This window comes from Lissotriton helveticus, chromosome 7 (assembly GCF_964261635.1).
Source record: "Lissotriton helveticus chromosome 7, aLisHel1.1, whole genome shotgun sequence".
NCBI lineage: Eukaryota > Metazoa > Chordata > Amphibia > Caudata > Salamandridae > Lissotriton > Lissotriton helveticus.
The window spans coordinates 1,847,721,846-1,848,298,561 of NC_136068.1; the positions used below are offsets into that span (position 1 = coordinate 1,847,721,846).

At 44.7% G+C, this 576,716-nt stretch overlaps 1 protein-coding gene across 1 annotated transcript; it reads left to right on the plus strand.

Moving 5' to 3' along the window:
- The first annotated feature begins 175,856 nt into the window (after nucleotides 1-175,856).
- LOC144767765 (uncharacterized) lies at nucleotides 175,857-428,875 on the plus strand. Its single transcript, XM_078651148.1, has 5 exons — nucleotides 175,857-176,737; nucleotides 182,069-182,174; nucleotides 226,633-226,852; nucleotides 261,489-261,595; nucleotides 428,211-428,875. Exons 1-3 carry the CDS (start codon nucleotides 175,999-176,001, stop codon nucleotides 226,643-226,645), a joined length of 858 nt encoding a protein of 285 aa, XP_078507274.1. The 5' UTR covers nucleotides 175,857-175,998; the 3' UTR covers nucleotides 226,646-226,852; nucleotides 261,489-261,595; nucleotides 428,211-428,875.
- Nucleotides 428,876-576,716: the final 147,841 nt, after the last annotated feature.

The following is a 576,716-nucleotide window of genomic DNA, read 5'->3' on the forward strand; positions in this document are numbered from 1 at the left end:
TCTTTCTGTGGGGTGTCTTGAATTTAAACATCATTGAGGGCATGGATGGCATTGGATTGTGGTGATTTTTGTGTGTTTTTTGACTTTTTGGGTGTTGTTGGGGCCTGACCATGTGGGTGGGGGCCATTTTGAGGCCTGGTCCAGGCAGGGCCTGGCCATGTGGTGGGGGTCAAGGGGCCATTTTGAAGCCAGGCAGTGTGCTCAGGCCTGCATCCAGTTTGCCTTGCTTTCAACCATTATGCCCAGGGGTACTCAGTGGTCCATGGACCTAGTCTTTCTGTGGGGTGTCTTGAATTTAAACATCATTGAGGGCATGGATGGCATTGGATTGTGGTGATTTTTGTGTATTTTTGTTACTTTTTGCGATGGTGTTGGGGCCTGCCCATGTGGGTGGGGGCCATTTTGAGGCCAGGTCCAGGCAGGGCAGGCTATGTGGGTGGGGGTTAAGGGGCCATTTTCAAGCCAGGCAGTGTGCTCAGGCCTGCAACCAGTTTGCCTAGCTTTCAACCATTATGCCCAGGAGTAGTGTGTGGTGCATGTACCTAGCCTTTATGTGGGGTGTCTTGAATTTAAACATCTTTGAGAGCATGAATGGCATTGGATTGTGGTAATGTTTGTGTGTTTTCGACTTTTTGGGGTAGTGTTGGGGCCTGGCCATGTGGGTGGGAGCCATTTTGAGGCCTGGTCCAGGCAGGGCCTGGCCATGTGGTGGGGGGCAAGGGGCTATTTTGAAGCCAGGCAGTGTGCTCAGGCCTGCTCCCAGTTTGCCTTGCTTTCATTTATTATGCCCAGGGGTACTCAGTGGTCCATGGACCTAGTCTTTCTGTGGGGTGTCTTGAATTTAAACATCATTGAGGGCATGGATGGCATTGGATTGTGGTGTTTTTGTGTGTTATTTGACTTTTTGGGGTGGTGTTGGGGCCCGCCCATGTGGGTTGGGGCCATTTTGAGGCCTGGTCCAGGCAGGGCCAGGCCATGTGGGTGGCGGTCAAGGGGCCATTTTGAAGCCAGGCAGTGTGCTCAGGCCTGCACCCAGTTTGTCTTGCTTTCAACTATTATGCCCTGGGGTAGTGAGTGGTGCATGTACCAAGTCTTTCTGTGGGGTGTCTTGAATTTAATCATCATTGAGGGCATGGATGGCATTGGATTCTGGTGATTTTTGTGTGTTTTTCGACTTTTTGGGGTGGTGTTGGGGCCTGGCCATGTGGGTGGGGGCCATTTTGAGGCCTGGTCCAGGCAGGGCCTGGTCATGTGGTGGGGGTCAAGGGGCCATTTTGAATCCAGGCAGTGTGCTCAGGCCTGCACCCAGTTTGCCTTGCTTTCATCCATTATGCCTAGGGGTACTCAGTGGTCCATGGACCTAGTCTTTCTGTGGGGTGTCTTGAATTTAAACAACATTGAGGGCATGGATGGCATTGGATTGTGGTGATTTCTGTGTGTTTTGTGAGTTTTTGGGGTGGTGTTGGGGCCTGCCATGTGGGTGGGGGCCATTTTGAGGCCTGGTCCAGGCAGGGCCTGGCCATGTGGGTGGGGGTCAAGGAGCCATTTTGAAGCCAGGCAGTGTGCTCAGGCCTGCACGCAGTTTGCCTTGCTTTCATCCATTATGCCCAGGGGTACTCAGTCGTCCATAGACCTAGTCTTTCTGTGGGGTGTCTTGAATTTAAACATAATTGAGGGCATGGATGGCATTGGATTGTGGTGATTTGTGTGTGTTTTCCGACTTTTTTGGGTGTTTAACTGATGTTCCTCTGGCTTCCTTTGCTTTTAGGTGCACAAGAGAACCACCAGTGCCAGGAAGAAGTCCTGCAGCGGTGTGTGCAGCACAACATCACGTCACGTCACGTGTGGCCACAGACAACACTGCAACTCGTGCAACTGCGGCCTGCTGTTCTTACATCTGAAGAAGATGGGCCCAAAGAAAGGTGGCCGTAGCGCCTCTACGAAAAAAGTTGCCAGTGCCACAGCCAGTAAGAAGGAGCAGAAGAAGCGAGTGGCACCACCTACAAAGGAGACTGGTGTGCCCACAGACACCTTTTTTGGGAAAAAAAACTACGCCTGCAGCAGCAGCGGTGTCCGCTGGGGACCAAGCAGGGAGCAGCACCTTCGCTTCATTGGGCTCAGTACCACCACGCCGAGTTAGGTCCAAGCACATGAATGTTGCAGAGGCAGCCACTTTAATTGTTCAATCACCATCGACCAGTGATGTTGGCTCATCACAAGAAAGTAGCATCCAATCAACGCCGGGTGTAACTCAGCTGACAAGTGTTCAACAACCACAGCCGCAACGACAACCACTGGTGCAACTAGTACAAGCGCAAGTACATGGGCAAGGAGAGGCGCAAGTACATGCGCAAGGAGAGGCGCAAGTACATGCGAAAGGAGAGGCGCAAGTACATGGGCAAGTAGAGGCGCAAGTAGAGGCGCAAGTAGAGGCGCAAGGAGAGGCGCATGGAGAGGCGCATGGAGAGGCGCATGGAGAGGCGCATCAAGAGGTGCAACTAGAGGCGCATGGAGCGGCACAACTGCCAACAATGCTTGTTCCATTGTCTTCCAGATCCCCAGCAGGAAAAAGGTCAAGGAGGGCTACTACAAGTTCTTCTTCAAGCCCCCTTCCTTCTGATGATCTTGATGTTGATTGGAACCCACCAATGCAGTCTGAGACTGAGGCACGCCATGAGCCGACTAAGAAAGCTAAGCCTAAAAGGAAGGTAGCCACAAGGATTCGACTTATGGGTGATGACGATGAACAAGAAGTGTTGTATTCTGCTGCTGATGAACAGTCTGACGACCAGTCATCACAGTCATCACTCCAGCCCCAGCGGGCATGCAGCAAGACATTTTGACCCTATCCCGAAACGCTGCTGAGTGGGATGTGGGTGGCGTGGCACTGGTACCACCACCAATGCAGCTAACTACTACACCAACACGACCTACAGCTACCATATTTTCTCGTCAGAAGGTCCGGCAGGGACCTACATCCAGCTCGACCTCCAGTACCTCAAGTAGTGATGCTGTAAGTGCACAACAGAGTCAAATTCAGCCACGCCCATCCTCCACTTAATCTGGCATTGAAAGTAGCACCTCCACCACCAGCAGACATCTCCAGCCCCCAGTTAGGGATATTTTTAATGTTAGCAAAAAGGCGGAAAACATGGTCGTTTGTTCGATTTGTAAAGCTGTAGTTAGTCGGGGTAAATTTGGTACCAACTATGGTACCGGAGGCCAGAGAGGTCATCTCCAAAAACACCACACTATCATTTGGGAGGCGCACATGAGCAAGATCCGTGAAACCACACGTACAACAAATCCAAATATATCCATTCATATTGCATCTGATGATGACGAGGTGCTGATCTTGTAGGGGGGAAGTGAAGAAGCAACAGACATTTTTTCTGGTTCACCCAGTACCCCTGCCAGAAGCACTGCAGTGGTAGCTCCCACACCCTCTACCCCAGCAACATCTATGAGACACACTAAGAGTCTGGGAGAGACACCAATGCGAAAAAGTACATCAATGAGCCTAACTGGTTTGAAGAAGTCTGCATCATCATCATCACGTACAACGGTCCAGCCCACCATTAGAAGCATGTTTTGGTCGGATGCGCCATTTGAACGCAACCACCCAACGGCACGTCTGTATAGCGCAAAGCTGGCCAAAATGCTAGCGCTGGACCTTCTCCCTTTTTCTTTTGTGGAAGGGGTGGGGTTTCTAGAATTTGTGGCAACAGTCTGCTCTAAATGGAAGGTTCCTAGCCGGTCCTATTTTGCCAGAGTTGCTGTTTGTAGGAAGGTAGAGCCCTGACTATGGTTGCCCCCAACTTTTTGCCTGGTGTTTTGCTGGTTTTCTGACTTAGTTGACCTGAGGCCCTGCTATTCAGGACCTCAGGCCCACTGCTCTCTCTGTAAAATGGATTCCATGTACCTTAGGTACATATCTAAATTGGATACTGAGCCACCTTATCAGTCCCTGTACAGTGTACCTTAGGTACCCAGGGCATAGGTGTACCCAGGGCCTACCAGGGGCTGCAGCATGTATTATGCCACCCCTGGCTGGCCATCCAAATCTGACACAACTGGCTGCTTGACAGCTGGGGCAAGGTGGTGTAATCACCCTTTGCTTTAGATATAGTATACCTATATCTAACCCTAAAATGGACACACAGATCTCCTATCAGTCACTCCTATGGCAGGCCTTAACAATCCTGAAGGCAGAGTGCTTGGAATCGTGTGAGATGGTGCTCTGGCATGAGCTGAGCCTGTCTGCGGCTTTCGGGATCCATCCCTTAGCCGTTTCCATGATATCGCATACCATATACTCTTAAGTGCATTATAATCCTCGCGGTTAAATGCCAACTCTGGTATCGCTTTATCAAAACATGTCGAGTAAGGTGTCATACGAATTGGAATACTAACCCCTCGCAAATTCTGGCGACGGGGTTAGCATTCCACCCTTTTAGAGGGACACGACATGTATGTAACCCCTAACCCCGGTTAAAGTCAGACAGAGCCTTAGCATCCACAAAATGGATACTGCCACCGAGACACGAGTCTGCCCTCCTGCTGCTGGGAGTCCTCCCAGAGCAGGAGATAAGGACAAAGGGTTTCCTGCCAGGGGCGGTGCCAGCACCGTCCCAGACAGGGTTTTGTGTATTGTAGGTAGGCAGGGCTTTAGAGGAAGGTGACTGCAAGTGGCACCCCGGTGCTCACTGTGCATAGGCCGGCTGAAACCAGTTCCAGGGGCACTCCAGCCCCTGGCCTGGGGAAAGCCCGCCAAGGAAGTGGGTGTAACCACCCCCCTCCTGGTCCCACCCATAGGGCAGGACCTAGTCGCGTGCCAGCCCCCTTTTACAGGATAAAGGTAGGAACTGGCCCCCTTCCAAATCAGATCATCTTTGAATCCTGAAACTACTTTCTGCGAAAGGAACTCAAGACTTCTTCCTAAGATTTCTCCCTTGTGACTAAGGAGTAGTCACTCTGCATCCGCAGGCACCATCTAAGAACACTGCGGTCTGCTGCAAGTCCTTCCTCCGGAATCCGACTGCCCAGCTCGACGAGAACCGGCTTCCCTGGCACCTCTGACCTCTACCTGCATCATCAGTCACGCTGAGATTCGTGGGTGTGACGAGACCTCGAGGGACCGGCCATCTTCAAGACTGCACGACTTCTTTCCAGCAAGCCCGCCGGGTGAATTCCTGGTGAGTGCTTTGGGGTCCGAGAAGCCCCCACCCTGAGCAGCTCCAGCACCGAAGAGCAGCCCCCCAGCATCTCCACGATCTGCGTGGGGCCCTTCTGCTTTTTACTGTTCACCGCGTTGTTTGGCTACTAGCCCGCTGGCCTGTGGCCTTCCTGACGACGCCCGACGACATTTCTGCTGCTGGTCTGGTTGCTCCAGACTGGCCCTTGCTTCCCTCCATCGGAGAAGTACCCTGGACCCTCCTGGTCCGCCCAAGACGCCATTTTAGGTCCACCGCGTGGGCCTTGCATTTGCCAAGACTTGTTGCCCAATCCTGGGTCCAGCGACGTCGACAGCAAGAACCTTCGTGGGACAGCTCGCACCTCCATCCTGGTCACCGACAACGCCTCCTGGTCCGAGAGACTGCAGAGCCCAGCAGCGCCCACTCACCTGACTGCGGTGACTTCGCCCGGTGCCATCCTGGTGCCCACTTAATCACTGGCTAGTGATTCAAGAACTTGGTCCCCTCTGCTTTCAGGTTTCCTTCTTCCTTGATCCAGGCTTGGATCCATCGAACTTTTCTTCACTGGTCGCCTGCCAGCAACTTCTTCCTTCCAGGCTCCTGGTCCGGCAACGAGATCCCCGACGTCTTTTCAGACCTATGCAGCTGCAGCCCCTGGGCTAGGTAACTTCGGCACTTCGGTGTCCCAGCATAGCCTCACTATCCTAGGGTCAGGATCCACTGTCGTTTTCTTCCTACCAGGTCGGGTTCGCCCGTGAACACTAACTTTGCCTTTACTAGCCTCCATAGACTTTGTCCCGCATCCCGCGTGAGAGTGCACACTCTGCACCCGAGTCCCCTAGGTCTCCTAGTAGTAATCTAACGATTCCCTAGTCAAGTCCTAGCGATTCCAAAGCCTATTAGAACTGTTACTTACCTGCTAGTAATTCGCATTCCACTTTTAAAGTATATGGTTTTTCGTGCCCCTCGGGCATTTGTGTATAACGTGCTAACTTAAGTATTTTCGTAAGAGTTTTGTTGTGTGCCTAGCACCCTGTCCTCATAAAGAGTACAGGGTTGTTGTGATTCTAATAAATACACTGTTTATTTTCATAACACTTGTGTGGTGTCCTTTCACTGGGTGTTCAAGGGGTAATGTGATGGTAAAACAGCTGGCTTAACACGCCCTCTAGAGTCTTAGCCTTAGACTGCTCGTATCCATGCTACTAGGATAGCTGGTCTATAAGGTTGACTTACAACCAATCATCAATAAGGGTTGTTTGGACTGATATATAGTGATCACTAGAATAGTGAGCACTGCACATCAGGCCAACTTCTCACATTGGTGAGCAGCGGTTGGGATTTGAGCTTGCTGTTGTTTTACCACACATATCCTAAGAATATCTTGTGAAAGATCACATAAGTACTAAAGGTACATATAACTTAGCTTAGAATACTCTGAGTTCTACTGAACCAGCTGTTGTAGCTCCTAGGGCTTAGCACACCCTAAACTACAACTCTAGCAAGGGATCAGTAGGCAAACATATAGTGTAGGTAAGTGCACCACTTACACCTCACTAGAAAAGCATGTCGACTCAGGGGGACTCTACTGAGACTCCCCTGGTCAGTGTTGACCCTCCACAGGTCACTTCAAGATATGCAGCTCTCAGTTTCCAGGAGATGAGACAGATCTGTACCTCCAGGAAACTGAAGCAGGGGTCTAACCCCACCATTCCATTTCTGATAGGTCTCTTAGAGACATATGATGCCAGAAAGATTTCTCAGTTACATGAGAACATGCCAGCCTTAGAGGGAACCTCTGGTGATCCAGACCTCCCGAACACTGCTACAGCAGTTGAGGAGGAGGATCAAGAGGAACTCTCTGGGGATGAGGTAGACAAAGGTCTTGAGGTAGTCAGAAGGCTAACCAGGGCCAACTTAGACTTGCTTGGGCTAGGATCTGGGGGACCCCCAGTACTGACCCTAAGTAGGCCTAACCTTGGAGTTAGGAGAGATAGATCTCTTTCTAGGGACTCCATTAGATCTCTGCACTCTAATGCCTCTTCTCAGGGGAGAAGGAACTCTCCCCAGAGGAGATTGACTTCCCCTCAGAGAAGAGAGCATGAAGCAAGGATGAGACAAGCTAAACTGAGGATTGAAAGGGAAGAACTTGCCCTGGCCAAAGAGAAGCTTGCCTTTGCTAGAGAGCAGCAGATGTGTGGGTTAGCTCCCACTGGTGGCAGCAATCTCCCAAGAGATAGAGAGAAGGGTTTAGATACTAAACACCTGACTAAGATAGTGCCCCCCTTTAAGCAAGGGGATGACATCCAGAAATGGATGGCTGCTCTGGAGAGGGCCTGCACTGTGCAGTGCATTCCCCAGAGTCAGTGGGCAGCTATACTGTGGCTCTCCTTTGATGGTAAAGGTAGAGTTAAGCTCCTCACTACAAGAGTGGAGGATGCTAACAATTACCAGGTCCTGAAAAAGGCACTGGTTGATGGGTTTGGTTTAACCACTGAGCAGTACAGGTTGCTGTTCAGAGACACCCAGAAAACTCAGTCTCAGGACTGGTCAGACTTTGTTGATTGTGCCACTAAGGCTTTGGAAGGCTGGCTACTGGGTAGTAAGGTTACTGATTTCAAGGGATTGTATAATCTAATTATGAGAGAGCAAGTCTTAAATAATTGTCAGAACCAGTTATTACACCAGCACCTGGTAGACTCTGATCTGACCTCTCCACAAGAATTGGGTAAGAGGGCAGACAAATGGGTCAGAACCAGGATTAGGCCCAAGAACCAAGGTGGTGACCAGAAAAAGGAATCAACCAAGCCTCAAGAGAAGGGTGGGAATAAATCTACAGATCAAACCACATCAGGGCCCCAAAAATCCTCTGAGGGGGGTGGGTCCCAGAATCCTTCCAACAACCAGAAGAAACCTTATTGTTATCCCTGTAAACAGGTGGGTCATTTAAAAACTGACAGCAGTTGCCCAAAGAATAACAATAAGGAAAACATACCCCCAAGTAACATTCCCAAACCTCCTGTTACTACTAGTAGTAATCCCCCAGGTGGTGGGAGTGCCCCCAAGAATTTGGGTGCATTTACTTTGGGAGTTCCTGGGGACCCTGGCCTAACCAGGTCCCCAAACTTAGATACTCTTGTCTGTGAGACTGGCATGGGGTTTGCCAATTTCACAACTTGTCCCAACACTTTGGGCAAGTACAGACAGGAGCCCCTCATCAATGGTATAAAAGTTGAGGCCTATAGAGATACAGGGGCTAGCATCACTATGGTGACTGAGAGTCTAGTCCCCTCAAGGCAACTTTTACCTGGTGCCACATACCAGGTGGTAAACATTGATGGAGTGAAGAAAACTCATCCCATGGCAGTAGTAAATCTCAGCTGGGGAAGTGTCACTGGCCCCAAGAGAGTGGCAGTGACATCCAACTTGCCTGTAGATTGCCTACTGGGGAATGATTTAGAGACCTCAGCCTGGGCTGAGGTAGAGCAAGAAACCCATTCTAGAATGGTAAACCCCCATGGTAAGGTTAGTGGGGCAGTGTTAGCCACAGCCCCCGTCCAAGATATCCTCCCTGAACAGGTCAGGAGGGTTGTGCCAGTCACAACCCAATCTCAGACAACTTCCTTCCCAGAACAGGTTGTCAAGGCTGTGATGGTCACAGCCCACACCCAAACTGAGCCCCCTCCTGAAAAGGTTGGGAGAGTTGTGATGGCCACAGCTCAAACTCAGACAGATGACAGTGTTGTGAAGCCTGAAACTATGGATCACTCCACTCAGACAGAGAGTATTGAGGAGGAAGAGAAATCTCCCTCCCACCAGACTTTAGGAAAGGATCAGCCTCCTCAGGGAACTGATCTGACCCCTTGTGAAGAAACTGCCACAGAGGTAGTCAGGCCTAGCCTGGCAGAACCCCTGATGTCAGTGGACCCTTCCAAGGTGGGACCCAGTCTGGAGCAGGTAACCTGCCCCTCTCTACCCTGCCTCAGTCAGCCCAGGGCTGTAGAGGTCAGGGAGGCCAGTGTTGGACCCCAAAGGGCCCCCTGTCCAAAAGAATTCCCCAATCAGCAGATTAAGGGCACTGAAGCTAGTAGTCCTAGCCAAGTGAAAATAAGACACACTCCTGAGGGATCCCCCTTAAAATTAGTTAGGGACCTCCCACAGATGGACACTGTTGGGCACAGCCAAACTTGGGACCTGAGGACCCCAGACCTGACCTGTCCCTCCAGTAAGCCAAACAGAGGGACCCAACCTCCAGCTGTAGGTAGCCAGAGGTTGACCCTGAGAGCCCAAAACAACTCAGTCTTGGAAAGAAAGGCCTCTTTGGTGGATGATGATTGGAGGAAGCTGAGCCCAAAATTAGTGGAGCCTCACTTCAGTACTCCATCTCAGCACCAGCCTTTTTCTTTGACAAAACACCCCACAGGTAGAGATTCCCTATGGTGGAGACCCTCAGACACCCTTAGGGTGAGGGATTGCTTAGTGGACCATGAGATAGGGGGTAACCATGCCAGTGCTGGTACTTCCTTATATGGCCACTCAGGCAATATAGGCTTACCTGGCAAGGCTAGCCTTATCTCCTTTCGTTTGGGGGGGGGGTTATGTAGGAAGGTAGAGCCCTGACTATGGTTGCCCCCAACTTTTTGCCTGGTGTTTTGCTGGTTTTCTGACTTAGTTGACCTGAGGCCCTGCTATTCAGGACCTCAGGCCCACTGCTCTCTCTGTAAAATGGATTCCATGTACCTTAGGTACATATCTAAATTGGATACTGAGCCACCTTATCAGTCCCTGTACAGTGTACCTTAGGTACCCAGGGCATAGGTGTACCCAGGGCCTACCAGGGGCTGCAGCATGTATTATGCCACCCCTGGCTGGCCATCCAAATCTGACACAACTGGCTGCTTCACAGCTGGGGCAAGGTGGTGTAATCACCCTTTGCTTTAGATATAGTATACCTATATCTAACCCTAAAATGGACACACAGATCTCCTATCAGTCACTCCTATGGCAGGCCTTAACAATCCTGAAGGCAGAGTGCTTGGAATCGTGTGAGATGGTGCTCTGGCATGAGCTGAGCCTGTCTGCGGCTTTCGGGATCCATCCCTTAGCCGTTTCCATGATATCGCATACCATATACTCTTAAGTGCATTATAATCCTCGCGGTTAAATGCCAACTCTGGTATCGCTTTATCAAAACATGTCGAGTAAGGTGTCATACGAATTGGAATACTAACCCCTCGCCAATTCTGGCGACGGGGTTAGCATTCCACCCTTTTAGAGGGACACGACATGTATGTAACCCCTAACCCCGGTTAAAGTCAGACAGAGCCTTAGCATCCACAAAATGGATGCTGCCACCGAGACACGAGTCTGCCCTCCTGCTGCTGGGAGTCCTCCCAGAGCAGGAGATAAGGACAAAGGGTTTCCTGCCAGGGGCGGTGCCAGCACCGTCCCAGACAGGGTTTTGTGTATTGTAGGTAGGCAGGGCTTTAGAGGAAGGTGACTGCAAGTGGCACCCCGGTGCTCACTGTGCATAGGCCGGCTGAAACCAGTTCCAGGGGCACTCCAGCCCCTGGCCTGGGGAAAGCCCGCCAAGGAAGTGGGTGTAACCACCCCCCTCCTGGTCCCACCCATAGGGCAGGACCTAGTCGCGTGCCAGCCCCCTTTTACAGGATAAAGGTAGGAACTGGCCCCCTTCCAAATCAGATCATCTTTGAATCCTGAAACTACTTTCTGCGAAAGGAACTCAAGACTTCTTCCTAAGATTTCTCCCTTGTGACTAAGGAGTAGTCACCCTGCATCCGCAGGCACCATCTAAGAACACTGCGGTCTGCTGCAAGTCCTTCCTCCGGAATCCGACTGCCCAGCTCGACGAGAACCGGCTTCCCTGGCACCTCTGACCTCTACCTGCATCATCAGTCACGCTGAGATTCGTGGGTGTGACGAGACCTCGAGGGACCGGCCATCTTCAAGACTGCACGACTTCTTTCCAGCAAGCCCGCCGGGTGAATTCCTGGTGAGTGCTTTGGGGTCCGAGAAGCCCCCACCCTGAGCAGCTCCAGCACCGAAGAGCAGCCCCCCAGCATCTCCACGATCTGCGTGGGGCCCTTCTGCTTTTTACTGTTCACCGCGTTGTTTGGCTACTAGCCCGCTGGCCTGTGGCCTTCCTGACGACGCCCGACGACATTTCTGCTGCTGGTCTGGTTGCTCCAGACTGGCCCTTGCTTCCCTCCATCGGAGAAGTACCCTGGACCCTCCTGGTCCGCCCAAGACGCCATTTTAGGTCCACCGCGTGGGCCTTGCATTTGCCAAGACTTGTTGCCCAATCCTGGGTCCAGCGACGTCGACAGCAAGAACCTTCGTGGGACAGCTCGCACCTCCATCCTGGTCGCCGACAACGCCTCCTGGTCCGAGAGACTGCAGAGCCCAGCAGCGCCCACTCACCTGACTGCGGTGACTTCGCCCGGTGCCATCCTGGTGCCCACTTAATCACTGGCTAGTGATTCAAGAACTTGGTCCCCTCTGCTTTCAGGTTTCCTTCTTCCTTGATCCAGGCTTGGATCCATCGAACTTTTCTTCACTGGTCGCCTGCCAGCAACTTCTTCCTTCCAGGCTCCTGGTCCGGCAACGAGATCCCCGACGTCTTTTCAGACCTATGCAGCTGCAGCCCCTGGGCTAGGTAACTTCGGCACTTCGGAGTCCCAGCATAGCCTCACTATCCTAGGGTCAGGATCCACTGTCGTTTTCTTCCTACCAGGTCGGGTTCGCCCGTGAACACTAACTTTGCCTTTACTAGCCTCCATAGACTTTGTCCCGCATCCCACGTGAGAGTGCACACTCTGCACCCGAGTCCCCTAGGTCTCCTAGTAGTAATCTAACGATTCCCTAGTCAAGTCCTAGCGATTCCAAAGCCTATTAGAACTGTTACTTACCTGCTAGTAATTCGCATTCCACTTTTAAAGTATATGGTTTTTCGTGCCCCTCGGGCATTTGTGTATAACGTGCTAACTTAAGTATTTTCGTAAGAGTTTTGTTGTGTGCCTAGCACCCTGTCCTCATAAAGAGTACAGGGTTGTTGTGATTCTAATAAATACACTGTTTATTTTCATAACACTTGTGTGGTGTCCTTTCACTGGGTGTTCAAGGGGTAATGTGATGGTAAAACAGCTGGCTTAACACGCCCTCTAGAGTCTTAGCCTTAGACTGCTCGTATCCATGCTACTAGGATAGCTGGTCTATAAGGTTGACTTACAACCAATCATCAATAAGGGTTGTTTGGACTGATATATAGTGATCACTAGAATAGTGAGCACTGCACATCAGGCCAACTTCTCACACTGTTCCAGCACTGCATCAAGATGTGCTGGAGGTGATTGGCGCAGCTATTCAGAAGAGTGCTGGTCACACTATCCACCTGACAACAGACATGTGGACCAGTTGCCAAGCCCTTGATTACATGTGCATCACTGCACAATGGGTCCCTTTTGCAGGGGTTAAAGACAAGTTAAAAGCAGGTGTTGACATGGACACAGTTTTTGAAGCTACTCGGAAACATGCAACAGTAGCCATGTTTGCCATGGAGAAATCTCATACTGTACCTAACCTTTTGGAGGAGTTTGACAGGAAGGTCTATGAATGGCTGCATCCATGAAATCCCATGATTGGTTATGTTTCCACGGATAATGGCAGTAATATAGTTAAGGCCATGCAGCAAGGTGGCTATTTCAAAGTGCCGTGTTTGGCGCACAGTATTAACATTGTTGTGCAAGATTTCTTGAAAAAAAGAAATCACAGTCAGCAAGATACTGACCACCTGCCGAAGAATCTGCAAACATTTCAGCCATTCTTTTAAGGCCCGGAAGTAGCTGAGGAGCATGCAACATGAACGTAGACTGGGAGTCAAAGGACTCATCCAGGAGGTGGTAACACGTTGGAACTCAATCTTCTACATGCTTGAGCGTCTGTCTGAGCAGTGGGGGGTAATCAATGAGTATGTCTATGAACTGGGTTCTACTATGAAAGACATAAGGCTTGATTTGGAGGAATGGAAGCTAGTTGCAAGCTTGACATACATGTTTTGTCCTTTTAAGGTCTTCACGCGTGAAGTCAGCAGGGAGGACTGTTCTTTGGCCAAAGCTATCCCATTGTTGCGCATGCTAGAGCACCAACTGAAGGCAGTGTCTTCAACATTCCGAGATGACCTAGCTCTGGGACACCCCCGCGCCGCACGGCCACCAGCTGCTGCGTGCGTGTTTCCCTGCCTTCTGCCTCGCTGCCGAGCTCCGCCGCGTCACCACGCCCCCTGCCTTCTAGCGGCGTGGTCCGCGACCAGCCCCCGTCTTTATTGCTGTTTTCCTCACTGTATTTCTGTATATAGTACTTGTTGCCTGTCTCACTGTACTTGCCGTGTTCTGCCTTCTGTTTTGCCAGCAGCGTTAACCCCCTCGTCCCCCCTCCCCGCCCGACCTGCCCCTGTTGTATTTGTAGGTTTAGAAGTGTGTTCAAGTCTCTGTATTGCCTGGTTCTGTTGTCTGTTTATTTCTTCTGTATTTCCTGTATTCTAGCCCCCTTCGTCATCCCTCCCCGCTCCCCGCTTCCCGCCACCGCCGCTAAACCCCGCCCCTTTCTTCCTTCTGTACCCTCCCCGCTCCCGCCTCCCAGCTGCTCCGCCCCCCCGCGCACTTGGCCATATATGGCGACCGTGCGACGCAGGTGAGTGTGACCTAGCTCTGGGACACCCCCGCGCCGCACGGCCACCAGCTGCTGCGTGCGTGTTTCCCTGCCTTCTGCCTCGCTGCCGAGCTCCGCCGTGTCACCACGCCCCCTGCCTTCTAGCGGCGTGGTCCGCGACCAGCCCCCGTCTTTATTGCTGTTTTCCTAACTGTATTTCTGTATATAGTACTTGTTGCCTGTCTCACTGTACTTGCCGTGTTCTGCCTTCTGTTTTCCCAGCAGCGTTAACCCCCTCGTCCCCCCCTCCCCGCCCGACCTGCCCATGTTGTATTTGTAGGTTTAGAAGTGTGTTCAAGTCTCTGTATTGCCTGGTTCTGTTGTCTGTTTATTTCTTCTGTATTTCCTGTATTCTAGCCCCCTTCGTCATCCCTCCCCGCTCCCCGCTTCCCGCCACCGCCGCTAAACCCCGCCCCTTTCTTCCTTCTGTACCCTCCCCGCTCCCGCCTCCCAGCTGCTCCGCCCCCCCCGCGCACTTCGCCATATATGGCGACCGTGCGAACGCGCAGCGTTGACGCGCAGCGGGCGCGCCGATTGTGCGCCGAAGGCGCGCCAAAGGTAAGCCCGTCTGCGCCCGTCCGCGCCTGGACCGCGCCCAGTGCCAGGACCCCTGGCCCCCACCGACGGAAGCCGACCCGACGAACCTACAACGCAGCCGAACTCATCGCACTCAACACCGGCGCCGTCCCGGGATGTCACCAAGCCACCCCGAAGCACACCTACGGACCCTTCAGCTGCCACGCCTGCAAGTTCACCTGCATCCGGACCTACCCTGCACCAGCCAAGCCGAACACCAGCAGCAACCACCTCAAGTGCATCCTGCTCAACACCCGCTCCGTCCACAGACACGCAATCGAACTCTGGAACCTCCTCGACACCACAGCCCCTGACATCGCCTTCCTCACGGAGACCGGGATGAACGCCTCTTCAGCGCCCGACATCGCCATCGCCATCCCAGAGGGCTACAAGATCACCCGGAGGGACCGCACCACCAACCAGATGGGAGGAGGCATCGCCATCATCCACAGAGACACCATCCGCATCACGACCAACACCGACGACACCCTAACCACCGCCGAACACCTGCACTTCCAGATCCACACCGACCCGAAGACCACCCTCAGAGGCACCCTAATCTACCGACCCCCGGGACCACGCACACGATTCAGCGAGGACATCGCCGACTTCATCAGCCCGCATGCCCTCCCCTCCGCCGACTACATCCTCCTGGGGGACCTCAACTTCCACCTGGAGAACAACAGCGACCGCAACACCATCACCCTGCTCGACAACCTCGCCAACCTCGGACTCGAGCAGCTGGTGTCCACCCCCACCCACCTCGCCGGACACACACTCGACGCCGTCTTCTCATCCAGCAAAGACATCGCCTTCAGCCACGCAACAGGACTCCACTGGACGGACCACAGCTGCGTCCACTTCACCTTCAAAAGAACGACAATCCACCACCACCAGCAACAGGTTGCCCGAAGAAGCTGGTACAAGATCACAGCCGACCAGCTCACCGCCTCCCTGAGCCAGCACCCTCCTGCCGGCTCAGCGAACCCCAGCCAGGCCGCCGACAACCTCACGAAGTGGATCAGCAACTGCGCGGACGAACTCGCCCCTCTGAGGACCCCGCCCAGCAGACCCGGCAGCAGAAAAACCCCATGGTTCACCGACGAACTCAAGAGCTCCAAGAAGAACTGCCGAGCCCTCGAGAAAGTATGGAGAAGGGAACCAACAACGGACAACATGACCACCCTCAAGCTCGCCACCCGGAAACACCACCAACTGATCCGCGCCACCAAGAAAAATACATACAAGGACCGGCTGGACAACAACGCACACAACTGCAAGGAACTCTTCAACATCGTGAAAGAGCTCTCCAACCCCAACGCCGGAAACAACGACATCACCCCGTCGCAAGACCTCTGCAACTCCCTCGCGTCCTACTTCCACAACAAGATCGCGGACATACACAACAGCTTCAGCACCCAACCAACGCACGCCACAACCGCAGCAACGCCACCCACCACCACCCTCCGCGCCTGGACTCCGATCAGCACCGAAGACACCACCCGCACAATGAACTCCGTCCACTCCGGATCTCCGACTGACCCCTGCCCTCACCACATCTTCAACAAGGCCGACGCGGTCATCGCACCCCACCTGCGGGACATTATCAACACCTCCTTCGACACCGCCACCTTCCCGGAGAGCTGGAAGCACGCAGAACTCAGCGCTCTTCTCAAGAAACCTACAGCGGACCCCACCGAACTCAAGAATTACCGTCCCATCTCGCTCCTCCCGTTCCCGGCCAAAGTCATCGAAAAGACCGTCAACAAACAGCTGGCCGCCTTCCTCGAGACGAATGGATCCCTCGACCCCTCACAGTCTGGCTTCCGAGCCAACCACAGCACCGAGACCGCCCTCATCGCTGCCACCGATGACATCCGAACCCTGATGGACAACGGAGAAACAGCGGCCCTCATCCTCCTGGACCTCTCCGCGGCTTTCGACACTGTCTGCCACCGCACCCTAGTGCAGCGCCTCGGCAACATCGGAATCCAGGAGAAGGCACTAGAATGGATCACCTCCTTCCTCGACGGAAGAACACAGAGAGTCCGCCTACCACCGTACAAGTCAGAGGCCACCGAAGTCATCTGCGGCGTCCCTCAAGGATCCTCGCTGAGTCCCACCCTCTTCAACGTCTACATGAGCCCCCTCGCGGCCATCGCACGCCAACACAACCTCAACATAATCTCCTACGCCGACGACACCCAGCTGATCCTCTCCCTGACCAACGACCCCGTCGCCGCCAGAGCCAACCTGCACGAAGGGATGAGAGATGTAGCCGAGTGGATGACGACCAGCCGCCTGAAACTGAACTCAGACAAGACGGAGGTCCTCATCCTGGGCTCCTCGCCCTCCGCCTGGGACGACTCCTGGTGGCCCCCCGCCCTGGGCACCGCACCCAAACCGACGGACCACGCACGCAACCTGGGCTTCATCCTGGACTCCTCCCTCTCCATGACCAGACAAGTCAACGCCGTCTCCTCATCATGCTTCAACATCCTACGCATGCTACGGAAGATCTTCTGGTGGATCCCCACCGAGACCAGGAAGACTGTCACCCAGGCCCTCGTCACTAGCCGACTGGACTACGGCATCGCCCTCTACGCCGGAACCACCGCCAAGCTCCAGAAGAGACTCCAGCGGATCCAGAACGCCTCAGCCAGACTCATCCTCGACATCCCACGAAACAGCCACATCTCCGGACATCTGAGAGACCTGCACTGGCTCCCCGTCAACAAAAGAATCACCTTCCGTCTCCTCACCCACGCACACAAAGCCCTACACGACCAAGGCCCGAGCTACCTCAACAACCGTATCAACTTCTACACTCCCAAGCGCCACCTCAGATCAACCAGCCACGCCCTCGCCGCCGTCCCCCGCATCCGAAGAGCGACAACAGGAGGAAGATCCTACTCCTACCTGGCCGCCAAGACCTGGAACTCCCTCCCGACAGACCTGCGCCTGACCCAAGACCACCTCTCCTTCAGGAAGAAGCTCAAGACCTGGCTGTTCGAGCAGTAACGGCACCCCCCCCTCCTAGCGCCTTGAGACCCTACGGGTGAGTAGTGCGCTCTATAAATGTCTTGATTGATTGATTGATTGATGCTGAAAATCAAGACGCATATCAGTTGGTGGAGAGGTTATTAAGCCGCCTAGTTGCCAATGAAAGGCTTAACCTGTTCAGTGCTAATGACAAGGTGAACTCTTCATGAATAATGGGATACAGCAAATGTTAGCATTGAAGGTGTTAAAAACATACATACAGAACAACATTACATTTGTGCCACTATTCTCCATCCACGGTACAAAAAGGCGGTGGCCAGCAAAGCATTCATTCCTTTTGATGAAGCAGATGTTTCAAAGTACAAACATTGGCTAGCTCTGTCAGCCACTCGGTTCGAAAAAGAGCGGCAGAAAATTGAAGGAGCCGGCCGAAGTACTACTGAATCAGCAGGCCATCCGGCGTCAAGTTCCACTTCTGAATCTGTGGCCGAAGGGAGTCACTTTCCCTCACAGCCGTTAACGACACCAGCAACCGTATCATCATCCTCACCTGCACCCAGCCCAGCTATAATATTGTCGGAAGCGGAGTGGCTTCACTCAGAGGTGTCTGCCTTGACCGTCTGCATGGCCCTGCCGCAAGCATGGGCCAAAAATCTGTTCCGCTCTTGAAATTTGCTGTTTTTCGGCGGCAAATTCGCAATCCGTGAATCTTGCGAAATTGCCGAAAATACGCAAATTCTTGAGCGTAACGGATTTTTGGGTTTAATTTGGTAGGGTTCCCGTGGAGTCTAGGGCTCAGGGCCTGATGCAGGCTCGTTCATAATAATATTGGCAAGGTTTTAGGGGGGTTTGGCATTTTTTGGTCCAGAATTGGCCGAATTTTGGCCTTTTTTGGTGTTTTGCGGGCGTGTGTGTTTGGGTGAAAACTAGTCATACACCTTCCAGTGGATCGATTTTGTTATGCCTTGCTGAGATTCTTGGGAATCGCTGGAACAAGTGTCCTGGTAAGTTTCAAGAGAATCGAAGTAGTGGACGTGCTGAAAACAGCAATTTTTTGTCAAGGCGCGATTTGCCATGTTTTGGGGATAGTAGTATTGCATGTTTTTGGGGGGCTGTTTGGGGGTGTTCTACATTTTTGGGGGTGGGTTGAGGGGTCTGGGAGCACTGCTGGGAAGGTCTAATTTTGATTGCAAGCGGTTTGAAGAAAATCCATGGTGGAAAAGGGGGGTTTGGGCCTAGTTGCAGAGAGCGTTTTGGCACGATTTAAACTTAGGCCTAGCAGTATTCCATGTTTTTGGGGGGCTGCCTGGGGGTGTTCTACATTATTGGGGGTGGGTTAAGGGGTCTGGGTGCACTGCTGGGAAGGTCTAATTTTGATTGCAAGTGGTTTGAAGAAAATCCATGGTGGAAAAGGGGGGGTTTGGGCCAAGTTGCAGGCATCACTTTGGCACAATTTAAACTGAGGCCTTGCAGTATTGCATGTTTTTGGGGGGCTGCTTGGGGGTGTTCTAGATTTTTCTGGGGGGTGGGTTGAGGGGTCTGGGAGCACTGCTGGGAAGGTCTAATTTTGATTGCAAGTGGTTTGAAGAAAATCGATGGTGAAAAAGGTTTTTTTTTTAGCAGTATTGCATGTTTTTGGGGGGCTGCTTGGGGGTGTTCTAGATTATTGGGGGTGAGTTGAGGGGTCTGGGAGCACTGCTAGGAAGGTCGAATTTTGATTGCAAGTGGTTTGAAGAAAATCCATGGTGGAAAAGGGGGGTTTGGGCCTAGTTGCAGAGAGCATTTTGGCACGATTTAAACTTAGGCCTAGTAGTATTGCATGTTTTTGGGGGGCTGCTTGGGGGTGTTCTACATTTTTGGGGGTGGGTTGAGGGGTCTGGGAGCACTGCTGGAAATGTATAATTTTGATTGCAAGTGTTTTGAAGAAAATCCATGGTGGAAAAGGGGGGTTTGGGCCTAGTTGCAGAGAGCGTTTTGGCACGATTTAAACTTAGGCCTAGCAGTATTCCATGTTTTTGGGGGGCTGCTTGGGGGTATTCTACATTATTGGGGGTGGGTTGAGAGGTCTGGGAGCCCTGCTGGGAAGATCTAATTTTGATTGCAAGTGGTTTGAAGAAAATCCATGGTGGAAAAGGGGGGTTTGGGCCTAGTTGTATAGAGCGTTTTGGCATGATTTTAAGTTAGGCCTAGTAGTATTGCATGTTTTTGGGGGGCTGCTTGAGGATGTTCAACATTTTTGGGGGTGGGTTAAGGGGTCTGAGAGCACTGCTGGGAAGGTCTAATTTTGATTGCAAGTGGTTTGAAGAAAGTCCATGGTGGAAAAGGGGGGTTTGGCCTAGTTGCAGAGAGCGTTTTGGCACGATTTAAACTTAGGCCTAGCAGTATTCCATGTTTTTGGGGGGCTGCTTGGGGGTATTCTACATTATTGGGGGTGGGTTGAGGGGTCTGAGAGCACTGCTGGGAAGGTCTAATTTTGATTGCAAGTGGTTTGAAGAAAGTCCATGGTGGAAAAGGGGGGTTTGGGCCTAGTTGCAGAGAGCGTTTTGGCATGATTTTAAGTTAGGCCTAGTAGTATTGCATGTTTTTGGGGGGCTGCTTGAGGATGTTCAACATTTTTGGGGGTGGGTTGAGGGGTCTGAGAGCACTGCTGGGAAGGTCTAATTTTGATTGCAAGTGGTTTGAAGAAAATCCATGGTGGGAAAGGGGGTTTGGGCCTAGTTGCAGACAGCGTTTTGGCACGATTTAAACTGAGGCCTAGCAGTATTGCATGTCTTTGGGGGGCTGCTTGGGGGTGTTCTAGATTTTTGGGGGTGGGGTGAGGGGTCTGAGAGCACTGCTGGGAAGGTCTAATTTTGATTGCAAGTGGTTTGAAGAAAATCCATGGTGGAAAAGGGGGGTTTGGGCCAAGTTGCAGGCATCGCTTTGACACGATTTAAACTGAGGCCTTGCAGTATTGCATGTTTTTGGGGGGCTGCTTGGGGGTGTTCTAGACTTTTTGGGGTGGGTTGAGGGGTCTGTGAGCACTGCTGGGAAGGTCTAATTTTGATTGCAAGTGGTTTGAAGAAAATCCATGGTGGAAAAGTTTTTTTTAGCAGTATTGCATGTTTTTGGGGGGCTGCTTGGGGGTGTTCTAGATTTTTCCGGGGGGGTGGGTTGAGGGGTCTGGGAGCACTGCTGGGAAGGTCTAATTTTGATTGCAAGTGGTTTGAAGAAAATCGATGGTGGAAAAGTTTTTTTTTTTAGCAGTATTGCATGTTTTTGGGGGGCTGCTTGGGAGTGTTCTAGATTTTTGGGGGTGAGTTGAGGGGTCTGGGAGCATTGCTAGGAAGGTCGAATTTTGATTGTAAGTGGTTTGAAGAAAATCCATGGTGGAAAAGGGGGGTTCGGGCCTAGTTGCAGAGAGCGTTTTGGCACGATTTAAACTTAGGCCTAGTAGTATTGCATGTTTTTGGGGGGCTGCTTGGGGGTGTTCTACATTTTTGGGGGTGGGTTGAGGGGTCTGGGGGCACTGCTGGGAAGGTCTAATTTTGATTGCAAGTGGTTTGAAGAAAATCCATGGTGGAAAAGTTTTTTTTTTTTTAGCAGTATTGCATGTTTTTGGGGGGGCTGCTTGGGGTTGTTCTAGATTTTTGGGGGTGGGTTGAGGGGTCTGGGAGCACTGCTGGGAAGATCTAATTTTGATTGCAAGTGGTTTGAAGAAAATCCATGGTGGAAAAGGGGGGGTTTGGGCCTAGTTGCAGAGAGCGTTTTGGCATGATTTTAAGTTAGGCCTAGCAGTATTGCATGTTTTGGGGGGCTGTTTGGGGGGGGGTTCTAGATGTTTAGGAGTGGGTTTTTGTGTCTGGGAGCACTGCCGGAAAGGTCAAATTTTGATTGCATTTGCTTTGAAGAAAATCCATGGTGGAAAAGGGGGGTTTGGGCCTAGTTGCTGAGAGCGTTTTGGCACAATTTAAATTTAGGCCTAGTAGTATTGCATGTTTTTGGGGGACTGCTTGGGGGTGTTCTACATTTTTGGGGGTGGGTTGAGGGGTCTGAGAGCACTGCTGGGAAGGTCTAATTGTGATTGCAAGTGGTTTGAAGAAAGTCCATGGTGGGAAAGGGGGGTTTGGGCCCAGTTGCAGAGAGCATTTTGGCACGATCCGCAAAAATCGCCCATAGTTACTAATTACTACCCTTGAAACGGAGACTCAGAGTACGCACTATCGAAATGATGATTATATGTAATACTGTCACCTCTGAAACTGAAAGTGTTATTTTTGCACTACACAGCGTACCTTATATTTTTTTCACCGTGGTGTTTTAATATCACTTCCTGTTTTTCCATCAACAATTACAGGCCGGCTTTTACCCTGTGCCATGGAACAAACGATTAACTCAGGCTTACCATTAGCGATCCGCAATTCCGCATCCGGCAGGCAGTGGACAGTGTGTCTGGTCACCAAGATTGATCAACGGAGCGTCAGATGGAATGGAGGAGTACCGCGAATAAGAGGAATAGCTGGATGCATGCAACTTCACAAATTCAACAGGACAACTACAACATAGTTACAGTATCCTGTTAACTTCTCCTTATCTTTTAAATGTTATTGGTGTGAACTTGAACTTCTACGAGTGTGACTCTGTGCGTTTTTTTGCTCTCTGCTTCAAATTCATCCCTCCAGCTATTTGATAAGTTTCTTTGCTATTTTTAAAACTAATTTAATGTACTAATAACTATAAGTGTTTATTCTCTCTGAGGGCAGAGAGGTAAGTGAAATTCCGTAATTATAATTATTATTGCAGCCCTGTACTGTCAAATTTTTTCTTCATAGTTACTAGTAAGTTGTAGTAAGTACTACTTTTCAGTAACCTAACCATCCATTTAGCAAACAACTTCATGCATGCAATAGTGCACTTCCTTTATGTCCCTTAAAAGATTTATGGATATCTTCAAATCCAAAGATTTGTTTTTCATCATTTGTTGTTTTTCCATGCTGTGTTTTTTTTTCCTCTCTCCACAAAACTTTCCCAGAAACCCCCATTCCCATCCAATTTTCGAACCCTAACCCTCTTCCCCCGGGCTGTGTGGTTTTTCATTGAGGTGTGACTAAATGACAACAATAAATTCCACACACTTGCTGGGGAGGATAAGGTCAAAGCAACAGAAAAATCAATCTAATCAGAATTTCATGTGCGCCATCGTGGATTGATCATCAACAACATCCTCCTCCTACACGTGACGAATCGAATGCTTAATGCTTACGTTGCTTTGTCCTTTGCCTTAATACTATTTCTTACAGTAGCCATACTCCACGTAACTAGTACTTAGTTATCTTTTGAATACTTTAGCACTGCTTAGGCTACAATTTATGGCACTGTTCTCTACCGTACTATCTATCGTACTGTTTCTAATGCTACGCTCAGGCCACTCAATGTTTAATTTCCTTATTTTTCATATGCTGCTACTGCCAGTGTGTACCACTACTACTACCAGCACAGCGATGAAATTTCAACAATCCAGGATTCAAGTCAACACCCAACCTTAATCGCCATTTGCCATGCAGCCAGCCCTGTGCCCAGCCCTATTCTCAAACACGAATCATAGGTAAGATAAGCATTTTGGGGAGGTAGAATAATGGGCTAGGACTCGGAGGAGAGGAGAGACTGACAGTGTCCCAGTAGTGCTAGTAAAGTACTAGTAGGGCATGTTAGTGGCACTTTTGTACATGTTTGGACATTTATATAATTTGTGCAGGTAAGTTTGAAGAAAACAACCTTGCAGTAACCCCCGCCCACCAACACACACAATAATATCAACGCGTATACTATGTTTCAAGTATGTAAAATAAATGAATATATTTCCCCGAACAAAAATAAACTAACCCAATTCACCCCACTCCCCAACCCCAACCAATGTCCAAATGTCCTTCAAGTAGCTTTCCCCAACGCCCAATTCCCACCCCCAACAGTCTTTAAAAAAGGGGCAAGGAAAAGTCACTTCCTCCGGCGGTGTCCTCCTGTGGACAGGTCCCGCACCTCTTTGCGGAGGTCCCGGAGCTGGCGCTGTTGCTTCTCTGCCAATCGCTCCAGGTAGTCCACTCGCTTTCGGAGGCGGCGCAGACGTGCCATCCAGGCTCTGGGGGGGGGCAGCTGTTGTTTTTGCTGCTGTGCGGCGGCGGTGGGAGGCTGTCGGGCCACAGTGCTGTTCCGCTGAAGGCTGCTGGCTGGTGGACCCGGGGGCACTGGAGGAGGATGCAGTAGTTGCCATCTCCTCCTGCTCCCGAGCCCACAGCCGCTGATATTCGGGGCAAATGGCGTCCAGCTTACGTGCCCTGGCCCGGACAGCCATCTCCTTACGGGTGAGCTTTTTGGAACATCTATATGAAGAAAGAATGAAAAATACTGTAGCCAATAGTCTTTAACATTAAGTCAAAATAATTCAACAGAAAGTTGTCTCACAGTAACACTAGCAACTTGCAAGCACAGTATAAAATTTTGGCATGTATCTTTCTGCAGTCTTTGTAGGCCTGTGACATTAGTGTGACATTAGTGGGAGTTTCAGGAATTCTACTAGCAGCACTATGGACTCACTACTACATAGTCAGAGAGTCAGAGACTACACCAGTCTTCTTCTTTTTTTCTCTTGTTTTACAAAAGAAATTACTTGTACGTGAACTTGTGGTACCCGGCATACTGCCAGCTCACTCAGCTTGCACCCAAGAAAAACAAGCCATGATGACGCAGACTCGCATTACTTTAAGCAGTATATGCTGGTGGGGATAGGAAGCTCTTACTTTTCTACCGGAGTGGCACTGGCCATACTCGGTTACATCAAGGGCTACTGCTCAATGTAATTTATATTTCGCACTGCCCCCCCGGGCCTTGACTACTACAAAAGGAAAATCAAGATTATTCATTTCTGATCATATATCCTGCCGATCACATGATCTTTGCTTATATGATGGATGACTTTAGGTGCTTTGTTTTGATAGATTGAGTGAACAACAGCAATAGTCCACCCTTGACACAGCTGAAAGAAAATTATTAACATAGGGAGTGAGTGTGGTACCCATAATTGCCAGAGGAAGGGACTTGACTTGATATAATGTCAACTATACAATATATACACAATATATGCTGTGCTTGCAAAGTAAACTACTGTACTGTTAGTCAAGGGAGTATTTAAATTTTCTGAACAATCACAACTTCTAGTATTTGGATTTCCTCAGCTTTGCTACTCTTGCACGGACATGCTGTTCAAAGTAAAACTGTTCATCTGCTGAGCGTCTGCTCTGCTACATACACCTCTGCTATCTATGAGGAAGAAGAAGATACCATCCAGGCTTCCAAAGTAAACGTCTATCATTCTTCTTAATGTCTCAACTTGTACCAAGTTTACTTTTTCTCAACAACCAACTAACACCCTTTTCATTTTATTTGGTAAACCACCGTCTTGACTTGCATTGAGTTTGACCCAAATGATATATTGCAATGCACACCACACATGCATTTTCTGATTCACCCACACAGGCAGTCATCTTTTCTTTCTCCTCCAACCATCCTTGCTTCAAGCAGCAATGCATCTGATTCCTTCCTATCAGCCACCTCTGCCTGCATTCAAAAGCATGTATCATTTTTTACAGTCATAAATGTTACGACACGCTCGTCCTTCCTTTCACCCTTCTTTCCCTTTTCGTTCTTCACATCCCTCAAGATCATCTGATATGACTTGCCTTCACGATAAAAGTTTCCCAGCTGAGTTGAAGTCAAATAGAGGGGGCCATTGCTTATCCGAGAACTACCGCCGCTAATGCTATAACTAAGTCAAGGTTGACTGTCTTCTCCGTGATTAGCAAAAATGTAGTTCTAAATTAGTAACTGTGTACTTGTACTAGTGTACTGTCTACTGTACAGTACATCATACACTCCTTTGCGAGCCTACTCTAAAATGTCAATAAGTAAGGAGTATAATAACTTACCACTGTCTGCCGCTGCTGAGCCATTCCCCTCAGCTCCTCCTGGTGGCACTTGTGGCGCCGCCGCATCTGCCCCTGGAGTGGACCCTCCACGCTGCTGGCCCCAGCACTGGTGGTGGGAAGTGCCGCATCCGATGTTGTGACGCCTAGAAAAAGTATGTAATATTTTTGGATGCCATACACCACCCCCTATTTCGTCTTGTGATGGAAGAGAAAATGTTAATACATATGCCATTTTTAATTATTGGGACTGAAGAAAAGTCACGGTTTTGGGGAGGGTGTTAACTTATATGCTTATGCGTGTAACAAGAGGGAGAGAGAGGACTAGATAGCTAGTCTGTGTCCCCGAGGGTTTATATGTGATTAATCAAAGAGGACTAGCTTAAGTTGACCAAAGTGTTGCAGTACTCTAATTAGTTCTGTCACGGGCACCTTGTTGGTGTATTCATGAAGCCCTCACCCACCAACCTAGTTGGTGGCATGCTTCATCATCTGACCCACCCAGTGACACCTAGTATGTCCCGGGTGTGCTACGACGCCTGTGGTGAAATAAAACAGACTTAGTGTGTGTACCTGTTGTCCTACCGGAGGACGACGGCGGGACAACAGGTACAAGGCAGGCACTGACCAGAAAGACTGGTCATCCCCTTACCGCTTCCCTCCAGGAAGCCTTGGCTAATAACCCAAAGCGTATGCATGAGAAGGGAATCCCCCCCTCTCACATATAGAAAAACGCCTTAGTGAGTGTATCACATAGTCTGTACCACAACACTAAGTCTGTTTTATTTCACCACGCCTTTTAAAAAACGGTCCTGAGGAAAGCCAGAATACTCTAAGGCACTGGCTGAAACATGTCGACCATCTGAAGGACGCAGGGGGCAGTAACTCGCCACCCTCACGCGTCCTGTAGCCTTACTTTTAACCGCTGGTGACGGCCCAGTTATTAAAATTTAATTTACCCTTGGGTACTGGGACCACCACCAAGCCGTTTTAAATCACAACTCACTCAACCTCACTCACTGCACTCTCAGCAATATACCAGCTCCGCTGTAATCAGGCGTCGTAGCACACCCGGGACATACTAGGTGTCACTGGGTGGGCCCGATGATGAAGCATGCCACCAACTAGGTTGGTGGGTGAGGGCTTCATGAATACACCAACAAGGTGCCCATGACAGAACTAATTAGAGTACTGCAACACTGGACACTTTGGTCAACTTAAGCTAGTCCTCCTTGATTAATCACATAACTTATATGCTTAGCCATAACATGCAACACTTTTTGGCACAACTGATGAATGCTTGCTTTTTAACGTGCAACATTTTTCTAATTCCAGACAGAACCAACTACTCCTCATCACCACCAGGAGGACTTGAAGTTCCAACAAGGTGAGGGCTCCTGAGTCCCGCACAGTTATTTCTGACTAAGGTATGTGGAAATTCGAACTGCACCTATCATCAACAATGTCCTATTTCTCTTGTCCATACTTCTGTATGTGCAGAATAGTCCCTGAAACACTAGCGGTATGGTATGTGCTACTATCAAATCAAAAAGCCAACTACTAGCTTATTCTTGGTTGACATTGAAATTTTGTTTTGGGAAATTGTCAAAACACTAACATTAAGAAGACTGGAATACACAGCAAGGGCAACCCAGAGGACTGCACTCAGTGCCTCTAGAGCTATTGCTGGATCAGAGTTTTATTTTACACCGTTTGCCGACTGGGCAAGCTTAGCTACCTACACTGACCGACTCATAATATTAGTAAATAGTAGTAGCACAGAGAGTGATGGTAGAGAGGCAGGATAAGAATGCAGAAACAGTCTACAAGACGATCAAAGATTACTATTTTGTAAAAAATCGAATTAGGAAACAGTTTGGAATGAATAGGAGCTGTAAAAGATAGGGAAGTATAATTATATTAACAACAGAACAACTTACTGGGGCCACCAGAAGAGCCTGCAGAGGACCGTTCCTGCCCACTTTCTTCCGCCGGAGTCTGGGGTGTACTCTTCTTCCCCCTGGGAGGTCCTGAATGTGAACATGAAATAAACACAAACATGGATGATTGTTTTTTTGAAATATTTGATTTCTTTGACCACAATCTAAAATTATCTTGGGGAAATAAATTACCAACAATTGCACTACATGTATTGACCTATCTGATCTGGTCAACTAGGAGTACAGTATTGCTGGATTCGCAGACCGTCTACTTGGAAAGTTATGTAAATCACTAACTAAACCAACAACAAAAAGGTTCTACTACGACTGCCAGCACTCAGCAGCACGCGACGTGACAGACACAGTCCGTTATCATGATTGCAGACCACTAAGAAATGTCCTACTACTAATAACAAGTCATAATATACTCAACCTATCAATCCACCACTATCTCTTCTTCTTAGTGGCAGCAGGAGTACAAAGGAAGGACTAGACTGGAGTCTCTAGTCTCTCTAGCATTACTCAGTTCTGTAAAGTACTACACTCATACATATTTAGGTCAAATGAGCACAAAGTTACAAACAAGTAAGCATAGTAGCAACGCCACTGAGGAGAGGAGCACCTGCAATCGCAGAAGCTATTTAAACATTATTTTACCTGCAATGTAATCGAATCGGCAGCATTCTTGCTGTTCAGGAAAAACATATATTAGCAATATAACACAGAGCAGAAGAAAACAAAGTAGTTATTAAATAGCTACTCACCACGGCCAGGGATCTCCACGCCTAGCAGGTGGAGCAGGTCCTACTCCAGGTTGAGGAGGTCAGCCCACCGGTGCGTCGCTTGGTCATAGGTGCGCCGGACCCCCGACTCCCTACGCATGGCCCGGCACACCCTATCCCACAGCTGGCGACGCTCCGGAGGCCATACCCTTGACCGGGCCTGCCCCCTGCTGCCACGGTCTTCGGGAGGTGGTGCTGAACATAAAATATAAGTGCGGCCACCTCCACCGCGCTGAAAACCTCCCTGGCCACTACATCCTCCCCCTTCAATCACCCGCAAGGGAGCAGGGTACGGGGTGCGGGACCCTTCCACTTGCTCCTCCCGGCTCCCTTTGCCATGGTCCTGGACAGCTGGATAAAATAATAGGAAAGAATAGGGAAAAAGTAAAGAACAGAAAAGAGTTTAAAAAAGTAGCTTTAAAGTACCAAAAGTAGAAAAAAAAACACAAAATATAGATGTAGAAAAAGATTGGGATAGATAATGAGTAAAAAAGATCCCAAAAAAGTTCAAAGAAACAAAGGATTGCAAAGATTAGGGGAGGATTGAAAAAGCATGCCCAGAACCATAGCAATGAATGAAAAACAAGATGGCTGCGCCCATTGAGGACCGGGAGGGTAAGTTTGCGCTATATTTCCCCCGCGAGCACGTAAAAACGCATGCAAACACGTAATCGCGTCCCGCGCACAACACGAGCTTGCAAATAGCGCCCGGAAATGGAAATACGCAACGCGGACAAGATGGCTGCGCCCATGTACGTCCGCAAGGGTAACTTCACGGTCGATGCACTGCAAGCGGCCTGAGAACACGCAAAAAGGCCTGCGAACACGCAAAAAAAAAGAAAATTCGCACAAATTTGCGGATTATGCAAAATGCGAATTCGCTTTCGCGCGAATTCGACTATCGCGAATTCGCGCATTTCACCCATACTTATTCATCAGGTCAAACTCTACTGAGGCCCACTGTAGGAAGGTGGCTCTGAATATACTACGCCAAAGTGAGGTATAGTGTGCACAGAGTCCAGTGGAACCCCAAAGGTAGGCATAGGTAAAGTTAGATAGCACCTCACTCTCTATGTGTGATCGAGCAGTAAGGCTGTACACACTCAGTCAGCAAATGAATTCACACACTCAAAGACTGAACTTCAGACCAATTGTTTTTGTATAAAAATATTCTTTTAGTTATTGTATTTTCTAGAACCAAGCAAGCCTGGCACAGGTAAGTTGATAAATACTTTGCAGTAAATATACAGTTTGAAATGCAATTGTAAATGTACTTTGAAATCGTTACAGTTTGAATTACTGGTAATGCAATACTGTGAAATGCTGTACATATACTTTGTATCGATCTTGCAATGAAAATTACAGGTATGTTACTTTTGAGATTACTTTTGAGATAACTTTTTCTACTTAGTGTGATATGCCTAGATATTACACTGGGACATTTCCTAGAGAAAATGTAAGTAAAATCAGTTTTGCACAATTGTTATTTTTCAGGTTTCCATACAAACCAACTCCACACTTAAAACATTTTTCAGAGAAAAACAGTCAATGGATTCCTATGGAGAGAGATGAAGTTAACGGTTACCACGTAAGTAATCAGTCATTGGAATTGAGCTTCTGGAGTTAGAACCAGGGATTCCCTAGGGTCAAGGATGCACTCTCCTTACACCCTCAGCGGCACTAGGGCGGCTGGGTGTAGAGTGCTCAGGCCCAATGTTATCCAATGGAGGATAGGGGGCCTCTGGTTGGTGGCTGCTGGATAGCAGGCCACTCAGCTGTGGGAGCAAAGCTCCTGGACTTTAGCTCGGGGCAAATGGGGAAACAAAGTAGCACCAAAGGTGCACCCTCAGCGGCACTAGGGCGGCCGGGTGCAGGGTGCCGTTTTGACGTCGGGCGCCCTTTTGGTTTCAATGGGGAACCTCTGGTTTGCAAAGGCACTGCAGGCTTGGGGACGAAGGTCTTCTGGGTAGGACCACCACTTCGAGAGGTAAGTTGGTAAGTTAGGGGTTGGCTAGGCACCGTCGGTTTGGGCATAGAAGCCCGCGGGGGATAGGGTGCAGGGGTGCCTTTGGGGGTCAGATCTTCTTACCAGCTCCTGGTCACGGTTAGGGGGACCTTCTGGATTTAGCCTGCAGGCTTCAACTGGAGGCTTGAGGCATGTCAGGGGTCACTGGATCTTGGGTCAGGATCACCAGGGTGACCTCGTGGTGTTTGCCCACTCAAGCTCAGTCGGTGGATGGTGGGTGCAGAGTGGGGCGGATATGCGGTGTCCGGCGGGAGCCATAGTTTGCAGATGAACAAATCTAGTGTTCACGGGAAACAAAGTCTTCGTGCTTGTAGGCAGGAAGGTCCTCCGGCGTTTTCAAGGTTGCTGGCTGCAGGACACACCATGATTTCACATGAGCAGGTTCGAAGGGGAGACAGGCCAGTAGGGCTGAGACCAAGTCAGTCGGTGTCTTCCTCTTGTTAGCTCTGTATGCTATCAACCCTCTAGAGGCAGGAAGTCAAGCGGAGGACTTCTGGTAGTGGACGGGGCTTCCAAAGAAAGGGCAGAGCCCCGCTTGTTGCCTGAGCCTGTTGATGGGCAGGGCCGGCAGCGAGAACGAGTCGGAGCCTCACGGGCTCCTTGTTCAGTCAAGACGAAGGTCTGCTAGCCAGCAAGAGACCGAGGATACCCAGGGGAGGAGTCCTGTAGCAGTTTCCCGCATTTCCAATGTCAGGGGTGGCTGCCTGCTATGCATGTGTAAGAAGGGTTGCGGACAGAGGTCACCCCGCCAGAGTGGATAGTGTGTGTCCTCCCCGCCTTCAGGTACCTGTGCAGCCCGCATTTTTGTTGGCAGTCCCCCGCATGCCTGCGGTACTGATGGGGCAATTTCTTCTGAAAAGGGGCCAAGCAAGGACTCCCTCCAGCCCCAGAAGCAATTGCATGCAGAGAATACGGCCTTGCTTGGTTAGGGGCACAGCCTGCCCGATTGGCCTAAGCCCTCACTTTTGAAAAGGGCAGTGCGGGGCGAGCCCAGGATGGGGGCCCTAGTGTATTATCGATTTCCCAAAGGGTGGGGAGTGGAGACTCCTGAACTCCACATTGAGTGGAGAGTTACTGCCTCCTAAGGTTATGTGGCCCACTGGCCAATTATAAGCGCTATGCCCTGAGGTGATTATGATTTAGGCAATACATTGCCAGGGTCCTGGCACCCTATGTACTGTGTCATGATTGTATTGCCCTGATGCAAAGGTATAAGGGGTGTTCTTTTACCAATGGTGATAGTGGAAGGATATATTTCTAAGATGTGCACACTGGAAGTGTTTCCTAGGGTGCACTGCTAATTATGTAGGCATAATGTGTTCTGCTAAGTGCAGTCCTTGCCAGTAGTTACTAGTTATCCGTACTGTAATGTATTTTTACAGTGGCCCGATTGGCCAAGGAATTTGTGTAATCTGTAAAGTCATGACAAGTGCCTAGTGGCACAGTGTATATATGTGATTATGTTCTAATGTGTTCTTATGGATAAAACAAAGGCTATTTTTATATAACCTTGTGTGGATTTTTGTTTGTGGTGTGCCTAGTGTGTCGCTACTGTGTGAGTGTGTTGTGCAAATGCTTTACACATTGCCTCTGGGATAAACCTGCCTGCTCTTCCAAGCTACTAAGGGTGTGAGCAGGGTTGTCATCAGCTTGTAACTCCTTTGCCCTGACTAGAGTGGTGGGTTCTGCCTGGCTTGGGTGCATGCCCTAACCAACCAGAAATCCAATTTCTAACACACACACACATCAAACTAAGTTTGCAAACTTCACAGTATCTCTGCTTCATGCACAAGCACTTTTAACATGTGCTGCCTGCTTTGGGGTCATTGGAATTATGCAGAAATGGAGGACAAAATGATGCTGCAGTGCTGACTAAATTGTGCAGGAAAAAAGGCTGCAGCGTATTGCGGTAAAGTTTCTGATACTTTATTATTTTAACATTTTTACACATACTAACAGTCTCTGCAAAGATTTTGCCTTATTAGTACCAGTGTAACATACAGATGCAGCAGTGAGAAAGGTGACCAGTCAACCTTTGCAAAGGGCCTCTACTTCGCAGCAACTCAAGTCACATTTATTTGTAACATTTGATCCGTTTGAGCTACAAACAATTTATTAGTTAAAATTGTCAGATTATACAGCAGATGATGTATTCTGTGGCAAATATGGCAGAGCCATAATTATGTGGAAAACATTTACAAACTAAGATATTTTGGCATTCATGTTTGAACTGCTTTTGTGGAAGAAGGGAGAAGTGCTGATGACAGAAACTCCATGACTCTGAGACAAATGGCCAGTGTTCCCACTTTTAAGCATATTTGGAACATTCAGTGATTGGAAACGTATACCACTTTGTGAATGTCATTTAATGTCAATAACTCATATTAAACCTTAAATTAACATGTGTATCCATTGGTTGAATTAAATATCGCAATAAACTGTAACTGGTCAGTGAAATGCCAAACAAATACAAAAAATTTGATATTTTGCTTATTCTTGCCACACCTCTGACTCCGCCCTCTAACCCAATCCTCAGGTTATTCCTGCCCTCTGTTTCTCCGTCCATGGTACCCTTACTTTATTCCCCCCACTTCAACCACTGTCTGGAGCTGGAGGGGGTCTTGATAGGAGGCTGGGGTGCAGGGCCAGGAATGGATGTTTTACGTCTAGGGACAGACCCGTGTAAACCGGGAGACCTCGCAGTGATGACGGAAGAGACAGGCCTGAGCTTCAGCTGTTGCGTTTGCCCGGCTGAAGGCTCCGCTGTTTGTGCCAACAATTGGGCTTAGCCTTCAGAGGCCATGAGCCATATTAATCCTTGCCCGACCCCCCAAAATGACCAAGGAAGCTGGAATAGCATTTATTGAATTATTAGATTTTTATACAATGTAATCAAAATAGCCACAGTGGAGAAGGTGAATGAACCATAAAAGCGCTTTTACATTTTGTTTTCATCTTGTCCTGTAAGCTCTCAGCCTTGAGCAGCTCTGCAGGTCCCTTTGTGATATTTGTTATGATTATAGCCTACCTAGCTGGTTACTGTATGGCTTGTTTAATCAGAAATTGTATGTATAGTTCTGGGCCTGAGGTGGCATACCTGGAGGGAGAGAGAAGTGTATAGAACTGCTGGGATGGGCATTGTTACTATCATGCTATATCTGAGTGTCATTGTGAGATGTAAAGAACCGCGCTTAATATACAGATATTTGGGACCTGCAGTAGTGCACTGTATTAAAGACCTTCGTTTTACCAGCAGTGCACAACGGATTTCTTCAGATATTCCATGTCTCTTCATTTGGTGATGGCTGGTTTATCACCAGCACTGCGCAGTACTGGCGATGGACAACCCTTGTAGCAGATATGTCTTTTGTGAATGTAAGAGGTGTAAGTTACAATTCGCTGATGACCAATGAGTGTTATTGGGTTAGTATTGGTCCAGGCCAGTAATGCTATATATGAAATTACATAGCTACATAATGCCCAGCGAACTATGGTCCAGCCATTCCTAGCTTACTTGCATATTGAAAGTTGTTTGCTGGCAGCATTGTTTCCAAGATTGAGCTTGAGGGTGCAACTGTGTTTTCAGGTACCGTTGTTGTGATGTGGGGTGGTGTAATTGTCTTGGAGTAGTCAAGTTCTCAACTGTCTTCTGAGGTGTTTATGTTCTTGGATGCTTTGAATGCTGGCTGGTCGTGAGTTCCAGAGCTTTGCTGCTTGTACTGAGAAAGTAGTGCCCCCTATGAATCACCTATGGTAAAGTGGTAAGCGTAGTGCATTCTGGAGAGTGGTGTCCGGTTTTGTTGTATTGCTTGAAGTTAACTTATAGGTATAGCTGGTCTTTTCCTTGGGAGGATCTGCGGACAAAGTAAAATGCCTTGAACATTTCTCTTCTAGCTATAAGCAGCAAATGGAGTGATTGCAAGACTGGAATCATGTGTTCTCCTGGTCGGAGGCCGAGAAGAAGTCTTGGGCAACATTTTGAATGAGTTATATTTTGTGTATGATGAAGCAGGTGCTCCAAGGTAAATGCTGTTGACATATTCAAGCTTGGATATTATGAGTGTGAGGATGGCGTGCAGCTTTTGTTGGTATCCAAGGTATAGGAGCATGCAATGTGGTGATTTCATTGTGTAGAAGGCAATCTCTGGAACATCATTAACGTGTGGTTTTCAGTATAAGTATAAATCCATGCTTACCCCAAGGTTTCTGAATCCTCTTAATATTGTTGGAGGGGCCTCATGTTCTGGGACCACATGGAGGTAGGCTGGTATTTTTGCACATGTCCGTGAGCCATAGTCTGTCTTTGCAGTATTAAGCTTTGGATGATTATTCATCATCCATGTGTTTGTGGCCTAAAGGCAGCCATCAACGTTTAAATTGTAGAGGTCTTTCAAGCCATCCATTTTTAAAATGGTTTAGGTGTCATCTGCATAGTTGTAATATTTGAGGGTGAATGATTTATTCAGGTTTGGTAAGTGGGTTTGGTTGATGTTGAATAATATTCAATGTATTATTAACTATCATTAAAATCATTACTGTAAAATATATACAACTATGTGTCCACCCCCCCTCCCCCCGCTCCCCACTTCAATCGTGCTCAGAAGGTCGTGTGAATTGTACTTACAGGGATAGAAATCAACAAATGAAGATGCCTGTTCTTTGTTAACATGGGTGTAAACTCCTGTGCAGTTATTTAAAATTCCAGATCTGTTTACAACTAAATGCCAATTGGGTCCCTTGCTATACGCACCTAAGTGAGGCATAATAAAACCAATAAATAGCTAAAGTCTGAAAACATGTGAAATCGTTTAAAACAGGTAATTCAGCGAGGCCCTTGCTATGCACACCTTCTAGAGGGGAAAATGAGATACTATACTATAACATAGTAGGGATAAGGTGCTGAATGCAAATTTAAAATGTGTTGTGCCAGCCTATCAAGGTCTGGAGTTATTCTATGGCGACTCAACAATTGCACGCCTAATACAATTCTTAAACTTCCCCGGTCTGGCTAGGTTGTAGGCCGTATTTACTCTGAAGCATAAATGGTGAATAATAGAGAGGATATGATGAGCCGACGTATCAGGAAGGACAAATCTGAAACAGGAACAGAATTGTCATAATTTTCAACAATGTTATTAATTCATTCATGTTGACTTTTAATATTAAGCTAAATGATCAACATCCTACCAGCTTTCTTCTATCTGCCATTTTAGTCTAATTGGTAGTAAAACTTTTACTACCACTATATACTGGTATTTTATTCAGTTAGATTTTGGATTTACTAAATCAGGTAGCATGTATAACAAACTATTTGATTAATAACAAACTTTCTTTTTCCTTACTTTGACTCGTGCTAACTGCACATATCCGAATTCTAAGTATTGTAAAACAAATCGAATCCCCTGGGTAAAAATTAGCAGGTCAAACCTATCAATGTTAGAGATGAAATATGCAATTTAAAACCGTGGACATTGGATTCTGGTGTGGTAAGCATGAACATGGCAGTGTTATTCCCCATCATCAAGGAAAAACTTGTAATTGGGTGGAATTTATCACACCTGCTAAAGTCCGACCCAGAGGAGTTGGATATTTTCTGTGAACTATATATTCCACAGTTTACCAGCCAACTCGTAATGAAGGCTATAGTGTGTTGGAAAAGAGACCCTTCCACTGGTAGCCAGTACTGCGACTGCAGTTTAGAAGTAGTGGACCCAACATGAAGAGCTCCCACCACTAAACTGGCTGCATGATTTTTAAACGATTGTAGGATTTGTATTAGAGGTTTTCAAGTTCAGGTACAGACTGTTGCAAGAAGACGTATGTGGACTCAGTAGTGGCCATGATACAGAGCCGTTTGCTTTCTGGGTGCAGAAATGGAAGAATGGGGCATAAACGTTCTATGGCTGGAGTGAATCTACTGAAGTTACACTCAACAGTTGAAGTTTGGAGTAAATTGTTACACTTAGACTGGACAACGCGGTATACGATTTTCAGTTTTCTCTGTGGAGTTTAAGCCAGTGTAGGTCCACCTGGTTGTGGACGCTGTAAAACACCCTTGCAGTGGAGGTCATCGTGGGATTTGCACTCATTTTGAAAATAACTTGCGCATCAAATGCAAGATTTAGGCCAATTGATTGAACAATGTCCATTAGAGGAGTAGTATAGATATTAAGAGGCAGATTTACAAGCCCCTTGCACCACTTTTACGTCACTTTTAACATGGGAAAATTGACGCAAAAGTGGCGCAAGGGGCTTGTAAATCTGCCCCTAAATGTTTATGGCCAGTGTAAATCCATCTAGCTGGGAAAGGCTGTCAGCCACCCCTGCTGTGTAGGGCATCCTTGAGATTATTGCTCAGTTTGGAAAGACTTGGGATCATATTCATAAGTAGAAAGATTTATGCCAAATGATTGAACAATGTCTTCTAGTGGAGTAATGTAAATATTAAATAGGTTTGAGGATAACGCAGAAACCTCTTGAACACCACAGGCTGCATTGCTAGGTGGTGACTTCACATAGGAAATAATAAAGACTCTGAGAAAAGCTTTAAACTCATCCCAGTTATTAAGTAGTGCAGCAGCATTGTGTTTATGGTAAATAGTGCATCGGTATATGAAGTAATGTATTTAACTCATTTGTCATCAGGTGATACTTGAATATTGTATCTCCAGTTGCCATACACTTTGGTGAGGGTAGTTCAGTATAAGTAGAAATCACAATAGAGTCATTTGAAATAAATATTGATCCCTGCCTAATTCTGTACAATACCTGCTGAAAAAATATAATCTATTGTCAATAGTGTACCATGAGGAGGAGAAACAAATGTTCTTTAGTATCTGGGTTCCATAAACTCCAAGAATCAGTTGGTATATTGTACCGGAAGCTGCTTTTAATGCATTAGGTTGTAAAGGATAAAGTTGCATTTTGTTTCTATTGTACATGGATTAAAGATGTAGGGGCACATGCATCAAAATAGGCAATTGCGATTCTATAATTGAGTTTTCAAGGAATCGCAATTGCCTATGCATGTAGGAATCGCAAAATAATTTGCAATTCCTGCACATTCCTTAATTGCGACCCGCAAATTGTGAGTCGCAATTGAAGAATGGCTTCCCATTCATTCCTATGGGCCTATAGGCCCATAGGTGTGAATGGGAATTGCATACACAATTTGCGAGTACCCAATATGTAATCGCAAATTGCGCGTGCAATTTCAAGGGTGCCAAAAGCACACCCTTTTGCACCCCGGAAATTGCCATTTTACTACATGTTATGCACACACGTGCCCTAGGGCATGTGTGTGTGTAACACGGGACTTAGAAAAATGCACCTCATGAAGTCATACACCACATTCCAGGTATGACCTGTCTATGGTCCAGTACTATGTAAGACTAAGTAACGTCGAATTCTCTTCAAGCGGTCAAAATTTCATCCATCATAAGTCAATTCAACATCTCATATAATCATTGTGGTTCAAACAAAGAGAATATATATATATTTCTAGGAGAGTACTCGAGTAGTCGTCTGCTGAGCTTGTTAGATAGTACAAGCTCAGCAGACGACTTATTAAAGTTATTAAAGTTTATCCTGTTTATAGGTCTCCATGAAGGCTGATTTGATATTCAACTTTATAATGTTTTATGTGTGACCCATGTGGGAACTAAGGGACTTGTAGTTTTTTTATTTTACAGATATGGTTTCTGTATTTGTTTATAAGGCAGTAACGTTGAATAAACCATAGAGAAGAAAGCATAATCTTCACCTCCGTGCCCTTAATTGAAAGTTCTTGTTCATGAATAACTCAAAATTCTTTCATGAACTCTTGTTCACAAATACTATTAAGTTTTGAATTCTGTTAGAAAAATACATTTATCGGGGAGGCCTCAGAGTGAAAGAAAGGAAGGGTAATTTCTATAAAGCATTAAAGAAAAAGTGTGGAATGCTTGTAGGGGGCGTGTCCAAGATGGCGACCGTGTGAGACGCACTTCACGGTTGCTTCGGCCCGCCGCAATCATCAGCACTACCACCCCCTTCCATTCATAAGTTGCAGTGGATGGAGGACACCCACGCTGTTTCCCTGATATCTGGCGGCGACCCTTGGAGGATCTGAAGACTGCCGCGGATGCCGAATACCGCCACGTGGATCGCTGAGGCCTGGCTGCAGCTGGTTGGGGCCCGACCCGGGAGCTTCCCTCTCCCTTCTCTGCCTGTTGGGGCTGCCGGCGCTGTCCCGAGGTTGCCCGCTGCTGGGGTCAGGGAGGGACATTGAGGAGCTGGACTTGGACCGCTGCGGCCCCGCTGCTGTGACGCGGCCTAAAGACTGACGCTGGGCCCTTCCGCGGCCTGCAGGGCCATGCCTGACACCGGTTTGTCGGCCTGACACAGCATCAACACCGTACGGGGCGGGCCTGCGTGACCACGGCGTCCCTGGCGGGCACTAAGTGAGGTGTGGGAGAGTCCGGTCCCCGAGCATGGTGGGCGGGCCTCTAACCAGCCTCCTCAGCACAGCGTATGGTGCCTGCACACCACCACCCGCCCGGGGGGCCTCAGGTACAGCTCACCGTTTTCCGCCCCGAAGTCTGCTGGTGCTTTCCCCCTCCCTCAGTTCTTCTCCTGTTGAGGTGCGCAACGGGAGCAGTGCGGGGGCCCTCAATGTTCCTGCTCTCACCCCCACCTTGTCATCGATGAGGAGGATCCTGGGGGCCACCATCCTACCCATTCTAGGTGCACATGCCGCGCCCTGTAACCTGCTTGAAGTGCCTCGTCCACAGCAGCCTTATCCTTCATCCCCTGGAAGCTGCAAGTTGCCTCTGGGCCTGTGGGGGCCTGAACTCTACCCCGAGGGTGAGCCGCACCATCCCTCCCTGTAGACTGCGCTATGCCATGGTGTAGTGACATCCACCTTCTGGAGGTTGCCGGGGGCGGTTTGGCTGGAGGTGGGGTGGACAGCGCAGAGGAGGACTTGGTGCTGCCCCCCTTGTTTCTAATTGTCACGCAACGCTTGTCGTCCGCCCCGGTGCTCTCGCTCCTGTGGGACCCTGCCTGCCCTGGGTTGTGACACCGCCCTCTCCTCCAGGGGACTTCCTTAGCCGCTACTACCTGTATCCACACCGCCGTGCCTCTTTCCGGGCTGCCTGGCCCCACCGTTGGCATACTAGCTCCCCATATAAGCCAGGCCCAGTGCCTCACCGGCCGACCCTCCACGCATCTATACCTCCAGGCATTGCTCAAAGGCGGCAGTCCATAGCAGGGTTTCTAATGGAAACTGGGCCACCTCATGGCATCAGGGCACCCTAGAAAGGACCGTTCAGTCAAGGACATGCTCCAAATCAAGATCACAAGCCTGCGCCCGGAGGCGGTGGCGGATACGGTGGGTGGAGAGGATGCTCCGGCCACTCAGGTCTTTATGACATCCCTTTTCTCTGCCCTTAAAGAGGACCTCCAAGAGCTCAAAGACCAACTGGCGGTCGACCTACCGGAAGTCCGCCGCAATGTCTAGGATATTGGGACCGGGTCGCAACACTGGAAGAACATGAACATGGTTGTGATGAAGAACTTGAGATGCTGCAGCAGGAGGTTCTCCTACTCAAAGAACAACATATTGAGCTCCAAGGGCAGGCGGAGGATCTCGAGAACCGCTCACTCCGCAACAATGTGGGAATCCGGGGAGTGAAACAAGGAGCAGAGGAAGACGACATAGAGGGCTTTGTGCATACCCTGTCAGGCATATCCTGGTCCCGGACCACCCTACGGAGATACAAATTATTAGAGTTCATCGAGTAGGCATTCCCCGCCGTTGCAACGCACCTCCACCGGACATCCTGGTGTGTGTCCACAACGTTCAACTTAAGGACCGTATTTTCGCAGGGCCAGAGATTCTCACCCCCTACAATTTCGAGGTCTCACACCAACACTTTACCAAGACCTTTCAGCTGTCACGCTGCTCAAGCGACGAGAATTCTGGCCCGTCACCCAGTGCCTGAGGAAGAAGGGGATCCCCTACGCGTGGGGGCACCCTTTCCGCATCATCTTCAAATATGACGGAAAACTACATCAACTACGTTCATTGACCGAGGCTTCCGACCTTCTTGGACTCCCACCTCAGGCGCCATTGCGCCCGCGGGGATCGCCCGCGCCCCGCAGCACACGACAAGATCGCTGGCACACAGTGGGCAAGCCCTCCTCACCACCCCTTGGCCCAGATGCCTCTGCCCGTGCAAGAGAGCGGGAGAATGTCCTGGCATCTCTGGCTGGACACCGGGTCCCCCCAGGTGACCCTCTTGTGGTCTGGAGTATGTGTAGAAGAGTTTTGTTGCTTCCGGCATATAGGGTGTTGGCGTAGTCTAGTCTGCTGGCTATGAGTGTGTGGGTGATGGTCTTTAGCAATTGGGGGGATCCATTTGAAGGTCTTACGGAGGATGCGGAGGCAGTTGAAACTTGTGGATGCAATGGCGTTTATCTGGCGATTGATGGAGAGGGAAGATACGAGGATTATGCCGAGGTTCGGAGTGTGGTCGGTCTGGGTGGGTGGGCTCCCGAGGGCGGAGAGCCACCAGATGCTGTCCCAGACTGAGTTGCAGGGTCCGAGGATGAGGACCTCAGTCTTCTCAGAGTTGAGCTTTAGGCAGGTACCCTTCATCCAGGCTGCTATGTTTCTTATTCCTTCCTGGAAGCAGAGTCTGATGTCTTCTGGGTTCTTGGTGAGGGAGAGGATGAGCTGGGTGTCGTCGGCGTAGGATACGATGCTAAGCCCGTGCTGTCTGACGATGCCGGTGATGGGGGCCATGTAGATTTTGAAGAGCGTCGGGCTTAGTGTTGATCCTTGGGGTACTCCGCAGAGGATGTCAGTTCGATCGGAGTGGAAGGGTAGGAGTCTGAACCTCTAGGTTCTGCCAGAGAGGAAGGATTGGATCCAATCAAGGGCGGATCCCTGTATTCCTGAGTTGTGGAGTCTGGCGGCTAGCATGTGATGTGAGATGGTGTCGAAGGCTGCGGAGAGGTCTAGGAGGATGAGGGTTGTGGTGTGTCCCTGGTCTAGCAACATGTGAATGTCGTCGGTGGCGGTGAGGAGGGTGGTTTCTATGCTGTCGTTGCTGCGGAAGCCAGACTGGGATGCATCTAGGATGGAGTTCTCATTGATGAAGGCGGTCAGCTGGGCGTTCACAAGTCTTTGGGTTAGTTTGGCTGCGAAGGGGAAGAGAGAGATGGGCCGGTAGTTCTTTAGGCCAGTTGGGTCGGCTGTAGGTTTCTTGAGGAGGGGTTTTACCTCTGCACGCTTTTGGGAAGATGCCGGATATGAGGGAGGAGTTGATTGTCTGTCCTAGTTTGGGTGCGATGACAGCGGCAGCCCCGTGGAAGATGTGAGGGGGCAGGGGTCCATTGGGGCTCCTGAGTGCATCATCATGGTTGAGTTGATGAGCTCAATGGATCCAGGGGCCGGGAGGTGATGGTTGGCTTCTTGGTGGTGGTGGGTGGTGTGGTGCTGTCTTCTGCTGGCTCTCTGAAGTTGTCGTAGAGGGCCTTGATCTTCAGGTGGAAGTAGGAGCTGAGTTTGTCGCAGAGTTCCTGGGAGGGTGTGATGTCCATGGCTTCGCAGGTGGGTTTTGCGAACTGCTAAATGACATTGAATAGTTCCTTGATGTTGGATGCGTTGGTCTTGACTTTGTCTCTGATGATAACGAGCCGACTCTCATTGTTTTAAAACATGGCATCATTGAACATTCTAAAGGTCCCATGCCATGGGTTTACCCTTAGTAGTAGTGCCAAAATAGGACAGTAGCAAGTCACTGTGCATCAGCAATGATATGCACCAAGCAAACAAAGCCATTAAGAGAGAAAGACCCCATAGTCCTCGCATATAGGATATGATCATGCAATTGAACAACGCAAAGGTGTTTTCCGGTCTTGACCTGAATAAACGATCAACCCAAACTGAAGGTTAAGTGCATGTACATTATTACCTTTTCAACTTGATTAAAAAAACTTTATTTGGCACATGGCCTTAATAGCAAAAATGTCATACTTGCAAGTTGTTAAATTGAATAGAACATTACAGTGGAATCTCAAGCCATTCACAATATCGTTATCAATTTCCATCAACAATATAGAGTGAATACTCTTTTCAAATCACGTTGATTCATTCAGATATAGGAGACTGAGTTTTGTAGTATCTTCAGCTGCTGAAATATTTAGGATGATATTCACAGAGTAATTCAACCTTTTCACATGCTTTTAATTATAGTGATGACATACTAGTTTGTGAGAAAACACAAGAACATGACAAAGTTCTCAACCGAGTGTGACAGTTACTTACTGATGAAGCTCTCACTTTAAATGCTTTAAATTGCGAGTGTCACAAAACCAAACTCAAATTTTGTGGGCACATATTCTGAGATGGAGGAATGACTCCAGACCCAGTCAAGGTGAAAGCACAATTTTCAGAAACCCGAATGCCACGATGCCTCCTCGCATTGTGAGGTGGGGGTTGAAAATGTAAGAATATGACTATGAGATTGTGCACTAACCGGGAATAGATCAAAACCGAGCCAGTTACTTTTCACGAGTGCCGCTACATCGTCACAGCAACTCTGCCAGTAGAAATAATCATAGCTGCCACCCACACTGATAAAGACATGATCGTCATCAAAGAAATTAATACTACTCAATGATGGAGAGTAAGTAAATGGGCTCTTGCAGATGATGTTGAATTTCAAAAATTTACAAGCTGAGCTATCAGTCACCCAAGAAGGCATGATCCTAAAAGGCTTGAGAATTGTCATACCTGAAAGCCTAAAACAGCAGGGCATCAAGCTCACACATGAAGGACACCATGGTATTGTAGCCACCAAAAGGGCCCTACAAGATCGAGTGTGGTTCCCTCGGCTAGATGAGTGAGTCGAGATGGAACTCAAGGTGTGCCACATTTGCAATTGTTTATCTCCTAAGGCTACACAGCACCCAGTGACAAAGTCTGACCTTCCTGCTCTTGCTTGGAGGAGGACTGATCTTGGCTTCTTTGGGCCTTTAGGAAATGGACACCATCTCATGGTAGTCATTAACAAATTTGCCTTCTCCTTTGGTGGAGGACTTATCTGCAACAACTCATGACAATCTCATAGCATGACTTGATGACATCTTTGCAACATGGGACATCCCCGATATTCTCAAATCTGACAACGGCATGGCCCAACATCAAACACCAAATGAGTACACCCCTCTGGCCCCAAGCCAATGGTGTAGTTGAACGATTCATGAGCACCCTCACGAGAGTCATTCAACGAGCGCCAATAGAAGGAATTAACTTAACCCAAGCCTTGTGTCAGGACACGTATGATTCATTTGAAAAATATTGCAGTATTAGTACTCCTAACAATCTGCACATCTTTCTCTTTCCACTGCCCCTTGAGCCCTCCTTTATGTCCTGCTTCTTATATAATCTGTTTTAACAAGATGTCCTAACCTGATTGTTGGGTAATGTGAAGCTTACACCCTCCAATCATACGGACCAAGCTACGCCCTTGTAGGGGAGAGCCATCAAAACAAAGCTAACTAAATGGACCTCGGATCGATCAGTGAGCACTGACCAGGTTCGAGACACTGACACTACTCAGAAAAAGAAAATGACAACCTAAGCAGAGCAGCGTCACCATGCCCAGGAAACCGTCTTTGATGAAGGAGACTGGGCACTAGTTAAACAGAGATGAAAACGGAAAACAGACACTCCTTTTGCTGCTGACCCTGTACAGGTCGTGGCATGTAAAGGACATATGGTGACAGCCCATCGTCCAGGACAGACTATAACTCGGGACACATCACATGTAAAACACCTACTGTGACATTTGTCAAGTTGTGAAACCATGTGTGAGGTGGGTCCGCCAGCAGGTCTGGCTCAAGCGCCTGAGCCTAAGTCGCTGTTGTCCTGTCAGGGTAGACCTCGATCGCCTTGGATCACCTGAGTTGGCATTTAAGGGCAAGCACATCCCGCCTAATTGAAGAGATGTGATTTTCAATGCTGCTTTTCAGTTTTTTATTTAACAACGAGGGAGATATAGAATGTTGAGACTCTATGCTCTAGGACCTTCATGGTTCTGGGGCGCACTCAAGACCGAAACTGCTTATTAGGTGGGGGGGTGGCAGTGTGTTGCCTATAATGTGTTGTTATTGTTAAGTTATTGTTAAGTTGGATTTATATTGCGCCAATCACCTGCAGGTCTCTAGGCGCGCGGAAATCGATGGAATTCATACAATAACTACATATAGCACAAAGAGGTAGTGCAGCAGCCAACCTACATTGCACCCAGGATCTTTCCAAACAGCAATGTCTTTAGAGCCTTTCTAAACTGCAGGAGATTCACCTCTCTGCGTAGCCCCTCAGGCAGCTTATTCCATAGCTGAGAGACCAACACAGAGAAGGCTCTCCCTCCCTTGGTTACCAGTTTGTACCGAGGGCAGATCAGCAACTGAGAATCAGAAGATCTGAGTGTTCTTTTTGGGCTATACACTTCAAGACGGTCTATGATATAGACAGGTGCATTGCCATAAATTGCCTTATGAGCCGCGCATAAACTCTTGAACTCTACCCTCTCTCTTATGGGGAGCCAATGTAAGCTCTGTAATAAGGGAGAAGCCTTAGTTCTTCTGGGGAGTCTAAAAATCAGTCGCGCCGCATCGTTCATCACAACCAGCAATCTGTTAGTCAAAGTTTTAGGGAGGCCTAGATAAAGGGCATTCCCATAATCTATTCTTGAGATGATGGTCGCCGCAACAATTGTTCGCAACATGTCCTGAGAAAGAACGGGGGCTAGCTTACGTAACTGCCTGATGATATTCGTGCAGCTCCCAACAACAGAGGAGATTTGGTTACCCATTGACAAATCACAGTCCAGCTTAATCCCCAAGCTCTTTACATTTGCGCTCGGCTTCGGAGTTGGCCCTAACTCCTGTGGCCAGTAAAGATCGCTCCAAGGTGAGGTAGTAGATGGAATTACCAATAACTCAGTCTTATCCGGGTTGATCTTCAGTAAGTTTCCCGTCATCCACCCGACCGTGTACCTCAAGATATTCTGCGCTTGGGACTGCGCGGCCTTAGTGTTATCGATACTCAGTACAAGCTGAGTATCATCAGCGTAATTAAAAAATCTGCAGCCCATACTGGCCAGAGATGCAATCAGAGGTTGAAGGTAGAAATTAAACAGTAGTGGGGACAATGCGGAGCCCTGAGGCACCCCACACTCTAAAGTCCCCACATCTGATATCAAATCCCCCAGTTGTACCCTCTGTGTCCTTCCCAAAAGAAAGGATTTCAGCCAATTGAAAGCCACGCCTTTAACCCCAAAGTTGTCCAGTCTTTCCAGGAGCAGGGCATGGCTGACGGTATCGAACGCCGCTGACAGATCTAGAAGAATCAGGGCGCTCGGTTTCTTAATGTCAGCCATGCCTCTTAATTCATCCAGCACTGAGAGCATCACCAGCTCGGTGCTGTGATGTGCTCGAAATCCTGCCTGTCGCTCGTGGAGTAGACAGTGAGACTCCATGTGAAGGGATAGAAACTTCAGGACGTGCTGTTCTAGAATCTTAGAAAGAAAGGGCAGCTGGGAGATTGGTCTATACTTCTTCAGGACCGCAGGATCCGCGCCGGGTTTCTTCAATAGGGGCCTAACTCGCGCTTCCTTAAATTCAGCAGGTAGATACCCCGTTTCTAATGATCTATTAAGAAGAGAAATAATACGCTCCTCCAAAATGGGACGTGCCACGCAAAATACACTAGGGGGGCACGGGTCAGCTGGGGAGCCAGATTTAGTTCTACCCATCAATTGCTCCGAACTCAACACATCTATCTCTGGGAACTCCACGATAGTACAATCCGTGGAATTATGGGGGTCAAGGTGTAGGACAAGTCCATTCACCGTGTTACTTTTTATTTACGAGATGATGTTCTCCACTTTTTGTAGGAAATATATCCCTGAAAGGTATTACAATCTATAGTAATTTCTGAGCTTTCCGTTTTCTTGCTCAGCTCAGCTAAGATTTTAAAAGTCTCTTTCTGGATATTCCCAGCCTTGTTTAGGCGAGACTCATAATTCTCCGCCTTTGCTTGCAATATAAGTTTTTTATACATATGAAGGGAGGCTTTATACTGATCCTGAAGTGTGTGATGTAATGTGCAGTGCGTGAGTGTGGGCTAAGGAATAATAAGCTTTTGCAATGCAAAAGGTTTCGCATTACTGTAAGTTTGAGCTATTGCCGTTCAAAATGATAATTATTATTATTTTTTAAAATATCCCAGCAGTAGCAAAAGTAATAAAATCCATGAAGCAAGAAAGGGGTACAGTACTACAGGCTGACTCTAGGTGTCCTTGTGGAGTTGTAAAGGGACCTCTATTAACCGCATAAGGTACTGCACCCTTACTTATGTTGCTGAGATATTGTTTATCAAAAAACTCATTCACATTCTACATAATATAGGAGAGGTATCCAGGAGCTAGGTGAATTAGATAGAGGTTCGATCCGGTTTTTTCCCAACAGTGTCCAAGCAAAATATCTGAGTTATGAAAAGAGTCACCAGATGTATGCAGACACGTTTAATAAAGCCCCTCCAGATGTTTATCAAATAAGAAGTTAAACACTGGGCGGTTGATTCCGATGTTGTTTAGAAGGGCTCCGAATCAGAATCCGATCCAGAGCCCTTGTTTCCAACCGACTTGTTCCCAGTTCCGAACGACAAAGTACGATGCCTGGAAACCATTAGAGCTGACTAAATTAGTTCCCAAAGGCATCCAGACAGGATGAGCCTTTCCGGAGCTGATTCGTACAACTCTATGGACTTGGTTTCCGAACGAGCGAGTACGATGACCGATCCGGACAGCCTTTCTGGTTCGATTTGTCCGGAATGAAAGAACTGCTGGAATCAGACTATGGAGTCCTGTAGCGGGCCCCCTTCACATAGGGCCCTCTGAATCGGGCCCGGGGGGTACCCATGGGTCCCCCCTTCCCAACCATGCGCTGAGTGGCAGCACCATGGTGAAAGGTGTTCCCCAACCACCCCTTTCTTCATTGTGAGCCAGTGTTCACGTTCAGAACACAAGCACCCATTGGGAGTCCGACCGAATCGGATCTGGATGCATAGGGATGCATCATACTGGTTCGATCTGTCTTCCCTGATCCGAGTCGTACAGAAAGCTTTCCGGACCCGATTCGGTCGGCATGCTTTCCAAACGAGATTGGAATCGGGCCCTGAGTGTTAAATTGAATTCAACATAAACGAAAATATGCCTTTTCTTAACCACCAAGAGACCGCTCTCATGATTTCAAGTGGCAATATCATGGAGCAGAGGAATATCCAATGTCTGTGAAAATAAATATGACAAAGGCAATAGATTGGATTTCGGCAAGGAAGTAATTTTTATTCTATTTGCAAGTATGAGCATTAAAAATTAACACATTAAAAAAAGTTGTCATCTATGGCATATGTTTGCAAAGAAAAATAAGTAAAACGTTAAAAAAGAACTACTTCAGATGGAAGTCAACTTAGAATGGTATTCTGAAGCCTTTATTATAGGTTTAAAATTCCAGGATGCCTGCCACATTTAAAAGCACTCAGTTGGCCATCTTGGAATGATAAAACAATCATTAAGTATGTAGAATACCATTCAAAGATGGTTGCCTGATTATGACGCAGTGGCTGCTCTGGGCATGGAGCACAGCAAGTGAGCAGGCCAAGAAGCACAATGTGGGAGGCTGTCAGGCAATAAAAAAAAAGCAAAAACACAAAATAAGGGACTAACAGCCAGATTCATAATTGAAAATTGCGCTCGCAAAGGGCCAGATTCTGAGAATCTGGCCCTTTGCGAGCGCAATTTTTGCATTTGGGATTCATCATCCCAAATGCAAAAATCGCTAATAGCAAAATCGCAAAATTGCGAGGAATTGCATTTAAGGAATCTCTATTTGAGATTCCTTAAATGCAATTCATTAACCATTTTTAAATTGCGAATTCGCAATTTTTGGCAGCTATTTACCGTGAAGTCTGACTTCGTGGTAAATAGCGAAAACTTAGAAAAATGCACTTTAGTGCATTTTTCTAAGTTGGATGTTACACACACACATGTCCTTTGGACATGTGTGTGCGCAACATCAGTCTACATTTTCATTTCAGGGGTGCTACAGGGTGTCTTTTGGACACCCCTGGCACCCTTGAAATCACATCCTTATTTGCGATTAGCAAATTGCTAATCGCAAATAAGGAATAACTCCCCATTCATTCCTATGGATCGCTATTAAGGACTCGCAAAACGGGACAATGATGAATCTGGGGGTTTATAATTCAAGAAAAAAACGAACAAAAATAAAGTACTCATCCACCGACCCATGTACTCAAGCTGCTGCACTGAATTATATTTGATTGTAAATTGCCATCACTCATAGTGCAATACAGCCAATGGCTAAAGTGGGCTGAGGGTCTATTGCATCATGAGCTAAGGACGCCAAAATCTAAATGTAAAACTCACTTTAACAGACCTCTAGCTAGCACAACGACCCTCTATCTATGTATATATTTATTTATTATGTCCTTCATTACATGAAACTTCTGCAGCTAAAACTGTCTCTGAGCCAGACCTAAAACATAGAACCATATTGTGTCTATAATTTAGCCAGAGCCGGTAACTGATTTCCACGACTACAGAGAGGAGATACTGCCCTTGAGGAAATTAAATTTTGCTTCGGTGCTGAAAGATTTTAAGGCCGAACCGTCGAGTGTGTAAAGGCTAGGCAGTGATAAGAAAATCTGTCTTCCGCCTCATAAAATTAGACATTACCTTAATAGGGGTGGTTACAGGACTGGGGTACTGTAGGGCATTTAGTTTAGCAAACAGTCGCTAGCATACATTTGAATGCCGGTCTCCATAGAAGAGCCAGGGAACATCATAATGAATTTAATGTGCATGTGAAGAAATAGAAGTGTGATGGTTTCCATTTTACATGAGTTAAATCGGGTATGCACCTTGCTGAAACTGAAGGGACATAATGCAGAATGCTTTGACTTTGAGCATCTGCTGATAGTACAGCTCTTGACTGCACAATACCACGGCCAAAAGAACAGATCCAAATCTTAGCTGGTACAGACTCTATTTACAACAGGAGCGCAACACGAATTAGAAAACTGCCCTGCAAATATTATGCCAAATGTACTCTTTCTTTTTGAAAGTGCCTTTTTGCTTTATCAGTTATTAATAGCCAGAGCTTAGGCAGCTTGGCGTCTTCTCTAAGTTAGCATGAGCACACTGCAGATTGCTTTGCACACATTAGTACAATACTCTATTTTTGGAACTGTCTCTATTGCAGTTTTCACATGAGAACCTATCACTGTGTTCACACTCTGCAGGTTTCTGTCTGAACATTCTAAGCAAGGTCAATCAACAATGCCCTTTTTAGGTCGAAGCACGACCTGCTTCAATGCGTAAGCATTGATAGCAGAGTCTGCTTCGACAACTATTGTGATCCGTTTTTGGGAATGTGGACAGGAAGGGTGCACGAGCGCAGAGTAGCTCAGTTTTCACCTCGTGAGCGCGCACGGCGCCGTGCCCCTCTCCTGTCCACATTCCCTTGCGCAAACACTCTACACTCACGCATGCGCACATACACAGGCATAATACACAGGCACACACACACTGCATACACACACGCAGACCCACGCGCACATACACACACACGCTGCATACACACACGCACACCCACGCGCACACACACTGCATAAACACACGCCCCCCCCCCTTACCTCACCAGGCTCTTTTCTTGCGGGCTCCTTCTGCCTGGCTCCCAGTGGATGGACGGGTGCGATGCGGCCAGGGGCTCGAGTGCTGCTACGGCGGGCGGGGGCGACGCGGCAAGGAACGGCCAGGGACTCCAGTGCCGTCCATTACCTCTTGTACGTCATTAGCAGGCGGAGCCGGAGACGCGGCCAAGAACACTCTGCGCCTGCGCAGAAGTGCGTGCGCCCGCCTGACGTCACTTGTCGGAGCCGGAGACGCGGCCAAGAACACTCTGCGCCTGCGCAGTGTTTTGGGCACTTTCCCGCACGAAACCGCGAGCGAGCTTCTAACTGCTGCATTGCCAAGTTAAAGGTACAGGGCTGGCTTTAGGGGTGTGCCTGCACTGATTTTGGTGTGGGCGCTGTCTTTAATAAACATTTTCCTGACAAGTGCCCGCATTACCTGTGGTGTGGTTTGCCCAGCCGAGCAGACAGAAAATAAATATATAGGAAAGGAGTAAGCGCTCGTATTGCAGGGGCTTTGTTTTCGGGTGTAAACGTCAGCAGCGCCGGCGTCTGCAGGCTGACGCAGCTTCGGCCAGAGTAGTGTAACCCTCAGAACCGGGCTCCTGTTCCCAAGAGGAGAGTGCGTCATCCCTGTCTGGAGAGCGGGACCTGGCGAGGGAACACCGCTCTGGGGAATCCACTTTCTTTCAGTTTTGCTGCCTCAAACCCCTGTCTCCATCACGTGAGTTGCAGCTGTTATTCTAGTAGTGGAGGGAGAAGGTTTGGTTCTTTATTTTGTTGGTGATGGGTATCGGCCCATAGGCCCCATGCAATATGATGAGACGCCTGTGGCATCATCCGTGTTTTCCATTCAGAGCCATGTAATTGCCCTTCCACTTGAGGTTAAAACTCCCAGCATTAAACATGCTGTTTGTTAATAGACCTTGATTGCCTGAATGTCCAAGAACTAAGGCCACCATAACAACCATGGTATTGGTTTTTGGCCCTAATAGATTATGGAGCACAGGTGTATTATCCTTTCCCTGCTTCTCCTTCTCACGTGTCACTTTCTTCCTGGATTGCTGCAGGGCCAGTACATGCTGACATATGTTTAGCCTTGCTGTCATACCGTGCTTTCTTTGTTTATTTCATATTGTCTTTAAAGGAGATAAAGCCCATCTTATTAATTAAAGCATCACATCACATGCGCTTTAAAGAAAATAAAGATGAGAGGCGCTTAGGCAAGACGAGGGTAGGAATTCTGCAGTTTTACTCAGGATTACACACGGATGGCACCCCTTTAGTCGGGCACTAGCACACGTGGTACGACAATGTGAGATGGGGAAGTCCCGCCCCTTTACCCAACTGGCGCCAACAACTGACCTCGGTGCAGGACGCAGAGCATGTGTGTGCACTAAGGTCACCCCTCCTGTTTAAGGATCAGCCCTCGTAGTGATAGGAGACTCAAAGGTCGTCCAAGAGATGCAGAGTCACAAACAAGCCTTTATCTTCAGACTTTTGCAAACCACAACACGGTGGTGATGCGTGTACATTTAGCCCGGCCATTAGAGCTGGAGGCCTTCAGCTGTGATCCCAGAGGCCTTGCCATCAGGCTTGAAATGATGTCAACTGGCAGGATGCATTCCTAGCAGGATTAAGCATAGGAATCTCCAATTTGGCAGAAGGGAGAGGCTTTTAATAAGGTAATTTACTTAACATTTCAATTCTCTGTTGGTTTGCTGAGGGTAGCAGCTCAAAACGTTCACGTTTCTTTAACCCCAGAGATAGATTCAAGGTATGCAAGTAGCACATTTGAGGCAACACCTTGGTGGGAAAGCATGTGTAAATATTTATGTAACTTAAAGCTGACTGCAGCTAATGGGGCTGAGTCCAGGGAGATAACCCTCGCACTGCACATCTGAGTCGCCACACTGCACATCTCAGGACCATCACACTCTGCACAGGTCACACGTTTGTTTCAGCAGGTGCATTAACCGAATGAGATATGTTGCTGACATTGAAAAGTATGTCCTGCAGGTCACACACTGTTTCGGCAGGGGGTGCATTATTTACTTTGTTGGTGCACAAACATCTGTCCTCTGGCAGGATACACCCCTCGGGGGAGGGGGAGGGGCAGGGAATGGCCGTCGTCACGATTGCCCGCTAGCGGTTCTACTCTACACACCAGCTTTCATACAGGGCAGCGCGACACTATAACCTCTACCGCGTCTCCTCTATAAATAGTCCAGTGACACTGCTGACCTCTAACCTCTTGCTTTTCCTTTCGAATGTGTGTGGGAGGGAGGGGGGCGGGTCTTTAGCGTATTACGATGTGACAGTATCATCTAGAAACAAATACATTACCATTCTTTGATACATGTGGCTTGAGAGGTGCATTCATTTTTCATCACTGAATTCATGTGCTTGGCTATTTGCTTTTTACTTTCCAAAGCGGGACTGCAAGTTCCAGAATGTGCAACTGGCAGCTGACTCAGGGTTAAATATGAGCATTGGCAGCTCGGTGGTCTGCTTCTCTTCCCTCCCCCCCCCTAAAACCATTAACGGGTACCTCGGCTAGTTCAGACTTTGCTATGCATTCTGGGATTTGTAGACTTCTTGATCCGATGACCCATGGTCAAAGACAAAGGAAACCTGGACTGGGTGAGGTTCTCGCACATGTAGATGGGAGACGCGAGAGCTGTGCATGGTCTCTGGGTTCGAACTTGCAACTTCAGCCTAAGGATGTCGTCAGCTTCCTGGCCGAGCCCTCCAATGACTTGCCTGCGAGTGACTGTCTGCAATGCACGCATGGTTGCAATGCGAGTGAAACAGCCACTATCATCGCCGCAGTCTAGCTGTGGAAGCACCGCTAGTCGACACTAAAGTTTACAGTCTTACTCAATAAATATTTTCTTTGTCCCAAGGAAATTACACCACCGCTTGTTTTCTGAATTTGCCACTTGAGTGCTGATGGATGATAATCTGTAACAATTGGGACTCTGCCACTATCACTTGTGCGGCTCTTCTGAATAAGTGCTTCCCTTGGTAAGTGTATTCTCTCACTGCATTATCTGCAGAGTCTCAATGCTGTAGTATACTAAGGAACTCCTCTGTACATGCAAGGGTCCTTACTGCTGCAGGTGCCTGTGATGAAGAGTGTCCTATTTTGAGGGTGTCCTCGCGTCAATTTTAGATTTCAAACAGACGAGCATCTTTTTGCTTATTCCCGGGATCTTGCACCTTTCTTTTCACCAGCACAGACTTGCACGTCCCTAATTAGTTCCTTATTTTGTACTAATGGAGGTGAATCTGACGGTAGGGGGGAAATGTACGCATCCATGGGAACACCTCTGGTCCGTGCTCATCGCATCATTTCATGCACTCTAGAGGGACTCGTCGCTGATGATGCTTTCTGAAAAAAATACACTGAACATAATCTTCACAAACGTTATTTACAAAAGTTTAAGCTATTGCCAATATAAATTACAATCACTTTTATTTAAGTATTAATTATTTTAAAAAATTAAAAGCCGTTGCTATTTGTAATATCAATACATCTAAGTCACGTAAATACAAAACATGTTGCATTACAAATGCTATAGTCGTCACATGTGCGAAACTTATAACTATTGGCATTGAAAATGACAAAGCTATTAATTTAGCTATTTTCAAAATCAACACATAAATAAAAAAATTGTCATTTACAAGACCAATAGCTCAAACTTTCATAATGCGAGACCTATTGCATTGCAAATGCTTGTTAATTTTGTTCTGGGCAGGCCTTAGCACCTAGACAAAACATACTGATGCAGCTGTTGTTTGGGACAATGTACTTTGGTCTTATTGGAATACATGAATAGGTAGCAAACACTTGGAGAGCGATCTTTCCAGATAGAAGAATGAGATAGCACCTTGGATGTAGATCTACCATCCACAGGCTAAGGTATAGGGTCTGCAGACAAAGCCAAGAGAAGTTCTAATATATTATAATACTGCTTCTAGGCAAGGGGAGGGAGGTTAGGCTATACTTTCTTTCCATAATGAAAAGCTCCTTTCATGATTTATGGACTAACTGCTATGCTTACCGTATTTGTATATGCATTTTCCTGTTTGTTGTGGCATGTATACGGCATATTAGAGTACGTTAGTTAAAACAAATATTTTAAACTTGTTCATGTCTCTGTCAGATCTTATTGTGGACAATAACAAGAGTGCGAGCAAATGGGTGTGTCTTGCAACCACGATTCCTGAGAGATTTGGGAGTGTTGTGTTCTGGGGTGTCTAATCACTTGTTTCTCTGTGAGTGAGTAGGAGAGCAAGTGAGACACTATAGCTAGTTGGTCCTGGCTCATGGGTACTAAGGTGGTAGGATGGCTCAGTCCCTATGCACCAAGCACCCATAATCCTACGCATAGTTCTGTTTTTGGGCAGAATCCCTGCAACAAGGCGCCGCCAACGTTTGGTCTGGAACTTATACACGAGACCCCTGAGTAGCGCTTGTGCTTGTCCACGATACCCTCTCACGGTTTTTTGTGACATCCGTGGTGGGCGCTTTGCCTCCTATATTTGTAGGGTAACCTTATTTCTATAGGTTTGTCAAGCTTGAAGTTTAAAAGGTATTTTGACCCTGTTTTGCGGTACCATTTCACTTGTTATTTTTACTTTAAACATGGCACAAATAGTCGCTATTGCGGCACAAAGCCGAGTGGTGGTTACAGCCTACTTGACTCAACACGGCATCCCCAATATGGGGGCTATCTTTATTTTCATAGTTGAGGCGGATTCAGCATACCGCTTTGAGGTATTTTATTCTTGGGTTACATTTCCTGCGGTATATGCGAATGATAATTTGTTTCACGCTTCCACGGCCGCTGCTCCCCCAGCAGCATATCATCCTTATGCATTGATTGAAGTTCCGTTGATGTCCTAGGACCATACAATTTGGTTTAATGGCACCCTTCCTCACCCTTTCTCTTTGGTTATTATCTGCCCCTTGTCTATTGATGGGGATACTTGTCCTGTTTTGGCTGGTTTTACATCGGATCCAAATTATCTCAATGTTGCTATCGTAGAGCTACGTCTATTATCCACACCGTTGGTTCAACTTCATCGACAAGTCATACAGTTTATGTCTTGTGCCCTTCAGGCAGCTCTGGCTGGAGCTGCTGCTACGGAACCTGGTCAGGGCGGAGGACTTGTGATTAGTCCCGTCATGATTAACCTGGTGATGGTAAAACGTCCGCTGAATCGTGAGGACTTACCATTTTGGATCCCACAAAAATTTGAGCAGCTTGAGGCTGTATTTACACATAAGTCTCCTGTTGTGAAACACAGGTTCCTTACCTTGAGTTTGCCGAGTGGTCTGATTCCTCTATTAGCGGACTGCACCACCTTGGGGACGGTGTTTGCTTCAGTGTATATACTGTGCTTTGGCACCCCCACCATGAGCGTTCTTCCAAGCATTGTGAAAAAGGTACAGGATGAACACGGGGCGGGTCCAGCCCTGGATTTGCGGATGAAGTTAGTGGGCATGTACACTATTGTCTCTGATATAATTCTGGCCAACATTAAAGGTGAGGCAGTTTGCTTGCAAGTGCGCCAACGCCTGGTGGTGGAAGTGGATCGGGAGTGACAATTGCTGAATATTATTGCGGATGTGTACACATCCTTGGGCCGCAAATAGCCTAGGATTCAACAATTTACACAGGCACAGAGTAAACCCCCTCCTGTGAAGGAAGGTCGTCTAGTCTTTCCTAAAAAGGTTTGGAATAAATATGTGTAGCAGCAACAACAGAAGCCTGGTTCTCATGCAGGTTTGCCTCCACCGGACGACTTCTGAACGTAGATACGATTTGTTTGACCGATCTAAAATTGAGACACCCAAGAGGGTTCAGGTTCTTGATCCTTGTTCTCCTCGTTCCTTTCAGGAATTGTTAGATCAACAATTCCACAGAGGAGGGTGGCAGGATCGCAGACAAGGCGAGTCCATGCGGACGAGATGTGACCCGCAGCACCAGTTTGATGTAAAAGTCAAGCAGGAGGAACCACCGCAATATCGAGCCCAATTTCAGAAGAAAAAAGTTGTCGCTTTGACTGCAAAGTATGCGTCAGACGTTGACAACCTCCTTGTTAACAGGAGTTGGGCGGTAATCCTCCTCGATAGCGCGACAGAGGTCACTATAGTGCAACAGACACTCCACCAGAGTCTGGAGGCGAAAGCAACTGACATTTTTATTACAGTTGAAACAGCCGACACCCATGTTGGTCCTCCTGATAGGCTTTTTGAAGTGAGCCTCCAAATTGAAGGTGATATTAAATGCTCTGTTAAGGCAGTCCTTTCAGACAATCTCACATCTTCGTAATATATTTTGTTGGTGGAGGCTGATTGGAGGATGTTATTCTACCAAGTTTTTTGTAATATGTACCAGAAGAGGCTAAAATTGTTTATGCTTCAAAGTGGGCATTAGTCCTGGCTCCTGCATTATATCGCAATCAGGCGGGCTGTGATGAAAATTAACCAGTACATGTGATTCCTTTGTGCTCTACACCACAGACCCAAGCACAATATCCAATTAAACGAGATTCTAAAGCTTCCGTAAGACATTTTGACTCAATCGGAATATCAGGGTGTGGGTTAGCCCTGTGTTTCCTCGATGAATACCACTCTTTCTGATATTGTAACAGGAGGGTTCATATATTATAGTTTTAGACTATAAACATTTGAAAAGTCATGTTCGTACATTTGCTGTTCAAAACACACATAGCTCTGCGTTAGTAAACAACCTTATTCGGAAAAAGTATAAGACTACTTTGGATATTTCCAATGGATTTTTCAGCCAATCTTTGGCTCCTGTAAGCCGTGATTTCAACACATTCAATGCTCTAGGCAATCAGAGATGCTATGCAAGATTGCCTATGGGATACAACAATAGCCTAGGCCTGTTTAGAGCCCGCATTTATTCGATTTTACATGATGACATTTATTTGATGGATGATTAAATTAATGAAGAAAAATCAAAGGGGATGATGGACGGAGCGTTGAAAATACAAACACTCACCCCCAGTCAACTGATCTGGGTTTAATCTATCACCGTTCTTTAGCTCACTCCGCCACCCCAGTTCAGACATGGCCATATGCAAATCAGTCTGACCCTGTGCCTCATGGGAACAGTCCAGCCCGAACTGCCAAGCCATGTCTTCCCTGGACTGGAATCAAGCTTCCCAGGACCGGTTTCTGGCATTACAGCCGTCTTCAGCCGGGCTTGCTTGAATCCAGTGGCAAAGTGAGCAAGGGACTCACGTCTGAGCATACCCTGCCAACTTAGGGCGAACAATGAAAAACCAAAGGGGATGATGGAAGGAGCGTTGACAATACAAACACTCACCCCCAGTCAACTGATCTGGGTTTAATCCATCACCGTTCTTTAGCTCACTCCGCCACCCCAGTTCAGACATGGTCATATGCAAATCAGTCTGACCCTGTGCCTCACGGGAACAGTCCAGCCCGAACTGCCAAGCCATGTCTTCTCTGGACCGGAATCAAGCTTCCCAGGACCGGTTTCTGGCATTACAGCCGTCTTCAGCCGGGCTTGCTTGAATCCAGTGGCAAAGTGAGCAAGGGACTCATGTCTGAGCATATCCTGCCAACTTAGGGCGAACAAAGAAAAACCAAAGGGGATGATGGACGGAGCGTTGACAATACAAACACTCACCCCCAGTCAACTGATCTGGGTTTAATCCATCACCGTTCTTTAGCTCACTCCGCCACCCCAGTTCAGACATGGCCATATGCAAATCAGTCTGACCCTGTGCCTCATGGGAACAGTCCAGCCCGAACTGCCAAGCCATGTCTTCCCTGGACCGTAATCAAGCTTCCCAGGACCGGTTTCTGGCATAACAGCCATCTTCAGCCGGGCTTGCTTGAATCCAGTGGCAAAGTGAGCAAGGGACTCACGTCTGAGCATACCCTGCCAACTTAGGGCAAACAAAGAAAAAACACTTTGCCACTGGAGTCAAGCAAGCCCGGCTGAAGACGGCTGTAATGCCAGAAACCGGTCCTGGGAAGCTTGATTCCAGCCCAGGGAAGACATGGCTTGGCAGTTCGGGCTGGACTGTTCCCATGAGGCACAGGGTCAGACTGATTTGCATATGGCCATGTCTGAACTGGGGTGGCGGAGTGAGCTAAAGAACGGTTATGGATTAAACCCAGATCAGTTGACTGGGGGTGAGTGTTTGTATTGTCAACGCTCCGTCCATCACCACCTTTGGTTTTTCATTGGTTTTTCTTGATTAAATTAATATGCATCTTATGTGCGTGGACCGCATCGTCACACTTTTTGCGAAGTTAGGCTACAAATTCAATTTTGCAAAATCACATATTGCCTTTTTGGCAGTACTTTTCCTTGGTTATGAACTCAATGATGGAGGTAGGGCGTTGGCCCCCCACTTTTAGGAGAAATGTGGTCAATTGCAGCCTCCTTCCACACTTAATAAATTGCACCCATTACTGGGATTTTTACATTTTGGCAGACGTACGTTACTAAATATTCCCAGTGTATCAAATCGCTCTACACATTGATGCAACCCTCTTTGTCCTCATCCCGTTGGATTGCGGAACATACCACATTACATAGGTCTTTGCAGTCAGATCTGCTTGCGATGCAATTCTTGTTAACGAGAGACAATACAACAAATTTGGTCATATGGATTGTACCAGGAGCTTTAGGATTTACTTACATGACTTTTAATGAAGGGGGCGTGGTTCCCATTGCTTATAAATCGCATTTGTATACTCAAGCTGAGATGCGTTTTTCTGCCACAGAAAAGATTTTAACACCAGTTTAGATGGCGATTCTGAAAGAACATTCTCTAGCTCATGGTAAATGCATTATCATGGTTTTGCCAGGGCCTGCTTTCGAAACAGTCACGAAGGCTAGTGTAACAAATTTAAAAGCCTTGCATCCACCTTGGAAACAATGAGCTAGTTCATTGACGATGGCTGATGTCAACTTTATCTTTGATCCTAGTTTGCAAACAGAGGAGTTTTTACAATATGAAAATGTTCATCCTCCTCCTTTATCTTTGCTCTCTCTTGATCAGTACAAAAGCATTATTTACACTGATGGGTCTGCACATCCAGCTATTGGTTCTAAGAATGCTTATTTGGCAGCCAGTGCAATTTTGGCTGGCACAATAGTAAATGGTGATTTCAAATCCTCCTTGGTGCACACACAATCCCTTGGGGCAATGCACTGCACAATTGGTCGAGTTACGTGCTTTGGTTTTGCTTCTTGAGTTAACGGATCCTAAAATCCCTAACTTGCAGCGTGCGATTCTTTTAACTGTGTACAATCCTTCAATGACAACTTGTTTTTCAGGAATCAAAATGATTTTCATGTTTCTAAAGGTAGCACACTCACATGTTATCCATATATTGGGCCATCAGCGTGTGGGAGCAAACGCTGTTGGTAATTCGCTGGCTGATGAGGCAGCCAAATCAGCAGCAGCCACATGCTCAGTATTAGCCATTTCTAGGTCTATGACTAAAATTGATAATGACATTCTGGCGGCTATTGCTGCTACAAAGGATTGATCACAGTTTCCCCAAGGGATCCCTTCTCGTTACACCTATCATTTAACTCCTGATCAAATTCCATTTGGAACTATACTGTGGGTTGGTGATCAGCAGATTCCCAATGAAGACCGGAGACTTTTTTGGATTGTGGCTGCGTATGCAACTATTTCGCTTTTACAGCAATGTTTTTGGTGGCATGGCTTATATCAGCAAATATGTTCTTTCCTGTGACATCTGTCAACAAATTAAACCTTCTACTGCTAAACTTTCACTGCATACTCAACTCTACGTTTCAAATTAACCGGTTGCTTGCATTTATCTTGATCACTGCGGTCCTTTAACATCTGATAATGCTTTTAAATATGTCTTGGTTGCAGTGGATTCATGCACTCGATTCCTTTGGGTTTGGCTGCAATGTGGTGCTAACGCTCAAACTGTTATAAAAGATTTGCGTGTCTTTGTAGAGACATTCACCTGTGGCACTTTCCATTAAGATCAAGGTCCGGCTTTTGCCTCTAAGGCCTACCAGGATGCAATAATCTCTGCGATAGTCTCTGGGGGTGCAGGTGCAATTCTCGTCTCCATATTGGCCTGAGGGCAATTCTGTTGTGGAGGGGATGAACCATGACTTGAAGCAATCATTGACAGCTGGGGTATTAGGTACTGGTAGGGTCTGGCTAGCTCATCTTGATGGAGTTCAACATGCACTTAATAATACAATTATTCTCCAGCCTTGTTTGCATTTAAGAGGAGTCCAAATCTAAGAGACAGCCTTGTTCACATGTGTCCTAAGAAACAAATCTTGCCTCGTTCCATTGGAGAGACCATGTGGAATTTGCCTCCAGTGCAAGAGCACTTCCCATGCTGGTCCTGCTTGGCCTGCCCACAAACAAAGCATACAACCACCATCGACATTGGGACGGCAAGACCATGGTCCCAAATGATACATACTAATTGTAATAGTGATAATCTCATCTACCTAGTCACTTGTACATGCTAACTCCGATATGTGGGTATGATCACTCGTAAGGTTAAACTCCTCAATTCAGAACACAAAAGTACGATAAGGTGCCATAAACAGGCCACTAAGCTTACCAATCATTTTCTAGCACATGAACATACAGTAGATGACCTTCGCTGGACGGTGCTAGAACAACCACACATTCCCTTGCATCTAACAGATGTATCGAAATTCCTGTTCATCAAGGAACAATGCTGGATTTTCAAATTGCAAAGTGACAAAAAAGGTCTTAACGATGAGATCCCTTGGACCCTACTCTAATTGATACTGATTTATTCTCGATAGCCGTCAGTGAACTTTCATTGCTTGGCTCCTCATGAGTTGGAGTACCAATAAGTGTCGCTACTCAAAACAGGACTTCTCTACCACAATTAATTGAATGTGCTACAAGTCGCTGATATACAAACACCCAAGAAGCTGGCCTATAGACAAAGTAATTTCACACTAAGAAATTCAGAGCATTTCAAAATGTATTAATAAAGAATTCACACTTCAGAGATATAGTCAAAAAAAGCATATCGCATCCCACACCACACTCACTCACACATTCAAACCAACAAACTCATACCCACACATGCTTGTAAGTCCTGAAAATCAGGAGTCCAGTGTTACTCAAAGCAACAATGACAAAGATTAGAACAAATGGACCAAAATAGCAGTGACATTGATGATAATATTCTGTAGGTACATAAATCCTTATTTTTACAAATGGCATCAAATATGTCAACGGCTTAGATAATTCAGTTTAAGTTATAATGATGACCAAAAGCATTAGTCATGAGTTTATTAAGGTCCATAAGAGGGTAATAACGCTGACGCGCATTTCAGTATTTGACCCAATGTGGGTCTCTCCTTCCTCAGGTCACGTAGGTCTGAGGAAGTGGCTGCAGGACGTGCCTGTGCTCGAGGCCAGGCTAAACAACCTCGGTTGAACAGAATGACAAAGTTGTGGTTAGAAGGTAACCTGAGAAGAAAACCGAAGTAAAAAGTAATATTCAGGGCAATGAGAAAGCCTCAGTAGCGTGATACTAAGGTGCTGGTAATAAGGTGAGGATAGGAATCCTACAAAGCAATTTCTCAGGTGCCTGACTCCTCCTGCTTGAGAACATAGAAGAACGGTAGGGTAGGGTCCTGTCAGGGTGCAGAAATAATCACGCTACAAGAGTTTATGCAGGATCTTTGGATCAGTGGATAATCAAGTTAAGCTCCTTCGTCAGGGATGGGGAAGAAGGAACAACGATAAATGTAGGACACCACAGAGGTGGGTGCTGGTCCAAAAACATCCGGTCGATAGCCGCTAAACAGGCCACTAATCTTACCAATCATTTTCTAGCACATGAACATACAGCAGATGACCTTCGCTGGACGGTGCTAGAACACCCACATATTCCCTTGCATATAACAGATGTATCAAATTCCTGTTCATCAAGGAACAACGCTGGATTTTCAAATTGCAAAATGACAAAAAAGGTCTTAACAATGAGATCCCATGGACCCTACTCTAAGTGATACTGATTTATTCCTGATAGCCGTCATTGAACTTGCATTGCTTGGCTTCTCACAAGTTAGAGTACCAATAAGTGTCACCAATTTCTAGACTGTTGCCTACATGTAGAACGTTGATCAATCATTTTGGTTCCCTGTGTGAAGTGAATTATTGCGTTTAATTTTAAAAATAGGAGCAGGGAAAGAAACCCCTAAAGTACTCATGGGAACACCCGCAACTGCTCCTCAGGCAGTCTCTATGCGGCTGGGTAGGCAAAAAAGCCATTAAGAAGCGGGCTGGCCCCTCCTCAAAACCGCTGAGATCTGCTGTTGAGGCACTCCCTTCATATGAAGGGGTAAACAACAGGAACACCACTGAAGTGTTCCAATGAGTACTTAAAATCACGCAGAGCCTTAATAAAGGTACCATAGGATTATAGGGGTTTCTTTCCCTGCTCCTCTTTTTAATATTTTAATGCACTAATTCACTTCACAAGGTCCTGACAAAGCGCACCGGGATCCATTAGGGAACCCTTGTCTAGCGCGAAACATGTTGACCCGGCTTCACTTTCACAAACACACACGGGTACTGAGAGCAGCGGCACTGGTGGAGTCTTATGGGGCCCAGATCGTATCCTATGCTGACAATACTCAGCTCCTTTTTACGTGCAGGAAAGGAGAAGAGTTTGATGGAGAGAGTATCCGTGAGTGCCTTGGGGCTGTCTTTGAATGGTTCCAGCTGAACAGCCTCAAATGCAACTCAGATAAATCTGAGGTACTCTTCTTCGGTTGCCCACATGATCCAGACTGGCAGGAATGGTGGCCGGTTAACATGTTTCCTCCAGCACATTCGTCCCAGGTGGCTAAGAATCTGGGAATTAAGATGGATAACGGCCTGGCGTTAAGGTCTCAGATTCTTGGTCTGCTTAGGATGCTGCGTAAGTTCTTCCCTTTACTATCAGTAGATCACAGGAAGTTGACAGTGCAGGCCTTAATCGGCTCAAGACTGGACTACTCCAATGTCCTGTATCTTGGCCTGCCGGACTATCTTTTGCAGCGGCTCCAGGTGGTCCAGAACTCGGCTGCACTGGCCATTTTTGGCCTTCACAGGTGCACTAGAGTTTCGGGACTCCTGCAGTCGCTCCACTGGCTGCCTGTCCGGAAACGGTTAGTGTTTAAGGCTTTGACTTTGGCCCATAAGGCTCTACATGCCTCGGGGGCAAAATATCTCCAGAAGAGGCTGGTCTTTTACCATCCGACCCGATCTTTGAGGTCTGAATCCCTGTTTCTGGCGGTGGTCCCTCGGGTAAAAAAGGCCCGCATTGGGGGCCGCTCTTTCGGGCTGGTGGCACCACAGATGTGGAACATGCTGCCTCTGTCACTTCGCAGTACTGCTAATCTGCTGAGTTTCAGGAAGGGCCTTAAAACCTGGCTTTTTGCCCAGTAGTTTGCTTCTGTTCCCTGTCTCTCCCTGCTTCAATATGTTGTGTTACTCTGTGATGGTTGTATTAAAAGCGCTGGGACACTCCATGGAGTAGCCGTGCACTAGAAAAGACAAAAGTTAACATAACATAACATAACAGTAATACCTTGGCCTCTATCATATTTGTTAAAAAGAGGTACCCTATTTCCCGAAAACTTGTCTTTTACACTTACCCCACAGACCTACGAATAAACTAATCTCAAGGTACCAGTAGGGTAATTTTAACACACTTGCACAACACCCCTCTTTTTGGCCCATACACCCACATGCACAACTGCGGCGTCTCCTAAAAGATCTCCGATAAAGAGCCCTCTCGCTGGGCCCGTGGAGGAAAGCAGCCCCACCCCCATGAGGAGCAACGCCCGATGATGAAGCATGACACTCGCAAGAGTGTGTGAGGGCACTATTTACTAAAGGAGAAATTCCCCCATCTTCAACAGTCTAGGAACACATATATAGCCTATTTCCTTACATTTATTTCATGTAACCAAGTAGGTTGCAGCTCGTTTCTTTGCAGTCCTGTTTCAACTATCCTCTGAATGTAACAGTTTACTGTCTGCTGCATTATTTCTTGGTAAATCTGCATTATCTCTCTAACTGATGCTGTACCATCTGTCTGCACTCGTTCTTGTGTATTTGTAGAGGCGTGTTATGTTATGGTTGTTGGTGTGTTTTATAAAGTCCTAGCATGATAAATCTTTTCCCTGTCTCTCTGTAGTTTCGCAGTCTTTGGATGTACTGTTTTCTCCCTGTCTTCTCTATTTGCGTCTCTGTGTGTTTAATGTAGCCTCTGGATGTAACATTTCAGTGTCTGTTTCTAGCATTTTTTGTCTGTTGTACCATTTTATTATTTGTGTGTACAATGTGTGAGTCTGCTTGCACTATCTGTGTCTGAGCTTATACCATCTCACCGTCTCTACTGGTAAAAAACAGAACATATACATGTAAGCAAGAAAAAACATTCCTATTTGGTTTCAACAGTACACCCTGGATCTTGATTGCACAGCATAGACACTTTTTGGTAACAAAGAGGCCTATCAAACATGCTGCTTAAGATTCTCTAATAGTACATATCCTGAAAAGTAATTGTCTTCCAAACATGATTTAAAAACATATGAACTAAGCAAAATATTCATCCACATTAATTTAAAATCAAACTTAACTTAGAGTGTGATGTTAGACAGATGAGCAGTATGTTACATGCAATCTACCATGTGTATGTCTGCCTGTACTATGTGTCTCTCTGGGCATATCATGTCACTGTGTTTCTACATCTTCTCTTTTAATAACTGCTCCATCTGTTCTTTAACTTGCAGCAGTGCATTATCTATTCTCTGACTGTAACAGTTTACTATCTACCTGTGTTATTTTATTTTTTAATGGCCACCATCTCTCTATATCTGTGCCTGTACCATCTGTCTGCACACTTTTATATGTATTTTCAGAGGTTTTATTAGGATATGGTTGCTCATGCTTAGCATGACATTTTGTACATGCTCTGCAATTTAGATGCTGAGTGTGCTGTCGAAAGGCAAAAGCAACTGTCTGTGTGGCAAGTAGTAATCTGTTTAGTGAATTTTCATTTGTACATTGAGAGTACCACCTTCAGTCTGTATACAGTTTGAATACCAGTTTATTGTGCTAAATTCAGAAAATCCATGCATAGAAATAAATTATAAAGTCTTTTAACAGTTCTATAGTCTAGAAAACAGATAAATACAACTCACAGTAAGATCCTCTTTGAGTGCAGTAATTTTTAAAATTTAATTGCAAGTGATAGTTTTATGTAATTAGGATCACAGTGTGAGTCTGTTTTGAAAGAAGAGGAAGGTGGTATAATAATTTGTGTAGTTAATGTATTTAAAAGTATGGTAATGTATGTAGTTATAAAATTGGTAAAGGTAGTTTTTTGTTATCTATTCATGAAAAAGATATCATTTAGTCTTTATATATTTTTTGGAAGGATCAGCAAGAAAATCTGTTTCATAAAATGAAAAGCCAGCAAGAAAATGTTGATTTACATTTTGAAATTGCAACTGATTTAATAGAGGAACTGATTGATGGAGGTATTGAAGAGGAAACTGAAAGTGGAAATGGCGATTTCTTGGATGAAACTTTGGACAGTGCATTTTTAGAAATGATTGAAGAATTTGAAGGGGAAGATGAGAATTTTGAATTTGATGCAAATGAAGTATCTGATGAAATTATGTTGCAAGTCTTAATAGAATATGAATTGTTAAATGAATACATTTATAGTTTATAATACAAAATTTTTCGAGTCAGTCTTCTTGTAGTATTGATCGTTGATCTACTTAATGAAAATGAGAATAAATGTTTTGATGAAGTATGTTAGAGATTATGGTCAAAAATATTAATTGCACTATGATCACCTACAACGCCTGAAAATCAGTGTACTGTTCTTAAGCCTGAAAAAGTATTGTCAGCAAGTACATCTATAATGTTGACACAGCTATGCAGTGTCATAAAGTCAGAAACAGCACTCACTACATGATTTCCTACTCTGTTCACAGACTGTTGCTTTGTCTTTATTTTACTTATAAAGTAAACCAGTAGTTATCATTTCTATGATATATGTTAGTAGAGGTCTACAAAAATGTTTTCTCTTTTTCCAACAGATTGTAATTTTGAATAGAAAGAAAAATCAGAATGCCGACCAAAAATGAAAAAATAAAGCAGTATAAACGGACATAACATTCCAAGAGAAAACAATTGGAAGAATTACATAATCAACAAAGGACGGATAAAAACAAGAGTGCTCCTGGTAAGACAAGCAAGGATTTTTTAAAGAAGATATGTCAAAGGAATTTTTTTGGGGATAATGTTGAAAAGGAAAAACAGTTGTCAGTATCTACAAGGAGAAATCAGAGAAAAAAGAAAAATGTTTCTGAACTCTGCGGTGAGGAAAATGTGTATAGTAAAAGACGTACTAATCAGTTTGCGGAAATCAGGAAGCGTATGTTTTATAATAGAGTAGTTTCGAATTTATTAAAAAAGGAAAAAATTTCTAAAAGGAAATCAGCTTTTTATAAGAAAAAAATATATATTGAGGATGTTGTTGAACGCGCATTTGAGACAAAAAAGAAATTGTTTATTTTAGTAATTAATAGAATAAATACACTGAATAAGGCAATCAAAGTTTTAAAAGCTAAGAGTAAATGGAAAACACACATAAATAGAAGTAATTTTTGTAAAAAAAATTCTGGAAAATGGATGCATACTTCAAGTTTTGAGCCATTTTTTAATGAAGAGAGTTACTTTCAAAGTAACGATTTGTTGCATGCAGTTGACACCAGTTGTCGAGCATATGAGGTGAAGGACGGTTGTCCTATTGAAAAAGAGAAAATTGTACTTAGAAATGCAGAAGGTGATAGCTGATGAAGTTTTAGAGAGATGTCCTAAGGTTCCTGTGTACAGTTGGAATTGTAATAGTATTTGCAGTGTACGACAGGATTCAATTGATTTCTTTCGCAATTTCTTACGTAAGTATACTAAGGAAAGTCTTAAAAAAAAATTGTAATGTTGCAAGAATTAGACCGTTGCAGAGTGAGAGAAAAACAGGTCTGCAAGGGCATTCTCTGACTTGTCTTTCTAAAAAAAGTATGCCAGAGTGTTTTTCATCATTTCAGGATGTTAGCAGTGCATCATACCAAAATGAGGAAACTAGTGAGAAAGTTGTATTACGCAAAAAGTCTAGCACTTAAACTTAAACAGTTAAATACTGCTCTTTTGCATGGATCTGAATTAGATGTGAAGAAGATTTGTGAAGAAATTGATGTTAGTTACTTTGGTCCAGTTTAAGGTCATTGCAGGTGAGAAACCAAATTTTCCTTGTGTGTGTTGTCGACGCACTCATTACAAGAATCAAACTAGGTTAGTTGATTTATATTTAAAAAGTGAAGAGGAAAATAATAGTGAGTGGAAACTTATTTGTTGGTACACTGTTTTAATTTGGGTTTTGATCAACGTATTTGTAAATATTTTTATAATAAATTAAATGAAAATAGAATGCCTGCTAGAGCTGCGCATAATAATCTTGAGTTGATAAATATTCCATCTGAACTGAAGGATTTAAATACCTATGAGACTATTCTAATTCAATGTGTGCATCCATTTCAGGCTATTGTTCGTATGGAGCCTAAGACAGGGAAATTAAATCCTTCAGATTTACAAAAAGGATTAAAGGGTAGAGTTGTATATTTGCCTCTTGATTTAAAGAAAAACATTGAGACAATTGGTGTTGAAAATGTAGAAGAGGAACCTCTAGTTAGTCTAGTTAATGGTGTGCCTACAAAGAGTAAGAAAATCTGGCAAGATTTAGTGGATGTTAGAAAAGTCAAAAAGGCAACGTTGTATTTGGTTAAAAACAATAAATACTATAAAAATGTATACGTAGGAGAAGAGGAAATAAATGAAGAAGAGGATAATGATTTGTCTGGTGGACAAATTGAAAAAGTGGATGTGTCTAGAAGTGAAGAAATTTATGAACATTACAGTGTTCATCCACTGCATTCCAAAGAATCAATGGGTAATGCTATTGAATTATTTCAGATGAAAAAAGCAAAAGGAAGTCCCATTAGTGTCTGGGAAGAAAGCTTGGAAGCTCGTTGTTTTCCTCAGTTATTTCCAACAGGTCAAGGTACACAGTATGAAGACCGACGTATGCAGATTCCTGCCTCTGAATACCGGACAACAAGATTATATGCAGAAGATCCGAGATTTCGTCAGTGTATTCCATATTTGTTTCATCTTCTGTTTGATAGTGACTTATCTGGACTTTCTTATGCAGTGAACCATATCCTAAAAAGTGGAGTACATCTGCAAAATGTTTCAGCAAAGGAATTTATGGATAAAGTGCAACAGAAAGACACTGTTTTGGATTCTCACCTAATTAATCTAATGGCATGTCAGCGTGTTACAAATGAGTATTGGTACCGTCGTCATGGAGATTTGAAATGCATGCTAAGAAACTTAGGAGCACCTACATGGTTTTTAACTCTAAGCTGTGCTGAGTATGCTAAGGAATATTTACTTGACTTTCTTCGGGAGGCAAATGCAAACATAGAAAATATAGAGTACAAGACACCTGGAGAACTGTGCTCTTTGGATCCAGTTCATGTTTGCAGGTATTTTAATCATAGATTTGAAGCTATGATGTCTTTTATTACAAACAAAAAGAAACCTCCTCTTGGCAAAGTTCTGGATTTCTTTTGGAGAAAAGAGTATCAAGCGAGAGGTGCTCCTCATATTCATATGCTATTATGGATCAAAGATGCTCCCAAATTTGGAACAGACTCAGATGAGACTGTACTGTCTTTTATTGAAGAATATGCAACATGTGATATACCTAAAAGTACAACTGATAAGGACTTAAGAGGAAAAGTATTACGATTTCAAAGCCATCGTTGCGGCAAATATTGTCGGCGAAAATTCAAATCAAAGGATAAATTCTATACCAAATGTCGTTTTGGTTTTCCACGGCCAGTACTTTCAAAAGGAAGAGTGAACAATTTTATGTCATCTTTGCGACATACTATCACAAGAAGATCACCCAAAAATACTTACAATTCAAGAAGGAGTGAAGAGTCCAAATACATAAATGACTATAACCCAGTCATTTTGTCCATGTGGAATGCTAACATGGATATTCAATATGTTGTAGACAACTCTATTGCTGTGGCTCGATATGTAACGTCTTACATCACCAAATCTGAGAAGACGGAACTGAAAGATATGTGGGAAGACATTTCTCATGAAAAAAGCCTCAGTAAGAAATTGTACACCTACAGTTTGAAGATGTTATCTCATCGAGAAATTGGAGCATATGAATGTTGTGATCGATTATCATCAGCAAGTCTTTATGCGAAATCTAGGACAATCCTGTGGGTGAGTTTAGGTCTTGCAGGAACACGAAACCGAGTTTTGAAACCTGTTCAAGAAATTGAATATTTAGCAGAGATAGAACCAAACAGTACAGACATTCTGAAGACAAACATGTTGGATACATACTATCCAAATAGAAGTAATCTGCTTCAAAAGAGTTGTCTGTATGACATACTACAAAACTACACTTTTAAAAGGAATATTACAGAGAATATCGATAAAGGTGTATATGCTGTGATTGGATATGAAGGATGTCTAGTGAAACAAAGAAAAGGACATTTGATTAATCACCGAAAACTGAGTTTCGACACTCCTGACAAAAGAGAATTTTACTATTTAGCTCTTTTGCAACTGTTTAAACCATGGCGTACAGAAGAGGAACTACTTGGTAACTTTGACAGTTATGAAGATTCATTCAACGCATCTAAAAATAATATAGAATGTCCTGTTTTTAGTAGTTATCTCCAAATGTTGAACGACGAAATAGAGCAAGAAGCAACAATTGCAGCGGAGATTGCTAGAGACAGTTCTCAAGATAGTCAAAGTTCTGCTTCCTTGAGTCAAGATCCACTAGGACAACCAATTATTCAAAATGAAGCAGCCAATGCCATGGATGAGGTGGAAAGAGCAATGGAACAAGCTCAAGAGGATGCAATAAACTTAGAAGAATTGGAAAAACAACTTAATCTTGAGCAAAAACAAATATATGATGAAGTGACAGAGCAGATTGAGCATGGTTTTCGTCATGAGATTAAAGAATTCTCATGTATGTCATTTGAACCTGTATGACTATATGTGAGTGGAGAAGCTGGAACTGGCAAAAGTTTTCTAATTAAAGGAATTGCCACATATCTACAGCAAAAAACCGAGTCATCACTCTCTTGTGTTGTCACTGCTCCAACTGGGCAGGCAGCACACAACATTAAAGGAATTACTTTACATTGTTTATTGATGCTGCCAGTTGAACATGAAAATAAATTACGATACCACAAGCTATCTGGAGAAGCTTGTTGTGAAGTTTCTAAAGTCCTTAAAAAAATGAAACTTCTCATTATTGATGAGGTAAGCATGGTATAAAATTTAATGCTTGCTTTTGTGCATTTAAGAATGCAACAGATTCTTAAAACAGAGTATGATGTGTTATTTGGAGGCAAACATGTCATAGTTTTTGGAGATCTACTGCAGCTGACTCCTGTAAAAGGACAACCTGTATTTAAAACTGTTACACAAGAAGACACCAGAAAGTGCCTGGGAAGTATTGGAAATGTTAATATATGGTCGAATTTCAAATATACTGAACTCATTCAAAATATGCGACAGGCAAAGGATGCTAAATATGGAAATATTCTTCAAGATATAAGAATTGGAAAACTAAGTGATCATGCGAAAGAAACTTTACAAACACGATTACTTTCCAATTTGTTTCCAAATGAAAATAATGTGGCAGAGAAAATATATACTAAAGAGGCAGAAGACAAGTCAGTTATATGCTTGATGCCAACTTTACAAGAATGTGCAATTTTCAATGAAAAAATGTTGAAGTTAGAAAATCAAGAAACTGGAAGCTAAAGATAGAGTAAAGCATGAAGGAAGTACTAATATTTTGTCAGAAAGGTTGAAGTTAAAATTGGATTCTCTGCAGAAATCTATATCTAAAACTGCTGGCTTCAAAAAGAATCTGTTTGTATGTTTAAATTGTCGGATTATTTTACGAAGAAATTTACATCTGGAAAGAGGTTTGGTGAATGGAGCAATGGGTAATGTTGTTGGTTTTGTGAATTACCCAAATAGAGATGAGATTGAATTTTTAAGAATCAAATTTGATGGAATTGAGGAAGTTCAACAATTCAGTCGTTGTTCGACTCGATTTTTGCTTGTGAAAGACTTATATGTCCGTCGAAAACAATTTCCTATTTGTTTGGCATATGCAGTAACTATTCATAAATCTCAAGGTTTAAGTGTAGATAGTGCTTTGGTAAATATTGGAAGTAGTGTGCTTTATCTCGAGTTAGAACTTTATCTGGACTATATCTAATTGATTTTGATGAGACAACGATTTGTGCAGATCTAAATTGTGTGAAGGACTATAACAGGTTAAGAAGAGAATATGCTCCAAATTTACCTCAATATCCTTTAATTGAAAAGTGTGTGGTAGGTCGAAAAAGGAGATGTGAGGAAAAATGTAGTGAAGTAGTGCAGAAACGAAAAAAAATAGATGAGCCTGTGATTGGTAGCAAAAAGAAAAAGATTACTACTGAAGAGATTGTTGGATTTAAATTTGAAAACAGTTCTGGTGTCAACTGCTATGCAAATGTAGTAGTTAATGTTGTTTTTTTTCTAAAAACTTTACAGCAACAGATTGTAGAAAATCGGGACCAAATATTTTGTTCTTCATTAAATTCTGTGTTTGAAAAATGTAGCAGTGATAATAGTGAAATAGCAAGTGTTTCAGAACTTTCGAAATGTTTTAGACATATGTGCTGAAATAAATCAATTTTCTCAGAATATTCAGCAAGATTGTCAGGAATTTATTATGTATATGCTTACAGTTTTAGAAGATGAAGGTGTAGATATTGATAGTCTTTTTGGCCTTTCTTATAAATGGCAACATAACTGCGACTATTGTTCATTTTCAAGTAGTACTGACATACACACTGAAAGATTTATATATTTAACTTTACCAGACTGTAAAGCAGTGTCTTTCAATAGTCTAGTTACAGATGCACATCAAAACATGGTCTGTTCTCAATGTAACTCAGAAATGTTATCAACATTATTTATGCATAGATATGGACAGTATGTAATTTTAATGTTCCAACGATGCAGAGCTGATGGTACAAAATTGACAACTTCAATTAAAAATTTTGTGGCTTCTCAAATATCAATTTCTAGAAGAACATTTGTAACTGTAGCAATTATCTTTAATGATGGTCCTTCAACAACATCAGGACATTACACAGATTTTTTGAAATCTCCTACAGGCTGGACACAGTGCAATGATAGTCAATTGACTTTTAAGAAACGTTTGCCTTTTGACTTAGCAAATTCTTATCTGGTGTTTTTGCAACCCAAATTTTAGTAAAATTACTTGGTGTAGGAAGATTACTGCTGTTAAGAAAAGATACTCTGCTCTTCAGAAGTATCGTGTGAGTCGGGGTGACCAAATTTAAAAATGAAACTTGTATTTGCAATAGTGATAGTATCGGGTACAGGTTTAAGTAATGTTTGATGGTACAGAACACGTTGGAATGTTTGATTCTAAAGCTCGGGAAAAGAATGGTTAAGAGTACAATTAAATAATTTAGGAAATAAGAACTATACTCATACTATTTGGCCATGCGGAAAAGTATGAGAGAACAAAATGAGTACTTGAGAAAAATGTTGTTAGAACATGCTTGTACGGAAGTTTGGGTTTAAGTAATGTTTGATGGTACAGAACACGTTGGAACTTTTGATTCTAAAGCTCGGGAAAAGAATGGTTAAGAGTACAATTAAGTAATTAGGGAAATAAGGACTTTACTCATACTATTTGGCCACGTGGAAAAGTATGAGAGAAGAAAATGAGTACTTGAGAAAAATGTTGTTAGAACATGCTTGTACGGAAGTTTATTGAGAGGTATTTAAAAGAAAGTGAAAATGTTTTATTACTTTGAGATTGTTGAAGATGTATTGTGCTTACACAAGAAATTGCGAATTAGAGAAAAACATTTAAGACATGTTTTTTTAAAAATATTTACATTATGTATTCAAGTTTGGTATGGGTTTTTTAAACACAATCATTTTGATTGTGTTTTTTTTTGCCCGCTGTCATATGATGAGTAGTATTGAACTCACTGCTTATAGTGAAAATCAATATATTCTGAGGCAAGCAAAAATAAACCATATAACATATTGTACAAGTTATTTTGTTAGATTGTATTCAGAAATATTTATTATAACTGATTTGTTTATTCTCTTCCACAGATATTACATTTATAAGGTAAGTACGACTAATAAAAAAATGTTTTCATTACTTTTTTATTTCTCTTTCTCCCTATGCTTCCCTCTCTCTCTCTGTCTCTCTCTGACCCTTACTCCTTTCATCGCATTTCTTTGTCATTGCCTTTCTCTTATCCTCACTCCCTTTAAGTCATCCACATTTCGTCATTTACTTTTCTTTGCTCCTTCCCTGAGTCCTTTTCTATCAGTATTTCCTTCACTGCCTTTATCTCTTCACTTTTTTACTCCCATTGTCTCATGCTCACTCATGTTTATCCACCTTCTATCACCTCTGTTTCCTCAACCTTAATGCCCTTCTCTTATCCTACTTTAATCCTTGTTCCCTTACTTTCATCACTTATCCTCATTTCCCATAGTTTAATGCATACTTCACTCCCCTTACCCTAGTTTATTTCTGTTTATCCATTCGTTACCATCCTTCCCTGTTTCTGCCCTGTTCACCTTCTGTCACTTTACTCTTCCTCACTCTGTTTTTCTTAGTGTTCTTTCCTTATTTTATCATCTCCTTAACTCATTCCCCTACCTTTAGTGTCTTTGTTTTAGACACTGTTTCTTTCGCCTTCCATCACTCATCATAGTCTCCTTTCCTCCCTCACCATACTTTTTTTAAGACAGTCATTCCTTTAGTGCTATTCTCTATTTCACTCAATTATCTTAGTCATTGATTTATACACTACACATTTTGTCTCTCTGTCTCACTTCCTTACTCTTCCTTTCTTTCAGTTTCTGTTTCTTGCATTCCTATTTTGTTTTGTTTTATGAAATGTAGATTATAACTCTATTTTTTCTTTTCGTCAACAGATAGTATGTTTTTAAAAGAAATGTATTATTACATTGTTACTATTTGTAAGGTAAGTATTAGAAACAAAAATACTTTTTCATCACTCTTTTACTTCTCTTTCTCTGTTGGTCATTGTTCAATCTATCTGTTATTGACCTTCCTTAAGTCTTTTTACTTTGCTTTAGTTTCCTTTACTTATTACCATTATTTTCCTTCTACTTTTTCACAGTCTTTTAATCATTATTAATACTATTTTTTCAGGCTCACTCAGCTTGTTTAACTACCTTTTTTTCTCTTAGTCCCTTACTTACTTTAATTCCTCTGGGGCAGATTTAGAAGTGCATTGCATCTCTTTTATACTGCCTGTGTATCAGTTTTCTTACGTAGTTGCAGCGGAAAAGAAGCGACATAGTGCAGGGAAATACATTACGTTTTAAAATCATGCAGCACATGAAACCAGTGTCAGGTTTTATGTGCGCATTTCCACTCAGGAGTGGCTGTTCTGTCACAAGAATTCCCTTGAAAAGTGATTCAGTGAAATCTACAAAATTTTACTGAGTCACTTCACTAACGCTGATGTGTCAAAACATTGCACCTATTGAAGCAGCTGTAAAGGTTGACGTATCACGTTACAGATAGAGCAAGTTTGAAAAGTGCTGGAGTTGCTTCGTGCATGGAACACAATTTCAACATTATGCCAACTTCCAGCCGTAGATGTGATACCCATCTGTTTATTCCTGCACCATGGTGCACCGCTTTCCAAATGCGGTGCATCATGACTGGTGCAAGGATTCACTTGTGTGTGGCATCTTTCCTGGCTATCTCTGCTATTTTGTAAAGATGTTTCGGGTAATATAAATGTGTGTCTCTGTTGCATTCCCTCTCTACGCTTTCCTAAGACCCTTCATTCCCTTACTCAATTTTTAAATCACTTATTTCTCACTTTTCACTTTCACTTACCTCCTTTTTATCATCCTCAAATCCTCTTCCTTCATCATCTTTCCATTTGTTTTACTTTCACTCCCCTAACTCTACTCTATATATTTCTCTTTCAACCTTATTCTCCTTCTATATGTCCATCCTCAGTACCCTTTTGTGACTCCTTCGCTTTTACTTTGTTTTCCATACTGCTCTTCTCATAATTTTTAATTTTCCTTAATTGACTACCCTATGTTTAGACATCTTGGGGCAGATTTACAAGCCCTTTACGCCTCTTTAGCACCGTCATTGTCTCACTTTTGTGATGCAGCAGTGGTGCAAAAGATGCGCCATGCTGTGGACTATTTACAACGTGATGCATCTGTGTGATGTGTCTCGTTGTACAGCCCTGCACCTTAAGCACGGGTTCCGGTGCAGGGGGGGACATTCCTGTGCAGTGGGTGACTGATATGTAAATGTAAATGTAAATGTAAATGTAGGTGTACTTATATAGCGCAAACCTGTCACCCAAAGGGCATCCTGGCTGTGGTAAATAAATAAATAATACCTCTCTTTTTGGATGTGTAAATGAATAACAGACAGCTCAATAAATAAGAGTCAAGATTTGAGGTAGTAGGAGTTTTGCAGGTTTAATACAGCATAAGGACAGGAACAGGACAACCTGCATAGGAATAGGATGGCAGGGCCCAGCAGCTGCTGGGGCTGGATCTGGAATGAGCGCGCTAGGAAGGATAACCTTTTAATAACAGTACATGAGCATATATACATAACGCAAACACATAGCATTACATCGCAATAGGCGTAGCAGTGGGAGGAGCAATAGGCGTGACGCGTAGCAGTCGCGAAAGATAAGGGTGAAAAGAGGTGTAACAGAGGCGTATACATAGACATGTGATGCAAACGTAACAGAATATGTCATGAATGGGGCGGAAACATGGAGGGGGCTACCTAAGGAGCCGGGACCTCTGACCTGATGGTGCGCGCAAACTGGCAATGACGTGTTACTAGGAGAAGCTGGGGGCTATGAACTCTGTGCTAGGAGCAGAGACTGAAGTATGGAGAGTCAGGGCGACATGTACCTAAGCAGTATCTAGTATCTGATGTTTAGAGAACATGTTTGATACAAACTAGAAGTTATCGGGGTAAAGGCGAACAGACTCTAAGACTGGAGCATGCATTATTCTACATGTAGTGCGTGATGAAGAATATTAAATGACCATTAATACAGTATTTCTCTAACGTGGAGACGTGAAGGCTAGACAATGACGGAAACTATTGATGCGATTCAGTGGCTTTAGGAATGCAGAGAAGGAGGGCTGGACTGATAGCTAGAATCATAACATACTCTTGGCAGACTCAGAGGCAGAGCCAAGCTGAGCCGGGCACTGCGAGGCAGGAAGTAAGTGAAGGGTCGAGGACACAGGTGGGGGCTGTATCGCTCCTCAGCGAGGCTTCAGGAGACAGGAGCTGAAATCTGGTGTCCGGGCCCGTTTGAGGCCTAGAAACGGGGACTTTACAATGGAATAACGTGCACACTGAGAAACGTGGCAACGTAACTTTACATAGGCCTGATATTCGTAGTATTCACGAGAACTGGAAACTGACATACTTAGAGGTGGACACAACTATAATTGCGTCTTTAATCGAACATGGGGAATAACATATGCATATTAATCATGCACAGACAACATATGATGGATGACACGTAGGGACACAGAACATGGCAAAATTTACTTTTCCACATTCCCTCCTTGTCACTACGTTTCCATCAGGAAACATCAATATTCATGATACCATCTATCATTTCATACAGTATCATTTGCTCGTCTCGAATTTTCTGGGAACGTGTTTTAGAACGGGGCTTGGGACTAGGAATACAAGATGTAGCACAAATGCCGCAAATCGCAGGGCCACATTGTATACAGAGGCAGCAGCTAAATATGATCGCTACTGCAATACCTAGAAAGGACAAGACTTTCCATCCCCAAGCGGAAATTATATCCCAGAACCAACCGGACCATGTCCAGGTGCCTGGATTTTGGTGTAACAGATGGGCAATTTTATGGAGTCTGGTTATAGCTGAATAAACAGACGGCGCGTTATTTGGAATGAAAATGCAGCAACTAGATCCGATGACTCTACAGGCCCCGCCCCTATCAGCCAATATGACGTCAAGGACGAGACGATTCTGTAAAACGACAAATCTCATAGCAGATTGCTCTTCAGTTAAGTTACCTAGAGCAGAGGCAGTCTCATTGATTACTACTTCAAGGGTTCTTGTTAACCTACGGATTAGCTTACTATTCTGGATAGGTCCTATAAAGAAGAAGAAACCTCTGTTGAAATCTGTATACTGTTCTAGAGCAGTTTCAGTATAATCGACAATGGGGGACTCGATCTCCCTTCTATGTCTAATGTGTACTAGATGTGTGTTTCTATGATAATCAGGTGGGGTTAGGAAAACTGGTGGCAGTAGGAAGGCTATGTAACAGGTTCCCTCCCAATCGAGGGGCAGACGAACATATGCGGTCTGACCACAAATAAAATAAGAATGACGTGAAGCTTTGAAAATAGATTTCCCACTGTCACTATACTTGACAATAGTAGTACAATCACTATGTCCTACATGTACGGAACCATTATTTCGGACACATAATTCGCCTTTGACTGGTAGTACTGAAATAGCAGGTAAATCTGGAGTGGAATCAGACTGAACATTCAGGACCATGAAATTCGAAGAATAGTTACCTAAATTGTACACTTCATTTTCTAGATCTAACCCGGTTCTGTGGGGGAGACCTTGCTTGTCTGGAAAACATGTACTGTTAAGAAAAGACATATCTGTTGAGGATGACGTTAACGTGGACCATGCTCCACACGAACCATTATGTGAAAATGGATAAGGAAAAAGTGGCAGAACTCCCTTCGGTGTCTGGAAAGGGGGGAGTCGACCACACACCCAACAATTAGTGGCATTGCTGGTCTGGTGTGAATAATGTAGCATGCGGATGAAAGAATTATTTCGCATAGCGAGGCGATAAGAGAGTTCATGAGGAGGCAGATCACTAAACGTATGCTCTACTGTAGCATTAGCAGACTTATTTACATGAAGAACTGGGAAATACAGGTAAAATGCATAACTGGTGCAGGAAATCATAATGCTGAGAAATAATATGAAACATAGAAAAACGATACATCGGATTGAGTTTTGACTAACTCTCTCACTATGGGGGTCTATTTTATACATGTCAGAAACAGTCTAACCGTTTCACCTAGGGGAGGACTTAGACAATCAAACTGGCTGACTTATTTTACTAGACCGGAGTTTCAACTTATACTCCTGTTGCGGAGTTTTCTCTAACAGGGGAGGGTTTGTAGCAATGTCTTTTGCGGGACAGTCCTTAAGAATAGTACTTTGGTAATCCTTCAAATCCTGGGAAATGTTCTTTGAGACGGGTTTCAGTCCATAAAACTTCTTTATATGTGAAAGGTGCACCCAGCCTTTGCGACCCTCCAACTTCACGGCTGTACGGGTGGCAAGGAGGACCTGTCGGGGCTCCTTCCAGCGTGGCTCCAGCGGACTTGAGCGGTCAAAATTCCGGACAAGAACCATGGATCCTGGAACGATTTCATGCGGTGCCACCTCGGTGTTGTCTGGAAATGCGGCGGCAACCTGTGAACGACAAGAGTTGAGGGCAGACATCAAGGAAGCTAGGTAATCTGTCAGCATATTACTTGAAACATCGGTAATACTTCGGGGTCTAGGAGTACCCCACATGTTAGGGGGGCGGCCGAAAACGACCTCATACGGGGACAGACCTGATCTGGAATGTGCGACCATGCGCATATAGAATAAAGAGACTGGCAGAGCTACTAGCCAGTCCACACCTTTCTCTTTACAAATTTTGGCGATGCGGATTTTCAGGGTCTGGTTATGTCTTTCTACGAGACCTACTGCTTCAGGATGGCGTACACAATGGAACTTCCACTGGTATCCTAACAAAAGGGAAACATGATTCATTAACTCTGAGGAGAATGGCTGGCCGTTATCAGAATATACGACCCTAGGGAGTCCATAACGGGGGAAGAACTCACGAACCAACTGCTTGGCAGTGGTCGCGGCTGTGTAATCTGGGACTGGATATGCTTCTGTCCACCTGGACAAAGCGCATACAACTACAAGGACATACTTGAAACCTCGACATCGCTCCATCTGAATGTAATCCATCTGGAGGACTTCAAAAGGGTGGTCAGGGGGCTGGAATCCACCTTGTTCCACCGGGACACTTTTACCTGGATTGAACTGACAACATATCATACAGGTACGGACTTTCTGCTTGGCTGCAGCTCGTAAATGCTTGTTGAACCAAATGTTCTGGATACTGTCTAACATAGCTTTTTCTCCTAAATGTGCTGGACTATGTGCAGTATTAATAATGACTTGAACCATAGAGTCGGGGAGAAACCAAGTGGTTTTTCCTTTCGTTACCCATCCCTGATCTGTCTGGACCCCTCCTTGTTCGGACCATTTCTTGATTTCTTCGGGAGTAGCATGTAACTGGATATCTATGACATCTTGAGTAGGGTCCTTAACTGTCATACATGTAGTCGGATCTGGAGTGTGTGTCATGTTAACTGGGATGTCTGGAGTCTGTGCTGTAAGCTTGGCTGTGCGATCTGCTAGATCGTTTCCCTGGGAAATAATGTCAGTAACTTTCGTGTGTGCTTTGCATTTCATGATAGCAATGGATGTCGGTAAATGTATTGCATCTAACAGAGCTTGAATAAGGAGACCATGCTGAATCTTGGTTCCATGAGAAGTCATGAAACCTCTCTCTTGCCATAGCACTCCAAAGTCGTGTACGACTCCAAATGCGTAGCGCGAATCTGTGTAAACATTAACTTTCAGGTTCTTGGCGTGTATGCAGGCTTGTGTCAGAGCAACTAGCTCTGCTGCTTGAGCGGACAGGATGTCAATACGGTGTGTTTCAATAACTTCGGTGTCGGTAGTCACTGCATACGCGGCGACTAGTTCTCCTGTACTTGTTCTCATGCATGAACCATCCACATAAAGTGTCAGGTCGGGATCTGGTAATGGAATATCTGTCAGATCTTGTCTTGGCTTTGTCGTAATATTAACTACTTCCACACAGTCGTGTGTGTCTGGACTTAAAATAACTGATGGTAACAGTGTAGCAGGGTTCAGGATGTTGCAGCGTCTGATTTCTATGTGTGGCTGAAACAGTGTCAATTCATAACCTGTTAAACGTGCAATTGTCAAGTGCTGAGTTTGTGTTCGGTTTAAAAGAACTTCCACGGAATGTGGAACTTGTACTGTCAGGGAGTGTCCTAACACTATGGAATCACTTTGTCTGATAGCTAGGGCTGTGGCTGCAACTGACTTGAGGCACGCAGGCAGAGCCTGGGCTACAGGATCTAATGTGCTCGAAAAATAAGCACAAGGCTTGTATTGTCCTGCTTGATCTTGTGTGAGAACAGATAATGCGGTACCTTCGCGTTCAGTGACGAAAAGTGTAAAAGGCTTACTGTAGTTTGGTGTAGCTAGAACTGGAGCTTGACATAGGGCTTTCTTTAACTCATTGAAACTGTGTGTATGTTCAGATGACCAAGGGAGGACAGTCGATACGGCTGCCTCCTGTGTCGTTAACTGTATCAGTGGCTTGGCTAGAAATGCATACTGAGGAATCCATTGTCGGCAGTAAGAAGTGAGGCCGATAAAGGCACGTACCTCCTTCTGGGTCTTGGGCTGAGGAAGACTCGCTATTAACTGGATACGGTCTGGTGTCAACTGCCTACCCCTCTTGGACAGTAAGTGTCCTAAGTAGACCACTTGCTGGACACAGAATTGAAGCTTCGAAGGGGACACCTTGTGCCCCATCTCGGCTAGGAAATACAGAACTGTGAGTGATGCTCGCTCGCAAGCACGTTCAGAACGGGCTGTGATCAGGAGGTCATCGACATACTGGAGCAGGGCAGTGTCAGTTGGCATGTGAATGTTGTCTAGTTGTCTCTTAAGTGCTTGACTATAAATACTAGGACTTTCTGTGAAACCTTGAGGAGCTCGTGTGAACATATAGCTCCTTCCATTTAAACAAAATCCGAAAAGGAACTGGCTGTCTGGATGAATGGGGACACTGAAAAATGCGTTCTTGAGGTCTATGACTGTAAAAAATGAGGCTTCTGAATCAATGGCTGTCAATAGGGAAGAGATATCTGGTACAACTGGGTACTGGGGAATAATACATTTATTAAGCTCTCGTAGGTCAATCACTAATCGATATACTGGGGGTGCATTTGGATCACTACGTTTCATGACTGGAATGATCGGAGAATTGCATACATTGGAGTCAGTTTCTACAACCACTCCTTGAGCGATGAGCTCGTCAATAATTTTGGATAAGGCTGCTACAGCCTCAGGTGGCAATCTGTACTGTCTGATTCGTGGTAACACTACACCTGGCTTGAGAGTCACACGATGGGGTGTGATTTGCATATAACCAACATCAGTTGGACCTTGCGCCCATAGATGCTGTGGAACATTAGACAATCTAGGATCAAAATCTCGTAATACATAGTGACCCTTGAAGTCACGTAGGAACAATCGTATTCCCTCTGGGGAACAGCATATAACAGCACCTAATTCTTTCAGTGTTTTGATGCCTAACAGATTTTCTGGACATGACTTAGTAAGTAACAGGTCAGTAGTACGGGACAATGGACCTACTTCTAGAGTAACTGGCTTTGATATTTCATTTACGATAGGTTTTCCTGAAAATCCAAGGGAAACATTTCTTGAGCCTGAGAGCGGAGCCCCTGGAACTTCGGCATGACTTATAGTGGTCCTACTTGCCCCTGTATCAATCAAAAACTTTCTATCTTTCCCTAGTACTTGACTGTGAACATAGGGACCTTCTTGATCTACAGGTATCTCGATGAGAGGCAAGCCTACCTCCCTCTCTAGGCTGTTTCATGAATATGGCTGATACTCTGGATACTCAGACTGTGCATACTGGTACATCTGCTGTGTAACATGCTGTGTTGCAGCGATAGGCTGCGGTGCTGTAACTGTCTGTGGTGCATTCTGTGGCTGAGGAATCTGTGAAACTTGTTCTTGTCTAGGCGGACGTGGTCTTTCTTTAGTCTTACCAGTAGCTATGTTGTGTTTCAGAACTGCACACTCGTTTATAAAATGACCTGGCTGTTTACAATAATTGCAGTTTCCTTTAACGGGAGCTGCGGGATGACTGGCTTGATTTGGACCCCTCTTCTGACTGTCTTGAGGAACAGATTGTGCAACTAGTACTTTCATTTTCGTGTCTTTCATACGCTTTCTCTCGTGTTCTTGCTCTTCTCTGATTCTATTCTGGTGGTATTGGAGCATCTGTAACATCTGGGACGGGGTATTAGCTTGCCAGGTACTTTCGACTTTCAAAACTCGATTCTTAATTTGTGGACTTGAATTCTCGACTAATTTAGTAACAAAAAGGTGAGGGTATGACTCACTACTTGTCTTGAGGCCACTGTTGATGCTAAAACATTTCTCAAATCTAGAATAAAAATCACTAATGTCTTCGTCTTGTTTCTGTTTACAGGCTGAGATTGCATCCCAGTCTTCTTTTCTAGTTGTCAATAATCTGGGTAAAACTTGAATCAATAATTCAGGTAATTCTTTACATTTCGCTCCAAGACCGGTACCTGGTACTCGTGCCTTGTCTTCAGCTTCTAGAACTGCCCAATCGATCTTTTTCTCTCCCACCTCCCATTCTTTTTCCTTGAGCTTGTCATACACCCCTGCGGGCAGCAGAACCTTTAACATTTTAATTATATCTGGATACGTGTATTCTCCCATACGGAGCATGTCTTTTAATTCTCGATGGAACCCTGCTGGATCTTTATCATGACAGGGGATTAATTTTTTCATCTCTAAGAGTTCCATCTTTGTAATCGGAGTGTAAACAAACACTCGTTCTAGTTCGCCACCCGTTCCTCTAACTGGGTGGACTTCTCGTAACGGATTCTGTCTCTCCATGTAAAATGGTTTACTTTCTGGGGGTGAGACATGAACAAAATGCGGGTTCAAAAACGTTCTATATTTGTGACGCTGTTCTAGAATGACACTAATTAAATCGGTACCTAGACCTTTCCATCTATACTGGAGTAACTCGTTCAGGATATCATGTAACGGGCCTGGATCAGAATGTTGACCCTCATACAATGTAATGAGGTGCTGAATCATATACATACCCGCCAGTCGTTGCTCGGCTGGGGGCATTTTCAGAAACATTTGTGCCACTATTTCGTCTGGAAAAGTGGTAGAATCAGTAGTCCATCGGACTGCTGATCGGGCTAGTCCTTGTTCATGCATAGTACTTAACTCACTGTAACCGATTCGTGATTTCAGAATGTGATCGGTAGCTTGAAACACTTGTTCTAGAGAACCTTGTTCTGGTGCTGGATGATGGAAAGTAGACTTGTGTTCTAGGCGTAAATGGCGATCTGGAAATCTAGATTTTCCTACATACGCTATTCTGTCGGGATTCTCGTCCTCAACCTCTTCTGTAGAAGAGTCATTTTCTTTCTCGCTTACTTGTGCTGCTTTACGTTGATCGTGTAACCTTATTATTTCTTTACGAATCTTCTTATACATACTCTCTATAGCACCGATAGTCTTGTGCTTACCCTCGGCTATATTATCACTCCACTTTGTCAGGGTTCTCATTTCGGCTTGATCTTTGGACGGGTAATCTTGTTCTCTTATTAGACAATTAATCAGAAACTTTAATATCATGAGCTGGGTCTCAGCTTTCCTTTGAGACATGGCCTCGCCAATGCTTTCTGGATCATCCCCGGTACGGATGAAACGATATATTCTGTCTAGATCTTCTTTCATATTCGGTAGGGTGACTAGATACTCGGTCACCTTTCTTACGCGTAATGAATATAAAACCATATTATCCTCGCCTGGGACTGGATCATAGCCGCATTCATTAAGGGCTTTTCTTATTTCTGCTACAGACTGATGTCTGGGCGTACGCTGTGAAGCTTGCATATGTAATTTGGCTGTCGTTAAACGCTTATGTGGCGGCGGGGTTTGAGGAGGACCTCCCCCTGCGGCCCCTAAACTAGAGTCGTCTACTGATGCTCTTCGTCCTGGCAGAGTGGGAAATGGAAATGTAGGCTGGACTTGTATGGCGGACTGGACCGGGGGTACCGTAACAGGTACTCCGGTGTCTGGAGGAGCGGGAAGTGCCTGATTTACAGGGACTGGCGGAGCGCGAACAGGATTTGCATATTCTGGGACTGTGTCGTCCAAATAGGACGAAATAAAAATATCAGCTGCGGTCTGTTTGTGACGTAGCTTGGTCGGAACTAATGGTGGCGGAAAGTTACTGGATGCCTCCGGGGTCGCTTTTGGCAAGCCCTCGGCAAGAAGAGGATACATACCCTTAATAAGGGCATGCCTCTGTCTATCTGACTGTTCGGTTTTAACTCGTTCACCAATCTCGATTAATTCCCTTTCTTGGGCTCGTTCCAAGGATTCTCTACTTAATTCTGACTTTCTGATTTCTTTTTCGGTTCTTTTATGAGATTCTTTGCGCCATAACTCGATGGCATCTTTCTGTGACTGTCTGGCTTTCCTTTTCCATAATGCTTCTTCTACTCTCATGATGCACTCGGCATCCCATGTGCCTGATACGGGCCATCTATACTTTTCTTCTAACTGTTTGGTATACTCTACCCATAAATCTAGATATAGTATGGCACTTATGCCATGCTTCTGATACATGAAATGACCTGGACTGTCCCTAGGCGGAACAGGAACTGCTGCTTCCAGAAGACCCTTTCTAGTTTTTAACTGACGTAACTTAGAAAACAAGGGCATGACTGGACTGTAATCTAGACACAATACAATACACAATGAACACGATACTTATTCCCCATTCATACCACGACATTAAAATACATGAAGAACATTTAAAATAACAGTTCGAACAGAATACTACCTGGAATACGGAAAACAGAATACATGAATTTTCTCGAGAACAGAACTGACTAGAACAGAAACTAGATGCACTGCTGAAACAGTACGAAACTTACCGGTCTCATACAGAGACACGTCAGGACCCACATCCACCGAAGTGGACACTTCGTTTGTGGGACTGTGTACCACCAACCCACGGACCAGAGTCAATTAGATTGACCCTGTCTAGATACTACCCCAGTAACGGTACTCACCGGGCAGTAAGAACGGAAGGCCTCAGACTGGACGGGACTGCTTGGACGCCGGACGGACGAACTTCGGACTTCTGTTACGGGTGGGCCTCCGGATACCTCGGACCTTGGACTCTTGGCTTGGGCTCTGGTCGGGACTCGCCGCGTTCCTCCACCGTCTCGTCTGGATGCTGGACCGCCTCCTCCGTCTCCTCCGTGGGCCTGAGGGATACTTGAAGCAGAAATATCTGCCGGTGCGCAGAGGAGTTCCGTCACGACTGCAGAGGGTCAGGGGGTCGGCGTGGCTTCACCGACGCGCGGGGAAAGGGCAAGTTCCTGTTCGGGCGCCATTATGTGGTAAATAAATAAATAATACCTCTCTTTTTGGATGTGTAAATGAATAACAGACAGCTCAATAAATAAGAGTCAAGATTCGAGGTAGTAGGAGTTTTGCAGGTTTAATACAGCATAAGGACAGGAACAGGACAACCTGCATAGGAATAGGATGGCAGGGCCCAGCAGCTGCTGGGGCTGGATCTGGAATGAGCGCGCTAGGAAGGATAACCTTTTAATAACAGTACATGAGCATATATACATAACGCAAACACATAGCATTACATCGCAATAGGCGTAGCAGTGGGAGGAGCAATAGGCGTGACGCGTAGCAGTCGCGAAAGATAAGGGTGAAAAGAGGTGTAACAGAGGCGTATACATAGACATGTGATGCAAACGTAACAGAATATGTCATGAATGGGGCGGAAACATGGAGGGGGCTACCTAAGGAGCCGGGACCTCTGACCTGATGGTGCGCGCAAACTGGCAATGACGTGTTACTAGGAGAAGCTGGGGGCTATGAACTCTGTGCTAGGAGCAGAGACTGAAGTCTGGATAGTCAGGGCGACATGTACCTAAGCAGTATCTAGTATCTGATGTTTAGAGAACATGTTTGATACAAACTAGAAGTTATCGGGGTAAAGGCGAACAGACTCTAAGACTGGAGCATGCATTATTCTACATGTAGTGCGTGATGAAGAATATTAAATGACCATTAATACAGTATTTCTCTAACGTGGAGACGTGAAGGCTAGACAATGACGGAAACTATTGATGCGATTCAGTGGCTTTAGGAATGCAGAGAAGGAGGGCTGGACTGATAGCTAGAATCATAACATACTCTTGGCAGACTCAGAGGCAGAGCCAAGCTGAGCCGGGCACTGCGAGGCAGGAAGTAAGTGAAGGGTCGAGGACACAGGTGGGGGCTGTATCGCTCCTCAGCGAGGCTTCAGGAGACAGGAGCTGAAATCTGGTGTCCGGGCCCGTTTGAGGCCTAGAAACGGGGACTTTACAATGGAATAACGTGCACACTGAGAAACGTGGCAACGTAACTTTACATAGGCCTGATATTCGTAGTATTCACGAGAACTGGAAACTGACATACTTAGAGGTGGACACAACTATAATTGCGTCTTTAATCGAACATGGGGAATAACATATGCATATTAATCATGCACAGACAACATATGATGGATGACATGTAGGGACACAGAACATGGCAAAATTTACTTTTCCACATGGCGCTTGCTTAGGGAACCCGTCCTGGTATTCCCCTGTGAGAAACCCCGGCAGGGTGTCCACAGGATGAAAGCCAGGCATCCCGCCACGAGGGGCCGTAGTGGAGATTAAGCAAGCTATTGCCCAGAGTCGCAGAGTGTGACCCCGTGAGTCGAGTAGGCACCGGAGCGAGAATTGTCGAGACCGTGGAATTTATGAGCCCGAGACCCGCCGAGGCGGGGAATCGAACCCTGGTCCACGGACGATCTCAGCTTCCGGGTCTGCCGCCTCTAACCACTGAGCCACACTTCTCCACTAGCAAGAACAAATTTAGGGTATACCTGGTTCAACGACCGATTGAATCTTTGCATTCCGAGTAATATATTATTCAAACCACCTACAAGATTTTACTCAATCACTTTTAGGCGAATGCTATGTCAAAAGCCTGCGCTTGTTTCAAGCAGGTGTAAGGCTTGTAGCAGCATTGTTTGAATGGGCCCACTAGGAACACTGCTGGAGCTATATCGCTTATGCGATGGAACTCTAACAATGCGACACCTTTATGGCATAGATGCATCACGCATATGTGCTGTTTTTGCCCCATGGTGTGCCACATTGTAAATGTGACACATCAATGGTGGTGCATGGGTGTTTTTTCTTGTCGTAGTTTACTTGGCGTATCTTTGATGATTTGCAGAGATATGCCATGTAACGTACATTAGCACCCTTGTTTCAGTGACTCTTTTACATCACTTTGTTCAGTCACTATACTTCCTTTATCTCACTCATTTCCTCAGTTCCTTACTACATTTTTGTCATAAATTTAATTTACTCATTTATACACTACATATTCATTGAAAAGAATGATGATATTAAGAAACTGAAGTATCGTTGCTTTTTCGGCACAATTAGCCGATAAAGCGGCGATACTTACAGCGCCTTATTAAAAAGGGCAGTGCAAAGCCTGCCGGAAGCCTACTTTGCATGTCAGCCAGAAAGGTCGCTAATGACATGCAAAGTGGACGGGGCATATTATCAAGGGGGTTTATTTACCCTTTTTTCAGTTTAAAAGCTAAGAAAGCAGAGATAACATTATCTCTCTATTAGCTAGCTGTCGCTAACACCAGTTAGCAACAGCTAGTAGGAGATAGCGACCATCCTGGGTCCCGCTTTGCATGTCAGTGAAATTTATCACTAATGACATGCAAAGTGGGCGTGCCAAGATGTTAGCGACTGCAAACAGTCGCTAACATCGCTATCTCCTATTACCAACTTTTGGAGAAATTTGCGCTAAGCAGGAATATCTTCAAAAGCTAACACCTGCCCCTGAGCAATTCTTAGCCATGTTATCCAATGGTAGCTTGATAACATGGGTAAGAGCATTAGCTCGGTAATGCATGAATATCGCTGACTTTTCAGCAATATTCATGCATTTCGGCTGATTTTTAACGCTTAGGAGATAAAGCTTGATAATAGCAGGGGGCATATTATGAAGGAGAGGCGATACATTATCGTAGCTTTTATTGGCAGGAAACTGCCGATAAAGCGGCGATAATGGCCTTCATAATATGGTCTATGAATTCCAATGGAAGCCCATGTTAGATGTGTTGACATCTAACATGGGCTTCGAATGGAATTCATAGAGCATATTATCAAGGCCATTATCGTCGCTTTTCGGCAGTTTCCTGCCAATAAAAGCGGCGATAATGTATTGCCTGTCCTTGATAATATGCCCTAAGGTTCCTAAGCGACAACAATAGACGCAGCACAGCGATAAAAATATTGCCGTTAAGTCAGCATAGCGATAATTATCGCTAGTTGTTGGTAATATGCCCCAACGTGCCCACGTCCAAATACATGCAAAATGTGGTTGGAGGTGAGAACACCCTATCAGCAAGACAAGCGTTGGGAGGAAAAGACCTGGGATAAACTTGTTTATCGCAGGTTTCCCAACGCCTGCTGTGACCAGGCGTTAAGCATTGTTAACATGGGGGTGTGGATCATAAAGCTGAATCCACCCCCATATTAACAAGGCACACATTAGCGTGTGAAAACAACGGTTCTTTCAACGCGCTAATGTTCACTATCGCCGGCTATCATAGGATTCACTATCGCCTATGTGTTCCGCGTTCATAATAACGCGCTAACACGGCGAAAAAATCAAGCAATAGCTGGCGATAGTTAAATATGCGATGTGCGTTTTTTAACGCATATCTTGTTAATATGCCCCAGAGCTCTTTTTGGAAAAATGAGTTAGTTCTGAAAAGAACTCTGTTTTTTTGTTTTGTTGTTTTACTTTTTTTTATTTTGTAAAAGTTTTATATTTGTTTTGTTTTTTGAAACAGGGACAGAAATCTTCAACCACAAAACTGTTCAACAGGAACAAAGTAATTTTAAACTTTGGAAAAATTCATCTTGTCTCGAAGCATTGATGTTCTTTAATTCTCCGCTCAATCAGAGTGAGGCTCTGTTCGCCATACACAATAATTTTAAAACATTTGTTGCATCTCATGTGCACTTTTGACAAGAATGGTCTTAACTCCATCGCTGCAGTGGATGGTGATGCAGGTCGTCCTCCAGATGATGTGCTAGCCACAGCTGGTGGTATTTCTGTGGCCAGAGCTCTTGTAGATGCCTGTGCAAATTCCACATGGTGCACTTGTCTGACATGCCTCATCATGGTATGTATTGAAAATGAGTACTTTTTCAATGGATTTCCTCTTGATAGAACTGTGGCACATATCGTTCAAGTGACTTTCTGCGCATTCACTTTTTTTAGTTCTTCAGGATAAGTCAAAAATTTCCATATGAAAGATTCCTTCCTTTTTCTTTCAGGCAGCCGATAATCTTCTTCAGAATTGGAAGATGAATCCTGTCTTGCAGCCATTTTGAGAAAATTCTCCGGAAAGTTGTAAACGCTCTTTCTCCCGTGAGAGTAAAACAGATAGTGAGGGAGTGGGTGGCGTCTCTGAAAATTCTAGATCAGAAACTACTATGAACCAATAAAAAGTGTTGTTTTCCAGTCACATGACTTGACCTGCGCGCACTGGTACGTGTACGCGGTGCGAGCACCCGGTCACACACGTCGCTTCAATCAAAATGGCGTTTTCAACAATTTACATAAAAGTTTCAAGACGTGAAAAGAAGGCAAAGTAGACAGTCCCTGCCCCCGTAGAGTTTCTTAGAGGCTCCTAGAAGAATTTCGACGGGGCCCAAAAACTTTTTTATATTGTTGAAAAAATATCGGGGTGCACGCACCCGGTTGCGCACAACGGTTTAAAATGGCGTTTTGCTCCATTAACATAAAAGTTTCAAAACGTGAAAAATGAAGCAAGGTAGGCACTCCCTGACCCCTTACAGTTTCTCAAGGGGTTCCAGAAGAATCTCCACGGGCAAAAAAATACCGGGGCGCACACCCGTTCACGCACGACGGTTTAAAATGGCGTTTTGCTCCATTTACATAAAAGTTTCAAAACGTGAAAAGGAGGCAAGGTAAACAATCCCTAGAGCTTATGAGGGGCACCCTAAACAACTCCGATGGCCAAAAAAACCTTTTGTTTAGGTGGAAAAAATTTGCTGGGTGCGCAGATCCACTCGCGCACCTCGCAAATTTCTGGGCCATTCGGGTTTCTTTAGGGATACCTTGAGAAGGTCTAGGGGGTCAGGGAGTGTCTACCTTGGCTTCTTTTCATGTTTTGAAACTTTTCATTAAAACGGGTAACAAGCTATTTTCACGCGATCTGCACGTGCGGAATATGCATATGCGATGCAACACATGTTTTGATGGTATTGTTTTTAGTGAAGAGAGCCTGAATCTAATTGAATGCAGCATTGAGAATCATAACTGCTCTGAAAGGAGATAATGGAATAGAGAATGGAGGAAAAAAACTACATTCAATGTTTTAATGTTGTATTGATATTCATTAAAAAAAACAAAGATTTAGACATATATTTTATTTAGAGGTTAGGATTTAAAAAACCTTGCAAATTCACAAGAAAAACCATAGGTTTATCACATGTATAGTTAGGAATTAGCATTTTAAAAAACTTTGAAATTCACTGAAAAAACCATAGGTTTTACACACGTAATAGTTAGGGAGTAGCATTTACAAAACCTTTGAAATTCACTGAAAAAACCATAGGTTTGACATATGTTATAGTTAGCTGGACATTTCACTCATATAAAACCATTGAAATTCCCCCCGTTATAGTTACTTCAGCTAACTATAACTCGCGCGCCCGCAATAGACTGCTGATGACGTCACATATTACATCACTCATGACATGGTCAGTGACATCACTGATGACATCACTGATGACCTATCAAATGACATCACTGATGACATCACTGATGACATCATCCTTGTGGAAGAGTAGCAGACCTTCATATATACTCAGAAATACACTATTAAAACAGGTATTCATTCACTTACACAGCCATATATACACTCAACTACTCATACAGAAAAAAACAATATAATAACCTATATAGCTACTAACCACAAACACTCATTCACCCATTCAGTCCTCCACATATGCAACCTTCAAGACATAGAAGCAGTAAGTCACACATTCATGCATCTGTGCACTACGTAAGACCTCTGAACGAAGCATACACACACTCAGATACTCAGACACTCCTACTAATAATGAAACAAACAATAACCTATATAGACATTATATATCACTGATATAGCTACTCACCAACACATGCAGCCACTTATACAGAAAGTGAGACACTGATACAGAACTGTATATATTTAAACATTAATCTCTAACCCATGTATTCATTAAGATATACTTAATCACTCAGTTATACCATCTATTTTTCACCAAAAAAGCAGCCATTTATACACTTATATACCCATTTCTTCTTCCATCAACCTTCAGATATACATATATAAAACATATTTAATTTCAAGAAAAAAAAACATTCACTGGATGATGTCATCAGTGATGTCACTGACCATGTCATGAGTGATGTAATATGTGACGTCATCAGCAGTCTATTGCGGGCGCGCGAGTTATAGTTAGCTGAAGTAACTATAACGGGGGAATTTCAATGGTTTTATATGAGTGAAATGTCCAGCTAACTATAACATATGTCAAACCTATGGTTTTTTCAGTGAATTTCAAAGGTTTTGTAAATGTGACTTCCTAACTATAACGTGTGTAAAACCTATGGTTTTTTCAGTGAATTTCAAAGGTTTTGTAAATGCTACTTCCTAACTATAACGTGTGTAAAACCTATGGTTTTTTCAGTGAATATATATATATATATATATATATATATATATATATATATATATATATATATATATATATATACCTATATATATATATATATATATATTCACGGGGAAAAAATAGGTTTTACAGACATTATAGTTAGGAATTAGCATTTAAAAAACCTTTGAAATTCACTAAAAAACCATAGGTTTCAGGGATGTTATAGTTAGTTGGACATTTGACTCATATAAAACCAGAGATATTCACCCATTATAATTAGTTGAGCTAACTACAACTCACGCGCCTGCAATGCACTGCTGATGGCGTCACATATTACATCACTCATGACATGGTCAGTGACATCACTGATGACATCTCAAATGACATCACTGATGACATCACTGATGACATCATCCAGTGAATGTGTGTTTCTGTAAAGTTTAAATATTTTTCATATACATCTATGCCAGGTGTATTGAAGAATGAGTGGATTAACAAGTGCCTGAAGGGATTATTTAGAAGGTGCGTTACTGACTGTATAAGTGAGTGATTGAACGTGTCTTACTGAATGCATGGGTTAATGACTAAACTGTGTGAAAGTTTGTATTAGTCTCTCAGTTGGTGTGTAAGCAACTGCATGGTTTGGTGAATAGCTACATGAGTGTTTATATGGGTTATTGATTTGTTGTCTGAGTATCTGTATGGGTGCCTGAGTGTCTGTGTGGGTGGGTGGGGCATGTGTGACTCTGTGCATAGATGTCTGAGTGGGTGATTCACTGGCTGTATGGATTCAAAAGTGCATCTGGGAAGGGCTGTATGGGTGAGTTTGTATGTGTATGGGTGTGTTGGTGAGTGAATGAATGTCTCAGTGATATATGTGTGACTAACTACATATGTTTTAAGGCAGTATATGTGAGTGTTGGAGTATATAAATGACTATACGTGAGAGTAAGTTATTTGAAGAGTGGGTGTATAAATGAGTGTCTGCTTATATCAGTGATTGTATAAGACAGTAAGTATGTGTTAGTATCTACATAAATGAGTGATGTGGTGTATGTATAAATAACGAAGTTGGTGTGTGTACTTGTATACATGAGTAAACGGGTATGTGATTGATTCTTTGCATGACTAACTAGGTGTGTGAGTAACTCTATGGATGAGTGGCGGAGAGTGACTGTACGTATAGGTGTATGACTGCATATTATAGTACTGTATTGATGAGTAACTGCATGTATAAGTGACTGGATGTGTGTGTAGACCTAGGAAATAGTGGGTGGTATGTAGTATCTGGCATTGTTGTGTGTATGGTTTCAAAAATAGTAGTCTGTATTTTAGAGTGGGTGTATCGAAGTTTATATTAGGGCATCAGTATGTGCATCAGATTATCATGTGGATGATGTCATCAGTGATCTCATCACTGATGTCATTTGATATGTCATCAGTGATGTCATCATTGATGTCACTGACCATGTCATGAGTGATGTAATATGTGATGTCATCAGCAGTGCATTGCGGGTGCGCGAGTTATAGTTAGCTGAACTAATTAAAACGGGCGAATTTCTCTGGTTTTATATGAGTCTAATGTCCAACTAGCTATAACGTCCCTGAAACCTATGCTAATTCCTAACTACAACGTCTGTAAAACCTATGTTTTTTTGAGTGAATTTCGAAGGATTTTTAAATGTTAATTTCATATTTTCGTTTTTATAAAACCTATATTTTTTCTATTTTTTTTAAATATTTTGGAACTCTATTATCCTTTTTTTACTTTAAAAATGATATAATGTTTTATATCTTCAAAAAAAGATATGTTTATCTTTTTTCTTTTCTTTTTAAAACTGGAGTCCCTTATAATAATAATAATATTAAAGCCATTTCTAAAATGCCTGGCTGCACTAAAGATAGTGTGTCCCTGCGCTAGAATTGTTGCTATATCTCAAAAGGCAGAAAGTTTAAGAGAGAACGAGGTTGAAGTCAGGGAGATAAGAAGAAATTAGATGGCTGGAAACAGGTGAGTTTTAAGTTTAGCACAAAATCTGATTTCTGAAGGTTCCATTCGGAGGTCGAGCGGTAATTCATTCCAGTGCCTAGGGGCCAGGTGCCTGAAAGAACAACCTCCCATCCTGGCTCTGTGAGTGCGAGGATTTTAAACAGCATCGCTCCGGACGACCTCAAATTCCGGGTGGGGCGGTGAATAGTGAGGAGCTTTTGCAAGTAGCTTGGGCCTTTGCCCTGGGCGATGCGATGCGTAAAGCATAGAGCTTTGAATTTGATGCGTTTCTTGACCGGTAGCCAGTGAAGTTTCGTTAGAGCATTCTTCCCAGATGCTCTACGAGGCAGGTTAAGTACCAGGCGGGCAGCAGCGTTTTGTACGCACTGCAGTTGGTGCAGGCCTTTTTTACTTAAACCTAGGAGCAGGACATTGCCGTAGTCAAGGTGGGGTGTGACTAAGGCATGGACAAGTGTCTTACTGGCGTTGATGGGAAGCAGGTCAAGGACTTTGCGGAGGGTTTTTAGTGTGCTAAAACACCTACCCGTAACTTTGCTAACCTGGGACCTGAAAGAGAGATCTGAGTCGAGCATCACTCCAAGGTTTCTGACAGAGTCGACGGGAGTGGGAAAGTTGCCCAGTTCTGCGGTACACCACATGTGTGACCAGGCAGTCGGGGATTTACCGACAAATAGAAGTTCAGTTTTTTCGCCATTCAGGCGCAGACAGTTGTTGTTCATCCATGTTGCCACTGATGACAGGCAATTGGAGAAGTTAGTGGCATCTTCCGTGTGGTCAAGCATAAGCTTGATCATCAGTTAGGTATCGTCGGCGTAGGTGACAATATCCACCCCGAAAGCTTCAACTATATGAGCCAGGGGTTCGATATAGAGATTGAATAAGGTAGGGCTCAAACTGGAGCCCTGTGGAACCCCATGGCTCAGCTTACGGGGGGAGGATTTGAAAGGGGGGCAGTGCATCTGGAAACTTCTGTTATCTAGGAAAGATTTTATCCAGGCAAGGGCGGATCCCTCCACTCCCATGTCGGAAAGGCGAGACAGCAGCGTTGTGTGCAGCACGGTGTCAAAAGCTGCACTCAGGTCTAATAAAACTAACGCTGCTGTCTGTCCTTCGTCCACCATCTGTCTGAGGCACTCAGTGGAATAGAGGACGGCTGACTCCGTCGAGTAGCCGGCTCTGAATCCCGATTGAGTGGGGTGGAGGAGGGATTCCTCCTCCAGATATTTCATGAGTTGCCCGTTGACCACTTTTTCCACTATTTTCGAACAGAAGGGAAGAAGGGATATAGGGCGAAGATTTTGAAGTTGGGAGATGTGAGTGTTGTTTTTTTTTTTCAAAGGGATGACCTGGGCTGTTTTCCATGCATCAAGCACATGGCATTCTTGGAAGGAGAGAGTGACGATATGAGTAATCTGGTCGATCATGCTCTCAAAGACTCCCTTACAGCGATTAGGGGGACACACGTCGCAGGGGAAACCAGACTGTATGCTGTTAGCAATATTCAGTAGTTCCTGTCTCTCAGGTACTTTAAAACATGTCAGACAGGGTTTAACGGTGGAGTTGTCTCTAACTTCCACATATTTGCTGGAGGGATCAGTGTTGTCTGTGAAAGTGGCATGAATTTTGTCGCTCTTGCCGACAAAATGATCAGCTATGGAGTCACATAGCTCGCTGGAGAAGGTGTCTTGCGCTTCGAGTCTGGTCGGGACCATTAACTCTTTGTAAATGGCAAAGAGTTCTCTAGTGGGCTTATCGGCGGATTCTATTCTACCCTTAAAGTGGGCGCCTTTCACTGCTCTTACAAGTTTATGATATTTGTTTAGTTCTGTTATTGGTAGTGTACCAAGCTCCATCAGCACGCGAATCCTATCTGCCATATTGCTAAACTCGTAAATGATGCTCATTTCATATCCAATGGGTTCGTGGCACCGTGTCCCATGTAACATCATATACGTATGAGCTCATGCCAGCTGCTACTTTGGTATGCGATGAGTACGCAGTACGCATTACGTCATGTACTTTTGGTGTTGCGCCCGTTGAGCTTTGCGTATGCGACGAGTGCACGCTGCTAGGCCCTGTGCTACATCACACCCATATGATGTGGTGCTGGGTACGCCATTCCCTCATTTTTTATGTCTCAAAACTATATCTAAATAAGTTTATTTAAAGTGTATATGAGAGGAGCGATAATCTGAAATATTTTAAACATTTATATATTTCTAACTGTAATGAACTTATATTATGGTAAATATATTTTCTCAAAATCGCGTCGGGTGCGTCCTCCTTGCGCTCTGATTGGTTCATAACATTTCCCATTGTAACAGTTGGAGGACCCCACCCATTTTAGTCATTCTCTCTACAATGTAGATGTTGGAATTACTGAATAGGTTGTTGTAACTGGTATTGGTATCTCCATTTTTTTGAAAATTTTTGTTTCTATTTTTGAATGTGTGTATCAAAGGTTATATTACGGTGAGAGGAGGTCTGCCACTCTTTCACAAGGATGATGTCATCAGTGATGTCATCAGTGATGTAATTTGAGATGTCATCAGTGATGTCACTGACCATGTCATGAGTGAAGTAATATGTGATGTCATCAGCAGTGCATTGCGGGCGCGCAAGTTATAGTTAGCTGAACTAACTATAACGGGGGAATTTCAATGGTTTTGTATGAGTGAAATGTCCAGCTAAATATAAAATGTGCGAAACCTATGTTTTTTCAGTGTATTTCTAAGGTTTTGTAAATGATCATTTTTAAATGTATTAATTGTTATATTTTTTATATATTGATTTACTACATTGTTTTAAAGTATTTATTTTTTAGATATTTTATTTTTAAATTACATTACATATTTTTAATATAAATTGATTTATTTTATTTTATTTGTTTTATTTATATATATTTTATATAGCAGGCAATGATATCCTATGGAAGGAATTTCAAGTTACTGGTAAGTACGGTTAAAATTACTTTTCAGGATCAGCACTGGGCTGAAAGAAGCAGCACTGAGGTCTCTCTTGATAACAGGTGAGGGAAAATCGGAATTTGTAGTTCGGCTGATTTTAGAGGAATATTTTAAAGTTCCAAAACTCCACACTTAGAAGAATTTCCAAGTGAAACCAGTCAATGTTAGCCTACGGAAGGAAATTCAAGTTGCTGTAAGTATGGTTAAAATTACTTTTCAGGATCAATAGTGGGTTGAAAGATGCAGCACTGAGGTCTTTCCTGATAACAGATGAGTAAATCGGAATTCGTAGTTCGGCTGATTTTAGATGAATTTTTTTAAGTTCCAAAACCCCACACTTAGAAGTATTTCCAAGTGAAACCAGTCAATGTTAGCCTATGGAAGGAATTTAAAGTTACTGTAAGTATGGTTAGAATTACTTTGCAGGATCAGTAGTGGGCTGAAAGATGCAGCACTGAGGTCTCTCCTGATAACAGGTGAGTAAATCGGAATTCGTAGTTCGGCTGATTTTAGAGGAATTTTTTAAAGTTGCAAAACTTCACACTTATAAGTATTTCCAAGTGAAACCAGTCAATGTTAGCCTATAGAAGGAAATTCAAGTTACTGTAAGTATGGTTAGAATTAGTTTTCAGGATCAGAAGTGGGCTGAAAGATGCAGCACTGAGGTCTCTCCTGATAACAGATGAGTAAATCGGAATTCGTAGTTCGGCTGATTTTAGATTAATTTTTTTAAGTTCCAAAACTCCACACTTAGAAGTATTTCCAAGTGAAACCAGTCAATGTTAGCCTATGGAAGGAAATTCAAGTTACTGTAAGTATGGTTAGAATTACTTTGCAGGATCAGTAGTGGGCTGAAAGATGCAGCACTGAGGTCTCTCCTGATAACAGGTGAGTAAATCGGAATTCGTAGTTCGGCTGATTTTAGAGGAATTTTTTAAAGTTGCAAAACTCCACACTTATAAGTATTTCCAAGTGAAACCAGTCAATGTTAGCCTATAGAAGGAAATTCAAGTTACTGTAAGTATGGTTAGAATTAGTTTTCAGGATCAGAAGTGGGCTGAAAGATGCAGCACTGAGGTCTCTCCTGATAACAGATGAGTAAATCGGAATTCGTAGTTCGGCTGATTTTAGATAAATTTTTTTAAGTTCCAAAACTCCACACTTAGAAGTATTTCCAAGTGAAACCAGTCAATGTTAGCCTATGGAAGGAAATTGAAGTTACTGTAAGTATGGTTAGAATTACTTTACAGGATCAGTAGTGGGCTGAAAGATGCAGCACTGAGGTCTCTCCTGATAACAGGTGAGTAAATCGGAATTCGTAGTTCGGCTGATTTTAGAGGAATTTTTTAAAGTTGCAAAACTCCACACTTAGAAGTATTTCCAAGTGAAACCAGTCAATGTTAGCCTATAGAAGGAAATTCAAATTACTGTAAGTATGGTTAGAATTACTTTTCAGGATCATTAGTGGGCTGAAAGATGCAGCACTGAGGTCTCTCCTGATAACAGGTGAGTAAATCGGAATTCGTAGTTCGGCTTATTTTAGAGGTATTTTTTAAAGTTCCAAAACTCCACAATTAGAAGTATTTCCAAGTGAAACCAGTCAATGTTAGCCTATGGAAGGAAATTCAAGTTACTGTAAGTACGGTTAGAATTACTTTTCAAGATCAGTAGTGGGCTAAAAGATGCAGCAGTGAGGTCTCTCCTGATAACAGGTCAGTAAATCGGAATTTGTAGTTCGGCTGATTTTAGAGGAATATTTTGCTCAATAGTGAAGGAAGGGAGAGGGCCCTGAGGTGACATGTGTGCAAACATGCCCTGTGGCCTGTTTTAAGTTGGGGAATTAATTCCTCTTCAATCCTGAGGTCCCCTGTGGGCCAACTAGCCCACCAAGTACCTCCAGTATGCTCCAGTATGCGCCAGGGAGCTGCGTTGCAGAGAGGTGTTCAGAGGCCATGCCCCTTTTTTACAACACTCTGCAACGCAGCTCTGTAGTGCGTTCTAAGTTGGGGGATTAAGTCCCCTTGCATACTGGGGGTCCCTGGAGGCCAACTAGCCCACCAGGAACCTCCAGTATGAGCCAAGGGGCTGCGTTGCAGAGAGGAATAAAAAGGGGTGTGGCCTCATTAAACCTCTCTGCAACGCAGCCCCCTGGTGCATACTGGAGGTTCCTGTGGGCTAGTTGGTCCACAGGGACCCCCAGTATTGAAGGAGAATTATTTCCCCCTCTGCAAACGTTCCATGGGGCGCGTTTGCAGAGAGGTGCAATGAGGGGCGTGGCCTCCTACCCGATCCTGTTTTTTTGTATTTACTTTTAAGAAGGGGGGCTGTGTAGCCCCCATTCTTTTTCTTTTATTTTTGGCCTTGGGGACCCCATCCTCCAGGGCCCGCCCCCAAATTTGTACATTTTTTAAAAAACAAATGGGAAGTGGCACTGAGGCCCCCCTCCTGAGGGCTTTTTCGGCCCTGGGGACTCAATCCCCCGGGGCATGGCCTTTTTAAGAAAAAATATCTTTTGGAGAGGGGCTGTCCTACCCCCCTCCTGTGTCCTCTTATGGCCCAGGGACCCCATCCCCCGGGGCCGTTTTTAATTAATTTATTTTTTAATGGGGGAGGGGGGCTGCGAGGCCCTCCTCTCGGGCCACTTCTAGCCCCGGGGAACCCATCCCCCGGGGCTGGCCCTCTTCATTGGGGACCAGGGGGGGTCCCCAATCCCCCCACGTTCCCTGCCAGCTCCCCGCGTCCTGCGGGAGCCGGCATTGCTTTTCTACATGGGGAGCAGCTAACATGCTGCTCCCCATGTAGAAAAGCAATAGTCATTGGTTTTTGGAAGAGAGACCAGGTTTCCTCCCAACATTTAAAAGCCCCAAGGGTGGTGGTCCCCGGGGCTGGGAGGTCCATTTTGAATATTAGAGCCCCGGGGAGGTGGCGGTCCCCGGGGCATGTGGGGGGGCTTGAGCCCCCCCACACAGGTATTTTCCATTTTATTTTTAAAAAAGAAAGCCCCGGGGGTTGGCGGTCCCTGGGGCTGCGGGGGGGCCGTGAGCCCCCCTGCATATGTAATGTGAAAGCTCCGGGGGTGGTGGTCCCTGGGGCTGGGGGGCCCCTCTGGGCCCCCCATTTTAATTAAACACATTGCCCCCAGGACTTGGCCTCCCCGGGGGCTAATTACAAATTAGTCAGGCTTCGTTTTTTTTTTGTTGCAGGATACGCGTATCCTACGCGTATCCCACAATTTAAAAAAAATCAAAAATTGGGGGGTCCTTGAGCAGGCCTGGAGGGTCAGGGTGTTTCTACCCTGCCCACTTTGCGTCTTTTGCACACTTGTTTTTCAGTTTTCTTGACACAAGATGACTGCCAACACTTCCTGGTTTGGGGTGTTGACAGACAGTTGACAAGCAATTAGCATGCAGCTCGTACTCATAAGCGTACGCATATGATCCACGGAGGATACGCGTACCCTACTTCGTCTATAGATATATCTATGATTTTACTTTTGATTTTCTCAGGAACATGCTGCACGGATTTACACCCTTTAACAAAAAGCATGATCTGCGAACCAAACTCTAACTTTTTGAAAAATATTGTGACATTCTGTTCAGCAGTTCGGACTGTAGCCTCACTTCAAGGTTCCTATGGAAAATTGCATGGAGCGGAGTGGAGCGGCCCATCTTCTTGGAGAATTTCGCGTAGATTCGTCAACCGGCGCCAAAGTTATTCCAAATAGAATGTTGCGGATTTCCTATGGAAACTAGGTCCTAACTATAACTACCTACCAGTAGGTAAGATATATATATATATATGTTTTGACTGTGAGCAAGGGCATCCGCCCGAAACGCGTCAGTTTTGCTGCTCAGTTTGCCTTAATAAAATACTACATCTTGCCTTATTGAGGATTCGTTTGGTCATCTGTTCTGGTTCTTTGAGACAGTTTGCAGTTCTGGCTTACTCTCCGCGGCTCGTTTCAGGGGGAACCGCCCGTAGTCTGGTGGCGCGTCGTACTGGCAGAGCCCCGCCAGATATTAAAGTTTCAATAATCTCCAAAGTTATAACGCACTCTCAGAAGCCAGGATTGTACACAGTGTGATTTTATTGCTGTTACGCGTTTCGAAAGCCCTTGCTCCCTTGCTCACACAACAATACCTCTGCTCTCAACCAGTTACATACACAGTTCGTGCTGGCTATAGAAACAGGACTGCACATTTCATTATGGCTGACATCTTGAAGTATGTCCATTTCACATAATTTATTTTCTCACGATGTCTTACTTTTCTTACAAGAAAATCTTAATCCTTCTCTAAGTTAAGTACAGTTTATCATTTATCGTTCTAATTCCTTCGCCACAGTGGCTGAATGTGCTATTCTGTTTCATTTTACCCCTATTCTTTCTCCAAGTGGCTTTATAAGGGTCCAATGTCTCTGGGGAGTGCTGATAAAAACATTAAGTGAAAAAAACTTGAACTATAGTGAGTAAATCATTACATTACTAGGTGACGTGATCTCATATTCTATCTTGTTATGAGTTCTTCCAAGTGACAGGTTCAATTGCTCGTGAAGTGCACGTGATATCTAATCTGAGCTCCTTGATTCTACCTGTTAGAATAAAACAAACGGATAATTACAATTGCGCTCCCATCACAGTTAAAAACATATGTACAGTTTCAAGCATTTCTTGTTACCATTAGATGAGAAACTCTTAAACATGATAGCCCTAAGTTATTGCAAATACCGATGAGTCAATATTTATAGTACTTTTCAATTGATACAGTATTTCCCTTTGAAAAACTATTACTATTCTCAACTTCAAGAATCATACAGGTGTACTGCTAACTCTTCATGGTCATTATGCCCATTAGGCTGTCTCGTTTCTAATTCAAGGATCCATTTGGATTCCTTTTTTCTCAGCTCTAGCTCTCTGTTTCCCCCTCTCGGGTTCAGGTTCACCTGTTCTATTGCAAAATATGTTAATAAGTTGAAATTGGATTTATGATATTGGGCAAAATGTCTCGCGACAGGGTATTGTGGGTCCCTGTTCGTGATTGCCCTCAGGTGCTGCATAACTCTGTTTTTCACCGTAACTGTTGTGCTGCCCACATACCTCTTTTGACACGGACACTCAAGTACGTATACCACATGTGTTGAGCTACATGTCAAAAATTGACCAATAGTCTTTCTCTTGTTCGTTCCATGAGGGATCTCAAACTCCTTTCGCATCGAGCTATGTCTGCAGGCTCTGCAGTGCCCGCACGGGAAGAATCCCACAAGGTTATGTTGGTTCCGATCCTTGTATTCTGTGATATCTCCCTTCGTGATTAAGTCCCTCAAGCTCCGACTTTTTCTGTATGTGATTGCTGGTCTTGCACTCAGTTTAGGGCCAACAATCGGGTCACTTTTCAAAATGTTCCAATTCCTTGAAATTATTTTCTTCACATTTTGAGACCCCCTGTTGTAAGTGAGGATTACTCTGGTGGTGTCATTCTCCTTATCCTCACATTCCTTTGGTGTCAGAGTGTTTTCTCTTGTTATGCTTTCCATTTTAGATAAGGCCCTATTGAGGACCCATTTAGGGTAGCCCCTTTCCCTGAATCTCTGTATCATGTTGTTACTCTCTTGTTTGTACTCTTCGGTATTAGAGCAGTTTCTCCTTGCTCTTAGAAGCTCCCCATAGGGAATACTCCATTTTATGGTATCAGGGTGGCTACTAAGAGCATGGAGGACACTGTTGCCCGCAGTTTCCTTCCTGAACAATTTAGTTGTCAATCGGTCTCCTTCCGCCCTGACCTCAACATCTAAATATTCAACCTTATGTCTGTCCTTATAGTGAGTCAACTTTATGTTATAGTTATTAACATTAAGTTGTTCCACAAGTTTTCAGCTTCCACATCACTCCCACTCCATACTACAAACAGGTCATCTATGTATCTAAGCCATACTTTGACTTTTTTAAATGCCTGCATATATTGGGGGTCTGTTTGGATTTCCTCTTCCCATTTCCCTAGGAACAAGTTCGCGAAACTCGGCGTGAAGCTCGTACCCATACAAGTACCAGTAGTCTGTTTGTATAGCTCACCATTGAACATAAACACATTGTTCTCTAGGCATGTTCTTATCATGTCACCTATCATTCTCGTGTGCTCCAGGTACATTATATTACGTTCATTTAAATAGTACATGCATGCATCAATGCCGTGTTTGTGTTCAATTATGGTGTACAATGCATTAACATCCATTGTCATCAATAAATATTCTGGTTTCCAGTCTATGTTGTTAACTTTTTTCAGGAAGTCTTGAGTGTCCTTTACATATGACGGGAGCTTTCCTACATATTCCTGCAAAAAATGTTCGACGTAATTGGAGACATTTTCGTAGACACTTCCTATAGATGACACTATAGGTCTGCCTGGCGGTGCTAGTGGGTTCTTGTGGATCTTTGGGAGAAAATAGATTATCTGCAGTTTTGGGTAATCTTTCTTTAGGAACACATATTCCTCCCATGATAAGAGGCCCTCCTCCTGCCATTTGGCTAGCTTTGACCACATTGTCAGGATGTTATCTCTATAAACTCCACCATTACTCTTACAGTAGAATGTTTCATTTTCCAACTGCCTCATGGCCTCTTCAATGTACATATCTCTGCTTGTATGACCACATCTCCCCCTTTATCTGCTGGTCGTATTATAATAGAGGAATCAGTCGCTAGGGATTCAATCGCTTTTCTTTGTTTAAAGTTCAAATTAAAACCTCCTTCCTTTTCTCTAGAGTAGTGTTTGTATTTCAATAATGACTTAGTTGTAACGTCATGAAAAGTGTCTACATTGTCATGAGGGAGATTCGGATAAAACACAGATTTAGGTTTAAAACCCGTCAGGGCAGCTCTATCTGTAGTTATATTCCATGTCTCCATATCCTCATTATGGCTAGATATATTAATACTCTCTCCTTCCCTCAGTAGACTATGTGCTACTTGAATAGCGTTGGCATCGCCTACTTCTAAAAAGGGCTGACTAGGAGCTGTAGGTTCTTGTGCAATAAGAGTTTGAGTATCTGATCTTAGTGCATGCCATTTCTTCAGTTTTAACTTTCTTATAAAGCGAAAAATGTCTATTCTAGTCTCACTATAGTTGAATATTTCTGTTGGGCAGAACGAGAGTCCGAGGCTTAAGGTATTCTTTTCTATGTTAGTTAGCTTCTACTTGATAAATTCACTATTGTTTTATTTACCATATCATTGTCCTCCATTATTGATTGTGCTTCTTGTAGCCCCCAAATCTGGTTCCCACTGGCTCGCGTTCCACTCCTTTTCCTTTTCCTTTGTTTCCTCCTTTTTCTCCGCTGCGTGCTTCGTCCGTCCCTCTTCCTGCTCCTCTTGCTTTTCCCCGTGGTCTCCCCCTGGTGCCTCTTCCTCTCTGTGCTGGAGGGGGTGAGAATCTTCCCGACTGCTGCCCCCTCTTCAGCGCTCGGAATTCGTCTAAATACGTCGGTTTAGATGTTATTATTTCCATTTCAGCAATTGTGCTGGTACTCTGTATGGAGCCATCCATGTCTGACCCTTCTATGGTTTCTGTATCAGGTACATATGGTCATACTTTCTGCTATATGTGAGGATGCGACCGGAATCATAGTCATTGCAATCTCTATGCAGTTTCCTTGTTGTCAGTCTGGCTTTCATGTCATCCTTGTATTTTTTTATGCTCGTTTGATCAGTCTCATTCTTAAGTTCCTCTTCAATGTCCATTATTTCTTTCAATATTCTCTTGATCTTGAGTGCCGGCGCCCTCTTATGAGACTCCTGAATACTTCCTTAAGTGAGTCTCGTGTGCCGCAAGACTGGAAGCATGCGATGGTGATCCCACTCCTAAAAAAGGCTGGTGCGGATACTTCTAACCTCTCCAATTTCAGACCTATTTCTTTATTGCCCATCTTCTCAAAGATACTGGAGAGGCATGTCAACACGCAGCTTACTGTGTTTACTGAAAATCAGGGCTTTTTACATCCATCCCAGTCCGGTTTTCGGGCCAACTATTCAACTGAGACCGCATTACTAGGGGTGAAGGAGAGACTTCGGCACGGTATCGATCGCGGTGAAACTTCTGCTCTCATCCTTCTGGATCTGAGCGCAGCGTTCGATACCGTGTCCCATTCCATCTTATTAAACTCTCTCCGCTCCCTTGGAATAGCTGGCCCTGCACTTGCTTGGTTTGCCTCCTTTTTAAGCGAGCGCACATTCCAAGTTTTTTCTCAGAATGCTGAATCTACGATTTGTTCTTCGGCGTATGGTGTCCCCCAGGGGTCCATTCTCAGCCCGTTGCTTTTTAATATCTACATCAAACCTCTTGCTACCATCGCAGAGGAAGCCGGGCTGAGTATTTTTTCGTACGCCGATGATACTCAAATCGTTTTTTCCCTCTCCAGTGCCGAAGATGGCAATGTGTCTGGTCTGAAAACTGATTTGTCACTTGTGGCTGAGTGGATGCAGAAGCATCTCCTCAAACTTAACGGTGATAAAACCGAGATTATCATCTTGGGGAAGCAGAAGGATCTCTGGGGCCCTCAACATTGGCCTAGTTCCAAGGGTCCTACTCCTCTTCCAGTCCAGGTGGTACGTAACCTGGGTTTTCTTATCGATGACAGACTTTCCATGAGGCAACAAGCCACCAAGGAAACCGTCGGAGTGAAAGCCGAGATCGCGGGGGAGCCGACGGGTGTCCTGGGCGTGTAAGAGGGAGCATTGGACCTCGGGGCGAGAAGTCACCTATATGGTGAGAGACAGTGGATAAGCCCAGGAGGGGCGCATTTAAAGAGAACATTTAAATGCGGGAAACTCGGCGGAAAAAGCAAATAATAATTTACGAGGGCGTCTGGAACTCCTATCTAAGGAGGGAAGCAGGAACGTGCACAGGGCATATAAAGAAAACGAAAATCTGACTGCGAAACGTGAACACACAATCAAGGCGCTATTGTGATGTAACCTTAACACTCGGCAAAACTATTTCAAGCTCCGTAGGAGAAACTTACTGATAAGCCCCAAAAAATAAATAATACGAACACTATTAAAGAAAAATGGAAGAGGACACACAACGCAGACTTGCTGCTCAGTCATTGTTGGCAAGAGCACCCGGTAAAGGACATCAGACTGGGACCCAGAAGCAAGTGGAAACCACATTAATTGGAAAATTGAGAAAATATGAAAAATTGAAAAAGAATGAAACCTCCAAATGGTGGGAGGCAGTATCCCTACAAGACTATGTGGACAAAAATATGGTCCCTAGAGGATTGAGAATATATATCACGCCCTCACATGAATCTCCTAATCCACGCATGCTTGAGGAGTGGTTTGAGAATTCAACAAATAGCTCTAGAACTATGCTCTGCATACTGGTGAAATATGCCTGGGAGGATAGAGAGAGAATATTGAAAGAAATAATGGACATTGAAGAGGAACTTAAGAATGAGACTGATCAAACGAGCATAAAAAAATACAAGTATGACATGAAAGCCAGACTGACCCAGCATGAGGATGACATAAAAATAAGGAAACAAAGGAAACTGCATAGAGATTGCAATGACTATGATTCCGGTCGCATCCTCACATATAGCAGAAAGTAGGACCATATGTACGACATAAAACAATCTACTCCAGTGAGCCGAACCCCTCAAACTCAAGGGAAAGAACCTGATACAGAAACCATAGAAGGGTCAGACACGGATGGCTCCATACAGAGTACCAGCACAATTGCTGAAATGGAAATAATAACATCTAAACCGACGTATTTAGACGAATTCCGAGCGCTGAAGAGGGGGCAGCAGTCGGGAAGATTCTCACCCCCTCCAGCACAGAGAGGAAGAGGCACCAGGGGGAGACCACGGGGAAAAGCAAGAGGAGCAGGAAGAGGGACGGACGAAGCAAGCAGCGGAGAAAAAGGAGGAAACAAAGGAAAAGGAGTGGAACGCGAGCCAGTGGGAACCAGATTTGGGGGCTACAAGAAGCACAATCAATAATGGAGGACAATGATATGGTAAATAAAACAATAGTGAATTTATCAAGTAGAGAGCTAACTAACATAGAAAAGAATACCTTAAGCCTAGGACTCTCGTTCTGCCCAACAGAAATATTCAACTATAGTGAGACTAGAATAGACATTTTTCGCTTTATAAGAAAGTTAAAACTGAAGAAATGGCATGCACTAAGATCAGATACTCAAACTCTTATTGCACAAGAACCTACAGCTCCTAGTCAGCCCTTTTTAGAAGTAGGCAATGCCAACGCTATTCAAGTAGCACATAGTCTACTGAGGGAAGGAGAGAGTATTAATATATCTAGCCATAATGAGGGTATGGAGACATGGAATATAACTACAGATAGAGCTGCCCTGACGGGTTTTAAACCTAAATCTGTGTTTTATCCGAATCTCCCTCATGACAATGTAGACACTTTTCATGACGTTACAACTAAGTCATTATTGAAATACAAACACTACTCTAGAGAAAAGGAAGGAGGTTTTAATTTGAACTTTAAACAAAGAAAAGCGATTGAATCCCTAGCGACTGATTCCTCTATTATAATACGACCAGCAGATAAAGGGGGAAATGTGGTCATACAAGACAGAGATATGTACATTGAAGAGGCCATGAGGCAGTTGGAAAATGAAACATTCTACTGTAAGAGTAATGGTGGAGTGTATAGAGATAACATCCTGACAATGTGGTCAAAGCTAGCCAAATGGCAGGAGGAGGGCCTCTTATCATGGGAGGAATATGTGTTCCTAAAGAAAGATTACCCAAAACTGCCGATAATCTATTTTCTCCCAAAGATCCACAAGAACCCACTAGCACCACCAGGGAGACCTATAGTGTCATCTATAGGAAGTGTCTACGAAAATGTCTCCAAATACGTCGAACATTTTTTGCAGGAATATGTAGGAAAGCTCCCGTCATATGTAAAGGACACTCAAGACTTCCTGGAAAAAGTTAACAACATAGACTGGAAACCAGAATATTTATTGATGACAATGGATGTTAATGCATTGTACACCATAATTGAACACAAACACGGCATTAATGCATGCATGTACTATTTAAATGAACGTAATATAATGTACCTGGAGCACACGAGAATGATAGGTGACATGATAATAACATGCCTAGAGAACAATGTGTTTATGTTCAATGGTGAGCTATACAAACAGACTACTGGTACTTGTATGGGTACGAGCTTCGCGCCGAGTTTCGCGAACTTGTTCCTAGGGAAATGGGAAGAAGAAATCCAAACAGACCCCCAATATATGCAGGCATTTAAAAAAGTCAAAGTATGGCTTAGATACATAGATGACCTGTTTGTAGTATGGAGTGGGAGTGATGTGGAAGCTGAAAACTTTGTGGAACAACTTAATGTTAATAACTATAACATAAAGTTGACTCACTGTAAGGACAGACATAAGGTTGAATATTAAGATGTTGAGGTCAGGGCGGAAGGAGACTAAATTGTTCAGGAAGGAAACTGGGGGCAACAGTGTCCTCCATGCTCTTAGTAGCCACCCTGATACCCTAAAATGGAGTATTCCTATGGGAGCTTCTAAGAGCAAGGAGAAACTGCTCTAATACCGAAGAGTACAAACAAGAGAGTAACAACATGATACAGAGATTCAGGGAAAGGGGCTACCCTAAATGGGTCCTCAATAGGGCCTTATCTAAAATGGCAAGCATAACAAGAGAAAACACTCTGACACCAAAGGAATGTGAGGATAAGGAGAATGACACCACCAGAGTAATCCTCACTTACAACAGGGGGTCTCAAAATGTGAAGAAAATAATTTCAAGGAATTGGAACATTTTGAAAAGTGACCCGATTGTTGGCCCTAAACTGAGTGCAAGACCAGCAATCACATACAGAAAAAGTCGGAGCTTGAGGGACTTAATCACGAAGGGAGATATCACAGAATACAAGGATAGGAACCAACATAACCTTGTGGGATTCTTCCCGTGCGGGCACTGCAGAGCCTGCAGACATAGCTCGATGCAAAAGGAGTTTGAGATCCCTCATGGAACGAACAAGAGAACGACTATTGGTCAATTTTTGACATGTAGCTCAACACATGTGGTATAAGTACTTGAGTGTCCGTGTCAAAAGAGGTATGTGGGCAGCACAACAGTTATGGTGAAAAACAGAGTTATGCAGCACCTGAGGGCAATCACGAACAGGGACCCACAATACCCTGTCGCGAGACATTTTGCCCAATATCATAAATCCAATTGCAACTTATTAACATATTTTGCAATAGAACAGGTGAACCTGAACCCGAGAGGGGGAAACAGAGAGCTACAGCTGAGAAAAAAGGAATCCAAATGGATCCTTGAATTAGAAACGAGACAGCCTAATGGGCATAATGACCATGAAGAGTTAGCAGTACACCTGTATGATTCTTGAAGTTGAGAATAGTAATAGTTTTTCAAAGGGAAATACTGTATCAATTGAAAAGTACTATAAATATTGACTCATCGGTATTTGCAATAACTTAGGGCTATCATGTTTAAGAGTTTCTCATCTAATGGTAACAAGAAATGCTTGAAACTGTACATATGTTTTTAACTGTGATGGGAGCGCAATTGTAATTATACGTTTGTTTTACTCTAACAGGTAGAATCAAGGAGCTCAGATTAGATATCACGTGCACTTCACGAGCAATTGAACCTGTCACCTGGAAGAACTCATAACAAGATAGAATATGAGATCACGTCACCTAGTAATGTAATGATTTACTCACTATAGTTCACGTTTTTTTCACTTAATGTTTTTATCAGCACTCCCCAGAGACATTGTACCCTTATAAAGCCACTTCGCGAAAGAATAGGGGTAATGAAACAGAATAGCACATTCAGCCACTGTGGCGAAGGAATTAGAACGATAAATGATAAAGTGTACTTAACTTAGAGAAGGATTAAGATTTTCTTGTAAGAAAAGTAAGACATCGTGAGAAAAGAAATTATGTGAAATGGACATACTTCAAGAAGTCAGCCATAATGAAATGTGCAGTCCTGTTTCTATAGCCAGCACGAACTGTGTATGTAACTGGTTGAGAGCAGAGGAATTGTTGTGTGAGCAAGGGAGCAAGGGCTTCCGAAACGCGTAACAGCAATAAAATCACACTGTGTACAATCCTGGCTTCTGAGAGTGCGTTATAACTTTGGAGATTATTGAAAAAAAAAAAAAAATATCTATCTATATATATATATATATATATATATATATATATATATATATATATATATATATATATATATGTATATATATATATATATATTACCTACTGGCGGTCGCCAGTAGGTATATATAGTTAGGATTTTTTCTCTATGGGATTTTTGAAAATTCTATGTCTAATAACTTTGGCGTTTGTGGACGGAATTGGCTGAAATTTTCAGGAAAATGGCACATTTTGTTTCTGAGTAGCCCTTGAAAATTTGGGGGGGGTTCGTCAAGGGGGGGCCGAGAAAAAGGGGGGTCCCAAAACGTGTTTTTAACATTGAGTTTTCCATAGGGCGGTTGGCCTCACTTTGAGCCAGAACGGCTGAATGGATTTGCACGAAACTTGGCAAAATTGTAGGGACTGGTAGCCCGATGTGCCTTTTGTAGGTCTCAATATATGTGCTCCAGTGGATTTTGCGAAATTAACGTTTAAAAAAAGATATATATCTGTAAGCGCGCTCTGGGCAGCGCTCCAGGACGCGTACTTTTCGCGCAACGGAGCTTTGTGAAGCGAAGCTGATTGGTTCTCCGGCGTCTGTCAACATTCCAAACAGTCCGTAGCGGCCGCCATCTTGTCTCTCGGTAGGATCGAGAGACAAGAGGAGGCCAAAGCGAAGGGGCAAATGACCATAAAGGGGAATAGTAGATCCTCGCTGACCCCCTAGGTTTGATGTGGAGGTTTTAAAAGGGCCCCGCGGGGCAAAAAAAAAAAATAATAATAATAATCGAACGGCTGAATGGATTTTCACGAAACTTGGTAAAATATTAGGGACTGGTAGCCCGATGTGCCTTTGCTAGGTCTCAATATATGTGCTCTAGTGAATTTTGAGAAATTAACGTTAAAAAAAAGATATATATCTGTAACAGCGAACCGCTTCGCGTACTTTTCGCGTTACGGAGCTTTGCGAAGCGAAGCTGATTGGCTCTCCGGTGTCTGTAAACATTCCAAACAGTCCGTAGCGGCCGCCATCTTGTCTCTCGGTAGGATCGAACAGCTGAATGGATTTGCACGAAACTTGGCAAAATTGTAGGGACTGGTAGCCCGATGTGCCTTTGCTAGGTCTCAATATATGTGCTTCAGTGCATTTTGAGAAATTAACGTTCAAAAACAAGATATATATCTGTAACAGCGCTCCGCTTCGCGGAGATAAAATTATATGTGTATTACCTAGCTGTTGCTAACACCAGTTAGCGACGGCTAGTAGAAGATAGCGACCATCTTGGGCCCCACTTTGCATGTGAGTGGTATTTATCACTAATGACATGCAAAGTGGGTATGCCAAGATGTTAGCGACTGGAAACAGTCGCTAACATCGCTATCTCCTATTATCAACTTTTGGAAATATTCGAGATAAGCGCGAATATCTCCAAAAGCTACCACCTGCCCTGAGCAGTTCTTAGCCATGTTATCCAATGGGAGGTGGATAACATGGCTAAGAGCATTAGCTCGGTAATGCATGAATATCGCTGAGTTTTCAGCGATATTAATGCATTGCGGTAGTTTTTTATCGTATTTGCGATAAACCTTGATAATAGCAAGGTTTATCTGCGATAATTTCTGACGGTAAAAAAATCGTTGCTAAGCATCGTTAGGGATAAATATCGCTTAACTTTGGTAATATGCCCCAACGTCTGTTAACGTTCGATTCGAAGGAAATCAGGAAGTGTTGAAAAACATTGTCTGCGCCATTTTGTCTTTTTTCAAATGCCACACTTTTGTCGTGCACGGCAGCCATTTTAGATGCCTTGACCAGACCCACTCTGTGCACGCTGTCGATCCTTAGCATGGCTCCCCACCCTCGCAAGCATCTCCCCCAGGCAGTGGTCACCCCCGCTCTCTGTCTTATGCATGGGTAATAAACCTCCCCCCATCTGCGCTGCTCTTCCCTGAGAATCACACCCTGTGCCCGCCTGACACCTCCCTTTCGCCCTATTCACTACCGCACCTTCTGACACTCCTTTTCCTCTGTGTCCGATTGTCCAGGCTGGTCCTAGGGTATCAGCTAGCCCTGCAGATGTAGTTTATGGCCACAGCTGTAAAGAATCACCCCTCTTCAAAGGAGTTATAGTAGATCAAGGCCCACACTCGATGAGATCCGTCACAGCAGAAGCGTTGCTATTATCTGAAAACCATCCTGTATTGTGATTGGGGAGGGGACCGAGCCTGAAGCGGAAGATTCCAGGGATGACTCTTTGTACATCAAAGTTTTTACAATTATGTGTCACATTAAAAATATATAGCACTCCGACAAAGTAGTAAGATTATAAAACTTTAATAATTTATAAATATATACAAGAAAACAAAAATAGTAATAACATATAAACATTTTTAGGGAAAAACAACGAAGTAGCGGTCGGCTGTGCGAATAGTCCCAACGCAGCACAACGTCCAGATTTCCGGCGTGGAGCGTCGCGGGGGGTGGGTCATCAGTAGCAAACTATTGTGCGAATAGTTCCAAGGCAGCAGAACGCGCTGAAATCTAGATGACACGAAAGTGATGTCTAGTAAGTTGCCACCCAGCAAATAACGGCGTGGTGCGTCGCGGGGGGTGGGTCATCAGTAGCAAACTGTTGTGCGAATAGTTCCAAGGCAGCAGAACGATGGCACCAAGGTGATGTCCAGTAAGTTGCCGCACTGGTTTTGGTATCCTACAATGCTGCTCCGAATAACGGCGTGGGGCGCCCCGGGGAGGCGGCGTGAACGGGCCTCTCCAGGTGGAGTGTCATCTGTTGTAGTGGGGCGCCCCTTTACCGTTTCAGTTGCCATTCCGTCCGTTTTTGGTCCACTGTGTCAAAAGCCGCAAATCAGCTGAGTTGCGCCCACTCTTGCGGTGCAGCGATAGGCGGCTGTCACAGGACTCTCAAAATGGCGGCAGGCTGTTTCCTTTTTGGGCCTGGTCCACTGAAATGGCCCTGGGACACCTTGGAAATCGGACGCTTGTCTGCTAGGTCTTGGACCCCATTCTCGAAAGCGTCCCCTCCGCCTTGAGAATTCATCAAAAGTTTTGGGGGCCCCGACTCCTGCAGGGTTCTGGTGGGGAGCGGCTGCCATGATTGCTCGCGGAATGACCACGACTGAGCTACGAGATGGTGGTGCTCTCATGCTGACGCCAGCTTCAGTCTGAAACATCCAGAAACAAGGTGGGGCTTTCATCGTTTGGGAAAAAAATAAAGTTTTCATCCAATGAAAAGTGTTGTTTTTAGGTCATATGATCAAGCCTTCCATCATTAGGAAACCAAAAGTAAAATGAACCAATGAAAAGTTTTATAAACAAGTCACATGACCTGTTATGCGGCATAGGGTATAAAATGCGGAGAAAATACGTTGGCACGTGAGGCGGCGTCAGTAGCGGACCGATGTGCGAATAGGCCGAAGGCAATACAACGCGCCAAGATCCGGATGGCACCGAGGTGGTGTCATAGTTGAGAGTTCTGAGCAGCGGTTGTAACACTGTCTGAAGCTTATTTGCAGCTGCTGCAGCTTCACTACGCGCCAAGATCCGGATGGCACCGAGGTGGTGTCTAGTAAGTTGCCGCACTGGTGTGGCCATCCAACAATGCTGAAAGTCGGCGTGGGGCGCCCCGTTGGCCTGTGAGTTTGCGTCAGTAGCGGACCGATGTGCGAATAGGCCGAAGGCAGCACAACGCGCCAAGATCCGGATGGCACCGAGGTGGTGTCTAGTAAGTTGCCGCACTGGTGTGGCCATCCTACAATGCTGAAAGTCGGCGTGGGGCGCCCCGTTGGCCTGTGAGATGGCGTCAGTAGCGGACCGATGTGTGAATGGGGCCGAAGGCAGCGCAACAATATTTTCGGAATAGAAGACACCACTAGGCGCTGAGATGCCAAGATCCGGATGGCACCGAGGTGGTGTGTAGCAAGTTGCCGCACTGGTGTGGCCATCCTACAATGCTGAAAGTCGGCGTGGGGCGCCCCGTTGGCCTGTGAGTTTGCGTCAGTAGCGGACCGATGTGCGAATAGGCCGAAGGAAGCACAACGCGCCAAGATCCGGATGGCACCGAGGTGGTGTCTAGTAAGTTGTCGCACTTCTGTGGCCATCCTACAATGTTGAAAGTCGGCGTGGGGCGCCCCGTTGGCCTGTGAGATGGCGTCAGTAGAGGACCGATGTGCGAATGGGGCCAAAGGCAGCGCAACAATATTTTCTGATTTGAAGACACCACAAGGCGCTGAGATGCCAAGATCCGGATGGCACCGAGGTGGTGTCTAGCAAGTTGTGGCACTGGTGTGGCCATCCTACAATGGTAAAAGTCGGCGTGGGGCGCCCTGTTGGCCTGTGAGATGGTGTCAGTAGCGGACTGATGTGCGAATGGGGCCAAAGGCAGCGCAACAATATTTTCTACAATATTTTCGGAGTAGAAGACACCACAAGGCGCTGAGATGCCAAGATCCGGATGGCACCGAGGTGATGTCTAAGTTGCGGACCGATGTGCGAATGGGGCCAAAGGCAGCGCAACAATATTTTCTGAAGAGAATACACCACAAGACGCTGAGATGCCAAGATCCGGATGGCACCGAGGTGATGTCTAAGTTGCGGACCGATGTGCGAATGGGGCCAAAGGCAGCGTAACAATATTTTCTGTATGGAAGATACCAGTAGGCGTTGAGATGCCAAGATTCGGATGGCACCGAGGTGATGTCTAGCAAGTTGCTGTACTGGTGTGGTCATCCTACAATGCTGAAACTCGGCGTGGGTCGCCCCATTAGCCTGTGAGATGGCGTCAGTAGCGGACCGATGTGCGAATAGGCCGAAGGCAGCACAACGCGCCAAGATCCGGATGTCACCGTGGTGGTTTCATAGTTGAGAGGCACTTCATCTGCAGTGGGGCGCCGAGATCCGGATGGCACCGAGGTGATGTCTAGCAAGTTGCTGTACTGGTGTGGCTATCCTACACTGCTGATAGTCGGCGTGGGGCGCCCCGTTGGCCTGTGAGATGGCGTCAGTAGCGGACCGATGTGCGAATGGGGCCAAAGGCAGCGCAACAATATATTCTGAATTGAAGACACCACAAGGCGCTGAGATGCCAAGTTCCAGATGGCACCGAGGTGGTGTCTAGCAAGTTGTGGCACTGGTGTGGCCATCCTACAATGGTAAAAGTCGGCGTGGGGCGCCCTGTTGGCCTGTGAGATGGTGTCAGTAGCGGACTGATGTGCGAATGGGGCCAAAGGCAGCGCAACAATATTTTCTGACTGACACCACAAGGCGCTGAGATGCCAAGATCCGGATGGCACCGAGGTGATGTCTAAGTTGCGGACCGATGTGCGAATGGGGCCAAAGGCAGCGCAACAATATTTTCTGAAGAGAAGACACCAAAAGGCGCTGACATTCCAAGATCCGGATGGCACCGAGGTGGTGTCTAGCAAGCTATGCAGTTGAGTTGTGTGCGCACTTGCGGCGAATAGGTCGAAGGCAGCATAACAATGTTTTCTGAATAGAAGACACCACAAGGCGTTGAGATTCGGTTACCACCGGGGTGATGTCTAGCAAGTTGCCGCACTGGTGTGGCCATCCTACAATACTGCTCCGAATAACGGCGTGGGGTGCCCGAAGGGGGGGGGGGAGCCGGCGTGAATGGGCCTTCCTAGGTGGAGGCTCGTCTGCTGTAGTGGGGCGCCCCTTTACCGTTTCAGTTGCCATTCAGCTGAGTTTCGGCTGCTGTTGATGCTACAGCGACAGGCGGCTGCAAGAGGACTCTCAAAATGGCGGCCTGTTCTTTGGATTTGGGCCTGGTCCACTAAAATGGCCCTGGGACACCTTAGAACTCGGACGCTCAATTTTTTTTTCCTTTCCTGTACATGCAAAAAAAGGTAAATGCCCGGTACGTTACACGCTTCATCTGCCACGATGAACTCTCCAGAGGAACCGAAAAAAATATAGTTGTGGTAACTATACCATGCATCGTCATATGGAGAGGTGGCACCAATTAATTATAGTGCTGCATAAAAGAGAGATTTGGAGGAGAACCCCTGACCTGCTAGTACATTCATCAAAGAAGTGGCACTGAGAGCTTCAGAGGCAAGGGAAACGGTCGCAAATATTTAGAAGAACTTTGGAAAGATTAAAATGACATGTTTAGATTGTGGTAAATTAATTTCATGTGGACAGATGAGTGTTACTCTAATAAATACAGCATATGAACATCATCATAGTCGATGGTTGGTAGAGACATTTTGACTATATCCTGGACCTGCCCGTCCTCGCCCAAAATGGCGCCGGAATAAATGGGACTCGTAACTCCTTGTTGTGTACTGGTTGCAGAACCTTGAAATCACGAGATACGTATGCAGTTTTGAAGCACATGGTGGGCGGGGACGAGAATTGATTGAATATTTCGACATCCCTATTGATATTAAGTTCTGATGTGTTATTGATTACTGTACTGTTGAAAGTTCGAATTAACGTCACCCATGGTACTTGCCCGCAAATGTATATCTAGATAATTTTATTGTAACTGGCCCTGTCGTATTTTAATTATAAAATGTACGTCCACCGATTCCGTAACTGTTAGACACCTTAGTTCTTGCAACCTAATGGCCCGCCCGTTACGTTCCTCTACAGTGTAAATGTCTATTCATCATATACGATTACAGTTTGCTCCGTGGCAGGCCCACGTGGTTATAGGCTCGTATTTGTATAATGAAATTTTCACAATAAAGGTTTTTAAAAGAAAACATGGTAGTAGTATATACATTGGTAAAGTTTTTAATAATAGTCACTGTTTTAGAATCATTAAAAGGCAAGTGAAATAAAGCAGACCAATTACATGAAGGGTAAAAGGTATAATACGAAGGAACGCAGTAAAGATAAATGGTCAAGGGCTGTTGTGTTTTCTATTCCTGCAACATAAAGTGATTGATAAGAATCTCATATTCAGGCGTATCGGCGACTAAGACAGCAGGTCGACCCTCTTTTGCTCAACGGCTCCGTCATGGGAAGAAGAAACGCTCTTTTTCTCGAAAAAAGAATATATTTTACTTGCAGGACAGTTGTAAAATTTCCGGGAAAGTACATTAGCCTGGAACATTATAACATATATTTAAGAAAAAATAATGTTCGGAAGTAATGAAAAGCGTAATTTTTAGGTGATATGACCAAGCCTTTCATCATTACAATAAGAAAAGTAAAATGAACCAATGAAAAGTTTTATTAACAAGTCACATGACTTGTTATGCTTACGTTACGCGCTGCACGCCCCGGATGACTTCCGGATGCGCTAACGCGGCGCGTCATATGACGCACTACGCGACAACGCAGGTCCAGAATATAGTCAAAATGTCTCCACCAACCAGCGGTCGGAACACAACCCCTTTCAGCAGGCTAAATAGTTCTGTTAAATGACAACAGAAGGGACAGGCAACAAGAACCATCAGTCAAAGAGGGGAGGGCTAGTTCTTCTCTACCGGGTTACATTGGGGCGCTACCGGAACTGATCGAATTGGTAGTCTACAGTGTTTCTGGATGTTTCAGACTGAAGCTGGGGTTAGCATGAGAGCAGCACCATTTCGTAGCTCCGTTGTGGCCATTCCGCAACCAATCATGGCAGCCGCTCTTTATCGTTATTTTGGGCGGGGTGGGTGGCGGAGCCGAGCTGTTTTGCAGCCATCATTGTGTGGAGTTCAGTTCATCTCACTAGTTTTGTATTTGTCATGAGGGGTTGTTCCTAATGTTTCTATTTTAGCGAGGTCAAAAAGAGATCCCATTAGTAGGCCTACTGATTTTACTCGATTCCTTTTCTTTTTTTTTACACGATTTTTCGTTATCTGCAAAGACTAAACAGAGTATTGCGACTCTATGTTTGTTTGTAAATAGAGAATGAACCAAAGAGAACTAATTCTAAAACAGTAAATACTTGGATAACAATCAATCAAATGGAGAGAGAAGCAGGCACGACGGATTACAACGGGGGCAAAGGCCTGCGTTAACTACCTTTCACTATCTGCAAAGAGAGAGTACTCCTAATAGAAATGAGGGGGGGGGCACCATTCAAAGCAGATCAGTGTGCATAAACACGAAAATGTTTTCACTTACCACGTACTTGACATTCGACAGCTTATGATATTTGCTATTAAAAAACCATTGAAATTCACTGAAAAAACCATAGGTTATAGACCATATATAGTTAGGAATTAGCATTTACAAAACCTTGAAAATTCACTGAAAAAACCATAGGTTATAGACCATATATAGTTAGGAATTAGCATTTAAAAAACCTTATTTTACTCACACAAAACCATTGAAATTCCATATATAGTTAGTTGCACTAACTATATATCGCGCACCCGCAATCCACTGCTGATCATGTCACATATTACATCATTCATGACATGGTCAGTGACATCACTGATGACATCACTGATGACATCTCAAATGACATCACTGATGACATTACTGAGCACATCACTGATGACATTATTCATGTGATAATACGATGAACCTCTTCAGACTCCAATATAACCTTAGATAAACTCAGTGTAAACAGACACTCACAGACTGTCACTCATCCATGGAGTTACTCACACACCTACTCAGTCATGCAAAGAATCAATCACACCTCCATTTTCTCAACTATACAGTTATACACACCTTACTTATTCAAACATATACTAACACATATTAACTCTCTTATACAATCCCTGATACAAGTTCACAATGATCCATACAGCCACTCACACATTCACTAGCTCTTATGCACAGTTATTTATATATGTCAACTCTCACATGTACTGTGTTTTACATATGTACTTACTTTGACATGTAGCACTGAGATATCCATTCACTCACCAATACACTCATGCACACAGTCAACCGCCCATACAGCTGTTTCCACATGCACTTTTGAACCCATACATCTAGTGAATCAACTGCTCACACATCTATGCACAGAGTCATACACCTCCCAGCCACCCACACACACACTCAGTCTCCCATACAAATACTTGGGCAACCAATCAATAACCCATATAGTTACTCATATAGCTACTGATCAACACATACAGCAGTTTACAGAACAACAGACATAATGATGCACAAATTAAGACACTTTAGTCACTAACCCATGCACTCAGTGAGACACATTTAATCACTCACTCATACAGTCAGTCATGCACCTACTAAATCCTTCATCCAGACACTTATACATCCACTCATTCTTCAATATGTAAGACATATTTTAACTTTACAGAAATACACAGTCACTGGATGTTGTCATCAGTGATGTAATCAGTGATGTCATTTGAGATGTCATCAGTGATGTCATCAGTGATGTCATTTGAGATGTCATTAGTGATGTCATCAGTGATGTCACTGACCATGTCATGAATGATGTAATATGTGACATGATCAGCAGTGGATTGCGGGTGCGCGATATATAGTTAGTGCAACTAACTATATATGGAATTTCAATGGTTTTGTGTGAGTAAAATAAGGTTTTTTAAATGCTAATTCCTAACTATATATGGTCTATAACCTATGGTTTTTTCAGTGAATTTTCAAGGTTTTGTAAATGCTAATTCCTAACTATATATGGTCTATAACCTATGGTTTTTTCAGTGAATATATATATATATATATATATATATATATAGTATATGTATATATATTCACTGAAAAAACCATAGGTTTCACACATGTTATAGTTAGCTGGACATTTCACTCATACAAAACTTTTAAATACCCCCGTTATAGTTAGTTCAGCTAACTATAACTTGCGCGCACGCAATGCACTGCTGATGACGTCAAATATTACATCACTCATGACATGGTCAGTGACATCACTCATGACATCACTGATGACATCTCAAATGACATCACTCATGACATCACTGATGACATCATCCTTGTGACAGAGTGGTAGACCTGCTCTCAGCGTAATATAACCTTTGATACACACATTCAAAAAATAGAAACTAAAATCTTCAAAAAATGGAGATACCAACACCACTTACAACAACCTAAGCAGTAATTCCACCATCTACATACACATCCACTCATTCATCAACAGTTCTATAAAGTCACTTATATATGTACTCACTCATCATATGTACTCATACACATATACATCCTGTTACACCCTGACACTCATCCATAGAATTACTCACACACATACTCACACACACATGCAAATAAACTATCAAACATCCATTCATTTACATATACAGCTATACACACACCACTACACTTACTTATACAGAAACGTACACATACTTACTCTCTTAAACAATCACTTATAGAAACACATACTTATTTATATAGGAACTCTTCCAATCTGTTACTCACAAATATACTCACTTATATACTTCAATACTCACATATACTAGTTTAAAACATATGTAGTTACTCATAAAGACACTATTGAGACAGTCATTCACTCACTAACACACCCATACACACACTCATCCACCCATACAGTACTGCACACATGCTGCCTTCAAAACGCGTACAAACAGTGAGTCACTCATTCATGCATCTATGTGCTAAGTAATACCCCCACCGAACCATACAGACACTCATATTAATACTCAAATAAACCAAATAATAACCCATATAGACACTCATGTAGCTAGTCACCAACCCATGCAGCCACTTATAGACAAAGTGAGACACTGATACAGATATTTACATATTTAAACATTACTGGCTAATACATGTATTCCCTAAAATACACTTAATAAGTCAGGTATACAATCAATTTACACACTTTTTTACCCATTTATTTTTCCGTCGACCTTTAGATATACATATATAAAAAATATGTATTTTTCAGAAGACACACATTTACTGGATGATGTCATCCGTGATGTCATGAGTGATGTCATTTGAGATGTCATCAGTGATGTCATGAGTGATGTCACTGACAATGGCATGAGTGATGTAATATGTGACGTCATTAGCAGTGCATTGCGGGCGCACGAGTTATAGTTATCTCAACTAACTATAACGGGGGAATTTTAAAGGTTTTGTATGAGTGAAATGTCCAGCTAACTATAACATGTGTGAAACCTATGTTTTTTTCAGTGAATTTCCAAGGTTTTTTAAATGCTAATTACTAACTCTAAAGTGTGTGAAACCTATGTTTTTTCAGTGAATTTCAAAGGTTTTTTAAATGATAATTTGTAAATAAATTAATTATTATATTTCTTTCTTTTTATAGTAATTTCCTACATTTTTATTATAAATATTTATTTTATTTTTTAAGTAATATTTCAAATACTTAGGCCCCCATTAGGATGGCGGGCGGACTTTGTCCGCCCGCCATACCATCGGTAAAAGGGACCGCCCGCCTGAAGGGCGGGGTCCCGATGTATGCATTAGGATGCGCCCGCCACAGTGGCGGGCGCATACCTCATTTTTAACATTGTGGCGGGCGGTGCTCACTGCACCGCCCGCCACAATGTAAAAAATGTATGCATGCATTTGCATACACGAAGCGGCTGGCAACCCGCGGTGCCTGCTGCTTTGTGTATGCAACTGCTGGGGGGTACCACAGATACCCCCCGTGTCCACCCCCCACCCCTCTTTCACTCTGGGGGCCCGCAGGGGGCACCCAGTGTGAAGACTGCATGCCTTTACGTGGTGGCATCGCTGCTGCGGAAAGGCATCTCTTTTGGCCCATACTAATATGGCTGGCGTTGTCTATTAGACACCGCTGCCATATTAATCTTTTTCTGCCCCGGCCAAAAGGCGACCGGGGCGGAAAAGCAGTGGACGGTCTTTCCGTCCGCCGCGGTCCCCCCGCCATACTAATATGGCTGGGGGAAATTCAGTTGCGGATGTCAGGCGAATTGCCCCCACCAGGCCGGTTGTGGCTACCGCCCGACATCCTAATGGGCCCCTTAATGTAAAATAACAATAAAAAAACTAAATTCCAATTTTTTTTAACATTATTTATTTTGTATCAATATATTAAAATTAAATTCTTTATTATTCCATTTTCTTTGATAATCGCAAAGTACGCGTACCGTGAACGCACCTTTTTCAATATGTTAAAATTTATTTCGATATAATTCATTTTTCATTGGTTTTTTTTTATAATTGAATCGTATTCGTATCATAAACACACCATACTTTTATAGTAAATTGTTTTATGCGCGTACCCGCACACATTACGAATTCGCTTTGATGTTACGCATCGCATCTACACTTGCGTATTACGTCATATACGTCGCTCCATGCACGCACCCAGCGAACGTTTCTAACTCTTCAAAATCATATATTTATGTATTTAATGTACATATAAAGAGAAGACATTATCTGGGATAATCATAGCAATAATTTTTAAAACTTTTAATAAACGTATATTACTTTTAAAAGCAATTACACACATCGTGACGGTACGTCATACGTAAACGCATCATTAGAACACCGTAAGCGCAGCGTAAGACTACGCAAAGCCTTGTGACTTTAAAAGAAGAGATTTCATTGGTTCATAATATTTCCTTTTCCAACTGTTGAAAGACCCCTCCCATTGTGATCATTCTATTTGGACTTTCTTTGGAGCACCATCTATCATGAGGAGTTCTAGTCCTTTAGAACAAAACTGAAAAATGGCTGGTCATCCTGAGAGTCTTTCAGAACATTCTTCAGAGGAAGAATTTATAGCTGAGCCCCCTCTGAAAAAAAAGAAGGAAGCATTTATTTGGAAATTTTTTACATTTCCAGAGGGGCAGAAGAAAGTAAATGCTTCTAAGGTAACATGAATATGCAATGTTAAACTTTCAAGGGGAGACCCCTCAAAACAATATTCTTTTGGAACTGCTAGCATTGATCGCCATGTGAAGAACTTGCATCCTGCAAACTATGCAAGGATAGCCACATAAAGCTTGCAAGAGAGTCAACCACCTGCAGTGGCTTCTACTTCAACTGCACCACCACCACCACCTCCTCCAAGAAGTGGATATCGAATATTGTCCCTCAGTTTGCCAACCTGACTTTTCGTTGCAAGTTCTGCAAAGAACTTCTTTGTTATGGCGAGCAGTCAGTTGACCTTATTGTAGAGGGAAAAGGAGAACTTTTTTCACTTTTTTGTTGCAGTTCCACAGTTTTTTTGGGTTCTAGTTCTATTTTTTTGCTTTAAAAAAAACCCTCAAAAAACAAAAAACTTGTTAAAAAATTACAAAATAAACAAAAAACTAAAAAGACAAAAAAAACAGTTCTTATCAGAACTACCTTCACTGGTCAAAGAAAGAACTATGGGCCAGATGTAGGTATCCAAATTCCGGTCAGTAACGGCCGAAAATACCGATTTTTGGCCGTTACCGACCGGTATTTGGATACTGAGATGTAGGGCATTAAAAAACACAGACTCCGTAAATTTACCGATTAGGTAATTTTACCGAATCAGTAAATTTACCGATTCGGTAAAATTACCGAATCTGTGTTTTGAGATGTAGGTAGCACTGTAAACAGTGCTACAGGGCTTTAAGGATTTGTTATTTACCACCAACTATTAGTTGGTGGTAAATAACGAATTCCTATGTAAATGCAAATATGTGCATTTACACCTGTGCCATGTGGCACACACACATGCCCTAAGGGCATGTATGTGTGCCACATGGCCAAATGGCACACAAGCACTAATCAGGGGTGCAACAGGGTGTCAAAGTGCCACCCTGCCACCCTTGAATTTTTCGGTATTTACCGAATCAGTAATTACCGATTCGGTAATTGACATTCATTCCTATGAGCCTCCAGACCCATAGGAATCAATGGCAAATACCGAATCGGTAAATACCGATTCAGTTATTACTGAATCTTACTGATTCGGTAAAAAATACTGAATTATTACCTACATCTGATTTACCGATTCTAAAATACCGAATCGGTAAAATTCGGTATTTTAGAATTGGTAAAAAAGATTTACCTACATCTAGCCCTATATTTCTGTTATGAATGAATAGATTAGTATTGTATGATGAATATGAAATTGCAGAACTATAAGGAAGTGCTACAGCATTAATCTATAAGGTGTTTACCTATAATATACTGTTGTACCTCCGAAGCACTTGAATGTAACATATGCACATAAATATGTTACAAGTTTATGCTTCAATTTGCACTACTGGTGAAACTGCCTGGATGAATGTTTTAAGGGTGGATTTACAACCCCCTTGTGCCACTTTTACACAGCTGTTGCGTCACTTTTGTGACACAGCAGTGTTGCAAAAGATGTGTCATGGTAAGTGGTATTTACAATGTGACGCATTTGGAAGGTGCATCATATTGCAAAGTCCTGCGCTAGAAGGAGACATTCCTGCACAGGGAGAGGATGTTCTGGTGCAGGAACGCTTCCTAAAAGTAACTAGGTGAAATCCATAACATTTCATTCTGACACTTTTGGGCCTATGCTGCATCAAAACCCTGCACCTCCTTGAAGCAGGTGTAAGGATTGACACTGCATTATCAGCATAGGTCCCCAACAGCATTGCTGGATCTGTAGTGGAGTAGTGTGGCTCACTGGTTAGAGGCAGCAGGTCTGAGAGCAGAAGTCAGCCCAGGACCAGGGTTCAATTCCCGACGCGGCAGGGTCGTGGACCTTGGTCAGCGGACTCGATAATTCTTGCTTCGGTGCTTACTCTAATCAGGGGTTCCACTCGGCAACTCTGGGCATTAGCTTGCCTAATCTCCACAACGGCCCCACCAATTCCGGGGATGCCTGGCTCCACCTTGGGGACTCCCAGCAAGGGACCATCCCACAGGGAAAGCCAGGACGGGTTCCCCAGAGTTATACAGCGCCGGGACGCCCCGTTGCTGGGGCAGCTGTGCGCTTTACAAGTATACTACATTTACATTTACATTTATTGCACTTGCAACACAAGTCAAGCAATGTGCCACCTTCACAGCAAAGATACTTCACATATCTGTACCGTTTTTGCTCCATAGTGCAACACATTGTAAATACGGTGCATGCATGTTGTTCAAGTTACACTGCACAATAACTGGCATATCTATGGGGATCTACTACTTATTGTCCATCTATTGATTAGGGTTTTAATGTACTGAATACCTTACTACACAATGATCAATGAGTCACTATAAAAGTATACGAAGATTGACAGAGTGTTTGGTGGAAATGTAAGGATAGAAACTGTAGAATTCAACATATAAAGGCAAATTTGCAGGTGCATGGAACAGTGTGTACATAGTCTATAGGGGTTTGAAGTACTCTTCGCTCTGAGGCCCATTTTGCACTATGAATAATTGGCTACTGACATAACGCCTCATTTATGAGATTGTGCCGTAGGGAAGCACAGCAGGCCTTCCTGCTGCACTTCCCTACGTCAAATGTAAAGAGAAGAATGTGACGTATCTGAAACAGTAGAGTGAGAGTGATGGCTGAAAGTCTAATGATACAGACTGGAGAATTCAATGTATAAACGACTAGGTTGTAGGTACATAGAAGGTACATAGAAGATTGCATACATAGTCTATACAGTTTAAAGCAGTCCATGGCCTAAGGCAGAGATTTCCAAACTATGTGTCCCAACACAGTACTGTGTTATCTACAAATAGTGGTTGTGTCGCAGGCACTTAGCACATAACGGCTGCTAATTAAGAGGCATTCCTTGACACTCTCCTCTATGGTCTTTGAAACACCTGTGAAGTGCAGCTTTTCGGACAGCTCTCATCTCCAGGCTAGAGGAAGTGAAATGCTGCCTGCCTATCAGCTACAAAAAAAGTTCAGTAAAAGCTTTCAGTGTAAATTGGGGCTCTACAATTCCTTTTGTGGAAATTCCTCAGTGTCTCAAACTTGCAAAACAAAACGTTAACCTAGGCCTCAACTACCTGCGCTCAGCAAAGTCAGGGAAGCCTCTTGCAGACAAGCTGGATGTACAGTATGCATGCCAAGTTAAAAATGCATTCATAGTTTATCTTCACTTTTAGTGCATACCGGAGCTATTCTAACAGTTTGAGACATGTTCTATGGTTGCTCTCTGAAAATTCAAGACACGGTCTCTCTGCTTGCTCTCTTATTTATTGATGGTAGAATATTCATGATGTGTTGTAAGTTAAAACTGTGCACAATTTAGCAAGAGTAAACCCTATTGAAGAAATGCTCTGCATATGGATCAAGGCTTGGCTTTTCTTGTGTTAGTGGTCTCTACACGGCAGATATCTGCTCTTGCAAAGGGTCTAGTAAACCCCTTTCAAGGTAGAAATCAGTTTAGAACTCAACTTCACTTGGGTTTAAGGGAGGGTTTCTTGCTGGTAAAAAATTGCAAAACATACTGGGTTCCCTCTCTGCGACCTTGTAGCAGCAGAAAGAAAGGGAGGCAGAGAGACTGAGTGACACAGACGGAAAGAGAGTAAGAGAGAGTTAGAGAGCAAGCAAGAGAAAGGTAAACAGAGAGAAAGACGAAGGGAGACAGAAATAGACAGAGAGAGAGGGAGATAGACAAACAGAGAGAAGGAAGGTGAAGGTGATAAAAACAGAGACAGACAGATACGAATAGATAGAGACACAGAGAGATAGAGACAGAGACAGACAGAGATAGAGATACAGAGAGGGAGACAGAGGGAGGAAGACATGGACAGATAGAGATGAACATAGAGGGTGACAGACAGAAGGAGGGAAACAGATAGAGGAAGGGAGACAGAGAAAGAAGAAAACTATGAGAGACAAACAGAAAGGTAGAATGAGGGAGACAGAGAGAGGGAGACCTGGTAATAAAACCTATAAAACACAACTTTGCTACTGCATAGAAGAGTGCATACATAATCAATAGAAATTTGAAGCAGTACATGTCCTAAGGTTCACTTTCCACCATGAGTACTTAGATACTACCTGAATGATTACAATTCTACAAGAAGAGTCTCTCAAACCATTTTTAATTTAAAATCATAAATTTATTCCTGTAACATTTCATAATTTATTAGAGCTTCTAACATCATTTCGTCTGAAATTTCATTTTCTGGATGATCAATTTCAAAAGTCATTTCATGAAACTCGATGTCGTCTAATGCTTGAGTAAAATTTTCATCCAATGTTTTGTCTAAAATATCACAGGTGACATCTCCAGCAGCAATACCTTCATCTTCATTCTCGCTGCCCATGAAAGGTATATTTAGCTCTTCAATCAAAGTGTTACTAATTTGAAAACTAATTTCCGTATTGATCTGTTCTTCTTCCATAGTACATTTTTTAATGTTGTTATTCCTTGTAGAAAAAAATAAACACTTCATTTTATCATTTATCCTAATACAAAACTAGGTTTATCAACTATTTTCTCATTTGAAAAATGTTATACAAAAACCATTCTCAACTACGTTATATGATTATATCAATGAAATTGCTTATATGAATTTTTGTTAAAATTTTTTCTTACATTTTCAAACCAGTCACTTTTTATCACTATAGAAAAAAACTACGGCTATTATAATAAAATGCAGTACTAAAAAAAGTACAAAATATCTATTCACCTTACCAATTTCAAAGTAGTTAATGTGTTGCAGTTAAATGCAAAGAATACAGGTACACTCTCTATATAATTTTCGTAATTTCTTGAAAAATGCTTAAAAGACACAAACCGTCTTTACAAACTTATGTATACCATGGACGTTCTCTTACTTCAACTCTGTAGAAGTACATCCCATCGATCATTTTTAACACTTAGTTATACTTAACTTCAAAATAATAAATTAAAAAAATATATATTATAAATTTAGCATCTGTAAAAGACAAAAAAAATACAATTACAATTTATCTTTTAACACAATCATGTGTAAAGCATTTCAGATGCCTTTTTTGCTGTTCTCAGAGTATATTGAAATTCACTAGAAACAGTGAGTTCAATAGTACTCATCACATAACAGCGGGCCAAAAAAATGACAATCAATAAGAATATCTTTAAAAAAAAACATTCAACATTCTCAATAACAATCTAAAAAATAGAAATAAAACATATCTTAAGAGCAATTTCTGACGTAAATATGACACATCTCAAACAATCATAACAGAACAAAACATTATGATTAATTTTCATACACTGTAAATAATATTACTTACAAATATATGCTGACAAAATATATAACAGCAAGTCCTTTATGGTTTCACGTACTATTCCACATGGCCAAATAGTATGCGTCAAATTCTTAGTTTGGTAATTGTTCAATAGTAACCCTGAGCGTCTGCCTCTAAGCCTTCTGATCCAAAACCACCGACACCATTTGCTCTGTCTCCCAGTGCTCATCCCTCAGCCCGACGCTATTCAACAACTACATGGCCAGCCTCACACAAATGACCCACCAACTGAACCACAACTTTATCTCCTACATCGACGACACCCAGCTCATCCTCTTCCTTACCAAGGACCACATACCACCAAAAACAACTTCCATGACACAATTAAGCACATCACCAAATAGATAAGGAGCAGCTCTTTAAACATGAATTCACACAACATGAAGATACTCTTATTCAAACTCACCCCTTACCTTCAGATACCTCCTGCTGATCAACTACACTGTGAACAATACCAACATCTACTGACCATGTACACAACCTATGATTCATATTGAAGTCCTCCCTCTGCAAGTGTAAACAAGTCTACAGCATTTCCTCATACTGCTATAACACCCTCAACATTCTCCACAACATTTACAAGTACATCCTAAAGAAAACAATAGGAAATAGACTACACTGTGGCAACACACTCTACACAAGAATTACAGCCAAACACCTATAATGACTACAACCAATCCAAACCACCTCCTCTAATTCATCTACAATGTCCCCTGTTACAGCCACATTACCCACGACATGATACACTTAATCTGCCTCAACATCAATAAGAGGATTACCTTCAAGCTCCTCACCCTCACTTACAAAATACTGTACAACTCAAGACGAATCTACCTTAACAACAGTAATCCTGAAAGGCCAAATTTTGATCTTAAAATTTTGGCTGTAAAAATATTAGGTAAGAATTTGGTAACTCTTTAGGCAAACGTTGCTTAAAAACTAATTGAGTATCAAGTGAGGTAGTGTGGCTCACTGGTTAGAGGCGGCAGACCCGAGAGCAGAGGACGGCCCGGGACCAGGGTTCGATTCCCGGCGCGGCAGGTTTCTGGACCAGGGTCAGCGGACTCGATAATTCTCTCGCCTCGGTGCCCACTCTGATCAGCGATCACACTCGGCAACTCTGGGCATTAGCTTGCCTCATCTTCACTAACGGCCCCACCAGACCGCCGGTGATGCCTGGTCTCACCCTGGAGATACCCATTAAGGGACCATCTCTCAGGGAAGCCAGGAAGGGTTTCGCAGCGGTCGAAGCGCCTTGGGACCCTCTGGGTAAGTAGTGCGCTATATAAATGCCTATACATTTACATTTACATTTACATTTACATTACAATGTATCCAACCTTTCAGACATTTTAAATAAATAGTGTAATGTCCAGATGATGTAGAAGGTCCATCATGAAAAATAATTGAAACAGCTACAAAAGTTCTTCCTGATATTGAAACTTGACCAGCTACAAAAAATTTAATTAAAGTTTCCAATTTTTTTCCATCACTTCTACAATGTTGCAGCATTAAAATAACATACTGTCCATATCTTTGTATAAATAATGTTGATGACATTTCTGATTTACATTGACTACACTCCATGTTTTGACTTGCTCCTCTAACTAGATTGTTAAAGGACACTGATTCACAGTCTGGTAAAGTCAGTTCAGTTCAAAAGCTTTATTCGATTTGTAAAAAACAAACCATACAAGCAGAACACAAACATAAATGGCATATAAACTTACACAACAAAGTGACAAAACTAGAAAACGCCTGTCTTATAAAGGTAAAAAGGCATCAAGGACACGACAATTAAAAATGATCGAGAGGAAGTCATAGCATACATGGTGATCGGGAGGAAGTCATAGCATACATAGTGGGATGGGAATTCTTAAAAGGCATGGGTTGACCAATATGAGAATTCAGCAATACAAAGCTATAAATTAAAAGGCCAAGTTCATTTATACTACATGATAAATGCTTAAAACATACGATGTATGGCACAAAAGCTAGTAAATAAACTAGCTAAACTAAACTAATGCACAGGCAGGAAACCAAAGTACGGGGAACGAAACGCAAACCAGGGTGACATAACTAAGGTTATCCTGGCAGCTGTGCATGAATAAAATGTACAGACAGGAAGCCACGGTAAAAACGGAACACTATCTTAATTATCAAAAAACCATGGCTCTCCTGGCAGCTGTACATTTTAATATAAATGTAGCGACGAAGAAGCAGATATTCATATCTTCTAGGGAACTAAGTAGCCGTAAGGCGTTCCTCGTTGAACGAACCTTATGATTTAAAAAGATGGGCTTCAAATATGTTACCCTGAAGAAATGATAAAATTTACAAAACAGTAGGAAATGACAGCAGCTTTGGCGGCAAACATTGTCACAAGGGCATGCTATATCCGATCTGTGGTTCATCATAGGAAATGCAACAAGATGATGAACGATACCCAATCGTAATCGTGTTAGGACAAACCGGCGGGAATTACGGGTGACACGCAAGAGATAAGGTTGAAAACCAGTAAAAAGATTAAAGTCCCGGTAAGTCATCACGGTTTGCAGCTTTCCTGACACCTTTGCTCGGCCTTCTTTCTTGTAATTCAAAAACCTTTGTTTAATGTCTTTTTTTGGAATCGAAACCACAGAGCTAGGGTCAAGAAAAATATCAAACTGAAACAGAAGATAAAACCAATAGTGTATATACTTAAGCCAGGTGATACGTGTGGAGTAATCCAACCTGAGACAGTCAAGAATAATCTCCTGGGTGAATTGAGTTTCGGACTTGGACCAAATTGAGCGCCAAAGTAGCAAGGGGCGCAGTGCAGCTAGATCCGAAATGAAATAGATGCCCACTTCTTCATGAATCAAGTCCACAGATGCAGAGAATTTTCTGAGGAACTTATTTTCATCTTTCTGCACATTAGGACCAACGCAGTGTCCCCAGACTCCCGCTCCATACAGTATTGAGGGCACACATTTTACATTATAGATATTCATCATGTCTTTAATACTCCTCACCCCGAGTTTAGATGAAAATCTAAAGATACTATTAGTTGATCTCTTCGTTTTTAAACTGATATTATCAAACTCGGAGTGCCATAACCCACTATTGGCAAAAGTGATGCCTAAGTAGCAAAAGGTTTTTAATTGTACCATCTTGACTTTGTCTGGAGTGGATTTTCTTGGCTTTCCTCCCACAGGACATTACAAAGGTTTTGGTTTTATTTACTAATAGCTTCCTACTTGCAATAAACATCATAAAACTGTCAATGAGGCGTTGTAGGCCAATCTGTGTGCGGGACAATAACACAGCGTCATCCGCATATAATAAGATGGGCACAGGTTTACCTCCAAACAAAGGTGCATCAGCTGGGGTCTGACTCAGTATAGAATCAATTTGATTAATAAAAAGGGAAAATAAAAGGGGGGCCAGAACACAACCCTGGCGGATGCCTCGTGAGACCTTGAAAAAGGAGGTACATTCGCCAAGGGAACCGTAACGCACCTTACATGACAGTCTCTCATATAACCTTGCCAGGAAGTGTACAATTTCTTTTGGGGCTCCTGACTCTAATAGGACCTGCCATAATATACTGTGGTCGACCAGATCGAACGCGCTACTCAGGTCCGCGAAACATTAAAACAGATTCCCCTCTTTGACTTCCGTATATTTATTAATTAATAGGTCCAAATTTACACACTGTTCTAGTGTCCCCATACCTTTTCTAAAGCTGTATTGAACCTTCGTTAAAATATCGTTATCATTTGCCCAGGTTTCTAGCCTCAGTAACATAATTCGGCTCATTACCTTAACAGAGGCGTCCAGTAAGGAAATGGGGCGGTAATTACCTGCCTCTGATTTACTGCCCTTTTTAAATATAGGAATTATGACTGATTGGCCCCAAGATGGTGGTGGGCTACCCTCTGCTGCAGCATTGAAAACCCTCACTAAGATAGGTGCCCACAAATTCATTTCAGCTTTAAGAAGGTCTATAGGTACCCCATCGGGACCAGGGGCCTTTCCTCCTTTGCTGTCAGACAATCCTACATAGACCTCCTCCAAAGTAATTCCTAATGGTAGGGGCAACCAGACTGAAACCTCTTGGGCGGGAATTTCTAATGACTTCCCTTCCGGGTTAAAAATATTAGAAAAATGTTTAATCCATGTGTGACAGGCTACATAAGAAGTGAGTTCTGGGGTCCCCTCAGTGTTTAAAAAAGGGCTGTTTATGGTCTCCCAATAGAGTTTACTATTATGGGTTTCCGCAGCTTGCTTAAGGTTATCCCATGCTTCTTCCTGTAGGGCCATTTTCCTGTTATTGAGGGCCTCCTTGTATTTGACATGCAGGGATTTGATATAATTATAATTGCGTGGTTTAAGGCGTAGGGCCTTTTTGAGTTCGCGTAAGGACAAAGTACAGGGTTTGTCAAACCATCCCCGCCTAACTGCCCTGGTTTTGGGTTGTTTCTTCGTAAAAGCAGCTTCTATGGGAGTATTAAACCTTATGTAACTAGACACCATGGTTGTCGAGTTGATCTCTTCACCTAAACAATAAAAGATCTAATTCTGGCAGTTGTCTATAACCTCCTTAAGTTTTTTTGCAGGATCAGTTCCGGCCCACTTGATTCTGGGGCCATTTGGTCTCGTGGGAGCTATATCAATAGAACAACAATCATTATTAATAGACTTAGGACCCCAGCCCAGAAGAGTTAAAAAGATACTATTATGATCACTGAGTGATTCTTCGCTTACCCATAAATTGGTGAATTCACTAGTATTTGAAAGCAAAACATGGTCAATATTGGTATTAGCGTGTCTGCCTGTAAAAGTAGGGCAGGGATAGTTAAACTTGTTTCTATTACAACTAAGCAGATCTAGATCAAATTTGGCTATCATATTGTTTAAAAGATTACCATAAGTACAGTGAGGGAAGTGAAGAGAATCCTCTTTGTCTGTCACCCCATAATTACCTAGCTCACTCCTAAAACCACATGGGTTGCCTGGTGCTAAGAGGCAGGGCTGAAGATTAAAATCGCCAGCCCACAGGACTACTGCCACTCTCCGGGAGGATGCCAGTACACTTTTAAGTTCGGTTTCCAGGGGAAGTAAGATATTACCCCTAGAAGCATCAAAGGTGTTATTATAAAAATTAACGAGAATTAAGTCTCTATATTTGTTGGCCTCTAACCGTAGTACCTGACTATGGGGTTCGATGAAAGAGTAACTTTTAATGTTGAAATCAGTCATCTTGTTGGAGATTAGCGCCCGAAGGGGAATTAGATGCATAGAGGCAGTATGACGAATAGCCCTCTACGTAAATTGGTTCATGGCACCAAGTTTCTTGGAGGAGGATGATGTCGTGACCGACCCCTATAAATTCCTCCCAAAAAGCGTGTTCAATTTACCTGAAATCACTGCTACATTCCAGGTAACAAAGTTAAGCCCCGCCTGTTTGGCTGCTGTATAAGTAGCCCTAACTCGTAGTGGGGCGGGCGTGGTATCAGGGGCAGACTGCTTGTCACCTAAAAGATCTAAGGGTGACTCCTGAGGGGCCGCAGGAACTGCTACTTCAATGTTAGAGATCCTGCAAGGGGTATGGGGGCCTACTATGTTTCTAAAGGAATTTTGGTCATGAAGTGGGTCTGGAGGTAAATGGGTTTCTTGGAACGCGCCCATGGTGCTATCTATCGTCTCATCTATCCCCTGATCCCCCTGGATAGAGTCGTCCCTGGGTGGGATGGCCGAAGGTCAATCGACCATTTCCAGGCAATCGAACCTGTTACTAACAGGGATACCCCTCCACCCCCCTGCAGTAGGATGGTCATTGTTATGGCGCCAAGGCCGCTGGCCCCACTCTCTACTTTTATTCTTCTGTGTGTGCCAGGAATCTATATTATTCCACGGACGTACGGGTGGTTGTGCCCAGTTAGGGCCTGACAGAAATTGACGCTCAGATGGTAGCACCCAATTGGGAGCCAACATGGGCTGACACTCAGGAGGTTGTCCCCAGGTTGGAACACACGGGTACTGACGCTCAGAGGCTTGTACCCAGTTTGGTACTGTTGGCTGCTGCAACTCTGGTGGTTGCACCCAATTTGGGGCTAGCGGATATTTCTGCTCAGGTGGTTGTGCCCATTTTGGAACTATCGGGGGCGGGCGCACAGACGGTTGCGCCCAGGTAGGAGCTTTTAATTGATGGCTCTCGGGTGGATATACCCAATTATGTGCTGCCACATTCTGTTGGCTACGTGCATAGGGGTAGAAGGTGGAGAGTCGATGGGCATCAATCTCCCCTTCTTGGCCAGGGCGGGCCAGGAACAAATATAGTCCACCAAGTCAGGATCATCGCAGGTCACTATGATACAGTCTCCCTGGATATTTTTGGGTTCATCCCCAATCCATGGCACTCTACGAACTGACGAAATTCGGCTGTTTTGGGGAGATTGGAGAGACCTGTTCATAGTGAGCCACTGTGAGACCTTATTCCAGAGGGACCAAGATGGCTCCTCCTTATTTATAGGTAGCTCAGGGACCCCAGTAAGAATGATAGTATAGGGGGACACATCTGGGGATAAGTGAAAGGGACGCCTAGCCCTGGAACCCTTTTTTACCTCTTCGGGTCAAGTCGTCATGGGGTGCTGTGGTAGAAGTGGGGTAATGGGCCTTTAATTTGATAATTGAGACAGACCCTTATTGGACACAGGCTGAGTGGGCTGTGTAGACTGGGTATGGGTGGGCTGACCCGAAAGGGTGACCGTGTTGTCGGCCATACGCACACTCCTTGAGGGGGTTGAAGAGGATGTGTCCGGCTTTTTGTGCTTATTTAAATTATGCAAAGTTATTGGTGTTGGGGGACAATTAACTACGCTATCTAACTGGGCCCCTTGTACTCCTGTTTTACTTGAGCCAGACTAAGCTGGGTCGAAGGCTTCTGGGTAAGAGTGGCAAGTTGTTTTTCAATTGACATAATGCTAAGTTCTAGAGGTTTCAAAGCATGATGTAAAAGCTCCCTAATGTTATCTAAAAGCTGGGAGTTAACATCCCCCATGAAACGGGCATTCCCATCTTTAACTGTAGGCGCTAGATGTAAGGTAGGTTCTAATGTAGAAGAAGATGGCAGATTGGAACCCTTCAGAGCGCCCTGCATTGGATTGGTGATTAGCCCTTTCTTAGTAGAAGTATCAGGTTGAGGGATCATGGAATTGCTATTCTTTAGGTCTTTGACTTGTTTTGGAACAGCGCCCCCCCCCTAGCCCCCGTTGGCTGGGTCTCAGGGCAATGGACTTGAGATAGCAATGACTGGAGGTCAGGGGAATTCTCTAGATTCTCCGTGGAGTCAAGATCAGAAATAATGTTAGTGGCTGACAAGTCAACCGTGTTCGGGATGGAATGAACCTCGGCTGTAGTGTTGGGTAGTAATAACACCGGAATAGATGTAGATAAATGAGGTGGTGATTGGGCTGAAGCTAGGAGGCCCAGAGAGGACCGTCTGGCAATCTCCAAGTCCTGTGACACCCTCCGCTCCAGCAGGGAAATACTCAGGTTAATGGCCTCATTAGTTCTAGTAAGAAATTGGTCAAGTGGGCCAGTAAGCAAGGCAGATTTCATGGCCGTTTTGCTTCTTGTTCCCCTTGTCATGGTAAGGGACGATGGGGAACATTTGGTAGGGGGTAATAACAATGCTAAAGAGCGACAAAAGTACCTTGATGTAGAGACGTGTTAAACAGATCACGGAGCCAAAGGGGGTAGCCCGGCCCGGCCTCGCTCGGTCTCGAACAGGCTAAAACGGGCCCGCCCTTGGCCCGGGCTTCGCCCGCGCTTCCGTCCGCGCGCGTCCCGCGTTCGCGTCAGGGGGCTGGTCTAAATAGGAGGAAGGAACGGAAAGAGGCACCAGGTGCACGCGGTCTCCTGGCGCAAGCACCTCTGGTCCTCGCAGTCCCGCTCCCGGCGTCAGCAGCGCGGCACTCCCAACGATGTCGCCCAGAGGATCTAGTAGCCGAGCACACGGGCTCCCAGGCTATTACTGGCAAGTCAAGGCTCCTGAAGGAAATGGCAAGGTAGGAACGACTGGCGAGCGGCTCCCGCGAAGCGGGGGCCGCGAGTCGTTAAGAGGCATTTAGGGAGGAAGGGGCGGGAAGAGGCACCAGGTGCGCGCGGTCTCCTGGCGCAAGCACCTCTGGTCCTCGCAGTCCCGCTCCCGGCGTCAGCAGCGCGGCACTCCCAACGATGTCGCCCAGAGGATCTAGTAGCCGAGCACACGGGCTCCCAGGCTATTACTGGCAAGTCAAGGCTCCTGAAGGAAATGGCAAGGTAGGATTGACTGGCGAGCGGCTCCCGCGAAGCGGGGGCCGCGAGTCGTTAAGAGGCACTCAGGGAGGAAGGGGCGGGAAGAGGCACCAGGTGCGCGCGGTCTCCTGGCGCAAGCACCTCTGGTCCTCGCAGTCCCGCTCCCGGCGTCAGCAGCGCGGCACTCCCAACGATGTCGCCCAGAGGATCTAGTAGCCGAGCACACGGGCTCCCAGGCTATTACTGGCAAGTCAAGGGTCCTGAAGGAAATGGCAAGGTAGGAACGACTGGCGAGCGGCTCCCGCGAAGCGGGGGCCGCAAGTCGTTAAGAGGCTCTCAGGGAGGAAGGGGCGGGAAGAGGCACCAGGTGCGCGCGGTCTCCTGGCGCAAGCACCTCTGGTCCTCGCAGTCCCGCTCCCGGCGTCAGCAGCGCGGCACTCCCAACGATGTCGCCCAGAGGATCTAGTAGCTGAGCACACGGGCTCCCAGGCTATTACTGGCAAGTCAAGGCTCCTGAAGGAAATGGCAAGGTAGGAACGACTGGCGAGCCAAATATATGAATCTTTCACTGTCTATGTTAGTGTTACATGTAAACAAACTATTTTGACACTCATGTTGCCATTTATAAGGAAGGCCAAAAAGATTTTCAATATCTATACCTTCATCTTCCAGTACACCAAGCATAAACATTAAAAATTCCTGACAATCTTGTTGAAAAGTCTGCGTAAATTGAGAAGAACCAGAACACATGTCCAAAACCTTTTGAATAGCAGAAACACTTTGTATTTTACTTTTATCGCTACTACATTTCTCATAAATAGAATACAACAATGAGCAGAATCTTTCGTCCTAATTTTCAAAAATTTGCTGTTGCAAACTTTCAAGAAATAAAACAACATTAACTACTACATTAGCATAACAGTTGACACCATAACTATTTTCAAACCGATAGCCAACATTCTCTTCAACACTTTCCTTTTTCTTTTTGCCTGCAGGCGCAACGTCATCTTGTTTTTTTTCTTTCTCTACAGTTTCACTACAGATATTCTCAAATCTTCTTTTTCTACCTACCACACGCTTTTCAAATACTGGATATTGACCTAAATTGGGAGCATATTTTCTTCTTAACCTATTATACTCTTTCACACAATTTGCATCTGTACTAACCTTTGTCTCATCAAAATCAATCAAGTACAATCCAGATAAAGTTCTGACTCGGGACAAAGCAACAAATGCCATACCGTTTTTAAACACGGTACTTCCAATATTCACTAAAGCACTATCTACACTTATAATTATTATTATTATTATTATCTTGAAGCTTGTAAAGCGTGCGGCTACCCCCAACGGGGGTGTCCCGGCGATGCAGACAGCAGGCTAAACAGTAGGGAGGTGGCAGCTAAGGGCTGGCGAACAGCCAGGTTTTCAATTTGCTCCGGAACAGCGACTCCAAGGAAGTAAACCTTAGGTCTAAGGGGAGGCTGTTCCAGAGTTTAGCGGTCCCAACCGCGAAAGCTCAGCCCCCCATTCTGGACCGGCGAAAGCGCGGGGTAACAAAGAGGCGAAGATTGTTGGACCTAAGAGCTCTGGTCGAATGGACAAGTTTGAGCCTTTTTCTCAGGTAGCCTGGGCCCAGTCCATTGAGGGCCCTAAATGCAAAGACCAGTGCTTTAAACTGAATGCGTCGGGTCACTGGAAACCAATGTAGCTTCCTCAAGTATGCAGTGACCGAGTGGCGGTAGGGGATATTGCCAATCAGTCTGGCAGCCGCATTTTGCACGATCTGCAGATGATCGATTAGGTAGCCTGGGGCGCCAACATATAAGCTGTTTGAGTAATTAAGATGTGAGGTAATCAGGGCATGTATAATGGACCTGTGAGAGTCCAGGGGAAGATAAGGAAAAATGTTCCTAATCGTACGCAGCTTGCAGAAGCAAGCTGCTGAAACTTTGTTGATATGGGTTTTGCAAGATAGGGAGTTGTCAAATTGGAACCCCAAATTGCGAGCTGCTTGAACTGGTACCGGAGGAGGATTGAGCTCTGGTGGCCACCACATTATGGCTGAAAGGGTGATCCCTGGAAGCAGACCCTATAAATTCTCACACCCTTCTCTCATTCTTTCATACCGAACTCTTATCGAGCCAACTTCTATTCCCAATGTATTTTCAGACTAGAATGTAGCGCTTAGAGAATTTTTATTATTATAAAACGTTACAGACATTTAAAATTGCAGAAACATTCCCGAAAAACAATACATCAAATGCAATGTAATTATAATATTTTTTTTAAAACAGTTTGATCATTTCATTTCATATCACCAAAGAATATACTGCATATACAATTCAGAAAAAAAATATCATAGCATGAAATCGTAGACCACTGTAGTTATCCCTTTTCTCTAAGCAGATCTAATGTTCTTATTAAACCTTAATTAGATCCAATAGCCCTATATATTTGGTGTGGGACACTCAATACAGGAATTCCCTTGTATCTTCAAGTTCCCAGGCTTTATTTGGATTCTTTGTTTGGCATAGGCGTCAACGCGTTTCGGTGGTTTAAACCATTAGATGTGGTGCCACCTTCTTCTGGACAGTGTTTCTTATGGGGTTACTGCAGAAATTATAGAAAAAGGAGCAAGTGTAAATCTTTAATTTACACAGACACTCAGTGTCATTTTAGACAAAAAATGTTAAACGATACATTTCACCAAAACACATTTACCACACTAAAAAATTTTAGCAACTAAACACATTCCATGTATATGACCACTACATTTCAGTAAACAATCCTGACTCATTTTGCAAATACATTTCCAATTTGCACCATTATTTTTTTGAGCCACATTACTTCGAAAAATTAAACACAATAGAACAAGAAAGAGGCCCAAGGGCCTTGTAAATCTGCCCAACAGTGTATGCAGCAGTCTATGTATACTGAGTTAAAATTATTAAGAGAGAGATATGATGAGAGAGGAAGAAATAGGAGGTCAGAGGATACACTATAAAAGGCCCAAGGGGCTTGTATATCTGCTCAACAGTGAATGCAACAGTCTATGTATACTGAGTGAAAATGATTAAGAGAGAGATATGATGAGAGAGGGAGGATTAAGAGGTCAAAGAAAAGACTATAAAAAGAAGGGACAGTATTAGGAGACAGAAAGACACAATATGGACAGAGGGGGACTACAGGGACAGGAGGGAGTATGAAAAGAAATGGCACTGTGAAGAAAGACAAATTAAAATAAATAAATAAAGTAACATATCAGAACAGACTGAACACTATAAGCAGAAAGGGATATACTGTGAGAGAAACAGCAGAGATTATAGAAAAAAGAGCAAGTGTAAATCTTTAATTTTCACAGACACTCAGTGTGATTTTAGACAAACATATGTAAACCGTACATTTCAACAAAACACATTTACCAAACTAAAACATTTTAGTGACTAAACAAATTCCATGTATATGACCACTACATTTCAGTAGACAATCCTGACTCATTTTGCAAATACATTTCCAATTTGCACTATTATTTTTTTACCAACATTACATCCATAAATGAGACACAATAAAACAAGAAAGAGACCCAAGGGGCTTGTAAATCTGCCCAAGAGTATATACAGCAGTCTATGTATACTGACTACAAAATTGTACATTTAGAACACAAGCCTAATTCTAAACAAGCAACACTATTAAGTATTCTACAACTAAAAAAGTGACTGCAAACATTCTACATTTTTTAGTACTGCACTTTATTGAACAAAGATGACAAACTAAACACATTAACTTACCAAATGATTTTATCACAATAGTTTTCCAAATGCAGACAAACTCAGAATATAATTCTACAAACTTGACAGGAATAAACACATTACTATTACAAAAAATAAAGTGCAACACATACAGTCCTTTAAATATTCAACTCACCTTTCAAACTTATTGGAAGATTAAGAAGAATGCCACACACACAGCAGATAGTCTCAGACAGAATCTCTCTGCTTCAGTGCGTGCAGCAGAACCAAACAAATGGCACATTTTCCCTCTCAATTTATACATATATACACATTAATAACAAATCAAATTCCTTCAAACAATAATTCAAAACCAAAGACACATTTTCATTGGTTCAACATTTCAAACCTTTCCAACTGACATAACTTTCCACCCTCCCCCTAGCAGATCATGCAAAAGTTAACTGTCAACAGAGGTCAAAAGTTCAGCACTCTATAAAACACTGCTACTCAACAAGTTTAGACTATGCATAAGTACTTACATATAAGTACCAATACATAGAAAAGGTATAATTAGAACCAACCAACACATAAACTTGATAGATATTTGTAAAATATATTTTTGTATTGAGTTTTTCATGCTGAGGTGCGCTCATGGAAAGTTTTACAGACTTTGCACAGTACATCGTGCGTGCGAGCATGGTACACGTACGGTGAATCAATCGTAAAAAAAGAAAATAGCCTCTATTACTAATTTTTTATATTCCCCGGGGACCCCTTCCCTCGGGGCTAAAATATAACATTGGGGACCGTGGGGGGAGCCCCACGGTCACAGTCGGCTCCCCCCGTCCTCCGGGAGCCGGCATTGCTTTTCGTTAGAGAGAGCAGCTAACATGCTGCTCTCTCTGACGAAAAGCAGTTTGCTATAGTAGGGCAGGAGCTGCGAGGCTCCAGCCCTACCATAGCAAACAGCAGTGTCCCGAGGGTAGGCACCCAGGGACACTGCAGGAGCCGGCCCTGGGGAGGTGGCGGTCCCCAGGGCCACACAAGGCTCCAGAAGAGGGGCCGCGTGGCCCCCCTCCCAACATCTACAAAGCCCCAGGGGCTGGTGGTCCCCGGGGCTGGGGGGTCTGTCACGGACTCCCCTATTTTACATATTAGTTCCCCGGGGAGGTGGCGGATCCCCGGGGCAGGTGGGGGGGTTAAGCCCCCACACAGTTTTTTTTTTCCTTTTAAAAAAAAAAGCCCTGGGGGTTGGCGATGCCCAGTGCTGCGGGGGGGCCGTGAGCCTTCGGGAGCCGGCATTGCTTTTCATCAGAGAGAGCAGCTAACATGCTGCTCTCTCTGACAAAAAGCAGTTTGCTATGGTAAGGCTCCAGCCCTACCATAGCAAACAGCACCCCGGGACACTGCAGGAGCCGGCCCTGGCGAGGTGGTGGTCCCCAGGGCCATACAAGGTTCCCAACATCAACAAAGTGCCGGGGGTGGTGGTCCCTGGCGCTGGGGGGTCCGTCACAGACCCCCCTACTTTGCATATTAGTGCCCCGGGGAGGTGGCGGTCCCCGGGGTGTGTGGGGGGGATTAAGCCCCCAACAGGTTTAATAAAAAAAAAGCCCGGGGGTGGTGGTCCCTCGAGCAGTGTGGGGGGATTAGGGCCCCCACACTTTTTTTAAAATGTGCTCCCGGGATTTGGTCCCCCCGGGGGCTAATTTTTAAAAAAGCAGTCTGTTTTTTTTTTCTTTTTCGTGGAGTTCGTGTACATACGTGGACTTCGCGAAAACATTTGGCCTTGGGGGTCCCTGAGCAGGCCTAGGGGGTCAGGATGTGTCCACCCTACCCCCTTTATATGTTTTGCGCATTTGTATTCTGCTTTCTTGTGCCTCGGTTCTACAGATGCACAAAATGGCTGCCAACACTTCCTGGTTTGGAGATTTGACAAACAGTTGAAATCCAACCAGCATACAGCTCGTGCTCGGGAAGGTACACGTACTGTACAGAGTACTGTACAGAGTACAGTAAGCTCCTCTAGATATACTTATGATTTTACTTATGATTTTCTCATGAACTACTGAACGGATTTACACCATTCAACAAAAAGGGTCATCTGCGAACCGAACTCTACCTTTTTGCCAAATTTGGTGTGATTCCGTTCAGCCGTTTGGGCTGTAGCCCTGGCTAAAGGTCCTATGGAAAATTGCATGGGGAAAACACGTTTTGGGACCCCCTTTTTTTTCAGCCCCCGCTTGACGGATCAACCCCAATCTTTCAGGGAAGGAGCGGAGCAGGCCATTTTCTTGAAGGATTTCGCGAATATTCGTCCACCGATGCCAAAGTTATTCCAAATAGAATGTTGCTGATTTCCTATGGAAACTAGGTCCTAACTATAACTACCTACTGGCGACCGCCAGTAGGTAATATATATATATATACCAGCGAGCAAGGCGACCGGGATCGCCGAAACGCGTTTGGTAGTGGACAAAGTATAGCACTATAAAAATATGAAAAAATAAAATTACCAGCGGCTGCTGTAGTAATCAAGAGTCCGTCTCTCTCGTCTTCTTTTAGCGCGGCGATCACTGCGCAGAGAGTGGAAACTGGATATATATATATATATATATATAGATATATATATATATATATATATCCATCGTAAAATGGTTGCCCCAGTTGCCCCAAAGGAAAGAGCCTCGAGCAGGTATGTTTAGCAATCTTTTAATGTGCACAACATGCACACGAGCAGCAGCAAAGAAACAACATCAGCTAACGTTCAAGGCCAGACGCGTTTCGGGGACGGAGTCCCCTTCTTCAATGGCTTTTGATTCTTGAAAAACAAAGACAGCTTTTCCCCTTAAACTTTTAAATTCAGAGACCACGCCCATGTGGGCGTTACCAACCTCGTGGAATTCTGGTTCTCGTAGTGTAGGAGATTATTACTCAAGTGAGTCCGTCTAGAATTCAAAAATAAATGCAAAGTGTTCTCCATGTGGGTTGATGCGCGCTTTGTTTAACTGTTCGATCCGCTTTTCAGTTGTCACATGTTGCTTGCTGCCTCCCCAAAAGCGCTGGCACCTTCCAGGCGACAGCTGGGCCCATTTATCTAGCTAGAGCTTCTTTCCGCGGCTGGACAAAGCCGCAAATATCCATCGTAAAAAGGTTGCCCCAAAGGAAAGAGCCTCGAGCAGGTATGTTTAGCAATCTTTTAATGTGCACAACTTGCATACGAGCAGTAGCAAAGAAACAGCATCAGCTAACGTTCAAGGCCAGATGCGTTTCGGGGACGGAGTCACCTTTTTCAATGGTTTTTGATGGTTGAAAAACAAAGACAGCTTTTCCCCTTACACTTTTAAATTCAGAGACCACGCCCATGTGGGCGTTACCAACCTCGTGGAATTCTGGTTCTCGTAGTGTAGGTGATATTACTCAAGTGAGTACGTCTAGAATTCAAAAATAAATGCAAAGTGTTCTCCATGTGGGTTGATGCGCACTTTGTTTAACTGTTCGATCCGCTTTTCAGTTGTCACATGTTGCATGCGTATAAGTATACATAACATTAGCTATGCCAAGGCCCTGAGGACCCAAGGCCCTCCATCCCCCCTCTGTCTCTGTGTCTCCCCATCTGCTGCAGCATTACTTAAGGAGAGCATACCTTTCAATTCTCCTTTTAGGATAACTTGACCTTGTTCAAAAAACAGGGTCAAAAGTTTAAAATTAAGGAAATCGTGAGGAGACTGGGACGCTCCTTTGAAAACCAGGACTGGATGGGGAATTCCGGGACGTCTGGTCACCCTATACCAGGGGTCTTCAAGCTGTGGGGCGCACAGAGGGGGACGCACATTACCAGTCACACTTCTGCCCAGGCCCAAGGGTTTCAGCCCCCTTCCTTCCCCGTTGTGTGTCTCAGCCCAGGCTGCCGCAGTGTAACTTGAGCTGCTGGGGGATCTGCTGGGCAGTGTCTGGAGTCTTATCTCCAGCAAGCCCAAGTTTTTCACAGGTCTTTAAAGACCATTTGCATAGTTACATGCCTTTGTAAAGTGGTTACAGAGGGTCCATTTTTTCCTTGTTCCAGTACCCCCTGGGCCGCCCTTCCTGCCTATTCCTTACATTTGTATTTTACATTATGTGCTGTAGTGTGAGAATACATTTCATGAAAAGGAATATAAAGTAGGGTTGCCAAAAGAAAAATGTCTGCTGTGTGTTTTTTAAAGAGCCTGCAAAGACCTCTTCTTGATACTAAGGGGTCGATTAGGATGGCGGACGGATTGCCCCCGCCTGGCTGGCAGTAGCCACTGCCCGCCCGGCGGGGGGCAATCCACCCGCCATCCTCACAGGAAGACCCACCACCACATTAGGATGGCTGGGGGGCCCGCGGCGGACGGCAAGACCGTCTGCCGCTTTTCCGCCGGTCACCTTCGCGACCGGCGGAAAAAGTGCTGACACATGGTGGCGGTGTCTGCAAACATCGCCAACCATATTACAATGCCGGCGGTCCTATGCCTTTCCACGCCGTGTGAAGGCATATGGTCTTTGCTTTGGGGGCCCGTTGCGGGAGGGTGAAGTGGCGTTGGGGGGTGCACATGGGGGGTATCGATGATACCCCCCTGCGTTTCAAAGTACAACATGGCAGGTGCCTGTCATGTTGTGCTTTGAAACACACAACATGCATTTTTAGCATTATAACGGGCGGTGCTTTCAGCACCGCCCGTCGCAATGTTAAAAATGCGGGATGCACCCGCCACTGTGGCGGGTGCATCCTAATTCCATGCACGGGACCTCCACCCCTGTGGCGGATGGTCCCTTCCTACAACAGGATGGCGGACGGACTTTGTCCATCCGCCATCCTAATCGACCCCTAAATCAGGTTATAAATAAAAGAGTATGTATTAATTTGTAATGTGACTTTTCTTTCTTTGTTTTCTTTAATTATCAGTCATGGATCATTGAGGCAGCCCTAGAACACAATTAAAAATGCTTTCTATTTATATTTTCTGTTCGAAGCGTGCACAGATAAGTGCTGAAAATACAGCTTTAGGTGACTGCTTATTTTTGTACCAACTGGGCCATCAAAATAATGAGCTGGCAACCCTAACCATCGGACTGGAAGTTTGTTGCAGGATCAGTACATTATTTATTTCCTCCACCCTCGATCCCCGATTAATGCCATAATAGCAATAGTTTAACTTAGATCTTAAACCCTACATCGCCGTCAATAACATGCTGAGTTACTTCAAATGTCTGAGAGTGCACCCTGCATTCAGACAACTCGCTCCTCCTTCTCACCTTTCACTTTCACGCTCACCCTGCACTCACAACGATACAATGCACTCACATTGATCACCATGCACTCACACCATTCCCCGCTCACCCTGAACTCACAGTGATCACTCTGCACTCACAATGCACTTGTGCTGTTCCCCCTATACCTCACCCTGCAGTCACATGAGCACACTACTCACCCTGCACTCATGTGACACTACACTCACCTGTCCCCCTCACTGCTCGATCTGCAACTCACTCAAACAAGCCCATCACTAATCATACATTGATTTGTACCATTCAGAGCTGACATCTGCACCCAAATTCATATGGCCACCTCACTCACCCTGCAGTCACTCCTCTTACCCTACTCTCACACTGTTGCATCGCTCACCGTGCACTCACATGGGCACTCTTGTCACCCACACAGTGCAGAGGTTTAATGTGCCTGCTACAAAGAATGTGTACCATGCTGATCACAGAAATGAGTGTGAGTAAACTTTGAGTAGTGCTATAAAAAAAATTAAATGTTGACTCGTGCAAGCGTGCAAATTCAAGATGGCCGCCGCGGACTGAGCTCCTTTGTTTTTCAGGCTGGTTTTCACCAAAAACGATGATTTCTAGTCAGAAAATCGGCACAAATGAGGTTGCTGTACTGTTTATGGGAACACTTCCCAGCTGAGGAGGTTTCATGCTTTTTGGTCGACGGAGGTGCTGTTTTGGGCTCCCTGGTTCCTGCTCCCAGCTCTCCACAGAGGTACTGCCTGGATTCTATGTCAAGGGGGGCGGAGTATACTTCAGGAAAGGGCCTGGCTTGGGCCTAGCCACACCTACAGTCCTGTTTAGCTGCTGCAGCAGTCTTTTTGAGGATTACTTCATATATTTTCCTTTATTTACTCTGACATTAATCATTTGCTCATTTCAATTCCAATTCAGTTACATTTTTTCCTCAAAAATGGAAAATAAAATTCCTGCTAATAATAAAAGGAGACAGCAGGTTTCACCTCCTCCACCAAAATCGAAAGTGGTCGAGTCATCTGAACCTTCATTGTCTTTAATTTTAGAAGAAATTCAAGCACTTCGTGCTAATACTGAGACTATTGCGACTGAAGTTGAAAATGTGCGGAAAGAAATGGCCAGTTTGTCTATGAAAATCTCTGATAATTCAATCAAAATACAAGATAATAAAGCCAAAGTGGATGCTTTTACCCCACTGGTGGCAAAAATATCTCCTATGTGTTTACATCTTTTGGATATGGAAAATCGTAATAGACAATACAAACTTAGCATATTTAATTTACCAGAAGAAGTTGAGGTATCTAATGGCGATTATATATTTGGAAAATCTGATTCCTGTTCTTTTAAATATCAAATTTCCAGAAAAATTTGTAGTTGACAAAGCACAGAATCCCTTCTCATCGCAACCCTCAACATACGTAACCTAGACAAATGATATTTAAAGTTTTTCGTCATCATCATTTGATTCTGATTAGAAAAGCAGCAAGAGAAATTCCCTCACTGATGGTCAATTGCAATAAAATCTTCATTCATCAAGACTTTGCTAAAGAAACTGTTGCAATACGCAAGGAATTTACTGACCTTCGCCCATGCTTAAGAAGTCTTTGATTCAAATACAGCCTTTTTGATCCTTCTACAATGCGAATATGGAAAGACAACTTCTCAAAATCCTTTCACCGACCAGAAGAACTGCAACATTTTCTTGACCAACAATTACATCATTCAATGGACACTTATGACCCTACTACTTGAGTATGATTTTTGCTGACAAATTTATGAGTAATTCTTCAGTTTTTGGGCTCCAACGGTCTCAGCCATGCTTGTAGAATGTGTGTGCATTTCACTGTTCATATTTATGTATTTTGTTTGTTCTTTTTTCTATGTTCTACCTTCCCCTTTACCTTTTATATTCTCTAGAGCTACTCACTTCTTCTTATATGTGCTTTTTCTCACTATCCTCTTCTTATCTTTTTCTTTCTTCTTCTTCCATTATGGCTAATATTAAAGTAATTCATTAAATGTTAAAGGTTTGCGCCATCCAGTTAAGCGTACTAACATTTTAGATTATTTAGGCAGTTCCAAAGCTGATTTTTGTTTTTTTACAGGAAACTCATGTTGATGATAACATCTTAGATTATATGAAAAGAAAATGGGTTGACAATATTGTTTCTTCTCCTGCTAATGGCAAAAATGGCGTAGCTATACTATTTGCAAAGAAATCTCATTGCCAAATTTTGAGTAAATTTACAGATATGGATGGGAGATATTTAATTGTTAAAGTTAAAGTTCATGACTCTATTATATTTGTATTAAATGTTTATGGGCCCACTGCAGATGATCCTGTTTTCTGGACCAATCTTGCAACGGAGGTGTTAAAAATTGGGAATACCCCTTTAATTATTGCTGGTGACTTTAATGTCATCTCTGATCCTTTACTAGATAGATTATCTCATACGAAATTTCATCCCCCTAAGGTTTTTTTTGCTTTTAAAACGTTTCTTCAAACTACTAAGTTAGTTGATATTTGGCGTCTCCATTTTCCTACAGAGAAAAAATTACTTTCTTTTCAAGCCCACACAATTCCCACTCTAGAATTGACTATATATTAGTCACAAGACACCTTATTAATTCTATCAAAACCCTTATGATTGGAAATATTGATGTCTCTGATCATGTTATGATTTCTTGTATTTTAAATCTAAATTCAACCTTTACTACACATTTAAGATGGAGAATGAATCCTGGCATAGCTCTCAATGGACATAATAAACCAAAACTTTTATCCGCCATTAATGATTACTTTCAACTGAATCCTGAAGGCTCTACCTCTATGGTTAATAGATGGGATGCTTTTAAAGCTTATATTAGAGGTGCTACTATTTCTATTATTGGATATCAAACTAAGGGGAGAAATTGGTTTGAGGAAATCAGAGGCCAGAATCTAATATCAAATATACCAACAGCAGTTTTGCCCCTGACACCATCGATCACAAAATATTTTTCGATCACAGATGTCCCTTTTATTGACTCTGTGGTTTCGCATTAAGTATTTTTAACTTCATCAAAAAAACGTTTTACCGTTTAAATTTCCCTTCACCTAGTACATTGAAAAAACTCATCTATATTTCCAAGTGGGCAATCAAAACTGCAGAACGCCTCAGTCTCAAAGAACTTGAACTCATCAAAGAATTAGAAGAAGCTCTTTTGAACAACTCAGCCATTGAAAAGCTCAAGCATTACTTGCAAAAATTGAAAAAGACAATGAAACGTCCAAGAAAAACACTGAAGACACAAAGAGGTCCAAATTACAAAAGGACATCACAGGCTTTTCGGAAAAAAGAACTTATCCGTACCTGGACAAAGAATACTATAAACAACCGCAGAACACCAGAGCATTACGAACCTACGGCGGGCAAAGCAGACGACAGTTCCTTACATTCTTTGACCCGTCATCTCTTTCTGATAGCTCAAGTGACGCAGAACCATCAACAAGCACAAGAAATAATCCCCCTAGGCAATTTTTTCAGCCGGCTCCTTTTTAAGACAGAGGAAACAGGCGGCCGAGGGGTTGAGCAAGACCAAACAGATGGTATAACCCGCAGTCCAACCAGTTCCAAGGGGAGATAACCACGAGGTGGAACGTCTACTGATGGTAGAAGAAGATAACAGTCCATTCTATAACCTCTCTGATCATACTCTGTCGAGGGACGAAATGAATGTACTGCAGAAGGGGCTCTCCTTTATACCAACAGTCAAACCAGACCCAGGACAAACAAAATTAGAGATAATACGGCTATTTCGCAAATTGCCCCTTAAAATCTTCTTCCAAGATAATCTGGACCAAACACCCAGGAATTATTCTGGCTTAAAAAATCCATCAACATTTTTTCCGAACACAACCAACATGCCCATAGAACTATTAACCATTGAAAAAAATGTCCTAAGGGATCTAGGCAAACTGGAAAATAAGAGAACGTATACCCGATGGAATCTCCCTAAGAATGAGAAACAGGCACTGGACCAATTGATGAAAAACGACCAACTCATAATCTAGCCCGCAGATAAAGGCGATTCTGCAACGCGACAAGTATGAAGCAGAAGTAACACGACAATTATCGGATGACCGATATTACAGAAAAAGTGATCAGAATTGGAACAACATGATTAAATCAAAACTAGAGGCTTTAATCGCCATTGGAGAAGAAGAGGGATGGCTCTCCAAGAAAGAAGCACAATACCTCCTAAGCGATAACCCTAGGACACCGCTAATGTATGTCTTGCCAAAGATACACAAAGACCAAGAAAATCCTCCGGGAAGACCTATAATCTCTGGTGTAAATTCATTGTTAAACGGTCCAGCAAAATACTTCAACACTTTTCTGAAAACTCTTGTAATCAATACGACAAGCTACATTAGGGATACTATGCAAGCGATTGTCCTCCTGGAAGATCAACCTTTTGAAGAAGAGCATGAAATTCTAGTTACATTAGATATTGTGAGTTTGTACTCCAATATTCCTCAGGAGTCAGGACTGGAGGCATTAAATATTTTTCTAGACAAAAGGGATCGCCCACATAATGTTCCCACTGAACTGAATTCCTCCTACGTCTAGCCAAGATATGCCTGAAATATAACTTCTGCTCGTTTAATGACCAACAATTTTTACAGATAAAGGGCACCGCGATGGGGTGCCCTTTTGCACCAGAAATGACTATAATGTTTATGGCATTATTCGAAGAAAAGTGGGTATACAACAACAACCCCTTTGATGGACATATCAAATCATGGCATCGCTATATAGACGATGTTTTTATGCTCTGGAGAGGAAACGAAGAACAGCTTCAAATATTTGCAGAGTTGCTTAACAACCGAAATCCGGACATCCAATTCACCCTTAACGCCAGCAAAAAAGAGATGAACTTCTTAGATTTGATAATCAGTCACTATCAAGGACACTTATACACCTCCCTGTACACCAAAAAAACTGATAGGAATTGTTAGAACTGGGATTTCTGGTTGGCTAAGACTTACGCCAAAGCCAGGCAGAAATCACCATTCTAGTCAGGGCAAGGGAGTCACACGCCAAGATAACCCCTGCTCACCCCCTTGGTAGCTTGGCACGAGCAGACAGGCTTATCCCGGAGGCAATGTGTAAAGCATTTGCGCACGCACACAACAGCAAGAACATCCTAGGCACACCACAAAAGGAACTCCACACAAGAAGTTATAAAAATAACTTTTGTATTGTCAAAACACATCAGATAGTAATCACACAATATACATTGTGCCAACTGGCACGGGCAATATTCACAAGGGATTATTTACACCAGGACAGGGCCACGTGGGCCACTGTCAGAATCAACCCTTAGCAGAAATAGCACTTCTAGAACTTAGAATAAGTGTAGCACAAAATAACAATTATAGGTCACAACCAGTAACCACTGGTATAAGGTAGGTACACATTACGCAATACTAATAACCATGGGCCTAGATCACGCATGGACACATACCCTCTCTAGTATAAACTAGAACAACCACCTAAGAATAAAATATATTTAGGGGTATAGGTCAGAAGCATTACACATGATGCATAGAAACATTCAGAGGTGTAGATAAGACACATAATGCATAAAACACATTCAGAGGTGTCACAGGCATAATGGCATAGCACATTACGCATAACTCACATTTGGGCTTAACCGGTAAAAATACAGTAGGCAATCTCCTCACTAGTCTAAACACTTTAGACTCTGCCTCCTAGGAATAAATCATATTTAGGGGTGTAACTCACAGAGTGAAAACATCTCACTAGCATAAACCTACATAGGTAAAATAACCTCATAATCACATTGCGCAAACATCACCTTAGGCAATTACTATCATAAACATAGTGAAATCACATTGCGCATAAATCACATTAGGGCCTTGCGCCCTACCCACATACCAGCCCCCTGGCCAACTGGCCATCCAACAAGGGGACTCAACTAGCCCTGTGTCCAGAATGTCAGGGCGTGCTGCCAATGCAGCGCCAGTCAGGGGTGCGCCACCGGCGCAAACCTAAATGTTGCAGCTGCCCACTAATTGCTGGGCAGCTGAGAACAATGCCAAGGGCCTAAATGTTGCAGCTGGCACTAAGTGCTGCTCAGCTGTAGCAGACCTGGCACCACTGTGCCATCTCTGTCCCACACAAGGACTCTCAAATTGCGCCTAAACGGTGCAGCTGCTCACTAATTGCTGGGCAGCTGGGAGACAACATAACTGCGGCAGGGCCCTCACTGGCCCTCAGAACTGAACTGCGCCATCTGTTGGAGCTATCTGGCTCTGAAAATAAACAGGTCCCCTCAAACACTGGGGACAGGACACAGGCCCTCAACATCACATCTGCGCCATGGTACACAAGAACGGGCGCATGAACTGGGGTGTCACAGACCCCTGAGGACCCCACTGGGCTCTTTAAGTCATGAGCCACAACTGTAGGGAACACGGGCCTTCTGGACCCCCACTGGGGCCTTTTAACAAAAATAGGGCACGTAGGAGCCTTCGCGGCTCGAAAACAAACATGCCCCCAGGGAGCCTCGTGGGCTCTAGAATCACTGTGGGCCTTGTTGGAGCCCGCAAGCTCTGAAAGCAACATGCCCATTGTTGGAGCGGCCCACTGGGCATACGGGGCAGCTCGGATTCGGTGCCTGCACTGGCACCAACAAAATCCATCTGCTCTCTCGTGGAGCAGAAACAGAAATGCCCCCATGTCCCCCGGCCCAGCACTATCTCACCGGGCTGCTCTACCGTGGGTAACGGCGTGGCTCCAATCTCTGCTGCGGGACCGGTCTCACTCTTCCCGGTCTCGCAGCGCTTCACTCGGCGTTGGCAGCGGGCGGGGCTCTCTCACTCCTGAGAGCCTGGCGGAGAGCTGCTGCACCGCGCTTCACTGGGAGCGCATCCAGACGCTGCAGGGCTCCCTCCGCTCACGGGAGCCCTGCCGACCAGCCTCCTCTTCACCCGGGCCCCCTCTCGGGACCTGGGGCTTTATTGTGCACCAGCAGGGCTCTCTCAGCACACGGGAGCCCTGCTGGAACCGGCACCATATTTTCCTTCCTCCCTACGCCGCACAGCTTCCGGTCATGCAGCGGCCCCGCCCCCGTCACAGGCCGACTCGCCTGACCTCCGGGGCAGCCGCGGCCAGGCTGCAGCGGCAATCCTAGGCCACAACGAGGGGTGGGCACCCTTGCAGCATCACATTAAGAATAAAGGGCAAATATGCGGCGTGGGCAGCCGCCTGGGAGGAATAAAAGCGCTGCCAAGTGCTTAGGGGCCAAAATAAAGCGCTCCCAAGTGCTAGAGGACCAACAAGGTCCATATAGAAATAAAGCGCTCCCCAGCGCTAGAAACACACCAGTCCAGGACAAAGGTCAGGCCCCCAAAGGTTTCAGGGACATCCATCAGACATCCAGGGGCTGGGCAGGGCCCAGGGAGGCAAGCCTTCCCCTGGGCCCAAGCAGCACGCCCCTGGCAGGATTCAAGTCAGAAACAAGAACATTTTGTAAGGGGACACAGCCCCTTTTTATACAGATAAATCCTTTGTCTAAAGGTGTAGGGTGGGGGAAAAACAGGCGCAGCTGGTTTGGGAGCACCCTTGATGAGCTCAGCCACCCCTCCCATTCACTAGTCAGGCTAGGGTCATCAGTCGCACCACAGGGGGCAGAGCCAGCATTGTGTGGGGAAAACCCAGCCCTATTCAGGACCCAGGTGCACTCCTCCCCAGCCATCAGCATGCTAATCTCAACACTCACCACTGGGCAGACCCACCCAGACTCTTGGAGCCAGGCTCACCAGCCAGCTCCAGCCAATCACGTGCCAGCACACTCACTATACACGCACACCCATGTCTAGAAGTGGCATTTCCACACTAGACACATCCATACCACATACATCATTGCGCAGCATTCAATCTCACGAGTTCGCACATACCAAAGTCAACCCTGCACTCTCCACACATCAGGAACTACCATGGTCACACATATTCCCCATGCATTCCTATGGGAGGGCAGGTCACTCTCACCAGACACACAGAGAGCGCACGCACTTTACACTGGACCACAGTGAAAAAGTGCACAGCGACCTAAAATCACCAACACCAGGTTACAGAAACAGGCTAGGCAAAAGCAAAAAGTTTTGGGGTGAACCTGCTAAAAAGGGCCAGTTCCAACACAAATACATTCCTTCATTTTGGAAGTTTTCACCAGCGAAATCTACGGGAAAATTTACCACTAAGCCAGTTTCTCAGAATTCGGCGCAATTGCACCAAAAAAGAAGATTATTTCGAGAATGCTGCAGCCCTTTTAAACAGAATACAAACAAGGAATTACCCAAAAAAGTTGTTAAAAAAGGCGATGAAAAGGGCCTGGTATGCTCCATGTGACTCTCTTTTGACACCAAGATCCAAGAAATAGAGCAAACCCCTGGTCTGTGCAACAACCTTTTCAGGAATCACTAATGAGGTACAAAAGATTATTAGAAAAAATTGGAACACAATTAAAGATCTGGAACCATTCAGACAGATTCCCATTTTTGCATTTAAAAAAACAGCAGCATTTGAGACAAATGTGCACGCCAACACAAAAACAAAGAAACGGGAACCCTCACTAAAAACCATGTTATCATTTCCACCTATTACAGGACAAAAGAGATGCGGAAACTGTGCTTCCTGTGACAGCACGATTGAAGGCAATAGATTTATCTATGGAGAGAAGTTCATCAAACATGATGAATTTACAACCTGCAATACCCACAATGTGGTTTATTGCGTCATATGCCCCTGTGCCAAGGTGTATATCGGGAAAACAAGCCAACCAATTCGAAAACAGATCACACAACATTGAGCTAGAATTAAATGTAAGACACCAAATGCTCCAATGGTAGCAACTGTATCACTAAGGGTCACAGCCCCAACGAGTTGAAGTGGACAGTGCTTAGGCGCATAACGCAAAAACAACAGTTGATGGACAGAATGCAGAACAATGTCATACATTCACCCCACTACAGAGATCTGGGCCTAAATCCATCATTTTTTTGCACTCCACACCACCCCAGTTCAGACATGGCCATATGAAAATCAGCCTTGACCCTGTGCCTCATGAGAACAGTCCAGCCCGAACTACCAAGCCATGTCTTTCCTGGACCGGAATCAAGCATCCTAGGACTGGTTTCTGGCTATCAGCCATCTTCAGCCAGGATAGCTTGACTCCAGTGGTGTGGAGAGCATGGGACTTACGTCTGAGCATACCCATCCCACTCGGGGTGACAAATGCAAAGACAACAGTTGATGGACAGAATGCAGAACAATGTCATACATTCACCCCAGTACAGAGATCTGGGCCTAAATCCATCTTTTTTTTGCACCCCACACCACCCCAGTTCAGACATGGCCATATGCAAATCTGCCTTGATCCTGTACCTCATGGGAACAGTTCAGCCCAAACTGCCAAGCCAAGTCTTTCCTGGACTGGAATCAAGCATCCTAGGACCGGTTTCTGGCTGTCAGCCGTCTTTAGCCAGGATAGCTTGACTCCAGTGGTGTGGAGAGCATGGGGCTCACGTCTGAGCATACCCATCCCACTCGGAATGACAAATGCAAAAACAACAGTTGATGGACAGAATGCAGAACAATGTCACACATTCACCCCAGTACATGTCTTAACTAGGGTGGCAGAGTGGGCTAAAGAACGGTGATGGATTGAACCCAGATCTCTTGACTGGATGTGACTGTTTGAATGGTTCAGATGCTCCGTCCATCACCACACACTTTTGTACCGCTTTGTTTGCCATGAGTTGGCCGGGTATGCTCAGACGTGAGTCCCTTGTTCACTTTGCCACTGGATTCAAGCAAGCCTGGCTGAAGACGGCTGTAATGCCAGAAACCGGTCCTAGGAAGCTGAAATCCGGTCCAGGGAAGGCATGGCTTGGCAGTTCGGGCTGAACTGTTCCCATGAGGCACAGGGTCAGACTGATTTGCATATGGCCATGTCTGAACTGGGGTGGCAGAGTGGGCCAAAAATTGGTGGTGGATTAAACCCAGATCTCCTGACTGGGTGTGAGTGTTTGATTGTTTCAGATGCTCCGTCCATCAGCACCCCCTTTTGTAGGCGCATAACGGGCAGTAATTCAGAGAATTTGATATCTAAAACAGAAGCTAAGATGATCTTATTTTTGGCACAACTGAAAATGTTTTGAACTAAATGTCGGAACTCATTCACTGTGGATAATCTTTCAATGTCATGCAAGCTCTTTCTTTCAGTATAACCAGTATTATTGTACATATAACCTCGGTTCTAAGAAATGAGTGTTTAATCCACCACTTTTGAATGTCAAGAGACTGGTTACCTACTGATTTTTCAAATATTCAGAATTTGTTATTCAACTAATTGCAATACTCTGAGATTAACAACACAGCCAGAGTCGATATATACAAAATTCTTCAGGTGCAGACATACCTTGTATTTGAATGCTACCCTCATTGCTCACTCACTTAAGGTATTATTATCATGGTTTCATGAACAGATTTTCATAATAACAGCAACATCTGATTAGGAAATGACATAGAATCATGTTTGCCCGTACAATATTATCGCATACACCGAGATACTTCTGGGCAACACACACATACGTTAAAGCACTGTGTTTAACTAACCTTCCCACCGTACTGTGACACATATGTCTTTAGATGCATCACACTTACGCCCGCTAGAGTACCTATGCCTGCACATTCTTAAACCAGCATTCACTCAAGATACACAGACAAAAACTACAAACTCAAATTCTGCTGAGCACATGTGCGAGATGCGGAGAGTGCCACGCACACAACTAAGGCGTTGGCACGGAAACGCGGCGATCACTAGAGACGTCACACGCCCAATTCTATGGAGTGTACGAGTGAAAGAGAAACACTTCTGACGAACTCTCAAACCTGAAGGGAACACCATTGAAGTCTGGAGTTCGCTGCAAAAGACAGGTATCTACCCCATGAGGAACCGTCCCTCTTACGGCGACACCGGTTCTTTTAGATTACACTTACAGGCACCTCTATTATATCATTAACACCGGCACCCGCATTAGATCAACACAGGGTACACTGAGCATGCCGAATGACAACGCATGCAATACAGTACAGGCAGCTGCTTAGAGCTAAGCGCGATAGCGGGACCAGTCAAAATAATCCTGTGTTGATGCCGTTTAAAGTGACGCCAGTAAAGTCTCCTTATAGACTCTCTGAAACATGCAAACCGGACCTGTCACAGAGCTGCACTAACCACACATGCATGCTACCCGGTTCGACTTCTACACAGTTTTATGCACCCTGACTAGAATGTCAATGTAAAGAGCCAAATATAGAGCTTTTACTGGATATTGCCCTCTTCTGAGCCAGGCAACAATTAAGCGCAAACGGTGTCCAAATTTATTAGCGCTGCATGGCAAGATCACAATAATATGGATTTCAGTGTTGCCCAAAAAGAGGCAGTTACAGTCTCCTTTCTGTAGATTTGATATCTCTACCAAATAATGAGATAACACATTACCCCATATTGTTTCCACCAGCTGCACGAGTATCCAATTAGCCCTGGTACGCCATTGAAGATAACACAGATAACTGGTTGTAACACACACCAGTGCCACAGGTATGTCTCTGACAATGATAAACACGCATAATTCGGACACTTGAACTTTAACAATTAGACAATTTATTTTCCGTTTGAATTTTATTTTTTGAAGCAGGTAGAAATTCAACTTCTACAATACCCAAAAACAGCCATTGGTGCGTAAGGTGCGAATGATTCAAGCCGCACATATTGATATTTCAAAATTCATTCGATATTAAAATTAGGTACATCTTTATTCCCATCACAAATCCAATGATGTCCTACCACAATTCCACCCAGCCCTGAAGAGGACTTTTTACATAGTAATGGTCCCACTTTTCTAAGGTCGAAACGCGTTGGCATTTCTTATTGGTCCAGAGTAAACGAAGACACTAAGGGACGCTGTTTGACTCAGCTAGTAGAGCCGGATTGATCGGACTCACAGAGCTAAAGTGCTAAATAGCCTTTGGCCCCTACCAGGACCAGAATTATAGATATGTGCCTAGAACAGAGCAGGATCTAGTTCTGGCACGGTTAAAAGTAGGACACTTACCGATAATCGCAACTATGATATTTGGGAAAATGTATTCACAATCGATCTGTTTGTGTATTAATGTTCTTATGATATTTTTTCACTGTTTAGTATGTATGAACGTTTTTAATAATGTCTATCACTGTATAGTAAATGTATGCCATGTATATATGTACTATGTATGATGCCCACTTGAAAATATAGATGCGTTTTTTCAATGTACTAGGTGAAGCGAAACTTAAAGGGTAAAATGTTTTTGTTGGACGAAGTTAAAAATACTTAATGTGAAACCACAGAGTTAATAAAAGGGACATCTGTGATCAAAAAATATGTTGTGATTTATGGTGTCAGAGGCAACACTGCTGTTGATATACTATTTCTATTATGGCCCACGAAAATAAGGCCTTTAATGCAAATATTAAACGTTTAGAAAAACAAATAGCAAAATATGAATGAGTCTTTATTACATCTAATGATCCACAATACAGGGATAAGTTACAAAAGCTCTGCTGTGATTTTAATACAATTCTTAGTAAAAGAGCTGTCATTCAGATCTCTAAGGCCAAAGCTAAATTTAGTTTCAATGCAAACAAATCTGGAAGATTTTTAGCAAATTACCTCCGTATTAAAAAAGATAAAACTCAAATTACTTCTATTCATGGCTCCAATGGTAAAATTGCCTTATCTCATAAAGATATTGTTTATGAATTTTCTGACTTTTACTCTAACATGATTTTATTGATGACTCTTTGGTAGATTCTTTCCTATCCTTCTGTGATCTACATAAGATTTCTCAATCTGATAAACTTGGACTGGAATTACCCTTTACTAAGGACGAAATTTTATCTGCTATAAAATCTCTCAAACAAAATAAATATCCGGGTCCTGATGGTTTACCTGCAGTTTTATTAAGAATTTCAATCCCAACTCTCACCTTTATTACTTCAACTTTATACATCATTTGGCTCTTCAGGAATTACCTAAAAAAATGAGATAATTCCCTTGAGACATATACTACATCAAGCTAGGATCTAGCTATAAAACATCCATTGATAGAATCACAGACTCATACAATTCTACACTCAAGGTACATATACATTTATTAGAATAACAGAAATAAAACCGATTTACAATTGTACATCATACATTTCATAAAAAACAATTAAAATTTGTAGACTAATAAGACAGTTAGACAATTTCTTGTGACCTGCACAATATGACGGACAGACAAAAGTTGCAAAACATAAAAATTGAAAAATACAAGGTGTACATTCAAAACTGCAATTTGATCACTCCATGGTCTTGTAAACTGAGATTTGTATATCAACAAGGGAGGAAGGGGTTTGAATTGTACTGGGTTTAGGCGTCGACGCGTTGCGGTGGTTTTGACGTATTGATGTTCCACCTTTGTCAAGACTAAAAATTCGGTGTCTGTCTTGTTTCTGGGTCTCTGCAATTATCCTATAATAGATGTACATACAATTACTTTTCAGTTTACATCGTTATATGAGTACAGATACATTGTTTACGAATACATTCCTAGTAGATGGTCCTGAGTTTCCACATTATTTCTACTGTACGAAGACTTTAATATATCACATGGTACATTCATTCGCTCCTATGTAATTTTCTTATTATTCAATCTGCACTTCAACCCTTAGTTAGTACACTAGCAACTAGTCTAGGCTAGCTTCCTAGGAGTCTAGCAGAACTAAATTTCAACCCTGTTAACACTACGGGTACAATAGAAAAACACTGGTATCCTTATAGATAACTGTTTGCTATAATTATTTTGCCCTTGTTAAGTTCTGTGGAGGTACTAAAGTGGGAACTAATGGCAGGGTAAGGACAGGTACCTGTAATTACAGATAGTTGGTATTAAAGGTATTTAGTGTGAAAACATCTATTTGTAAGTAACCATAACATTGTTGTTGGATTAAAGGTTGAGTTGGAGTATGAAAACCTAGGTTGTGGCTTACACTTTATTATTGGGCAAAAGGACAAAAAAAACCTTTAAGCTATACAATGGTTTAGAGCTTGATGGATTTCTTAACCCGTTATGATGGAGGGTATAACAATTTGTAGTAGTTATACCTGTGTTCAGGAACGTCGTCGTGGATATTATTAAAAACAAAGTACCAAAGTACCAACGACGGTAGACAGTTGAAGTGATTCTCAGAGCTGTCGATAGTGTTCCATCTGCTCAAAGAAACATGAAACCACTAAGTTACAAATTAGACCTGATATATTTACCATGTTGTTGTCTTTATATAATTTAGTTAAATCACGTACCTTCTAAATTGGATGGTGTCGTTTAATATATGAAGATTTACAATTAGGCTGAAAAGCGAGGAACTACTGGTCCTTCTTATCGCTATCAGGTTGGAATTGTTATATGAGATGGAGCGTCTGGGCAATTTCCTCGAGTGGAGAAGTATTCTCTCCTGGTAAAGTTTAAAAAGATTTTTGTTGTTAGAACAGCAGTCTCTTGCATGGGAGACCTTTGTTCATTTTCTCTAACTCGTTACATGAAAGTCTGGGCCAAAAACGGGCTTACCTGCTCAAGCGGATCAATCGCGCTACTTCGGGGTTTCAGATACGAATGGAGTCCAAACGCGCAGTGGGTCGTGTTTAAATATCGAGCAATGTGCTCTGATTGGTTAGAAGCGCGTTTGATTGACATCCAATCGTTCCCGCTTATCTGAAGGTTGTGTATTTTGCATAATGCGCTTGTTATGTGTGAAACCCTATTGGTCCTTGGATTCTCCAATGGGAGTATCTGTTCGGTGTGTTAACATGGGCTCCACTATGGTCCTCGCTATACGAATTTGTAAGTGCCCTCCCTAAACGTAAAACTACTTCAGGAATTACGTCTGGTTCCTTTACTGAGGCTCTAATTATTGTTCTAATCTAATCTTGTTTCTAATTATCGCCCTATTTCTTTAATAAATCAGTATTGTAAATTATATTCTAAAATATTGGCCACACATTTATCCCCTATATTAGACTCTATCATGCATCCTGATCAATCTGGGTTTATGAAAAATATCCAGCTAATAATACAAGAACTTTGTTGCATGTCATTAAACAAGGTGATACGTTAACTAGCCCTTCAGGAGTCATGGCTTTGGATGCTGAAAAAGCCTTTGACAAACTACATTGGCAATTTTTATTCCATACTTTATCGTCTTTTAGTTTTGGTGACACTTTTACGGCCGTGCGGCAGTGTGTAGCGCGTGCTGTGGATTTTTGTGGGGGAATCTGTTTTATAGGGCTGATTGTTTTTAAACCTTTGCTCATTTGCACATTCAGGAAAGTCTCTACTACCTGACATCGCCTCCCCGGTCCGTCACGGCTTTTGTGTGCCGCTTGCACGGAGGGACGCGCCTCCTCCCACCACTACCCCACTTCCTGATTAGAGGACTATAAACATAGATGGAGGTTCGGACGTGCAGCGGAAGTGCGCAGCGGGCGCGCTGCCGGCGCGCCAAAGGCAAGCCCGTCCACGCCTGGACGGGTCCAGGGGCCACAACCCCTGCCCCTTGTGATGCTCAGCTGAAACAGTAGAGCTCTGAAAAATGACACTCTCTCGCTGGTCCGATAGCGAGACTAAAGTAAAGTAAAGTCCACATTTGTAAAGCGCACAATCACCCGTAAGGGTCTCTAGGCGCTGGGGGCTGTCGGGAAGATTAAGCGAGCTATTGCCCAGAGTCACATGGTGCTGGGCTAACCTGCCGCCGGAGCCGGGGATCGAACCGTGGTCCCCAGATTCCAGCGTCAGTCGCCCTGGCCGCGGCGCCACACCTCTTCCCATTATGCTATGCAAGCACACCATCCTACCCTTGAGCGATGATCATACTTGTTCATTTTGTAGCTTCCATCTTATAAGAGATCCTCAATCTGCTTCTATTAACATACCAAAATATAAAATACTGGTTTTAAATTGTAGATCATTGCCGAAATATACAGCCGAAATTTCCATCATCCTCGAAGAGGAATTGCCGGAGGTACTGTTTCTCACTGAAACATGGCTTACTCCCAGCTCCGAACCCGATATCGTTCAGGCCTTACCAAGCTGCTATTCCATCTCAAGGCTCGACCGACTATTGGGGAAGGGGGGTGGGATAGATATTATTTATAAACAGGGCCTAACGTGCTGTCTGACTGGTAGTCCAGCTTCAGACTGCGAAAATACAGTCTTTTCTATTGAGTTCTCGCCAGTCCTTACCTTCTCCGGTATAATGATATACTGAACCCCTGGTCCTTCAGCGAATTTCTGCAATACATTACCAGAACTGGCAGCAGATCTGGTCAGCTCACTCCCTAACTTCACCCTATTGGGTGATTTTAATCTCCATTTTGACGATCCTTTGCAGACTTCGGCTAATGAACTCACTAAGGACTTATCAGCTTTTCACCTCACCCAAAAAATCACTGAACCTACTCATACAAAAGGTCACCACCTAGATCCTGTTTTCTCGAACCTAAAGGATCTATCTGGAGGAAAGCCTATCCCTGTTCCATGGTCAGACCACTTCCTTGTCCCTCTCATCTAGTCCCCACCATACTCAGCCCCCGCACCTACCTAACATACTCCAAGAACCGTCCCTGGTCCAAACTATCAATCGAACAATGGATGCCAGTACTGGAAGAAACTCTACCTGAGCCGTCATCAGATGTGGTTATCGCCAATGATAACTTCAATCATTGGGTGCAGAACTCCCTAGACTCCCTGGTCCCAGAAAAAAATATTAGAAATAAAAGGGCTACCACTCACAAACAATGGTATTCCACCTCCCTACGGGGTCTGAAACAAAATTGTAAAAAACTTGAGAGAGCTTGGAGAAGATGCTTCTCCCCAGATAAGAAAAAACTATATAGAGAAAGCATCCACCACTATAAAGCTGAAATGAAAACTGCACAGGCAGATTATTATGGAAAGAAAATATTAGCGGCCTCCTGCTCTCCTCATGAGATTTTCAACATAGTTAAAACTCTCTCAAAAGTCCCCCCCTCCCCCCTCTGGTCGCATTGGATCCATCAGGAGCTCAATGTGACAAGCTAGCGGAGTTTTTCTCCAATAAAATTGAAATTATCTATTCCTCATTCCTTGCATGAAAACGGATCTCCTTGCCACTCCAGCTCCAGGCGCTGTGGTCCCCCTGGATAAAATACCGGCATTGGACATGCATGTCCTGAAAAGCCTTTTTTCTAAAGTGAAGAGGGGCTCACCTAGAGACCCAGCCCCTCTTAGGAAACTTAAGTTGGTAGCAGATGTGGTCCTTCCGGTAATTCTAGATCTTATTAATACCTCTCTCTCCTCGGGGATTGTTCCCCCATGTGGAAGGAAGCGATGGTAAAGGCTTTGTTAAAGAAACCAAGCCTTGATCCTTTAGAGTTGGGAAATTACCGACCCATCTCGCTGCTTCCCTGAATGAGTAAAATCACTGAGAAATACATTAATCAACTTCTGTCATCCCATCTGGAGATTAACAATCTTCTCCATTTGACTCAGACCGGTTTCCGACCACAACAGGGAACAGAGACGGCCCTACTCTCAGTAGTAGAAGAATCTAGAAAAATAGTAGACGCTGGTGGTACTGCGGTGGTCCTGCTCCTAACCTCAGTGCGGCTTTTGATACCGTAAATCACCAAATCCTGATTCACAGGCTTAGCAATCTAGGTATCTCTGGAACAGCCCTGGACTGGTTAAACTCCTTTTGGATAATAGATCCTTTCAGGTATTTGACAATCAAGCCATCTCCAAACGAACACCCCTTCGTTGTGGAGTACCGCAGGGATCATCCTTAAGTCCCACCTTGTTTAATGTTTACACCTGTACCCTAGCCGAGGTTGTTCTACCCTTTGGAGTCCACATAGTCACCTATGCGGATGAAACGCAATTGGTATTTTGGGCTCAACAAAGTGGAAAGTTCCCCTTTTCGTCTTCACCTCTGCTTGGAGGAAGTCTCAAGGTGGATGAGCGACTCCTTCTTAAAACTGAATGGGGAAAAGACTGAAATGATGATCCTGGGCAATCAGTCTCCTCGCGATATAATGGAAAGATGGCCTACTTCCATGGGTCTTCCACCCATGCCCAAAAACCAGTTAAAGAGTCTGGGCATTTGGATGGATCGTGAATTAACGTTTAAAACTCAGGCCCGGAAGACAGCAACCTCGTGCTACGGGATCCTAAAAATGATTCCCTTTTCAGGCCAGAAAATTAACAGTCCAAGCCGAGGTGCTTTCCAGGCTGGATTACGTCAATGCCCTTTATCTAGGCGCTCCTGCTGCCACCTTTTCCAAACTCCAAACCACTCAAAACTGGGCGGCCAGACTTTTACTGGGTATTCCTAAACACCAGTCAGCCAGAGCAGCCCTAATATGTCTTCACTGGCTGCCAGTTGATGAGCGAGTAAAGTTCAAAAGCTTATGCATTGTCCACAAGTCTCTGTTTAATTTTGGTCCCCCCATTATTCAAGACAATATTCAGGCTTACGAGCCCAAAAGATCCCTTCGCTCTGAAAATAAGAACCTGGCAATTATTCCTAGGATTCGCTAGGGTAGAAGCGGAGGCTGCTCATTGTCAGCCAATGCCTCCAGACTCTGGAATTCTCTTCCTTTCTCTTTACGATCAGAACCCAACCACCTATCTTTTCGAAGAGCTCTGAAAACCTTCCTCTTCCCAAACTGAGTGACACTATCCCGCTATTACTGCAAGCGCTGGGATGCCTCCGGTAGCCATGCGCTATATAAATGTAAAAAAAAATAATAAAAAATAATAATAATAAATAATTTTATCCGTATGGTTTCAGCTTTATATTTTGCTCCTACTGCTCGTTTAGTTATTAATGGAGAAGTTTCAAATCAATTCTCCCTTTTCAGAGGCACATGTCAAGGGTGTTCCCTTTCCCGACTATTGTTTTTGATAGGTATTGAACCCTTTCTTGCCACTATAAGAAAATGTGATACTATTAAAGGAATCAAGGTTAAAGATGTTATTATTAAAACCTTAGCGTATGCTGATGATGTGCTTTTATTTATCAGTGATCCATTATCCTCATTTCCTTCATAATAGAAATAATAACAAAATATTCTTTGGTGTCTGGGTACAAATTGAATACTAATAAAACTGATTTTTTTCCTTTAAATGTTTACTGTACTCCTGATACGATTTCCATGAATTAAATTATTTGGCAAAAGAAGAAATTAAAATATCTAGGTATTTTATTCTCTTCTTCTATAAAATCATTAATAACTCTAAACAGTAATTTTGTGTTAGATTATATTAAAGATAAAAAGTCTAAATGGTCTTCATCGCATCTTTCATGGTGGGGTAGATTGGCATCTATTTAAATGAATATTGCTCCTAAAATCTTTTATACCCCTGCCATTACCCCCATTCAATTTCCATTAAAATTTTATAAAGATGTTGATAAACTTCTTTCCAAATTTCTTTGGAATAACAAAGCACAATATATTAGTTATAAAAAATTAAAAAGTTCTAAATGTAATGCTGGTTTTGGTATCCTAGATTTTCTTCTTTATCATAAAGCGTTTATTTTAAAACAAAGTGCTATTTGGTTTAATCAATCCTTTTTACATAATCCACCTACGTGGCTCCATATTGAGAAATCCATTGTGAAACCCTTTCAACTTCCCACTCTGTTAACAATGTCTAACAAATCTTCATTTTTTCATAAACCAATTATCCTCAAATCCACTAAAATGATTTTCAATGATATAGATTACATTTTTCAATATCCCATGTGTAATACTGATGAATTATCTGTATGGTATAGAAATGTTATAAAATTGAATAGAAATATTAGTTTTTGGTTTTCATGGATTAAAGCTGGTATTTTTTATTTTAAAGATGTTTATTCTAATAACACTTTTATACCGTTTGACAATTTACAAACAAAGTTTGGTTTAGCTAATTCTGATCTTATAAAATATGAATATTTAATTAATTTGATTTTAGATTCTTTTTCACAAGCTATTCCATCTAATGTTCAAGCTGATTTATCCATCTATATCCAAACTATTTCAACAAATACTCATGGTGTTTCTATTTTATATAAAAAATTGTCCAACAGTCTAGGTAGTAACATAAATATGGTTACATTGTTCTGGAATAATGAATTATCGCTTTCCTTATCTACTGATACATGGGAAAATATATATGGCTTAGTAATATATCTGGATGGTTACTGGTTTCACTTTTCCAATCTAATTCTTATATTTTATTTAATTGCTTATGGACTCCATTACGTTTATTTCAAGCTAAACTTCTTCAATCTGAGACATGTTGGCATTGTAATTCTCACTCTTGCTCACTACAACATATGCTTTTTACTTGTCCTTTAATCTCCAAATTCTGGACAGAATTTGGGATATTATTAAAAAGATTCTCAATATTCATGATGACATATCATATAAAATGTTAATATGCAAATCAGTTACTTTATCGCAGGATTTAAGTGATCTTGAATGTAAACTTTTTTAATTTCTTAATTTCAGCCGTGTTAAAATCAATTACCTTCTTTTGGAAAGATGTTTCAAAGTTATCAGTTCATGCTTGGTGGTCTTGGGTTATTTTTACAAGAAGAGGTGCACAGTTATCTTTGTCTGGGGTTTGTCAGAATTCTATTTCTTATCACTTATTTTGGACTCCTGTTGATATTTATTTATCAAATTAATGGTATATTTATTGCTTGTTCCTTTTTACTGTTCTTTCATTGTATTAATTGATATTGCATAGTAGCACTCTTTATAATTTAAAACTAATTTGCTATTTCATGTTTCCCTCCTCCTACTCTCCCTTTTCAGTTTTTCTATGAACACGTTTATCCTTATTTCTTTTTTTAATGAATACGACAATATTGTGTTATTCATATCATATTAGATCTTTCGAATTGTTATTCTTTTCTGTATGTCTTTGCTTATTGTTTATTTTGAAGAATGTCAATAAAATATTTTTAACATTAAAAAAATGAAAGGTGTGTCAGAAAGGTGCTATAGAGAGATGAGGTGCTTTGTTGGTGAGTGGTAGTGAGGGAATTCATGGAGAAGGAGGAAACGGGGGTGGGACACCAAAAAAGACTGTTGCACCGTGTGCGACCAGAGCTAGGGCCTGCCTGGCTGGGAGTGTTAGCCCCCCAGACTCTCCGAAGTTCTGGTCTAGTGGCTCCCCTGCTTCTGCCTATTATTATTATTTACATTTGTAGTGCGATACTGTTACCAAAAGATGCCCTGGGGCTTATAACCATCTGCTGCCTGAAGGGAAATGAGAAACACACAGAAGGAGAAGGAGAACCAGCCAAATGGGGTAACCTACAGAGCATAGAGAAAGGTTTTTATATCTTCCTAAAGGATAATAGATTCTTAGTGGAGCGAACCAAAGGAGGGTGCAAGTTCCATAACTACGAGGTCTGCACCAAAACGGCGAGACAGACAACTCATGCCTTCTTGAATTAGGGAACAATAAGTAGAGTGGCAAAGGCAAAGAGGAGCATACGGGTCAGACCCGTATGCTGGATGAGGAGAAATGAGAGGATGAGAGAGGACAGGAAGGGAGTGAGAGAATTCGATTGAAGAGGTCAGGGATGAGGAGAAATGTGAAGTCCCGAAGAGAAGTGTAGACACTCAAGAGGTGAGTGTGAACCACAGGTGTAGGCTTCTGTTAGAAGAATGGGGATATTTGAAAGATGAATGAGGGGACTGGAGAGGTGGAAGATAGAAATAGACAAAAATTTGAATGGAGAGACTAGAGGTGAATGAGAAGTGCTGAGGGGCACAGGAGGCGACCGGGCCAGAGAGGCCATGAGATAAATGCAAGAGACTGAATGGGGGCTGTAAAAAGACAAAATGGCAAGAGGTGATTAAAGGTGAAGTGAGAGGTTGAATGGGGAGAGTTCAGAAGTTGTAAAAAGAGGTGAAATAAAATGGCTTGCAAAGTGAGAGAGGGGTCCAGGGTTGGGAGAGGAGAGGAGAGAGGGTTGGAAGGGAGGGGGTGAGAGGAAAGTGGCATGGGTAAACTGCTTAACTCTGCACAAGACCGCCAGGGTCTGAAGGGACCCTTGCTGCTCCCGGCCAGGGCCAGGTGAGCTTCAAATGTGGCAGCGCATATTCCAGCGGAGTGGAAGGCCCTTCACAAAGGTTGATTAGACATCTTTTTGATTTAAATTACTGTATTTTGGTTATAAACTGGTACTGATGGGGTGAAATCTTTCCTCAGTGTTACTGAGTGTAAAAAATTAAGCAATGCTATCCCAAAAAACGCGGCATCACATAACATTATTTATATAATTCTTGCCATACTTAGTCAACACTGTCGCGTAATTTGGTCCTCACCTGCCTCATAATTCAAGTAGCCCTGCCTACATGTTTAGGGCTAGGGCGGGGCTAGGACGGAGACGGAGCCTGCTTCGGCTCCCGGTCCGCGCGCTGTCCGGCGGGCGATTGTGGCGGCCCTACTTGCAGCACCGACTCCACGGAGCAGCCTAGTGCGGCGGAGCTCCCAGGGCACCAGCGGCCGGTACCTTTGGCTTCCCGGGGGTCCGGGGGGGCTCCCACGAGTGGACTTTGCGGCCGGTCAGCGAGGACAAGATGGCGGCCGGCGAGCTCCGGTGAGCCTCGGCGAGGAGCTGCTGCCGGGCGGTCGCGGCGGTGCTACCGAGATCAGAAGGGGGCACTGGGACGACGAGGATACAAGCGGTAAGCCCCGGAGTGAGAGTGGAGGTTCGGTGCCCGGTAGCAGTGTCGAGGTGACAGACTCCCTCTGCCTGACCTTAAGATGGCGGCCGCGGTGATTCCGCGAAACGCTGTGGCGACCTGAGGGCCTCTCCTTGCTTCTCCCCTACCGGCGCTGGAGTCATTGGGTGCCCTGGGGGAGGCCCTCGAGTGAGGTCGGATGAGCGATGCCCCGGTGAGCACTCCCACGTGAAACGAAGTTCTGCAGGGTGCTAAGGGCCTCCCCCCGTCCCCTCCCCCCATTGCTGGCTTTGGATGCATAAGTTTAAGTAGCAAGAGTAGAGGCGAGAACAGAGGGGTGCGGTGAGCGAGCCCGATAACTGCTGTAGCACTACAGGAGGGCGGGAAGACTCTCTCTTTCTTCAGCGCAGCAAGTCCTCTGCTGATACACCATTTTGTCTCTGTCTGATCTTTCATGGACACAAGCTTGCCCTTCAACACGGGGGAGAGCTGGGAGCAGACCTGGGAGCAGGTGAGCGCCTCGTCTCCACGCACAGCGCGCACTGTCTTCCAGATTACTTATTCCCTACTACTGAGCTGTATTAAGTGAGCTAGCAGTCTGTCTTCCAGATGTGTCCTCTTCACAGCCAATGCTTCCTGCAACAACCGGACAGCTCTGCGGGCTTCTGCGAGAAATGCATTCTTCCATCATAATCGCCATCCGCTTAACTCTTCAACTGTGTGGTTCTTAGTTTTAACACTTGTACAGCTGCGCAGCAATTAGTGCCAGCTGCACCGTTTAGGCCTTTTACAGCTGCGCAGCAAGTAGTGCCAGCTGCACCGTTTAGGCCTCTTACAGCTGCGTAGCAAGTAGTGCCAGCTGCATCGTTTAGGCCTTTTTCTACAGCTGCGCAGCAAGTAGTGCCAGCTGTACCGTTTCGGCATTTTACAGTTACACAGCAAGCAGTGCCAGCTGCATCGCTTAGGCTCTTTTTACAGCTGCGCAGCAAGTAGTGCCAGCTGCACCGTTTAGGCATGTTACAGTTGCGCAGCAAGTAGCGCCAGCTGCATCGCTTAGGCCCCTTCTTTACAGCTACGCAGCAAGTAGTGCACACATTAGATGCACAGCAAATAATACCAGCTGCATTGTTTAGACCTTTTCACAGGTGCACATCTAGTAGTGCCTGCTGCACCTATTAAGTAACTTTCTCCGTTTGATCAGTTCAAATTGAGTCATGACTCCTGCGGCATCAGAGGTGGTCTGAAGATGACGAGGTTGCTGTGCATTTTCTAGACATTGTTAATCAACTTGTGATCCACCTTATGCTCTTTGCCCTAACGTTAGTGTCTCATAGGAGCTTCTGGTCATATAGTAGTCTGGTGAGAACTTGGGCTTACATGGCGGCTGGTACTGAATTTGGTTCTAGCAGCAGGCTGGGACTAAGTTCAGTGTACTCAAACGATCTCTGGGTGGTCATTTTTATTCTGTTCTACTTTGTCTGTATCTGCTCTGTGATGGGTCCCTACTATCTGCAATTATGTCCCCTGTAACTTTTATCTAGTGCCAGGTGGCACCTCATACTCCTAGATGAAGGGCCCAACAATTTCCCACCTCACTTCCCTGACTGTACATTAATTCGGTTTTCTCACCATAAACGCCTGGATTATGCGCCCCCGTTTTGCCCTTTTATTTCTCCTCACCACCGCTTTCCCAATAACATCCCTCCCCCACCCTTCCTCGCCTCATCCACACAACATGGCCACCTCTCGAGTTAAGTCTGGAGCCAATTGCTACAAATTCATTTTTCCTACCAATCAATCTAAAGCTACAATAAAACGACTGAAGCATAACACTATTGAACGTTTCCCGGACTCCCTTTTTGTTGATCAATTTTACAATGGTTGTCTTGGGAGGCTCAAAAACGATCTCATTTTCTTCACTCGCGACACCCTCTCTTGGTCCAACAGTTTTTACAATTCCCTCAACGACACCTCCTCCTCCTCTATCCCCTATGGGAAACAACTAAAAATCTCCCCCTCTGAGTGCTTCAATGGCTACCTCACTATCTCACTCTATAACAACGGTACTGTCATGATCCAAGGCAAAGACACCTGCCTCTCGCTCTTTGACCACCTCTTCCCCTCCTTACTCCCCTCCTCTGCAATCGGGTTTCCCCCTGTCTCTCCTTCCAGCTCCACCCATTTCTCCCTTTCTCCCCCGCCGACCCCACCCCACTCCAACTGGCTGCACTCTCGAGTAGCACAGGTTGGTACTCTTCCCTCCCCGCCCCAACTTTGCTCATCTCCTATTCCTCCCCCCTCACAGCATGTCCCCTCCCACATTACTTCAGCCTTACCATTAGCTAATACGCTCCTCGTCCCATCCGCACTATCGCAATACTCAAATCTCTTCTCCTCCCCCATACTTCTCCCTATCACCCCCTTCTTAGTTCACCTCTCCTCCAACCCTCTCCCCCGATTAATTTTCCCTATGCTTCCCTTATCCCTCCTTCCATCCCTCCTCTCCACCCCTTCATCCCCTCGCCTTTCATCCCGTTTTTGCCACATTCCCACTGCTTCTCTCCCCTCCCTCCTACTCCTCCAGTACTGCTGCACTACCCCCTTTCCTCTCCCAGTAACCCCTCCCATCTCCCTCCCTCGGGCCCAGCAGGACTTTTTCCCTTCCACAACTTCCCTCTCTTTCAATCCCCCTCACTCTGCCAGATGACCGTTCCCTCACCGCCACCTCTCCTAACTGTCAGGACCTCCACAACTACTGCACCTCGCTTCCTCCCTAACCTCCTACATACCCATAACGCTACTCAGGCCTCCCCCCTCATACTCCCCTACCGCCGTGTTCAGCACCTTTCTCCCTCTAAACTTGTCCTTAACTCCTCTCCCTCTTGCGACACCAACAATGACAACTCTCCTTTAACGCCCAATGCACTTACTCCACCTATGAAACCCACACCCCAACTTACCTCCTGTCCCCCCACCTCTCCCCAACTTACCTCCTGTCCCCCCACCTCTCCCCAACTTACCTCCTGTCCCCCCACCTCTTCCTGCCTTCCACCACCAATACCACCACCCCATGTCTCAATCGAGCCACCCAACCTTCCGTGCTCTGCCTCATTCTCACTGGAAAATACGCTAGGCTCTCTGATCACCTCCATCTCCCAGCTTACAGCTGCCATTTCACTTTTATGCTCTAATATCTCCACCCATCCATGCACCTCTACTCCCTCTCAACCTCCCATGAGATGCACCTCGCCCCTTCACCCCAATACAGCCACGCCCAACCTCTCGTCCGCAAACGTCTTGAATTCACACAAGCCATTGAACGCCACCCTCCTTCAACAGACATACCCTAGCAACCCCACTATCTACACTATTCCGACCATCACCTCTGTCAGAACAAAGCATCCACCTAAACCTTCCCGAGCACCCCCACATAAGTACAATATCCCAATCACCCTTCAGAGCCCAAGTGCCCCCGTCACCAAAACAGTCTTGACAGAGCTGCGCTGTATGCTTCACAACTGCAGATCTGCAGTAAAACACAAACTTGAAATCTCCGATACCATCACCCTTCACAAACTTGACATGCTCTTCCTCACTGAGACCTGGTTCAATGATACCTCTCAGTCTATTTTTGATCTCCTATTACCCACAGGTTACTCCATATTTAGGAATGACAGAACTGACAACACGGGGGGAGGTGTTGCAGTCATATTTATAAAACGCCCTCCAACTTAAGGCTTCTCCAAGCAGTTCCTCCCTCACCTTTGAATGCCTTTCTCTTGAGCTTCAATTGAAATACCGTCCATCACTCAGATTCCATATCATTTACCGCCCGCCTCATAGTGGCCCTTCGTTTATAGAGGATCTCACTGACTTCATCAGCGACCAATATACACAAAGTGACAATCAGACCTTCGTGGGTCACTTTAATCTCCACTGGGGCGTATCGCAAGACTCCTCTGAGAACTCTCTGGCCACCTTCCTCTCAACAAATGATCTTATCCAACACTGCATTGAACCAACCCACTCTAAGGGCGCAATCCTGGACCTTGTTATTTCTAAAGCAGGCATGCTTTCTACCTCTTCCCCATTCCATGTAGATTGGTCTGACCACCACCTCATCCCATTCTCTCTTCAACTTTCACATTCTATAACTCTTGGCCAACCCAAGAGGGCCATCTCCTGGTTCCGTGATGCCAAAAATATTGATGTCGGTCCCCTCTGTGAATCAGCCTTGCTATCACTTCCAAGGCTAGATCCAAACATAGCTGTTGACGATCTCACCTCCCAATGCCTCACAGTTCTTGCAGCTGAAATTAATAACGTCGCTCCACTCAAAAGCAAAAGGATAAGGCCCACTCCCTCAGCACCTTGGTTCAACAAATCCCTTTATGAGGAAAGAAAGCAGCTAAGATTCCTGGAGAAGCAATGGAGGCAAGTGCCCTCCACAGACAATTTAGCCATGCTTCGCACAGCAAGATCCAGGTACCACAAGCATATCTTCCTTGAGAAAGCGGCGCACTTCAAAATCCTCCTTGACTCCGCCAAAAATAGACCTAAAAAACTATTCAAGCTCGTCAAGTCTTCGAGCTGCTCTCCCCCTTCTTCCGAGGTGGAGGATCCTACTAAGAGAGCAGCGGATTTCGCTATTTTCTTTGATGAAAAAGTGAAATCACTTGTGGATCAGGTCGCTCATCCTACACCTCCAGAGGAGCGCAAATCCTTAGCCATCTGGCAGAGCTTTGACCCCATATCTGAAGATGCCCTTCTCAAGTGCATACGCGAAACAAAGCCCTCCAACCATTCTCTTGACCCTATCCCCAGTGCCATTGCCTTGGACTTCTATACCCATTCCCTTTCCTATTGGGCCACTCTGATCAACCTCTCTCTCTGGCAAGGCTCCCTTCCTGTCCCCTTCAAAACTGGGCAGGTCACCCCTCTGCTTAAAAAGCCCACTGCTGATGCGAAGGACCTCAACAACTTCCGCCCCATCACTAACATTCCCTTCCTTGCGAAGATCACAGAAAGATGTGTAGCAAAACAACTCTCTCGTCATATCAAGGACAATAATCTTCTTGACAATTGTCAGTCTGGCTTCATGCAAAACTGCAGCACTGAAACAGCCCTACTGCAAGTGGTTGATGACGCGCTGAGGATACTCGATTCGGGGGGGTCCTGTCTTCTAATTCTCCTGGACCTTTCTGAAGCCTTTGACACTGTCAATCACAACACCCTCCTCAATATCCTTCAACAGAGAATGGGCATGGAGGGCACTGTGCTTAAATGGTTTGCATCCTTCCTCTCTGACAGATCCCAAATGATCAAAATTGCGAACAGTCTTTCTTCTCCTGTGGCGGTAGGTCAGGGTGTTCCTCAAGGCTCTATACTTGCACCCACATTGTTCAATCTCTACTTAGAACCACTGGGAAACCTCCTAAGAAAATCCGGGATTCACTACCATCTCTATGCAGACGACACTCAACTCTACCTCAAGGTTGCCTCCACCCATGATCTCTCCTTCCTAAGCTCTACTCTGGACTCCATCCAAAACTGGATGTCAACTCATCAACTGATTCTGAATCCTTCCAAAACTGAATTCCTCCTCTTCTCCTACTCACTCTCTCCCCCCCCGGTTCAATCATGGATGGATCAGCTGAATCTACTCAACACTAAACCCATCATTTTCGACAGCGCAAAATCCCTTGGAGTTATTCTAGACAAAAAACTCAATCTAACCCCCCACATCAATTCTATTGCAAAATCTGCTCGTTACCAACTGCGCCTTCTTTGGGGAATCAGACGCTTCTTCCCGGAACAGGACCTTATAACCCTGGTGCAATCGCTGGTCCTCTCCAGATTAGACTACTGCAATTCTCTTCTTACTGGCCTCACTTAAGTCTGTTTTCCATTCAGCAGCTCGCTTCATTTATGGGGCCAAAAGAAGAGATCATATCACACCGTTGTTATCCACCCTTCGCTGGCTCCCCTTCGAGGCTAGAGCTATCTACAAGACCGCTTGTATCACCCACAAAGCCTTGCACTCCTCCTCTCCTCGCTACCTGGCGAATAAACTGAAACTCTCTGGAGGCTCTAGACCCTCACGCAATGCGGAGAATCTTCTACTTGAACCTCCCACTTTCAAGAAGGAGAGAACAATGGCCCAATCCTTTTCAGGCAACGCAGAGAGAATCTGGAACTCACTCCCGCCTCAGCTCCGGACCACCGCCTCCTCCCAGGCCTTCAAAAGGGACCTCAAAGTTCTCCTCCTCCAGAGACACCTCCAAAAGTAATTCACGTCCTCTTGTTATTTGGAGGAAGACTTCCCACTACTGATATTTTCCATGCCCATGGAAGTGCCTTCCCAGGGTATTCCTGGGGTTGGAGTGTCTGCCTCTTTGGAGTATTTTCCATGTACTTGTGTTTGGTGCCCTTGTGTAACATGCACACACCACTTTGCCCTTGTAACACACGGTTTGCCACCTCTCACATGTTTTTATCTTTGATACTTGCACAAGTGCCACCTTGCCTACATAACGTTTGTTCGTGTGCCTGAGTGTCTAGCACCTTTTGCAGTATTATACCTCAAATGATACTTTGTTCTCTCTTGTAACTGCACACTTGTCACTTTTTCCTCCTGTGCATTTTTTACTACCTCATGTATTTTTGGTTGCTCACAATTTTCACTACCTCATGTATTCTGTTTGCTCACAATTGTCACTATTACCTTTACTACCTCATGTATTTTTGGTTGCTCACAATTTTTAATACCTCATGTATATTGTTTGATCACAAATGTCACTATTACTTTATGTAACGTAACGTATGCTTTTGTAATGTTTCTCATTATGTTCCATTTCTGTTCCTTTTGTGAAGCGCTCTGACACCTTCGGGTAAAGTCCGCGCTATATAAAAATGCATAAATAAATAAATAAATAAAATATAACTTTTTGTCAGAAGGGGATCCATAAGCCTCAAAATGTTGACAGGGGGGTCTCGGCATCCAAAAGTTTGAAGACCTCTGCCCTATTCTGTGGTATACATCATCTGCATGGTTCGGGGCTGAGGAAAAAGCCACCTCCACCAGCACTATTTGTAGAGGCATAAAACAGAATGTCAGAAATCTGTGCCAAGCTGTGGTTGTGCCACAAGAGAGGATTGGAACAGACTCTGTGCACGGGGTCCAACGGGGAGAAGGGAGGGTGTGCGTGAAGCGGGCCGGATTTTTTAGCAGCAACCGATGGGAGGCAGCCGGCTGCCTGCCAATGCAAACTTCCGCACTCAAGGCACCGAAGGGGTGGTGTAAGCAGCGCTAGGAGGAGCCGTGTTCGCCGTTAGGCGCAGCGTTAAGAGCCGTAGTAGAGTACGGAAGAAGCCCTCGCGCCCCCTTACCGTGTGACCGTGGTGCGGGGAGGAGGCACCGAGAAGGGAAAGGACATGGCCGGGTCCGGCGGGCGCCTTTTGAGGCTCCTTGAAGCCTTCCTGGCTGAGATGAAGGAGTCTGTGCAGAGAGCTCAGCGCCGCTCCATACACCCGGAGGTGCTCTCGGGCTCGGAGAGAGAAGCAGCCCCTCTCCTGGGGCAGGGCGGGGGCGACGCGTCCGTCGCCCTGCAGAGTCTCTTCAGAGTCCTTGCAAAGACCCTGAACGAGGCGCTAAAATGTGTCGAGGAATCTCGCCGCGCACTCTTTGAGCAGAGAAAGGGCCCCTTGCACCGGGAGGAGGCGTGTGGAGCCGTCGGGGACCTTCTGAGAGACCTGTCCGAGCGCTCGCAGGATGCAAGGGAAGCCTTCGGGGAGTACCACGAAACCCTGAGGCAGGAAGAAGAGACCGCGGGGCAGAGAGGCGACCCCGCGGGCCAGGATGACGCCTCTGAGACCGTCCGTCAGCTCTTGGCAGAGGTTGAAGCGCTCTTGAGGGCAGCGTTTTATCTCCAGACACAGGTCCCTGCGGGGCAGGGAGACGAGTCTGAGGCCTCCGGGTTCCTCTGCACACAACTGAGGTCGCTCCTGAGGAAAGCACAAGAAGGACTCCCGACATCTCGCAACCAAACTTTGGATCGGAGACACATCCCGAGGGCCGCCCGCGATTTCCTGGACGCCCTTGCGAAGCACCTGGAGCGGGCGGCGTCTCTCCTGACATCTTACGGTGGAAACAAGGGGCAGGGCACGAGCAACAGTAAGTGCCCGCTCCCCCCTCAGAATCTACCCCGCCCCAGCTGAGTGCGCCCCGGGTGGGTTGTAGTGATCGCCTACTGTTGTTGGGGGGGGGGGGGGCGGGGGGGTGAATCGTACGGAGCTGTCGGTACGTGAGGCTGGGGCCCCTTCAGTGACACAGGGCAGTCAGTTACAGGTAGCTCAGCACAAGTGCACAGGCAGTCAGTGAGTGTGGTCAGCAGTCACTGTGAGTTACAGTTGGCTCAGCACATGTGCACAGCCAGGCAGTGAGTGTGGCCAGCCGTCACTGGGAGTTACAGGTGGCTCAGCACAAGTGCACAGGCAGTGAGTGTGGTCAGCAGTCACTGGGAGATACAGGTGGCTCAGCACAAGTGCACAGGCAGTGAGTGTGGTCAGCAGTCACTGGGAGATACAGGTGGCTCAGCACAAGTGCACAGGCAGTGAGTGTGGTCAGCAGTCACTGGGAGATACAGGTGGCTCAGCACATGTGCACAGGCAGTGAGTGTGGTCAGCAGTCACTGGGAGATACAGGTGGCTCAGCACATGTGCACAGGCAGTGAGTGTGGTCAGCAGTCACTGGGAGATACAGGTGGCTCAGCACAAGTGCACAGGCAGTGAGTGTGGTCAGCAGTCCCTGGGAGATACAGGTGGCTCAGCACAAGTGCACAGGCAGTGAGTGTGGTCAGCAGTCACTGGGAGATACAGGTGGCTCAGCACATGTGCACAGGCAGTGAGTGTGGTCAGCAGTCACTGGGAGATACAGGTGGCTCAGCACAAGTGCACAGGCAGTGAGTGTGGTCAGCAGTCACTGGGAGATACAGGTGGCTCAGCACAAGTGCACAGGCAGTGAGTGTGGTCAGCAGTCACTGGGAGATACAGGTGGCTCAGCACAAGTGCACAGGCAGTGAGTGTGGTCAGCAGTCACTGGGAGATACAGGTGGCTCAGCACATGTGCACAGGCAGTGAGTGTGGTCAGCAGTCACTGGGAGATACAGGTGGCTCAGCACAAGTGCACAGGCAGTGAGTGTGGTCAGCAGTCACTGGGAGATACAGGTGGCTCAGCACATGTGCACAGGCAGTGAGTGTGGTCAGCAGTCACTGGGAGTTACAGATGCTCAGCACAAGTGCACAGGCAGTGAGTGTGGTCAGCAGTCACTGGGAGTTACAGATGCTCAGCACAAGTGCACAGGCAGTGAGTGTGGCCAGCAGTCACTGGGAGTTACAGGTGGCTCAGCACATGTGCACAGGCAGTGAGTGTGGTCAGCAGTCACTTGGAGTTACAGGTGGCTCAGCACAAGTGCACAGGCAGTGAGTGTGGCCAGAAGTCACTGGGAGTTACAGATGCTCAGCACAAGTGCACAGGCAGTGAGTGTGGTCAGCAGTCACTGGGAGTTACAGGTGGCTCAGCACAAGTGCACAGGCAGTGAGTGTGGTCAGCAGTCACTTGGAGTTACAGGTGGCTCAGCACAAGTGCACAGGCAGTGAGTGTGGCCAGCAGTCACTGGGAGTTACAGATGCTCAGCACAAGTGCACAGGCAGTGAGTGTGGTCAGCAGTCACTGGGAGTTACAGGTGGCTCAGCACATGTGCACAGCCAGTCAGTGAGTGTGGTCAGCAGTCACTGGGAGTTACAGGTGGCTCAGCACAAGTGCACAGGCAGTGAGTGTGGTCAGCAGTCACTGGGAGTTACAGATGCTCAGCACAAGTGCACAGGCAGTGAGTGTGGTCAGCAGTCACTGGGATTTACAGGTGGCTCAGCACATGTGCACAGCCAATCAGTGAGTGTGGTCAGCAGTCACTGTGAGTTACAGGTGGCTCAGCACAAGTGCACTGGCAGTGAGTGTGGTCAGCAGTCACTGGGAGTTACAGGTGGCTCAGCACAAGTGCACAGGCAGTGAGTGTGGCCAGCAGTCACTGGGAGTTACAGGTGGCTCAGCACATGTGCACAGCCAGTCAGTGAGTGTGGTCAGCAGTCACTGGGAGTTACAGATGCTCAGCACAAGTGCACAGGCAATGAGTGTGGTCATCAGTCACTGGGAGTTACAGGTGGCTCAGCACATGTGCACAGCCAGTCAGTGAGTGTGGTCAGCAGTCACTGGGAGTTACAGGTGTCTCAGCACATGTGCACAGGCAGTCAGTGAGTGTGGTCAGTAGTCACTGGGAGTTACAGGTGGCTAAGCACATTTGCACAGCCAGTCAGTGAGTGCTGTCAGCAGTCACTGGGAGTTACAGGTAGCTCAGCACAAGTGCACATGGAGTCAGTGAGTGTGGTCAGCAGTCACTGGGAGTTACAGGTGGCTCAGCACAAGTGCACAGGCAGTGAGTGTGGTCAGCAGTCACTGGGAGTTACAGGTGTCTCAGCACATGTGCACAGCCAGTCAGTTAGGGTGGTCAGCAGTCACTGGGAGTTATAGGTGGCTCAGCACAAGTGCACAGGCAGTCAGTGAGTGTGGTCAGCAGTCACTGGGAGTTACAGGTGGCTAAGCACATTTGCACAGCCAGTCAGTGAGTGCTGTCAGCAGTCACTGGAAGTTACAGGTAGCTCAGCACAAGTGCACAGGGAGTCAGTGAGTGTGGTCAGCAGTCACTGGGAGTTACAGGTGGCTCAGCACAAGTGCACAGGCAGTGAGTGTGGTCAGCAGTCACTGGGAGTTACAGGTGTCTCAGCACATGTGCACAGCCAGTCAGTTAGGGTGGTCAGCAGTCACTGGGAGTTACAGGTGGCTCAGCACAAGTGCACAGGCAGTCAGTGAGTGTGGTCAGCAGTCACTGGGAGTTACAGGTGGCTAAGCACATTTGCACAGCCAGTCAGTGAGTGCAGTCAGCAGTCACTGGGAGTTACAGGTAGCTCAGCACAAGTGCACAGGGAGTCAGTTAGTGTGGTCAGCAGTCACTGGGAGTTACAGGTGGCTCAGCACATGTGCACAGGGCAGTCAGTAGGTGCAATCACCGAGTGAGGGCAGAGCAAGTCTGACCTTCTCCAGCAGTATTTTACTCTTCCACATGTAGCCCAAGACACTATTTTAGAAGTGTTATTTTATCAAAAACAGACTTTTCGTTGCATTTAGGATGAAAATATTTGAACAGTGGTAATCTGATTATCAATTAATCAGCATTTGTATAGCGCAGCACAGTCACATCTAAAGGTATTTGGGGCTGAGGGTGCAGTGTCTCTGTCGATGCCAGGTCTTGAGTTTCTTTTTGTAGTCCGCAGCGCGGGTTATGTTCAGAGGCGGAGAGGCAGGTCGTTTCATGTCTTGGCAGTGATGTAGGAGAAGGAGCGGCATCCAGGGACGGGTTGGTAACGCTGGCACTCGGGAAATGACCGAAGGGCTGGTACCCGAGTTCCAGCTGTGGGCTGCTTTTTTGGGCAGCCCGGGGGCTGTCTGTGCTGTTACGATGCCAGCAGTGGCCCAGTGAGTGGCCTTTCTAGAGGCAGATGGGCAGAGGTGTCACTCCCTTTCTCTCGCTGGGCCCGCCCATTAATGTATGCTGATTGAGCAGGGCAAGGGCCTGAGCGGAAGTGGTCTCACTTGCATTCATGTGTGGCTCAGCAGTGTAAACTAGTCTGTGCAATTTTAAAAATCTAACCTAAGTTAATAAAACATGCTCCTCACCCCTCTTCTTTTCATAAAACTTAGCTGAAGCAGTGTTTTACGGAAAGGCAATAGGCAAATTTAGGCTACTTTTTTTGGGTGTGCCCGGACCTATTTTTGATCCCAATCCAACCCTGGTGGTTTCCGCTGCGACGGATACGGGGTGTGCGCGCACAGCCTAGTGTGAACGAGCGCAGGTGTCTTGCAGATTGATGGAAGTTAAGTCAGTGGTTGATGTAGGCCCTTCCTTAATCATGTAGAGCTTTGTAGGCGTGCATGAGGATCTTGAACTGGCATCGCTTCAGGATGGGGAGCCAGTGGAGGTTTATGAGGTGGGGAGTCATGTGGGTCAGTTTGGGGAGCTCCAGGATGAGTCTGGCTGTAGAGTTCTGTATGGTCTGGAGTCTTCTAAGGAGCTGGGTGAAGATGCGGGCGTAGACGACATTGCCATATTCGAGGTGGCTGGTGACGAGGGCCTGGGTGACTATCTTTCTGGTGTTGACTGGGATCCATCTGATGATTCTGCAGAGCATGGAAAGGGCGTAGAAGCAGGAGGAGACAACTGTGTTAACTTGTCATTTGATGGTCAGTAAGCTGTCAAGGATGATGCCGAGATTGTGTGCCTGGTCTCTTGGCGCATGTGTAGGTCTGAGGTCTGCTGGCCACCAGCTGTGGTCCCATATGGCTGTGCTTTTCCCGAAGAGCAGTACTTCTGTCTTGTTGGAGTTGAGTTTAAGATAATTGGCTCCCATCTAGTTGGCTACATTGGTAGTGGTGTGGTCTTAAGGCGAACAAGAGGATCACTTGAGTGTCATCTGTGTAGGACATTATGTTGAAGCCTTGGGATATGACGATGTCTGTGGGGTGGGGGGGGGTCATGTAGGTGTTAAACAATGTAGGGCTGTGGGATGATCTTGGGGTACCCTGCAAATTATGTTCTAGGGTTCAGAGGTAATGGGAGGCAGCTGGGTGCTTTGTGTGCATCCTGTAAGGAAGGAGGTGATCCACTTGAGGGCCTTTTGCTTTAGGCCGATGTTGTAGAGTCTGTTGATGAGTTTGTGGTGGGACACAGTGTCGAAAGCGGCAGAAAGGTCGAGGAGGATCATGGCTGCAGTCTCCCTGTGGTCGAGGAGGGTTCTGATGGCATCTGTGGCATCAGTCCGTGTGGTATCCGTGCTATGGTTGGCTCGGAATCCTGATTGGGAGGCGTCAAGCAGGTATTTTTGTTCCGGGTATTCAGTGAGCAGTTGGTTGATGTATGTTAAACAACTGTAGTGAAAAGAATAAAGCATATAACCAAGTGAACATCTAAAATATATGAAGTAATATGTGTTATAACTTTAAACAGCTGAGGTCATCGAATGTGATACTCGCACATTATAATTAAGTTAATTGACAATTTACACATTATTAGCGGCAACCCTGCGTACTTATAAGGCCCGCAAACTTTAGCCTGAAGAATAGACAAGAGTGTACAGAGCTAAAAGCTGCCCCGCCCTCGCACGATAGAATTATACAGAAATGCTCCATGCACGTTTTACAAGTATTGTCGTTTTCAGTGTGCTTCAAAAACATCAAGACAACTTTTGATGGCTTTGGTTTCTGGTATGGAGGATCAACTCTGGACAATAAAATGTAGGTCTTTACAATACAACGAGAAAACCCCCTACTTATTGGCTAAAATATTCAGACTTTTCCTTTCCATTACCTGGACGCACATCTTTGTTTCTTTTGTAGATCACGGGCGGACTGAATGTCTGAAAAGTGTGTGGAAAAGAAGGACCAAATACCCAGTGATTGCAGCTGTTTTTTTTTTTAGCAGGTCTCCTGGTGGGCATCGGAGGTGAGTTGCTGAATCTTTATTTCACGTGTTTCGCCTGTGGTTGGCCCCGTCTTTGTTGGAGGAAGTGCGACACCTAGTGGCGATAGCTGCTCTTTCTATTTATGAAATGCAACCGTTAAATAAACATCCACCTGCCTGATACTTATAAATACGTAAATGAAACCAATTTGGATATAATTTGTTGAATATGGCCTTTAAATTACAGTAAAGCACACCCTTTTGCCACCTACCTACGACTACCGCGGACGTAGTCCCGTCGATAAGATATATCCGGTGTCTGACCGGAATGTAAAACATACATAGTGCCAGGGGGTGGGTAGGTGTCTCTCAAAGGTTCGTAGCCGATCTAATTAAGGGCGTGGCTTAAAAACATGTATTCTTAAAATCTGTACTTTGCATAGTGTGCTTCTCCACTGGTATTATGCTGCTCCTCTCACTCCATCCAGAAATGATACAAGTAACATTCCATATACAACACGCCAGGACTATTGGCTTTGTCGGTGGCAGCCGCGGTCGGTTGGGGAGTACCTGCCGAGGCGGTGACGTGGGAAGGGGAATGGGGAGTGGCAGGGTGGGGGGTAGTTATGTATGGATAATGGATGTTTGCAGGTAAGTAAACATAAATAAATCAAACGAATTTCGTTGTGTGCACTGCATTGCATTTGGGGATGCAGCGCACGCAACGAAATTTGTTTTATTTATTTATATGTTTACTTACCTGCAAATATCCATTATCCATACATTACTACCCCCCAACCTGTCACTCCCCCTCCCCTTCCCCACGTCACCGCCCCGGCAGGTACTCCCCTTCTGACCGCGGCTGGTCATTGGTTGTTAGTTGCATAAGATAAATAAGCAACAAATATGGTTTCGTTTTCTATAATGCAAAAAATGCTTCAGTTTTGAAATAAGACTGTGAAAGAACTATAGCGAGCAGGGCTCGAGTCGGGGGTACACAAAGGTACACAGCGTCCCTCCACTCTTTTTACAGGGTGGACGCCGTCCCCCCTGCCAAGAAGTTGGGCCCCACAGAAATATGATGAACTTTTCCCTGTATTATTTTCAGACACCGGGACTTGTTCAGCAGCACCTGCATGTTGCCTGCTTTCCAATCGATACAAAAGGGGATGATGGACGGAGCGTTTGAGCAAATCAAACACTCACCCCCAGTCAACTGATCTGGGTTTAATCCATCACCATTCTTTAGCTCACTCAGCCACCCCAGTTCAGACATGGCCATATGCAAATCAGTCTGACCCTGTGCCTCATGGGAACAGTCCAGCCCGAACTGCCAAGCCATGTCTTCCCTGGACCGGAAACAAGCATTTTGGGACCGGTTTTGGATTCATAATCCTCATCAGCCAGGCTATCTTGAATCCAGTGGCCAAGTGAGCAAGGGACTCACGTCTGAGCATACCCTGCCACACTTAGGGCGAACAAAGCGATACAAAAGGGGATGATGGACGGAGCGTTTGAGCAAATCAAACACTCACCCCCAGTCAACTGATCTGGGTTTAATCCATCACCATTCTTTAGTTCACTCAGCCACCCCATTTCAGACATGGTTATATGCAAATCAGTCTGACCCTGTGCCTTATGGGAACAGTCCAGCCCGAACTGCCAAGCCATGTCTTCCCTGGACCGGCAACAAGCATCCTGGGACCGGTTTCGGATTCATAATCCTCATCAGCCAGGCTATCTTGAATCCAGTGGCCAAGTGAGCAAGGCCGAGCGCCAGGTCCTCTCTCACTCAGGGTAGTTTGTATTCACCAGGTGGGCACCTCTACACAGGGCACAAGTTCTAAAAAAAGAAGTAGGGGGACTAACCTAGTTAGGCAGTATGCAAGTGACATCATGGTGCATGACATCACGGCACACAACATCATGTTAAAAAGTCAGCCCATATCGCACCCGATGCCCAGGCTGCTGGTGCAGGGCGACTCTTAGTTTCCATCTAGAATAATTACCAAATAAAGAGACGGGCACTGGAAGCAGGAAAACAAGGAAAAAGGTTTATTACTCATTAGGAGAGCCTGTCATTTGGGACACTCGCATAGTGTCTTCGGGAGGTGCTCTAACAAGTTTCTCTGAGGCTTCGTCTTTTATACACAGGTTTATGGCACACACACATCCTTCATTACAATCAAGACATTGTATAGTACGAAGATGTTCCAACACGTGGCTAGAGTAGGGGCCCTTATCCTCCATGCAATAGGAGGGGGCTGTCACGCAGCTGAGTGTTCTGCTGATTCCATTGGAATGTGTGCTCCTGATCGAATCTCAGGGGGTGGGGTGGTCATGATCAATAGTGGCTCCTTTCAAGAGAGACGAGTGCATACAGTAGTGGACAATGAACTGTATCCTCAGGCTAAGGGATGACCAGCGGTCCGTGCAGACATTCAGGCTCAGAGGAAGAGGTCATCAAAGGAGGGGTATTCATGGAGGGACAGGAGGCGTTGGTCAGGCGCGGGGTGCGATTCTTAAGGACAGAGTCATGCGGGAGGGGTGGGCTCATGACTTGTGCATGTGAGAGCGGGGGCAGTCAGGGTGCATGGGGGAGGCTTGCAGGGTCAGGGAAGGGGCGCTGGTGATCGACCGCAAACTGAGAGACCATGGTGCCTAAAATGGCTGTCGTGTACGTGTGTGCATGGGTCTATGCTAGTGGGATAACACAGTCAGTGTTTTAGCGATATCCGTTCTGCTTACGACGAGGGGTACAGTGAACACAAATGAACGCCGCTCATGTGTATATACAATGCCAATTTCCACAGTCGCCGCTTTTAAACATAGCTGGTACATTTGTGTTCACCCCAACTGATGGAGTGTACACATAGTCAGGTGTAGCCAATGAAATAATGTTCGTCGAATGCTTAGCAAATTGCGTGTAGCCATATGCAGTCGATACAATTGACGGAAGACGGTACATATGAATTTACATTCGCTGCGTTATTCATAGATCGGCATAACACTTAGTCGGGGTCAACCAAGGAATCATGTTCTGACTTGTTCTCTGATGACATCAACATACAGTAAAAGGTGCTATATTAGACTTTTGGACTTGAGTGACCGAAAACATTTTTGAAAGCAACCAGAATTGAGGGAGAAAGTTCAGGAAGGGGTCTTAGTAAAAATGTCTTTTTCGACGACGAGCCACCACTGGTAGACTCTGTTAGTCCGTTTTTCTTTTCGTTGGCGCTTTTGAGCACCGGCGGTGGAGCTATAAGTCCAGCTCGGAATCATCCTTACGCGTTGCAGGGTGCGATCAGTCCTCTGCTGTTAGATCACAGTCCTGTTTCCTAACTCATTTTCTTAGGGGTGCCTCATGCTGGGCACCTGCGTGTCTTTCTTTTTCCGTGGCAAAATCCCAGTCCATTGTCAAAGTTTATATGAAAGAGTTTGTTGAATAATCGAGGGAGGAGAGGACGGAGTGGGGCCAGATCTTCGAACACACCAAGGGACCAAGGGAGCAAAGGACAATGAGCAGGCAGGCCCATCAGTCGGACTCAAAAGGGGACGGGGACTTCAGGCACGAGTGGGTCAGCAAGTCGAGGGCTTCAAGGCAGCCCTTCATTTCTTCATCAGCTGGGTTTGAAAGTTGTGCCTCGTCCCGCGTCTCGTTGTTCTGCGGCTCCACCTTTGGTCGTCACACGTGCTCCATGATCTGTGGCCAGGCTGTGCGTCACGTCCCGCTCCTCTCCTCCGGTGATTATATCTTTGAATGGGTAGAAAACAAGTTTTAGAAAAACTGGCAGGAGAAGACATTTATGCATCTTAGTTCCGTCCCCAATCCTATGTGGGTGGGGAAAAGGTTCATCGATCACAGTCAGAGGTCGTCACTTATGGAGTCTGTAGGAGGGCATTGCTATTTGAATTCACAGACTTGTTTAGCGTTCATTCGCGGCATATGATGAGAGAAGTTGGATTTTTATACACAGTGTTATTACGTCAAAATTCAAAATCGAGTCCTTATGTGGAGACTCGTCCTTCCCTTTAACCCAAGTATCGATAATCTTACATCTCCCTTCGGGGTCGGCTAACTCTTGCAAGCAGGGGCGTTATCGTCATGAAGAAGGGGGAAGGGGCAGATGTTAAACGTGGCTTTCCTGGGGAATGACCGTTAATCAAGGTCATCAATTACGTTTCGTGGGTAGCTGACATGAGGCTAGGATTGATCGGGGGCGCGCGTGGGTGCTTTGGACAGGGAGCTGGGGTCGATCGGGAGAAGCGGGGTACTCTGGACATCCGCACTTAGGTGCAAGGGGGTGGGGCAATCGGGGCATTGGGGATCGCATTTCTAACGAACTGAGAAACAGAAGACCATTGACGTTATAGTTCCCTTATAAAAGGCCAGATTAGGGGACATCCGTCGTCTTACCTGTCCTTTCCTTCATTACCAACTTGGGTTCTATCGATTGAAGAAAGGAGAGGTAGTAATATGGCAAGTCACAATCGTTTTGATTTTGGTCAATTTTGCTGAACACCTTTGCGTTCGAGGAAACCCAATTATGTTTTGTGCCGGAGGGGCACAACGTCACCATACAAGGAAAAGAGGAAACAGGGGCTTTTGGAGAGAAGAGAGAGAGAGAGAGAGAGAGAGAGAGAGAGAGAGAGAGAGAGAGAGAGAGAGAGAGAGAAAGAGAGAGAGAGAGAGAGAGAGAGAGACTCGCACTCTAAACGAACCATTCGGTACACGTATGTCGTGGGGAGAGAGAGAGAGAGAGAGAGAAACGCGTACAATAATGGTCCATTCAGTTCGCACACAACATAGAACAGCAGGGGTTAAGTAATGCGTAAACGCACGCGGAGGGACGACGTAGATTCATACATCACGTACACACAAACTCAGACGGGGGAGACAGTACATGTATTACATACAAAGATCCAAGACAAAACATAAAACAGTTATTGGCCAAAATTATCGTTTTCTGTATGCTGCGCATCCTCATCATCCTAAGCTCTTTTTACCCTTTTCTTTTCTTTTATTCGTTGGCTGCCTTTTACTGGTGGCTTTGATTGTACACACTTACGCCTTTGGCAATTGGTCATGAACTAACCTGGTCGGGCTAAGGCTCACGGTGGTATTTTCGAGTCTTTTTAGCAAATGTGTTTCCAGGCTGAGACAACAGTTGGTGTCAATTGGAGAACAATGGGGCAGCTTGGAGTTACATGTCTAGGAGGGTGCGAAGAAGGATGCAGTAGATTTTAAATGTACCTCACCTCGAAATATTCCTTAACTTTCCAGATTTAATTAATTGTAGGATGCTCATTCATTAGCGCACGTCATTTTAGTTGTACTATTCGGGGTGCCAAGCGAAGTTATATTTTGTGGTTTCCCCCTCAGGCTGCCCTCTCAGGCGCTAAGTTCAGAGAGAGAGAGATAGTCATGGTTTGTATGTTGCGGTTAGGTACCATAATCAAACCCTCTTTCCCGTTTCTTCGTCCGCTAGATCACCGTTTTCATACATTGATCGATATTCCGATGTGACCTGCAGAGAGAGGGAAAAAGAAGGGGGGGCTACATTGATAGACACATCAGCTTGCATAAACCCAGAAAGGCTTTTACTTACTGCATACTCGGCCTATCTCCACGGGATGCAGTCCCTGCCAACTGGGCGTTTAAGCCCCGGTGGACCGTTAGTGTGACTCTTTTTATACAGGTAACACATAAAGTATAGGCTAAACACCAGAATCTTTAGTGGTTGCTTTTTGGCTGTACAAAAGGAAAAACGCACACAGCGAAAACTTGGACCTTTCATTTTTGCAATATTTCTACGTACTATACTTTTTAATCCTTTAAACAGTGGCCATTTATTCGGAAATTTCCAATTCACACGTGACAACTACGTTTGCTTTTTCCAAAAATCTTTAATAAGAATGTCGATGCATAAATATGGGCCTACAACCCCGTGGGCCGGCCACGGAGCAGGCTGGAAATGTAGATGTGGGGATACTTTATTAGTAAAAACTTAATGGAGTCGGTGGTCATTTATTTCATACTAAAAGTGCGAAAAGCGCAATAAAATCTTGTCGAGACTTCAGTGTGAGCGAGTGTCATAAGTGTTGGGCTTCCAACTTTCAATAATCATGGTGTGCAAGACTTAAACAACAATTTATTGTCCGAATGTTCAATCAATACCCATCTGATGTCAATTTACTGTCTGAACACATTAATCAGTACCCATCCAATATCAATTCATTGTCCGAACATGCAACCAGTACCCATCCCATATCAATTAATTTTCCCGAACTGACAGTATACATCCTGAATCAATTTAATTGTCCGGACTCATAATCAGTACACATCCTATATCAATCTATATGTTTAAAAACTTCATACATATCCTATGACACCAAGGCTGAGCAATCGGGGCACAATAAGGAGTTGAAAGTTTCATTTGCATCGGCGCCATTTTGGGTGCAGTCAGGCAGAACCAGGCATAGTCTAAGTCTCTACTAACTCGGGGTTGGCCCAGAGCTTCTTTTGGCAGTCCAAAGTTCCGTTAAAGGGCAAAAGAAGGGATCGGTGGTTTGAACCATCAGTCAAAAAGGGGAGGGGTTGCAACAATTTTCCTACCGGGTCATACTGTGCTTTCACCGGAACTGATCCGAACTGTAGTCTGCAGGATTCTAGTCATTCAAACTGAGGCTGGCGCCAGCATGGGAGCGCCGATGTCCCGCGGCTACAGTTTCGTTGTTCCACGGGCGATCATGGCAGTCATTCCCCATCGGGGTTATTTGCGGGAGTCGGGGACTCCCGCGGCTCCTCTAGAATCTTCAAGGTTGTGGAGAACTACGGTGGTGGAGTCAACTGGTGACCGGGCCATTCCTTCATGCTGGGCCCGCTCTTGCCAGGTCGATCGCCATTTTTAGAGTTCGGCAGCTACCGGCGATCGCGGGGTCAAATGAGCGGACGGGCTCCCACCTGCCGGGTGAGGTGTTGCAGCATCGCCATAGTGGATGAACCCTTTTCCGGGTGCATGGAGCGTCACTGCACCATAAGAGTGGACGAACCCTTTGCCGGGTGCGAGGTGCGTTGAGGGCGCAGCTGGGGAGCCTCCACCTGAGGAGGTGGGAGAGGCTCGTTCGCGCCGCCTCTCCCTCCCGGCGCACCCCACGGCGCCTCGCTTGACATTTGTTATGGCCGGACCAGGCGATGAGGACGGGAGGGGGGTCGGAGGCATGTGCAAGACATCCCCCCCACCCCCCCAGCGCCGCTGCAGCCATCATGGAAGAAAAAAGAAATGTTCCGTCCGTCTTTGGGCCGGGCCTCTGGTGGATGGTGGCCGGACGCCCTTTGCTCTGGCCCCATGAACGGGTTCCTTGGCTCATCCGGCGGGGCAGGCCTTGGCGTGTGGTGCCTCTCCTGGGCCTTTCGTGCAGTGGCCTCTCCCCTCCCAGGCCCTCCATGGATGCTGGCCCAGACTGGGAGAGAGAGAGGGTCGTACCTGCAACTCTCCAGGGTTACCGCCACTGCGGCCGGATCCCGTCGGCCTCGGCCTCCGGTTGTCGGTGGCCGGACTGGGAGAGAGAGGGTGAGGGAAAACATGCAACTCTCCAGGGTTGTCGCAGGAGTCCCTCTGGCCGGGTCCCGTTGGCCTCGGCCTCTCCTCCGGCTACACCCTACGTGATGATCTCCTGGCCGACTGTTGGCAGCAGGACCCGCCCTATATGTACTGTTTCCGGCTGGGCGTAGCCGCAACCCTGTTGTACTTTGGAAGTTTCCAGAATGGGGGCGGATGTTCTGCTGACTTGTATCTTTCCCAGTTTACCGTTATTTGGGCGTGGCAGGCGGTGGGACAGACACGTTTGGGGCAGCGAGGGGTGATGAAGCCTCGTTGCCTCGTGGCCGTTGCAAGGTCACGCTTGGTTTCTCTTACTGTTCTCAGGTTTCTTATTATGGGCTTATTTCTAACGTTTCTTGTTTCTAGGACAATAATAGGTTTTATCATTAAGTATTGTTATCGTTTCCTTGTTCGTTATTTAATAAAAGTTCATCAGTGGCCTACTGATTTCGTTTTCTTATTCCTTTCTTTCCAGGTCGTTTCATGTTAAAGTTTCTGTTAACAGGATACAGTGATCACTTTATTATTGCATATGTCCTTTTCACTAGGGGTGCTCTCTGGTCGGGCCAGATGACCTCCCTCTAGTAAATGGTCCGGGTGAAACTGGCGTATCAATCAGTGGGGAGTAGATAGGCATGGCAGATTACAACGGGGGACAAAGGTCCGCATTACCTACCCTTCACTACTTGCAAAGACTAGAGTATGGCGACTCTGTGCTCGTTGGAAAATAGAGAATACCTCCAAAAAGAACCAATTCCCAAACAGTCAATGTTCGGGCAAACAATCAATCAATGAGGAACGAAATAGGCACGACGTGTTAAAGGTTTGCGTTACCTACCCTTCACTATCGGCAAAGGGAGAGAGAATATTCCTATTCTTCCCCGTTTGCAGGCAGAGAAGATCCTTAAGAGAACCAACTTCGAACAATTCAATGCTCGATTCAATCAATCAATCAATGGGGAGAAAAATAGGCACGACGTGTTAAAGGTTTGCGTTGCCTACCCTTCACTATCTGCAAAGACTAAACAGAGTATGGCGATTCTGTGCTTGTTTGCAAATAGAGAATTTCTCAGAAACAATCAATAAGTAATACTAGTATTTTTAAACAATCAATCAATTTCGCAATTTGTCGTGTGTCACGACCTTACCCGGACCGGACCATGTGGACAGTTCCTCGCCTTCCTTTTTCCAGCGCCCGATCGTTCTCTTTCTCCATGTTTTTCCGCAGCATTCCTGTGGGATTCCAGTCAGGACAATAGGTCACTTGTGAGAGAGGTCCGTTCAGAATCGGTGAAGTTCATTCAATCGGCAGCCGGACGAGGGCCCTCTCAAGGCAGGTATACTCCAATAATTTAGATGTTCACCCCATCGTCTGAACCTCTCTTACCGGACCCTATGTCGCTGATGGACCCCGCGTTGGGACGCCAATTGTTAAAAAGGCAGCCCATATCGCACCCGATGCCCAGGCTGCTGGTGCAGGGCGACTCTTAGTTTCCATCTAGAATAATTACCAAATAAAGAGACGGGCACTGGAAGCAGGAAAACAAGGAAAAAGGTTTATTACTCATGAGGAGAGCCTGTCATTTGGGACACTCGCATAGTGTCTTCGGGAGGTGCTCTAACAAGTTTCTCTGAGGCTTCGTCTTTTATACACAGGTTTATGGCACACACACATCCTTCATTACAATCAAGACATTGTATAGTACGAAGATGTTCCAACACATGGCTATAGTAGGGGCCCTTATCCTCCATGCAATAGGAGGGGGCTGTCACGCAGCTGAGTGTTCTGCTGATTCCATTGGAATGTGTGCTCCTGATCGAATCTCAGGGGGTGGGGTGGTCATGATCAATAGTGGCTCCTTTCAAGAGAGACGAGTGCATACAGTAGTGGACAATGAACTGTATCCTCAGGCTAAGGGATGACCAGCGGTCCGTGCAGACATTCAGGCTCAGAGGAAGAGGTCATCAAAGGAGGGGTATTCATGGAGGGACAGGAGGCGTTGGTCAGGCGCGGGGTGCGATTCTTAAGGACAGAGTCATGCGGGAGGGGTGGGCTCATGACTTGTGCATGTGAGAGCGGGGGCAGTCAGGGTGCATGGGGGAGGCTTGCAGGGTCAGGGAAGGGGCGCTGGTGATCGACCGCAAACTGAGAGACCATGGTGCCTAAAATGGCTGTCGTGTACGTGTGTGCATGGGTCTATGCTAGTGGGATAACACAGTCAGTGTTTTAGCGATATCCGTTCTGCTTACGACGAGGGGTACAGTGAACACAAATGAGCGCCGCTTATGTGTATATACAATGCCAATTTCCACAGTCATGGCGCATGACATCACACATGCCATCACAGGACTTGACATCATAGAAAGTAGCATCACGAGCCACGACTTTACAGGCAGTGACACCACAAGAAGTGACATCAGATCTAAAGTCCTTGCATATATGTTTAGCAGGTCTATCATGTGTACATTTGTGCGCATTGTGAAGCTAATATCACTATGAACTATGGAAGATGATATGTAACTTCTACACCTTGCAGTTCCCCAGTTTTTTGTAGCACATCCTGTACATTCATTTACAAACGTATATCATTTATTGTACATGTAATATGCATGTGTTAATGTAAAGCACTCTGACACCCTGCTAGGACTATACAAGATAAAATAGAGGTACTTCAATTATGTCAATGTCTCCTCAGGTGTAGTAAGCTCTATATAAATGCAATTTGCTTTGTGCAAATACTGGGAAAGACCAATACACCTGACATTCTTACAGTGCATGGATGGCTCCTAAAAAGGGACTGACCAAAGTGAAAAGCTGCATCTCTTAAGTATGTGTAATGTGCTAACAAGGTGTGAGTGTTTGTTTCCCCTCCGCTTCATTTGCATCAGGTGCGAGGCTCCTGACTGTTCTCAGCCAAGAGACTCGAACAAAAGGAGGCCTGATGAACCCTCAAATTTGGCCTTTGTTATGGGTCCAGCAGGAGTCTCAAATAAGAAAGCTCCGTCCCCACCTGCAAGTTGTTGCTTGTTGAAGATAGAAAGCAGACAACGTGCAGACGCTGCCGAAAGGGTCCTGGTGTTTGGAAATTACACCGGGACGAGTTCAGCCCATTATTCAGTGAGGCCCAAATTCTTGGCAGGGTGGACGGCGTACACCCTGTGAAAATAGTGCGTGGACACCATCAACCCACGAGTACCCCTACTTGTGCCCAGCCTACACACCGAGGAATACCAAAAGGTCTGGGTCACTGTTTATTTATTTATTTATACGTTTTATATAGTGCTAGCTAGACCTGGGGGTATCAGAGCGCTTTACATACCTAAGGTAACACAAGTTGCAATACATAGGAGGATATTTAGATGCGTAAAGATATAAACTAAAACATAATATTTAGGCATACGTTACATAGCAGGATGCAAGTGTGCAAGAGAATAGATAGAGCAACACATTATGATTGGGCATACAGTGAAGGGTAGGGAGGGAGCTCGAGAGATTGAAAACAGTCCTGTAACCATCTATCCTTGCTGTCAAGTGAGCTGGGAGTCAGCTAGGTTACTGAACTCTAGGTTAGTTGACATTGGCCGGTGAAGTATTTCTTGAGTGGAAGGAGTTTCAGTTCCCTTTTGAGGCAGGGGAAGGAGGAGTTGCAGGTCAATCATTCTAAAACTCTCCTGAACACACCTTTATTCCGCACAGCAGTTCCCAAACTTGAACCCAGGGCCAAAGTCTTCTCCAACGACCAGAGCAGACAGCATCCATGGTGCTCCTGTCATGGTTTGGGCCTGCAAGTGAATGCACTCGAGAGCAGTCAGAGAAACTGGATGGTTTTTGTGCCTCACTCTGAAAGACAGGATCAAGTAATGGATAAAAAAGTTTGATGTCATTTAAAAGACTCTTTTCATTGTTCTTTGGTTCGACGTTTTGTGGGGGGCCAAGTTTTGCAGTTCCAGAAGGTGCATCTCTGCTTCATCTAAGTAGCGTAGTGAGCGTAGTGGAGCTACACGGAGGTCCACAGAGTTGCGAACAAACTCCATGCAACTCCCCCCTCTCCATTATGCCACCCGCCTCCACCCCCCTATATTAACGAGTAAATATACATTACCTACTAGTAAATTAAAACCACTTACCTGGCAGGTGGCGTCCCCGGGCTGCCCTCCTCCTCTTCCTCGCCGTACTGGTAATCCTTGAAAAAACTGTGCGGGCGCCCGCACATGCTCATTTCTTGTGTAGTGCACCCACAGGACATGCAGCATTGGAGTACAGCCAATCCACAGAGTACAGATGCAGATGCAGACTTCCGCATCTTGTGAACTGCTCCGAGGCTAGAGAGCAGAGAGCTAGCAGAGAAGCCAGCAGCGGAGCCAGCAGCGGAGCCAGCAGCGCAGCGGAGCCACAGCCACAGCGAGCCGCAGCCGCAGCCGCTAAGAGCCGGACTAGTGCGAGAGCCACAGTAAAGCTGCAGCCGCTGAGAGCCGCGGAGCGCCGCTGAGAGGTGCCATACGTGAAAGGTGAGCGGCCGAGAAGCCGGCAGGAGCCCGTGCCCGAGCAGGGGGAGTAAGAGTGAAATAGTCGAAGCGGTCTACTCTGGCTCCACTCCGGCTCCAGGACCCAGCGTGGCGGCAATCACCAATCACCAGCTGCTATTACTGGCAGAGGAGTGGTACGGTGAGCAGCGGCGAGAGGTGAAGGCCGAGGCGGGCGGGAGAGGAGAGAGCGCAAGCCCACGGCCCGCCTTGCCTCGCCACCCCAGTACCGTCTCGCCCCATATCGCCTCATATCGCTCTGCATCTCAGCAGACGGTCCCAGCCCACTCCATACTAGCCGGCCGCCGGTCTGCTTTGTCGGTCACCTAAGCCAGGACGTAGGAGTTTGCAAGGCGTGTGGATGGCCGAGTGCGTGAAAAACGCCCCAAACCCCCCCCAAAAAACCCCAAAACCCGAAAACACCACAGAAAAGCCCGAGAGTGTGCAGGGGTCAGGACAGGGGTCGGGAAAGGGCCGTCTCGGTTATCTGGCCCTCCATCTACCACTCCCTTAAACAGTCAGATGGAGGTGAGGCAATCTGACTGTCACTGGGCGCACTAGTCGCCGTAAAGGTTATATTGAGCAGCAAGCAGTAAGTGCCCACGTGCCCACATGCCCAAGCCAAGCCGGAGCTCGAGTAGGGGCTGAGGCTTGAATTTGAGTAGAGGCCGGGGGCAATCAGAGTGGAGCGTGGAAAGCAGCCAGCAGTGGGCGGAAACGACCGACGCAAGCGATACAGGCAACACACAGGCAACACCAAATCCCACGAAGGAGCAGGGAAGGAGTAGCAGCTCCAGCTCCCCTGTCTAGCAACACTAGGCACCACCAAAGAGAGTGTGAACTAAAAGTTACCGCGCACAGGAATAAGCGCAAATGCCCTAAAGGACGACAACAGGACTAGATATCAGGCCAGTGGAAGTGATGAGGTCTGGGAGAACTCAAAGGATTCCCCCACAAATCGCGAAAAGAAAATCCAAGACCAAAATTCCTATCCATTCCTCCGAGGATAGTACAGCCAATCTTCCAACCACCACATTAAAACCTCCAATCTATTCCATCTTTGGCACAATGAACCCTACTGGTAAATTTTCTTTTTTGAAGGACCATGTATCTGCAATTTATACATTGCCAGTAACACCAAATGGACTTCAAAAACCAATGTCTCCGAGTAAAGTATGCACCCAGTCAATACTCACACAGGCCCCCTCGCCCTGTCTCAACACCAATTTAGGAAAGAGCACCGAAACAGAACAAACAAGCAAGTGCATGAAAGCAACTCAGTGGAACAATAAATGTACGATACAAACTCAATCTCAAGTACACATGGAAACCAGAAGTCACGACTCAGTGCAAGAACAAGTGAAATCTTCAACACCATCACTTGACACTAATAGAATTATGGAGAGCCCCAGGGAAGAGTCATAAAAAAAACCACGTCATACAAAAACCCCAAAAAAACCTCAAGGATATCTATATCGTCAGTTCCATCAATAAGTGACACAAATCTAGATCATTCAATGCAGGGCCGGACTGGTCAGTCCGGCCACCGGGCAATCCCCCGGTAGGCTGGACGGGGTGGGGGCCGGTTTTGAGACAGGGGGCCGGTTCTGTTGTTGGGGCTGATTTGGACCGATCACGGTCGGTCCAAATCGGCCCCAACAACAGAACACAGACAGTGCTTAGTATATTAAGCACATCACACTGCGGTGCCGCGCCGATTTAAAATAAATTATTTCAACACACTATGTCACTCACTAGTGCCACCTGACCTCACCACCGCCTCCTCGGCGCCGCTATTTCTTTAGGGCAGGGACTTCAGGGATGCTCATGAGCAATGGGAAGTGCGCGTGACTGAGGCGAGGTCGAGGAAGGATGCAGGTATTCAGAGAGGGAGACAGCAGGATAGGCCAGCCAGGAAAGAAATCCAGATTCCGCACCCCGTAATTTAATCTAATCTCCCGTCTGCCGCCCGCAGCTCAGGTGAGTGCTATTTGTTTGCAAGCCAGTGGTGGCCAGCACAGATCTGATTTATGGGTGGTGGGCGGCACAGCACTATGTTGTAAGTTGATGCGAACAGATGACAGATACTTTATGTTGGTTACATATAGATTTAATGTAGGACACAGCCGAGCACAAGCCTCGCCAGCTGACCAGACCACCAACTGACACTAGTGGAATTCTCCAGGTAGAAGTCAGAACATACATAGGCATTGTGGTAGAGAGAGAACAAGAAAACACTAAGAAAGGACTAAGACAAAAGACAACCATATTACATTAAGAATCAATGTACAACACATCTCCCTCCTTTATAGAAAAGAAAAGAAATAAAGGAAACAAAGATTACAATACAAAGACTGCAACGACGACCACAAAGACAAAAGAGTATTCAGAGACACAAAACGAAACGAAACTCTCAGATGAAACAAAAACACTCAATCAACACCTACCCCATGTTGTACAATAACATCATAAATCCGAAATATCAATACACTCCATCCCCCTCCCTTAGAGATTGGGAGAAACACAACATATCCCAAGCAAGTTAAAAACCCAAAAGTTCCCTTTTTACGGACACACAGACAGTGTAAACATGACCCTTAAAAATAAGGAACAACATAAGGAACCAAGCCTGGTAAATAACACAACTTTCCTTAAACAGGGTACACCTCAGGATAGACAACCAGGGAACTGACATGGGCAATGACCAATAAGAGCAGCACTAACCCTACAGCCCATTTCAGAAAAACTAAACCAGACAACTGGAGAACTAATATAAGTATTGAATACTCACCAACTCTTCACCCTCCAACGTAGGCTACACCACACGACAGCACAGGATGGCAAACCTGGAGATTGACTAACTTCCAACACTATTTCTCCAAAGAAGGGTACACCATAGAGTACAAACCCTGAAACTAAACCTACAGCATGCCATGGGTACCAACAGGCCCCACACTCTCCCCAAAGAAGAGTACACCAATGGGTAAAACACCACCATAGGAAAGTACATCAACAACAACTCACACAGGTTGCACAGGGTTCACACCCTGGAACTTATATACCAACATGCCCTACATAGGGTATACCATGGGTACTAACCGGGCCCACACCCTCCCCATAGAAGGGTACACCATTGGTTAAAAGACACCGCCATAGGAAAGTAGAGCCACAACAACTCTCAAAACACTTTCCACACTGACTCCCAAAACACTAAAAAGGTTAAACACACCAGGAAAAACACATAATTCCTCCTAGATAGTGTACATCGGAGGAAATGGCCCTTCAGACTAGAATGAGACACCAAATGTCAGTGCAACCTCATAATAAAGAATACGAAAGGAGAAGAGACCCATGAAACCGTCATCACACACCTGGTGTTGACCTCTCACAATAATGCAACATTTACTAACAAACTCGGTGACCTAACCACCAACAACACAACAAAACAGGGTGACAACAAACGTTGCACAAGGTTCACACCTTGGAATATATACTCTAACACGTCCTACATAGAGTACACCATGGGTACCGACTGGCCCCACACCCTCCCCAAAGAAGGGTACACCATTGGGTAAAAGACACCGCCATGGGAAAGAACAGCCACACACTTTTGACCCCCAAAACACAAGCTACAACAAATGTTGCACAAGGTTCACACCTTGGAATTTATACTTCAACACACCCTACATAGAGTATATCATGGGTACCAACTGGCCCCACACCCTCCCCAAAGAAGGGTATACCATTGGGTAAAAGACACCGCCATGGGAAAGAACAGCCACATACTTTCCACATTGACCCCCAAAATACAAGCTACAACAAACGTTGCACAAGGTTCACACCTTGGAATTTATACTCCAACACGCCCTACATAGAGTATACCATGGGTACCGACTGGCCCCACCCCTTCCCCAAAGAAGGGTACACCATTGGGTAAAAGACACCGCCACGGGAAAGTACAGCCACACACTTTCCACATTGACCCCCAAAATATAAGCTAATGAGCTGCCTAACAACAAGACATAACAGCTCGTATTCCTGGTTCCTCTCAGAACCTCTCTGTAACAACTCGCTGTCACGAATCCTTAGACCTGGAACATCTTGAAACCCTTCAGTCTCAAATTTACCTCTTGGAACAGGGACTTTAACTTTCTTCTTTAATCAACTTGAAACATCTCTGTCAACATCGTTCCGGCACAGAATCTTCACCTTGCTTCATTGACATGCTTCCGGACTCATAGTCCCAATTCAGATTTTACCAAGTTTTGGAGTCACCATCAGTACAATCTCAGTCCCGGCCACTTGACGGTAAACTTTGTCCTCTCCCAGTTTGACACTGGAATCCATGTCTCTTTCCGGTCCCGAGACACACATCGACCTTTCTCTGTAACTATCCTGGATTCTTCATCAACGTTGTGGACCTACAGTCCAGAGACTCACTTACAACTTGCCGACCAGAGTCTCTTCTTCGTCAACATTGTGGACCTACAGTCCAGAGACTCACTTACAACTTGCTGACCAGAGTCTCTCACTTGGGATCTTTGTCCCCCGTTATGGACTTACTAACCAGAGACTCACTTGAGACTTACTATCCCGAGTCTCCCCAGGAACCTTTCCCCGTTGTGGACTTACTGTCCAGAGACTCACCAGGAACTTTCTGTCCAGAGACTGAGTTGGGACCATTATCCCCTGTTGAAGTCCCACCATGCAGAGACTCTCCTTTGACTTACAGACCAGAGTCCTTTGTCTCCGCTGTGGACCTACCGTCCAGAGTCCCGCCTGGGACCTTCGTCCCCCTTTTAGTTTTTACATCCATACCCTCACCAAGGTACAGGGACAATCCGCACCAACTTCCTGGACAACCTTGCCTCCTTGCGACATCATTGCCCATATTTAGCTTAGGTACGGCCTTTGTCCAATCCAGCATTACTTCTGTCCTCTCGCACGCTTTTCCCCTGCCCTTCGGCTATCAGAAGATTCCAAGCTCCAAAAGTTAGTGGCTATTTGACAATAAGTTCTTTGACTTCTAGATCCAAATATCCTGCTTCTCGACCCAGTTAAGAATCAAATTCGACTTTCTGAGGACTCTGTGCATCGTTAGTAATTGATGATTTATCCATAGATTCTCCTTTTAAATATGAGCTCCTTGTGCACAAATCAGGTCTGAAATGTCATGAATGAGATAACCAACAATGCCCATAAGATGGCAGACTTGCCAAACATTTCACAGAGTAAATTACATTAAATACACTTGTGAGTGCACACAATAACCACAATGTAGTCGACGAGTATAAGACTCAATGACTATGCGACGAAGCTTATGAATCCAACACGTCCATTTTTTTTTTTATCTCCCAGATACAAAACACTTCATTTCAGCAGAGCTTGCATTTTTTTTTTCCATGCTTATTTTCGAGAATAGAGTCAGTTAAAATTATGCACACGCTTACCAATATCGTCCACATTGTGCTTCCGTGTAACGGTTGCTAAGTGAACTACAGATCGAGATGAAAACAAAATGGGCGCTAATGTTACGCAATGACGCTTAAGACGTCACTAAGGCCACGCATTTAACCTTACGCGCAAAGGGAGCGCTTCAGCCTGTCACTTGGCAACCAGCTTGCGACATCCTTTATCCAGTCACAAACGTTGTTTAGCCTGTTACTCAGGCAGCCAGCTTCACACGTCACTGCCCAGCAACCACCTGTAGAAGTCTTTGTTTATGCTGCACACGCTGAAACCAGCTGTTCGCGTCACAGCTCACGTCATTGTTTCTCACCTTCCTCGAGATGACGTACTCAAGCAGGGAGTAACTTCTCAATTCCTCGGTGACACTGAACACTCCATGTCGCTAATGACGCTGCCCCTCCGCTGAGACTAACTCCAATACCACCACGTCATCATTTTCAAAAATGCCTTGATGAGGAGCAGATCAACACGGAGGCATATGACACTCACCAGCAGTTGGAAACTTCATAACAGACTCACGGTAGAAGCACATTGAACATAGTTTCTTCTTCTCCTCTTACACTTCGTAACAGACTCACGGTAGAAGAATATTATTCACTCGTTATTTCCAGCATGTGTCCGTTTTCTTATTTGTTTCTCTCATTAATTTTCTCTTGGTTAGCATTCAAAGTACTTCTGATTAAATTCGTGCCGTTTCTCGTGTCTAGCACTTTATTTTAAACAAACATGAAGCAGAGATGAAGTTCCTTGAACCAATTTCCTGCAGTTTGCTATGTGTTTCCTTGCATTTCTCAGCTACTTTTGCTCGTGGTTTAAACTGCAGCCATTTCAGACGTAGTTCAGTTCAATTGTAATCGCCACTTTAGACAGGATTCTTTTCGCTATAATTTCTGGTTGTTTTCACCAATTCTCACTGCGCTGCGGCTGTTTTCTTCTATTCTTACTGCTCTGCGCTTTTATTTTCTTACAGCTTACTACTTGTCACAGTTAAAATTGCGCCGTACTGCCAGAAATGAGTAATGTACTCACAGTTCTTTTGTTGCTTTAAATTCCTTTGAGTTTTTCTTCAATCATCAAGCTTCCTCTGACAATGTTACTGGCAGTAGATAAGTTGACCGTTGTGGGTTCTTTTAGCGAGGTGTAGCTCAGGCTGTGTTGTGTTTGATGGTTTCTTCCCTGGTCTGGTCAGCAGAAAACGTCGCCAAAATGTTGTATCCCATCCTCGTCGCCAAAATGTTGTAAGTTGATGCGAACAGATGACAGATACTTTATGTTGGTTACATATAGATTTAATGTAGGACACAGCCGAGCACAAGCCTCGCCAGCTGACCAGACCACCAACTGACACTAGTGGAATTCTCCAGGTAGAAGTCAGAACATACATAGGCATTGTGGTAGAGAGAGAACAAGAAAACACTAAGAAAGGACTAAGACAAAAGACAACCATATTACATTAAGAATCAATGTACAACACACTACTGTGCTAAAAATACATTTTTCATTGGCTGTACGCACCTCCTGGCAGGCTGAATAGGAAAGCATGTGGGGGGAAATGGCGGGGCAAGAGCGGCAAGGATCGGGGCCCACTGCAAGGAAGTGGTGGGGGTAGAAGGCTAGCTATCTGTCGACTGCGGAACCAATAGATCCGATTTCTAATCACTAGCTACCCTGTAGCTGCACTGTGTCATCCTGAACATATCTCACAGAGCTCTCAAAGTGTAGGCTGGTAGCGTTTTTCTTTAGCAAAAAACAATGTGTCTGAAAAATGACAAAACGGTCAAGATGCCACCTCTCTGAAGCTGCTGTAACACAGAAGCAGAGAAGTGATTAAATACAAGTTCCACAAACACCTCAGTGGACAAATGCACCTGCTGCTGTGCATGGAATGTATCCTGTTTCCAGATTCGTCAGTGCCGACTCACCCTTCCATGCTCTTTGGTTAAAATGAGTGCTATTAAATTGCTTTAAAACAATACCTACTCCCAATCATCAGCATCGCGAGATAATTGAGGTTGCATTTAAATATTCGGCATGTGGATGATGGGCTATTAGTAAATACTGTGACGCACATTTTTTTCCATTTCATGATACAACTTGAACTCAGTGTAAAACTTACACTGAGTTCAAGTTGTATCATGAAATGAAAAAAAATGTGCGTCACAGTACTTAAAATTGCATTCAGCGGCTGCCTGGTTTCCAGCCTTTTATACCAAGGACACGTCACAATAGAGACTTTTCAACGTCACCATACATCATCACTGGTTCATGGGTGATTGTGTCTTGCAGTGTAAGGGGGAGGGAGCAGGCGAGACACTGTTTTAATTGAATAGGTTTTTGCTTTTTTTCTGGAAATTCAGTCACAAAAATGATCCTGTGATGAATCTCAAAGACGATCGCATTCTACTCGACATTCTTTCCCATCAGTGGCCCCTTCTTGTCTCTGCTGCGGCAAAGGCCTCCCCTCTGCACTTAGTGGGGCCCACATGACATCACATTGGAGAACCTGGCCTGTCACAAGTGATCCATTCACAGGATTCTGCAGCTGGTGCCAGCACGGACCTCGTGACATCACATTGGAGGGCCTGGCCTGTCACGGGTGATCTATTCACAGGATTCTGCAGCTGGTGCCAGCGCAGACCTCGTGACATCACATTGGAGAAACTGGCCTGTCACAGGTGATCCATTCACAGAATTCTGCAGCTGGTGCTAGCGCGAACCTTGTGACATCCATTGGCGTGCCTTGCACGTCACAGGTGTTTCATTCACAGGATTCTGCTGCTGGTTCTGCTGGGAAGGCGGCGACCTAAGGCTGATTCTCACAACTTGCTTGCACATACTTTCAATGCTGCACAGCGCTGCCCGTTTTTTTGTTAATCTGGCCTGGGCCTCTGTTTCACATCTTAATCTTTAATTCTTCCCTCCAGTTTGCTTTAGGTTGTTGCTATGCTATCTATTGTGCATGTTGTTTCATTCTGATAGTTGTTTATTTAGTGAAGCCATTTTCTACAGTGATAACATGTATGCCAGCAGCTACTTCAGAGAACTTGGTTGAGATGAGCAATGCAAAGGCCGGATCTAGAGGTCAGAGAAAATAAATCATTCAAAGTGTTTTTGGGAAACAGGGGTTTCAGGTTCTGACACAGGCATGGTTTCTAACCAAACGAATGTGGGTCGAATGTATCTCTGGAGGGGAAGGGTTTCCAATCTTACCAGAATAGACAGCAGTGTCCTTATTGCCTATCAAAAGGTCAGGACCATTCTAGAGGTCTGGGCCAGGGCACTTTGTGGTTCTTACTTCATGTCTTTTTCTTTTTGATGTGGTTGGGACAAGGAGTGCTGATTTGAACGATCTTCGGTTCATTGTGAGAAGGTTACCACAGCACTGCACTTTCTGGGCCAGGGGCCGGGTCAGCGTCAGTCTTGGGAATGGGAGGCCTAGACCAGCTAACCGGAAGCAGCCTGAGGGCACATGAACCAAAGTTCTAAAGAAAGCTGTGCTTTAAATGGGCAGGTATAGTCAGGTGCCTTACCTAGTACCCGCACTACTTTAATTTAAAGTGAGACCAAGGGCTCTCCTCGCAGGGGTGTAAGAAAATGCATTTAATGGGAGAGTACAGTACAGATACTTCTCAGGCGCATGCAGATACACTGGGTCAGGGTATCCCATTTCATGCGTTGCTATTATGTGTGACGTGACGTGACACCAAGACTAAGGAGAGGGAGCAGCGAGAATTAGGAAAGACTCTGACAATTCATCGAGAAGTCCTTGTTCTGATTACCCCCCATTTTCAGGAGATGGAGTAGGTGCCTGTGCGCAGCATGCAGAATGATGCACTGTCTCCTCCTCCACCGCGTCTGCGCGCCTTAGGGTGCGGCTGATGTCATAATGCTGCATGCGTATTGGGCCTCGCGTAATTAAATGTGCGCGTGACTGGCTGCCTGCCGCATCACGAATGGAGTGAGACAACACGCAATACATCAATGTGCTTATAAATTAGCAGGAGACAGAAAAGTTAATGCCGCCACCAAGGCTCCACAATCCCTCAAAACAAACCAGAAATAAAGCTTTCTATTTTCTAAATGTGTCTCTTCCGCAGGTTGCTTTTTACATTCCTGAATTGTTTTTAAAAGTGTTGGATCTCGGGTTGCATTTTACATTTATGAATTGCCTCTCTGATGCTAGAATCATTTTAGTGTAAAATATGTAAGACCATTGGCATATATAACGACAGAGCAACAGAACAGTGGTTGGATTAATTTCTTTTACACCTAATTCAGGCGTTTTCCCAATGTGCACGTTTTCAAGCCCATAGAAAATTACCTAGGTTCTATGATGGAAGCGGAGAGGGACAGATAAATACCCCCACTGTCAAATCAGGAGCAGGGAATACCAATTATGTGACTGTAATTACCCACTTGGTTTAAATTAGATTTTCTCCAGTCACTCTATCAGATAATGGCTGGCTCATTGCTCCGGCAGCTTACAGAGCCCGGGCCCGGCAGTACTGTATCTGTATTGCAGTTCTCCAAAACATGCATTGTAAAATGCATCTGCTAGACTGCTAAGCATTAACATCTCTGCCTTCAAAAACTATTACTCTATGTTTTATGCATGGTCTCCCCTCACATTCTGTCTTTTTGTCTTAGTGCCTACCAATTTAAAAGAAGCAACGTTCTCCTTTTTGATTTTGTGCATGTCATATAGTCTATTTAAATCACTGTATTGTTCTCATAGCAAGAGTTACTGAATCACTCTACAGATTAGAGGCAGAGTTCAGAATCCTCAAAGACCTTGAGTTTGATGCGTAAAGTAAAGTTTATTTGTTGATTAATTAAAACCATTACAAACAGCAAAGAGCAAATTCAGTTTACAACCTGATTTAAAAAAAGCAATATAAACACAGACCCAGATTATCCAGCACTCATATACATACTTAGTTCAGCTGTAGTAGGATGATCAATAAACAGTTTAGCAGCAAAAGTGAAATAAAGTGCAACGAGTTGTTAATGAACGAATTAGCAGCAAGAGTTAAATAAAGTGCAATGTGCGCTCTGGATCCACAACAAATACTTTAGATGCTAATCAAAGAATTCTGATAAAACCGTATTAGTGTTAGAATAATAATTAATATACTATCTCCCCAACTGATTGATATACTTTAAGGCAACGAATTAGAAAATCATATACTTACAGCAAATATCTATAAAATGAAATAATACTTTTATAACAATTACATTTAAAAATTTCTATAAAATTTCATCATGATCCCTAAAAACATTTACTATTATAGAGTCATTGACATTTTAGATAGCATTCATTACATGGATTTCATCGATTGCAGTGTCTTCCTTACATAATTTTGTTTCCACTATGAGGATATATTTAACAAACTGATGAACTAATCTAGGAGTTTGATGCATTCTTTTAAGGTCTGCAGTGGAGGAGAGTCCCCAGGTCACAATGGGCTTTTTTAAAATATATATACACATGAGGGGGGCAAGTTGCCACAGGGCATTAGACTTTTTCTTTTTTTTTTTATTGTTTTGCTGGTGGGGTTTTAAGACACGTATCAGAGACATAGTGGAATGCTAATATGTTTGTAGCAAGATTCTTTCCAAAAGTATGACATTCCTGCAAGTATTATCTCAAAGAGATAGATATCTTCAATGTGTCTCAGCCTCTATTATAGGCATATAGACTCATTCCTTTGGCTGTACAGTGGTGGGTGGCACAGTAACTTGGCACTGGGCGGGCGTCCAGTGCCTCGCGCAGTGGTGGTGGTGGTGGACAGTGCCGGACTCGTCACTTCCCCTAGTAGTGGTTGCTCACTGCGCTTGCTCGCTACACACCATGTGGGTGCTGGTCTCACTTTTACTTTGTTCTCTCTGATTCACTACCTGTGTCTAATTTTGTTGCTCTCTGAAAGAATGTCTATGGGTACATATGACTGGGTGGGTAACCTGATGTTCTTTAAGGTCATCATCTACTATTTACTGTGCTTTGAAAGTTGTTACAATTTGAATATGTAATGAAAAATGTGCTGTAAAATTCACCATTTTAGACTGTCATTTTCTAAAATTTTCTTGGGGGGGAAAAGCCCCCCAATCCTCCCTAGTAGCGGTCAGGCTCGCTTGCTGCTCTCGCTCGCTACGCGCCGGGCGGGGGCTGGTCTGGAAAAATTTGCCAGGGCTGCTTGCAGTTCCCAGTCCGGCCCTGATTCAATGGCTGGAAGCTCACAGGTCATAGGCAATAATGATGGACGTCATAACACCAGTAGTCAAGACACAGCCTATAAAGAACATCCAAACAGCCATTCAACCCCAAGGCTGGAGTCACGCTTAAATCAAGTATTGATAAAATCCAATAAAAAGAGCGATGTGTGTAACTACTGGTTGGAGCCTCAAACCCTCCCAGACAATAAAGGAAGCACAACAATACATAAAGACAAGCCAGACAACATAACAGGTGTAAGCGATTCCAAGCAAATAAAATCACACAACAAGTCATCAACCATCACAACTGAGGTACTACAAAAAACACTAAATGGACGGCAACCAAATAACTCATTGATCCTGGAGTTATTAAATAAAAACCTAATTGAGATATCTAGTGGGTCGAATCAGGATGCAGAAGCCCACGTGCATACAGATTTATCCAATGGCCTCTATGTTGATTGCCGCAAGGCTCCATCAATAATAGAAATCTCAAGTGCATTGGCCTTGTTCAATTCAGCAATGGCAAAAAGCCCTGAAAACACAAATAAGAAAAATGTGGACCAGCGAACTGCTATGACACCCAAAGAACACTCACACCTGAAACCCACCATAAATAATAGCAAACCAAACCACCGCCAGCAAGCAGGAAAGCATGTTCTCAACGAAAACTTGGAATCTATAATCACTCTACATAGCGCACTGGGCAGCATATCTTGAAACTTCAATTAAAACCCTAAACATGCAGTCTGATAAACTTGACATTCAAATACATCTTATGAGTACAATAGCCGAACATATATCCAGTATAAACAGAAAATTGGACACAATGGTCAACACATTTGACATTTTTCAGGACCAGATCCGCCCTAGGGTACCGCCCCTGACATGTAGCTGTAGCCCCATACTGGAAAAACTGAAGGACTTGCCATTAATACTCAAGGACATCCTACAGGAATGCAAGCACGCTAACCAGGGCACCAGCAGTATATTAAATGGAAGTTACCTTATTACCTTAGCACATTGCAAAAACACACCAAAAAAAGAAACAGCTAAATTCGAAAAGACGAAGGAAGATCACGCAGCAGTAGTAGTACAACAATCAATAGACCAAAAAATGAAGCAAAATAAACCAACAAAAATAAGAACTGATAAATTAATAGAAGAACTGAATTTAATTGGGGTCAAACTCTCTGTTAGGCATAACAGCCACTAATCATCAGGAAAAGAACAACCTGAACAGGACGGGGAAAAAAAATCCAAGCAACCAGCAAGGTCTAACCAAACGGCAGAAAAAACATGCGAGAAAAAACAGAAATCAAGTGGCAAACTGCTTACCAGCTAACAAGCCGGCTCTGACCAACTTTCCAATATTTAACTATTCAAAAATTCAACCAAAAGCCAAAACTGATACCAAAGAGGGGCCACACCACCTACCCGCAATGACAAAGCTCCAAAACAAAATTCGGAAGACCAGCTCCAAAGACAAAGGACAAAAGCCCACTACCATAGTACCAAACGACTTCACTCACATGTTAAGTTCAAAAAGATCTACACCAATAGAGGGGATTGTCCACTCAACAATCTCAGGAACTGAGGACTCAACAAATGTCGATAACGCAACTCTATCCACTGTCTCAAGTAGCGCAGACTGGAGTCTGGAAATAGCAGATCGTGACTTCGCACAATCAAAAAGAATCCTAGGGAATCTAAAGTGCGAACCACAAAACACGGGGAACAAGCCTCGACAAAAAGTATGTACTCCTCAGCAAGATAGTAAACATGGCACCAAGGAGCAGGAACACAGTAAGCATGAGGCAAAAAAGCAGGGATGCCCAAGGGAGGTCATCAAAGGCACTGATAACAAACATAAAATATCTTTCATCCCGCACCTAATCCCAAGCGCTAATTTTACATCAGAGAACAGGGATAAAACAAAATGCCAGACAAGTCGTAGCAAAAGCCGACAAGAGCACTTATGACCAATTACAAGTAAAGAAAATCACAGATCAGAATGCTCAGCAACAAAGCGTAGGACCAATAATTACAACAAGAATAGGACCTCGCCCTGTGATCTCCACCAGTGAACATGCTCACAACACAGAACTGTGTGGTCATAAAGGAGCTTGTCTGAAAACAAAGGCTAAGGCAAGCATGTTAATTGAACAACTACAGAACGATGCCCATAGCCAAATAACAAAATACTCATGTGATGATGTAAAGGATCCTGAAAGCCTCCAAGTTCAAGTTCAAGTTCGGGTATTTGTATAGCGCACTGCTCACCCAGAGGGTCTCAAGGCGCTTGGGTAAGGGGTTCATTATTTGTCGAATAGCCAGGTTTTAAGTTCTTTTCTGAAGGAGATGTGGTTTTGAGTAAGGCGGAGGTGAGTGGGGAGTGAGTTCCAGGTCTTGGCAGCAAGGAAGGAGAAGGATCTGCCACCCATGGTGGATTTTTGGATGCGCGGGACAGCGACGAGGGCTTGATTGGACAATCTTAGTTGGCGGGTGGGTTTGTAGAAGGACAGTCGAGTGTTGAGGCATTCGGGTCCTAGATTGTAGAGGGCCTTGTGTGCGTGGGTGAGAAGGCGGAATGTAATTCTTTTGTTGACGGGAAGCCAGTGGAGGTCTTTTAGGTGTCCTGTGATGTGATCTTGGCGAGGGATGTCTAATATGAGTCTCGCTGATGCGTTTTGGATGCGTTGGAGTTTTTTCTGTAATTTTGCTGTGATTCCGGCGTATAGTGTTACCATAATCCAGTCGACTCGTGACCAGTGCGTGGGTGACAGTCTTTCTTGTCTCGAGGGGGATCTAACTGAAGATCTTTTTGAGAATGCGAAGTACGTTGAAGCAGGAGGATGAGACCGCGTTGACTTGTCTGGACATCGAGAGAGAGGAGTCTAGGATGAAGCCAAGGTTACGTGCATGGTCTGTGGGTGTGGGTGCTGTGCCCAGAGCGGAAGGCCACCAAGAGTCGTCCCAGGCAGAGAAGAAAGATCCTAGGATGAGCACCTCCGTTTTGTCTGAGTTGAGTTTTAGGCGGCTATGTTTCATCCATTCGGCTACTTCTTTCATGCCTTCGTGAAGATTGGTTTTGGCGGTGTTAGGGTCTTTGGTGAGGGAAAGGATTAGCTGGGTGTCGTCGGCGTAAGAGATGATGTTAAGGTTGTGTTGACGCGCGATGGAGGCGAGTGGACTCATGTAAATGTTGAAGAGGGTGGGACTGATTGACGATCCTTGTGGTACGCCACAGATGACTTCAGTGGCCTCAGAGTTGAATGGGGGAAGTCGGACTCTTTGAGTTCTTCCAGCGAGGAATGAGGTGACCCAGTCCAAGGCTTTTCCTTGTATTCCGATGTTGCTGAGGCGTTGCATAAGGGTGCTGTGGCAGACTGTGTCGAAAGCTGCGGAGAGGTCGAGTAGAATGAGGGCCACTGTTTCACCGTTGTCCAGTAGTGTTCGGATGTCGTCAGTCGCTGCAATGAGGGCGGTTTCGGTGCTGTGTTTGCCTCGGAACCCGGATTTAGATGGATCGAGGGAGTTGTTGGATTCAAGGAAGGCGGCAAGCTGGTTGTTGACGGCTTTCTCGATGACTTTCGCCGGGAATGGGAGGAGGGATATGGGTCGGTAGTTTTTAAGTTCAGAGGGGTCTGCTGTGGGTTTCTTCAGAAGGGCACTGAGTTCGGCGTGTTTCCAGCTTTCTGGAAAGGTGGCAGAGTTGAACGAGCAGTTGATGACATCACGGAGATGGGGCGCGATGATGGAGTCTGCTTTGTTGAAGATGTGGTGGGGGCAGGGGTCAGTAGGCGAGCCAGAGTGGATGGAGTTCATTAGGCGGATGGTGTCTTCAGTGGTGATTGGGTTCCAGGTGGTAAGGTTGTTAGTTGGCAGAGTAGGATCTGAGGGGCGTGGGGAGGGTTGAGCGCCGGGAGTATTCTCGAAGCTGTTGTGGATGTCGGCAATTTTGTTGTAGAAGAAGGAGGATAACGCATCGCAGAGGTCTTGGGAGGGAGTGATGTTGTTGGATGCTGCGGTGGGGTTGGTAAATTCTTTGACGATGTTGAAAAGTTCCTTGCTGTTGTGAGTGTTGTTGTCGAGACGATCCTTGAATGCTGATTTCTTGGCGGATCGAATCAGTTGGTGGTGTTTGCGGGTGGCTGCCTTGAGGGTGGACATGTTGTCGGTGGTTGGGTGTTTTCTCCATGTTTTCTCCAGGGTGCGGCATAGCTTCTTGGATTTTTTAAGGTCATCATTGAACCAGGGAGCCTTTTTGCTGGCTGATTTGATCTGGTGTTTTTTCAGGGGTGCTAATTCGTCAGCACTGTGGGTGATCCATTGCTTGAGATTGGTGGCCGCTTGGTTTGGGTCCAATGAGAGGGTGGGAGGGTTTTGGTTGAGTGATGTGCGCAGTTGGTTGGAGGTGATTTTGTTCCAGTTTCTCCGAGGAATAGGTTGTGGGCGGTTGTGGGTCAGGGTGGTTTTGTAGCTGAAGTGAACACAGCTGTGGTCCGTCCAGTGGAGAGCTGTGGTGCGATCGAAGGAGATGTGCTTGCAGGAGGTGAAGATAGTGTGTCAACAAGTTGTTTGAGTCCGACATTGGCCAGGTTGTCCAGAAGGGTGGTGGTGTTGCTGTCGTGCTTGTTTTCAAGGTGGTAGTTGAAGTCTCCTAAAAGAATGTAGTTCTCGGAGGCGAGGGCATGTGGGCTGACGAAGTCGGTGATGTCATCGCTGAATTGACTGCGGGTACCTGGAGGCCTGTAGATGAGGGTGCCTCTAAGTGTGGTCCTAGGGTCGGTGTGGATCTGAAAGTGGAGATGTTCAGCGGTTGCAAGATTGTCATCGGAGCTGGTCGTGATTTTGATGGTGTTCTTATGGATGATGGCGATGACTCCTCCTGTTTGATTGGTGCGGTCTTTATGGGTAATCTTGTAAGCGTCCGGTATGGCTATGGCGATGTCGGGTGCTGATGATGTGTTCATCCATGTTTCTGTAAGGAGAACTGAGGAGAATTCGGACAAATGACCACATACAGTTCACCAGTGAGCAATCGTATGATACTAAAATAGCAACAGTGGGAAGATTACTCTTCATCCCCAGCTATAAAACGCAAGGCACACAAGACTATTTAAACCGAGGAAATATCCTCCATTTGACATCTGCAATTCCAAGCCTTAACCACATAACATCAATCGACCTACTAACAATAGAATTTATTTCCATCAGCAATAACGCAGCTAAGGAAGGTACCCTCGCAACCTGGAGGAATGCGGGAATTGCCAAGAAAATTCTTACTGAAACCGCCAAATTCGAAGAGTGGGGAATTACTCTCAAAGAAGGGGTAACATCAGGTTATCCGTCTCCTCTACTAAGGAAGCGTGCCCATGGGCAAGTCGACCTACATATTTGGTATTGCAAGGTGCTAGGGGTACGGAATCCGCTAACTACGAACATCTGAGCAGGCAAAATCTGGGTACAAAAGAAGTCTGAACCTACAGCCGGATGGCAAAAACCAAGCGAAAATCCATGAAACTCCTTTCTTGGAACATCGCTGGTGCAAAAGAAATCTTAAACGACAACAGAAAAACTGATACTTGGGATACCTATGACATCATAGCCCTACAGGAAACGTGGTTAATGGAGCCAATCGACGTACCAGGCAGATTATGCTTTCACGTCAGTGCAACTCGCACCCAGCATTAAACATCAAGGCCTCCCAATTGGCAGCACCCACGGCTGACATGCAAATCATTAAACTTGAAAAGGTATCACAGTCAAAAACTGGAACCATTATCTTAATCAACATATATGCTCACCCGAAAAACACAGTTAAAAAAGCGCATTTTGAATGCATCAATACCGTTGTATCTGCCTTCCGCCTTGAACAACCAGCATGGGACATAATTCTTACAGGTGATTTTAACGCTAATCTCCTGCATCGCCCGGAAGATGAGGATAACATCATCACTGCTAATGAACTCTGGGGCGTTGATACCCAGGAGATTCCACCAGCAAAGAAGACAGACAAAGTTGGCAGGCAGTTGATGTGGGACCTCAAGCACCTAGGGCTGCGGGTGCTAAATGGAAGAACAGACCAGGACAAACCACCTTCTACTACCTACATTGGCCATAGCACAAGTACAATCCTGGATTATACCATAGTCTCGCTTTCCCTATTAAGACTTATCAAAAAGTTCAAAATAATATGCACTTTAGATAGCGACCATTCAATGCAGCATATTGAAATAAAATTGGCATTGTTGAAACATTCACAAGCACCTACGATAGCAGGCGAAACCTCAACAATTAACTTGAAGCGGTTAAGGTGGACGAGTAATTCATTACCACAAATAGCGCGGGACGCTAAGAAGCGACTCCAAACGCTGACTCAAGAAAAAGTACAAGGAGGAGGGGGTCCCAGTGTGGACAGAGAGCAATTTACACAATTCAATGAATTAATCAAAAAACAACCGTTAGAACCACAGAGTTGTATTCACTGGGGGATCAAATGTAATGAATACACATAGCAAACAATCAACTGTATTCAAGGTTATACAGTGCCCCAGGAAGGGAGGAAGGAAGTGATAAAAGTGAGGATAAGGTAGTGGTGGGATTATGTGACAGTAAAAATCAAACATTTGAAAATACGTTTGGCTCTAATTCATATAGCAGCAACGGCCATAATAATAATGGCGACCATTATTTAGAGAGGCATACTCCACAAGGTATAATTAGTCTACACAATTCTGGCGTGAAGTTGCCACAAAAAGAACAACAGTCGACGTTTCGACCCTCTTATCAGTGCAGGAAATGATAATATCCTTGCTGGGGGGTCTTCATCAGGACCAAAGGATTGGGGCAAGTAACCTAATGCAAATGAGTAGAATAAGCTAGAGTTAGAGGGGTGCAATTCCTGCCTCTTAAGTTATCACATCGGTAGTGTTATAATGCTATTAATGAGCAACGTATTTAAGACTAATAATAGGATAAAGTCTATAAACATGGGAGTATTAGCTAATAATTAGATAAAGTCTCTAAGCATGGGAGTATTAGACAATTTATATTCCGTAAATTACAATAGTGTAAAACACGTCTATAAAAGGAAGGACAGTAGTACTGAGTATCTAAAACTGTTTTAAGGAGGGACTCGAGCGTCGAGATCCAAAACATGGCACGAATGTTGGCGGTAAAGCAGTGCACACGAGAGACGTGTTGAATTACCTGAGATAAATTAGCGTTGGGCATATGGACGTTACTGACGTTCGGTCCCGAATGCCCTAGGAGAGCCTAAGACATAGTAAATAAGGCAAGTACATACTATTCCAAAAGTCATATCATGATGGTGAATAAAATAGGAGGAAACATACCACAGGGTTAGAAGTCCTCCATGGGGTCAGTGATTAATTATGGCGTCATCAAAGGTCAGGCAGCACCTAAACAATAATGAACGTGAACTCAATAAAGATCTATACGAAGGAAAGCTAATAAAGTGCGATACGGTAATATTCATGTCAAACCACAAGAATGAGGCTTACCGATCGCTGTACAAAGCACTCACTCGGTGCTAGACAATTTTAGGGCATCATGGGAGGTGAATCCGCTGTTAGTCTGGTGGGTCAAATAAGGGAGGGGGAATGAAACGTGGTTAAAGCGTAAGGCATTAAACGCATAATGAATGGTGACAGACCGGGAAGGAGTGATACTCGCTATGGTCGATTTAATCGGAGCGCTCCGTAATGGGGTATGTAACGCGAGCTCAGCTTCCTGGATATTGAAGTAACCATGGTGACGTTGTCACGTGGTAAACCGGCGAGCAATGGAGCCCGAAAACAGACTGTGTTTTGGAAAACCATCATAATCGCAATGGTAGTAAAATTTGCTAACAAAATTACAAAAAGCAGTTAAATGGTTGATTTTAAGAGCGTAGTTAGTATTATAATGCTCTAGAGTCACAGAATCAGAGGAACAGTCTATCACATAGCAAGAAGGGGGTTTGTGCATGGCGTACCTCTCTGACATGAGGGTAAAGCACATTGCGCATACCAATAACATTTTTTTTTACCAGATAGCATGTCATTAAATAATCAATCGTAGTGTACTTCATAGCCAAGAGGGTAAGGTCATACAGCTGATGCTTGAACATTGATAATGAGATACAAATAGATTGAATTATGATATATTGATAATCGTGCCAACCCCCCAGGATCAAACTATTAAAAGATTGAAAATTAGGCATAGTGTGATGGAGATATACTCCTTCATGGAAGAGTAGCTAATTGGGAAAATGAGCTGTCATGTTCATTGAGGCCAGTAGCAATTGAGTCAAAGAAATAGATCCATTTAAGTTCACGGGTGTTCAGAATGTCAGAAATATTTCCACTTCGTGGTCCCAATGTTGCCTTTTCAATGACAGCCCATCGTAGACTTTCAGGGAGATGGGAATTCAACTTGAAATGGTCCACCAGTGGTGCACCAAGGACCTCACAACGGATCCGGCTCATATGTTGTAAAATACGAGCTTTTACTTTTTGTTGAGTTTGGTCGATGTAGATTTTTTGACATGGGCAAACGATGGCATAAATAATGTTGTTCGAATTACAGTTGCTGAAAGATTTGAGCTTAACTGTGAGATGGTGATGTTGGAATTCCTTGGTCTGAATTACAGAGTCACAGACTTTACAGTTGCCACATTTGAAATGGCCAGTGACGGGTGGCAAATTCCACAAGGAAGTGATAGTGGGTTGACTATCAGAAGATAGAAAGGAGCATACCACATAGTCCTTAATGCTCTTGGCCTTCTTGAACGCATGTAGTGGTGTCTCAGGTTGTTGGATATCGTCAGACACCAAATGCCAATGCTGGTTGATGATCCGTTTGATCCTGTTACTTTTGGTATTGAAAGTGGTGACACAAACAATACGGTTTTCTTGCTGGTTGGTTTTGTCTTGGGGTGATAGTAATTCTTCACGAGGATAGAACCAAGCACGTTTGCGTGCTTTCTTTATCAGACGTCTCGGGTATCCCCGGCTTAGCAGTCGACTGGAGAGATCCTCTGCTTCTGAGAAATAATGATCTTTGCTGGAACAGTTTCTACGTATTCTCAGAAACTGCCCGAAGGGCAGATTATCGCGGAGGGCTCGCGGATGGTGACTGTTGTAAGCCAATAAAGAGTTTCTTTCCGCCGGTTTGCGATACAGTTTAGTACATAGTGACCCAGCTTGGTGATAAATAGTGACATCGAGGAAATCAATGGTGTCACTGTGAGACTGGATCGTAAACTTGACATATTGAGATTGTTGATTCAGCCAAGTAAAGAAGCAACTTAAATTGTCCTGGTTGCCATTCCAGATTAGTAAAATATCATCAATATACCTCATCCAGAGACCGATGTGGTCTCTGAATGGGTTCAATTGATTTAAGACTGAATCATCCTCAAAGGCTGCCATGTAGAGTATTTGCTCCGGATGTAGCCATACTCTACATGGCAGCCTTTGAGGATGATTCAGTCTTAAATCAATTGAACCCATTCAGAGACCACATCGCTCTCTGGATGAGGTATATTGATGATATTTTACTAATCTGGAATGGCAACCAGGACAATTTAAGTTGCTTCTTTACTTGGCTGAATCAACAATCTCAATATGTCAAGTTTACGATGCAGTCTCACAGTGACACCATTGATTTCCTCGATGTCACTATTTATCACCAAGCTGGGTCACTATGTACTAAACTGTATCGCAAACCAGCGGAAAGAAACTCTTTATTGGCTTACAACAGTCACCATCCGCGAGCCCTCCGCGATAATCTGCCCTTCGGGCAGTTTCTGAGAATACGTAGAAACTGTTCCAGCGAAGCTCATTATTTCTCAGAAGCAGAGGATCTCTCCAGTGGACTGCTAAGCCGGGGATACCCGAGACGTCTGATAAAGAAAGCACGCAAACGTGCTTGGTTCTATCCTCGTGAAGAATTACTATCACCCCAAGACAAAACCAACCAGCAAGAAAACCGTATTGTTTGTGTCACCACTTTCAATACCAAAAGTAACAGGATCAAACGGATCATCAAGCAGCATTGGCATTTGGTGTCTGACGATATCCAACAACCTGAGACACCACTACATGCGTTCAAGAAGGCCAAGAGCATTAAGGACTATGTGGTATGCTCCTTTCTATCTTCTGATAGTCAACCCACTATCACTTCCTTGTGGAATTTGCCACCCATCACTGGCCATTTCAAATGTGGCAACTGTAAAGCCTGTGACTCTGTAATTCAGACCAAGGAATTCCAACATCACCATCTCACAGTTAAGCTCAAATCTTTCAGCAACTGTAATTCGAACAACATTATTTATGCCATCGTTTGCCCATGTCAAAAAATCTACATCGGCCAAACTCAACAAAAAGTAAAAGCTCGTATTTTTCAACATATGAGCCGGATCCGTTGTGAGGTCCTTGGTGCACCACTGGTGGACCATTTCAAGTTGAATTCCCATCTCCCTGAAAGTCTACGATGGGTTGTCTTTGAAAAGGCAACATTGGGACCACGAGGTGGAAATATTTCTGACATTCTGAACACCCGTGAACTTAAATGGATCTATTTCTTTGACTCAATTGCTACTGGCCTCAATGAACATGACAGCTAATTTTCCCAATTAGCTACTCTTCCATGAAGGAGTATATCTCCATCACACTATGCCTAATTTTCAATCTTTTAATAGTTTGATCCTGGGGGGTTGGCACGATTATCAATATATCATAATTCAATCTATTTGTATCTCATTATCAATGTTCAAGCATCAGCTGTATGACCTTACCCTCTTGGCTATGAAGTACACTACGATTGATAATTTAATGACATGCTATCTGGTAAAAAAAAAAATTATTGGTACGTGCAATGTGCTTTACCCTCATGTCAGAGAGGTACGCCATGCACAAACCCCCTTCTTGCTATGTGATAGACTGTTCCTCTGATTCTGTGACTCTAGAGCATTATAATACTAACTACGCTCTTAAAATCAACCATTTAACTGCTTTTTGTAATTTTGTTAGCAAATGTTACTACCATTGCGATTATGATGGTTTTCCAAAACACAGTCTGTTTTCGGGCTCCATTGCTCGCCGGTTTACCACGTGACAACGTCACCATGGTTACTTCAATATCCAGGAAACTGAGCTCGCGTTACATACCCCATTACGGAGCGCTCCGATTAAATCGACCATAGTGAGTATCACTCCTTCCCGGTCTATCACCATTCATTATGCGTTTAATGCCTTACGCTTTAACCACGTTTCATTCCCCCTCCCTTATTTGACCCACCAGACTAACAGCGGATTCACCTCCCATGATGCCCTAAAATTGTCTAGCACCGAGTGAGTGCTTTGTACAGCGATCGGTAAGCCTCATTCTTGTGGTTTGACATGAATATTACCGTATCGCACTTTATTAGCTTTCCTTCGTATAGATCTTTATTGAGTTCACGTTCATTATTGTTTAGGTGCTGCCCGACCTTTGATGACGCCATAATTAATCACTGACCCCATGGAGGACTTCTAACCCTGTGGTATGTTTCCTCCTATTTTATTCACCATCATGATATGACTTTTGGAATAGTATGTACTTGCCTTATATACTATGTCTTAGGCTCTCCTAGGGCATTCGGGACTGAACGTCAGTAACGTCCATATGCCCAACGCTAATTTATCTCAGGTAATTCAACACGTCTCTCGTGTGCACTGCTTTACCGCCAACATTCGTGCCATGTTTTGGATCTCGACGCTTGAGTCCCTCCTTTAAACAGTTTTAGATACTCAGTACTACTGTTCATCATTTTATAGACGTGTTTTACACTATTGTAATTTACGGAATATAAATTGTCTAATACTCCCATGCTTAGAGACTTTATCTAATTATTAGCTAATACTCCCATGTTTATAGACTTTATCCTATTATTAGTCTTAAATACGTTGCTCATCAATAGCATTATAACACTACCGATGTGATAACCTAAGAGGCAGGAATTGCACCCCTCTAACTCTAGCTTATTCTACTCATTTGCATTAGGTTACTTGCCCCAATCCTTTGGTCCTGATGAAGACCCCCCAGCAAGGATATTATCATTTCCTGCACTGATAAGAGGGTCGAAACGTCGACTGTTCTTTTTGTGTCAACTTCACGCCAGAATTGTGTAGACTAATTATACCTTGTGGAGTATGCCTCTCTAAATAATGGTCGCCATTATTATTATGGCCGTTGCTGCTATATGAATTACAGCCAAACGTATTTTCAAATGTTTGATTTTTACTGTCACATAATCCCACCACTACCTTATCCTCACTTTTATCACTTCCTTCCTCCCTTCCTGGGGCACTGTATAACCTTGAATACAGTTGATTGTTTGCTATGTGTATTCATTACATTTGATCCCTCAGTGAATAAAACTCTGTGGTTCTAACGGTTGTTTTTTGATTAATTCATTGAATTGTGTAAATTGCTCTCTGTCCACACTGGGACCCCCTCCTCCTTGTACATATTCAACCCAGGTCCCAGTGACTATGTTTGGGTAACCCACTTATATATAAACGACTCAAGAAAAAGAACTGTGCGCAGAAACCTGGTCTGCCTTCTTAAATAAACTACCCAAGACTGGTGTCAGCCATAAAAAGAAGGCCATTCCAATGAACAACGTCAATTTCACAAAGTCCACACTTTCCTTAAGAAGACGTCTGCGGAAGCTCACAAGGCAAGCTCAGGGTCACAATGTAAATTCAAACGTCTGGCAAGTAGTCCGATCAACAAGGAAACAATATAAGAAACTAATCTGGACTGAAGAAAAAAAAACGAGTCACCGACTTTTGGACCAAAATACTACATAACATAAAAAAATTGATTCCAGAGCATTCTGGTTGCAAGTAAATTCACTGAAAAGACCAGCACAAACAATAAGCATGACCTGCATCACTGAAAAGGTATGGGTCCAGTACCTAGTTGACACCTTTTCAATAAAATCATCAATGCCTCTGATAGCAACTAAAGCACATAAAACATCAAATATAGCGGCCACGAAGAGCACCGCCTGCGTTCAGTCAAACATCCCGGGTAACAAACAGGAAGGTTCAGACCAAACATCATGGACAGATGATGAACTTCAAATACTACAAATAATAAAAAGAAGTAGGCAAGACAGTGCCCCAGGACCGAACGGCGTCCCCCAGGCAATTTACAAGGAGGACCCCCACTACTGGGCCCGTAATTTTAACCTCTTGTTCAGGTCAATAAATAACACAAGTGGGCTCCCAGAAAGCTGGAGAGGGGCTGTCATTAATCCCATCTATAAAGGCGGAGATGGTAAAAATGCAGCTAACTACCGCCTGATAGCACTCACTGATGCCGAGTTAATAATAAAATCCCGATAAACCAGACAGGGTTTTGCCGCGGCACGGGCACTATGGCAAATGTAATGGCGATAAGCTTAATAGCCAAAAAAAAGTCTACAAAATCATCAAGCACTGTATGCCTGCTTTATAGACTTTAAGGTGGCATGTGACCGTATCAGCAGGCAACTACTCTGGTCTAAACTGAAGCAGGAGGGCCTGCTGGACTCCATATTAAACCCACAATTGGAACTGTACACCAACACCTGGATGCAGGTAAAGATCGACAATGGTCAGCGGCTAACTCGGAAGATCTGTACCTTTTGATGGCCTAAATCAAGGCTGCATTTTGGCCCCCCATCTTTTCAACTTGTTCATGGCCGACCTGACATCAAGGATAGACAGGATCAATGCTGATCCACCGCGGCTAGGAAACCTTTGTTTAACACATCTTTCCTATGCCGACGATGTGGTCCTCCTCAGTCAAACGAAGATAGGCCTGCAGCGTCTCTTGCAAGCACTGACCGGATATACAAAACAGAACCTTCTTGAAATAAATAGCAAGAAATCAAAGATTATGATTATAACTCGACACCGCAATGTATCACCAACCTTTGCAATAGACAACAATAAACTGGAAGTAGTAGAAAGCTATAAGTATCTGGGGATACAACTGGACAAGCACCTTAATTTCTCCTTGCATTTCAACTCCAATCAAAAAGAAGGGAACAGCTTTGTTAAAAGCATTTAGCAGTTTATCAAACCAACTCAAAGGCCCTTTGTACAACCCCCTGCTAACCATCATGAAAGCCAAGCTACTTCCAACAATAGCTTATGGGAGTGTATTAGATCACGGAAGGAGCGCTGAGCTTATAGACAAAATCCAAACGAAAGTCTACAAGCGCGTATTCGGCTTACCACACAACGCATCACCCGCGCAGGTGCGACTCGAGTTCGGCCTGCAGTCTCAAGTATTACTGAAAAAATACGAGACGGTTAAATTCTGGTACAGCGTCTGGATCAATCAGGAAATTGAGGTCAACCGTGCCATGTGGGAAACAATGCATAACAGTCTGAACTCCCAGTACGCCAAATTCTTACAACACTCACTTGAAACCATTGAACTAGTAGCACTGTGGGAAACTACGCTACCTGTACCAACGTTCAACCAGGGATTCATTGATCAATGACAAGAAAGTCCTGAGCCATCGCTCACATGCCTGGATGACAATACAATCATATAAAAAGTCCACGCCGGCTGCCTATCTAGGACTTGCATTTTCATTACATGTTAAACTCATGTACCTCAGCCAAAGGATGGGCAACCTGCCAACAAATGCCGATCAACCCAAATGGAGGACTCAAGACTCCAAGGAGTGTGACTTATGTGGTGTCGCGAAACAAGACTTCATTCATCTGATTTGCATCTGTCCCGCACTGGACCAGGAACGCCAGAACAGGTTAAAAGCGAAGTTCAAGGAATACGGAATTCGCACTTGTCGTTCCGCGATCATACAAGTCCTGTGCTCGGTGGACCCCCAACTCCTATGTAGGGCAGTTAAATTCATCATCAACTTCGAGGAAAAAAAGAGGACTATTGCCAAGATCTAACCCACACCCAGAATTTGTATCTCCTGTGTGACTGTTTCCCCTGTAACTGACCCTGCTTTTCTAAGCTCGAAGGATATTTTCATCCAAGGTTTTCATTCTTTATTATGTATATATCTCTTGATTAGTTTTTTAAACATTACTGCATTTTAATTTTTTGTAATGGTTTTTATTAACTATACAATAAAATAATTTACTTTACTGTTCCAGAGATGACCGCACTCATGAAAAGAGACAGTGAAAGAGGCAGGGTGGCGTACAAAGGCGACCGCTCGAGGACGCATTCCTGACTTAACAAACAAGCATTGAAAATGCAATAGGTCTCGTCGTTGATTAAGTTAAAGCCATTTGCTTTGCTAATGGTATTGTATAGCAAAGCAAATGGCTTTAACTTAATAAAAGGCAAGACCTATTGCATTTTTAATGCTTGTTCTTTCTGCTAGCTGAAAGGCTTCAATGTCCAGTCATGTTTGATATGAGGTAGTAGATGACAACTTTTACGTATGGCCTAGATGTTTGTGCCCAGTAACGAAAAACTGCAGTCCAACATATTTGTGCAAGATGTAATCTACTGTTCAAGCAAACATAAATAAATTTTACCTTTAAATTGAGATACACTTTGGAATTGGTAGAACTTACGGAACTGCCATGGTAAGTCTTTTCCACTGAGAGCCTCCTGCAACTCCCTTGAGTATGGGGGATTGATTTAAAAATTCTGTAACAGGAAAATGAAATAATACCGGAAAAATATAGATTTTTAGTAATTCTGTTTATGTAATATAACAGTATTTACTGATAAATCGTAGTTTATCAATTCCCTGTCTTGTTGTGCCCTTCTGATTGAAAATGTGCTGTTATCTAGCCCAACCTAAGTTGCATTATTGAAATCATGATTACTCTTTAGGCTCTAAATGTCCTCTGCCGTGTTAGTCCGATATCCAAATTTGCTATAATTTGCCTTTCATACTCATAAAAATGTGGGCCACTCGGGAGAAATGCAGATTTTTGCACTTTTTTTTTTAAAAACAGCTTTTAAAAAACGTTGCACAGCGTTTGAAACAAAATATTTGTGCATTTGTTTTGAAAGGGCAAAATTGCTGCAACCTGGAGATTCTGATGAGGGAACACATAAAGCAGTGCCTTGTGATATCTGTGACACACTAGAGACTTGTCTGAAAGCCATAATTTCATTTTGAAGTATTCGGATGAAATAATAGCATTTTATGAAGTGTATAAAGTTGCTAACAGGATACTTGTTCTTGTACCACGATGTGCAATTGACTTGAAAGCCTAAGACAACATGCATTTGCAGGGCAATAGGTCTCGCAGTTATGTGAGTTTGAGCTATTGGCATTATAAATGGCAATGCCTTTTATTTTGGTTTATAAAACACAAATAAAAGATTGTAATTTACAATGGCAATAGCTTAAACTCGCATAAATGCGAGACCTATTGCATTGCAAATGCTTGTATTATAAGCTGGCGAATTATCTTCCGGTGTATGACCGGCATGAGAGCATGGATGGAGAGTGGGTTAAGTATGTACCCCCTATAGATATCATGGGCACAATTAGTGGCTGAGAAATGCCAAATAATGTAACAAGATTGTGTCCTTCCTTTATTGTGGTGATATTTATTCGCTGTGCGAAAGTAGCACCGCAAACTTCGTCATGATCGAGAAGTGTTCATTTACTTCATTACATATTGTTATTCATTTAAATTAAAACCCTGGGAGGCGGGGCACAACAGCATACGGGAGCAATTTTGATTTTCAATTCCGGTTTTTATGCCCCCACTTAGCTCGTGTAACTTAACTGCCTTCCTGGCCTCCTTTAGCAACCACCCGGTGCTGCTGCTATGTAGCTAAACATGGCGTGATTCATGCTCTCCGCCCACCTTTGAAAGGGAGGCTATGTTGTGTGCAATGCATGCATGTTTGTTTTGTGAACACAAATGTAACTGTTCGGTTCCAGACTTGGAGCCTTCTGGTAGCAGTTGAATGATCAATGATGATGTAATCGAGGGAGGATAAAAAGCCAATGAACAGAGGGAGTTGAGCATACAACACTATGTTTAACTGTTATTGCTGGCTTGTCCCCACCATGATGCCCTCCCTGATTCCAAATTATCCGATGGCCACCACCCTGCCCCACCACCTACTGAGACTCCGACAGTCCAGTCGTCCTGCCACCACCAACGACCCACTCCAGCCTACTATGCTCAGACAAAGAGTACTCACCTGACCTGAGGGCTGGGGCTGGGCCTGGCCTGCAGGCAGCTTCAGAGGTAGGCGCAAGGCAACCCAGGCAGGCAGCAGAAGGCAGGGGCTAGCCAGGCATGGGCAGGGGGCTAATAATAAATTAAAATTATTTCAGATTACGGCCGGTGACTGACTTCGGACAGTCCTGCGTAGGAGCGTGGCTGGGTCCTGGGATGCCACACCTAAGTCTCACGCCCACTTTTAATTACATGCGCTCAATGCACATGTCATGAGATATTCAATCAGGGCATTGGTCATTAGCCCTGCCCCACCCTGAAGAACACGCAGACGTGGTGCGGAAACTACTGCGCATGCGCGTACCCACTCTGACCCACCATTTGATTTTAAAAGCATCAGGGGCCCGCACCATTTAATTTATTAGGAGGCCAGGCGTGCCATGCGCACCGCACACCATTCAATTCATGGTGAAGTGAGGGGGCCTCAGGTGCCATTGTTATGCCCCTGGTCACTGCTTTCTTTTCCCCCCTCCCACCAGCACGGACAAGGGCTCTACTCCTCACCTCGTCTTTCCATTGGCACTGAATCCCTCTCTGAGCATGCTTTGTGTATACCTCGGCCAGAGACAAACAGGCAGCTCTCTTAATAGCAGTGCTTTGACCTTCATTCCCTCATGCACATTGTCATTCGCTGTGGTGTGCCAATGGAGAGAACACGCTGCCAGAGAGACTGTCCCAGACATATGGTCAATCATTATGTGACTTCAGAATAAAGCCCTATAGTGACTGGCCATGTTCTGCAATTCTCCTGCCCATGCGCTACCTTGTGTGCAGGATGTGAGAAGTTGGCCTGATATATGATGTTTCCAATTCTGGAACCACCTTGTATCAGTCCAAATAACCCCTTATGGTGTCTGGTTGTAAGTCAACCTTATAGACAAGCTATCTTAAGGGTAGCATAGACTAAGCAGCCTTAAAGGCTCAACTCAAGAGGTCGTGTTAAGCGAGCTGTTTTACCAATCACAGTCCTGTAATATCAAATGAAAGGACACCACACAAGTATATATTATAAAAATATATGTATTTATTACTAAAAATAATCCCCAGTACACTTTATGAATTTATTTATTTTATTTTATTTTATTAAAGGCTTTTATAGCGCGCTCTATTACTAAAAAAATAGTATCCTGGCGCGTTGAAGATAGAACAGTTTGAGAGGGAGCAAATACCTGCAAACACTGGATGGGGAAAGTTTAAACTATAGTTTTGAAGAGGTGAGTTTTTAGACCTTTCTTAAACGTACTAAGAGTAGATGCAGTTTTCAAATGAAGGGGTAGGGTATTCCAAGATTTAGCTGCTCTCACTGAGATTGATTGGCCGCCAAGTCTACAGTATTTAAATTTTGGGATGGACATTTGGCACAGGTTGGCCGATCGCAGTGGGCGATTAGGGACATACAAGCAAAACCTTTTCCTCAGGTAAACAGGACCAGTTTGATGAATAGCTCGATAGGCAAGCACTAAGATTTTAAACAGAATCCTATGAGCAACTGGGAGCCAGTGAAGAGCATGGAGAAGAGGGCGAGCACTGGAACGCCTGGGGACATTAAACAAAAGTCTAGCGGCGGCATTCTGAATAACCTGAAGGCGGTGAATCAGATATGCCGGCAATCCGCAGAACAGTCCATTCGCGTAGTCTAGCCTAGAGAGTACTAAGGCACGAATAACAGTCTCTTTTGCTTCTTTCGGGAGGAAGGGAAAAAACCTGCGTAAAGTTTTTAGGGTAGAAAAACAAACGCCAGTGAGTTTCTTAAGATGGTCCTCAAACTTAAGGTTCTTACCGAACCAAACCCCTAAGTTTTTCACCGGGCCAGATGTGGCTTTTGGTGGGGGTAGGTCCGCAGGCCAGAGACGTTCACTAAAATCCTCGGGAAAAGAGCCATACAACAAAATCTCAGATTTACTTTCGTTGCATTTTAGCTGGGCGCCTGCTAGCCATTGAAAAACAGAGGACAGACAGAGTTGGGCCGCCGACGTATCTAAATTATCTTTGGGCCAGGTAAACAAAAGTTGTGTATCGTCGGCGTACGCCATAATTTTAGCCCCCAACTGTTCTGCGAGGTAAATCAAAGGGGTGAGATAAATGTTAAAAAGCAGAGGGCTTAAAGTAGACCCCTGCGGAACACCAGTAGAAAGTAATTTGGGGGTGGAGGCAAAAGGAGGCATGAATAAAGGGACACAAGCGTTAAATCAAAAGTACAGTATAACATACAAAGTTGCACAATTATGGATGAGGGCGGGGGGCCACTAAGACCATATACTAAACAAGTGGTATAAGAGATACCAATCGAACAGTGGTTAGGCCTTGTATCCGAAGTGTGACCCAGGAGCAGCCTGCCTTGTGTCCGGAGTGTGACCCAGGAGAAGCCTGCCCTTGTGTCCCCAGTGCGATCCGGGAGCAGCCTGCCCTTGTGTCTGGAGAGTGACCAGGGAGCAGCCTGCCCTTGTGTCCTGAGAGATACCCGAGGGTATATTTACAAGCGCATTACCCCGCCTGTCAGATTGACAGATTTATAAGGTTCTGTCAATCTGAGGTAGCGCCAAAAACCAACGTCACTGAAAAGCAGGCTTTAGATTGGTGCAACAAGGAGAAATACTTTTATTTTTCCTAGTTTTTTTTCTCTTTTTATGTGTGCTGCTGTAGTAATGACACTACACAAGGTAGGGAGCCTTTAATAACGACCAGACGCACAGCAGGACCGTCAGCTGCCAACACCAACTGTCAACTGCCGGTCCTGTCCACACTCAAGGTCTCCAAGGAGACAGGCAATTATTCCGTACAGTACATTCTAAACACAGCATTCTACTACTATAGGCCAACGGGTTGAACGTAAGCCAAAACGGCTACACTACAGCTACCTTCTGCAGTACACAAAGAAGAAGCAAACCGCCTTTAATGATTGTGTATGCGTAGGAAGGTGTCCCTTTGCACATAAATAATCATCCCTGCAACACAGACACCCATGCAGCATGGCAACTTTTTTTTTTTCGTGCCAGTGCAAAGTAAAACACAGTGGTGCATCATATTCTTGTGAATACGGTGCATCCCTGCATTTTTGGCAAGACGCAACGCAGTGCTGCTACATTGCTTGCAGCGCCGCTCTACGACATTTCTTCGCGAATATGCCAGCTTGTTGTCCCTTTGATTTCGGAGAGAAACCTGCTGGCTTATTTACAAGCCGCTTGCGCCGCCGGTACCTCACTTTTTCCTAGATTACAAGTGACGCACTGGTGGCACAAGGGGCTTGTAAATAAGCCCCCTGGTTTCTGCGGTGGCACACAGTAGCAGCCTGTTCTCTCCCAGGTGTAAGACTCGTCTCCTTCCAGACAGTCCAAAAAGCTATAATGATACACGTAACATGCTTTTTAGCAGTGCTCTTAGTAGTGTGTGGATCATATCACTAATTATTCTAGTTTTATGTCATGATTTCTGCATAAGTAGTTCTGAAGAGTGACCATCGCACTGAGCGGCAGATGCAGAACAAAAGTTTACAAAGCAGTGCAACAGAAACTGGAAAGGATGGTGAAGTGCTGCCCCCTTGTGGCGACGGCTGGATCTGGTACCGGAACAAGTGTTTCTATTTCTCTGAAGCTGAAGGAAACTGGACGGCGGCCGAGGACTCCTGCTCGGCACTGGACTCCTTGATACACAGGAGGAACTGGTAAGAGCTTTGAAACTCCAGCATTCAGTGTGTTTCATAAAGTCCACTGTGTTTGTTAACCCTGAATTGTCTGCTCACCCCTGTTTCTTCACATCCCGCGCATCACACTGTGAAACCCTCCACTCCCAGAGCTCCTCTGTAGCTTTTATTGTAGGTGGGTGCTCACGACCTGTGTAATAAATGATCACCTTTCATTAATGTACTCAATAGCGAAGTGTTATAAAAGGATTCATGGGTCATTTTTTATGTGATTTGAAACCGCCCAATAAGTTATAAAGATATCTTTGTAATAGTGACTCAGGGCGGCCCTGTAAGCCACCTGGCTGCGCTGCACTGAGCGACTTTCAAAGCACAGAGATGCCTCATATTTACAATACTGTCTCATCCCTGTGCTTCCCCCTGCGATGGCGCACAATTGGCTGCCAGGCGCCAACGCAGTCACCCTTGCACCATAGTGCAAAGGTGCTTACGTTGGAGGGGGAGCGTTTCTGTGTAGAAAGGGTGGCCTTCCTGCACAAAAACAATCACCAGAGGTGATTTCCTCTCTCTATGCATGCTGCAGAATGCAGCATGCATAGAGGAAAAAAAAAGAGTAGAAATTAAAACATTTCCCTTCATTGCGCCTCCCCTGGGGAGGCATAGGTTTCTGGCACATGTCCAGGTTTACGAAAGGTTGTAATCTGGGAATGCAGCAGAATCCAAGGGTGTTGCGTGGGAACACCCACAGCAATATCCATAGAATGCCCTATCATGCAAAGTGCTGCTAGAAAAGGGGCCGTATTTACAAGGACACGAAACGCCACGCAGGGTGGCTTTACGTGTCCTTGTTAATATGGGGCAGCAATACCGGCGGCACATGGGACTTGTAAATAAGACCCTTTGTTCACAAGAAACCCTTGGTGGGACGCTCTGGTGCTCCATTCTAGGCTCTGGCTAAACACTCTAGAGCTTATTTACAAGCCCCTTGTGCCACCGGTGCGTCACTTTCAATATGGGAAAAAAGTGACTCACTGGCGGCACACAGGCCTTGTAAATAAGCCCCTATTGCTCATATTTATGGGAAAGTGGCACAGTGCAGTGCAACAAGTCACCTTGCTGCCCTGCGTAAGGACAGGAATGCCCCTTATTTAAGGCAATAATGCACATTCCTGATCTTTTTCCCTGCTCTGGTGCTCTTTCGGCTGCCTAGTGCCAACACAGTCAGCTTTACACCCTGGTGCAAGGGTTCCTTTGTTGTAGGCTGGATTGTTTTGTGCAGGAAGGAACACCTTCCTGCACAAAAACAATCCTGTGGGCCTCATTTACAATGTTTTGACTTGGGGCAGCGCCACAAGCCTTCCTGCTGTGCTGCCCTAGAGCAAAAGAAATGGGCAGGAATGCACCATAGCTTTAGGAAATGGCACATTCCTGTCCTTTTCCCCCTGCACTGGCGCACAAATGACAATCGAGGTGATTTCCTCTTTCCACATGTGCTGAAGATTGCAGCACACATAGGAAGATGAAAAAACAAAGAGAAATAATGTTATTTCTCCTCATTGTGTCTCCCCTACGTTACCCCTGGAGAGGCGTAGGCTTTTGACACATTCCCAGGTTAATGAAATCTTGTAAATCTGGGAATATGTCAAATGCCATGCGTGTTACGTGGGAACACCTACCTTAAAGCCCATGGCACGCCTCCCTATTACAGGATGAGGCAACACAGTGACTTGTGCTGCATTGCCTCAGTCCATATCTACAAAGTCTTTTAAGGTGTGTTTGTGTTTCATTTTTTTGATATGATTTGAAAAGACCCCAGTTTAAAATATACACACACTTCAAACACTTTATACCAATATTATTCCATTTGTATTACAAAATGTGCACCCCTGGACACAGAGGGGCATATACATGAGAGATTTGCATCATGCTTGCACCACACTACGTGGTACATCTGTGACACAAACCCCTAATTCAGATTTATGAAGACAAGCAAAGCCACTTTATGTGGCTTTAAACAGCTTCATAGACATGGAGTAATGCAACACAGCACAACTCGCTGCACTGCATTACTCTGCACCAGGAATGGTTCCATGGGCGTTACATGCAACTTCCATGATTGTTGGCACATTTCCCTGGAAATGCACCAAAAAGATATGCTTCCTCGGGTGAGGTGTATCGAGGAGAAATTTATTTATTTATTCTAATTTGTTCATCTTTCTATGTGTGCTGCATTGTCTAGCACACATGGAAAGAAGAAAAAGACTCTCAGGGGCTCATTTACAAGCCCCCTGCACCACTAACATGACTTTTAGTGACTTGTCAGGGGCACACTCTGCAGGGCCATATCTACAAAGCCACATAAAGCCACCCGTAGTTTTTAACCTCAAAATCATCCAACTCCTCTATATGTGCAAAATAATTAAGTTCATGATAATACCACAGAAATTAAAATATAAACATTAATGATACATTTAAAAAGTTAGTTCACACCATCGCAAAATTCTAATTATACTACATAATCAAACAGATGAACTGCACTCTCCACAGAAATGTATTGTTATCCATCTTGTGTCAATGTAAATATACTCTCTAACCTCATTGCAGGATTCTAAAATGTATTTCATTAATCTGTCTGTATAGACTATCTTAATGGCATATTCCTATCTAATCATATCAAAATCTCTTCATTCCCAAAATATATGGTGATTATGTAGAAGATGACCTATTGTATGGTTACAGGAACACAACAAACTACATGAGACTGTCTCTGGACATATTAATGACAATTGGGCCTCTTACACTAAATCAACTAACTGCAGGGCCCTTCAGCTGATTTCTCAAGACAAATTATGGCAACATTCTCATTATATCAGGCCTCTGATATCCTTTCTTGTTTATGGCTGCACTCCTATGGCAGGGTTTGGAGTCTAGTAATGTTCCTGTAGGGCCACCTTTTCCCAAATCTACATAGTAGAGCTGGAAGTAACATAACGTGGTAGCTCAAGTTTAAAATGTCCTGAGTTTGCGCTCACCTACAAACTTGCATGTTTTAAGAATTTCACCAACTCTTGTTTAATCTGTTCCCACTTTGGGAAAGGTTGGAAATTTAACTCGACATGGGCAGAAGTAAAACTTTTTCCTGGGTGCATGAGCAGACACACACATGCATATTTGTTCATGCTAAAATGCAGATTTACAATAGTTAATATATGTACAGTATACCAATACAATGTATTAATCATCCAATGCATAAATATGACATCTTGGTAGGAATGTCATGTTGTAGGTGCTTCACTTAAAAAACGGTGCTGTGCAAAGTGACACGTGCTTGTTTACAATATATACGGTCTAGGGGCTGACGTTAAGCAAGGTTTCAGATCCAAGACTCAAAATAAGAGTTCATTGTGTAAAAAAGTATATTCAACATCAGTCCACTAGTGAAAGTTGATGTTATGACCTCACACATAATTATAACAGGGTGATGATCATCAGGACGAAGTTGGTATCAGCCAATGCAGCATAATGGCTAAATTAATTAATTTATTTTTCTATAGCGCATACATGAACCTCGCGGGCATCGAAGCGCAAAATTGACATCGATTTCTTCGAAAATGTAGGAATCATTCCCCCTTAATGGCAACTACGTGCAAACATAGGTGATACGGCCCCAAATAATTAAAAAGGCGTGACCGAAACAATCAGCAAATCCTTCCTGATTGTGTCGGTATACTGTACCGATCTTAACTATTGTACAGTTCTCATTGGCCTAGGTAGGATAGGCTTTATCCTCTCTCGAAGGGGATCACTGTGTTGCATAATTGATTTGTTACTCCGATCCCCAGTACTAGCGAGTTTTCCACTGTTTGATACATGCTAAAATGTAGAACACAAACCTTTCTTAGGAGTAAAATCTTCAGGCCTTCTGCTGTAAATTTATGTAAGTCACGAATCGCATGAATACAAGGACATATGCCAATAGTGCCTTTTTGTTTTTATTAAAACTATACACATCTATATTGTATGTGTTGTATAGTTATGTATAAAATTTCATACATGTCTAACTCCACTGTAAGTGTCAGCATTCGGCTGTATCACAAAATAAAAAAGTAAGAATCCAAAGGTAAATCTTATCTGGTCGACCTACTAGTTTAGCAGCCCTCAACTTATGCCTGCATCCTGGTCACCCACATCCATTGGCACTGTGCTATTTCTTGATACTTTTTCACTTTCAAAGTTGGGAAATTCATATCCCTGGTGCCTCTGATTTGAAGTTGACCATTTGTTTTGTGTGATTTCGCTTATTAAAAGGTTGACAATTTTTCTAAGTTGATGGTAGGTTTTTAATTGTATTGTATCTTGACTTTGTAACTGTTTTGGAACTTATAAATACCTAGCACACTTTTTTCTGAAGTTTGGACTGGCTTATCTTTGTCAAAGCTGCCAAGGATTGAGCCTGAATGTCCTTATTAAAACTTTATTTAACATAAAACTTATTACTTGTGATGTATGTTATATTTGACACACTCTTGTCTCTGGTATCATTGTTAAATGAAGAAACCGTTTACCAAGAAACCATTGCCACAATTTGTTTTTCTGTTGCCCTCAATTTGTTAGGGTTGGTTCCCTGTACACTTCTCCGCAATTGCCTATAAGTCACAGCTGGCCAACCGCTCCTGCACAAAAACGTTATTATGATTTGAAGGATTTTCTTTTCAAGATAATGGGTTTATTGTCTATGGAGTACATGTTTTCACCAATTAGTAGGTATATGAGAGCACTTTAGTGTTCTTGGCAAGTGCTTCTACAGTTGTGTAAGGGCTGGCTGTGTCCCTTACACGTGAACTGTGATTGATCGTGAACCAGCACAACAGGGAATGAAGAGGAGTGCTACCAGAGACTAATACATAATCTAAATATCCTAGGTATTCCACGACTCCATAGCACCCATCAAGGCTCCCTACAAAAATGCTTGGTACCTTGTTCCTTGCCAATTTACATTCCGCCATGCTCCGGGCTCCCTCAACACTGTTTCAGTTGGTCTACTGATGATCCCATCTCTGACAATAATCAGGAGGGATTAGTAGGACAGCAACTCTAAGAATAAGAGTTTAGCATCTGTGCTCTGGATGATTCATCACCTCATGGTGAGTAGGAAGCAATATGAGTCCTCAAGGCAGTGGTTCACTATGACTGCTGTTGCATCCACACAACCCCCACTTCTCTCCTCTTAGTAATGTGAATTAGGGATCTGGATTACTGTGCAAGGGCAACTCCTTACAGATGCCTCACTGGTGCTGATTTACCACCACCGCCTCGGATCCTAGCGATCCAGGTTCGAGAAGGAGAACAGACGTAAATACTTTGCATGAAGAATGCACACTGTGCAGCAAGAATTAAACTCTGCCTCGAGACCCTCAGGTTCAGAAAGAAGGAAACTCTCCCAGCCCATTTCCAATTGCACCACCGGAGTCCACATCCCTCCCCCTAAGCCCCGCCCCACCTCAAGCCAGCGTCAGGTGTCCATGTCTACATCTTTCAAGAAGAAGTCTCTTCTAATCAAACAACACTTTCAAGTAGCCCTGAGCATGCTTCTCTTAGGAAACCTTACAAGATAACTGGTGTGAACTTGACCTGTGTATATTACATGCATTTCATAGAACTACTGCATGTTGGAACCTGACTGCAGAAGAAAAACATTGCACTGAAAACATTTTCTGTTAAAAACTGTAAAAGCTGTATATGTTGTACCACTCTTCTGCATATAGCATTTTGAATACTGTTTTCCTTTATCAGAAGTATCCCAAGTGTAGTGTTGAGATGCCCGTGTTTGGCATCCTCTGCAATATAAAAAACCTGCATAAATAGATATATGATGGTGCTTCTTATGGGCTAAATGGCTGTGTATGCACTTGAAGACAGCGAAGTGGAAAGTGAATGCCATAGAGAATTTCCTCTAACTCTTTGACTGAGGATGCACTTGTCTCCTAGCATAACTACTTAAACACAACTTCCTTGTTGGTCATGCACCACCACTTCTCCACAGAGGCCAACCCATAGCGAACGTGTTGTACAAAACGTCAAGATAAATATAGATCAACAATGTCTTTATTTGGTAAAAAATATTTTATTAAACTTCATATAAGCACATCACTTGCACAATATATCAACATTGAAATCAATGGGCAGTCCACATCCATTCCGTAAGAGTAGTAATGGCGAGCATAGTAGGAATTTTAAAGTGAGTGATAGAGTATCAGTGTAGTCCATTTGTAAGCAATCAGAAGAGGTAGTTCATGGTCCTGGTGGCCGAGGCCAGGTCAGACCTCGGAATTTGGGAAGACGGCCAGAGGATAAATAAGTAAGAGTTTAGGGGGGAGGATGTTAGATTCAGATAATGCACCCTCCTCCCTCAGCATTCCTATCAGGTTTTCACACGACCTAGCGAAGCCCAGTGACAATTTGCCCTTTTTAGCGTCTCTAAGGAGAGTGCCACCCTCACAGTCCGTTCACGCAGGACATTAGCCATCCACCGCCATACCTAGGATCCCGTGAACGTGTTTCATTGTATCATTCTGCGCCTTCTAACCAAAATAGGGACCAGATCAAAACATCTAGCCTCTTCTTGGTCGGGCAAGGACAGAGCCCTGGTATACATGTTACAGGGGCTAAATATATATTGTGATCTGTGACTTCAATAAGGAATAGTAGCTCCTTAGACCAATAGGAATTTGGCAGCTATCACCTGCACATCAAATCTAACATCTCCACTCCCTCCAGGCAGTATCTAGAGAATATGCGGAAAACAAGTATTAAGTCTCCCGGGCGTGAGATATGCACATCGAGCAATGTAATAATTGATCAATGTGAACTAGGCAATTCGGGATACATTCTGAACTGCCTTTAGGATTTTGGTCCAATCCGAATCTGAGATGGACACCCCCAAGTCTGTTTCCTATTTGTCTTTGAGAGGGGTACGTGGGAAAAGTGTGCTCTCTGCTCTCGGTGCTTGATATATCTCTGATACTACATTGTGTATTTGCTGTTGAACAGAGGAACTGACTGTGGAAGCGGATTATAGAAAACCCACTGGTGCAGAGTCACCCTTCGTCCACAGGTTCTAAACAAGTAAGGAGGAATCGACACTGGAGTGAAGTACAAACCAAAGCTCATTTATTAGCATTCATGAATGGGGCCTCATCCGATAAGCACCAAAGAGATACTCAAGGAGGAAGCGCCCCGAAAAATGGTTACACAGGTTTTTATAGCAAAGGATCACAAACAAGGGACGCCAAGTGGTAAATAGAGCTTTGGGAATAACACACAAATGAGGTAACTGTAAGAATCAACAGCCTTGGTGTCTTGTGTAATCGTCGCATCCTAAGCCTGCACAACAAGATATGCTTTCTGGGTAAACTTTTTTTGAGGCTTTACCATTGTCTGAAAACCCTGAGCAGACGCCAGCTGTTCTTTTGCGCTGACTCCATATGTATACACAGCCTACAATACCTCAGTCTAGATTCTTTACCCATGTTTATGCAGGTGCGGTGTGAAGGATAGAGCCAGGGCTGGAAGTAGGGCAGGGTTGAAAAATGGATGATGCATAGCTCAATCAAAAAACGAGAGAATCGGATTTTATATTTCAACAGTCCTTCCTTTTCAGCCTATGCTGAATCCATTATAAAAACACATGTATTAATCTCATATACAAATATTCATATGTTCGTAAATTTCAGTTTGCATCATCATTTCTCGATTCAATTCATGCACATTAATCGGGGGAGGTTTAACACTATTACAAGTGGCTATACAAGCTGAACATATCGTAGGTGCACATAGAATGCAGCAACAGCTAGTGAGAAAGACGATTCCCCTAATTGCTATTCCTATCAACACTTTCCAACCCCAAGCAGAAACAATTCCCCATAACCACTCAAACCAAGTCCATGTTCCTTGGTCTTGATAGATTTCCTCAGCTATTTTATGCAATTTGGAAATGGCGTCATAAACAGATGAAGCGTGGTCAGGAATAAATAGGCAAACCACTCCCGATAATGCGACATGCTCCACCACAATCAGCTAATATTACATCTAATGCCATTCTATTTTGCAAAGATATATTCCTTGTAATTTGGAGCTCTTCTGTAATTTTTCCAAGAGCCATCGCTGTTTGATTAGTTACTGCTTCTACCACTCGGGTTAGGCGTCTTATTTTCCAACTATTCAGAGCTGCACCAACAAAAAAAAAGAATCTCAAATTAAAGTCAACATATTGCTGTCATGCAGTATCAGTTTGATCTACTTCATCATTATTTATAGTCCTTCTGTCGGAAAAATACAATCATGCAAATCATGAGATTGTTAGGCTGGTAAAGGTAACAATGTAGCTGGGTTCAGTGTCAAACATCTCTTAAGTGTGATATGGAGTGCCAAGAGCGTACGTTTTTATCCTGTGAGTCTAGCATTAGTTAAGTGTTGTGTCTGATTAAGGAGTGCATCTATGGAAGGTTGTACCTTAACCATAAGCTTGTTACTAAACCCTATCCCCTCAGATTGTTGTATCGAGATGGCCGTGACGGCAACCGCCCTAAGACAGCCCGGAATTCTCCTGGCCACTGGATCCAATACAGCCAAAAAATAAGCACATGGACGATGTTTACTGCCATGTGGTTATGTCAAAACCAATAATGCACAACCTTCATTCTCATGTACATATATTATTAAAGGCTTGGTGTGGTCTGGAGTGCCTAACACTGGAGCAGAAAAAAGGGATGCGCAAAGCTGCTGAAATGCATTTTGACATTCAAATGACCATGGTGGAGGAAAGGGGGTGTTTTTAGTAATAAGGGACAAAAAAGGTTTGATGATCAGCAAAATGGTGGGAATCCACTGTCTGCAATAGACCCTAACCCTGACTTCTTTTTGAGTACTTGGAATAGGAATATTTAGAATAGTTTAAATCCTGTCTTTAGTGAGAGTGCAACCTTCCTTAGACAAGAGGAGACCCAATAAGGTGACCTCAGACTGACAATTCTGCAACTTATTTTTAGATACCTTATGTCCCTTAACAGCAAGATGATGCAATAAAGAGAGAGTGGCGTTTTTACAAGGCTCAACTGTGTCTGCTGCCAGCAAAATGTAATTGACATATTGCACAAGTGTAATTCCTGGTGAGAGAAGAAGTTTATCCAACTGTTGTTTAAGTGCCTGACTGTAAATGTAAGGACTTTCCACATAGCTTTGTGGAGCCCTACAAAATCTAAATGAGTGGCCTGTAGTGAGAATCCAAACAAATTTCTACTATCCTCTGTATAGGAATAGAGAAAAAAGCGTTCTTGAGATCGATAACAGAAAATACAGTGGCTGTAGGTTGGATTAATGTCAACAAGGTAGTAATATCAGAGACAACAGGATATTGAGGAACCACTATTTTATTTACTTTTCTTAAGTCAATCACAAATCGGTAAACCTTGTCCCGTGTTCCATCGCCCCTTTTTAGGATGGGAAGAATAGGGTTATTACATACATTAGAGGAAACTTCCTCAATGACTTCTGTACGTATCACATCATTAATGATATATATTAGCGCATCCTCACCTTCTTTACATATTTTATATTGTGGGACCCGTGGTAAGAAAGCACCCTCCCGAACCTGTATAGCAAAAGATCACAAACAAGGGACGCCCAGGGGTAAATAGAGCTTTGGGAAGAACACACAAATGAGATAACGGTAAGAATCAACAGCCTTGGTGTATTGTGAAATCGTCGCGTCCTAAGGCTGCACAACAAGATATGCTATCTGGGTAAACTTTACTTGAGGCTTTACCATTGTTTGAAAAACCCTGAGCAGATGCCAGCTGTTCTTTTTACAATATCTCAATCTAGATTCTTTACCCATGTTTATGCAGGTGCAGTGTCAAGGATAGAGCCATGGCTGGAAGTAGGGCAGGGGTAAAAAATGGATGATGCATAGCTCAATCAAAAAATTAAAAATCGAGAGAATCGTTTTTTATATTTCAACATGACTGCCTTGGTGTGTCAGGGTTTCTGCACCGCCTGCTCCCCTAGTGCATCCCGATAGCTGCTATCATTATGCCTTGTAATAGAAATCGCCCTGGCAGGATATTGTACTCCTCCCTCATCTCTGAAAAGGATAGTGATTTGGTGTTATGGAACAGGGTACCAACAATTTTGTCCTCCTCGCCCATATGGGAGTGCAGGTAAATTTAGAAGGGGGCATGTCTGTGAATACGGAGGCATTTTGTGTGTCTTTGTTAGAGACCTATTGCAGTAATGCCTAATTGCCTTCAGGTTGCCACGGTTATGCACACTGGTCCACTTCGGGTCTAGGAGGAGGGTCATCAGAAGGTCTGAAGCCGGGTGCTGTGCTGGGTGAAGCAACAGTCATTGCAGCCAGCACAACCTGCAGCTGTTGCAGTTACCTTTGCAGCTGGGCCCCCAAACAGTATGCTTTGAAGTCTAATGCCTTCATCCCGTACAAAGTAATTTAGAAAATGCCACCAGTTGCTTGCCCTACCCCAATCCCCATATCATCTAGACTAGAGTCCAGTTCCCAAAACGTGCTTCAAGAGACAACCAATGGCAGCTTGCAAAGTAGTACAATAGGCGTGGTAGGGCTACCAATTTTGCAATCGCTATCTGACAGATAGCCAAGATTGGGAGTATTTTCCAAAAGACCATGTTGGCCTGTAAGGCTGTGATGGTTCCACCAATATTCCCCTTTAGAATCTCAGGGTAGTCTCTAAAAATGCAAACCCTAAGGTATTTTATTGATGGTGATTCCTAGATCATTTTGAGTGTCTTAGGGATATCATCAGGGGAGGCCCTGAACGGGAACATGCTAGTTTTGAGCCAGATTGTGCGCAACCCTGAGACCTCTCTTAGGGCACTTAGCGGTTGCACCGCCTTCTCAGGGTCCGTTCCCTTATTGGTAAGGATAGTACCATACCATCAGCGTACAGAGAGATGCAATGTGTGATGCCTCAGGGATGAATCCCCATGAAGTGGGATCCCAGACGAGGTTTGCATGCCAACAGTTCAGCCGCTATGGTGAACGAGGACAGGGGACAACACTGCCTGATACCTCTCTCCACTGGGTACTGTTCAGCGATCACTTGACCCATTCGGACTCCTGCAGGGCGTGTGGAGTATAACAGTCACATCCACCCAATGAATCCCGGTCCCAGTCTTATTTGGGAATCACGATATGGAGAAAGTCTCAGCCTAGACTATCAAAAGCCAATTTGAGGGGGGACGTGGCCCACTGCAGAAGGGAATGGCCGCACGGTAGACGAGCTCTGCTGCGCCACTCCCAAAATATCCATCTGAATTCATCCGCCCCGGCCAAATCTTCTTCCTAAGGGGTCCAATGAAGCTGGCTGCTGTTATCCGAGCAGCGGCCAAAGTTTGAGCCGGATCAGAAGAGGTCGGGCGAGATTGTTACCGTCGCATGCTCTGCCTACTGAGACTGCACCGGAGGAGATTAACACTCCCCGGCAGGCGGGTTTCACGCAACGCCACGGCTGCGGCCTGGGCCGCGACCGGACTTGAAAGTGGGAGCTGGCGGCGCTGATATCCCTGGCGGCCACGCACGCAGAGGACATCTAGCGCAGTGTCCCAGCCTGAAGATGGACGCCGGGAGGTTAGTAGAGCTCCAGGGCTGATCGAGGCCGACCCCCCGCTCTGAAACCAGAGCCTTAATCGCGACAGGGGCTCCTGAACTGAGGTGCACTTCACCAAGCCCATTGATCCAGTAGCGGTCCCTCCCTTGCCTTCCCCTCAAGTTTAACGGGCGGACCTGAGGGCCAATGTGATGACCGATCACCTACCTGCATGCGTGTGTGGCCCCCAGGGAAGTGAGTGGTGCCGAATGGGACGCGGGGGAGACGCCGCGGCACACTGAGGTATTGAGGAAGCTGCGGTGTCCTGATTGCTGCCCAGGCCAATTTACCCGCCACTGCATGTGGTGGGCCATGGGACCCAGGGGAACTCTGGGCCCTTTTCGTCCGACGAATGGGGTTGGCATGCCGCCATAACTAACCTACGTTGGGAGGGACCCGATAGGTACTCTGATGTGTGATCTGCCCTGGAGCAGGCCTCAATAATGACTTGTTGGGATGCCGGGGCCTCCTACTGCTACGTCTCGAATTGCCACCCCAACCGGTGACCGAACCAGGGATCATACCGCACAGAAGCTCCCCCCGGATCTGATAATGTGCGAGTCCATCTGCCCTGGGCACATAGCTCTGTACAAAGTTCCTTGAAACTGCATTGTGGTGAGTGTCTTGGGCCTCTGTGGAGGAAGAATGGAGGCAGCATTGATTCTGGAGTTAGGGTGCCACCTGCCAAAACCGACAGGTGGGGTGGAGCATTCTGACGGAGAAGATATGGCGACGGGCCGCAGTGAATGAAAAGCAACGCAGGCAAAACTAGAGAAATTTGCATGGCAGAAACAACAGGAAGATGACAGGGGAGTGGCCACGGTCCAAAGCGAGACAGCCGAGCCAACAAACAGAGAACTCCTTGCAGCGATAACCACAGTATGTACCTCTCGCGAAACCCGGATCGATACAGTTGCCACGGAGGTGGCCCTGATTAGGGAGGACATGAGGAAGATGGCGGATCGTGTGAGTACAGTTGAGAACACTACTATAGAATATGTGACTGACACCACCCTCCTTAAGAAACAGGTTACCGAACTGCGCACCTCTCACAAAGCAATGGCTCTACAACTGGATGAATACGAAGACGGGATGAGATGAAATAACATTCATATTCTTGGCATTCTAGAGCGGGCGGAGGGGCAAGCAGCTGACCTATTCGTTGCTGGGCTAATTTTAAAACCTCTTCCGCCGCGAGGTCTATCTAAAAGTTTTTCCATTGAACGAACTCATCGTGTACCTAGGGGTAGTCCGAAGCCAGGTGCTCCCCCTGACCGCTCCTGGACCGCAATGTGATCCGCCAGATTGCGTGAGCGGCTCCCCCGTTGACATTTGAAAACAGCCGGGTCACATTCTTTCCGGATTTGACCTTAAGGGTCCAGAACCAACGTCGTAGTCTCCTGGAAGTGAAAAGGGCCCTCAGAGACCAGGAGATCAAATATGCCATGTTGTTCCCAGCAAACCTCTAAGTAGAAACAGATGGCAAACTGTGGTTCTTCACAAGGCCTGAGGACGCCTGGGACTGGCTCGATGGCTGGCGTACGGTTGGCAAGAAACCGCTCAAATCTCCATCTGTGGCAGATGGACATGGCGACTGGCCCCAACAGAGACACTCCCCTCCACTCTCTGATTCAGTCTCTCAAGGTCCCACACGGTGACTATGAACACTGCTCTACGATAATGGCTGATTAGTAACCCTTTGGTCTCTCATGCTCACCTGGGTATCATTCTGATTTCAGTTGCAATATTTTTCACTCGTGCTTTGCATAAGACCCTTGATGTTCCCGTGATTTTTATCTGAACGTATCAGAGTATACTTATGATTCTTGCTTTACATTTGCTAAGTGTGCCCCTAAAATACTCAATTATTTATGTTGTGCCCTATGGGCCTAATGGCTGTGGCGGGCTCTGGGAATTGCGCATTGTGGTCCAAGGGAGTGGGGTTGCTCACGTTCCCGAAGTTGATAAGGGTGGGTGACCGGCACTCTGCAAGTTGGGGGTGGTGGGCGGTTTCAGACTCGCTGTGCAGGGAGGCAAGGTGGGGGGGCACCCAGTTGGGGTGGGGGGGTTTGTTAAACATGTTTTTTACCTTTTTTGCAGAGGTGCGTAGCAACACTTGGTATTCTAGTAACACGCATGGTCCTAAACTCTTCTGTACATGTGGATTATATCTGAGCTGTCTCTGGCAAATTACTGACCCGTGTTTTGCCATGTGGGGGGACTCGTGGTACCCTTCATGGATGGGCCTGTCTGACTATATGTTTTCTCTACCGAGAGGGTCTGATGGCGTGTGGTATAGGACTTAGAGTGTCCACTTGGAATGACAATAGTCTGGGGGACAGGATCAAGAGGGGTATTTTCCTAAACTATGTAAAATGGCATGAACATGATCTTGTAATGCTTCAAGAGATGTATTTGGTTGGAAACTCATGCATGGCCCTAAACAGAAAGGGATATTGCGTGGTAGTGCACTCAGGATTCACATCGAGCTCCAGGGGGGTGGGGGCTCTCCTCCGCAAAGGTTACCCCTATATTATTCATAACACCTGGACAGACACTCTCGGCAGGTACTCAGCTGTAACGGGCAACTGGGAGGGACGTATCCTCAATATTGTTTGTTTATGCCCCCCCAGGGTTACAGCAACTGACACTATGAGACGTAGGGACTTTGTTATGGAACTACCCGTGGGGGCATTGATACTGGGGGGCAACTTTAATTTAAGGATGGATGGTTCTCTGGACCGACTTCCACCCCGAGAAGACCCACCACGGGGCTCGCAACTCCAAGAATTCGCTAATGCCTTGGGTGTGGTTGACATATGGAGGTGGCTGAACTCTTTACATACATACTACACATTTCAATCGGGAGCATATGGAAGTCAATCTCGAATTGACCCCGTGTTTACTCCTACTCAAGATATACGAGCTTTCTCAGACTCCCAATGTCTGGCACGAGGAATATCCGATCATTCCCCTCTTTTAATGACTTTTGGCATACAACGTGCCAGGCGCCCTGGCTCAATAATGATACAGCTGGGGGTGCTAAAAAGACCTCCCATTAAAGAGTCTCTCCTGCAGGACACCGAATACTATTTTGCGGAAAACGTGGGGTCGGTAGCCTCGGCGGCGACACTTTGGGGGCATTTGGTGCGATTTATAAAGGGCAGGGCACTGTCATTAAAGGTGGGGCATAGGACCGAGCGCTCTCAGAGGGCGGTCGAAATGGAAACGGACATATTGGCCATGGAGGCGACCATCTCACAAGCCCCTGATCCCACCGTTCAGCACAATCTTAAATTTAATTGACAGGACTATAGACCACTCCTTTTGGAGGAGGCCACGATGTGTTCCCTATCTACCCAACATCGAATTTATGAACAGGGTGAGCGTACAAGCAAGCTTCTGGCATGGCTGGAAAGTAAGGAGCAGGCAGCAGGCAGCGTTATGGGTACATGCGATAACTGGCCCCGATGGTACACTCCTTACTGATCCTCAGGAAATTGCAGATACCTTTGCATCTTATTTTGAAGAGGTCTATAAGATCCCGGAGACTTCTCAAGCCCCACTGTCTGCTGATCTCCTTGCCACCGTTAACTTGGTAAGCATTTCCCCACATGATATGGACGCCTTAGAGGCAGACATTACTGGGACGGAGATTCAAAAAGCCATACTAGGGTCTGCTCCGGCAAAGCGATGGTTCGAAATGGACTTCCCATCGAGCTTTTCAAGCCCTTGTCAGCTAAATTACCTCTGTATTTGTTGGGCCTGTATAGGGAGTGCTATCAGTCGAGACTCCTCCCCGCCGATATCCGAAATGCAGCTATAGTAGTCATTCACAAGTCTAACAGGCCTGCAGAAGAATGCAAATCGTACCGCCCCATCTCCCTTCTCACAGTTGAAGCTAAAATCCTCACTAAGCTCCTGGCCAATCGACTCCTTCCTTTCATCACCAATCTAATTCACCCAGACCAGTCGGGCTTTATGCCGGGAAGAAATACAGGCAGAAATCTGTGATTGGTACATTGGGCCCTGGGTAGACTTAGTACCATCGAGGAGGAAGCAATCCTGCTGTCCCTAGATGCCACCATGCCATTTGATACCATCGAGTGGGACTTTCTCTTGGCTATGTAGAGTCGCATGGGGTTTGGACCCAAGCTGATTGGTTGGATTAGGCTACTATACACACAACCCACAGCATACGTCACCGTAAATAATCATCGCTCCGCCACTTTTCCCCTTTGACGGGGCACGGGACAGGGTTGCCCGTTGTCTCCGTTCCTTTTTACCCTGGTATTAGAGCCACTGACCGTTTGGAACAGGAGGGATCCAGGTATACAGGGACTCAAATGGACGAATGACCATGAGTCATCGCATTTCGCTATACGTGGCCGATATTCTTCTTTATCTGGCTGCTCCATATATTTCCCATATTTGGTGCACACTCGGAATAACGTATAAACTGGTCCAAATCCCAGATGTATGTATTGTGGGGCGAGCCCCCATCCAACCCACGGGCTACGAGATACTGGTTGCAACCCAAGTCTTTCGATATCTGGGCGTTTTTGTCACCATGGATGTTAATACTTTCTTTGAGCAGAACCTGCTGGAGCCACTCCGATGTCTAAAATCTGACGCCCAACACTGGCAATCTCTCCCTCCCACCCTCCTGGGACGTGCGTCCCTGTTTAAGATGCTCGCGCACCTGCGCTTCCTTTATGTGCTCCAAAATGCTCCTTACACAATCCCAGACTCATAATTTACCCTAATTGACAGCGTGGTACAGAGATTACTATGGGAAGACCGCCCGCCACGCATTGCTATGAACAAATTCACCATGGGATGGTACTACGGGGGTACAGGGTTGCCACACATACAACTCTACTACCAAGCTTCCCAACTGACGGCAGTTAATAGTTGGGTGTTCGGTTCATACGACGATCCCAATTTCTGCACTGATCGCTGGCTCATGGGACAGGGTGGCTATAATAGGGCGTTGTATCCCAATCCTCGTAAACATAACTTGACAGGCCCCACAGCCTGTACGGTTGAAGTGTGGCATGGAGTCATGAGAAAGCTGGGATGGCAGAACCATCTAACTAAAGCAACTCCTCTCTGGGAACCTGATATATTGGGTCGACTTAGCAAATGTCCCGGTTTTGATAAATGGGACACTATCGGGATTGCTACAGTGGGGGACATGTGGGTGAAAGGGAAACTGGCCACATTTGCTGACCTCCAGATTAAGTATCACCTTGCGCCTTCGTAGACCTTTCGATATGTCCAAATCAGCAATGCTATCTCCACTGCCCTACCAAAGGGAACCCCTCTCCCTGACTCTTCCCTATTAGGGGATCGGCTGTTATTAGATCCAATGGACCACAAGGCTATCTCCCTCTCCTATAAAAAACTGGTAAATAATCATGTTGATCTGATGCAGAAATTACGCATGAGCTGGGAGGCTGACCTGGATAACATGGGCGATGAAGACTGCAGAGACGCCCTGGCCTCTCCCAGAGAAGTAGCAGTCCCCATGTGCCTCCGCCTCATCCAGATTAAAATCCTTCACCGGGTTTACTTTGATGCTAAGCTATTGTTTCGACTGAATAGGCAACCAGATCCGCTCTGACTCTGACACTGCAAGCAAATTGGCACCTTTACACACATACTTTAGGAATGCCCACACATACAGAGCTATTGGGAAAAGATAACTCGCCAAATTGCCAGGACATGTGACAAACCCCTGAGACCCTCTCCCAAACTACACATCCTCAACATATGGGAGGCTACTGACCTCTCCCAGGCGGAGCATGCATGGCCCGCAACGGGTTGGGTTATTGTAAAGTGCAACATAGCACAGAAATGGGGTGTGGCCGTGAGCCCACTGGTACAAGATTCGGTAAATGACATGGATTGCGCAATGATAACTGAGAAAATGGTATTCAAGGGATAGGGATGTCCCAGGATATGGGATCATAAATAGGGAAAGTGGAACAAATACAGGGGAGCCATCTGCATCTCCCCTTCTGTGGAATTAAGGCATGAGAGACAAACACTGATGGCCCTCCTCACAGATGAAGTTAGGCCCCCCCCCACCAGTGATCTAGCACAACAGTGTTTGTGTGGCCCTATCATTGCATTTTATCATTGTACGTATTGTCCTGGATTAGGGATGTATTGCATAGATATACAGGGGCCTTCCAGAGGCAGCGAACTGATGTACTTCTTGTTCAATGTATGGAATGTGATGATGCCAGTGTTTTGTTTCTCTTTTTAATGGACATACCAATACGGTTGTACAATGCTATGCACCAATGCACCTTTCTTGCCAATTAAAACAGTAAAAAAAAATGCCAATTCGATGTCTACTGACAGAAACAAAGTCTCCGGTTTGATGGTTGGATCATCCATCCTGAAAACAGTCTCTATTCATTGCAGTAGTATGTCCTGGGATAAACCCAGACTAAACCGAGTGAATGAGTTTCTGCATATGTCTTTGGGCAGTTTCCTGTTTTTAAGTAGGGGGGACTATCAATACTTCTTTCACTGAGTGTGGGAGCGAATTAACTTCTTGCACCTTTCACGAAAGAGTGACAAGCTATGGGGCAAGAGTTCCAATATATGCCTCTAGAACGCGACCTGGAGACCATCAGTTCTCGGCACTTTACCACCCGCCACCTTCTTAACAACAACCCTAACCTCTCCCACCATAATATCATCCCCTCAATCAACCGCTTTGTCAGGTGCGTGGTGGTGTAGAGGCAACTCCCTCAGTAAAAGCTGTGAAGGGCCCACTGAATCTCTGCTTGCGCTAGAATACAGCTTAGTTTAATACCTTATGAAGGTTTATTTATCTCTTATTGATACAACCTGCCACCCTGGTCTCTTTCAATTTCCAAGACTTGCAAGCCTCTTTTTCTAGGATTAGCCATCCAGGCCAACAGTATTCCAGCCTTGTCCTACTCTGCATGTGCATTGGTCATGTGCGCCTTATAATCACAACAGCCTAAGACTTTAGCATGTTCCGCCAATTTTTCTTTTGCTTTCCTTTTGCAGCTCGGTTTCCCTTGGCCTTTCATGTTCAGTGCTTCTAAGAGTCTCCTCTTGTATGTGAATTTATTTCATTAACGTCCCACGGACCCCCTCTGATTCTAATTTGCAACGCATTACCATATTGAACATCTCCTACTCGGATAATACAGAGGAAGCGGTACCAGCATCAGTAACTTAATTTGCCGCTCGCATAGAGGTCTCTGTATTTGTTCAGGACTTTGGCCACAACTCGCTACAGGAGTAGCCTATCATCACAAAATCTGTTTACCTGCCCAAGGAGGAAGGAGTTTCACCAGCGCGGCCGCAGAGGAGGCGCGAGGCGCGGCCCCGGGACTGCGAGGTACAGCGTAAGCACCATCAGCTGTTTCCTCTTCCCGCGTGGGCCGCGCCCCCTCCCAGTGCCCCGCCCTCATCTAAGGTCTACATAACCTCTCGCGGCCCCCGCTTCGCGGGAGCCGCTCGCATAGAGGTCTCTGTATTTGTTCAGGACTTTGGCCACAACTCGCTACAGGAGTAGCCTATCATCACAAAATCTGTTTACCTGCCCAAGGAGGAAGGAGTTTCACCAGCGCGGCCGCAGAGGAGGCGCGAGGCGCGGCCCCGGGACTGCGAGGTACAGCATAAGCACCATCAGCTGTTTCCTCTTCCCGCGTGGGCCGCGCCCCCTCCCAGTGCCCCGCCCTCATCTAAGGTCTACATAACCTCTCGCGGCCCCCGCTTCGCGGGAGCCGCTCGCATAGAGGTCTCTGTATTTGTTCAGGACTTTGGCCACAACTCGCTACAGGAGTAGCCTATCATCACAAAATCTGTTTACCTGCCCAAGGAGGAAGGAGTTTCACCAGCGCGGCCGCAGAGGAGGCGCGAGGCGCGGCCCCGGGACTGCGAGGTACAGCGTAAGCACCATCAGCTGTTTCCTCTTCCCGCGTGGGCCGCGCCCCCTCCCAGTGCCCCGCCCTCATCTAAGGTCTACATAACCTCTCGCGGCCCCCGCTTCGCGGGAGCCGCTCGCATAGAGGTCTCTGTATTTGTTCAGGACTTTGGCCACAACTCGCTACAGGAGTAGCCTATCATCACAAAATCTGTTTACCTGCCCAAGGAGGAAGGAGTTTCACCAGCGCGGCCGCAGAGGAGGCGCGAGGCGCGGCCCCGGGACTGCGAGGTACAGCGTAAGCACCATCAGCTGTTTCCTCTTCCCGCGTGGGCCGCGCCCCCTCCCAGTGTCCCGCCCTCATCTAAGGTCTACATAACCTCTCGCGGCCCCCGCTTCGCGGGTGCCGCTCGCATAGAGGTCTCTGTATTTGTTCAGGACTTTGGCCACAACTCGCTACAGGAGTAGCCTATCATCACAAAATCTGTTTACCTGCCCAAGGAGGAAGGAGTTTCACCAGCGCGGCCGCAGAGGAGGCGCGAGGCGCGGCCCCGGGACTGCGAGGTACAGCGTAAGCACCATCAGCTGTTTCCTCTTCCCGCGTGGGCCGCGCCCCCTCCCAGTGCCCCGCCCCCTTTCACCATTTACTGTCTTAAGCAAGGCTGCCAACGCGCATCGCGGGACGCGCGCGGGTCGACGCCCGGGCGAAGCCCGGGCCAAGGGCGGGCCCGTTTAAGCCTGGGCAAGTCTGGTCTGGGTCATTCCACTGACATTCCCATTTATTCATCGTTTTCCATCTTGTAGCTTGCCCCCGGTAAGATTATAATAACTATAATTACACCTGCCACTATGACAACTAGGGCAATGAGGAATAAAACAGCACAAGAAGCGGGTCCCATAATCGGGCCGATCGACCAATTCATCAGTAAAGCTAACGATGCGATTAATCAGGGGATAGTGCTCCTAGAGAGACGCGTCTCCCAGGACCTCGCAGCAGCACGTAGATCCTCAATGGGCCTTTTGGCCCTAGCTAAAACACCCACCCACCAGGAAATAAATGCCCCATTATTGCGCGAAACCCGTGCTGAATCTCACACCATTCCAACAAGCGTCGACCTATCTGTCACCCACCTATCACTTGGAGAAGATACCTTGGATGACCTTGAAAAAACACCAACTTTGGGGATTAGTCCCACCCAAATAACCCAAAGTCACCCACCAACTGCGAGTGGGTCACAATCCTTAACCCAGTCCTCACTCCTAATAGTACCTCCTCCAATAACAATCGATAAGGAGATAAGGGAGGGTCCTTTCCCCAATGAAGATAGTACAAGACCAGTAGTCAAGAACAAGATCAATCAAAAAAATACACCAAGGCGCCGGAGGCCCAATAAGACGACCCGTAATAACAACCGAAATAACACAAGCTACTCATCATCGGGAAACGCGGACGACTCCGCAGTTGTAACTATACCGTCTGAGGATCACAGGGGGCATGGCGCTACCAACCCTAATTATCTTGAACTTAACTCGCAAGTACTAGATGTAATTAAGGACCTTATAAAAACTCAATTAACACCAATAGAGCGAACCTTAAATAATATTGAAAAACAGATGGCAAGACTAATCAGCAACACTAGTCACCTTACGCCACCTACTACCACCTTAGCTCCTCTGGCTCCCACGACTGCCACCCATTCTAAGTCAGTCACAGTCAAAAAACCCATACCGACACCAATAACCCTTCCGAAACAAAATTCCCATAGCAATAGTACAACTGCCGCAAGCAAATCTTCCATGCCCAATATTACACCACTTACCAATAACATAAACACCCAAACAGTCAACTTACAACCGGCAAGCACCCCTACTTCATCCCAGAAAGGTTCGCAGAAACCAACACAGAAACCTACACAACTCAATCAGCTTAACGCAAAATTTCAGCAACCAAAGATGCCATACGAACAACCATATAAGTCCAGACAGATACCGGCACGCATTACCCTCCCACCTGAATGCGGAGCCTATGTCCTTGTATTGGTAAACGTCCCAACACTTAAGCAAGAGCAGAGTGAAACAACAGCATCCCTGAAAAACAAGATACTTCATTGGTTAGGCTTGAATTGTAACTTCCCAATAGAATGTGTAGGGGAAATTTCCCATACGCAAAGAGTAGGTTGGATAGGCCCCTTACGTAAAAAATTCGAGGGGGATTGTGTAGTTATCACCTTCAGAAACCCCCAGTGGGCTGAAAAGACACTTGCCAAAGCACCATCACCCTCTACATGGGAATTCAACACAACCCTTCTCCCATTAGGGTATTTTTACAGGCATTTACTAAATATAACCACCAACATTCCGCCTGCCCCTATTAATCCTTTCTCAGAAAGATCTCATCCTACTACCTCTTACCCTTTCAACCCTCACCAGAAGTTCCTATACCCAACAGGCTCGGTACAGTGGCATCAAAGCCAAACGCCCATACCCCCTCCCATCCATCCTTATCTCTCCGATACTCCCCATCAAGAGAATGGAGATAATCGATGGAGACAACCAGTTCCCCCGCTAGCTACTTCTTTTAACATTCCAATATATAACAGATTTAATGCCTTTTCGGGCTTAGATTTTAATGATTGACTTTCCAACTCCTACAACATCGGGGAATTCGCGCAATCACCCAAAACGAACCCAACCCCATCACCTAACTCATATCCCATCTTAGCAACAATTCCAACGCAATTGCCTCTTCCTCTTATTAAATCTGAGCGCTTAAAAATCATACATGAAGACATCATAACTGCAACACCAACCCAAACTAACCAGGAAATCATCGAACGAGGGGCTAATACAGGTAATCCAGTTGACTTCATCTCTGACATTATGCAGACACATTTTACCTTCTGGAATATCGCAGGTCTTTCCGCAAAGAAGACTGACCCCGAATTCCTAAGCCAGATCAACTTGAGCGGTTGTATCTGTCTTCAGGAGACGTGGGCCATAAGGCCTATACATATATTAGGCTTTAAAACTTTTTGGTCACCTGCGACAAAATCAACCTCTGGCAGAAATAGCGGAGGCTTAGTTACTTACATCAAAAATACCCTTCCCGTGGATGAGATAATCCCCATAAGTTTAGATACAAATTTTCAGATCATAGCGGTTAAGGTCACCAAACAAAGACTTTACTTTATCATAAACTTTTATAATAACCTCTCCAACTCCGCTATGAATACGCTACTCCCAGAGATCTCCGTAATAATACAAAAGCAACGAACTAATTACATCAAAAAGACATGCACAACAATCTGGGGAGGAGATTTCAACTTACATCTATGCAGTAATAGTGACAACAATAAATGCGGTATTAGTGATGAGACCGACACAAACCTCACGCATTTTACACATTCTAATGGGGGGGAAATAATGAATGAACTCATGGCTGAACTCGAACTAAACTTTGTTAACGAAATAAAGAATCCACCTGTTCAATTTCAGCCCACATTCAACGGAAGAGGTCTAACAAGTATAATTGACTTCATTCTGATCTCATCACCCATAGGATTTATCGTAGAAGATTTCAAGGTTTTTAACAACCCTTTAAGTGACCACTTCCCCATTACCATGGTCCTTGTTGAAAGAACAAAGAATAAACCATATGACATTCTGACCGCTCTAAATCAAAGCGATCTAGAACTAGGCTCTCTGAATGGTTTTACATTGAAGTGGGGTAATATTGATAAAGAAGCAACAACAAAAAAAATAGTCACAAATAACCAAACGGATATTATTAACTGCTTGGACCCCACCACCCACCCTAGTGAAATTATAGAAAGCTTTCTATCAATTACAACAACTATACAAAAAGAATTAACTAAAAAGCACAGACAAAGGCCCCAATCGAAGAAAGGACGGTTTGATTCAGCATGTACCAAAGCATCTACCCGCCTAAAGGAAGCTCTGAATAGTAAGCACAAGGACAGAGTCGAAATCATCAGACTCAGAAAAGAGTATACAGCCGCTCTAAAAAACAGGAAAAAGGAAGTGAAAGCTGAACTATGGTCAAAACTGATCCAAAGCTCGGAACTAAATAACAGCGCCTCGTTCTGGCAGATAGTTTGTTCCCCATTTCTAACAGAGAAATCCAATCTTCCATCAATTGATGTAGCTATAAGCCAACACGAATGGGTGAGCTATTTTACTAAAGTCTTTGCCAAAGACCCGATTGAAGACTTAGACCAGCCTGAACTTCTGCCACACATTGTCTATCCGTTAAATCTTCATCTTTCCCACGAAGAGGTCCAAAAAGCTTTAAAATCTTCAAAAGCAGCCAAAGCACCAGGCCCGGATGGCGTTCCGGTTGATATTTTTAAACACCTCCCAGACCTCTGGACCCCGCTATTAACTAACGTCCTGAATGCTACCACTGAAGTAGGTATTTTGGAATCCTGGAAAACATCAACCCTGGTACCTATTCTCAAGAAAGGAGATCGAAATAGTCCAACATGCTATAGACCGATCTCCCTCTTGGACTCACTAGGCAAAATGGCAGGACGAATATTACTTGACCGCCTCCAGGAGTGGGCCACCGATCACAAAATTATATCAGATCTACAATATGGTTTCCGGGAGGGACTAGGAACAGTAGATCAGGCCCTAAACCTGTCCCTATTGGCGAGCAAATACCTGGATGCCAAAGGGTCCTCATTCCACATGGCCTATGTCGATCTTTCCGCAGCATTTGATTGCGTGGCACATTCAATGCTGTGGATTACAATCTCGAAAATGGGCGTTCCCACGCCAATTGTGGATTTCCTACGAGAATTATACACAGGTACCACAGGCAGGGTAAGATTTGGGACAAAGGGTGAGCTCACCAACTCCTTTAGAGTGGAAAAGGGGGTCAGGCAGGGGTGCGTATTGGCCCCCTTCCTATTCACCCTCTATACGAATGGCCTAGAGGCTGCCATGCTACAAGGCAGCAAGGACCTCCCGTTAACAGCTCGTCGGCAGATACCAGCACTTCTATATGCCGACGATGCTGTTATCCTAGCAAGAACATCTAACGAATTACAAATGGCCCTGAACAGATACTGTGATTTTATGGCAAGTTTAAACCTGAAACTAAACGCAAAAAAAACGTACACAATGCATGCAGGGGAGAAAAGAAAAGTAAGACATAGGAAGCTAATGGCGCAGGGCGAACACCTGGATAGGACTAAAACCTACCCCTACTTAGGGATTGTCATTGACGATAAATTCAAATGGACCCCAGCCATTAATACAAGAAAAGTGATTTTCCTCCGAGAGACATCCTCGCTAAAAACCTTCTCGCAGAGATTGGGGCAGAGACCAATTAAAGAACTAGGGCAAATATATAATGCAAAATGTGTAAGCACTGCAATATATGGGGCGGGGATTTGGGGTTTTAAAAATGTGGACTCAATACAAACAATAGAGAACTCTTTCCTTAGATATTTGCTGGCGGTGCCCAAAACCTGCTCCACCTATGCCTGCCACACCGAGCTGGGCATTGACTACATCACTGACGTCATAAAACTACAACCAATAATGCTGTGGCGCAGAATATGGGTTACCGAGCAATGCCACCTGACCAGGTCGATTATTCAAGACATTTTAACGCTAGACCACGCTAAAAAAATCAAATGGCTGTCATACGTCAAAGCGTTATTGACAGATCTTGGATATAGGAAATACTTTGACCACCCATCGCTGATAGAGGAAATCCCAAAAAAGACCTTAAAAAGGGAGTGTTTAACTCATCTTCGTCAGATACGTTTACTATCCGAGGTCCACAAGCCATCAGTCCAACATTCTCTGCTAGTCCAGACTGCGTTCTCTGCTGAACCTTACCTAAATTTTAAAATAACACAGTTTGAAAGAATGCTGCTTACCCGCTTTAGACTTGATCTGTTCCATCTATTAGTTGCATTTCCTGAGCAAAATGTCAGGACACCTACTGCCTCTATGTGCCCTTGTGATTTGGTATCGCCACAAACAACGATACACACAATGCTATTCTGCAAATTCTATAGCGAGCCCCGGAAGCGCTGGATACTCCCTATTCTGAAGTTCTGGGGTCTTCGTCAATGTCGCCCAGCGTATCTGGCACTACAATTCCTGGAAAATGAAAACTATGCTAAAGCGATTGTATCTTACCTTAAATTCTGTATACGCCATCGCACAAATTTATAACCTCGAGCAACATCGCTTATCTATGAAGGGACTGAGACAATAGAAAAACTATACGTCCTTGTGCGTGTGGTAAAAATACGCCCAAATGAAATTGAGATCCACCTGTTACTTTTATGTATTTTTTTAAACAAAATGTATATTGAATAGTCTTTTTAACTTTTTGCTTATACAATTGTAACTGTGTTTTTATTCTATCTGAACTTTTATGGTGTTTTTACAAAACTACCGAATAAAGTTGATATTGAATTGAATTGAATTGAACTTAATTTCAGACCCCCCTCCTCTATGGTCATACGAAAGACCCAGTTGTCCAAGCTGTGTCTTTTCAATTTCCCACTCAAGATTAGCATCAACCACTTGTCCCATGACACTGTTGAAAGTATGAGGTTGTGGTCAGATATAGTCCTCACTAGGTGTTTCATGTTTAGCATGGATCCCAATCTGACAGGTTTGAATAAGACTGTCTAGTTGAACAGGCAGTTCATGTAAGGCAGAGAAGTATGAATAGGCTTGCTCTCTTAGGTTGGTCAACCTTCAAAGATCCATGAACCCCCAGTGGTCTTGCTAATCATGAACATTTTCTTGCTGGGCGAGTGGCCAGAGAGTCTCTCTAGCAGTCTAGCACAGTGTTATCTACACAGTTAAATTCTCCGCCAGTGTGACTGATCGGGGCCTAAAGGGTGCTATTGTTTTAAGAGATTGTGTTCAGGAAGGTAACCTGGTTGGTGTTAGGTGCACATATGTTTACTATCCTAAAATTTCTGCCTGCCAGACAGCCACGAAGGATGATAGATCGTAAGTGAGAAGGGCGACACAAGGGGGTGCCCTTGTGCCGCCCTTCTCACTTAGGCTCTTGAAAGACAATCCCAGTGGCACCCAGATGGGTGCTATTGACCAGTGTTTTGGAAAGGTACCCCATCTCACCTGTTTAGGTGGGTTTCTTGCAATAGGGCCTCCTCTGTTTCAGATGAGCCTGGACCTTGCAGAATTTGTTCATGTTATGTAACCCCCTGACATTCTAGGACATAATCTATTACATAGAGCATCTGTCTGCCATCTAGATGATGTATCAGCCCAGTCTTTCTCCGATCCTGGCCACAGGCCAGTATAAACACTCATTCTCCACCAACCCAATACAGTGCAAGGAGCTTTGACAACCACAATAAATAAAACCAAGAAACCTAAATCCCCCCTCCCCGGGACAGAAGGACAGCATACCCCCCGCCCCATTATAAGGTTACAAAATAAAGCAAGCAGTCAGTTGGGCGATAGATCCCAAACAACAAAGGGGAGGATATACTCAAGGAGTCCGGAAACTTTCTAGCAGTACCACTTACCATTCAGCCATGTCAACATACTTAGGTAGTCCATCACTTATCTGCAACTATATTAGGGCCAGAAAGGATAGCCACGTACTTACACAACAGGATCACATCCCCCCCACTCGCATCACATGTCCCCATCCAGCCAGAAAGGAGGAATCTCAGACAAGTTTATTTGTCATCCGTGGGGTGCTGTGTGGTAAAAAATTGCTCCACCCAGCGGAGTTGGGGCCAGTTCAGTATCTGAAGCGGCTAGGTTAGCTGCTGCCTCCACTGCACTCTTCCCATCGTGTTGGGAATGGGCTGTTGACAGAAAGCCTCCTCAGTTGTGCTTGTTACGAGAGCCAGGTCACCCAGCATAATGAGATTGTGAGCAAGTACTTTGTGGTCGCTCAGTTTATGGTTGCATCCCAATCCAATCCTACACTTCTTGTCTATCCGAGAAGAATTTGGTGGCTTGGTCCGCGATCACATGTAGTTTTGCATTACACCATCACATATTTTACACCCACAGCCAATGTGAAATCGGGGAAAATTATTACTCAGCAGTTCTCAACGTGGAAGTCGCCATGTTTCAGGGCTCATCACAGTATGCGGTCTCAGTCTCGAAAGTGAAGTTGCCTTACTACCAATGGCACAGGAACCTATGAGCCGGTTCTAGAGAAAAGAAGGGAGACAATCCCTCTTGGCCTACGGTCTTTCTGAGGCAGGCCTCCAGGCAGGCCACCATATCATTGCCCTCCACTCTCTCCGGCAGGCCCACCACTCAAATATTGTTTCTACAGGCCCTCCCTTCTGCATGCTCTGCCCTGTGTTCTAGCACCTTGACACAATCCATCCTGTCGCCTGTCACGGGAGCAAGTTCTGCCAGCAACTGTTTGTTCTTTGTTACTCCTCTGCTAGTTTGTGCTGTCCATCATGGAGGATACTGATGTTTGCCACCACCACATCAATCTTCAGTTTGAAAGATTCTCTGCTGTCTTTGATGGCCAGTAGAATAGACTCTAATTTGGCTGTTGGTATAGAGGGCCTCTCCTGCTACGGCTGATTGCAACAACTTGGACAGAGGCTATCAAGCCCCATCCCCCCTTGGTCTCCAGGGGCCATGTCCTTCTAAGGAAGAAAGTACCCACCCCAGTCAGACACTCCATGAGTCCCCATGTTTTCAGGATTCAGGACCACAGAGAACCCCCCTAAGGCCTCCGATAGCAAGCGGGGAAAATGGGCGCCAAAGCCCCCAGCTAGTGCCAAGGAGCCCATTCCCCCGAGCACTGCTGCCTTTAGCCCAGATTGCACATGTTTGATAAGGCCTCCGGGGTGGGGTAGGCTGGCAATCGAGGCAGCCTCCACTCATGGCCAAGCAAGGCGTCAAGTTATGGGCAAGGGCCCATCTCAGCGCTCCGTTCCTCCTCGGGCACTTGAGCCACCATCTTAGATGTGCTGTATGGAGGTCAGGCGTAGGGGTGTGAAATTTAATACAAATATCTACTTGTCCATGGGACAGATTGCTCCATAAATCTACTTGTCCTGTAACAAAATCCACTCATCCCCTTGGTGCCTTGTAGTGCATGGAAGCAATCTCATTATATAGGAGCTCTGATATGGCCTCTCTGATTATGCCAGGGCTCATACCATAGTAGTGCTTGAATACTTACAATCCCCGTGGCTCAATTCCCTGTATGAGTTGGGAGAGCATAAATAAAGGAGTATAGATATCCTGGGATACAGGGGTGATATGGACCTGTTGGTGATGTAAATACATTAAGTAGGAATGACTGAGTTGTCCGAAGCCAATTTCAGTACAGTGAGTGTGTCATCTCGTGGCAAGCTGGTGTAGAGGCTCTCCACATCCAGGCTGACTAGGAAGGACGTTTCTGGGTTGTATTTCAGATTCTCGATTAGACTAAGGAGGTCTTCGGTGTCCTTCAAGTAGGTGTTGGCACACTGTACTATGGGCTGTAGGAAGAAGTTGCAGTAACGGGAGAGGGGTTCCAACAGTGACCCTATACCAGAGACGATGGGATGTCCCAGATGTGGTATTTTGTTCTTGTGTATTTTGGGGACTGTGTAGAAATACGGAACTCTCCCTTCAGTGGTGATGAGGAATTGGGCTTCTTGTCTGGTTATTTGTCCAGTGTTTTCCGCTTCATTCACCAAGTCATGGATTTTGTGAGTCTCAGGTAGTATTTGGTATCATTAAGAAGGCGTTTGCACTCATTGCGGAAATCTTCTTTATTGAGGATGACCATGCCTCCGCCTTTATCAGCTGAATAAAGAAGATTATCGCAATGAGTGCAAATGCCTTCTTATGTTTATATGTTTTGCCACTCGACCACTTTTTGCACATGGTCCTGACGATAGCCCTATCCAATTTCTTTTTGGGCTGAAACATGTAGACCTATTACAGACAACTACTAGTCAAACCACTCTACTAGTTGCGCTCTTGGATTTCAACATATCCTGGGCCGCCACGAATAAACACATTCGACAAGGATTCCCAGAGATATTTGTAACCTGCACTTTATGACATCACATCTATACACCACATCAGCGCCTTTGTAATCAGGCATTGAAGCACAACTGGGTGGCATTCGGCCACCCGGTTGGGACCCCAATGATGAAGCATGACACCAACCAGGTGGGGTCGTTTATAATAACCTAATGGTTTTTTGGCACTGCTAGTTCCTACAGTGAGTCAGAAATGTCTTTCTTCAACTTGTGGATACGTCCACATTGTTTATACATTCAGCATTATACATAACCTCATATTGCTAAACTTTGAAAACATGTGTACACATTTTTATTTTTATACTAGAACCACTGTCAGAAGTGGAGTCAGGACTTACAACATTTACTTAGAGCGCTCACCCTAATAATAAAAGCTTTCAATTAATGAACATAAATACAAGTTTGAACAGCATTAACATATGGACAAAATTATTTCCTTAACTGTAGGCAGTGCCCATCCCTGATCCATAATGTGGTACTGCAAACTGGCAGCCAAAGTGTTTGTGCTGCAGGGGTTGTCCCTACTTGTCCCAAGGACAAAATACATGTGAAAACTTGTTGCCCTTGACCCCAAACAATATGTCCTGGGGGTCGAGCTATAGGAATTCCACAACCCTGAGGTAGCGTGGGTTATCTCTATGGGCGGCCTTGGGGGGCAGCAAAAGAGGCCGTTAAGTGCATGCATCTAATGGCCACTCTATCCTGTAAAGTTTTAGAGGTGTGAGGGCATTCAGCGAATCTAGAAGGGAGAGGTGTGGCACCACGGCTAGGGCGACTGACTCCGGAATCTGCGGATCACGGTTCGATCCCCGGCACCGGCGGCAGATTAGCCCAGCACCATGTGACTCTGGGCAATAGCTTGCTGAATCTTCCCGATGGCCCCCTTACGGGTGATTGTGCGCTTTACAAATGTGGATTATTATTATTATTAGATGTTGCTGGGAGACAGCGCCCTGCTAGGAGCTCGTCAAATGCTGCCTACTCCATCGGCTTCATGCTACAACAAACACTCCGTGACCCCTGAGTGCATTTATTAGGACATGGGTGAACATCCTCAACTTTATTTACAATGAACATCAACTTTGTAGCTAAGGCACATCACATGTCCACTCACATATCACACCAACTTTTGATCCCCAAACGTCATATCTCGTTTCATCCTTCAAGCTACCGCCCCCAGCTTTTTCTCCTGCGCACTACTCTTCTCCCCGAGGGGGTGTAAAAGCCCGCATGTGACTCTCTAGCCCCCAAGACTTCCGCCCCACCTGTTAGCCCTGCAGCAAGTCCTCTGCTCCTTGACCACTTCAAACTGTAGGGTGAGCAGCCAAACTTTGAAAACTCCCCAGACGAAAAATCCTACGCGGTGATGCACAGAGTCTGGAAGATGCAAGTCACACTTCACCAGACTCTTATATGCTAAATAATTGACCAGCCCCTCCTACTTTCTCCCCCCCTCCCGAACTACCTATCCCCACCCATGTCCTGGTTGGGCCACAAATTCCCCATAGAAAAGATTAGTCTGCGGCTTTCTTTTCCTCAGAGCCCATCATGACAACAGATATTTTCTCTAATTTAGTAATATCGTCCAAGAATCTAATTGCCCAAATAAATCCCTTAACAAAGAAATTTAAAAATGATCATATTACAACTTTTTCATCATCATCAAATCCGCTTTATTCGGTACGTTAACCTTGACCATAAAAGCATTGTAACCATAATATACAGTCATAAAAAAGGGGTACATTCCAAACAGAGTGATTTATATACAGGTGTACAATTCAATTTTAGTTAGTAGTTTGAAATATTAAGTCTGTCAAGATTTGGATTTAATAAATATCTTCTAAAAACCATACGAAATGACCTATTTCATTATTTGCGCCAGGGTAAATATCAGTGAAATAAAGTGCAGAAAAAATGTCTTAGCCTAATCATCTTCTATATAAAATAAGCTCCTAAAGTGCATGCAGTACAATTTAAATACATCAAGGTCATAAAAATCAGATTTGAGGTTCATTTAATACATATATCTTTTGCGTCACCATAATCAGTCATATTATCACTCATAGACTTAAGCCTCTAAAAAGGAGAGATCCTTGTGTCTCCTAATGGACATCTGAATGAAACTGATAACAGCATTCATAGTTTTGTCATTCTCCAAAGTACAGATGAAGTTAAAAGCTTTTCTATAATAATAAAATGTGTTTGCTAAAAAGAGTGGTTTCAGTGCGGGTTTTCTAATATCTCTATAAAATTGACAAACTAATACAAAGTGCAATGTGGACTGGGGAGACTTCCAATCGCATGGGCAATTCGGGACTTTAGGATACCACTCTCCCATTTTTGGGAAAGTAATTATATAATGTAGTGTGCCAAACCTGAGCCTCATTAGAAAAAACCTTTGCTGCGTGTTTCTCATCGTAATAAGATATGGTTGAGTACCCATAAAGAATGGATACTCACAATAGGTATTCACACTTTGCATTTGGCCAATTGGCACCTCTCTCTCCATATCGTTTGAGATGATATACTTTGACTTCAACTCTTTTTTGCTATACTCCTGTATAAGCGAAGGATCTTTTCGGTCTAAGTGTATCTTACAGCCATTTAGAAGTGAGTGAATATACTATAGCCAAGGGAATTTCCTACAATTTTCTAGGGCCAGGCAATCCATAATTATATTTTTGGTAAACATTGTCTCCCATGCCATAGGGCGATTCCTGCCAAGCCTATAAGATCTCTTATAAATGGAACATTTAATTAGCTGTGCACGATATAATTGGATGTTGCACTAGGGACTGCCAGCAGTCTTTTTAGAAACATGTTCTCCTGATTTTGTAAAGAAGCAGTGTTGGACCTTCCCCATATAGCTACCCCATAACACGCGGTCGTATTCGGTTTGCTCCCGTATAGAGTAAGAATTTCCCTTGCAGGTTTGTTACCTATCTTAGTGGCAAATCTAAAAATACCCTCCATTGTATGTAGGAATCTTAAATTGGTTGCTTCAATGTGTCCTCCCCAAGAACCATTCTAGTTGAGTGTATGGCCCAAGTAAGTAAAGCTTGAGACTCTGAGATTTTTACACCTCCCACATGGTGCTGTTTAATCCTAGATCTGTTTTTCCCACACGTCATGACAAATGTTTTTGTGGGATTCAGCTGTAAATCTTTTCCTGTCATGAATTGGGTAAATTTTTCTAAGAGACATTGCAATCCATTCGCTGTCCTTGAAATTAGGACAGCGTTGTCCGTGTATAAAAGCACTGGGGCTGGACGGATGCCTACTCTTGGGACATCTATCTCTAGATTTTGTAAAAAGAGGTCGACTTTATTTATGTACAATGAAAATAAAAGGTGGGCTAAGACAGATCCCTGACGTATACCTCTTGTTACTCTAAAATCTCGGGTACATTCACCCTTTATACCAACCCGAACTCTTGATGTTAAAAAAATATATATCTGTGAGATGTAGATTACTATGTCAGTGGGTGCACCTAATACAATGTGTGTTTCCCAGAGTTTAACACATTTTACCACGTCAAACGCACTGGTGAGGTCCACAAAACACAAATGTAGAACCCCTTCTTTAGCTAAGGTATATTTTCCAACCAATAATTCCAGTTTAACACATTGCTGTACCATCCCAATACCCCTACTAAAGCGGTACTGGTCCTCACTTAAGATGTTATTTTCAGAGACCCAGCTTTCTAATCTTCCTAACAATACCCTTCCCATCAATTTTGAGGTAGAGTCAAGAAGGGATATGGGATGGTAACACTTGGCCTTCGTTCTCTCCCCTTTTTTAAAAATGGGAACTATTATGCTTTCCACCCAGGATGCTGGTAGCATTCCCCCTAATGTGATATTAAAAACATTTAATAATATTGGTGACCAGAAATCAATATCATGTTTAAAAACGTCGATAGGAACCCCGTCCTGCTGCTTTAATCTCTTCCAGGGTTAATGCAGGCAGTCTAATGCGTTCAACACTAATACGATTACTGTTAAAGGCAGATGCATCAATATTGCATTTTGCGATTCCTTAATTGCGAAAAATAAGGAATCGCAAATAAGGAATTGCAAAATGCAATGCATCAAGAAATCGCCAAATAAATTGCGATTTCTTAATATTCCTTAATTGTGACTCGCAAATTGCGAGTCGCAATTAAGGAATACCTCCCCATTCATTCCTATTCCTATGGGCCTAGAGGCCCATAGGAATGAATGGGAAGACATTCTCAATTTGCGATTAGCAATTTGCGCTTCGCAAATTGAGAATGCGATTCCAAGTGTGCAGGGGTGTCCAAAGGACACCCTGTTGCACCCCTGAAATCAATCTGTGCACATATGTTGTGCACACACATGCCCTAAGGGCATGTGTGTGCACAACATGAAACTTTGAAAAATGCACAAAAGTGCATTTTTTCAAAGTTTTCGCAAATTACCATGAGGTTTAACCTCATGGTAATTTGCTCCCCTTATTTGCGAATTCGCAAATTTTAAAAGTTTGATGCATTGTATTTAAGGAATCTCAATTTGAGATTCCTTAAATGCAATCACAATTTAAGAAATCACAAATTTGCGATTTCTTAAATTGCGAGATTACAAAAATGTACATGCATCCCAAATATCGGAATTGCATTCGCAAACGGCCGAATTTTGCGATTCGCACCATTTGCGATTGCAATTTCCTTTGCTGCATGTGCCTGTTAGTCCCTATATACTTGTTGGGACCAAACTGGGATTAAAGATATTTTGAAAGTGCGCTATCCATTCTTCTGGCAGAACTAAAACATCTATTTTTGCTGCTGAACCATCTTTAAAAAAAAGAATGATCTATATAGTTTTCCAGAAAAGGATCTTACAACTTATTTCACCAGCCTACGTCGCCACTGTCCTTAGAAGTATTCTTAATTCATTTTGTAAAGCTCTTTGCATGGTATGTGCACTGATTCCATTGAACCATGACACTAAGACCTATGAGCACGTTTCTTGGATCCTTTTTTTCCATCTTATTTACAGAATTTCACTCTGCGTCACAAAGGGGATTATAATCACTGGATTGGCTTGAGGAGGGATAATGAGTAGCAGCCGTGGACGTGGGTCAATGGCACCAAATCCAACAACTGGTAAGTCCTCGTTTGTTAGCTTATTTCACTGCCAGACATTTTCAGTCACTAATCCTGTAGTGAAGCTAATCACACTGCCATCTTTGTTGAAAAAAAACAAAGACACAGCTGTTCTGTCCACAACACCACATCTTTTGAGATTCCTCTCCTGTGAAGGGTTCTGTATAAAGCTTTCCACTGCTACAATGTCAAATAATGTAAAATAAAAAAAAGCCCAGCGTTGGAAAAGCTAGTAGGTGTGGCATTCGCTACCTATGTTTATGGCATAATGTTTTTTTAACAAGAATATACAAGATAAATTAAAAGAATATAAGTAATAAATGCTGCCACATAGATGTAGACGTCATGTGCTTGCAATGAAGAAAGGAGTTACAAGTTTAAGTAAGCAGCTGGTGGTCATCTTGGAAATGGATTGTGCGTTTTTGTTTTACTGCTTCAATAAGGCCAAGCACTTTAATACAGACAGCTAAATACTACACATGAAATTACAAACCTGTACAAAATTACAGTTGGCAAAACAATATGCAGCCCATTTTAGATGGCCTAACAAGGATTATAGCACTGCAAATTTGCTGCCTTCAGCGTATATCAAGGAAACCACCAAAACCCTGGCCAATGATGGAAAACTGAGGGAATTCATATAATAAAAACAGCTTACATGCTTTAACTGTATTAACATTTCACCCTTCTGTTGGTATTGCCTTTAGCAAATGCTTTTCACAATAAATAAGTCAGACCAATGTAGTACATTTTCAGAATTAAACTGATCTATTCGGGGCAGTTTGCCCTTTTCTTAAGCTTGATAGCAGAGAGAGCAGGCATATAGCTTTGGGAAACACTTCAACCACAAGGCGAACATGCTGCACTCAGTGTTTGTCATCCACTTTTACTAAGGTACATATCAGGTACATAGGCAAATATTTAAAACAAAATGGATCTGAAGGACCCCATGCTTGAAGCACATGTTTTCAGGCCAATGTGCGCATATGAATAAGAGAAATGCTATTAGGGGTCAATTCATTTTAATGCCTGAAGTGTTACTTTTGTGGGTGGAAGCAAAATGTGAATGGCATTCGAACAGACTAGTGTTTGAAGATGGCTTGAAGATGAGCTAATGTATGTGTGTATTTTATTTATGGCGTTAATTATTACGATAGCTTGCCAGATGCCAAACCTGTCCAGTGCAACAAAAAACATGGTAACTCACCCACCCCTATCCATGCCAAAAGCAACAGAAGACCAAGGCGAACAAGGCTGCCACACAACAATATTAACCCCTTCAGGCTACAGTGAGGGTTAGTGGTGGGTGAATTGAGTGATTGAGAAATACGGTTGTTGTTTCTTGGAGCAGAGAGGTTCAGATACTGTGACTCGTCAATCAGAATAGGAGTTCAGTGACAGCCTTTTCCAGGAGGCAAGGCGAAGTGCAGAAATAAGAGTGTTATGGAAACCTGGGAAGACTGTCAACAGGTTTTGCCAGCACTCCCAAATTTAAGGCGCTGCTTTCTACTGAAGAAGGACAAATATCCTGAAACAAATGTCTAGTGGTACCCAGCATTGGCAGTACCAACAATGGTGAATACTAAAAACTTTTGGCACAAGTTTTTATCAGGAACTCCATTTACCACAATGAATCTGGGTGATTTGTGCGTTAGTGTGCCAGGCACTGTGCTAGCACACCCGTTTCAAAATAAATCATGGGTGAACTCAAACATGCATGAAACAAAAACAAATTATCTGACTAGTGAAGGGAAACTTAAAACATGAGTCATAGTAAAGGCAAACTAAAAATTTTAATCTCCCAACATTCTTTAAAGAAACACAAATACTGTAGGTGCAGTGCTTATGTCTGTTTCTCATGCCACAATAGCTGATACCCACCTTACTTTTAGTCATGTAAGTATTTTGGGCCTAGGGACACAGATTCTTCTTTCTAGCATACTTTGGACTGTTTTCCACCATTAGATAAGCCGTTGAGCTGCATTGTGCCTGCAAGACGATGCAGTTTACACAGGCCCCCACATTCTGCTTAATGACTCTGTTGCTTACCAGTAATCTTTATGTCTCCAAGTCCAGTTCTTCCTCGTCACAGTCCTTACAAAGGAGTTCATCTCCCAGGTTTGCAGGTGGATAGAGTGAAGTAGACACAGACTCACATATCAAAATGCATGCAGCAGCGGCATTAATTCATTGTCCAGCCAAATACTCACATTTATAGAAAAAGAGAAGTATTTTATTTCTACTGCTAACAACAAAAAATGAAAAATACTACCTGCACATACACACACACAGTCCCCTGAGGTTGGGGCTTTAGTGTGTTGTTAGGCAGACCCCCCCTTCTACCACCTTAAAGGTCCCTCTCACTCCTAGCTATAGTGGTTATTCCCCATTCATCACCCATCCAGGGTAAACCCCTCTTGTAGTCTGAGTCTCAGGTGTTCACTTTGACTGTACCCAAAAGTTAATAGTGCTCCAGTGCTGCAACTCTAACTAGCTGCAAGTTTCCCAGTGACCCACAGGGCCAAAATAAGTCGTACCTACACCGGCAGACATGACGCATCTGGAGCTCCTGAGTATACCCCAACAGCCGGCGCTTGGGATCGTTAGCAGCTGAGTTTGGGTGAGTTCACCGCATGTGGCTAAGGTGGGCTGCACTCATCGGATATTTCTCATACATGTTGTGATGATCCTGATGTGAGTCCTTCGTCTTGGTAGTGGTGCTCAGGGACTCTAAAGGCAGCCTCACTTTTCCAGCGGAAGGGGGGGGGGGCGGCGGATTTCAGATCACACTTTTTGATGCCTTCAGGGGCCCCATCAGGCATTTGGGGCCACCATATGCTTACAGTACTCAGGTTCCTGCCTGATTGGCACAATGAGGTCCTTGGCGGCTGCCCCTCCTGGCATATGGGGTGGCCACCTCTGCACTACGCTGGGCCCTGGCCCGGTCGGTGCAGCACTATACATGGCTTACTTCATGGCTAGCTGCACTCATCGAGCTCAGAGTTCTTCATGTATTTGCACTCCTGAAGCGACCAAAGACTGTTTGTGGCTCATCCTATGGGGTGAGTATCCATTCTGTCTCCCAGTGGGTGGTTGTTGCGTTGATCTTGATATGTGCCCCTCACCTTGATGATGGTGCACAGGTGTTCCCACAGGGGCCTCACTCGTCCGACGAGGAGTTAGAGATCAGGTCACACTTCTTGATACTCCCCGTGCCCCCTCTGGCATTTAGGGTCACCATTTCCTCACAGTACACAGGCTTCAGCCTGTTCGGCACAGTGAAGTCCTTGTTGGCAACCACTCCTGGTAAACAGGGTCGCCAACTCGGCACTACACAAAGGCTCTGGCCTGATCAGCAACGCACTACATACTGCTTAATTCACAACAGCCCTCTCCTGGCATACTGGGGTTGCCGTCTTTGTCTTGCACATGGGCAATGACCCTATCAGTGCAGTTGTCTCCTCACACCACGTAAAGGGAGTCCACTCGACAGTGCGCCCCACTCAACCTCGCTTCCTCCAATGCTCCCCTCTTCCTCACAGGGCACACTGGTCTTGAATTCCCTAAGTGATGTTCCTTCACTCAGCAGAGAGATTAGCAGGTGTTGGCCCCCAGTCCTGGTCATATGCAGAAGCCTTGCAGAGCTTCCCCTCCTCACGCAGCCTGTCTGGCTGCTTGGTAGATGACAATAAGTGGTGTCTCAAACTACCCTTCATATACTCCATTTTCAGGCACTAAATGTGATTTACACACTCCTCTGTGCTCTCTTCTATAAAAATCAGTCTTTCAAAGCAGGAGCAACTCCAATAGCATCACAACACAGGCCATGGGAGTTCCTAGAGTTCACACCTGTATCCCAGCCCCAGTGATATGTGTATGAAAAGCTTAAGTTCGAGGCATGTGGGCTGCTAAATTCATATCTATTGCATAGATCGCCGCCTAGTGTTGGGTCCGGATGATTGCACATTGTTGTCCTTGAAGAGTCTTCGAAGTATCACGAGATAGGTGGCTCCTCCCCTGGGCTACAGTGCGCATGGGCATCGGCTCCATCCCCAGATTGTTTTTTTCCGCCATTGGGTTCGGATGTGATATCGACGTCTCCTTGTCGGAATCGAAAAACTTACTTCCTTAAGGCCAAAAGGCCTTCTCTATTGGCGTCAATATTGTTTGCGATCGGTCCCGAGCATCGTCCGACTCTTCGTGTCGGAATTCTGCGGAGTACTTTACTCTTCGGACATCGAGGCCCTGTACTCGCAGCAAGACCCCGACGACCTGATCATGGAACGGACTCCGTTCAAGTGCTGCCCCGCCTGTGGATCCAAATATCCACACATAGACGTGCACCCGGTCTGTAATAAATGCCTCTCGCCGGACCACGACGAGGACAACTGCATGGCCTGCTCAAAATTCAGGTCCAAGAAAACACTCCAGCATCGGCGCGCGGCGCGCCTCGAGGCCCAGCGAGCGGCTCCGGCACCCGATGACATATTCGACGACCCCGCAGAGGAAGGCAGAAGCCATCATCTTGAAATTTCACCGCCGTCGACGGAGGTCAAGCCCGATCCAGAAGAATACATCGAAGGACAGGGCCAAGACCTTGAATACGTCGAGGAGGTAGGGGACGACGAAGAAGTCTATGGGGCCGCGGAAGATAGCTCAGAGGAAGAGCTATGCCCCGAAAATTACATGGCTCAGGTCACGGGATCGCCACTCGGCCTTACCCACGACCCTGCACCGCTATCCCGAGCCCCGCCTTCTGGCCCGGCCACGGATACACCGGAAGAGCCGCCATTGCGCGTATCGAAAACAAAACCGCAACCGTTGCAGGCGACATCGTCAAAGATGGCCGACGTCCCACCTAAAACGAAACCGAAACCATCGGTCTCGACAACACCTAAAATGGCCGACGTCCCGGCGAAACTGAAACCTACGGCTTCGACTACATCTAAAATGGCCGATGTCCCAGCCAAATTAACAAAGCCTGCTCCATCTTCGACTCCGTCGCCCTCAGGCCCTCCGAAGTCGAAGAAGGCTGTCGAGTCACCAGCGCCACAGACGGTGGCCAAGGACACGTCCTCCAAGAAGGTAGTCCATCACGTCTCGACGGCTGTAGCGTCGACCACCAAACGCACGGTCGAAGCAAAGTCCACTAAGGCCCACGACCCAAAGGCCGGAGGCACTGCGCATCGGCACAAGGATCTGCATCAACGGCTTCGGCGCCTCAGTCTACCACAGGGCCGCGAACCGTAGGAGTCGAGGATTCATCGGTGGCCCCTTCAGCCACGCCGAAGTCCTCCGAAGCGGACGAGCATGAAGCATCGGCTGCCAAACCCTCGGCTTCCTTCACAAAACAGGTCACCGACTCCCTCAAACGTATTCGGGAGAAATCTCTGCCATCGGCGTCTACCGCGCCATCGGATCCGAGACCGGTGGACACACCTGCAAAGACGTCCTCCAAGCTACTCTACACTCTACCACCGAAGGTGGCGCCGAAGGCGTTTGCACCCAGACCGGTGCCGAAAAACACAGAAACGTCTGAATATTCGACGCCCAGTGGACATTTGGCTCGACAACCAGCGTCAGAGGACCAATCAGAGTATTACATCGATGCCCACACAGGGAAATTGACACTTTACAAAAGAAAGATCACTTCCCAGCCATTGGAGTCATATGTTATTCCACTAAAGAAGAAAAGTCCACCACAGGACATACCTGCCCCTGCTGTACCTCTTCAGCCACCTCCGAGGAGGAGTCCATCACCTTCCCCCAACCAATCAGGGGGTGAGGATGATGACCAAGATGACCAATACAACTTTCCTGCTGGCAATGACCCTGATGTACAACAGGACCCATATGACGAGGCTGGGGACCAGGGAAGTCATCAAGTGATACGGGACCCACAGGGTTTTGGGACACGTACATCACCTACTGAGGATTCGGCAGCATTCAATGCTTTGATAGAGCGAGCAGCTGCAAATCATAATGTAGACATGCATGCTGACCCGGTGGAGGAAGATTTCCTGTTTGACACTTTCTCTGTCTCCGAAAGAACAGTTAAAACACTTCCTATGTTAAAAGGGGTCCTTAAACATGCACCAGAGATCTTTAAAGAACCTACAAGGGCAAGAGTGGTAAACCCACGTATTGAGAAAAAATACAGGCCAGCACCTGGGGACCCTGCCTATATTCGGGGACAGTTGCCTCTAGATTCCTTGGTGGTCGCAAATGCCCGCAAGAGGGCCAACTCCCAAACAACGGGTGAAGCTCCTCCCCCAGACAAGGAGTCGAAAGTGCTTGAGGCATCCGGCAAGAGGGTGGCTGCGCAGGCTGCCAATGTCTGGCGTATAGCAAACACACAGGCACTATTGGCACGTTACGATAGGGCGCATTACGACACCCTAGAACAGCTCCTTCAACACCTACCTGATCAGTTTAAGGAAGCGGCCGAAATGCTCATACAAGAGGGAAAACTCATCTCAAACGCAGCAATAAAGTGTGCGCTTGATGTGGCTGATACAGCGGCTAGGGGTATTAACACCAGTGTCATGCTGAGAAGACCGGCTTGGCTTCGCATATCTGGATTTAAGCCCGATATTCAGACAACAATACTCAATCAGCCCGTCAATCCTGACAGACTGTTTGGTCCAGATGTTGACACCACCCTAGAAAAAATTAAAAAGGACAATGAGACTGCTAAATCGATGGGGGCACTTCAGTCTCAACAATTCAGAGGAAACACTTTTCGTCGCTCAGGAGCGCGTGGTGTTACCAGAGGACAATTGGGTCAACAAACACAATTCACAAAAGGTGGTGCACGATCCTCGTACCCCAAGCAAGGTAGAGGGGGTTACCGAGGTAACAGTGCCAAAGGCAGGGGCAGAGGGAACAACAACTCCCGTTCCTCTGCCGCAAACAAACAGTGACTCCCTGTCACTGCCCCCCGACCATCCAACACCTGTCGGGGGGAGACTCCAGCAGTTCCTGCCAGTCTGGACGTCCATCACCACAGACAGGTGGGTGAGAAAACTAATCCAGTACGGTTATTGTTTGGAGTTAACATTCACTCCTCCTAACATTCCCCCAAGACACCGTCCTATGTCGGCAGAGCACTTGCACTTATTGCAGCAGGAAGTGCTAGTAATGCTGCAAAAAGGAGCAATCAAACTCGTGCCAGTGGAGGAGGAAGGAAGAGGGGTCTATTCCCTGTACTTCCTCATCCCAAAAAAGGACGGATCCCTCAGACCCATTCTGGATCTACGCCCTCTCAACATGTATATACTGTCAGAACACTTTCACATGCTGACACTGCAACAGATCCTTCCCCTTCTAAACCAAGGGGACTTCCTGGCAACCTTAGACCTCAAGGATGCTTACTTCCACATCCCACTCCACCCGTCCCACAGAAAATACCTCAGATTCACCATTCACAACAAGCACTATCAGTTCAAAGTCCTACCCTTCGGGGTGACTACTGCCCCCAGAGTGTTTACAAAGTGTCTGGCGACAGTGGCGGCGCACCTCAGGAGACAAAACATACATGTCTACCCGTACCTCAACGACTGGCTCGTTCAAGCAAAGTCGGAAAGACAGTGGGCCTCACACATGTCCCACACTATTCAACTCCTTCACAGCCTGGGGTTCTCGCTAAACTACCCAAAGTCGCACCTTCAACCAGCCCATGTGCGGCAGTATCTGGGCGCGACAATAAACACCCTGACTGCTATGGCTCAGCCAAACACAGTCAGAATCAACAGCATTCAGTCGCTGATCCAAAGGTTCAGACCGCAACACTCCCTGCCAGCGAGAGTGTTCATGCAGTTGATAGGCATGATGGCCTCCTGCATCTTCATAGTCCCGCACGCAAGGTTGCACATGCGTCCCCTCCAAGCATGCTTGGCAAATCAATGGACACAGGCTCAGGGACAACTGACAGACCTAGTGTTGGTGACCGGTCGGGCATACAACTCTCTGCATTGGTGGAATCCACACAACCTTTGCAAGGGACGACCGTTCCAAAAGCCTGTGCCACAGATTGTCCTAACAACGGACGCATCTCTCCAAGGGTGGGGAGCGCATGTGCTCCACTACACGGTGCAGGGACTGTGGTCAACCCAACAACAACGATTGCACATCAACTACCTGGAATTGATGGCAATCTTCATGGCGCTCAAGTCCTTCAAAGTACATCTGTGCAACAAGGTCGTGTTGATCCGGACGGACAACATGACAGCCATGTACTACATCCAAAAGCAGGGCGGTACTCACTCACCACAGCTGTCTCATCTGGCTCAGAGCATGTGGAAATGGGCCATTCAGAGGAACATCTTCCTCATGGCAGAACACCTCCCGGGCAAGGACAATCAGATGGCGGATCTGCTCAGCAGATACAGCCATCAAATGCACGAGTGGGAGATACATCCATCAGTACTCCACCCGTACTTCCAGCAGTGGGGTCATCCAGAGACAGACCTATTTGCCACAAGGGAAAACGCAAAATGCCAAAGCTTTGCCGCCTGGTTCCCTCACCCGGAATCGCAAGGGAATGCGATACTGATGAACTGGTCAGGCAAATTTGCGTACGCTTTTCCCCCAGCGCCTCTCATTCCGCTGGTGGCAAGAAAGCTAAAGCAACACTCGATGACTCTCATCCTGGTTGCTCCAACATGGGCACGCCAACCATGGTACACCACGTTTCTAGAACTTTCCGTGGTACCGCATCAAAGGCTGCATCTCACATCCAGGCTCTTGACGCAGAACCATGGCGACATTCAGCATCCAGATCCGCAACAGCTCAATCTGGCGATCTGGCTCCTGAGGTCTTAGAATTTGGCTACCTCAACCTGCCTCCAGAATGCATGGACATCATCCGGGAGGCAAGAAAGCCCACGACCAGAGCTTGCTATGCAGCGAAATGGAAGCGGTTTGTCATTTACTGTACTGACAACAATATCAACCCGCTAGATGCATCCATTCCTAACATCATCTGCTATTTGTTACATCTTTACAAATGCAATCTAGCGTACGCTTCCATTCGGATACATTTATCCGCCATAGCGGCTTATCTCCAGAATAGGCAGCACCTCTCTGTTTTCAGGGTGCCTGCCATTAAAGCCTTCCTGGAGGGACTGAAGCGAGTCATTCCTCCAAGAACACCACCAGCTCCAGTGTGGAACCTCAATGTAGTCCTCACTAGGCTGATGGGCCCACCTTTCGAGCCACTGCACTCCTGCGAAATTCAATTTCTGACATGGAAAGTGGCTTTTTTCATTGCTATCACATCGCTCAGACGTGTTAGCGAGCTGCAAGCGCTCACAATCCAAGAGCCGTTCATCCAAATACATTCTAACAGGGTAGTGCTCCGCACTAACCCCAAATTCCTTCCAAAAGTGGTGTCACAGTTTCATATCAACCAAACTATTGACCTGCCTGCATTCTTCCAAAACCCACAAACGGTAGCAGAAAGAATGCTTCATACATTAGACGTTAGGAGGGCGCTAATGTACTACATTGACAGAACTCAACACTTTAGAAAGACACAACAACTTTTTGTTGCCTTCTCACCACAGCACAAAGGCAACCCCATTTCCAAAGCAGGAATAGCCAGATGGATCGTTAAGTGCATTCAAATCTGTTATCAAAAGGCTAAACGCACTTTAACAATACCCCCAAGGGCGCACTCCACACGCAAATTGGGGGCCTCCATGGCTTTCCTGGGGAACATTCCCTTGGAAGACATTTGTAGAGCAGCCACTTGGGCTACACCACACACGTTTACCAAACATTACTGTGTAGATGTGCATTCCAAACAGCAAGCAGCTGTAGGACAGGCTGTTCTCAAAACACTTTTTCAAGCTTCTGCAGCTGGCACGGGCAACCGCTCTTAATGGAGGGACTGCTGTGTATTCTATGCAATAGATATGAATTTAGCAGCCCACATGCCTCGAACTGAATATGCTACTTACCAGTATGCATCTGTTCTTGGCATGTAGGGCTGCTAACATTCATATCGCCCGCCCTCCTCCCCGGTGCCCGTAGCGGCTGCAGACACTCTCTTGCATTCATCATTAGCATGGACATCATTTACACTATTCCACTCCATCTCTGCCACAATGTCTAAAAGCAATCTGGGGATGGAGCCGATGCCCATGCGCACTGTAGTCCAGGGGAGGAGCCACCTATCTCGTGATACTTCGAAGACTCTTCAAGGACAACAATGTGCAATCATCCGGACCCAACACTAGGCGGCGATCTATGCAATAGATATGAATGTTAGCAGCCCTACATGCCAAGAACAGATGCGTACTGGTAAGTAGCATATTAATTCAGGGCCTCTGCCATACTCTTTATGATTCTCTTATCAACCCCACTTCCTTCCTGGGATGAACCCAGGCCTCTTCCTGGTGAGTTCTCACTGAATCAAAGAGCTCCCCTTGAAGTGTATGGTTGAAGCCTCACTCTCCCCTCACAAGTGTGTGTCCCACCCAGTTTACAGGAATGCAGAAGTACACTTATCTGTCTGGGGGATTCTCCTACTCCCTCTGCTCATGTATCCCAAGTACCTGGGTCTCCCAAAATAGAACACAGGGCCCTATATGCATTGTACCATTCATAGATGCACTAGTGCATTTATACAGCACTGTATACTCACTGTACCGTACTACTCACGTATACCCCAGCACATACATTTACCATGCACACACTGCACAGTACTACATATATCATGTATTGTACCACTTGCACACACACACACCCAGCACATGCATCTAACATGTATGCCCTGCAAAGCACTACTTCCTTCATATATCGTACCACTTGCATGCACACATACACCCAGCACATGCACCTAACATGCACACACTGCACAGTACTGCATTGTGCTTGTACTGTATTATTTCTAGGAAATTACACCCAGTGAAAATACACCACTTATGCTCTGCACAGCAGTACACACCAAACCGATGTAGGCCAAGACGTAAAGCACACTGCTGCGGAACTTTAAAACGAGTGAACCTATAGGCCTCTTCCTAATGACATAAGTTAAAATTAACATATTTACTCCTACTGATTTCTACCGCCACACTTGTGCTGCTTAACTACTGGTGAAGGAAGTAGCCTTTCATCACTATGAGAGCAACGCGTGGGCAGCCCCTCCCTTTTCAACAACACTGCTATCTGTAAGACAGATCTATCTCATGGTGCCTAAATATGATTAGTGTTTGCCTGTGACTTGCCTGTGACTTCAGAAATCAGCATTAGGGATCCAGAAATCAGTACAGCTGGGCACTCAGGGCAGAGGTGCATGTCCATTACCAAACAGAAGACTTTTCCGTCCCAACATTTCCTCTTGGCACTTCCTGTAATAATAAAGATAGGAAAGAAATATCCAGATGTCCAGGCTGTTTACTAAGCGGATGTCTAATGGAAGTTTGTTCCAGTTGAGTGGCCCCAAGTAGGAAAAGGATCTCCTGCCTATTCAAAGGCGGTTGATGTGGGGCACTCTTGCAAGCCGCGCAGCGGAAGCGTGGAGGGTGCGTGCTAGAGTGTATTTGCTGACCCTCTCTCTGAGATATACTGCACCCATATCATGCAAGGCCTTATGCATTAGTACCATAGCCTTAAAGAACACCCTCTTATTTATAGGGAGCCAGTGTAGGGCCCTCAAATGAGAGGACAGGTAAGACCTAGGTGGAAGTCTGAGTAGCAGTCTAGCTGCATAGTTCTGCACCACCTGCCGTCTATTGAGAAGATAGTCAGGGAGACCGAGGTAAAGAGCATTCCCATAGTCGAGTCTCATAGTTATCAGGTTATGCACCAACTTTCTACCAGTAGACTCAGATAGGGGAGGTAGAATATGTTTTAGCATGCAGTGCATGCTGAAGCAGGAGCCACCAAGGGCTTGAATCTGAGGTTGGAAGGAGAGGGAGCTGTCCATTTTAATCTCTAAGTTCTTCCCAAAGTTTTGGGGGAGCAAGGTTGCGGCATATCAATCAGCCAGTAGGTTTCGACCAAATTGTGAGGGACATCTCCGAAAATCACGATCTCTGTTTTATCCGGATTGCACATCAAATCATGCAGGTCCAGCCAATAAAACACCCTGGCAAGACACCACGAGATCAGCTTCCCATCTAAATCTCTTCCCTTCTCACAAGCAAAAAGGAGCTGCGTGTCATCCGCATAAGAGATTTGCACCTAGGGACTCAGCTAGAGTAGCTGAGATATATATTAAACAGGGTCGGGCTAAGAGCCGAGCCCTGTGGTATGCCCACAGTCAGGGTTCAGGCTTGTGAGGTGTGAGGAGGCAGCCGTACTTGCTGATTACGCTTATCCAGAAATGATGATTGCCAATTTAATGCCGAGTGTCTGATACCTATCTCTTGAAGGTGCTCACGCAGCTTAGAGTGGGGCACAGTATTGAAAGCTGCCGTGAGGTCCAGGAGTATCGGAATGGCTGTGCCTCCCTTGTCTAGAGTGTTCCTTATGTGTTCGAAGACTTTAAGAAGTGCGGTCTCCATGCTGAAATGAGGTTGAAAGCCAGACTGTATGGGGTGTAATATTTTTTTGTCTTATAAGTAATGGGAAAGTTGGCAGTTGACTTCCTTTTCCAGAATCTTCAAGAGGACAGGAAGAAGGGAGATGGGCCTATAATTGGGATCAGCTGTCAGTTTTTTTTAGTAGCGGGATCACTTTCACCTTTTTCCAGGCCAGAGCAACCACACTTGTTGCCAACGAGGTGTTAAAGGTTGTTCACTGTAGAATTGATAGATTGGGCAGCCATGGTTAGCATGGTAGTCAGGCAGGGGTCAAAGGAGAACTGGACTTCAGGCCCTTTAATGCTGAGAGTGACTGATCAAGAGAAAGGGGAGTGAATTTGTCTAGAGAGGGGGATGTGAAGAGAAAAGCAGACGCCTTTCGCGCAGGGTCTGTGCTTGGAAAATGTGAGCACTATTCTGGAAGCTGTTCTGAATGGTCTTGATTTTCTCATAGAAAAAAGTGTCTTGGTATTTGAGGGAGTGTTAAGGACTGTGACAAAGAAGACCTAGATTTTGAGCAATGAAGATTACTGGTAAGTAACTGTGTCACTACCCTCTCGTCAGTCTCCTTTGTACAGTCATTACAAGCAAGAAAATACCAAATCGGAAATTGAGTGATTGACGTGTCAGAGAAAAACAAACTACATCAGTTAATACAATACATGACTTTATTGAGATTTTACAAAAAATACATTTAAGAGGAATGTACAATGACCAGTACATATGAACCAATATCTGCAGAAACACCCCCACCAAGCTGCAGCCGATAATGTAAAATGAATTTCTGAGGGGTGACCATTGTGCTGCGCAGCAGATATCCTTCATGAGTGCAACCTTAGCAGCTCGCCAGGATGCATACATCCTGTGGAAAAGTAAATTTTGCCATGTTCTGTGTCCCTACGCGTCCTCCATCATATGTTATATGTGCATGATTAATATGCATATGTTATTCCCTATGTTCGATTAATGACGCAATTACAGTTGTGTCCACCTCTAGTATGCCAGTTTCCAGTTCTCGTGAATACTACGAATATCAGGCCTATGTAAAGCTACGTTGCCACGTTTCTCAGTGTGCACGTTAATGCATTGTAAAGTCCCCGTTTCTAGGCCTCAAAAGGGCCCGGACACCAGATTTCAGCTCCTGTCTCATGAAGCCCTCGCTGAGGAGCGATACAGCCCCCACCTGTATCCTCGACCCTTCACTTATTTCCTGCCTCGCAGTGCCCGGCTCAGCTTGGCTCTGCCTCTGAGTCTGCCAAGAGTATGTTATGATTCGAGTTATCAGTACAGCCCTCCTTCTCTGCATTCCTAAAGCTACTGAATCGCATCAATAGTTTCCGTCATTGTCTAGCCTCTACGTCTCCATGTAAGAGAAATACTGCATTTAATGGTCATTTAATATTCTTCATCACGCACTACATGTAGAATAATGCATGCTCTAGTCTTAGAGTCTGTTCGCCTTTACCCCGATAACTTTTGGATTCCATCAACATGTTCTCTAAACATCAGATACTAGATACTGTTTAGGTACATGTCGCCCTGACTCTCCAGACTTCAGTCTCTGCTCCTAGCACAGAGTTCATAGCCCCAGCTTCTCCTAGTAACACGTCATTGCCAGTTTGCGCGCACCATCAGGTTAGAGGTCCCGGCTCCTTAGGTAGCCCCCTCCATGGTTTCCACCCCATTCATGACATATTCTGTTACGTTTGCATCACATGTCTATGTATACGCCTCTGTTACACCTACTTTCACCCTTATCTTTCGCGACTGCTATTGATCACACCCACTGCTCCGCCTATCGTATGTATTGTAATGCAACTGTTTTAGTATATATGATCGTGTATTGTTATTAAATGTTAGCGCGCTCATCCCAGATCCAGCCCCAGCAGCTGCTGGGCCCTGCCATCCTATTCCTATGCAGGTTGTCCCGTTCCTGTCCTTATGCTGTATTAAAACCTGCAAAACTCCTACTACCTCGAATCTTGACTCTTATTTATTGAGCTATCTGTTATTCATTTATGCATTCAAAAAGAGAGGTATTATTTATTTATTTACCACATAATGGCGCCCGAACAGGGACTTGCCCTTTCCCCACGCGCCGGTGAAGCCACGCCGGCCCCCTGACCCTCTGCAGCCGTGACGGAACCATACCGTGCACGTGCAGATATTTCTGCTTCAAGTATCCCTCAGGCCCACGGAGGAGACGGAGGAGGCGGTCCAGCATCCAGACGAGGCGGTGGAGGAACGCGGCGAGTCCCGACCAGAGCCCAAGCCGAGAGTCCAAGGTCCGAGGTATCCGGAGGTCCACCCGTAACTGAAGTCCGAAGTTCGTCGTCCGTCGTCGTAGCAGTCCAGTCCAGTCCGAGGCCTTCCGTTCTTGCTGCCCGGTGAGTACCGTTACTGGGGTAGTATCTAGACAGGGTCAATTTAATTGACTCTGGTCCGTGGGTTGGTGGTACACAGACCCACAAACGAAGTGTCCACTTCGGTGGATGCGGGTCCTGACGTGTCTCTTTATGAGACCGGTAAGTTTCGTACTGTTTCAGCAGTGCATCTAGTTTCTGTTCTAGTCAGTTCTGTTCTCGAGAAAATTCATGTATTCTGTGTTCCGTATTCCAGGTAGTATTCTGTTCGAACTGTTATTCTGAATGTTCTTCATGTATTTTAATGTCGTGGTATGAGTGCGAAGTGATTCTCGTGTTTATTGTGTATTGTATTGTGTCCAGATCATAGTTCAGTCATGCCGCTCTTTTCAAAACTGCGTCAGTTAAAAACTAGAAAAGGTCTGCTAGAAGCAGCAGTTCCAGTCCCGCCTAGGGACAGTCCAGGTCATTTTATGTATCAGAAGCATGGCATAAGCGCCATATTGTATCTAGATTTATGGGTTGAGTATACCAAACAGTTAGAGGAAAAGTATAGATGGCCTGTATCAGGCACATGGGATGCCGAGTGCATCATGAGAGTAGAAGAAGCATTATGGAAAAAGAAAGCCAGACAGTCACAGAAAGATGCCATCGAGTTATGGCGCAAAGAATCTCATAAAAGAACCGAAAAAGAAATCAGAAAGTCAGAATTAAGTAGAGAATCCTTGGAACGAGCCCAAGAAAGGGAATTAATCGAGATTGGTGAACGAGTTAAAACCGAACAGTCAGACAGACAGAGGCATGCTCTTATTAAGGGTATGTATCCTCTTCTTGCCGAGGGCCTGCCAAAAGCAACCCCGGAGGCATCCAGTAACTTTCCGCCACCATTAGTTCCGACCAAGCTACGTCACAAACCGACCGCAGCTGATATTTTCATTTCGTCCTATTTGGACGACACAGTCCCAGAATATGCAAATCCTGTTCGCGCTCCGCCAGTCCCTGTAAATCAGGCACTCCCCGTTTCTCCAGACACCGGGGTACCCCTTGCAGTACCTGCTACGGTCCCCCAGGTCCAGCCCGCCATACAAGTCCAGCCTGCATTTCCATTTCCCACTCTGCCAGGACGAAGAGCATCAGTAGACGACTCTAGTCTAGGGGCCGCAGGGGGAGGTCCTCCTCAAACCCCGCCGCCACACAAGCGTTTAACGTTAGTCGAATTACATGCACAAGCGTCACAGCGTACGCCCAGATATCAGTCTGTAGCAGAAATAAGAAAAGCCCTTAATGAATGCGGCTATGATCCAGTCCCAGGCGAGGATAATATGGTTTTATATTCATTACGTGTAAGAAAGGTGGCCGAGTATCTAGTCACCCTACCGAATATGAAAGAAGATCTAGACAGAATATATCGTTTCATCCGTACAGGGGATGATCCAGAAAGCATTGGCGAAGTCATGTCTCAAAGGAAAGCCGAGATCCAGCTCATGATACTAAAGTTTTTGATTAATTGTTTAATAAGAGAACAAGATTACCCGTCCAAAGATCAAGCCGAAATGAGAACCCTGACAAAGTGGAGTGATAATATAGCCGAGGGTAAGCACAGGACCATCAGTGCTATGGAAAGTATGTACAAGAAAATCCGTAAAGAAATAATAAAGTTACACGAACAGCGTAAAGCAGCACAAGTAAGCGAGAAAGAAAGTAACTCTGATACTGAAGAGGTAGACGACGAGGATCCCGCCAGAATAGCGTATGTAGGAAAATCTAGATTTCCAGATCGCCATTTACGCCTAGAACACAAGTCAACTTTCCATCATCCAGCACCAGAACAAGGTTCTCTAGAACAAGTGTTTCAAGCTACCGATCACATTCTGAAATCACTAATCGGTTACAGTGAGTTAAGTACTATGCATGAACAAGAACTAGCCCGATCAGCAGTCCGATGGATTACTGATTCTACCACTTTTCCAGACGAAATAGTGGCACAAATGTTTCTGAAACTGCCCCCAGCTGAGCAGCGACTGATGGGTATGTATATGATCCAGCACCTCATTACATTGTATGAGGGTCAGCACTCTGATCCAGGCCCGTTACATGATATCCTGAACGAGTTACTCCAGTATAGATGGAAAGGTCTAGGTACCGATTTAATTAGTGTCATTCTAGAACAGCGTCACAAATATAGAACGTGTCTGAACCCGCATTTTGTTCATGTCTCACCCCCAGAAAGTAAACCCTTTTACATGGAGAGACAGAATCCGTTACGAGAAGTCCACCCAGTTAGAGGAACGGGTGGCGAACTAGAACGAGTGTTTGTTTACACCCCGATCACAAAGATGGAACTCTTAGAGATGAAAAAATTAATTCCCTGTCACGATAAAGATCCAGCAGGGTTCCATCGAGAATTAAAAGATATGCTCCGTATGGGAGAATACACGTATCCAGATATAATTAAAATGTTAAAGGTTCTGCTGCCCGCAGAGGTGTATGAAAAGCTCAAGGAAAAAGAATGGGAGGTGGGAGAGAAAAAGATCGATTGGGCAGTTCTAGAAGCTGAAGATAAGGCAAGAGTACCAGGTACCGGTCTTGGAGCGAAATGTAAAGAATTACCTGAATTATTGATTCAAGTTTTACCCAGATTGTTAACAACGAAAAAGGAAGACTGGGATGCAATCTCAGCCTGTAAACAGAAACAAGACGAAGACATTAGTGATTTTTATTCTAGATTTGAGAAATGTTTTAGCATCAACAGTGGCCTCAAGACAAGTAGTGAGTCATAGCCTCACCTTTTTGTTACTAAATTAGTCGAGAATTCAAGTCCACCAATTAAAAATCGAGTTTTGAAAGTCGAAAGTACCTGGCAAGCTAATACCCCGTCCCAGATGTTACAGATGCTTCAATATCACCAGAATAGAATCAGAGAAGAGCAAGAACCTGAGAGAAAGCGTATGAAAGACACGAAAATGAAAGTACTAGTTGCACAATCTATTCCACAAGACAGTCAGAAGAGGGGTCCGAATCAAGCCAGTCATCCTGCAGCTCCCGTTAAAGGGAACTGCAATTATTGTAAACAGCCAGGTCATTTTATAAACGAGTGTGCAGTTCTGAAACACAACATAGCTACTGGTAAGACTAAAGAAAGACCACGTCCACCTAGACAAGAACAAGTTTCACAGACTCCTCAGCCACAGAATGCACCACAGACAGTTACAGCACCGCAGCCCATCGCTGCAACACAGCATGTTACACAGCAGATGTACCAGTATGCACAGTCTGAGTATCCAGAGTATCAGCCATATTCATGAAACAGCCTAGAGAGGGAGGTAGGCTTGCCTCTCATCGAGATACCTGTAGATCAAGAAGGTCCCTATGTTCACAGTCCAGTATTAGGGAAAGACAGAAAGTTTTTGATTGATACAGGGGCAAGTAGGACCACAATTAGCCACGCCGAAGTTCCAGGGGCTCCGCTCTCAGGCTCAAGAAATGTTTCCCTTGGATTTTCAGGAAAACCTATTGTAAATGAAATTTCAAAGCCAGTTGCTCTAGAAGTAGGTCCATTGTCCCGCACTACTGATCTGTTACTTACTAAGTCATGTCCAGAAAATCTATTAGGCATTAAAACACTGAAAGAATTAGGTGCAGTTATATGCTGTTCCCCAGAGGGAATACGATTGTTCCTGCGTGACTTTAAGGGTCACTATGTATTACGAGATTTTGATCCCAGATTGTCCAATGTTCCGCAGCATCTATGGGCGCAAGGTCCAACTGATGTTGGTTATATGCAAATCACACCCCATCGTGTGACTCTCAAGCCAGGTGTAGTGTTACCACGAATCAGACAGTATAGATTGCCACCGGAGGCTGTAGCAGCCTTATCCAAAATTATTGACGAGCTCATCGCTCAAGGAGTGGTTGTAGAAACTGACTCCAATGTATGCAATTCTCCGATCATTCCTGTTATGAAACGTACTGATCCAAATGCACCCCCAGTATATCGATTAGTGATTGACCTACGAGAACTTAATAAATGTATTATTCCCCAGTACCCAGTGGTCCCAGATATCTCTTCCCTATTAACAACCATTGATTCCGAAGCCATGTTCTTTACTGTAATCGACCTCAAGAACGCGTTTTTTAGTGTCCCCATTCATCCAGACAGCCAGTTCCTTTTCGGATTTTGTTTAAATGGAAGGAGCTATATGTTCACACGAGCTCCTCAAGGTTTCACAGAAAGTCCTAGTATTTACAGTCAAGCACTTAAGAGACAACTAGACAACATTCACATGCCAACTGACACTGCCCTGCTCCAGTATGTCGATGATCTACTGATCACAGCCCGTTCTGAATGTGCTTGCGAGCGAGCATCCCTTGCAGTCTTGTATTTCCTAGCCGAGATGGGACACAAGGTGTCCCCTTCGAAGCTTCAATTCTGTGTCCAGCAAGTGGTCTACTTAGGACACTTACTGTCCAAGAGGGGTAGGCAGTTGACACCTGACCGTATCCAGTTAATAGCGAGTCTTCCTCAGCCCAAGACCCAGAAGGAGGTACGTGCTTTTATTGGCCTCACTTCTTACTGTCGACAATGGATTCCTCAGTATGCATTTCTAGCCAAGCCACTGATACAGTTAACGACACAGGAGGCAGCCGTATCGACTGTTCTCCCTTGGACATCTGAACATACACTTAGCTTCAATGAGTTAAAGAAAGCTTTATACCAAGCTCCAGTTCTAGCTACACCAAACTACAGTAAGCCTTTTACACTTTTCGTCACAGAACGTGAAGGTACAGCATTATCTGTTCTCACACAAGATCAAGCAGGACAATACAAGCCTTGTGCTTATTTTTCGAGCACATTAGATCCTGTAGCCCAGGCTCTGCCTGCGTGCCTCAAGTCAGTTGCAGCCACAGCACTTGCTATCAGACAAAGTGATTCCATAGTATTAGGACACTCCCTGACAGTACAAGTCCCACACTCCGTGGAAGTTCTTTTAAATCGAACACAGACCCAGCACTTGACAATTGCACGTTTAACAGGTTATGAATTGACACTGTTTCAGCCACACATAGAAATCAGACGCTGCAACATCCTGAACCCTGCTACACTGTTACCATCAGTTACTTTAAGTCCGGACACACATGACTGTGTGGAAGTAGTTAATATTACGACAAAGCCAAGACAAGATCTGACAGATATTCCGTTACCAGATCCCGACCTGACACTTTATGTGGATGGTTCATGTATGAGAACAAGTACAGGAGAACTAGTCGCCGCGTATGCAGTGACTACCGACACCGAAGTTATTAAGACACACCGTATTGACACCCTGTCCGCTCAAGCAGCAGAGCTAGTTGCTCTGACACAAGCCTGCATACACGCTAAGAACCGGAAAGTTAATGTTTACACAGATTCACGCTACGCATTTGGAGTCGTACACGACTTTGGAGTGCTCTGGCAGGAGAGAGTTTTCATGACTTCTCATGGATCCAAGATTCAGCATGGTCTCCTTATTCAAGCTCTGTTAGATGCAATACATTTACCGACATCCATTGCTATCATGAAATGCAAAGCACATACGAAAGTTACTGACACTATTTCCCAGGGTAACGATCTAGCAGATCGCACAGCCAAGCTTACAGCACAGACTCCAGACATTCCAGTTAACAAGACACATACTCCAGATCCGACTACATGTATGACAGTTAAGGACCCTACTCAAGATGTCATAGATATACAGTTACATGCTACTCCCGAAGAAATCAAGAAATGGTCCGAACAAGGAGGGGTCCAGACAGATCAGGGATGGTTAACGAAGGGAAAAGCCACTTGGTTTCTCCCCGACTCTATGGTTCAAGTCATTATCAATACCGCACATAGTCCAGCACATTTAGGAGAAAAAGCTATGTTAGACAGTATCCAGAACATTTGGTTCAACAAGCATTTACGAGCTGCAGCCAAGCAGAAAGTCCGTACCTGTATGATATGTTGTCAGTTTAATCCAGGTAAAAGTGTCCCGGTGGAACAAGGTGGATTCCAGCCCCCTGACCACCCTTTTGAAGTCCTCCAGATGGATTATATTCAGATGGAGCGATGTCGAGGTTTCAAGTATGTCCTCGTAGTTGTATGCGCTTTGTCCAGGTGGACAGAAGCATATCCAGTCCCAGATTACACAGCCGCGACCACTGCCAAGCAGTTGGTTCGTGAGTTCTTCCCCCGTTATGGACTCCCTAGGGTCGTATATTCTGATAACGGCCAGCCATTCTCCTCAGAGTTAATGAAGCATGTTTCCCTTTTGTTAGGGTACCAGTGGAAGTTCCATTGTGTACGCCACCCTGAAGCAGCAGGTCTCGTAGAGAGACATAACCAGACTCTGAAAATCCGCATCGCCAAAGTATGTAAAGAGAAAGGTGTGGACTGGCTAGTAGCTCTGCCAGTTGCTTTGTTCTATATGCGCATGGTCGCACATTCCAGATCAGGTCTGTCCCCGTATGAGGTCGTTTTCGGCCGCCCCCCTAACATGTGGGGTACACCCAGACCCCGAAGTATTACCGATGTTTCAAGTAATATGCTGACAGATAACCTAGCTTCCTTGATGTCTGCCCTCAACTCTTGTCGTTCACAGGTTGCCGCCGCATTTCCAGACAATACCGAGGTGGCACCGCATGAAATCGTTCCAGGATCCATGGTCCTGGTGCGAAATTTTGACCGCTCAAGTCCGCTAGAGCCTCGCTGGAAGGAGCCCCGACAGGTCCTCCTCGCCACCCGTACAGCCGTGAAGTTGGAGGGACGCAAAGGCTGGGTGCATCTTTCACATATAAAGAAGTTTTATGGACTGAAACCGGTCTCAAAGAACATTTCCCAGGATTTGAAGGATTACCAAAGTACTATTCTCAAGGACTGTCCCGCAAAGAACAATGATACTGCACCCTCCCTGTTAGAAAAAACTCCGCAACAGGAGTATAAGTTGAAACTCCGGTCTAGTAAAATAAGTCAGCCAGTTTGATTGTCTAAGTCCTCCCCTAGGTGAAACGGTTAGACTGTTTCTGACATGTATAAAATAGACCCCCATAGTGAGAGAGTTAGTCAAAACTCAATCCGATGTATCGTTTTTCTAAGTTTCATATTATTTCTCAGCATTATGATTTCCTGCACCAGTTATGCATTTTATCTGTATTTTCCAGTTTCTCATGTAAATACGTCTTCTAATGTTACAGTAGAGCACACGTTTAGTGATCTGCCTCCTCATGAACTCTCTTACCGCCTCGCTATGCGAAATAATTCTTTTATCCGCATGTTACATCATTCACACCAGACCAGCAATGCCACTAATTGTTGGGTATGTGGCCGACTCCCCCCTTTCCAGATACCGAAGGGAGTTCTGCCACTCTTTCCTTATCCGTTTTCACATAATGGTTCGTGTGGAGCATGGTCCACGTTAACGTCATCCTCAACAGATATGTCTTTTCTTAACAGTACATGTTTTCCAGACAAGCAAGGTCTCCCCCACAGAACCGGGTTAGATCTAGAAAATGAAGTGTATAATTTAGGTAATTATTCTTCGAATTTCATGGTCCTGAATGTTCAGTCTGATACTACTCCAGACTTACCTGCAATTTCAGTACTACCAGTCAAAGGCGAATTATGTGTCCGAAATAATGGTTCCGTACATGTAGGACATAGCGATTGTACTACTATTGTCAAGTATAGTGACAGTGGGAAATCTATTTTCAAAGCTTCACGTCATTCATATTTTATTTGTGGTCAAACCGCATATGTTCGTCTGCCCCTCGATTGGGAGGGAACCTGTTACATTGCCTTCCTACTGCCACCGGTTTTTCTAGCCCCACCCGACTACCATAGGAATTCCCACCTAGTACATACTAGACACAAGAGAAACCTCCCGATTGTCGATTATACTGAAACTACTCTAGAACAATATATAGATATCAATAAAGGTGTCTTTCCTTATTTAGGTACAGTTGTGAATAGTAAACTGATACGTAGATTAACCAGAACACTCGAAGCAGTAGTAATTGAGACTACTTCTGCTCTAAGTAATTTAACCGAAGAACAATCCTTTATGAGAATTGTCGTGCTCCAGAATCGTCTCGTCCTTGACGTCATATTGGCCGATAGGGGCGGGGCCTGTAGAGTCATCGGATCTAGTTGCTGCATTTTCATTCCAAATAACGCGCCGTCTGTTTATTCAGCTATAACCAGACTCCATAAAATTGCCCATCTGTTACACCAAGATCCAGGCACCTGGACATGGTCCGGTTGGTTCTGGAATATAATTTCCGCCTGGGGATGGAAAGTCTTGTCCTTTCTAGGTATTGCAGTAGCGATCATATTCAGCTGCTGCCTCTGTATACAATGTGGCCCTGCGATTTGCGGCATTTGTGCTACCTCTTGTATTCCTAGTCCCAAGTCCCGTTCTAAAACCCGTTCCCAGAAAATTCGAGACGAGCAAATGATACTGTATGAAATGATAGATGGTATCATGAATATTGATGTTTCCTGAAGGAAACGTAGTGACAAGGAGGGAATGTGGAAAAGTAAATTTTGCCATGTTCTGTGTCCCTACGCGTCCTCCATCATATGTTATATGTGCATGATTAATATGCATATGTTATTCCCTATGTTCGATTAATGACGCAATTACAGTTGTGTCCACCTCTAGTATGCCAGTTTCCAGTTCTCGTGAATACTACGAATATCAGGCCTATGTAAAGCTACGTTGCCACGTTTCTCAGTGTGCACGTTAATGCATTGTAAAGTCCCCGTTTCTAGGCCTCAAAAGGGCCCGGACACCAGATTTCAGCTCCTGTCTCCTGAAGCCCTCGCTGAGGAGCGATACAGCCCCCACCTGTATCCTCGACCCTTCACTTATTTCCTGCCTCGCAGTGCCCGGCTCAGCTTGGCTCTGCCTCTGAGTCTGCCAAGAGTATGTTATGATTCGAGTTATCAGTACAGCCCTCCTTCTCTGCATTCCTAAAGCTACTGAATCGCATCAATAGTTTCCGTCATTGTCTAGCCTCTACGTCTCCATGTAAGAGAAATACTGCATTTAATGGTCATTTAATATTCTTCATCACGCACTACATGTAGAATAATGCATGCTCTAGTCTTAGAGTCTGTTCGCCTTTACCCCGATAACTTTTGGATTCCATCAACATGTTCTCTAAACATCAGATACTAGATACTGTTTAGGTACATGTCGCCCTGACTCTCCAGACTTCAGTCTCTGCTCCTAGCACAGAGTTCATAGCCCCAGCTTCTCCTAGTAACACGTCATTGCCAGTTTGCGCGCACCATCAGGTTAGAGGTCCCGGCTCCTTAGGTAGCCCCCTCCATGGTTTCCACCCCATTCATGACATATTCTGTTACGTTTGCATCACATGTCTATGTATACGCCTCTGTTACACCTACTTTCACCCTTATCTTTCGCGACTGCTATTGATCACACCCACTGCTCCGCCTATCGTATGTATTGTAATGCAACTGTTTTAGTATATATGATCGTGTATTGTTATTAAATGTTAGCGCGCTCATCCCAGATCCAGCCCCAGCAGCTGCTGGGCCCTGCCATCCTATTCCTATGCAGGTTGTCCCGTTCCTGTCCTTATGCTGTATTAAAACCTGCAAAACTCCTACTACCTCGAATCTTGACTCTTATTTATTGAGCTATCTGTTATTCATTTATGCATTCAAAAAGAGAGGTATTATTTATTTATTTACCACATGAACCTGAGGAGGATCCTCAGCATGTGCATAGGATTTGGAAATAATAAGCTTGATCCACCTAGGCAGAGTGTAGGTGAATCATAAAAACGCTACCTGAAAGTCCATAATTCACAAAGAGTTAATGAAACTTCCGAAAGCAAGCAGACCTGTTTAAGTAGATGGACAAATCTCTGTGCACATTCAAATGTACACAATCTTCTTTCCAAGTGCTACTTCAGATGAGGAAACAAGACCGGTAAAACTAAATTTTCCGATCAATGAAAGATAGAAGGGATCCTAGGTTAAACCAATGGACTTTCCCTTCAAACCATCTTGTCTGGGAAGAATCTTAAGAACGGAGGGGGTGGATAACAGTGCCCCATTTTCATCAACCCTCCTTCCAGAACAAATGGCCACCCCATAGACTACCTTAGCTGAAAAAATTGTACGGTCTACTGTTATCAATGGCTCAATGTAGAAGTCTGTGTTGCTAAGAGGACTAGCAGTAATTCCCAGGAAGGGATAGAAGTCAATAACAGGGCATCTGAGAAAAAAACCTACTCAGGAAGCAAGCAGCTATAGAACCCTTAACATGTTCAATTTGTACACAAACTCTCCTAATTCCAGGCTTCACACATCCAAACACTATTGCTGACATTGTAAACTGGTTAACTTCCTCTTGCCTTCCACCTTATCCGGGCCTCTCAACCTGGGTCTCAACACAACCATCTTTCTTTGAACGAACTTGAAAACCTGCCCAAAAAACACCACCATAAAAATATAACAGCATATTTCTTCCCCTCCAAACTGTTTTGTCTACAAAGACACCCACAAATATGCATGCAGCACACTCTGCAGCTGAAGAAAATAATTTACAGTTCCTATAACTGATACATTGACCCCCAAAGGCCAAAAACTCTGACCACGTAAGGCTATATATGCCTGTCGTATAGATTCCAACAAAGATCCACTGATCAATTCCATCACTCGGCCCATCCAACGGTCCACAGGTGCCCCTGCATCGATGTCTTCCTTTCATCCGCCCACGGTGCAAGCCAAGGTAATCTCTCCTACTATGAAAAAGAGCGCATCCACAGTGTTGTTGTTCACTCCTGCAATTTCTTCTTGCCTTCAAAACATGTTGTACTTAAAACGTTCTGTGAGAAAAATTCTAAACAGTTTATAGACTTTCAAATCCCTGGCTGACTGCCTGTTAACAGTATCAACAACATCCAGGTTATCTACATTGAAAGGCACCTTTTTTATTAGGAAGGTGTTTACCCCACATACATACCGCAACCAAAAAGGTAATGCTCCAGGCACTGCACTTCCATTCTTCTGGCCATGACCCAGTTCACCAGTGCACTTGCCAAACACCAAAATTAGAATCGCCCACCACATCTGAAAACAATTGTCAAGACTACTCTCACTCATCCATGCCATAGGAACATGGTGGAAATCCCTCAAAGGTATACCATGCTCTCAGATCCTCCTTCAACCTTGCGATCAGTTGCACCATGTGGTGAGGAAGCAAAAACCCCAAAATGACCAAACTCCATCCCCGGAATAAGTATGACACGCACTCACCTCTGTTCAGACAAAATTCAGATGGTCAAGAAGCACCTGAAGGTCTCTGACCTGGAACTTTTTGTCTGCTTAAATCTTGGCCAAAAAACCCATCAATGTTTCTTGATTTTCTAACGCTAACCTCACCGCCATTTTTTTTATTCTTTTAATTAGCTCCACGTCCAAAAATGTCAGCAGCTCAACTGGACCCACTGTCATATCTGGGGCCAACAGCACCCCCAAATCTGTCATAAAATCTTTAACAGCACATTCTGAGGATAATGGAATACTAGCTATAAACAAATCATCTAAATAAAACATCATGTTGTCCCCTTTAGTCACAAACTCAGAAGGAAAGTTCTGAAAGCCTAAATCAATTAACAGAAAATGGAACAGCCCATAGACAACGCTTTTCCTCAAAAATGAAACCCGTAAACTGAATCCCCCACAATTGAAAACACATACGTTGCATTGGCAGTAGTTGAGAAGTTGACTTCTTATAACACTGCACCGTAAGGGCTTCACTCCTTAACTTGTTAACAAAGGCAATGGATGAATCTCCCATAGCAGAGTAGACCCTGGTCATCTCCTCTGGTATGACATTAAATACCTCCTGACCTTCCTGTAAGGATAGGGGCTGTATAAGCCTGAATTCCCCATACACCTTCTTGGAGACCACCACAATGGATGAAATGATCAAATTCATCAATAGACAATCTGAAAAAGTGCCTTCCTGTACATGCTGCCTTCGTTTTGTCCAAATCCAATCATCATGTCTCCTCACAGAACTTGTGTTCTCTGCTCATAGATGTTCCCTCAGGCGCTCGTATTCAAATTCCAAACCTTCACTGCAATTAAAAGTCTCACTACACAATGAAATCCAATGCTGCAGTATGTTAATCTTAAATGGCATACAAGCCTTTCCCTAGGCTTCCCCAGTCCCTTACCACAGTCATTGCAGTCAGTTCTCCCCATTTTAAGTTCCCCTGCCCCCTGCCTGTGGCTCACACTGCATAGCCATGTGCTTCCTAAAGCACATGAAGCATTCTTTCTGAAAACTGAAGAACTCCATACTGCATATTCCCTTGCTTTAGGCACAGCATATCTCTGTAGTTCTTCTTTATATGCAGCACACTGTACCACCCCACTCAGGGTAGGATGGTCCGGAAAGGGGCCTATATATCACCTACCAACCTCTGGCAGTATATATCATTGGCACTGATGTCCTAGTCTGCAAAAATAATTCACTGTCCAGCTGTTCCTAAATCCTGTCTGCATCTTCCCTAAGCATTCATGCCCTGAACTCCTTGTCATACCTAACCCACTTCCAGCTGCCAAAAGATAGTTGTGTCTTCCAGACACATCAGTATATTTAAATAAGACCACACCGCATTTGGCAAATGATTCCCAGTATGTGTTGGAATAGATAAGGAAGGCGACTGTCCAATTGTCCTTTGTAACCACAGCCCTGAGGCCTTTGGAAAGCTCATAATCTTATTTTGAGCCCTCCTGTGAAAGCCGGTCTGGGGAAGGTCCCATACCGGGCTCTTCTACAACCGCATTTGGTTCCCCTCTGAACTTTACAGAGCACACCGGCCTGTCCCTGCTGGGGCTCATTTACCAAAACCTTCCGGTGCCAATTGTTTTCCGGAAGGTATAGATTCATTACCTCACAAATGACTGTTGTTTTCACACACTTAGGACTACTATAGAATCCTGACATAAGGGGACGTGACTTTTTTTCTTTCCTTCACACATCCAGCCGCCCCCTTGTGAGTAGATGAGGATTACAGGTCCTGAAGAATTGGCGAGATCCTTTTGAACTTTACTAAAGGCAAGAAACATGTTGACCCTTTGCACAACTCACCAGAACTGATACAGGTCTAATTTTTCCCCACTCGGTTCACAACTTTTTTTTGTCTGTTTTTACCCATGGCCCTGGTACTCCTCTAAAAACAAAATCTTGAAGAATCCAGGAGCCATTTTTAAATAACTTTCACATAGTCCCACTTCTAAAAACTTTAAATAGGTTGCCATTACATAAACTATCTAGCTTTTCAACGTTAAAACCGAGAAGACCTCCGGTAAAGAGCCCCCCTGCAGGGCCCGTTGGGCATTGCAGCACCGGCTCAATGAGGAGCTGCCCTATAATAAAGCATGACAACCCTTGGGGTGTGGGAGGGCCCTTTCTCCTTATTGGACCTACCCCTGGATAAGCACGAGCTTCCCTGCCCTTCTGAGCACCTATTGACAACTGGTGTTGTCGGGCACCTTCTTCTCCCCCTTTCAACTCCCTAGGAATAGCATACTCCTTGTATTTAGTAACCGGTTGGGGCCCATATGCTTGACCTACCAAGCCCCCTGTTCCTCCTTTTGATATTTTAAATCTAGAGGATCCCAGTAATTTGGACTTTTTCCATTGTTGAGATCCAGGGCCTAAGCATGAGCACTTAACAATACATCCAAACTTCTATTGCAGGCGCTTGCTCCGCAAACCTCTACTAACCTATTCTCTCCATTATATGATTAGCCTCCAACCCTCACACATTTGTAGTAGGACTCATGACCCCTGTGAATTTCTGTCAATAGGGCAGGCCTTCACTGTCTTACACCCTCCTAAACTGTCACTAGTGGCATGCCTCGACAGTCCTATGATCACACACGTGGCATAGAATGATGGCAGCTCTACCCTGCTTATACACATTAACCCTACTAAATACAATAACTGAAATGCCTTCCTGTTTGGTGAGTCACCCTAAATATGTATTGATAGGCTCTAAATCCTGCTCCTTCCCCGATTCCATATATTTACTTGTTCGCATGGTTTCATTGTTCTCGTTTAGCACCCTCTTTGTTACCACTATCCTGGCTACTATTATGAAGTATTAATGTAGTGCTTGCATGTTCCCAAAAATGCACAATCTGCTAACCATGGTGGAAATTTGACACTAACGCATCCACGTGAGATGTGTGACATTCATTTTCTCTGCCTACTAACGCACTCAACTCCTCGAACGTGCATCCTGCGCAGGCTACCGTGGTAAATGTTGACTTCACAGGCACCTGCTACTTGTTATCACACAATGTTACTACCTGTTACCTTAATTACCGTAGAGCCATATTCATTTAAATGAGTTACCAGTCCACTTAAAACTAATGCAGAATTTACCCTACTTATCGTAGGACCCAACTGACCTTTTACCCATGGGTGTAGCCAACACCTTTCTCTTTCTCACATAATCAATCTCAATCATAATTTTCAAGGTTTATGCTGCCTGCTGGTGGATTTCTTGTGCGAAATTGCAAATTTTGCAATCTCGCAATTGCGAGATTGTCGCTGCCCGCCGCATCTACATTTTCGCAAGTGTTTACTCCCGCGAAATTGTATAGTATTCTAGTTGGCAAGTGCGACCAAGCAAAAAAATCCGCTTCGCACGGATTTACGAATTTTCGGTAAGTTCGCGAGAGTTCGCGGATTGCGAATTTACCGAAAATCCGCAAAATCCGCGAGCGGAATGGATTTTACGCCCATGCTTATTCTCACTCCTTCTTAGGGGGAGAAACTTAAGGGCGTGGACTCTAGCCCTTGAGTCTAGGTTTCATCCCTCATGGCCACCACAGCCTTTCCCCTTAACGGATCTCCCTCTGAACCCTTACTTGGAACATTGGCTCATAATCACTCTCCCAATGGTGCCTTTTACTTTGCTCCTCTCTCATTTTCTCTTCTTTTCCTCTTCTCTCTCATCATCTCCCTCTTACTCATCCTCTCTCTCATCCCCACCACATTACCTTACCCCTCCCTTACCCCTCTCTACCACTCTCCCAAACACTCCCTTCCCCACGCCCCTGCTGGTATCCCCTACACCACCCCCTCAACAAACTCCAGCGCTAGACATGTGACGCCTCTTACAATACCCTTAATCTGCTAATATGAATAACATAAGGATGTTATTGTAAAATCTATGGGGACTAAACCACCTGACGAAGTGCCAGAAACTCATAGAATACTGCAGTAATCTCCAAGTGAACAGAATACTCCTTCAAAAAACAAATGTGTCTCTCAAAGAAGGTATCCTTCTTAAAAAAAAAAAAGCATGAGTTCGCGACCTATACTGTGCCCCAGCCATCAACAAAAAACTAACATTTGAAATGCAATCGGTCTCGCCTTTGGGATCTTATAAGTATTTAGCCATTCACCACATTATCCTGGGTGCTGCCACATCTACTGTTCTTTAACATAGCACTGGGTTGAGAAGTATTTGCTGTTTTATGGCAGGCTGACATTCTTGCCAGAACAGAGTATGAAGCCCATAAACTTAGGCAGTAGTCCGGTTTGATCTCCTGTAATCACAGGAAGCGCTTGTCTGTTTGCTGAAATGTTATAGCCCATTTAAAGCACTTGGTGGGACAGAAATCCGTTCATACGCTGATCAGAGAACACTGGTGTGCGCGCATGCACCGCTGAGCAGATGCTGAGTAGGCTTCCATGTGATGAAGAAAGTGTGGCAAGATGGCAGAGACCATCAGCTGTGTTCACTGGCTTTCAGCTGGGCGCACCCAACACCTCTCAAGGTGAGCACCCATGGTGTTACTCACACTGTGTCACTCCTACTGTACAGTGTGAATCATTTTCATTGCATACTGAGTTCCTTTAAAAATGACCACAGTGAGGAAATCTCACGTGCCAATCGGAGTACGTTTCAGAGAATATGTAATCATACAATGCTGTGCTCAGAGTGAATCATTCTTACTGACGGAGTGTCTCTCAGTGACCTGTCTCACTGCACAGCCTAGTGAACGGAGGTTGCCCTGCTAATCTATCTGAAAGTAGAAACTGCCCATGTACCATGGGTGGGCTTAATCCAGTAGCAGTGACTAGAGAGCGGGCCTGGATCCAAGGAGAGGCTTTAAGTCATACGGTGAGCGGGAGACGCAGATTCACTGACTGGGAGAAGAAGCTAAGCTGGTGACCCTCCTTTGGGCAGCTGCACTGGGAAAAGCGGTACACCCTCCTGAGGGCACAGGGGGCTGCTCTAAAGGGAGCAGACCCTCCGGCCGACTGAGCTGTAGGCAGGTGCCTAAGGAGGGCAAACCCTCTGAAGACCAAGAGCCTCTTTGCACTGCTGGCAATGTGCATCAGGCCCACTTCATGTGCTCCCAGCTGAGGGACCCTGCCTGCAGAGAGCAGAGCTCTGAGCAAGACTAGCTGCGGAGAACAAGCCACTGAGCAGTGATTGTTCACATGGGTATTCTTATGTTCACAAGGCTATCTCCCACAAGCCCATGTGAAATCTATCAGATGTGTGCATGCTGCTCATACATCAAAGCTTATGGGCCAGCATTTAAGGCACAGCCACTAATACGAAGTGCCTGATGTAAATTTTAATATAAAAAAGTGTGGCGCCCGTCCGTAAAACCAGTAAATAAATAAATTTTGTTTACACAGGCTATTGGTTGCAAAATGCAAGCCCGCTAAGTGGGCACCGTGCTCATACACAAGCATCATTAAAGATGGAAGTATGGCAGTATGTGTGAGGCTGACTTGGCCCACACAAACTGCTAAAAATAAAAAAAAGTAGTACAGTGAAACCAAACAAGACCCAAACAGAAAGGATCCATGTAGCAGGGGCATTCGCTAGGGCAGGAACAAAACGGCCACAAGGCGGGACAAATCTACCCTAATAACCAACCAAAACAATGGAATTTCTAAAGGCACATAAAGCCTCCAATACCAAAAAGCGGTGGGCGTGTTTCATGCTCACAGAGGAATTACACTGCAAACACAACAATGATGGACAGAATGTGGATCAATGTCACACATTCACCCCAGTCCAAAGATCTGGGCCCAAATCCATCGTTTTTCCACTCCACACCACCCTGGGTTAGACAATGGCGATATGCAAATCAGCGCTGACCCTGTGCCCCATGGGAACAGTCCAGTCCGAACTACAAAAGCCATGTCCTTCCCAGAACGGAAACAAGCATCCGAGGACCGGCCCGGTTTCGAGGTAACACCTCTCTTCAACCCGGCTAGCTTGATTCCAGTGGTGTGGAGTGCCTGGGACTCACGTCTGAGCATCCCCAGTACACTTAGAGCGGTAACTGCAAACACAACAATGATGGACAGAATGTGGATCAATGTCACACATTCACCCCAGTCCAAAGATCTGGGCCCAAATCCATCGTTTTTCCACTCCACACCACCCTGGGTTAGACAATGGCGATATGCAAATCAGCGCTGACCCTGTGCCCCATGGGAACAGTCCAGTCCGAACTACAAAAGCCATGTCCTTCCCAGAACGGAAACAAGCATCCGAGGACCGGCCCGGTTTCGAATGCTAAATCTATACAATGACCATAAGCTGAAAGATGTTTGGAGACTCTTAACCAGACCAGCAATGACTACTCCTTCTTCTCTCACCCTCACAACTCATTTACTTGCATGGATTGTACACTAGTTGTCAAAGCTCATGTCCCAGTCGCATCTAGCCCCACCTTCGAACCAATTCTATTGTCAGATCATACCTGCATATCCCTTCTCTATGGTATTTCACACACCACACCCAAACCTAAATCTTGGAGAATGAATGGCCTCATCTCAGAAGATCCATCATTTTGAGATAAAAGTAAACGGGAATTTACCCAATTCATAGAACTTACCCTCAAATCATGAGTGATGCCTTGAAAGCCACCATTCGGGCCACATGATCAAATTAATGTTGTGGAAAAAAAAACATGATAACCGTAATGAAGACAATCTGGAAGCACAAATAAAAACTTTAGAAAAAGACTTCAAACATTTCAGAGACAAAACTCAACGTTCCTAACAAAATTAAAATAGGTATACAATAAAATACTAAGCAACAGAGCACGTGTAATTGTCCAAAGGCACACAGGTAGCCATCTCTGTGGTCGAATAAGGCTGGAAGGTTACTAGCCTTTAACCTAAAAAAAACTTACCATAGATCCAGAATGACCTCCATTATCGATAAAAATGGCACACCCTCCAGCAAAGAGAAAAATATCTCGCCACATTTGAAAGCTTTTATAGAAACATTTACTCAAAAGCAATAACACTCCCTACGCAACTTGCCTAGAGTACCTTAACAAGATCCCCATCACCAAAATAGACACCGATACCAAAACCTAAATAGTAAAACCCATCGCGACACATGAAATCGCAACATGATTAAAATACTTAAAGCAAGAAAAGCACCAGGGGCCTCATTTATGAAAAGTGACGCATCGCTGCGTGAAAACAGCGTGCGTCACTTTTCATTGCGCCCTCCTTGCGACACCAATGATGCGTCATATTTACAGAATGATTCATCATGGCGCAAGGAGTCACAGATACGTCAGTATGTCTGACGTATCTGTATGGCGCAAAAGTGACGCATTGCTGGAGTGTGTCACAAAAGTGATGCAACTCCAGCAATGTGTCCTTTCACATGGGGCAAGCCCCATGTGAAAGGGCCTGCGTCAGTCTTACTCCTGCTGTGAGGCAGGCGTAAGAAATTGACGCATTTGTGTCCTAGAAGTGGCGCAGTGAAATCTCATAGATTTCACTGCGTCACTTCTATGACCCTTTCTTGCGTCAGAACGCCCCGCTGCATACATTATACCTGGCGCAGGTATGATGTAGCGCAGAGTTTTACAAAGGGACGCATCTACCTAGATGCGTCACTTTGTAAATATGGTGCAACAAGGCACATTTTTTATGCTGTTGGTGCGTCACAAAAAGTGACGCACCGGCGGCGTAAAAGTGACGCCCGGCCTCATAAATAAGGCCCCAGGTCCGGACGGCTTCCCTGCCTCCTTTTACCAAACTTGGGAACCTTCCTCCATCACTCTCATAGAAAATCTTTTTTTTACCACTTCTCCGCGTTTATTTATTTCTTAACGAAAACCGCTGGAAAGGCCCTGAACCTTTTTTTCTTGTTGCAGGTTCACAGTAAGCGATGCCTCGGAATGTGCTTATCTAGGTCATGGCAAAGTCAAAAGTTTGGAATGCGACTTCATAAACAAGTGGATCTGCACCAAAGGGACCGCATAAAAATGAAAATACCGAAAATGTAATGGTTCGTAACCACTTTTGTCTGCGTCAATTGAGAGAATTACTCGCTTATCCACGGCGACTTGTGAAACATATTACATGCCCTCCCTTCCACAGATGCCTTTTGAGAGCGGGCACTTCTCTCACAAGTGGCCCTGAGCTCATGAGATTCCAAGGTCGAAAAAAGTGTGGAATTATTCACTGAATGATAACTTATATGTTGCTTCTTTCTAGGCGCAGTTATCATCTAAAACTGCGTGCTGTGAGTGGTATTAAAACACACTTGCCATCAAAGCAAATGACGTTTTCAGAAACATTTGCCACAGGATCAGGCAGCAACCTAAAAACTGTTTTCTATTCCAACCCGGTTGTGTTTCCCTCACCCCCTACCTCTTTCCCTCTTTTATTCTTTGCCTACCTCCCCATATCCTATCCTCTCTCCCCATAATCTCTCCCCTAGCCTGCTTTTTCCCTTATGTTTTTAACACAAGTAAATCCGCTCCGGCAACTTGTAACTATGGTTTGTAACTTGTAACTATGTAACTGGCATCTATGCTCTGAAACAATGCTCGTCCTCATGTAAAGCGCTCTGATACCTCCGGGTCTAGCAAGCGCTATATAAAACTTTTCAAATAAATAAACAAATGAGTAGATGAACCACAGATTTCTGAAATGTATTAATGACCAGCGAAGGGCCACCCAGAGAACCAGGCCTGTCCAGAACCGAGCCTCTCCTTGGCCCATGTGCCCCTGATTCAGAATGGACCTCAATCTTCTAAAACTGTGGCTGCTGTTTCTGTCCTGCAGCTGGCCTGTGCACCTGAACCGAGCAGCACATGGGGAATGGGAGAATCCGAGGTTGAGGTCGCAAACCATCCACTCGCAATGGTGAGTCAGATGTGATAAGGGCGAGTTATTTTCAGGCCCACTGGCCAGTTCTGGCGAGCTGACAAAGAGCAGGTGTCCTGTTAACTCGGAAAGAGAATGAGTGAAATTAGCAATAATTTTAAATGCCTTTAAATCTGTTTTTACCTTGTCACATTTGCTATTCAGTTCAAAGTCAGAGGTTCAATGCCAGCTTGTCTTCTTACCCTTTGATGCATATTTTATCCTGGAGGTTGGTGCTTTTTCTGACAGTGAATTTAAAGGATTTTGTAAAGTGAACTAACAATGTGATGTACAAAAAGTGTGAAATGTAAGGCGGTATGTAGGATGCCGGGTACTTTTTCTAATAAAAAACTTTTAAATACCTTGTAAAGAAATTGTACATAAATTGTACAATCTCTAAATAGGGAAGCGCATTTTTGAATATAATTTTGCAAGTAATAAATCTTTTTGCTGAAACCCAATTGCCACAGATTGTTTAGACACTGTATAGTTTACTAGTAAAGCTGCATTTTAATGGGAGAGCTTGTGGCAATTTCGGTATACAACCTTTACAACGCAACTTTTACGACGAACTACCTTTACAACGCAACTTTTACAACGCAGGATCCATTACAACGAATGTCTTTACAACGCATGTTTTTACATCGCAGATGCCTTTACAACGCAAGCCATTACACGTAAGTATTCGTAAGTATATAATTATATTAAAAATGTTATTTCATTATTTAAAAAAAATATATATATTAATTAATTAATATATTTAGAAATAAAATATCATTTATTTAAAAAAATAATGTAAGTAATTTTATTATTAATTAAAAATGTTACCCCTACACTATCCAGCACTTACCCTACTATTTCACCCCCCTGGAGTTAGAATAGTAAATTTTACCCCTACACTATCCAGCACTTACCCTACTATTTCACCCCCCTGGAGTTAGAATAGTAATTTTTTCCCCTACACTATCCAGCACTTACCCTACTATTTCACCCCCCTGGAGTTAGAATAGTAATTTTTACCCCTACACTATCCAGCACTTACCCTACTATTACACCCCCTGGAGTTAGAATAGTAATTTTTACCCCTACACTATCCAGCACTTACCCTACTATTTCACCCCTCTGGAGTTAGAATAGCAATTTTTACCCCTACACTATCCAGCACTTACCCTACTATTTCACCCCCCTGGAGTTAGAATAGTAATTTTTACCCCTACACTATCCAGCACTTACCCTACTATTACACCCATTATTTTAAAACACCAAAATTATTATAAAAATATATATATATATTTTTTTAAAGAAAATTAAAGTCAAATTAAAAATAAATTAAATTAAAATATATTAATTTCAATTAATTACATTAAAAAAAATATTATATACTTACCTATACTTACGTAGTAATGGCATGCGTTGTAAAGGCATCTGCGATGTAAAAACATGCGTTGTAAAGACATTTGTTGTAATGGATCTTGCGTTGTAAAAATTGCGTTGTAAAGGTAGGCGTTCTAAAAGTATGCGTCGTAACGTCATACAACCGGCAATTTCAATGGAAAATGTGATATCCGTAAATGAGTGCACAACCTCATCATGCTTTGGTTATATATTAAAAGGGAGTTTTTAAACATCAACTGCGTAACATTCCTGCCCCCTATATGTGAGCTAGTTTCTTTTTATACATGAAGAAAATATTTACTCTATTAAAACAAATAAAGTAGGCTTTTTGCACTGCACAGATGCTGAACTCATAGACTTGAAGGTGCTCTCATACGTGATAATGAAGATAAAGTTGACTGTAAAATAAAATATTTGCCTAGGCTCACACAATGTCCGACCATTTTACAGGTCAAATATATTAAAGTTGGGTCAAGTAGATTATACCAGACACTAGAACTGCAGGCCAGGTAACATTATTATGATGTTTCGAGGCGTGGGTGTAAACAACAGCAGATGCTGACCTTGGCTCTGGTGTGAAGTTTAATTCTGCCATTGTATTATCATAGCTGTGTATAACATTGAGGATCATAAACCGTTCTATGCAATAAAACTTGTTACTCAACTTTTTTATGTGAATCAAGTATTTTTTTTTAATCAACATTGATTTGGATCTTGTTTACTGTGATACGTGTTCAGGCTGACCTAGGCTTTCCCTCCCACAGTGTGCCCTGATAGTTTCTACTGAAAGTCGAAGAATAAAGAACAGGTCGCTGGCAGTGCAGTGAGCTCTCCGCAGCACCTAGAGGCATATTAGCAAGGCGGGCGATATGAAATTATCGCTGCTATTGCAGCCGTTTTCGGCAGAGAAGCGGCGATAATTTTATCACCCTATTAGCAAGCTGTCGCTAACAGCAGTTAGCGACAGTTTGTAGGCGACAGCGAGCGGTTTGGGGCCCACTTTGCATGTCAGCGATATTTATCGCTAATGACATGCAATTAGCAAGCTGTCGCTAACAGCAGTTAGCGACAGTTTGTAGGCGACAGCGAGCGGTTTGGGGTCCACTTTGCATGTCAGCGATATTTATCGCTAATGACATGCAAAGTGGGCGAACCCAACATGTTAGCGACTGAAAGCAGTCGCTAACATCGCTATCGCCTATTATCAATGCAGGCGTAGCGATGAAAAAATTTGCGCTAAGCGCGAATATCGCTGAAAACTAACACCTGCTCAGACAACTTCTTAACCTGTATATCCAATGGGAGTTGGATATTCAAGTTAAGACCCTATTGGCGTTAGTGCCTGAATATCGCTGGATTTCCAGCGATATTCACGCATTAAGCCGCTAGCGCCGGATATTTTATCGCATTTGAGATAAACGTTGCTAATAGCACATTATCTCTGCGATAAAATCCGGTGATGCACGGCGATAGAAAAATTGACGCTAAGCTTATTTAGCGATAAATATCGCTAGTTGTTGATAATATGGCCCCTGGTTCCTGAGCTTCAAATGACAGTGGCAAAAGGATTGCCAACTACCCCTGAGCCACAAGCGTCCTGGTGAACTGGCTGACTGTGCTTCATAAATCTCCTACTAACTGGTGTGCAGGCGCATCACACTGAGAAGCTTATAGAGTCCCACCTCGGATACAAAGTATTACATGAGGTTTTCCAATTTACTTTCAGATATTCTTAATTCACTGTGAGGTTTCCGACACACCAAAAACATACACACAGAATTCACAGTTCTTATCTTAACAACTATTCAGGGTGAAGCACACATGCCAACCCAGTGTGAAAATAATCTCATTTGCACCCTCCTCCTGGCTGGGCACTGGTAAGTTAGATGCTACTGCCCCCATCACTGTCTCTACTTCCAAGCAGGTCTAACCTCTGAGTAGATGCTGGGATGCTATGGTTTACAGAATAGGAGAGGTCTCTTACCGAGCTTTGAAATGTTTGGGCGTAAAAGTTACAAAGCTATCCTACAAGAATGCCCTGAAGTTGGAAAGTCAAAAAATGTACCCACAGGCACATGTGTGCTGCTGAACTCTGTCCAGACAGCTTCTTGACTGTCATTTTGAACACTATCAGTCATTAGTAATGTCTGTTATTTGTTTGCCCGAGACAGTGATGTGCCTGTTACTGGTACCTTCTGTTTAATAGATTATCCGAGAGCAGAATACATTTAGGGCTATTTAAAGCCCAAGGGTGTTGTCGAGCCTCCCCACCCCCTGATTTGATCTCATTTATTTTGGAGGAGCATGATATTTGATGAAGAAAATAATATTAATATTAAAATTGTGTGCAGAAATAGCGTATATGCTTTAGAAAAAGCAACTTGTGCTTTAAAGAATTGCAGAAAGCAGCCACATGTATGCGTACTAGGCTCACATAGCTTAAGATGCATTACCTGACGTGCTGACCCAGGTTAAGAATGTGAAATGGTGATATTATTACAGCCTAAGGGGTTTTAGAAATCAATGATTTAGGCCTTGAGTACAAGTCTGGCGGTCCGAGGCCGCCCGCCTCGCGGAGGCAGTGGTGCAGCTCCTTCGCTCCGACCACCCCATTACGAGAAGGGCAGTCAGACTGCCATTGCAGCATGGATGCTGCCAGGGAACCCCCATTCCCTGCTGGTGGCCCAGAGGTGAAGAGCCAGCAATATGCTTGGTGGGACCACTGCGGTCCGGCCAAGCATAATATGAGTTTCATCTCTGCCACGGTTTTCACGGTGGCACCGCCTCCAGGAGAGGAAACAAAGGGGGCTCTATGGGGCCCTCTTGTCCCTGGGGTGCATGCAGGGGGGCACAACATATGCCACCCCTGTTTGTATGCACCGTAGTTCCTGTACAGCATGAACTTTACAGTCCATGCCATAAAGGAACTGTTTGGGGCGGTGCAGGAGTGGGCCTCCGGCATATTGGTCCGCTCCCACACCGCCAAACTCATAATCAGTCCCTTAATGTCAACATTTATATTTCTGACCTTCCCATTTGCATGTTTGTTTGAATCATGCAGAAGATGGATTAAAATGCTTAATTGTAAATGTTTCACTCACACAAAGAAAAGCTCCATGGATAAATGAAATAAATGTCCATCCTTTAGTGGGGCAATCTGAAGGTTTGTTCATATTACGATGTCTTAGCAGTAGATGAATGGTGAGAAATGTTTGGTAATTAAAAATTGTATTTGATATGATGAGCTACACTAGCTATTGTCGTCTGTGGGCTATTGTATTCATGGTGAGAAATCGGGGAGCAGTCTTGTACACATGGACGGTCTGGAGCTGATTGGATGACTCGAGCACGTAGAAGCAACATGTTGCAACAGCGAATGTTGTCTCAGACATAAAAATACCTGTTCCTAGAGTAGCTCACACTTATATTGTGCTTCGTATTGCAATCGGACCATTGCCACTTGTCTATACTATATGCTGTTTGAGACGTCAATAAGTTCATTGCTGCTCTTTATCAGAGCCGATGATTTTATTGATTTCCCTATTAGCTTGCTGAATTTCTTATTGAAACTATTATGTGATACTGAAGCTCCATGCTTTATGCTCTTTCTGAACTCTATAGAATCGGATTGTTTATGGGTTCCGACTGACACCAATTTATTTTTCCCCAATAATCCTCATTCTTAGAATCAGGATTTCTTTCCTTTATGGAACATGCTCTGTGAATTTATGTTTTGTTGATGAATGATTACCGATTAGAACTAAATGAATGCACTGAGACTAATCAGGTTATTCTTCATTCTGTATTGCTAATAAAGAATAATTTACAAAAGATTCATAACAAAACCCTTAAAATCCAGACCTAGTCTCATCATTGACTAGGATAGATGGTGTTATTATTACAATGTATGAAGTGTGATGTAGAGCTCCTAATTAATCTCAACTAAGGTCAAAGGTCCTTAAGAACAGTGGGGATTACTCCCTGGGGAAAGGACAAGCTTTCTTTCTGGTAACCCAAAGATCTTAACTGGATCCCCGTTCCAGGACTTTCCTTTTTCAGGCTTACTTGCCACAGCAGAAGATCCCTACACCTGAGAGCTTGTCTGGTGTACAGTTACCATTGGGAATTCTCTGTTCATTACAACACTTGCTGAGCTCCAATTTCAACCCTTAGATATCAGACTTTAAAAAACTGTGAGTCTACCCTCTCTATAGAGCGCCATGTACCTCCTCACCACAGAGTTAATATTAGATCCACAAATGCTGCTGGGTTGGAATTTCAGGCACAAGAAGAAAATTATTGAAACCATACGAGATGCACCAAAGGCTCAGACCATGATCTGTCACCGCTTGCATCAACATGTTCACCCTCTCTCTGGAGGTACCCTCCCACACCAGCTTCAGGAATCTGGGCCACATGTGACACCAACCTTGATTCGGGAGTGAAGGGAAAAGAACGTTGGTTGATGTAAGTGGTGCATTTTCCCACACACAGTCAGTGTCCCTGCTAGTAATGCTGTCCTACCTCTTAACATACACACAACACTTAAAAAACAAACACTGGAGAAGTCAATAGGTCTCCCCTTTGAGACCGACTAGCAAAGCCAATTTTTCAAAGTTCTTAAACAAATGAAATCGGGATTTCTGGAGAAGAAGCAGCAGCAGAGGGTTGAATATTTGGGGTAAAGCAATAAGGGCATTTACTATGCAAAAATGGAAAAGGATGGAGGGTGAGTGGGGAAAAGCAACAGAGGTAGGGTAGATGGGCTGGCACTAAGCTGCAACAGAGGGAGAGTGGATGGGGAAAAGCAACAGCGGGTGGGCGGACCACAACAGCAGAGGGAGGATGGATGGAGGATAAAGCAATACCCACAATGGTGGCCTGACACTAAGCATCAGCTGCAACATAGGAAGGGGTGGGTGAGGAAGACAGGAAAGGTGTAGATAGAAGCTTCTAGGAAAGTGAAAACCACACTAGCGACAGGGGAACGTAGCACATAGGATAGAAACACGAGTGGGAAGCAGGCAGAGGATAAAACACCACGTGCCTTGAGAGAGAGACAATGTGGAGTGTGGGGAGGGGACAACAAAACACAGGAGAGTGTGGGAGTAATACACATCACAGGAGATCTATTACTAGTCATGTGACCCTGGACACTGGCAGAAAGCCACACTTATTTGTAGGAAGGAAAATGTCAACCCTCTAAAAGTGGAATTTTTAAAATAGTAACTTGACATTTAACTTACTATTGAAGAGGATTTAAAATTACAGTTCAAAAGAGTGGAATATGTATTTCTCTAGATGTTACCAAACTAAAGTTATCGCTTGTTAAATGTAATAAGGCAACACTTTTAGTCTATGGGAGAGCTAACCTTGTTACAGTGAAAAATTAGATTGGTGGCTTTTCACTGCTAAGACATGGAAAACATGAAATTTGCATGTCCTTCTTTTTAAACGCACAATGAGTGCAGCAGCCCACTTGCAGGATTTAATTTAATTTACAGGCCCTGGTTACAAGTAGTACTATATAAAATAATCCAATAAGGTGTATACCAGTTTTGTCATGTTAAAGATGGGGTAACAAAGGCAAAATCTTTGGAAATACCCTGCAAAAGATGAACATTTTCAAGACATTGTCATTGCTTGTTTCACAAAAAATAAATAAAAATATTTCTAAAAAACAGATACTGATGAATGCATAGATGGGGTCTGTCAAATGGAAAACAGGTTGTGCTCCATGGGAAGGACGCTCACAAACTGAAAGAAAACCAGAGAATAGAAAGCAAGCAAATGTAACTGACAAAGCCAGTGGTAATCAATGGGGTTAATGCTTTCCTAACATCTTTGCAACCTTTTTGATTTCATAATCAGTATGCTGAAACCTCTGCAAGAGGAGATAAGCAACAACCAAAAGAACCTCCCTGGCCCCTGCTGAACAAATCTGAGTGATGGATGGCGTAAAGAATTAGAGTTGTTTTGCAGGTGTAGGGGGGATTGCTTGTCACCAAACTGAAGCGCGATAAATGATTTAGCGCTTCAGGATATGATCAAAGACATTCAGTGAAAGAGACCAAAGTAGTTCTGTCGCAACAGGAGCATCTCACACGTGAAGAACTGGGCTGCCCATTGCACTACATACTCATACACATCAGCTTGTGTCATGGAATTCCTAAGTCGTCACCACACAATCTATGTGCGCTTCTTATTCTGTTTCCAAAGTGTTGATTACCTGAGGGGTGTAAGATACACCCATGTGTAGAGTACAGGTTAGTGTAAGTATTTCCTTTATGTCATTCCTTATGTGATGTAATTGCATTCTGTGGCGCGCACTTTTGAAGAGAATGTTTATCTTCAAAAGTGCATCGCTCGTGTTGAACTTGAGCAATTGTAAGTTACTGTTAACAGTAGACATTTAGCTGTTGGTATTAGTTGTATGCAGACGTGCTCCCGTATCTTGCTGCTTCTAACAAAATAAACTTCAAAGGATCTGTTTAATTCTACTCTTCGTCCAGAGGATCTTTATTTACATTCATACTTCACATTTGGCGACGATGGAAAAGCATTAAGCGGCATTTTACTAAAATTTGCATACCTGCAGTTTGAAAGTAAAGACGACGCCTTCAGTTTGCATACTTCTTCAACCTCTCCTGTGTTTTCCGAAGAAACCCGGATAATTTGTGATAAAGAACAGCCTTTTGGTGAGTTTTTAGGCTTTTTCTTTGTTTCCCGGTGGATAATTGGCCAAGGACGAAGTCACTCATGACGCGAAGAGCGGCGTCACGGTGACGAATTGGAACAACGTCACCACGTTTTTACACGTTTTGGCGGCCCTCTTAGATTCACAAACAAATTGGTTTCCTTGGCAACGGAAAATGGAATCGGCACATTTAACAACAAAAACAAAGCATTCAACTCACGCTGCTTGTTTTTCACTCGCTGTGCAGATAAAAGAGGTATTACTTTACATTATTTTACGAGGTATATAAGATTACTTATTACTTATCGTCACTTCAAGGATTATTCCACAATAAATCAATCCTAGACATAAGATATAAAGGAAATTATATATTTCAATTCACCTCAAATATTTTAAATATGGCTACTAACCAACAAATAGTTTATTTGGAACATTTTTTACCAACTCCAGGCAAACCGAAAGAGGCATGGAAGTTATGGGTAAAAAATTTTGAAAATTATTTGGTTGCAATTGGAGCAGATGAGTATTCTTCTAAAAGAAAACTTGCTATTTTATATAGTCATTTGGGGACTGCTGGAAGGGAAATTTTCAATAATCTTCCTGTTTTACAACCTCCATCTGGTAATGGAGAAGGATGGAACAAATTTACTGGGGAAATTTTACGCCTTAACAACATTTTTTTTAGAGGAACCTAGCGTCATGATGGAACGTTTCTACTGAAAAGAAGACAAGAACAACACAAGTCTGTTGAAGAGTTTATATCGGCGCTAAGGAATCTAGCGGCTGAATGTAATTTTGAACCATATTTGGATACCGTTTTGAGAGATCAATTTGTTTATAAGTGTTTCCACAAGAAAGTTCAAGAAAGAATTTTGAGTTGTCAAGATCATCATTAAGTGAAGTCATAGATATGGCAAAAAGTGTGGAAAGGTCAATAGTTTCATCTAGATGCATTGCTGATGGGAATGTATCACGCACTGACAATGACATGCAAGTCAATGTTATTTCCACAAAATTCAAACCAGTTAAACCATTTCAGAAAAAAATGTAATACATTTTGCTTTAGGTGTGGCTCTAAGATTCATCTCAGCAACAGTCCCACTTGTCCAGCGTTGGGTAAAAAATGTACATTTTGCAACAAAATTGGTCATTTTAACATGGTTTGTAGGAATAAGAAAACAATTCAAGTTAGTGCACTTTCCACACTTGAAGATGATATTGATGTTTCTAATGTTGGTATTTCTTCTCTTGAATCAAACCTACATGATGGTCACATTAATACTATTGTAGGTTCTGATAAGAAAATACTATTTATTGATTTAGTAGAAATGTCAACAGATGATGTTCGTGTCAAAGATCCAACATGTGATGTATATATTGATCACCTCAAGTTAGATATGATGGCTGATTCTGGGGCTCCAGTAACTATAATTTCTGATATTTTGTTTAATATGCATTGGTACAAGAAAGGGAAACTTTTACCATTAGATATTGTGCCTAAAGGATATGGAGGCAAGAGCATTGACATGCTTGGATATTTTATAAGCAAAATGTCATGTTTGGGTAGGTGTACCTTCACTAAAGTTTATGTAGCTATCAATGGTAAGTGTATTGTTGGATGGCAGGATCTTGCAAAAATGGGATTAAAGTTGGTTCCAGGTTCAAGTACTCCAGTTCAAATAAATGATATCCCAATTTTGCAAATAGATGACGTTCAAAACAAGGAAATTGATGATTTTATCTCTGAATTTCCTGAAGTTTACAATGAATCTGTGGGACATATTAATAATTTCGAACACTTAATTAGATTAAAACCCAATGCTATTCCCATTATTCACAAATTAAGAAATGTGCCACTCAACGTGAGGGATGAGTTAAAGAAAGTTTTAGATAATTTGGTTTCTGAGGGCATTATTGTACCCACTAACTCATCACTCTGGGTTAGTCCTATAGTTGTTGTTAAAAAAAAGGACCCAAGCATCCGTTTGTGTGCGGACTTGCGTTCTTTGAACCAAAATATAATTGTGGATTGTCATCCACTACCAAAAATACAAGAGTTGCTTGTGGGTATTTCTGATTCGAAAATATTTTCGCTTCTTGATCACAGAAGTGCGTACCATCAGATTCCCCTCACAAAATTATCATCTGAGCTTACTACTGTTATAACTCCTTTTGGGGCCTTTAAATATCTACGTCTCCCTTTTGGATTGGCATCAGCTGCCAGTGTATTCCAAAAGTTCATGGATACAATTTTGGTTGACATAGATAATGTTCAGGCTTATCAGGATGATGTCCTGGTACATTCTAAGGACAAGTCTGAACATTTAAAGTCTTTAAGAAAGGTCTTGTCTCATTTTAAGAAAGTTGGTATTACTCTTGGACGTAAGAAATGTAAATTTATAGTTAAAGAATTGGATTATCTTGGACATAGTATTTCGGTGGAGGGTATCAAACCTAAAATTTCTCTGACAAAAGCGATTTTCAATGTTCCTATTCCCAAAGATAAGGATGCATTGAAATCGTTCTTAGGTTTGGCAGAGTATTATTCTCGTTTTATACAAAATTACTGTCAAATTGTTCAACCTCTTCGTGCCTTACTGAAAAAAGAGGTAAAGTTTTTATGGTCTAGTGAGGCCAATTGTGCTTTTGATTTAGTGAAGAAAGTCATTGTAGAGGCTCCAGACTTGTCCTCTTTTAACCCAAAGTTAAGTTGTATCATTTCTGTAGATGCAAGTCAGAAAGGTTTAGGCGCAATACTTTGTCAGAGGGACGGATGCAAAGAATATACTGTTGGTTTTGCGTCAAAATCTCTAAGTACTGCTGAATCAAACTACAGTACAATTGAAAGGGAGGCTCTTGCCTGTTCTTGGGGAATAGAAACATTTAAAATGTACATTTGGGGGTCACATTTCACACTTCTTAGTGACCATAAACCCCTCCTACATCTTCTAAATGGAAATGGAACAGGCAGGGCTTCTGCCAGATTGGTCAGGATATTGTCTAGGCTTCATGAATATAACTTTTCAATTAAGCACATTTCGGCAGGTAGTAACTCTAGAGCAGACACTCTATCTAGACTAAGTTTTGAAAATGATGATGATGGAAAATCTGAAGAAGATGAAATTGAATGTGTAGTTGCTTCAATTGAAGAATTCGTTTTATCCCCTTTATCTATTTCTGAGGCTGATTGGCTTGATAGCTATTCTCAAGATGCAACTTTAGTTGCTGTTAAAAATTTAATTGTTTCTGGTTGGCCGAAAATTCGTGCTTTACCTGCTTCTTTGAAAGTTTTTGCACAAATTTCAGAAGACCTTTCAATTGTTAATGACGTTATTTTCAGATCTGACTTATGTGTCCCTCTCTATGTGTTAAGGAAAAAAAAAATTGAATCTGCCCATCAGGGACATTTGGGAATTGGTGGTACTTCAAGAAAAATAAAGGAACATTTCTGGTGGCCTGGTTTAGACAGGGATGTCACATCGTGGATTGATCATTGTTCGACGTGTCTGGTATCAGATAAACATTGGAAAGTTCCTCAAATGCCTTTGCATACGGTTCTTTTACCAGAGGAGGCCTGGCATAAGTTGGCAATTGATTTTTCAGGGCCATTTGTTGGCTTACCTTTTCACAAACGATACATCATTTCATTGAATGATTATCATTCGAAATGGTGTGAATTTGATTTTTGTGATAATCCAAATTCCTTGTCAGTAGTTCAATTCTTAAAAAAATATTTCTCTCTGAAGGTCCACCCAGAGAAATTGTTAGTGACAATGGTGCTCATTTTTGTTCGTCCATGATTGAAATTTTTTTCAAATTTCATGGTATTAAACATTTGAGGGTGGCGCTTTATTCGCCCTCTTCGAATGGTTTAATAGAAAGGATGAACAAATTCATTAAAGAAGGTATACAGCCTGCCATTGCTTCTAATGTTGATGTGGAGGAATTTCTTAGAAGGAAGCCTTGGTCTTATTTGGTCACCCTGCATTCCACAACTGGGATTTCCCCTTTTAGGTTATTAAAGAAACGCAATCCGAATGGGAACATTTGTCCATCCTGGATTAAAGATCTTAAAGTTAAGGACAATTTTTGTTCAGCTTGTCATGATAAGAGTGTCATTAAAAGGAATGTGTCATCCAAACAAATTATCCAAGAAAAGAACTTCAATTCAAAAGTCATGTCACCTAGTCAGAATTTTGAGATCGGAGATTGGGTAATGGTCAAATTGCATGGTAAGATCATGAAAGGCATGTCTAAATTTTCTTTACCCACTCAGATTTTGAACGTTTCCAAGGGATCTCTTTTCCTTGACAGGAAAGGGTGGTGGAATAAAAGAGTAATTATAAAGCTTACTCCTGAACAAGCAAAGAAGATTTCTTCAACTAAACTCGCTGATGATAATTCTTCTACTGCTTATTTTTCCCTTGGTACTTCTTCAGATGACAATTCTTTGTTTACTTCTCAAAATGTTTGTACACCTAATGTTAGCTCTGGTTCAGATGTGGTTCACAGTACACATGATTCTATTTCTGGTCAGGATGTCGAATCTGTTGTTGATTCTCACATTTTGTCAAATGCTTGCATTACTCCCAGTACATCTAATGCCTGTTTAACCCGCTCTCCAAGGAGTCCTAGGAACTGTTCTTTTCCCTCTCGTTTTAAAGATTTTTATTTGCCTTAAGCTTGTTTTATGTTTTTGTTTTATTTTATAAAGGGGGGAGAAGATGTAGAGTACAGGTTAGTGTAAGTAATTCCTTTATGTCATTCCTTATGTGATGTAATTGCATTCTGTGGCGCGCACTTTTGAAGAGAATGTTTATCTTCAAAAATCCCGAAAGATGTCTTGTAATGCCCTGATAGGAAACATTGGCTGGAAATGTGATGATTTACAAATTTGACCCTGGCTGCTGTTCACAACAGAATTGGTAGACGAAATATTTGTATATTTCATTTTTGGAAAACAAGAGTCATGAATGTTTTAAGGTAAGGAGTAACATATTTTGGTCATTACAATTAGGATGGATTCATTTGAAACCAGCTTTTTTTCAGGACAAATTATTTTCTAAAGATGCTTTGCGTGAGACCCTTGTAACTACTGGTTTATCCAGGGAAGGGTTTGCCTTCAAACACACAGAAAGTGATACGAGGAGTGCTTTTAATTTGTCTAACCAGTGGCAATTGCTCAGGGTAGCATTCCAACCTATAGTTCCTTTGCCCATAATGCCACCTTAGTTTGTACTCGGCCATATGCAAATACGTTTTGACCTTGCTTCAATAGAAACAGTCCAACTCGAACTGCCAGTTTCATTCTATTATATTGAGCTCTATAGTGCTGCATAGTAGTTGCCTGAAACAGAACAAAAGCATCCTAAAACTAGTTTCACCCTAACTGGGGCTCTTCAGTCGGGTGTAGCTTTGGACCAGTGGCACAGTGACCACGGGGCCCATGTCTTTACATACCCTTACCATTGAGGGTGGTACACCAAACACTCAAAAGGAACAGTCTAGACCAAACACCCATCACCTTTTGCGTTTTTGATGAAGCCTCCTAAGTTCAAGGGTATCCCCGAATGCAGCGAGCAGGGTCCAGATTTATTTACATATGTAGGGGTCCAAACTGAGGCGGTATGGTGAGCAAAAGAACAACGTGTTGGAATGCTATTTTCATAAAGATATGATTGAAATACAAACTTTTTCGGTCCTTTGAAGTCTCAGGATTCCTGACTCAGTTTACCTCTCTTGCCTTTCACATAATACCAGCATGACTCATATCAGTCCTTCTAACACTTATGAATGAACAAAAGTCTTGTACCCTGACTTTTGACCATATTACATGCGGTTGGTAATAGCTAGCTGCAGATGGTGTTCTCCAGTTTGTTTGAAAAGGAGTAATAGCTTTTGCAAATGTTTTATCATGCATATGCAAGGTCAGGTTTCAGGCGTCACAGAAACTCCAGAAAATCCATCAGAATGAGCATCAAGCAACTGGCATACATTACCTCAACGTGAACCTCCTAGAAGTAAGCCATCCTCAAACTATTCCCCTGCACCTGTTGCTTGCTATAAGCAATTAGAATGCAACCTTTGTAAACATTCTAAAGCACCTTCTAGAAGACAGCATCCCAATCCAGACCAGCCTTATTACGTTCAAGCTAATGCTTTGCAGGTAGCCATAGTAGGAATTTTATCTCAAAAGAACCCAAGAACTGGCCACATGAATACCATAGCCTTTTAATCCAAATAGCTTCTACCAGCAAAGCAAAACTATATGGTGGCTGAAAGAGAACTTCTGGCTATCTAACTGGTGTTCATTGAATGGAGGCATTGCTACAGGTGGCTAAACATACAGCCACAATATTCTCAGATCATAAAAATTTACAATTCTTTAGCTCCATCAAGGTTCTCACCCCCGTCAATTGAGAGGACTGCATTTCTTTACTGTGTTCGATTACATCATCGCCTATCGCCCAGGGACCAAGGAGTTACTATCTGTTGTTCTTTTTAGACTGCGGTTTGCTTACTCTTCCCATTCCACATAAGATTCGCCTACAATAATTTCACTGGAAAAGATAGCAACAGTCAGCGAGGGTGATACCTTTATGGCAGCCTTACAGGAAGAATATAAAAAACTAAAGAACGAAGAATGGATCAAAACACCTAACCATACTGTCACAGACCAGCTGTTCCTTCACAATCAGAAACTGTCCATCCCTAATATAGAATTAAGATGTCAGGTCATTCAATTAAATCATGACACAGCATTAGCAGGGCACCCAGGTATAACGAAAACCCTAAGGAATTGTCAAAAAACCTTCTGGTTGAACAACATGCGAAAGGCTATACAAGAATACGTATCTGGTTGCCAAAATTGTGCACGAAACAAGAACACTCAAACTGCTTATGCAGACTTATTACAGCCTCTGCCTATACCACCAGTTCCTTGACACGCCACTGGTCTGGATTTTATTACTTATCTTCCAGCTAGCAATACCGCCATTACCATTGTAGTAGTTGTTGACATGTTATCAAAAATGGCACATTTCATCCTCCACAAAAGATACCCACCACCGCAGAATTTAGTCAAATATTCACTGATCATATCCTAAGACTGCATGGTCTACTGACTAAAATCATCTCAGATCACGGAGTTCAGTTCAGCTCTAAATTTTGGAGAACACTCTGTAAAAAGTTAAGAATAGAGGTCACCTTGTCATCTGCCTTCCATCCACACACTGATGGGCAAACTGAACGGGTCAACCGATCCATAGAAACTACACTAAGATGCTTATTATCCATGTACATAGGACAATGGGATCAGACCTTACCCCTAGCTCACTCAGCTACAAACCACGCAACATCCTCGGGCCCTTTCCATTGATACATCAGGAGAACAACTGCATGAGATTCAAAAACACGCTAGGACAAGTTTAGCATAAGCCAAATTGGTCATGAAGGCACAAGCTGACAAGCATAGAACCCCAGCACCTATATTCAAGGAAGGAGACATGGAATGGTTATCAACACAGCACCTGCAACTAGAAGGCCCAAGGAAACTACAACCACAGTTTATAGGTCCTTATGACATTATCAAGAAAATTAATCCAGTCACCGTTCAGCTACGGCTTCTACCTGAATACACAATTCACCCAGTGTTTTACGTTTCACTGATCAAGTCATACCACTCCGCCTAACTAAAAGATACCCAACCCACACCTGTTCTGATTAATGGACAGCAAGACTACGAAGTTGACCGTATCTTGGACTCTAAACAAACTCATGGAAAATCTAGGGGAAGCAACCTCCTCACCTGGTGAGAAGATTTCTTTGTTTCCCGGTGGATAATTGGCCAAGGACGAAGTCACTCATGACGCGAAGAGCGGCGTCGCGGTGACGAATTGGAACAACGTCACCACGTTTTTACACGTTTTGGCGGCCATCTTAGATTCACAAACAAATTGGTTTCCTTGGCAACGGAAAACGGAATCGGCACATTTAACAACAAAAACGAAGCATTCAACTCACGCTGCTTGTTTTTCACTCGCTGTGCAGATAAAAGAGGTATTACTTTACATTTTTTTACGAGGTATATAAGATTACTTATTACTTATCGTCACTTCAAGGATTATTCCACAATAAATCAATCCTAGACATAAGATATAAAGGAAATTATATATTTCAATTCACCTCAAATATTTTAAATATGGCTACTAACCAACAAATAGTTTATTTGGAAATTTTTTTACCAACTCCAGGCAAACCGAAAGAGGCATGGAAGTTATGGGTAAAAAATTTTGAAAATTATTTGGTTGCAATTGGAGCAGATGAGTATTCTTCTAAAAGAAAACTTGCTATTTTATATAGTCATTTGGGGACTGCTGGAAGGGAAATTTTCAATAATCTTCCTGTTTTACAACCTCCATCTGGTAATGGAGAAGGATGGAACGAATTTACTGGGGCAATTTTACGCCTTAACAAAATTTTTTTAGAGGAACCTAGCGTCATGATGGAACGTTTTACTTTCATGAAAAGAAGACAAGAACAACACGAGTCTGTTGAAGAGTTTATATCGGCGCTAAGGAATCTAGCGGCTGAATGTAATTTTGAACCATATTTGGATACCGTTTTGAGAGATCAATTTGTTTATAAGTGTTTCCACAAGAAAGTTCAAGAAAGAATTTTGAGTTGTCAAGATCATCATTAAGTGAAGTCATAGATATGGCAAAAAGTGTGGAAAGGTCAATAGTTTCATCTAGATGCATTGCTGATGGGAATGTATCACGCACTGACAATGACATGCAAGTCAATGTTATTTCCACAAAATTCAAACCAGTTAAACCGTTTCAGAAAAAAATGTAATATATTTTGCTTTAGGTGTGGCTCTAAGATTCATCTCAGCAACAGTCCCACTTGTCCAGCTTTGGGTAAAAAATGTACATTTTGCAACAAAACTGGTCATTTTAACATGGTTTTTAGGAATAAGAAAACAATTCAAGTTAGTGCACTTTCCACACTTGAAGATGATATTGATGTTTCTAATGTTGGTATTTCTTCTCTTGAATCAAACCTACATGATGTTCACATTAATACTGTTGTAGATTCTGATAAGAAAATACTATTTATTGATTTAGTAGAAATGTCAACAGATGATGTTCGTGTCAAAGATCCAACATGTGATGTATATATTGATCACCTCAAATTAGATATGATGGCTGATTCTGGGGCTCCAGTAACTATAATTTCTGATATTTTGTTTAATATGCATTGGTACAAGAAAGGGAAACTTTTACCATTAGATATTGTGCCTAAAGGATATGAAGGCAAGAGCATTGACATGCTTGGATATTTTATAAGCAAAATGTCATGTTTGGGTAGGTGTACCTTCACTAAAGTTTATGTAGCTATCCATGGTAAGTGTATTGTTGGATGGCAGGATCTTGCAAAAATGGGATTAAAGTGGGTTCCAGGTTCAAGTACTCCAGTTCAAATAAATGATATCCCAATTTTGCAAATAGATGACGTTCAAAACAAGGAAATTGATGATTTTATCTCTGAATTTCCTGAAGTTTACAATGAATCTGTGGGACATATTAAAAATTTCGAACACTTAATTAGATTAAAACCCAATGCTATTCCCATTATTCACAAATTAAGAAATGTGCCACTCAACGTGAGGGATGAGTTAAAGAAAGTTTTAGATAATTTGGTTTCTGAGGGCATTATTGTACCCACTAACTCATCACTCTGGGTTAGTCCTATAGTTGTTGTTAAAAAAAAGGACCCAAGCATCCGTTTGTGTGCGGACTTGCATTCTTTGAACCAAAATATAATTGTGGATTGTCATCCACTACCAAAAATACAAGAGTTGCTTGTGGGTATTTCTGATTCGAAAATATTTTCGCTTCTTGATCTCAGAAGTGCGTACCATCAGATTCCCCTCACAAAATTATCATCTGAGCTTACTACTGTTATAACTCCTTTTGGGGCCTTTAAATATCTACGTCTCCCTTTTGGATTGGCATCCGCTGCCAGTGTATTCCAAAAGTTCATGGATACAATTTTGGTTGACATAGATAATGTTCAGGCTTATCAGGATGATGTCCTGGTACATTCTAAGGACAAGTCTGAACATTTAAAGTCTTTAAGAAAGGTCTTGTCTCCTTTTAAGAAAGTTGGTATTACTCTTGGACGTAAGAAATGTAAATTTATAGTTAAAGAATTGGATTATCTTGGACATAGTATTTCGGTGGAGGGTATCAAACCTAAAATTTCTCTGACAAAAGTGATTTTCAATGTTCCTATTCCCAAAGATAAGGATGCATTGAAATCGTTCTTAGGTTTGGCAGAGTATTATTCTCGTTTTATACAAAATTACTGTCAAATTGTTCAACCTCTTCGTGCCTTACTTAAAAAAGAGGTAACGTTTTTATGGTCTAGTGAGGCCAATTGTGCTTTTGATTTAGTGAAGAAAGTCATTGTAGAGGCTCCAGCCTTGTCCTCTTTTAACCCAAAGTTAAGTTGTATCATTTCTGTAGATGCAAGTCAGAAAGGTTTAGGCGCAATACTTTGTCAGAGGGACGGATGCAAAGAATATACTGTTGGTTTTGCGTCAAAATCTCTAAGTACTGCTGAATCAAACTACAGTACAATTGAAAGGGAGGCTCTTGCCTGTTCTTGGGGAATAGAAACATTTAAAATGTACATTTGGGGGTCACATTTCACACTTCTTAGTGACCATAAACCCCTCTTACATCTTCTCAATGGAAATGGAACAGGCAGGGCTTCTGCCAGATTGGTCAGGATATTGTCTAGGCTTCATGAGTATAACTTTTCAATTAAGCACATTTCGGGAGGTAGTAACTCTAGAGCAGACACTCTATCTAGACTAAGTTTTGAAAATGATGATGATGGGAAATCTGAAGAAGATGAAATTGAATGTGTAGTTGCTTCAATTGAAGAATTAGTTTTATCCCCTTTATCTATTTCTGAGGCTGATTGGCTTGATAGCTATTCTCAAGATGCAACTTTAGTTGCTGTTAAAAATGTAATTGTTTCTGGTTGGCGGAAAATTCGTGCTTTACCTGCTTCTTTGAAAGTTTTTGCACAAATTTCAGAGGACCTTTCAATTGTTAATGACGTTATTTTCAGATCTGACTTATGTGTCCCTCCCTATGTGTTAAGGAAAAAAAAATTTGAATCTGCCCATCAGGGACATTTGGGAATTGGTGGTACTTCAAGAAAAATAAAGGAACATTTCTGGTGGCCTGGTTTAGACAGGGATGTCACATCGTGGATTGATCATTGTTCCACGTGTCTGGTATCAGATAAACATTGGAAAGTTCCTCAAATGCCTTTGCATACGGTTCCTTTACCAGAGGAGGCCTGGCATAAGTTGGCAATTGATTTTTCAGGGCCATTTATTGGCTTACCTTTTCACAAACGATACATCATTTCATTGAATGATTATCATTCGAAATAGTGTGAATTTGATTTTTGTGATAATCCAAATTCCTTGTCAGTAGTTCAATTCTTAAAAAAATATTTCTCTCTGAAGGTCCACCCAGAGAAATTGTTAGTGACAATGGTGCTCATTTTTGTTCGTCCATGATTGAAACTTTTTTCAAATTTCATGGTATTAAACATTTGAGGGTGGCGCTTTATTCGCCCTCTTCGAATGGTTTAATAGAAAGGATGAACAAATTCATTAAAGAAGGTATACAGCCTGCCATTGCTTCTAATGTTGATGTGGAGGAATTTCTTAGAAGTAAGCCTTGGTCTTATTTGGTCACCCTGCATTCCACTACTGGGATTTCCCCTTTTAGGTTATTAAAGAAACGCAATCCGAATGGGAACATTTGTCCATCCTGGATTAAAGATCTTAAAGTTAAGGACAATTTTTGTTCAGCTTGTCATGATAAGAGTGTCATTAAAAGGAATGTGTCATCCAAACAAATTATCCAAGAAAAGAACTTCAATTCAAAAGTCATGTCACCTAGTCAGAATTTTGAGATCGGAGATTGGGTAATGGTCAAATTGCATGGTAAGATCATGAAAGGCATGTCTAAATTTTCTTTACCCACTCAGATTTTGAACGTTTCCAAGGGATCTCTTTTCCTTGACAGGAAAGGGTGGTGGAATAAAAGAGTAATTATAAAGCTTACTCCTGAACAAGCAAAGAAGATTTCTTCAACTAAACTCGCTGATGATAATTCTTCTACTGCTTATTTTTCCCTTGGTACTTCTTCAGATGACAATTGTTTGTTTACTTCTCAAAATGTTTGTACACCTAATGTTAGCTCTGGTTCAGATGTGGTTCACAGTACACATGATTCTATTTCTGGTCAGGGTGTCGAATCTGTTGTTGATTCTCACATTTTGTCAAATGCTTGCATTACTCCCAGTACATCTAATGCCTGTTTAACCCGCTCTCCAAGGAGTCCTAGGAACTGTTCTTTTCCCTCTCGTTTTAAAGATTTTTATTTGCCTTAAGCTTGTTTTATGTTTTTGTTTATTTTGTTTTATTTTATAAAGGGGGGAGAAGATGTAGAGTACAGGTTAGTGTAAGTATTTCCTTTATGTCATTCCTTATGTGATGTAATTGCATTCTGTGGCGCGCACTTTTGAAGAGAATGTGTAGTGTAGCTCCTATTTTCCCAATAGGCTCTGCGCATTGGAATAGTACCTACAGCAGTAAAGACCTAGGCCAGACGTTAACTAGGTCTACTACTGTCGAAACTAGACTTAATTTTTGGGTTTGCCAGCTAAGCTCAGAGTTCGCTAGAAACTTTCTCGAATGTTCAAGGAAGGATTAACTCCCCTGATTAGACAAGAAGGGATTTAGTTTCTGACAACCATAGAACATGACAACTTTGCTCTCCCCTAATCAAGAGTCAATCTCGAGAGTCGTGTGAGCACAAGGCAATTATTTTACTCAGTCAGTACGTGCATTCTTAGTCTCATCAGAATGTAGAGAAAAGGAAGAGACAGGCGTGTTCAATAAAAGATGTTATTTATTGATCAGTCTCTTTTCTCGTACAAGAGAAATGGATCGATATTATTGCAATACTTATAGTTAAGTAAAGTGCATACATTAGAAGCAATAGTATAAAATAATACTGTAAAAACATTGATATGGTTTCTGAGCCATATGATGTTTAAAATGATTAAAATATATTTACATACACATATACATTTGACTAAACGTACTCAACTGGTGTTTCTAAATACGCCTACCCCGTGTACCTGACCTAAGTCTAATGCGTGGGCGGGAATAGAAAGTTACAGTTTAGTTTAAGTTTGTTTTTGCCAAGTGAATAACTAAAGAATTCTCTAGGAGGGGTTATTCAGTTCTGTACCTGGAATTTAGGATGAATGAGGAATGGTATCTCTTTCTCTGCTCTCGATATTCCAGGCTGCCTGCGAGGGCTGCCCAGAAGCGCCGGTGCTGGGTCTCTCGGCTTGAGATAGCAGCGCGTCTCTCAGCGCGTCAGGAAGGCGGGGCTGCTGCCTGCGGGGTCTGCTTCTGCTCTCGGCTTCGGCAAGTATGGCTGCTCCGTCTTGTCACCACGCGTGTGTTTGCATAGGGCAAGGTCGGCAATATTTATACCTTAAAGGTGCCGAGATTGACGTAAGGATGGACATAGGTACGTCAATAAAGATGTCATACGACTTGCTCGTTAGCACATTCTTTACTAAAGTTCTCTGTGAAATCAAAACAATGGCCGCACGGATTATCCAGGTTGTCATAGGTTTGATTTGTTATGAGAACGTCGTATGCCTTATCAGGGGCTGGAGGAATATCGCTTGTCTAATTAGATCTCAAGCGTTATGACCTAATCAGATAACACGTTCCTGTGCCGTAGTGTGACTGCGTCAGATAACGGTATCTGCATCATGGGGGATTTCTTGCCTCATGGGCTGACTGTTAGTTAACTAGCTAGTAAGTTTAACCAGAATAGGGTCAGGAATAGGGGGATCGAATCAGAACCTATAGAAATACACGACACCCACTCCACGCTAACTATGGTCATATCTACTAATCTATGCATAGTATAACATAGTACAACATACTATAGAGTATAGTGTATACCTTACCACCCCAAAATACATAAATGCATTTCGAAATTTTCAAATATACTGAAAAATTGCAGTCATATATATTGTATGCACTTAAGCTATGAATTAGATGCAAAAGTGAACACGCATTGTTATGCATTATTGATTGTTGGTATATGAGAAATACACATGAAATGGCTCTTAATATGGCTATACAGAAAAAAAGTCGAAACCATTTCATCACATAAAATCTATTGCGAACATACCAGCGGGCAGCTAAAGTCTATAAAGTCTATAAAGTATCTAAAATAGAAATCTTAGTTCTCTAGGAATAGTCTCTTACTTTAAGCAGAAAATCAGTGTCCCGGGAAAAAATATATAGAAAAATATTTTAGGGGCTTGCTGAAAAAAGTTGCTGTCCGTGAACTGGATTGTAATTGTTCATGTGACTTTATTTTTAAAGTTGAAGGCCGAATTCAGGGAACGCCGTGTGCGAGTTTACTCAAAAGTCTCTATTTCTGTTCCGGAGAGAACATCATATCATTCAGGCTTTCGAAAAAACTGTCAACAGCTTCATGGGAAAGTTCCACTAAGTCGGAAATAGGGGTAACCATGCATTCATGCGCATGATTGTCTCCATTGACATTCTGATTTGCATTGCTGACAGAAGGTCGTACCTGTTCGATGCTGCTTTCATCTTGAACTTCACTACTCTTCAATCGCAGTGGTGAAGATTCCAGGAATGCCGTCATCAGAATTGGCAGCCTTTGAGGGCAGCACAGTGCGTGAACCTTGGTAGGAACCAACAGTGTATCTGCATCCACCGGCGCATCCGATTGTAGCGTCAGACAGGTGTCTAACACGCATTCTTCTCCGCATAGCAGACACCTTAGTACAGGTAAAACACACCTTTGCCACATTGGTCGAAATGATAGAAACCAAGTCATGTTTAGGTCTCTAAGCCGGGATAGTCCCAGGATTTTTGATATCCGGTCCCGGTATCCAATGGCTAGGATCGTATCTTCCATTGTCGCGAGAGTTTGATCTGTGACATGGGTTGCCATAACGAAAAATAAGGACTAGGAATAGGATTCCTGCAATTAGTCCTAGGATCAGGGGAAGTCCGCCAAAAATCGAATGGACGAAGTCTGGAAAAATACCCAGTATGGCTTTGAATGGTGTTAATGCCATCGAAAATACTGTCTTAAATACCTTTGAGACCCCAGTGGTATCAGAAATATTTAAGATTTCGCTCAGGATTTCCGCGAAATGTACGGGGGAATTGGTTGATAATAATGTATGTATCTCTGCAGTCGTCCTTGCGACTTGTAGATCATACGTTTCTTTAGATGACGTGAGCCTTGTAGGCGTCTGAAGAAGCACTGTTTTCATTCTGCTTAAAGTGTCTATTCGAATAGAAGTAATTTTCAAACTGGGCCATGCCCTCGCCTCCCTGTCTGGAAAGGAGCTGGGGAACAGAGAACGTCCACAGCACTTGACCTTCGCCGTCGTAGTGACGAGATAAGGAGTCCCGGGCATAAGACTACAGCATCTGCGGTCTACAATAAGAATGTAACTCCCATTATAGAGTCTTTGAAAGAATGGTTCTATTTCAGTTGCAGGTGCGCCTTGCTGGTGACATGAAAGGTTGTATGAATTCCCTTCACAGGCTCCGTGCAAACTAATACCGTTACACAGAAGCGTGCCGCTTAGTGACATAGCACAATTGTTGCCACTAAGAAACACTTTCTGTCCTTTGTTACTGACACATGCATGTGAATAGGGCAGGTTCCATGTTGTTTTAAGGTACCCCTTTCCCAATTTCTCGTACATGCCAGCCTGTATATATTTTTGGCAGTATTGAAACCTGAAGGTTGAGATTGGAATATTTATGATTCCGTGGATTATCCATTCACTGACAGATCGTTCTGACATTGTCATCGGTAATCTTTCTAGTTTTTCAATGCTCAAGATTGTATAATAAGCACCCTTCTGCGCCATACCGATTTGTCTATCAGTAAGGTTAAAGATTTGGAATAGTGACGTTGTGTTGATTAAACGCCAAGGCACATAGCCTGAACGCAGATTTTGTAACGTCCAGCCAAGCTGTACAATAGAACGCAATTGTGACTGACCATGTTGTAATAACAGTAAGTCTTGCGATAATATATCGATTGCTGAAGACACAATGCTGTCCAATGAAAAAATTCTGGAGGACAGAGTCATTAACCCATTGTCCACTACAGAAAGTGATTTTTCCAAATTAATACGGTCAATTTCCCGTATTCTTTCTGCTGTCTCAATTTGAGTAACCTTCCAGGCCTCATTGTATGCTGCATATACAGAGGCTGCTATGAAACGCTTTTGACGCTGTTTGCGTGGTCCCATTATGAAATCACGCAAGTCAGCACCATCAGTAAGTAAAGTTAGGTGTTGCTTAATTTCAGGCAGTGTGGAAGTTTGTAGCCATTGAAGGCATAATTTGCCCACACTGTAGGTTGTTATTATCCCTGGGTGATGTCTTTGGGGATATCTAGGGTCTGGCCTGTTCATTTTGAAACCCTGTGTTTTATTCAGGAATCTATCTTGACAGTTATTTGTATCTGTGGGCCAGATCAACCATTGTTTCCAATCAGGATGTGTTCTGTTTTGGTTAAGTATATGGTTTATGTCTATTTCTTCATCTGTTTCAGAGTTATTGCTAAACATTGTTGGCTTTGGAATAGACAGGTTATTTAAATCTTTGATTTTGGCTAAGCCAAGACAGGTGGTTTGTTGAACGGTGTCATTTAAAAATATCATTTGTTCTGGGATCATGCAGGCTCTAAACAAAGCTTCTATACCCTGTACTTGCCATTCTTTTGTACCCCAAACATTTTTCAAATCAACATGTTTGTCCCAATAATCAAATCCAAAAGTATTCATTTTTTCAAAGAAAGAATCTGAATATATCAATTTTGTGTTGGTTATCATGGTTTTCATCCCTGTCTTGTTTGACAATTTGTAATAAAATGTTTCAGCATTAGTTATGTTAAAACCTGAAAAATATGAATATTTGCCATACACGGTTCTAGAGCTCCCTTTTGGAGGTGTAGCACAATGTTCCCATTGATTAAAATTTAAAACATTTCTAGGTTGTGCAGATTTATGCAAGAAATGGTTACCATAATGGTTATAGCAGTACATGCTGTCATAATTTGTAGAACCCTGCAAATAATCATGTTTTGTAAATTTAGCAGACATTACTAAGTCAGACATCATATTGTTTATACTTTCAAAGTCCCAATCATCAGCAAATGAGTTTGGTTTTGCAAAGTCACTCAAGGAGATCTTGATTTGGTGTGGATATTTCAGGATCTCGACCGGACCATAAATTTCATAGTCAGTGTTGTCCCAGGCTACCCCACCAGATATTGGAATTGCTGTGAAGTTGGCTGAAGAAAGTTCTGAAGAAAGTTCTCTTTTCTCGACGTGTGAAGATGTGTGTGGTTTGAGGACCAAGTTGATGTTCTGACTTGCTGTGTCCATTTTAGCATATTTTCCCTCAATGAAGCGTCCCAAGGTAAATACCATGATGAGCCAAAGTGTGAGGATAAATGCACCAAAACCCACCCAAAATTCAATCCATGGAGAAACCAGATATGTTTCTTTCAGTTGTTTCAAAAGTTCCTTCGCTTTGTCTTTAAAGGATTTTGATGATGGCTGTGTCTTTTGTTCGCTGAAGCCTTCAGAGGAATCATCGAAGTTGATGAAGTAACCGGATGCAGTTCTGTCAATTGTTCCAATTGGTTCAGGATTTTTGTTTCTCGCATTTTCACTTGGTACTTCTGTATAGATTGGTGTGTCTCTGCTAAATGTCTTTATTTGGGTTTTCAGAGGTCTAAGTTCTATTGCATTGTTGCATAGTCCTTGTTGTTCTTCTGTAGGCGTTTCGAATGTGATGAGCCTCTTTGATAGGACCTCTGTACTGGTAGCAAACCTTGGTGTTCTGCTACTTATTGGGAGTCCACTTGGCCTACTGTTGGTTATCGGCCACATGTTGTGGTTTTACCAGGTCGATGGATACAACTCGGTTCTCCTTTTTTCCAGCAAGTGGCGGTAGTACAACTGATCTTGTCCCGTTGACAGACAATACAGGAACTGCTTTTCTGTAAGAAGGCCCAAATTCCTTCTTTACCGCGATCTTCTCCCTGACTAGATCCCCGACTTTTGGAATCCAGACAGGTCTTGCTGGGACAGGTGGTGATTCTTCAGTGGTCGTTGGCTGTTCTTTCAACTGTATGTTGCTCAGGTCTTTTCTTGTTTTGTTTAAGTCCTGCAAAATAGCCAAACGGTCTTTGACATCAAAGCTTTTTTCTGTTACCACTGAAGTCTGACTATCAAGGTCAGAGATCAACATCCTAGTTCCGAATAATAATTCGTACGGACTGAATCCCTTCAGAGAATTTCTTGGCAAGTTATTTAGACTACGTTGGACACTTATTAGATGTTTGACCCACCCAGCTCCCGAACCTAATGTCCTTTCCCTTATAGATTGCTTTCTGCCTTGGTTTTTTCTTTACACCATCCCATACCCTCAGGAAGGAAGTGAGAAGATTCCCGCTGGGCTGTGCTCATTTGGCCATTCTTTCCCCCCCCAGGCTGGTTTGCCTGAGTGAAAAAAAAAAATGGTCGAACGTAGCATGCTCTTAGCGTATATGCCATTTAGACTCGCAAATCTTGTATAACAGTCCGGACGTCAGCCGAGTGCTGTGGATCTACATTATAAGTGGAACTAGCCTGTGTATGTTAATCGCAAGCCATTCTTTTTGTTGGTAATATTATCTGCCTTGATACGACGAGGTATTAAACTGCTTCTCTCCCCACTGCGATCTCTGTTGCAGTTTGGGCAGTTTTTTACAAACATGGTGTAGTGCAGGCTCATGCCTGGCCACCAGTACCGTGATTGTAATTCTTCCAGAGAATCTTTTAATTTAAGGTGTCTGAGACCCTCGCCCATGTGTGCGTCTGCGATTAACAAGTTTCTCCTGTCCATGTTTGGAATCACTCTATCCCCCACTCCAGGGATTCGAGCAAAAGGGACGGAGTTTGCATCGATTATGTATGTATAATTGAGTGGATAGTTGATCGGTAACGCTGAGCAGTCGCCTTTTGATGACGTTTTCACCGCCAGCAATGTTTCGCCGTCAATGTATTTTAATGTACGCTTTTTTCGATCTACGGGAGCCGGTTTACTGGCTGCCGCTGCGGCTGTTTCAGCCAATGAATTCCCTACAACGTGAACGCCATCACGCTGGTGACTCAGTGAGTGTGTCACGTGAGTCTTTGGTAGTTCTTTTTTCAAAAGAGCTACTTGTTCCCAGAGCAGTCTCTGCTTTATTGGTGCATCTGTGTCATCTTTGTAACCGTTCTGAATCCATTTCTGCAAATCCTTGTTATATGCTTTGACGCAGAAATATGAATCTGACACTATAAGTGTCGGGAATTCGCGATCCGCATTATCTAGCGCCATTTTCAAAGCTATTATTTCAGTTTGTAGTTCTGAATTAGTTTCTACTGAGTGTGATTTTGTTAATAGAGGTCTTAGTTTACCTCCGCGCCACACTTCTTTTGTAATCTCACATGTGGGATTGTATGCATGTTCTCCCCAAACGGAGCGTTGAGCATGTCCGTCTGTATAGTTTACACAGGCGTAATGTCGTAGAGGCAGAATGTCGATTGGCAGAGGATACGTCTTTTCATATTTTAGATTTTTTAATTCTTCTAGTTCCTAGAAGACTGTCAACCAGGCAATACTTGATAATTCATATCCTCCGTACTGGATTTTCAGATGGGCAAATCTGGACTTTTTGAAGTTGAATTTGTAACCCTCTGCAGCGAAACCAAGTATTATGGTGTTCACTCTTTTCAAGTGAGTTTCCAAGTCATCATCTGTTAAGTAAATGTCATCGACATAAGATAATGCTTCATCATCATATAGTTGTAGTAATTCTGTTACTCTTGCTGAGAATACCCCCGGGCTGTTCTTGTACCCCTGGGCTAACCGACAGAATTGTTTTTGAGTGCCATTTACTGAGAAAGCTGTTAAATATCTGCTCTCTGGTGCTATGTTTTGACAAAAGAATCCGTTGGAGATGTCCAAGGTTGTTTTGTATTTTTTGCGCACTATGTTATTCATTAGTGCAGCACTGTGTGAGTTTTGCACTGCAAAAGTTTTGCAACATGTGTTAAGGTGTCGGTAATCCAAAACTAGACGGTACGAATTGTCTGGTTTGGAGACCGGAAACAAAGGATTGTTCATTTGTGAGGTGCAAGTTTCAATCACCCCCTGGTATTCTAGCTGATCTAGTATTTCATTTACTTGTTTTTTAGCTTCTTGCTTAATTGGGTACTGCCTTTGTGCAGTAGGTTGTGATTTTAACTGGACTTTGTGAGGAGGAGAATCCTCATCCCATCCTACGTGATTTTTATATAAAGCAGGTGCTAAGGCCACTGCCCACTTTCTAGCAAGTGTGTATTTTTTATGAATCGGTATTTGATTCGAGAAGGCAGGCATAATTACTTCTTCGCCATGAGGGCACTCCCTGACAAACTCCGGTGGCCAGTCTTTTTCAGCTAGAAGGATGTCATAGCCCTTGGATAGGTTATCCCAAAATAGTCCCCTTATTTTCCTAGTCTTATCTCCCTCTATACGTAATGTTATCTCGTATATTTTGTGGGGCTTGCTAACTCTGGTATCTGCAGTTTCCACTTGAAGGTATTCATTCGTGTCCACTGTCTCCAGATGATTCATAAGGACTTTGCGAGCTATGCTCACCTCTGCTGCGCTGTCTAGCATTGTCTGAGCCCATTCTCCGTTTTTCAGTTGTGTCCTCAGTATTCTCGGCATTGTTAACTACCTTGATACTGGCTACCTTCTTTTTTGGAAATTGTGATTTCTTTTTCAGTTGAGCAGGTTCCTTGTCTTTGGACTTGGCGTGCTCTTCTGATCGTCCTCTTCTTTCCGATTTCTGCGAGGAATTCTGAAAAGATTGAGACGGACGTGTATCAATGTCTTGATATCTATCAGGTTTTTTAATATTATCCCTATTTCTAAGGTTATATCTATTCCCAGAGGGTTCACTCTGAGGTGACCTTTGTCTCGGGTTTGGAGATTTCTCTCTTCGCCTAGGAGACCTTCCTCTGGACTGGAATTTCTTTTCTTTAGGATTGGATTGTTTATTTCCATCCCAGTTCTTTTTTGGTGAATTATTATTAAAAAATATTTTTTCTGGACTTGTAGTCAGTTGCGGTTTTACTGGTATTCCACCTAGACTATCTCTGCCTAGTTCTTCATAGGATTTTTCTATGATTCTGGCAATTTCAGCTGGTTGGTCTGCTATATCTGTCTCTTTTAACCTCTGGCGGATCGCCACGTTTGCTGCTTCACCCTTTATGTTGGCTAGTAATATAGCCGAGACCTGCTTGAAGTCTTTCAGTAATTTCATACCAAGAGTTAAAGCAGGTTCTGGACCGTATTCATCTTGAATTTGTTTAAGCACATCTGGTATTACCGAAATGGATGGAACACCGTGCGTTTTTGTGTAGATGGAAGCAAAGACTGTACCCCAAGTGTCACAGTCCTCAATGTGTGGTGCGATTCCCATTGGGAGACATATAGTCAGAATCCTGTGCTTTTCTAATGGGGTGGTGTCAGGAAACACCGCCTCTATTTGGGTGATTTTCTGTGCCAACCAGAATGGTATCTGTTCCCGTTTAGCTGGAACTTTACCTAGGCAGGATTGGATGTTCTGTGGTGTGATTTTATTTGTGTTCCCCTGGTGAGGGGTCAGCTGTGGAATTTTAATCGCTGGCTGAATTGTTGAAGTCCGCAGTACATACTGAACTAATTGTCTGTGAATTTTTAGTAGTTGTTTTAGCTGTATTAATAGCTCTGGTGCAGTCATCTCGTCGATGTTTGGATGTGGTGTGTATCCGGCTAAGACCGGCCACGTTGCTCCTGGTCTTCCTAAAGGACCGAGCCTTGTAATGTGATTGTTATGTATTAGGGCGCCATCAAATAAGAGCAAATGCTCTTGGAATTTGAGTGGTACTTCCACCTCCTCGAAAGGAGTATACTCATTAGGAGGTTCCTCTACTTTGTAATAGTGGAAGTACTTTGTTACAGCATTTGCTGCTGGAAAATGTATCCATGTATAGTATACCTCTGTCTGCCGATATTCGTGTGCCTCAATTACGAATATGACTGTGCCACCTCTAGGTGTCAGTCCATTTTCTATAAGTTTTAAGGTTATAGATCTCCTTTTGGCGACCTGGATGAGTATTATATCCGGGTCTGCTGTTTGCATGGTAGCATCAGCATCTGCTATTTCAGTAGCTAATCTAATTGCCTCTCTTTCTCCATCACTGTCTCCCATTTTACTGACAGGATGGTATTATTTTTATTTGCAGATCAGGTTTCTTTATGGAACAAAGATTAGATGCACAATATTTTGGAACTGTTTTATCCTTCAACGTTGACTAGACCAAGAACCATACATAGGAGTTCGCTCCTGCGAGGTTTTGGAGGATATAATAACCTTTCACCCACTCCAGACGTCTTTGGAGTATTTGGGAAAAGGGGTCTGAGTGAGAAAGCACGACTGAGTTACTCTAAATGTCTTACGTTAGTTTTATCGCCCTTTCCAAACACGTTGGGCGCCATGTAGTGTAGCTCCTATTTTCCCAATAGGCTCTGCGCATTGGAATAGTACCTACAGCAGTAAAGACCTACTACTGTCGAAACTAGACTTAATTTTTGGGTTTGCCAGCTAAGCTCAGAGTTCGCTAGAAACTTTCTCGAATGTTCAAGGAAGGATTAACTCCCCTGATTAGACAAGAAGGGATTTAGTTTCTGACAGCCATAGAACATGACAACTTTGCTCTCCCCTAATCAAGAGTCAATCTCGAGAGTCGTGTGAGCACAAGGCAATTATTTTACTCAGTCAGTACGTGCATTCTTAGTCTCATCAGAATGTAGAGAAAAGGAAGAGACGGGCGTGTTCAATAAAAGATGTTATTTATTGATCAGTCTCTTTTCTCGTACAAGAGAAATGGATCGATATTATTGCAATACTTATAGTTAAGTAAAGTGCATACATTAGAAGCAATAGTATAAAATAATACTGTAAAAACATTGATATGGTTTCTGAGCCATATGATGTTTAAAATGATTAAAATATATTTACATACACATATACATTTGACTAAACGTACTCAACTGGTGTTTCTAAATACGCCTACCCCGTGTACCTGACCTAAGTCTAATGCGTGGGCGGGAATAGAAAGTTACAGTTTAGTTTAAGTTTGTTTTTGCCAAGTGAATAACTAAAGAATTCTCTAGGAGGGGTTATTCAGTTCTGTACCTGGAATTTAGGATGAATGAGGAATGGTATCTCTTTCTCTGCTCTCGATATTCCAGGCTGCCTGCGAGGGCTGCCCAGAAGCGCCGGTGCTGGGTCTCTCGGCTTGAGATAGCAGCGCGTCTCTCAGCGCGTCAGGAAGGCGGGGCTGCTGCCTGCGGGGTCTGCTTCTGCTCTCGGCTTCGGCAAGTATGGCTGCTCCGTCTTGTCACCACGCGTGTGTTTGCATAGGGCAAGGTCGGCAATATTTATACCTTAAAGGTGCCGAGATTGACGTAAGGATGGACATAGGTACGTCAATAAAGATGTCATACGACTTGCTCGTTAGCACATTCTTTACTAAAGTTCTCTGTGAAATCAAAACAATGGCCGCACGGATTATCCAGGTTGTCATAGGTTTGATTTGTTATGAGAACGTCGTATGCCTTATCAGGGGCTGGAGGAATATCGCTTGTCTAATTAGATCTCAAGCGTTATGACCTAATCAGATAACACGTTCCTGTGCCGTAGTGTGACTGCGTCAGATAACGGTATCTGCATCATGGGGGATTTCTTGCCTCATGGGCTGACTGTTAGTTAACTAGCTAGTAAGTTTAACCAGAATAGGGTCAGGAATAGGGGGATCGAATCAGAACCTATAGAAATACACGACAAATGTTTATCTTCAAAAATCCCGAAAGATGTCTTGTAATGCCCTGATAGGAAACATTGGCTGGAAATGTGATGATTTACAAATTTGACCCTGGCTGCTGTTCACAACAGAATTGGTAGAGGAAATATTTGTATATTTCATTTTTGGAAAACAAGAGTCATGAATGTTTTAAGGTAAGGAGTAACATATTTTGGTCATTACAATTAGGATGGATTAATTTGAAACCAGCTTTTTTTCAGGACAAATTATTTTATAAAGATGCTTTGCGTGAGACCCTTGTAACTACTGGTTTATCCAGGGAAGGGTTTGCCTTCAAACACACAGAAAGTGATACGAGGAGTGCTTTTAATTTGTCTAACCAGTGGCAATTGCTCAGGGTAGCATTCCAACCTATAGTTCCTTTGCCCATAATGCCACCTTAGTTTGTACTCGGCCATATGCAAATACGTTTTGACCTTGCTTCAATAGAAACAGTCCAACTCGAACTGCCAGTTTCATTCTATTATATTGAGCTCTATAGTGCTGCATAGTAGTTGCCTGAAACAGAACAAAAGCATCCTAAAACTAGTTTCACCCTAACTGGGGCTCTTCAGTCGGGTGTAGCTTAGGACCAGTGGCACAGTGACCACGGGGCCCATGTCTTTACATACCCTTACCATTGAGGGTGGTACATCAAACACTCAAAAGGAACAGTCTAGACCAAACACCCATCACCTTTTGTGTTTTTGATGAAGCCTCCTAAGTTCAAGGGTATGCCCGGATGCAGCGAGCAGGGTCCAGATTTATTTACATATGTAGGGGTCCAAACTGAGGCGGTATGGTGAGCAAAAGAACAACGTGTTGGAATGCTATTTTCATAAAGATATGATTGAAATACCAACTTTTTCGGTCCTTTGAAGTGTCAGGATTCCTGACTCAGTTTACCTCTCTTGCCTTTAACATAATACCAGCATGACTCATATCAGTCCTTCTAACACTTATGAATGAACAAAAGTCTTGTACCCTGACTTTTGACCATATTATATGCGGTTGGTAATAGCTAGCTGCAGATGGTGTTCTCCAGTTTGTTTGAAAAGGAGTAATAGCTTTTGCAAATGTTTTATCATGCATATGCAAGGTCAGGTTTCAGGCGTCACAGAAACTCCAGAAAATCCATCAGAATGAGCATCAAGCAACTGGCATACATTACCTCAACGTGAACCTCCTAGAAGTAAGCCATCCTCAAATTATTCCCCTGCACCTGTTGCTTGCTATAAGCAATTAGAATGCAACCTTTGTAAACATTCTAAAGCACCTTCTAGAAGACAGCATCCCAATCCAGACCAGCCTTATTACGATCAAGCTAATGCTTACAGGTAGCCATAGTAGGAATTTTATCTCAAAAGAACCCAAGAACTGGCCACATGAATACCATAGCCTTTTAATACAAATAGCTTCTACCAGCAAAGCAAAACTATATGGTGGCTGAAAGAGAACTTCTGGCTATCAAACTGGTGTTCATTGAATGGAGGCATTGCTACAGGTGGCTAAACATACAGCCACAATATTCTCAGATCATAAAAATTTACAATTCTTTAGCTCCATCAGGGTTCTCACCCCCGTCAATTGAGAGGACTGCATTTCTTTAGTGTGTTCGATTACATCATCGCCTATCGCCCAGGGACCAAGGAGTTACTATCTGTTGTTCTTTTTAGACTGCGGTTTGCTTACTCTTCCCATTCCACATAAGATTCGCCTACAATAATTTCACTGGAAAAGATAGCAACAGTCAGCGAGGGTGATACCTTTATGGCAGCCTTACATGAAGAATATAAAAAACTAAAGAACGAAGAATGGATCCAAACACCTAACCATACTGTCACAGACTAGCTGTTCCTTCACAATCAGAAACTGTCCATCCCTAATATAGAATTAAGATGTCAGGTCATTCAATTACATCATGACACATCATTAGCAGGGCACCCAGGTATAACGAAAACCCTAAGGAATTGTCAAAAAACCTTCTGGTTGAACAACATGCGAAAGGCTATACAAGAATACGTATCTGGTTGCCAAAATTGTGCACGAAACAAGAACACTCAAACTGCTTATGCAGACTTATTACAGCCTCTGCCTATACCACCAGTTCCTTGACACGCCACTGGTCTGGATTTTATTACTTATCTTCCAGCTAGCAATACCGCCATTACCATTGTAGTAGTTGTTGACATGTTATCAAAAATGGCACATTTCATCCTCCACAAAAGATACCCACCACCGCAGAATTTAGTCAAATATTCACTGATCATATCCTAAGACTGCATGGTCTACTGACTAAAATCATCTCAGATCACGGAGTTCAGTTCAGCTCTAAATTTTGGAGAACACTCTGTAAAAAGTTAAGAATAGAGGTCACCTTGTCATCTGCCTTCCATCCACACACTGATGGGCAAACTGAACGGGTCAACCGATCCATAGAAACTACACTAAGATGCTTATTATCCATGTACATAGGACAATGGGATCAGACCTTACCCCTAGCTCACTCAGCTACAAACCACGCAACATCCTCGGGCCCTTTCCATTGATACATCAGGAGAACAACTGCATGAGATTCAAAAACACGCTAGGACAAGTTTAGCATAAGCCAAATTGGTCATGAAGGCACAAGCTGACAAGCATAGAACCCCAGCACCTATATTCAAGGAAGGAGACATGGAATGGTTATCAACACAGCACCTGCAACTAGAAGGCCCAAGGAAACTACAACCACAGTTTATAGGTCCTTATGACATTATCAAGAAAATTAATCCAGTCACCGTTCAGCTACGGCTTCTACCTGAATACACAATTCACCCAGTGTTTTACGTTTCACTGATCAAGTCATACCACTAAGCCTAACTAAAAGATACCCAACCCACACGAGTTCTGATTAATGGACAGCAAGAGTACGAAGTTGACCGTATCTTGGACTCTAAACAAACTCATGGAAAATCTAGGGGAAAGCAACCTCCTCACCTGGTGAGAAGATTTCATTCCCTCCACCCCGCCAAGCCTTTGGAAGTGGTAACTGTCAGGATTCCTGCCACCACTCACCTCTCTTGACTATCACAATATACCAGCATTTCTCGTATCATTCCTCCCAAAACTTATGAATGAAAAACGTCTTGTAATCTGACCTTTGACCATATAACATGCTGTTGGTAATAGCTAGCTGCAGCTGGTGTTCACCGGTTTGTTTGAAAAGCTTAATAACTTTTACAAATATATTTACCATGCATATGCAAGGTCAGGTGTCAGACACCATGGAAACATCCAGAAAATCCACCAGAATAAGCATCAAGCAACTGGCATATATGACCTCAATGTGAACCTTCTGGAAGACCACCCTCATCAAATCAATCCCCTGCTCTTGTTCCTTGCTATAAGCAATTAGAATGCAACCTTTGTGAACTTTCTAAAAACACTCTCAAGAATACAGCCTCATCACATTTATCATCGACACGTGTTCCTTGCTATAAGCAATTTGAACACAACCTTTGTGAACATTCTAAAGCACCTTCTAGACGGCAGCGTCATCAAGTTAATTATCTGAACCTGTTCCTTGTTACAAACAATTAGGATGTAACCTTTATGAATGTTCTAAGTCAGTATTATTGAAAGATCGTCCACACTCCTCCCCTTTGCTTAGCCTCTTTTCCTCTTTGCCTGCCAGTTACCTGTTTACCGGCTTCCAGGACTTTGTCTTGCCAGCTCCCTTGTTCCTTCCACTTCAAACTCACTGCAAAGGACGTCCAGCATAAGTCTTGCACCTGGATGGAAACACAAGAGGAAAAGGAGAGACTCATTAAGATACTTCATTTGCTATGAGCTGAGCTCTGTGCAACATTGTGCTTGCAGACAAGGTAACCAGCATTTTTGTTCAACTTATACTTTCTGTTGGCAGGGCTCTGCCAGAAAGAACTTGGGTGAAGCTAACCCCGTCCAAATAAGCTTGTGGGTTTGAAGCTGGAATCATACTCACTACAGTTTTGAAACTTTGATGAAGGAACCTCCATGGGCTATCAAAAAACAACTGACAACAATACTAAAGGTAGGTTGAGATATATAAATCTTTTTTGAGGTGATACTTAAAAGATATAGCTAATACTAGACTAAAGCCTTATTATTTGATTGTTTATAGATAACATATCTGCTGGTACCATTCATCAGACTAGTGTGAATGCCTGCTGCAGTGTTGCGGTTGAGTAGACAAGGCACAACATCTGTTGACTCCACCTGCTCTCTCCATCCCAACCCCCTTCCACCTGGGATTTGCCACCGGAGCAGTGTCTCCTTTTCTACACCGAGGGCAAGTATCGAGGGGATTCAGGAACTAGTATCACCAACCCATTGGAATTAATTGGGAGCCAGCTTATGACATGAAATACCTTGAGTCTACCAATGCTGAGGATAGCCTATTCTTAAGCCAGTGCCTGTTGTACTTCTTAATATTACTTGGGTTAAATCTGTAGGATGAGGCACCTACAATAGCAAGAATATTTATTAAGTAATTAAACCAAGGAATAACCCATAAGTGTTCACGAATACCCCCTTTTACAACTGCTTCTATCTGGCAGGTTACGTAAGACATAACAATTTCTTTGTGAAACATATATATTTGTGCTGAAAGCTGCATCCCCAAATGTGGACGACAAAATATGTTCACAACACTTGAGCTAAGGAATGATAACCCTGCTTTGCCATTAGTAGACATGGCTCTGGATGTGGCCTTATACACTCACAAGCTATCCACCTCATGGCTTGCTGCACTGAATTATATCCCCATTGTGTTGGATCATCAAGGAGGGAGTATATTTTAATAGTGGGCCCCTTGACAATCTATTCTTAAAATCAATTCCTCACGTACCTGAATGAGCCCATTTGTTTCATACGGGGACTTTTACACTCATGGGTCTAATCATGATATTTTAGGGGTGTCGAAAAAGTACTTTGCATTTCTGTTCATTAGTTGCCAAATCACTGAAATCTGTTTAGTTGATGTGAGCAGAAACAAATCATTGCAGACTAAGTCTAGGATGCAATAAAATAACTTCCTGATAAGCAGAGAGATGCAAGGGATGCATCCGGTGCCAACTCATTCAGAATATATATTGGTGTCAGAATACATCCCTAGCTAACCTGTGAGTGGCGATGACAAGATTTATTTATTCCATCTGTGAGCAATAGAGCTATGTCTCCTTCTAGGCAGGCCTATAATGATAAGAAAAGCTGGCTTAAGTGCCATATCAGGCATAGGCAACCCACATTTTTTGTCCTGTAACTTTAAATCACAAATGAAATTTTTTGGGGGGTATTTCAGTTCAAGAAATACATAAATTAAACTATTACTGATATGTCTTCATCTCTGTAACAATCATTTGATAATAAGACATTTTTATCCCTTTATAATTCTTTGTGAGTGCAACAGAAAGGATATGCATAAGATCTGTACGGTTTCAAAAAGCCTCTGCTTCTAGGCTGCTCAGAAAAAAGATGCTTAGTTTTGACTTTATTTTCCCAAAATTTTAAACTTTTTAGTAATGAAACATCCATTCTAGCTAGCATTAAAGTTGTAGGCCTTGTAGAAAATTGGTTTACCTTGTTGAGGGGAGTGAAACCCTACTCATACAGCAAACATAATTATTGTCAGGGTGAGACACAGCGAACCCCAAGTTATCCTGTGTCCAGCCCTCTGTTGGGTTGGCACAAGAGCATCCAGGCTTAACATGGAGGCTGGGTCTGGTGGCTCACTGGACTAATGCATCCACTGCAGGGGCCTGTGTTCGACCTCATGGTCACAGGTTCAAATCGCAGTCTGTCCACTCAGCCTTTCATCCATTTCAGGTGGATAAAATGAGTACCATTGAGTTGGGTAACAATATACATCTGTTATTTCAGCGCCAAGATGCCCCGTTGCTGAGGTGAATGTGCGCTTTACAAATACACATGGTATGTTATGTTATAAAGTATTTATGCAGCACTTTCAACAGCAATAAAGAAAAAACACAGCACAAGAAAAATCGTTTCACTGAGTTCACAGTAAGCTGTAGGCTGCTATGCAAGTTCCTGTGTCGAGGATGCATCACACAGAAACAATTCCAACAAACTGGGGGCTGTGATGAGAGGTCTGCATTGAGGAGGCGTCACACAGCAGTGTTGCGAAGAGCTGCAGAGTCCTTCATCTGGGATAAGTTGGTCACGGGTGGTTCTGATGCAGAGCAGTGAGGAGATGCCTTGCGCTGCATCAGTTCTGTCCAAAGGACCCCAGCTGAATTGGCAGAGCACATTCAGGGCAACTTTCAAGGGTTCAAGACTGGCGTTGTACCACTTGGGGAGCAGGACTCACAGGAGCCAGAGCCCAGGAGCAGGGTTTAAGGTGGTTGGTGCCTTTTCTGTCAATGAGGCTCTGATCAGGAAACCAGTCAACAAGCTCTTGGAGTCACTCTGGGGGTTGTAGGTTCAGTGGATATGGATGCAGGCCCAATACTTGTCACTCAGGCAGCAGGTCAGCAGAGTAGCAGTCTGTAGTAATAAATCACTACTCCAATTGAGGTTTCAAAGCAAGTACTTTTATTCAGTCTTGTTCAAACAGGTGCTCCCGGCTTGGCGGCATAATCTCTTCTCTTAACATTCTAACCCGCGCTCCCGGAGGTAGCGCGGACCATACCAAGTGGGCAGCAAGAAGAGGGGGGAAAACGGGGAATGGGAAATGAGTAAGGTTACAACACACCTTCCTCCCTAAGGAAAATAGAGGAAGGGGAAAGATGAGAACTCCAAGCAAAAAGGGTGCGGGAAAGATAGGACGAGAGAGGGAGAGGGTGAGAGAGAGAGAGAGAGAGAGAGAGAGAGAGAGAGAGAGAGAGAGAGAGAGAGATATATATAGCACAAGACAATAGGGTCGGGAACAGGGGACCCCATACCTAAGTCTAAATGGAAAAACACATCAGACTACACTGTTGACTATGGTAAATAACATATGAAAAGTTTGATTCTAATTGACGTGACTGGGGATATGCTATTTTGGCCCCCTGGCATATCCAGATGGGATTACATGAGGAGCTATGTCCAAATATTTGTCTGCAGAAAGCAGGATCAAGCTCTTAAGAATTCAGATTGCAGCAAGTAAAGTTATAAGATTAAATCAACCAACGCATAAACAACTGTAACTGTCTGGTGCAACAAGAGTGTGCCCTGTTATGATATGGGCTGTACAATTCAATGGATGCACGGGTACGTGCTTAGGAATCCTGACATGGGTAGTGTGGTAAATAAATAATTAAATACCGGATCTATTTTTCAGGATATACAATAACAGATAGCTCAATAAATAAGAGTCAAGATTCGAGGTAGCTGGAGTTTGCAGGTTTTAATACAGCATAAAGGACAGCAACAGGACAACCTGCACGGGAATAGGATGGCAGCTGCCGGGGGGCAGGATCGGGACAACAGCTAACTTTTAATAACAGTGCACAAGTATATATAGTTAAACAAAATACATAGCATTCAGTACAGTAGGCGTAGCAGTGGGCGGGGTTTGTAGCAGTCGCGAAAGATAAGGCATAAAGTGGGTGTAACAAGAGGTGTGAACAGGGCGTATACATAGACATGTGATGCAAACGTAACAGAAGTGTCATGAATGGGGCGGAAACATGGAGGGGGCTACCTAAGGAGCCGGGACCTCTGACCTAGTGGTGCGCGCAAGCTGGCAATGACGTGTTACTAGGAAGAACTGGGGGCTAGGATTTCTGCGCTAGAAGAGGAGACGAAAGTCTGGAGAGTCAGAGCGACATGTACCTAAACACTATCTAGTATCTGATGTTTAGAGAACATGTTGATAGAATCCAGAAGTTATCAGGGCAAAGGCTAACAGACTCTAAGACTGGTGCATGCATTATTCTACATGTAGTGCGTGTTGAGGAATATTAAATGACCATTAATACAGTATTTCTCTTACATGGAGACGTAAAGGCTAGACGATGACTGAAACTATTGATGCGATTCAGTAGCTTAGGAATGCAGAGAAGGAGGGCTGGGCTGATAACTAGAATCATAACATACTCTTGGCAGACTAGCAGGCAGAGCCAGGCCGAGCCGGGCACTGTGAGGCAGGAAGTAAGTGAAGGGTCAGGGATACAGGTGGGGGCTGTATTGCTCCTCAGCGAGGGTTCAAGAGACAGGAGCTGAATCTGGTGTCCGGGCCCTTTTGAGGCCTAGAAACGGGGACTTTTACTGAATTAACGTGCACACTGTGAAACGTGGCAACATAACTTTACATAGGCCTAATACTCGTAGCTTTCACGAGAACTGGAAACTGGCATACTAGAGTTGGACACAACTAGAATTGCGTCTTTAATCGATCATAAGGGAATACATATGCATATTAATCATGCACATATAACATAAGATGGGGAACACGTAGGGACACAGAACATGGCAAAATTTACTTTTCCACATTCCCTCCTTGTCACTACGTTTCCATCAGGAAACATCAATATTCATGATACCATCTATCATTTCATACAGTATCATTTGCTCGTCTCGAATTGTCTTGGAACGGGACTTAGGACTAGGACTTGGAATACAGGATGTAGCACAAATGCCGCAAATCACAGGGCCACATTGTAAACAGAGGCAGCAACTGAAAACAATCATTACTGCTATACCTAGGAATGACAATACTTTCCATCCCCAGGCAGAAATTATACTCCAGAGCCAACCGGACCATGTCCAGGTGCCTGGATTCTGGTGTAACTGATGGGCAATTTTATGAAGTCTGGTTATAGCTGAATAAACAGACGGCGCGTTATTAGGAATGAAAATGCAGCAACTAGATCCGATGACTCTACATGCTCCACCTCTATCGGCCAGTATGACGTCAAGAACGAGACGATTTTGGAGCACAACAAATCGCATAGCAGATTGCTCTTCGGTTAAGTTACCTAGAGCAGAAGTAGTCTCATTCACTACTGCTTCAAGGGTTCTGGTTAACCTACGGATTAGCTTACTATTCTGGACAGGGCCTATAAAGAAGAAGAATCCTTTATTGAAATCTTGATACTGTTCTAGAGCAGTTTCAGTTTGATCGACAATCGGGGACTCAATCTCCCTTCTATGTCTAATGTGTACTAGATGTGTGTTTCTATGATAATCGGATGGGGCTAGGAAAACTGGTGGCAGTAGGAAGGCAATGTAACAGGTTCCATCCCAATCGAGGGGCAGACGAACATATGCGGTCTGACCACAAACAAAATATGAATGACGTGAGGCTTTGAAAATAGATTTCCCACTGTCACTATACTTGACAATAGTAGTACAATCACTATGTCCTACATGTGCGGAACCATTCTTTCGGACACATAATTCGCCTTTGACTGGTAGTACTGAAATAGCAGGTAAATCTGGAGTAGTATCAGACTGAACATTCAGGACCATAAAACTCGATGAATAATTACCTAAATTATAAACTTCATTTTCTAGATCTAACCCTGTTCTATGGGTGAGACCTTGCTTGTCTGGAAAACATGTACTATTCAGAAGGGACATATCTGTTGAGGATGGCGTTAACGTGGACCATGCTCCACACTAACCATTATGTGAAAACGGATAAGGAAAGAGTGGCAGAACTCCCTTCGGTGTCTGGAAAGGGGGGAGTCGACCACACACCCAACAATTAGTAGCATTGCTGGTCTGGTGTGAATAGTGTAACATACGGATAAACGTGTTATTTCTCATAGCAAGACGATAGGATAGCTCGTGAGGAGGCAGATCACTAAATGTGTGCTCTACTGTAGCATTAGAAAACTTATTTACATGAGAAATTGAAAAACATAAATGCAATGCATAACTTGTGCAGGTAACCATCAAACTCAAAAATAGAAGAAAACATAAAATAACGATACATCTGATAGAGTTTTGACTAACTCTCTCACTATGGGGGTCTATCTCATACATGTCAGAAACCTGTCTAACCGCTTCACCCGAGGGGGACTTAGACAATTAAACTGGCTGACTTATTTTACTAGACCGGAGCTTCTTTTTATACTCCTGCTGCGGAGTTTCCTCTAACAGGGGAGGCTTGGAATCAAAGTCTGTAGCGGGACAGTCCTTAAGAATAGGGCAGTTTTTAGAATTCTGGCAGTCCTTGAAAATGGAACAGTCCAATGTTTTTATGCGACATCCATGGAATTTCTTGACGTGGGACAGGTGCACCCAGCCTTTGCGGCCTTCCAACTTCACGGCCGTGCGGGTGGTCAGAAGGACAAGTTGAGGTTGTTTCCAGCGGGGCTCCAGCGGACTTGAACGATCAAAATTCCTCACAAGGACAAAACATCCTGGAACGATTTCATGCGGTTTCACCTCGGTATTGTCTGGAAATGCGGCGGCAACCTGTGAACGACAAGAGTGGAGGGCAGACATCAAGGAAGCTAGGTAATCTGTCAGCATATTACTGGAAACATCGGTAATACTTCGGGGTCTAGGTGTACCCCACATGTTCGGGGGGCGGCCGAATACGACCTCATAAGGGGACAGACCTGATCTGGAATGTGCGACCATGCGCATATAAAATAGGGCGACTGGCAGAGCTACTAGCCAGTCTACACCTTTCTCTTGACAAACTTTAGCAATGCGGATTTTCAATGTCTGGTTATGTCTCTCTACGAGACCTGCTGCTTCAGGATGGCGTACACAATGAAACTTCCACTGGTACCCTAACAGAAGGGAAACGTGCTTCATTAACTCAGATGAGAATGGCTGGCCGTTGTCTGAATACACGACCCTAGGGAGTCCATAACGAGGGAAAAACTCACGAACCAGCTGCTTGGCAGTGGTCGCGGCTGTGTAATCTGGAACTGGATATGCCTCTGTCCATCTGGACAAAGCGCATACAACTACAAGGACATACTTGAAACCTCGACATCGCTCCATCTGAATATAATCCATTTGGAGGACCTCAAAAGGGTGGTCAGGAGGCTGGAATCCCCCTTGTTCCACCGGGACACTTTTACCTGGATTGAACTGACAACATATCATACAGGTACGGACTTTCTGCTTGGCTTCAGCTCGTAAATGCTTGTTGAACCAAAGGTTCTGGATACTGTCTAACATGGCTTTTTCTCCTAAATGTGCAGGACTATGTGCGGTATTAATAATGACTTGAACCATTGAGTCGGGGAGAAACCATGTGGCTTTTCCCTTCGTCAACCATCCCTGATCTGTCTGGACCCCTCCTTGTTCGGACCATTTCTTGATTTCTTCGGGAGTAGCATGTGACTGGATATCCATGACATCTTGAGTGGGGTCCTTAACTGTCATACATGTAGTCGGATCTGGAGTGTGTGTCAGTGTCATGTTAACTGGAATGTCTGGAGTCTGGGCTGTGAGCTTGGCTGTTTGGTCTGCTAGATCATTACCTTGGGAAATAATGTCAGTGACTTTCGTATGTGCTTTGCACTTCATGATAGCGATAGCTGTCGGTAAATGTATTGCATCTAACAGAGCTTGGATAAGGAGACCATGCTGAATCTTGGTTCCATGAGAAGTCATAAAACCTCTTTCTTGCCAGAGCACTCCAAAGTCGTGTACGACTCCGAATGCATAACGTGAATCTGTGTAAATGTTAACTTTCAGGTTCTTGGCACGTATGCAGGCTTGGGTCAGAGCGACTAGCTCTGCTGCTTGAGCGGACAGGGTGTCAATACGGTGTGTCTCTATTAACTTCAGTGTCGGTAGTCACTGCATACGCGGCTACTAGTTCTCCTGTACTAGTTCTCATACATGAACCATCCACATAAAGTGTCAGGTCGGGATCAGGTAGCGGAATATCTGTCAGGTCTTGTCTTGGCTTTGTCATGGTGTTAACTACTTCCACACAGTCATGTGTGGCAGGATTTGAAGTAACTGACGGTAACAGTGTAGCAGGATTTAAAACGTTGCAGCGTCTGATTTCTATGTGTGGCTGGAATAGTGTCAATTCATAACCTGTTAAACGTGCAATTGTCAAGTGTTGAGTCTGTGCTCGGTTTAAAAGAACTTCCACGTAGTGTGGAACTTGTACTGTCAGGGAATGCCCTAATACTATGGAATCACTTTGTCTGATAGCTAGTGCTGTGGCTGCAACTGACTTGAGGCACGCAGGCAGAGCCTGGGCTACTGGATCTAGTGTGCTAAAAAAATAAGCACAAGGCTTGTATTGTCCTGCTTGATCTTGTGTGAGAACAGATAATGCTGTACCATCACGTTCTGTGACGAAAAGTGTAAAAGGCTTACTGTAGTTCGGTGTAGCTAGAACAGGAGCTTGGCATAAGGCTTTCTTTAATTCATTAAAAGCAAGTGTATGTTCAGATGTCCAAGGGAGGACAGTCGATACGGCTGCCTCCTGTGTCGTTAACTGTATCAGTGGCTTGGCTAGAAATGCATACTGAGGAATCCATTGTCTGCAATAAGAAGTGAGGCCGATAAAAGCTCGTACCTCTTTCTGGGTCTTGGGCTGAGGAAGACTCGCTATTAACTGGATACGGTCAGGTGTCAACTGCCTACCCCTCTTGGACAGTAAGTGGCCTAAATAGATCACTTGCTGGACACAGAATTGAAGCTTCGAAGGGGACACCTTGTGCCCCATCTCGGCTAGGAAATACAGGACTGTAAGTGACGCTCGCTCGCAGTCACGTTCAGAACGGGCTGTGATCAGTAGATCATCGACATACTGGAGCAGGGCAGTGTCAGTTGGCATGTGAATATTGTCTAGTTGTCTCTTGAGTGCTTGACTGTAAATACTAGGACTTTCTGTGAAACCTTGAGGAGCTCGTGTAAATTTATAGCTCCTTCCATTTAAACAGAATCCGAAAAGGAACTGGCTGTCTGGATGAATGGGAACACTGAAAAATGCGTTTTTGAGGTCTATAACAGTGAAAAATGTAGCTTCAGAATCAATAGCTGTCAGTAGGGAAGAAATGTCTGGAACAACTGGGTACTGGGGAATGATACATTTATTAAGTTCTCGAAGGTCAATCACTAATCGATATACCGGAGGTGCATTTGGATCAGTACGTTTCATGACTGGAATGATAGGAGAATTACATACATTGGAGTCAGTTTCTACAACCACTCCTTGAGCAATTAGCTCGTCAATAATTTTGGATAAGGCTGCTACAGCCTCGGGTGGCAATCTGTACTGTCTGATTCGTGGTAACACTACACCTGGTTTCAGAGTCACACGATGGGGTGTGATTTGCATAAAAACAACATCAGTTGGACCTTGCGCCCATAGATGCTGCGGAACATTCAGTAATCTTGGATCAAAATCACGTAATACATAGTGACCCTTAAAGTCACGTAAAAACAAACGTATTCCTTCTGGGGAGCAGCAAATAACTGCACCTAATTCTTTCAATGTCTTAATACCTAACAAATTTTCTGGACATGACTTCGTAAGTAGTAAATCAGTAGTTCGGGACAATGGACCTACTTCTAGAGTAACTGGTTTGGAAATCTCGTTAACTATTGGCTTTCCTGAAAATCCAAGGGAAACATTTCTAGAGCCTGAGAGCGGAGCCCCTGGAACCTCGTCATGACTGATAGTAGTCCTACTTGCCCCTGTATCAGTCAGAAACTTTCTGTCTTTCCCTAATACTTGACTGTGAACATAGGGACCCTCTTGATCTACAGGTATCTCGATGAGAGGCAAGCCTACCTCCCTCTCTAGGCTGTTTCATGAATACTGCTGGTACTCTGGATACTCGGACTGTGCATACTGGTACATCTGCTGTGTAACATGCTGTGTTGCAGCTATAGGCTGCGGTACTGTAACTGTCTGTTGTGCATTCTGTGGTGACTGAGAAGTCTGTGAAACTTGTTCTTGTCTAGGCGGACGTGGTCTTTCTTTAGTCTTACCGGTAGCTATGTTGTGTTTCAGAACTGCACACTCGTTTATAAAATGACCTGGCTGTTTACAATAATTGCAGGTCCCTTTAACAGGAACTGCAGGATGACTGGCTTGAATTGTACCCCTCTTCTGACTGTCTTGAGGAACAGATTGTGCAACTAATACTTTCATTTTCGTGTCTTTCATACGTTTCCTTTCATGGTCTTGCTCTTCTCTGATTCTATTCTGGTGGTACTGGAGCATCTGAAGCATTTGGGACGGAGTATTGGCTTGCCAGGTACTTTCGACTTTCAAAACTCAGTTTTTAACTTGTGGGCTTGAATTCTCGACTAGTTTAGTAACAAAAAGATGAGGGTATGACTCACTACTCGTCTTCAAACCACTGTTAATACTAAAACATTTCTCAAATCTAGAATAAAAATCACTAGTATCCTCGTCTGGTTTCTGTTTACATGCTGAGATTGCATCCCAGTCTTCCTTTTTCGTGGCTAATAATCTTGGCAAAACTTGTATTAACAGTTCGGGTAATTCTTTACATTTATCTCCTTGACCGGTACCTGGTACACGTGTATTTTCTTCAGCTTCTAGAGCTGTCCAATCTATCTTTTTCTCTCCCACCTCCCATTCTTTTTCCTTGAGTTTTTCATATATGCCCGCAGGCAACAGGACCTTTAACATTTTAATTATATCTGGATACGTGTATTCTCCCATACGGAGCATGTCTTTTAATTCACGGTGGAACCCTGCTGGATCTTTGTCGTGACAGGGAATTAACTTTTTCATCTCTAAGAGTTCCATCTTTGTAATCGGGGTGTAAACAAATACTCGTTGCATTTCACCACCCTGTGTCCTAACTGGATGTACTTCTCGTAACGGATGCTGTCTGTCTATGTAAAACGGTTTACTTTCTGGGGGTGAGACGTGAACAAAGTGCGGATTCAGAAACGTTCTATATTTGTGGCGCTGTTCTAGAATGATACTAATTAAATCGGTACCTAGACCTTTCCATCTATGCTGGAGTAACTCGTTCAGAACATCATGTAACGGACCTGGATCAGAATGTTGACCCTCATACAGTGTGATGAGGTGCTGGATCATATACATACCCACCAGTCGCTGCTCGGCTGGGGGCAGTTTCAGAAACATTTGTGCCACTATTTGGTCTGGAAAAGTGGTAGAATCAGTAGCCCATCGGACTGCTGATCGGGCTAGTTCTTGTTCATGCATAGTACTAAGTTCACTATAACCGATTCGTGATTTCAGAATATGATCGGTAGCTTGAAATACTTGCTCTAGAGAACCTTGTTCTGGTGCTGGATGATGAATGACTTTCTTGTGTTCTAGGCGTAAATGTCGGTCTGGAAATCTAGATTTACCTACATACGCTATTCTGGCGGTATTCTCGTCGTCTACCTCTTCAGTAGAAGAGTCATCTTCTTTCTCGCTTACTAGTGCTGCTTTGCGTTTCTCGTGTAACCTTATTATTTCCTTACGAATTTTCTTGTACATACTCTCTATACAACTGAGCGTCCTGTGTCTTCCCTCGGCTATATTATCACTCCACCTTGTCAGAACTTTCATTTCGGTCGGATCTTTAGTCGGATAATCTTGTTCCCTTATTAAACAATTTATTAGAAACTTTAATAGCATGAGTTGAATCTCAGCTTTTCTTAGAAACATGACTTCGCCAATACTTTCTGGGTCTGTTCCTGTACGAATGAAACGATATATTATGTCTAGATCTTCTTTCATATTTGGTAGGGTGTCCAAATACTCGGTCACCCGTCTTACACGCAATGAATATATAACCATACTATCATCACCTGGGACTGGATCATAACGGCATTCGGTGAGAGCTCGTCTGATATCTGCAACGGACTGATGTTTGGGCGTACGCTGTAACGCACGTTCATGTAACTCGACTGACGTTACACGTTTGTGTGGCGGCGGGGTTCCCGGAGGACCTCCCCCCGCGGCCCCTAAACTGGAATCGTCGACTGATACTCTTCGTGCTGGCAGAGTGATCAGTGTAGCGGGTACTTGTAATGTAGGCTGGACCGGGGGTACCGTAACAGGTGCTGTAACAGGTGCCCCGGTGACTGGAGGAGCAGGATTTACATTATTTACAGGAGCTGGCGGAACAGGATTTGCATATTCTGGGACTGTGTCGTCCAAATAGGACGAGAGAAAAATATCTGCTGCGGTCGGTTTGTGACGTAGCTTGGTCGGAACTAAGGGTGGCGGAAAATTACTGGATGCCTCCGGGGTTGCTTTTGGCAAGCCCTCGGCAAGAAGAGGGTACATACCCTTAATAAGGGCATTCCTCTGTCTGTCTGACTGTTCGGTTTTAACTCGTTCACCTATTTCGATTAATTCCCTTTCTTGGGCTCTTTCTGAGGATTCTCTACTTAATTCTGACTTTCTGATTTCTTTTTCGGTTCTTTTATGAGATTCTTTGCGCCATAACTCGATGGCATCTTTCTGTGACTGTCTGGCTTTCTTTTTCCATAATACTTCTTCTACTCGCATGATGCACTCGGCATCCCATGTGCCTGATACAGGCCATCTATATTTCTCTTCTAATTCCTTGGTGTACTCGACCCATAAGTCTAGATATAATATGGCACTTATGCCATGCTTATGATACATAAAATGACCTGGACTGTCCCTAGGCGGGACAGGAACTGCTTCCTCGAGCAGACCTTTTCTAGTTCTTAACTGACGTAATTTTGAGAACAGAGGCATGACGTAAACTGGGATCTGGACACAGTACAATACACAATGAACACAATAATGACTAAGGAAACAACTCATTCATACCACGACATTGAAAACACATTGAAATGACATTTAAAATAACAGTTCGGACAGAAACATTACCTGGAATACTTGAAAACAGAAACACATGAATTTCTCGAGAACAGAACTTACTAGAATTACTAGATGCACTGCTGAAACAGTACGAAACATACCGGTCCCATAAAGAGACACGTCAGGACCCGCATCCACCTAGGTGGACACTTCGTGTTGGATTTGCGTACCCAAACCCACGGACCAGAGACAAATTAATTGACCCTGTCTAGATACTACCCCAGCAACGGTACTCACCGGGCAGCAAGAACGGAAGGCCTCGGACTGGACTGGACTGCTACGACGACGGACTACGAACTTCGGACTTCAGTTACGGGTGGGCCTCCGGATACCTCGGACCTTGGACTCTCGGCTTGGGCTCTGGTCGGGACTCGCCGCGTTCCTCCACCGCCTCGTCTGGATGCTGGACCGCAACCTCCGTCTCCTCCGTGGGCCTGAGGGATACTTGAAGCAGAAATATCTGCACGTGCACGGTATGGTTCCGTCACGGCTGCAGAGGGTCAGGGGGCTTGCGTGGCTTCTCCGGCGCGTGGGGAAAGGGCAAGTACCTGTTCGGGCGCCATTATGTGGTAAATAAATAATTAAATACCGGATCTATTTTTCAGGATATACAATAACAGATAGCTCAATAAATAAGAGTCAAGATTCGAGGTAGCTGGAGTTTGCAGGTTTTAATACAGCATAAAGGACAGCAACAGGACAACCTGCACGGGAATAGGATGGCAGCTGCCGGGGGGCAGGATCGGGACAACAGCTAACTTTTAATAACAGTGCACAAGTATATATAGTTAAACAAAATACATAGCATTCAGTACAGTAGGCGTAGCAGTGGGCGGGGTTTGTAGCAGTCGCGAAAGATAAGGCATAAAGTGGGTGTAACAAGAGGTGTGAACAGGGCGTATACATAGACATGTGATGCAAACGTAACAGAAGTGTCATGAATGGGGCGGAAACATGGAGGGGGCTACCTAAGGAGCCGGGACCTCTGACCTAGTGGTGCGCGCAAGCTGGCAATGACGTGTTACTAGGAAGAACTGGGGGCTATGATTTCTGCGCTAGAAGAGGAGACGAAAGTCTGGAGAGTCAGAGCGACATGTACCTAAACACTATCTAGTATCTGATGTTTAGAGAACATGTTGATAGAATCCAGAAGTTATCAGGGCAAAGGCTAACAGACTCTAAGACTGGTGCATGCATTATTCTACATGTAGTGCGTGTTGAGGAATATTAAATGACCATTAATACAGTATTTCTCTTACATGGAGACGTAAAGGCTAGACGATGACTGAAACTATTGATGCGATTCAGTAGCTTAGGAATGCAGAGAAGGAGGGCTGGGCTGATAACTAGAATCATAACATACTCTTGGCAGACTAGCAGGCAGAGCCAGGCCGAGCCGGGCACTGTGAGGCAGGAAGTAAGTGAAGGGTCAGGGATACAGGTGGGGGCTGTATTGCTCCTCAGCGAGGGTTCAAGAGACAGGAGCTGAATCTGGTGTCCGGGCCCTTTTGAGGCCTAGAAACGGGGACTTTTACTGAATTAACGTGCACACTGTGAAACGTGGCAACATAACTTTACATAGGCCTAATACTCGTAGCTTTCACGAGAACTGGAAACTGGCATACTAGAGTTGGACACAACTAGAATTGCGTCTTTAATCGATCATAAGGGAATACATATGCATATTAATCATGCACATATAACATAAGATGGGGAACACGTAGGGACACAGAACATGGCAAAATTTACTTTTCCACAGTAGAACACAGGTATTAGAATCAACCAACGCAAATAAACACTTGTGATTGTCTGGTGCCCCATGGATGTGCACCTCTATGATGTGGGCAGTACAATTGAAGGGATTCACGAGTATGTGCTTTAGGCATCCTGTCATGGGTAAAACACAGGTTTATGAATCACAACCTTTTCCCCCTTGGCTCCCTTATGTCTGAACTTGCCACACAGTCTATTTCTCCCTTGGATTCCGAACTTCTCCTGCTAGTATTACCATCCCCTTCGGAAGATCAATACTGGCTGTAATGTTCTTTTCCTTAGTCTGTAGCTTGGGCCAGGACACACCCCGCAGACTTCCTCTGACGCAATAAGTCTCTCTATCCTTGTCCATATCCATGCTTGGACTAGGCCTTCTTCTGCCCTCATTTCCTTGATCATAATCTGTAGCACACCCTATACCGAATTTCATTTCCAACAGCCCCAAATCATTTGCATGAGCCTCATCAGCCATAAGTATGCCCTCCTTTTCCCTCTTGGGCTTGCCATAAAAGAACTTATTTGTGTTTTCAGGACCATTACTCTTCGGCTTCCTCCAATGATCATTGAATGGGCCCATCTTCCTTGTTATGACTTTTAATGGAGATTCTTTTAGTTTTTCCTGTGTTTTCTCACTCTCACTCTCCTTCTTACCACTATCGAACCCTTGAAAGTATAATTCTTGGTTCTCTCCCTTCGACTCAAAGTAACTTGAACCCCTCACTCTTTCCAGATCAAAATCGTCCACATTCTCTTCTGACATCTTGGTCCTGAACTCAGCCAATGTATTTCTTTGCCGCATCTCATTGCAATGGGACTGGTTACTCTTATGCATCTCCCATCTTCGCCCTTTGGCAGTGGCATTTAAACACTCCACCTCCTTTTCAAATACCCCATCTTTCTCAATTTTTTGGTTCCTTCTGTCCTTTCTCTCTAGTTTCTTACGTATTTCTCTTTCCTCCACCAGACTTTGATAAGTGTTTTGTTTCTTGTTATGTTCGTCCATAGTAGCTTCTTTATCCCATTCTTTATTGTTTGCAGCTCTTTCAAATACTGTCAAACCCTTCAATGGCTGCATGCGCACTTCAACAGTTTCACCCCCATTTACTTGTATGCTTTGAATCCGTGCCTGCTCACTCATCCTCAACTTCTTTTGATCCCTCCACCCTAGCATGGTGAGACCCCCTTCCGTTATGTATATAGTACTCCTTGTATTGTTTTCCTCATAAACTAAGTCCATGACTATGTAGCCAATAGCCTGTATATCCTTCCCTGCATACGTTTTTAGGGCTAGGTTGGTTTTTTTAAATTCATTTCCATTTTTTTTTTTTTTTTTTTCTGTCCCAATCACTCTTGCTTACCACACTACATCTTGAACCGGAGTCTGTGATTATTTCTATCTCAATTCCGTCTATAAAAATGGTACCTCTCTGGATTATCATACTGGCATTAACTTCCTCTTTGCCATCCATTCCTTCCTTGAACACTTCTTCCCTTTGTACCTTTGCACATGTGGCTTGTATATAATGTTCATCCAACTCATTCAAAATGTTCTCATAAATATTCCTATCAGTTCCTTTCATGAATACTTTTTCCATATTTTGATACATTTTCCTTCCTCCCGTACCTAAGCTGTGAAGTAATATTTCCGCCTTTACTTCAGGTGAAAGAGATGCTTCCTCTTCCTCAGCGACTGACAGATAGTTTTCAAAATACACTTTCCACTCCCTCCAATTTGCAATATTATTATTAACCTCCTCCATGAACGGCACAGGTGGAGGGAGATTATACCTTCGGCCCCACTCCATGTTTAGTGTGGTGCAATACTCAAGAATTTACACAGGAAGATGCAACCACCCACAGAAAGACAGCACAAGGGTACCCAAACTGGAGTCTTCGGACACCGACCATTAAAAATTAAATAAGTTGCCCAGATGTACACCTCAAGGGTATTCAACACTTGCGTATGATGGGTATCCCTTCAGAAAAGTGACTAGGAAAAACTCAAACCCAGACTGGATAGCTGGTGTGGGATAGTATGGTTAATGACACCGAAGTTCAGCAGAGTGAATAAAGCTATAGCGTACCCGTTAAAAGAATAACCCCATCCCGCTTCCACTGTGCTGTATGGTATTTACAGTGCTGTCTATACTGAGTAGGCTTTGACCATCAGACATAGTCTTGTGGGAAATTCTACGTGTGGAGCGTACGAATGGCGCAGTTAAATGAAAATTGTCTCCCTTAAACAACACTATTCACACTTTCCCACCTCTGAAATTACAGAATGAAACATGACCTTAAAATGAGCAAAAGCAATGGGAGAAGATCCTAACACTTTGCGTACCTCCCCTCGCCTAATTAGTCACAACTTGCTGATACCTATACTCCGGACTTGTCTGACACCTAGCGTGAATGGAACTGGGACCCTCAGGTGGCAGTAGAGTAGGTCGCTTGCTTACAATGCGTGCTGATGGAATGAATGCTTCTAAAAATTGGGAAAATATCCTTTACCTCTCTCCGGTTCTCCTCACATTTAATTTAAGTGCGCACTTCTGACCACATTGCCGTTTCACTGCACATCCTCTTGGGTGAAACTTTTATTCCTCGTATCATATAATATTTCAGTTCAAGGGGATATCTAAAGGACTCACTAGGGTTTCCCTTATACAGAGTCGACGAGGTAATACTTCAAATACTTCCAATATAGATTGTCCCACGGTTAGGTTTACCACTTAGATGGCTTTGACAACAGCTCCTGCTATTCGTCAGCACTAAGGCAGCTTGAAACTGGCCAATCTTGTCACTAAACTGTAGATTTGTTGAGCACTGTTGCTAACAGGTCCTGTCTTCTACTTAATGAGCGCCAAAGAATGACGACGCTCCTCAACTCAGCTCCGACAGTTGATCTCGATTCCTTGCTTACGTCAGCAGCAATCTCTCCTCCACGCGCACTGCCCCTCAACGTCTTCCCTCACTTTAATGGCAGATCCTTGCACCTCTTCAGGTTCACTCACAACAATTACGCCTTGTGCCCGGCAGCCTCAGATCAACATGCCGCTGCTTAATTACAGGTCCGTGCACCTCTTCAAAACCACTCTCCAAATCACGCGTTGTGCCCGGCAGCCTAAGACCAACCGGTCACTGCTTGATTACAGATGCGTGCACCTCTTCAGCACCACTCACCAAATAACTCGTTGTGCCCAGCAGCCTCAGATCGACATGCCTCTGCTTAATTACGGTTCCTTACACCTCTTCAGGACCTTTCCTAAAATAACGCGTTGTGCCCGGCAGCTTCCGCTCAGCATGCCGCTGCTTCTTCGTACGTCCCTTTCCCTACCACAGGTCGCACCAACAGGACTGTAACCACCGGCTCCACCAACGCCTGTAACTTCAAACGAGGAGGCAAGATTCCTCTCCTCCCCTCAGCACCAGCTCACCGACTCCCAGGCTACAACCACTTCCTACGTTTAAGAAGCGAAAGCCTAACGTCCCGCAAGGACGCTCTTCGGTAGATTCAGTCTGGTGCCGGAAAATCCACAGTTCACACAATCCGCTAAGTCCGCACAAGCATCAAGTTCATCCCGGGGGGGGGAAACACCTCACTGACCCCGGCTCAGCTCCCAGTCCTCGTCGCCAGAATGTAGTAATAACTCACTACTCCAATTGAGGTTTCAAAGCAAGTACTTTTATTCAGTCTTGTTCAAACAGGTGCTCCCGGCTTGGCGGCATAATCTCTTCTCTTAACATTCTAACCCGCGCTCCCGGAGGTAGCGCGGACCATACCAAGTGGGCAGCAAGAAGAGGGGGGAAAACGGGGAATGGGAAATGAGTAAGGTTACAACACAGTCCTTTTTGCAGCAGAGCAGCACATCAGCGAGGCGGCAGCGGGCGGCTCTGGACGCCGGTTCTTCTCCAAGCCATCCCTGCAGGGCGGGCGCTACTCATGCGGAACTTCAGGCTGCTCACACGGTGAGCTTCAGGTGGCTCACACGGTGGTTTACATTGTTGGTGCTCCTGTCTTAATGAAATGAAAAACATCCGGGATAACCGATTCGGTGCAAATCCCCACGCAAACCCCGCAATCCACCATCATCCCCCCGTCGGAGGAAAAGAAAGAAAATCGGAAGGAAATACCTTGAAGTGAACCCCAACCTCCAAATCGACGACTGGGCTGCAGGCAAAACGCTGCTGGGCTGAATAACAACACCGACAGTATATGGTGCTGATCGCCTGGCAGACAGATGACTGCCCGTTCTGGCTCGACGTCATAGTAAAAGACGAGTGGGGCTCCAGATCTCCTGACTCGACAGCGATGGTTCCCCTGTTGTTATCATTTCCCTAGAAACTGGCGACTTCAGGACGATCTCAGGGAAACAAGTGATATGTCCCGCATCGACCGGCATTGCAGACTCAATCACCCTCAGCAGCACATCTAACATCGCGGTCTCCCCATCGGAAATAACGTGCAGGTCGATAAAGGACCGGGGCTGTGGAGCGCTCATCATCACAAGTGGAAAAACATCACAAGAACGCGGTACCGTCGCACCGAGAGGCTGCCTGCAAACGAGAGGCTACCTGCCTGATGTCAAAATGGCGGCCACAGTGGACATCGCAAAATAGTATTAGGAGGCACGTGATTTTAATCAACAAACGGGCATCACACTGCTGGCTGCATGATGTTAAATAGCGACCGCAGCGATCTTCTACTAATCTTAAAGTGAGGCAAACATATTTACCAAACGGGCTCCACACTGTTGGCTGCCTGACTTCAAAATGTCTTCCACAGTGAACTAAGAGAGACATACTGAGGCATATTGAGGCAAAATGAGATAAGAATTGAAGGCTTATGTGCAGTAGGGCACCCATCCAACAGCTTATTGTGCCTCTGGACTTGTGACTTATTTACTTATTTCTTTACTGTAGCCTCGGAGAATGCTCCAGCTTAACTCCCAAAATGGAAACAGCAAGCTAAGAGCAATAAAAAGAAGACTGAACTAGAAAATAGAAAAGACCCAAAATGGCAACAGCAAGTGAAGAGCGATAGAAAGAACACTGAACTAGGAACGAGAAAAGGCACAAAATGGCAACAGCAGTTTAAGAGCAAGATGGCGGCAATCTTGGAAGGATTTATAAAACCAGGGGAGAAAGGAGAACCCACAGCCTAGACTGAGCTTGAACATGAAGACGGCGGCCATCTTAAAAGATCACTTTAAAATGTTTATTAGAGACCTATAAAACTGAGGGAGCGAAGAGAACCAAAGCAACGACAAATATGGAGGGATCTAACTTAGAATCAACAGGCTCAAACTCCTTTCTCATAAAATACTAACCCGGCCTTTCTAATAATGCAGCAAAAAAATTCCAACACAACCTAATTAGAAAGCATTCAGACATCCTGATTTCTGACCCTTACTTCAACTTAAACAAAAGCACAATTATTAATGACCTAATATTTTTACCAGAAAAACAGCTAAATGGCGCACTATTATTACGAAGATGCTCAACGTAAAAAACAGAAACAACATTCCACACGGCACAAAATTTAGGATCACTCCGTCACCAAAACTAAGAGCGGATTTATGCATAACTATCTACGATGACAAGAAAAAAGAAGAAACAAAAGATCTAAAACTTCAGGAATCAAGAAAAACTCGAATCTGTCAGACGCATACTCCTAAAATAACTTCACAACCTCGGAAAGAACTCAAAGCACTCCAAACAAAAGTGTACAAGATGTCACAGGATATTACAAACTCATTACTAGCGTTAGAATCAATACTGGAAACCACGATAAGCACCCACGCCAAGGTCGAACACGTCCAAAAGTTAGTGCATATCTATCAAGAACAGAGCAGAAAATCATTCACGCCGCTCTCAAATAGACTTAACAAGCCAGACAGAAATCTTAAATACCTATCAGACGGTGAAACCTTAGCCTTAGTAATATCATATGAGCCGGAAAATAGCAGCTAAGGAGAGGCAATTGAATCAGTCTCGATCGATGCCAATAGAAAACCCCGGCCCAAGAATAGGAAACCCAACCATAACAACCTACAGCAAGTCCAGCTAACCACCAATTCGAGTGAAATGAACCCTAGTAGTGCAGGGAAACCACTATTATGCCTACTGCTCAACTGTCGATCCGCAGCGAAACATGCCTCGGACATTGCAGCCCTCATAGTTAATCAGGAAATTAATGTAGCAATCCTAACAGAAACATGGCTTACGGAATCTTCATCTCCATTCATGGATCTTCTGGTGCTCCCGCATTATAACATTGTGAGACTAGACAGACAAAAAAAGACAGGAGGCGGTATTGCATGCATACACCGAACGGATATAGAGATCAACGAAATACAATCAGACCCTCCTGAATCTTGTCAATACCTAGGCCTCAATGTAAGAACAGCAGATAACCAAAGATGCAGCCTACATGCGCTTTACCACCCTCCAGGCAATAATAATGCTACTTTCATAGAACAGTTAATGGAGATCATCACAGCTAACTCTAACAGCCACACGCACAACATATTCCTTGGCGACTTCAATTTGCACTGGGATGACAGAATGATAAACAGATCAACGCGCTGAAAGACTTCCTAACAGATCTAAACCTCACTCAAACCTGCACACATCCAACGCACGTGAAAGGGGCTACCTTAGATTGGATAATATCAAGGAGTAAAGAAATCACAATCCAATCAATTGTCCCTTGTGACTGGACTGATCACCATGCCATAACCTTTATAATACCATCAATAAAGAAGAGCAAAACAACACAACCAGTCAAACTAAAAAAATGGACTAGAGACTTCAAAGATCCTGATATTGAGACACTGGTAGCAAGATGCGAAAAGAACTAAATCCTCCTATCAACTTACTGAACGCTAACGAACTCACAGAGCACTACACTAAATCAATGACGAACATAGTCAACTCCACCATGCCTCTAAAACTAAAAAGAATATCGGAGAAGCATAAAAACCCATGGTTTAATGAAACTTTGAACGAAGATAGGCGTAAACTGAGACAAGCTGAAAGGAAATGGAGACAGCAACCATCATCCCCTCAGCTTAAAACACTCAGAAAGATCAGAAACGAATATAACAAAAAAGTACTCAACTCCAAGAAAGAATTCTTTAGATCAGAACTAGACAGCGCCAAAAACAGACCGCGGAAATTATTCGAAATATTAAAGTAACAGTCAAATAAGCAGGCCAAATCCGCACAAGAAACTGCTAAAACTCAATCGAGTTGTGAAGAATTCTCTACTTTCTTCAATTACAAGTCCAGCAAACTGGAAAAAGAACTCAGATGTGCAGCTGACAACCTTCATAGTCAATTACCTCAACAAAACAAGGAATCCTTGACAAACGATCTTGATAGTCTGAAAAACAGTGCACAATGGACTACTTTCAAGCTTTATGACCAGAATACCATTGACAAAACTCTTTTGGATATTAAACCTAACAACCACTACAATTTTCCCCTCCCTTCTAAATGCCTAAAAAATATCAATCACATTGTCGTTCCTGTATGGACAAAAAATAGTAAATGCCTCACTCTCACAAGGAATACTGCCAGACTGCCTCAAAACAGGTCAAGTTCTTCCGAACATCAAAAAACCTACAGCGGACACGACAGAGCCAAATAACTACCGCCCTGTAACAAATATTCCTATACTTGCAAAACTAATCGAGAAATATGTACAAAATCAACTGAGTGACCACATTGCCAATTTCAAGCTGCTGGACGACTGTCAATCCAGATTTCGACCTGGCCACAGTACAGAATCAGCAATCCTACACATAGTAGATGATGCACTGCAGGCCCTGGATCACAATCAAACTTGCCTACTAGTACTCCTGGACCTGTTGTCTGCCTTTGACACAGTAAACCATGAAAAATTGCTAGCCAGGCTTCGAGACAGGATGGGTCTATCTGGAACTGTTCTGAAATGGTTTAATTCCTTCCTCCAGAACAGAATTCAAAGATTCCTAGTCAACCAACAGCTCTCACCCACATGCCCTAACTCAATTGGAGTCCCTCAAGGATCAACACTATCTCCATCGTTATTCAATTTATATGTCGAACCCCTCACAGAAATTCTCCATGACGCATGCATATCTTTTCACATGTGTGCTGATGATACTCAGATCTACATCAAGATATCGTCACTGGAAGACATAAAGAAAATGAAAGAGGCATTAAAAATATGATTACACTTGATAACTAGTAATCATCTGAAACTAAACGCACAAAAAACTGAATTCCTATTAATTTTACAACTGAATAAACCCACCGAAGTGAAAGAATGGACCAAACTGATCACAGCACTAAACTGCATCCCGACTCTAGTAGAATCTGCAAAATCATTGGGTATCTCGCCTGATAAGAACCTAGACATGAAAACACACATCAAATCAATGGCAAAAAGTACCCGGTTTCACCTGAACTATATTAGGAAAATGAAACCTCTCATCTCTACAGCAGACCTTAAACTAGCAGTACAGTCCTTAGTTATCTCTAGGATTGAATATGGATGTACAATTCTAGCAGGTCTCCAAAAAATCTCAGCAGCCCCTCTAAAAGCAGTTCTAAATGCGGCAGCAAGACTCATTACTGGTTCGAGAAAATATGACCATATCTCCCCTCACCTGAAAGCATTAAACTGGTTACCTTACGAAGCCAGAATTCAATTTAAAATGGCATGCACTACACACAAAGCGATCCACCACAGAACTCCAAGGTACCTTGCTCAGAAAATAGAGCTTTTAGGAGGAAGCAGACCAGCCAGGAGCGCTAGAGATATGCTGCTGAAACCACCCATCTTTCGGAAGAAGAAGACATACGACAGAGCTTTCTCCGGAGCAGCCCCCAGAATCTGGAACTCACTTCCTCCAAGCATTAGAAAAGTTCCAAACACAGCAACATTCAAGAAGGAAGTGAAGAGCTTCCTAATGAGCAAATTACTGCCATAGGCCAGACGACTCTTTAATCATTAAAACTCATACACCATCGTTAATCAGGAACCGATCATGGTGTAGACCCCTCCGTAAGCACAATTGAATCATGTGCAAAGAAATATTACATTCAACAAAACGTATAAGAAGACAAACACGGGAATATTATATATAGCATTGATGATGTTTTTGTTGTAAGGTTAAGAAATGCATGTCATGTACAGTAATTTGTATATAGTAATGCCACTCATTTTACTGAAACTGATAAGAAAGTTCATGTACAGGAGGTATATACAGTTATTCGCAATGTTTCACTAATGTTCATAATGTATCTGTTAAGCGCTCTGGTGCCCAAGGGTCATGTCCGCGCTATATAAAACTCTATAAATAAAAATAAATAAAAATAAAAAGTCCTCCTGAGTCCTCCACATATCTAGAGGTGTACTGAAGAAGTGGATCTGATGGTCAACCATTTATCCTTGGTGCTAGCTTTAAAGTAGGAGAAGATTCTAGAGAGTTCCACACCTGAGGTATTTAAGATTTGCTGCCACCTGCCCTAGGCTCAGCTTGTCTGGGGACACAAAAGACTAGTGTCATGGAGATAGGCTTTGCCTTCACACTGTGTTAAGTTAGCATGATCTTATTAGAAGATTAAACACCATTTTTCCTTTCTGCTGCTTCTGCACACGGCACATATTGTTATTAATGCTTTGAGCATAGTCGAATATTTTGCTTCACACGAGAATAATATGTTTTACTATTGTATCAGCTTTGCTTGGTAAACTATGTCTGAACAGTGAGTGCCGAGGCCTTCAAGGTTATTTCAACACAGTGGTTGTTGTTCGGTCTGATCAGCACACGTCCTAGACATAACATATATACAGCTGTGGCCAACTCTGGTTTTGGCACGTTTAATAATGCACTGCGCAGAGCATGCACACACACTTGATGAATATTTGCATGCAGAAAACTGGTGTAGAAGATGTATGGGGCCGCCCTTCTAAAACCCAAAGAGACCGTCTGTAGATATAATATAATATACTAGCAAGGGATGGTAAGACTGAGGTGCTTTTTAGACTTCTTTCCTTTAGCATTTTAACATGCTTTCACCCTTTGTATTTTATGGACTAGTAACTATGCTAATAACCTTGTTGCTTATAATATGTTTGCTTGTGTTAGCTAAGATACTGCGCCTGAGAACACAGCATTAGAAATAAATATTTCAAACTTGCATGTGTCTTTATTTACTCCTCGTTCTGGACTGGTATGTTAGTATAACAAAAGAGTGTTCATGTGTTCCACATTACCTGAGGTATTCTAAGTTCATGTTCTGGGTTGTCTAATCATTGGGGGTATGGAAGAACCAATGAGACACTGATTTCTAGTCTGGTAGCGGATTTTGACTACTAAGGTGAGTTTTGGCACACCCTAATTCACTGAGGTTCCAAGTCTATATGCACAGTTCTGTGTAGGAGCAGAATCCCTGCAACATGGCGCCCAATCGTTGGTGGTCTTATTACATGACGCTTGAGTAGTGCTTATATCAGTCCTTAACCCCTTTCACTATTGTTTCTGGAAGACAGTGGTGTCGGACAAACCTACCTTCTGTTAAGTTACATAGGTCTTTTCAAGCTTGAATCTATTCAAATGGTTTCCTTTTGAATTACTACCCAGTTGTGCTACGTAGTTTTTTGTTGTACCTCTTTCTTACTGTGTCACTATGGCTGACGTTGACATACTGCAGCATAATCGAATTGCGGTTCGCAATCATCTGCAGGCTTATAACGTCGGGTTGGAGGGCATGGCAGTTATTATGGTAGTGAGTGCGGAAGTAGATTACCCTTACGAAATTTTCTATTCGTGGGTGACCTTCCCTGCTGTGAACGCAAATTCTGGTGCGTTCGACACATACTGCTACTGCCGTGCTTCAGGAATATGTTCCATATAGGACACAGGAAGTTCCAATTAATGCTTGGCAGGACTGAGTTTGGTTTAATGTGCCCTACCCCACACTTTGTTAGTCTCAAGGTTAGGTCCTTTATCTATTCCAGGCACTACCTTGCCTGTTTTGGCTGGATTTACACCGCATCCTCGACATGGAGCGGTTCCCTTTGCAGATTTATGGCTGCTACATACAGTTGCAATTAGTGTAATTAGGTTGTTAGTGCAATACATTACCCGCAATCTCTTGGGCGGGGCCCCAGATGCTGCGGCACTTCCAGCCGGACCAAGCGTAATGAAGCTTAGTCCTGTTATTGTTAATGCAGTGATGGGCAAGCGCCCCCAGGATAAGGATGATATGCCTTTATGGCTTGCCGAGAAATGTGACCAGCTGGAAGCAATATTTCCTAACACGACTCCTGTTGAAAAACACAGGATTCTGACAATTAGTTTGCCAAAAGACTTGATACCAGAGGCAGGTGACTGTGAGTCTTGGGGTAAGATTTTTGCGGTGGTGTATACGAGGTGCTTTGGCACTCCGTCAATGACCGTCCTACCCTCGGTCATTAAACGTGTTCAAGATGAGCACGGACCTGAGGCAGCAGTTGAATTGGGTATGCGGCTATGCAGCAGTTTTGACGTAGTTTCCGATCTCGTACTTGCAAATGTCATGGGAGATGCAGTAAGCTTTCTGGTGTCTAATGCTTTGCAGGCTATTCCCGATGCCGATAAACCCCGCTAAGCATGGGCGTAAAATTCGTTCCGCTCGCTGATTTTGCGGATTTCCGGCAAATTCGCAATCCGCGAACTCTCGCGAACTTGCCGAAAATTCGTAAAATCTGTGCGAAGCGGATTTTTTGCTTGGTCGCACTTGCCAACTAGAATACTATACAATTTCGCGGGAGTAAACACTTGCGAACACGTAGATGCGGCGGGCAGCAACAATCTCACAATTGCGAGATTGCAAAATTTGCAGTTTCGCACAAGAAATCCACCAGCAGGCAGCATAAACCTTGAAAATTATGATTTTTACCAGAATAACTCCTCAGGTTGACATTTGCCTGCACTTTTTCTTTGCTAAGGAGTCCATTTTGGGGGGGGGGGGGAAGAAAGTGCCCCACAGTCTCCAACTTCCTGTTCCTGTCCAGCAGGCTCCTCCCAGTGCTTTCTTCATGTGCTGGTCACTTTGATTTGGATCTTGACCTGGAAGGATTACTTTTTGTGGATGCTGCTGGATATTTGGATTTTTGCAAAACTGAAAGCACTCAGCAGGTGCAAAAGTACAATCTTATCATTAGTAACCATTCCCTGTAGTGCTTCCTGAGGGGCCCCTTCAGAGTTCAGTTGCCTACTTGCAACTATTCTATGACCCTGCTCTGACCCTCACAGCAGGCTCAGAGAATAGCTACAAGTATACAACAAAGGTCCTGTTAAAAAACATCACACTGCAACAGAAAGCAATTACAGATAAGGAAGCAGGTGCCAGCCTGGAAGTTCAAATTCAGTGACACATTAATCAGCCCCTAATTCATTCATGTCAGTTGAGGCAGGGCAGGTGTGCTTTTCCCCCCATAATCTACAGTGATGAACTAGAGGGTGGCATGGGTGAGCCAGAGAGTGGCAGTGGTGAAACAGAGGGTGGCAGTTGTGAAACAGAGGGTGCTGTGTTGAACCAGATGTAGAAACAACATGGTCGCGACCGTTGCTACCCGACAAGTAAGTTTGCGTTTGCGAACTGGTAAAAAACCCTTGCGAAATGGCAGAAACACTTGCGAACACAAAAAAAAAGGAATCCGCAAAATTCGCGAGAGTTCGCAGATTTTGCGGATTGCGAATCCGTAAATACACAATTTCACGGATTGCCAATTCGCAAAATCCGCCCATGCTTAAACCCCGCCAGTTACCGAGAATTATTACGGCGGCTTATAAAACCGTGGGCCGTAATAGTTTGGGTGTCAAGCCTTTCTCTACAAAAGAGAAAAAACAACCCCAAGGGCAGAGGTCGGAAACAGACGACCAGCCCAAGGCTAAGAAGCAAAATTTGCAGAAAAAACAAAAACAGGGTAAACAACAGCAACGAAAACAGGGGTCACGTCCTGCATCACCAATGCCTGCACCTACAGAATGTGTTTATGACTTGCGCGATCACGCGACGATAAAATCTCCTGATCGTTTTCAGGTTTCTGAACAACGCTCTCCTCGTTCTTTTCAGCACTCATCGGCCTCATCGACCGGTGGTGGAGGAGGCGGCAGAGGTTGGGCTGGCCAGCAGGGACGTGACCAGCCCCACCCAAAAGACAGTAAAGGCAAGCAGGACGATTCGACACCGAAAAGACCCCAGTTTCAAAAGAAAAAGGTTGCCGCTTTAACAGCGAGATATGCCACAGATAGTGAGAACGCAGCTTCAGAATCTGACATGGGCGCTGACGTTGTTGGACAGCCCAGCGGAGATTACCATAGTGCGAGAGGCCTTGCGTCCACTACTGAAGGTGACTGACCTGTATGTTGTTGTGGAGACAGCTGATAACAGAGTAGCTCCCCATGTTAGACTTTTTAACATTGTCCTTTTAATTGAAGGTGACATACAACATACCATAAAAGGGTTATTTTGGGGAAATCTTATGACTACCTATGACATTTTGTTAGCATAGGCTGACTGGTCCCCTCCTTTTGTTCTCGCAGCTCAGAGAGGGGAGGAGGTGATCCTCCCTAGTTTCACGCATACTGTCTCAAAGGAGCATGCGCTGAATTTTGCAGGAGTGGGCTAAATCCCTTGTGCCGGCTCTATACCATACACACTGTGGTTGGGATACATTTTACCCACACCACGAGATTCCCTTACGGTCTAGGCCCCAGCCTCAACCTCAATATCCCATCCGACGCGAAGCTAAGGCTTCCGTTGCGGAAATCCTTGAACAATTGGAATATCAAGGTGTAATTGAAACTTGTGTGTCACCTGATGAATAACCCTCTTTTTACTGTGACAAAGCCAGACGGCTCGTACCGTTTGGTATTGGATTATCAGCATTTGAACACACATTGTCATACCTGTACAGTACAGAATACCCACGGCTCGGCTTTAGTGGATGGTCTTGTGTGAAAACGGTTTAAAACCACACTTGACATTTCCAACGTTTTTTTTGCCCACAATTTGAATGGTCTTAGTTCCCAATGGACCAGTTTTACAAGTGGTGGCAAACAGCACCAATACAAACATTTACCTATGGCCTATAAGAATAGTCCAGGTGTGTTTGCTGCCCGTATAGTCTCTCTCTTGGAGAGAGAGGACGCAGATGCGTGTTCATATGTGGATGACATATATCTCACAGACGACGAGCTTTGGGTGCATCTGTGTCGCGTTGACTGCATAATTTGCAACTTTGAGGACTTTGGTTACTAATTCAACTTTGCAAAGTCTCACATTGCAGAGTACACAGTGTTGTTTCTGGGGTATGAGCTCAACAATGAAGGTCGAGGATTGGCTTCTCACTTCTTGGAGAAATGATCACAACTGCGCGCTCCTACAACTCTGAAAAAGTTACAGTCCTTGCTGGGATTTTTTAATTGCATTCCTGAATATGCCCAGCGTATAAAGCCTTTGTATGCTTTATTACAACCTACTTTTACCAAATCTTGCTGGCTGCCAGAACATACAGCTATTTTGCAATCTTTGCAGTCTGACCTTCTAGAATCTAAATTCTTACCGACTCGTGATAACCACATCAACCTGGTGGTAAGAATCATCCCTGGGGCGGTGGGTTTCACTTACCTTACTTTTAACGAAGGAGACACAGTACCTATTGCTTACAAGTCACACTTGTACACTTTGGCTGAAATGCGGTTTAAATGCGGTTTTCCACTGTGGAAAAAGTTTTGACAGCAGTGCAAATGGCGGTTCTTAAAGAACGTGCATTTTCGCAGGGAAACTGCATGTTGGTTGTTACCCCGTATCCTGCACTAGAGGCAGTGACGTAAGTCAGTGTACCGAATTCTAAAGCTTTGCACCCACGGTGGATACAATGGGCAGCATCATTGACGTCTCCGGATGTCACATTTATTTTTGATGCCTCCCTACAGGCGCAAGAGTTTTTGCAGTATGAATTTGTTCATCCTGCGGCCTTTGGAGGATTTCAATTGCATCATATACACTGATGGTTCAGCCCAAGTTGCGCATGGGTCTAAGCATGCATTCATTTCAGCTTGCACCATTGTGGTAGGTGCCATGGTGAATGATGGGTTCAAGTCCAGTGTCGTGCACACGCAGACTTTAGGGAACTGCACAGCACAATTGGCAGAGCTTCGTGCTCTGATGCTTGCATTGGAGTACGCTGATCCTAGTGTGACGACTCCTATTGTCAGTGATTCTTACTACTGTGTCCAGTCTTACAACGAAAAACCTGTTCTTTTGGATTCAGAATGATTTTCGTGATTCCAAGGGTAGCAAATAAAACATAAAATGATCTGGGTCCGAGTGGCTGAGCTTAAAGAGCAGCTGCCACTCGTGTTTGTAATTCATACTCTTGGTCATCAGCGCGTGGAAGTTCACGCCGTTGGTAATTCTTTGGCCGATGAGGCTGCAAAATCAGCAGTATCGACATATTTGGTTGCGGCAGTTACACGTTCCAAAAGTTAGATTGATGATGATGATATCTTGGCAGCTGTTGCTGCGACTGAGAAGGGAAGTAAATATCCTAAGGGGTTCCCTACAAAGTATTCATACCACTTAAGTCCTGATAAAGTTGCATATGTGAAAATACCTGGCGTTGATGAGAGGTTAATTCCCAACACGGACCGCAGGCCAGCGCTGATTACAGCTTCCCATGAAGGTGTGGCGGGGACTGTACAAACAGACGCGTGATTTTGTCCTTCAATGTGACATTTGCCAGCAGATCAAACCTTCAAATGCTGCGCGTCCGCCCCAGACACAGTTGTACATTTCTAATAAACCACTTGGTTGTGTTTACTTAGATCACTGCAGTCCTTTTTTTCTTAGTAGCAGTTGATTCATGCACACGCTTTGTGTGGGTGTGCCCGATCCGCAGCGCTGATTCACGAACTGTCATAAGAGACTTGCGTGTCTTTGTAGGTATTTTTGCCTGTGGTACCTTACATTCGGATCAGGGTCCGGCTTTTGCCTCTAAGGCGTATAAGGATGCCATGACTTCGTTGGGGGTCCAAGTCAAGTTTTCTTCTCCATACAGACCTGAGGGTAATAGTGTTGTGGAACGAATGAACCGAGATTTAAAGCAGTCTTTGACAGCTAGAGTTATAGGCATGGGCAGGAACTGGCTGGCCCACCGCAATAGCATGCAGCGTGCTCTAAATAATCTCCCTAGAAGGTCTCTGGGTGGGCGGACCCCATACGAAATGGTCTTAGGTGTCAAAATGTTTGTCCTGGACCTTGACTGTCTAGACAAGGCGGCGGTTGCTGCCCCCTTTGACCTAGATGAACATTGCCGTGTTTTACAGAATCTACAAGAGACGAGAGACAGTCTTGCAAAGGAACACTTGCCCTCCACCTCGAATGATGCATTGCAGATCCCGGTAGTTGGCTGGCTTGGAGAACTGGTTCGAGAGAAGATCGAAAACAAGAAAGAATTTGGTCCCTCTTATCGAGCTCCAGTTCCGGTGCTTGGCGTGAAGGGCACAAGAACAGTCATTTTACCACCACTTCCAGGTCGTAAGGAAAACAGGTATATCTCCATTGACAATGTCAAGATACACAAAGTGGCCGATTCTTCTTAGTATGACACCGGCAGTCTCATGTCCTTCGATTTTGAGAAATTCTGTTTTGGCCCCGGGTTCTGATCCAGTGCCTGAGGTTGCCCTCGAGATGGCTGCAATTTCTAGTCCTTTATTAAGTACACTGCCTGGTACTCAACTTGATGAAACTGACTACACTTACCCAACTGACTTATTGATGCCTGATTTGCAAGCTTGCTTGGCTACAGAATCCAGATTTTCATTTGACACTGATTCACAAACTTTGAGGAAATCTTCAAAGGTCTCTGTTTTGGCTAAATTGTTTAAAAAACATTTTTGATTCCTGCTTGGACCTACATTTGGTTAGTGCTTTTTTCAGTTTACCTTTTCATGTCAATTGGCTATGTGGTGTATTTTTTTCGGCTTGTCAATGGACACTATGTCGAAGAGAGAACATGCATTCGACATATCAATGGTACATTGGCTCCCCATTCCTCATCACACAGATTGAAGAGAGACTTGGCTTTTGTTAACATCACTGCTTGGCCTGTCTTAGATGGGATTGTATGGGATGCTGTTCGTTTTCAAATTCATGGGCCCACTGAGGTTATAAATGTCCCTAATGTGCTTAGAGTTCCTATGGGGGATGTAATTAAACAAAATATACGTTCTGATGATTGGGATGTTCAGGCCGTTGAAGCCTTGTTTTCTGATTTGAAATATTATGATGCCTTTGATGCTGAAGATTTGTATTTAGAATCTGCTAATTACGGTGATTTAGATTGTTACCAACATTTTGGCAATCATTACCTCCATAAAGCTAATACCAGGAGGAACACTGTCAATTATACGCAATGGGAACATTGTCCAGCTCCTATACAAGGCGGTTCAGCTTCCTTTTTGAAGAGGTTCACTTACTTTACTGATTTTAATCAGTCGAATCCCAAGGCTTTTTATTTTAAATTTACTGAAAAGTCCACATCCAAAGTTAGACTTACCGATACAAAATTATTGTATTCAAAGTCCTTTCTAGACCAGTTAGCTGTAGGTGGCTACAAGTTGTGGAAGGATACAATTGACCTTAAATCAGTTTGGGGTTCTAAAAGCTGGCAAGTGCAAGGCACTGAGGCTTTGCACCGTGCATACCTCATCCCGAACCATATGTTGTTCTTGAATTCTACTATTTCACAGACGACATGCTTTTGATTGGCTACTACTAAAAAATGAAATGCTCCTTCGTTTCCTGAATTAAAAGAATTTTCCAGTTGGAATAATGCTACTAAATTTAATATCATAGAGTTAACAACTCTGTTGCTGAATTCTTCCTTTAACATATCCAGTTTGGATCCCAAGGGTTAGTTGCTCTGGCACTGAAGTGCTGATTCTTGCCAGCATCGCTTTCTGAGTTTGGCTCAAGGCTTTACACAGGTCAGGGTGGATCCCCGATTTGAAAATGGCCATTCTGTTGCTACTTATTCTGTAGGCAAATTATGTCAGAATTGGCTCAAACATTCTACTTTGGCGTTGGTTAAACTACATTTATCTAAACTGACTGGCGATGTTGATCTGAATAATTTTATAAAGGGCCCGGCTAATGGCAGATCTAAGAGATGGATATATGCTATTTACAACAAAGTCTGGAAAACGTCTCAGATTGAGGCGGCTACCCGCATTAGAGCTATAGATCAGGCTAATTTAGAGAAAGTGCTAGCAGTTGTAGATAACAGCATTAATACACTTTCTTCCCGCATTTACACGTTGAACAATATTGTATCGTCTGTTGTTGATATTGTGCAGGATGAAGTGTCTGTTTTGTAGCATGAACAAAATCAATTGCGTTCCATCATGCAGTTTGCATGGACTTTGCAAACCTTAAAAGCTAGCAAAATGTCATGGCATTGCATGAACACATCATCATTGTTTGCCCCGTTTAATTTGACTGATAAGCAGCGTTTGCTGTCAATGAAAGATGCTTCCTTTTCTATGTTACACATTGAGAGGTTGGAACCATTACCGTTTTCTGTGGCTGAGGCCAATTCAGCAACGTGGCTTATCCACGGGTTAATAACTCTCCCGTTTCCTCTATTTAAGTTCGAAGGGTGTATGAAGTACTTTGCAATTGGTAGATATGAACCTCTTGGACGTGCTTATCTCCATGAAGCTTGGTTGCTTCCATTTACCTAAAGATTCCTTAGGGAGGGTAAGGAAGTTTATTTGAATGGCGAGATTGCACTGAAACATCAGATCACCCATTGATGTGTAGACATATCCAATTACATGGGTCTTGTAACCAGAATGAGCCGAATTTAGCCTGTATTTTGAAATATTGACAGGTACGCCTGTGCCTGCTATCGTGCCCACATTCACATTACTGGCAAACGGGAGTTATTTACTTTTAAATAGTGAAGATTGTTGTGGGTTAGTAGTAAGAATTGCTTGTATGGTTACCGTCAGTGAACGTGTGGTTTGCTGTAAAAATGTAATGTATCCTCCCCGCATGGGAAGCTTGATGTTTCCATCTGGCCCATGATTCCGACCTTGAATGCCGATGTTCAAAAAGATGAGTCGCATAAGAGCTCTATTGTCGCAGAAAGAAGTTGCCCTCACATCTGCTCGTGAGACATTCGTCCTTCACGTGGCAAACACCCGCACAGAGGTGCATGCTTTATTAAATACTGATTTGCCCTTGCATTTCAGTGAGTTAATTCACACTATCTTTAATGCATCCTCCACCACGGGACTGGCACACTTTTTTAAAGTTAAAGCAGTGGCCTTGTGACTTCTTTTCAAACTCTATTCGTTGTCTTCCCGGCTTTCTTTCATTCGATTTTTTCCAGCCTATTTGATGGATTTCCCTTACAGCTGGCTCTAGCTGCAGGCGTTCTTTTACTGTTTTGTTTAATTCAAAATGGATGCACGTCTTCTGTTTCAAGAAGAGCTGTCACGACTGGCGCTGTTTCGCAACAGAATGCTTGAGTACTATTGAGCACTGCCTCTTGCTACTTTGAGTGTAGCTTCTGGATTATCGTTTCGATTTTTCTACTTTACATGTGTCCAGCCTTTCTTTCGTTGCCTGAGTTGCGATTTCGACTGGGCCCTGGATGTGTGTCTCTGCAATACGGTGTCTCCCGATGTGGATTATAATCAGCTTATGAGCCCCTTAGTTCCTCATGAATTGCTTTGTTCTGACGGAGGGATTATGGCCTTTGCAGCGATGAATGGAGTTCTGGGTCGTTGAAATGTGTTCGCAGCGGCGCAAGATTTCTTGGCACACAGCTTCATTGAAAACACACCGAGTTGTCCTCTGATGGTGCTAGAGGCTCCAGTAATTGAGGAACATGTATGTTCTTTCCCATTGTTAAATTGGATGGCTGAACTATTCTCGGATGAGAACAGTGACTTCCCGTTGGAGGCTGTTGCAGCATATTTTGCATATTCATTGTTAGGATGAGAAATGTCATCGCTTCTCTCTCCCATAACCGAGGTCATTTATTGGACATCGAACATTTTTATTTTTTTCAAGCATCTACAAAAAAAGAATTCTGCCCCAGGCCTATTGACTATGAGGATTTTAAAAGACAACATTTTTTTTTATTACTATTTTTCCCTTGTGCAAATTTGAGACTGGTACTGACTGTCGTTCTTGAACTCTGCATTCCTTAAATTTGCCCCTTGTCTTATCTTATCTTATCTTATCCGTGCTCGGATCAAGGAAGGGTGTCATGGAGATAGGCTTTGCCTACACACTGTGTTAAGTTAGCATGAGGTTATTAGAAGTTTAAACGCCATTTTTTCTTCCTGTTGCTTCTGCACACATGCTTTGAGCCTAGTACAATATTTTGCTTCACACAAGAATAATATATTTTACTATTGTATCAGCTTTGCTTGGTAAACTATGCCTGAGCAGTGAGTGCCGAGGCCGAGGCCAACAGTGGTTGTTGTTCGGTCTGATCAGCGCACGTCCTAGACATAACATATATGCAGCTGTGGCCAACTCTGGTTTTGGCGCGTTTAATAATGCACTGCGCAGAGCATGCACACACACACTTGATGAATATTCGCATGCAGAGAACTGGTGTTGAAGATGATGTGATCCCTTTCTACTAAGACCAGAGGTATGGGGCCGCCCTTCTAAAACCCAAAGAGACCTTCTGTAGATATAATATAATATACTAGCAAGGGAGGGTAAGACTGAGGTGCTTTTTAGACTTCTTCCCTTTAGCATTTTAACATGCGTTCACCCTTTGTATTTTATGGACTAGTAACTATGCGGATAACCTTGTTGCTTATAATATGTTTGCTTGTATTAGCTAAGATACTGCACCTGAGAACACGGCATTCGAAAGAAATATTTCAAACTTGCACGTGTCTTCATTTACTCCTCGTCTGGACTGGTATGTTAGTATAACAAAAGAGTGTTCATGTGTTCCACGTTACCTGAGGTGTTCTAAGTTCATGTTCTGGGTTGTCTAATCATTGGGGGTATGTAAGAACCGATGAGACACTGATTGCTAGTCTGGTAGGGGATTTTGGCTACTAAGGTGAGTTTTGGCACACCCTAATTCACTGAGGTTCCAAGTCTCTATGCCCAGTTCTGTGTAGGAGCAGAATCCCTGCGACAGTGTCAAACCCTTTTGAGTGTGCTGAGGCAGAGTCTTTGTGATGTGCAAGTGTGATAGTTGGAAAGCCAGGAATAGCCCATCCTGCTAACACCTATTTCCCTGTCTGTCTTGGAGGAATACACTAAGATCAACTGTCAGCTACATCTAGTAATGTGACCCAGGATACAGACTGCAGGGACAAAAATGGTTGGGACAAGAAAATGTTGAATTTCTAAAAGTGAAATTTTCAAACTTGTGACTTAAAATCCAACTTCACCATTAAAGATGGTTTTAAATGTACTATTTTAAGATACCAAATCCAATATTTCTACCTGTTAGAACCTGGTAGCGTGGAGCGGGCGGGCCAAACACCGGATGAAATGTCTAAAGCATCTGTGCAGCACACACAGGCGACACACAAGGCAAGCTACAAAAAGGGACTCCACACCAGGTTAGGTGAAAAACAGTATGTGTATTGTAAAATAAACACATCAGAAGGGAATCACAGGTGCAGATAAACTGTGCCAGCCGGCACAGCGGAATAATTCACAGAGGGGCTATATACAGGGCTGAGCCAATGGGGCTGCTGCCAGAACCATCACAAGTCCAAGGATAACTGAAAGTCCATAAGCAATAACGTCTCACCCGCCTGTGGTATTGGGTTTCGTCAGGTCTACATACTCTGCAAAAAACTCTCGAACACCATAGAATAGAAGTTGGCACGGAAACTGGAAATGCAAAAGACACGTTTATTAAGACCCCATGGGGTGGTGGTACAATCCTACAGCACCCTTCGGTAATGCAAGAAGTATCACACCGGACATCGGTGCGCGACCTCTTTTATACAGTTTTACAGCAATAAAAAGGGTAGGCGGTATACTTTGAACAGTTATGGTACATATAAGGGCATTTTTGGAACACAGCCAACATGTGGGAGGAGTCTAGTACCACTGGTCAGTTTTAGAGAACATTCCTGAGAGGTGACCACTCACTAATTTAAATGTCCGAGTACGCATGCGTGAGCTTGACCAGTGCTAAAAATAGCCTGTTGCTGGGCAAGTTAAATGGTCATTGGTACAGAGGAAGGACAAAAGGGCATGCTAACCGCAAGACCGCATGTTCATTGCAATGGAAGCCAGGAAATTCAAAATGGCACCCGCAAGTATGGTCAATTTAATGATGAAAGTTTGTGTAGCTGAGCTAAATGCTAACCTAATTGCTGCCAAATTACGACAGACAGCCCTTTTAGCATTTAGCTGAAGCTACCTCATAATGGAAATAATCAGGATACTCGTCATCAATATTAATCATCATTATTTTCATCAGTTCTTTGTTAATCATTTGCTCTTTTTTGGCAATAGCTCGTTTGGATGGAATACAGGCTGTAATACATACAGAACATAAGGTAGGGCCACATTGAATACATAAACAAAAGAAGAAGAGTATTCCAATAATCATACATAGGATCGTTAATATTTTCCAACCCCAGGTACTAATCAGAGTCCAGAACCAATTAGAGAATGTCTATGTACCATTTTCGGGATGAATTTCAGCAGCAATTTTGTGCAACTTAGAAATGGCATCATACACAGAAGGCGAATTATCTGGGACGTACACACAACAACTACTACCGATAATGCGGCACGCACCCCCACGATCAGCTAATACTACATCTAGAACCATTCTGTTCTGGAGCGTAACAATTCTGGTGATTTGGAGTTCCTCAGTCAAGTTCCCTAAGGCAGAAGCAGTTTCATTAGCAACAGCTTCCAAAACACGTGTTAGCGTCTTATTTTCCTGCTATTTAAGGCAGCACCAACAAAGGAAAACAGGCCTAAATTAAAATCTACATATTGCTGTAAAGAGGTGTCAGTTTGGTCAATAGCCTCAATCTCTAATGTTCTCGTAACCCTATTTAAGATAAAATCATGATATAATACAAAATCATTATGGTACATAGGTGGGGCAATAAAAAAAGGGGGGAGTACAAAAGAAATGTAACAAGTTCCTAACCTCCCAATGGGAAGACGATGATATCCCTTATTTCCACAAATAAAATAAGTATTTCATGAGGCTACAAAGGCAATACCATTTGGTGTGTCAAATGTCAGAGTAGTATTACATTCGCTTTTCCCTACTGGAATTGTACCTTTATTTCTTACACATAAATCAGCTTTGGTATCAATGACTGTAATGACATATAAACTAGACATATTTGCAATTCTTTGATTAGTGAAAATACGAGGTGTAGATACATTGTCTGGTCGATATTCTTCCCATTCAAACTTAGTTCCTTCTGCCTGCGGGTAGCCATCTCTATCATTATCACAAACTTTGTTAAGTCGAAAAAGTAGTCCACCTTTTGTTGGCCATCTCAAGGTAAATAGAAGAGTGTACCAAGCATTACAAGAACCATTATGAGAGAACGGAAGAAGAATAAGTGGAGTTCCTCCTTTCTTCTGATGTCCAGGCAACATTCCACATACCCAACAGTTCGAAGTGTTCGTCATATTATGGGTATGATTTAGAATTTGAATGAAACTGTTATAAAAGTAAGTCTGTCTATGTCTCTCTTCATGGTAAGGCAGAGTGAAATGTAAATGTTCAGATGGGATTGGAGTGGTAGGCAGTAAATATTCTCGTGCAGGAAGCAATCGTTCTACGATCCAAGCTATTACTGCTATTACCACTATAGTCGTAACAAAAAGCACTGCACCCAGAATTCTTCTGTTTCTCATCGTCGTAGGTGCCATAGTACAAAGAACAAAAGTTTCAAAACAAAGCTAAAAAATAAAAATGAGTGCTGAGATCCGAGGTAACCGCTGGTTTCTTCTCCGAGATTCAAGACGGGTGTCGCTTCACTGGACAGAACTGATCTCCCCCCCTTGATATTCTCGGCTTCCGTTTTCGCAAACCTCAGAACGGTAACTCAACCAGTCTCGAAAAAGAAAAAAAAACTACTTTCTTGGCCGTAGGTTATACTTCGCTCCACCAGAAACAGTGTGGTTCGGGAAGGCTCCCTCCGATTGGTGAGGAGTAGTAGCTGGGCTCTTCTCTGGATCCAAGATGTCTTGATAATCAGACAGCACCACAGGATTCACCAGGTCCGGAGAGACACGACGACAGTGAGTGGAATGTACCCACCGCTTCTTATTCGTGACTCGCAGAGCCGTCCGGGTTGCCAGCAATACTTGTTCAGGGCCACGTCACCTTGGCTCCAAACTGCTGGATCTCTCGAACGCTCGGATCATGACATGATCCCCAGGACGGAGATCATGAGCCTCTCCAATGGAATTGTTGGGGAGCGCTTCTCGAACCTGTTGATGAATAGAAGGTAAATCATTTGTTAATCGTGCCAAATAATCGTTCATCATTATACAGGGCACATCATGTACTCAGCGAGGCTTAGGGACTCCCCATATATTCATAGGCCTTCCAAACACCACTTGATAAGGTGTGAGGCCAGATCGGGAATGTAAAATAGGGAAGGGAGGTCTCCTTGTGTGTACAATTCGGGACACGGAGAGTAGAGATAAAGAAACTTGGGGCGCCCCAAAGAATCCAACTCTTGAAAGGATCCTACAATGAATAGCCTTAGCAAGTCAGAACACAAGATTAAGATTGATGTACACTACTCCATAGTATCAAACACATTTTACAAAAGATTAAAAACAAGATACAGTATTAAAATTCAACAATTTATTACACATTATTAAAATCAATCAATGAAACATCAATATAGTGCCACACAAAATTTTGTTAAAATAACATCAGTTAAAAGCCATACAGTACAAAAAAGTGCAAATAAGCAGGGTTGTTACAGGTGTCGACGCAGCGTTTCGGTATTATTAATACCACCTTCTTCAGGACAAAACAATTCTATATGGAAAGGAACATACAATTAGAAAACATTTTACAGATACAAAAAGCTTTTGTTTCTTCTTTTTTTAGGCAAGGCACAAACATATTCTTGTTTACTATAGTATACATCGTGTTCACTTTAACATAGTGGTCGGCTAATCAACATGCATAGGGCTATCCATTCAGATCCATTTAAACTAAGACCTAGGGTCTCTTTAGAGGTAGCTAGCAATTAATAGTTCAATATGCATACCTGCAAGTGTACATTCGATTAAGCCTTGTTTCAATTGGTAATGGCTCAAAAGATTGGTAGTATTCAATTTCTACACCTTGTCTTAAACTCCTATTTATAGAGAAAAAAGACATGTATTCATTAATTTGCCCTATCCACTTATTGGTTATGGGAAGGGACTACATGAAATTGATCATGTTACTTATTGTAATTACCTGTGATTATCAGGTACTCAGTAGTGAGGACCACGCCGGAGGGGGGCCACCGTATTTTAAATCAGAGTAGCACTGTGGAAAAACATATAAAAATGATATATGGAAAAAAGTGTCTAGTTGGAAATCTAATTTCATGCATGTAGTATCATATGTGCATGATATTATATAATCCTTAGGGGTTCATGTTTTAAATAAATTTGACCCCCTACTGAGAAATAGGTTTTATTAGATACGGCCGCTTTATAAATTTCGCAAGGGGCACTGTTGATGTTCCTGTTTAATATGGACCAAGAAACACTCACCCTTAGTTCGGGGCATTGTCGCTCTCAGTGTAGCGTGGCTGGACTCCTTCAATTGTGACCAGCGCGCAGATTTCTTAAATTTGGTCTTTATTCAATTTATTGACCTGTAGAGGATAGTATTCATTGATTTAGTTACTTATCTAAACAGTCCTCCTTATTTATGCGCAGTGAGAATATGCTGATATCGCATTTTATTGGGGTGCTAAATGCTGTATATATTTAAGAATTTCTCCGTTTTTCTTATTCCTTATACCATCAAAAAGCCGATTAATTTATAGTTGGTACCCCAGCATACAGCAAGGTCATCTACACCGCTGCTTGCCGGTAAAGCATAAGTGTCAGGCTAACCCTCTGTGCTGCACTACCCACATACAGGCACTATTTTAAACGAATTTCATTTATTAATAGTTAGCACAATATCGTTTTAACCGTGCTACTATCCGTTCCAAGTCCTACACCTTAAAAAAGTCTGAAGCGTGGCACGCGCACTGCGGTGGTTACCTCAGCGTTTTTGCCATTATTAAAACCCTCGCATTTGAGCTCGGGTTCGTTAAAGACTGGTTACAGCTACCGCCCGTCTGCCATTAATCTAGCGGAGCGCGTAGGCTGTTGTATCTAGAGTGCCTCTTACCTTAGTTTCTTTAATCGGCCTCCCTGCACCCCTCACGGCTCCTCGCATTCCTTCGTCAGTGTGTGTATATTTTTACGCGGCTGTTAGGCTTTTATTTACACATTATGGCGCGTTTTCTCAGATCTACGTGATCATACATGGCCTAGTCGCGCAAGATCTGCGTCATTACCACGCGTCTTTTTCTGCAAAACTACAGATGTAGTTTATTATTCACGACGCGGTGTACGTTAGGAGCGGGGTTCGAGTCCCGACTGATACAGAAACATATTTATTGTTTAATATAGGATATGGCGCACTAGATTAAAGTCATTTGTATCTTTATTATTATCTGACAAATTTAGTGATCCCAACTGATGCAGAAACATATTTATTCTTTAATTTAGGATATGGCGCACTAGATTAAGATCGTTTCTATCATTGTTATTGCATTACAAAATTAGTGATCCTATTATGGTTCTATTTTGGAATGCTTTCTTAGTTGCCTTACAGAATTCGTTCCCAATCCTCCCTAGTGTTCAATCCCTCTCTTACTGAGTTGAACCGGGACATGAAAAATTGTTCTCGTTTTTTCCGTTTGGTATCTGTGTCACCTCCTCTGCTGTTTTTGATCGTTAATTCCAGACCACACCAGCGTAAATCAGAAATAGTGTGACCTGCTGTACCCCAGTGTTCTGCTAAAGGGGCACCTGTTTTATTACAGCGTATGGCTGATCTATGTTCATTCAGCCGTAGTCTTATTTCACGAGATGTTTCGCCTATGTATATAAGGTCGCAAGGACACTTAATCATGTATACCATATTTTTGGATCTACAATTGATAAATGATTTAATTTTATGTTTGGTACCCTTGTGTTCTACACAGTCACCCTTGATTATCCCCTCGCAGTTTTGACAATTACTACATGGGAATGTTCCCGTGGGTAGTGGATTGTTGTCTATACTCGATTGGGTCTTGTTGTTAGTTTCTCTATAAGTATGGACTAGGCTGTTTCTAATGGTCCTATTCCGTCTAAATGCAAAAAGAGGTTTAGGGATTGTTTCTTTATTCTTCTTTGTGACCAAGTTCCAATTGCGATTGATGATATTCTTTATTTTATTGCTCTCACCACTATAGTTGCTCACGAACACTAACCTATTGTTTGTTGATTTCTCTTTTACTTTTTCTTGTAGTAGGTTATCTCTGTTAAAATATCTCGCTCTTTTGAAGGCTTGTCTCACCATCCGTTTTGGGTATCCCCTGTTTATAAGTTTTGTCGTCAGTGTTTCAGAATGTTTTACAAAATCTTTAATCTGGGAGCAATTCCTCTTTAATCTTAAAAATTGGCCAAAAGGGATGTTATTCTTTTGGCATGGCGGGTGGCAGCTTTGATAGTGGAGCATGGTATTTCTATCTGTTTCCTTAGTAAATAATTCTACTTGCAAAAAGCCTGCCTCATGTTTGATGATTAAATCTAGAAATTCGCATTTTTCTCGATTAAAGTGGCTAGTGAATTTCAAATTTTTATCACCCAGGTTTAACCAACAGATGAACTCCTCGAGACTTTGTACCGGGCCTGTCCATATAAAGAAAATGTCATCTATATAGCGGGACCAGGCCGTGATGTTTTCGAAGAAGGGGGCAATAGTATTAAAAATATGTCTGTCTTCAAATTGTGCCACATATAAGCATGCCAGGCTGGGAGCACAGGTGGCTCCCATACTGGTACCCTTCGTTTGTTTATACAACTCCTTATCGAATAAAAAGATGTTATTTTTCAATACTGTAATAATACAGTCAACAATAAAAGATTCATGGGGAGTTGGATCTTGATCATTTTGGGTCAGTAGAGCTTTAATCATATCTATTGTACTGTCCTGCGGTATATTTGTATATAGCGCTTCTATATCTAATGTGACTAGATATTGTGTGTCTGGGTTGAAGGGAAGATTTTCTACTTTTTTAATTATTGCAGCTGTGTCCTTGATGTAAGCTTTTTGTTTAATAACATGAGTTTGTAAAAAAATATCTGCATATTTGCTAAGAGGCTCAGTAAGGGAGCCTATGCTAGATACAATGGGTCGCATTGGGGGATCATTAAGATTTTTGTGGACCTTTGGCAGTCCATATAGAGCAGGTATTGTAGGTTTCTTATTAAGCAGAAAGCTGTATTCTTCATTACATATTATTTCATCTTCTTTCGCAAAATCTAACATACTTTTGATCTTGCTTTCTAACTCGGACCATTCTTTCTTGTCGGATTTCTGATAGTGTTCTTTATTATTTAAGAGTAGTTTCATTTTATCATTGTAGTGTGTAGTGGACATCACTACAATGCTCCCGCCCTTGTCGGCCGGTTTTATTGTCAAATGATGATTGTTTTCTAGTTTAGTTAGGGCATCCTTTTCATCTTTCTTTAAATTGAATGGTACCCAACCTTTTTTATCTAATACATCTGAGACACCTTTGGTAACCGCTATCTCAAAAGCTTCAATTTGTTTATTGACTTGACTAGCATGTGGAGTCCATGTGGATTTAGGTTTTAGACCTGATTTGTTAGAGGATGGAGGTTTATCTTTGTCTTCAAAAAATGACATTAATCTGACTTTTCTAAAAAAATCTTGAAGATCTCTTTCCAGACTATATCTGTTGACAGGGGCAGCTATTGCAAATCCTAACCCTTTCTCTAATAGTTTTGTTTCTACAGAAGTCAATTCGGTGTCTGAGAGGTTGATAACAGAGGCTTTTTTTATATGTCCCAGGTCTTCTGACTCCGGGTGTAGGGTCTTTGTTGATATTGAGGTTGAGGCGTAAATTTGCCCCTCCCTCTGCCTCTCCCCCTTCCTCTTTGTTGTCGTTGTTCTAAAAAAGACAGGGAATTTGTATTTGGGCATTTTGAGGAGTCATTCTCCTTTGCATTGCTTCTATTATCACTCTGAATTTCAGGTTCACTGTCTGAACTGGTGTATGACGTATCGAAGAATCTAACCTTCTTGTGTTGGTAGTTATTGTTGCCTTGATGTTGTTGCCAAGGTTTACGATATTGCGAGGTTTCTCTGGGACGATCGTAATAGTCTTTTTGGAGATAAGGGTAGATGAATTCAGGGTTATATTTGGCGATGTCTTTTCTTAGTTTATTGCTCTTCTTATTATATAAATAGTCCCTGTATCCATCAACATCCTTTTGGATGTCCTCTAATTTTTTGATGGCATCTTCTAAGGCTGTGCTATCAGTTATTTTCTTTTCAAGGTCTTTTAGTTCCTGTCTTTCCACTATTAAAATATCTGACGCGGTTTCTATTATTAAAAGCATCCAGTCACGGCTGCATCTGTTCGCGACCAAGGTCCATTTTTCTATAAAATTTCTATTCCCTATAAAAATGCCTGGTTCGTTCGTGACTTGAAGTCCTTTGGGAATTATCCCATTTTTACAATAATCAATTAAAAAGTCAGAGTGTAACTCTGTTCGTATTATTTTCTTCTTTGAATTCCAAAGGTTTCGCCATTCTTCCTCTCCAGTATTATTAATTTGGATAGAGGAGACATTTTTAGTCGTGCCATTAATTATTTTGTTAAATTGGTCCTCGCTATAGCTGAGGATTTTTATGCCTTCCATGTTGGCCGCTGAATTCGCAAAGGTGTGTGAACAAACACCTCCCCGGTTGACAAACCGTGAGTTACTAAGTAAAATAGGGAAGGGAGGTCTCCTTGTGTGTACAATTCGGGACACGGAGAGTAGAGATAAAGAAACTTGGGGCGCCCCAAAGAATCCAACTCTTGAAAGGATCCTACAATGAATAGCCTTAGCAAGTCAGAACACAAGATTAAGATTGATGTACACTACTCCATAGTATCAAACACATTTTACAAAAGATTAAAAACAAGATACAGTATTAAAATTCAACAATTTATTACACATTATTAAAATCAATCAATGAAACATCAATATAGTGCCACACAAAATTTTGTTAAAATAACATCAGTTAAAAGCCATACAGTACAAAAAAGTGCAAATAAGCAGGGTTGTTACAGGTGTCGACGCAGCGTTTCGGTATTATTAATACCACCTTCTTCAGGACAAAACAATTCTATATGGAAAGGAACATACAATTAGAAAACATTTTACAGATACAAAAAGCTTTTGTTTCTTCTTTTTTTAGGCAAGGCACAAACATATTCTTGTTTACTATAGTATACATCGTGTTCACTTTAACATAGTGGTCGGCTAATCAACATGCATAGGGCTATCCATTCAGATCCATTTAAACTAAGACCTAGGGTCTCTTTAGAGGTAGCTAGCAATTAATAGTTCAATATGCATACCTGCAAGTGTACATTCGATTAAGCCTTGTTTCAATTGGTAATGGCTCAAAAGATTGGTAGTATTCAATTTCTACACCTTGTCTTAAACTCCTATTTATAGAGAAAAAAGACATGTATTCATTAATTTGCCCTATCCACTTATTGGTTATGGGAAGGGACTACATGAAATTGATCATGTTACTTATTGTAATTACCTGTGATTATCAGGTACTCAGTAGTGAGGACCACGCCGGAGGGGGGCCACCGTATTTTAAATCAGAGTAGCACTGTGGAAAAACATATAAAAATGATATATGGAAAAAAGTGTCTAGTTGGAAATCTAATTTCATGCATGTAGTATCATATGTGCATGATATTATATAATCCTTAGGGGTTCATGTTTTAAATAAATTTGACCCCCTACTGAGAAATAGGTTTTATTAGATACGGCCGCTTTATAAATTTCGCAAGGGGCACTGTTGATGTTCCTGTTTAATATGGACCAAGAAACACTCACCCTTAGTTCGGGGCATTGTCGCTCTCAGTGTAGCGTGGCTGGACTCCTTCAATTGTGACCAGCGCGCAGATTTCTTAAATTTGGTCTTTATTCAATTTATTGACCTGTAGAGGATAGTATTCATTGATTTAGTTACTTATCTAAACAGTCCTCCTTATTTATGCGCAGTGAGAATATGCTGATATCGCATTTTATTGGGGTGCTAAATGCTGTATATATTTAAGAATTTCTCCGTTTTTCTTATTCCTTATACCATCAAAAAGCCGATTAATTTATAGTTGGTACCCCAGCATACAGCAAGGTCATCTACACCGCTGCTTGCCGGTAAAGCATAAGTGTCAGGCTAACCCTCTGTGCTGCACTACCCACATACAGGCACTATTTTAAACGAATTTCATTTATTAATAGTTAGCACAATATCGTTTTAACCGTGCTACTATCCGTTCCAAGTCCTACACCTTAAAAAAGTCTGAAGCGTGGCACGCGCACTGCGGTGGTTACCTCAGCGTTTTTGCCATTATTAAAACCCTCGCATTTGAGCTCGGGTTCGTTAAAGACTGGTTACAGCTACCGCCCGTCTGCCATTAATCTAGCGGAGCGCGTAGGCTGTTGTATCTAGAGTGCCTCTTACCTTAGTTTCTTTAATCGGCCTCCCTGCACCCCTCACGGCTCCTCGCATTCCTTCGTCAGTGTGTGTATATTTTTACGCGGCTGTTAGGCTTTTATTTACACATTATGGCGCGTTTTCTCAGATCTACGTGATCATACATGGCCTAGTCGCGCAAGATCTGCGTCATTACCACGCGTCTTTTTCTGCAAAACTACAGATGTAGTTTATTATTCACGACGCGGTGTACGTTAGGAGCGGGGTTCGAGTCCCGACTGATACAGAAACATATTTATTGTTTAATATAGGATATGGCGCACTAGATTAAAGTCATTTGTATCTTTATTATTATCTGACAAATTTAGTGATCCCAACTGATGCAGAAACATATTTATTCTTTAATTTAGGATATGGCGCACTAGATTAAGATCGTTTCTATCATTGTTATTGCATTACAAAATTAGTGATCCTATTATGGTTCTATTTTGGAATGCTTTCTTAGTTGCCTTACAGAATTCGTTCCCAATCCTCCCTAGTGTTCAATCCCTCTCTTACTGAGTTGAACCGGGACATGAAAAATTGTTCTCGTTTTTTCCGTTTGGTATCTGTGTCACCTCCTCTGCTGTTTTTGATCGTTAATTCCAGACCACACCAGCGTAAATCAGAAATAGTGTGACCTGCTGTACCCCAGTGTTCTGCTAAAGGGGCACCTGTTTTATTACAGCGTATGGCTGATCTATGTTCATTCAGCCGTAGTCTTATTTCACGAGATGTTTCGCCTATGTATATAAGTATCAGTTGGGATCACTAAATTTGTCAGATAATAATAAAGATACAAATGACTTTAATCTAGTGCGCCATATCCTATATTAAACAATAAATATGTTTCTGTATCAGTCGGGACTCGAACCCCGCTCCTAACGTACACCGCGTCGTGAATAATAAACTACATCTGTAGTTTTGCAGAAAAAGACGCGTGGTAATGACGCAGATCTTGCGCGACTAGGCCATGTATGATCACGTAGATCTGAGAAAACGCGCCATAATGTGTAAATAAAAGCCTAACAGCCGCGTAAAAATATACACACACTGACGAAGGAATGCGAGGAGCCGTGAGGGGTGCAGGGAGGCCGATTAAAGAAACTAAGGTAAGAGGCACTCTAGATACAACAGCCTACGCGCTCCGCTAGATTAATGGCAGACGGGCGGTAGCTGTAACCAGTCTTTAACGAACCCGAGCTCAAATGCGAGGGTTTTAATAATGGCAAAAACGCTGAGGTAACCACCGCAGTGCGCGTGCCACGCTTCAGACTTTTTTAAGGTGTAGGACTTGGAACGGATAGTAGCACGGTTAAAACGATATTGTGCTAACTATTAATAAATGAAATTCGTTTAAAATAGTGCCTGTATGTGGGTAGTGCAGCACAGAGGGTTAGCCTGACACTTATGCTTTACCGGCAAGCAGCGGTGTAGATGACCTTGCTGTATGCTGGGGTACCAACTATAAATTAATCGGCTTTTTGATGGTATAAGGAATAAGAAAAACGGAGAAATTCTTAAATATATACAGCATTTAGCACCCCAATAAAATGCGATATCAGCATATTCTCACTGCGCATAAATAAGGAGGACTGTTTAGATAAGTAACTAAATCAATGAATACTATCCTCTACAGGTCAATAAATTGAATAAAGACCAAATTTAAGAAATCTGCGCGCTGGTCACAATTGAAGGAGTCCAGCCACGCTACACTGAGAGCGACAATGCCCCGAACTAAGGGTGAGTGTTTCTTGGTCCATATTAAACAGGAACATCAACAGTGCCCCTTGCGAAATTTATAAAGCGGCCGTATCTAATAAAACCTATTTCTCAGTAGGGGGTCAAATTTATTTAAAACATGAACCCCTAAGGATTATATAATATCATGCACATATGATACTACATGCATGAAATTAGATTTCCAACTAGACACTTTTTTCCATATATCATTTTTATATGTTTTTCCACAGTGCTACTCTGATTTAAAATACGGTGGCCCCCCTCCGGCGTGGTCCTCACTACTGAGTACCTGATAATCACAGGTAATTACAATAAGTAACATGATCAATTTCATGTAGTCCCTTCCCATAACCAATAAGTGGATAGGGCAAATTAATGAATACATGTCTTTTTTCTCTATAAATAGGAGTTTAAGACAAGGTGTAGAAATTGAATACTACCAATCTTTTGAGCCATTACCAATTGAAACAAGGCTTAATCGAATGTACACTTGCAGGTATGCATATTGAACTATTAATTGCTAGCTACCTCTAAAGAGACCCTAGGTCTTAGTTTAAATGGATCTGAATGGATAGCCCTATGCATGTTGATTAGCCGACCACTATGTTAAAGTGAACACGATGTATACTATAGTAAACAAGAATATGTTTGTGCCTTGCCTAAAAAAAGAAGAAACAAAAGCTTTTTGTATCTGTAAAATGTTTTCTAATTGTATGTTCCTTTCCATATAGAATTGTTTTGTCCTGAAGAAGGTGGTATTAATAATACCGAAACGCTGCGTCGACACCTGTAACAACCCTGCTTATTTGCACTTTTTTGTACTGTATGGCTTTTAACTGATGTTATTTTAACAAAATTTTGTGTGGCACTATATTGATGTTTCATTGATTGATTTTAATAATGTGTAATAAATTGTTGAATTTTAATACTGTATCTTGTTTTTAATCTTTTGTAAAATGTGTTTGATACTATGGAGTAGTGTACATCAATCTTAATCTTGTGTTCTGACTTGCTAAGGCTATTCATTGTAGGATCCTTTCAAGAGTTGGATTCTTTGGGGCGCCCCAAGTTTCTTTATCTCTACTCTCCGTGTCCCGAATTGTACACACAAGGAGACCTCCCTTCCCTATTTTACTTAGTAACTCACGGTTTGTCAACCGGGGAGGTGTTTGTTCACACACCTTTGCGAATTCAGCGGCCAACATGGAAGGCATAAAAATCCTCAGCTATAGCGAGGACCAATTTAACAAAATAATTAATGGCACGACTAAAAATGTCTCCTCTATCCAAATTAATAATACTGGAGAGGAAGAATGGCGAAACCTTTGGAATTCAAAGAAGAAAATAATACGAACAGAGTTACACTCTGACTTTTTAATTGATTATTGTAAAAATGGGATAATTCCCAAAGGACTTCAAGTCACGAACGAACCAGGCATTTTTATAGGGAATAGAAATTTTATAGAAAAATGGACCTTGGTCGCGAACAGATGCAGCCGTGACTGGATGCTTTTAATAATAGAAACCGCGTCAGATATTTTAATAGTGGAAAGACAGGAACTAAAAGACCTTGAAAAGAAAATAACTGATAGCACAGCCTTAGAAGATGCCATCAAAAAATTAGAGGACATCCAAAAGGATGTTGATGGATACAGGGACTATTTATATAATAAGAAGAGCAATAAACTAAGAAAAGACATCGCCAAATATAACCCTGAATTCATCTACCCTTATCTCCAAAAAGACTATTACGATCGTCCCAGAGAAACCTCGCAATATCGTAAACCTTGGCAACAACATCAAGGCTACAATAACTACCAACACAAGAAGGTTAGATTCTTCGATACGTCATACACCAGTTCAGACAGTGAACCTGAAATTCAGAGTGATAATAGAAGCAATGCAAAGGAGAATGACTCCTCAAAATGCCCAAATACAAATTCCCTGTCTTTTTTAGAACAACGACAACAAAGAGGAAGGGGGAGAGGCAGAGGGAGGGGCAAATTTACGCCTCAACCTCAATATCAACAAAGACCCTACACCCGGAGTCAGAAGACCTGGGACATATAAAAAAAGCCTCTGTTATCAACCTCTCAGACACCGAATTGACTTCTGTAGAAACAAAACTATTAGAGAAAGGGTTAGGATTTGCAATAGCTGCCCCTGTCAACAGATATAGTCTGGAAAGAGATCTTCAAGATTTTTTTAGAAAAGTCAGATTAATGTCATTTTTTGAAGACAAAGATAAACCTCCATCCTCTAACAAATCAGGTCTAAAACCTAAATCCACATGGACTCCACATGCTAGTCAAGTCAATAAACAAATTGAAGCTTTTGAGATAGCGGTTACCAAAGGTGTCTCAGATGTATTAGATAAAAAAGGTTGGGTACCATTCAATTTAAAGAAAGATGAAAAGGATGCCCTAACTAAACTAGAAAACAATCATCATTTGACAATAAAACCGGCCGACAAGGGCGGGAGCATTGTAGTGATGTCCACTACACACTACAATGATAAAATGAAACTACTCTTAAATAATAAAGAACACTATCAGAAATCCGACAAGAAAGAATGGTCCGAGTTAGAAAGCAAGATCAAAAGTATGTTAGATTTTGCGAAAGAAGATGAAATAATATGTAATGAAGAATACAGCTTTCTGCTTAATAAGAAACCTACAATACCTGCTCTATATGGACTGCCAAAGGTCCACAAAAATCTTAATGATCCCCCAATGCGACCCATTGTATCTAGCATAGGCTCCCTTACTGAGCCTCTTAGCAAATATGCAGATATTTTTTTACAAACTCATGTTATTAAACAAAAAGCTTACATCAAGGACACAGCTGCAATAATTAAAAAAGTAGAAAATCTTCCCTTCAACCCAGACACACAATATCTAGTCACATTAGATATAGAAGCGCTATATACAAATATACCGCAGGACAGTACAATAGATATGATTAAAGCTCTACTGACCCAAAATGATCAAGATCCAACTCCCCATGAATCTTTTATTGTTGACTGTATTATTACAGTATTGAAAAATAACATCTTTTTATTCGATAAGGAGTTGTATAAACAAACGAAGGGTACCAGTATGGGAGCCACCTGTGCTCCCAGCCTGGCATGCTTATATGTGGCACAATTTGAAGACAGACATATTTTTAATACTATTGCCCCCTTCTTCGAAAACATCACGGCCTGGTCCCGCTATATAGATGACATTTTCTTTATATGGACAGGCCCGGTACAAAGTCTCGAGGAGTTCATCTGTTGGTTAAACCTGGGTGATAAAAATTTGAAATTCACTAGCCACTTTAATCGAGAAAAATGCGAATTTCTAGATTTAATCATCAAACATGAGGCAGGCTTTTTGCAAGTAGAATTATTTACTAAGGAAACAGATAGAAATACCATGCTCCACTATCAAAGCTGCCACCCGCCATGCCAAAAGAATAACATCCCTTTTGGCCAATTTTTAAGATTAAAGAGGAATTGCTCCCAGATTAAAGATTTTGTAAAACATTCTGAAACACTGACGACAAAACTTATAAACAGGGGATACCCAAAACGGATGGTGAGACAAGCCTTCAAAAGAGCGAGATATTTTAACAGAGATAACCTACTACAAGAAAAAGTAAAAGAGAAATCAACAAACAATAGGTTAGTGTTCGTGAGCAACTATAGTGGTGAGAGCAATAAAATAAAGAATATCATCAATCGCAATTGGAACTTGGTCACAAAGAAGAATAAAGAAACAATCCCTAAACCTCTTTTTGCATTTAGACGGAATAGGACCATTAGAAACAGCCTAGTCCATACTTATAGAGAAACTAACAACAAGACCCAATCGAGTATAGACAACAATCCACTACCCACGGGAACATTCCCATGTAGTAATTGTCAAAACTGCGAGGGGATAATCAAGGGTGACTGTGTAGAACACAAGGGTACCAAACATAAAATTAAATCATTTATCAATTGTAGATCCAAAAATATGGTATACATGATTAAGTGTCCTTGCGACCTTATATACATAGGCGAAACATCTCGTGAAATAAGACTACGGCTGAATGAACATAGATCAGCCATACGCTGTAATAAAACAGGTGCCCCTTTAGCAGAACACTGGGGTACAGCAGGTCACACTATTTCTGATTTACGCTGGTGTGGTCTGGAATTAACGATCAAAAACAGCAGAGGAGGTGACACAGATACCAAACGGAAAAAACGAGAACAATTTTTCATGTCCCGGTTCAACTCAGTAAGAGAGGGATTGAACACTAGGGAGGATTGGGAACGAATTCTGTAAGGCAACTAAGAAAGCATTCCAAAATAGAACCATATTAGGATCACTAATTTTGTAATGCAATAACAATGATAGAAACGATCTTAATCTAGTGCGCCATATCCTAAATTAAAGAATAAATATGTTTCTGCATCAGTTGGGATCACTAAATTTGTCAGATAATAATAAAGATACAAATGACTTTAATCTAGTGCGCCATATCCTATATTAAACAATAAATATGTTTCTGTATCAGTCGGGACTCGAACCCCGCTCCTAACGTACACCGCGTCGTGAATAATAAACTACATCTGTAGTTTTGCAGAAAAAGACGCGTGGTAATGACGCAGATCTTGCGCGACTAGGCCATGTATGATCACGTAGATCTGAGAAAACGCGCCATAATGTGTAAATAAAAGCCTAACAGCCGCGTAAAAATATACACACACTGACGAAGGAATGCGAGGAGCCGTGAGGGGTGCAGGGAGGCCGATTAAAGAAACTAAGGTAAGAGGCACTCTAGATACAACAGCCTACGCGCTCCGCTAGATTAATGGCAGACGGGCGGTAGCTGTAACCAGTCTTTAACGAACCCGAGCTCAAATGCGAGGGTTTTAATAATGGCAAAAACGCTGAGGTAACCACCGCAGTGCGCGTGCCACGCTTCAGACTTTTTTAAGGTGTAGGACTTGGAACGGATAGTAGCACGGTTAAAACGATATTGTGCTAACTATTAATAAATGAAATTCGTTTAAAATAGTGCCTGTATGTGGGTAGTGCAGCACAGAGGGTTAGCCTGACACTTATGCTTTACCGGCAAGCAGCGGTGTAGATGACCTTGCTGTATGCTGGGGTACCAACTATAAATTAATCGGCTTTTTGATGGTATAAGGAATAAGAAAAACGGAGAAATTCTTAAATATATACAGCATTTAGCACCCCAATAAAATGCGATATCAGCATATTCTCACTGCGCATAAATAAGGAGGACTGTTTAGATAAGTAACTAAATCAATGAATACTATCCTCTACAGGTCAATAAATTGAATAAAGACCAAATTTAAGAAATCTGCGCGCTGGTCACAATTGAAGGAGTCCAGCCACGCTACACTGAGAGCGACAATGCCCCGAACTAAGGGTGAGTGTTTCTTGGTCCATATTAAACAGGAACATCAACAGTGCCCCTTGCGAAATTTATAAAGCGGCCGTATCTAATAAAACCTATTTCTCAGTAGGGGGTCAAATTTATTTAAAACATGAACCCCTAAGGATTATATAATATCATGCACATATGATACTACATGCATGAAATTAGATTTCCAACTAGACACTTTTTTCCATATATCATTTTTATATGTTTTTCCACAGTGCTACTCTGATTTAAAATACGGTGGCCCCCCTCCGGCGTGGTCCTCACTACTGAGTACCTGATAATCACAGGTAATTACAATAAGTAACATGATCAATTTCATGTAGTCCCTTCCCATAACCAATAAGTGGATAGGGCAAATTAATGAATACATGTCTTTTTTCTCTATAAATAGGAGTTTAAGACAAGGTGTAGAAATTGAATACTACCAATCTTTTGAGCCATTACCAATTGAAACAAGGCTTAATCGAATGTACACTTGCAGGTATGCATATTGAACTATTAATTGCTAGCTACCTCTAAAGAGACCCTAGGTCTTAGTTTAAATGGATCTGAATGGATAGCCCTATGCATGTTGATTAGCCGACCACTATGTTAAAGTGAACACGATGTATACTATAGTAAACAAGAATATGTTTGTGCCTTGCCTAAAAAAAGAAGAAACAAAAGCTTTTTGTATCTGTAAAATGTTTTCTAATTGTATGTTCCTTTCCATATAGAATTGTTTTGTCCTGAAGAAGGTGGTATTAATAATACCGAAACGCTGCGTCGACACCTGTAACAACCCTGCTTATTTGCACTTTTTTGTACTGTATGGCTTTTAACTGATGTTATTTTAACAAAATTTTGTGTGGCACTATATTGATGTTTCATTGATTGATTTTAATAATGTGTAATAAATTGTTGAATTTTAATACTGTATCTTGTTTTTAATCTTTTGTAAAATGTGTTTGATACTATGGAGTAGTGTACATCAATCTTAATCTTGTGTTCTGACTTGCTAAGGCTATTCATTGTAGGATCCTTTCAAGAGTTGGATTCTTTGGGGCGCCCCAAGTTTCTTTATCAGATCGGGAATGTGGCACTGATCTAGTAGACAGTAATGCCAAAGGCAAAGCGTCCGGCCATTTCAAAGACGTAGATGCCACGATCTTTGCTAGCTTCACCTTCAGAGTTGCATTATATCTCTCTACTAGTCCTGCTGACTGCGGGTGAAATACAGCGTGGAACTCCCAATTGGAATTCCCAATCCTTTCAGGACATACTCCACTGTTTTCCCAACAAAATGAGGACCATTGTCATTCCACAAAAATGTACAAACACCATAGCGTGGGAAGTACTCTTTGAGTAACACCTTAGCTGTTGTCAATGTAGTATTATCCTTCGTGGGGTAGGCCGTGATCCATTTACTGAAGGCACACACCACCACTAAGACATACTTCAAATTATTACAATTCTCAAGCTGGATGTAATCCATTTGCAGTACTTCGAATGGTGCAGTAGGTGGAACGAACCCTCCTTTAGGAGTATAAGTCCCTTTTGCAGGATTGTACTGTAAGCATATCAAACAGGTCTGTACCACTCTCTTAGCTGTGCTGGCAATCTCAGGATGCTCCCAAACTCATGTAAGCAATTTAATAATTGCAAGAGCTCCAACATGTGCTAGCCCATGTGTCATTTGAACCATTGCTTGCAAATACGCGGCAGGCAATTTCCATCTCTCCATATCTTTGCTACGCCAACAACCCTCATCATCCAACACTCCCTCTGTTGCCCAGGTTGCAAGTTCTGCTTCAGATGCTGATTTTTGTATGTCTAATATTTCCTCTCTAGCATCATGCCATCGCTCAGCCTGTGATTTTATCACATACATAGAAGAGACGTTTTGTAACATGGCAGTCTCTCTTGCTATGCGATCTGCAAAAGCGTTTCCTTGTCCGATTTTGTCTGTCACCTTCTTATGTGCACTACATTTGACTATCGCCACTTTCTTTGGACATAATAGTGCATTCAGGAGACCACGTACTAATTCTCCATGCATAATATGCACTCCATGTGAGGTCAGGAACCCTCGTTCCTTCCAGAGTAGGCCGAAATCGTGCACTACTCCAAAAGCGTAACGACTATCAGTGTAGATATTCACACATAATCCAGCACATGCTTTCGTTAAGGCTATCAATTCAGCTGCTTGGGCCGATTTCTGCGGTATTTGTGCTGTTTCTACCACTGTCTTGAGTGTCGTGATCGCATAGGCTGTGGAAGTCGTACCATCTGGTAACTTTAAACACGATCCATCACCCACAGTTCCCCATCTACATCTGGAAGTGGCGTATCCTGTAAATCGATACGACCCTTTGTTTGTTCTTCAGTCAGAAAAACACAATCATGTTGTTCTTCCTTCTGGGTCTCAGCAACAGGATATGGCAATAAAGTAGCAGGGTTCAAAGTGGCGCACCTCTTCAGTGTAATATGTGGCGCCAGCAGTGTTAACTCGTATCCTGTTAACCGAGCACTAGTTAGATGCTGTGTTTTCGTTTGGTTCAATAAAGCATCTACCGCATGGGGAACTAACACCAACAATTTGTGTGACAAAACTATTCCCTCACTCTGTCGTATAGCCACTGCTGTCGCTGCAACTGCTCGAAAACACCCAGGCAATCCTCGAGCCACAGGGTTGAGTACTGCTGAGAAGTACGCACAAGGTCTTTGTTTGTCTCCGTGTGTCTGCACTAGGACTGACAATGCGCACCCATCCTTCTCGTGTACATATAATGCAAAGATCTTTGTATAATCTGGCGTACCCAATACTGGTGCAGAACAAAGAGCTTGTCTCAATTGTTCAAAAGCATTTTGACATTCTTCTGTCCATTCAAAGGGAATTGGTGTAGTTTTGGACAATAAAGCTAACAAAGGCTTTATAATGTGTGAAAAACCTAATATCCACTGTCTACAAAAGGACGTCAAACTTATGAAAGCACGAACATCTTTCTGAGTGCAAGGGACTGGTGTATCTAAAATCGCTTGAAATCGGTCTGATGTCAATGCACGGCCCTCCTTAGACAAAAGATGACCGAGGTAGGTCACCTTTGGTCTACAATATTGCACCTTCTTCCTCGAGACCTTGTGATTATTCTTGGCAAGAAAAGAAAGCAGGGAAAGAGTACTCTCCTCACATTGTTCCTGCGTGTCTGCTGCAAGTAAAATGTCATCAACATATTGAATAAGAGCCACCCCAGACTGTAAGTTGAAAGAATCAAGCTGTCTTTTTAAAGCCTGGCAACAAAATCTATATGATTTGGTATTTAATGTGAAGACAAACAAATATCGGCTATCGGGATGAATGGGAATCGAGAAGAAAGCATTCTTCAAATAGATAACAGTGAACGTACTGGATGTAGGTGGAATCAAAGTAAGTAAGGTGGTAATGTCAGACACCACCGGATACTGGGGTATTACTATCTTACTAATTTCCCTCAAATCAATAATGAAACAATAGATCTTAGTGTCTGTGTCTTTCTTGAGGATCGGAAGAATTGGGCTGTTACAAACATTATAGGGGACTTCCTCCACCACCCCTGCCTCAATCAAGTCATTTACGATATGTGTCAAAGCAATTTCACCTTCTCTGGAAATTTTATACTGTGGTACGCGAGGCAAAGACACTCCCTCCTTTAAAGTAATACGTACGGGAGGGATAATCATTTGCCCCACATCAGTATCAGAAGTAGCCCATAAAGTACTTGGAAGAGAAGCTAATGCATCGGCCTCCTGCATGAGGCACAATCTCTCAACCTCTGGGTAGTTCTCATTCAAAATAACCCGTACCCCTTCAGGGGCACAGCGTATAGTTGCTCGAAAATGTTTAAGCATATCAAGTCCCACAATATTATCTGGCGTGTTTGGAGATAACAAAAACGGGCATGGGGCAGTAAATTTATCAATGTGAAATGTAAGGGGTTGAGACAATGGGCTAAGAGAAGGTGTTCCATCGAACCCTATTGATGTAATCGTTTCGCCAGACAGGGGAGCCCTTGGAACCAAGTGTTTGGACAGAGCGCTACGAGTAGCTCCTGTATCAACCAGAAACTGATCAGTAGAACCCAAAACATGTGCTGATATATATGGACCCCTTTGATCAACTGGTACCTCAACCGATTCCACACCCCATCCTACGCAATCCTATGCATAATTATTATCCTGAGACTCAAAAGACTCACCCTCAGCTATCTGATATTGATTCAGTCGATCAAAAGTATTATGAGCAGCCTGACCACGACCCCTCGCTTCAAACCTACCACGATCATTCGCTCCACCTCTCGGTCCTGAATAACTATTCCGTGACCTTCCACTCCCTCGACCACGCTGCTTACGCTGTTCTCGAAGCACCGGACAATCTGAAGCCCAATGTCCAAACTGTTTACAGTATGCACACTGATCCTCAGAAATATCGGAACGGGCGGAAGACGTACCATACGATCCTCGTCTACCCCTGTCATTCCCTCTCGACTGCGTTGCGTAAACCTGAGCCAACATCACCTTCGTCTTTAAATCCTTCGCTTTCTTATCACTACTTTCCTTAGCCTCCAATTCCTGTCGTTCATAATACTGAGCCATAGTCAATAAAGAAGCAGGGGTTGCCGTGGTCCATGAACTTTCACTAGTCTTTAAACGTCGTGCAATCTCTGGTAGGAGATTAGCCACGTACTTATCAACGAACAAATGCCTGCCCGTATCCTCTGTTAATAATTGACCACTGTAATCGTGAAACGCTTCCTCGAAACGTGAAAAGAAATCAGAGACTTATTCATCCAGCTTCTGTTTACGAGAAGCCAACATTGTCCAATCAATTTTCTTAGGGGGAACAAGCGTTTTTAATTTATTCAAAATAGCCTCCGGGAGGTCTAAAATCAATTGGCATGGCTTACACGCGGGTTCCCTATCCAAATCAGCTCGAGCTAAGTCCTTCTAGTCTGCACCCAAAATTGCTCGATCATCAAACTTACGAATAGCTCTCCACATATCAGGAGGCAGTATCAACCCAAAGAAAAGATCAATATCAACTAATGTCATAACACACAAAAAAGAGCACCTTCCACACCTTCATAGAAAGCTGCTGGATTTTTGCTGGGGTCATGCAAAGCATTCTTAAGCGCCATAACATCTGTTCTATTCCAAGGCGTATAAACCCAATTATATATAAAATATCCCTTCGCATCTTTAGACGTCTTATCATCATCTGTGCCTTCCCCTGTAGGAGGGACAGACAAAGGCGCAGCTTCTCGCATAGGCATAACAGGAACTGTAGCACTCTTATCTGTTTCAAAGATAGGACACTCTTTGGATACTTCCGTCGATCCAGACGCAGGCGAACCCGATGCCTTTTTCAACACCCGTAGTCGTGACGCTTCGTCCCGTAGCTGAACCAAATGCTGGAAAAACCCATCCGCATCTGTAGGAACAAAAATACCTTTACGTAAATTACCACAACCAACTGATATATCCTTAGGTTCTAACTCAGGTGAGTATTTTCTAAACCTTTCAACTACTTCCTCTCCAAAATGATCCAGAAAATACAATCGTTCTTTTTCAGACCACTTACGCATAAGATCATCAATCTCTGAAACAGTTATAGAATTAATATTAAGTTTACGAGCAAACCCGCGTAATTCCGCGGCTCGATCAGCACTTAGCCTGGTACGAGTATCTCTCTGATCATCCTCATCCGAGTCCTCATCCGGGGCCGTAGGCGAAACATAGGGAGGTGGGCAACGATCTAGCAATGCAAAATCATCTGATTCATTAGTAAGGACAGGATAAAGAGGACGTCGAATAGGAAACTGACCATTAACCTGCAAATTACGTTCTCGAGTCTCCCTCTCTTTCTGTTCCTGCAATTCTTTTTCCTGCAACTGTAAAGCTTTGTCATGAGCAGCCTTTCGCTGCTCCTTGTCCGCCAAGGCTTGTTCACGCTTCATTCGTTCACGCACCGCTTTCTCCCACATACGTACACAATCAAACATATCCTGTCTAGACCTGCGCTGAAACAAACACTGCTCCACATATTGAACCTTTCGCAAATCAAACGACCCATGTAGTGGCCATTGCAATTCACGATCAGTTTTTGTATATTTATGCCACAATGTACTATACATTATATGAGGAAGGCCAAATTTTATGTACATTTCACGATTAGGTGTCCCCTCTGGGGGAGCTGGCTGAGATTAATTTAATCGATAACTGGTACCATTTCCAAGACAGCACATTCCTCGAAGTGTGCTGAGAACAGGCATGTCAAAATATCCAGAAAACGCGATATTACAAAAAATGGCACTTAATATGTTTTACACACGGTGTGCTGTTCAAACAAATACTAAGTCAGAGAAATATCTTTACATGCCTGTCTATGTGAGGTGCATTCCACATATAACTCAAATCATAGGTCCAAATGTTAGCTAACTCAAACAAATCCAAAAAACCACAGTAAGTGTCAATAGACTACCTTACCAATCACAAGCTTACCAAATATTCTAAAACGACCAGGTTCCAGCTGCCAAGTTCCTTAATCGAATCAGCCAAACGGGCACTGCACGACAACCCAACCGATCAGGATCTCAGTCGAGGACCGGCACCACCTAAAAGGTCGGGTCAGAAGGAAAGGAAGAAACACCGTGGGTGCCAAGACTCGGGTCACTCAGTGGCAGCGTACGCGTCCATGGCAAGTTTCCAATCCTTCGTCGCGACCACTCCTTCGGGCATCCGAGTCGTCGATGAGTCCCTTCGTGGTCGCCAATTTGTGGTATTGGGTTTCGTCAGGTCTACATACTCTGCAAAAAACTATCGAACACCATAGAATAGAAGTTGACACGGAACCTGGAAATGCAAAAGACACGTTAATTAAGACCCCATGGGGTGGTGGTACAATCCTACAGCACCCTTCGGTAATGCAAGAAGTATCACACCGGACATCCGGTGCGCGACCTCTTTTATTGTGGTATACTTCTATAGCGCATTGTATTGTGGTATACTTCTATAGCGCAACCTGTCACCACCAAGGGCATCCTGGCGCTTTTATACAGTTTTACAGCAATAAAAAGGGTAGGCGGTATACTTTGAACAGTTTAGGTACATATAAGGGCATTTTTGGAACACAGCCAACATGTGGGAGGAGTCTAGTACCACTGGTCAGTTTTAGAGAACATTCCTGAGAGGTGACCACTCACTAATTTAAATGTCCGAGTACGCATGCGTGAGCTTGACCAGTGCTAAAAATAGCCTGTTGCTGGGCAAGTTAAATGGTCATTGGTACAGAGGAAGGACAAAAGGGCATGCTAACCACGAGGCCGCATGTTCATTGCAAAGGAAGTCATGAAATTCAAAATGGCCCCCGCAAGTATGGTCAATTTAATGATGAAAGTTCGTGTAGCTGAGCTAAATGCTAAACTAATTGCTGCCAAATTACGACAGGCCGTACCTACTGGTGAGTAGACATGCAATTGGCATAAATCACTTCAGGCATTTGTCAAGGTAGGCCTAAACATGAAACCAGCCATGTAGGCATTAGGGAAAAACAGTTGCATGAAGGCATTAATCATGAAAACACATTATGCATAACTTCAGGCATAAATCATCGTTGTCGTAGCCTGGACTGGGAACCTCAGGTTAGGTTTAGTATGCAGAACACCAGCATTGCAGCCTTAGGGGAAAAGAAACAATTAGCACTAGGCATAAAACACACAGGGGCAGATTTACAATTACTGGTGCATCCCTTCATATCCGCAGGGATGCGCCAGTAATTGTGCGCCGCAGCTCCGCCAACCTTGATGCGCCGCATTGTAAATGCGGCGCACCATGGGGCAAAAACGGCACAGATGCGTCACGCATCTGTGCCGTAAAAGCGGTGCATTGTTTAAGTTGCGTTGCATGCCCGACGCAGCTCCAGCAAACATCAGCGGGGCCCTATGTGCACAATGCTGCGTTAATCCATCAATCATAGTTGTCGGAGCCTGGAACGGGAACCTCAGGTTAGGCTTAGTATGCAGAACACCAGCATTGCAGCCTTAGGGGAAAAGAAACCCTTAGCACTAGGCATAAAACACACAGGGGCAGATTTGCAATTACTGGTGCATTCCTGCATTTCGGCAGGGATGCACCAGTAATTGTGCGCCGCAGCTCCGCCACCCTGAAAGCACCGCATTTACAATGCAGCTCACCATGGGGCAAAAACGGCACAGATGCGTCACGCATCTGTGCCGTAAAAGCGGCGCATAGTTTGAGTTGCGTCGCAAGCACGATGCAGCTCCAGCAATGATCAGCGGGGCCCTATGTGCACAATGCTGAGTTAATCATTACACCTGCTTCAAGCAGGCGCAGGGTTGACGGAGAATGGGCCCAAAAGTGACTTAGTGAAATCTTGTAGATTTCACTCAGCCACTTTTGGGAGGCGTTCCTGCGCCGGAATGCCTCCCCCTGCGATGGTACGCCTCTTCTGGTGCAGGGCTTTACAAAGTGATGCATCTGGGAGATGCATCACGTTGTAAATACCCCGCACCATGGCGCATCTTTTGCACCGCTGCTGCATCACAAAAGTGAAGCAATGGCGGCGTAAAAGAGTCGCAAGGGGCTTGTAAATCTGCCCCACAGTGGTCAGGCATTGTTAGAATTGGGGGTCTCTGGTTGGCGCAAGTAGGTACTTGTGACAAGCAGGGACCCTCTCCTCTAAGTCAGGGCAAAGGATGACCCTTCAGAATTACCCTTGCTCACCCTCTAGGTGCGTGGCGTGAGCAGCCAAGGCGATTCTCCAGGCGTTAGTTAGTTAAGCATTTGTAGACACACACACAGTAAAATATACCAATCCCCCCACAAATGGACACCAGGCTGTGAGTATATAAAAATACGCTTCTTTATGTAAAATATATATATCTCTTAGGTCAGACTTATCACAAGATCAAATAACGGTTCTGTATGCCCACAGGTTGTAAATAGGCAAGCTCTCTTTTAGTTATAGTTCAAAAATGCACTGTTCTTCTCTTAAGTTGTATTCCACAATGTTCTCTTGATTCTTTGTTTGTTTCTGCACTCGGGTGCGCTTTAGACGGGTGAAATCCCGACGCCCTGCCAAGTCTCACGCTTCCCGCGTGAGACGCGATCGGCCCGGCCGGGTCTCTGACAGCTGATGGCCCTCCTGGTCTGCGGGACCCCCTCGGGGGGGAAACACCGACCTCAGAGCTGTCCAGGTGGGGGGGAGGCCCACGGACCCAGCGCAGCCCCAGTCACTCGGTCAGGGGCTCTGGTTGCAGCCTCGTCTCCCCGACAGCTAAAGGATTCCAGCGGGAGGGGCTGGAGCGCTCTTCTCAGCGCGGAGCTGCAGGCAGGCACACAGAGCGGCGCGAGTCAGCGGAACAGGGGCGGCTCGCACCGCGGGTGATATTCACAATTCCTGGGCCCTTGCAGGCAGGCTGGCAACCCTAAAATCAAGGGTAGAAACAAACGTTGCGGGCCCCGAGCCCGTTGACGGTCTCGGTGGCGGCTTTCCTCCGGGGACAAAGGCGAGGTGCCCAGCGGCTCAGGCAGAGCGGGGCTGGCACCCGAGGCGTCCGTCCAGGTCGGAGGTCTGTCCCCTGGGTCTGTTTGCGTCCGGTGGGGATTTCTGGCGGGAGGGTGAGGCACAGCAGCGGGCCCTCTTAGGCGGTCAACACAGCGATCTCCTCAGCGGGGGGAGAGCGGCTCAACGGAGCGGAGCTCTTCCTCGGCGGGGACGAGGAGACACAGTCGGTCACGGCCTCAGGGAGGGGCTGGGGGGCACCACAGCAGTGAGCCTTCCAGGCGGTCAACACAGCGATCTCCTCAGCGGGGGGAGAGCGGCTCAACGGAGCGGAGCTCTTCCTCGGCGGGGACGAGGAGACACAGTCGGTCACGGCCTCAGAGAGGGGCTGGGGGGCACCAAAGTCACAGCTCCGGCAGTAGTAGATATCCCGGTTAATTACCGGCAGACGAGCAGAGGCAGGTTGAGCCAGATGGTCCTGTGGCTCAGGTCAGGGGGCAAGCTCAGTCAAGCCCTTGGAGAATGTTTAAGCACAAAGCAGCAAAGTCTTTTCTCATCAAGTCTTTTCCTCTCCTTTCTCAGCAAGGCAAGCAGCAGGCCAGTTCTCCCAGCGTCTCTTCTCCTTCTAGTCGGGCAGAGGTCCTTCGTGGTGAAACAGGATTCTAATTTACAAGGAGCAGGGCTCCTACTTTTATACACAGTTTCTTTTGTTCTCACTGGCCAGGGGGGCCTCTGCATAACTGCTCTCAGCTCCTGAGCACTTGTGGTGGGTACTTCTGCTTCTGCATTCAGTGTGAGGGCAGGCACATCAGCCGCTCCCCAGGGGGGCGGAGCCGGCATTGAGAGGGCAGGAGTGGCCTGAGTACTTTGTTGACAAGCTTCGGTCCTTCCTGGGCCAGGTGCAGGCTGAGTCATCAGTCGCTCCCCAGGAGGGCGGAGCCAGCATTGTGGAGGCAGAGCACAGCCTGATGCATCATTCAGGGGAAACTCCCACCACCCATTAAGGGGTCCTCCTGCTAATCACTACCTGTCAACTCCCAGCCCTGTCACTCACACACACCAGACAGTCAGATCCACATCCAAGCAGAGGCGGGCTGAAATGGTTAGGCAAGCAAATGCTAACTTTCTAAAAGTAGCATTTGCAAACACAGGATATTAAAATAAACTTTACTAAAAGAAGTATTTTATTATTCTGAGTTCAGGCATACTAAACATGAATTTCTACCATGTTCCCTGAGCCTGCTGGGATTATAGAGTGTAATAATTCCAGCAGCCCATCTGGCCTAGAAGGGAACTGGTAGCCTTACAATAGTGAAAAACGAATTTGGCAGTAATTCACTATTAGAACATGCCACACACATCAGGGCATGTTCTACCTTACACTTACAATGCACCCTGCCCTCAGGCCTACCATAGGGGTGACTAATATGAAGTTAAGGGAAGGTTTAGGGGCTGGCAAGTGTGTGCACTTGCCCAGCCAGGGTGACAGTACCAGACTGCACGCAGGTTCTGCAATGGCAGACCCTAGACACATTTTAAGGCTGCTTCTGTGGGTGGCGCAATCAGCGCTGCAGGCCCACTAGCAGTATTGGCATTCACAAGCCCTGGCACTCCTGGTGCACTTTACTAGGGACTGACAGTAAATCCAATGAACCAATCATGGACATCAATCACATGTATACTTTTCAGTAGGGAGAGCATATGCACTTTAGCACTGGTCAGCAGTGGTAAAAGTGCCCAGAGTCATTAAACCAACAAAAACAGGTCAGAGAGAGTATTGGAGGAAGGCAAAAAGTTTAGGGATGACCCTGCCAAGAGGCCCAGGTCCAACACAACCCCCTTCCAGCCAAAACGCAGGGTAGACCAATCACCACTGTGATGGGCTTCCCTGCTTTGGGCGATAGAACCTGGACCTGGCCCGCAACAGCAGGGGCACATTCCAGTTCTACGCCAATCTGAACCTATTTCAAATCCTCTGTCCATACTCTCAGAGTCCACCAAGCCAATCCCTGGGGCACCCTTTTCTTCCTCTGTGGACACCACCTGTGCAGCCTCTAACCTTAACTGGCTCACAGGTGTGTCCCAACAGGCAGTCATCAAATCACAGTGGCCACTGACGGTAGTCAGGGCTGAGACCCAGGCCTCATGCCTCTCAGGGCTCTCAAACCTCTGTGGCCTCAGAGAGCGGGGGGCGGTAGCCCCAGGTGCTTGGCACCCTTTGTCCACTCTCCCTCCTGTCAGGTCAGGTATGTCATCCTGCCACTGACCCACCAGCCCCAGGCCTGTACCTAGCGGCTGGACCCAACACGGGGGTGGCCTCTCCCACACCCTGTCCTCCTCCTTGGGGCTCTGTACCCTCCCACCTGGAGTGGTACCCCCTTCCAGAATTGTCAGGGCACCTGTGGCAGGTGACCTGCACAATTCGCCCACCAGTTCAGGGGTGCTATCCTGCAACTGGGGCACCAGGTCAGGGGGGACACCCTGCACCTGGCCCTCTATCCTAGGGTCTAAACCCTCAAACTGCACCGGGGTCAGAGGCAAGGACTCCCTCCCTCTGCACCCCCTTCCAGAGTACTGCCCACTCCCAACCGGAGTGGTACCCCTAGAAGCGACATGGGCCAGGACACTGATTACAGTGGTCCCACCCTTCAGGTCAGACAACACCTGATCCTGACTCTCCAACTCAGGGACCCAACCCTGCAGTTGAACACTTGCCTGGCGCACCAGGACTTCCCGGGGAGCACGCATGCCCCCCCTGAGGGTGGCACATAGCTCATGTGCCGTGCGACAGTCTACCTGGCGCAGATCTCCCAACCCCTGTCCCTCTGACAGTGTGGGAAGATCTCCCAGGACAGAAGTGGTGTCCCCCTGGTCATTCACTGGGGACGCAGCCCTGCTGGCTGGCCCCTGACCCAAGGGTTCTTCCACTGGGGACTCTTTTCCCCTCTCGCCCCTCTTTCTGGACTTCTGCACCCTTCCAACTGGAGTGGTACTGCCAGTCACCAGAACTACTGGAGCCCTGTTTACAGAGCCTCCACGTTCTCTAGCCACTGGGGGATCCCCCTTAAAGGGTGACTCATCCGGACAGCCTAGGCTCCCCACCTGGTGTTCCCTTAAAGAACCATCCAGGCTCTGAGACTGAGGTTGGGCACTACCGGGACAACACCCCTTCTCACTCCTTCCCCTTAAGGACAGGACGTGAGGCCCTACACCCCTCTCACTGCTACAGGACCTAGCTGGGCTACTCTGCGCCACTTCCACCACTCTGGGCTGGAAGATACCTGAGCCACTCCCCACAGGATCACACCCCAATGCCTCTCCAGACCCTCTGGAATCCACCACAAGGTCTGCCTCCAATGTGAGCTCCCTGGGGTCAGAGAACTCACTCTCAAACAGGTGTTGGCATAGCTCTGGAAAACTGGGACTTAAAGTATGCTCTCCCACAATTGGATTACACAGCCCCCTAGCAGGGTTAACCAAACTATCCTTCACCTCACCATCCAGCGCCTCACACACATACTCCACACCATTCTCCTGAGACTGGCCAGACAGTAGCGGACTGTCTCTGTCGCACAACCCACACTCTTCTGGGCGGTCCTTACACTCACCCACCAGGACCTCAACCATGGGGGAATCCCTCCCACCACTAGGACCATGAACTCCTACGCCAGCCACCCTATTCCCTTCAGGGACGCTGCGCACTACTGGAGCTACCTCATGCCCTTGAACCTCCTGGTGTATGTTAACCCCCTCCAAGTCAGGTGCCATATCTCTAGGTGCGCGCGCTATGCTGTCAGCACTAGATACCTGAATGTTGCTGCCACCATCTGAGCTGGACTCCACCTCCAACTCAGCAAAGCTCAATCTGCGAGCTACACAAATCTCTGGATGTTGGGCGGAAGCCCTCCTGGCTTCAAGCTCCAAATCAAGTTCTTTCATCCTAAAGTAGTGATCTCTTTGGCGTTTTAGCGCCTCCATGGCTAATTTTTGGCTTTCCATTGCCAATTTATGCTTGTCCATTTCCATTTGTCCTTTTAATTTCGCCATCTCTATTTCATGCGCCCTGGTTGCTGCCTTGTCTGCCAACTCCTCTGGCGACAAGCATCTGGTTGCTGCCTTTTCCATCCTCACTGAACCAGGCATGACGTTTCACAAGCACATGGAGATCTCCCAGCAAAATTATAAAAATGGAAACCTGTGGCTACGTTATAGATCTGCTCTCACTATGTGGTGATCAGTAATTCACTGTATGTCAACTACAAATGCAAATTCGCAAATCCTCACCGCTGCGACCAATGTTAGAATTGGGGGTCTCTGGTTGGCGCAAGTAGGTACTTGTGACAAGCAGGGACCCTCTCCTCTAAGTCAGGGCAAAGGATGACCCTTCAGAATTACCCTTGCTCACCCTCTAGGTGCGTGGCGTGAGCAGCCAAGGCGATTCTCCAGGCGTTAGTTAGTTAAGCATTTGTAGACACACACACAGTAAAATATACCAATCCCCCCACAAATGGACACCAGGCTGTGAGTATATAAAAATACGCTTCTTTATGTAAAATATATATATCTCTTAGGTCAGACTTATCACAAGATCAAATAACGGTTCTGTATGCCCACAGGTTGTAAATAGGCAAGCTCCCTTTTAGTTATAGTTCAAAAATGCACTGTTCTTCTCTTAAGTTGTATTCCACAATGTTCTCTTGATTCTTTGTTTGTTTCTGCACTCGGGTGCGCTTTAGACGGGTGAAATCCCGACGCCCTGCCAAGTCTCACGCTTCCCGCGTGAGACGCGATCGGCCCGGCCGGGTCTCTGACAGCTGATGGCCCTCCTGGTCTGCGGGACCCCCTCGGGGGGGAAACACCGACCTCAGAGCTGTCCAGGTGGGGGGGAGGCCCACGGACCCAGCGCAGCCCCAGTCACTCGGTCAGGGGCTCTGGTTGCAACCTCGTCTCCCCGACAGCTAAAGGATTCCAGCGGGAGGGGCTGGAGCGCTCTTCTCAGCGCGGAGCTGCAGGCAGGCACACAGAGCGGCGCGAGTCAGCGGAACAGGGGCGGCTCGCACCGCGGGTGATATTCACAATTCCTGGGCCCTTGCAGGCAGGCTGGCAACCCTAAAATCAAGGGTAGAAACAAACGTTGCGGGCCCCGAGCCCGTTGACGGTCTCGGTGGCGGCTTTCCTCCGGGGACAAAGGCGAGGTGCCCAGCGGCTCAGGCAGAGCGGGGCTGGCACCCGAGGCGTCCGTCCAGGTCGGAGGTCTGTCCCCTGGGTCTGTTTGCGTCCGGTGGGGATTTCTGGCGGGAGGGTGAGGCACAGCAGCGGGCCCTCTTAGGCGGTCAACACAGCGATCTCCTCAGCGGGGGGAGAGCGGCTCAACGGAGCGGAGCTCTTCCTCGGCGGGGACGAGGAGACACAGTCGGTCACGGCCTCAGGGAGGGGCTGGGGGGCACCACAGCAGTGAGCCTTCCAGGCGGTCAACACAGCGATCTCCTCAGCGGGGGGAGAGCGGCTCAACGGAGCGGAGCTCTTCCTCGGCGGGGACGAGGAGACACAGTCGGTCACGGCCTCAGAGAGGGGCTGGGGGGCACCAAAGTCACAGCTCCGGCAGTAGTAGATATCCCGGTTAATTACCGGCAGACGAGCAGAGGCAGGTTGAGCCAGATGGTCCTGTGGCTCAGGTCAGGGGGCAAGCTCAGTCAAGCCCTTGGAGAATGTTTAAGCACAAAGCAGCAAAGTCTTTTCTCATCAAGTCTTTTCCTCTCCTTTCTCAGCAAGGCAAGCAGCAGGCCAGTTCTCCCAGCGTCTCTTCTCCTTCTAGTCGGGCAGAGGTCCTTCGTGGTGAAACAGGATTCTAATTTACAAGGAGCAGGGCTCCTACTTTTATACACAGTTTCTTTTGTTCTCACTGGCCAGGGGGGCCTCTGCATAACTGCTCTCAGCTCCTGAGCACTTGTGGTGGGTACTTCTGCTTCTGCATTCAGTGTGAGGGCAGGCACATCAGCCGCTCCCCAGGGGGGCGGAGCCGGCATTGAGAGGGCAGGAGTGGCCTGAGTACTTTGTTGACAAGCTTCGGTCCTTCCTGGGCCAGGTGCAGGCTGAGTCATCAGTCGCTCCCCAGGAGGGCGGAGCCAGCATTGTGGAGGCAGAGCACAGCCTGATGCATCATTCAGGGGAAACTCCCACCACCCATTAAGGGGTCCTCCTGCTAATCACTACCTGTCAACTCCCAGCCCTGTCACTCACACACACCAGACAGTCAGATCCACATCCAAGCAGAGGCGGGCTGAAATGGTTAGGCAAGCAAATGCTAACTTTCTAAAAGTAGCATTTGCAAACACAGGATATTAAAATAAACTTTACTAAAAGAAGTATTTTATTATTCTGAGTTCAGGCATACTAAACATGAATTTCTACCATGTTCCCTGAGCCTGCTGGGATTATAGAGTGTAATAATTCCAGCAGCCCATCTGGCCTAGAAGGGAACTGGTAGCCTTACAATAGTGAAAAACGAATTTGGCAGTAATTCACTATTAGAACATGCCACACACATCAGGGCATGTTCTACCTTACACTTACAATGCACCCTGCCCTCAGGCCTACCATAGGGGTGACTAATATGAAGTTAAGGGAAGGTTTAGGGGCTGGCAAGTGTGTGCACTTGCCCAGCCAGGGTGACAGTACCAGACTGCACGCAGGTTCTGCAATGGCAGACCCTAGACACATTTTAAGGCTGCTTCTGTGGGTGGCGCAATCAGCGCTGCAGGCCCACTAGCAGTATTGGCATTCACAAGCCCTGGCACTCCTGGTGCACTTTACTAGGGACTGACAGTAAATCCAATGAACCAATCATGGACATCAATCACATGTATACTTTTCAGTAGGGAGAGCATATGCACTTTAGCACTGGTCAGCAGTGGTAAAAGTGCCCAGAGTCATTAAACCAACAAAAACAGGTCAGAGAGAGTATTGGAGGAAGGCAAAAAGTTTAGGGATGACCCTGCCAAGAGGCCCAGGTCCAACAGGCATGAAGCCTGAATCGACACTTAGGCCTACTGTCACAGTGGACCTGAAAACACAAATACATTAGGCATAACAGGTGAGCATATTCTGCATATCATTAGGCACACCATACTCCGCTGGGGCCTAAACCATGGGAGCATTAAATCACCTTAGATAAGGCACTTTACGCAGGACCCCCGCAAGGTAGCATTAGGGTAAAAGCATTGCCAGCATTAATGCATTAGGCATACAAACAGTATGAATAACCTATAAGGCGGGAAAAGCATTAGGCATCAACCTGTGGGCATAAACATAGTAGGCATGAAGCATTCTCATTAGGGTAGAAACACTAGGCAACATCACCTTAGGCATTAGCAGATGCATAAGGCACCTCCTGCGGTACATGGGGCCTAATCATATCAGAATGGGGCATACACATGAGGCATTTCATCACTGCGCACATTAGGACAGAACATTAGCATAATGGTGCATCCCTAGTAACCACCAAACATCCTGTAAGCATAAGGGGAAAAGAAACCATTAGAGATATAACCACATGCATTAGGCATAAGGAACATTAACAGTACACTTTATGTAAATACACCTGGAATAGCTGCCTCAAGGTTGCAGATTTGCTTCTGGCGCTACTGCGCCTGGGGAGCCCCTACTAGGGGCCTCTCAAATTACCATTGGCCCAAAATCGGCACTGCAAACCAGAGGGAAAAGCATTAGGTATCATCCTAGGTACAATGCATTATGCATCAATATTATGCAAGAAATCATATGGGGCAATAGGTCTTGCCCGCATAAACACAGTTCACCCCAATCGAGGACACAACACTCTGAAACTGGCCCCAGGCCAACTGGCCTCTCTCCGGGGCTAAAATACCCTATGTCCCGCAAAGTCAGGGCTGGCTGTAAAAACAGCGAAAGCAAAGTACGCAAAGCACTGGGGCAGGGCAGGAGTGTCTCTCACTCCTCTCTCTCTTCTCCTGAGGAGTACAATGCCCCCCAATGTGTTGCAGCTGCCCACTGTCAACCAAGCAGACAGGGGGAATCCCACACGCAGGCATTCCCTTGTAGCGCTTTAGAATCCCGGCGCTGCAGACGTCAGCTCCTCTTCTCCTGGGCACAGTTGTAGCTTCTGGCAGCAAGCAGAGCACAGCCAATGCGAATATGGCACTCTGGCAGCACCACAATGCAGCACACACACAGGGGAATTGAAATATAGTGCTTTTACAGCACAGCGCTGCAGGCGTCAGCTCCTCTTCCCCTGGCACCTTGAATATAGCGCTTGCGAGGCACTAGGTCCCACTAGAAGCTTGAGGGACAGAAGATTGCGTACCTCTTCTGGTAATCAGGAAAACAGTGCCCACCAGGCGCTGAAGTGCAGGCAGAGCATCACAGTCACTTCAAATATGGCACTCACCAGGCGCTAGGTGACTCACAGTTCCAGGGTCCCACCCGTGGGAGTAGCGCCCACGCTCCTCACCTTCTTGGAGTGCAGGCAGTCAAAGTATAGCGCTCACAAGACGCTAGGGCAGTAGAGCAGACAGGCAAGGCTGAGCAAGATCAGCAGACAGTGGGCACTCATCAGTAGAGTGACTGGGTGTGTGAAGGATGTACCACCCAAGGCAGCAATGGAGGGACAGAGCTTTGCACATTATTATAATTATTATTAAGCATTTATATAGCTCATAGCTACCCTCGAGCATCCCAGCACTAGCGATCAGGCAACCGACCCGTAGGAATTATGGTGCAATTTGTGGAAAATAACCAATTTTTTAAGAGTTTACGTAAAGGCAGGATAGGGGCTTCAGAGCAAATATATAGGGGCAAGGAGTTGCAGAGCTTTGCCATATTATAAGCAAAAGATCTTCCTCCACTTCTTGTCCTTTTAATTTTGGGGACAACTACCAAATAGAGGTTAAGAGAACAAAGCTCCCTTGAGGGCAGATAGGGGGTATGAATGGGGACTAAGATAGGGGGTAATGAGGGGTTTGTTGATTCCCATGCCCGTTCCCCATACAGTCTTATGTGAAAGACAGCAAGCCGTCAATTTTATTCCAGACTGGATAGGTAACCAACCTTTTTAATTATTCCCTTAGAACCTCGATTATACCGGACTCTTGGTGTGGAGCGATAATCCACCCAATCTACAAATCAGGTCCCCATTCATCACCAAGTAATTACAGACTGATAGCTCTCTTGGATATTGAGGCCAAACACTACGCGAGCATTCTCCTGAACGAGCTGAGAGCGTGGGCGGAGGAGAAGAATCTGATTCCAATGAACCAAACCGGCTTCATTGCCAAATCCGGAACCATGACTAACTTACTGACATTAGCCATTATTGTTGATAAAGTAGGCTTAACATCTAGGGCTGTTTTTTGCTGCTTTGTTGATTTTAAAGCCGCTTTCGACAGGGTCCCCAGGGCAGCTCTATGGGAAAAGCTAAGGAGATGGGGAATCCCTCGAAAACTTCTGGAGGCAATAATTCAGTTATATTCAGGTACATGGGTTCAGGTGAAGTTGGGGTGCGGCACACATCTCTCTCGGAAAATCATGACAACTAGGGGTGTCAAACAGGGCTGTGTGCTGGCCCCACTTCTTTTTAATCTGTTTATTGCTGACCTGACGACAACTTTAGATGAAACAAATAGTCACCCCCCCAAGGTGGGTGGTGTTCCCATAAGCAACCTGCTTTACGCTGATGACCTAGTGCTTCTCAGTCTAACCCGCGTTGGTTTACAAAGGCTCCTGGTAAAATTATACAATTACACCACTGCAAACCTGTTAGAGGTTAACCTAAAGAAAACTCAAGTGGTTATCTTTGGACAAAAAAGAAAAGCCGGGGGAGGATGGTCATATAACAACATGACCATTGCAGTAGGAAGTGTATACAAATACCTAGGGGTCAATCTCGACTCAAGGGGTAATTCTGCGAAACAGCGTAAGGAGATATCTGCTAAAGCTGTGACCCTACAGGTGACCCTGTCTAAGCTCTCAAAAAAATTGTCTGGCCCAAGTTTAACTCCTCTACTAGAGGTCATGAGAGCAAAAATAGGCCCGACACTGTCTTATGGTAATGAGATTTTCAGGGGTAAACTGAACATGAATTTAAACCAACACGTGACTAAAATGTATAAAAAACTCCTTCGGTTGCCCAAAAATGCCTCTGCTGCCCAGATTAGGCTCGAATTTGGTTTATTAAACTATGAAGCCTCCAGCATTGGCACATTTCTAAATCTCTGCCACAAATTCAGACAAGCAGACATAGGCTCATTGGAGTCACTAGTTTGGCAAGATATCTTTGTGAAAAACCCAGGGGGCAGGTATGGGTGCCTATTTAAGGAGTACATTCAAGAACTCTCTGCGGGTGACCTATGGGATCTCAACCCCAGTATGACAGTATTTAAATCCACCATTAAGAAAAGCGTCCGAATAAGTTCCCTCATCATGGATAAAAATCACCTTGCCAAACGTAGACACGCCTGGGCCATCATGAACTCGTACGGGCGGTTGGCTCCTGCAACCTATCTATCCTGCACCTACTCCCTGCACCTAAAACTCAGTTTTATGGCTATCAGACTTGGTGACTGGCAATTTTTAAAAGATCTGCCAGGCTGGCGTCGTACGTCAGATGAAATATGGTGCAGAGGGTGCGGCAGGTCGGCCGAAACTCTGGAGCACGTGGTTTGTCTTTGCCCAGCACTCATGGCACAGCGCAGACGTAAATTGAAAGTGGAGTGGAATAGGTTGGGAATCCGGTCCTGCAGACAGGCAATCATTGCGGCCTTATGCCCAGAAAACACGGCTTTAAATATCCGCCTTATACTGTTTATACGCTTTGCCTATCGCAACTTTTTGCATGCTCCCCTCATGTTGGGAGCGGCCTAAACCAAGTTGTATCATCTGTAATTGACTTTATTTATTGTTGCACTATCATGATTCGTTGCTACTGACCTGCTGTTGCTATTTTATCTGATCTCTTTTTTAACATTTGTAATTATTTATAACGGCGGGTGGGCATACAAGTTCAACACGGTAAATTACTGTATAACAAACGTCGTATCTTTTATCTTCTTTTAAAAAAATAAATTAAAAAAAAGTCGTTTTTAAACGTCGCTTGGATTGTTCAATAGGGAACTGCACAATGCAATGTGGGAACTTTTATTCACTTAAAGTTGATCATTGATGGTATTTTTGCTCTTACAATGTGTATTGCTGTTGGCACTTCTTTTAAGGATGTTATTTTATATCCAAATAAAGATCATTATTATTATTAGGTAACCAGTGTAGAGCTTTTAGAGCTGGCTTGACTGATTGAGATTTAGGGATGCCCAGAAGCACAGTTCTAGGCCACTTGGAGTTTCCTCAATGTTGCCTTATGTTCCCTACTTGCACTTCAAACACACTGCCTTAGCTCACACACAATATACTTCACAATAGCCTACAGAGGGACTGGAGCCAGTCCAGTGAGGCAGGAAATTCAAGCCACTTCTGTGGAGGGAAAGTCCAGAAGTTTCTTCCAATTAACTGGGCATTCATGTAGTCTTGATAATGTGCTGGGGAAGTTTCGCTGCATGTTAGCAATAGTATTGCTTGAAACGCATTCCAAGGAATACTTCATTAATATATTTGTCTAACCTGATGAAACTCCTTATATCCACCACCTAACTGGGAGAGTCAAGTCCTTTCAAAGACATCAGAAAATGATTTATGTATTTACAATTTTCATTAAGGTTGGAGTAAATAGTGTATTTTAATTCTGAGCACCCATTAATAATCCACATTTGTATAGCGCACAATCACCCGTTAGGGTCTCTAGGCGCTGGGGGCCGTCGGGAAGATTAAGCAAGCTATTGCCCAGAGTCACATGGTGCTGGGCTAACCTGCCGCCGGAGCCGGGGATCGAACCGTGGTCCCCAGATTCCAGCGTCAGTCGCCCTGGCCGCGGCGCCACACCTCTCCCATTGAAATAAACTGTACAAGGCCAATGCCCCTACAGGTAAAAATCCCCTTGGACTTTCTTCATCTGACGAACTTTTGACCCAACTTTTTAACTGTAATACTTCTTTGTAAAATCAGGGACAAGAAAGCCATGATTCAAGTGCAGTATTATCTGGAGCAGTCTAGCATTATAGGGGTTCAAGCTCACGTTCACCCCATCAGAGGTACAGAAATGCCTGCCTTGTATTCAAATGGTCATACTCAATATCCTCAGTCCTGGTGTCCCAGCCTTGCTAATGCTGCTGAACTTATTGGTATCATTCAACTACCTTGACCACTTGATAATCCTGGAAAGAGTTAGAGATAAGTTACAACTCTCATACATGTATAATAGATGGTTGGATCATTCTGGAGTCACTGAGAAGACCAAGATAGGTATAGGAGAGGATAAATCCAAGGCAGTGCTAGTCAAGTATGGGGTTCTCCGGCTTCCTCTGAAGTCACAAACCTCTCTTCTCTTATTTAACATTATCTGAAAACTCCATCGATGATCTTTTGCTGGAACTTGCATGGTAATCTGGTAGGATAGGGAGTTGAGTGCAGTGTGTAGCTGAGCACTCATATTGGTTAGATGATGGAGAAAGGTCTTGGAGAAAGATCTGAGAGCAAGGACTGACACAGTCACGGGGGTGCAGACTTCTGAATTTGCTTCCTCTGTAAATTGACTCATGGCACAGACATAGGGAGCGGCTCAACACCTGGCGAATGATAACTGCAATTTCACTTGCTCATGCTTTCAGCCTTTCAGATCCTATGCATTTGGCTCTTGGTCTGTGCACTCCCCAGCTGTGTTTAGCTTCTATACTATGACCGCTGCCTTTGTCCTCCATCAAAAGGAGAGTGACAATAGCCAGAATGCTGACAGCATTGAGTGGGGGGCACAGGTAGTAGCCATGGTGAAAAATTAGGATGAGAGTTGTTTGGCACTGTGCATGGATGGTTAATACTCGCTGCACAATTGTACACCAGCATCTTTACAGCATAAGTTACAGGATAAAAGCACCCGCTGTAGTCATGACATTAAATCACTTCCCACCTAGGCCATACTGTAAAGCCACATTATACTAACCAAACTCAACAATGGTGTATACCAGCATAAACAGCTCCATCTCTCAGTCCTCTATCCTGCACTCAGGGTTAAAGGCCAGCTACCTGATCTCCACATAACAATATGTGCACCTGTTGTGTTTTATATAGGTACCCTACTATAGGCCTGGTTAACAATATATCCTTTCACCTACATTAGTTCCCCTACACTACACTGTAACAAACATTTTAAGGACTTAAACTTTTACCTAGTGGTATCCTGGGTGCATAAGGAGGGTTTTTCCTGAACAATGGAGTTCTATAACTTCACCAGTAGACTCATACAGTATGAATGAATATTCATAAGGTTCTTGGAAACCAAGCACGGACTACACCACCTTCCTCCCCATGTCTTCGTACACAGTTCATCTCATAAGTCATCCTCATATCTAACAATGGCTGATACATGAGACAAGGGACAAAGGAGCCCTAGATACTGTCTGCATAAATACAGCACCTCTTGCTAGCTTTAGGCAGAGGGAATCGAGACTTCTAGCCCAACACACTGACCAGAGACGCTGAGGCCCCTGCATGCGGACGCTCCAGCTGACAGTGGTCTGAACATCCTTACGGGGTGTCCAACTCGAGACCAAGCTCGAGACCAAGCTCCTACATTCACACTTCAGGTAATGGAGTTCGACTAAATCCTAGAGGGATTCTTGGCTTCACACCTACTCAGCATGCTAGGTACACTTGGGTACATCTAGCTAGGCGTCGTAGGAGTATGCGCACTTTTATCCTGCATTTTATATTCATATATCTATTCATGCTTATGGCTAAATGGTAGAACTATATTATGCTTTTATATTCATAATACTGCTGATCATATATCTCTTCTACTGTCTAATGATTGTTGCAGCTCATGTATTTTACAAGAGAATAACAACTGTTCAATAAATACTTATTGAAACTCCCAGCATGTTTATTCTGTGTATCTCTGAGAGCTAATCAGTAAGCACGAGTGACTGAGCAAAAAGTAGTACATTGTTTTCACAATCCTGAGGGATAAGGGTTGTAATTTTCGGAGGTTGCCAAAAACTATTCTCTTCCCGATAAGAGGAGACATTAGTGGCACTGTGAGCTAGCTAACTGCAAACAGGCTAACATATGCAGTGGGGCTGCTCAGAGTTAGTCTGCCATCAATCCCGCTGTGTATGTTATCCAAACGTGCATGTCCTGCAAGGGTACCATAGGAACTACACAACACACCCTTCTTATCACTGCTCATGACTACAAAACACCCCCACGCATGCCACACTGTCATCTCACACTCTACCAACAAAACAATGTGATGTTATGTATACCAGCAGGAGACTTTGGGCCTGATTACAATCTTGGCAGATGGGATACTCCGTCCCCAAAAAAAATCTATTTCTTTTTGCACCACTCCATGCTTCAGAACATGTTCTCAGGCTCATCACAAGAACACTATTCCAGTCCTCACACACAACACCAACACGCTATCCATCCACACAGGCCACAGTGTACACAGCATTCTTCTAACCAAACACACTTTAAAGTTAGAGTTCTACCAAGGATCAAAATGTGCTTTGAGCATTTTTGCTGGTACGAGGTGCTTTTGAAAGCCATCTACAATACCACAGGTGAATAATTTTTTGTAAAGAAATCGTAGTCTACAAATGCATTGAAGCAGCTTTCAGAGATCACCAAACAAAAATGAATGCCTCAATCCTCTGCTCTTAACAAGTGCCGCCTGTGCAGTAAGTCAGAAGGTTGGAGGTGAAGCAGAACACAACAGACAGTTGATAATAAGCAGAACTGGGGCTAAAACATAACACTGGCTGCTACATCCGTCGGTCAGAAAGGGTGCTGAGAGGCCACTGTTACCATACGAAAAATTGCTCCTGGGCAAAAAATCTGCCAAACGCCTCATTACCGAACTGGATGCCCTGCTTCGGCCAGCATGGACTGAGGATGAATGGCCTGGTCCGCGTTCCTGGGAAGCATTGCTGGGAAGCGGAACTGGGACGACAGCTCTCTCAGAAGAAGTGGCACGACATCTTCTAAAGAGTGAGACACTCTGCCTATAATACATCTAGCACTGAATCAGCGGTGAAATTTGCCACTTATTGGTAACTAATCCCCGCCAGGCTACATATGGGAAACCCGACCCAAAGCGAGTGCTATTGGCGACAATGCGGAGCGATTGGCACACTCACACACATCCTTTGGGATTGTTCAATGGTAACCTTTTTTTTGGATTTTGTCTTCTGATATCGACACCCATTTCTCCACTCAGCTCCCCATATTTCCATCCTACACCCTGCCAGGGCTTCCCAATGTTCTTACTTATCCACTCACATCATGTAGGGGCACCAGATCAGCATAGCTTTGTTGGTGGCTCACCAGTCTATTCTATCGCTTTGGGGAACCACCACCACACCAACACACCTAGGATGGCTTCAGCGCCTTTGGTTTGTTCTGGGAATGGAGAATCTCACCCTTACCCTCACAGCCCAGCTTTATTGTCTTGAGAGCTGATTTGGCCCCGCTACATTTGGTTATCACAGCCCCTGCTGAGGAAGCGGTGGGTACTCATTGAGTGCCACTATACTAAGACTCTCGGTTTTGCATATTCACATGGCTACCAAATGGAAAGCTTATCATAGAAAGTCATTGAATGAGAGAATTTGGTTTGTTTCAAGTTTGTCCATGAAAAGTATCACAAAATGTGGGGCAAAAACTGCTCCCATGGATGCCTCATTGATCTGCTGGAAAAAAAGGCCATCAAATTTAAAGAAATTACGCGTAAGACACAGTTCAAGGAGTTGTAAATTAACAATGTCGGGACGGATTGTGGGCGTGTACGTGATTCAAGAATTTTTTCAATGGTTTTCAGGCCCTGGTTTTGTGGAATATTAGTGTAAAGGGATTCAACGTCCAATGTACAAAGGATGTCAATAGTAGCTTTGAAGGGAAGATGTTCACCTTGATTAATCGTATCTGTGCTATCTTTTACATAGCAACCTGTGTCAGGTGCAAAGCCCTTAACATCTTCCATGCACATGACGGCTCCCGGCTGTAATGAGTCAAAGTGGGCGTGTGTTCATGATGGCCGGGAGCCGTAATGACCACGCCCGCAATTGGAATGTCCAGCACTGCGGCGGAATTCGCACCGCAGTGCAAAGGTTAATAAAATCTACATAGCAACCCAAAGGTTCTAAAATTGAGTCACACCCAGAGACAAGTAGATATCCTGGGAGCGCTTCAATATTTGTATGCACTTTAGGCAATGTATAAATCACCAGTATTCTGTGAGAATTTTAGTTAAAAAAAAAAGAATTTGTTTTGGGTTAGAAAGCCATCTGTCCTTTCTGTAATGTCAAGGATAAGTTGGATTTCATTTGTTGGGTCGCTACCTAACCTTAATTAATGATCAGTGTTGCAGAGCTGTCTAGCGATTTCCACTTTGCATGGATCCATATCCTGGCCTACGATCCACCTGTCCTTGTCAGCTGGTATGATGATCAGCGGTACAAAAGGGGGTGGTGATGACGGAGCATCTGAATCCATCAAACACTCACACCCAGTCAAAAGATCTGGGTTTAATCCATCACCGTTCTTGTTAGACCTGGCACCTTGGCGTGAGTCTCCCTTCCTCTTTTTGCTGATGTGCCTCAGATGTTTTGCTGGTGTTCGATGCTCAGGGCACTGCGCCACTGCCAATCCGTGCCGCAGTGCAAGTGCTCCCAATGTAAAGTATATGTGTAATTGATTTCCACGATTGGCTTATTTGGTTTACTGTCAGTCCCCAGTAACGTGCACGAGGAGTGCCGGGGCTTGTAAATACAAATGCTGCTGGTTTGGCCTGCAGCGCTGGTTGCGCCACCCACAGAAGCAGCCTCATAAGACAGGACTCGGGTCCGCCATTGCAGACCCCGCGTACAGTCCCGCACTGTCACGCTGACTGCGCAAGTGCCCACACTTGCCAGTCCCTGAACCTTCCCTAACCTCCATATCAGTCACCCCTATGGTAGGCCTACGGGCAGGGTGCATTGAAGCGTTAGGTAGGACAAGCCTAGAGTGTGGCATGTCCTCGTAGTGAATTACTGCCCTTTTCGTTCTTCACTATGGAAGGGCTACCGGTTCTCTTAGGCCAAGAGGAGCTGTCAGGACTATTACACGCTATTGTCACGGCAGACTCAGGGAACACGGTGGCATGTCGAGTTTAGTATGCCTGGACTCAGAATAATAAAATACTCACTGTAGAAAGGTTTATTTTAATATCCTGTGTTTGCAAATGCTACTTTTAGAAAGATAGCCTTAGCACGCCTAACCATTTGGCCCACCTCTACCAGGATGTGTATCTGTTGTGTTGGTTTGTGGGAGTGACAGGGCTGGGAGATTCCCGGGGACAGTTGGGACCCCCAGGTGGTGAATAGGGTGCTTACACCAGGATGGGTGGGCGGAGTAGTCCTTGAAAGGGCAGTTGCAGCAGAAGGACATAGGCTATGCAGACGCCCACCATATACATTTAAAAGGTAAAAGAACCGTGCCAGCAAAGTAGTCCCTGGTGGGCGAGTGGATCCCTGTTGAATAGGGTTGTGCTCCACCACCACGATGCTGGATCCACCTCCTGCGGAGCGTCTGATGTCTCTGCCCGCACTCTGAAAGAAGACGGTAGCTTCCTGTAAACAGAGTACTCCAAAACTGGGTTGAACTAGGCTCAGGCCCCCTGGCCTGCAAAGACAAAAGAATCACAGTATAAATATAGGAGCTCCGCTCCTTGCAAATCAGATCCAGTTTTGACCACGACGAACCTCTGCCTGACTAGAAGGACCAAGAGAAGCTGAAGGACGGAAACCGGTCTGAATCCTGTAAGACTGGCCTGCAGTGGTGCCTTGCTGAGAAGGGAGAGGAAAGGACCAGAAAGAACGTTGTAGACTTGTACCTGAAACGATCTCCAAGGGCTTGATCGAGAGCTTGCCCCCTGAACGGAACCCCAGGACCATTGGGTTCTATCCGCTTGTGCCCGTCTGCTGTTGGGCCTTAGTTCTTATTCCCGCCGGAGTTGTGACTCGGGTGCCCTCGTCCCCTCCCAGGTCGTGACAGCTCGGAGCCTGGTCGCCCCGCCGTGAGAGCCCGCTCATCCCTGAGTCGCTCTCCGCTTCAGTGCCAGGCCGCCTGCTCTCCTGCCACCTAGCTGCTAACGGAGCGCGTTGTGCGCCTCTCATCTTCTCCCGCCGGAATCTGCACGGAGCGCATTCCATAGCCTCGGACGGTCCGTACGTCGTAACGTACCTGACTGTCTCGCTTTGCCCTCCTGCATACCAAGACCCGTGCTGCACCTCAAGAAAGGCCTCCCCCGTACAGTGGTACCGGAAGCCTGGTGTTGCACCCGTCTGCCATAGAACGTGACGCCCCTCACAGATCCACGAGTACGACCCGGCATACTAAGAAGTAGTACGTCCCGCAGGCCTGAACGGCACCTCGCCCCGTGAGCTGCATCGACCCCGGATCGCCGCAACCCTCCACAGTCCTGCTCCTCCACCTCGCTCCTCGAGGGGGACCTTAGCCGGAGAGATTCTCTGGAGAACCGTCAGCCTCGTTCGGAGTCCGCCCTCACCAGCCGCGCCTGAAACGCCTCGGCCTTCCACCAGCAAGTACACTTGAACTCCGTCCCGAGTTCACATCGGATCCAGGGTCCACAACGTTCTTATTTCCCTGTCATCGTACCTTGCTGAACAACGAACATTCAAAGACTAACTCTTGCCTATTATAATCTTGTGGCCTCCAATTGTTACACGTTACATGGTCTTGTGATAATCCTGCTTGAATCTATCTTTTATATAAAGTATACGTATTTTTGATACAACTACACAACTGGTGTCCATTTGTGGTGGGTCAGTGGGTTTACTGTATGTGATCATAAATGCTTAACTTACTATCGCCCTGAGGATTAGCCTTGTCTGCTCGCGCCACACTACCTAGAGGGTGAGCAGGGGTTATTCAAAGGAGTAGTTCCCTTGCCCTGACGTGGAGCTTAGGGTCCCTGCTTGTCACAAGTACATACCTGTGCCAACCAGAGACCTCGGGTTCCAACATTGGTACCAGCGGTGAGGATTTCGGATTTGCATTTATGATTCATATACAGTGAATTACTGATCACCACGTAGTGAGAGCAGACCAAGTAACGAGCCACAGATTACGTTCTTGCCCAGAGATCTCCAATCCCCAACCATGCCTGGTTCACCCTCTGTTGCACTCTCTGTGATCTCTGGAATCAACGATGTTGACTGGGAAGGGCTAGAGAATTGCAGAGTCGAGCAATTGAAAGCTCTGTGTGAAAAGTTTTGAGTTTCCCAATCGGGCTGCAAAACCAGAACCCAGCGCATCATGGCACTGAAAGCCTGGAAAGAGTCCCGAGAGCCAGCAAATCAGGTGGTAGTGGATCCACCTGATAGCCTCATCGAGGTGCAGGGAGGCCCGTCGTCAGAAGAGCTGGCGGACAGGGCCGCAACCAGAGTGCATGAAGTGGAGATGGCCAGATTGAAAGGTCAGATGGCCATGGAGGAGAAAAGGCTCCAGCTGGAGCATGAGATACGCCTAAAAGAATTGGAGCTGAAAGCAAAGAGCTTGGACGCAGCTCCTGGTGGCAGCACAACGCCAGCCCAGGTAGAGTCAAGGGTCTACGTACCGAAAGATGTGGTGAAGGAGTACTTTCTAAGGGAGATGACATAGGGCAGTGGTTCCGGGCCTACGAGGTAGCCATGTCTTCCCACCGGGTACCTGAGAAGGATTAGGGAGCGGGGTTGTGGGGACGGTTCCTGACCGAGGGGCGGGATACCCTGTTAGATCTCCCTTCCGAAGAGTCCAATTCCTACCCACGTATGAAAGAAGCCCTGATCAATCGGTTTGGTTTAACTCCTGAAATGTACCGACAGCGGTTTAGGAAATGTTTAAAGATTCAAGGGGGTACGTATGTGGAGTATGTGACCTTTTTCTGCAGAGCGCTGGATGGTTGGGTGAAGGGTTTTAAGGTAAACGATTTTCAAGGGCTGCTTGATTTGATAGCATGGGAGCACTTGTCGGATAATTGTTTTCCTGAGTTACGCCAGCACCTGATCGATAGCACGCTGTCCAACCCGAGGAAGCTTGCTGAGGAAGCGGACTGCTGGCTCAGCACCAGGGTCCACAAAGGTCCAGTGGGAGATTCAGCCAAGGGTGGTCAGGGTCCCCAGCAGAAGAAGAGTGGGGGGGACAGGGGAAAACAGAAAGGGTTCCAAAAAGGCCCTCAAAGTAATCCCCAAGGGAAAGGTTCTCAGCCTCCTCCACCCCCGAAATCAACCGGGGCCCTGACAGGTAAACCTGTTCAGAGAGGGCCCATCACCTGTTTTAGGTGTGGCGACCTGGGTCACGTTGCCTCTGACCCTAAGTGTCGCTTGTTTGCAAAACCCGCACCCACTGGTGCTCCACCCCGGCAACTAGCTAGTGTTAACTTTGGGGAGGAAGTAGCCGTCAAGATGACCCTGGTCTTGCTAGGAGACAGTGAGATGGTCCCCGAAAACTACCTGCCCAATAACACAAAAAAATATGCGCAGGTAGTGACCATCAACGGTAAGAAGGCGGAGGCTCTGCGAGATACAGGAGCCAGTGTGACTGCAGTGAGGCAGCATCTGGTGTCTCCGGAGCAGGTGGTACCGCACGCCTACTGTAGGGTTGTCCATGCTGACAATTCTGAGAGCCAATGTCCGATGGCTCAGGTTCCCTTTGAGTGGCAGGGGGTCTCTGGTACTCTGCAAGTTGCTGTGAGGACCTCCATGCCTGTAGATTGTCTGCTAGGGAACGATTTGGAGAACTCCCCTTGGGGAAAATGACTCATCTGCGGATGGTGGGTCTACCCGACTGGGCGTGCGTGACCACACGGTCCATGGCAGCCAGTAGGGGTGTCGAAGAGGTCCAGGAGCCTGAAGGAGAGGCCCTGGAACCGGCCTTAGAGAGAAGGCGCAGGGGGCGCGGACAGCCGGCTCCCGAAGTTCCCACGGCCCAGGAGGAAGCAGACCTCGAGGGGGATGCCCTGGAGACTACCGGGAAACAGATCGCCGAACTGGGAGACCTGCCTGAGCTGACCCATTGGCAGCAGGAGGGGGGTCCTTCCAGGGAGGAATTCTGCAAGGAGCAGAGAGAGTGCCCTTCTCTCGTAGAGGTGCCGCAGCAGGCTGCAGACCAGGCCAATGGTGTTCAGTCCGGGAAACACTTGGTCTACTGGGAGAACGATCTCCTGTATTCAGAGCCTAAGGCTGCTGAACCTGGGTCGGCCCGTGTGCTGGTGGTACCCCAGAAGTTCAGAGCCTTCCTACTGGGTTTGGTTCACGATGTGCCGTTAGCAGGACATCTGGGGATGGACAAGACCTATGACAGGCTTGTCACCCACTTCTACTGGCCCCAGATGCACAGGAGCTCAGATGCTCACTGTAGGACATGCCCGACTTGCCAAGCCAGTGGTAAGTGTGAAGGGAAGAACAAGGCTCCCCTCCAACCATTTCCCGTCGTCAGTACCCCATTCCAACGAGTGGGAATTGACATTGTAGGGCCTCTGGACCCCAAGACAGCCATGGGCAACAGGTTCATCCTGGTCTTGGTGGACCATGCCACCCGGTATCCTGAAGCCATCCCTCTGAGGACAGTGACGGCCCCCGTGGTGGGACGAGCGCTGATGGGAATTTTCTCTTGAGTAGGATTCCCTCTAGAGGTGGTGTCTGACAGAGGTACCAACTTCATATCGAAATATATGAAGTCCCTTTGGCAAGAGTGTGGTGTAACGTACAAGTTCACCACCCCTTACCATCCCCAAGGAAACGGGTTAGTTGAAAGATTCAACCGAACCTTGAAAGGCATGATCATGGGCCTAGAAGGACCGATGAGGCGTAAGTGGGACGTCCTCTTGCCATGCCTACTGTTTGCGTAGCGAGAGGTGCCACAGAAGTTGCTCGGATTCAGTCCCTTCGAGCTTCTGTATGGTCACCCGGTCCGAGGACCTCTGAGTCTGGTTCGGGAAGGCTGGGAGAAATCTCCCAGGAAACCTCCCCAGAATGTATTTAGCTACATGCTGGCCTTCCGAAACCAGACCAGGCGATTCAGGAAACTTGCTGAGGCAAACCTGGAAGCCAGCCAGGAGGAGATGAATGCCACTCTTGGTGGTTGATGATGCTCTCGGTGCTGGATGAATTGAGAGGCTTGGCTGACGGTAAAAAACCGAGCGCCCTGATTTTATTAGACCTTTCAGCGGCGTTCGATACCGTCAGTCATGCGCTGCTACTGGAAAGGCTGAGTGACTTTGGCATCAAAGGCCGGGCTTTCGAGTGGTTGCAGTCCTTCCTGTCAGGAAGGACACAAAGAATACAACTCGGAGAAGAAATCTCCGCCGTGGGAGAAATAGAATGTGGGGTACCTCAGGGCTCGGCCCTATCCCCACTGCTGTTTAACCTATATCTGCAGCCTCTGATTGCCTCCCTGGCGAGTATGGGCTGCACAGTATATAACTATGCAGACGACACGCAGCTGCTGCTGAGTGTTGACAATACAAACACCGCCCAACTCCACACTCAGAATATTTTGAGACACACAGTCCAGTGGATGACAGGAAACCTCCTAAAAATCAATCCAGACAAGACTGAGGTCTTGGTTATTTCATCTACCACCTCACCATGGTGTGACCTCTACTGGCCCGCAGAGTTAGGTCCAGCCCCAAAACCCAGTTTGAACGTGAAGAGCCTGGGGATCAAACTGGATTGTGACCTCTCTATGGTCAGCCAAATCTCTTCAGTGGTGGGCAGCTGTACTAATATCATCCGACAGCTACGGAAATTAGTGCCTATCATTTCCCAATCTATGCTACGTTCCATCGTCGCAGCTACTGTGATTTCACGCATAGATTATGGAAATGCCCTCTACCTTGGCCTACCAAAAACCTTGATAAATAGGCTACAGGTGGTGATGAATGATGCCGCTCGTCTTATCTTCAGACAGCCAAGACACACTAAAGCATCCCCCCTGCTACAAAGCCTCCACTGGCTCCCTATTAAGGAGCGAGTGGAATTTAAAAATCTGTGCATCGCCCATAAAGCCATCTATGGCATGGCACCTGCTTACATCAAAGATCGCCTGGTAATGTATAGCCCAAAGAGAGCTCTTAGGTCCTCAGACTCTCAGCTATTAGTCTGCCCTCGGTACAAATTTGCCACCAAGGGCGGTAGAGCCTTTTCGGTGCTGGTTCCGCATTTATGGAACACACTACCTGAGCCACTACGAAAGGAAGGAAACCTCCTACGTTTCAGAAAGGGGCTGAAAACGCTGTTGTTCAGGAGAGTCCTGTGAGCCACGTAGGCCAGTGGATGCCCTCTGTACTGTCAAAGTTGTTGTGTACCATCGATTCCCGAGCGCTTAGAGGCCTGTAGGTGATTGAGCGCGCTACAAATCAAAAATAACAATAACAATAACTCTGGTGGAGCTTCAACCTGGACAAAAGATGTGGGTCTTGGCCTCAGTGGAGCCCTGTGCACTTCAGGATAAGTGGACGGGTCCATTTGAGGTTGTGGAGCGCAAGAGTCCTGTCACCTACCTGGTGAACTTGCAAACTCCCAGGAACCCTTTGAGGGTCCTACATGTTAACCACCTTAAGCCCCACTTGGAAAGGTCCGAAGTGGGCATGCTGTTGGCAACCGATGATGGAATGGAGGAGGAGAACGAGCCTCTTCCGGACCACTTGGTGGCCTCCGAGCGAGACGGGTCGGCGGATGGAGTTAACCTCTCACCCTCCCTGACCCCTGAGCAGCAGAGTGATTGCCGCCAGCTGCTGGGGCAATTCTCTGACTTGTTCTCCCTGGTTCCGGGTATAACAGATTGGTGCGTCCATGATGTGGACACGGGAGACAGCTTGCCGGTGAAGCACAAGGCTTACCGCGTGACTGACAGGGTATGAGCTTGCATCAAGGAGGAAGTCTCGAAGATGTTTGCTCTTGGGGTGATTGAGTCCTCCAGCAGCCCTTGGGCCAGCCCAGTGGTCTTGGTCCCGAAGGCCGCGATGCCGGGAGCCACACCCGAACTACGGTTCTGTGTGGACTATCGAGGACTCAATTCGGTCACGAAGACTGACGCGCACCCCATCCCCAGAGCTGACGAGCTCATAGATCGGTTGGGAGCTGCCCGGTACCTCAGTACGTTCAAATTAACGTCTGGGTACTGGCAGATCGCCTTAACCGACGGGGCCAAGGAGAGGTCCGCGTTTTCAACCCCAGATGGGCACTCCCAATTCCTGGTTAGGCCCTTCGGCATGAAAAACGCCCCTGCCACCTTCCAGAGGTTGGTCAACCGGGTGTTGGTTGGACTGGACGCGTTCAGTGCCGCCTACCTGGACGACATCGCAGTGTTCAGCAGTACGTGGGAGGAACACTTGCGACACCTGTGGGAAGTGTTGGTGGCTCTGCGCAAGGCAGGCCTCACGATCAAGGCAAGCAAGTGTCAGATCGGGCAGGGTTCGGTGGTGTATTTGCGGCACCAAGTTGGGAGCGGCCAGGTGGTGCCTCTTCAACCCAAAATTCAGACCATCCTGGCTTGGGAAGCCCCCAAGACCCAAACGGAGGTGAGGGCCTTCCTCGGACTCACCGGGTATTACAGGAGGTTCGTCAAGGGATACGGCACCATCGTTGCCCCCTTGACCGAGCTGACTTCGAAGAAACAGCCCCGGAAAGTGATCTGGACTGACGCCTGTCAGGTAGCATTCGACACCCTGAAAACGGCCATGTGCATGGCGCCCGTGCTCCTGGCTCCTGATTTCTCCAAAGAGTTCTTAGTGCAGACAGACGCTTCAGAGCATGGGATTGGGGCTGTCCTCTCACAGACGACTGAGGAGGGCTGGGATCACCCTGTGGCCTTCATCAGTCGGAGGTTACTTCCACGGAACAGAAGTGGAGTGCGATTGAGCGAGAAGCTTTTGCTGTGGTCTGGGCCCTGAAGAAGCTAAGACCCTACTTGTTTGGGTCTCACTTCCGAGTTCAGACGGACCACAGGCCCCTCAGATGGTTGATGCAAATGAGGGGTGAGAACCCGAAACTGTTGAGGTGGTCCATTTCTCTACAGAGTATGGACTTTACGGTGGAACACCGCCCTGGCATAGACCACGCCAATGCTGAAGGTCTGTCAAGGTTTTTCCGCCTTAGTGATGAGGAACTCCCTGGGCAAGGGTAGTTCTCCCCACATTTCAGCTGGAGGGGACACGTGTTAGACCTGGCACCTTGGCGTCGGTCTCCCTTCCTCTTTTTGCTGATGTGCCTCAGATGTTTTGCTGGTGTTTGATGCTCAGGGCACTGCGCCATGGCCAATCCGTGCCGCAGTGCAAGTGCTCCCAATGTAAAGTATATGTGTAATTGATTTCACCGATTGGCTTATTTGGTTTACTGTCAGTCCCCAGTAACGTGCACGAGGAGTGCCGGGGCTTGTAGATACAAATGCTGCTGGTGGGCCTGCAGCGCTGGTTGCGCCACCCACAGAAGCGGCCTCGTAAGTCATGACTCGGGTCCGCCATTGCAGACCCCACGTACAGTCCCGCACTGTCACGCTGACTGCGCAAGTGCCCACGCTTGCCAGTCCCTGAACCTTCCCTAATCTCCATATCAGTCACCCCTATGGTAGCCCTACGGGCAGGGTGCATTGAAGCGTAAGGTAGGACAAGCCTAGAGTGTGGCATGTCCTCGTAGTAAATTACCACCCTTTTCGTTCTTCACTATGGAAGGGCTACCGGTTCTCTTAGGACAAGAGGCGCTGTCGGGACTATTACACGCTATAGTCACGGCAGACTCAGGGAACACGGTGGCATGTCAAGTTTAGTATGCCTGGACTCAGAATAATAAAATACTCCCTGTAGAAAGGTTTATTTTAATATCCTGTGTTTGCAAATGCTACTTTTAGAAAGATAGCCTTTGCGCGCCTAACCATTTGGCCCGCCTCTGCAAGGATGTGTATCTGTTGTCTGGGTTTGTGTGAGTGACAGGGCTGGGAGGTTCCCCGGGACAGTTGGGACCCCCAGGTGGTGAATAGGGTGCTTACACCAGGATGGGTGGGCGGAGTAGTCGTTGACTCTGAATATGGTTGTGCTCCACCACCACGATGCTGGCTCCACCTCCTGCGGAGCGTCTGATGTCTCTGCCCGCACTCTGAAAGAAGTCGGCAGCTTCATGTAAACAGAGTACTCCAAAACCGGGTTGAACTAGGCTCAGGCCCCCTGGCCTGCAAAGACAAAAGAATCACAGTATAAATATAGGAGCTCCGCTCCTTGCAAATCAGATCCAGTTTTGACCACGACAAACCTCTGCCTGACTAGAAGGACCAAGAGAAGCTGAAGGACGGAAACCGGTCTGAATCCTGTAAGACTGGCCTGCAGTGGTGCCTTGCTGAGAACGGAGAGGAAAGGACCAGAAAGGACTTTGTAGACTTGTGCCTGAAACGATCTCCAAGGGCTTGATCGAGAGCTTGCCCCCTGAACGGAACCCCAGGACCATTGGGTTCTGTCTGCTTGTGCCCGTCTGCAGTTGGGACTTAGTTCTTATTCCCGCCGGAGTTGTGACTCGGGTGCCCTCTTCCCCTCCCAGGTCGTGACAGCTCAGAGCCTGGTCGCCCCGCCGTAGAGAGCCCGCTCATCCCTGAGTCGCTCTCCGCTTCAGTGCCGGGCCGCCTGCTCTCCTGCCACCTCGCCGCTAACGGAGCGCGTTGTACGCCTCTCATCTTCTCCCGCCGGGCTCTGCACGGAGTGCATTCCATAGCCTCGGACGGTCCGTACGTCGTAACGTAACTGACTGTCTCGCTTTGCCCTCCTGCATACCAAGACCAGTGCCGCACCTCAAGAAAGGCCTCCCCCGTACAGTGGTACCGGAAGCCTGGTGTTGCACCCGTCTGCCATAGAACGTGACACCCCTCACAGATCCACGAGTACGACCCGGCGTACTAAGAAGTAGTACGTCCCGCAGGCCTGAACGGCGCCTCGCCCCGTGAGCTGCATCGACCCCGGATCGCCGCAACCCTCCACAGTCCTGCTCCTCCACCTCGCACCTTGAGGGGGACCTGAGCCGGAGAGATCCTCTGGAGAACCGTCGTTCGGAGTCCGCCCTCACCAGCCGCGCCGGAAACGCCTCGGACTTCCACCAGCAAGGTACACTTGAACTCCGTCCCGAGTTCACATCGGATACAGAGTCCGCAACGTTCTTATTTCCCTGTCATCGTACCTTGCTGAACAACGAACATTCAAAGACTAACTCTTGCCTATCATAATCTGGTGGCCTCCAAACGTTACACGTTACATGGTCTTGTGATAATCCTGCTTGAATCTATCTTTTATATAAAGTATACGTATTTTTGATACAACTACACGACTGGTGTCCATTTGTGGTGGGTCAGTGGGTTTACTGTGTGTGATCATAAATGCTTAACTTACTATCGCCCTGAGGATTAGATTTGTCTGCTCGCGCCACACTACCGAGAGGGTGAGCAGGGGTTATTCGAAGGAGTAGTTCCCTTGCCCTGACGTGGAGCTTAGGGTCCCTGCTTGTCACAAGTACATACCTGTGCCAACCAGAGACCTCGGATTCCAACAGTTCTTTAGCCCACTCTGCCACCCCAGTTCAGACATGGCTATATGCAAATCAGTCTGACCCTGTGCCTCATGGGAACAGTCCAGCCCGAACTGCCAAGCCATGCCTTCGCTGGACCGGAAACAAGCTTCCGAGGACCGGTTTCTGGCATTCCAGCCGTCTTCAGCCCGGCTTGCATGAATCCAGTGGCAAAGTGAACAAGGGACTCACGTCTGAGCATACCCTGCCACACTTATGGCGGCCAAAAGCGGTACAAAAGGGGGTGGTGATGGACGGAGCATCTGAATCCATCAAACACTCATACCCAGTCAAAAGATCTGGGTTTAATCCTTCACCGTTCTTTAGCCCACTCTGCCACCCCAGTTCAGACATGGCTATATGCAAATCAGTCTGACCCTGTGCCTCATGGGAACAGTCCAGCCCGAACTGCCAAGCCATGCCTTCCCTGGACCGGAAACAAGCTTCCGAGGACCGGTTTCTGGCATTCCAGCCGTCTTCAGCCCGGCCTGCTTGAATCCAGTGGCAAAGTGAGCAAGGGACTCGCGTCTGAGCATACCCTGCCATACTTATGGCGGCCAAAAGCGGTACAAAAGGGGGTGGTGATGGACGGAGCATCTGAATCCATCAAACACTCACACCCAGTCAAAAGATCTGGGTTTAATCCATTCTTTAGCCCACTCTGCCACCCCAGTTCAGACATGGTTATATGCAAATCAGTCTGACCCTGTGCTTAATGGGAACAGTCCAGCTGGGAGATCACGTTGTAAAGCCCTGCGCCATCAGGGGGCGTTCCAGCGCAAGGGAGGGCGTTCCTGCACAGGAATGCATCCTAAAAATAGCTGAGTGAAATCCACAAGATTTCACTCAGTCACTCTTAGGCCAATGCTGCGTCATTCTAAACCCTGCGGCTGCTTGAAGCAGACGTACGGCTTGAAGCAGCATTGGGGAGATAGGGCACCCAAGAGCATTGCTGGAGCTGCGTCGTGGTTGCGACGCAACACCAGCAATGCGCTGACTTTAGGGCACAGATGTGTGACGCTTCTATGTCGTTTTCTCTCCATGGTGCGCTGCATTATAAATGCGGCGCACCATGGGTGGTGGAGGCGTGGCGCACAATTACTGGCGCATCCCTGCTAATTTGCAGGGATGTGTCAGTAATTGTAAATCTGCCCCTGGGTGTCTAGCAATACGCAGTTCTGTAAAGTACACTCATACATAATTACTCAGGCCAATGAAATGAGCACAAAAAATCGAAAACAAATAAGCATAGTAGCACCGCCGTTGAGCAGGAGAGCAGTGCACCTGAAATGCAATCACAGAACATTTTGAAACATAATTTACCTACAATGTACTCGGCAGCATTATTGCTCTTCGGAAAAAAAGAAAAATTGCAATATGATAACACATAGAGCAGGAGAAAACAGAGTAATGATTAAATAGCTACTACTACTCACCAAGCCCGGGGATCTCGACGCCTAGCAGGTCGAGCAGGTCGCGTTCACGGTCCAGGAGTTCGGACCACCGGTGCGTGGCCTGGTTGTAGGTGCGCCGGACCCGAGAGTGTTTGTACATGGCCCGGCACACCTTCTCCCACAGCTTCCGACACTCCCGGAGCCCGTACCCGCTAGCGATCCTGCCGCCTGCCGCGATGGTCTTGGGGAGGCGGCACTGCACATAGTAAACCAGTGCGGCCACCTTCTCCGCGTTGAAGATCTCCCGGACTGTGACGTTCTCCCCCCGCAATTGCCCGCATGGGAGCTGGGTACGGGGTGCGGGACCCTTCCCCTTCCCGGCTCCCTTTGCCATGGTCCTGTTCAGCAGAAAGTAAAAAAAAGGAAAGAATAGGGAAAAAGTAAAGTACATTTTTTTTTTTAAAGTAGGGAAAGGTTGAAAAAACCACAAAATATAGATCTACAAAAAAGAGGGATAGATATAGAGTAGAAAAGATTAAAAAAAAGTCCAAAGAAACAAAGGATTGCACAAATGAAAGGAGGATTAGAAAACATGCACAGAACCATAGCACTGAATGAAAAACAAGATGGTTTCGCCCATTGAGGACCGCGTGGGTAAGTTCGTGCGATTTTTTCCCCCGTGAGTACGCAAAAACACGTGCGAACTTGTAATAGCGCATCGCCCACAACGCAACATTGCCAATAGCGCCCGGAATCGGAAATACGCAACTCGCACAAGATGGCCGCGCCCATGTATGACCGCATGGGCAACCTCGCAGTCGGTGCGCTGCAAGCGGTCCGCGAATAAGCAAAAAAACACGCGAACAGGCAAAAGAAAAAGAAATCTGCAAATTTGCATGAATTCGCGGATTGCAAGTTCGATTTCGAGCGAATACGCGCCTCGCGAATCTCGCGAAATTGTAGAAAAACGAATTTTGCAAAACTGAAAGCACTTAGCAGGTGCAAAAGTTCAAGCTAATTTGTAACCATTCCCTGTAGTGCTTCCTGAGGGGCCTCTCCAGAGTTCAGTTGCCTACTTGCAACTATTCTCTGACCCTGCTCTGACCCTCAAAGCAGGGTCAGAGATAGTTACAAGTATGGCACAATGCTCCTGTAAAAAAAATGAAACTGCAACAGGAAGCACTTACAGCTAAGGAAGCAGGTACCAGACTTGAAGCTCAAATTCAGTGACACATTAAGCAGCCCCAAATTAATTCATCTCAGTTGAGGCTGGGAAGGCGTGATTTCCCCCCATAATCTACAGTGGTGAACAAGAGGGTGGTAGTGGTGAACCAGACGGTGACAGTGGTGAACCAGAGGGTGCTGTGATGAACCAGAGGGTGGCAGTGGTGAGTGCTGAACCAGAGGGTGGCAGGGGGGAACCAGAGGGTGTCAGTGGTGAACCAGAGGGTGACAGTGCTGAACCTGAGGGTGGCAGGGCTGAACCAGAGGGTGTCAGTGGTGAACCAGAGAGTGCTGTGATGAACCAGAGGGTGGCAGTGATAAACCAGAGGGTGGCAGTGATGAAACAGAGGGTGGCAGTGGTGAACCAGAGGGTGGCAGTGATGAACCAGAGGGGGACAGTGATGAACCAGAAGGTGGTAGTGATGATCCTGAGGGTGGCATTGGCGAACCCAAGGGTGGCAGTAATGAACCAGAGGGTGGCAGTGATGAGCCAGAGGGTGGCAGTGGTGAACAAGAGGGTGGTAGTGGTGAACCGGAGGGTGTCAGTGGTGAACCAGGGGGTGCTGTGATGAACCAGAGGCTGGCAGTGATGAACCAGAGGGTGGCAGCGGTGAACCATAGGGTGGCAGTGATGAACCAGAGGGTGGCAGCGGTGAACCATAGGGTGGCAGTGATGAACCAGAGGGTGGCACTGGTGAACCAGAGGGTGCTGTGATGAACCAGAGGGTGGCAGTAATGAACCAGAGGGGGACAGTGATGATCCAGAGGATGACAGGGGCCAACCAGAGGGTGGCAGTGATGAACCAGAGGGTGGCAGTGATGATCCTGAGGGTGGCAGTGGCGAACCAGAGGGTGGCAGTAATGAACCAGAGGGTGGCAGTGATGATCCGGAGGGTGGCAGTGATGATCCGGAGGGTGGCAGTGGCGAACCAGAGGGTGGCAGTAATGAACCAGAGGGTGCCAGTGATGAACCAGAGGGTGGCAGTGGTGAACCAGAGGGTGCTGTGATGAACCAGAGGGTAGCAGTGATGAACCAGAGGGTGGCAGTGGTGAACCAGAGAGTGGCAGTGGTGAACCAGAGGGTGACAGGGGTGAACCAAAGGGTGACAGTGTTGTACCAGAGGGTGACAGTGCTGAAACAGAGGGTGGCAGGGGTGAACCAGAGGGTGGCAGCGGTGAACCAGAGGGGGCTGTGATGAACCAGAGGGTGGCAGTGGTGACTCAGAGAGTAGCAGTGGTGAACCAGAGGGTGACAGTGCTGAACCAGAGGGTGGTAGTGGTGAACCAGAGGGTGCTGTGCCCATACACGACCGCATGGGTAACTTCGCCGTGCAAGCGGCTCGCAAACACTCAAAAAGCCCCGCAAACATGCAAAAAAACAAAAATTCGCAATTTCGCGCAAATTTTGCGGATCGCGAATTCGCTTTTGCAAGATTTCGCGGACCGCGAATTCGCAGATTTCGCCCATACTTAACGTAGATGCTGCAAAACTTTGCAATTTTTTTATACAGACACCTGGTCTATCCAGTTCACTAACTTAGCTACTACACTACCATCATGCAATTGGTGGCCCATGCTGTGCTCCATTATAATGCCTTGAATAAATACTTCATTTGAAAAGCTACTAGTTCAGACATTTAAAATGCATTTGAGATAAACGACTGTGCCCAACATTTCAGGCAACATTGAAATCTTCTTGTTAAAGTTCTTTTTCTTTCGTAAACTTCACTGTGAAGAAGTGAGTAAAATGTCAGGCGGATACAGAAATCTTTTTGTTCAAGTAAAAAATAGCTGAAAAATTTCTACAGATGATGAGTAGCAGTCAAACAAGCCTTGAAACTGTGCGCCTGAAGAACAGTTAAATTGATTTCACGACAGAACACAAGTTCAGGAGTTAGCAGTTACTTGCTCGAAGGATGCTGTGGAGCTGAAGGAGTTCTAAATTAAAAGGCGAGAGAAGTTCATCACTTAATACATTGTTTATACTGCTATCCCACTGATCCCAGCCGGTCAGGGTCCTGAGGAGAACCCTAAAAACCACAAGAGGTTTGAAACATGTCGACAAATACCCTCAAGGAGTCTCTTTGATTTGTATCATCTGGCGAGTGGACAATCTCAATGAACTTTCACTGGTCCCACAATAACCAATCAGCTTTAGAGCCCGAAGAGACTTTAGTAAAAGGAGGTTCACATTATGAAGAATGACAGTGATCGTTACCTCTGTTCAGTGTCAACATGTATTGACTGGCATACTTTAATGCACCAATATGTTCCTTTAAAGCACATTTCCGTTTGCTGTTTCATATATAATGATTTTATTTGTGTCACGGTTCAGTTCTGAGAAGCCTTGTCTAGGGCTGTGGGGAAAATTATGTATTTGGAAAATGTTTAAGTGGTCTATTTTCATTGAAATTCTATCATTAGTATTGAAATGTTAATGAAAGACGTGATTAAATTCATGGGCCAAGATGAATCAATTGTCTTGTCCTTGATTCCAATAGGGAGTGGGTTGAAAAACTGCAGCGAGATCCTGTTTATGTTCAGACTTTTAGAGAGTTGGCATTTTCCTGCCTAATCCAAGTGTGCCTTTCTGTCAATGTCCAGGTCACATAACTGTTAATGGCTCTCCTGTGATATGTATTCCACCCACACTCTCCTGTGGTTTGTTGTCCTCCCCACCACTCCACATAATCTCTTGTTCGAGTCCTTCTTAAATTTTGGGTGTTTCGTAGCCTTCCTACTTCCCACCCATTTGTTTCTATGTCACACGCTACATTCACCTCTCGCCAGTATGGTTTCCACACTCCATGAAGCTTCTACCTTCTCTTTTCCTATTTTTGCCCACCCAACCCACTGTGTTCTTTTTTTAAGCCCACCCTTCATTTGGTGCCACTGTTGCTTAGTGTCTGTCCCCCATTGCAGTTATTGCTTTCCCCCATCCACCCTCCCTCCTCTCAATTCAATTCAATTCAATAAATCTTTATTCGGATCCATTGTCGAATCCATAAAAGCACAGGTCTTATGCATCAATGTATAATACATTTTAAAATCTTTAAGATACAAAGAAAATGCATTTTAAGATAAAAAGAAAGAAAATGACATGAGGATTATACACAATATAATTGTCGTTTGCTTGGGACCATGTTTTAAGCAGCGAGTACTGGGATTCACCATCATTCATTGTACATGCTAGAGCGTGCCCGTAAAGCGGCCTTCAGAAAAGAACATACTCGAATGACCAAAACATCTTCTTCCAATCTAAGGATTTTGATGTAGGCTGTTTTATGGTCAATAATCAAAGTCTTCTTAAAAAACAGAATTAGAAACAGTTTGGTGTACATTTGATAGAAATTACAAAAGAACAGAAAATCCCCTCTTAGCGTAAACAGTAATCGTCTCTCCCAGTGACTAATATTCCTCAGAAGATATCCTGATGGTAAAATAGTTGAGATCAGCATGTACCTTCCCACTGATTGTTTGGGCATCTCTTCCGCTTTCCGTAACATGTTATACTTTTTATACAACATTCCCTGTAGTGATTTTTTGTTTACGTTACCCGGATCACTAGGGTTTAAAAAAGATGCTCAAGGTTTACACTCAGACTTTCTCTCACCGCTGAAAGCCATGGTATTTCCAACCCCTTAACACAGTTAAGGCAGTCAGATATTATGCTTTGAGTTTAGATGGCAGCAAGATTCTGCCATACTTTGAGCCAAAATATAGCGGGCCGGGCTCTAATAAAGTCCTCTATGTATGTGAATTTCAGCTCCCCGTGACAGATATATTTAGATGCATTAATCGGAGCACCTAACAATTTCCTACAACATCTATTCTCCTCAGTTTGGATGCCCTTACAGCCTGAGTAACCCCAAACCTCAGCCCCATAAGTTGCCACCCGGATACACTGCAATTTGATTTTAATAATAGGTAATACTACCTCTGGCCTTTTTGGTTGGGGTAGGGAGAGAACACAATTAATGTCTTGAGCAAATTTGCCTCTGCTATGTGAAACATGAGTAGTCCATTGACCATTAGCGGCGAATACCATGCCCAAATAGGGAAAATTGCAAGTGCTTTGTAAACGATAATAAAAGATTTAATAGGGTGTTTCTTTGTGCCACAAACTATTATAAACGATTTATTAAAATTAGTACGGAGATCTAAGGCAGTCATAAAATCCACAAAACCCTTTATTAAAGTGAGTAGTGTGTTTGGAGTGCGGCCCAATAAGACTGCATCATCTGCATATAGAAGTGCGGGGAGAGTGCTGCCATTAATCTTAGGAACATCATTTTTAAGTTTGGTCAGGGAGTTGTGCAATTCATTAACGTATACATTAAACAGCAGTGGGGCTAATACGCACCTCTGCCTGACACCCCGACCAATAACGATGTCCTTAGTCACCTCCCCGCTATTACTAATGCGCACCCGTGCCTTGAGATCCATGTGCAAATACGCTAAGAAGTGTACTATTCAATTTATTTTTATTATGTTTTGGCTCTCGGTAAGGGCCACATAAAATTCAAAAAACAAATACAGACAGAAGAAAAAAGAAAAGTCCATCATACATACAAGACTAATTTCATCCATAGAAAAATCGACAAGAGAAAACAATGTCAGACCTCTCCAGATTCCTTAATAAATAGCTAAAAAGCCTTTAAAAAAGTTAAAAATATGGAAGCAGAACATTTCATTTGGAGGACAGTGTAAAAATCGTAAAAAAGTATTCACATCAGAAATACCCAATTGGAGACATATCGATTTTAACCATTTAAACCGCAATAGGCGAAGTGCAGGACAAATCAACATGACATGCATACGATCCTGAATACTCAAGTTACAGAAATTGCACATAGAAGAGGTTCCATACCATTTAGATAGAAGTGAATTTAAGGGCAATAAATCATATCGTAAAATAAACCATAATCTACGAACACCATGTGGCATATTCCATATGGCATAAGGTTGGGCCAACTTCATAGCATAAGAATTAAGGAGAAGATCACAACCCCCTTTTTCTTGTATTGTGTTCTTCTCTATTTGATAGCATAGTTCCCACGATGCCTGTTTTAGCAGGAGTTTTAGCTGTGACGATGAATGGAGGAATAAAACACTTTCATCTAACTTTAAAAGTGACACAGCTCTTCTGAAATTCCTTACTAATCGTGAGAACTCTTTAAAGTTGCCCAGCAATTCCTTTTTAAGGAGGGCTCTCATCGACCCTAATTCGGCTCTAGCCAAGCAAGCCACCCATCTTACCAGGGCACATAGTCCCTGAACCCAGCTGCTCCTGAGGCCGAAATCAAGCCTACATGCTGCCAAAGAGCACGAGGTATTAAGGGTGGATAGGGATCTTAAGAGTTTCCCTTCAATTTTGTTACAAAAATCCCAATGCTTCAACTCTATAAGTTCTATGCCATATAATATATATTTATTCAATCTTTATTTCGGCCGTTGGCCATCAAAGATATGCAATAAAACACATACAATTACTATAAAATCAACATTCATAATCAATCAATACACAGTTAGCAATATAAAACCTCCAGTTTGTTAATGCTAAAATTTCATTTAAGAGCTGTGGACCTTACAATTACAAGGGAGCCTGCGTTTTCAAAATACGGTTGCGAGTGTGCCAAACATTGGTAAGGAATTTTGCAAGTGCAAACACAGTTAGGCTTGTGGCATCAGTTTTTTAGAGTTCTGTACATAGGAAGGTACTCCCTACCACCCAGATTTCTAATCAATGGAAGGAGCCAATTCTTCCTCGCTGCTTTATAGGCTGGACAAAACAGGACCACGTGCAAATTGCTTTCCTCCGCGGCAGTACAGGCCGGGCACTGCTTGGTGGAGGGGGGTGTTGACCAGGAGCTAGTAAAAGATCGTAGGGGCAGCGTGCCATATCTCCACTAGAGAAATAGCTTCCTGGACAACACGGGGGAGATATCGTCTAGAACCCACTCAAACCTGTACAAGTCCTTACTTTGTACGAATGCAGAAGCTAATGACCCTTGACCCTGGCTGTCTATTGTCATAGCTAATTTTTGTTCATGATATGCGTTGGCCAGGGCTCTCTTGGAGATAATCAGTGAGGCATTAGCGGAATTAGACCAAAGGTCAGGAAACCCCAATGTCATACAGGTATTTTGGATATATTTTATCCAGGGGATCCGGAGCGCTTTCGGGTGGGTCAATAGCTCCCTCAATTCCGCCCTATAGACAGAAAGATCATCACTACTCCATAGCCTCCGCCAGAAAGCTATGGGTCTCAAACCTAGTTCGTCCGCTATTGGTCGCAGACCCAGATCCAGCCTCAGAGGGAGGAGGGGGGTGCTGGGCGGAAGTGTCTAATGAAATTGTTCTCCGTTAAGGACAGACTGCGACAAGATGTATGTCCCCACAATTCCGCCCCATACATGGTCGCACCCCTGGCCTGTGCCTTATAGATCTGTATAAGTGATCCCAGCGGACGATCGGAGGAGCCCTTCATCATTCGCGCGATGCCCCCTGTCGTCTGTACCAGTTTGAGGTTAGCCCTGTTCTGATGTGTTCCCCAGGACATAGTTTCATTGAGAGTCACACCGAGATATTCGAAGGTGGACACTCTCTCAAGCCGTGAGGCGCCCAGTAGTGGATTCGGCCGTAGTTTTTGGCTTGGATTCAAAACCATAAACTTGGTCTTGGCCGCATTGATTTCTAACCCCCTATCAGTGCAAAAGGCCACAAATGAGTCGAGGATCCTCTGTATCCCCATTGGGGTTTTGGACAGCAGCAGGGTGTCATCTGCGAACATAATTGCAGGCACCCTGCTGCCGTTCAACTTGGGGGCGTCAGTGTGTTCAGTGGCATTTAGGTGGGCGATTACCCCGTTGACGAAGAGGCAGAACAGGGTCGGTGCCAGCACACAGCCCTGTCTCACCCCTCGGTCAACGGGGAATTTGTCCGTAAGTGCCCCGGACTACCCGCACCTTACTCGAGCGTAGTTATTATGGTGTAATCTCTGCAGGATTATCAAAATGTCCGGGGGGACGCCCATCTCTGCCAGAACGCTCCAAAGTTTCCCTCTGGGCACCAGATCGAAGGCGGCCCGCAAATCCACAAAAATTGTGTAAACGCTGCCGCCCTCGAGTAGTGCTGTCCTCCAGTATATGATGTTCAGTCGAAAGACCTGATCCACTGTGGAGACCCCCTTTCTGAAACCCGCCTGAAAGGGGCTAAGGGCACCCACCTCTTCTGCCCAGTCCTGGAGCCGATTCAGCAGTACCCTACCCTATATGCCATATAATATCGTAGGGGGAATCTTTGCCCTAAACACTTCAAGAAGACAAGCAAAGTGTCTCTTTCCAGTGGCAGAATAGAGGGAATTTAAACCTTTGCCATGCGCAAGTGCTTTGCGTAAACTGTGCTCGATATGGGGCCTCTCACTCAAATTGGCCGCAATGATTTTACCCAAAAAGGTATAGGTCTTAACAACCTCTAATTTCTGGCCACCAATAAGCCATCCAAAATTTTCAGAACGGCATTTCTTTTTTCCAGCAATACACATAATTTTGCTTTTAGATATATTAATCTTCATAAAATGGGCATCAGCAAAAACGTGTAAAGCTTGCAACCGATTAGCGAGACCTTTGGGGGTTAAATCTAACACAAGAATATCATCAGCATACATGAGACAAGAAATAGGGGTCCCCCCTACCACCGGAGCTATACCCACACAAGCTGTCAAGGAAGCAGGAAGATCTGCGGTGTATAATGAGAACAATAGTGGTGCCAGAAGACAGCCTTGTTTAAGGCCGTTCAAAGAAGGAATTTTATGCAAAAGTCCCCTCTCGCCCCCTTGGAGAACACTACACCACGTTTCTGAATGAAGAGCTCATAACAGATCCTATAGATATAGTGGTAAACCAAGGCTGCTAACTTTCTCCACAGCGTTCGACGATCAACTTTATCGAACGCCGTGGAGAAATCAATAAACGCAGCGAACACCACTCCTCCTCTTACACGTGTATATTTATCAGAGATCACATGTAGGGTGGTGAGATTGTCTAATGTACCGTGTCCCCTACGAAAACCCGTTTGTTCACTGGTAAAATATTATTCTCCTCGACCCAATTTTCAAGCAAGCTTAAAATACATTTGGCAAAAACCTTTCCAACTGAGTCGAGGAGAGCGATCAAACGGTAGTTCATGGGGCAATCCCTAGCTCCCTTCTTAAAAATAGGGACCAATATACTTCCCTTCCAAGAGGCAGGGACCGTTTTAGTATCAAAGCAGGATTTGAACAATGGGTAAAGAATATTACTCCAGAGTAAAGGTTCCTGCTTTAAAACCGTCATGGGGAGTTCGTCAGGTCCCATTGCGCCGGACAAACGCATGTTCTTTATGGCCATTTCTATTGTTTTCTCTGTAGGGTAATTAATCGGATCCTCAGATGTTAAATCAGGGACACTATCTACAGCCGAAGCTACGTTCCCTGCATACAACTTCCTAATATAAGAGGACCATACCTCTTCAGAGATAGGAATGGGAAGTGGGCTGCTTCTGGTGCCACATCCCCTCCCGACTATGGACCAAAATTCTCTAGTTTTGCCATGCACAACTGCCTCCCGCAAGTTTATCCATACTAAGTCTTCCTTCTCCTTTTTTAGTCTCGCTTTTAGTCTGATTCTCCTTCTTTTTAACCTCGATATTTCTTTGGCTAGTTCACCTGATCTGCCTAGATATTGCACTCGCACTAATTTATTTATTTCCTTATTCAGGATGCGCAATGCACTGGGAACAAATACCTTTTTCCCCGAACCACTAACCTTTTTTACATCTAGAGTGATCTTTCTCATACATTTTTCAAAATTAGCAATTTCAGAACCATACCAGCCATTTAGTTCTAGTATAGTTTTGCATAAAATATCATGCACACCTCTGATGGTAGTGTGGTTCCAACAACACCTACCCGAGGATCCCTGGAAGGTGACGTCGTTGTTACCAAGAGACCAAGACTCAGTCCGTGGAGGTTTGAAAGAGAGAGTTATAGTAATTATGCTATGATCACTTAAAGATGTAGGGGCTATCATAAGATCCTGAACATATGAGAAAATGTCATAGTCAGAGATCACATAGTCAAGAATAGAGGCACTAAAAGGAGACTTATGAGTAAATTTCGCGGGCACATCAGAGGGAAATCTCCCATTTAAAATGAGCCCCTCAACTGCGGATAATTCCTCCAGGAGAATCTTCCCTCTTTTATTAGTTATTATTTTGTCAGGGAAAAGCGATTGTGGGATGAAATGGGCCTCTTCTTTGGGTTTATTTCTAAATAAATTTAAACTAGCGTTAGAGATTTTACAATTCAAATCTCCAACTAGGATAACATCGGGTGGAGAAGAAACATTCTTAATCTGTCCAATATACTGAAATACGTGCTTCAATAAAATATTATAACGCTCTTCAGGGGGGATATACACATTGATAATTACGACACCCGATTTATTTGGAAAGCTGGGGAGATCCGCTATTGTTATAGCTTGAAAGAGATTACTAGGATCAATGTAATGCGAGAATCTCCAGCGCAGTTTATTGGTTAACAAGCAAACTATTCCCCCTTCAGCATGACCTTTCCTGGATGGGGCAGCAGGTGCTTCCAACACATAGTAATCCTTCCCTACATAGATATTGTCAATGCACCATGTTTCTTGGATGCAGATCACATTTGCTCCCAGCGAGAATAAAAAATCAAGCTTCTCAGGACTACTATGTATCCCGGCTGCATTCCAGGAGATAATTTTTAATTGATTATTAAAGATGATGGAATAATTTGGAATTATCTGTGCTCTTAGATGCAAGGGCACTATGCAGCCAATTCCACCGGTGATTCTCCTCTAATGGCGCAGAGTTCTGGATTAGTGGAAGAAGCAGTGCCTTAGAGACCGACCGTTTCCCCTTAGAAACCCAAATCTTTAGATCCTCAAACGGAGAAGATGCCCCATCTAGCTTATCACCCTTTTGGGTCATCCCTTGGGGAGAAGAGGTCTTATCAGAACCGAAAATAGGCAAAACATCAATACGTCTGCATTGGAAATTCTCCACTTGCTGTAATATCAAATTTACAATGAATTTAGAATAAAATTTGACTCTTATACTAGTTACACTATCTTCACCTAACAGGGAAACTAACTCAATATCACTTGATTGAATAAGGTGAAGACTTTCCTGGTCACTGAAACATTTAAGCAACCATGATCTATTTAGGGGCAAATTTACATCAAATAAAGGAACAAAGTCCAAAACAAAGGTGACCACATAAGTCATTGATTTTTTTGCCTGGGGAGAGCGGAGTGGGCCTTTACCGGCCCCAACCATAGGAGCAAAAGAAGGAGCCAAAGGGTTGAGATCCCCCAGTGCAACCGGAGTAATGCTCCCTGTCTCTACCATAGGCGGGGCAGTCGGGCCATGTCCACCCCTCTGAGGCAAATCTTCCAAAGTCAAAGGCAGAGTATTACAGTTAGTCTCTGGACCATAATTTAAATGGCAGGATTCACTTGCCATTTTAGTGGACACCAAGTTAGAATCAATGGCATTCTCCTCATTATCAATTAAAACGATAGAGTCTTGAAAGATTATCCGCCTTTGTCTTTTCTTCCTGTATTTGCGCAAAGGTTTTCTTTTTTCCCTTTGTCATTTCTATGTTTCCGGCTTTTTTTTGTTATTTCTTGATCATCATCTTCTTGTTGCCCTATTTTTCCAGGTTTGAAAATTGGGAATAATTCCTGTGCTGCTGTACATACTGAACCAGACAGGTTTTCTTCCTCTATTTCAAAATCAGAGTTTTTTACACAATTAGTTGCCGCAAGAACTGGCGGGGCCGTGATGTTATTTTCTTGATCAATAGCTGACGGCTTTGTATCGAGCTTCTTTGAAGGCGCATTTGTATTCCCCGTTACCTGGCTAGTATCAGTCGAGGTCAAAGAAGCACTCCTCATTTCAGGAGCCTTGTGCAGCATTGCATTCAATATTTTAGTAACTGAATCCAAGATATAGTCCGAACTGCCCACAAATTTGCCCAAAAGACATAATATAGAGGATAACAAATGTTCAAGGGCAATCAAAGACTCCGATATTGGTTTTTCGCCAGTAGCAGCAGGAGGACAAATTCCAGATAGATTGAACTCAGGGGTCATAGAAACATTTAACAACGCGGACATATCCTGCACATTTATGGAAGGAGTGCTACTATATAACAATAGGCCAGATAGGGTAGCGCCCACTGATGGCTTAATGACTTCTGAAGATTTCAGACTTCCTGCACTCACATATCGGCCACAAAGTTCGAGGTCAATGGATGACAGAGAAAGATCTCCACCTGACCTAACATACGCAGTAGAAGCCTGTGGCGCAGGAGAGTTTTTAATTTGTTTTCCTTCCATAGAGTGAACATGAGGCCCAATGGGACCATCAGCAACAAAATGTACAGGGCTGGTCCCTGCAGTGATTTCTATTTGAGATGGGTCTGTCAGTGTTGGGGGAGAGACCATATTATCAACCACTTGAGATGGGCCAACCTGTGCGATAGAAAGTAAGCCATCATTTGCATCAACAGATAATTTCTTATCCACTGCTTTTTCCCACAGGTCGAAGAGCTGACATTGTCCCTTTAGCGAGTAATTATTCACTGATTTATTTCTTAAGGGGTTAGATTTTGTTTTTGCACAGGTCCTTCCCCCCACTAATCTCCCAGAGCGGAGTTTTTTTGTCATCCTCTAAATTAATTTTCCAAAGGGGTATCGTCGATGAAAGAGGGTATATCCACTGAAGTTATAATAATATAAAAAATGATAAATGAACCGTAAAATAGTGTAAAAAATGGAGAGGAGAGATCAATTGACCTCCGGTCAATGTCTATGGAGACAAAGAAGTTTGCTTTACCTTCTCGAGTGACACTTCGTTATCCACCGGTGTAATGGTAGGTAAAAAATGAAAATTACCGGGCCCAGCCCAGCCTACCTCAGTCACCGAGGGCCACAGAGGGCCCGCCCTTTGCCCGGGCTTAGCCCCGGGCGCTCCCGCGCGCTCCCGCGACGCGGGGGTGACGCGACTTTTCAGCGCCGCCTGGCGCGCTCTGGTGCCGAGGTTCCCGCCGCAAGGGCAGGCGGGATATGTAGTTTAATGCCCCCCTCTGCTCGGCGGCCGCGTGAATGTGAAAGGCGGCGGCGAGAGGGGGACAAGCAGCAGACTCAGGCACAAGAAGGATTTCCTCAGCGCAACACGGGGCAACAGCGTCCTCACAAGGTAAGGGGCCCAGAAGGATTTCCACAGCGCCACCCGCTCCACCGGGGTGACGCGACTTTTCAGCGCCGCCTGGCGCGCTCTGGTGCCGAGATTCCCGCCGCAAGGGCAGGCGGGATATGTAGTTTAATGCCCCCCTCTGCTCGGCGGCCGCGTGAATGTGAAAGGCGGCGGCGAGAGGGGGACAAGCAGCAGACTCAGGCACAAGAAGGATTTCCTCAGCGCAACACGGGGCAACAGCGTCCTCACAAGGTAAGGGGCCCAGAAGGATTTCCACAGCGCCACCCGCTCCACCGGGGTGACGCGACTTTTCAGCGCCGCCTGGTGCGCTCTGGTGCCGAGACTCCCGCCGCAAGGGCAGGCGGGATATGTAGTTTAATGCCCCCCTCTGCTCGGCGGCCGCGTGAATGTGAAAGGCGGCGGCAAGAGGGGGACAAGCAGCAGACTCAGGCACAAGAAGGATTTCCTCAGCGCAACACGGGGCAACAGCGTCCTCACAAGGTAAGGGGCCCAGAAGGATTTCCACAGCGCCACCCGCTCCACCGGGGTGACGCGACTTTTCAGCGCCGCCTGGTGCGCTCTGGTGCCGAGATTCCCGCCGCAAGGGCAGGCGGGATATGTAGTTTAATGCCCCCCTCTGCTCGGCGGCCGCGTGAATGTGAAAGGCGGCGGCGAGAGGGGGACAAGCAGCAGACTCAGGCACAAGAAGGATTTCCTCAGCGCAACACGGGGCAACAGCGTCAACTCAAGGTAAGGGGCCCAGAAGGATTTCCACAGCGCCACCCGCTCCACCGGGGTGACGCGACTTTTCAGCGCCGCCTGGCGTGCTCTGGTGCCGAGATTCCCGCCGCAAGGGCAGGCGGGATATGTAGTTTAATGCCCCCCTCTGCTCGGCGGCCGCGTGAATGTGAAAGGCGGCGGCGAGAGGGGGACAAGCAGCAGACTCAGGCACAAGAAGGATTTCCTCTGCGCAACACGGGGCAACAGCGTCCTCACAAGGTAAGGGGCCCAGAAGGATTTCCACAGCGCCACCCGCTCCACCGGGGTGACGCGACTTTTCAGCGCCGCCTGGCGCACTCTGGTGCCGAGATTCCCGCCGCAAGGGCAGGCGGGATATGTAGTTTAATGCCCCCCTCTGCTCGGCGGCCGCGTGAATGTGAAAGGCGGCGGCAAGAGGGGGACAAGCAGCAGACTCAGGCACAAGAAGGATTTCCTCAGCGCAACACGGGGCAACAGCGTCCTCGCAAGGTAAGGGGCCCAGAAGGATTTCCACAGCGCCACCCGCTCCACCGGGGTGACGCGACTTTTCAGCGCCGCCTGGTGCGCTCTGGTGCCGAGATTCCCGCCGCAAGGGCAGGCGGGATATTTAGTTTAATGCCCCCCTCTGCTCGGCGGCCGCGTGAATGTGAAAGGCGGCGGCGAGAGGGGGACAAGCAGCAGACTCAGGCACAAGAAGGATTTCCTCAGCGCAACATGGGGCAACAGCGTCAACACAAGGTAAGGGGCCCAGAAGGATTTCCACAGCGCCACCCGCTCCACCGGGGTGACGTGACTTTTCAGCGCCGCCTGGCGTGCTCTGGTGCCGAGATTCCCGCCGCAAGGGCAGGCGGGATATGTAGTTTAATGCCCCCCTCTGCTCGGCGGCCGCGTGAATGTGAAAGGCGGCGGCGAGAGGGGGACAAGCAGCAGACTCAGGCACAAGAAGGATTTCCTCCGCGCAACACGGGGCAACAGCGTCCTCACAAGGTAAGGGGCCCAGAAGGATTTCCACAGCGCCACCCGCTCCACCGGGGTGACGCGACTTTTCAGCGCCGCCTGGCGCACTCTGGTGCCGAGATTCCCGCCGCAAGGGCAGGCGGGATATGTAGTTTAATGCCCCCCTCTGCTCGGCGGCCGCGTGAATGTGAAAGGCGGCGGCAAGAGGGGGACAAGCAGCAGACTCAGGCACAAGAAGGATTTCCTCAGCGCAACACGGGGCAACAGCGTCCTCACAAGGTAAGGGGCCCAGAAGGATTTCCACAGCGCCACCCGCTCCACCGGGGTGACGCGACTTTTCAGCGCCGCCTGGCGCGCTCTGGTGCCAAGATTCCCACCGCAAGGGCAGGCGGGATATGTAGTTTAATACCCCCCTCTGCTCGGCGGCCGCGTGAATGTGAAAGGCGGCGGCGAGAGGGGGACAAGCAGCAGACTCAGGCACAAGAAGGATTTCCTCAGCGCAACACGGGGCAACAGCGTCCTCACAAGGTAAGGGGCCCAGAAGGATTTCCACAGCGCCACCCGCTCCACCGGGGTGACGCGACTTTTCAGCGCCGCCTGGCGCGCTCTGGTGCCAAGATTCCCACCGCAAGGGCAGGCGGGATATGTAGTTTAATACCCCCCTCTGCTCGGCGGCCGCGTGAATGTGAAAGGCGGCGGCGAGAGGGGGACAAGCAGCAGACTCAGGCACACGAAGGATTTCCTCAGCGCAACAAGGGGCAACAGCGTCCTCACAAGGTAAGGGGCCCAGAAGGATTTCCACAGCGCCACCCGCTCCACCGGGGTGACGCGACTTTTCAGCGCCGCCTGGCTCCCTCTGGTGCCGAGATTCCCGCCGCAAGGGCAGGCGGGATATGTAGTTTAATGCCCCCCTCTGCTCGGCGGCCGCGTGAATGTGAAAGGCGGCGGCAAGAGGGGGACAAGCAGCAGACTCAGGCACAAGAAGGATTTCCTCAGCGCAACACGGGGCAACAGCGTCCTCACAAGGTAAGGGGCCCAGAAGGATTTCCACAGCGCCACCCGCTCCACCGGGGTGACGCGACTTTTCAGCGCCGCCTGGTGCGCTCTGGTGCCGAGATTCCCGCCGCAAGGGCAGGCGGGATATGTAGTTTAATGCCCCCCTCTGCTCGGCGGCCGCGTGAATGTGAAAGGCGGCGGCGAGAGGGGGACAAGCAGCAGACTCAGGCACAAGAAGGATTTCCTCAGCGCAACACGGGGCAACAGCGTCAACACAAGGTAAGGGGCCCAGAAGGATTTCCACAGCGCCACCCGCTCCACCGGGGTGACGCGACTTTTCAGCGCCGCCTGGCGTGCTCTGGTGCCGAGATTCCCGCCGCAAGGGCAGGCGGGATATGTAGTTTAATGCCCCCCTCTGCTCGGCGGCCGCGTGAATGTGAAAGGCGGCGGCGAGAGGGGGACAAGCAGCAGACTCAGGCACAAGAAGGATTTCCTCCGCGCAACACGGGGCAACAGCGTCCTCACAAGGTAAGGGGCCCAGAAGGATTTCCACAGCGCCACCCGCTCCACCGGGGTGACGCGACTTTTCAGCGCCGCCTGGCGCACTCTGGTGCCGAGATTCCCGCCGCAAGGGCAGGCGGGATATGTAGTTTAATGCCCCCCTCTGCTCGGCGGCCGCGTGAATGTGAAAGGCGGCGGCAAGAGGGGGACAAGCAGCAGACTCAGGCACAAGAAGGATTTCCTCAGCGCAACACGGGGCAACAGCGTCCTCACAAGGTAAGGGGCCCAGAAGGATTTCCACAGCGCCACCCGCTCCACCGGGGTGATGCGACTTTTCAGCGCCGCCTGGCGCGCTCTGGTGCCAAGATTCCCACCGCAAGGGCAGGCGGGATATGTAGTTTAATACCCCCCTCTGCTCGGCGGCCGCGTGAATGTGAAAGGCGGCGGCGAGAGGGGGACAAGCAGCAGACTCAGGCACACGAAGGATTTCCTCAGCGCAACAAGGGGCAACAGCGTCCTCACAAGGTAAGGGGCCCAGAAGGATTTCCACAGCGCCACCCGCTCCACCGGGGTGACGCGACTTTTCAGCGCCGCCTGGCGCCCTCTGGTGCCGAGATTCCCGCCGCAAGGGCAGGCGGGATATGTAGTTTAATGCCCCCCTCTGCTCGGAGGCCGCGTGAATGTGAAAGGCGGCGGCGAGAGGGGGACAAGCAGCAGACTCAGGCACAAGAAGGATTTCCTCAGCGCAACACGGGGCAACAGCATCCTCACAAGGTAAGGGGCCCAGAAGGATTTCCACAGCGCCACACAAGAAGTGTACTAAAATTTCGTCCAACCCGTATTTTTAAAGTATAGACCATAGATGCAACCTGTTTACAAAATCAAAGGTTGATGTTAAGTCCATAAACGCCAAATAAATAGGGGATTTCCAGGCCACACTATATTTACCATTAATTAAATCGAGGTTTAGGCGCTGTTCGACAGTGCCTACTTTACTTCTAAAACCTAATTGGCTGGGGTTTAAAATGTTTTCATCCTCGGCTCAGGTCCTAATTTTGTTAAACAGGACTCTCCCGAGAATTTTTAGGGTGTTATCAATCAGGGAGATTGGTCTGTAGCAGCTCGGGTTGGAACGATTGCCTTTTTTAAAAATAGGGACTATAATACTGGTGGACCATGTGCAGGGAATTGAAACAGCAGTTAAATTGTTAAAAACATTTTGTAAAAGGGGAGCCCAAAATTTCAGTTCATGCTTTATGAGATCTATTGGTAACCCATCAGACCCCGGGGCTTTGTTACCTCGGCTCTGCTGTATGGCTTCCTCTACTTTAGAGACAGTTATATCAATCTTAGCAGGTCTTTGGTAATTATCTGGGTCCCTGTTGAGGTTTCACAGATCTTAGAGAAATGAGATACCCATGCTTCACTGGAAATTGTGCAGCTTATTGGGGTCAATGTATGCCCCATTGATCTCATAGCCTTCACGGCTGACCAACAATCTGTCCCATTATTGAGTGTTGCGGTGCATGCGAGGTTATCCCATCTCTCCTTTAAAACAGCATCTTGCATTTGTTTAATATTAGACTTATATTGGTGCCTTAATGATTTTATAAGTGTTTGATCCCTGGGCTTCATTGACAAGACATCGCAAAGATCTCTATTGGCTCTAGAGCAAGCGCCGTCAAACCACTGTGGGTCCTGACTTGGCTCAGTTATGGGTTTAGATAGCAAAGATTCAACCCCACACACAATTGAACAAATGAATCAACTACCTCATAGTTACAATCACTTTTGGTCAGACATCTGTCAATAAGTGTTGGGTACAATTTTACCATTCTAGAGAATAGATTATAGCGTTTAATGCCTCTCCACGCCACTCTTAAGTTGTTAGTAGCAAGCACTAAGTTACTAGCCCCACATTCTTTCAGTAACCTGGATTTATGGGCAAGTCTTAAAGTGGTAGCGATTGGATTATGGTCACCTAAAAGCGTCTTAAATACCTCAGCTTTTACTAAGAGGTCTACAAATAGGGGGAGATAAACACATAGTCAATTATGGAGACGTAGCCTCGCCCTCTATATGTTGTTATGTTCCATCAATGTGTGGTACCCCTGCGATAGAGTTACGGAAATGGGCCTGAAGTTCAGTTCCCCTATTGCATGTTTTTTTCCCGCATATAGTGCCTTATCTAACATCTCGATATTAGAGATTTTTGCATTAAAATAGCCTCCTACACATATGGCAACTAATTCTCCTGGGAGCCTTTTCTTTTGCAAGTTCGAAATGAAATCAAACATGTTATTAAAATTAACATTCGAGACAGTATATAAATCATTATTATAAAAATTGATAAAACAAATCGAAACACCCCTGGTATAAATCAATGCATGATAATTGTTGTTGTCAGTTGGTATCACTTTGGCTCTACCCCCCTGCAGAGATGTTTATCCATATCGATAGCCCGCCTGACGGGCGACCTTGCTTAGGGATAGAAGCGATTTTATTGAAACATTCAAACCCTTCTTGGTAGACTTCCCGTGTCGCCTATGTTTCTTGTAACAGTAAGATGTCTTATCTTTTAACCATTGTTACCCATTCTTCTAAGTTAATTTGAGAGGCAAAGCCAGCAATATTCCAACTCAAGATAGTTAAGTTAGATTCCATTTCGGGGATTGTTTGACAAGTCAAGCTCGAGCACACTATGTCTACCGGTGGCATGGTGATAACACCTGGCTGGGGCGAGCATCCAGTCAGTCCTGATCATCTAGACCAGACAGAGTGGAAAGCCTGTTGTATGTGGTCATCTGGGTTACCTCCCTGGGTACCCGAGTTAGTATGTTTAGATCAGGCTTATAAAAATACCCCAATGGGAATGGACTAATGTGGGTCGGGTGTGCGGTAACTTTTTCCTCCATGATGGATAACAATCTCCTCATCAAGGGTGGTTTCCTAAAGTTAATGACTATAAAATAACCCTTGATATTCTTTGGGGACTCACCCAGCCACCCAACCCTCCCCACCATGATAATGTCATTAACATTTTCTGCACGTAACCCCTTGTGTTTTCCAAGCCAATCTGCACATTTATTTCTCAGCTGTGGCCAAGATTCGGTTTGGTCATTTCTAAGTGGGGGCACTCCTGCTAGGACCAGCACGTATGGGCAAGCAGCTGGTAGGAGGCATAGGATGTCCCTACTTCCCCCTTCATTATTCATTATCGGGGAATTGGGTTCTCTCCTGTTTTGGGTATCAGCTGCTCAGATCACACTACTACCTGTGGTTCCCGGATCTATTCACACAGTGCTTTTTACCGATGCTAAGGGGCCAATTTGGGGAGATGCTAGTATATGATTTAATTGCCCTGCGCCATGGCCTGCATCATGTTCTACATCGTGTTCTAGGTCATTACTAGCGTTATGTTTGGGCAAGGAGCATTCCATGACCTTGTAGCAGGTTTTGCAAGTTTCTGATCATGCATTTGCGCTTTTTATATACTGTGGGCCCTGACTCATTTTGGTTGTCCCAGCAGGGTTTAGATCTACCCTGTTCTGTAAAATGGATTCGGGTATATTTGCCAAATGATTCCCCCTATTTATGGATTTTTCCATATTGCCTAACCGTAACCACAAATTAGAGAAATATTTTTCCAAAATGTCTTTAAAGTGATCACAAACAATATTTACAACAGGATTAATTAAGGCATTTCCCAGCCCATTGTCCTCAGAACTGGCCAGAGTGTTATCAGTCTCTGTACTAATAGAATGGGTTGTGGTCGGAGTTGTGTCTATAGGTTCCTTACAGGTCGCATCTCTAACAATATCGCTAGTGGAACTCCCACAGCCATGGATCCATGTACTAATTGTGTTGCTAGAATTAGTTGTGCGGGATGGTTGTTTCCTTTTCGGGGCAATATTTGCTTTCCTTTTCCTTTTTGCCCCGTTCACAGTCACAGACTTAGTTGTTGAGACACTCCTGCTCATAATTCCATTCCCAGATCCAAGTATTTGTTGGTCATTATGATTATCAGAGCTACTTGACATTTGGTGTTAATAAGTATAGTCGACGAATTGGATTCCAAGACGTGACCAATAGACTCTTCTATGGGTTCTCCAACTAATAAACAAGATTGCAAAGGCACCAAACCCAGTGAAAGTCTCCTTTCAGTAAGTTCAATTTCATTTGCGACTATGCTGACAGCCCTCTCCAACATACTATCTATGCTCATTGCAGATCGTGTGGCAGGGCAGACGACCCCGGTGCGTCTACTCATAACTATGGGCACAGTGTTGTGTTAAGTCAGAGCAAAAGCAAAGAAAATGTCATAAAGGTACTTAGGCTCACCGTGTTATCTTCAGAGACCAGGGTCTTAGAGGGGTGGCCCAGCCCAGCCTCCTCTGGGCGTGGATGGGCGCGGACGGTCCCGCCCCTGGCCCAGGCAGCACATGCGCGTCCCGCGCTGTGGGAGCATTGCGCTAAATATGAGGGCCTTCTCCTGCGCCCTCCGATAACGTCAGCATGTGGCGACCTGCCACGCAATGCCCTCTGGAGCCTGAAGTCCGCAATGGCCTAGCCGTTCCCCTCACGGCTGCGCGGTGCGGTGATGCAGCAGGGCCCCAAGGAAGCAGGTAGGTGGTTGTCTCTGGTGGAGAGGGCCGTTCCTCTTAAGCATAAATGCGAAAGTTTTGGCACGTCCGGCGCTGAGGGAGCGCCGCGCTAAATATGAGGGCCTCCTCCTGCGCCCTCCGATGATGTAAGCACATGGCGCCCTACCTGCAATGCCCTCTGGTGTCTGAAGTCCGCAACCACCTAGCCCTTCCACCTCACAGAGAAGAGCCGTTCCCCTCACGGCGTTAATGCGAAAGTTTTTGGCGCGTCCCCTCCTAAGCCATTGTTGCTTAATGTCAACCCCCAGCCTTATAAATGCATTGTTGCTTTTCCCCCCGTCCACCCTCCCTTCATTGCAGCTTAGTGGCCGACTGGCCATACTCCCTCTGTTGTTTTTCCCTACTCTCTACACTTTGTCATTTTTACTTAGTGCCCACCCACCGTTGCCCCATGTTGCTTTCCCCCTGAATAACTCACAGTCTATTGCTGCTTCCACTCCCCCCCAGTCCCTCCCCCTGCTTTAGTTATTTTTTGAGCTTTTGAGTAATTGGCTTTACCAATAGATCTCAAATAGATCTCACCTATTGATTTTCCTATGTTTGTGTTTTAAGCGTACGAGATAAGACAGCATTTGTTACTAGCAGGACACTGATTGTGGGTGTGACATTTCAGAATGTGCAAGTCAATGCTGATTTTAAAAATAAAGAAAATACTTGATTCACATAAAAAGGTTTAGTAACACATTGTATTTCATAACACTGTCTATGTGTCTCTGTTATGCACACTTAGAGAATACAATAGCAGAATTAAACTCAACACCAGATCCATGCGCAGCATCAGCTCTTCTTCGCACAGTACAACATCTGGGGCCTCATTTATGAGGCCGGGCGCCACTTTTACGCCGCTGGTGCGTCACTTTTTGTGACGCACCAGTGGCGTAAATAATGCGCCTTGTTGCGCCATATTTACAAAGTGACGCATCTAGGTAGATGTGTCATGTGAAAGGACACATTGATGAAGTTGCGTCTCTTTTGTGACACACTCCAGCAATGCGTCACTTTTGCGCCTACAGATACGTCAGAAATACTGACGTATCTGTAACTCCTTGCGACATGATGCGTCATACTGTAACTATGACGCATCATTGGTTTGGCAAGGAGGGCGCATTGAAAAGTGACGCACGCTGTTTTCACGCAGCGATGCGTCACTTTTCATAAATGAGGCCCCTGGTTCAGTTGTGTGTCCTTCGCGCACACGGATTCTCACAGCCCCTTGTGCTGCTCTGCGCAGCTTCACACTCTGGTGATCCCAGCTGTAGGAAAGGAAAGGCAGTCACAGTCTGAGAAGATTTAGGTCCATCCAGAACCAGGGCACGTGGGCAGGACAGAGGCTCAGTTCTGGGCACGCACAGTTCTCTGGGCCTCAATACATTCCTGGAAGCTCTGATTCATCAGTTATCTCCTCCCAACCTGTGAGCGATGCAACGACAGAGGGTTGGAACAACAAACTATTTTCAGGTCGGTGCTCGATCCTGAGCGAATCATCTGAAAACATCACTGCTCTGAGTGACAAGTGTGAGCTGGGGCAGCATCTCATTGCCACTAACAAGAGTGTTCAGGATTCCTTAAATTTCCTGTCCTTACATTCATAAATGGCCCCTTTGGTGCAGATCCACTTGTTAATAATGTCACATTCCAAGCTTTTGACTTTGCCATGACCCAGGTAAGCACATTCCGAGACATCGCTGACTCTGAACCTGCAACAACAAGAAAAAAGGTTTCAGGGCTTACCCAGAAGTGTTCATTAAGAAATACATTAATGTTACCGAAGTCTTGTATGTCAGTAATGCTTTCCAATACTATATAAAGAGAACAAATTCTACAGATTCAGCCGTCTGGGGACGGGAGTCTGGCAGGACAGACACCGGTCAGTGATGGAGAGGGCTGGGTTTACTGCTGGGAACTGAAGGTGACACATGAGCTTCCTGGGAACCAGGCCTCAGTCTATGCTATTCTGGTTTCACATTTAACACTGTGCAGCAGGGGGCGGCAGTGCACACCTATTTGAAAAGCAAGACATTATGAAGGAATGTATTCCATTATGTGAGTCCCTTGAAAGGTGACAAGGGTTTACGATGGTTTACGATAAGCCGCATATTCACAACACAGGAACATTGAGCAGCACCAGAGGATGAGGTATAAAATGACCAACAGTTCTTGCTGGGTGACCCTCAAGGACCTAAATCAGGGAGTCCAATGCAGGTCCAGGAGGGCCTCATCAGTGCCACATGCTCAAGAGAACTGCTCACTGTGTAAATGAGGCCTTTTTACAATCACTAAATAAAGATAGGTTATGTGAATAGTCTGAAAATATGGGACACATTCAACCCTTAGGGGGCTAAACCACATGGCACGACTTTGAGAAAAGCAAGAACAGAGGGATGCTGGGATGTGTCCATCCCTTAGGGGGCAAAACAATGTGACAAGATAAAAGAGGGCAAGAGAACAGAGGAATGCTGGGATGTATCCATCCCTCAGGGGGCAAAATAATGTGACAAGATAAAATAGGGCAAGAGAACAGAGGGATGCTGGGATGTATCCATCCATCAGAGGGCAAAACAATGTGACAAGAGAAAAGAGCAGAGGAATACTGGTATGCAGATGGAGATCAGAAGTAAAAGGGATGTTGTCTTTTCCATCTGAACGTCACTAACAAGGGTGCATGGATGGCCGCATCACAGTTCACTTCATAGGCACGCCCACCTGCAGTGGCGGCTGGTGTAAGGGGGCAGTACAGGGATGCAGCGCGGGAGGAGCATGGAGGAAACGCAGGGGGCAGCACGAGGGGGCTGAATTAATGTTTAAAAAAAAGAAAACTTGCCTGCCAGTCTTCTCCTCACTGCCCTGTTCTCCGGGTTCATGCTCTGGTACAGGCTCCCAGGGAAAGCTCCCAGCTTCCCCTGCGGCCAATCTCGATGCTGCTCCTACTATGAGAGCAGCGTCAGGATTGGGCAGAGCGAACTGGTTTAGCGCTCTATCAGGAGCTGGGAGCTTGTTCCTGCTGGTCTCTCCACCCAAAAAAGGTTTGAGATGGCCACCTGTTTGTTAGATATTTTCACTTTCGGTAAATGAGTTTCAAAAAGTGAAAAAAAAGAGACAAAGCGCGATGAATAGGTGGAGCCTTCATGGAAATGGACGTTTTCATGTATGCACTGCAGTATTGTCGCATGATGTGTAGACACAGAACACAGGATAAACGCTGCATTAACACTCCAGCTAGCTTGGCCTGGTCATCCCTCTCCACCGGGCACTACCTCAAGGGATGCGGTCTGCAGGTCACCTCAAACCCTCTAAGTAGTGCCTGCTGCCAAGTGGAATCCCGTACCCGTCTGCATTGAAGTTAAATGCAGTCTGAGACCCTCTCCATGCACATTATATCTGGGGAAAAAACTCAGGTGTGAGGGTAGGGGAAGCTTTGGCACAGCTAACATTTTACAGCCGTTCAACCACTCTTACCATTAGTCTATTATCTTCAGACTTTAGTGAAAATAACTACTCTAATTACCCACAAGTTAGTCATTTTGGGTCTCATTTCGGGTACCCCTGTAATCTTGATTAGTGTCCAAACAGGAATTTGTTCCATGATCTGGATACAACTTGTAAAAACAAGCATTGGTATAGCCAATAAGCCTCAACGTTGGGACCTATCATTGTTTGGACAGAGCAATTGGCTTTGCCAATGTCTTTTAGTTATGTTGTAGAGCAGTGTTGGGTGCTTTGCAGCATGTTGAAAAGTTATAATAAAATAGCATGTTCCATGTCCCAGGTAGAGGTGATTACCATTGGTGCAAGTTGAAAATAGTTGTACATTATAGTCACATGGTGGAACCGTTCTTGTCAAATTAAAAGATATTGTTTATGTAAAGTCTGAACTCGAGCATAATTCGTTTTCATGCTTTCCCAGCAATGTACAGCTGATTGCCACATCCATGGGGCAGATGACAAGTCAAAGGTTATGCAAGGTGGAGCTTCAGAGACCGGATGCAGGAGGTGTACCAAGGACCCTGGCAGTTGTACCGAGGCAAGCTTGAGTCATATTTAAGGAGGGCACAATGTCTTCCCTGTTTCTATCTTTAAACCACAGGTAACCCAGAAGAACTTTGGCGATTCCTGAACTTCACCAGGCATAGTCAAGGTGAAATCCAGCTGCTCCCAAGCCAAATAGGACCTTGGGGTGAGACCACTGTGCCCCGGAGTCCACCTTCAAGGGTATGTGAGACAGGCACTGGAGGGGAAAGAGGTTCTTCAGATACCCAACCATTAGTGGAGGTTGGGCCCCAAACTGCTTCAACTCGTAGGTCTTGCATTAGAAGATTATGTGCATCAGGTGTAAAATTTGGAATGGTAGCAAGGGGGATGGTTCAGGGAATATAGCACAATTCTGGTATGCATAAAGGGATAAAAAGAACACAGATATACTGATCAGCTACTGCAAGTGCTAATAACCCACATCGCTTAAAAGCAGAGAGTTGCAGCAACACCTACTATAGCTGAAGGAAGAAGAGCAGAATAAAGAAATGAGAAAAGATCACCGGGGGAGCACCTGCTTTGTGAAACAGCTAACATGGTTACATTCGTTTCAAGAGCTTCAAATGCACGAACTCTCAGCGGCGAACTGTCTCGAAATCCATGGTGTGGAGCCGTGTGTCCAGTGGCGTACCAAACCTTAAGGGGGCCCCACGGCAAAGAGCATGGAGGGGGCCCTGCATACTGCACAGTGCCAGAGGGGGCCCCTGTGTCAGAATGCAACAAGTCCCATACCCTTGCTCCTACCACACGCTCCAGAATGTAGTGTACACCATAAAGTATAAAATAAAAGTACAGTGGAATAAAAAGACGTACCTCGCAGCATGGCATCTATACTCTAGAAAATGGCATTGATGTAGTTACAATGAAGCTAATAGCAACCTGTGTGAGGTTAAAAATAAGGTGTGTGTTCGACTGCTTGTTCTGAGGCGGTCGTAAATAATAACAAGCCTCGGGGTCGGCTCACTATATGTACTTCTCAGAAAAGAACTTAATCTCCCAGTGCCTATCCAAAATTGAATGTGTCCGTCCGTAATGTAACTAGTGCTATTTTAAAGTGCTGCAATTCCGTTGAGTCGAAGTAGCCCTATTTAAAATTAAACACAAAAAAACGCCTGACCAGCTGGGAGGATGGAAGAGAGGCCATCACTCTGTACTGTGTGATGGCCAACTAAAATGTTCTCAACATGAAATCGCTGAAAAGAGAACTAAACAAACAAAGGAGGGACTTGGTCATAAATGGACCAATAAGAAGCCAGCATTTCTGACTGCTGCAGCTAACAGCCAATGGCAATGGATTTTTTTGCCAAAGCCCCACAGAGAGATACAACAGGTCATCGCTGATGCTCGACCCAAACATTACTGCAGACCCAGTCGTTTTCGGAGCACGAGTTTTATCAGTTAAAAAAAAAACAAAGGTCATGGTGAAAAGCAGTGTTTCAAATTTTCCACCTTGAAATAGGGAAAGGGAATCTGGCTTTAGTGCATTCTCTCCAATTCTGACATAATTATAACTTTAGTTTTACACGGCACTACAGATCTATTCCTGCCATTACTAGCACTCTAAATAACAGATGTTATTATCTATTACATTGTCGACCTAGAGATGGATGGTTCCCTTGATATCTGGCTTGTGTTCCAATCACTGAGCCATCTTGCTTGCTTCATAAATGTATCCAGGATAACATGAACCCTGTCCTATTGGTACTTCCCAGGCTACATACCCTATTGTTTTATTGGTGCTGTCAGGCAACTCTTGATCCTGGTGAAATGCTCAATGTGATTGGTGGGTGTGGCAGGGGAGTGTAGGGATAAGGGTCTTTATGCCTCGGATAGAGGATAAATATCATAAGGAGGGGAAACACACTTTTAAAGAATGGCTCATTATTTAATAATAATAACATTTATTTAATGACTGAATTCTTGCTGAAATATAAAGAGCTTCCAAACGAGTCGCCTAAATGATAAACACTTGCGACCCCTTTCAAAGAAGATTGACAAACTAAACAAATATCCAACAAGGGAGCTTAGGAGCATAATTAAATCTTATTGAATAGGCTTGAAGATATTGGGGTAAATGACAAAGCCCTTGCTTTTTAAAAATCATTTCTGCCAGACCGAATTCGGTTTGTTGCAGCTGACGATTTTAAATCCCCCTCCTTTTCCTTCCCTTGTGGTGTCCCCCAGGGCTTGTCTCTCAGCCCTTGTCTCTCAGCCCGACCCTTTTTAACATAAATGTGGCCACTTTAGCCAAACTTATTAGATCTTTTGGGTTCTTTACATATACTTATGCAGAGGATACCCAATTACTGGTTTCAGTATCATAAAATCCTATGGAGATTGGAAAATGGATGGGCCAAAATTGCTGAAAATTGAATTCAGGCAAAACTAAGCTATTGCTCTTTGGAAAGGACCTCTGTTTTTGGTCCCAAGATTGGTGGCCACCTAAACTTGGCCAACTTCCATCGCCAGTCACAAAGGTAAAGAACCTTGCAGTTATTTTTGACAGTCAACTGACCATTGAAGGGCACATAAATGCAATCATGTCTGCTTCCATGAAATTACTAAGAAAGAGCTTTCCCTTTATACCGAAGGATCTGCAAAAAATGGCAATTCCCGCCTTGGTGCTTTCAAAAACACCTACGCAAATGCTCTATTCGCGAACATTAGAAAGAAAATCTCAACAAGCTGTAGATCCTACAAAATTCATCTGCTCACCTTTTACTTGGCATACCTAAAAAAGAATCCATTCCAGCTGCCCTTCCACTTCTCCACTGGTTACCCATTGAGAAGAGTATACATTTTAAGGCCCGGTGTATTGCTTTCTGGGCTCTTTATGGGGAAGGCCCTCAATTTTTTAGGCTGATTTTTCACTTGTACATCCCGTCAGAATCCCTTCGCTCAGAAACAGCATTTAACATCATTGTCCTTAGAGCAAAGAGAGCACGATGGGGCGGGAGAAGCTTTGAAGGCAGCACTTCCTGTTGTTGGAATACCCTCCCCTTACTTTTTAAAAAGGAAACGGACATCTTCGCCTTCAGGAAAAACTGAAAACATGGCTCTTTAAACTATAAGGAGTCCTCTCAGCCTCGGCTAGACCAGTTAGCAAGCTTGCATGCCTAGATACCCTTAGGTAGTTTGCACATTTTTATAAATCATTATTTCATTTACTTTCAAGGCTACATGTAACCTACTCACAAAGGTTGTTTTTGCTTCCGTTATGATTGGCCCGTGCTTTATACACCCTTCGTGTGTAGAACACGCTCCTTGCGGACAATAGAGGCTTTAGAATGCGGGAGGAATTCAATGTGATTATGCTATTGGCATTAATGGCAGTTACCCCTGGCCTGCCAAGTGGAGGAACCACTCCTACCTGTGTTTCCAATAAATGTTCATTTCTCCTTTCAACAACGTTGTGGAGTTGTTTATCCATAACAATTTTGGCAATGATCTTGGCCGGTGCTTGTATCAGCACAGACATCGGGAGAACAAGCGGCGAAATTACATGAGGAATGTCTCAGCACGACACAGCGGCGATATTATTTAGGAGCGGAGAATAATGACCCATGTGACTGCTGCTTCCCTTAGCAGCTTTGGATATCCGTTCAGTCGACGGAGCAGGACATATCCCAAGCAGTGTGATCGAAGGGGCTGACATCGTGTTATCCACTTGCCGAATCCCAATCATACAGTAAGCGGTCATGAGCTGCAACTACGTCTGTATATGTGCATGTGGAGGATATGTGTTTACATGTTCAGTGCGGTTTGTAAGTGCATCATCGGTGTCTCGTCAGCAACCGTCTCTGCTCTTTGAAGTATACTAGCGGAAGGCCGGTTCCTTTTGTCCTGCAGTGCAAAGGTGATGTACACACCACATTTGTGGTCTTGGTCTCAGTAAGCACATTGCTCATGATGCATACACCTGGTAAGATGAATCTTTGAGCACGCACAGCTACAGCGGTGATGTGCACACCTTAATTACACAACTGAAAATGTGTTGGCTCTAACGTGAATTGGTTTGTCGGATATTTATTCTTTATAGTTTATTGTTACTGAGTAACTTGGTCACATATTATATTGGCCAACTAAGGCTTTAACCCCCTAGTGCAATATCCTATTTATTTCCTCCTACATCCTGGTTACTGTACTTTGCACTTTATATACACTATTTCCCATTTCCATTTGTTATTTCCGTTTCTTTGTTCTTGTCAATACCTACTTCTCTTTGACCATGGAGGTGTCAGGGGACAGTCACACTGTGATATTACCCACCCCTGCCATACGACATGTTTCTGTAATTTCTCCACCGTTCTTTCAGATGCAGCCTGGCACACCACCCATGCCTTGGGATGATTGGATTTTAATGTTCGATAATTACTTGGCAGCATTAGATGGAGGGAAGTTTAGGCCTTCACATAATAAAGCCTTGTTATTGAGTGCTTGTGGTAAGGAAAGGTCAGAGAGTGTTTAGGTATATGCCACCAGCTGTTGGAGATAATGGCCAAATTATTCAGGATGCGTATATGGAATCCATACGCAGAGTAGAGATTCAGTTTGCCAAGGAGGAGACCTTGGTAATGACCAGTACAAGTTTTACACTCAACATCAGAAAGTTGAGAAGATTATGGATGAACCTGTGTCTAGACTTCTGGAGTTATCCACTAAATGTAGCTTTAGAACAATCTGACTTATGTATGAGGGAACTTGAGAAGAAAGAACAAAAAGTGGATGGTTCAGAAGTGGGTGCCATAAGTAAGTTAACTTAGACTACCCCCTCCTCTACCAAACAAAAATGTCCTAATGGGTAACATTTACCTCTTCTGCTCCTATTAAGGGGCTGATTCCGATGTCAGAGGTCTGTCCGACATCGGTCAGGAGCAGTAACCCACCGACCTGCTGTCGTGGGTTACTGCCCTGCTAATACGATGCAACCAAACAGGGCTCGGTCGCACTCGTATACTCAGTCCTGTGATGGTGAACGCAGTAATGGGCAAGCGCCCACCAGAATAGGGATGACTTTTCTTCCTGGCTTGCCGAGAAGTTTGACCAGCTGGAAGCAGTATTTCCTAACACGACTCCTGGTGAAAAACACAGGATTCTGACAATTAGCATGCCAAAGACTTGGTCCCAGAACCTGGTGACTGTGAGACATGGGGTAAGACATTTGCGGAAGTGTATACGAGGTGCTTCGGCACTCCGTCAATGACTGTCCTTCCTACGGTCCTTAAGCATGTTCAGGATGAGCACGGACCCAAGGCGGCGGTTGAATTGGGTATGCGCCTATGCAGCGCTTTTGACGTAGTTTCCGATCTCGTACTTGCGAATGTCAAGGGAGATGCTGTGAACTTTCAGGTGTCTAATGCTTTGCAGGCTGTACCGGGTGTCGACAAACCCCGACAGTTAGCAAGAATTATTGTGGCAGCTTATAAAACCGTACGCCGTATTAGTTTGGGACTCAAGCCTTTCTCAACAAAAGAGAAGAAACAACCCCAAGGGCAGAAGTCAGAAACTGACGAACAGCCCAAGGCTAAAAAGCAAAATTGGCTGAAAAAGCAACAAAAACAGGGTAAACAACAACAGCAGAAACAGGAGTCTCATCCTGCATCTCCAGTGCCTGCACCTACAGAACATATTCATGACGTGCGCGATCGTGCGACGATAAAATCACCTGATCGTTTTCAGGTTTCTGAACAACGCTCTCCTTGTTCTTTTCAGGAATCATCGGACTTATCGACCGATGGTGGAGGAGGCGGCAGAGGTCGGGGCGGTCGGCAGGGACGCGACCAACCCCGCCCAAAAGACGGTAAAGGCAAGCAGGGAGATTCAACACCGAAAAGACCCCAGTTTCAGAAAAATAAAGTTGCAGCTTTAACAGCGAGATATGCCACAAATAGTGAGAACGCAGCTTCGAAATAAGACATGGGCTCTGACCTTGCTGGACAGCGCGGCGGAGATTACCATAGTGCGAGAGGCCCTCAGTCCACTAGTGAAGGTGACAGAGACTGACCCATATTTTGTTGTGGAGACAGCTGACACTAGAGTAGTTCCCCCTGATAGACTTTATGAAATAGCCCTTTTAATTGAAGGTGACATACAACGTACCATAAGAGGGGTATTTTGGGAAAATCTTACGACTACGTATGACATTTTGTTAGCGGAGGCTGACTGACCCCCACCTTTTGTGCTCGCAGCTCCGAGAGGGGAGGAGGTAATCCTTCCTAGTTTCGTGCACACTGTCTCGAAGGAGCATGCGCTGAATTTTGCATAAGAGTGGGCTAAAGCCCTTGCTCCGGCTCTGTACCGTAAACACTCTGGGTGGGATACATTTTCTCCACATCACGAGATTCCTTTACGGTCTATGCCACAGCCTCAACCTCAATATCCCATCAGATGTGAAGCTAAGGCTTCCGTTGCAGAAATACTTGAACAATTGGAGTATCAAGGTGTAACTGAAACTTGTGTGTCACCGATGAATAACCCTCTTTTTACTGTGACCAAGCCTGATGGATCATATCATTTGGTATTGGATTACCGGCATTTAAACTACCATTGCCGTATCTGTGCAGTACAGAATACTCACGTCTCTGCCTTAGTGGATAGTCTTGTGCGTAAGCGATTTAAAACCACGCTTGACATATCCAACGTTTTTTTTGCCCACCATTTGGATGGTCTAAGTTCCCAATGGACCAGTTTTACGAGCGGCGGCAAACAAAAACAGTTCAAACGTTTACCAATGGGCTATAAGAATAGTCAAGGCGTGTTTGCTGCCCGCATAGTCTCTCTCTTGGAGAGAGTGGACCCAGATGCGTGCTCATATGTGGAGGACATTTATCTCACAGACGACGAACTTTGGGCGCATCTGTGTCGAGTAGACCGCATAATTTGTAGCTTTGCGGACTTCGGTTACAAATTAAACTTTGCAAAGTCTCACATTGCAGAGTACACAGTGTTGTTCCTGGGCTACAAGCTCAACAATGAAGGTCGAGGATTGGCTCCTCACTTCTTGGAGAAATGCGCACAACTGCGCGCTCTGTCAACCCTGAAAAAATTACAGTCCTTGCTGGGATTTTTGAATTTCGGGCATACATACATTCCTGAATATGCCCAGGTTATCAAGCATTTGTATGCTTTGATACAACCAACATTTACCAAATCGTGCTGGCTGCCGGAACACTCAGCTATTTTGCAATCTTTGCAGGCTGATCTTCTACAATCTAAATTCTTACTGACTCGTGATAACCACACCCACCTGGTGATAAGAATCATCCCTCGGGCGGTGAGTTTCACTTACCTTACTTTAACGAAGGAGACACAGTACCTATTACTTACAAGTCACACTTGTAGACATCAGCTGAAATGCGGTTTTCCTCTGTGGAAAAAGTTTTGACAGCAGCGCAGATGGCGATTCTTAAGGAACGTGCACTGTCGCAGGGAAAATGCATGTTGGTTGTTACCCCGTATCCTGCATTGGAGGCAGTTACGAAAGCCAGTGTACCAAATTCTTAAGCTTTGCACCCACGGTGGATACAATGGGCAGCATCATTGACGTCTCCGGATGTTTATTTTTGATGCCTCCATACAGTCGCAGGAGTTTTTGCAATATGAATTTGTTCATCCTGCACCTTTGGCTCTGTGGCCTTTGGAGGATTTCAATTGTATCATTTACACTGATGGTTCAGCGCAAGTTGTGCATGAGTCTAAACACGCATACGTTTCCGCTTGCGCCATTGTGGTAGGTGCCATGGTGAATGATGATTTCAAGTCCAGAGTCGTGCACACTCTAGGAGACTGCACCGCACAATTGGCAGAGCTTCGTGCTCTGATGCTTGCATTGGAGTACGCTGATCCTAGTTTGACGACTCTTATTGTGAGTGATTCTTACTACTGTGTACAGTCTTACAATGAAAACCTGTTCTTTTGGATTCAGAATGATTTTCGTGATTCCAAGGTTAGCACAATAAAACATAAAATGATCTGGGTCCGAGTGGCTGAGCTTAAAGAGCAGTTGCTGCTCGTGTTTGTAATTCACACTTTAGGTCATCAGCGCGTAGGAGTCCACGCTGTTGGCAATTCGTTGGCAGATGAGGCCGCGAAATCAGCAGTATCTTCATATTTAGTTGCAGCAGTTACATGGTCCAAAAGTAAGATTGATGATGACATCTTGGCAGCTGCTTCTGCGACTGAGAAGGGAAGTAAATATCCTAAGGGGTTCCCTTTGAAGTTTTCATACCACTTAAGTCCTGATAAAGTTCCTTATGTGAAAATACCTGACGTTGGTGAGAGATTGATTCCCAACGCAGATCGCAGGCACACATTGCTCACAGCGGCCCATGAAGGAATTGCGTCTGCGCATGCGGGCGTTTCGGCTACTGTGGCTCAGTTACAACAGCGTTTCTGGTGGCGGGAACTGTACAAACAGACGGGTGATTATGTCCTTCAATGTGACATTTGCCAGCAGATTAAGCCTTCAACTGCTGCGCGTCCGCCCCAGACACAGTTGTACATATCTAATAAACCACTAGGTTGTGTTTATTTAGATCACTGCGGTCCTTTTTCTTCTGATACTGGATATAAGTACATCTTAGTAACAGTTGATTCATGCACACGCTTTGTGTGAGTGTGGCCTCACCGCAGCGCTGATTCACGAACTGTCATAAGAGACTTGCGTGTCTTTGTAGGGATTTTTGCCTGTGGTACCTTCCATTCGGATCAGGGTCCGCCTTTCGCCTCTAAGGCGTATAAGGATGCCATGACTTTGTTGGGGGTCCAAGTCAAGTTTTAGTCTCCATACAGACCTGAGGGTAATAGTGTTGTGGAACGTATGAACCGTGACTTAAAGCAGTCTTTGACAGCTCGAGTTATAGGCACTGGCAGGAACTGGCTGGCTCCACTTTAATGACGTGCAGCGTGCTCTTTTTTTTTTTTTTTTTTTTTTTTTGGTTATTCCTCATATACCAATAATGGGTTTACCAGATGGGGAAACCCCTCTCTTCACTCCAATGTTACGATGTTCCGCCCTCAGCAAGAGGAGAAAAGAAGAGAGATTTGGCAGGCCCCACTGGTCACTTCTGCTTGCTTTCCACTCCAGTTCTTCGTATGTCCATGGCCCTTGGTTTAACTGGAGGCTAAGCACCAGCAGAACCCAGGTGAAATCATCGGAATATAGTTTTAGCTCATCTGTTCCGCCACGCCACTAAGGCCGCCCAGATTTTATCATAGCTGGTACTATCACAGGCTATGTCCAACTCCGAGATGTAGATGATGTATTTTAAACATTCAGCAAAAACAGGTGGATTGATATTCTTCCAGGCCTTACATATTTCCCTTCTTGCTAAGACCATTAGATAGAAAACAAATTTGGTCTCCAGGTCATTAAGCTGGCACTCTGGAATCAGCCCAAAAAAACCTGTCACGACTGTAATTGGAAATTGTATGTCCAACACTTCTGCTATAAATCCTTCTATTTGTGACCAAAAACTTGTAAGCCTAGGGCATTCCAAAAACATGTGTAGGTCATCCGCCGCGGGGGCTTTACATCTTGGACAGAGATATTCTGAATTCGTGATCTTGGCAAGTTTTTTGGGCGAAAAGTATACTCTATACAGAGTGAATAAGTGATTCCTTTTTAGGGGTGCAGACTTCACTATTGTATGTAGCATCATGAATGAATCCTTCCAAAAGTTTTCTAAATTATTAAAATCCAAAACCGCTACCCCCCCCCATAGTTTATGGAGTTCTTGTTGCGTAATTCCCTCTGTCTCTAACATAGTCTCGTACCAATAGGATACCTCTCTTTCCCACCTTCCCTTTCTATTTACTACATCTACCTTACCTACTAAATCATCTGGTGCCCATGATATTGTGGCCCACCAGCTAGACAGCTGGTAGTACTTAAATCGAGTTAAGGTTCCTCCCGTCAAATTAGAAATGGTATCCCAATGTAAAAGCTGTGAGTTATTTTGGAGATCTTGCCATTGTGAAATGACCGCCATTCTAAGGGGAATTGATAATTGGTCTTTCATGCATTCAGGTGTCCTTGGGGAATCCCATATTGGAGCCTGAGGCATATAATATGGGATCCCTAGCTTTCTCCTGAAGAATACCCAATTCTTCAGGGCTGTATCCAATATCTTCAACCTCACTTTTTTGTAAAATCTAGGATCCCCAAATTTAAACAGGAAATATTCATGACCTTGCGGAATACCCTGCAATAGCGCCTGAAATAACCTACCCATTGAGGACGTGTCTGCTTTATCCGCCATTAACCTAAAGTTTTTTAGATGGAATGAATGACAGTAGATTAAAATGTCTGGTAGTGCCAGCCCTCCCATCCTCAATTTCCTCCTTAGTTTTTTCCAGGAGATACGAGGGGATTTTGAATTCCATATAAAGGAACCTATTTTCCCCTGAATGATCGCTATAGCCTTGGGACTAAAACTCAGTGGTATTGAATTAAACAAAAAGGTCACCTTAGGCAAGATGACCATTTTTATCAGGTTTACTCTCCCGAAGATATTTAAGGGAAGGCCAGACCAACGCTGTAAGAGCCCACAGACCTCTTTATACAATTTGCTGAGATTTGTTCTTGATATCTCTGTAATATCTTGTGTCAAAAGAACTCCAAGATATCTCATCTGTGGCTTAGCTATATGCGATCCTGCTACCTGATTCCACTGCATGATCTCCGTTTTATCCTTGTTTATTTTATATCCTGAAATTTCACCAAAAGCCTCAGCCTGATCAAAAAGTCGGGAAATTGCCACTTCAGGATTGGTAGTAAACATTAAAAGGTCATCTTCATATAATGCAATTTTTAAAGCTAATTCATTCAAAAGAAGAGGCCTAATCAACATATCTGATCTTAACTGGATGGCCGGCGGTTCAATATATAAATTAAACAATAAGGGGGACAGGGGACACCCCTGCCTTGTACCTCGAGATATTTTCACCCAATCTGTAAGAGCGCCATTAACTAAAATTCTGGCTTTTGGGTTTAGATATAACATTTGGATTGAAAATATAAAGTTTATGGGGAATCCAAATCCAGTCAAAGCTTCCCAGAGGTATGGCCAGCTAACTTGATCAAATGCCTTAGCGGCATCTATCGCCACAATTGTTAAGGGGAGTTTCTTGTCTGTAGCATAATCTATTGCGGCAATAGCCTGAAAGGTTAATTCATTCAGCTGCCTCCCTGGCATAAACCCCCTCTGATCCTCGTGCACAACTGATTTAATTACCTTGGCCAATCTCGCTGCCAAGACCCCGGCAAAGATTTTATAATCCGTGTTGAGCAGCGAGATCGGCCGGTAAGACTCTATAGCCAGAGGATCTTTATTAGGTTTCAAGACCAACGTAACTGTGGCCTCCAACCAAGTTTGAGGAATAGGATCTCCTGTCAAATATATTTTATTAAATAAAGTTGTGAGGACAGGCACTACGATGTCTGAACCCATTTGGTAAACTTCAATTGGAAGCCCGTCTGGGCCTGCTGCCTTTCCCTTAGCCATTTTTATCAACTGGTTATATACCTCTCCCTCCTTAATACTGGAATTCAGAAATGAACTATCCGCCGTTGTTAGCTGAGGTAGGTCAAGTTGTTCCAACCAATTCCCTGCACTTTGGGGTAACGGGTCGCTATTCCCTGTATATAGCTTTTGCATATAGGTTTTAGACTCTTCAGATATCTGGTCATTACTATATGATATGGTACCTGTACTATTGATTTTTAACCCACTTATTTGGTTTCTGGCTCTATCCATCCTTGCCTTCCATGCTAAGAGACGTCCACACTTTTCTCTGTATGAGAAGTTCTGCAACTTACTCGCATCCCATCTATCCTTAATAATCTTGTCTAGACTAGCCTGATATTTAGCTTTTAATCCCTCCAGCTCTTTCTGGATAGAAACCTGGTTCTGCTGCTGAAATAACGATGCTGTCTGCAGCTGCTGTTCCTTAAGTTTTATTGAGGATACAGAGTCCTCCTCCGCTTTTCTCCTGGCCTTATTCCTGCTTATCATGGCGGTAGTGAGGTAGCCCCTTAAGTACGATTTAAAAGCTTCCCACACTATTTGGTCGGATGCAGTAGCACTATTAAATCTAAAATATTCTGCCATCTGCTTCAAGATACCATCTTTTAGATCTTCTTGGTGGAGTACTGGACTTTTTTGTTCCGTCCAGAGGTGTCAGGGACAACACCCAAAGACTCCGGAGTTCAACCTGTCTTGGTACACAAACAAACAGAAACACGGGCTTCTCGATGGTGGCGTCAAAGACCAAAGGTTTATTACTGCAGGGACACAGAAGTCACAGAAACTACACATGGGCAGTATCTAGGAGCCTGTTCGATTTGTACAAAGAGGATTGCTCCTTATATACTAAATATTGGGCTTCAGGCAAATTCTTTACATGTTACCACAGTTCTAATCATCCGTGTCTTAAACAATAAATATTTGGCGTTGCACAGGAATCGTCGACAGTATCTGATGTCAAAACATTACGAATGAGGGGTTCCCACTAGTCCATCATACTCCCATGTCAATTTCTTCATTCAAGACCCGGACCGCCTCATCGTAAATTTCGTTACCTCCCCCTAATAAAGGCCCAGAAGGAAAGGAGTAGAGCCAGGTGTGGAAGATAGAAAGACAGGATAAGAAATGTTTGTGGGTCGTAAACGGGCACGGTTACCAGCTTCGGCCGCCTAATCATGATCAGGCCAACGAACACAAGAACCAGTATGGCAGGACTGGCCTCAGGCTGGAGAGGCAGTTCTTGCCGAGTCATGCTGCTACAGCGTTGCTGGCCTAAGGTGCACGTGTCACTAGCAAGGTGAATCGCCGGTTAAAGCCTACGTGTCCTTAATGAAAAAGAGGTCATTGCGTGTCCATTGACTATGTGAGGGCAAGGAATACAAAATGGCTTCCGTGATCTAAGATGGATGCCATGGGTAAATCACAAATGTGTTGGTAACAGGAGTGCTCTTGCTCGTAGCATAGCGAAAACACCAGGATATACTAAATGGATCATTTGCGGTTCACCGATACCAAAATTATGTATTTACGACAATGTTACAAACACGAGAAAAAATGATCACGGAACCTCAGACCCTCCTTTTGCCCTTACTTAGGCAATTACTCAGTCTATATCAGAGTCAGAGTCCATTTCTATGCTCATTAGATCAGCGATATGTCGTTGTGTCATCATCCTGCCTCGTGCCTTTTCTCCTAATGCAGGTGGTTTCCTGAAACAGGTTGCAGCGCAGAGACTACACAGAGCGGGACCACACTGGATAATAAGACAGCACGAGAACAGAAATACTAGGATGACACCAATAACCATTAGAACCCTCCATCCCCACGCTGATACCAGAGTCCAAAACCACTCCATGAAGGACCAGTTTCCCTTATCTATGTGTATAGAGTTGGAAATCTTATGTAGCTTAGAGATTGCTTCATAGACTGTTGGAGCATTATTAGGAATAAAGACACAGCAGCTCGATTGGATCACTCTGCATACCCCACCTCGATCTGCAAGTATTACGTCTAGAACCATACGGTTCTGCAACGTCATGAGACGATCCGCCTGGAGCTCAGCTGTTAAGTTACTAAGGGCACCAGCAGTTTCTGTAATAGTAGATTCAACTACCCGTGTTAGTTGGCGAAGATTTCTACTATTGGCCATAGGCCCCCAAAACGGAAGGAAACCTTTGAAAAAGTCTCCAGCTTCTTGACCAGCGGTATCTTCCTTGCTGAAAACACCTCTTGCTACTCTGGATTTGTGATAATCTGAAGAAGCAGTGTATGTCGGAGGTAACAATCGAGCAATATAACATGAACCTGAAAAGTCAGCAGGCAGCCATGTATATGCTCTGTCCCGACAAATGAAGTAGGTACCCCTAGCAGTCAGAAAGGCAGGGGAGGAGTCAGACGGAAATACGTAAGTCTCAACGCACTCGCTGCTCCCTAGCTGAGCTCTCGGATTTCTCCCATTTCCTTGCAAACAGACCTGACCTCGGTGAGGCACGACCCAAACTGAAGTGGAGCTTTTACGCTTGCTTTCTCCCAAACTAAGGCGGTACTCTGTAGAGTTCCAAGTCAAATACACCAGCAATTCATCTTTAGGATAAGATGGAGTATTATTGACGTCTTTAATCATATCAATAATTCCCTGGACTAAAGCTTTGTTGGCTGAGTTGTATTTAGTGGACCGTGGTGGACGCGGAGGATAGGTCTCAAGGGCGTATGAGAAAATGGTCTGAAAGGCCTGAAATGATCCATTATAGCTAAAAGGCAAGACTAGATAGGGAATGCCTTTATCCATAGTGTGAGGTATCAACCCACACACCCAGCAGTCTGTAGTATTAACTATCAGTTGGTGTTGATGCAAGAGCTGTACAAATGTATTGTTCATAAATTCTGAGCGTCGAGCTTGTTCGTGTTCAGGAAATGAGTGAAAAGAATGCATAGAAGAAACTGTAGAAGTAACAGGATTAAGGGGAGGCACTGTAGTTACTGGCATAAAAATCAAATGTATGCAAAAGATGATTCCACCCACCAACGTTATTAGAACAATTAAAAATGTAACTGCACATTGTATTAGAAAGCATTTGCTGTGAAGTATTCTGTACAGTCTATTTCTGCGAACATAAATTACATTTTCTCGTTGTAGCTCAGGAAGCTCCATCTTCTACGACCGTTCGCGACCACTGATGATGTGTACGTAGATGAAAATGCCTCTATCAGCCCTGGGAGTTCCCAGAACTAACAGAAAGGTCGACCTTGTGTCGGACCCCCGCAGATTCAACTAGGCACACAGCCACGACCCTACGGCTACCCAGACGGCAAGGCAATTTTAAAACAAAAAGAAACAATACAAAGTATTAGCAAACTTCCTGGCTGGAGGCAATGTTATAGCAAATTTAAATCTGAAAATAGGCAGTTTCCTGCTTTATTTGTCCATATTGCGAGAACGTAAGTTGTATCTCAGTTTTGCAGGAGCTGTCTGATCTGGAAACAGTGTATTTTCAGCTGACGTTGCAATGTTCACGTTCGCAGATGGCAAATGTTCTTTTGGTGCAGATGGCAAATGTTCAGGGTTCAAAAGAGCATTTTCAGGAGGAGAGTCAGAATTTGGTGAATCCGTGATCAGTTCTGCATCGCTGAAAGGTATGAACCTGGGGACTTGTTCCGTTTCAGAGGCACCGATTCCTTTCTTTACCCAGTTGTCGTAAGGAAGTGGCAGGGGCACACGTTTAGCATGCGTCGTATGGATCCAATTCCTTCTTCCGGCCACACGAATAGCAGTTCTCGTTGCTAGCAGGACTTGGAACGGGCCAATAAATCTGGGCTGAAGATTTTTCGTTCTTGCAAAATTTCGGATGACCACCTGATCACCCGGTTTCAGCTGATGGCCTGGACTCTCCGATGGCTTTGGCAATGCATCGAAAACCTGTTGGTGAATAAGACTTAATTTAGCAGTCAAGTCGAAAAGGTAATCAATTAACATTGGGTATTCCAGCTGCTTAAATTCTTTCGGTCTAGGTACCCCCCAAACATTTGCAGGACGACCGAAAACTATTTCGTAGGGACTAAGCCCTACTCTAGAATGTACAGTTGCTCTTGTTGATAGCAAAGCCAAAGGCAATGCGTCTGGCCAGGACAAACCCGTGGATGCTTGTATCTTAGCGAGTTTCAGTTTAAGGGTGCCATTGTAACCCTCGACTAAACCCGCGGACTGGGGATGATTCGCACTATGAAATTTTTGCCTAATCCCTAGGCCGACACACACACTCTGCATAACTTTCCCTACGAACTCACTTCCGTTATCTGACCATACAATCCGTGGCATTCCGTATCTGGGGAAGTATTCTTTAAGGAGAATTTTGGCAGTGGATAAGGCAGTATTGTCCTTCAGTGGGTATGCTTCGATCCATCTGGAGAAAGCACAAACTACCACTAGGACGTATTTCAGGTTATTACAACGGTCCATGTGAATGAAGTCTAGCTGGATCACTTCAAAAGGGCAGGAAGGAGGAGCGAAGTGACCTGCAGGTGTGGGGATTCCCTTGCCAGGATTATGCATCAAGCATACCATACAATTCCTCACCACTCTCTCTGCACACCTACTAATTCCGTCATTCTTCCAGACCGGAGCCAACATCTTACAAATCCCTTTTGAACTGATGTGCGCTGATCCATGCGCCATCGTCACTACTGCAAGCACATACGCATCAGGCAACATCCAACGCTGTTGTTCCGACAAGTCAATCCAACACCCACTCGAGTCCAATTTACCCGTGCTCTCTCTCCATGCACGTTTTTCCTCCTCAGTCGCCTCTTTCTGAATTTCTTTCACGCTTTCCACTGTGTCTTCACACATTCCAGACTCAGAAATCCATCTTGCAGACGTTGCAACATACATTCCACTCATCATATTTCTAGCTGTCTGTTTTGCAATCTCATCAGCAAAAGCATTCCCACGACCAACATCATCCGTGATTGCTTTATGAGCACTGCATTTCACAATCGCAACTTCAGTCGGTAAGGTTAGAGATTCCAACAAGTCATTAACTAGCTGACCATGTTGAATCTTAGTCCCATGGGACGTAATGAAACCTCTCTCTTTCCACAAACGGCCAAAACTATGGGCCACGCCGAACGCGTACTGACTATCTGTGAACACATTCACTCTCTTTCCCTTAGCTAAAACGCACGCTCTTGTCAGCGCGATCAATTCTGCAGCCTGGGCAGAATTCTGACTCACTCTTGCAGTCTCCACAATCGTACTCAAAGTCGTTACTGCATAAGCAGCACTCACATCACCATTCTCCAATTTGAAGCAAGACCCGTCAACATACAACGTGCCATCTGGTTCTGACAACGGAGTGTCTTTTAGGTCGATTCGTCCTTTTGTTTCTTCCTCAGTTCTGAAACAACAGTCGTGTGGTTCGGAATCACTCGACTCTTGACTAGTCGGCAACAATGTTGCTGGATTCAATACATTGCATCTTTTGATCTGAATATGACTAGCTAATAGTGTCAGTTCATACCCTGATAATCTAGCACTGGTAAGGTGTTGCGTCTTGGTTCGGTTCATGAGTGTATCCACAGCATGGGGAACCATGACTACTAGCATGTTGTTCATTACTAAACCAGCAGATTGTCGAATGGAAGCTGCAGCTGCGGCTGTAGCTCTCAAGCAACTAGGCAATGCTCTAGCTACTGGATCTAATGTTGATGAAAAATACGCACAAGGGCGTTGTTTATCACCAAATTTCTGCGTCAAAACACTCAATGCACAACCTTCTCTCTCGTGGACATAGAGCGTAAATGGCTTACTGTAGTCGGGTGTACCCAATACAGGTGCTGAACACAGTGCATTTCGTAACTCAGAAAAACTCTGCTGACATTCAGCAGACCATGGTACCGGACTTGGAACACCTTTCCCAGTCAAGGCTACCAATGGTTTTGCTAGAAGAGAAAAATTTGGGATCCATTGCCTACAATATGAGGTAATACCTAAAAAAGCACGTACTTCTCTCTGTGTGCTAGGAACGTTCATCTGTGTAATTGCTTTTATTCTCTCTGGGGTCAGCTTCCTTCCCTCCTTTGACAAGAGATGACCTAGGTAGGTCACTTCTTGGCAGCAGTATTGCATTTTTGAAGGTGACACCTTGTGATTCAAATCTGACAAGTGATGCAATAAAGAAATCGTAGCTGTTTTGCAAGTTTCCTTGTCATCGGCAGCCACTAGAAGATCATCGACATACTGTACTAAAGCAGAACCACGAGGAAGTACGAAGGAATCTAACTGGCTTTTTAATGCTTGACTGTAAATGGATGGACTTTCACAATAACCTTGTGGAGCGCGTTTAAATCTAAAACTTCGTCCTCCTAGAGAGAAATCGAAAATATCTCTGCTTTCCTCGGCTATCGGAATGCTGAAAAAGGCATTTTTCAAGTCGACAACCGAAAACCATGCTGCTGTAGCAGGAATCAACGTTAACAATGCAGTAATGTCTGGCACCACAGGAAACTGTGGGATCACAATTTTATTGACCTCCCTAAGATCAATTACGAACCTATATACTGGAGGTTTTGTAGGGTCAGTTCGTTTCAGAATAGGCAGTACAGGACTATTACAGACATTACCTCTAGTCTCTTCTACAACATCTTTCTTGATCAGGTCTTGTACTATCAGTAAGAGCGCACGCTCACCTTCACTAGAGATTCTGTATTGTGGAATTCGTGGAAGTTTGACATTTGCTTTCAAAGTTACTACATAGGGTGGAATTTCCAAGAGACCTACATCATTAGGACCAGTCGCCCAAAGAGTATCCGGGAGTGAACGCAGCTCTGGTGGGAGCGCATCCATCGATAAGTACATCGGAGAGATTATTCTTTTACCCAACGTAAGCTGTACTCCTGCTGGAGAACAGTACAATGTCGCGTACAGGCGTTTTAACAAGTCTAAACCAAGCAGATTTTCGTTACAACCTGTCGTCAAAATCAGGGGTGCTTTCAATTGACGGGGTCCAACAGAAATAGACAAAGGACCAGAAACAGGGTTGTGAACAGGGGCGCCCGAAAAACCTACTGAAACGTTTGTTGAGCCAGACAAAGGTGCGCCAGGGAGTTTAGCATGTATGATAGAACTTTTTGCTGCACCAGTATCCAACAGAAACGGTTCGACTATACCTGATGTTGCTACTGCGACATAAGGTCCACTCTGATCTACTGGTACTGATACTACTCCCTCTCTTTGTCCATGGCTGTCCTAGTATTCACTTTGCTGAATTTCCTCACTAGTTTCATAATAGTCTTCGACATGATACTGTGGAGACCTATTCTGTTGGGCAGATTGTCCATTTCGCTGATCGAAATAATTAGAGGGGCGATCACTTGTCTGTGGAGGCATAGCACCTCGTCCTCGACCTCTAGAGTTTTGCATAGAACTACCACGACCTCTCTGAGCTGCCGCATCATTATTTTGCGCCCGAACTGGACAATCACTCTTGTAATGACCTTCCTTTTTGCAATAAGCACATTGATTCCATTGATATTGTGGCCTTTGAAAATTATAATCCGTTCTTTGATATGACCCTTGCTGCATATTAGTTTGATTCGTGCGAGGCGGATAAGCTTGCTGTAAAAGTACTTTAGTTTTTAAATCTTTCGTCTTTTTATCTAATTTTTCCTTCTCTTCTTTATCCCTATTTTCGTAGTACTGAGCAGTCGCAAGTATTTGCGCAGTCGTAGAGACAGCCCACGCACTTTCAGAATTCTTTAATTTACTACTAAGTTCCGGCGACAGATTGTGCACAAATTTATCAACAAATAATCTCTGGCCTCCTTCTGTGCTCATATCCTGACCACTATGATCCACGAAAGTCTCCTCGAATCTTGTGAAAAAGTCGGAGACGCTTTCGTCTTTCTTTTGTTTACACGCGGACAATTTGTCCCAGTTAACGCGTAATGCAGGCATTAAGGTTTTCATTAAATCGATTATTCTACCAGGCAAGTCAGCAATTAAAGGTTCAGGTTTGGAACCACCTACTTGTTGACCATCCGCTGCAATTATAGCTGCCCAGTCACCTCCTAGGGCAACTGGATGATTCTCTTTACGAATTTTAGCCCAAATTGGTTGCGGTACTATGTTACCAAATAGCAGATCGATGTCAGCAAGATTCAATACACAAGCGTCAACTGTTTGAGCCAACTCTTTGTAGTACCCTGCAGGATTTTTACGCGGATCTGGCAAAGCCTGTTTTACTGCTAACACTTCAGCTCGCTTCCATGGAATATGTATCCAGACTCTCTGGAATTGGGCCGGAGCGGCTGCAATACCAAGCGGTGCATTAGCTTGCACAGCTTCGCGCCAAATTGGTGGAACCTCTCTCATTGGATATTGACGATTTCGTTTCGTACTACGTTTCTCTAACTCTCTTGGTGAAAGAAGGGATGCGTCGGATCTATAACTTAGAACCAGTTCCATCGCTTCTTTTATATTTTGACCAACTATCATACCTGTAGCAAACTCTTTCTGAACATTAATTAATTCTCCTAGATTTGATTCAGGGTCATCCTCTTCCAATTCCTCACGTAGAAGGAAACACATTTCATCGAACACATATCGTTGTGTCGGTTCATTCCATTGCATAAATGTATCTAGTACATCTTGTACATTATATCTTCCAACTTTCGAAACCCATCTAAGCGCAGTGGAATCTAGTATTCCTCTTTCCTCAGTACTGGGAAGCTGACTACGTCTCTGCACAGAGTCAGATGTAGGAGTCTTAATCAGAGTTTTATAGAAGGGAGATAGAATATTAGAGACAGAATCAGTGATTCTTCGACGAACAGAAAGCGGGGTCATAATATTAGCAGAGGCAGTGAATAGAGTAGCAGTTGGAACAGATAGATCAGGAACAGTAGGAGTAGCTTGAAAATTAGCTTGTGAAGTAACAGGTGTGAGCGACACAGGCATAGGTAAAGAAGTCGGCAACCCTAGAAGAGGGGTTGTCGAAGGAACATTAATATTGACCACAGGAGGTACAGGAACTTGATTCAGGGGAGCGGGAACAGGGACACCAGGTTGTCCAGCAACCGGTAATTGGACATTCGGTATAGGTGGAGCCGTAGCACCTTGTGCATACGGTGGGGGTGATCGTAACAAGTAAGACAACAGGGGATCCTTTTCAGGGTCCTCTACTATCTTAGCCGTACTCGATGGCAAAGCAGGATAGCACTTGTCTATCGCTAAATTACGCTCTCTGTCGGCCATCTCCATCGCTTTCTCAGACTCGTTGAGTTGCAGCTGCCTAGCAGACTGTTCTAAAGTCAACTCTTGCTCTTTCTGTTCTTTCTTCAGCTTTTTAATTTCTCTCTGTTTAGATTCTTTTCGCCAATGACGGAAAGAATCAAACATTGCCGGCCGGGCTTTCTTCTTAAACAACCTTCTTTCTAGATTATCGAGAACTTCAGGTTCAAAACTACCATGTAGTGGCCAACTAAGGACACCGTCTTTCTCTGTGTAGCGGATCCATACCTCATTATAAGAGATAGGGCCCACACCAAATTTGCAATATAGATCATAAAGGGGAGTTCCAATCGGAGGAACCAAACACGAGTCCTCCAACCGGGAATCACTGTTGCAACTAAAACAAGACAACATACAATTTTTCCGACTTACCATTTTATAATCCGGAACACAAGACAAACAAAACACAAAAAGATGCGCACTTGAACCGAGAACTTAGGCCTACCAGAACTGACAAATGTATCGATACCTGAACTGAACAGAATGATTATCGTAACCAGAATAACCAGTGATAATCTTACAGAACTGAACTGTACTGAGAACTAAAAGGATTATCCAAACGGGAGCAATCCTCACAAAATATTTAACTAGCAACCACTGAATACTTAACTGAGGCACTGAAGACGTCACCAAGGAGAAACCCGTCACGTTTCGCCGTACTGAGGACTGCACCTCGGGTCCAAGACAGGGCGACGGTCAAGGCAACGGAGCACTGCAGCCGTCTGAACGGGAACCCTCGTGGAAGAGGACGTCGGGGCCACTTTTGCGATATGCCGGGATCGATGAAGTGGGGCGCCTCCCTCTGAAATCTTCACACGAAGCTCCTCGAATTCTTCAGGCTTTTGGACCGGTACCGAATGACGTCGCCCCGAGTTGGGCGCCAAATGGAGTACTGGACTTTTTTGTTCCGTCCAGAGGTGTCAGGGACAACACCCAAAGACTCCGGAGTTCAACCTGTCTTGGTACACAAACAAACAGAAACACGGGCTTCTCGATGGTGGCGTCAAAGACCAAAGGTTTATTACTGCAGGGACACAGAAGTCACAGAAACTACACATGGGCAGTATCTAGGAGCCTGTTCGATTTGTACAAAGAGGATTGCTCCTTATATACTAAATATTGGGCTTCAGGCAAATTCTTTACATGTTACCACAGTTCTAATCATCCGTGTCTTAAACAATAAATATTTGGCGTTGCACAGGAATCGTCGACAGTATCTGATGTCAAAACATTACGAATGAGGGGTTCCCTCTAGTCCATCATACTCCCATGTCAATTTCTTCATTCAAGACCCGGACCGCCTCATCGTAAATTTCGTTACCTCCCCCTAATAAAGGCCCAGAAGGAAAGGAGTAGAGCCAGGTGTGGAAGATAGAAAGACAGGATAAGAAATGTTTGTGGGTCGTAAACGGGCACGGTTACCAGCTTCGGCCGCCTAATCATGATCAGGCCAACGAACACAAGAACCAGTATGGCAGGACTGGCCTCAGGCTGGAGAGGCAGTTCTTGCCGAGTCATGCTGCTACAGCGTTGCTGGCCTAAGGTGCACGTGTCACTAGCAAGGTGAATCGCCGGTTAAAGCCTACGTGTCCTTAATGAAAAAGAGGTCATTGCGTGTCCATTGACTATGTGAGGGCAAGGAATACAAAATGGCTTCCGTGATCTAAGATGGATGCCATGGGTAAATCACAAATGTGTTGGTAACAGGAGTGCTCTTGCTCGTAGCATAGCGAAAACACCAGGATATACTAAATGGATCATTTGCGGTTCACCGATACCAAAATTATGTATTTACGACAATGTTACAAACACGAGAAAAAATGATCACGGAACCTCATTGGAGAAGTAAAGATCTATCTAGAGTCCACCGTTTACTCCGCGTCTCTTGCTGGATCTTGATAACTAACTCAACTATTGAGTGGTCAGATAGAATAGCAGGGATATAAGAAATAGTATCAACTGCGGAAAAAAAACCTTGGTCTACTAAAAAAAAATCGATACGTGAATGGTGTCTGTGTCTATGGCTGTAGAACGAATAATCCCTTTTTCCCTATTTTTAATCCTCCAGACATCGATTAAATTGAAATCTTTCCTAATATTTTTCAATTCTCTTTTCGATTTGTAAGGAGGGGAAAAAATTGCCCTGGAGGTACGGTCTAAACTTGGATCGAAAACCAAATTAAAATCGCCTCCAAGAATGACAGGTATACTCATATCGGAAAGGCTAATTTTCAAATTTAGAAGGGCCTCTGGAGAATCTAAATTAGGTCCATAATATGTTGCGCAGGCAAATCTAACATTGTCCATAATCAGAGAGACAGTTAGCCATCTGCCTGAACAATCTGTTTCATACCTTTCTACTCGGATACCACAATTAGCCCGAATAATCACTGCCACTCCCTTAGTGCTTCCACTTTGTCTAGAACAAAGCAAGTCTTGAATCCACTTTTGGTTTTTAAAAGCTTCCTTACATTATAATGATTCAAGATGGGTCTCTTCTAACAAGAAAATGTGCGCCCCTGATTTATGCAAGAACTCGCAAATTCTATTCAGCTTCTTTCTCTCTCTCAGGCCATTCACGTTCCATGTTATTATTTTTACTTTATTAGTAGTACTACCCATTAGATTTGAATGAGTATTTCAAATATGTCTCGACACTAGGCCTAACATTTCTATTTAGTAGAGGTTTCTCCAGTTTTTTGGTTCTATGAGGAATATATTTTTCTAATATTAACCCCTCTCCCTCCCCTCCCACTCCCTCCTCCTTGAGGAACCCCCCCTCTTGAACTTTGGCGATCATGCCACCATAGTGAGACCCTGTCCCAAGCTCGGATTCTGCCTCCTTAAGTGTATTTACTAAGTGGTGTGCCTACTACCCTTAAATGTGAATATTTTCATTACTTTCTCCTCCCTCCCCCTTTTTTTATTTTTTTTTTCCACCATTTAATGTGATTATGTTATGTGTTTTGTCCCTGTTAAAAATTATCTACCCCTAACCGCCCATTTGTGTTTAGCTACTCCTAAGCCTTAAATCTAGGGGTCTAATCTACATTATTCATTTCCAAATCCATTTATTTAGCACAGGGGCTACCACTGTTGGATATATAAGAAATCACTTTTCTGATGCTGATTCTTTCATACTAATGAGGAAACTGTCTACTTCTTGGGTGGAGGTGAAATTGTATGTTTTATTCCTCCAAACTACTTTTAATGCTGCGGGAAATTTCATCATAACCTGTGCTCCTTGGCTTCTCAGGTCAGTCATACGAGACCCCAACTCCGACTGTCTATGTGCAGCGGCCCTCCCCACATCCAAACGGATTAAATACTTAGAGGAGTCAATCTGGAGAGATAGATCTACCAGAGCTCTGGTCAATATTAGCTCTTTTACTGAATATGTCTGGAAATTGACCAGAATCTTCCTTGGGGCACTCCTATCGGGATGCCGGCGAAAGGGATCCCTATGGTCCCGTTGAATCTCATTCTCAAGGTTGATATCTGGCCTGTCCTTCAATACTCCTTCTCTCAATAATTTACGTATTAGGAATTTCACATCTCCATTTTCCGCTCCTTCAGGGATTTTTAAAAATTTGAGATTATTCCTCCTGGCATGTATCTCCAGACGTTCCATATCCAGTTGTAGGGATTTATTCTGAGCTTTTAGTTCGGAAATAGTCTTAGAGTGCGCCTGGGAGACCCTAGAGAGGACAGCCACTTCCCCTTCCAAGACCTCCGTTCGGGAACAGATGTCATCCAATTTGCTCTCTAGATTAGTGCATTTTTCGGCTATCTCTCGCTGATTTCCCTCTGAAATTTCAAATTTGGGGAGTAGTTTTGCCAATAAGTCTTCATGTAGGGATCTAAATAAGCTCTCCATGTTGCCAGTTTCATTTTCTTTGCGCTGCACCCCTATAGTTGATGCGATGATAGGAATATCCAGGGGCTGAGAGGTAGCTACCAGTGGCTGGAGTGGAGGCTGGGAGTCTCCCTCTATGCTAACCTCTGGACACTCTGAATCGGAAGCTAATATGCCACCCTCATCTAGTACAGCCTCCGGTTCAGACAGAAGCGGGGCATATTTATTTTGCAATACAACAGGTGTTTTACTCTGAGGTGGAGGAATCTTCTGTAATCCTGATTGTGATTCTACTGATTTTCCTCCCCCTCCTGCAGCTGATACGGCTCTTTCCATTATATTGAAGTAGGTCTTTAAAGAGGGAGTCGGTTTAGGTTTTAATGTGGTGAAGCTTCCCTTTGATTTTTTTGTCTCCTCTGTTTTACTTCGCTCCCTTCTTTCCCTCTTCTTCCTGCGCGGGGTCAAAGGAACCCGTTGATTAGTAATATGATCTGCTGCAGGGCCTAACAGGGCTCTCTCTGGTTGTGAACGTAGGAGGTATCTATTCCTAACAATAGGGACAGCTGATTGAGCGGATTGGGCTGATTGAGCCGGCACAATTAACTGAAATGCATCCCCTACTGTTCTCCCCCCTTTCCAACCTCCAACTCTCTTCCGATTGCCCTCTGACCAGGAGATTCCGCTTGTACATGAGGGGGGTACCTTCAGTTGTAATGTCCATTCCCCTACTGCCTTCCGGCTCAGAAGAATCTAACTCCCCCGCTGTCTTCACAGTCACCTCAATATTTGATTTTATGATATTGAAACCATCTGGGCACAAGGCTGACTTTTTCCGCTTCAGGCTAAATTTGAAACAATACTGGCTCACCGCTACTGTAGCATGCCGTGGGTAGGTTCGTGCTGCTGCTGCACGGATTTTGCGCCAGGCTTTAGCACGATTTGTGCCCCTCACGCTACTCCATACACTGCTCCTGCTGTTCTCCGCCTCCGCCTCCGCCGTCCAAAGCCACGTCAACTGCTACCTTGCTTCCGTGCTCGGGTTCTCCTCCCAGTCCAGGCCACCCGCGGGCTTCAAGGTCTTAGCGCTCACCACTTCCCAGCTCGAAAAGGAATGAATGAAAGGCACAAAGCCAATTAACATAGGGAAATTATTCAGCGTTGCGGCCGAAACCCCCAGCAATCTCACCGCATTAAAATATTAGCTGGAGTCTTTTAATTCCGTCTCACTGCATCAAGGCACTTCTATCCGTCTGGCATCACTCGCTCGGGACAGACCTCTCGCAGCCGGCGTCAGCCTGCCGCCATCTTCCTCTCACCCATCCAGCTGAACTTCTTAACATAATACGTGCAGCGTGCTCTTAATAATCTCTCTAGAAGGTCTCTGGGTGGGCGGACCCCATATGAGATGCTCCTTGGTATCAAGATGTTTGTACCGGACCATGACGGTCTAGACTCGGCGGCTGTTGCTGCCTCCTTTGACGTAGATGAACATTGCAATGTTTTACAGAATCTACAAGAGACAAGAGACAGTCTTGCAAAGGAACATTTGCCCTCCACTTCGAATGATGTGTTGCAGATCCCGGTAGTTGGCTGGCTACCCCAGGTAGGAGAACTGGTTTGGGAGAAGATCAAAAACAAGAAAGAATTTGGTCCCTCTTATCGAGCTCCAGTTCCAGTGCTTGGTGTGAAGGGCACAAGAACAGTCATTTTACCAGGAAAACAGGTATATCTCCATTGACAATGTCAAGATACACAGAGTGGCCGATTCTTCTTAGTATGATACCGGCAGTCTCATGTCCTTCGATTGTGAGAAATTCGGTTTTGGCCCGGGCTTTTAATACGGTACCCGAGATTGCCTTCGAGATGCCTGAAATTTCTAGTCCTTTATTGAGTACACTGCCTGGTACTCAACTTGATGAAACTGACTACACTTATCCAACTGACTTATCGATGCCTGATTTACAAACTCGCTTGGCCACGGAATCCAGATTTTCATTTGACTCTGTTTCACACACATCCAGAAAGCCTTCGGGAATGACGGTTCATGCAAGATTGTTTAGAAAACATTTTTTAATTCCCCCTTGGACTTATACTTGGATGGTGCTTTTTTCGATTTACCTTTTTATGTTGATTGGTTTTGTATTTTATTATTTCCGTCTCGTCAATGGACACTGTGTCGAAGAGAGAACATGCATTCGACATATCAATGGAACATTGGCACCCCATTCTCCATCCCACAGATTGAAGAGAGACTTGGCTTTTGTTAACATCACTGCCTGGCCTGTCCTGGATGGGATTGTATGGGATGCAGTAAAATTTCAAATCCATGGCCCCACTGAGGTTATAAATGTCCCTAATGTGCTTAGAGTTAACATGGGGGATGTAGTTAAACAAAATATACGTTCTGATGATTGGGATGTTCAGGCCGTAGAAGCGTTGTTTTAGGATTTGAAATATTATGCTGCCTTTGATGCTGAAGATTTGTATTTAGAATCTGCTAATTACGGTGATTTATATTGTTACCAACATTTTGGCAATCACTACCTGCATAAAACTAATAGCAGGAGATACACTGTAAATTATAAACAATGGCAGCATTGTCCAGCTCCTATACTAGGCAGTTCTGCTTCCTTGAAAAAGTTCACTTATTTTACCGATTTTAATCAGTCAAATCCCAATGCTTTTTATTTTAAAATGACTGAAAAGTCCACATCCAAAGTTAGACTTACCGATACTTAATTATTGTACTCGAAGTCCTTTCTAGACCAGCTAGCTGTTGGAGGCTACGAGTTGGTGAAGGAAACAGTTGACCTTAAATCTGTTTGGGTTTCTAAAAGTTCACAGGTGCAAGGCATTGAGGCTTTGCACCGTGCATGTCTCATCCCGAACCATATGTTTTTTAATTCTACAATTTCTCAGACAACATGCTTTGGATTGGCTACCTCTAAAAACTTAAATGCTCCTTCTTTCCCTGATTTGGAAGAATATTCGGGTTGGGGTAATACTACAAAATTTTCGATCAGAGAGTTGCAAACTCTGTTGCTAAATTCTTCTTTTAACATATCCAGTTTGGATCCCAATGGCTGGTTGCTCTGGCACAGAAGTGCTGACTCGTGCCAGCTTTGTTTTCTGGGTTTGGCTCAAGGCTTTACACAGGTCAGGGTGGATCCCCGTTTTGAAAGTGACCATTCTGTGACTACCTATTCTGTCGGCAAATTGTGTCAGAATTGGCTCTAACATTCTACCTTGGCGTCAGTTAAACAGCATTTATCTAAACTGACTGACGATGTTGATCTGAATGATTTCATAAAAGGCCCGGCTAGAGGTAGATCTAAAAGATAGATATATGCTGTTTATAAAGAATTCCGGAAAACATCCCAGATTGAGGCGGCTACCCACCTTAGAGCTATAGATCAAACTAATTTAGAAAAAGTGCTAGCAGTTGTAGATAATAGCATTAACACGCTTTCTTCCCGCATTTACACGTTGGATAACATTGTGTCATCTGTTGTTGTTATTGTGCAAGATGAAGTGTCTGTATTGTACCATGGTCAAAATCAATTGTGTTCCATTATGCAATTCATTTGGACCCTGCAGACGCTTAAGGCTGTAAAAGTGCCATGGCATTACATGAATACCTCTTTCCTGTTTACCCCATTTAATTTGACTGACAAGCAGCGTTTACTTTCAAGGAAGGATGACTCTTTTTCCATGTTACACATTGAGCGGTTGGAGACTTTACCGTTTTCTGTGGCAGAGGCCAATACTGCAACGTGGCTTATCCACAGATTGATAACTCTCCCGTTTCCTCTGTTCGAGTTTAAAAACTGTATGAAATACTTTGCCATTGGTAGATACGAGCCTCTTGGTAATTCTTATCTCCATGAAGCCTGGTCGCTTCCTTTTACATATAGATGCCTTAGGGAGGGTAAGGAAGTTTATTTGAATGGTGAAGAATACACTGAAACAACGGATCACTCATTAATGTGTAGACATATCCAATGGATGTATGATGTTACAACGCATACTTTTACAACGCCTACCTTTACATCGCAAGTTTTACAACGCATACCATTACAACGCATAGTGCTTTTGGGCGCTGGAAAGTGAATAGTTTAATTTACTATTCCAACTCCAGTCCCCGTGGATAGTAGGGAAGGTGTTGGATAGTACATTAAACCTATTCCCTATCCTAGAGCGCCCCCCAGCGCAATGCGTTGTAATGGTTTGCGTTGTAAAAGTTGCGTCGTAAAGGCACTGCGTGGTAAAAGTTGCGTTGTAAAGGATGTATACCATATCCAATTACACGGTTTCTGTAATCAGAACGAGCCAAATTTAGCCTCTGTTTTGAAAGGTACCCCGTGCCTGCTATCGTTCCCACATTCACATTACTGGCAAACAAAAGTTATTTACTATTAAACAATGAGGATTGCTCTGGGTTAATAAAAGGAATTGCTTATGTCGTTACCGTCAGTGAGCGTGTGGTTTGTTGTAAGAATGTAATGAATTCACCCACACATGGGAAACTGGATGTTTCCATCTGGCCCAAGATTCCAACCTTGAAAGCAGAGTTCAATAAGATGAGTCGCATAAGAGCTCTATTGTCCCAAAAAGAAGTTGTCCTCACATCTGCTCGTGAAACATTTGTCCTTCACGTGGCTAACACCCGCACATAGGTGCATGCTTTATTAAATACTGACTTGCCCTTGCATTTTGGTGAATTAATTCACACAATCTTTAATGCATCCTCCACAAGTGGGCTGGCGCACTTTTTTAAAGTGGTTAGTAGCGACCTTGTGACTTCATTTCAAAGTATATTTGGGGTCTTTCCTGCTTTTTTTTATTCGATCTTTTCCAGCCTATTTGGTGGATTTCCCATTCTACTGGCATTGGCTGCAGGCGTTCTTTTGCTCTTTTGTTTCATTCAAAACGGATGCCCGTCCTGTGTTTCAAGACGAGCTGTCGCGACAGGCACTGTTTCGCAACAGAATGCTTGAGTACTATGGAGCGCTGCCACTTGCCACCTTAAGTGCAGCTTATGGATTATCGTTTCGAATTACCTATTTTACATGTGTTCAGCCTGTCTTTCGTTGCCTGAGTTGCGATTTCGACTGGGCCCTGGATTTGTGTCTGCAATATGGTGTCTCCTGATGTGGATTATAACCAGCTCATGAGCCCCTTAGTTGCTCATGAATTGCTTTGTTCAGACGGGGAGATTATGGCCTTTGCAGTGATGCATGGAATACTGGGTCGTTGGAATGTATTAGCAGCGGCGCAAGATTTCTTGGCACACAGCTTCATTGAGAGCCCACCGAAGGTGCTAGAGGCTCTTTCCCACTATTAAATTGGATGGCTGAACTATTTTCGGATGAGAACAGTGACTTCCTATTGGAAGCTGCATATTTTGCATATTCAATGTTAGGATGAAGTATGTCATCACCGTTTATTGGACATTGAAATTTTTTTTATTATTATTTTTTTTTGCATATGAAAATTTTTTCGGCCCCAGGCCTATTGATTTTGCTAAAGCCACTGACTAAATTTTCTTGATTATGAGATTTTGTTTTGGGTGAAAACTTTATTTTTTTCACTTGCGCAAATTTGAGCTGACTGTCGTTCTTGAACTCTGCATTCCAAAAATGTGCCCCTTATCTTATCTTATCTTATCCGTGCTCGGATCAAGGGAGGGTGTCATATAGATATGCTTTGCCTTCACACTGTGTTAAGTTAGCATGAGCTTATTAGGAGTTTAAACGCCATTTTACCTTTCTGCTGCTTCTGCACACGGCACATATTGTTATTAGAGCTTTGAGCCCAGTAGAATATTTTGCTTCACACGAGAATAATATGTTTTGCTATTGTATCAGCTTTGCTTGGTAAGCTATGTCTGTACAGTGAGTGCCGAGACCGTCAAGGTTATTTCAACACAGTGGTTGTTGTGAGGTCTGATCTTCGCACGTCCTAGACATAACATATATGCAGCTGCGGCCAACTCTGGCTTTAGGCGCGTTTAATATTGCACTACACAGAGCATGCCAACACACTTGATGATGCTTCACATGCAGAGAGCTGGTGGAAGATGATGTGATCCCTTTCCACTAGGATCAGAGGTATGGGGCCGTCCTTCTAAAACCCAAAGAGACCTTCTTTAGATATAATATAATATACTAGCAAGGGAGGGTAAGACTTAGGTGCTATTTAGTCTTCTTCCCTCTAGCATTTTAACATGCTTTCTCCCTTTGTATTTTATGGACTCGTAACTATGTTGATAACGTTGTTTCTTATAATATATTTGCTTGTATTAGCTAAGAGATTGCGCTTGATAACACTGCATTAGAGATAAACATTTCAAACTTGCACGTGTCTTCATTTACTCCTCGTTCTGGATTGATATGTTGGTATAACGAAAGAGTGTTCATGTGTTCCACGTTACCTGAGGTGTTCTAAGTCCATGTTCTGGGTTATCTAAACATTGGGAGTTTGTAAGAACCAATGAGACACTGATTGCTAGTCTGGTAGGGGATTTTGGGTACTAAGGTGAGTTTTGGCACACCCTAATTCACTGAGGTTCCAAGTCTCTATGCACAGTTCTGTGTGAGAGCAGGAACCCTGCGACACCAGAACATGTACCCACTAGGGACATATAGCCATACAGCTACCAAGGGACATAATACCCCGTAAAGCAGCTCCATACACTTTGTTTTCAAAATGACAGAGGAATCACCGTAATAAAAATTAATCACTCTCCCTCCAGCCATTTTTTAATACACCTTCTAGGACTTCACAGCCAATTACACCCACGCACCCATACAGATTCTTCAAAAGATCTCTGAAAAAGAGACCCTTCGGGGGACCTGTATGGCATTGTAGGGCCGGCCCGATGAGGAGCAAAAGCCCAATGATGTACATTGACATCCTTCGGGGTGTGTGAGGGCATCAAGATGAGGACACACTGCCCCCCCACAATTAGAATAGCACACGACAACAGTACTTCTTATTTCCTTTCTCTCTATCTCTACTTAGGAATGGTGACTCCCTTATGTATAAGTTTAACTTTGGGAGCACCGGACCTTTTGAATAGCTCCTAGAGTCCCCCTCTTTTGATAAATAGGTTATATTTAAAACAATACATTTCTCAAGCACAGGTGAAACTTTAAAAACCAAACAGTGTTTTAAACAGAACAGCTGTGTTTGCATGGGAGACTTTGTTTTCAACAAAGGCAGCAGTTTTGGGCTGCACGCTGGTTTGTGATTAGCTTCGCAATAGAATTAGTGACTGAAAATCTCTGGCAGCAAACAAACAAGGACTTACCAGTTGTTGGATTTGGTGCCATTGACCCATGTCCAGGGTTGAGTCGCATCATTCCTCCTCAAGCCAATCCAGTGATTATGATCCCCTTTGTAACGCAACGTGAAATTCTGTAAGATTGAAAAAGGAACTCCATGTAACGTGCTCCTTAAGTTTGAGTAGAATGACTCAATGAAATCAGTGCTAAGATCAGCAAAAAGCTTTCCAAAATGAAATAAGAATACTCTTAAAGACAGTGGCAATCTAGGATTAAAAATGAGGTGAAAATGGATCATTTTTTCTTTTTTTTTCTTTGACTCATTAATTTGGATATTTCTTTTCACAGACACTATTAGTAAGCTAACGTAAATATCACAAGTAACCTTTGTCGAGAGGGGTCCTGGCTTAATGCACAAGGTGTAGGCAGCATTTGGCAGAGCTCCTGGCAGGGCGCTGCTATCTGGCACCATCCAGACTCACTGTATGCTCCTACCCCTCTGAAACAATAAGGGGTAGAGTGGGCATTAGATGCCTGTGCCTTACGGTCACATTTGCTGTCCCTCAAGGCCGCCCAAACTGATAACTCTTCACCACCCGACGCTGGGCCCTTGTAGCATGCCCATATCTTGAGGCCTTGCTTGGCCATAAGTGTAGGTTCTGCACCCCTGCCTCAGTTGCCAGACAACCCCACCCAACAACAACCCCCCCACCAACACCATCGCAGCTTAACCAAACATGTCAGATTTGGGCTAATGGTGGCCTTGCTGGGGGCTTTGGTGCCCATTTTGCCACTTGCTATCGGAAGCCCTTGGGGCTGTTCCGGTCTGGCCTGAATCCTAAAAATCTGATGACCCGTAGGGTGTCTGACTTTGGTGGCTACCTTCGTCATGGAATATAAATTTCGCTGGAAGGATATGGTGCCTGGCGACCGGGGTTGAGGGGGGTGGGGGAGTAGAGAACGTTGCCTTATGCGATTACTTGGACAGAAGCTCTTGGCCATTGCAGTAGCCCCAATACCTGGAGATAGACTAGATTCTACTCTACAGGCCATCATACACACCAAAGAAGCTCTCAAACTGAAGATGAATGCAGTGGTGGCAGACATACTACTCTTCTGTGATGAAGAGCATAAACTACTGCATGAATAACAAAGAACGGTCACTGGGAAAACTTTCTCCTGTGACAGGAGTTTCGAAAAATCAGGTGGCCGATATGATGAACTGGGTCCACTTGCTTGAACAGAATTATACAGAACATCATCCGAGTGGTGGGTCTGCTGAAGAGAGTGGAGGGCAATGATATGGTGGCCTTCCTGAAGATATGGCTCAGTGAAACTGTGGCTCAAGAGAGATTGCCTTCCTTCTTTGCCCTTAAATGTGCTCATAGGGTCCTGTGCCTATTGGTAGTGAGGCAATTTCACTGTCGAGACAGAGACCACATACTGGCTGTTGGCGTGATGCTGTATCCAGTAAAGCTGTGTGTGATCACGGGCCGAGGCATAAATTTCTTCTCAGATCGACAAGAAGTTTGAGATTGAATAGGGATGCATCCATGAACTGAGGGAGCACAGCTTACTTGCTTGCAACCTTTCTATGCTGAGTGACCAGACTCTTGTAACAAGCCCAATCTAGGAGGCTTTCCATCAGTAGCCCAATCCAAACACGATCAGCTAAACGGACCACTTCTGATTCGGAGCTGGCCCAACTCAGGTGAGTAGCGCACTTGTCTACCCAACATCACCCCATGAATGACAATCCACCTTGTCTGAGATCTACATTCCTTCCTTCTGGCTGGATGGGGACACGTGTTGTGAGGCTTGGGATATGATTCTATTGTACAAGTATGGTGGGCATCCTTTCCAGCCCTAATATAGGTGCAGACAAGTGATGGACTACCTAAGTACTTTGACATGGCTCAATGGTAAGTGGTACTGCTGGGAAGGTTCCGGACAACTCGAGTATCGCCTCCCCTTAGGTGTGTGGGCACCAGCTCCCACTTGACTGCTTGTTTCATTTTATAACCTTAGGATGTGAAGTGTTGCCTTTTTGTCCTGGGGAGGAGGGGTAGTTGGATACTATAGTTTTGTTTATTGCGGTTGTCAATGCTCCTTGCACTGTATTGGGTTGGTGGGGAATCAGTGGTCACGCTGGCCAGTGACCAGGATTGGAGTAGGACTGGGCCGATATATCACTTAGATGGCAGACAGACACGCTATGTAAAGGAATATGTCCTGGAATGTCAGGGGCCTATATACCATGGACAAATTCTACAAGGTCTAGGCTCATCTGAAATGGAAGAAGATACACCAGGGCCTATTGCAAGAAACCAACCTAAACAAACAAGAAGGGGTATTTTTCTAAACACTGGTAGGGCTAAACAATATTTACAGACTACTCAGGCTTTTCAAGAGGGGAAATCACCTGGATTGCGTTTCCAGATCCTCTGTGAGAAAGGCAACACAAGGTGTGATACATCAGCCCTTGTGGTGTCCTGGTTGGCACAAATATCACAGTGGCATCTTGAGGACAATCTCTTAAACAATGGCACCTTTTAGGCTCTGATTAGTCATCATTGGGGGAGACTTTACCTGCACAGAGAACTCTCCTGCCACTCGCTAGTGAAGAGATTTCAAAATTAGCAAGACCACTGGGGTTTCACGGATGTGTGGAGGTTGACCTACACGAGAGACCAAGTCTATTCATGTTTCTCTGCCCTACATGAACTGTCTGTTCACATAGACACAGTCATATGTACACCCAACGTATTGGGGATCCATGCTACACATGGAATACCCGGTGAGGACTATTTGTGACCTCAACCTGATAATTATGACACTGTCCTGGGACAAATGACAGACGCTAATCCTGAGCTGGAAATTGAAAATAGACAGCATGGATACCCCTGTCTTTCATGAGACCATAGGGGAGGGTGTCTGGAATTAGGTTATTGACTATGACACTACTTCCTCTGTGTTATCCAAGTAGGAGCTGGTAATGTGGAGAGCATGCAAATTGTAATCAGTGGGAGTCTGCTGGACATTATTGACAGAAATTGACACACAAGAGGAGAATCTTGGGAGCACTGAACACAAGGGGCATGGGAAACTGAAGCTGCAACAGGAGCTGCTAGACACAAAAGAGAAATTGGTGGAGTGCGCTAAACGCCTAGGCTGTTGTGATTATAAGGTGCACATGACACAAGCACATGCAGAACAGGACAGGGCTGGAACACTGTTGGCCTGGCTGGCTAACTCTACCAAAAGAAGCTTGCAGATCCCGTCAATTTGACCAGACCAGGATGACAGGGTCTATCAACTAGAAGAAATAAATGAAACCTTTGTAAGATATTATATTTAGATTTATTCTAGTGCTAGCAGAAACTGTTTAGGCACCTCACAGCTTTTTCTGAGGAAGTCACACCAACATCCACTCACACCAGACAAAGCAGATGATTTAGGGGCTGATATTATGGTGGGAGAAGCTATGGTGGAAGTTAATAATGTTGCCTGTAGGAAAGTGCTGGTCTATTTCTATGAGATATATATTGGAATGCTTGCCCCTCAGCTTGCCCCTCTTTCCTGAGAGGTGCAAGTAAGCCATTCTCTCACACACTTAGCAAAAGAAGCACTGATAGACCGCCTACCTAAGCCCAGAAACCCCCCCACAAAAGTGAAAGAGTATAGACCATTATCAATGCACAACTTAGTAGCATTCTGGCCATGAAGACACCTGCCACATATGCAGAGACTCATTCACTGATTAATGCCGGACCATAATATGGCAATCAATATACGGAGACTATTAGCTATCATGATGGATGATCCAACCACCAGTGGGGAGGTCTTTCTTCTATCAGTAGACATCAAAAAGGCTTTCGATAGTCTAGACTGGGACTTTCTCTATTTCGTATCATCCTAAATGAGAATGGGATGAGAACTAATTGGGTGGATGTGACTATTATCCTCCACATCCACTGTGAGAGTCTGGATGGGCCAAGTGATTTTCTGAACAGTACCTGGTGGAGAGAGACACCTAACATGGTTGACTGCGGTCCCATTTGTTGTTCGATATTGCGGTTCAACTGCTGGTGTGCAAAGTCAGCCTGGGATTCCACTTTATGGAGGACACATACCTGAGGAGTCATGCATTACATATCTCTGTACACTGATAATAAGCCATTTTTCCTTAACCACAAGGGAACAGACCCAGAGAAGGCGGTGCAAATGCTAAGTGCCTTTAGAGAGGTCTCTGGGTTGCACATAATCTGGCTCAAAACTAGCATGTTCTCCATCAAGGCCTCCCTCGATGGGACCCGTGAGACACTCAAAATGATCAGGAAGTCGACAGCAATAAAATGCCTGGGGTTTGCATTTTCAGACACAGCCTTGCCATTTAGGAAGGGAATAGTGGCGGTACAATCACAGGCTTAGGAACCAATGTGGCCTTTTGGGAAATACTACCAATCTCTGTTATCGTTCGGATATTGATCGATAAAATGGTAGTCCTATTGCACATACTGTACTACTTTGCAACACTGCCATTGGTTGTTCTCGAAGCAAGTTTCAGGAATTGTATTATTGTCTAGTGGATCTGAATTGGGGTAGGGGCAAGCGACTGATGGAATTGTTTAAATTACTCCACGTAGTGGGAGATGGAGGCCCTGGACTTTAAAACATAGTATTTGGCAGCTATGTTGCAAAAACTAAATGCAATGGCTACAGTTTGTGCCAGTTAGAGTAATGGCTTTTTCAACCACCCAGCACCCAGCCTTCAGACCTGCTGATGACCCTCCCCTAGACCTGAAGTGGACCAATGTAGGTAACTGTGGCAACCTGAAGGCAATCAGGCAGTGCTGCATTAGGTCTCTGCAGAAGACACACAAAATGTCTCCGTATGCACCGAAATGCCCCCTTCAATATTTACGTGCACTCCCACATGGGCTAGGTGGACAAAATTGTTGGTACCCTGTTCCATAATACGTAATCACTATTGTTTGAGGAGTTGAGGGAGGAGAATAACATTTCTGCAGGGAAATTTCTACTGCATGGCCTCTTGATAGCGGCAATCAGGAAACACTGCAGGGGGTGCAGAAACCCGGATGCACTGAGGCTGCCAGTTCCTCTGTTCAATGGGGAATTCACAAAGTAGTATCAAGTATAAAGCAATGAGAGCAGCCCGTCTCATCCACCTACCCCTCTCAGAGACAAATGGGAAACAGATCGAGGACGCCAATCTTGGATAGGGATTGGACCAAAATTCTAAAGGAAGTCCTGAAGGTATCCTGAAATGCGTAGTTCAACTTGATCAGCGATTACATTTGTCAATGTGTGTACCTCACACCCAGGAGACTTGATACTTTTTTCGTGCATATTTCCCATACGTGCCCCAGATGTATCCTGGAGGGACAGTGCTGTTACATGTGATGTGCAGGTGCTACCTCCGGTATAGAGTCAAAATATCGAGCTTTAATTATCGACTAGACATAATATTGAGTAAAAAATATAGAATAGACATAATATCGACTAGACATAATATAGACTACCAAAATATCGACTAGAAAATTTTAATATTGAATAGAATGGACATAATAGCGAATCAAAAATATAGAATGGACATAATATTGATTAGACATAATATAGACAACACAAATATCGAATTTAAGGTAAGTTAATATAAATTTTTAATTTTTGTGTAATATAATTCTGTAGCGGGTTGTGGGTTTATAGGGGAATAGGGTGGGAAGTAATTTAATTATAATTAATTAAATATGTTATTTTATTTATTGTTATATATTTAACATGAATTGTTAATTAATTATTAATTGGTAATTAATTAAAATATAATTGGTAATTAATTTTAAATGATTAATTGATAAATTTGTTAATTTTAGTATTTTATTTTCTGTAGCGGGTTGTGGGTATATAGGGGAATAGGAAGGGAAGTAATTTAATTATAATTAATTAAATATGTTATTTTATTTATTGGTATTTATTTAGAATTAATTGTTAATTAATTATTATTGGTAATTAATTAAAATATAATTGGTAGTTAATTTTAATTGATTAATTGATCAATATGTTAATTTTAGTAATTTATTTTCTGTAGCGGGTTGTGGATTTACAGGGGAATAGGGTGGGAAGTAATTTAATTATAATTAATTAAATATGTTATTTTATTTATTGGAATTTATTTAGAATTAATTATTAATTAATTATTAATTGGTAATTAATTAAAATATCATTGGTAATTAATTTTAATTGATTAATTGATAAATATGTTAATTTTAGTAATTAATTTTCTGTAGCGGGTTGTGGGTTTATAGGGGAATAGGGTGGGAAGTAATTTAATTATAATTAATTAAATATGTTATTTTATTTATTGTTATTTATTTAGAATTATTTGTTAAATAATTATTAATTGGTAATTAATTAAAATATAATTTGTAATTTATTGTAATTGATTAATTGATAAATATGGTACTTTTTTACATTATTTTCTGTAGTGGGTTGTGTGTTTATAGGGGAATAGCTTGGGCAGTAATTTATTTGTAAGTAATTACATTTTTTAAATATTTTTTTTGTGTCTAATTTTTATTTATTTTTATATTGTAAATTAATTTATTGGTTAAATAATTAGTATGAGTAGGTAATTTGTATTATTAGTTAATTTTTATTTGTAATTTTAATTGATTAATTGATATATTTATTAAAATTGTAAAATATTTTAATTATTTTGTAATTGGTATTAATATGTATGTAATTTATATTTATATATGAAGTATTTACTTTCCCTACTATTGCACTCACTGGAGTGGGAATAGTACATTTTATCTCTACGCTATCCAACGCTTTCCCTACTGTTGCACTCACTGGAGTGGGAATAGTAATTTTTACCCCTACGCTATCCAACGCTTTCCCTACTGTTGCACTCACTGGAGTGGGAATAGTAATTTTTACCTCTACGCTATCCAACGCGTTCCCTACTGTTGCACTCTCTGGAGTTGGAATAGTAATTTTTACCCCTACGCTATCCAACGCTTTCCATACTGTTGCACTCTCTGGAGTAGGAATAGTAATTTTTACCACTACGTTATCCAACGCTTTCCCTACTGTTGCACTCACTGGAGTGGGAATAGTATTTTTTACCCCTACGCTATCCAACGCTTTCCCTACTGTTGCACTCTCTGGAGTTGGAATAGTAATTTTTACCCCTATGCTATCCAACGCTTTCCCTACTGTTGCACTCACTGGAGTTGGAATAGTAATTTTTACCCCTACGCTATCCAATGCTTTCCCTACTGTTGCGCTCTCTGGAGTGGGAATAGTAATTTTTTCCCCTAGGCTATCCAACGCTTTCCCTACTGTTGCACTCACTGGAGTGGGAATAGTAATTTTTATCCCTACGCTATCCAACGCTTTCCCTACTGTTGCACTCACTGGAGTGGGAATAGTAATTTTTATCTCTACGCTATCCAACGCTTTCACTACTGTTGCACTCTCTGGAGTAGGAATAGTAATTTTTATCCCTACGCTATCCTACTGAAAAAATATTGTATATGTTTTGTTAATAATATGTATATATATATATATATGTACTTACCTGTTTGTAGATAGGAAGTCGATATTCTGGCATTCTATATTTTTACCTCGATATTTTGGTAAGTCGATATTTTGACTGTCGATATTCTGTCAGTGATCCAATACATGTAATTTTTCCATGTATTGTTCCGCGCTTATGCCATCCACAGACCACAGTAATGAGCCGAAACAGTAGGAAACTCAAATAGAGGATATATTATGTCTTTTATGGTATGCTATGTTGTCACATTATGAGTTGTGTTCTGATCAAGCTAGGACCACAGTAGGTTGAACAGTTCTTTCGAGTTTAAAGAAAATATATTGTGTATATAGGTTTTTTAAATATTCCTTCAATGTCTAGATAACACTGTATTGATCAATTATAAACTATATATTCATTGTTGTTTCTATTTTCAGAAAGTTGTAATCTGTCTTGAGAAAGGCGCTGGTCGCCGAAACGCGTCGACACACAACTTAATCCTTTTTGTTCACGAATTTTTATGATATAATTTTTGTATGTGTACTTTCTAAGGAAGGTATATTTTTAACTATTGATGTATGATACATGTATTTTTTTATTATGTGACTGTAATAAACTTTGTAACTTCCGAGAATCTGTTCGCCACTAGTGCTGGTCCTTTCAACAACATTGTTTCATATTTTACAAGTACTGCCTAGGTAGTTTGTTCCACAGATATTTTGAAATAGTGCTGTGCTTACGCAAAATGTAATGAAAGATGTTTACAAAAAAAGAAAAGTAGCCATTGTCGAGACATGGTTATCCTGAAGTTTTTTATATTGATTTGTGGTTATCCTGAAGTTCTTTATATTAATTTGTGGTTATCCTGAAGTTCTTTAAGCTTATCCCTAAGATGCTTAACAGCAGGTTTGCTATGCTCTGGTCTCTGTAGAGAAGTGGCGGTGCAAGACCAACCAGGAAATTGTGATCATGTCGAAAGCAGGGGATACATCAAATAATGCTAAGACACAAATGCCTCCTTTGTCGACAGGTAGGAGGAGAGTCTCTAAATGGCATCCACTTTACACCTCACTGAAGTCAAGTGCTTTCCAGAGATGTCTCAATTACCTCATAAAAAGCAGCATTCAAATTCTATTTATGCAGCTTTTTAATACTGTGGACTAACGCAAACATGGGCATCTAAACACTACATCTTCAGATGTCCTATAAAGAAAGGCACTATTCAAATTGCTACATGCAGAAGAGTGGTAAAATATACATGCAGCAGTTAAGGTTATTAAAAGAAACTGATTTCTGAGCAATGCTTAATTCTAGAGTAAGGTTCCAAAATGTAGCTGTCTTGTGATTTACATGTAATATACATACATCTCGACTTTACATTTGTTCTTTAGTGAGGTTTCCCAACTAGCCAGTTCTCACACCAACACAGACATTTAAAGTAGACAAGGGTGCACAGGGCCACTAGAAAGTGTTGCTTAACTAGAAGAAACATCTTCTTGAAAGTGGTAAATGTGGACACCTGACTCTGGGAGAGGTATGGGGGAAGGAAAGTATCCAATGGTGAAAAGTGGGAGCTTTCTCAGCTGAGGGTCTCAAGGCAGATTTCAGTCCTTAGTGCACAGTGTGCATTCATGGGACAGTCTGCTTCCAGACAAAGGGGGATATTCTCAAGGACCGAGGTCCTGTGAAGGTGTGATGTCTGGCGCTTTGCTGGGTGGTTTGGTGAACTGCTGTATGATGTTGAAGAATTCCTTGGCGTTACTAGCGTTGGTGTGGATTTTGTTCTTGATGAAGGTCCGCTTGGTGGCTCTTATGCACTGGTGGTATTCATTCATGGGGTTCCTGTTGTTATTCGGTGGTTTTCCTGTTCCTCCATAGTTTCTCGAGGTGTTTGCTGGAGTTCCTGTCCACTTGGAGTTCGGTGGTGAACCAGGCGGCCTACATGGGGCGTTGTTCGATGTGGTGGCAGAGGGGTGCGAGCATGTTAGCGCCGCTGGAGATCCTGTGGTGTAGTTCTTTGGCTGCGGAGTAGGCGTCCGTCGTGGCAGAGGGGGGTCATGGAGTAAGGTGGTTTTGAGGTTTTCCTCTGCGATATTGCTCCAGTTCCTCCGAGGTGGGCGTGGGGCGGGTTTTGGTGCGGTGGTGGTGTTGAACGCGAAGTGTATGCAGTGGTGATCTTTCCAGAGGGGCTCCGTGGTGTGGCTGAAGTGGATGTTTGACCCTCCTGCAAAGATGGGGTGTGTCAGGCTCTGTGGGTAGTGGTTGTGACGAGCTGCTTCAGTACGATGTTGATGAGTTAGTCACAGAGGGTGGTGTTTGTCATTGAACTTTGGCAGTTGTTGTTTCTTCCGGGGTTGAGTGCATGGAGGGTAGTGGATTTGTAACGGTGGAAGGTCATAGATTCAGGGTTCCTGGTGCTGGCCACAGTCAGAGGTACAGTCCAGGTAAAGAGAAGGTGGGAAGCATAGCGCAGGAGGGCAGAGGGGCAAGTCGCCCAGGGCTATCACATGTAGAAGTCACACCTCCTGTGGCGGCTCATTCGCTATGGCGGAAGAGCATTTCCCCACTGCCTTCAATCAGCGCAGAAGAGGGACAATCATCACATGATGATAATTGACTGATGTAATCATGGAGCAGGGCATGGGCGGAGTGGTATGCCCACTCAAGTGCGCAATGACTGCTTGGTCAGCCCTCTCAGACCGCCCAAAGCAGTCATGCGCACTTCCCTGTTCGCAATGCATGTTGAAGTACAGCCTGCATGGAGAACATGCCCACCCTGCCAGCCCCTGGCTGCATGCCTTGTCTCATTGCCAATTACAAATCCCACCGCCGCATCGCAGCGTTGTGATTGACTCAGGGGAGGGAGCCAGGCTGCTGACTTCCTGTTCCTGGAAGCAGATGCAGGAGAGCAGGAGCTATGAAGACACGGCGTATGGCTCACACACACATCCCCGCGTCCAAACCCTTTCAAGTGTTCCTTTCGATGTTTAACACCTCACAGCTGTCCAGACCCCCCCAGCACTTCTCAATGGCGGCCGCTGTGGGCCCATACACAGTGGGCGTACCACTCGTGTGCCATCACATCGCATTCCATTCCAATGCATACTAATACTAGGCACATTGCAACAGTAGAGTAGGTGTTGCATAGCCGAGACATAAAGAGCACTGTTCCCACTTCAGTGAGTGCAACCCAAAACTAACTTTTGCACCACAAACCCAACTGGAATTCCTTATTGAGCCTCAAAATACACCCAAAAATCATATTTTACCCCAAAACACACCCCAATTTTCATATTGTAACCCTGAAACACACCCCGATTTTCATATTTTACATGAAAACACCCCCCATTTTCATATTTTACATCCGGAACCCATACCCACCCGGACACTTTATATTACCCCATTACTGACCTCACAATGTGTTGTCATCATCATCATATGTGATGTAAAGGCACCTGCATTGTTGCTTTGTTAATGATGTACTCCCTGCATTGTTATGGTTGTCTCCTGTGCCAAATGCAACCCATAGGCTACGCCGTATGCGTCCGTCTGCCCCTGGCCCACGCTCAGCACCAAGAAGCATTGCTCCTGGACACTACACTGCTACGACGACAGCACCCTCCTCGCCATCAACCCTGGATGCCACCTCGCTTGCCAGGACCAACCTCTGCTCCGGACCGGACATCACCTTCACTGACAGCTTCAGTTTCAAGGAGCACCCCAACCGTCAAGGAGGAGGAGGCATTGCCATCACCTACAGAAGCACACTCCGACTGACCATGCACTCTAATGACCCAAGGGTGAGCATGGACCACCTCAAATCCCAGATCTGGCCCAAGCACATTCTCTGCAGCACCTTCACGTGCAGCCCCCCCGGGCCATGGTCCCTCATTCTCCAGTACCATTATAGACCTCATTGCACCCCTGGTCTCCCATCCACCGACAACAGCCTACTCGGTGAACTCAAGTTCCACCTGGACAACCCCAGTGACCAGGACACCACCCCCTCCTGGGGAAGGTCCCCTACATCAGACACAAGCAGCAAGTCACTGCAACAAGCCACATAGCAGGACACAAAGTTGAGCACGTCACCTCCGCCAGAACTTCTACTGCAGCCACGACCCTGACTCTCCGGGACGATCATCATTGGTAATGTCACATCTTCACTTGCCCACCTGATGCCACCGCCAACATCGCACCACTTTGCAGTTGGATCAAGGCCACCGGAGAACGTCTCGTCAACTCCCTCCACACCAGCACTCCACCAATGATTCCAAACGATGACACCGCACCGCGCAACCACCACCAATTGATCTCCAACAACACTGACTTTTTGGGCACCCCCGAATGGACGGCACTGCATCAGTACTTACCGCCTGCCTGATGGCAGGTGTGAGGGTGACACAGTGCTACAGGGATAGGCTGGCCCCATGCATTGATGGAGTTGCTTCATGGTTGTGACCCAACTATTAGCGCCGACAGATACGTCAGGATTCCTGACGTATCTGTCATTACTTGCGTCATGGAGCGGTGTTCAGTGAATACAGCGCATCCATGCTGTCATAAGAAGGGCGTTGTGAGAAGTGTTGCAATGCTGTCTTGTCGCGGCACTGCAACACTTTTAATGACTGGGGCCCAGAAATGCGGACTATCTTGCGCTGTAGTTTTGTCGCAGGGCAGCGCTGCTACATTGCTTGCAGCGCTGCCCAGCACCAAAACCTGCTGAGATGTGGCCCCAAGTGTTATCTCCATTTTTAAGACCAGCTATCTTCTGGTCTTAAGTTCCAGCAGCTAACGGGCCTTAACAGCTGTTTTTTGTCCGCATAGCTGGTCCGGGCGATCGTTAAGAATATCGCGAAGTGGGGTTATCGTACGTTTTAGCACGGGAACGCCTACACTGCATATGATTAGCCATAGTTGTCGCTAACATCGTTGGCGATGTTGTAAGCTCCTGCTATCGCCAGAAAGCTGCCGCTAATAGCTGTTAGTGACAGCTTGAGAATAGGGCGATAAAAATATCGATGCATTATCAGTAGAAAAGTGCCGCTAACGTGGCAATATCTCCTTGAGAATAATCCCCAAAGTATTTACCCGTGTGTCTCATTCACAACCCTGAATCAAAGGCTGTGGCAGGTAAATCATCAGCACCAGTGTGGCATCTGTGAAGAGATGCCCCTGCACAGTTCTCAAGTCCCCTCCCCCCACTGCATCACACACCAGAGGGCAGAAGTAGGTGCTGTCTGGATGCAACAGCAGTAAGATTTGATTTGATTTGAAATTTATAGAGTGCAGCAATTACCCAAAGGCATCAAGTCGCTATATATATCACCATCTGGAAAAAGTCCACTAGTACTGAACAATTGCCTTGCAGGCTCACACTAAATCCTACTCCCCATGAGGAAATGACCCATCCTAATCACAAATGCAAGACACTCATTCTTAGCGAGTCGCTACTCTATTCATCCTCCCGGCTTATTGTCAGAGCTGGGATCACCAGCTGAATCAGTGTTTAGAGAGTTCTGAGCATGACGGAGTAGAAGTGTGCTAGGAACAAGGTGCCAGGCATTTTTGTGGGGAACCTTAATGGATGCTATGGAGTGGAGGAATACCAGGGACATTTAGATTATATATTAGCCTCTGCTAGAACCCCTCTTCATCCACTGTTGTCCTGGTTGATGCATACAGTTCATGTGGGAGGGCACAGTGAGCCCAAACACCACATACACCTGTAGAAGCCCTTCCTATAAACACCAAAGTGGTCTCAAACCTACTGATATGTGAAAACCTGTATTACCTTGCAAAATAAATGCCTAAACCATAACATTTTTGTCCAGGTGCACGGGACCCAGCTGTGACCTAAAAGCATGTGGGAAGTAAGAAGTATGCAGTGGACCAATCCCAATAAATTGTGGCCATAATAAAAATAAATTGTGGTAATGGTTTCTTGGTGAAGAGTTTATTTATTTCACAAAGATACCAGGGATCACAGTATGTCAGCAATAACATAAGCTTTGTTCGCCCTGTCTATGAATCACTCAGTCCTTTACCTCCAAAACAATGGAAGTGGCAGCGTAATTCTTGTGCACAATCACATTCAAAGTTCAAAAGCACAGTAAGTCCAGAGTGCTCAAGGGATGTGAGACGGCCACTTGCACTTACAAGCAGAGGACAGAATTACCTCCTAATCATATACAGAGAATCCCGAGCTCCGTTTTCCAAGAAATCTCCACAAATGCTGATATAGATATATTCCTCAACTTTATTTTCTATTTTTCCATTGCATCCAGAGCAAACATGTAGCCAACAAGTGTTTCTCCTGTGGCAAGTCTACCACTGACTTCCTGAGGGCTAAAAAATAAATCAAAATTGACCTAAGTCTTACAATCATTTCAACCTAGAGTTAATCCACCACCAGAGACATACACAGCCATACAAGAGAGAGTATATAGACCCCGAGCCAGGGATATTCTAATAGATTAAAGTATAAATAGTTAATGATAATAACACCACATCAGAGATTCCCCTTAAAAAATCCAAATAACCAAAGCCAGTGTCCTCATAGAAAGAAACTCCCAAACTAAAACTAGAGGCAAGAAAATTCAAACGGCCCAGTGAAAAACAATCTAATTTACCCTAATAAATAAGAGCATTCCATGCTTCACACCATAGTACTACATGTATAAGCTCTATGATCATGTTATACAATACTAGCATAAATTGTCCAATTACTGCGTATTTACATTAGCTGATAAATTCCAATATTCTAAATACACAAAATCAAATTGTCATAATTTTAGTCAAGACCTGAGAAATAAACCTATTCTTATCAAAAATAAAAGCTTCTCACCATATCTTGTGTTGTGCCCGGCAGTCCTAATTAATTCAATAAAAATGACTATATATATAATATATTATCTACTGGCGGTCGCCAGTAGATAGTTATAGTTAGGACCTAGATTCCATAGGAAACAAATCTTTTCTTTTCCCAATAACTTTGGCACCGGTTGATGAATCTTTGCGAAATTTTCAAAACTAGTGGCCCGCTCCGGTCAGCTCCTGTCTTAAAAGTTTCGGGGTGATTCGCCGAGAGAGGGTCGAGAACAAAGGCGGGTCCCAAAACGTGTTTTCTCCATGGTTTTTTCCATAGGAAACTTTAGACACAGCTACAGCCCGAACGGAATTACACCAAATTTGGCAAAAAGGTAGCCATTGGTTCATAAAGAGTCCTTTTTGTTAAATGGTCTAAATCTGTTTTGTAGTTCCTGAGAATTTTTTTTAAAAAGAGGTCGGAAAATCAATTTCCCACAGGAAACTTTAGACACGGCTTCAGCTTGAACTGCTGAACGGAATTACATCAAATTTGGCAAAAAGGTAGTGCTTTGTTCAGAAAGTGTAATTTTTTTTAAATGGTGTAAATCCGTTCAGTAGTTGCTGAGAAAATCAAACAACCATTAAAAATGCAATAGGTCTCGCCCTCGTTTAAGTTAAAGCAATACTGTTTGTAAATAGGTGGCTTTTTAGCTGTGCTTTTATTAGTGTTTTTCAAACTCTCACGTACATAACATGCATATGTATGAATACATGTATATGTATGCATTTATATTTATATAGATATCCAGATGTATATATATGTTTATATATGTATGTATGTATGTATATATATATTCACTGAAAAAACCATAGGTTTCACACCAGTTATAGTTAGGAATTAGCATTTAAAAAACCTATTAAATTCACTGAAAAAACCATAGGTTTCACACCAGTAATAGTTAGCTGGAAATTTTATTCGCATAAAAACATTGAAATTCCCACGTTATAGTTAGTTGGACTCACTATAAATTGCGCGTGCAATGCACTGCTGATGACGTCACATATGACATCACTCATGACATGGTCAGTGACATCACTCATGACATCACAACATTTATGCGAGTAAAATTTCCAGCTAACTATAACTGGTGTGAAACCTATGTTTTTTTCAGTGAATTTAATAGGTTTTTTAAATGCTAATTCCTAACTATAACTGGTGTGAAACCTATGTTTTTTTCAGTGAATTTCAATGGTTTTTTAATAGCAAATCTCTATAGGTATAAAAAGTCAAAATTTTTAAAACGAATTTTATATTGTGTAATTATGAAAAATTGTTTTTTTAATTTTTTTTATTTTTGGCCCCGGAGCGCTCCCGGGGCGCGTACCGGTGAACGCACGGGTAAGCGCAGTGCATTGGCGCGCCCCGGGGCGCGTACCGGTGAGCATCCCGTTAGCGCTATTCTCGCAAACGAAAACAACATTGTGACGTTTCGCGTAACCGCGTGATGCATCATATGACGCACTGCATAAATGCACCCGGAAGCACGCGAGCGCATACGACCGCGCAACGTCCTGATGCGCTTATGCTACGTGACCCCGGGCACGCCGTGGGGCGCGACTACGGGCGCGCCCCAGGGCGCGTAGCGTAAGCGCGTCGGGTCATGTGACCTGAAAATAAAACTTTTTATTGGTTCATTTCACTTTTGGTTTCCTAATGATGTAAGGCCAGGTCATGCGACCTAAAAATAACACTTTTCATTGGTTCAGAACAGATTTCTTTTCCAAATGATAATAGACCCCACCTTTTTTCCTCATTCTACCTTTGTGCTTTGAGAGAGGAAGACCTGCAGTTATTTCAGTAGAAAATGGCTACATTAGCTGCAGCTGCTGGAGCTTCTGGTCCACCACCACCACCACCACAAGGACCACCACAACTTCACAGTGGTGGAGATCAAGAAGAGGAGGAGGATGAGAAGGAGGAGGAGAGGAGATTCGTCCGAGAGGACAATATTACCTACAAACCTAAAGAGCACATCATCTGGCAGTTTTTTCAATCCCCAATGACAAGAAAAAAGTAAATGCGCCTAAGGCAACCTACTTAATATGTCATCAGGAGCTGTCAAGGGGGAATCCCAACAAAAAGTACTCCTTTGGCAACCACACCATGATCAGGCATATGCTATACAGGCATCCAAATAACTATGCTAGGGCAGAGGTCAGGGAACTGGCCAGAAACCCTGTCCAATCTTTTGCCAGCACCTCCCAAACTAATGTTCCCACCCCATCGGGACCGGAAGTTAGGGAGATATGCTCCACCGTACAAACAAAGTTTTCCAATTTTAAAATGGTTTGTATTTTTTGTGGACAAACAATATGCTATGGAGAGCAAAGCATCACACTTATTACCCTTGCTTGGGATAACCACAAGTGCCCAAGGAAACATTGATTTTTTCCGCCTTTTTTTTTGCTCCTGATAAGCTCTTTAGAATTCCCTATTTTTTGTTTCTCCCCTTAAAAAATACAAAAAAAATATAAAACTTCAGAAAAGCCAAAAAAAATAAAAAATGTTCCAAAAAACAATAAAAAAATATAAAACAACAAAAAGAATAAAAAAACAGTTCTTTTTAGAACTACCTTTAATTTATAAAAATAAACCTATATTTTTAAAGAATCTCTGTCAATCTTTTTTCTGCAGCGTTCCCCCCGCGAAAATCGGAAAAAAAATATAAATGTTTTTTGTCCCGCGGGACCCTTTTATGGCCCCCACATCAAACCTAGGGGTTCAGGGGGGTGTACCCTGCCCCCTTTTGGTCATTTCCCCCTTTGTTTTTTGCCACCTCTAGTGTCTCAATCCTACCGACACACAAGATGGCGGCCGCTGCGAACTGTTTCGAATGTTTACAGACACCCGAGAGCGAATCAGCTTTCCGTGCGCAAGTCGCGTAGCGTGCCCGGTGCGCTCCACAGTGCGCGTACGGGGCCCGGCTATAGATATATATATTTTTTTAAACCCAAATTACTCAAAATCCTCTGGAGCACATATCTTGAGACTTAGCAAAGGCACATCGGGCTACCAATCCCTACAATTTTGCCAAGTTTGGTGAAAATTCATTCAGCCATTCGAGCTAAAAGTGAGTCCGACAGCCCTATGGAAATTAACATGGGGAAAACACGTTTTGGGACCCCCCTTTTATCTCGGCCCCCGCTTGACGGATCCCCCCGAAACTTTCAGGCAGATCGCTCATTCGGCGCCAAAGTTATTCCCAATAGAATGTTGCGGATTTCCTATGGAAAACAATCCTAACTATAACTACCTACTGGCGACCGCCAGTAGGTAATATATATATATATATATTCACTGAAAAAACCATAGGTTATAGACCATATATAGTTAGGAATTAGCATTTACAAAACCTTGAAAATTCACTGAAAAAACCATAGGTTATAGACCATATATAGTTAGGAATTAGCATTTACAAAACCTTGAAAATTCACTGATAAAACCATAGGTTATAGACCATATATCGTTAGGAATTAGCATTTAAAAAACCTTATTTTACTCACACAAAACCATTGAAATTCCATATATAGTTAGTTGCACTAACTATATATCGCGCACCCGCAATCCACTGCTGATGATGTCACATATTACATCATTCATGACATGGTCAGTGACATCACTGATGACATCACTGATGACATCTCAAATGACATCACTGATGACATCACTGATGACAACATCCAGTGACTGTATGTTTCTGTAAAGTTAAAATGTGTCTTACATATTGAAGAATGAGTGGAAGTATAAGTGTCTGGACAAAGGATTTAGTAGGTGCATGACTGAATGTATGAGTGAGTGATTAAATGTGTCTCACTGAGTGCATGGGTTAGTGACTAAACTGTCTTAATTTGTGCATCATTATGTCTGTTGTTCTGTAAACTGCTGCATGTGTTGATCAGTAGCTATATGATCAACTATATGGGTTACTGATTGATTGTCCAAGTATTTGTATGGGAGACTGAGTGTGTGTGTGGCTGGCTGGGAGGTGTGTGACTCTGTGCAGATCAATGTGTACTTGTATCAATGATTGTATAAGAAGGTAAGTATGTGTTAGTATATGTTTGAAAATGTAAGGTGCTCTATGTTTAACTGTATAGACAAGAAAATGGAAGTGTCATTGATTCTTTACAGGACTGACTAGGTGTGTGAGTAACTCCATGGATGAGTGGCAGACTGTGAGTGTCTGTATAGGTGTATGAGTGCATATGATAGTGTTGTAAAGATGAGTGATTGTATGTATGAATGATTGTATGGGTGAATGAGTGAAGGTGTGTGTAGACGTAGGAATCAGTGAGTGCGTATGTAGTAACTAGTATTGGTGTGTCAATGTTTTCAAAAATTATACTCTGTATTTAACACTGGGTGAAACAGAGGTTATATTAAAATGTGAGGAGATGCATTGTATTGTCACATGAATGATATCATCAGTGATGTGGTCATTGATGTCAAATGAGATGTCATCAGTGATGTCATCAGTGATGTCATTTGAGATGTCATCAGTGATGTCATCAGTGATGTCACTGACCATGTCATGAATGATGTAATATGTGACATCATCAGCAGTGGATTGCGGGTGCGCGATATATAGTTAGTGCAACTAACTATATATGGAATTTCAATGGTTTTGTGTGAGTAAAATAAGGTTTTTTAAATGCTAATTCCTAACGATATATGGTCTATAACCTATGGTTTTTTCAGTGAATTTTCAAGGTTTTGTAAATGCTAATTCCTAACTATATATGGTCTATAACCTATGGCTTTTTCAGTGAATTTTCAAGGTTTTGTAAATGCTAATTCCTAACTATATATGGTCTATAACCTATGGTTTTTTCAGTGAATTTCAATGGTTTTTTAATAGCAAATATCATAAGCTGTCGAATGTCAAGTACGTGGTAAGTAAAAACATTTTCGTGTTTATGCACACTGATCTGCTTTGAATGCTGCCCCCCCCCTCATTTCTATTAGGAGTACTCTCTCTTTGCAGATAGTGAAGGGTAGTTAACGCAGGCCATTGCCCCCGTTCTAATCCGTCGTGCCTGCTTCTCTCTCCATTTGATTGATTGTTCTCTTTGGTTCATTCTCTATTTACAAACAAGCACAGAGTCGCAATACTCTGTTTAGTCTTTGCAGATACCGAAAAATCGTGTAAAAAAACAAAAGGAATCGAGCAAAATCAGTAGGCCACTAATGGGATCTCTTTTTGACCTCGCTAAAATAGAAACATTAGGAACAACCTGTTGAAAATAGCAATGTGTATGTACATAAGCGGCGTTCATTTGTGTTCACAGTACCCCATGTTGATTGTTTGAATCGAGCATTGAATTGTTCGAAGTTGGTTCTCTTAAGGATCTTCTCTGCCTGCAAACGTCTCTCTCCCTTTGCAGATAGTGAAGGGTAGGTAACGCAAACCTTTAACACGTCGTGCCTATTTCCTTCCTCATTGATTGATTGTTTGCCCGAACATTGACTGTTTGGGAATTGGTTCTTTTTGGAGGTATTCCCTGTTTGCAAATAAACGTAGGAAAATCTTTGCAAGTAGTGAAAGGGTACGTAATGCGGACCTTTCTCCCCCGTTGTAATCTGTCATGCCTATCTACTCCCCACTGATTGATGCACCTGTTTCACCCGGACCATTTACTAGAGATAGGTCATCTGGCCCGACCAGAGAGCACCCCTAGTGAAAAGGACATATGCAATAATAACGAAGTGATCACTGTATCCTGTTAACAGAAACTTTAGCATGAAACAACCTGGAAAGAAAAGAATAGGAAAACGAAAATCAGTAGGCCACTGATGAACTTTTTATTAAATAACAAACAAAGAAACGATAACAATACGTAATGATAAAACCTATTATTGTCCTAGAAACAAGAAACGTTAGAAGTAAGCCCGTAATAAGAAACCTGAAAACATCGCCCCTCACTGCCCCAAAACGTGTCTGTCCCACCGCCTGCCACGGCCAAATAACGGCAAACTGGGAAAAATACAAGTCAGCAGACATCCGCCCCATTCTAGAAACTTCCAAAGTGCAACAGGTTTTCGGCTACGCCCAGCCGGAAGCAACACATATAAGGCGGGTCCTGCTGCCAACCGTCAGCCAGGAGATCATCACGTAGGGTGTAGCCGGAGGAGAGGCCGAGGCCAGCGGGACCCGGCCAGGGGGATTGACAACACTGGAGAGTTTTAGGGGGGGGGAATGTCCGTGTCCTCGACCCTCCCCTCTCTCTCCCAGCCCGGCCGCGGTGGCCCTTGAGAGTTGCAGGTTGTCCCCCCACACTCTCTCCCGTTCCGGCCACCAACGGCCGGGGGCTGGGGCCGACGGGATCCGGCTGCAGCCGATGAGCCAAGGAACCCGTTCATGGGGCCAGAGCAAAGGGCGCCCGGCCGCCAACCGCCGGAAGCCCGGCCCGAAGACGGACGGGACATTTCTTCTTTCTCCTATAATTGCTGCAACAACCCTGGGGGGGGATGTCTTGCACATGCCTCTGACCCCCCCCCCTCTCGTCCTCATCGCCTGGTCCGGCCATAACAAATGTCAAGCGAGACGCCGTGGGGTGCACTGGGAGGGAGAGACGGTGCGAACAGGCCTCTCCCGCCTCCCCAGGTGGAGGCTTCCCAGCTGCACCCTCAGCGCTCCAGGCGCCCGGAAAAGGGTTCTTCCACTGTGGCGATGCTGCAACGTCTCGCCCGGCAGGGTGGAGCCCGTCCGCTCATTTGACCCCGCGATCGCCAGTAGCTACCGAACTCTCAAAATGGCGGTCGACCTGGCAAGAGCGGGCCCAGCATAAAGAAATGGCCCGGTCACTGGTTGACTCCACCACCGTAGTCCTCCACGACCTTGAAGATTCTAGAGGAGCCGCGGGAGTCCCCGACCCCCGCAGACACCCCCGATGGGGAATGACTGCCATGATCGCCCGTGGAGTGACGAAACTGTAGCCGCGGGACATCGGCGCTCCCATGCTGGCGCCAGCCTCAGTTTGAATGACTAGAATCCTGCAGACCTCAGTTCCGGTGAAAGCACAGTGTGACCCGGTAGGAAAAATTGTTGCACCCCCTCCCCTTTTTGACTGATGGTTCAAACCACCGATCCTTTCCTTTGCCCTTTTAACGGAACTTTGGACTGCCCCCCCGCGGCGCCCCACGCCGTTATTTGCTGGGCGGCAACTTACTAGACATCACCTTCGTGACATCCAGATTTCAGCGCGTTCTGCTGCCTTGGAACTATTCGCACAACAGACCGCTACTGACAACCCACCCCCCGGGACGCCCCACGCCGGATACCCAAATCAGTGCGCCACCCAGGCAACATCTTCTGAATTTTCATAATTTGAAAGAACTAGTAACATGTCCTCATCAGGAATTTCCTCTTCAATCATCTCATCAGGAATTTCCTCATGAAAAGTCTGCAATGATGATTCTTGTAACTCTATGGTCTCCAAACATTCGATAAATTCGCCATCAAGAGATTGATTAAAAAAATCATTCAAGTCATCTCCTCCTTGTGAGAATATTTCATTATTGGTGCTGTCAATTTCAATAAATGTAGTGGATAATTCAAAAGAAATTGCCACGGTCTCTTTGTTGTTTAAATGTTTTTACTGTTTTTGTTTTGTTGTATATATTTATAAGTTATTAAAGTTTTATATTCCTACTACTTTGTTGGAGTGCTATATATTTTTAATGTGACACATAATTGTAAAAACTTTGATGTACAAAGAGTCATCCCTGGAATCTTCCGCTTCAGGCTCGGTCCCCTCCCCAATCACAATACAGGATGGTTTTCAGATAGTAGGAACACGTGTGGTGTGACGGATCTCATCGGGTGTGGGCCTTGATCTACTATAACTCCTTTGAAGAGGGGTGATTCTTTACAGCTGGGGCCATAAACTACATCTGCAGGGCTAGCTGATAGCCTGGACAATCGGACACAGAGGAAGAGGAGTGTCAGAGGGTGCGGTAGTGAATAGGGCGAAAGGGAGGTGTCGGGCGGGCACAGAGTGTGATTCTCAGGGAAGAGCAGCGCAGATGGGGGGAGGTTTATTGCCCATGCATAAGACAGAGAGCAGGGGTGACCAGTGCCTGGGGAAGATGCTTGCGAGGGTGGGGAGCCATGCTAGGAATCGACAGCGTGCAGAGAGTGGGTCTGGTCAAGGCATCTAAAATGGCTGCCGTGCACGACAAAAGTGTGGCATTTCAAAAAAGGCAAGATGGCGCAGACAATGTTTTTCAACACTTCCTCATTTCCTTCGAATCGAACGTTAACAGACGTTGGTGCATATTACCAAAGTTAAGCGATATTTATCGCTAACGATGCTTAGCAACAAATTTTTTACCGCTAAGCATCGTCAGAAATTATCGAAGATAAACCTTGCTATTATCAAGGATTATCGCAAATGCGATAAAAAACGGCCGCAATGCATGAATATCGCTAAAAAGTCAGCGATATTCATGCATTACCGAGCTAATGCTCTTAGCCATGTTATCCACCTCTCATTGGATAACATGGCTAAGAACTACTCAGGGCAGGTGTTAGTTTTTGGAGATATTCGCGCTTAGCGCGAATATCTCCAAAAGTTGGTAATAGGAGATAGATATCTTGCATGTTGTAATGCAAGTTATTGTGGTATATGGAACTCATACCATAATCTCTCAGGAAAGCAGAAACTGATCCTTTTGGGACCGCCTGAGAAGGCCTAGGGGGTGAGGGGTACTCTACTTTGCCCCCTTTTCACGTTCCGAACTATTTTATTTTACTCTCTTCTGTAATTACACAAAATGGCAGCGATAAGATGCATCAGAGACAGACAGTGAGAGAAAGGAGGCCGGAGATGAAGAAGAGATGTCAAATACACATTGGAGATAATATAGTGGGAGAAGGGAAGTAAATATGAGTAAACTTACCATGTAACATAAAAATGTTGCACTCTATACTATAAGTCTCATTTTATACTACAATCACTTCGCTACAACCTCATAAATTAAAAATAAAAATGAATAATGTCTCAAACAATTTTTGATTTCTAAATATAAATTTATTCTTCAGAATTTTCTAAATTTGAAAGAACTAGTAACATGTCCTCATCAGGAATTTCCTCTTCAACCATCTCATGTGGAATCTCCTCATGAAAAGTCTGCAATGATGATTCTTATAACTCTATGGTCTCCAAACATTCGATAAATTCGCCATCAAGAGATTGATCAAAAAAATCATTCAAGTCATCTCCTCCTTGTGAGAATATTTCATTATTGGTGCTGTCAATTTCAATAAATGTAGTGGATAATTCAAAAGAAATTGCCACAGTCTCTTCATTGTGAGCCATTTTATTTTGAAATTGCTTGCTGTAAATTGCAGAAAAAAATAATCACTTTCATTTATCGTTTTTAGTAATACATAATATAAAACTAACTTTATCAAGTATTTAGTATAACAGAAGGACTGTAAATAAATAACAGAAAACATTTTTCTAATTATCTTCAAGTGTACAACATAGTTCCCCTTACAAATTAACAACTCACCTTTTTAAAAGTAGGAGAAGTGTTAGTACTGTGTAAATCAAACACCAGAAATTGACCACCAAAAATTCCTCACAAATGTACCTCAGACAGTAGTATCACAAAATGGCTGTGGTTTCCTCTCATTTTAGATATATACATAACCAATTAACTTTCATCACACACAAATACAAAACCAAAGTAACATTTTAATTGGTTCTAAATTTCAACACTTTCAAATGTGTTTTCCCCATGCAATTTTCCATAGGACATTTAGATATGTCTACAGCCTGAATGGCTGAACGGAATTACACCAAACTTGACAAAATGGTACATCAAACCTAAGAGGTCAGGGAGGATCTACTATGCCCCCTTATGGTCATTTGCCCCTTCGCTTTGGCCTCCTCTTGTCTCTCGATCCTACCGAGAGACAAGATGGCGGCCGCTACGGACTGTTTGGAATGTTTACAGACGCCGGAGAACCAATCAGCTTCGCAAAGCTCCGTAACGCGAAAAGTACGCGAAGCGGAGCGCTGTTACAGATATATATCTTTTTTTGAACGTTAATTTCTCAAAATCCACTGGAGCACATATATTGAGACCTAGCAAAGGCACATCGGGCTACCAGTCCCTAATATTTTGCCAAGTTTCGTGCAAATCCATTCAGCCGTTATTTTATTTTTTTGCCCCACAGGGCCCTTTTAAAACCTCCACATCAAACCTAGGGGGTCAGCGAGGATCTACTATGCCCCCTTATGGTCATTTGCCCCTTCGCTTTGGCCTCCTCTTGTCTCTCGATCCTACCGAGAGACAAGATGGCGGCCGCTACGGACTGTTTGGAATGTTTACAGACGCCGGAGAACCAATCAGCTTCGCTTCACAAAGCTCCGTAACGCGAAAAGTACTCGAACTGGAGCGCTGCCCGGTCCGCTGTTACAGATATATATCTTTTTTTGAACGTTAATTTCTCAAAATCCACTGGAGCACATATATTGAGACCTAGCAAAGGCACATCGGGCTACCAGTCCCTACAATTTTGCCAAGTTTCGTGCAAATCCATTCAGCCGTTCGGGCTAAAAGTGAGGCCAACCGCCCTATGGAAAACTCAATGTTAAAAACACGTTTTGGGACCCCCCTTTTTTCTCGGCCCCCCCTTGACGAACCCCCCCCAAATTTCCAGGGGCTGCTCAGAAACAAAATGTTCCATTTTCCTGAAAATTTAGGCCAATTCCGTCCACAAACGCCAAAGTTATTAGACATAGAATTTTCAAAAATCCCATAGAGAAAATATCCTAACTATATATACCTACTGGCGACCGCCAGTAGGTAATATATTTATATATATATATACACACACATGCATTGGCTTGTGAGCAAGGACGTGCAAGTCCGAAACCGCCTGCTTCCTTGGTTGATGTCGTCAATAAAAGTGGTAAAACCTACCTGCGACTGCTGTTTCATGCAAGGGCAACCTTCCTGTTTTTCATGTTATTGCTTGCTTGTGAGCAAGGACGTGTGAGTCCGAAACAAGTCAGGCATTTTTTGACATTGAGTGAAATGCCGCCTGCTGCCTTGGTTGATGTCCTCAATAAAAGTGGTAAAACCTACCTGCAAGTGCTGTTTCACGCAAGGGCAACCTTCCTGTTTTTCATGTTATTGCGGCTGGCTCGTCCGCGAAACTAGCACCACCGCAAGACAAGCAGAGGGTTGAGCGCGTCTCGTCATCGGAGGCGCTGCCGAGCAGATGGCCCACATTGAGTGACGTTATGGACAACGCGGCGGCAGAGTGTGACTTTTGACTCTCCCACTGGGGCAGGAACTTGCTTATTTTGAACTTATCAGCAACACCACATGGGTAATATGGACTATTACAGCACCTCGAGCACCAGAATGCATCTTGTTTGTATACGCCCACTGGGGGCGGGAATGCAATACTTAAACAGGTGTGCTGTAAAGTTTGTTGCTGGCAGTTTTATCATAGGCTTGTGAGCAAGGACGTGTGAGTCCAAAACCGGTCAGGCCTTTTTTTAAATTGAGTGAAATGCCACCTGCTGCCTTCATTGATGTCCTCAATAAAAGTGGTAAAACCTACCTGCGAGTCCTGTTTCACGCAAGGGCGACCTTCCTGTTTTTCATACATATATATACACATACAGATATATATAAATGCATATGCATATATATATATATATATATACATATATTACCTACTGGCAGTCGCCAGTAGGTAGTTATAGTTAGGACCTATTTTCCATAGGAAATCCGCAACATTCTATTTGCAATAACTTTGGCGCCGGTCAAAGAATCTTCGAACACTTTCCAAACTTATGGCCAGCTCCGGTCCGCTCCTATCCTGAAAGTCTCGGGGTAATTTGTCAAGCGGGGCCGAGAAAAAAGGGGGGTCCCAAAACGTGTTTTCCCCATTAAATTTTCCATAGGGACCTTTAACCGCAGCTACAGCCCGAACTGCTGAACGTAATTACACCACATTTGGCATAGAGGTAGCCCTTGGTTCAGACTCGTGCCTTTTGGTTAAAGGGTGTAAATACGTTCATTAGTTGCTGAAAAAATAAAAAGTAAAATCATAGATATATCTATGGGCGCAGTGGATCCGCGCACCCTATGCGCACCCTTCTGATCAAGAGCTGCATGCTAATTGGCTGTCAACACTCCAAACCAGGAATTGTTGGCAGCCATTTCGTGCCTCAGTAGAAGTCAGGCTCAAGAAATCAGTGCAACAAGTGCGCAAAACGTAAAAAGGGGGCAGGGTAGAAATACCCTGACCCTCTAGACATGCTTCTGGGGTCCCACAAGGACCCCCAGGGCCCCCCTAATTATTTTTAAAACGGCAAAATGCTCGCAGGGTGCGCAGATCCTGCCATAAAAAAAGAAAAAACGAAGAGCGGGCTCCCATACTCCTTTAATAATTAGCCCCCCGGGGGGGCAAATCCCAGGGGCAAAAATATTTAAATTAATGGGGGGCCCGGAGGGGCCTCCCAGCCTCGGGGACCGCCACACCCCGGGGCTGCAAAATAAATGGGTGGGGCGGCTCAAAGGCCACCCCCCAGCAAAATACATGGGTGGGGGGCTCAAAGGCCACCCCAGTCCTGGGGACCGCTACCCCCCGGGGCTTTAAAAAAATAAGTGGGGGGGCTCAAAGGACCCCCCAAGCCCCGGGGACCACTACCCCCAGAGCTCTGTACATTGTGGGAGGGGAGCCGCGTGGCCCGCCCTCCTGAAGCTGCCGAGGGCCCTGGGGACCGCCACCCCCCAGGGCCAGCTCCTGCAGTGTCTCAGGGTGCCCATCCCCGGGACACTGCTGTTTGCTATGGCATGGCGGGAGCCTCGTGGTTACCGCCCTGCCATAGCAAACTTGGTTTGGATTTTGAAAGAGAGAGCAGGGAAACCTGCTCTCTCTTTCAAAATTCAAACCAGATTGCTTTTCCACATGGGGAGCTGAATGTTAGCAGCTCCCCATGTCGAAAAGCAATTCCGGCTCCTGAAGGACGCGGGGAGCAGGTGGGACCGTGGGGGCATTGGGACTCCCCACATGGTCCCCTACGTTGTATATAGGCCCCGGAGGATGGCGTCCCCGGGGATAATAGAAATTAGGGGTAGGTGCTAAATATGTTTTTTTACTGTAAAATTAGGAGTTGCGCCCCCACCGCAGCACTCAGCATGGCCCCTAGGTGTGCATGCGCTGGGTCTGCGACTCCTAACACGTTGGGTGCACGACTCCTAACGCTTTTGGTGCGCGACTCCAAGCAAAAAAAAAGTCATATTTTCAGATATATATCGAGCTTATGTGTTTAGATCTTGGGTGGCTCTAAAAAGAGCCATTGTGTTTATTGGGAGATTTTCAGGGCCGGACTGGGAACCAAAACGGGCCCTAGCAACGTGTTCGGCCACCCCCCCATCCTCCATGGGGGGTTGTGGGTGCCGCCGAGCTCTTTGCCAGGGCCGGTTTTTGGCCAATTTTGTTACAGGGCCGATTTTGCAGCTATGCTGCAAAAACGGCCCTGTAACAAAAAAGGCCCCCAGCACCCCAAATCGGCCCCCCACCCATGCGGTGCACCAGGGAATTGCCCGTTGCCCGCTACGGCCAGTCCGGCCCTGGCGATTTTGGTACCTACAAGTAAGTACGGATGCAGAGTCTAAAGTTGTTGAGGAAGACTCTGTTACCCTCATCTGTAAAATGTACATCATCTCTCCTATAGATGCCGTCCATATTAAAACGCAGATTGTTGTTGTAAATGGACCCCTTTCTATAATCTCTTAGATAAGCAGAAACAGCTTTATTGACATGTTTTCGAGCTTTCTCAATCTGTGGACAAAATGTATTCGACCAGTTCCATTTCTGTCTTTGGCATATGTTAGAATAGACAAAGGCAGTTTGGGTGAAAAGTGAGATAAATTCTCCAAAGGTGTTCTTCATATGCATTTCCAGACCTACCCCAATCAAAGTGCCTAGGTCATTGCCACCACACTGCACAATTATGAGGTCAGCATGGTGGAGATGGTGGAGATGCAAAAAGGATTTAACCAATGGCATCAATTGGTGCCACGTTAATCCTCTTTGTCCAATCCATTTAATGTGCACATTTGGCAAAGCTAGGTCTTTGTCAATACCTCTATTTTCTGCATACTTTTGGCTCCAAAAAATATAGCTGTGTCTCACAATCCACATTCTAAGCATCTTGAATGGAGGTCTGGATGCACTCAGAAGGTGTCTGTATATGAAATGGCAGTTTGACAACTACGGTTTTTCTAAAATGGTGGCTAAGATGCAGTTTTGAAAAAAGAAAATAAATGATTGGCTGTTTGAGAACATTATAGACTGAAAAGTAGGGTGCATGTTTCTGTGTATTAAAAGCATGTTTCTTATTGGTTAATAAAGACTGTTTGAAAGGAACATTACATAGGATAAGCTGATATTTTGAAAAGTCAAGCACACTTGCTGTTTGGATTTGCAACATTGTGTGCTGAACTTGTGACCTGTGTCTTCAGTTGAGTGTTCCATGAACTGTTACTATGGTAACCGGCATTGAGCAGAATGGGGGTAGGGTTGAAAGTTATGTCAATTGGAAAGGGTTGAAATGTATAACCAATAGATATGTGTGTTAGCTTTTGAATTAATGTGGGAAGCAATGTGATTTGATATTTACATGTATATGTGTGTAGAATGAGAGGGGAAGTTTGCCATTTTTTGGCTAAGAGCAGTGCAGTACACACATTCTGTATAAGAAAATCTGGTGTGTGATTGAGATACTTCTTAATCTACAAATCAATTTGAAAAGTGAGTTATGAATTTGTGAGGTGTTGTATGTGGTGCTTTTATTTTTAATAAGACTAATGTGTTTCTCCTCCTAAAGTCCATGGAGTAGTCTTGCGTGTCTAGAATCACATTGCGATTCTGTGTGCATTTGAGCAACCATTGTAAGAGAACCATTTGGTTACTTCATGTCTTTGCTGCCACATAACTGCTTAAAAACCTATCCTGTTGTCAAGTGTTAGTAGTATTAGAAGCCAGTCATTGCTTATGCATTTGCAGAATGACTCAGACATTCACAGTAGAGTGAACTAGTGAAATATGTTGAATGTGTGCTTTCATATAATCCCTTCCAGACTAGTAAGTCTGTTTGGCTAAAGTCCAAGGAATAGTGTTGCTTCTCTAGGATCACACTGTGAGTCTGTCTGCATTTGTTTAACCATTGTGAGAGAAGCATTTGGTAATTTCATGTCTTTTGCTGACACATAACTGCCTAAAACCCTATCCTGTTGTCAAGTTTTAGTAGTATTAGGAGCCAGTCATTGCTTATGCATTTGCAGAATGAGTCAGGTATTCACGCTAGAGTGCAGTAGTGAAATATGTAAAATGTGTGCAGTCACTTTACCTCTTCCAGGCTAGTGAGTCTGTTTGGCTAAAGTCCAAGGAATAGTGTGGCTTGTCTAGAATCACACTGTGAGTCTGTCTGCATTTGGTTAACTATTGTGAGAGAAGCATTTGGTAACTTCATGTCTTTGCTGACACATAACGGCTTAAAAACCTATCTTGTTCTCAAGTTTTAGTAGTAATAGAAGCTAGTCATTGCTTATGCATTTGCAGAATGAGTCAGGTATTCACACTAGAGTGCAGTAGTGAAATATGTAGAATGTGTGCAGTCACTTTATTCCTTCCAGACTAGTGAGACCCTTTGTCTAAAGTCGAAGGAATAGTGTTGCTTGTCTAGAATCACACTGTGAGTCTGTCTGCATTTGGTTAACCATTGTGAGAGAAGCATTTGGTAATTTCATGTCTTTTGCTGACACATAACTGCTTAAAACCCTATCCTGTTGTCAATTTTAGTAGTATTAGGAGCCAGTCATTGCTTATGCATTTGCAGAATGAGTCAGGTATTCCCACTAGAGTGCCGTAGTGAAATATGTAGAATGTGTGCAGTCACTTTACCTCTTTCTGGCTAGTGAGTCTCTTTGGCTAAAGTCCAATATATGGTTGATTCTATACTACCCATATGTTTTCAAAAAACAAAACGTGTTGTTACTACTGTGAGCTATATGTATTAAGTCAGTAGTAAATTGGTTGCCGTACATGATAAATTGAATGTGTTTTTTGATAACATTGGATCAAATATTTATAAAATACTACTTTATGAGAAATTCCCTGATTTTTGAATATTTTGTTCACACATGTGTCGCTTTGAAATATGAAATTATAGATAAATGATTCCTCTAGGGACGTTTGTATTTTGTTATTGATTATACCCAGGTCCTTGGGGATTGGTGGGTTGCCCTATTTTGTGTAATATGTTGAACTAAAGACAGCAATATCATCAAGATAAGCTGCAGTAAAGGACTCCAACCCAGCAAGGACTTGATTCACCAACGTCTGGAAGGTGGCAGGGGCATTCTTTAAACCAAAGGGCATAACAGTGAACTGATAGTGCCCATCAGGTGTGGAGAATGCTGTTTTCTCTTTTTCCCCTCAGCTCTGAAGGGCTTGGAGGTACTGACGGACAGAGCGGGGCCTCATTACCTGAGCCAGCGCCAGGCGAGGTGAGGCCACCCCAAGCAAATTTCTGGGAGAGGTGATTCTATATCCATGACTTTTGGAGCTACCACTCACTAATCTGCCAGTTGGTAGGTCATCTACGCATGGTACGTAGCCCTCACTACACTTTGTTGGTAATAGTTGCAGTAGTGTTGTTATCATAGGTCCTGAAGAAAGCCATTTTTTGGCTGAAACATGTCGACCAGTTAACTTACCAGCTGGATAGCAGTATTTGCTGAGATTCTATCCACACTCTGTATTTTAACCTTGTCATCATGGTGACCCCCAGAATAAAAGTTATCCTTAGGCACCATGCTAGTCAATTTTAACACTTCGCTTTTTCACTAGCACATACCTTTTGAGAACTGCAACATCTCTGCCCACAGCTCTTTACACTACCTTTTTCCATCGCTGGTGGATCCGTTACTAGAATTTACTCACAAATAACAGTGAGTTATCTAGTGGATACCAGATTATCCTCTAAAAATCCCAATTGATGAAGCTCCGCCAATGGGTGGGCTGATGGGTTTTCTTATCTTCTCTCACCACTCTTCAGTTTATACACACACTCTTTAGGAGAAAGCAGACACTTTCTAGTCCACTGAGACCAGTAGTACCCCATTTGTGTTTTTTACTAGTTAGATTTGGGGATAGGGTGCACTTTGGTCGGTAAACTTTTCTCCCCTTCAGACCCTCCTTTATCCTTGTGTTTTTGTTTTCTCTTTTTCTCCAGGTGCCATGCCAATTTGCCAGTCCCCTGTAGTTAAGTCAAAGGTAATTAGAAATTTGGCTTCAACCAATTTGTCTATCAACTCATCTGCTCTTGGGATAGGGTGAGCATCTGTCTTGGTGACAGAGTTGAGCCCTCTATAGTCCACACAAAACCTACTTTCTCTCCTTCCACCCTGTGGGTGATGTTTGGGGACCAGAACAACTGGGCTAGCCCAGGGGCTCTCAGAGGGTTCAATAACCCCTAACTTCAACATCTTGCTGACTTCAGCTCTGATGCTTTCCTTGACTTGGTCTCACTGTCGATAGATATTGTTTTTGACAGATGCACTGTCACCAGTGTCCACATCATGGGTACACCAGTTTGTCAGACCAAGGGACAAGGAAAAGAGCTTAGCATACTGTTGCAAGACTTGCTTGCAGTCAGTCTGCTGTGGGGCAGAGAGGGTGTCGGAAAAGACAACTCCTTCTACTGATCCATCTTTTGGGCTGTAGGAGAGGAGGTCAGGCAGAGTTTCACTCTCTTCTTCCTGTTCCTCATCAGTAACCATCAGCATGGTGATGTCAGCCATGTCATTGTAGAGCTTTAGGCGGTTCACATGGATAACCCTTTTGGGTGTCCTGTGTGTGCCTAGGTCAACTAAGTAAGTGATCTCACTCTTTTTCTCCAGGATAGAGTAAGGGCCACTCCATCTGTCCTGAAGTGCCATTGGAGCCACTGACTCCAATACCCACACCTGTTGCCCAGGTTGAAATTCAGCCAGTGCAGCTTTTTGGTCATACCAGTGCTTCTGAAGCTCCTGGCTGGCCTCAAGATTCTTGGATGCCTTTTTCCATGTACTCGGCCAAGCACATAGTCCACAATATCTTGTTTGGGTTCTTAGAGAGGCTTCTACCAACCCTCTTTTACAAGACAGAGTGGTCCCCTCACAGGATGGCCAACAGAGGTTCAAAGGGGGAAAAACCTACTCCCTTATGTGGCACTTCTCTGTAAGCCAAAAGCAGATATGTTAAGAGGACATCCCATTTCCTTTTGAGTTTCTCTGGAAGCCCCAAAATCATGCCTTTCAATGTCTTGTTAAATCTCTCAACAAGGCCATTGCTTTGTTGTTGATAGGGTGTAGTAAACTTGCACTGCACTCCACACTATTTCCACATGTGTTTCAGGCAAGCAGACATAAAGTTAGAACCTCTGTCTGAATCACCTCCTTTGGAAACCCTACCCTGGTGAAGACACCAATGAGGGCCTTGGCAACTGCAGGAGCTGTAGTAGTCCTAAGTGGAATTGCTTCAGGGTACCTAGTGGCATGATCCACTACCACTAGAATGAATTTGTTCCCTGAGGCGGTGGGATGTTCAAGTGGACCCACTTTGTCCATACCTACCCTTTCAATGGGAACCCCCACCACAGGCAGTGGTATCAAGGGGGCCTTTGGGTGGCCACCTGTCTTGCCACTGGCTTGACAGGTAACACAGGAGCTGACAAACTCCTTCACCTTTTGGTACATCTGGAGCCAGTAACAGTGGATAACTAGCCTTTCCCAAAGTTGGTTTGGCCCAGATGTCCTGCTAGGAGGATGTCATGAGCTAAAGTTAGGAGGAACTCCCTGTACTTCTGTGGCACTACCACTCTCCTGGTGGCAACAGGATTGGGGTCTCCTGTCTCAGATTACAATAATCCCTCTTCCCAATAAACTCTGTGGCTACCACTGACATCTCCCTTTGCTTCTGAAACAGTTTGCTGTCTCAGGCTGTCAAGATTGGGACATTCTTGCTGCCCCTGACACAGCTCTTCCCTAGAGGGTCCCCCTGGGCCAAATAGTTCAACCTGGGAAGGATCAAGCTCCATAGGCTCAGTTCCCTCTGGGGTGTCCAAGTCCTCTCCCTGAGGAGAGGGGTCATGATCCTTTTGCTGAACAGAAGCTGGTTCCCCAGTCTTCTTACCTGTTCTCTTGGTAGGTTGGGCTATACTTTCAGTTTTCAACACAATTTTTTCACCCTGCCTTTTGCTCTGTGCTCTTGTTTTTACACACACCAATTCAGGGATATCCAGCATTGCTGCATGGGTTTTAGTTCAACCTCTGCCCATGCTGAGGTTTCCAGGTCATTGCCAATTAGACATGCAGCTGGTAACTTTGGAGAGACCAATACCTTTTTCAGGCCAGTAAACCCCCCCCCAAACCCCAGAAGGGGGGGTGGTTTACTGTACCACCGTAGTCAGTGTGGTACAATGCCACAGCAGTCATTGCATTATTAGTGGTAACACTGTCAGCAGTGGTGACTGTTTAAGTACGCCCAATCAAATATTGCTCAGGGGAAACCAGTGTGTCTCTCACCATAGGGATACTGGCACCTGTATCCCTCAGAGCCTCTATCCTAGTTCCATTAATCCAAGGGTAATGTAAGTATTTCTTTAAGTTGGGTGGCAACACAGATAAAGTGGCAAACTCAACTTCCCCTTCTAAAACTAGAACTGCTTCAGTGTGCAACCGGATTTGCTCTGGGCACACTGTTGTTCCCATCTGGAGACTTGCTACACCAGGAGTAGCTGTAGCTGTAGGACTAGGGGCCTTCTTGCTAGGGCAAGCCTTGTCTCCAGTTAAGTGTCCCAACTTCTTACAGATGTTACACCAGGCCTTTTCAGGATCAAAGTTCTTCCTCCTATAGGGCTGTGGAGTATATGGAGTGTTTTAGGACCTACCCCCCTTTCCAGGTTTTTGGGGCCCTTTAGAAGACTCAGATATTTTATCTTGGGGATACTCACCACCTTTCCCCTGGGGAGGTTTTGTAACCTCTTTCTTTTGGCCACTCCCAGTGGTTGGCTTAGTCACCCTAGTCTTGACCCAGTGTTCTGTCAATTGGGGGGAAATTAGACATAGATCTATCAAATGGTGCTGTAACTTTTCATTCGTGCAATTACTTAAAATATGTTCCTTCATAAACAAATTGTAAAGTCCAGTAAAGTCATGTACATTGTGTCCAGTTAACCAACCCTCCAGTGTCTTTACTGAGTAGTCTACAAACTCAATCCAGGACTGGTTTTGGGTTTTGTGAGCCCCCCTGAATCTAATTCTGTACTCCTCAATTGAGGGTTCTCTTCATGAGGTCATAAGACCCATCATCTCACCCACAGAGGGTCAGGAGTCTGTCTCTGCAGTTACCAGAGAACAGTTCCCACAAGAGTGCCCCCCATAGAGGTTGCTTTACCTTTCTCATATCACAAACCCTCTCAAAGGCTGTGAACCATTTATTGATGTCATCACCCTCCTCAAATTTAGGGACAGTCCCTTTTGGGATTTTAGTATCATAAGATTGCTCTTTATCCTTATTATTTGGATTGCTGCCACCATTGATGGGTGCTAAACCCATATCCTTTCTTTCTTTTTCTAGAGCCAATCTTTTGGCCAGCTTTGCTAAAAGGCTGTCCTCCTCATTGAGGCGGTCCTCAATGCCCTCAACAGAACCTGAACCACCTGTGTGGCCTCTAGGTCCCCAGAGGTTAGCTCTTGGAAGCAAGAGTACAGGTACCCTTTCTTCCCTAGGAAGTGATGGAGATGGGAACCAATCTCCATCCTCCTCACCTCCTTCCCCTTCTGTTCGGTCATCGCCATTCTCAGAAGGGAGGGCCTTAGCATACTGAGCCAACAGCTCCTGAAGCTTTTGTTTGGTTGGATGAGGGTTCTGTATAAGGACCTTAACTCCTGAAAAGACAGGTAACAGGTTGATCATAACATTCTGATCGACCGTGTCAATGCCATAGGCATCCAAGCTAAGGCTAAAGACCTCCTGACATCTTTCCTAGCCCACCGCACCCAGACGGTCCAGCTAGGAACCTTTCTTTCTGAACAATTGGCTTTACCTTGTGGTGTCCCTCAAGGCTCATCCCTCAGTATAACCCTATTTAACATCTATGTCACCGACTTGGCTAGGGTTATTAAGGACTGGGGGATGAGCCTAACATCATACGCGGACGACACCCAAATGGTCCTCACTATCAAAGAGAACGGAGACAAAATAGCGGCCAATTTTCAGCAGGGCATGCTGGCCATCAGCAATTGGATGTCAGTCAATTGCCTCAAATTGAACTCCAACAAAACTGAGGTCATGACATTCGGTAAGCTCACCCCTTCCTGGCCAGATGCATGGTGGCCCACTAACCTAGGCCCCCCCCCTGCCAGCTACCAAGGTCAAAAACCTAGGAATACTCATTGATGATAAACTCACTTACTCTGCCCATGTCAACTCCATGGTCTCGTAATCTTTTTTCAAACTTAAAGCCATAAAAAAGATCCTCCCTTTTCTTCCTCCTAACTCTGGCAAAACTTTGATTACCTCATTTGTCATGTCCTCAGTGGACTATTGCAATGGACTCCTGGTTAATGCCCAAAGCAAGGTCATTAAAAGGTTGCAGTCCATACAAAACGCGGCGGCTAGATTGCTTTCAGGTACCCCTAAATTCCAACCAATCGCCCATACCATCAAAAACTATCACTGGCTAGCAGTGAAAAACAGAATAAAGTTTAAAGCTCTCTGTATCGCCTGCAAAGCCTCTCACAAACAGGGCCCGCGATTTCTTCTCAACCCTTTCTCATTCCATGACCCCAAACGACCACTTCGCTCAATGAATACATCTACATCCCACGCACTAGAACTGTTGCCTGGGGCGACCGCAGTTTCCATGTATCAACGGCCAAACTTTGGAACTCCCTTGAACCCGACGTTAGGTCGGCCCCCACTCTGACCATTTTCAGAAGAAAAATAAAGACATGGCTTTTCAACCAATAACTCTTTCTCCTTCCCCCCCCCCCCTCAGTTTGCTTCATCCACAGCGCCAAGACGCCCTTGGGCAATTGTTCGCGCTAAACAAGTCGCAAAAATAAATAAATAAATAGTAAGGTACGGGGTGAGTTCAAGCTCCTCAACCATTTCCTATATGCCATGTTGGTTATCACCACTAATAGTTGGGTTCTTGTTTTGAGACATTCTAACAGAAAGGTTCTAACCCCTCTACCATTGACTATAGTGACTTTTTATTTTCTAAAATTATGAAGGGACTTAAGCAAGGCCCTAACAAGACTTTTAGTAGTTTGGTAAAAATTCCAATTTGAAAAATCTGAATTTTAAAGGCAATTTAAGAGTTCTGTTGTGTGATCAGGTGGTAACCAAGTAGTCAAACAAATGCAAGTTGTGTATCCCACCGCTGATCCACCAATGTAAGAAACTGGCTCTATATATACTATACCAAAATGAGTTATAGTGTGTACAGAGTCCAAGTGTCCCCAGAGGTAGGCAGAGGTTAAAGTTAGATAGAACCTTACTCTCTAAGGGGCCAATTCACAGAACTAACTTAAGTCAAAATCCTAAACTTACTACTTTTGGTATTCACAGAAGTTAGGATTTTGTCTTAAGTTTGTCTTAAGACAAACTCAAGACAAAATCCTAACTTCTGTCTTAAGACAAAATCCTAACTTCTGTGAATACCAAAAGTAGTAAGTTTAGGATTTTGTCTTAAGTTAGTTCTGTGAATCGGACCCTAATTGTGGTAGAGTGGTCGAGCAGTAAGGCAGTATCAGAGGACAGTGTTAAGCATTTGACGTACACACTCAGTCAGCAAATGAATTCACACACTCAATAACTGAACTCTAGGCCAATTATTTTTGTATAAAAAAAATACTGTTGTTTTATTTCTAGAACCAAGCAAGCCTGGCACAGGTAAGCATAACAATATTTTGCAGTAATAAGTTACTTGTTTGAATACAGTTTGAAAATGCAGTAGAAATTGTACTTGATTTGATTTACAGTTAACGTAGTAGATTGCAACACTCAGCAAACAGTACATTGAATTGAATAGGCTTTTTCAACAAATTGCAGGTAAGTTACTTTTACGTTACTTTTTCTACTTCAGTGGTGGATGCCTCGATTCAGCACTGGGACATTTCCTGAAAACAGGTGAGTAAATGCGTTTTTGTTAATCGCACGATTTTTAAAGAATATCTTTAGTTTTCAAAACTCCACACTTCGGGGCCGATTCCGATCTGGGTCGGAAAGCACTCCAACCAAGCCGGATCCGGGGTGTTTTCCACCTGATCCGGACACCTGCAGTCCGACCGAGGGAATACGATGCAGCCGTATGCTGTCGGACTCGGTTTGGTCGGAATCCCATGAAAGTCAATGGGAGCTGGTCATACGACACGTACATGGGCTCCCATTGACTGAATGGGTGCGTAGCCGACAAGTGCGCCCCCTACAGTGGGTATGCGTCGTGCCATCTGCACGATACATGCCTGTGTTAGGGAGACGTGTCTGAGTCGTAAGGCTGCAGGTAACAGGGGGACCGACGCGGACCCCCGAAGTCCAACTCCGGGACCTATTGCGATCCGGCTCGATCTGGCTGTCTAAATCGAGCATCGTACTAGCTCGGTCGTGAAACATCTACATTGCGCGCCACGGTTTGTTTGTGACCGAGTCGTATGGAGCGGTTCGGACCTGGAAACGATGCGGACGGAGATTTCATGCTTGTTCGCATCGTACTTCGACGTCCGGACCCGTGTATGACTCCGATGGAAATTCAGCCTCCGAATCGGATCCGCTAATGCCGAACCCGATTCGGTGCCCTTCCGACTGAGATCGGAATCAGCCCCTTAGTCGTTTTTGGGAGAGAAAATTATCAATGTTATCATTTAGAGGAAAAACAGGTTATTGGTTCGCAAGTAAGTAATTGACTGTGGGAGTTAAGGTTCTGGGGTTAGACTCAGGGGTCCCCCAGGGTCCTTGATGCACTAAGTTTGCACCCTCAGCGGCACTAGGGTGGCCAGGTGTTGAGGCCCAATGTTATCTTATGGAGGATAGGGGGTCTCCGGTTGGTGGCTGCTAGCAAGCAGGCAACTGGGTTGTGGGAGCAAATGTCCTAGGGTTTAGGTCAGGGCAAGTTGGGGACCAAAGTAGCACCAAGGGTGCGCCCTCAGCTGCACTAGGGCAGCTGGCTGCAGGGTGCTGTTTTGAGGTCGGTGGCCTGTTGTTTCCAATGGAGAACCTCCGGTACAAAGAAATACCGCAGGCTCGGGGACGAGGATCTTCTGGGTGTGACCACCACTTCCCGGGGTAAGTTGGGATGCCGTGGGTTGATTATGCCCATCGGGTTGGGCACGCAAGGCCGCGGGCGTCGGGTGCAGGGGTGCCTTGGGACGTTGGATTTTCTTACCCACTCTAGTTGCGGACGGGGGATCCTCTGGATTGAGGCTGCAGGCACCTTCTGGAGGCTTGAGGCAGGTCAGGGATTGCCGAATCTTGGGTCCGGATCACCGGGGTGACCTCCTGATGGTGTTTTCCAGTCAGGCTGGGTTCAGTGGGTGCAAAGTTGGCTGGATTTGCGGTGTCCGGACGGAGCCAGAAGGAGATTCAGTTTTGGACGTGAAGGCAGGACGGTCCTCCGGGGTTTTTGAGGTTGCTGGCTGCAGGACACACAGGGATTTCACAGGAGCAGGTTTGAGGGGAGACAGGCCTGTAGAGCTTGGGCCAAGTCAGTGGGCGTCGTCCTCTTGTTAGCTCTGCACGGCTCTTGTGTCCTTCTTCTTATCTTCTTTTCTTGTCGTTTCTGGATCTGAGGAAGCAAGGGTCAGGGTGCCCCCTAAATACTAAATTTAGGGGAGTTACAGGTAGGGAAAGGGCAGGGACCAATAGATCCCTTTCCTGGGGTGGGTACACCCCCCTATTCTGCCACTCTCCAGTGGGAGGGGGCAGGAGCCTATCCCTGGTTGGCTGGGTCCCCCTATCCTCAAGATGGCGGGGACTTGAGGATGTGCTTCATTTCATCTCCCCCACCTGTGGGGTGGAGTTGGCAGAGGTGGGCACACCTCCCTTCCTCACAGTTTTTCACCCCGGTTCTCCCAACCACAGTGGGGGGTAGAACCAGTAGGGACCAGTTGCTGAGAGCAGCAAATGGTCTGGAGAGTCTCACAAAAGTGGCATGCCTTTGAAGCTTCTCCTTCACGAACCCTGCCCTTGCTGGGGGTGGAGGCTTGGCACCTCATCCCAGGATGTGCATTGTTTCAGGCCCCCAAGAACAGCAGCTCTCGACCCAGGGGTCCAGAAACATGTCTGGTGGTGGCAGCCTAAGCAGCCACACAGTCCGGTCACTAGAAGTTGGTCGAGTTTCAGGGGGCATCTCTACGATGCCCTCTATTGTGCATTTTACATTAAATCCCACACTGGCATCAGTGTAGGTTTAATGTGCTGAGAAGTTTGATAGCAAACTTCCCAGTTTTTAGTGTAGCCATTATGGTGCTATGGAGTTCGTAATGACAAGCTCCCAGCACCATATACTCTTAATGGCAGCATTGCACTTACAGTGCCGAGAAATGGACCTGGGTACTGTAGGGGTACAGGGCCCATGCACCTGTACCTCACCACGGGCATAGGGCACCCAGCTAGAGGGGTAACTGATGTATGCCAGGGCAGTGGTTTCGGTGTGCCATGTCAACTCTTCACTTTGTTCTGCACCAAGACACGCAGCCTGCCAAGGCAGTGTGTGAGAGTCAGGGTACAGGGCCTCTAAGGGTGGCACAATAAGTGCTTCAGCCCTTAGAGGCCACTCAGTCAAAGAACATCACCAATTCAGCAAAAATCACCAATTCGGAAAAAAGTGGGGGCATTCCATGCAAGAAAGAGGGCACTTTCTCACACCTACTCAGTTCTACAACAAATAAAACAACCAGCCACGCACCCACACATTTACTCGCACACCTATTCACTTAGTCATATAGATACTAACACATACACTCACCTTCCAATACAGTCACTGATACAAGGTACACACTCGCCCATAAATTCACTGACACACCCACTAACATGTGAAAGGGTAAACAACAAGCTAGTCACAAGATCCTAGACAATTATTTATATTGAGAAAAGCCAGGCCTTAACTTGTATGAAAACAATGTATCTTCATAATATTTAAGCATCAATTAATATGACGACAATTATTCTTTTGATATGAAAATATTTCCCCATATTGATCCCTTTTCCGCCTGGTCGACTTGTCGACAGGGCGGAAAAGCGGCGGACGGTCGTACCGTCTGCCGCGGACCCCCCAGCCAGGGCAATTTGGCAGGGGGTCTTTGCAGCAAGGATGGTGGGTTGATCACCCCTGCAGGGCCGGCGGTGGCTACTGCCGGCCCGGCTGGGGCGATCCGCCCGCCATCCTAATGGGGCCCTAAGTCACTAACTACTCCTTAAACCACTGACTCACACATAGAACTACTCACACATCCACTTGTTTACTATTACAGCTACAGAGAAAAGTACTCACTCAATAAAACTACTGACCCATCCAGTCACCAAACTGTACAGCCCCACACATACAAATGCAGAAACAAACATACCCACTCAGATGACATATATTGCAAATAGTATCAATGATCAGTAGTTCTGGAAGAGTACTAATTTAACATATGCATATCCACCTAGAAAATAAAGCTTGTAAAAACAGTTAAAATCTTATTTCTGATTTGGCTTCGTTGAATATTCACTTACAAAATTCTGGTCCGACTCATGCAGCTGGGCATTTCCTCGACCCCATTTTTTCCAATCTTACTGAGATCTCATGCCCCCAGGCCCTCCCAATAAGTTGGTCAGATCATTTCCTTATTAAATTTTACCTAACACTCCCATCACACCTTTCAGCCTTTCCCAGTCCACCTATCTCACAGTGTAGAAACTGGAAAAAACTAGATATTACCTCCCTCAACACTGTTCTGGACTCTAATCTACCTTGTTCCTCGCAACAAGTAAACCAGCTATCGGTCTCAGTGGAAAACTGTCTAACGGATGCCATAAACACATGCCTACCCCTCACTAACACAAAAATGCTCAACCATCGACCACCTGCCCCACGGTTCAACGAATCACTGAAAAGTGAAAAGACTAATTGTAAATTATTGGAGAGAAAATGGAGAAAGAACTACATTTCCTTATCTAAGTCTACCTACAAAAATGCCTTAAAAAACAACCATAAGCTCTGTAAATCAGCTTGCGCAGAACATGCTTCCACTAACATTATAAATGCCGCAAGGTGCTCCAAAACACTTTTTACACTGTTAAAGAGCTTGCTGGTTCCAAACCTCAAGCACAACCTTTCCCACTAACCAAGCCCAAATGTGACGCCCTGGCTGCCTTTTTTGTTCAAATAGTGGATACCATCCACCAAGATATTGTACTAAAACAGGCAAGAAATCCCTCTGAGGACTCCCCTTCTCAACCTCCTCTTGAAAACACTAACCTCCTCCTTAATCAAACAGAAACAGAGGCTTCCCGTGACCCCTCTCTTAAAACCTGGCCTCTACTTATGATAGAAAATTTAACAAAACTCATACATAATATTAAATCAGGATCACCAAATGATCCCCTACCTATTTCAATACTAAAGAAATTGAGTTCTTCCTCACTCTCTGTGATAGCAAATCTCCTCAACGCATCATTGCAAGAAGCTACTATTCCATCTACATGGAAGCATGCCATGATACATCCCCTACTTAAAAAAGCAAACACTGACCCTGATATGTCCAGCAATTACCGACCTATATCTCTATGTCCTGTTTTTTCAAAGATTCTTGAAAGACATATCCATTCGCATCTTACACAGTATGTATCAACACATGGACTCCTTCACCCATCCCAATCAGGCTTCAGTGCTGGTTTTTCCCTCCAAAACCACCCTACTTGGGTCACTGAAAACATACGTCACCACCTGGACAATGGGGACACCGTTGCGCTTATTTTACTTGACTTAAGCGCCGCTTTTGATACTGTGTCCCAGACAGTATTGATAAACACACTAAGATCACAGGGCATTGACGGACCCGCATTAAGTTGGCTTACTGCCTTTCTTTCAAATCATACTTTTCAAGTCTTCTCACAAATTGCCCGCTCCTAAATCCACTCCTTTGCTCATGGGGTGCCTCAGGGATCCATCCTCAGTCCTCTGCTGTTCAACCTGTATATAAGACCACCGACGGAAATAGCAGAAAACTCCGGCTTATCGCTTTTTTCCTACGCCGATGACTCTCAAATCATCTTCTCCCTTTCCTCACACAAGGCAAACTCAAACATTCCATCTATCCTTAAAACTGGTCTGAACAACATAGCATCTTGGATGCAACAAAACTTTCTCAAATTAAATGGAGATAAAACGGAGATAGTGGTATTAGGAAAAAACAAAGATCTCTGGAACTCCGTGCATTGGCCATGTGAAATGGGTGATCTCCCATCCCCCTCCCCCCCAAGTCCGAAATCTGGGCATCATGATTGATGACCAACTCAGTATGCATCCGCAATCAGTCAAGGTTGCAGCTACGTGCTTCACTATTCTTAAATGGTTAAGGAAAATCTGTTGGATGCTCCCTGAATCCACTAGGAAAACCGTAGTCAATTCCTTAATCACATCTAGGCGTGTTTATGGAAATGTACTCTACCTTGGCTCTAATAAAGCTGTAGTCCATAGACTACAGATGATACAGAACGCTGCCATCAGACTTTTGTGCAATGTCCCAAAGTTCACTTCCGTTTCTACCTACCGACGTAAGTTACATTGGCTCAAAGTCAAAAATCGAATAAAATACAAGGCCCTGAGCTATATGCACAAAATCAAATCTTGCTGTTCTCGATATCTTCCGTCTTTGGCCAGTCCTTACGTCCCTCATCGTAATCTCCGCTCTGCTACTCAAGGGAGGTTCATCATCCCCAAATTCAAATTAGCCCGGATGGGGGGTAGATCGTTCTCTCACCTTGGCCCCTCGCTTTGGAACTCATTACTCCTGTCACTCCGAACTGAGACAAACTACACCCAGTTTCGCAAAACCTTAAAAACGTAGTTTTTCGACAAATAAACTCTGTAATCTCCCCCCTTCTCCCTCTGGGCACTGTTTTTGCTTTGCGCCGGGAAACACTTTTTGGGTAGCTGTTGCGCACTATAAATTTAGAAACTAAACTAAACTAAATTAAACTAAACTTAGTGTGTATGTTTAACTCACGGAAATGGTTGTTTACACACTTGCACAGACTGGATAATGTCATCAGTGATGTGATCAGTGATGTCACAGACCATGCCATGAGTGATGTAATATGTGAGGTCATAAACAGTGCATTGCGGAGGCCTCAGTTATAGTTAGGCTGGTTACTATAACTGCTGAATTTGTATGGTTTTGTGTGAGTAAATTCAGTACCATACTATAACGTCCCTGAAACCTTTGGTTTTTTCAGTGAATTTCTAATTTTTTTGTTCTATTTCCTAGCTATATAGTCCCTGTGATATACAAAAACATACAGATACACTCGTATATAAAGATACACACACATACATACATATATATTTATGTAAACACACATACACACATACTTATCTTAAATACTCTTACCTTGCATTGTAAAAGCATATGTGCTAAAGATATATACATTGTGAAGGTAATGCATGGTAAATGATGTGTGGTTAAGGCAGTGCATGATAAAGGTATATGCATGGTAAAGATATACATGTGTGGTAATGGCAGTGTGACAGAAAGGCATTGCTTGGTAAATGATGCATGGTAAAGGCTGTTGCCCCTGAAAAAGTAATGTGTGTCATGAAATATGTGTCCGCTCTTTCTGAAATATTAATGGCTGTTTTTGGAGATGTGAATTATGTTGAAAACACTAATTAAGAATTACTTTAATTCAAACAAAGGTGCTTCAAGCGTGTGGGTTTGTATTGTAAAATGTGCACCGATGGAACCAGTGTTTAGCCAGAATTGAACCTAGAGTGGACCTCCAGAGTTTCCCCCAAAGGTTCCTAGTTAACAAAATAGTTATATGCCTCCCACACATACCCACCTCTCCAAAAAACAGTTTCAATCACATAGAAAATATCCTTCAGAGTGTTTTACAACACGTTGTTCATGAAAAGATCAATGAAGGCAAACAATTAGGACATCGCCTATGAGCACCTTTCTACAACATAAGATGCAGGCGGAGTGCGGGTAGCGATGGGTGTCACAGTGTGCTGTGCCGGATATGAAGAAACTGGGGCAGTGCTGATAGTTCAGGGTTAACATCCATAAGAGACTTTATTAAAAAACACAGACGCTGGGATTTTTCACAGCTCTTACCAGTTCTTGCTGGGTGTCAAACACAGCCAGAGAGGAGTTCCTTGCAGCGCACAAGTCTTTGGCCTCTGTCCAGTTTCCATAAACTTCAGAGAAATAGTAACACTTGTTCCGGAACAAGATCCAGTCATTGCCACAAGGGGGCAGCACTTCATACTCTTTTCCACTCATTGCAGCGTTATTTTGTACACATTCAATCTCGCTCTGCTGAAGAGAGCTTAACTTTGTATGCAGATCTGTAAAAGCAGAAATTAAACTATAAATCTGGACATACTGTTGAGAGAGAGAGAGAGACAGAGGTGTGTGTGTGTGTGTGTGTGTGTGTGTGTGTGTATAAATTCAGTGACGACCCCTCCTCAATGGCAGAGGAGCAACGCCCCACAGGCTCAGAGTCAGCAGTTAAAAAAGAAAACAATATCTTACTAATGTTTTATTTTTTAGCTACTGGCTAAATCTATTTTTTTATTACTGTTGCTATGTATTATACTTAATATTTACTATTTTAAATATATTTAAAAGATATTTAATACAAGTATATTAACGACTTCTATATTTTTTTTATATTTTTGTACTTACCATTATAAATAATGGATGACAATATTTTTTATCTCAATATTTCAGTCACAAGGTTTTTGTATGGCGTTATTTTGAGGGTTGATATTTTGTCAGTGAACCTCCACTGTAATAACACTCGGGACACAAGTGTACACTGACACTGGGTTTAAACGCCCAAGAAACAAGGGCGCATGGCTATAGTGTGCAAGAGGACAATTGCAAAAATATCAAATCTTAAATATTGTTCACAAAAATATTGCCTATTAATAGCAAGTTTACTCAAAATGGCACAAAATGTTTTAACTGATTATAACTAGCACACAATATTTTTGTCAGATGACCAGGGCCGGACTGGCTACCGGGCTGTTTGGAATGCTGCTGAGCTGGGGGCTGATTTCGTTGATGGGGACCTGCGTGTACTAAACTAAATTATTTTTGCTTTAATTATTTTGAAGTACACGCAGGTCTCCACGAACGAAATCATCCCCCACCGCAGTGAAATCCGCCCCCAGCTCGGCAGCATTCCAAACTGCCCGGTAGTCAGTCCGGCCCTGCAGATGACATTGTGACACATCGATCTGGGTGAAAAAAAATCTCGGAAATCCAGGAAATGAGTCTAAAGTGAATGCAGTAACTGCGCTGAAACACTCAAGAAACATGGGCAGGCTGCTATTGAAGCAAGATCATGACTCAAGGGCAGGCTGCTGGTGAAGTGAAATCAGGACACACAGGCAGACTGCTAGTGGTGTGAAATCAGGACACACGGGCACTCTGCTAGTGATGTGAAATCAGGACACACGGGCACTCTGCTAGTGATGTGAAATCAGGACACAATGGCACACTGCTAGTAAAGTGAAATATTCAGACAGAAGGAGAGCATGCACTCATGGTTCTAGTGTATATATATATAAAACTTTATTTCGGTTTTTGTTCAAAAACCACAAAAGTACAAGTACAATAATACAAAAAATTCCTAATTCTTTAAAAATACATGTCATAGCAGGATACAGGGGTGCAAAAGTATAATTTCATCATTTCATAAAAACAAGAGAAATACATAATTTATTCAGGTTTTGCCGACAATTTCATTAAAAAATTTCATTACGTAAAGGCCATTACAAATCCATGCATTTTCTGTATTTAACAGTTGATTTTAAAAATTCAAGGACATGGAGAATACTATCATTGTACAAAAGTTGTAAATACATCAAGGCCGGTCTGATCTGAGTAAAATTGAGATTTCTTAAAAGTGTCACCAGATAGCGTTTACGGGGGTATTCATAGAAGCTACATATAAATATAAAATGCAGCATATCCTGCGGAGCCTTCCCTTCGCAGCCGCAGGGAGCTGCAACTTTACTAAAAATAGCAGTTTGAGGTTCTGAGATTCTGAACCCGTTTCATAAATGTCATCGTATCATGACGATTTTGGTATCAGCAGACCGAAAATGGCGAGCGTAAGATGTACGAGTGTTTTCGTCATGTTCGAGTAACGTGATCATCATGAAATCAGGGATTCCGTTCCGAACCCTTGGGTTCCATTTTGTGTACTGCAGCCATTTTGTGGTTGCCCTCACATAGGCCGATGACTAAGGCCGAACGAGTCTTTGGGACATGTACACCTTTAGCTGACTTCTGGGTGACCTGGGCAAGCTGACTCCGTTGCCTGAGGCCAAACTTGTTGAGCCAGTTCCTTGTTCGACAGCTGGTCAAGATTGAGGATCAGGGCACAGGACATCAAAAACCTTTTATTGCACACAACTATGTCTAATCTTACTCACACCTGTCTCTGCTCCTTTCTTTATGGTCCGTTTACGATGGGGAGGTGCCCGTATTTATTAGGGGTACGTTCGACTTATCTGATGAAGAGTGCTGGGCCGTCCCGGATAATTGATTGTGGGCTGGACAATGAAATAAGGGTTTGTCATGCAATACTTTTTGTCGTGTACACATGGGATTGGTCAACTGTAAATAAGGAATGTTTGCCTGAAGCACAATATTTGGTATAAAAGGGATGGCTTGCTTTGTAAATTTGAGCAGTCTCCTACGAATATAAAGCCATTGTACTTCGTGGACCTCTGTTACTGGATGCAGCCAATAAATTCGATATTTGACGTCACCAAGAAGATTCCGTGTCTCTGTGTTTAGAAGACAGGTGAACTCGGAGACTTTGGGCGTGTCCCCTGACGCCGCTGGGTCTTAAATAACCCGGTTCTTCAAGTTCTTGGCCTAAGAAGCAAATGATGAAAAAGATTCAACCTGAATATAGTCAATAAAAGATTTTCGGAAGAGGTCAGAGAGCCCATTAAATAAGGCTCAATAGATGCACATGTTTTCAGCATAACATATTTTCTGACACTCGGCTTCTGGATCTCAATGGCTTCCCTCTGGGTCTTCCTATCCATGAGGTAGGCCAGTTTCGTTGCCTCCAGGTCCCCCATGACAATGCTACTAGGGTTTTCAAACAGTTCGGGACGGCCCAGTCTAAAAAAACTAGACTTCAAATATTTCATCCATGGGATGGCCAATGCGTTATCCTGAGACAAACAATCTTTCACAATTAAGTGCGTCAATGAAATATCAGGATTCAGCCAAAGTTTTATCGAACAAGTCAGTGGTCGTAGGGAAAAAATATTGCTTATATATTGTGTCCCTAATTCTTCATGTACTGCTAGGTTGGACGTGCCCGAGGCGACACACAGGAGACGCTTCATGAAAGTGTTTTCCACAATCTGGAGCTGCTCTCCTGGACATACCCCCATATTTCACTACCATATACAGCCGTGGCCACTGATTTGGCATTATATAATTGCAGCATGGCGCCAGTTGGTTTTTTCCCCAATTTGGGTGAAAAATTGAAAATAGATGCATTCACCTTGACCAGTTCTCCTTTCTTTTTAAGAAGATGCGGGCCCCAGTTTAATTTACTATCAAAAAGGACCCCAAGATAGGAGAACGTCTTTGATGTGGGGATTACTGCTTCATCTACTTTAAATAAAAAATTCCTTCTGGGTTGTTGACCTACTTGCATGACAAATGATTTGGAATTATTAATCATTAGGTCCCTATCTGTCATGAAGGATTTAAAAGCATTTAAAAGGGCTTGGAGGCCCCTTTCAGTCCTCGATATGAGTACTGCATCATCTGCATATAATAGGACTGGAATACTCCGGCGACCGACTCTCGGACAGTGAGCCGACACCTCCTGTAAAACGCTATCTAGGTCGTTAATATAGAAGTTAAAAAGAAATGGAGCCAAAATACATCCTTGTTGGACTCCTTTTCTAATATTAAAATTATTTGCCACGCTCAGATCTTGAGAGAATCTAACATTAGCTCTAGTATTGCTATGAAGGTCTATGAGGAAGTCAACAATACCACTGTCCATCCCCTTCACCCTCATGGACTGCCACAGCTTCCGCCTATTCACACAGTCAAAAGCTGAGGACAGATCCATGAAGGCGAGGTGGATGGTACCCCTGTGAGCCGCTGTATATTTACTTAAAATTAAGAAAAGGTTAAGGCATTGGGTTGTCGTTGAGCGACCACTGCAAAATCCATCCTGGGAGATGGACATGGTGTTATTTTCCCCCACCCAGGATGAAAGTCTCTGAAGTAGTATCCTTCCTATTATTTTCACCATGGAATCAATAGGTGAAATGGGTCTATAGCAATGTGGGCTACATTTGTCCCCTTTTTTAAATACAGGGACAATTGTGGAGACCCCCCAAGATTGGGGGCATCCACATTGCACTACAGCATTAAAAACAGACTCCAAGATGGGAGCCCAAAAAAAAGGCTCAGACTTAAATAAGTCCGTAGGAATCCCATCTGGTCCCGGTGCTTTCCCGGCTGTTAGTCCCATGATACCCTCAAGGTTTTCGCCCCTGTCAATTCTAATTGTCTTTCCATTATTGGCAGGTGCCAGGCTAGCAGTTTCTACCATAGGACAGTCGTACAATTGCTCGAAATGTACTTCCCAGTCCTCCTTGGGTATATGGCATTCAAGACCGTTACCGGTCTCCTGGACAAGAAAAGGCTTTTTCATTGCGCCCCAAAATTTAGAGCTATTCTTAAGAGTTTTAGGGTCCAATAACTCGTTCCAAGCCTCTACCCTTGGGGATTCCTTACGTTTAGCTAGTATTGATTTATATTCCTTCCGACACAATTGTACATTCACCTGTTCTCTGGGTTTAGCTGCTAAAGCCACCCTTAGATTACTGGCTGCTTTAGAGCAATCATGATTAAACCACTTTGTGCCCACGTTTGCTTGATTGAAATGCCCCAAGCACCTTCATATGCTGTATGCCTTCTTGGGTGCAAGTGATAATTTCGTCTGCACACCTTACTTTAATATCTTTGTATAGCAGATATGGGGTAATCTTAGACCATTTCAGTCTGCGCCTACCATTGGTTGTGCTTAGTCTTCCCTGACTAGGGTTCGGCCCTTCCTTAGCTATCCATGCTCCTAGCAATCGCAAAGTAAGAGAATTGTGATCACTAAATTCACTCTCCTCGATTAGAAAATAATCTACAAAAGTCTGCATAGATAATGAAATTAACACATAATCAATAAAATGTTCCCTTCCCATGACCCTTAAAAGTAGGTGTCTCAAATCTTTTGGAGGGATGCATCAAAGCCATGTTGGGTGTCACATCCAGATCATTAAACATATCATCAAAAAGCTCGCCCTCAATCGAGTTTTCAAAATGTAAACCATGAGATCGTGAGCAATTTAGATCTAGGATACATTTAAATAGGGGGTCACCACAAGGGTGTACATTGAAGTCACCCATAACCATGAGATTATGCAGACTATGATCCATTGACATGCTAATAAAAACATTCAGAGCAGATAAATGACTAGAATCTGAGCATGAATTAACTGAATTATAAAAATTTACCAGACCAGCTAAACAATCTTCTCCATTTAAAGTTAAACCAAGAATGCCAGGGCTGGCAACTGGCACTGTACGCACTTTGCAGTTTAGCGTTACAGGGATATATATAACCAGCCCTCCCCTTGGGTCTTCCCCTGATAGTTGCAATGGCTGGAAAATAATATGCCTTATACCCTTCTAAAAAGTGGTTACATTCAACAGACCAAGTTTCCTGTAAACAAATGATCAGGTACTTCCTAATATAAGTGATCCAGTTACAATCCTGCATCTTGGCAGCTAAGCCGGCAATATTCCAGGAGATGAAATTGTTAATACTGTAGTGTAGTTCCTATATTCCCAATAGGCTCTGCGCATTGGAATAACATAAACAGCAGTTTATGACTGAGGTCATCTAGGTCTCTACTGACTATGTTAGACTTAATTAGTTTTGCCAGCTAGATCAGAGGTCACTAGAAACTTTTTCGAGTGAACAGGAATGAGTTAACTTTCCTGATTAGACAAGAAGGGATTAGTTTCTGACAACCGCATAAACATGACAACTTTGCTCACTCAGAATAAAGAGTATATCTCTAGAGTCGTGTGAAAACAATAGACAGTTATTTCACTCAGTCAATCGTGCATGCTTAATTTCACCAGGAGTGCAGAGAAATAGAGAGACGGGCGTTTTCAATAAAAGGTGTTATTTATTGAGCAGTCTTCTTTCTCATGCAAGATAAATGAATTGCCACAATTGCAATACTTATCATAAAGTAAAGTGCGTACAGTAAAAGGAGTATTATGAAATAATACTGTAAAATCATTGATATGGTTTTTTAGCCATATGATACTTTAAAACGGATAAAATATATACATACATAAAAACATTGACTAACGTACTCAACTGGTGCTTCTAAGATACGCCTACCCCGGTGTACCTGACCTAAGCCTAATACGTGGGAAGGAGTAAGTAAGTTGCAGTTTAAGTTAAGTTGTTTTTTTGCCAAGAATCTGAATCAAGAATTCTCTTAAGGGTTTATTCAGCTCTGTACCTTGGTAATAGAATGTAGGAGATCTTGTATCTCTCTCTCAGGACTCGATCTCCCAGCAACCCGCAAGGGTGACTGGAAACACCGGAGCTCGATTTCTCGGCTTGAGAAAAGACAGCGTCTCTCAGTGCGTTAAATGGGAGGGTCGGCTTCCTTTGGCACTCGCATCAGCTGGGCATCGGGCAAGTAGATAGCCGCTCTGCTCCAAACCACCGTGTGTTTGCTTAAGGCAACTGTTGGTATGTTTATACCTGAAAGGTGCCGGGTTTGATGTAAGGTTGGACATAAGACGTCACTAAGAACTAACAGTTCTTTCTGGACTCTAGGAGTTCTTGTGCAAATCAAACAAGAGCAGCAGGGGGATTTCCCGGGCTGCTGGAGGCTTGGTTTGTTTAAAGAACGCATTGTACTTTCTAGGAGTCTATGGGAGTAGCCTTGCCGTATTTGGACTGCAAGGGCTATGACTAGATATGGACATGATTCCTATGCCTTTATAAGGATATGTTTTGTTATACCCACATAAGGGCATGAATCGGGGTTATCTTGATTAGGGTCCTAGATAGATTCACAACAGCCACTCCACGTATTAATGTCCATCATTACTTAAATACTAAGCAATACTAAACATATAACGACGCATGTGTTTTCCAACCCACCCCAAAATACATAAATTGCATTTGAAATGGTGTATGGAATATACACGAAAATGAGTATTTCTACTGTACGTTTTTCAAGCAGTGTTATCATTCAGGAAATGCATATATAAATATTATCTGAATGAATTGCGAAAATTACACATGAAATGGCTCTGTATACAGAAAAGAAGGTCGCGACCATTCCATCACATATTTATACAATACTGTACATGTGCTAGAGGTTGAGGTAAAATATTGTCTCTAGTATCTCTAAAAATAGAAGCTCTGTTATCTAAGAATAGTTCTACTTTAAGCAGAGTACCATGTGCAAGAAAAAGGTAAATATTTTGGAAGTGAAAAAATAATTTCGCTTTCAAGGGAATAAATAGTTCCAAATGTTTTCAGTAGTTTTGTTTATCAAAAACTGAAGGCCGAAATCAGAGTCCAGGGAATGCTGTGTGCTCGTTGTTTTTAAAAGTTATTCTCGTTGTTAGGAGAGAACATCATATCAGACATGCTTGCAAAAAATTGGTCTACAACATCAGGTGAAAGTTCGACCAAGTTCGAAAAAGATGAAATTGTGCATATGTGAGAATGATTGCTATCATCGATGTTGGCATCAGCAATGCTCACAGAAGGTTGTACCTGTTAGGTGCTGCTTTCCTCTCGTACTTCACCGCCACCTACTCGTAATGGTGAAGTCTCAACGAATGCCGGCATCAGAATAGGTAGCCGCTGGAGACAACACGATGCATGAGTCGTTACAGGACCTAGCAAAGTATCGATATCCATTGGTACTGCTGATGGTAGTGTAAGACAGACATCCAACACGCATTCTTCTCCGCATAGCAGACATCGAAGCACAGGTAAGATGCAAGTCTGCCAGATGGGTCTGAATGAAAGAAACCATGTTGTATTCAGATCTCTTAGCCGTGCTAATCCGATGACTTTAGTGATTCGGTCTCGGTAGCGTATTGCTAGGATCGTCTCTTTCATCGTAGCTGGAGCTTTGTCTGTGGCTTGGCTTGCCATATCGGAGCAGTAGGATCAAAAATAAAATTCCTGCTACGAGTCCCAAAAGAAGAGGCAGGCCGCCGAAAAGGGAATGGACAAAATTCGGAAAAATGCCCAGAACTGTTTCAAAGGGTGCTAACAGTCCTGAAAAAATTGTCTTAAATACATGTGCGATGCCACTGGTATCAGGCATGTTTAGGATTTGACCTAACATTTCTACGAAATGCACGGGGCAATTTGTTGATAATAGTGTATGTATCTCTGCCGCTGTCCTTGCAGATCATACGTCTCTTTGGACGAGGTTAAAGGCACGGTTGTCTGTAAAATAATAGACTTCATTCTGCTTAAAGCATCAATTCGAATAGAAGAGATATTCAAAAAGGCCATATTGCCGCCTCCATGTCTGGATTGCTGTTTGGATACAATACTTGCATACAGCAAGTGACCATGGAAGTAACACTCACGAGATAGGCTTTTCCTGGCACCATGCCACAATAGCTGTAGTCACTTATTAGAACGTAGCTGCCGTTGGAAAGCTGTCTGAAAAATGGCTCTATCTGTGTCGCAGGAGTGCCATGCAGGTGACATGAAAGGTTATTTGATGCACCTTCGCAGGCTCCATGTAAGTTAATACCTTGACACAGAAGTGTACCGCTTAGTGATTTTTTCCAATTGTTACCACTAAGAAATACCTCCTTTTTTCCTTTACTATAACATTTGTGTGTATAAGGTAAATTCCATGTTGACTTGGTGTATCCTTTACCCAACCTTGCATACAGGCCTGCTGGTATATATTTTTGACAATACTTAAACTGGAAAGTTGTTATCGGAATTGTAATTGTTCCATGTATTATCCATTCAATGACAGGTCTCTCTGACATTGTCAATGGTAATCTCTCAAGTTTTTCAATGCTCAGAATCGTAGTCTGCTCCTTTTTTGTGCCAAACTGATTTGTTTATCAGTAAGGTTAAAGATAGACGCAGGTCTTGCAACATCCAGCCAAGTTGTACAATAGAACGCAATTGGGACTGACCATGTTGTAACATTAGTAAGTCCTGCTCTATTATATCAATACCAGATGATACAATGCTGCCCAGTGAATATATTCTGGAGGACAGAGTCGTTAACCCATTGTCCACTACAGAAAGTGATTTTTCCAAATTTATACGATCAATTTCTCGTATTTTTTCTGCAGTTTCAATTTGTGTTACTTTCCAAGCTTCATTGTAAGCAGCGTATATACCGGCGTATATGAAACGTTTTTGACGCTGTTTGCGTGGTCCCAGTATGAAATCACGCAAGTCAGCACCATCTTTAAGTAAAGATAAGTGTTGCTTAGTTTCAGCCAGTGTGGATTTCTGTAGCCATTCGAGGCATAGGTTCCCTACACTGTATGTTGTAACTATCCCTGGATGTTGTCTCTGGGAGTATCTTGGGTCTGGCCTGTTCTGTTTTAACCCCTGTAATTTGTTCAGGAATCTATCTTGACGGTTATTTGTGTCTGTGGGCCAGATCAACCATTTTTTCCAATCGGGATTTGTTCTGTTTTGGTGTAAAATATGAGATACGTCTATCTCCTCATCTGTAGTGCTATTACTATCAGGTATGGGTTTTGGAATAGACGGTTTGTTTAAGTCTTTTATCTTTGCTAAACCAAGACAGGTTGTTTGCTGAATGGTGTCATTCAGGAATATTATTTGTTCTGGGATCATGCAGGCCCTAAATAATGCTTCTAGACCTTGTACCTGCCAGTCTTTTAAACCCCAGTTGGTTTTAGTTTCAATGTTGTTTTTCCAAAATTCAAAACCAAAATGTAGAAATTTTGTCATAACATTTTTCAGAATAAATCAATTTGGTATTAGTCAACATTGTTTTCATTCCTGTCTTATTTGACATTTTAAAATAAAACGTTTCTGGATCAGTTTTGTTAAACCCTGAGGAGTATGGGAATTTCTCATAAAATGTTTTCGAGCTGCCTTTTGGCGGTGTTGCACAATGTTCCCATTGGTTATAATTAAAAACATTTCTTGGATTAGCAGATTTAGGCAAATAGTATTGACTATAATGATTATAACAGTACATTTCTTCATATTTTGCTGAACCCTGCAAATAATCTTGTTCTGTGAATTTTGCTGACATTACTAAATCTGACATCATATTATTAATATTTTCAAGGTCCCAATCATCAGAGAAAGTACTTGGTTTTACAAAGTCACTTAATGAAATCTTGAACTGATGTGGATATTTCAGGAGCTCAATAGGGCCATAAATTTCATAATCAGTTTTGTCCCATGCTACCCCACCGGGTATTGGATTGGATGTGATGTGCGCTGATGACGGTTCTCTTTTCTCGATGTGTGAGGATTTGTGAGGCTTTAGGACCAAGTTGATGTTCTGACTTGCTGTGTCCATTGTACTATATTTTCCTTAAATGAATTTTCCCAAACATAGAACCATGATGAGCCAAAGTAAGAGGAAAAGTACACCTAACAAAATCCAAAATTCAATCCATGGTGAAATCAGATATGTTTCTTTTAGTTGATGAAAAAGTTCAGTCATTTTTTCGTTGAAAGTTTTTGTTGCTGGCGTTTCTTCATGCTCACTTGGATCATCCGAAAAGTCATCGAAATTGATGAAGTAGCCAGATGCAGTTCTGTCAATTGTTGGAATTGCTTCCGGATTTTCTTTTGTCTTTGAATCTTCTTTTGTTACATTAGTATAGTCTGAAGCTACATCGTAGACAGGTGTTTCTTGACGAACTGTTGCAATTTGGGTTTCAAGACGCACAAGTTCCATGGCTTTGTTGCATAGTCCTTTTTTATTCAATACAGGTTTATCAAATGTGATTAGTCTCTCAGTTTGAACCTCTTGGATTGTAGCAAGATTTGGTCTTCTGCTATTTTTTGGGAGGCCACTGGGCTTACTACTTATTATTGGCCACATGATTGTGGTTTCACCAGGTCGATGGATACAACTCGGTTCTCCTTTTTACCAGCAAGGGGCGGTAGTACTACTGATCTTGTTCCGCTGACAGCTAAGACAGGTACTGCTTTTCTGTAAGAAGGCCCAAATTCCTTCTTCACCGCGATCTTTTCTCTGACCAGATCCCCAATCTTTGGAATCCAGACAGGTCTTGCTGGGACAGGTGCTTTCTCTTCAGGGGCTGTTGGCTTTAACTTTATGTTACTCAGACTTCTTCTTGTTTCATTTAAGTCCTGTTAAACAGCCAAACGATCTTTGATATCGAAGGATTTTTTATTCACCACTGAAGTCTGAAAATCTAGATCCTGGATGTGCATTCTAGTACCGAACAATAGTTCGTAAGGAGCGATACCTTTTAGAGAATTTCTTGGCAGATTGTTAAGACTACGCTGGACACTTGTTAAATGTTTGACCTACCCATCACCCGAACCTAATACCCTCGCCGTTATAGATTGCTCTATGTCACGGTTTTTTCTTTCCACTACCGCATTTCCCTCAGGATGGAAGGGAGAAGAGTACCGCAATGCAATGCCCATGCTGGCCATCGCCTCTTTGTAAGCTCGAGAGCTAAACGCAGGACCCTGGTCAGAATGTAGCATGCCAATTGCGTACGTGCCGATAAAGACTCGCAAATCTTTTATAACAGTTCTGGCGTCAGCCGAGCGCTGGGGCCTACATTTTAAGTGAATCTAGTCTTAATAATTATGGGAACACATTTCTACTGCTGGATTTCTGCGTATAGATAGCCTTATGCTTTCTAATAAAGAGGTCCTGGCAGTAGTCTGGTCCGGTTCACAACTGCGATCTCTGTTGCAGTCTGGACAACCCTTTGCAAATTTGTAATTTTGCAGGCTCATCCCCGGCCACCAGTTTTCTGATTGTAATTCTTTTAGAGATTTCACGATCTCTTGGTGCCTTAGACCCAATCCCATGTGTGCGTCTTCAATCAAGAAGATTCTCCGGTTCGTGTTTGGAATTACTCTATCCCCCCCTCCAGGGATTTGAGCAAAAGGAATGGAGTTTGCATCAATTATGTATGTATTATTGAGTGGATAGTCGAGAGGTAATGCTGCATAGTCGCCTTTTAAAGACGCTTTTACCGCCAGCATGGTTTCTCCGTCTATTTGTTTTTTAGTACGCTTTTTTGTGACTACGGAAGCGGTTGAACCGCTGCGGCTCTCTTAGCCAATGAATTCTCTGCAACGTGAACGCCATCACGTTGATGACTCAGTGTATGTATCACGTGAGTGTTTCGTAGTTCTTTCTGCAAAAGAACTACTTGTTCCCCTAGCTTTTTATGCTTTATTGTGGCACCTGTGTCCTCTTTGTAACCGTTTTGAATCCAGGTCTGCATGCTCTTATTGTAAGACTGGACGCAGTAATGCGAATCGCACACTATTAGTGTGGGGAATTTGCGATCGGCATTTTCAAGCGCCATCTTTAAAGATCTTATTTCAGCTCGCTGAGCTATACAGTTTCTGAGTGATTCAGTTTTGCTGATTATTGGTCTGAATTTACCAAAGCGCCAGCGACCTTTAACAATTGTGCACGCTGCATTGTAGGATTTTTTATCCACATCGTAGTGTTGTGCAAATCTGTCCATGTAGATTACACAGCGGTACTGTTCGAGAGGCAGAATTTCGATGGACAGAGGGTATTCTCGTTCGTATTCTAGATTTTCTAGTTTTTTCATTTTCGGGTCAAAATAGTGTTTCACGTCTTCTGTAGCAAGAGAATTTTCCCATTGTATCCATTTTGGATCTAATGCCACAGTTTTCAGATTGCGTGGACTTGTTAATGCTTCAAGCACTGATTCTGCTGTTAAAACAGAAATCCTTTTGCCTTGGGTTAGGGCTCTTTCATTTGCTACAGCAGTTTGAACCGCAGTTAGAATTTTTTCAATAGAACTGAATTTCATTTCAGCTTGTGTGTGCAAATGTGATTTGTAAGCTATTGGTACAGTTTCTCCTTCATTAGAAGTCAGGTACGTGAATCCACATCTTTCTGGGATGACTCGGATTACAAGGTTGCGTACGTTTTCGCGTGTTTGCATTTTTGTTTTATTTAACATGTCTGTTTGTAATTATCTTAAAATTTCTGTGTGTTTCTGAGTCCAATTGATTGGTTTGAAATCAGGTTTTATTAATTCATAGAGAGGTTTAACCCTCTCTGCATAATTTAGAATGTATGTTCTTTCGAAATTCAGGAAACCTAGTATTGATTGTAAGTTCTTCAGCGATTTAGGTGTTTGGAGTACAGCACTTTTCGCTAAGAAATTGTCTGCTAGGCTTTTTCTTTCACTTGATAATTCATATCCTAAAAACAGGACAGTTAGGTGAGTAATTCGTGACTTTTTAAAGTTGAATTTGTACCCTTCAGCTGCGAACGCAAGTATTATGGTGTTCACTCTTTTCAAGTGTGTCTCCAGGTCATCGTCTGTGAGATAGATGTCATCGACATAAGATAATGCCTCATCATCATATATTTGTAGTAACTCTGTTACCCTTGCTGAGAATAATCCTGGGCTATTCTTGAATCCCTGTGGGAGTCGACAGAATTGTGTTTGCGACCCCATTGTTGAGAAAGCGGTCAAATAGCTGCTTTCAGGTGCAATGTTTTGACAAAAGAATCCATTAGAGATATCTAATGTCGTTTTATATTTTTTGCGCACAATGTTATTCATTAGTGCTGCACTGTGTGAGTTTTGTACTGCAAAAGTTTTGCAACAGGAGATTAAGTGTCTGTAGTCCAAAACTAGACGATATGAATCGTCTGGCTTGGAGACAGAAAACAAAGGATTGTTCATTTGTGAGGTGCATATTTCAATCACCCCCTGATATTTAAGTTGATCTAAGATCTCCCCGACTTGCTTTTTAGCTTCTTGTTTAACTGGGTACTGCCTTTGTGCAGTAGGTTGATTTTTTAACTGGATTTTGTGGGGAGGGGAATCCTCATCCCATCCTACATGATTTTTATATAATGCAGGAGCTTGGGCCACTGCCCATTTTCTTGCAAATGTGTATTTTTTATGATTTGGAATATGATTTGAGAAGGCAGGCATAATCATTTCTTCGCCATGAGGGCACTCCCTGACAAACTCTGGTGGCCAGTCTTTTTCAGCTAACAGGATATCATAACCTTTAGATAAGTGATTCCAAAAGAGACCCCTTATTTTCCTAGTTTTGTCCCCCTCTATACGCAATGTTATCTCGTATAATTTATGGGGTTTGCTAACTCTGGTGTCTGCAGTTTCCACTTGAATGTATTCATTCGTGTCCACTGTCTCCAGAAGATTCATCAGGATCTTGAGAATTATGGTTACTTCTGCTGCTCTCTCTAGCACTGTCTGGGCCCACTCTCCGTTTTTCAGTTGTGTCCTCAGTTTCCTGGGCATGTTTTATTTTAATACTGGCTACCTTCTTTCTTGGAAATTGTAATTTTTTACTTTGATGAGCAGGTTTCTTGTCTTTGGACTTGACGTGCTCTTCCTTGTGTTCTGACCGTCCTCTTCTTTCCGATTTTTGTGAGGAATTCTGAAAAGATCGAGAGGGACGTGTATCAATATCTTGATATCTGTCAGGTTTTCTCAATTTATCCCTATCTCTAAGGTTGTATCTTTTCTCAGAGGGCTTGTTTCCTCGTTCTGGAGATCTATCTCTCCATTGAGGAGACCTTCCTCTGGACTGAAAACGTTTTTCTCTGGGAGTGGATTGTTTATTACCATCCCAACTCTTTTTTGGAGTGTTCAGATTATTTTTAATAAAAGTTTTTCCGGATTTTCAATTAGTTGTGGTTTTAGTGGTTTCCCACCCAAACTATCTCTTCCTAGTTCTTCATAGGATTTTTCTATGAGTCTGGTAAGTTCAAAAGGTTGTTCTGCTATATCTATTTCTTTCAGTTTCTGGCGGATCGCCACAGATGCTGCTTCTCCGTTTATGTTGGCTAATAATATAGCCGAGACCTGCTTGAAGTCTTTCAGTAATTTCATACCCAGAGTTAAAGCAGGTTCTGGACCGTATTCATTTTGAATCTGTCTTAGTACGTCTGGTATAACCGCCATGGACAGAACACCATGTATTTTTGTATAAATTGAAGCAAAGACTGTGCCCAAAGTGTCACAGTCCTCCACATGTGGTGCGATCCCCATTGGAAGGCAGATAGTTGGAATTCTGTGTTTCTCATGAGGTGTAGTATCAGGAAATACTGCCTCTATTTGAGTGATTTTTTGTGCTAACCAGAATGGAATTTGTTCCCGTTTTGCGGGTATTTTGCCAATTGCTGATTGTATATTCTGTGGTGTGATTTTATTTGTGTTCCCCTGTTGAGGGGTTTGTTGTGGAATTCTTATTGCTGGTTGGACTGTTGAAGTCCTCATGACATATTGAACCAATTGTCTATGTGTTTTAATTAGTAGTTGAAGCTGAGCTAAAAGTTCCCGGTCTGACATGTTTTCAATGTCTGGATGTTATGTTATGTTATGTTATGTTATGTTATGTTATAGTTATTTATTGAGCGCACAGCTGCTCCAGCAAAGGAGCGTCCTGGCGCCAGACAAGGTAAAACATAACACCACTAAAGCAAGAACAAGAAAAGTAACGACTATGGGGCAGAATTAAAATAAGAAGGTTTTAATGGCCTTACGAAACTGCAGAAGATCCTCCAACAAACGGATCTCAACCGGGAGAGAGTTCCAGATAGCCGCGGCTCTCACTCGAAAGGATCGGCCCCCGGCACGGCAAAGCTTGAACCGGGGGACCACGGCGAGGGCCTGGCCCAAGGATCGGAGAGAGCGTGTCGGGACATCCAAAGATAAAAGATTGGTCAGGATCTGGGGGGCAGTGCCTTTCAAGATTTTGAAGGCCAAACATAAGACCTTAAAATGAATTCTCATCCTCACCGGCAACCAATGCAGGGAGCGAAGGGTGTTAGAGACGGGGCAAAATCTGGGCAAGCCAACTATCGCTCTGGCAGCAGCATTTTGGACGCGCTGCAGACGAGTGAATTCTGCCTGGTTAGCCCCCACCAGGAGAGAGCTGGCGTAATCAAGCCGGGAGATTACCGTCGCCTGAATCACCAGCTGCCTGGTCGGGGCATCAAAGAATTTGAGGACAGGTCTTAAGCCCCGGAGAACACCAAAGCAACATGCTGCGGTTTTCTTAGTATGGCCAACGAAGCTAAGGCTAGAGTCCAGCCAGACTCCCAAATTTCTTAATTCCGAGACCAGAGTCGGAGATGGTCCCAATTCCGAAGGCCACCACCTGTCCCCCCAGAGCTCCGCTCTCTTACCGACAATCATAATTTCTGTCTTACTTGCGTTAAGCTGGAGACAATTCGCCATCATCCAGCTGGCCACCGCCTTCAGTCCATTCTGAAACCTTGGGGCATCTAGCTCCGCATCCCCACTGAGAGTAACCGCCAGCTGAGTGTCGTCAGCATATGAGACCATAGTCAAGCCCCACTGCTTAACGACCTCAGCCAGCGGTCTCACGTAAAGATTGAATAACGTGGGACTCAGCGAGGATCCCTGCGGAACCCCCATGGCCAGAGGCTGGAATTTGGACTGGTAAGGTTGGATGGCCACGCAAAAAGAACGATTGTCGAGGAAGGAGCGAAACCACTGCAGAGCCAGCCCCCCAATGCCAATCTCCTCCAAACGGTGCATCAGAATGCTGTGAGAGACGGTGTCAAAGGCGGCGCTGAGGTCTAATAATACAAGCGCTGCCGTCTGACCAGCATCCAACACCGCCCGCAAATGCTCCACCATGGCAAGAAGGGCCGTCTCCGTGCTGTGCCCAGCACGGAAGCCATTCTGCGTGGGGTCCAGGACATTGGCCCGAGCGAGGTGGTCTGACAGGGCCAGATTAACATGGGCCTCCACGACCTTCGCCGGCCAAGGGAGTAATGAAATAGGGCGGTAGCTCTCGGGTTTCGAAGGATCCAAAGAAGGCTTCTTCAAAATTGGAGAAACCACTGCCTGCTTCCATTTGGTTGGAACCACACCCGAGGCCAGCGAGAGGTTAATGAGGGAACACACCGTAGAGCGTCCCAGAAAAGACTGGTCTCTAAAAAGAGCTGGTCTTAATGGGTCCGAAGTAGAGCCAGACTTAATTTGCAGGGCCAGTTTATTAAACCCCTCCGGAAGTAACGGGGGGAAAGAGTGCAGGGTGGTGTGACCTTGAACGCAATCTAGAACTCCCGAAACTGGCCCGATACTAGGGAAGGCCTGGTAAATGACCTGGACCTTCTCCAGAAAAAAGGAAGCGAGAGCCTCACAATGGGAGATGGAACCGGCTGCCAGGGAAGAAGTCCTTTTCGCCAGAAGATCTTTAACGGCTTTAAAGATAGTCTTCGACGGGTTCGAACTGTTGCGGAATTCCAAGGCATAGAACGCCGCGCGAGCTCTGCAAATGGCTCGATGGTAGAACTTGATGGAAGCAACATATGCGGCTTTCTTATCGGCCTCATAAGACTTCCGCCATGCTCTTTCCGCCCGTCTACACGTACCCTTCAAAGCACGTAAGGCACTATCATACCAGGGACTCGACTCTCTAGAGCTCAATTTGCTCAAAGTGATGGGGATCAGAGAGTCCAGCGCCCTGGAGATCCACCTACAAAACTGATCTACCCCATTTCCACGTTGTCCAAAGGGCCTAACGGCTCTTCCTCTAGGATACGATGCAAGTCAACCAGCCTGAGTTTAGTCCAGTGCCGCCTAGGGACCCGTCTCACCGAAGGAGTGGAAGGGGTCTCAGGCAGTGGGTACCGAATGGACACAAGGAAATGATCCGTCCACCCTAATGGGGAAATGGACAGAACACTAGCCTCAACTAAGTTTGTAAGAAAGGGGTCCAAAGTATGGCCCCTACATGGGTAGGCTGAGATACCTGTTGGAATAGCTGAAGGGCCTCTAAATCAGCTAAAATACTACTAATCGCCGGGATGGTCTGATTGTCGAAATGAAGGTTCAGGTCACCCAAGATGGAGAAGTTGGCACAGCCCATAGCTAGCGCACTAACGGCGTCTGGAAAGGCTTCTCTGAACACTACATCGCTACCCGGAGGTCAGTAGACAACCATCCCAGAAAGCGTAAACTGGGGGCTGATTAAGATTTTAAAAGAGGCACTTTCGCAACCAGCGATGTTAAGGCCCTTCCAATTACAGGGAAAACAAGACCTAACTATGAGGGCAATGCCACCACCTCTAGTAGGCCGATTCAAGGTGTAAATAGAGTACTCAGGGGGGCAGGCTAAGTTAATAATGGCCACATCCGCCTCCTGAAGCCAGGTTTCAGTGATGGAAAATATATCAGGAGACTCGTCCTTAATGAGGTCATAGATAGCTTGGTGGTGTTTCACCACAGATCTAGCATTTAGATTCAACACCCGAAGCGTGCGCACGGAGCAGTTGCTCTGAGGGACAGATGAAATGTCCCTCTGGCGAATAGGCACAGGGGGGTCGAGCATCCATCTCTTGCAGGTACAATGGTACGGACCGCATAGTGGATGGATAGGTGCTAGGTCACATCTCTGGACGGTCTGCCCAATAGACCAAAGGCTCTCTCTAGAGTAGGTAAGCATCGCGATACACAAGGGGGTTTACCTCAAACGGCCCACTGGCCCGCAGCGCCCCGCGCGACCTTAGCGCAGACGGGCAGGACTCTGGCACGACTCAGGCTAAGCGAAGGCGCTCCCGCTGCGCGATACTGCTGCGTGGGCAAGGGAGCTTTAAGTAGGCGTCCGTCTGGCTGTCCTGAGCGCTAGAGCGCTCTCAACTGGCGTCCCCTGCAACTCTGCACCACTCCAAGATGGCGCCCGAACTTCCCGACCACCACCCGGGAACCGGATCCGCCAAACAGCGGTGCTGAACCGTTTACAATGCAGGTAAGGGGCCACGCGAGTTTCCATTTTAAAACAGGGGCAAGAAACGAAATAGAAACAAGATATCCAAAAGGGTAGATTAAAATAATAGCAAGCGCGATGGTCAGAGCGCCCAGCTCAGTGAGGTCTGCAAAATCTTATCAAGGGACCCACCCGATTGGTCGCCTTAAGTAGGCGTCCCTCTGGCTGTCCTGAGCGCTAGAGCGCTCTCAACTGGCGTCCCCTGCAACTCTGCACCACTCCAAGATGGCGCCCGAACTTCCCCACCACCACCACCATGTGGTGTGTAGCTGGCTAGAACCGGCCACGTGGCTCCTGGTTTACCTAGTGGACCGAGCCTGGTAATGTGATTTTGATGTTTTAGGGCGCCATTAAACCAGAGCAGGTGCTCTTGGTAAGTTAGTGGGATTTCAATGTCCTCGAAAGGAGCGTATTCATCCAGAGGTTCCTCTATTTTGTAATAGTGGAAGTCTTGTGTTACAGCGTTTGCTGCTGGAAAGTGTATCCATGAATAGAATACCTCTGTCTGCCGATATTCATGGGCCTCTACCACGAATATGACTGTACCACCTCTCGGTGATAGTCCATTTTCTATAAGCTGAAGAGTTATAGTTCTTCTTACATTAACCGGAATGATTATAGCATTCGGGTCATTCTGTTGGAGAGTTGTGTCATCTAACAACAGTTGAGACGCCGTAGCATCTCTTTCTTCGTCACCGTCCGGTATTTTACTGACAGAAAGTTTTTTGTTGCAGAGCAAGTTTCAAGGAAACAAAGATTAGGTGCACAATATTTTGGAACACTGTATCCTTCAACGTTAACTAAACCAAAAACGAATACATAGGAATCTCTTCCTACTAAGTTCTGGCGGATATTAACCTTTTACCCACTCCAGACGTCTTTTGGAGTTTTTACGGGAAAAAGGGGTCTGTGTGAAAAGAACGACTGAGTTACTCTAATGTCTTGCGTTAGATTATCGCCTTACCAAATGTTGGGCGCCATGTAGTGTAGTTCCTATATTCCCAATAGGCTCTGCGCATTGGAATAACATAAACAGCAGTTTAGACGTAGGACTGAGGTCATCTAGGTCTCTACTGACTATGTTAGACTTAATTAGTTTTGCCAGCTAGCTCAGAGTTCACTAGAAACTTTCTCGAGTGAACAGGAATGAGTTAACTTTCCTGATTAGAAAAGAAGGGAATTAGTTTCTGACAACCGCATAAACATGACAACTTTGCTGCCTCAGAATAAAGAGTATATCTCTAGAGTCGTGTGAAAACAATAGACAGTTATTTCACTCAGTCAATCGTGCATGCTTAATTTCACCAGGAGTGCAGAGAAATAGAGAGACGGGCGTTTTCAATAAAAGGTGTTATTTATTGAGCAGTCTTCTTTCTCATGCAAGAGAAATAAATTGCCACAATTGCAATACTTATCATAAAGTAAAGTGCGTACAGTAAAAGGAGTATTATGAAATAATACTGTAATAGCATTGATATGGTTTCTTAGCCATATGATACTTTAAAACGGATAAAATATATACATACATAAAAACATTAACTAACGTATTCAACTGATGCTTCTAAGATACGCCTAACCCGGTGTACCTGACCTAAGCCTAATACGTGGGAAGGAGTAAGTAAGTTGCAGTTTAAGTTAAGTTGGTTTTTTGCCAAGAATCTGAATCAAGAATTCTCTTAAGGGTTTAGTCAGTTCCGTACCTTGGTAATAGAATGTAGGAGGTCTTGTATCTCTCTCTCAGGACTTGATCTCCCACCAACCCGCAAGGGTGACTGGAAACACCGGAGCTGGATTTCTCGGCTTGAGAAAAGACAGCGTCTCTCAGTGCGTCAAATGGGAGGGTCGGCTTCCTTCGGCACTCGCATTAGCTGGGCGTCGGGCAAGTAGATAGCCGGTCTGCTCCAAACCACCGTTTGTTTGCTTAAGGCAACTGTTGGTATGTTTGTACCTGAAAGGTGCCGGGTTTGACGTAAGGTTGGACATAAGACGTCACTAAGAACTAACAGTTGGGAGGAGCCAAGATGGCGATCGGAACAGTCGCATAACCGCCTCGCTCCGTGATCCCTTCCTCCCCGCCACCTATCCTGTATTTCATCCTGTTCGGGGTGTTCCGAATTTGGTCACCAAGGAAGAGCCTTCACTTACCATCCTTTTCCGGGGCTCTGGCGTGCAGTGGTTTCGGCGTTTTGCCCTGGTCCCCTTGCTGGCTTTCCAGGCCCTGATGCCGGGGCCTCGGGTGCTGTGCCTGCCCGGAGATGTTCGGAGTGCCGGCGGTCCGGAACCGGTGGAGAGACCCGATGGTGGGAGCCTGAGAGCCGCGGGCCGGAAGCCCCGGAGCGGACCCACCCCCGCTGGTGGGCCACTCCGTATGTCCGATTGCCTGCCGGCCCGAAGAAGAGAAGCCGCGCTGTCCGGCGCCCCTCACGTGCGAATCCCACTCCTGTTGCTTGTCCCGCCCGGGGTCCGGTGCTGGGCTCCCCCCGAGTGTTGTGGGGAGCACGCCCGTTCTTCTGGTGGCTCTCCTTTCTCCGCCGAGCGCCATCCGCCGCGGATCGGCTGTGTGCCCTGGGGCCGCCGGTGCTCCTGGTGGACTTTGAGGCGCCTGCGGCGAGGGCGGCGGGCGCTGTGCTTAAGATGGCGGATGGCCCCTCGGAGTGTCTTTCGCCTGGAGACAAGGAAGTTGATGCATTTGTTCTCTCCAACCCTCGTTTGCTTCGGGCGGCCCCTACTCGGAGTGCTGTCTTGTTTGCCCTGGCTGCTCTGCGGATCGATCTGTCCTTGAAATGCCGAGACTTGGAGTTGCGGATCGCCGCCATGGTTGCTCCGCCATTTTGTGACGCGGTGTCGTCTCTCCGAAGTGTAATGGTTGAAACTTCTCCGGCTGCTGTGCTGGGATCTCCGGCTGGGTATTTGATTCTATGGGATCAAGTGGACCCGGTGCCGATGCTGCAGTGTTTCCCACATCCTGATTTCTTTGCTTCGTGCTGGACAGCCCAGATATTGTGCTTGGCAACGTGGATCTTTGAGGTACTTTTGCATTCTGACTGCTGCCGAGTTCTCCTGGTTGCTTCTTGTTGGCCGGGACGGTGTTTTGCGGAGATCCCACTGGCTTTCCTTGACTGGTATGGACCCACTGTATCATGCTGTCTTTTGGCCGTGGCGGGGTCTGGAAGCTCGACTCTTCATAAAAGTGGACAGGGGTGATCGTGCCTGGGTGCCTGTGGGACCTTTTTTTAAATGGCATCTCCAGACCTCGTTATTTTGGATAGTTCCTGTCTCCATCCTTGTGTAGGCTCTTCTTAATATCCTTTTCGACCTCGATTAGTGATCCGTTGTTGCGGATGGGGTAGTGTTTTATGTTTCGTTCGCTGGCTCCTCTCCTCTCCTTTCCTTCTTTTTCCTTTTCTTCTCTCTCTTTCTCCTTTCTCTTTCTTCGTTATTATTCCCTCTCTTTTTCTTCTATATTTCGGGTGACTCGGGGCGACAGGCACGCTGTTTAGTGGGGTAGGCCGTAGCCATTACAGTGATGTAGGGTGGGGGGGGTGTTTGTTATTTTAGTTTGTTTTATTCTATGGTCCCTTTTTGTCTTTTTCCAGGGGGTGGGCTATGTCCCTTTGTTTTCACTCCTTTGTTTCGTAAGTGTCTGCACTGTCTCCTTTTTCGGGGCGGGAGGGCTGTACATGTGGCGTCCATTTAATTTGTCTGCTGCAATTTGTCCTTTATTTTTGAACCTTTGATGGGCATGGGATGTCTTTGGGCTTCGCCCTACGGTGGTTATCTGATTGCGTGGGGGGCTGTTTCCCTCCCGCCCCCCCCTCTTTTTCTGTATATGCTGCATGACGCCCTGGTAGATATGGTTGCTGCCTCCTCTATAAACCGTAAAATGAAACCTTTCTTGTCCTGGCGCTGACTGTATAATGACTTCATTTCACGTCTATCCTGTACTCATTCTATCGTGCACATTGATGTTGGCTTTTTGAATCTCCTGATTTTGCGGCCGGCCCCTGTGGTTGTAGGCCTGCGCTTGTAATTATACGTATCTTTCAATAAAGGTTTTAAAAAAAAAAAAAAAAAAAAAAAAAAAGAACTAACAGTTCTTTCTGGACTCCAGGAGTTCTTGTGCAAATCAAAACCAAAGCAGGGGGATTTCCCAGTCTGCTGGAGGCTTGGTTTGTTTAAAGAATGCGTTGTACTTTCTAGGAGTCAATGGGAGTAGCCTTGCCGTATTTGGACTGCATGGGCTATGACTAGATATGGACATGATTCCTATGCCTTTATAAGGATATGTTTTGTTTTAACCACATAAGGGCATGAATCGGGGTTATCTTGATTAGGGTCCTAGATAGATTCACAACAATACTCCTCTTATCCAAGCTAACTTCTTTGACTCCCAGGTCATTTGATCCCCCTCCCCCTGATCTTCAGGGGCCTTAAGTTAATCACAGGCCTCTAGGCCTGATAGAAGTTCAAATCTGTTTTGGATTGGGAGTCCGAACCCATTCATACCTTGGTTACTAAAATTATTAGGTTGTAACCTAGGAGGCGGATAGCTGGTGAGGAATATTGCCTTGAATCTTCTATCGTACGCCAATTACCTCCCTGGTTGGGTCGTGCCAGGCCCCTCCCATAAGCGGGCCTGTAAAAGAAACCCAGTGGAAGTAATTCAATTGCCGTTCCAGTTATTTGCTGGTGACATTGACCATAAGATAGTAATTGGCCAGCAATGGACGGGTTATCAAAGTTAACAATAATGCAGTCCCCACTCCCTGGTGTTTTTGTACTGCCAATCCAGCGGACCCTACGTATCATTAGTATGTTGTTGGCAACACTCATCCTCCCTGGAGTATTTTGATTGAGCCAATGTGTTGTTTTGTATCATAATTGCTCATAGCTCTCTGTCTCCCCAGAAGGGAGAACAGGAGCATGCCCAAGTATGACCACATATGAGGTCACTTCTGGGGGTAAGTCAATAACTACGGGACGAGGAGCCGCACTGATGCCTTCGCCCAGTCTTTGCTGAGGGTCAGATTTAGGCGTTTCCCTCCTTGTACTTGGCTGATGCGAAGTGGTTTTGGCGGCACCAACAAGAACTGGGGGACTTAATATATTTATTACTGGGGCAATCAAGTTGGAGCTGATACTGGATGGCTTAATCTTCCCACTAGTAGAAGGAGGATTTACTGTGTTAGTAGAACCTGTGACCGATGTTTGCTTGCCATTCCCGTGCGGCGTAGGCGAGTGTGACCTGACCCCAGGACACCCCCACGCCGCACGGCCCACCAGCTGAAGGCGCGTCTCTCCCCCAGCGCCACTGGTCCGTCCCTGACCTCGGTGCCCCCTCGCTGCTGCTCGGCCTTTTCGCCCGTTTTTCCCGCTTGCCCTTCTGTGCCTAGTTTCATTGTTTTGTATTATATTGACTGTATTAGTGCTTTTTTTCTGTATGTAAGTTCTGTTGCGCTTCTTCTTTTGTTACTGTGCCCCTGGTGTGAACCCCCTCCGCTCCCCGCTTCCTGCCGCTGCTCCCTCACGGCCCCGCCCCCTTTTCCTTTCTGTTTCCCCATTGACCGCCCCGCTCCCGCCTCCCAGCTGCTCCTCCCTCCCACTTCGCCTTATATGGAGCCCGCGCGTACGCGCAGCGGGTGCGCCGATGGTGCGCCAAAGGCAAGCCAGTCTACGCCCGTCCGCGCCTGGACCACGCCCAGCGCCAGGACCCCTGGTCCTTGACGATGCCAGTGCACCCGACGGACCTACGACGCAGCCACCCTCCACGCACTCAACGCCGGCCGAAATGCCGCCTGCTACCAAGCCACCCCGAGGCGCACTCACAGACCCTTCACCTGCCAAACCTGCTGCTTCACCTGCCTCCGAACCACCACCGCACCCGCCAAGCCGAGCACCAGCAACAACCACCTCAAGTGCATCCTGCTCAACACCCGCTCTGTCGACAGGCACGCCGTGGAACTCTGGAACCTCCTCGACACAACCTCACCAAACGTCGCCTTCCTCACGGAAACCTGGATGAACGCCTCCTCAGCCCCCGACATCGCCATAGCCATCCCGGACGGCTACAAGATCACCCGGAGGGACCGCATCAACCAAACCGGAGGAGACATTGCCATCATCCACAGAAACACCATCCGCATCACGACCAACTTCGACGACACCCTCAACGCCGCCGAACACCTTCACTTCCAGATCCACCCGACCCCAAGACCACCCTCAGAGGCACTCTCATCTACAGACCCCCGGGACCACGCACACAATTCAGCGAAGCCATCGCAGACTTCGTCAGCCCGCACGCCCTCACCTCCTCAGACTACATCCTCCTAGGGGACCTCAACTTCCACCTGGAGAACAACAAGGACTTCAACACCGCCGCCCTACTGGACAACCTCGCCAAACTCGGACTCAAGCAACTGGTGAACACCCCCACCCACTACGCCAGCCACACGCTTGACCCCGTCTTCTCCTCCAGCAAGCACATCTCCTTCAGCCACTCCACCGGACTACACTGGACAGACCACAGCTGCGTCCACCTCAACTTCAGGAGAACCACGACCCACCACCACCCGCAACAAGTTCCCCTCTGAAGCTGGAGCAAGATCACCGCCGACCAGCTCACCACCACCCTCAGCCAGAGCCCGCCCACAAACACGACGGACCCCAACGAGGCAGCCCGCAACCTCACACTGTGGCTCACCAACTGCGCCGACGAACTCGCACCACTGAAGAACCCTCCCAGCAGACCCGGCAGCAGGAAAGCCTCATGGTTTACCACCAACCTCAAAAACTCCAAGAAAACATGCCGCACCCTCGAGAAAGCCTGGCGCCACGACCAGACAACAGAACACATGACCGCCCTCAAGAACACCATCCGCAAACACCATCAGCTGATCCGCACCCCCAAGAAGACAGCATTTAAAGAAAAACTGGACAACAACACCCACAACAGCAAGGAGCTCTTTAGCATCGTCAAAGAGCTCTCCAATCCCAGCGCCTGCAGCACCGACATCACTCCCTCGCAAGACCTCTGTGACACTCTCGCCTCGTTCTTCCACCGCAAGATCGCCGACATTCACAACAGCTTCGACGCACCAACCACGCACCCTACCACCGAACCAGCACCCCCAACCACCACCCTCTGTACCTGGACCCCTGTCAACACCGAAGACACCACCCGCCTGATGAACACCATCCAATCCGGATCCCCCGCCGATCCCTGCCCTCACCACATCTTCAACAAAGCCGACTCCATCATCGCACCCCAACTCTGGAACATCATCAACAGCTCCTTCACATCCGTCACCTTCCCGGAGAGCTGGAAACATGCCAAGCTGAGCGCCCTCCTCAAGTAACCCACCGCAGACCCCAGGACCTGAAGAACTTCCGCCCCATCTCGCTCCTCCCCTTTCCAGCCAAAGTAATCGAGAAGGCCGTCAACAGACAACTCTCCGCCTTCCTCGAGGCCAACGGATCCCTCGACCCCTCACAGTCCGGCTTCCGAGCAAACCACCGCACCGAGACCGCCCTCATCGCAGCCACCGACGACATCAGGTCCCTGTTCGACAACGGAGAAACGGCTGCCCTCATCCTCCTGGACCTCTCAGCAGCCTTCGACACCGTCTGCCACCGCACCCTGATACAGCACCTCAGTAACACAGGAATCCAAGGAGCGGCCCTGGAGTGGATCATCTCATTCCTCGCCGGAAGAACCCAGAGAGTCCGCCTCCCCCCGTTCTGATCCGCGGCCACCGAAGTCATCTGCGGCGTACCGCAAGGATCCTCACTCAGCCCAACCCTCTTCAAAGTCTACATGAGCCCTCTCGCAGCCATTGCCCGTCGACACAACCTCAACATCATCTCCTACGCCAACGACACCAAGCTGATCCTCTCTCTTACCAACGACCCCACCACTGCCAAAGCCAACCTCCAGGAAGGAATGAGAGACGTCGCAGAATGGATGAAGATAAGCCGTCTGAAACTGAACTCAGACAAGACGGAAGTCCTCACCCTCGGACCATCTCCCTCTGTGTGGGACGACTCCTGGTGGCCCCCTGCCCTGGGCAGTGCACCCAAACCAACGGACCACGCACACAACCTGGGCTTCATCCTGGACTCCTCACTCACGATGACCAAGCAAGTGAACGCAATCTCATCATCCTGCTTCAACATCCTGCGCATGCTCCAAAAGATCTTCCGATGGATCCCCACAGAAACCAGGAAGACGGTCACCCAGGCCCTCGTCACCAGCCGTCTGGACCACGGGAACACCCTCTACGCGGGAACCACAGCCAAACTCCAGATAAGACTCCAGCCCATTCAGAACGCCTCAGCATGACTCATCCTGGACATCCCTTGCCGCAGCCATATCTCTGCCCACCTGAAAGACCTGCACTGGCTCCCCGTCAACAAGAGGATCACGTTCAGACTCCTCACCCACGCACACAAGGCCCTCCACGACATGGGCCCGAAGTACCTCAACAGCCGCCTCTCTTTCTACACACCCACCCGCCAGCTCCGATCAGCCAGCTTCGCCCTCGCCTCCGTCCCACGAATTCGGAAGTCCACCTTCGGAGGAAGATCCTTCTCCTACCTGGCAGCCAAGACATGGAACTCCTTCCCCACTCACCTACGGTTGACCCTGGATCACCTCTCCTTCAGGAAACAACTCAAGACCTGGCTGTTCGGGCACTAGCGACCCCCCCCCCCCTTCAGCGCCTTGAGACCATTACGGGTGAGTAGCGCACTATACAAATTCTGTGATTGATTGATTGATTGATTCCCCATGCAAGATTCCAGGCCCATTAAGCTTCAGCATAATCCGTTCCAGCAGCGTTTGCATCATACCTTCTAGTTTCCCCCAGAAGTCTCCCCCGACCAAATTACAATTCAGTGTTGCTCCGTCACACTGAGCATTGCTGGTTATACCACTGTTGACTTTTTCTCCGGTGACGTGTATGTCTACAACAGTCTTAGCCTTACTAAGTAGCCAGGGACGGGTTTTAGTACACAGGAAGAAAGGCGCACAAGCAGTATTAACGTAATATCTAATTAATGCAGCTTAATCAGATGGTGCTACAGGAAGAGGACACCCTCACAAACCCCTTAATCTGTATAGTCACACTACACAATTAGTACTCAGAAAGGAACCTGTGCACACATTTATAATAATTGATTCAATTATCACAATTTTCCTAGAGCACATATAATACAGTCCAGGCGGTGAGGAGGTAATATTCGTTCTTGTCTGTTTATTAGTCACGTAGATGATATACTTTAACAGAACAGCCAGCCGACACGTGTTCCGTTGTCAAAAAACAATGTTCGACAACTCTTCAGGGCTAGGAAATACAAAAGGTAAACTCAAGAAGGGCACAGTAACATAATGTCCACAAATTGATAGAAGTAAACAATTTACCAAGAAAAAAGCCCAGTATTCTAGAGTAGCCAAAAAAATATATCTCATGTCGCCAATGGCTACCCCTTAAGAAACTAAAGGCATAAAACACCCAAATGTGTGGAAACCAATAAATCCAAACAGCACTGGTAAAGGTCAATAGTACACGCAGAAATCAATAAATATTGACTGGAAATAATCCACATTCATCTAATACCATTCTCAAATGTAGTGCATGTATGTTTCCGTGTAATCATTCGAAAAGTAGCAGTGCACTGTACCTTAGTACAGGAAACACCCAACCACCAGAGGAAAATTAGTAATCAAAACATTATTTTAAAATTTGTATTTGAGACAATACCTCTATGGCTGGATTCTCAAATCGGTATGGGCTAATCAAAAAAAGAGAGAAAACCAAGAAGAAAAACGAAAAGAGAAAGAGAAAGAAAAGGAGAGAGGGAGACAAGAAAGGTCGTATTAAAACTACAATACTTTGGAGCGATAACTGCAATTACTCCACCAAGGGTCAAGTTATTAAAGAGCTACGCTTACCCTTCCTCCGGTGATAATTCCAACCCGGCGGGGTAACCAACTCAATTTCAAGCGTAGAAAAAGTAGTAAATAAATAGACCAGCTATTTGACGTAGTCAGCACCGTGAAACAAGGAAAATACCAACAGAAGTGGAACAAGGAAACAAGGAAAGCCTCTTCTTCTTTTCTTTCTCTTTCTATTTTCGTTGTTCTTCTTGGTTTTCTCTCTTTTTTTGATTAGCCCATACCGATTTGAAAATCCAGCCATAGAGGTATTGTCTCAAATAAAAATTTTAAATTAATTTTTTGATTACTAATTTTCCTCTGGTGGTTGGGTGTTTCCTGTACAAAGGTACAGTGCACTGCTACTTTTCGAATGATTACACGGAAACATACATGCACTACATTTAAGAATGGTATTAGATGAATGTGGATTATTTCCAGTCAATATTTATTGATTTCTGCGTGTACTATTGACCTTTACCAGTGCTGTTTGGATGAATTGGTTTCCACACATTTGGGTGTTTTATGCCTTTAGTTTCTTAAGGGATAGCCATTAGCGACATGAGATATATTTTTTTGGCTACTCTAGAATACTGGGCTTTTTTCTTGGTAAATTGTTTACTTCTATCTATTTGTGGACATTATGTTACTTTGCCCTTCTTGAGTTTACCTTTTGTATTTCCTAGCCCTGAAGAGTTGTCGAACATTGTTTTTTGACAACGAAACACGTGTCGGCTGACTGTTCTGTTAAAGTATATCATCTACGTGACTAATAAACAGACAAGAACGAATATTACCTCCTCACCGCCTGGACTGTATTATATGTGCTCTATGAAAATTGTGATCATTGAATCAATTATTATAAATGTGTGCACAGGTTCCTTTCTGAGTCTTAGCCTTACTACCCGTAACTACACAATTCTGTTTAGGCACCCTAGCCTTTTTTGGAGTAATAGGTTTTTTCGGGCGGCTCAGGAATGGCTTTTCTATTTGACCTCTCGCCCTTAGTCTAGATTTTACTGGGCTAGGAGCCAGTTCTGGTGACCCGGGATTAGGCTATCATTTAATGAGGAAGTATCACCCTCTGACTGCGTCACCACTAATTGACCGGGAGGGGGGGGGTTGTTAATGTTGTGTTGCTCAATAGAGCAGGGGAAGCTGTTAGTCTACCAAATAAGGGATCCATGGAGAGCCTACATTCAGCCAAGATAATTTCCTTATTAACAGCTGACTCAGTCCTAGTCAAGTAGGCGTCTAGGGTCCCCATCATCCCTGTAGTACCAATATCTTTCTCTTTACGTGGTGCCATTATACACACCACAGTGAATTAAAAAGTTCTAATTGAAAAAGGTCAAATCATACAATAAAAAAGAGAACTAAAAAAACAAACCAAAATATAAATCACAATGACGTTTGCACCATCTAATTGAGTCCACACAGTTGCCTGATTAAGTATGGATCCTGCTAAACAATGAGACGCTATTAGCTATGCAAGATAAACGTACATTCTTTATGCCTTTGAGGACCGTACAGATATAGTTCACTCAGTATTGAATAACTGTCGGTTAGCACAATCCAGGGGAACGTCCAGTCAATACTTCTTATCAAAATGTCATTTAAGCAGGGTACGACTATAGCTACTCTAAGTATTACTTGCAATGTTTTTTAGGGGGGTTGCCCAGCCCGGCCTCTTCTGGCCCCTGATGGCCACAGATGGTCCCGCCCCTGTCCCGGGCTTCTCCAGTGCACGCCTGCGCGCGTCCCGCAGGGCGGGAGGCGTTTCCTTCAGTTAAGGCGCCTTTGGGCGCGTCGATGGCGTCACTACTGCTGCGCCAGACCCCCGGGGAAGCTGGGTGATGTAGTGTCCCTGCTGCGTGTGGGTCCGAGGAGATGGAAGAGGCGTTTCCCTCACGGCGGTGTAAGCTGGTGAGTAGGCGCCGTTTCCCTCACGGCTTGCTTGCAGTCCCCCGAGAGCCTTCGGCGTCCCCTTCAGTTAAGGCGCCTCCGGGCGTGTCGATGGCGTCACTGCTGCTGCGTCTGACCCCCCGGGCAGTTGGGTGATATAGTGTTCCTGCTGCATGTGGGTCCGGGGAGATGGAAGAGCCGTTTCCCTCACGGCGGTGTAAGCTGGTGAGTAGGCGCCGTTTCCCTCACGGCTTGTTTGCAGTCCCCCGAAAGCGTCCGGCGCTCCCTTCAGTTAAGGCGTCTCCGGGCGCGCCGATGGCGTCACTGCTGCTGCGCCGGACCCCCGGGGCAGCTGGGTGATGTAGTGTCCCCGCTGCGTGTGGGTCCGGGGAGAGGGAAGAGCCGTTTCCCTCACGGCGGTTTAAGCTGGTGAGTAGGCGCAGTTTCCCTCACGGCTTGTTCTAGTGGACCGGAACTAGATGGTGTCCAGGAATATGTTAAACATAACAACTAAAATAGTTTAGTGGGTTGAGCACCTCCTGCAGAGGTGTGTGGATCCTTAAAGTGGGATGATACATCACAGCAGGTTTAACACAACTATTGATCCATCTAAATTTGACAAAAATGACTTCCAATGGGCTGGGTAAAGCATCACCAGACATAAGCGCCAAAATACAAGAGTGTTTGGGATCCACGGTAGTAAAGCCTCTTGCTGGTGAACAACAGCATCCCTAGGCGATAGAATCATCAACTCGTGCCACAAGTCAGCCGCTCTTAATCGTGTTTCACTGTGGATTTCACTGCACCTCTGTGTAAGTCTTCAGGTGACGGAAAAAACGTAAATGAATCATGAAATCACACTCAGAAGAGTTCGGGTGTCACCGAATATACATGTACTACAGTATGCTTGTCTGCTACTCCTTTACACCTAGGTCCCGCTTTTAGAAAGTCCAGGGCGTCTGTATTTTTAACTCAGCGGTCCGTGGGAATATGCTGAAAATTCACTATTTTCACGAAAGTGCTGCCTGTTTTTGTAAGATGACTATTATCTCAGTTTGGTAAGGAAAGCAAACATAACGAAGAACCTTTGCTTATTCTTCAATTCGATTTAAAAAATCATGTACTTGTTAATGGGGCTTTGGTGTTTTGCACCCCTTTTTAGAGCCCCTGCATCTCCACTCTGTGCCGATTGATAAAAGAATTAGCCGCCCAGAAATTCTTTTTCTTAGCCCCCCCTCCCCCTCCCGAAATTTGTCTTTAGTCTAGTTGCGCCTCTGGCGTGGGGAGGGGGGGTTTGGGGCCCTCGGTCATACATAATTTAGGGCCTTCTGTTAAAAGCAACAGTTAGTTTTATGCCCAATTTCTGCTAACTTTAGTGTCTTTCGCGACATTACTCTGAGGCACTCTAGACCCCACTACAAAGAAGTAAATATAGTGAGAATGGATTTGCAGGTGTTTTTTTTTTTTTTATCCCTGTGCTCAGGGTTGGACGCCGATCATATTCAAGGAAGATCATCTTTGGAATAGGTGGACAGTATAGACGTATTAATCTGGAGGAACGGGGCAGAGGATCGATTTCCAAGTATCGGTACTTTAAGGAATGTTTTACATTCCACTCAGACTCGGATGTGTCTCATTGACAGGACCGCGCCCTCGTATTCTTTTAAAAGGAAGGGGGGTGAAAACATGTGCTGTACTAATATTTAAATACTCCGCACATCAAATTGCATACAAGTCTGTTTCATTTAAATATTTCCAAATATCGAACTAGTATATTTCATATATTGAAAGAATGAGTATCGGCCAGTAGGTGTCGCGCGCCCTCCACCAAACACGAGCGCAAACACCTGCAGTAAAGAGGCTGCAACTCACTCACTCACCTCCGATGTGCGCCACGAGGCCTGTTACAATAAAGAGGGGTACAAGCACAACAGCTGCCAGCAGCGGGTATTTGAGCCTTCCTTCCCACGCACTCTTCAGACAGGCAGTGCACCCGAGATCTACAAAAGAGAGACATATGTTCATTCAAGTAAAACAACGCAAAAGCCGGAATAGTGTCTACCTAATGAGACGGTGTTTTAACGCTGTATTGTAAATACCTATATTTCAATGCCCAGAGTAGATCTTCCAAGAAAACGAACAGATCCCTGATAGTATATATGTATTATATACAAAGACAATTTCACAAAAAACAAATTTAAAAACAAGTTGTTTTTAAATTGGTTTTTTGTGAAATTGTCTTTGTATATAATGTTTTGAACAGACTGTATTTTATGACTATTGATGTGTATCGACACATTTTTTAATTCTATCAAGTGGCACTACAAACAGCAAATTACTTCTTGTACTTTATGTAATAACATGTATAAATTTGATATAATGAATTTGTTTGTTGGTATATTTTGAGGACTTGATAATGGGGTCTTTTTTTGTAAGGGTCTTATGAGTTATCAAGGTACACAAGTAACACCCGATTGTGTGGTACTATCAGGGATCTGTTCGTTTTCTTGGTCTATCGCTCCTTGTCCCTAGATTGGATCTGTGAGGAGACCTCCCTTCTTTTTGTATAAACCAGAGTAGGTCTTCGACAACAGCAACAAAAAGAAATAACACGTTGTCTTGGTGTGTTTGAAGCAGGCAGACAAGGGACGCTATAATACATATTACTCCATATATTTTACACAGAGGCACATCTTTCACTACCGTCGTTTAAGATATGACCGCTCTGAGCACACTCACTGACTGCCCGGTGTCACTGCACCCGCCCCTGTCCCGGGGAGGCGCTCACCACAGCCCCTCCCGGAGGCACACTATGGGGGGGGGGGCACTGGGGCAGATTTACAAGCCCCTTGCGCCACTTTTGCGTAACTTTTCCCATTTCAAAAGTGACGCAAAAGTGGCACAAGGGGCTTGTAAATCTGCCCCACAGAGAGTAAGTAGCTCTTTATCCCTAGGCTTACCCCTCGGTGGGGGAGGCTGGACCGACGCGTCGTCTCCTCTTTCGGGGTCAGGGGGCTCCGGCCCGGCTTGGGCAGGCTCCACAGGATCGTCGTGGTTCCTTCTGTCGGATCCCGGCGGCTCGGGCTCCTCCTGGAGAGGCTCGACAGCCGCGTGGTCACTTCCGTCGGATCCAGAGGGCGCCAGGAGAGGCTCGACAGACGTGTGGTCGTTTCTCTCGGATGCAGCCCGGCGAGGCTGCTGGAGGGTCCCAGAGGTGCAGTCCACTCCACCGGGGCCTCCTCTCTGCCTCTTCTTTACGCGGCAAGACGCCCCTGCTTCCTTCAAGAGCTTTGCAAAGTCTCTGAAGAGGCAGCGGGCGCCCCCCGGGGGTGGACCCTGAGCCTCATTCAGGTTGTGGCGAGTGAGGAGCTGCGCAAGTTGTACCAAGAGGAGCCGGAGAGCCAAGGACTTGTCTCCCTGAGCCGCGGAGCCGCTTCTCCTCCCCTTGGATGAAAGTAAGGCCCTCTGGAGATAGACCGCCAAGGAGCGATCCAAGGCCACGGACCTGGAACTTTGAACCGCGGTGTGTCCTGCCTGCCCCGGTGTGTCTCCACCCTGTCCCGCGGTGTCACCTCTCTGCCCAGCGGTGTCTCCTCTCTGCCCCGCGGTGTCTCCTCTCTGCACGGCCTCTCTGCCCGGCACTGTCTCCTCTCTGCCCCGTCCTGTCTCCTCTCTGCCGTGCGCTGTCCTACCCTCCGCTGTCTCCTCACTGCCATGCCTGTCTGCCCGGGGGTGTCTCCTTCCTGCCCCGTGCTGTCTTCTCCCTGCCCCCCGCGGTCTCCTCCATGCCCACCGAGGTCTCCTCCCTGCCCCCCGCGGTCTCCTCCCTGTCCCCCGTTGTCTGCTCCCTCTCCGGCTTCTCTGTCCCGTGGCGTTTCCTCCATGTTCCATGCTTGAACGTTAAGGGAGAAGGACAGAGCCTTCCACTCTGTGCCGCTTCTCTCCTCCAGTGCCTAGAGGCGGCTCCCAAGACAACCAACAAGGTGACTGATTATAGTCGATTTTTTTGCACGAAATTGATCCCTGCAGACAGCCCAGGCTCCGATTGGCTGACAGACCGCGGCAGCCTATTGGTTGCAGGTAAAAATCCGAGCAGCCACTAGCACAGCCATCACTTGCCCCCCTGTCTGCCTCTTTCAGCAGTGATGGCCATCCAAGAACAACTGACAACAGATAATGTAGACAAAGGCTGCTTCAGTGAAACAGGTACACAAGCCTTTAATACATAAAAACGTGATACTATCTCTTACTTACTAACCATCAAAACTCACTATACATCTTAATAACTATCCAGCTCTCCCCGTCTCCTAAATAACCCTTTAGAAACCAAAACCCCAATCACAACTCTCCTCACTCAAACTCCCTGCATCCAGCCATCACGCATACAACACAGCCGCCTTCTTATTGCAATCAGAAACTCCCCCCACCCCACCATTGACTTGATGTCAACATGACCAACTTTTCTTGCAATAACTTTTAACTTGTGCAACCCACCACCAATGAACCTGCTCATTAACAACCTCTATCAATAATTAAAACTTAGCCTTGTGAACCTGGATCACTAAAACCCGCAAAAACCACCAGCCGGCCACCAAGATCCTCTAGAGTATAAAGAACACCCCTCCCTGAAAACACCAACACCCCAACAAAAAAAAAAACAACTAAAACTAGGGAGATGGGGAAAAGACTAAACTGTCCCTTACAAGCCCATGTGCCCAAAATGACTAAAATGGCACCCATGCCTCAGGGGCACATAAAACGTCGCTATATTCCGTAAAGCCATGCGTATGTGCCCACCATCCAGTCACTCTGCCCCAGGACCCTACCACCTGCCCGAAGATCACGGGGGGTAGGTCATTCTGCCCACCCTGCCAAATTCCATTTGGACAGCATGGCACATCCAAAAACAACTGACAACATGATAGATTCAGGATGTGGTAGAATGGCACAGCAAACATGACGTCATCAGAGTCAGGACAAGAACATCACCCACAAACTTTCTATGATTGAGGGCAGGAAGGAATATTTCATGTTTTGGTAGTGTGTCTTTAATGGCACGTGTTTGTGTTCAAATCAAATACATCTTTATTCAACTTATTTGAATCCATAAAATAAAGTTCAAAACAAAATGCAATTTATATTGCTTTGAATAGAGGATTTTGCTACTTCAATTAGGGGCTAAACAGTTTCTCACTATATAAAGGAATAGAGATATAGCATGCACTGAAATTATGAAAGAAAAAATGAAGAGAACACATAGGTAAGCAGGGTGGGAATCACTACAATAATAAACAATACATAATTACACTCGATAAATTCAGACTATATAAAATCAAGATATTTGCCTGAAAAAATAATTTCGTACAAATTAAAAAGATGTCTTAAAATGCAGTTACGCTAGAGACTTGCGAAATGCAATTTGTACCTCAGTACTAATACTAGTGCAACAATTGTATACAGACAATATTTAAAGGCCAAAGTCTGTTACTACATCATTAGTCTCTTTCGTAGACCATGCTATCGAACATAACTAGTGACTTCCTTTTAATTATAGCACATGTAATAAAAGGAGAAATGGCATGGCAAGTAATGTCTGTCTCAAGCTTAAATAAAAAGTAAAAAGCTCCATAGTGTAGTAAAAATCTCTTTGGTAAAAACAGAGGGTGTAAAAAGCACTTTCTATTATCACCATAATACTTACAAAAAAGAATAAAATGGATTGTGGATTGGCGTAGCTCTCAGTGCACTTTGGTAAATATTATGGTCCACACGTCTATTTTTGGGAATGCGGCAAGGTGATGCAAGATACCCTCCTTGAAGGCCTTGATGTAAAGGCCTTTTGAGATACCCAAATACAGTTGTTTTTTCCATCTCTTTATTTTCTTTCTCTACATCTCATTTGTTGGCAAAGATCAATTTAACCCCTTTGCTTCTTGGCCTCCCCCCCTCCCCCCCCCCCCCGTGCTAAGCCTTTTTTGGGCTATTTGGGGTAGTTTGTGCTTAGGCCCCTGTACATTTTTGATCACATAAGGTATCCATGCCAAATTTTCGTCCTTTTCTTCCAACATTATGGGGATTCTAAAGGTACCCAGGGTTTGTGGATTACCCTGGAGGGGACCCAAAAATTTGCCAAAATACAGCTACATTTCAGTTTTTGGGGGAAAAATGGGAAAAAAGGGCTACAGTTGAAAGCATCTGTTTTTTTCCCTGCAAATGGTATCAACAAAGGGGTTGTGGTGCGGAAATCACCATCTTCACCAAATCATCATCTTTCAGGGACATGCAGACTTTTGTCAGAAAACCAAATTTTTTTACACCGTTTTGGCACTTTTCTGGGACATTCCCTATTTGTGCTATTTTTGGTGCTTTCAACCCCCTTCCAGTTAATGGTAGAAATGGGTGTGAAAGCAATAATGGATCCTGAAAAACTACATTTTTAAAAAGTAGACACAATTCTAATTCAGCAAGGGGTCATTTGTGTAGATCCTTCAATGATTCTTTATAGAAACTAACAGTTAAATATAGGAAAAATTGCAAATTAGTTAAAAAAATCAGCCATTTGTGTGAACGTTTTCACCTGTAACTTCTTCTAACCATGACATTTCTGGTTGTGGGAATATATACGACTTGTAGGTTCACTAAGAACCCGATGAACCCAGGGCCAATAACTGAGCAGAGTCTTGCAATGGTTTTTTATTATGTACCGTGTATAAAGCAATTATTTTGGAAAAGTGTATAAATGGAAAAATCGGTATGAAAGACACCTATGTATTTCTGAAATGGGAACAAAATATAGAGTTTAAAAACAGTAGATATGTGCACATTTCCTAAATTGGGGGAACCCATACTAGCATGAGGATTATAGATCATTTTTCAAAAGAACTTTTTTTTTACACATAGTCTTTCATTTGGAACTCAGGAAAACATCGAAAGTAATAAGTATAAGAGGACTGGACTCCACTGGCCCCCAAATGAATTGTACATTTATTACGTTTTTATATATTCATGAACAAGAATTGAAAGATAAAGCAGAGCAATGACAAAACATGAAGAATACTTTTATAATTAAATATATTTTATGATGTTTTTTAGAATAATGTAACTTTTCTGCATTTCTCTTTTTATAAATAGTGTATGTAACATTGTTATGGTTTTAACTAACTGAACACTAAATAAATAAATTATGCATTGAAAGTCGATAGGTAATAACAGTTGCCCTACAATTCTGTGTTACCCTAAGTCTCCCAATATAAATGGTACCTCACTTCTGTGGGTAGGCCTAGTGACCGCAAGAGGAAACGGCTCAAAACGTAACATGGACGCAGTTTATTTTTACAATGAAAACGGACCCTTTTTTTGCACAGTGACTATCTGTAGTTTTTGAACCCTAGCTCTGCCAGCAACTGGGGAAACCTTGCAAACCTATACATTTTTGAAAACTAGACACCCAGGCGAATCCACGATGGCTTTATTTGACTGGCTCTAGCCAGGTTCTGTTACCTAGAATCCCTTACAAACCTACAAAATTGTCTAAAAACACATTTTCCTCACATTTCTGTGGTGAAAAGTTCTGGAATCTGTGTGGATACACAAAATTCCACCCAACATAGTGGCTGCACCGAACTGGGTCATGTTTAGTACCAAACATGTTTGAATTATACCCCAACACCAACTCCAGTGTTGAAAGTATGATCCCATGTACTGGGGGGCTCCTTTGGGATACACCCCTGTACTCCCAGTAACATTCTTACAGGGTCTTACAGCAAGCTAGTGCTGCTGGTGCCACAGACACAATACTGCCCTTCTGCTGCTGAGCCAAGCTTGAGCAAGCGAGGTTTAACAATAGGTTTCCTGTCAAAGGGATGTTTGACCACCTCCTAAATAGGACTTAGTGTATTGGACTGGGGGCATTTGCCAGTACCACCAGTCTGTTTTGACAGGAACATTGGTACACTCCTTGCATACTTTAGTTTGAACCAGTTCAGGGAGACCTAGGCTCCTGCTCTGGTGCAAAACTGGACAAAGGACATAGTAGCATCCTCCCCTCTATCCAGCCCCTCCTCTGGAGGGACCCTTGAGTTGTTACAAACCTTCCCTTAGGGTACTTAAGAACTTACCTGTGGGAGGGTACTCAGATTTATCGTGGGATAAGACCCAAGCCTGAACCATGTCACTGTTCGACCTTCTAGATAATTGGAATTAGCTGGAAATGAGACTGCATCAAGGAAGACTCCTGCTGCTCTTGATCTTGCTGTTCTGCAACTCCTCTTCATCGTCTGTGTCTCTGCTTCTTCCAGGATCTTCAACAGACCTGTGGGCATCATGGACACCTGAAGTAATCTCCCTTGGAGTGAAGGAGTCACTCCCCGGCCTCTGAGGCACTGCAATGAGGCTGACCGGTCTGCTGCTCCTAGCGTCCCACAGACTTTGATAGACTCAGCAAACACAGGTGGTGGTTCTGCAATTCCCTCAATGCCTGACCTGTCCTCTCTGCAATTTTGAGGCCAGTATCCCTTGTCGGAACCGCTGGGACTGACACCCTGTACACCACGCCGACTTGCCGTTGCCAAGGCTTGTTGGCTCTACACTCTAGAGATCTTTAGGCTACAAGAAGCTCCAACCTCCACCATCTCTTCCTGCTAAGTACGGTGTCCTCACCACATCCTCTGTACTGTGGGCCTTCCTTCTCGGTGAGCTGCTCGAGTACTTCTAGCAACTTCTGCGCCCTTGGCCTGTGGGTCCTCTTAAGGGACTTCTTCTGCTCCAGTGAGCTGCCCTGCTTCCCTGGGGCCTGCTCTGACTCTCCTGCTTGTGGTGAGTCCCTTGGACCTTGCTGGCCCTAACGTTCCTCCTTCTTTGTTCTCCACGCCAGTTGCAGCTACCAAGGCTTGTTGGTGCTCCTGCTGACAACGACCCCCTTTTCCTCAACTTCGAACATGGGAGAGCTCATCCACAGTTATTGGTCTTCCTCAGTGTCGCCTGGTCCGCACAGCTTCAGCGACAAGGTAACCGCCAACACATCTAAACCGTATGACATTGGCGGGCATTGCTCTTCTGTGCCTCCTGGTCACCTATGAGTGACATAGATGTTATACCCTCTGCTTACAGGTTCTCCTCTACAAGAATCCACCCTTGGATTCCACCTGAGTTTTGCACAGTCTTCTCCAGTGGCATCTTCTTCAAAGTCCTCCATTGTGGTCTATGGCGGTTTCTGACATCACTTTGCGCCAATGCATCCAACTTCCCTGCTGTAGGTTTACTGGTTCCTGAGGTTTACTTGGTTGGGGTGACGCTCCAATCTTCTATCTTCCACTTGGTTTCTTCAGGGTCCACTAGGAAGGGTCGTTCTTCTTAAAAACAGCAACCACGACTTCCTCCTTGACTTCTATTGGACATGCTGGTGTGTTTCCACTCTACACATATCCTCTATGAGGTTCCTAGGTACTTACCTTGGATGGTTGCTTGTGTCCCCAGCTCCTCTGGGTATTCTGGTCCAAGTCCTGACTTCATTAGCAGTTCGCATTCCACTTTTTTAATATATGGTTTAATCTCCCCCTGGAGGCCATTCTAATTGTGCTTACTTGCTTTATTGCAATTGAAGTGTTTTGGCTTTTAGTATTTTTTTCTCCGGGTAGGAGAATGATCAATGTGTTTGTGAGTCTTGTGTAACAAATAGACATATTTTTATATCCACACTGTGTGGTTCTTTTTCATTTAAACTATACTACATGATTAAACTGGTAAAACAAGTTTCTTAACACTCCTTCAAGATAAGCCTGAAGGCTGCAATCTACAGCTCAGCTACCACTTTGAGAGATTTCAAAGGTTATCAAAGACCACTCAAATCACCATGAGGTTGTCGGGATTAGTACAAGGTGCCTCACTTAAATAAGTGTGCATCATATACTGAGCCATCCTCCTACATGCTTACTCCCGGTTTTTGGGACACAGAAGTGTGTTTCTACATGGAAAGCATGCTATGTTGTTCAGGAGGTGTGGTTGAAAGGGTGTTGTCTTTGTTTTGATCCTATGTGGGAAGTGTTTTGATTGTGTGAGTGCGGTATCGTGTTACGTGATGCAGCACTTAGCAGTTTAGTGAATGAAGAAATGTGAGAGATAGGTGTGCAGTAGTGGAGGTGTTGGCACTAGGTCACTGAGTCTCTGCCCACCCTATATATAGGATGTTTAAAAAAAAAATCCTTGATATTGTATTTTTTATGCAATTACCTTATGTGTCAGGCTGCTTCACCTTCACTCCAGCATTGACAGGATCCCAACCAATGACAGGACGCCCAATGCGCATGTACAGAGTTTTTCATTAAGGCCATACCTTTTGCAGCCCTTGATTTTCATAATAAAGAAGCCACAAAATTGCTGTAGCCTGAGACTATAACATTCTTTCACACATGATGATGAATGCTGTAGCCCTGTGTGATGATGTCAGGCCTCTCTGCTCCCTCATCAAGCAGAATCCTCTGTTTTACAGCCGCCTAGCTTCAATATTTATGTGAAAGGGGACTTTCTGTCACTAGGTATGTTTTGGTACAGCTGATCGATGTTACTGATTTTTAAACTTGCATTAAGGCCTTCCCACCATGTTTTTCATTCAAAGATGCTACGCCTTTAGTTTAATGTATTTTACATTTAAAGAATTTATCTGTGTCTCTACCTATAATTGTCAGGCAATGGCATTAAACATTTTTCAGTATTTCTTGCAGTTAGATAAGAGACTTCCTGACTGGATGTGGGAGTGAGGGAGTGGAGTGAGATATATGGATGGTTCAGTAGTTGTTGAGGGCTTTGAGGTCTATATCAGATGAGTGAGGGGTGATTGGGGTTACCGGGTGAATAAATGTTGTGTGAAATGCTCCCCCAGCCACAACTCTTCCAGATGTTCACTCATCCTCTGCTTGAAAATTTGCATTCACAACCTTTACATGTTCACTGATATTTGTTATCAGGTTAATATCAGTAGCAGTTACTGTTATCATCAATGACCAGCCAATTGCAGGTAAAGCTAGAATTTTAACACATTGAATACACTTTGGAAAAATAAGCTAATTTTCACACTCAAGCAATACATTTTGGCCCTTTCTGCCCTGACACTTTCAAATTTCACCGACCATTATTGGTGTGCACCTTATGGGTTTCAGTAAGCTGGTAGCTTTCATGCCCCTTTATGGTATTTCTTATGATCACAGTCCACCTTAGCTTATTACTGCACTGGGTTGTTCATTTGGTGATAGTTTGTTTAAAAGTGCAGGGTCCTAAGCAGACATGGTTCAATGGGACACAGAGTGTAAATATCTGCTGGCATGGACTCCCATATCTGATTGTAATTTTGAGATGAAAAGAAATTGTCACAGTGTGTAGCCTGCTTGGACTTGCAGTGGTGGGCTAAGTTAGAGTACAACAATTGGCCTGTAGTGTGCAGAATAAGTTATTCCAAGCAAAAAGAACAAATGATGAACAGAATGATGATCAATGTCAAACATTCACCCAGTACAGAGGGCCTAAATCCATTGTTTCTTTGCTCCCCATGCCATTCCAGTTTAAACCCAGCCAATTGCAAATCGGTCTTGACCTGTTCCCCATGGGAACAGTTCAGCCCGAACTGCCAGGCCAAGTTCTCCCTGGACTAGAAACAAGCATCATAGGACCAGTTTCGGGGTCGCACTCCTCATCAGCCAGGCTTGCTTGACTCCAGTAGCATGGAGAGCATAGGACCCACATTTAGGCATACCCGTCCCACTTGGGGTGACAAAAGCAAAAAGAACAAACAATGGACAGAATGCTGATTAATGTCAAACATTCACCCCAGTACAGATATCTGTGCCTACAGAGATCTGCTCCCCATGCCATTCCAGTTTAAACACAGCCTTGTGCCAATAAGTATTGACCATGTTCCCCATGGGAACATTCCAGCCCAAACAGCCAGGCCAGGTTCTCTCTGGACCGGAAACAAGCATCCTAGGACTGTTTTTGGGGTTTCACTACTTATTATCCAGGCCCGCTTGACTTCAGTGGCATGGAGAGCACTGGACCCACGTCTGGGCATACCCGCCCCACTCGGGGTGAAAAATGATGTAAAAGGAACAAATTATGGACAGAATGCTGATCAATGTCAAACATTCACCCCAGTACAGAGATCTTAGCCTAAAACCATTGTTTTTTGCTCCCCATGCCATTCCAATATATACCCAGTCATATGCAAATCAGTCTTGACCCTGTTCCCCATGGGAACAGTCCAGCCCAAACTGCCAGGCCGGGTTGTTCCTGGACCGAAAACAGTCCACCTTAGCTTATTACTTCACTGGGTTGTTCATTTGGTGATAGTTTGTTTAAAAGTGTATGGTCCTAAGCAGACATGGTTGGAGGGACACAAGGTGGAGAGATCTGGTGGCATTGACTCCCATATCTAATTTAATTTTGAGATGTTAAGACATTGTCACAGTGTGGTGCCAACTGGGAATTGCAGTGGTGGACTAGGTTAGAGTCCTACAATTGGCCTGTAGTATGTGGCATAAGTTAGTCCATGCTTGTTCTATGGGTGATTGTCTGGTTTATTAGCTGATACGATGCTGAATGATGGACAAGACCAATAACAGATGTCGTGTGTGACGTAAGAACAGTGTAAGAGACTTGCCATGCACCTAGACTTGCTTGCTGTGTGTTATGGTATTGATGTTAGTACAGGCCAAAAGTGTTATACACAAATTTGTCAGCCCTTCATAATTTACTTTGATACGTGTAGTGGTGGGGTAATAAGGCTGAAACTGCAGATTGTACTTAAAGGTGTGATTATCATTCAGGGTTTTATCCCAGAGCTGTGGTGTGATGCAGTTATGTTCTGAAATGCACATGCTACTGAATGTTTTGAACCCGGGCTTGATGCCTTGTACTGAAAAATCAGTCTCTCCTGCGAATTACTTATAAGAGGGTGGTTTGATGATCCGTAGTACAAGCCTGGAAAACCTAAGTGTGTCCTATTGTGTTTTCATTGCATGAATATATCTTTTCGATATAGTGGTACTTTTCCTTGGCAAGCTCTGTGGACAATGCGGAGGACAATCAAAATTGTTCTTCAAGCTACAGGTAGACACTGAGATCGAGTGTTCTCTTCAGTGAAGGTGGAGATGGAGACCTACGAAAACATTTTGGATTAGTTGTATTTTAGGTATAATAATACTAGGTGCACCAAGATAGTTCTGTTGGCATAATCAAGCGTGGACATTATGAGTGTAACTATAGCTTGTAGCTTTTATTGATATAAGAAAAAAAACAAGTGAGATGGTGCACCCAAAGAAGAAAAGTCCAAAAATCGAACTTTTAAGTCTTCTTTTAATCCATATTCATAAAAAACGACTTTAGTCAACACGTTTTGTTCATGAAATAAACTTCTTCAATGCTTTTAGTCCAATGTATCACATGCCACCATACATATGTAAAGTGATAATAATCTTGCCATTTGCCCCAGTACATTGTAGTCTAAATTTCGTAAGGTTTGTGCCCCATAACTATTAATAGGAACACCATCGTCCACATATGACAAGTTAATTATTCCCTAAATCGACACCAGAATCTGTGTCTCACATGCGTTTCATATCCCAGTTGAAACTACAATTTACTGGCGCAAATGTCAAGATTATTATCACTTTACAACGGTAGGGTGACATGATATATTGAATTAAAAGCTCTGAAGTTCATTTCACAAATGAAACTGCAACGCAGTGCTTTTGTTGTGTGGAAGGTGTTTGTTTGGTACTTTGTTGATGTGGTATCAAGAATATTTAATTCAATTACTAATTTACTTTATTCGGTTTCAATTAAGAAAAGCCACAAAAGTGCATACATAGAAGCCAAATACATTGATAAAAATTGATACAAATTTAAAAAGACAAATATGTCTGGATAAAATAACTTAATACATAGGCATATTATTAAAAACCATACAAATATTTAGATATCCATCGAAAGTACAGTATAAAACAGAGTAAAAAGTACAACAGTATTCTATTATAGGTTAGTCCTATGGCTGATACAGAATTTCAGAAATTTAACAATATTTGTCACCAAGCATTCTGAGTCCATGAGTTGTAATACGGTAAGGGCAGGACGACATTGACGTAAGCCTAACATTTTTAGGTTTCGCCTGGCGTAGCACTGCGCAGCAGTGTTCGCGCAGGCGAAATCTTATGGCGAAACAGTATGGGGCTTTGTCCCGCCTCTCTCTTCCATTGGCTAGCTCCATAAATGGAGGCTAGCCATTGGAAGAGAGATCTGTCAGTCATTGTCCGAGCAGATTTGTGGCGTTCCAGCGATTTTTACTCATCCCGCCCCTTTTAGAACGTCATGCGGCGGTTGTTTTTTTTTTGGGGGGGACGGCATGTTTTGATCATTTGTTCGTGGCTGACGTGCCTCGCCTTTCCTACTGCTTGGTGTAGGGGTATGGTAATCCCCTTGTTTAGGAGGGTCGTGGAAGAAAAATGCAGGCGCTTGTCGTCCGCGCTGCCATTAAGTGCATGTCGGGGCTTTGGCGGGGGAGGGTGATGCGCTCCCATTGTTGTTGTCGCTCTGTTCGGGCGGTGCGGGTCTTGCTTGGGGGCTGGTTGGGAGGGTTAGGCCTGGTCCTTGTGGGCGGTTTGGGTGGGTGGGTGGTGGGTGTTTTTCCCGGGCCTCGTGTTTCTTGTGTCGCCCAGCTATGCCCCATGGGGCATCCTGTCTCTCGCGGGCCTTGTGCCTCCCCCCTTGCAGTTTGCATCCCGTGTGCGACTGGCCTTCTTCTGTCGAGTCCCCTCGCCCTTTATCTTTGCAGCGTGCTGTTAGGCCTGTGTTCGGGGGTGTGTGGGCCGGGGTGCTGTGTGCCGCTCAGGGTCTTGCGTTCACGAGTCCAGGGGGGATTCTTGCTGTGCCCTGGAGATTTTCCCTTGTTGTTCCTGGCCTGGGAGTGGCGGAGGGGTCCTCGCTGTGGTTCGGCCCCCCGCCATCTTGGGGAGCACGGGCCCTCCCTTGATGTCAGACTTAGGTGGGGGCTGCGGCGTGTCCCGGGCCGAGTGTAGCGGCGTGCCGGGGCGGACGGCTCCTTTTCCGGAGTGTGTTCTCCTTTCACGCCTCGCTGCGGGGCCTTTGGTGCACTTATCGTGCTTGCGGTCTTCCGCCGCCACCCCCAACCCCCCCCTTACCTTCTGCGGGTCCTGTTGACGGCCCGCCGGCCTGGTTGCCCCGGGCTCAAGTTCGCCTTTGTCTGCCATTGATTGCTGGGGTGCTTGCTCCCTCTGGCCCGTTCGGGCGCTTGCTAGGGGGTGGGCGTGGGCTGGCTTCCTCGGGTCCGTCCGGGTTCGTATCCTCGAGGGGGGGGGCGGAGGAATGGTAGGGGGCACTTGTGCATATGTGTATGTTGGATATCCATGATTATGTATCTTTAGCAGTGCTAGCCTCTTCTTGAGCCTGTTCCATTGTTTTATGTTTTGAATATGGCAACATTTCTCTTTCCAAGTGACACGTTAGACGGGGGGAGGTAGCTCAGTGGTCGAGCGCATGCTGTGCGTCGATGAGGCCTCGCGGTCATACCGCCCAGAATTTTAAATGTGTTGCCTGTTTGCCTACAACAACAGTGACTAATCACGGCATGCTAATGCTATTGATGCTCGCATGTGCAGGCCCCTGCTGTAATTGCAGGTACAATTTAATTATGACAGGTTTTGAACTGGGAATTCATCTCGAGGCTCGGCCTCAGCTCAACATCCCTTGTCTTTGGACTTATCTTTCGTAGGCATGCTAACGCTTCTGTTAGCGTTATCAGTTAACATGTTCGTCTGTTAACGCAATGGTTGGCGGTTCGAGCCCACCTCGGGACACTGACTTTATTGTGTTAATTATTTCATTTTAAATGTATGCGTTTTCTTTACCCGTAGGTGTCAGCACTTCACAATAGGAACATACTGATACATGAGAACATTACAAGTTACTTGCACAATTTCTGCATTAGCGGGGGAGATGTTTATTTATGTCAGTGATTGTAGCCATCATATGAGCTAACATGAAATTTGCCCCGAATCACACGTAGAACCTTTGTCACTGGTACTCTACTCTTCTCACTCTGGCCCTCCCCTCACCGCCGTACGTGGGAGGTTATACATGGCAGGGGGCTACACTGCTGCTGCTTGCGGGACCGGTATAAGGGTGCACCCTACAGCCCTGTAGCCCGAACTCGAGAGGGTCGTTTGTTGGAATCAGGCAGGGGACGCTGCCTGGTGTGCACGGTCAACATTATGTGCAGATGCGTGCCTACGATCAGCTAAGGGCGAGCAGGCACCGCGATCCCCGTGAAACACTGCTGCTGATGGACCCAGTTAGATGTGGGCACACCACATGCCTTTTACTCACTAGGGGGCATATTACCAACAACTAGCGATCATTATCGCTATGTTGGCTTAGCGGCAATATTTTTATCGCTGACCTGCGGCGATTTTTATTGCTTAGGAACCTTGCTATTATCAAGGTTTATCTCCTAAGCGATAAAAATCGGCCGAAATGCATGAATATCGCTGAAAAGTCAGCGAAATTCATGCATTACCGAGCTAATGCTCTTAGCCATGTTATCCACCTACCATTGGATAACATGGCTAAGAACTGCTCAGGGGCAGGTGTTAGCTTTTGGCGATATTCGCGAATATCTCCAAAAGTTGGTAATAGGAGATAGCGATGTTAGCAACTGTTTCCAGTCGCTAACATCTTGGCACGCCCACTTTGCATGTCATTAGTGATACATTTCACTGACATGCAAAGCGGGGCCCAAGATGGTCGCTATCTCCTACAGCCAGGTAATAGGGAGATAATTTTATCTCCGCTTTCTTGGCTTTTAAAGCCAAAAAAGCGGAGATAAACCCCCTTGATAATATGCCCCTTGATTTCTATAACAACATATATAGGAAATGTTGTCAAAAGCAATAAAAAAAGCTCTAACTTTTACAAAAGCGAAACCGTTGCATTGTAAATGCTTGTTAAAATTGGGATTAACCAGAGCTTTCTTGGTTCTACATAAAATTTACAGAAAAGGACCACGCTAATTAAAGATTGGGTTGAGACATCGTCGCAGGGGCAAGGTATTAGTAGCTTCGACCAATCATTAGTTTTGGGAAAGGTTACCAATCGTTGAAAAATACTAAACCTAAAACGAGTCAACAGAAACCTTTCGTAGCCACTCAGACTGCAGAACAAGTAAGGCTGAATAGCCATAGAAGATTGGATCAGCAGTGAGTGTTGGACCAAGCTTTTGTTGACTTCAGAGACCAGACGCAAGTCTTCCAGATGAGTCAGGTATTGATTTTTCAACCTTTTTCTTGATAGCTCTGGAATAAGTAGGGGATTGTAATACTATCTTTCGCGGCCATATAGAAGCCAACCGATCTTAACTGAATTTTCAAGTGCGAGACAGTCTTTCAATAGGCTTTGAGTAAAAACTAACTTAGTAGATGACCAAAGGCGGTGCCACAGTAGAATCGGCTGCATTTTTAGGATATCTGTAATGTATGGCAAACCTAGCTCTAGGTGGCAACCAAAGGTCGAGGTACCTCGCGGAACAGCGAGGAGGAACCTCAAAAAAAATTTCTACACTTTTTGGAGCGCTTCCACCTGTACATAGCCCCACACCCCTGCTCCATAGATGGCAGTATCAAGAATAGGCCTGAATCAATGATTACCACTAGGTTTCTTACTTTGCTTGATGATTTTAGGAGGCCTTTGAATTCCTATTGTCATATGGGGGAAAGACTGATATTTTTTTTAATTGTCTGCTGGTCATTATCTCCATCTTTCCATATTTAGGCTTTACGTAGCTACCTCGTCATCAATGTATCTATTGTGCGCAGGCAGTCATCAAGTTTAGAGTTGTAGCTGTCTTCTAGCCCATCTATTTTTAGAATGATTTTCATGTCATCTGCATAGATATAACAGATGATGCTACTTGATTTAATCAGAACTGGTAAGGCGTTTAGGTATATTTCGAGTAATAGAGAAGATATGATGGACCCTTGAGGGAAGTCAAAGTGTACGGTTTGAAAAGCTAATGTGAAAGGTAATAGGAACACTACACTTTATCATGTTCAGAGTCAGGAGGCAATCCCTTTCAAGGTATTTTCAAGTATTTCAGATGATGGAGTATTTTTGGTTGCATGTAGTGGTGGACAGTGTGAAATGCTGATAATGGGTCCAGAAGCAACGGGGCAGCCACTCCATTTTTGTCCTTGTAGGGTTTTAGGTAATCCCAAATTAATTCGATGGCTGACTTTATGCCTCTGGCTGGTCTGAATACAGATTGTTGTGCAACATCAAGTCACTGTCTTATGTCAATTTTAAAAGTTAAGTAAGCACTTCTCTTTCAAATATGTTTCCTAGGAATGGGCAAGTTGATATTGTTCTGTAGTTTACTTGACCGGATGGGTTAAGGTTCTTCTTTTAGAGGAGTGGTTTAATGTAGAAGACTTTTAGCTCAGATG

What these genes read in the sequence shown, in the direction of transcription:
- LOC144767765 (XM_078651148.1), top strand. Translation starts at nt 175,999, where the DNA reads ATGGCCGGGTCCGGCGGGCGCCTTTTGAGGCTCCTTGAAGCCTTCCTG. An exon ending in GGGGCAGGGCACGAGCAACA is followed by an intron (nt 176,738 to 182,068) that starts GTAAGTGCCCGC and finishes TTTCTTTTGTAG; the next exon opens with ATCACGGGCGGACTGAATGT.